The sequence below is a fragment of the Meleagris gallopavo genome, chromosome 20 (genome assembly GCF_905368555.1).
Source record: "Meleagris gallopavo chromosome 20, MGAL_WU_HG_1.1, whole genome shotgun sequence".
NCBI classification, from domain to species: Eukaryota; Metazoa; Chordata; class Aves; order Galliformes; family Phasianidae; genus Meleagris; species Meleagris gallopavo.
Genome location: NC_139423.1, coordinates 2,893,997 through 3,357,500, shown reverse-complemented (window position 1 = coordinate 3,357,500; position 463,504 = coordinate 2,893,997). Strand labels below are relative to the sequence as shown.

The 463,504-nt window shown below is 41.0% G+C and overlaps 10 protein-coding genes, 2 long non-coding RNA genes and 1 other non-coding gene across 27 annotated transcripts; 8 read left to right on the top strand and 5 right to left on the bottom strand.

The window, feature by feature from the left end:
- Positions 1 to 1,594: 1,594 nt before the first annotated feature.
- On the top strand, positions 1,595 to 6,483 carry LOC146543062 (uncharacterized). Of its 3 annotated transcripts, none has more exons than XM_085240100.1 (8): positions 1,595 to 1,747; positions 2,088 to 2,291; positions 2,375 to 2,500; positions 2,771 to 2,896; positions 3,389 to 3,442; positions 3,563 to 3,631; positions 3,764 to 3,953; positions 6,257 to 6,483. In XM_085240100.1, exons 2-5 carry the CDS (start codon positions 2,095 to 2,097, stop codon positions 3,402 to 3,404), a joined length of 465 nt encoding a protein of 154 aa, XP_085096226.1. In that variant the 5' UTR covers positions 1,595 to 1,747; positions 2,088 to 2,094; the 3' UTR covers positions 3,405 to 3,442; positions 3,563 to 3,631; positions 3,764 to 3,953; positions 6,257 to 6,483. The 3 variants fall into 3 exon arrangements, with proteins under 3 accessions (XP_085096226.1, XP_085096224.1, XP_085096225.1); XM_085240098.1 differs by having other exon boundaries at positions 3,256 to 3,442; XM_085240099.1 differs by lacking the exon at positions 3,389 to 3,442.
- Positions 6,484 to 20,711: 14,228 nt separating this feature from the next.
- On the top strand, positions 20,712 to 62,977 carry FOXK2 (forkhead box K2). Its single transcript, XM_085240159.1, has 9 exons — positions 20,712 to 21,552; positions 49,594 to 49,788; positions 52,117 to 52,264; positions 52,741 to 52,887; positions 55,735 to 55,928; positions 56,753 to 56,928; positions 57,958 to 58,254; positions 58,474 to 58,683; positions 60,684 to 62,977. The coding sequence occupies exons 1-9, from the start codon at positions 21,212 to 21,214 to the stop codon at positions 60,878 to 60,880; spliced, it is 1,905 nt and encodes a 634-aa protein (XP_085096285.1). The 5' UTR covers positions 20,712 to 21,211; the 3' UTR covers positions 60,881 to 62,977.
- Positions 62,978 to 66,796: 3,819 nt separating this feature from the next.
- Positions 66,797 to 81,085, bottom strand: WDR45B (WD repeat domain 45B). Of its 2 annotated transcripts, XM_085240161.1 has the most exons (10): positions 80,828 to 81,083; positions 76,561 to 76,635; positions 74,069 to 74,170; positions 73,403 to 73,490; positions 72,739 to 72,833; positions 71,478 to 71,668; positions 70,260 to 70,345; positions 69,309 to 69,410; positions 68,637 to 68,758; positions 66,797 to 68,319 (listed from the first exon to the last, which is right to left on the bottom strand). In XM_085240161.1, the coding sequence occupies exons 1-10, from the start codon at positions 80,892 to 80,894 to the stop codon at positions 68,213 to 68,215; spliced, it is 1,035 nt and encodes a 344-aa protein (XP_085096287.1). In that variant the 5' UTR covers positions 80,895 to 81,083; the 3' UTR covers positions 66,797 to 68,212. The 2 variants fall into 2 exon arrangements, with proteins under 2 accessions (XP_085096287.1, XP_085096288.1); XM_085240162.1 differs by lacking the exon at positions 76,561 to 76,635 and having other exon boundaries at positions 80,828 to 81,085.
- A 1,226-nt stretch (positions 81,086 to 82,311) lies between these two features.
- On the bottom strand, positions 82,312 to 105,480 carry RAB40B (RAB40B, member RAS oncogene family). Its single transcript, XM_003211413.5, has 6 exons — positions 104,941 to 105,480; positions 87,342 to 87,402; positions 85,485 to 85,545; positions 84,541 to 84,618; positions 83,855 to 84,077; positions 82,312 to 83,456 (listed from the first exon to the last, which is right to left on the bottom strand). The coding sequence occupies exons 1-6, from the start codon at positions 105,080 to 105,082 to the stop codon at positions 83,185 to 83,187; spliced, it is 837 nt and encodes a 278-aa protein (XP_003211461.1). The 5' UTR covers positions 105,083 to 105,480; the 3' UTR covers positions 82,312 to 83,184.
- On the top strand, positions 89,587 to 89,658 carry TRNAG-UCC (transfer RNA glycine (anticodon UCC)). The gene has a single exon. It is a non-coding gene; the product is annotated as a tRNA-Gly (tRNA).
- Positions 105,481 to 109,603: 4,123 nt separating the features above from the next.
- Positions 109,604 to 111,310, bottom strand: LOC109370539 (uncharacterized). Its single transcript, XR_002120779.3, has 2 exons — positions 111,224 to 111,310; positions 109,604 to 111,009 (listed from the first exon to the last, which is right to left on the bottom strand). It is a non-coding gene; the product is annotated as an uncharacterized LOC109370539 (long non-coding RNA).
- Positions 111,295 to 118,238, top strand: LOC100550464 (ketosamine-3-kinase). 2 transcript variants are annotated; one of them, XM_010721246.3, is made up of 6 exons: positions 111,295 to 111,430; positions 113,279 to 113,430; positions 114,455 to 114,546; positions 115,057 to 115,139; positions 115,522 to 115,644; positions 116,366 to 118,238. In XM_010721246.3, the coding sequence occupies exons 2-6, from the start codon at positions 113,288 to 113,290 to the stop codon at positions 116,702 to 116,704; spliced, it is 780 nt and encodes a 259-aa protein (XP_010719548.1). In that variant the 5' UTR covers positions 111,295 to 111,430; positions 113,279 to 113,287; the 3' UTR covers positions 116,705 to 118,238. The 2 variants fall into 2 exon arrangements, with proteins under 2 accessions (XP_010719548.1, XP_085096289.1); XM_085240163.1 differs by having other exon boundaries at positions 111,318 to 111,458.
- Positions 118,239 to 118,381: 143 nt separating this feature from the next.
- Positions 118,382 to 128,627, top strand: FN3K (fructosamine 3 kinase). Of its 2 annotated transcripts, none has more exons than XM_019621636.2 (6): positions 118,382 to 119,142; positions 123,050 to 123,201; positions 123,996 to 124,087; positions 124,527 to 124,609; positions 125,783 to 125,905; positions 126,676 to 128,627. In XM_019621636.2, the coding sequence occupies exons 1-6, from the start codon at positions 119,017 to 119,019 to the stop codon at positions 127,012 to 127,014; spliced, it is 915 nt and encodes a 304-aa protein (XP_019477181.2). In that variant the 5' UTR covers positions 118,382 to 119,016; the 3' UTR covers positions 127,015 to 128,627. The 2 variants fall into 2 exon arrangements, with proteins under 2 accessions (XP_019477181.2, XP_003211460.2); XM_003211412.5 differs by lacking the exon at positions 118,382 to 119,142 and adding an exon at positions 119,181 to 121,932.
- A 760-nt stretch (positions 128,628 to 129,387) lies between these two features.
- TBCD (tubulin folding cofactor D) lies at positions 129,388 to 237,951 on the top strand. 2 transcript variants are annotated; one of them, XM_085240256.1, is made up of 40 exons: positions 129,666 to 129,795; positions 129,920 to 130,585; positions 132,143 to 132,193; positions 132,407 to 132,504; positions 133,414 to 133,515; positions 134,684 to 134,830; positions 135,555 to 135,610; positions 138,505 to 138,637; positions 146,567 to 146,612; positions 148,783 to 148,915; positions 150,005 to 150,147; positions 150,834 to 150,894; positions 151,430 to 151,504; positions 154,322 to 154,416; positions 177,186 to 177,342; positions 185,301 to 185,358; positions 189,550 to 189,579; positions 193,107 to 193,192; positions 196,576 to 196,656; positions 197,360 to 197,433; positions 198,361 to 198,478; positions 199,451 to 199,511; positions 199,945 to 199,967; positions 206,768 to 206,799; positions 208,435 to 208,497; positions 208,902 to 208,978; positions 210,879 to 210,960; positions 213,834 to 213,952; positions 214,354 to 214,445; positions 215,336 to 215,476; positions 218,018 to 218,101; positions 219,444 to 219,602; positions 220,314 to 220,452; positions 225,329 to 225,450; positions 226,348 to 226,425; positions 231,554 to 231,643; positions 232,493 to 232,580; positions 233,999 to 234,108; positions 236,234 to 236,318; positions 237,554 to 237,951. In XM_085240256.1, the coding sequence occupies exons 3-40, from the start codon at positions 132,148 to 132,150 to the stop codon at positions 237,566 to 237,568; spliced, it is 3,399 nt and encodes a 1,132-aa protein (XP_085096382.1). In that variant the 5' UTR covers positions 129,666 to 129,795; positions 129,920 to 130,585; positions 132,143 to 132,147; the 3' UTR covers positions 237,569 to 237,951. The 2 variants fall into 2 exon arrangements, with proteins under 2 accessions (XP_003211459.3, XP_085096382.1); XM_003211411.4 differs by lacking the exon at positions 129,920 to 130,585 and having other exon boundaries at positions 129,388 to 129,795.
- On the bottom strand, positions 156,215 to 164,553 carry ZNF750 (zinc finger protein 750). Its single transcript, XM_010721243.4, has 3 exons — positions 164,411 to 164,553; positions 158,343 to 159,973; positions 156,215 to 157,908 (listed from the first exon to the last, which is right to left on the bottom strand). The coding sequence occupies exons 2-3, from the start codon at positions 159,767 to 159,769 to the stop codon at positions 157,191 to 157,193; spliced, it is 2,145 nt and encodes a 714-aa protein (XP_010719545.1). The 5' UTR covers positions 159,770 to 159,973; positions 164,411 to 164,553; the 3' UTR covers positions 156,215 to 157,190.
- On the bottom strand, positions 237,363 to 348,507 carry QTGAL (queuosine-tRNA galactosyltransferase). Of its 9 annotated transcripts, none has more exons than XM_085240260.1 (14): positions 348,299 to 348,502; positions 347,779 to 348,109; positions 343,942 to 344,058; positions 343,711 to 343,810; positions 340,101 to 340,165; positions 333,069 to 333,134; positions 315,376 to 315,471; positions 269,716 to 269,811; positions 264,177 to 264,301; positions 254,792 to 254,927; positions 246,912 to 246,980; positions 244,803 to 244,877; positions 239,431 to 239,519; positions 237,363 to 237,668 (listed from the first exon to the last, which is right to left on the bottom strand). In XM_085240260.1, exons 2-13 carry the CDS (start codon positions 347,800 to 347,802, stop codon positions 239,439 to 239,441), a joined length of 1,050 nt encoding a protein of 349 aa, XP_085096386.1. In that variant the 5' UTR covers positions 347,803 to 348,109; positions 348,299 to 348,502; the 3' UTR covers positions 237,363 to 237,668; positions 239,431 to 239,438. The 9 variants fall into 9 exon arrangements, with proteins under 9 accessions (XP_085096386.1, XP_085096387.1, XP_085096384.1 ...); XM_085240261.1 differs by having other exon boundaries at positions 348,302 to 348,502; XM_085240258.1 differs by lacking the exon at positions 347,779 to 348,109 and having other exon boundaries at positions 237,363 to 238,405; positions 348,299 to 348,503.
- Positions 348,508 to 363,074: 14,567 nt separating this feature from the next.
- Positions 363,075 to 384,250, top strand: METRNL (meteorin like, glial cell differentiation regulator). Its single transcript, XM_085240016.1, has 4 exons — positions 363,075 to 363,411; positions 368,657 to 369,045; positions 382,550 to 382,609; positions 383,308 to 384,250. The coding sequence occupies exons 1-4, from the start codon at positions 363,299 to 363,301 to the stop codon at positions 383,622 to 383,624; spliced, it is 879 nt and encodes a 292-aa protein (XP_085096142.1). The 5' UTR covers positions 363,075 to 363,298; the 3' UTR covers positions 383,625 to 384,250.
- A 14,584-nt stretch (positions 384,251 to 398,834) lies between these two features.
- On the top strand, positions 398,835 to 402,894 carry LOC104913749 (uncharacterized). Its single transcript, XR_004161715.2, has 2 exons — positions 398,835 to 399,125; positions 401,699 to 402,894. It is a non-coding gene; the product is annotated as an uncharacterized LOC104913749 (long non-coding RNA).
- The last annotated feature ends 60,610 nt before the right edge of the window (positions 402,895 to 463,504 follow it).

Sequence of the window (463,504 nt, the reverse complement as noted above, 5' to 3'; positions counted from 1 at the left end):
TGCACCTAGATTTCTCTGCACTGCTTTAGATGAAAATCAACCTTAACTTTTGCTGAGTCTGGAATATTGAAATTTCATTCCTAAGTGGCAGCTGCTGCTGTTTTGTAACATACACTTCATTGTACTCGGAATGCACGTTTCTTAAAGGACTTATGTGAGACAGGTCAGGGGCAAAACACAAAGCTTACTGACACAGACATCCGAGTGGTAAAATCGACATTAATATAAATATTGCTAGGATTAAAAGCATTCCTTTTCTGTGTCTGTCACACGGCCAGAATCAGGTGGAGCGTGAGAAATTAATGCTGCTAGCAGACCTCCTTAGTGAGAGGAACAGATATACTATACATGGTGAGATACGTTCCTTCATAAAAGCTTTGAAAATGTTATCTGCTTAATTCATGGTTGAGAACATAGACGTGCAGCTTTACAAGTGTGCTTAAGAGCAGTAACTTGCTTAACTTACTAAGTTAGCTAGAAATGCGAGTCACTACATAGCTGATTTTGTTTCAGAATTACTGGGTGGAAGTAAAAGGCATTAGTACCTTGTTGCTTCTCCAAGCAGCTTTGTGATTTCAAGATAAACGGGAACTTAAAAGCCTACAATGTCTGTTAATAGTTAACACACTTCTGTTATTTGGAATATGAATCCATTTATAAAGACAATAACTGTATTTGTGAAGGAGGTAATTATTAAAAAGCCTTTTAAATAGCCACATTTGGGAGCATCATCACCAAATATGTATTTTACAGAAGTAATGGTGACAGAGGAGGAAATTTTGAATGTTTTTTTAAATGAAAAGTGCAAAATAGAAGAGATTATCTTTATATATACTCATCACGGAGAAGTTTTGCTATTTGCGAGAGATCTAATCAATTGATTCTAAATCAATTTTCAAATGGAATAGGTTTCATTTTGGTTTTAGTAGGATTTATTTAGCATTTCCCTTTCCAAAGTCAAACAGGCAGCTGAGGGGACGGTCCTGGCTTTGTTCCCAAGACTGGTTGTTCACAAGGTGTCTTGCAATTTATGCTGGGAATTGTTGCATGGAAGAAGCACATGTGACCCTCGTACTGGACTTATGCAATGAATGTTTAAAGCTGTGTTGTGTTAATGAGTGTTGATTTTTCCAGAGGACCATCTGCTCAGCTGTGGTAACGCTGATGCGGTGTGACGGGGCTGTCCTGCGGTTGGTTACCAGTCATGGAAACCCCAACCAATACAAAACTGTCACTGGAGCCAAATTAAAAGTGATCCCTCGTAGCTGTGTAGGATGGGAAGCGCCTCCTGCGTGCTTTGGGGCGGTTCCGTGTGGGGCAGGGAGTTGGACTCGATCCTCTCGGGTCCCTTCCAGCTCAGCGTGATTCCTATCAGCGCTGGTATCTTACGGATACTACTTCTAACATCAGCGTCTTTAAATACTGCTGTAAGGAGGAGAATCTGTAATTAACCGCGCGAAGAGATTTTTAAGGCTTAGAACCGCTACTCCAGCACGCTTCCCAACGCGCCCCTCACAGCGGGCGGTACGTCATCAACACGCGCCGCTCCTCGCCCGCCATAACAGCGGGGCTTTACGTCATCATCACGCGACGCGACTCGTCGCAGCAGAGCCGTACGTCATCAGTGCGCGCGGCGCCGGTCACGTGTCCCTTGTTTACCTCCGGCGGGAGTTGCGCTGCTGCGGCGGGCTGTGCGCGGGCGGACAGCTCCCCTGAGAGGAGGGGAAGCACCTCGCGGCGAGGGCAGGTAGGAAGCGGAAAGGTGGTAGGCCGGCTGGCGGCTCGAGAGGCCGCGAGGGGCGGTCGTTCCCCTCGGAGACGGCGGGAGGCCGGGCTGCGGAGAGCCCCGCGCTGCGGCACGACTGCAAGCATCGCTTAGAGAGCAGCGGGGGCTGCGGGCACGGGGCGGGGCGGGAGAAGCGTGAGGAGGGGCGGGCGCCGTAGCTCGTGGGGTGATCGCAGAGCTTTGGGGCCTGAATTTCGTAGAATTGAAGCGTGTCCCATGTTTCGGAGCAACTTCTGCTGCCGTGGCTCTCGGTGTTAAGGTATAACCTTTTCTCCCTAAGCGATCTGTTCTTTATTGCTAGGTTTACGATGTCGCTGCCAACAAAGAGGTGCGGAAGACCCCCGGTGTTGTCTTTTTTGGAAAAGAAAAAGAGAAAACAAAGTCTTGATAGGAGGAGAGGGAAAACCAGGATTTATGTTGGAAATCATATTGACCGATGGCTGACGCTGAAGGAAAAGTTGGATTTCAGAAATGATGCAGAAGTTGCTGGGTTTTTATTGGACTTGTGAGTAGACTGTCAACATACTCTTCTGTTTAATGGTACCATTTAAATTGCTGGCATCCACATCAGCTGTGTTTTGTTTCTAGGTATGACAGCTATGACCCGCTGACAAAAGCTCCCATCTGTTCCCTCCCTGGGGGTGTGAGAAGAATTACTGTGAAAGAAGAAAGAACGTTGTCAGACAGTGCTTGCTTAATAGCAGCTGATGGAACGTTAGTAGTGTATTCTCTTTATATGTGAAGGTGGCAAATGAAATAATTTTCTTGATAGTACTCAAAAAGTTGCAGCTGAGAGGGGAATATATAAGGAATGAGAAAATAAAATCAGCTATATGCTGAAGTGTATAATTTGGCTATCATTTCTAGAAGCTTTTCTGTTCAATTTTTTGTTTGCATTGTTAAATATGTATTGGTAGTTTAAACAAAACACAACATCTTTACAGAACAATACATTTAAATTGGAATTTTGGGTTGGATTTGCAGGTATGATGGTGGTGACCGGTTGTCTAAAGAGGCTGCTTGTTCTGAATATGGAGACTTCAGAATTGTCACTGTGAAAGAAGAGCGAGAGATGCCACCTCATTGCTCATCAGTGGAGACGGATAACACGTTAGTGATACCACGGGGTTCTTTTTGCATGTTTTACATTTGAAAATGTTTTGTATTGACTTTTACTATCACTTTTAATTTAGCTTATCAGAAGCTCATATCATTCAATTCATGCTCTGTTTCCTTACCTGAAAGGGGATGATCACTTCAGTCACTGTGAGGGAAGCATCTGGGAGAGTTTTTTGAAGAGTGGTTTCTTAGAGTATACACAACAAACTTTCTGTTCAGTGACTTGTCTTCCTGAAGTCTGTGAATGGAACAAGAAAGTAACTGATACATGTGAAATATTGGCTACCTTAGTAAATAACAGGGTTTTCAGTCATGCAGTATACAGACACATGTATGCTTTAACATTTTAGAAAAGAAAAATGTTTCTCTGTTGACTGTTCGAGTGATAACCATACGAAGTGATGCATAAACCTACTTAGAAGTAGTGCTGTGCTCAAGGAGGCAACCACGCCATCAGTCGACTGCTGATGTCTTTTATTGCAGTGTCATCAGTAACTGAGGCATTCACAGTTGAGAGATCAGAGGAGCCTCAAATAGGTATGCTTGTCGTTTACTATCTACTTAGGTGTCAATTATTCACAAGTGTTACTGAATAATTATAATTCTTTCCGTGTCTTAGTTATCTGACCTTTTACAAATGTCTTTTAATATGTGCAGGGGGACACTGAGATCCTAGGACATTGCATTGGCACTGCATGGTGTGTCCAAACCCTTCGCTAATATGAAGTATGTAATGTGTGTAGTGTGTTTGTCTCAATTTTGTTTTTCACTACTTTTGTTTTGTTTGTTTTTTTGGTTTTGGTGTGTGTGTATGTGTGTTTGTGTGTCCTTCCTAATTGTTTTCACTTTTAATTTTAGTAGGTGAACGTGTTGGGCTTCTGGAAGTAATTCACTGGCTCAGAAGAATTACTGGAAGCTGGATCAGGAGAAGACAAATACCAGTGCTGAAAATTTCAAGTTAATTCTTCAAAAACAGCACTTTTCTAGGACAGTATAGTTTAGGTTGGAGTGCTGCAATACTTTAATTCCTGGGACTGAGTTTCTACAGGTGAGACAGACATTGTTCTTAATTGATTGCTTATTTCTACCCTTTTTTAGGTGTGAGCGATAATTAGAGAAGTCGTTCAAGGGGGGGGAGGGATGTTTGAATTCACGCTGATTGTATGGACAAATGATCAGGCAGATATGCAGTGTTAGTTGTATAAAGATAAAGAAAGACAACAGTTTAAGAACAAGGAGTTCTTTGGTGGAAGATTAACCTACCTGAAGCAGAGAAATAGTTGCATAGTCTGTCTGTGAGTACAGTAGCTGTTCTGTGTTCCAATCTGTGAACACCACATCATCAGTAATATTTTTGTGTTTTGTGTTTATAGTGTATTGCTGAGGTACAGTGATAATGGGACTGGGGGGTTCTTTGTAGCTGTGGGAAATTCAAATGATGATTAAGTCATTTGCATAAAGTCATGTTAATAGCTGAACTTGAGCCTTAGATGTAAGGTGTAACTCCATGGCTTTAGATAGATATGCAAGGTCCTTAGTTGTTTTACGAAATAGTGGGTTTCCTTCTGAAAAGGAACAGTGTTAAATGGGGGGAAAAAAAAAAAACAAAAAACCAAAAAAACCACATACACACAAAAAAAAAAACCTTTAAAAATCCATTGTTTGTAAAGGTGTGGTACTACGCTTCCTGTTGAAGGGTGGAGATGAAGAACATAGCTACTGCTTTTCAGACATTGGAGTGCTATGTTTTTCTGTCGGTATCATTGTTTCAGAAATTACTGAGTATGTCTTTTAAATATGTGCAATTATATAAGGGCCAGGAAAAGACCATGCACAGTGTTGTTTCTGCAGCAGGGTCTTGCTGAAGGTGCTTTATTGAGAAATTACACATTAATAATCGTAAAGCAGCTGATTTATTCTAGGCCATTTAATATCTAGTCAGGTAGGCTGGCTGAAAACATTGTTGAGGAACTTCAAGTAGCAAATATAAAGGAACAAAAACACTTCAAATTCATCTGTTTCTTTAGTGGCTTCAATGTTTGGTTTTTGTCTTGTTTTTGGAGTCTTGCCCTGTGGTGTTAGCTTTCAGAGCTTGCTCTTGTTGGAGAGAATTAAGTCGATAGAGAAACTGTGAAGGGAGTCAAGCAGCTGGGACACTGGGGTTCCAAGATTCTTGTCAAGTATAATGGTGTGGTTTTTTGAGTTCTGGCTGTTAAGAAGAGTTGAAATGCTGAAAGAAAGCAGGAAGAAAAGAATATATAGAAATAGCTTCAGCACATTGCTGACAGGATGTCTCCAAAAGGAAGCATTACTGAACATATCCAGTTAGCTTCCTGAATGTGAAGTTCTTCTTTAATACTGCTTCTGTTATTAACTTCCACCTTTATAATTGAGGGTACTAACCAAGCTTCATATAAATTATTGTTTGTTTTTTTGTGCAAAAAGTCCCAAACCATCAAAGTAGATAATAAGTTATCAGTGGTTTTTTTGTTTGTTTTCTAGTATTTATAATGTACTCTGACAATATTGAAGGTTAAGTCAAAGTAGTTGAATAGGCATTTTGTTCTTTTGTTGTTTATTTATTTTTTTTTTTTAAAGGAAGGGGGCAGGGATTTGGGATTTTTCCACAGTATTTGAGCACCAGATATTAAAAAACACCTTTACTTGGACTCAAATTACTGAGATGTTCTCACAATAGAGATGGCTTTCCTGGGATTTGATAAGCAGCATAATTTCTTGCCTTGATTCTTTAGGAAATGAAGTTTTTTATATAAAAAAAAAAGTATATGCAAGTAACATAACTACTAAAAAATACAGCAGCTATTGGGTGAGGAAGACTAGTCTCCACTTAGCTCCTCTCTAAGTGTGGTCAAAGAATGATAACAATTCTTAATTGAAGTAAAAACTCTGCATGTTCTATTTTTGGTTTTCAGTGTTCATAGTTTTTTTTGTTTTTTTTTGTTTTTTAAATAACATTATGGAAAGACAATTCCACTTATAATCTGTGATTCTTTCACTGATATAACTTAAAGCATCACTGCACGTTTGCTTTTTCCTTCCAGAAGATCAGGTGATTAATCTGAGATTAATGCACTTACTAGTTTATTTTGTTGTAATGCTTAATGTTGTTCTGTATTTTGCTATAGTGAAATCACATACATCAGAAGTGTAAGATGCTGTTCTTATTGTATCTACTGCCTGTACAAAAGCACTGATTATAATTTTCCATTGCTTCAGACTTAGAAATTATTAGGAGAATGTGCTGGTAATACTTGTTGAAATAATGCAGACATTTCATATTTCAGTATTTGAATGTCACACTGTAATGATTGTTATTGTGTTACTTTTCAGGGTAACCAGCAAGAAGAAAATCAAGCACTTGAATAATGACTTTGGGGCAGTTCTTGGTTCTTTTTGGTTTTGCTGTGAGGGTTTTGTGAGTTATGAAGAATGACTGTAAGTTCTAGTATGAAATCCCGTGTAATTTGTTGAACAACTAATTAAACTTTAATTATCTAAATTCTGTTGTGTTACCTTAACATTAATAAAGTGTGTGGAGTGGATTTACTTAACTGTGAGGTACTGTGCAAAATTTTCTTGGCAACAGGACTGTACAATTACTGGCTGTAATGCCAGTAGGTACGTCCCAGACTTATTCAGAATGTCAGTTACTTCTTGTACTTCGTACTAACAAAAAAGTTCATCAGAATTTATTAAAACTCCAAGGGCTAAAACAGAAACAACTTTCTAGTAGCAGTTGCAGCTTGAAGTACGTTTCCTGCCTGAATGCTTTTCTTTGAGTGATTTTGCTTGGGAGCAAATTTGGAATATTGCACATAATGGAAGGCATATTTAGAGGTTACTGGAGCACTTAATGATGGTTAAAATAATGGACTAAGTAGTGGGTTGTGTTATTTCCTTCTAAAAATTGAGTAATTTAGATCAGATGTCGCTGTTCATTTCATTGAATGATTTGGTTGTTTGGCTGTTGATATTATGGAGGCTGATACATAGCATGTTTTATTATGCCTCTCATACTGTGTGTCTTAATTTGTTCTTTTTTAGAGAAAATAATTAAATATGGAGTACTTTTTGTAACAAGTTCAACAGAATAGTGTTAGAGTTCTGAATTAGTTTTGCAGTTAGATATGAGTAATCTGGAAAGTTCTTAACTGAAAAACTGTGAGATTAGTGTGATGGTGTTGAGTACATGTCTGTCAAAAGGGCAGAAACTCCCAGTCTTCAGTTTTCTTTTTTCATGTAAACCACACACTTTCATAATCATTTGGGTTGTGATCATTATTCAGACCAGTCGGGTTTTCCCGTTGACATCCATCAGAACAGCCTCTTTCTAAGGAGAAATTCCCCTCATTGCATTCAGCTTCTTCACCTGCGATAAGAAGCTGCTGATCTTAAATATCTTATTGTTTTGTATGTGGAATATAAAAGTTCTAACTTAGCTTATTAATATATCTTTTGTCAAATGTTGCATAGAGAACTGGTAAGTAAACTGGAAAGGATTATTTGTTAGAGCTTCCTCCAATTGAAAGTGCCATTTCTCATGTCTTTGTCCATGTTCTCTTTGCTCTGTACCTTTCAGTGTTTTGAATCCTAAGCAGTCACTTGTGTAAGTGACTCAGTTTGGCCCATGGAAAATAGTAGGGCTGGTGATGTGAGTTATCAGTTAAATACTTCATTGCTCTCAGATTGTATCTTGTCAGTGTCACCACTGTGAAAAGGGGAAGGGATTTGGCCTTTGGTATAATCACTTGTTTACCTCTGAAGCCAACACCATCAGCAGAAGAGCCTTCTGCTGCAACAGCTCTTTGCAGTGAGGAGCTCTGTCCATCACCATCCTGTCAGCCTGTTCAGCCTGGTTCTTGTGCTTTAAAAAAAAAAAAAAGAGCAGTCAAAATACTGTAATGCCACTCTTGTGGAAGTGAACTTATGCTGCAAATGCATTATATTTTTAGGTATAAAAATATACCACGTAAAATACTGGTAGGATGTTTATTCTGATAGTATTTGAATGTAGTGTGATACAGCTACTACTGTACTGGATGATGCATGTCGACACAATTAACAGAAACTTACAGAGTTTAACTATCATTTGTGTTGTCCATTAAATTTGCAGAATGGTTGCATAGTAGTGAGTCTGTCACAGATATCTGCTCCTGCTCACAGTTAGAGAAGCAATGCCTCTGTTTTTGTCAAACACATAACAGCACAGTCAGTTTTTCTGCAGCTGTGGGTCTATGGGAATTGCTGAACTAGATTGTGTTCAAATGTAAGAACTAAATATTGGTCACGCTGCTGCTCCAGTGATGGATTGAGAACATAGACGAATTAAAACGTAGAATAATTAAGCAAAATAATTGGGCTCTTAGCAATGCTACGTATTGATTTCTAACATAAGTACTAGAAAGGAATTTTCCATGTGTATTTGTAGTGAAAGGTGAACAAAAGCTGTAAAACACACAGGTTTGTTGTTGTTCTTGTGTTTATAATGTGGACTGACTGTCGTGTTAGCTTTTCTTAGGACTGTGGCTTTTAAACCTTTCTGAAATGTGATTAACTACATAACTAGGAAGCTTCTATCCAAACAAGAACAGGTTTTGTGTTGGAATTTAAATTTCAAACCATTAGCCAGAGAACTTAGAATACATTCATTTTCATACTAACCTCATATCTTCTTATTTTGCCTTGGCAAGAAGTTGTTTGTTTTGTTGTGTTTTTTTTTGTTTTTTTTTAAAGCAACAACTACTGTGCTCTTAGCAAAATAACTTACTTATATGAAAACTTGATGTGCTTTTTCTTTATCAGGAAAGGTGATCTACAGCATCTGAGATAAATTTATTTCAAGCAACTCTTGTGAATGTCTTTAAGCTGTGAGATAAGCAGTTCTGTAGGTAGCTACAGACAGCAGAGAGAGAGTGGAAGGGGTAAAGGAGAACTAGGATGTGAGACTCTCCAGTAGGCTACTCTAGAAAATGACAGCATTTCAATGTGCTATGTTCTTAATGTTTTGAATGGCTGTTTAATTTTTCAGCTCTAAATACCTGCATGAGGCTTCATCATGCAACCAAATGTTCACGAGGGAGCAGAACCACGTTATTTAAGAATGTGAAAGGAATGCAGGAAATCTGCAATTATTCTGAGTTCATCAGGTTTAGTAGATGCAAGTTGTTTCTCTTTCTTTTTATCCTATGGTAAAACAGGGGTAAATTCAAGTGTAACTTTTGTAAGGCATGATTGCTTGTCTGTAAGAAAGATTTTTATAAGATGGATGATACTTTTTTTTTTTTTCCAAGAGCGTTTCAAGTCCCACGTCTGTTACTAGTGACATTTTCTGGGTTTCTAAATCAACCCAGAAGAGTTTCAGCAGTGTGTAATGTTAACCACGTTCTCATGAGTCACTGCTGAAAATACTGGTCAGGGGATGGCAGAAAGGAAGGCACATCAAAGGAGGAATTGCAAATGTAGGAATGAATAGTAGAGTTTCAGTTTGAGATGTGTGAATGAAATGTGAGTTAGAGAGGAATGGTGGATGTAAACTTTTTTTTTGTGGTACAAGTGGTTACCTGGCTCATGACAAGCCTGTTTCCTCCCTTTTCTGACAGTAGAAGCAATTCCTATTTCATCCCTCTATAATTCCAGAGTGATTCCTCACCACTACAGGAGTCAATTTCTGGGTAGTCAGGCTTCTGTTTTCATTAAATTGAGGATTCAACAGATAAACAGGATGCTTTTAAAATCAGACAGAGCTCATAGGTGAAAGAGGTGTCAGATCTTTGCCTTCTGATTTAGAGCATAAAGCAGTACTTCCTCCTGTAGTTTTCATGTGCATAAATGAAAACTGATGTGTATTTAACATAGGTCTGCCTATGTGCGCCTATCAGTGATGTTTGTAATCTTGCTTCACATGCATACTTGTTGTTAATCTATCTATAGGTTGGCTGGAGTATTTAGGAAAAAGGGCAGGTATGTTTCTGCATTCATCTGTGTATAAAATGTTCCCACTTCCTGTTTATAAAATTGTGCATGAATGTGGGTTGGAAGGAACCTCTGAGAAACATCTCATCCAATCTGCTGCTCATCATAGGGCTGGCTCCAGGTTTGGATCAGGCTACTCAGGACCTTGGCTAGCTAAATCTCAAAAAATGTTGAATATTATACAGCATTTTGAAATGTTTAATAGAGCATAGGACTCAGGATTTAAGATTCACAGACAAAGGAAAACAGAAATGCATATGTATTGGGTTTTTTTGCTCTTGCACCAGTCTTTCAAGATATGTGACTTGACAATATGGGGATGCTTGAAATATATTTGGATGCCTAATTTATACAACTGCAGGCAATTACCAAATGTATTAGTTTTATCTGTGCTAAATAAAATGTGTGTACATAGAAAATATTTCAAATGTGCCAGAAAGACCTTATTTTGTCTGACCCTAAAAGAGGATGTACTTTGAAGTGATGTGACTGCACACACTGTGGTAAGTTGTCTTTGTTACATTACTATCATGTTTGGTTTTGCAATCAAGTTGTATTTGTATCAATGAAAATGTTTTGGTGAATGTGTTCTGAATATGCAGTAGAGGCACTGAAAAATCACAGTATATAGGATGGAGCTTAAAATCAAGCTTACCTTTTTAAGTAGCATTTTTTCTTTGTATTGTAATGTGTTAAGTAAAAAAAAAAAAAAGCATTCACCAATTTTGCAAAAAAAAAAAAAAAAAAGGGGGGGAGATTGGACATCTTAAAGCTATTGACTTATGAAGTCATTGTTTTTTAGGACAGGATATTCTGCCTCTCTAAAGTGAGTGTGTCTTCCTGTTCTTTTTCTCCATCCTCAGTGGTAAAGCATCTTTATAGCCTGTGAAATCTTCAGATAGGAAGAACCTTGCCAGCTTAAGTGAGCTAAGATTAGGGCCTGGAACTAAACCAGTATAGATGCTCTTCTTGAAAAACTCCATTATATGATAATCTCAGGTTGACTGGGTTCATTGCAGTGGTGTTTTGGGTGCTCATCTGATCAGACCTGAACTCAGCACAGAGCAGCTCTGATACTTATGTCATTTTTCAATCACTTTGTGGGTAACTGCAACATATTTAGTGTATCCCAGTATCTTTTCTCACAGTTAAAAACCTTTTTTTTTGACTCTTAACATCCTGAAACTTCCAATTCAATATGTTACTGTGGTTTCAACTGTCAGCTTGAACAAGTGTAGATTTGAATACAAATACCTCAAGAGAACGCCCTTTGTCAGGTTTGTGCATTAAGGCAGCTGCACACACATCATCATGTTTTTTCACATACAGTAGAAATGTTATCCATTGCTGTGAGTCAGGTAGCTGTTGTTTGTATCTGAAGTAGTTTTGAAATGGCTTTTTCTTTCTTTTTTTTTTTTTTTTTAAGTCTGGCCATAAGATAAAGAATTGCACGATTTTATTTCAAGGTTGAGTTTAGAGCAAATGCACATCTGAGAATAAGGTACAGTTGTTTTTTTTTTTCCTCAAGATAGTAAATGTCATAGAGTCTGGCCAGAAGATGATCTCTGAGCAAAGGCTGAAAATGGTGCAGTCAGTGTACATAGTGTTCCTGTAAGCTTTTCATATCAGGAGCGTATGCTTATTACAAGGCTGTCTATTCAGGGAACAGGAATACAGCTCCTGAATGGAGAGGCTGATGTGTGTTTGCAGCAGATTGGCAGGGCTCACATTTCAGCAGCGCTGCTGACGCAGCTGCTGTGCTCCCCTCCTGTATGTGGGCATGGCCTCTACCTCTGTTAGCACAGTTTGTGAGTCTGTGGGGTGAACTGAATAGGGGAACTCACCTGGCTGCAAAAATTCACCCTCAAAATGATGCTTTTTTTTTTTTTTTTTCCTTCCATTTCTGTCATTTTCTTAATCAGGCTTTTCACTCATGCAAATGTTTGCTGGCACAATGGGAGGTGCTGTAAGGATGGAACTAGTGGCAAGAGCAGGAAATGATATGACCATTGAACTCTTGGCTAAATATTTATCTTTGACAAGAAATACTTCTTAATCTCACACTCATTCATAAAAGCAATGAGGAAAAAAAAAACTGATCCAGTTACTTAAACAATTACGTCAAATTATTATGGTATTTTATATTATATTATTATATTATATAATATTTATGTCAAATATTATGGTATGTTTAGACAAATAGTACCTACTTTGTGACAAATTAAAAACCCATTGTGCATTGAAAGCTGGAGATTAACGTTTTAACTTAAAATTATGAGCTTCCAAAATGCTGCTTTTAAGTACTTTTTTTTTTTTAACTGATTACTTTCTGGTATTGTTAACAGGACAGTATTCTCTTACTATCCAGATATTTTTTAATTGTGGAACGTGACATAGGTGATTTCCAAGGTACAGTGTCGTGACAACACAGTTAATGGTACATGGAAACCATGAGGTCTCAAAGACAGCAAGATTTCTATTTAAACTATGCATCTGGCCTTGAAAAGACAAATAATGGTGATTAGATACAACTTCGGCTGTCCGGATATTCTTTCTCCTCTCCTCTCCTTCCCTCCATTCTAATCTTGTTTTATTCAATTACAGTTTCTGTTCTCTGAGTTGTGCTTTCTGGATATTTAACTAGCATTTTTTTTTGCCAACTTCAGCCCTTCTGTTGGCTCATAAAGGAGTTAAAATGGATGAGTGATGAATAATAGTACACTTTGTGGTATGTGTTTTTCTTCCCCTCTTGTGCTGTTATTTGCTAAAAGCCTGACTCAGTGATTCCTGTCACTCCCATATTGAAAATATTAGCCTTTGGGTCTTTTCTTGCAAAAAAAGAACATGGATGAGTGAGACTTTGAGCTACGTTTACGTTTTTAGTTTATGTAAAGATGGAAAGAATCGCGGGTGTCAGATCTTCAGAAAGTGTTGAAATTATGAATGGAAAATGTTATCTAGGTGTATTTGAAGACTTAATGATGTTAATTATAGGAAGTATGCTTTTACCTGTATTTCCCTTTTTGAGTAATCAAAATGGAGAAATGAAAGAATGAGGGTGTATGAATCTTGTGACATTACAGAAGTGTGCTTTGGTTATGTGTGGGCCATTGAAAAAAAAAAAAATAAGGCCTCAGAGCTGATGTGCTAAGAACTGCAGTACTTTAAGGGGATTGACATACTAATGCAAAGTGAGTTCATAATGCCAACCATCAGAGCATGTCCAACCTGAAAGCAAGCAACAATTTTTCTTGAGAGTAGTGTGAAATGAAAAAAGAAAAAAAGAAAGAAAAGCGAAAAAAAAAAAAAGCTTTTATTTTGTATTTTGATCAGCATTTCTATTAAAAGAGGAAGTAAAACACACAAACACCCACCCTTGTTCAGTCAGGCAAGACCACCACTGACCACAAAAAAAAACATTACCGAGACTCTCTGCAGGAGTTTGAGGCAAAGTAAATTCACAGTTATTGGTTACAGGTCAGTTTGTAACTGTGCTTATATTGGTAATCAGTTGGATTCCTGATAATACCAATCTCATTAAATGTTTTTGGGTGGTAGTTTTGTTTTTGTTTTTTCTTGGAAAGGTGGAGTTGGGGGAGTTTTATTGACCAAAAATTAATGACGTTTTTGGTTGAAATTGTCTTTGTAGTGTGATGGGGATAATAAAATAGTAAACTGAGACTCACTGGATCCTGCCAGCATACTAATTAACCCACTGAGTTGCTGGCATCGTATTAGCTGAACTTCATTGTCATCTACCAGCACTGACCAACCACAAGAAAAAGAGAACAGTCTGCAGTGTAGGACTTCTGTAGCAGATTTTTTTACAGGCATGTTCTAAAATTAATACTCTCAAGGGGAGATGTGTTTTGAAAAAAATATTCTGAATTAGATAAATTGATGATGATGTGTGAAAGCTGACTGATTTCAATTTTAACTTTGTGCCCTTGAGAGAGAGGAAAATAAGCATACTTGAGCTGCAAGCTACTAACGTCAAATTTATTTCACCTGCTTGGGGTTCTGCTTATGTCTTTAGGATCCTGTTAGAAAACTATTATTTTTTTCAGCATATTTAGGTGTTATGGTTGCCCTGTTACCATCTTGTGTTTTCAGTAGCAAACCGCAAAGGTTTTGTATTCAGCAGCGTTCAGGTTGTATAAACAGCTTCATGCTGTGTAACACACTATGCTATGAAGTTGATGCATGTTTCAGTTTTTCCCTCCATTTCTATAGTCTACCTCAAAAAAACTTGTAAATATCTATACTTGATATTATTCATTATGTTAGCATTCCATGGCCTCTCTTGAGAAAGCTTTTTTGTCCTACTAATTTGTGGAGAAACGTGCTTGACACATCTTCTCTGATGCATTTTTGCGTCTTACTCAGTTATCAAATAGTAAAACAACTGTACAATTAAGTGAATTGTTTCATGTTCTCCTTCTGCTCAGTTTTGCCCAAACAGGCAGTTCCTCTTGGCTGTATCTGCTTTGCAAATTGCTGTATAATAAACGTCACACAGGAACTCGGGTGAGAAACTTCAGATCCCATTCATAAAGGGTGTTGTTTATTTGCTGATTTGAACATTGCCTGTGCGTAGCTCCTTTTCTAAGAATGAAATGCAAATAGAGCAGCGTCATCTCATGTTAACCACAAATTCAATTAGCAATATAAACAGGTAGAGTAGTTGAACTATGGGAGGTCTCTGTGAGCGCACAGAAGAGAGAATTTTATTCCTCTGTTTCTTGGAAGTCTGTCAGTAATGGGTGGTCACCACGTTGCTGGTTGGTTGTTCTCTAACCCTCATCAGTGCTCTGAAGGCTGAGAGCTCATTTTCTGAGTTTCATTTTCTCCTGTTCTTGATACGCCAGTGACTGTGTATTGGTGTTCACAATATCTAAAGGAGGAAACTGTTCTCCTCCTATTTTGTTCTGGTTTTCCCTAAGGGATTAACCTTTACAGCAGTTATGATGTGTGACCCAGGTGAGAATACAGAAGTGACATCTTTCCTCCCCAACATTCTTGATTATTTCTAATAGATACAAATTGGCTTGTGTTGTTGTCTTTTTTTTTTTTTTTTTTTTTTTTTTTTTTTTTTCCCCAGACAGCCTTTCTTGTTAGAGTTTGTATGTACCTAGTAATGGGATAAATATATACTACTTTAAGGTTTTCAGGCTTTGGCTACACTATTAAAAATAATAATGTTGAATACTGTATACAGATATGACAAATGTTGCAGTTATCCTAAATTTTATATAGTATCTATTAATCACATGGTTGTGAAATTAGGTCATAAGCCAATTTTCTACCATATAAGAATCTAACTAACGTCTGTTAATGAAACATGAGATTTTTCTTACCACTTTTGACATGTTATGTTATTTTGTCCCTTCACTACTGAAAGCAATTGCAATTTCTTAACCTTTGTGTAAGAGTGTTTCTGAGGCTAATCACTCAAACACTGTTCTTGCAATCTCCAGTTCTGTAGTTATCCTTTGGGACTGGTTAAATACTTCAGAAAAGGCAGACATGTAGGACAGTATGTCTGTTTTTCACTGTTCTTTTGTTGGTGGTTTTCTGTTGGCTTGGAAAATGGCACTGTTGGTTTGTTTGTTTTTTTTTTAAACAAACATCAGAGCAGAAGAAAACCAATTTTGATAAAATCTTCATTTCTCTTCTGAAATGACAGATCTAAACGAGAATGCTCTATTATAAAAAGATTTTAAAGTATACTTATTTTACTGATGCTAATCACACTTGGAGTTGGTTTTAATTTGCCTTTGGCTGTTTTGTATAGGTGTTTCACATTTCTGTAATTCTTCACTGATTTTGACTAATGTAAACCATTTTATCACTTGATTTCTCTGTCTTCGTCTCTCCACTCCTACTTCCTTGGTTGTTTTTCTGCCATCCTGACTACAGCTTGTGTTACTGTTTTGGTAGGGCTTGTATCTGCTATGTATTACAGGGGTACCAAGGCAGTTTCCACCTTCAGATGCCAAAAACATCTGTTCCAAATAAGCTGAACCTTGGCAGCTTGATCTGCTTCATTAATTTACGATACCATATCATAGAGCTATGTGACATAGAAGGAAGAATGGCTGGAAGGAAACAGAAGAAAAGTTCAGTTTGAAGCAAAGGAAGGGTAAAAATTCTATTGCTGTGGTGAATGGACCAGTGTATTTTCATGGTGCTGCTTCTCTATTAGACAAGTGACAGCCTATCTTAAGTTTTCATGGCAAGTTATGCCATTTTATTCGAATACCTGCAGCTGTGTCTGCATAGCAAATGCTCAGTAGAGTCTGAACTCTTCGTGAACTTAAAAAAAAAAAAAAAAAAAAAAAAAAAAGCCACAGTGTTTTAGACAGTAAGGCTTCAGGCTGACGTATTCTGACAGCACAAATGGAGTCGGGTGTGTTGTAGGATCCCACAACGAAGAACACGAAAGCAGTGAGAGTTCTGCATTCCCAGTTACCATGCAGCTGCTGCTGCGGCTTTTGCAAAACCCTGTTGTGGTGTCGGTTCTTAGAGCTTCCGCTTTGTGAATAATTATCCTCCGAGGGCGGAGGGGATGCTTTCAATTTAGAACGTGTGTCTGCCGTTATTGACGCGAGGCGGTAGGGATCGCTTCCCAGCAGCGTCTGCTTCAGCCCCGTTGTAGTTCCGGGAGCCGATTTCTCGCTTCCCAAACCCGCTCGAGTGTGATGGTCTCGCCTCAAATAACTGCTTTTAGAAACCAAGAAAACGCGCCTGAGCCTCAACTATCAACAGGATGCTGGGGAGGGTGCCGTAATCCTGTCAGCAAAGCCCGCCCCGCCCCTCAGCTCTCCCCGGCCGCGTTTCCCTCACGGGACGCTGGGGCGGGGCGCACCGCCCACGGCCTCGCAGTGTTTACAAACACACGTCAGTCAGCCCCGAGCCCGGCTCAACCCCTCGGCGCCCCGAGCGGCGCCGCCATCAGCCGCTGGGCGCGGAGCAGGCTGGGTAGAAAGGCGGGAGCGCGGGACGGCCGGCGGGAGGGGCGGCCGTCCCGGGCGGAGCTCTGGGTGGTGTCTCCACAGGTGAAGCGCGGTGGCACAGCCCGGGTTTGGCGGTGGTCCGTGGCACGCTGTCGAGTAGGGGTGTGTGATCGCTCCGCCACTCCACCTCCAAAAAAATGCCCGTGAAAGTGGGAGGGACAATTATCCGGGTGTTAGAATCGCGGCGCCGTCTAGGATGGAAAAGGACCTCGGGATCAGACGCTTCTAAAAGTATTACGCTTTCCAGTTCTGTTATTAAATTATGAGATCTGAAAGACTCCTGGAGGGGAAAAAAGAAAGCCTATAAAAATAACTGTTCTGAAGTAAAATATATTCTCCTATTAATTTTTAAGTCAAGAATTGATCATATTTGACCAGAGAGCTTTGCACTGTCCCATCATTCAGTATTTAACACTTTCCCGTGACAAAAAATCGCATATGTGAGAAAATGACTAAAGCCTGAGTCTCCATGTAGCTTTACTGATCAACACAGGAGGAGTTCTGTGTGGCTGTCAGGATCACTCAGAAATGTGGCTGTGTATTGCAGCAGCATTGAGGCTGTGTTGGAGGAATTTTTTACTGCTTACAGTGGTGTTCTCGCCTAGAAAAAGGAAAACACTATGCTTGGCAGATGTTGAGGAAGGAGCTATCGGTGTTTGAAGTTTTCTCTATTCAGTTGAACAGGTTTAGATAAGTGCTTTCCTTGCTAAAAGTGCATGTGAATGCTACCAAAAAGTGGCTTTGCAAATTAATTTTGTAGGGTTGTATTTAACAGAACTCAAATCTCGCTGGAAGCTTGTGACACTTGCTGTAATAAAAAGATTATGAATAGCCTCTAATGGCCTTTAAAAGCTGTTTAATGCTGGTTGTGTCAAAGCAAGCAATTAAGGTCATTTAATCTACTTGATTATTCATCAAGTTGCTCTAGTGGTATTCCATGTGTTTGGATCAGTGAAAATGTGCGCCTTGAAGGCTGCCTCAGCACTTTGTAGCCCTCAGTGCAGAGCACATAAGTAATACAAAAGCTGAGGAAGTAAACTCTTCAGTTATAGGACAGTTTAGTAGCCCCAGGCATAGGCAGACTGTGTGTGGACACCTCTGTGTTGATACAACACAGAAAAAAGAATGCAAAAAGAAGTCATTTAAAGCAAGTTTGATAATTCAAAATTTATTAACAGGTTCGAGTTTATTTAGTGCTAACATATTTCTGTTAAACCTCAGATTGTTGTGAGGCCAGAGGATGAAGTAAGGTTTGCTGATCCTCAGTTTCTGTGGTGCAAACATGGTTCTGTATGGTTTGGTGTGAGCTGGGTAACGTGGCTACTTAGCACAAAGGGCCCAGAGTGGAGAAGTGCAGATAGCTGTGAGACCTTGTTTTGCTCCAGTGGCAGTGTCAGCAACTCAGCACCTCAGCAGATTATGTTTTGGTTGGTAAGTTGGAGTCCTAGTTCTGTTCTGAATAGTCAGGGAACCTGTAAGGCAGATCCTCAAAACCAACAGGGGAAAAAATGGAGGAACAGTATGTATGTGCTATGCAGCTCCAACATAAGGACCAGGTTAGGTTTGAGCACTGGGATTCACTGAAACATAAAGACCCTGAACAGCCCAGAACTTTGTATAGTATGAATGGTTCTACTGCTCTGCTTCCTGCTTTATACAGCACAAAACAGAACAAGTGGGCAGGTTGGAATGACCTATAAGGGCCATTTTGCATGGTCACAAAGAGAATGACTAAATCTGCACCAATTTAGGAAAACACTGGCAGAAATATCTCAGAAGATCTTAAAGTAACTTTTACTTCTGACAATTGAATTTGTTGTTTGCTCTGCAGCACTGGTAATACCAAAGTAAACAGACTTTCTGTTGGTGTCATAGAGCACTGTACTGACCATTGGATACCTGAAAAGCATTTTCAGAGCGCATTACAAAACTATTTCTCATTATGTTTCATTGGCTGTGTTCTCAACACTGTTCTATTATGAAAAGAACTAGTATCAGCTTTACGAATTTAGTATCAGATGTTAATAATAGACTAATACAAATTAAAAGTAGCTGCTATTCGCAAAGCAGCATTAATGCTTTAGCGAACTGAATAACTGCAGGGTGGTAGCAAGTGCTGCTGGCCCAATGGGAATGCACCTGGCTATCCCAATTTGCCTGTTTTCTCTCTCTGGGGTGTGCAGTTGGTGATGTTCAGCAGGCATATAACCTCTCTGGATCCCTAACCAATTGTTAGCAGAGCAGGCACAACATTGCTGTAGTTACATTGGAGCCAACTGATTTAAAAAAAAAAAAAAAAAAAAAGAAGTTGAGAATCTGGGAGTCATAACTGGCTCTCTGATGCTCCACATTTTCTGTGCCAAACATATGCTGGTATAGAAGAAAGTCTGATTCTAAATAACAAAGTGTGGGCAAGATTTAAATGAAGTTTTCCATAAAAGAAACCAAATCTCTCAATGTTGCTATGTTTTACTGTGACTGATGTCTCAGTGCAGTTGGATAAAGGCACTTAAGCAGCGTGTTACTGTACTGTAGCTGCTTATAATGAGTGCTGATTTAATCCTAAGAGGAATTCCTGAAGTTTGGCTGGACTTTGCAGGTAGCATGCACTATGTGCTGTTCCAAAGCATGCGTGTAAGATCACTGCACTTAAGAATCTGTTGACTGAAATGCAGAAAAACAGGAGTTTGTGTTTCAAATTTAGTACTGGATATTTGTTATTGAGTTGATTGGTTTTGAGAATAAAAATGTTCTCAGTAATTATTTCCAGTGCCCGCAGAGCACGCGTGTACCACTGAAAGAAACATTTGTACGTCCTTTGAGTTAATAAATGATGGTGAACTTCATAAATGCTTAAAGAAAAAATGAAAAGAAAACAGAGACAAACACATCTTAAGCAACTGCTTGGAAATACCGTGAGGCTATCCGGGCCGTTACAATGAAGTGTTTGTGCACATTTGTTTATAGGCATAATTTCTTCTTTCACCATGTTTAGGCAGAAGTCCGATCATTTACTTCTCAATTCTGACAGTGCCTTGTCTTTGTAACAGAGGAGCCTGCAAACATTTTGAGAGGGTCTTCATCAGGTAAATCGTTCACAATGCAGACGCTACATTTGAGTACATTTAATGTCTTCTTTTTGCTAATCTGTAGTATTTTAAACTGAAAGCTTCCCATGTGGATTCTTGATCATTTTTTCCTACTTCTCTCTGTGCCATTTTCCCCTGTACTGTGACCCTCAGGGAGGAATCTAACATACTGCTACAGCAAACGGTGTCTAATTCTGTTTTGTTGTGTCAGATCACTTGCTTGCTCTTTTGTGCCCTACTTCTTAGGAGGAACTAGGACTGTAGCAGGTGCACTCTCAAATGCACCAACATGCCTGAAACTTTTAGAGCACGGTGGTTGCATTGTGTGGATGTTAGAAATTGTTCAAGATGTGGCATTACCTTTCTTTTAAGCTAATGTTTACAACGCTTTCAGATATGTTTGGTTTATCAAACCTTTTCTTTCCCCCTCCCTTTCGGTGATATTCTTCAAATGTAGCCTCAATCACGGCTTCCCAAGCGCTGATCCACCCTGCAGGAACGTTTGGGTACTTGCGTTTATTTATTGTCGTTATTACCCGTGCTCTCTGCCGTTTCTGGAAATAACGCAACCGGACGGCACGCGCCCAGGCTGCCGACTGGAAAACACGTCGGCTCGCTCCAGGAGCTCTGCGGGAGGGGCAGCGGCCGCGCTGCGGGTCCCGGCACGGGCACCGCCCCACGCAGAGAGCCGAGGGCAGCGGGCGGCGGCATCCGGGCCCAGCGCAGGTGCCGGAGCCGCGGGGGCTCCACCGGCCGCCCGGGGCGGGCAGGGGCCGCGGGGAGGAGACGGGGGTCGGGCGAGCCCCGCCGCGCCGGGAGAGCGCGCTGCGCTCCACCGCGCTCCGCTCCCGGCCCGGGGCTCGGGGCCGCGGTCTCCCGGCGCGGCGGACGAGGGTCGCTCCGCTCCCGGCGCGCGGATCTGCTCCGCGTTTTCCGGGCCTTTCCCGTGCTCTCCGCGCCCGACACTCGAACGTGCTGCGCGGCGCCGGCCGCGGCGCCTCTCGCCATTGGCCGCTCCGCCATAGCCCCATGGGCGTGCGGGCCGCGCATTGGCCCGGCGCCGCCGTCCGTCAGCGAGCGGCGGAGTGCGTCAGGTTGGGTTGAGCGGCGGCCCCTTCCCTGCCTGTGTCTGGCGGCGGCTGCGGCTGCGGGGCCGGTGCGGGCGGAGGGGCGCGGCGGAGGGCGGCCCCGCTCCCTCGCTCGCTAAGATGGCGGCGGCGGCGGCGGCCGTGGCGCGGCTGGAGGGCCGGGAGTTCGAGTACCTGATGAAGAAGCGCTCGGTGACCATCGGCCGCAACTCGTCGCAGGGCTCGGTGGACGTGAGCATGGGCCACTCCAGCTTCATCTCCCGGCGCCACCTGGAGATCTTCACCGCCGCGCCCCCGCCGCCGCCACCGGCCGGAGCGGACGGGCCGCCGCCTCCCGCTCAGGGGGACCCCGCGGCCGCCGGCGGGGGCGACTTCTACCTGCGCTGCCTCGGCAAGAACGGCGTCTTCGTGGACGGTGTGTTCCAGAGGCGGGGGGCGCCGCCGCTGCAGCTGCCCCGAGTGTGAGTACGGCGGCGGCCGGGCCCACCCCGCTCTCCCCCGTCGCCCGGGGCCCGCCGGGCCCGCCCGCCCGCGCCGCGCTTTCCCGTGCTCCGCGGGGTGGTGCCGCCCGATTGTCCGTGCCGCCGGCCGGCACGCGGTCGCCGTGACGGGTGCGGAGCCGTGCCCGAGGCCTCCTTTCCCGCCGCCCCTTCTCCCTCTCCGCCCGCCCTCGGACGTGCCCTTCCCGCTGGGCCCGCATCCCGCGCACCCGCCGCCCGCTCCGTGCCCCCGGCGGTGCGGCGGCGCGGCCCCCCCTCGGACCCTGCCGTGCCGTGTCTGGCACACGGCGGTGTCTGTTGGGAGATGGGAGCAAATCGGGCTGCGGCAGCGCTCGGAGGTATTGTAATTAGCAAACAGAATTGGATACACCCTTGAGTATTGTTTACGTGCTTCAAAGGAAACCGGTCGAGTGGTCGTCCGCATATCTGGGATTTTTGAATGTGAGATCGTTGCTGAGCAGATCTTGTGACGCCCTTCGTGCTTTTACTGAACGCTGAGGGCTTGTTTTGTGTGTGGAATCGCCTTCTGATTTTTGTGGCAGTTTCTCTTTGCCTGATTGTGACATTGATTTTTTTTTTTTAATGACTACATTGAATCTTCCACATGAGATGCTTTCACTGTCCTGGTGCTTTCTGTTCCCTTATGTGTCAATAAATGCATCAGGAGGTTTTAAGTGGTAATACATTCCTATACCATTAGCAAATATTAACTGTCTTGACAAAATATTTTCCTAGAGGACTATGTGAGGCCTACCTACTCTGCTGGAGAGTTTATTGGGCTGTAAATAAATAATCCTTGTTTTGAGGAGCCTCACACAGGAAAAGTGAAAGTGTTTTGGTTGGGAGTAGTTTTAGTTAGCTTGACTAAGAGATACTGACAAGGTTACAAGTGTGCTACCTTGACAGAAGGCATGTTGTCAGTGTCAGCTCTTACCATGCCTTGCAAGTTTTTAAACTTCTCTTAGCACTTTGATGGTGTATATTTTCCACTTTGACGTCTTGGTGTTCATTTCCACAGCTGGTTTCTCGGTAAAAAATCAAATTCTTACCTTTTTGCTTTCTAGGAAATGCTTTTTCTGAAAGGCTTTAACAGTGCCAGTCTGCGTGGAGTTGTATAATCGCAAACACACTTGGGTGACTTGTTTGACCTTTAACTGTAACTTCTATTTTTGCTTTCTGCTTTTTAATGTTAATAGTTGTTTGCCATGTGGTTGATTGATATTTTGATCTAACGCATTTATGAGGTACAATTTAAATGCTTCTTTTTATAAAAGGTTTGGTATTTAGTACACTCATTGCAGGCAAGTCCTTGTGAGTTATGTATGTTCATTGCAAGCAGCCCGGAACTAGCTTGAGAAATTTAGTCAGGAGCACACAATTAAATGCTTGATTCCTAAAGGAAAAAGTACGGCTGCTTCATGCTGTCCATGCAATTATTGACTTGTAATTTTATCTTTTTTTCTTTCAGTGTTGTCACTTTATACAGAGAAAATGAACACGATGAAAACTTCTGTGCAGTTAATTTCTTATTTGTCATGGATATATGTAGGTGGTGCTTAAAGAAACTACATCTGCTTGAAACGTACCGTGTTCCATGATTACACCATTTCTTAGACTGCACGCTTGCAGCTTTCCGTTTCGAGATCTGTAAGCTGTTTAAAGTAGTTATCTCCTGGTTACAAAATATAGGTGTGATCTTCCTGTAAATAGTAGGTGGCATACCTTCAGTGCTGGCTGGAAACAATGGAGCAGTGTGTGTGCTGAATGAAGTAGGATTTCTTTGGTCAACAGGCTTAGGGATGAATTTTATCTTGAAGGGCTTGAGATCAAATGCTCACTTACTGCTTTTTCAGAAATATAAAATAGTTTATCAAAGTCATAGCAGAGTGGTATAGAGAAATTGTAGTTCCATATTTTCAAAGTTCTGGTTTTTTGTTGTTTAGTTTTTTTAGCATAGGAGTCTTCAGGCGAATTCAAAGCAGACATTATCTGCTTATATCAAATCATTACTGTGAACTACTGATGACTAATACTGTTTGTAGCTCTGTTCTTGATTTTCATTGTAGATTTAAGTGTTCAAACTGAAGATGATCTCCTGGATTTTAAGGCTTAAACTTAGTTACAGTGTAATGTAAACGTTAACTAGCAACTGAAGGTGGCTGGAAAGAAAGCAGTGTGAGTGCGAGTTGAAGATTGATGATTGCTATCCTCAGCTCAAGTAATCACTGGATCTATTTTTGTTGTTGTTTACTTCTGCTGTGCTGCCACTAGTATGCCTTGCCTATGACTACACGATCATTTGATTTTTATTTTTTCTAATGGCAAATGAAGTTAAAAAAAAGAAGGCCTGTGTAGCCTGTTCTTTGTATTTGTTCTGAAGTGATCTTGGAGACTAAGAATGAAGAGTCGTCTTCTGTCACTAATAAATAGGTGACTCCAAGCGAAATGCTGTTTCAGACTTGAGCTGTCTTATTTATTTAATTGTCCCTAATAATTGCACGTCATTTGGGTTTCCTTGGCTGCCTTTGATTTCAGCACAAGGTTTAAACTTGATTTAATCTAATAGTGTTATTGAACTTCCTGATTTTGGAAGGGAAAAACAGAAATACAGCTTTGTGGTCTCCTGCAAACCACACATTTTAAAGTTCTGGGGAAATTAAGTTTTCAGAGTCTACTTATATATATTATAATAAAGACATTTTTCTTTCTAAAAATATAAATCCCATAAACAGAGAATTGCTGTACATTAAGATAGCTATTTTGGTCGCTGTTTTTAGTGCTTCCCTGGAAACATCACTTCAGTGCAAATGTTTAAGTTTCCACACAGGAGGGTAGCATCAGTGGGAAGCGTGTTTTTGTTTTTCTGATTCTTGACAGTCTGACACACGTCCTTGTCTATGCACAAACCAGCTGTAATCTCATTTGATGAATAAAATGGAGGCTAGGGGGAAAAAAAAATAGCAGTTTTTTTTGTTGTTCATGTCCATTAAGAAGCTCTGTGGTCAAGGTCACAGTGCACCAAGGCATGGGATAGAACAAGTCCTATAACCTCATCTGAATGCATACAAACCCAAGCAGGTCAGTTGATCTTTTTACAGCTACCTTCAAGATCCATGGATTATCTCTGCCGCAGTTTATAAAGTCCACATTTTTATTGGTTTCGCTCGATTCTTTTCGAGTTTCCCCTGACTTCAGTGGGGGCATTGTTCAGATGTATTGCTAGGTAAATAATAACATCGATACATGACTTTTGAGTTAATTGGTTTGAAAAATACCTTTTATGCTGGGCTCAGCAGCTGTTGGTGACAGCGCTTTTATATACAGCTTTTGGAGAGGCAGGGTTCCAGACAGATGTAACAGCACAGCTGGAGAAAAACAGACTGACTTTTGAGTACAGCTTAGCCATGAAAAAGGTTGGTTGTCTGTGTGCCGCTCACCCCCTGCCCATTTTTTTCCACCTCTTCATGTTGCAGTCAGTAGTTTGTGTGTACGTTGTACGTTGGCATTTGAAATTAGAAAGGTCCTGGCATAGTAAGCTCATGTCTTCCAAGAGACAGTTTGTTCATTTGGGAAAAAAAGCACATATTTTGTGTATTAATGATTACTTTTGGCTTTGATTTTGTGGAAATAGATTTGGGAATCGTAACCAAGGCGCCATTAATGAGAGAACAGCAGACCTAAGTTGGAGCAGAGATGCATCCAGCCTGTTACTGCCCTGAAGAGCAGTCAGGATCCAGTGCTTGGGGAGCAGTGCAGAAAGGAACAGAGGCATGTGGCTGTGCTTCCTCTGCTTATTCTTCTGGATCCCCGTCAGTTCAAAATCATTTGTCACAGAATCACAGAATGGCCCAGGTTGGAAGGGACCTCAAGAATCATGAATCTCCAACCTCCCTGCCACATGCAGGGCCACCAACCTCCACATTTAATACTAGACCAGGCTGCCCAGGGTCCCATCCAGTCTGGCCTTGAACACCTCCGGGGACGGGGCATCCACAACCCCTCTGGGCAGCTGTTCCAGCACCTCACCACTCTCATAGTAAAGAACTTCCCCCTGACATTCAACCTAAATCTTCCCTCCCTCAACTTGAAGCCATTTTCCCTTGTCCTGCTGTTATCTATTCTTTCAAAGAGTTGACTCCCCTTCTGTTTGTAGGCTCCCTTTAGGTACTGAGGGCTGCAATGAGCTCACCCCACAGCCTTCTCTTCTCCAGGCTGAACAAGCCCAGCTCCCTCAGCCTGTCCTCGTAGGGGAGGTGCTCCAGCACCCTCTTCATCTTTGTGGCTCCTCTGGACCCTCTCCAACAGCTCTCTTGTCTTTCTTGTACTGGGGACTCCAGACCTGGACACAGTACTCCAGCTGGGGCCTCACAAGAGCAGAGTAGAGTAATGTAGTCTTTGTGTTGTTTTTTAAATGAATTGGCAATGTATTTTTGCATCTCTGTAAACTTGTATCCACATCATCCTTTTGCAGTGAGTTTCTCACCTTGGAGCCAGTGATGGGGGAAAAAACACCTTCTTTCCTGAGCTGTTTGAATTTTACTCCCTGTGATTTCATTTCCTACAACTTGATTTAGCTCCTCTATAATCAGAGGCAGTAAAAAATTATCCCGTTCTGTCATTCATTTTATAGAATTCTTTGTATTTGCTAAATATAGGAGCTTTTAGAGTAAACCATGTAGAGTGTGTCTCACTTCAGCTTATCATCTGTTGACTAATAAGTAGTAGTAGCCAGTAGACTGTGAATAAAGATCAAGTATATTCACTAAGTAAACTCCTTGGGAAAATTTATTGCGTTCAACGTTACTCAGGCAGGAAATACTGCAACAGATTGTAGAGAGCCTCTAAATAGATGAGTGCACTTCTTTTTTAGTTGCTTAAATTCCATGCAGAGATGTCACCGCTGTATGCATTGTAGTCGCACGCGTGCTCAGTGAACGTTTCACTCTGGAAACAGCTCAGGTTTGGATTAATGGTCGAGGAGTGGATTGTAATATCTTAAGCGGTGTTAGCAGCTGATGTGGGAAGAATGTTCTTTGCTTCGCTTGCTGTTTTTTTTTTCTTTTAAGCCTGACTTGTGTTGTAGATTTGCTTTATGTTTATAAGCGCTAGATGCTTAGGAAATCAAACACAACACATATATTTTTTTTTTTCCCAAGGAACAGAGTTCCAACAATAGATTAACTACTTCAGGCTGGAATGGCACCTGCTTTTTCACTTTTTTGATAACGCTTCTGATAAATACAGTTGCTTGTAAGGAAGACAGCTGGCCAAATGGAGACATTATGATTGATTTGTATTTAGAAGAATACAATAGAGTTCCATACTGGTATTAAAACTATGAATTACTTACAAGTTATCTCAAAGCAAAGAATAAAGAAGTATTGAACTTGGCTGCGACTTACAAATCGGACTCCAGAAATGTTATGTACTTTATGTAGCAGACACTGTGACCCATGGCATAATGAATAATAATGTTAACATATTCCTGGGTATTTTGTGGCTACTTTAAAGCAAGATTCTCACTGTAGCCTTACCTGATTGAAGAGCAGGATAGGAGGCAGAAGGTAGAGCATGTTCTGCTTCAGATGAAAAAAGCTGAATGTGAAATTTCTGTAATCTGTAACAGTTGTTTCTGTCTCTTTTTTTTTTTTTTTTTTTTCACATTCCCATCTGAACTGGTCCTGACAGATGAGTGAAATGGTTTTTTGCTCCTGAAACAATACTACAAATTGCCAGACGCCAAGCAGGTAGCTGAGGGAAAGCTCAGTTTTAGATTTGGATTAACTGGTGATTGCTTTGCCTTTTTTATTGTTCCAGCTGATTTCTGGGATCAAGTAAGGACATCTTCTACAGTGTTACTGATCTTATATATTCATGTGGTTGGTGTTATCTATAGGATTACAAGTACGTTCTCTGTGTGGTTATGTGAAATAGTAGAAATCAGGAAATGGTCTTAGAAATTGGTGACTTCTCTGTTGTTCTGTTCCGGTTCTGTAACAGAAGCACGATTAGTGAGTGTTGTTTTGGTGTAAAGGTGTGGATGAAGTATTGAAACTTTTTGTTTTATGAATAAGTTGTTGAAAGTGAGTTTTGATTTCCTTACCTTCAGTTATAGTAGTAAGGCAAGAGACACATAAATGCAATCATTCTTTCCTCCGTACTAATTAAATCCAAATACACCACTGATCATCAGTTGAGAAATGCACAAGTTTTGAGGAAGGAGAGACAGCTTTGTATCAGGTGGATATCAGGAAAGCAAGTTAATGTTTCACCCTCGCTTTTCAAAATGAATGTGTATGATTAATTTGCTTATAATGAGGAAATGACATTGTCGTATAAATATTCGTCCTTCATGAACATGTGTTTTAGGGAATGATTCTGCTGAGGAGGAATTCTGCTGCTGTTTATTTTTTAAAGCATATATAATTCTCATGCACAGAGCAAATAATTTATTTTCACGGTCATTCTTAAACTATTGAAAATAAGGTGATGGTGCATCTGATCTTCTGTATTTTCACTAAGTACAGCAGTGCCCTTAAGACCTCAAGCCCCATTGCTCTGTGTAAAATTACCTATAACACTGGACAAAAATCAAATGTAGTTTCAAAGGAAGTGGCATATTTGTCTTGTAGTAGTGTAAGGCCATCCGTGGCAGAGTATCATGTGTTTTCACAACATACTTGATTGTAGTAATAAACTGTCTTCTGTGGGAGTTCAGACTGAAATATTAGGAAGGTGGTGGTTGTATCTTCTGTCTTGCTTATTTTCATGATAAAAAGTTGATGTGTAGTGACATTTGTTTTCTGCGACTTCCTGCCTTTAAGGAATTTTTTGACCTAGATAAAGCAGTTGGAGGGGAGGAACTGTATTTATCGTACAGCTATTCCACGTTGGAAGGCTAGAAAACAAAAACTACATTCTTCAGCTGATATTTCACTGATGTTGTTGTATCACTGAAGACTGCTGGAGTTGCAGTATTATAGAATCATAGAATGGCCTGGGTTGAAAAGGACCACACTAATCATCTAGTTTCAACCCCCTGCTATGTGCAGGGTCTCCAGCCACCAGACCAGGCTGCCCAGAGCCACATCCAGCCTGGCCTTGAATGCCTCCAGGGATGGAGTGATACGTAATGTTTTCTAGGAGTTAAGAACATCCACGAGCAATCGCAACGTGCGCTTCTTTGCATTTGTTTTTGGGGATGTGCTGCACATATTGATTGTGCTGCTGTGGTGTTCTCACCAGCACTGCCTGTCATTGGCTTGTGCAAAGAAACGTCTTCATGTCTGATGTAGATTTGAGTGTTTGTGGAAGTAAAATCTTCAACATTCAGAATGTCAGAATGCCTTAATATGTATACAAGCACATCACCTTGCTTTGTCCGTGTGTAGCAAACAAAATGGAAAAGGTGAGCAGATTGGCAAACAGTTGTGTCCATGCTACACTGTAAGAATTCCTGTTGGCTTCAGCATGACAGCTCCAGCTCAGGTGGGTGAGGGTACATTGTGCAAAGAACCAGAGTTGTAACTTTAGAAAAAGAAAAAAAGAGGAAGAGCAAAAAAAACAACCAAACAGATGTCAATATGAAAGCTTTGTGAAGCGTAACAAAATTAGTATAAAGTCGAATGGAATTAATTTTAGTTCAGTGTTAATTTAAGATTTTACATTAAGGATTGTGAAAGGGACCTGCAGCAAAACCCTTGCTGGAAACAGAGATGGCTTCAGCATCAAATAAGATTGCTGAGTGCCTTGTCCATTTCAGTTGTGAGTATCTCCAGGGATGAAATGTTTTGTGTAACTGCTGCCTCACTTACTAATGTGTTTCCAGAAGCAGAATTTTGGGAGTACACAGGTTGGTAAGCGTTGTGTGCATCTTACCACTAACTTGTGAAGAAACTACTGGATTGCTATTTGATGTTTCTACTTCATGCTTTCTTTGGAGATCTGAGGAAAAATCAACAGCAGATAAATACAGATAAATTACAGATGGTACCGATGTTCGTAAATCACAAATAATGAGGATGAAAAAAAAGGACTTGGTCAGTCCACTCAAAAAATAAAAACAAAGGGTTCAAAGGGTTTGCAGGCCAGATCTTCAGGGTGGGAGACTAATAAAAGAGTTGGTGGGCTGCTTTGGAAGTGGTGACTGAAGACAAATTGTTAGATATGTAACATGAGATATGATGTGTCAGAGCAGAGTGATGTGGTGACTCTGTGTAGAAATAGAGGAACTGGGTTGGAGAGCACTGATTGATGCTGGAACTTCGTATGGTTCTGGAATCAAAATTTATATTAAAGAATCTTGGGAAACTGCAACGTTTTAGGGAGCTAACTCCTGAAAGGAATTGAAGGCTGGAGAAAATACCAAACAGTGAGGAGTGTAAGGAGTTCAGTACGTTTGTCTTATCCAAAAGGAGCACAAGATGGTGCAGTACATACACTTTTATGGGGAGGAATTAGACAACTGAAAGGTTTGCTAATGGATCAAGCACAGGATGAAACTTCAGAGGCCATAAACTAAGGTGTCAAGGTTTGAACTCAGCACATATTTTTAGCAGTGTTGGAAGGCAGCTTGGAGGAATGGTTGCATCTCCATTTCACCCTCCTCTTCTGATAAGAACCTTTTTGGAAAAGTTGCTTTAGACAAAATAAACAAGAAAATAAAAAGACCCAGAACCAAAAATGACCTTGCTGTAGTCAGACCTGGTTATCAGGTGCACTGTAGGTATGGCTGGACGCAATTTGATGGCATGGGACCATAGGAGCTACAAGTGAATCTTCATAGCTGTTCAGTCACTACTTCTGTAAATCGTTTTCTAACAGTCTTCCATACTTTTAAAGATTGTTTTAACATGAAGTCCATACTTGATTTATTTATTTAAATTAAACTTCCTTCTAAAGCATCTGATATCTAGCTGGGCATTTGTTTACACTTGCTAGCAGAATTCTTGCATTCAAATGATTTTCATGCTTTTGTTTATTATCATCTGAGTCTTCATGTTGGATTATAACTAAGGTAGTTTGAAAGGTAGTTTAATACCCGGTGATTCTCTGAAGAGTTTTCTTCCTAAAGTCTTGGAGCTGATGGGGTGTAAGCCTCTTGATTTCATGTTGATAAGTCAGGTTAGTGAGTACTAGACAAAGTGGTTACAGCTCCTGTTGACATTAAATTCAGTATTTCGGATCACCTAAAGCTCCCAAGGTGAATGTGTAGTTTTGGTGCAGAGCTGATACGGATGAACTAACATGCTGATAGAAGTTACTTTTCAGTTCTGATTTTTACAGATGTTGCAATAAGGCAGCAGGTAATTTGTTTAACCATTTCCTTCTTTCTGGAACCTCTGCAGTGGGGGTAGCACATATCCCCATCTGCAGCACAAGAGTCTTTGTGCTGCTGTGAACTTCAGCTTACCATTAGGCACAGAGGTTTGTTGGGTGGTGGTGTTTCTTAAATTGCATTTTCAAAATTGTTTGTGTGTGTGTGTTTGTTTAAAAAGCAAAACAAAAAAAAAAACCACCCCTACCAAGATCACTTGATTAAAAAAAAAAAAATGCTGGAGTTTTAGGAAAATAATGACACATTCAGACACCCAGCTGGGAAAAATAAGTAATTTAGCTTTTATTGAAACATACAGTGCCTCAGAAAAAGAGTGCCCCTGAAATATTAGTGTCTACTGTGGGCCTCAGTGCACAAGATGCTGCTGTATCATGCTTATGGTAGAAGTTTGATTTATGAAGGTACAAACACATAATTACCAGTTTTGTTTTTAAGACTGATAATTAATTTAAGGACTCCAAAGACTCGCACCTGGCTTGTGACTTTAAATGAATACAACATAAACTTCCACACGTGGAAAAATGTGACACTTTATGTTGTGCTGTGAGAGTATTTGTGGTATTCTAGGCAGAATATAATTTGGGTGGACAAGACATAAGGACGTAAGTTTTACTCCTTAACTTAGTTAAGTAGATGGGCACATTGATTACAATGTAAGGGTGGTAAGCACACATGGAAAGTGGTTGGAAAATAAGAATGATGGAGGCTGTCTCTTAAAGAAGAGAATTTCCCTCTTTGGGGAGTTTTACTGGTGTTTTTAGGCAGATGAGGAAGGATAGCATAGCACTGGAGGAGACAAGGATGAAAAAGTGTAAAGTTTTGACAAGAGAGGGGTGAATGTAGTCATGCAGAGCTCTGTGTGAGGGTGATTTCAAATTTGAATTATCACAAATGTTATTTAGACAGGCAAAAAATAATGTACAAGTGGTAGAGAGGATGATTGTGGCATCTTGCAATGTATGGTTTATAAAAATGGACGAGAAGTCAAATACTGCAGGGCAAAGATGAGGTTATTAGGCCAACGTGATCTGCTTTAAGACATGGACAGGATCTTCACGGGTTTGGAGTTGTTACGTGGGGAGAACTGGAAGAGTTTGGAGCAAGGCCTGAAAAAAGATTGGACAGAGTTGAAAATTGTCTGAGGTTTGAGCTCTGAGAGATAGTATTGTTTTTATCATTATAGATGTGAGGTTCTGGCATTGGTATTTAGGTTGGCTGATGTGATTCAGAAGAATCATATGTCATTTTAGAAAGACAGGCTGTGCTTTCACGAGCATCTGAGCTAACCCGTTTCACTTGCTGAAAGGAGCATGGAAATGGAAGGTCTCGCTTACTGCAGTGCTCCCAACTGCAGCATGTGCTAGCCTTGGAATCATCAGATATTCCATGAGCTACTGATGTCTGCTTTTTTGGTGGTTTTGTCTTGCACTGAAGTGGCTGATGGAAAGGTCTGACAAGCAGTGGAGCTGGCATGGAGTGTGTGGTCGGCTTGCACAGACTTCTGGCAGCGGTCAGCTTGCCGTGCCTTGTGGAATCGTCCATTAAGGAATTGCAGTCTTAAGGGCCATTATGCTTCTGAAATAAAAAAGGAAAGGAAAAGCCAAAGCAGTGTAAGAGAAGATGAAGGAATCTCTTGTGAGAAACTGTTTTAAGTCAAAAATTAAAAAGTGAATCTTAAGTAGACTGGATGCTGAACTGACTCAGTTGTTAGTGCTTTGGCTAATACGTGCTTTCCAGCCCTCTTTCGCTCTCGGCATAAATGTGCATACATGGAGAAAAGCACTAGAGAAAAAAGGGCATGAGCTCCTTGGCTGTGGATCATTTCACATCAGAGGCCAGCATCCTCATTCCATGCATTTAAAATCATCACGTCTCTGCAGTATTCATTGGGCTTGGGTGCTGACAAAAATTAGGAGTGAATTACATAAATTATCATCAATCAGAATTCTGTTTATAGCTTGCACAGATCTAAGCATTGAATAACATTGAGCAAAGTCATGTTAAAGGAAGCGAGTTACTTCCTTAGATGGTGTGAATGTTGTGGGTGTGGCAGTTGGGCTCAGCTAAGTTTTCTAGTAAATATTCTGTCTGAGCTGCCTTACGCAGTCCTTGGTTGATGCCCTTATTCTGGGGGTGGTCACCAGCTGAGGTCCTTTCTAGTGCATGTGGTGAGAGGATGCTCTTTTATAGGCTATTAGGAGGTTAATAGCTTAGGTCTCGTCTACCCTTCCATTTTACTAGATGTATTTACTTTCTTAGGGATGTTTAGGGTCTGCAAGCCAGGCAGTGAACTGTTCTGCTGTTCGAATGATAGGAAAACATTGCTTTGAAGAGTTTGCAATCTATTCTTAAGTAACTTTATTAAAATGACTAGATTGGGTAATAGGATTCTCCCAGAATGATGAAATTCATCCTGGTACAGTCCAACTTCCAGCAATACCATCAGGAGTTGGAGCACAGCCTTTTTCCTGGCAGCATGTTTGTAGCTGCATCACCGAGCTGAAGGTACATCCTTAGGTGAAGGTGATTCCCTTTTGCTATGAATATGAGTGCCAAAATGAATGCAGCAGTGAATTCTGAGTTCAGAATATTCAGAGTTCTAGATATTGATAATTGCTACAAACATTTTTGGAGCTGGGAACAACAGTGAGTATGTCAGTTGATATGTTTGGATGGCTGGCACATTTAGCAACACAGGAAAGAGATGCAATAGGTAAAAACCACAGTAGAATTTTCAGTTGTTTATCCCTCTGAATTGAAACTCAAGCCTTTGTTTTTAAATGTTTTCCTTGTATTGGTCTGCCCATAAAGCTGAGAAATGCAACTAGTCTGTTTTATCAGCACATTCCAGAGCTGTCTAACAGTGCTCAAATGCCTTGTGAGCTCTAGCAAGACAAAATAACCTACAGTAAGCACTACAAAGATGTGCAATAATTTCTTGCTCGTTTCATCACTTCGTTCTTGACTAGCTGCATCCCTCATCTTTTTTTTCCTCTCTCCTGAAGGACTGCTGGCCCTGAGGAGTGCTGTTGCACGAGCAGAATATGCACAGTGACTGTGGAAATTCTAGTGAGTGGGTAAGCAGAGGAGTGGGGTGAGATGAAACAGTGGGCAGCAAGCTGACAACAGAACAGGCTTTTCTGGAAGTATTTCATTTCTGACATATCTTAATTGGGAGGACGATTGGACTAGATGATCTTGCAGGTTGTTTCTAGCCTTGCGATTCTATGATTCTATGATATGTTTGAAAATCCAATTCAGTTTACACCTGAGATTTTTGTGAGTAAACTTTCTTCATTATAAGTCAGATTTTACCATAACTCTGTTAGATATTTTTTTCTAAACTGATTTTAGTAGCTCTTCTGATTGCAGTCTCTTTCTGTGGGTTTAAGTGTTGTTTTTTCCTGGTCTGTTATTCTTCTCTGTACATTAGGATGTAGGTAATTGTACCTGTATCAGAGAGAAAAATTTGGCACTTATTAAACGTTCAAGGAACTTGTCTGAAGATGAAGTGGGAAAAGTCATTCACAGTAGGGAGATTTCAGATCCTCCCACCTGTCTCGGTGTTTAAAGGTGTGAGTTAAATCTTGATTATAAATTCTTCTCAGAATTTTAAATTTCCTCCGTGAGTTTTGGCCTGTTATGAATAGCTTTTACTGTCTGCTGCAGTGCAGGCAGCCAGAGCAATCATCTGCAAGCACACCCTAGTACACAAATGTTTACTTTTCTGTCAGTAGTGAAATAACCCTGCTTGTTTTATGGCGTGGTTATTCTGAGGTTGGAAATCTGTCGAGCTTGGAAGAGATCACTAACCCCAGCCTGCTACTTAGCTATAAATAAGTTTGTTCTGCTGTGGGCTAGTAAGTACCCGAGATTCTTATGGGAGATTATTAGCTATTATCTAAGGTTATAACCAACATGCATGTTTATAAGACTTTAAAAAAAGAAAAAAAAGAACAAAATAGCATGCAGAGCATGTTGAATAACAGAAATGTGACTGTCATTCAGCCATCAGTTGGAAAGATTAAATAAATGTATTTTTTGTAATTTGAGTTTAGTGATCTGAAGTTCTCTTAGCCGTTTGTGTGTGCATGTTTGTATTGGCTGTGATGTAGCTGAGAGGTGGGCCACGAAAAGTAATTCTGCTTCATCTGAAAAAGTTAAAAGCATGGTTATGTGGAGTATAATACAACCACAGCTATAGGGCAGTGGGAGTTTGACTGCTTGGAGAAATAACAGGATAGGGGAAAAGGAGAAGAGACTGAATTTCTAAGGAATCATATTTGGTGCTTTGATCAGAAATGTTTGTTTTAAGAATTAGGCTTTTCTAGTTTCTGAAACTAAGAGGAAGACTCCAGTTACAGAAATAAATGTGGGAGATGGCAGTGTAGCAGTGTGATGCCAAAGGATCTTTTGGGGGAGGATGACAACTTGATAAGGCACGGGATGTGCGTTTGGTGATTGTCAGTGCAGCTGCTCCAATTCCAGTCCCTTGCATTGACATGGCTCTAACAGTTTGTCTGCCTTATCTCCAAGGTAAACTGTTCTCAGCGTGTTTATTTGTTTCCTTTTTGAAAGAACACTTGATATTAATAGAGGAAGGTGATTTTCTTGCTCTTAAATTTCTTATCATGAAGGTCTGAGTAGTTTAGGGTTAATTACTTTCAGATAGACCTAGGGAAGCTGCAGGGGCTGGGTGTGTGTTGCAGTGACATTGCATTTCAGCTTGGAGATCCCTGGGCTCTGATGCAGGAGATGCTGGCTGCTGTGGATGTGTAACACTAATGCAATTTTCCCCTGCTTATGACTGTTTTGTCTTTGCAGTAGCTGCTTGTTCAAGCTTTTCCCAAGGGTTTTAGAGAAGAGAATATATCTGACTGCCTTATGCATTTGGTAAATAAACTGTTGACTGTGGACATTCTGTCCGTGTCTGATACAGAGGGAGCAAGAGATTGGGCTGCTGACTTTCTTCACCGAGTGAAGGAGACTTTAAGTAGGAGAGGTCTGTAGGTGGTTGTGTGGTTCACACCATCTCTAAGTCATTAGAATAACCCTCTTAAATGTGTTCTAAATGGAGACAGGATTTGACTTGTGCAGGTAATGATTTAATACAAAAATACAAAGGAAAGAGAAATAGCTTTAGGGGACTTAAAGTTCAAGTACTACAGGATGGATATGTAAAAGGAAGTAAATAGATCTAATCATAGCCAGTGGTTTGAATGCAGAAAGAGTTGATGCAGTCAGGAATTAGCATACAGTAGTGAGGTGGTGATCCCTTCTTAAAATAGCTCTGTGTCAGCACCAGGAACACCTTTATTGTTACAACTTTCACAGAAATGGAAATGATTGCAGAGCAGGGAGCCAAGGCTGACTGTTGCAGAAAGCAGTTATTTGAAGTTGTGTGTTTGAACTCTGACAGAATTCTTTCTATTCTTGGTTTTTGTGTTGTGTTTTGATTTCTTTTCCACTCACTCTGTTACAGGGTCTTGAAACTGCAGCACTGCATATAGTTGTCATCTGGGCAGTGGACTGCATCATGTTATGAACTGCTGTGTTTGAGGCAGCGAATGCATAGAGAAATCACACACACATCAAAGGATGGTGCTGTTCTGAAGTTCGAATGCTCGCACATGCAATCTGTACATGGATCTGAGCAGGAAGTTGTATCTAAAAATCACAGATACTACAATAACTTTTATATAATGTTACATAAACCCAGCCTGCTGGTTTTAAAGTTGCTTCGCAGTGCCACTAGTTATATTCAGTATAAGCTCTTCAAACAAGTTAATGCCAAGCAAAGCATTGTTTGAAGTATGGAGAGGTAACTTGTGAGCCAAAATTAGCGTGTATTCGTTCTAGGTGGTGTGTGTTTCATCAGGGCTGCCCAGATCATGTCATCCTTGAAGGCAGCACAGTTCAAATGTAAATATTTAAGCTATTACCACATGGAACATGCCGATGAATGGTGCCAGTAACATACTCTGAACATATGACCAGCACATGCCCCCTCTTCAGTGTGTTCTGTGAACTGTTTAGGTTGTGTTATAAGCTGTTTATTCTTGAGAGTTTTTTTTTTTTACCCTGTCAGCATTAAACATGGAGCTGTTTTTGTTTCTTTTTTCTTTCCTGCAGTTGCTATTGATTCTTTATTTCCAAAACTTGCTGCTATGGACACCCTGGCCATCACCACTATTTTGTGTCAGTTCTTTCAGGACACAATCCTTGGTGTCTTGTGTGCTAGTGCTATCAAAACCACAGATATCAGTCTGATTATTTTCAACTTAAAGTTGAGAGAGAAAATATCCTTATGCTATTGGGCCTTGGTCTGTAGTAATTATTTAGCTTCAACACCTGCTCTTTGTGTAAATTACTTACCATAATGTTTTATATTTGTTAAATGGAAATCTTTTCCCCCTTATCACTTGTCATTGTTCTTTAGGTAAACAGTGCTAAGGCCTGATCTGATATTTAAAGCCCTTTTTGATGAGAGCTCGGATTCACAGACTACTTCAGTTGCATCAGCTTTGTGCTGCAGGGTCTGGTCCAGGCCATGTGAGTGAGTGCTGACCCAAGCTGCAGCCTGGGGAGCGTTGGTGAGAAACAGTAAACAAAACTTAAATGTACATGTAAAAGCATTGCATCTTTGCTGTACATTTTGTGAGATTTTGGGGAATGCAACCTCCCTGATTAGTAGTAAAAGTTCATGGTGAAAGATTTGCTCACAGGTGGCATCAGTCACTTGAGAAGAAAAAAGAAAGCAAATGATGCTCACTGTGGACACTGCAGATGGACAGGAAAAGCAATGGAGTTGTGCTTGTACTGTTGTTGGGAGTTTCCAAAGTGTTGGTATGACTGATGATCCTCATTTTGCACTTGAGTGCAGAAATAACTTCAAACAGGTATTTGATTACTGGCTTCTGCTGGTCTCTTTTTAAGTTTTGTGTTCTGTTTTTTCTCAGCATCTCCAGCTGTGCATTGCTGGGACTGCTGCAGGATCTTCTGCACTGTGCAGACACAAATCAGTCACAATTTTAATAGCATGAAAACTGTTCATGATCAAGAGTGAGGAAATCTTGCTTACTACTAAACCTTATGGAAAGGACAGCAGAAATGAAGAGTCCTTTTTCCCCTGATATTTTTCAGTATTCAAGGTTTGTTTTGCTTTATTTTATTTGATTTTTTTTTTAAATGACTACAGATACTGCCTTTTTTTCTATTGTTTGATAATGGGGAAAAAAGGTCTTCTAATAAATACAGAAGAAATGAAATTTTGTATAACTTATGAACTGAAGAAAGTGAAGATTTTAACTACAAATTTTAATTACAGTGTGTAGCTTTATTGTCAGACTCTTGTGGTGTAATCCTAAAAGGCTAGTGAAAATAAAAGCCCCTTAGCTGTGTTTCAGAGGACATGGTATGTATACATAACTTGCTGTGTGCCTATGTTGGTGTTTGCCATGTAGACTTCACAGCTACTTCCTTTTTTGTTTCTTAATCAGATACTCATGTGCAACAACCTCCAACTGCAATAGCTCGGACTTATTTAGGTAAATAATCCCTGTTTTAAAGTTGTGAGCTTGTCACCTGATTCTTCCTCTTCAAGTAGTTGTAGGAGAAGGAAGAATTAAAATGAAGGGATGATCCAGTGGTTTCAACAAGGATAGGGTGCTGGGGAAAAACATGTTCTGTTCCCGGCTCTGCTGCACGCTTGCCAAAATGACTTGGCCAAGTCACAAATCTGTTTAATCTGTTTTTGAAGAATGATACAATGCTTCGTGGGCGGAGACAGAGGGGATGATGAAATTTCAGTGCTCTTTTTCTAGCACTTATTATCAAGAGCTGTGCCTCTCCTTTTCAAATTGACTCCAGGCATTTTGAAATGGCTTGCTTCATGTCTGCAGTGCAAACACCATGATTCTCTCCCTCCCCTGGTTCCCTGCCTTCCCTGGCTGCTCTGGAGTGTTTCCTTACGTAGGCAATTCTGGTGAGAATGATACCATCCCTAAACTTCGGTGTGCCGTTGGACTGCAGAGAATACTGGATCTAATGTGATAATGTTAATTTCTGTTTAGTGCTCCATGGTTTTGTAATGAAAAGTATTACAGAAATGAAGAGCAATGTGTTTATTCAGTTGTGACTGAAACCTTGAAAGTAGTATATATGGGAACATAGAAATCATTATTTCTTTTACTAAAAGATTATATGAAATTATTATCACTCCAGCAACTTGTATTCCTGCTTTAGTTTCTAGGTCATGTATGTTTTTGTGGCAGTAGAAATACTCCTATGAGAAATGCTTAAGTGAAATAGTCCATAGTGTTAACAGTGTCTACAGTCCAAATACTGAAGTTGATGAAGCTAAAAGGTCCCAAGCAAATATATCTTCAGTTCTGTTGAAAATCATAGAGCATGCACTCTTGCTTGCTAACCAAGTTCTGTACTTCCCTTTGTGACTAGTGGCTACTGGAAGTTTATTTTTTGCTATGAGATAGTTGAACTTTGAACTTCTCAAAGAGCATAGTTGAAACAATAGTAAGTACAGTACAGCTTTTACACGAAGCTGTTGTGGCAGATTTCTTTACCTTTGAAGAAAAATCAGACTGTGAGCTGAGTTGAATTTACTAAAACATCAGAAAGTGTGCAGGTTTTGGCTAGGGTCATTTTCCACTGGCTTAATAGCTTACCTGCAGATAGCAGTGAGCACCCTGCAAGAGGAGGAATTGTGCCTGGGAGAAAAACTGGTGCAAGGCAAGAGCTTTCCTGTGTGACAGTGCTGAGCTGCTGCATTGCTGAATGCCTCGAATCCATCTGTGAGATAAGTGCTTATTCATGGAGCCTGGTTTGTGCTTCTGCTCTGCCAGTCTTGGCCTGTGTTTTTCATTACGTTACTGGATGTTGTTGGGAGGTGGTTTATTTTTGCTCAACTGCATGTGTGTGTATGTGGTGTGTGTGTCTGTGTGTCTGTCTGTCTACACTTAAGCTCCCTTTACATCCAGTGAATAATAGACATCCCTGGGCCTGATTTCTCCAAACAATTTCAGATTTCTCCCTTCTGTGGGATGTGCACCATTAAGTGTTGGTTCCTTTTCATTTGCTATAAGTCACTAGCACAGCTCCAGGTTTTCGTTTGGAGAAAATAATCCCTTCACATTTGGGATTTCATTCTCTGTACTGTATGGTGTTTATCAGAACAGTGGCAGTAGTTAACATCTGTTCTGACACAGATTTTTGCTTAGCTTGTTCTTTTTATTCCTGGACAGATTTCCACTTGTGTGACTGTCTGACTCCTTAAATCACGACTGTTATTCTTACTGGATGTTATCCTTCTGCACTTTCTTGCTGCCCCTTAAAGCATCCCACGATTTGAGAACTTGGCATGACTTAAAGGAATAGCTGAGGAAGAATGCTTCTTGAGGAATATTTTCCAAAAGCAATCTGCTTCTTGTAGATCAAATAGTTTCATTGCTTTGTGATCTTCAGGCTCTTTTGGAGTCTTGATTTGTTCTGGAGTGCCTACACAAGTGATTAGGGAAAGTGTGTGTATGCAGTTCATGCAAACAACATTTCTGAAGGGTCTGTGCCTTCACAGGCGGAGTTTTAGGAATTGCAAATAAAAGTAGAATTGAAAACTGGTTTGAGTAAACATTGTGCGAAGTGCAGGTGGTTAAAAAACTGATCTCAGTGCAATATAAAATGTTGATTTCCAATGAGATAACCAGCCTGCCAGCATCACCAAAGAGAACAGAGTATGGGATGGCTCTCAGACATCTTCACATGGCTGTGAGGTGTAATTAATGCCTGTAGTTCTTGAGAGGAGCCTAAAAAAATTCTGTTCTTTGACCAAGCTGGCAGATTTAAGGAGGAGATTAAGCAGCACTGTGTACTCAAAACTGCAGTTGGTAGGAAGCAGTTTTTGTCACTTTTTCAATGGCATGAGTTAGTCATGGATTTCTAGGTGAAATAAAGGACTGTTCTGCTCTTGGAAGCAGAGCTCTATCTTGAAAAGCCCATCTAAAACAAACTTTGCTTACTTGATTCAGGAAGTCCTTTCTGTGCAGTGTTGCCTCTTGAGCAGCTTTTCTTTTGGTTAAGAGTTCTGGCATCATTCTACAGTATGCAATGTAGGTCTCTGATGAGGTAATAAATGAATCTTTTGTTGCTACAGTAACAAATGTCTGAATCATGAGTGCTTTATTTATGATTATGCTTACGTCAAAACACATCAGGACAGCACTTGCTCACTGTACTTTCCCTTGCTGTTTTAATTGTAAAGAATGGTAAAATGCCCAGTGCTCAAAGTGGAGCTTTCAGCAGCTTTGTCTGGTCTGCTGATAGTTTGTATTTAGCAACAAACAACATTATTATGACTTCAGTGTTTCCCTGTGAACTTTAGCATGCCCAGAAGTACCCAGAGCTGAGGTGAGATGGCAGGCAGTGCTGCAGCTGTCTGAGCTGCCTGCAGAGCACAGCTTGGCTTTGGTTTGTCTGCCTCAGCTCAGCTCTGATGGTAAATCTTGTGAAAAATTCCGGAGTGGTATTTACTGCTGTGGTGAAAGTTTGAACTTGCATATTTGGTAATAGGAAACCATTATTAAATGCAGCTATCTGGAAGGAAGAAGGAATGAGGATTGATTTTTACTTTCCTGTTGCCAGTATTTTGTTTGTGTTGTTTTTTTTTTTTTTTTAAACAGGAAGCTATTGTATTATAGAGTTATGTATGCTCTACTGGGACTCAAAATAGCCATTTGAAATTTGGCAGAGATAGAGGCACGCAGTCTTTTGGACAAATCTATTTTGTTTTTACAGTTTAAAATGAAATTTAGGGATAGAGACCACACAACCTGACTGTGCACAGGGCTTTTGTGTGCAGAAATGCTAAATAACCCGAAAATGCAGTGTTTCCATAGGCGGAGTTTCTTTTGTATTCACGGGCTGGGGAGCCTCAAATTCCAGAGGCATTACATGAGCAGTTTTAATGAATTAGTGTCTGGTTTTCCTGCAGCAGATGTGACAAGCAGCTTTATAAGCTGTTTCCCATCGATCGCTGTTTTCCAGCTCTTTTGTGTCTTTCTTTTGCTCGGAGAAAAGCAGTGAAGAGCTTGGTTTCTACAGTAACTGCTGCCTACATTCTTGCCTGCAGGCCAATTTCTTTCTCGGTTCCTGCAGCCTGTGCAGGGCTACTGTATTGAATTTCTGGAGGGTTTGGGTTGTTGGCTTTCTTTTTTTTCCCTTCTCTCTGGTTGAAGTGTTTTACTGTGTAAGAGGAAAGCAGAACACAGTGGAGATTTGTGATTTTGAGATACATATTTATTAATCATAGCATACTTCCATGGCTGTAGGATAACCTAAGTACTTTTGCTACTGATCAGTTCCATTATTTGTGTGTTAGTGTGGAAAGGAAGTGGAATGTGTGACTGCTGAAGCAGGAACATTTGCAGTTTGTACTAACAGCTGTATTAAGGCTGGTTTTATAGCACAGGAGGGGAGCGGAGGACCAGCCTTAAGTAGCAGCATTTGTTCAGTCTTGACTCTTAAAATGCTGTGAACATAACATTAAAATTGTATCATTTGTCACGAAGTTAACTTCCTAAGTGAGAGAGAAGTATTAAGCCATTTCCAGGAAATGTTTACTCATTACTCTATCCGCTGCTAGTGGCTCAGGAATGTTCTCCTGTCATTGTGGATACTCTTTTGCTGTAGGATGATGCTTTGTTGCAGCCAGACTTGTTCCAGGCCCTTCTGAAAGTGGGCAAACACCATTCCTGGAATGACATCCCAAAAAATATCCAAACTTCTTATGCTGTTGCTGGAACATGAGTGGGGAGGTATGTAACTTGGGTCTCCTGTTGGAGAGTCAGCAACTTAATCATGTTTCCAGCTTTCATTTAGAATTTGATAAAACTATAATGTTGGTGGGCTTGAGTTAGCATGAGTCTGCAGCAATATTTTATCACTTCTGATGAGGCATGGGTATTTGCTTGTGGATGTTCAGCCATCTGAGTGGATGGAAGGATCAGTGGCATTTTCCTCAGCGTGGTTTTTCATGCAGGTTTATGGCATTGTGTGGGCAATGATGGCGTGCCTGAAAGAAGTGCTTGAATGCTTGTGGAAATCAGTGCTCAAAATAAAACGTCTCATTGCTGGTTGAGATTGCTTCAGAGCCCTCACGTTTTCTGTTTGTGGAGGACATGCTTTTCAGCTATTGATCTTTAGTCAGCAGAAATCAATGGCAGAGGACACAGAGAATGAAGGGAAGCACGCGTGAGGCTGTGATTCATTCCCCAGAAGAGAGAGTTGCCACTTTTTAAACAACAGTTGCTTTTTTGGGTAACCTCTAGAAGTGTCCTGACTAGTAATGACCACACATAATTGCAGGTACGTTTATGGTAAATGAACCCAAGTTTAAATCATGGAGGTATGTAGGAGGAGGCAGCTTTGAGCACTGAGACAACGTGCACGTGTGCTTGTAGGAAGTGATGCTGGGCTTTTGCTGCAGTAGTTTTTCTCATTGCTGTGCAGGGTATGGTCAGCTGCACATAGAAACCCCTTGAAAATTTCCCTTTTAAAAAGCCAGTGGAGGACTTGTGCTTTATGTTCTTCTGCTTCACATTTGAGAAGTGATCTTTTCCCCTGAAAGTGGGGAAAATAGGATGCTGCTACTTTCTATTATGAGTGGTTAGAAGAGTGTTACAAAGGTGATGTTTGTGATGGGAGCAGAAAGGCACACCTCATGTGCATGGACAAGCAGCTGGAGGGGTCCCAGGTGTGGGGTGGTGGGTGGACGTGGCCATCTGGTTGGTCTTTCCAACCTCAGTGATTCTGTATATAAAAAATGAGCCAGTGAAAAAGCTTCCTCTGTTCAGGACAATAGGAAAATAATTATGATCTGACGAGCATTACAGCAGATCACCTCTTTTCAGTGTACCTGTTATACCATTAACTGCACTCTGAGCATTTTTCTTATTTTGGAAGAAAAATGACAGGAATCTTTCTGAGGAACTCGAGGAAATCCTTTGTAAAACAAACCTCGAACACATAGTTTGTGTTTCAGTACTCAAGGAAATCCTTACTACAAGAAGTTGTGCAATGCTGTTTCTGATAGCACATATTAGTAATAATAACCTACATTTTGCATAGAGGTAATTCTGTTCTGGAAGTACTGCAGTAATGATTTACAGTTCATTTTAACAGACCAGACTCTTAATTCACTTCCAGAATGTCTGTTTATTTGGTGTGCTTGAGGTTGAACAGTTAGAAACCTTTTGGTATAATATTTGGAAGAGAGGAAAGCTACAAAAAGTAATTGTTTCTTCTGGAAAAGTATGGGCTAAGTGAAACAGCCACTTTCTCCTTGGTAATGGAATTGCAGCTTTCCAAGCTAGCAGAAGTCGCTGCTTTCAGGTTTCCCCAAGAGGTGGAGTTGTGTTTCTTCTTACAGCACTCTTTTGTATGTGTCGGTTTGATCTGTGAATTCAGCTTTCCTCCAGAGATGCACCTTTTCCCAAGGTACAGAGCCACAGCACACAGACTTTACAGGCTGAATTTATTTCTGATTGCACTTTTTGTGTTATTTTTCCCCATGGTGTGTATAGCTGCATGCGTAAAGGCTCATCTTTTAAGCCTTGCTTATTTAAAAATCTGTTAAAAATAATTGTTAGTTCTAGTTTAATTCATAATTAATTACCTATTACTCTGTTGTGATGTCAATAATAAATGGATGGCAAATGGAGAAAAGGAATTTCAGACTGTGTTCTCATGTGCTGAAATTTCCCCGTTAGCAGCAGGCTCAAGCAGCTTTGATTTCCTAATGCTGTGTTCTCATGGATGTTTGAATTCTGCCCAGTTTTGGTAGGCTGCTGTCTTGGATTTCATTTGCAGATGTTACTTAGAACTGCACAGAGCTGGTGGTTCCCTTGTGTAGCTTTGCAACCTGGTAGAATTGGGGTCAGTGCTGCTATTCATCACTGGCCTGGGATATGGGGCAGCAGCCAGAGCAGGTTGCAGATAACACCAGGCTGTGGGGAGCAGGTAATAGCTGGAGGGCAGAGCTGGCACTCACAGGGACATGGATGGACTGAAGGCTGATGGGGGACCTTGGGAAGTTCAGGAAACATAAATGTAAAATTCTGCATCTGGGCTGTGTGAAGCCTGGGAATGACTGAACTGTGAGGGTCCTGGTGGGGAAGGATGTTGTGTCCGTTTCCATGCTGCAGCCTTGTTGTCATGATGAAGGCCAGCCTTGTACTGGGCAGTGACTGTACCCAGTTTTGGGCCTCCGGTACAAAAACCACCACCAACAAAAGAGACCAACTGAAGAGGGCAGTGGAGGACTGCTGAGAGGCTGGAGGAGCCCACGTGCCTGTGGCAGGGGGTTGGAACTTGATGAACCTTGATGTCTCTTCCAACCCAGGCCGTGCTGTGATTCTATGAAACCATTCCGTTATTGTGGCTTATATGGGAGTGAATTGCCCAACTGCAGCCATGGCAGGCTTCACAGTTTGAAACAAGGCCCAGAGAAAACTGATGTCACTTGGAAGTTAGCCTTGCTGTGAATAAGGCTTCGAACTAGAGGCCTTCAGAGGTCTCTTCCAAACTTGTTTTCTCTGCTGTTTGATGTGAATGATGTAAAAAACAGATTTTGCCTTCTGAAGTACGATGGAATCAACTGTGCACGTGGTACTGTGTGTTGTAATATCTCACTGGTGACTTCAGCTTCAAAGCACTTCTACCAGGAGTGTAAAGAAAGCAGTTGGTGGTGAAGATTGGTTTTACTGGAGTGGTGCAGTGGGATCAGGTAGGAGATGAGTCTTAAATAAGAAACAAATAGACAAGAAGAATTAGGGAGGGGTAAGTTATAAATCTCCCTTTCATGGAAAGGAGAACGTGTGTTGAAATGTGATTTCTGCATTTCCTTTGTTTACTGATCAATACAGGGCAGGATAAGGAGGTCTGATAGCATCATCTTAGTGTGCTGTATGGGCAGAGAAAACCTAAGTTGGAGAGAAGCTGTTTGATGGTACAGGTGTTGTTGATTACCTCAGTTTCTCCTGGAAATGAGCTATCCTGTCGCCTGTGCTTGACACTTCAAGCATCTGAAATAAGAAATGAGCAAAAACAAAGGCTCTGGGATGCTGACCGGGTTTAAATATAGAAATGGGAAGCTTTCCTTGGCTGTTAGTGAACTAACAAGAGTTTGGAAACCTCTCATCTTTTAATTTTTGGGTGTGTTTAAAAAACAGGGAGATCCTTGAAGTTCTTGCTGTTCAGTAGCACTTTCAGTGTAAAAAAGTTGACTTACCATGGTGTAACTACCAAGCTTAGGGAGTTATTGGTGTTGAACTCCCAATCTCTTTGAATGCAGGATCTGGAGGTGCTGATAACAGAACTGTAAGAGAACAGCTTCTATCTGGCTTTTAAAAGGCCATTAAAATGAAATAATTCAAAAGATACTGAGGCACTGAGTTTCATTGCAGGACTGGCATACAGGGAAGAAATGGAATTCCTGCTTCTGTGTTTTGGCTCCACAGGTACGATAGGACATTTCCTTATTTCCAATCAGATGCTATTAGAATGTAGTTAGAATTGCAGGTGTGTAATTATGCAGACAGCATTTCTAAAGGAAGAGGAGAAAGTATTAGTAATGTGACAAAAGTGGAATTTAAACATCTTCTCAGAAGACACCTGGCAATGTACAGAGTTGCTAAACTCATTCAATAGAAGTAGTGCCAGGGTCAGCAGGTCTCAGTTTTGCTGGGAGCTGTAGAGATAGTAATGGTTTTCTCAAGTAGTTAGAAATGTTTTGAGGCTGCTTATCTGTTTTCTCCCATCTCAGCTCTCCCAGTAGTTAAGCCAGAATGAACTTCTGAAGCAGAGTGATTAGGACCACTCTTGATTGGTGGCATTGCAGGTGTGATGCCTGCACTGCGGGTTGCTGGATTATAGGCTGGCTGGCTGGCCTCCTTTCTGATGCTCTGTAGGAAATACAGTGTAAATACTCTTGTAATAAACATACAAAAATACTTAAATATGCTGCCATGAATAGTTGTTTGAAATATATGAGATATAACAATGGCACATCCGTGGCATATCAGTTAGACAAATCACTGGTGCTTTTGTTTTCATCACTTTGATTCCTGCCATGTGAGCTTTCCGTCACGCGGCTCTTCAAACACACATCTTTCATAGGGTTTGTTTTTTAAAGAATCTGTTGGACCAGTTGTGGCTCCATTTGGTTTCCTACTCCGAATGGCATCATCCTATGAAGGAATAGTGGGAGTTAGTTGAGTAGATGAGGGGTAGAGTGACAGTTTGCAATACAGCTACATTCATTCATTCATTCGTTCATTCATTTAAAAATGGGATGTATAGATCAGTTTCTTCTATAGCAACCATCCTAGCACATATGAAAGTACTGTCTGCTTTTTAAAGAGTGGTTAAAATTGAGTTCAACTTGCTTTAGGCACTGTGTGTTTGAGCAGGTCTTTGTGTCTGCTTCCTTTGGTTTGCTGTATAATTAAAAAACAAATGCCCAAACCAACTTGATTCTCCTCACCTTAGAAAATGCACCTTATTTTGATTTTTGAAAGTTAGTGCAACATGTGTGCATTGATGCAAATGGCTTAGAAAATCTGTTAGTTAATGTACACTTTTTAGATCACTTTTTGGGCTATCTTCCAGCTATTAAAACACATTTATATTTAAAAACCTTGCTTGAAAATACGAATCAATTGACAGATGCAGTCTTTCAATAATACACGATTCGGGTGTTTACATTTGAGGCAGAGCAGTGATCTGTGAGTATATTTTGTCTTCCTGAAGAACAGCACCCTGTGAAGCTCAGTGTGAGAAGTGTGCACTAGAGCAGTAGTGGGTTTCACTGCAGCTCCTGACTGTAAGTTCCACGTTTGCATGGCACTGCTGATTAACCTTTGGTTAGTCAGAACTCCTGGGTTTTATTTTATTTTCCCAAATCCGATTGACATTTGTCACCAGTATTTCCCAGCATCTCATTTTTATTAGCACAGCAGCTGAGACCTCTCTCAATTGCTGCTCAAACAGTACATGCAGAGGATGCTTTCTGCGAGGGAAAGCACGGCAGTGAGCTGGAGATACTAAAAAAGCAGAATTTGGTTCACTCAACTTTTTTGCTGAAGTGCATCTGCATTTTTTTGGCATGGATTCTGTTCCTGATTTAGCACATGGAGCATGTTTCAGAAATAGGTCGTCTGTTAAATCCGGACAGAGTCCATACTGAGAAGTGAGGCAGAGAGAAAAGGGAGGTCAGCATCACTGCTCGCTTCTTTTCCTGGTGCTTGAATGTAAACTGCAGGGGAAAAAAGAATCTCTGCAACGTATGTGTGCGTCACAAGAGGTGTAGTAAGAGGCAAATGCTTTCTTTGCTTTATAAATATGCCTTAAGAAATAGAACCCAAGGAGTATGAGAATTGATGCTTTCAGTGCTGCTGTATAGCTCAGCCTTCCTTCCAGTTCTCACATAATTTTGACATTTAATACAAACTCTTCAAAGCAGTGATGCCATTTATTTACAGTGTGCTGCTTGTGTTCATAGCTGCATCCCTCAGACCTCTTCCAGTATGCTGGTTTCCATCCTTTTAAAACCAGACCTACACAGAATCATTTAAAAAACTATTGTGAAGGTTTGTTTGTAGGTCATACAGCATTTAAAAGTTGTCTTCGTGGTTTGGAAGGGATGTGTAAATACAGTTGGGGGCTTAGTGCTGAGTGCAGTCTGACAGCTCAATTAAAAGAGAGGAGGTAGCAAAGTTCCTTGAACGGAGTCTTTGTAGATCCTTTTGTTGAGAGAAAATGAAGTTTCTTGTTAACTCAGTCCGTTTAGTTCTGAGAAGTTATAAATAGCCTGTTCTGTGTAACTGGGTTAACTTCTGAATACCTGCATGGCAAGATGGGGGGGCAGAAGGAAAATGTTCACGTGTGCAGTAGTTGTACTTCATTTTCCAGCAACTCACACATTGTTAATTTACTGCCAGATTATAATCAGTTTTTTAATTTAGGGGTACAGGATTTGGTCATTTATGTAAATGGAAAATTTATTGAACTTGGCTCTTAAATTCAGCTTTACCAAAACACACCTAAATGTGGTAGTGCTGCAGCCATGCACTCTGCAGATGATTAGGACTGATAGGTGTTGGATTTAATATGTGTATTAAGAGAAAATGGAGCAGATCTTTTAGCTGGAGCAGTCCATGAAGCTGATTAAGCCTCAGATTTGCCTATCTTTGTGCTCCTAATGAGTTGTGCTTGTCTTGCTTGCTCCTTTACAGGAGCTGTTGTTTGACATCTGGCAGATAGCATTTGTCTTCAAAATAATACCAAAATAATACTTTTTTAGGAGTAGTTGCAAGGTTAGGATGAACCTCAGGAAATGCAGAGACTACATGTGAAGTGCTCTCGTTACAAATAATTGCCTTTGCTTATATCTTTCCAAATTCTGAACTTGCTCACTTGTGGATCTATTTCTGGTCACGCTGATCTTTGTGTGATCAGTAAAATGAAGGTGGTTACAAGTAATTGTGCAAGGCAGCATACCTTTGTATTTCTAGATATGGTGATATGTGCAAATCATGCAAAAAAAACTCCTACGCTGTGTAAACAAGTGACTTACGTGTTTGTTTTTCATTTTTCAGCTGTACTTTCAGGTTTCCCAGCACAAACATAAAGATAACATTCACTGCTCTGTCCAATGAGAAGAGAGAAAAACAGGAGGCCCCGGAGTCCCCAGTGAAGCCTGTGCAACCCCAGATCTCTCCCTTAACGATAAACATTCCAGACAACATGGCTCACCTGATCAGCCCTCTCCCTTCTCCCACAGGAACTATCAGGTATTTAAACCCTGCAGATGGAATAAGGGCAAGAGACATGGTTACAGAATTCAGACCATTTTCTAATTTGCATTCAGTACTTTGCTTCTATGATGAAGCTTCAGTTCTGCTACCTGTGAAAACAGTTGCATCAGCAGCCTTGAATACTTAAATGTAATTTCTTAGAGGTGTAGCAGTTTGCTCTGGAGTGTAACATTCTTAGCAGAAAGGAGCACATGTTTTACTTGCTTTCCAAGCGACTTTGGTGGTGTTTTTGTAGACTTTGGTTATCCTTAGTGTGGAAAATAGACTGATTTGTAATTCTGAAAGATGATTTTTTATTGACCAATCATTACTGAAAGTAAACAAAGCACATAAACTGAAATACAACATGAGAAGTTTAGTGTAGGGAGGTCATCTGCAAGGAGGTTAACTTGTGTTTTTTACTCACGTGCTGCTTGATTTGATAATTGTTGTCATTGTGTGACTCTTTATTTGGGACCAAAATAATGAAACAAACACCAGCTGTCCTGATAAAATTAGTTTAGATAGAAAGTGCTGGAGCAAAAACTTCATTTAAAGTCACTGAAAGTTGCTTTTGAAAACCGTGTACGTGCTCTGTGCTTCTTGTGGGCTTCACTTGGGTGATGGACTATGAATGATTGGTTTTTAAAAATGTACTTACTGTTAATGAGATTTGAATGAAGGATAATCGACTTCTTTCTTGTTTGCCAAGACCTTGATCTCAGTGTTGTAGTGTTTAATGAGATCTATACAGATGGTGGAAGTAGAAAAGAGATTTTGACTTGTCTGTGCAACAGGTTTGCTTTCTGATTAAAATTCAAGGAAAATATTTTTTGCTTATGAAATGATAGAGCAGCTCATAAATATTGCAGATAATATCATGTGTATCACCACAGTCTTTGCCTCACTGTGAATTTTGCAATTCTTTTCAGGGCTTTCGTGCACCTGTTGAGCACATTTTATTACAGAAAAAAAAAGATGACAGTTTTGAGTCTATTTTGAGAGCAGAGCTTGACAGTTTCTTTTCCAATCATCCTGTTTTGGACAGGACTTGTAAGCTTGCTTTGTGTGTACCCATATGTGTTGCTTTGTCAGTATATGCTGAAGTGAGCTCAGTGGAAGGATGTTGTCAGTTGATTTGTAAAAACATAGAACAACAGTGACCTACATTAAAAAAAATAATAAAAATAGTTAGATGTTTTGGTTCTGATCAAGGATACTTCCATGCAGTGCTTCAGAAATCCAGTCTTCCTTGTATGGCGTATTGCTGGCAGGTAACAAATGGCTGTGCTGGGTTTCTGAGATCGTCTTTGCAGATAAGGCTGCACCAGTCTTTACTATTGTAGTTTTTAGTTAAATGTTGGAAGTGCTGGGGACTGCTGAAATGAGTTACAGTTGCTGAGAAGTGCGTGCCCTGATGGAGAGCTGCCAGAGTTTTGGTTTTATTTGGAAAAGGATACGGAACATCACTCAGTGACTTTGTCTTTCCTGTTGGCAAAATGAAATTGTAGAAGGAAAACCGTTTTTGTGCTGCTGTAGTTCGTGTGGGCTCACGGGGCAGGAGAGCAGCCCTTAGGAAAGGTGCTCCAATGTTAGCTCTGCTTTTCTGTGACGGATGGCGAAACGTGAGGAGTCAGAGGGTGTCACTTCTTCCCTTTCATTGGTACTTTCGCTTTCTGGCACTGTATTTGCTCTGCTGATGTAATGCAGAGTGCAATCAGATAAGTCAGTGCTGATGCTTCCTGTTCATAGCATTCATCGCTTTTTTATATATGTATGTGTGTATGAACATGCTTGCAAATGCTTAAAATAATGTTTTAGATTTTAATGAGAATCAAATTTTTATTTATTTTTTTTTGCCTCGCTGCTTTTTATATTTTCTCATGTGCAGAAATACTGCACAGAAGAAGATCTTTCTGAGTAGACAAAATACAAGCATATGGCAGAGATTTCAGGCAAGATGTGTTTCTTGTTTCAGATGAGTGTCTTAAAATGTGTGGTTGCTTATGTAGTTAAAATGGACTTCTGTGTAGGCAAATCTCACACAAATACAGAACACCCTAATAAATCAGTTAATCCTTTTTCCTTTGAGGAGGAAAGCCTGAGCTTCATCTGACAGGTTTCTTCCTGCACTGATTTTAATGCTCATGGATGAGTTAGAGGGGCTTGGAAAATGGGTTTTATAATGGAAATACTGACAGGCCCTTAACTGTGGTCTAGAAGCACTGATAGTGGGCTTTTCTGCAATAAGAGCTTTTTGATTAAATATAATGTGGTGATATACTGTATAACAAAATAGTAGGATCTTCTTTTTATGCTCAACAGTGCTGCAAATTCCTGCCCATCTAGCCCCCGTGGTGCAGGCTCTTCAGGGTACAAAATGAGTCGTGTGATACCATCTGACCTACATTTAATGGCTGACAACTCTCAGTCAGAAAATGACAAGGAGGCATCGGGTGGAGACAGCCCAAAGGTAAGCACTGCTTGAAATAAAACCATACATTATGTTTTCAGTGAATGCAGTACTTCTGAAATTTTGTTAGCCACATTTTATGCATTAAGTCAGAGCCCAGCATTTCAAACTTCAAAAATAATTGTTAGTTCTTTGTGATGAGACACGGTGTTTATTCTGATGTTCCCATTCCCCCTTCACCTTCAAAGAGGTCTGTGTGTGTGTGTGTGTGTGTGTGTGTGTGTGTGTGTGTGTGTGTGTGTTTTATGTATATCTCTTTGTAGGCATTCTTTAGTGGTGTTTGTTTCTCCATTTTTTTTTCAGTGTTAGTTTACAATTTGCAAAACAGAAGAGCAAAATTGTCTTCATTTTCCTGTTTGAATATTCTGGTTGCCCAAAAGTTCTTAAGGCATTACATGTTTTGCAACTTAGTTCATAGAGGAATGTGTGTGTTTTTACATTTTTATTGATGTAGAATTTTCATTTTTCTTCTGCAGGACGACTCTAAGCCACCTTACTCCTATGCACAGTTAATAGTACAAGCAATTACAATGGCACCTGATAAGCAGCTTACACTAAATGGAATCTATACGCACATAACTAAAAATTATCCATACTACAGGACAGCAGACAAGGGCTGGCAGGTAAGCTTGATTTCTAGAAGGTTCTCTTAGTTGAGAGTAGTTCTCTGTGCATACTTGGTCCTAAATCAGTTGGCAAGCCTATTGGCCCTCTGTAAATACAGCTTCTCAAATCAGTGTTGGTTAAAATTTATCTTTTACTGATTGAATCTCCAACAAAGTAGGCAATTAACGTTATTTTATGTTTGAAGCATTGCTCTATTTATAGAATAGTATTCTCTAAAGCTCTGGCAGTGACACATACAGACTTTTGGGGAAGAAAAGCCTAGCTAGAACAATTTAAGTACTTGTGTTCTGTCTGGGGACGCAGTTATGTTCTGTAACTTCACACAGCATAAACATGCATATTGTCATATTGGGATAGAATTAAGGTACCTAATATTCTGGGTTCAGGTGCATTTGGGCATTTGGGATCTTGACCATACAATACAGTGAAGGAGTGAGTATGTATTACTGTTGTTCCACTTCTGCAGTATTCCATTTGTGAAGTTGGTTGTTTCTGTTCGGAGTTAGACCAAACCCTGTAGAATTAATTTCTGCTTTCTTTTCATTTTCCAAGAGACTAGCCTCAGCATTTGCCAGGATGACTAATGGAGTATGAATCAGTCTGACACAGTCTTTGTAGATACACATAAGGGTTCAATGCCTTTGCTGCTGTTTTTAGTGTCAGTGAAGGACAGAAGAGCACAATTAGCAGGACTGGCAAGTTTACATATGTAGCGTTCAGGCTGCACTGTCCATCATGAAGGATCATTTTCACAGTGCTGCTCTTAGCACAGTCATGATGTACACCAGAGGCATGCTCTGAACTTCTTTGCAGGGAAATAAAATTTGGGGAGAATGAAGGAGGGTAAAAGTGAGGAAGCGTATCTGCTTGCTACTTATAGGAGGTACTTATAGGAGACCAAAGAGTACACGTCTGCTCAGTAGAAGAATAGATTTCAAATGTGAATTACGTGCTCACTTGTCATTGAGCCTATATGAAAGTTGAATCACTCATAGGAGAATTGCAAGGTTAATGGGGAATGTCACTTCTACAAGGATTTTGTAATGCTTTGGCTAGTAAAGGACTTCACTCTTACTGTGACTGGGAAGGACCTGTAAGATTTTTTTTTTGCCTTTCTTAAGTGATCAGTGAAGAATTCTGGTTGCAGAAATAGTGACAGATATGTTTTAGCAATAGGGTTCTGCTTATAAAACGTTGGCATGCTTTTTGCTTCCAGTTTTGGAGTCACTATCTGTGGATGTAATGCTTCCTTATGTGAGCAAGCCTCATGCAGTCACACACGCACATACGGTGTAACACACTGAATTCTGGCTTAGGACAAAAATACTTCACTGAACCAAAGTGATGGACACAGCAAAGCAGACGTGTTCCAGAATAAATAGTTAGCACCTATTTCTACTGAAAAACAAATTAAAAAAGCAGCTGGAAATGAGATGCTGTTAAGTAACTGGTCACATAAACAGTACTGGAACACTGACAGGGGCAGCTCATGTGTAACAGCTCTCCTAGCTTTTAGTTATCAGGTATTAGGTGATAGTTAAGGTGACTTATCTGATTGATGCCTTAAATAATATTTGAGGCTATATTTGAATATTATTCAAACCAGACTGTACATGCATGTAAATAATGTCCAGATCCCATCCCTTAATTAGCAGCACTGCGGTATTTATATCCGCGATTACATAAAACTCATTTTGTTGAGGACTCCTCTTTGTGATCTTATTTTAGCAGGTGCTTTTGGATCTACTTTTTTGTTCCAGCATATGGAGAAATAAATACAATTTATAAACATGTTCTTGGCATCTTTTCAGTTCTTTTTCAATTTTTGGCAGAGGAAAAGATTTTCTGGTTTCATCAGTTTGTATTTAAGAAACCACGCATGGTTATCGTTAATTTTTTTTTTAGGTTTTCCAAACTTATCCCCGGGTCCCGAATGCTGACACTTAAGCTGGATTTACATTTGATCTTGGAAATTTTGAGGAGCTTATATTAATGTAAAGCTTTTTCTCCATTTCCCCCCTGTTCTCTCACAAGTTTTTCAGTACTTATTGTGGTACTTACTTTCTTGTTATTGAGTGACAGTATTTAGAAAGATTTGGGATTTATACTGGGGGAAAGAAAGAAACAAAGGCAAGCAGAGATAGATGCAGAATCTGTGGAGCGTTAGCAGTTCTCTGCATCTCTTTGATCAAAGTTGTGTGAGTTGTAGCACAAACACAGCCACGTGAGGATGAGGTAACGTGCAAACCAGGCTGGAGTAACAGGGATCTCACTGAGGAGCTGTGTGAGGACTTACTGCCATTTGTTGTTCTGCTAGACATGCTAAGTCCTTGGCTGCTCTGCTGAGACAGGCTGGACTGTGGGTGAACTCCCAACAATCTCACTATTTGGAACTTGTGAAATTTAACCTTTTTCTTCTGTATTTGGAACACCAACAAAGTGTAATCGTGTAAGATCAGTATCAGCACGTTCTTTTCTGGCCCTCATAGTACAGTCTGATATTTTCCTTGACACCTGGGGAAGGGTGGTATTGTGAGGACATGAGGGCTGCTATTTCTTTTTTTTTTTTTGCACTGCATTATGCTCAAATACTTGTAGTGTTCTAACTGTGAAAGTCACCATGTATCACATTAACATATTGGTTTTTAATTGTTGGGAAAGATTTGAAAAATGCCAGAGTCCTTTCAGGTTTATGGCACTGCATTGGCAGTGTCTGACTCCTGTTGAAGTATGGAATTAAAAGAACTGAACCCCGAGTTTCCTGTAGTACACATTGCTGCAGTAGGCCACATTCTGACTTGAAAAAGTTATATGAATTCTACATATTTTTTTATGTTCCATAGAATTCAATACGTCACAATCTCTCTCTGAATCGTTATTTCATCAAAGTACCACGTTCCCAGGAAGAACCAGGCAAAGGCTCATTCTGGAGGATAGACCCTGCCTCTGAAAGCAAATTAATAGAGCAGGCTTTTAGGAAAAGGCGGCCTAGGGGAGTACCTTGCTTTAGAACCCCTCTGGGACCACTCTCTTCTAGGTAAGGAAAAACAGATGAACAAAAAGACTATGGCTGTTGTTTAATCTTCAGGCTGATACAGACTTGATAGTTTTGGATACAGTCACAAGTTCAGTAATTTAATTAAATCCAGGCTCAGTGTTTGAATTCTGTATGATAAACTTTGCTAGGAGGCTGCCCCATACGCTAGGTTTGTTTTTATTGCTTGTGTTAAAGAACTGACTCTGTATGCCTAACTAACTGTCAGATGTTAACGTAAGCAAGCCTTGCTGTACCTTTGTTGTGTTGTTTTTTTTCTTTACAGAATTACAATTTTAATTTCTAACTGCCATCTACAGAATTCTAAAACAGTTTACAAAGAAAATAACCAAATACCAGCTATCATTATATCGAGCTTAGAAATTACAAGTATGCATTTTAATTTGATAATGTTCAAGCAGAATTTGTGATGGGGAAATACATGGCTTTTAATGATTCCCTTTGTAAAGTTATGACCTTTTTGGTGGTGCACATTTTTCTCTTTGAGTTGCCCTTTAGTCCAATACATTTACATCCTTCTCCACCAAAAGAAATGTTTATATTTCACAGATGGTTTTAGGGAGTCTCCCTAGGAAGGCATCCAGCCGCTTCCATTCCATTAACTGCACCTGAAGTTTGCTTTTAAATTCTGTTCTTGTTTAACAGAAGCTTTTTCAAAACTGCTCTGGGTTGTAACTGTACTTGCCAGAAGGCACAAGTGCCCTCCTGTGGGCAGTGTGTGTTACAGTCTCTGTAGAGGAAGGTCGCTGTCTTTCGCAGTTCAGAAGTTAAAACACATCAGCTGCTGCTTTCGTTTTTGAATACAGAAGTGCCCCAGCCTCTCCTAATCACTCTGGAGTGCTGTCTGCGCACTCCAGTGGAGTCCAGACCCCCGAGAGTCTGTCCAGGGAAGGATCTCCAGTCCCAATGGAACCTGAGCCCAGTGCTATCCAGCCAAAACTAGCGGTAATACAAGAAGCACGATTTGCACAGAGTGCCCCAGGTGAGGATCCTGAAGTAAGCACGTGGGGGTTGGAGGTGGGAGAGGGTTGGCACGTCCGTGATACCAGGGCTTTGCATAGAAACAAAAAGGAACAACTAAGCAGTAAATGTTTGATGTCTTAACATTTACAACAAACATTGAATAAAACACATTTAATAACACATATTTCAGGTAAATGCTCTCTGCAGACCCACAGATGATGTTATCTGTGGGTTCCAGAACCCTTGATTGCTTTGTTAGTAAGCAGAGATTTGTTCTTCTGTGCTGAATAGAGCCATGCTGCCTTGTAATGGTTTTTGCTTTGCTTGGAAATGTGCTCTTTCTCAGTTAGAGGAAAAAAAGAAAAAAGAAAAAAAAAAGAAAAAAAAAAAAGAAACAACCTAAGTGTAGACTACGGAAAGAAGCAGATGTCCTGCATGCGTCTGTGGTCATTTCATCTGATTGATGCTGGACATAGAACAGAATTACAAGGCTAAGGAGACAAGGCACAAATTTTCCTACAAAAACAAAACAAAACAAAAAAAAAACACCAAAAAAGAGAGGAAGGTGAAATGGAATAAGGATTGTTTGTTTAATTACCTTAGCTGATGCACTTTGCCATCCATCTTCTCAGTGATATTCCTGCAAAAGTAGCAGTAACTGTTCTGTGACAAAGCCAGCAGCCCTCAGCAGAGACTAGCCTGGGAAGCTGGGAGTTGTTCCTCTGTGGAAACTTTCCATGCAGCACTGAAGCACACATTAGTTCCCATTGTGGAAGGAGTTTCACTGAATGAAGATCGAACGTAGCTGTGGTAGCTGCAGGGCTGAGGTGGTGGGTGGAGCTCTTGCCCAAATCAGCAGCTCTAACTGAACTAATGAGGTCCTTACCTGGGATATGTGGCTTGGAGGAGTTGTGTGTGTAATCATTGCTTTTGTCAGGGATGAGTGAAGGAGGTCATTAATCCTCTGAGGCTTTAGCAGTAAGTTTAATAGAACGACTGGTTTAAATGAAATAATTCAGCTGCCTGATTTTTCTCTCTTCCTTGCTAGGATCACCTCTATCTAGCCAACCAGTTTTAATTACTGTACAACGGCAGCTACCACAAACTATTAAACCCGTCACCTACACTGTTGCAACTCCTGTGACAACATCAACATCCCAGCAGCCTGTAGTTCAGACAGTTCATGTTGTTCACCAGATACCAGCTGTGTCTGTCACAAATGTGACTGGATTAGCACCAGCAAACACTTACACTGTAGCTGGACAGGCAGTCGTCACGCAAGCTGCAATGGTAACCCAGCCCAAGGTAGAACCTCAAGAGAATGGAGACCACAAGGAAGTAAAAGGTGAGAACCTGTGTGTCAGTTGCTCTGGTTGGTTATTATTCAAAAATTATTTCTATGCTAATACCAAGGATTTGCATCGTAGTTTCTCACATAGCTTGGAGCTCATAACATAACACTATGCATCTTCACTGAGGGCTGACGTAGTAAATGTGAATTGTTGTTTTTTTTTTTTTTAATGCTTTCTTGTTTTTCACTGATGCTTTCTCATCTGTTTTACAGTGAAAGTGGAGCCTATACCTGCTATTAGTCATGCTACAATCGGAGCTGCTAGTCGTATCATTCAGACATCTCAGACTACACCTTTACAGACAGTCACTATAGTGCAACAGGCACCTCTAGGTCAACACCAGCTACCAATAAAAACTGTAACGCAAAACGGAACGCACATAGTCCCCATCACCACTGCAATACAAGGGCAGGGCAATGCTGGTGAGTGTTGTGTCGGGCTGTTCTGCTGCTCTGTACGTGCTAAAACCTCAGAGTGGCCAGTGCTGAATCTTTTCTCATGCGTTCTCTTGTATTTTGTAGTTGTACTGAAAATATAACTCGTACAAAAAAATTTGATTACAGCCTTGTGTGAGATTGTTCTCTCTCTTAGTAAGAGCTCGTGTTTTCTTTTCATTGATGATTACCTGAGAGCTTTTTATTGGCTCTGTAGTTGCTGTAGGGATGTACCAGTGATGACAGCCCATCTTCTCTTGTCGTTAGGAGTTGGACTCAGTGATCCTTATGGGTCCCTTCCAACTCTTTGTGTTCTGAGATAAACCCACTGGCTTTTTGGACTGTTACTTTTTTCTTCTCTTTTTATTCAACCTGTACAAAAGCAGGGCACTAAAATTGACAAGATTTCTTTATGATTTTGAGGTTCTTCTGTCTGCATGCTGTCTTTCCCATCTCAGACTCAGCAGTCTGTATGACTAGTGGTACTTCTTCACAATTCTCATTATTGTAATTTACAGATACATTCAATTTTGGATTGGTTTGCAGATATATGTGGTTTGTCCCAACAGTTTCACTTTTATATGTTTTCTGGTGCTGCAGTATTTTCTCATAAATTACACTTTTGGAAATTGATATAAGGTAGCCCCAAACTCTTCATTACATGTATTTATTTCAGTAAAATCTTACTAATTGAGTGAATTATTTGTTTTGTATCCTATTTACTTTTCTTCCGTCTCTGTCATCAGTTCTCTTACTGAAGTATAGTACTTATAGGTCAGTGTTCTGTCTGCTTCTGCTTCATTTCAGCACAGGTAAAGCAGAGGGAGTTACTGTCAGACTAAATACACATTTTTTCTTTAATCAGAGTTGAGCCAAGAGTCACATGAAGTATTTTCCAAAGAGTTTGTTCTGCAAGTGCACACTGAGTACAAGACAGTTTGGTTATTTGCAGTGGTGATTCCAGGTATTCACTGGAATATTTTACTAAGAACCAAGAACTTCAGCAAATATGAATTCCTTGAGCACGTGATGTTTGAGCTCCACTAACAGAATTCTGTGGTATTCTCAGCAAAGCTGTGATGCCAAAGGCAGGGAGTTAATGTATAAAAAGCAGGTCAGTAGATGGTGTTCAGATAAGCTTTCTTGAAATGCAATGAACAAGTAAATATATAATTAGTATTTTGTAATATTTGCAAAGACATTTGAATAGTCAAATGAAGAAAATCAAAATTGAGAAACGACCTTTTAACAGTTAGAGGGAAAGAGCCCTTGGATGTGATGACTGCAGGGACTGTGCTTGCTTGTAATGCTGACTGGTGTGCTGTTGTTTCCATGTAATGACAAGTATGACAATCTGCTACAGCATGTTTTAAACACTTACATTTCTGTTATTTGATTCACTTGACTTTAATCAGACAATAATTTCTTAAACCTTGTTAAACCACTCTTGTTTTCCTTACATTGTGGGTGATTAACTGTCTATCAGAGAGGAAGTGATGCTTGAGTTATCTGCATCTCCTGACTGTGTGCTTTGCATTGCTTTTGTTGAAGAACTCATGGCCAGCAACGAATATGAGCTGGTGGTGTTCTTCCTGGCCAAGCACTGCACTGTGCATAGACAGGGTCTGCACATCCACAGCCGTGGCCAGATCCTCCTTCAGGGAGGTTCTAAATTGCCTTCCCCGTTCTGTCACAGATATTTCAGAGATTGGCTTTAAATCATTTAATCTCTTTCTGTGTTCAGTTCCCCACTGACAAACTTGAGGTACTTTCCCTTTTTCCCACCTTTGTCCCTGTCTGTGTGGTTGGTGAATGATTTACAGCAACGTCTCTGGGTTTGTGCAGAGGTTAAATGGTTGGAGCTGAATCTCACCTGGGCTGACTGACGCCCTGCTGTAGTGCAGCATTTTGATGGCAATGCATGTATGCTTTCAGTATCACCTGTTTCAACAAGGATTAGGTGCTGAAGCTCTCTTATCTTTTTGCAGCTGCTGCAAGTCCTTTGCATATGTTGGCAACCCACGCGTCCGCATCGGCATCGCTTCCAACAAAGCGCCAGAACGGAGACCAGTCGGAACAGCAGGAACTGAAACGTATCAAAACAGAGGATGGGGAGAGCATAGTGATAGCTGTTAACGTGGACACCCCGCCTGTGGCAGTGAGCGATAAAGGCAGCCAGAACTAGAAACTTAGAGTTTGCTTTCTTTCTTTCTTTCTTTCTTTTTTTTTTAAACAAACAAACAAACAAAAACAAACAAAAAAATTACAAAAAAAAAAAAAAACAACAACAACAAACTCCGTGGTGCCAAAAGGAGACACTTAAATATAACACCTAAAATCTTGGAACATGTTCTCACGCAGTGGGGAAAGGGGCCCTGTGATCAGACTTCAACGTTCAGCACTGAAAAATAAACCAACACAGGTGGCCTTAAAACTTGGTAACTTAAAGTCAAACTGCAAAACATGTTGTTCCAGAGGCTGTGACCCCGCTCCTCCCTGCCCCCTATGAACTGTGTACGCTGAGAAGTACAGTGCTGGGGAGGGCTGCAGCTTTAAAAAAATCTTTATCAGATGATTTTAAGGACTGAGCATCTCAGTGTAACGGCAGCATGATAAGCGCTTAGTGTGAACTGGTTTCAAACGATTGTATATTCCTCAAAGGGAACAGAGGCAAGGAGCCATTTCCTACATCTTGGCAGCTAGCCTTTCATAATGACCTACCCAATGCAGTTGTTGGTAGATATGCAGTATTTTGTTGTTCACATGTGGAATTAGAAATTTTTGAGGTGTATTTTCATTTCTTTGCAAAACGATGGGGTCTTTGACATTTCAAATCACTCCATTTCTACTCCGGAAACTTTGGAATCACACAATACTTTTCATGTGAAATTTTGTTTGGTAAAAAACTGAATGTAGGGTTTTTTTAACCGATGGAATGATTTACTTTTGTCTGTCCTCTTAAAGTTCAGATAAAGCTACTTTATTACATCTGCAAATTTTCATATTTTAGCAGTTGCCTGATAAATTTAATCAAATTTTATTACCATGTGTAGTGATCAAATGCTTCTTTGGGCTTGCATGTAACTGATTAGAAATTACGATGTAAATGAGCCGTTAACTGACGTAAAGAACTGCTATGAATTTGACCAGAGCTGCACTTATGTTTCTCTCTCTGCTACCTTTTGCTGTTTGTTACTTTGTGTTGACTTTGACTGTCCCTGGCATATTTTTCCAGTCTAAAGTAAAACGAGAGTCTCGCTTAATATTGTGTATGTTTAAGATAACAGACTGTTCTTCATTTAGAAAAGATAAAATTCTTTATCACGAGTCCTTTTAAAAAGAGAGTTAAAATTATCTTGTCAGAGGTATATTCGATATTTTTAAGCTTAAGCACCCATCCGTAGGAATTAATCTGACCAGTTTTCTCCGTAACACTTTTGATGTCATACACTGACCCGGGGGTCTCCATCCACAGTAGCTGTTGTGGTTTTCTAACAGTGGCTACCGTATGATTACAATAAAGAAGACTTAAGTGTGTGTTCTGCAGTTGAACATTTTAAAATGTAGTGGCAATTTCTCACTTTAATTGTGGTAATAGATTCCACTTTACAGTAAAAAACGCGAGCTGAGCGTAAGGCTGCTGTTCAGTCTTCAGTTCACATCATGTCTTATTTCTTCACGCAGCACGGTGAGTGAACGCTGCACTGCCGGCTTGATTTGAACCTGATTTTTGTCACTTTCTGTAATAATGATGCATTATTTATATTTCCTTTTCCCTACGAAAGGAAAAGAACTGTGTTTTCTCGACGGACTGAACAGTTTGGAGTGGTTTATTGAGGCAGCTTTTGGAACTATTTACCTAAAGACCAAATATGAGAAATCTGTACAAGTTTTGTGTTCATCCACAAAATGGAACTGTTACAATGATGTCTCTGCAGATAATACATATTAAAAATCTATTTAAAAAAAAACAACAACAGAACTCTACACAAGTTGAATTTATAACAGGCATTTAAAAAAAAGAGCATAACCTGAAAAAAAACCATTTCTGTAAAACTGCAAGATTTTCTTTAGAGGTTTTAAAAATAAAAAAGTAAAGTTTTAACATACTTTTTTTAAGAAAACAAAATCCAGTACTAGTAATTTAATTTGGTGTTGAATGAATCGATTAGAATGTGGTTTATTTTCAGAAGTGAGAATCTGTTCACAACTAGGGCTAGGTGAATAATAGTGTATAAGATTTTTTTAAATAAAATTAAATTTTATTCAGCAAATTAACTAAGTTGGAATGACTCAACAAGTGTGTTTGAACAACTGTGTAACATGTACAACGTCGTGCCGATGGTGCAGAGGCTGCTGGCAGTGCTGAGGAAGCGCAGTTGGTGTGGCAGCAGCTGGGACTCGCTGAGCACAGGGATGTGTGGATGTGCTTTGGGTCCCATTTTGTAGTGCTGCTGTTGGCACACATTGGTTGTGTGGGGTTTGGAGCTTTGCTCGGATGGATAAACCCTTCAGTAAAGCTGTGCAATATGAGAACACCGCTCACCTTTTCCTTACAGTGACGTGCTTGTGGTGACACTGACAGCGCTCCTTTGGGATCATCTCTCATCTGCTTGTCGGGTGCAGGGTCCTCTGCCTGGCACGGCACTAGGCTGGGTAGTGGGGCTGTCCAGGAGCGTTGCACCCTGTTGTGTATGCAGTTATGTGCTTCCCCTGGTTGATACAGCAGTGCTTCCCACATGGTATTGCAGGCTGAATGGCACAGCTGTCACACTGCTGCGTTTCAGCTGATGCTCCTGACCTTTCTGAAACTGCTCTTAGCCATCGACTCCTGGAATCAACGTGGTTTTTCTTTTGCAAACAGAAAATTTCTTGAGGTGGTTCTTGCTTACGGAGATTTTTCATTTAGGATAATGTCACCTGTTAACTTCTATGTTTTGCAGTGCTCGGTGTGATTTCCTCTTGTGCTCCTGGGCAGCCGGTTTGGTGTTCTTTCTGCTGAAAGCTTATGCGTAGTCCTTGAAAATGGCTGAGTATAAGCAAACAGCATACACTGTTCTAATCAGAATTTAAGAACAACTAAAAAAACAAACCAACAACCCAGCTTAATTTTCTTTAGAGCTGCCCTGATTTTCATTGCCTGTCATTGAGTTTGCTGCAAGGTGTAAAAGATTCAGGAATCTGATCTAATTTTCGTTGTGTCTGGTCGCTTTCCTCACTGCCCCTCCCTTTTTAAAACAGATTGAGAATTTTAATATACAGCAGACCCAACCACGCATTTAATTCTGGTGACAGATGTGTTTATCTGCACTGCCAGCATGTTGTGTCCTTCCGTGACGTGGCTCCCAGCCTTCCCACCAGCTTTGTTTCTGTGTTGTGGCCCCGGCTTACAGCCAGCACCAATGTGGGGATGGGGAAGGAGGCGGCGTCTGGACAGATGGTATCTTTGCCTTTGGGTGTGACAGCTCTGTCCTCGTGCTGGACGTCCTCATGGGCTTGTGGGGTGTCTCATACAGCCAAGCAATGCTGAGTCTTCCATGAGAGCCAGAGGGCTGTGGATGGGCTGAGATGAAAAGCTGCTTCTGGTCAGTGTGTTGTCTCAGTTTGGAGCTGCTGCACTGCCTCCTCACCCACCTGCTGCAATTATCTGTGTGTGTGAAGCGTAACAGCAGCAGCCCTCCTTGTGCCAGCCTTCCTTCTGGTGATGCAGGTGAATACAACGCTATTCCCTCAGACCTGAGAGCACTCCTGCTTTGTGAAGTGCTTCGCAATGCACACTGTTGGCTGGGAGGCAAAGCTGGGAGGACTTTTATGCTCCCTTTGATGGTATTTGTAATACAGGTTCATTTTAAACTTCTAGCTTTTATAATTACCTCACTCCGTAAGTGGAACTTCAGGTAACAGTTTGTGTTAGAATGTGTGTTGTAAATTGATTCTGTTTTCCCAAAAAGGTAAGTTTTGGTTGGAAGAGGTTGGAAGTCACTCTGATTTATACAGTGTGCAATTTTATAGTTGTGAGATAGATATACAGTAGCATTTACACCATATCCAGTTCCTTTAACCTTTCTGTACTTGTCTTAACTACATGGTGTAACATTCTTACTGCGAATCTTCAGTTGCTTGGTATGTAAAGAGTGAGGCCTTCATTTATTACATAATAATAAGCTGTAATATTTTGCCCAGGTCTGCTGAGCTTCCTGAAACGATTGTTTTGTTTTAAAGCCTGACACAAAATTAATTGATAAAGAGAGCATCTGAAATAGGGAAGTGCAGGGCCTGCTTTAACCATATGTCTTTCTCATCTTTGTAGAGCTGTTTTCTTCCCCAGCTATTATTCAAGCCCAACTTGCATTTTCTTTTTCCCTATCTTTCCTCATCTTAATCCATGAGAAGCCCCGTGCTGGCATTTGATGCTGATGTCAGGGATGCAGCCAGAGAGCGGCGGTAGCTCAGGGATTGGACTTTGGTACAGATGTGGCTGTGGCTTCTGGTGCCTGCTGTCAAATATTTGGAATTACCTGGAAATTAATTGCTAATCTGGTTTTCCTTTCAGGACTGTGGTGTGACACAGCCACTATGGAAAGAGAGAAGAAAACCAGGGAGAGGTGGTGTTTGGTTATGCGTAAATAACAACAAACAAAAACTAAGATGATAGTAACTTAAGTCCTATTGCTGATAGAAACACAATGCTTTTCAGGAAGTGGTTACTTCAGACTTGCTTACAAAATGTGCACCTTAATCCTGGCTGCCAGCAGATGCAGCCAGCACTATGGGTAGCTGCACTGAAAGGAACAAATGCTGTTGGATCTGTGGATGGTGATGCTCACCTCCAGCTGACAATTTGTCATTTTGAAATGTATTTAATCCTCTTTTGTCACATAGAACAGACCTCTGACAGTTTGCCTTGCTCACAAGGCAGCCAGTTGGTTACTCTGGTCCTACAGTTGCCTTCTGTTCAGTGCGTGCTCCTCCATGTGAACAAAGCAAGTCCTGACAGCCTGCCCAGGAGGACCAGACGTGTCTTTGTCAGGGCTGGAACACGGGTGAGTATCGCGCCGCGGGGCTGTGCTGGTGCCACTGTTAGTTCTGAGCTTCAGTGTAACTGGATGCTTCAGCAGTGCGGTGCCATAAATAAATCAGCAGGGTGGATACGTGGTCTCATTCTTCAAGTATTGTGTCCTTTTGGAGAGAGTAACTAAAATACTGTTAATTTGGTTGTAGAGGTACGTTGATCAAGTATTGCTCTACTGCAATAGTTTTCGGTTAGAATTACGTACTTAATGTTCTGCACCCAAAAGTGATGTAAGGAAGCACTGGCTGAGCAGCCTGCAGCAGGTGGGAACATCCATTTTTACCTCGTTTTCAATGGCTGTGAAGATGTAGAATGAGGCCGTGGCACTGCAGTCAGTATATTTAGCCATGTGCTATGGATTCCATTGTCAGTACGTCAGTGTTTGGGTTTGTAGTTGGTGTCACACCAGAACAGGACACGTTTTATGTTTGGAAGAGCTTTAATTATCCAAGCAATCTGCTCATAGCTTTTCTGGTCACCGCTATGGTTGATTGAAGGGAGGTCAGGCGATGGTGCTTCAGTAGATGACGAGATGTGAAACCTTCAAAGCAGTGTGCAGAAGGCTTCATGTTTAGTTAATTTCCTTGCTTTGTGCAGCTGACTGACTGATCACGAGCAGCTTTCTGCAGTGGATATTGTTGCAGCAGAGGGAAAGGATCATCCTTAGAGAACAGTTTCTGATAGCTTCCTGCAGTCCAGGGAGACCGCAGTCCAGTCATTCTGCTAATGCAGCAGTTAAGGGTGAGCTTCAGAACAGCAGCACATAGGGATGGTGCAGTAAACAGTGATGCAGTAGTGGGATACCAGAACAGCACTGGTCTGCACTGGAAGTGGGACTGGGGCTGAGATGGTCTCATTCTGGTATAAATAGCAGCATACATTTCCTAGGCAGCAATTTCTGTACTTCAGGGCCTGCATTACCAGGCACCAGGCAGCGTGAATCTGTCTGTCCTCCACCAGCCAGCACTGTTTGCTCAGTTGAATATTCCCTAAAGCCTGCAGCAACAGGAACTTCGGGTGTGATCATGATTACAGCAAAATTAGTCACTTTTATTTAAAAGAAATAACATATTACAAATAAGTGTGCAAAACAATTTGTGATTAAATACACATAAAAGCAACATGCAACCTCGACATCGAAATCTGCGTAGAAGTTAGTCCTCAGTATGTTACATGACACTAAAAGAAACTTGTCAAATTTAGAGAGTCTGCACCTAAACAATCTTAATGTGAACCGGGATGTCAGATTTGAAGCATCTGTGAAATTAAATTTCAGAAGAGCAAGACTTCCCTCCCCCAAGTGCTGAGAGCTCGTGTCTATTTCAGTTCCTAGTTTAGTATTTTGTGCCTTAACTCAGCATTAAATCTTAACTGCTGCACAACTTGGGGAAAGAGTTTTCAACTGATTTATTCTAACCTACCCCTCTTTAGGTAAACGTAATGCAATACACATCTCAAAGAAAAAAAAACTTTGCACATTTAAAGCCAGTGCAGAGCAGTCTGCTCTGTGCCACCTGGTTCATGTATTGCGCTGGATGTGTAAGCAGCCACTCCACTCTTCCAGTTGAAGTACAGGAATTTTCCAAGCAATCAGTACAGTTGTGCCACGAGGACCACGGGTGGTGGTTTTTTCTTTCTAAACCTGGAATGGCTGTTCCCTTACAGAAGGAACTGCCTCTACAGCTGCAGGAGTTCCCCATGCCCGTGTCCTGGCTGCTTGCTCCATGCACTGAGGAGAGGGTAGTTGGGTCAGCAAATGCCTAAACGTGCCTTCAGCTACTATGTACAGTTTGGCACCTTTTGACCTTTAGTGCTGATCATTCAACTGAGCCACCGTGGGCAGGTGGACAAGAGCAGTGAGCTGTAGCCACAGGACGACCCCCAGCCAACGAACACGGCTCAAGCTACAGTCTCTTCTGGCTACACACTTCTCCTCTCCTCTGGTACACTAAGATGTGTTCAGGGAAAGGCTGAAGTCCTTTTCTAGCCCGGCTGGTGGAGTTATATATGGGTTTGAGTGGAAGTATTGCCCCCCACTTCCAGCACTGCCTAAAATCTTCTGCTTTCACATCCCTTTTTCTAAGACTAGTCCTGACATTTGCACAGCCCCCTGCAGATCTTTCAGTGTGGCAGGCACTCGTGTTTTAACTGAAGTCATTTCACAGTTTAAAGAGAAACCCAATAGGCACAAGCTTGTTGAAAGCCACAACTTGAAAACTTGAGTTGATGACAGTAATCCAAAGAGATTTTAATGATGAAAGCTTGCAGAAATGAGAATAAACAAATGTAGTTCCCTACTTCAGAGCTTGTTCTGATCATGGTGGGCCAGGCTTCTCACTGAGGTCTGCTAAACTTCTTGATCAGCATTGGACATTCATATACTGTCCTCCCAAAGATGCAGAATAGCCAAGGCAGTACTTTGACCTGTGCACTCCCTCACTTCAGTCAAAGCTTGTCATCGGTCATTTCTAGAAACTGAGCATAGACATCCCTTGAGCATTCCCCTTTTTGGTTGAATAAGAACTTGTAGTAGCTGCCATCTGCACATATTGCTGAAACAAAAACAAAGTCATTTTCAGTTCAGCTGTTTGAGAAGTGCTGTTCTCTTACCTCGTTTATACTGACAGAGGTGTTCTGCAAGAATCTGAAAAGCCTGAGATAAATTGGTCCTCAGGCAGCGTCTGTCAGCTCAGACAGCCTGCCAGGCGGCTGCACTGTGAGCAGGCCCTCAGCCCAGTCTGGCAGCAGCAGCTCCTGCTCACACCTGACATGCCACGTTGTCTCATCTGAAAACTCCTTCCAGCTCAAAGCAAGCATGGTGCAAAATCTGCTTCTCCAGACAGAACCTGGAGGACCCCCCAGTACTCACCTAAGACAGCATTTGGCTCTGTTCCAAAGGCACAAATGCACGGAGAGCCTGAGGGAACCTGAAATTTGGAGAAACTCCATTTGGAACTGAAGTACTTGGGGAGAAAGCTGGCAGAGGCCAAACTGAAAGGAAGAAAAAAAAAAAAAGAAACAGACAACTCAGTAAAGTGTTGACTAGTGTTGATTTAGAACTGCTAGCAGATCTGAACAAGTCTCAGGGCTCCTACTGTTACTGACTGCCTTTCTGTTTCCTTCAGCTAAGCATCAGGCAATATATACAGTTCTGCTCCCAGGGAAGGATGACTGTACAACTACCTTTCTGGCTTTCCATGGTTTTATGAGACTGCCAAAACTGCTGATTTTAGTAGAGATTCCTTTGTGTAACTACCACAGTATGATCATGCTAAGAATAAATTCCTCAATCACTGGAAAAACCCCACCATCCCACTGGAAGAACTCTACAGCTCCATGAAGGGCAGAAACACGGCAGTTGCTAAGCAGTCCTAAATTTGCGATTATATTCAAGCAGAACAACAGATTACTATTAACAGCTCAAGTGGTGTAAGTATTGGTTGTTACTGTTGCTCAGGGAGCCATTACCTGACAGGCCCAGTGCTTTATTGCAAGGGCAGCCATTCCCTCCACAAAGGCCTCGGAATGGCTTAAAACCTACCTTGACTGCTTATTTCTTTTGGGGTCTTCTGCAGCAAAAATATGTACTGTGCCATGGTCACTGGATACGCAGATTAAGGAAGCATCCTGATTGAAGTTAATGCTGTAGAGAATAAGGACAGCTGCAGTATTTCCATTGAAACGTATCCCCATTTCCTGTGTGTACAATCTCACTTATGCTGTTGTCTGGGGCAGCTGTTATCCTGCCAGGGGAGGTGTTAATGGCTCCTCCAGTTCAGTGCAGTTTTGCTGACTGGAATGAACACCCCCTTCAGGGGTAAGTACATACATCAGAACGTGGAGGACCTGGTTTATCAGTAAATCCAAGCTGCAGACTGCCCTGGGATGGACACAACTGGCATGATCTGTTCTGCCACTTGTACTAAAAGAAAATGCACAGTTGCTGCTCCAATCAGCAGACAGGTTGGAATTTAATACAATGTAAAACATTTCTACACCCAAAGGCCAAGGCTAAATGAAAGAAAGCAGTTTTCCCCCCCTTCGCTGGAAAGTGTTTCAGGCAGTGGACTGAGTCAAACTTCTGCCTCAGGCTCTTGTACATAGGGTGGCAGTGTGTTATGATAAACGTTATGCTCACCCCAGGTACTCACCCTCCTGGTCTCTCTGCATTCAGCTGCATTGCTGCCTTCCCCGTATTCCCGTGTGAAGTTCCCACCCAGCTACAGCCCATTCTATGCAGAAATGTGCATCTATCAAGGGCTACCCCTAGGCACGGTCCCACTGCTATGGCTCTTCCTCACCCATACTGAGCAGAGGAAGCAGCACAGTGCAGTCAGCACCCCGCGTGGCCCTGGGCCCTCTGACCACCAAAAGTGTTTTGCTTTGTGCCCATAGCAGTGCAGCTCTCCTTTGCTTTTTGAAAGAGGCTTGGCTGCCATTCCCCAAGTGTAACACCACCCAAAGAAGACAAAGCAGAAGCAATTAAACATACCAGTATATATTGGCTGCCTGTGATCCTCTGCGCAGCTCCTGGATTAAATGCCCTGATGAAGTATCAAATATTCTTATGAGGGTCCCCTTGAGAAGGAATCAAGCATTGTATTAGGACATACAGTATGTTCAATATGGCTGTTTGCCTGAAACAAATTGTCTGAAAGTGCTGTTTGAGCTTATTCTCTATCTAAAAGAAAAACAACTGCAAACCACAAGAATAGTCTCTTAGCATCATCCAGTAGCTCATTATTCTTTTTAGCAGTGGAGTTTGCAGCTTGAAGAGCTCTATTCAGAAGAATTCCAGTAGCTATGCCTAGTTAAGAGAGACTATGACTGCTTTTCTGCAAGCTTCTTTGAACAACGGGTTGTACAGCAGAACCTATTCCAAACACTGGTTGAATTAAGTTAGATCATCCTTGAGAAACTCACTGTAGTTGAGGGAAAGAAGGTAGCAAGCACCCAGCTTGCCCCCTACACACCTGCCTTATGCTCACTGGGACAGTGGGAGCCCTGCCTGGGAAGAGGAAGCTCACTAGGCTGACTCCACTGACACCCATAAGGGGACACAGGTCTACAACTCGCTGTGTGTTCCCTCTACATGTCTGCATCAATCCCAAAGTGATCTGTACTATGCATAGTACAGGGTTTTGTCAGCGTATTGAACTCTCTAGCCCGATGAAATTCAAGCCCACACAAAGTGCTGTCAGTACTCCAGTAACCTTTTTACTGATTTATTTTTGCACACTATAAAAACGCCTGCAGTGTGCTATGAGGAAAACTGCAGTCCTCCACTATAACAGTCCTGTTTGCATGTGTAACTTTAAAGCCAGTAAGCGAAGAAAACTTAAATAGGACCTAACAAAGGTCTTGAAAAAAACAACAACTAACCAAAAAAAGCAAAACAAAGAAAATCCACTAAATAGTATTTACTGAAGAAAGCATGAACTGATGAATTGCTTGAGCCAAATTTCATACGAATTTCACTGAAGGGTCAGAGCTACAGTCAGCTAGAATTTGAATGCTGCCTCAAGTGCTGCATTTCCATTGCTGTTTGGGTATCCTGAAGAAGCAGTAAAGAAAAAAGTATATTTCAAAGACAAATGGACCAGTTAGTTACATCTATGCCTTTCCCATGAGAGGACACAACTTCCTATTTTGGAAGAGTTCCTACACTAGAATGGACAGTAAGTCAGAGGTACGTGGTCATCGTTCTTACTTTTTCTGATGCTGTTGCAATTCTTGTTCCCTGCAGGTTTAATGCTATACAGCTCAGGACGCCTTCGTGAGCCGGTATGTCCACGGGAGGCTTCTCTGTGTTGGCCAGATCCACGATCTGCACGTGCCCAGTGTGTGTGCCAGGAAACGCAAGGAGAGAATTATTACTATTTGGACAAAGGACACAGAGACCTGAAAAACAAAAAAAGGAAAATAACTTTGTAGCTTCCACAACCTAATGCATTGTTCAAACAAGTTTGTAAAATATCAGTAATTGGAGAACAAAGAAGCATAAGTGGTCAATCAGAAATTCCTTTTAATGGCTACTGCTATTGCAGAATCCCAAAATACGATCCATCCACAGGTGCACATCATAAAGAAGGAGCACAGCATAATTTTAACTCACTCCATCATTACTTTCAAAGTAATCTATTTGCTGTTCAACATCTGGGTGCTTTCAGAGATCCGCTCTGTCAGTCTGGTAGAGCAAAGCTATTTTAAAATAAAATAAAATAAAAGTCTCCTTAGCAGCTTAAGAGAGCAAAGAGTTTACAGCAGGTGACACTTTCGTTTAGATTTCCACTCAGCCAGCATTTACTTCTCCAGTTTTAGACCTGCACTTAACAAAGCTCATCACAGGCGTGCAGCTGACCTGGAAACAAGCTCATCTCTTCACTCTCAAGGCTCTTCCAGAAAGCAGTTCTGTTTTTTGATAAGTAAAGGCACTGCAACTGACCTATTCCTTAAGCCAAACCTCAGCCCTATCCACCCATGCCAGAGCTGCTGTCCCTGCGCTTCAGCCTGTCCAGAACACTGGCTGACATTTCCAATTCAACTCATTTCAACAAGAGACCAAAGTCATCCCTTGCTGATTAGTCTCTTTTTGACACTGTAGAGAACAAGTCTCCAGACAGTTCTACCCTCATTAGAAAAGAGGAATTATGCCCTTGAATATTTGGTTGTTGATAATTTCAGCACAAAATGCATTATGTTCACAGATGCTTTACATAAGAAAGCATCCTAGAGAAATCAAACCAGTGATATTATAGGGGTAGAAGAAAAAGCTTTTCAGTGCCAAATGTGGATATAATTTAACAACCATTTTATAAACACATATCACCTTCAAAGGCCATGGCTACGTTGTTGTAAGTAAAGTGTTTAATGATTTACTAAGTGAAACAAAATCAGGCATCTACAGATAAATAGCATTGCAAGAACTAAATAAAACTGCTTCCATTCCCCAGCCCACACATAGCACGAACCTTTAGGGTTGTAGCAGGTTTCAAAGACGTGCAGCTGGTGGGGATTGTGTGTGAATGTGAAAACTTTAATCATGGAATCCAGGACTACCACAATTCTGAAAGACACAAGAAGTTCCTATGACTTGGTGGAGGGTAGAAGACAGACATGTATTAATTCAGATCTGCAGAGGCTTTCAACAGATTTAACGACTGTAATTTGTTCCTACTCTACAGACTCCCAGCCCTGCAAAAAAAAAAAAACACAAAACCACACAACTATGAGCCTGCAAAGCACTTTTATCTGAAGCTGTAGCAGCAGAACCCGTCCGCCCACACAGACACAGGACTCCAGCTGCTAACAAATGCTCTTGTTCTAGAGATTCACTTGATTTCACCTCACACACCATACCTACAGACACCACTGTCAGCAGCAGCCATATGAGAACACAGCCCTCTGAAAGAAGGCCACAAAGTCCTACAGGCTTTTTATCAGGTTTCAGATATACTCCAGCTGTGATCTGTTGACCTAAACACTTGCCCCAAGATCCTGCTTTAAATAAAGAACATCAGCAATGAAAGCTAAGTGTTACAGCAAAACTTTTTATTTCTGTAAACAGCTGGAAATGAGTAAGAGCTGCTCATACAATCTATAAGGCCAACCATTTGGAACAAGTGCTGCACCTACCTGTCTCTTCGCAGCTTAACTGCTTTGACTTCTGTAGAAAATTCTATCTCAATGACAGTCTTCTTCTTCAGGTCATCCCAGATCATTACTGGAACAGTGCAGAGATGATTGTGTTAGTTCACCAAAGCATAGCTGAAGATCCATAGAGTCTCTATTAGAACAACTTCTAGTTTCTGAGAAGACCAAGAGGTGCCTTCAGCAGTGAAGCAGTCAGAGGTTGGCATTCTGCCTAACACCAACCCACCAACCCATTCTATGTCTCCTACAGGCAGGGGCTGGAAAACTCAAATTGCAAAAGCTGATAATAAAAATATCTTCCAACTGAAGACTTTTTTTTTTCTCTATTTCTTTATTTCATTGATAGCCCTCCCAATAAGGCAAAGTTTCCATACCAACCCTGCCAACCAAAGGCCATTTCCCCCCAGAGCTGCTGAGCCACAAATCCCTTTGCAAAGCAAACCAAGCACAGCCTTTGTCACTGCAATGAGTCTGAGAGACTGCAGATAACTGTTTGTTAACAAATACTGAGAGCTGCTGCAACAGCCCTTCCCTTCCAACCTTCAGAACACAAGGGCCCATCTCAAGGCTAGGGTTCAGGCCCGGTGGTTTCACACAGCTTAGCAAGACAAATGTTTGCAAACTGTTCCGTGAGACTCAAGTCAGTACCTTTGTTGGGTGGGTACTTGGGCTTCTTTCCTCCTCCTACTAGTGCTAAGTAGTTGCAGCGAAATAACATCTCCACATGGCCAACACCGCCTTCTAGAAATTCTGGAAAACAAATGTATTTCATTTAGAAGTGCCTGTTAAAATGCCTTTTAATTGCTACCAGAGTTACAGAGGAGTTCAAGTTATCCACCATGCTGCTCAGGCATCCACAAAGAATGGTACCTTCTTACCCTCATACCGAAACCAAAAACAGGATCCTCCGAGTGGAGGTGACAGACAAGGCAAACCCGAGCACCGCGTGACTGAGAAGGGTTGGTTTGTTTTATTTAAGACCAGGAATCACAGTAAACTTGCTTTGTTCTTCACAGCTCGGATCACTGCTGTTCTTGTCAGCTGGGACAGCCCTCATTTCACATACAGGAGAAATCAGCAAGATGTTAAAATTCTATAGAAACATGCTGCATGAGAGCAGATCAAGGGAGCGTGATCATTTCTATTATACACTAATGTTGTAAATATGTTTAGAAAGAATGAGTGGCTAATTCAAATTCCTTCCCCAGCTAATTGCCCTCACGTACACAGTTTGGGTCTGGCGTTGCTCTACTATGCCAATGGGACTTAAAAAATACCAAATATTATGACCAACAAGGTCATGAAGTTCTTTATGTGCAAGGGGACTTGGCTTCATAATCTTGGTGGATTTGAGGAAAGAAGACAAAATGTACACGTGTGATGGAAATAGAATCTTTACTTCTGTTCTCAGGGTATGCCCACAGCTGTTAGGACACCTGAGAAGAACGGTCCACCTGCAGAGAGCCTCCACTCAAGCTGTACACAATGCAGAACACGTAGTGAAAAACAGTGCAGTTGGTACAGGCTGTGTCTTATTTACTGCTAGGAATACAGTTCTACTTTTGTTTTCTTCTTCATATAACCTTAATTGCAGGGGAAGTAGAATAAGATCCTATGATAGTGGAAGAATCAAGTATCAAGCAGAGGATTTGCCATTTGATGCCATTTGAGTTGGGTCTTAGTTTTGTTCACGTAGCTTAGAGGGAAGCCTGGCATCCAGCTACCAGGAAGAGAGGCCACAACTGCAGCCTTCAGATGATCCAAGTCAAAACCCAAACCTTTTATTTAACAGACTGCCCAATACCTCCACAAGTGACACATTCCAGTAAGAAATGATGAAACTAGTTAGCTTTTCCAAAGCTACAGAGAAAGCAGAGATCTCACAAGTAATCAATTGAGAATTGCTGTCAGAAACAGGGATGTGAAAGAACAGCAAAAACATCAGGGGACGAGAGTGGAGGTCCTACAATGGAAAGATTTAGACATGTGCACAAATGATAGGATTAAGGGAGATTCAGTTAGACATTAAGAGGCACTACCACACATCAGGGTTAGCAGTTTATGTTGTACTTGACCACGCAACACTGAAGACAGGAAACATTTCACAACAGTCTTCTATATTCAGAGCTGCTATCAGGGAGAGTTTTGACAACGACCTCAACAGGACTTCAAACTGACTTCTGAATCTGCAGCATACTGCCACAGATGGTAGTTTGAATGCATGATATTTGTAGAAGAGTTTACTACTAGGAACAGAAAATCATTTGTCAGCTTTTGTCACATGTATTATGACTGAAATCTCTTACAGCACTAAAAGCATGCCTGGGTTCATAGGAACTGCAGTGCTGTTAAAATACATTAAAATACAATCCTCTTATAAATCTATGTTCTAGTTTATCACCACAGTGACAGCACAGGGAAACCTGTTCACTGTATCAGCTTTCCTTCTGCACTTAAGGTCAGAATCACATCTGGATTTCATTCTCCCTCCCTGTGACTCAGTTGAATGCCTGCTGATAAAACCCCATTACCTGTTAACATCGAAACCTTCCTGTGAAGCACAATAGTGTGCTTAGTGCTTTGAGATGCGCCCAGATTTTTTAAGCATAAAGAGAATATACAGCTTAGAGCACGAGTATGAGAGGTCTGAATTCACAGTGCTCTTGCAAGCAGTGCTCTACACAAGTACAAGCAGCTTTATGTTCAGGTCTCCAGTAACAGGGTGGTAGATTTATTGTTGTACTCAATCATCCAAACTGTTGCACAAGGACAGAACAACTCCTCACGATGGCACACGACAGCGCTGCAGCAAGCGACTCTTCTCCCACTCGTGAGCAGCCAGACAACTCATCTGCTGTTTGGGACTACAAACAGCAGTAGCAGCTCCTGCACTTCAGCTGTACGAAGGTGAGACAACTTCATCAGCAGTCAGCTTTATGCTAATTAGCAGCATCTAAATGAATATCTCACAAGGCAGTGGTGTAAGTGACAGCCCCTCTGACACCAGCAGGGATTTCTTTCATAAGGCTTTATTCTAAGCCTTCCGGGATGAAAAAGCAAGAACCTTTTTGGAAAAAAAACATACACAAGGCTGAACTTCCAACACAAAGCTAGCAAGGTATAATAATTAAGCATTTTACCTTGTTTCTCTTTTTCTTTGAGTGGATCTGCATTATAAACTCGGAATCCATTTTCCATTCCACATGCAAAGCATCCTGTAGTAAAAAGCACATTATACATATACACATATACAGCAAGTAGGAGATACACAGAAGATTTAAGGTAGAGCCAGAGGTTAGGAGAGCATCACTCAGTAACTGCACTGTTACACATAAGCTGAAGAACACTGGCCAGCTTTGCTAGTGTTTGCAAGCAGAAAGCACTTGAAGAAGCTGTCCTCTGTGCTGGCCTCAATTGCAAGTGGCACATTCTTAGCATTCTTTTCAGACAGGTGAGCAAACAACAGAAGGAAAGGAGAGCAATTCACAACCCACTGGTATCCCAGGCCACAGTCATAGAGAGAAGGAAACATTTTAACTTTCATGGTCCAACAGCACAATTAAGCAAACCCCTCCCATTTCTTATTAGGTCAGGATTCACTCTGAGGTCACAATACATGAGAAGAGTGATCTGTTGTTCGTGTTTCTACAGAACAGAGCTCAGCCAATGTAGTTCCTAAACAATACTGGAATGAGAGCCTACTAGTGACTAGCTGCCCATAAGCACATGACAGTAGCTTAAATCTAAACCAGGGAATGATCAGAAAGGAGCCTTTGGAAAAGTAATGTTTTAGCTACATGTATGTACAGAAGCAGAAATGTGCTTTTTGGTGGAATCCATCAAACCAGCAGTGTCCTGTACGGCTGTCTTACCTGCTAACGGGTGCATGCAGCTACTAATAAGAGTAAATGCCAGTGTGAAGCTAGAGCAATTAAAAGTCATTAAGAAGCAGCAAGTGTCGCCAGAGACTGGCTGACAGAACAATAGGTGCTACGCAGATTATAAACACCATATCAGTAATCTGGGTAAAGTCATAATGGCTCTGGAGCAGACTTTCATTTCCAGCAGCACTCAGCAAGGCACTGCACACCCTGCTTTACAGACCAGTATTGTACAAGTCTGGTGCTGTCAGCTTTAAGCTTTAAAGCATCCTCAGGGTTCCAAAACATTGACATCACATGAAGTAGAAGCTTTTAAATCAAGTTTCACATCCTTCTCCGTGCAGCACTCTCCAGTTTGCTCTGTTGGTGGGACACAGCAGCGCCCTGTGTGGAGGCTGTGGCACCAATAAGGCCCAGCTCTTCCTGTACTTTGCTGGGATAACAAGAAAGCATACTGTAATAGAAATGTATCTCACTACACAATACTGTACAAAATGAGAACTAGGCTGTTTCTTGCAGCTGGAGTATGTATTAATATAATTATTCTTCCAGTAATAGCCTTAAAGTATTTTATTTCCAGGATAGAAGAAGAAGAGTGATGGCAAACCTGCTCTGCACTGGAAGGGCGCTGGGTTTTCCCTGCATTGATACCAGCAGCTTGTTACAAACCCAATGCAATACAACACAGACACACCATTTCCTGTAACACTGCTGCAGCTTTTCTGCTGGGCTAACCTTGGGAGCAAGATGTGGGCTGCTTTTATTTCTTGGGAACGGCTCCACTTTTAGCTGGAGACAGCATATCAGAACTGAGGGAAGGGGATAAATGTTAGTATTCCATATACAGTCGATCACTACTGACACATGAAGTTCTTTGTCATGGCAATCTCTAAGACACAGAAGATCACTGCCACACAGCTGATCCCAGGCTGTGGAAGCAGTTTTGGAGCGCAGTGTTTTCAATGTGATCTCAGCATTTGCTAATGGGATCACAAGTCTGACAGTTCAGGCACACAGCCATGGTTTGTAACTTAGCACACAGATGGAAAGAGGCTGCCAGAAAAGGAGGATGGGAACCTCTGCAGCAGTAATCCAGCTTCCTTCAGCAGCAGGTTCACATCTCATTGTTGAGAAAGGACAGGCATGTTGTCAAAGAACCACTGACAGAAGGCAATTCAGATGCTTTTAAAAATTCCCATTGGAATCCCAGGTAAACCTGGACCTCCACAGGACTGTGACACCACAGCTGTGTCTGCTCCTATGGTAAGAAAGCACCATTTATCAATAGTCCCTGTGGCACCAGGGTGGGTTTTGTTTGCTCTATTAAAAACAAGGAAAAAGAAGGGGTTACATTCACAACTAACCAAGAAGGTACCAGAAGCTGAAGGGGGTACAGGGGCAAAGAAACTCATGGGCTTTAGAAATTGCCACAGTGAAGCCTGGGCATGCCAGCATGGCAGGAGCAGCTCTTAACATGTTCCTGGTCCTTGCAACAGAAAATTTTGTCTAAAGCCATAAAATACAGCACAGGATCCTACTCATGTCCCACTTTGGGGTCCTCTAACTAAGTGTTTCAGTACACTAAATGAGATCAAATGGATATGTGTTTCAACACCAAAACAAGTCCACACCCCCATCCTCAAACCAGCTTAAGATTAATACCTTCTGGTATGTTAATTTATTATAATGTTTTATCTACTCATTTCCATAAAGTGCTTTAATGTTTCTTTGAAAGCATTATAAAAATGAAGATCCCAAGAGTATTCTGCTTTAAGACAAGGGAGAACACCTTGCACTATGGGCCATTTTTTTTGTTCCTAAATTTAAAATTAAAAAAAAAAAAAAAAAAAAAAAAAAGTGGCAAAGTTGAGCAGCCTAAAAACAAAGTATTGCTCAAAACAGAGCAAGGGAAGGACAGTAGAGGAAAACAACGGGTGCCAGTTTTATCACTTGTCCATCACGGAAGTTAAGACTGGGAGAGACGTGTTAGATCACTCCTCCCATCCTCCAGACACGATGGGATTGGCTAGTCTTCAATTACTGAGAAATTAGGTTATTGTGGCAATATATGCAGACACCCACACTACTGAGCTTCAGCACTCAAGTGACTCACGTTTCTATTTTTGGTGGAAGCAACATAGGAGAAGTGAGCTTTTCCTCACACTGACTCTTTGGGCAACCAAAGAATTATCATTGTTTAAAGCAATTTGAGGCTCTAGGTGAATACAGAGCTTATGTGCTACCTACAGTCATCTGGTTAGGCCATCATACCTAACCAGGAAGAGCTCTGGGAACCTGCAAATGAAAACCAAAACCAGGTGTTTTCTGGTTGTTACCCAGTAGGATAGGATGTCAGTACTGCTAGGAACAAACTGCTCAGCTCACAGAGTGTACACACTCCAAAGACAAGTTCCTTAACATACTTTGGATTTAAGATCTCATTAAAAAAAAAAAAAAGAAAGAAAAAAAAAGCTAAATTTGTGTTTACTGCTACAAAATTAAGAAATTTAATAAAGAAAAAGTGTTACGTGCTAAAATGGTGCTCCAAAGGCATTTTGTGGGAGAAGAAAATCCCATCTTCTTGTATTGTTCTCTTTATAACCCAACCCAACCGTAAGTCAGACATGAAACAGCTTTGTTACAGACCCCTGCAGGTTTAAAATGAAGCAAATCCAATCTCATCTCTTCTTCCCCCTCTGCTGCAAACACAAGATGAAAACAAGCGTGGACTGAACTGCTGAAAAAGCACAGCTCGATGACTTTCAAGCCAACATCACTGCTTGAACAGAACTACCTGGAAGCTCATTAACAGCTCGATATCCCACTGACAAACACCTCACTGGAGATGCTACAGTAGGAGCACGGAGCAGGCCTTGCTAACACACAGCTTAACAGCAACAGGCACAGGCAAGGCTGCCTTGGCCAAGAGTGCTGTGTGGCAAGCCCAAAGGATGTTACAAAATGACGGCTTTCCACTCCTTCTTCCACAAAAGGACACTTACTCATAGGGCCGGGGCTATTTTTACATTGCAAAAGCCAGAGGAGGCGCACAGACCCCTTCTGTAGAAAGGGCTTTTCTCACAGCGGGCAAATAAAGCAAGAGAACCGTTCTGAAGCCCCCCGGCCGCCCGCAGCATCCCGTGTTTGCCCGCTGGTGCGATCAGCAGCTCGAGAACGCAAATCGGACACGAAGTTACAGCGCTGTCACTGAGAACGCGACGTTCGCTGCGTTACTTTCCCAGGGAACACCGAGATGCCGATGCTCCCAGCCGCACCGAGCCAGCTCTGAGAAGTATCAGAGCCTTCCTCAGAGCTGGAAGAAGGAGGACTGACTCGCCTCTCCACAGACGGCCGCTGGAATCAGAGGCCGCTTCGTCAGCGCAGCGGGAGCCCCGCTCCCAAGCCTCGCCCAGCGCGCACTGCCCGAACGGACCGCGCCGAACCGAACCGAACCGAACCGCCCCACGGCACCGCACCGCACCGCCCCGCAGCCACCGCACGGCACGGCCCGGCCCCGCCGCCTCACCGTGGTCCTGGTTGAAGCCGGCGTACAGCAGCCCGTTGCCGTGCGGGTTGGCCGGCAGCAGGTTCATGGCTCTCGCCCGCTCGCTTCCTCCCGCGGGACTTTAAACCATGGCGGCGCCCGCCCGCCTCAGCCCCGCCGCGGGAGCCCGCCCGAGCCGAGCCGAGCCGTGGCGGATAGAACGGCGGCAGCTTCCGACACAGCCAGGCCGCAAGGCGAGCACCGAGGCCATCCACCCGGCGGGGCGGGGATCGCCGAGCGAGCGAGCCGTGCTGAGCTGCACTGCGCTCCGCCCATGAGGAATGGCGGCGGGAGCGCCGAGCTGTGAGTATGGGCGGCGCTGAGGGCGGATGTGTGCCGTGCGAGCTGAGCGCTGAACTCCCCGAGAAGGAAATATTGATAATAACACTAACAGTAAACCCACCACTATCAAACGTCGAAAGAAAGGTCCAATCGTTCTGGAGCGTTCACGCCTGCGGCAGCCCGATCCCTTCCACTTCCCATTCGCTAAAATCACCTTCCATCTCCACCAGGCCTCGCTCAGCCAGGACAGCTGCCCTCAGTGCTACGTTGAACAGCGCCCTCAGGCTTTAATCACTGCACTATGTCTGCTGCTCCGGCCTCCCCTGGCCTCGCCTGCGCCCTGGCTGGCCGCAGGATGTGAGCAGATCCATGCTAATAGTCTCTCCCAGTTTTCACAATACACACAGCAGGTAGAAAAGATATCAATGATCTGCTGGTTGAAGAGGCCAAGACTTAAAACAGGACACGAATGTGCAATGAACTCTGCACACAACCAATAGTGAAACACAGCCAGAACTCCTAGGACTTGGCTGTAACCTCACGTAGCTGCAGGCTGCTATGTACGTTCCCTTAAGCTGTGGAGGTGTCATTTCTGCAGTACACCGGCTTTATCCTGACGTGCAGCAATCTCTGTGCAGCTCAGCCCAGCAGATGGAGCCTGCTGGTCATGGAGTGAGCTGCAGCAATGAAAACAAGCCAGGAAAAATTCCTTCCACTGCGCTGTGTTTTCCTATTTGGTCTTTAAATATGAGACACTTTTCAAGTAGCGCCGCATTTATCAGTCCAGGTCCTGACATAGCTTTGGCATTTCACTTGTTTTAGTTTTCCTTACTCACATCGAGGGGCTGTGGAAGCCTAGTCTGAACCAGGGGGAACATTAAGGATACCTAACTCGATGGTATCTCCCGTTTGTGAGAATGCCTAGAGGAATTACACCATCACCTGAAAGGATTCCTACTGCTCAAAATGAGTCCCAATATTCTTCAAAAAGAAGGGGAACACTTGACACGTATCCTTCTGCATGTCAGTTCACAGTATTGAAGACAGATGTTGTATTCAAAGCATTATTTCATCCTTTTAAGATGGCTTCATGTTCCTGCTGTCCACTTCAGGTATACTGTTCTTCCAGTTCTTCTCAAGGAAGACAAAGACAACTTTCTCCAATTAAATAAAGCTTAAGAGGATTTATTTTCCAGAAGCATTTATTTATTTATTTTAAATAGTGCTTTTTTTTTTGTAAAGCAGCTTTTCAAGTCATGTTCCCTTAACCACAGTATCTTTGGCATTTCCTTCTCAAACTTTCCTGTAGAGTGGTATAAAATGTAATATATATATATAGTTTTTTTCTTTACAGAAAAATAAGTATTTAAACCACAAATTAATCCCCCAAAGTATTAAATAACATACCAAAAAACTTTATCAAATCTATTACATATACTAATGGGACAAAACCTTGTTGCATATGTGCATCATAATTGTATACACATTTTTAGCTTAGTTAAGTTAGTGCTTTGAAGTCATCAAGGAAGCTTTACCAAACATCCAAATACACAACTGCAGTATGACTAGAATTGGTTGCACTATTTGTAGAATTTACAATGTATACAATACATTGCATTTAAAAACTTCTGCCCGAATATGTAAACCAATGACTCATGTTTTTAATAGTTTGCAAAAAGACAGGATTTTTTTAAAACAATTAAACAGTAAGCCACATTCCAGATTTAATGGAATTAAGAACTCAACATAATGATAATTATTCCCCATAGGAAAATACATCAAGTAGTGAAAACAATGGCATCATGCAATTCAGAAACTAAAATAAAGTATGCAAGTCCAACAGCAAAACATCACACCCTTTCAGTTGCACTGAACAACTCACTCATTCCAAAGCAGCATTACTGTAGTGATCAAGCTCCAAAATAGTACTTGTTTTTCTCATTTTTGTCTATGTAGTGTGATACCTACATAGAGCATGCTCTACTATTAAAAAAGGAGTCCTCACATTCAACGCTTCACATGAGGGGATTCCATCCAGATTCCTTTTTCCACCAAGCTTAAGCAATTTTACAGCTGTTTCTTGTACAGTTTTTTGGTGGGCTCTGTGGTAGACGGATAATTTTAGCTTTCTTTAAGCTGTTCCTTTTACTGATGTTGCTAGATGTGAGCGAATATGAGCGTCCATGCATCATTCTGGCATTAAGACCGTTGGCCATGGAGAAGGATTTGAGATGGCTTCTTAAGGCAACTGGGAGAGGGAGTTTGTCAACAAGATGCACAGGGGTACAGGAAACTATGGCACGGCAACAAAGGTCTTGCAGACTCAGTACTTAAAAACAGACATAAAACTTCCATTATAATAGTTTGCTTTTGTCAGCCAAACGCTAGTAGAATAACCATAACTCTGCATGCATGCTGTACTTCTAGGATGAATTCTCATTTCTCTTCCCACATGCTTTCCCACACCTGCATTCTCAAAAATATCTTCCATTTCCTACTTATGTATCAATACTTAGTTCTAGGAAAGACATGCTATTCCCTACAAAAGCAGGAACAGATTATGCCTGCAGATGCATATTTCCTGTTTAGAAAACAAGTTGTATCAGATTCTTGGCTCTTCATTTTAATGTCAGCTAAGGAGTCAATTCTCTGGAAATTATTTTTCATTAAGGAAACACAAACCTTTTCCAGGACTAATTTTAAATATTTTCAGCGTATTTTGCTTACCCTTGTTTGGCCTCCAGAGCCTGTCCATTCCATGCCTCATCAGTACTATTCTTGCTAGCTCAGTGAAGGACTCTGTAATATTGAAATTACAAAGAGGACTGACTTCAAAAAAAGTCATGCCCAGCCGCTCAGCATAGGTTTGTGCTTGTTCAGTAGACACTTGGCGCTTGAAGGCTAAGTGAAGGCGGTTTCCAACCAGGATTTTTGGTACACCAGGAGCATGCTGAAAAAAGAAAAGCAATACAAAAAATTGGCTCTAACTTTTCCCTCCCCTCAGTTAAAACAAAAGATTTTTCAAGAGTTTAGACTGAGTGCCAGGTTGGACAAGATGATCACTAGAGGTCTCTTTCAGCTTAAGCTATTCTATGATTCTATGATTTAAAAACATCCCTTTCTCACTTGCAGAGATGATGTGGCAAATCTATACCAAGAGTGGGACTACAATATGAAATCTTTGCCCTCCATATGCTTACTGCCAACACCTTTGAAGAAATGAGACACTTCAAGCTGCTATGTTTCTAACTTCCAGAATTGTAAACATAGAAACAGAATGGTAAACTTGGCATCTTGGATGACGCCGTAGTAAGCATCGCCTGCAAATGCCAGTAAAAACAGCAGAAAATATCATAAACTGTCAGTCTTAGTCATCTGCATTAGACTAGTGACAGTCTTGGGTTGTATCTTACCTCATCTATTTCCTTTATCCATCGATCGATGCCATCAAATGACCAACGATTGGTAATGTCGTACACTAGTATTACTCCCTGTTTTAAAATATACATGTTATTAAAAAAATAAGTTTAACAAAGGCACAAGACAGAAAATACGATCTGTGAATTCTCTGATTCTGAAATAATCCTATAAGATACTGAGAAAGATTTTAATGAAGCAGAACCTCAACATTCTATAACACCAAGCCCCAGTTCTCTGTAGACTACTAATATGGTAAGGGACAGAATCCAAAACTTTCTGGGAGGGGGTTATGTACTGGTAAGTATTTATTTTTACAGTGGACAAATGTGATTGATCATACACACAACACAAGTCATAGTAAATAAATATTAGTGGTCACATGCAGTGGGTTGAAGATTCAATGCTCTATATAATTCTGGAACATAAACCATGCAATTCTACATTTCGTGAATTAAAGCAGTACTTTGAAATCTGAAACACTAAAATCACTATACTGTGTGTTTGGTTTTTTTTAAGAGATTTCATTATGAGTCGATACACTTCATTACATTTTTTATTATGTTTGTATTTTCCTATTGCTCTTGAGTTTTGTGTTGGCTGTTCACCTTTCCTGGCACTCAGCTTTAAAGGCAGCATGAGCATGTGTATTCACATGGTTAAAGAAAGCCAACAGGCTTAAGCTATTGATGTAGCCAACAAGAAGGCCTGAAGATATTTATAACACACACCAGTTCAATCATCTCATTAATTTCTGCCCCTCCTCCTCCCACCCAAGAAAATCCCGCCCCTTATTATTTCCCAAGTTTCATGTTATTTTTAGACTATCAGTGCAACTGCATGTGATCTATAAGTGAGCAACAAAAGTCATCACAACTTGCTATCTGTTGTTTGTACAATAACCATTACTCATCATTAAAGAGAGCTGCATGCAGCTTACCTGAGCACCTCTTGAATATGACCGAAATATGGTGCAGAATCTCCCTTGCCCTGATGTATCCCTGAACAAAATAAGTTACAAATATTTTTAAAAGAAATAGGTGGACTCCTACATTAAGAGTTCAGCTAGGTTTGTACCGATCAATGTCATCCCTCATTCTGTTAGTCACACTAGTAGTCACTAACGTGTTAAGAGTTGTTCTTATTCTCAACAGGATTTTCCCTCACTGGAATTTAGCCTTTTAAATTTTTCAGATTTTTCAGTATGAGAGGACAAGAACTTGAAACTTTATTCTTGCAATTATCCTTGGAAAACAGACTACTGGTCCAGCATACATATGCCACTTTGCATTTAGCTCAGCTTGAAGAAACATTCTGTTTTTGCAGCAGACAAAAACAGTGGGAGGAAACAATAGCTATCACCAAGGAAACTAATGGAAAAAGAGTAAATTCTTGATTACAGCAGCAATAGCTTATTATGAGTTCAGTATGAGGAAGCAGTCTTTAAGGAGACAGTGAAAGCATGAAGTACAGAATCACAGTGAAGGATATGCTAAGAAACAAAATTCCATAAGGAATTTTTGAGGTAGGTTACCAATCTCCAAATGCAGGACACACATTTCTGTATATGGTCAGCTGCAGAAACATTTCCGATCTGTTATTTTCAGGAGTCCTAAGAATATCACTTCCCTCCACAAAAAGGATTAAAGCATCTCTCAGATGAGCGTTATATGCTATTTTTACAAAGCTATATAAAATGGAATGCAGTAGAAAAATGAAGTATATGAACAAATTATCAAGTAATCAAGACACCATATGTCAGAGTACTATTATCCTTCATTACATTTAACATTTGAAATGTTATTTTGAAATTCATAAAAGCAGAAACAACCCATGAAGAATAAATTATCTAATTCTAGTATCTTAAAAACTTTCAAATTAAAGTAAACATCAACAAGACTTTTAAAGATAGGAGTGGCACAAGACTGTCCATTTCCAGGAGGAAAAGAATATAATTGTAACAGCTCATTTTCACCTCCATTTCTCTACCCTATCTGAACACTTTGTGTTCTTACAACTCACCTCTCCAATTTGTCTAGGTGAAGTTTCCTCAAAAATCACACTCCATCTCCTGTCTGTCCTGCCCTGACCCTGCTTCTTCCTCTTTTACACCATGAGTTTAGGGAATGAGGAAAACTTTAAGAGGCAGTAATGTTGCTGCATATTTCAAGCTGTGTTATTTCTTGCTGAATATTTCTTAAGGAGCCAGAAGATGGTCTTCTGCAAAAATATTACCATAGAAACTCCCCACCAGACCAAATATCTGACCCTACAGGAAAAATACACATCGTAAAATTTTTTTGTTGTTGTTCTTGACATGTTTTTTGTTAGGATAGGGTTGCACGCCAATGAAGTTATCCACATTTAACTGACAGTGAGCAATAACACTTCTCGTTTGTTTTCAATACTGCTGTTATTTAGTCAATCATTGATACTAATAAATTGAGCACAGGAATGTTGCTATACAATCACTGAATGCTTTTTAAGGTATTTTCACAGTTCTCATTACAAGTATATCTCACAATTTTTGAAGGTACTTTGAATCTTTTGTGCTTTCCTCCTATAGTTATGACTCATCTTTCCTTTTGAGAAATTGTAAGGCCCACCATTTTATATGAAGTAGACAAAAAATTGAAATAAATATGAAGTAAGCGACTTGCCCAAAGTACTGGCTAGCTGGATCATTCTTCCTCATTTGGCTAAATATTTCTGAGGCATAAGGGTGAACTCAAGCCCCAAAGAGTTGCATTTGTTATGTCTCTGAAATATAAACTATGAGGAACGGTGGAAGACATACCAGAGTTGTAGCTTGATTCGTCGACCATCCAGAAGAATTGTTGTAGTCTTGTAATCTATTCCTGAGGGAACACAGGCATACAAATCTTACATCAGCTTGGAAGTGTGTAATATATGGAGAATAGTTACAGACTTTGTAGAAGCTGACCATAAAAGAATTTATTCATTACTACTCTATGGAGCGAATATGTAAAAATAACTTGTTCACATAAAGCTTAGAAGAGTTTTCATATTTCTTAAGCAAGGTTCATTTTAAGTAGATATCTCAGGATCCCTTCATGTTGATAACCATCTCTTTTGTCATTATCGTGACAATATACATATTAAAGTTTTATTTATTTTCAATAAAAGAAAGTAGAACTAAGTTTAAGCCTTTCCTCTCAGATGTATATTGTGAACTATATATTATTCGCTTCCTCTGTTCCTCAGCTTTACTGCCTCTACTATTTCTTCCTTTCTCATCAGTTCTGAATCACAAACAGTTCTTATGATGTGGCTATGTGTGTCTCTAATATAAGAGCATAGATGGTGCAAAAAGTGTCTGGCCCCTGTTTTCTAGACTTTTCCATTGTTACTGATAACAGTCTTCTCTGCCCCCAAGACCTACTCAGTGTCCAGCAGCAGGCAGGCAGGCTCCAGGTTATTCCTTCCCAACAAGCTCAGCACTTGGGGTTGACCTACACTGTCTCTTTTAGATGAGCTGTGAAGTACTGCAGTGCTTAAAGTCAGCACGTGATATGTATTTGTATACTATTTGTATACATTTGTATACTAGCAAAATTCGTATATCTAGCAATCTTTTAAAAAACCCAAATAATATGCAGGCATATTTAGCTGAGCTCACATCTTTATTATGCAGTCTTTGAAAAAATCTGCAGAGATTTACAATATTAAGGTTTTTTTATTATTTTTACTGGTGACCTGACATATCCCAGAAACAAAATAAACCATGCAAAAATATGCTTAGGTCTAGCTTTGCAGCTTTCTTGGGCAAAATGGGTGTCGTTTTTCTCAATTCAGTTAGGTAATACTGATCAGAAGCAGCTATGTAGCTACAGTTGACCCCTGAAAATATCCACCACAATGCTCAGGTGAATGGCTTTGAACACTGTGCTTTAACACTGCATCCACAAAGTGCATCGTTATAAACATAAAAAATAATAAGATAAAGGCTTTTTTCTTTTAAGTGTTATCTGAAAAGTTGCATTCAGTATTCACACATGCCATTCAGTCATGCAACACGATTTCATTGGTGTGTTTTTCTCATGTTTCTCAACTTTGCCATAGACAAGAAATCCCCTGAACGGAACATTTGTTCATCAACTCCTCCAAATGAAGCTTAAAAAAGCATGGAAACTGAAAATAACCTAAAACATAACAAGATTCATGTCTTGAAGAACAGAGACGTCTTATTTTCTGAGCATAAACAAAACAAGTGAATGAGAAAAAAACACACTGATGCAGAAGGACAAATGCAGTGGGAAGAGTGTCCTGATGCTACCTAAGAATTCAGCAGATCTTCTGAGGAAGAGTGCTGAGGATGATCCCTTTAACTGCCTGTACTTGTACTGCAGACAGACAACTACAGAACAACAGAGGTGTGAGGAGACACTCCATGCACTGCAGGAGAGTTCTGGTGGGTACACAGAGCTGCAGAATCAGTGGAAGTGCTGAGACTTGAAAAGAAACGGAAGAACCTCAACCACTTGCTGCGCTGTGAGCCTGCCGTCCTTCTGCAGTCTTATCAGCTATTGGGTGTGGGAGGAAGAGACAGGCTGAGAGCTGCCAGGCTGGCAGCACTGCCCATCCTGGGACTTCTACATCAGAACAGTGGCGGCCCCATGCTGTCACAGAACGCGGCCCCACCAGCCAGTCAGGAGGTTCTGCTGGGGCACATGAATGGATTGCAGAAATTGTGTAGACAGGCTAGAGGAAGTCTCAGTATCTACTGAAGACACTGGGTTTTATTAGTTACAATAAGGCAGGTGTAAGATTCATTAATATGGGTGGCCATTACTGCTCAGAATGAAAAAAAGTTAAGCTATGTAACAGTGTATATAACTGTTGATAATGGTGCATATATCAAATGCTTAGCAATAAGATTTTTTTGGTGTGCTATATTTATGGGAAGAGGGGTGTGAAGGAATTTAAAGCTTAGTAAGACATCTGTCCTAATTATATTACTGTCAAAGAAGGAATGCAGAGCACAGCACGGCAGTAAATGAAGATCTATCCCAACAAGCACAGCGTTGGTGGTATAGTGGTGAGCATAGCTGCCTTCCAAGCAGTTGACCCGGGTTCGATTCCCGGCCAACGCAACTCGCATTTTGTCATCACCAAATCCTCATCCAGGATAAATAAGGCGGGGTGGTGGAAAGAGCAGTGGGGGTGGATACTGTTTGTGCACACCTTGACTTCAACAAAGCGCCTGACCCTGCCTCCCCTCACGTCCTTGTAGGTAAGCTTGGGAGAAGACGAGTGAGTGGACAAGTGAGGTGGATGAGCACAGCCTCAGTACAGGGGCGGGGCTGATGTGCTGGCAGGGAGCACGGAGAAGGACCTTAGGGGAGGTCTGGAAGAGTCAGGTGTGGAATAAAGACGAGCAGGTGTTACACTGCCAAACAGAAGTCATTGTGCAGTAGCTGTTACCCGAGTCAGCTCTCCCTTAGCAATAGGCAAAAGGTGGTGTACAGCTTTTGTGATGCTTAGAAAATCTGCCCCACACCCACTGCTCAAATGGCATTTGTCACCTGTACTTGAGGAATACATTATCCGAGGCAAATGATGTTTGAGCCCAGTTTACGAAAACAGAGTCTCCACTAAACAAAAAAAACACAAGACATTGCTCGTTGAAATAAAGTACAGGTTATCTAAAACAGGGAATGTTCCCCTGGTTACATATTCGAATGCACTCTTGCCAGAGATGAGTGCACAACACACAGCGCAGCTATCTGTGAGTTTTAGACTCAAGGCAACTCCTCTGTGCACAGCTATCACCCAATTCCTCAAGAACAGCCTCCCAGGAACGCAGGATGCCTTTATTACATCGCACAGCGGCATCGGTTCCCTTTCATAAGATGAATGCTGTAACATAATAAAGCACACAGAAAACCAGGTTCTTGATCTCCATTACAAATAACTCCAGTGATTTCCTAGTTTTTTGTATGTTGAAGTTTACATTCATGGAATAAATAGCTAGTAGTAAAAACATCCCATAAAAAAACATTTTGCTGGTATTATAATTACGTATTGTATTTACTGATATTTTTAGTAGAGCTAAGGCAGTCTTGGACTTCATAGGGGAAAAGATTCAAGAACAACAAATTTGAAAGAACAACTGCACTGTAGAACTATTAGAAATAGTTTTATCTATCACTTGACTTGTTGAATAGTTTGTCATTTCCAGCAGCAATCACTGAGCCCAACCTGAAAGCCAAGAACAATATATAGATAGATATATTCTTTTTTTTTTTTTTTTTTTTTTAAATCCAGCCTATAGAAAAGCCTTGGGCCATGGAACAGACCAAAACATAAAAACTGTTTTTGTAGTGAAAGAACAAGTTTCATCATTTCAGAAATCCTAAAGAACATAAAACACAAAACAAACCCTGCCCAACACTGCACAGCTTGTTCCAGCATCCTGTGCTACTGCTGCTATTTCCCACAGGGTGAAATACTTCTGTCAGTTTATCTAAAAGTTCATGGAGACGCAGACCATGATTAGCAAACACTGACATCCCACGCAGCACAGACATCCATCCTTCTTCTTAAAGACAGACCAAATAAAGGAAGTCGGAACTGCAGAGATTCACAGCTGAGTAAACCAGGCACCACAGAGCATGCACCGCTGCAAGCTGCCCTTGTTTAGCTGCTCATACAGCAAAATATTACATATTTTTCCTTAAGATGACATGCATAATGCACCTCAAAGATATGCTACTACCAGCTGCTGTTTATGGAAGCATCTATGAGCTTCTCAGAAGATCTCCAAAGAAGAAATAGGTTCAGAAACTTTTGTATTCTTCAGCTGTAATACAGATACAGTCAGTTGATAATAAGACCTGAGTATAATATAAACCTGAATATTTCTGCATTTGCCACTGATGAAGAATCAAAACAAAAGGCCTTTTGCCATCAGGAACAGCATGCAGCTACAACAATGAGACCAACAGATGTGGGTTGTGCTGTTGCAGAAATCAAATGCCCTTCCAGAACATTATTCACTCATTTAGAAATACAGAATAGCTTTGTTGGGATATACAGGCAAGAAGTATTGCTGCAGAGGAAAGGAAAGGAAAGAAAAGAAACAAGCTGCCTGAAGTGAACCAGAAAAACCTCTCAGTGCTTTACAATTTTGTGTAGATTGTTTTTTTTTAATAAATCAAAATGATACAGGGCTCAAGCCACAAACTGAAATTAAAGAACCTCAGACAAGCTGCATCCCTCGCTGGAGAGGTTTTTTTTAAAAAAAAAAATTGCTTTTTTAATATAAACTTTTCTTCTCAAACACAAAGCAAACAGCTACAAAACTGAACTTAGTATTACTACATTCAGGGACATAGTAAAATTCCCCGTAAAATCATTCAGCTGTTTGGCAACAACAGCAAATAGGAAGGCATCCTCTCTGCAGCGATGCTTTGTAGCCATTCCATACCATCACTGATGCTTCACTGACTGCACTGCATTCTTGTCAACACTGATTAGTGTAATGTTCCCTGTAAAACTTCTATTCCTCTTGAAGCACGCAGTGGCATTCTTGTGATGTGTCTCTTTGGGAAGAATCCTTCAATCATTCAAGTTGCTCATTTTGTCTTCCAGCAAAGGCAAGATTACTTCACCAAAAATGTTCTCTGAGATTCAGTGATTTACAGTGTGACTGGCAACTGTGGCTTTGCAGTAGTGAAGAATACACCAACTCAAAGTTTGAGTGCAATTGGCCACAGACACGTCATCAGTTCTATTTTGACAATTAAAAAAAAAACAAAAAAACAAGAAAAAGCAGACAATTTTTCATAGGAATGAGATGTTTGTCCAACATTCTACTGGTTTTGAGGTTGTTCTGTTTTCTTTGTATCTGTATTTTAATTTAAATAACCTACAGGAGAATGGAGAACATGACCTGACCACATTTCAGAGATTTCCACTGGTTTGTCCAAATTATACAATTAATAATAATTATATCAGACACATATTAATATCTCCTTCCCATCGTCTGTTTCTGTGCCAAACCTTAAGATTCTACAAAACAAACAGAACCATAAATAGATACACACAGTCAGTGGGATTCTGAGTCTGGGATGTTTAACAAAGTCGAGCAAAAGCATCCTTCAAAGACTGTTGACAGCACTGAGAAAACAGGTGGTAGACTGTGGAGAATGCTTAAAATGTTTTCACGCATCATTTCCCATTATAAGCCTTCTAAGCTATCTACCTTTCTCTATCCATGGCAAAATTACAGCTTAACATTTCTGTTAGGAACACATTTGCGACCGTCTCAAGTATATTTGAGAAGTGCCACAGCTTCCAAGCTCATTCATTTATCACCCCAAGCAAGCAGACCTACACCATGCTTTTGATTCAGAATTCAATTAAGCTGATGTTTGAAACTTCTCACTGCCAATAAAACAATAAAACTGGACCATATAATTTGATATGCAAGCACACAGGTCAGGTTATGTGACAGTCAGACTTGCTTTCTGCTTGCCATTTCAGAATCACCATCATTTTCCAAATTCTAATCTCTTCTATCACCCTTAATTACTGCAATAAAAGCCATGCGTTTGAAAAGCACAGATTGGGTATTCAGTTTGAAATAAGGATAGGGGAATTTTAGATCTAGACTGTTTTCTTCAACTCATCAATCAAATCATAAACTGCAATTACACATAATAAGTCTTGCACTCATTTCAAAGATGTGACAATTTTCCCTTTTTTTTTTTAAAATAATAGATTTGGATCAGAAAGCTCTGCTTTTATTTTTATGTTTGCTTATGGTCAGATATGTGAATACCACATCCTATCCTTCAGCACACTTGTTCTCCTTCAAATGTTTAAAGAAATCAGCTTACAAGAAATCTACTCCTACAAATCAAAGTGGTCTTTATTACACAGAAGCTTTTCATGCTTGCAAGTTCCTGGGGCACCAGATTAGAATCCAAAAATCTCAGATCATTTCTCATTGGCTCTAGCCCAAACCACTGTCCTTCAAAGCAAAGAAACGGGTACAGGATTAAGAAGTTTGTCATGAATTTATGGCACACCTCCAATGCTTAGTTGAAAACCACTGCAAGCACTCCAAAACCTGTATGAGCCACAAGATTTAATTAGCTAGATTGCTAACTTACAGAAACAGAACCTATGTTTCTATCTATTCTCTCACCATCAGTGTTTGCAAGCAAACTAAAGTCAGTACTTTGCATCCTATCCCCAAAAACTTGCAAACAACTTAAAAGTACATGATTTCATTGATAAAATCATACCATAGTTTGCAGTGTTTCTGCTAGGACGGCTAAATAAAGAGCCAAAACCTGAGAACGATCTCCTATTCATGCTAAGAGGAAATAAAATTAAGACTCGGAGACAATATTTCATTCTCCTCCATCTTAAAATTCAATTGTGCACAGAAAAATAAATAGCCTCTGCACAATCCAAATTTTCTCCTCAAGAGGAAAGATGTGTCCCCACTTCCCCCAGGTCAGGAAGAGGCATCAGTTCATCATTTCCCCTCTTCACTCTTCCAAAAGGAAAGGATATCAGAGGCGTAAGGTAAGCTGGCTGCCTCAACAGCTTGCTGCAAGTTGCAGCTAACTTCCTGAGAAGAATATATTTTTATTATATGTATTTTATTTTATTATATATATATATAATATATATATATATAAAAACATGTTACTGTTTATAAATAGTAGCACTGCAGGAAAAGGCAATGTTATTATTAGCATTACACAGGGAAAAAAGTTTTTTGTTGTTTTTTTCTTTTTGTTTCATTTTTTTAAAACATCACCCTATTTTATTAGTAAGTTTGAAAGAAGATAGGAAGAGACTAATGTATCAGTTCCAGGAATCTCCCGTGAGATGAGTTTTCCTCCACGCAGCTGTAAAAGAATAGATTGATACCAGGAGACCACAATAATGGGCGACCACGGAATTCTTGTGCCTTACAGATTGACTGGCATCAGGATACAACCTGCAAGCACAGCAACACACTTCTGGCTAGAAAACTCATGTGAAAAGGCAGGAGTTGCAGAGAACAGACTGGGAATGATTGTTACAGCTGGACAAAGAAATTAGGACCTGACAGAACACTGAGTTACGTGGTGAGAGAGATGTGACAGAGATCCCAGCACGAAGGCAGAACAAAGATGGGGATGAGACACTGAGAAGGAGGCTGAACAGAGGAGCTGAGCAGAGATACACAGCAAGAAGTCAAGACAAACAAAGGGCACAGAACCAGGTAGAGACCAAACCATAAATGGCTGAGTGAAGAGACGGGGCTTTGAGAAGGACACAGATAAAGTGAGGTGGTGGGATGAGAAAAATAGAGTCAAATTTAAGGAACAGTTATGATCTCCTTTGAGGAGAAAGATGTAGAATTCTGGTCCATTTGATATCAAATTAAAGATGACCATGAGCACCTTCTCACTGCTGTTGTTCTCCAGTTCCGCAGGTAAGAGCTGGATGGTGGCATGAGAACTGAGCACAATATTAACAAGTGTTCTCTTTTCCTGCTATATTACTTTCAAAGAACATCAGCTCTCAAGGGCAGTCTGTCATACGAGATCTCATACGTCTTCCTTGCAACTAAACAAAGTTGAAATATGTCTGTTTCACCTTTTTTGACGTATGAATGTGTCTCAATATACGACATGGTGTTCTGCACATCCATGGAAAGCAGAATGAAGAGAAGCTTCATCAGGCTAAGATAGCTAACCACAAGAAAGTCAAATGGGTTTTATATAAGAACTGATTGTCCAATAGTCCTTCTGCTTATGGATTTCTTCCTGGTATAGTAATTCAGCTTCACAGCTAAGGACAAATCATCCTGGTACATAGGGAAAAAAGCAGAGGTAGCCTACATATCTTCTACAAATTGAGAAAGAAATGAGAAGCAGGCACGCACAACTTGCCCTTCTATCTAGAATGCTAGGCTTGAAATGTGGCCAGAATCTGGAAAGAAGAATAGCTTCAAAGCTACCATAAAAATATTAAAAGCAGATGCAATACTTCACATTTTACAACATTTTTCAGAAGAGAACAATGATCTTTTATATCTTGACACTTCATTAGCAGTAAACCAGCTCAAAAATACTGGGCATGACAAGAATCACAAGACCATCTAGAAGTCATTATTCTGAGCTATAGGTCTAAGAGCTCAGAGAAGAGTTAGAAACCTCTCCAAAACCTCCTCAGGCTTTAAATCAAGCTGCAAATAAATGCTCCTGAAAAATTAAATCACTGTTATTAGTTAAGCATATTAACACATCATAACAATTACAACATTGGAATTCTATTTCAGAGGCATACTCCTGTATATTGTGAATTCTGTCATTACAATGAAGATCGAAGTTGGAATTCACGAAGAATAAGTGGGGTAAATGTAAGCACCATAATTTTGCTTTAAAAATATAAAAGAGCAAAAGCACAGATACTTGAAGAGAAAGAGCTTTCAAACTATATTGCCAAACCAAAACAACAGAAGACCCATTCCACTTCTTGGATTTGAAATCCCAAGCAAAACACATCCTGCAGCAAAGTGGGCTCTCCAGATAATGTTAACAATAACTTGAAGAATTACCAAGTCACAATGTATCTTCCATTATAAAAATAAAGGAAATTAAGTTGGGTTTGGATCACATTTCCCAGTTCTTTCCTCTCCTCCTCCCCAGCTATTCCAGCAGAAGAGCTGCCAATATTCTAACTGTACTCTTTTTTCCAGGAGAAAAACTTCAGAAAGGTTTTTTTCCTGGCATTTTGTGTTTAGATTTAAAGAAAGAAGAAAGACCGTATGTTACTAAGATCTTGTTCTATGCATTGTTTAGTTGGCTTCACTTCCCCATTAAATTAGAATAAACTGATTTTGGGTGAAAAGGACAAAAAGAAATGTCAGGTTGGCCAACAACAGGTCAGTTATATCAATCTGTTCAAACCAGGATCAGCTGTGAGGTCTGGGGATCATCTGTGCAAGCTGTTCCACAGCTTGACTCTTCTTCTCCATTAAAGAAAATGTTATCCCTCTTACCCATTCTGAACCTCCAAACCTCTTGTTTCAACCTACACCTACAAACTCTTTATGAAAATGACTCTGTCCCCTTGATGACCAGCCCAGGAGTGCTGGAAGGCTGCTCCTCTGTGCCCCCAGAGGCCTCTTTTCTACTCAGAGGTAACTCATCAGTCTGCTGCCAAGCGTCATTTGAGTCATTACAACTGCAGGCTTTTCTTCACCCCAAAACTATGCGGTCACTTCTCACTCCTTCTGCATTGAATTAGCTGTCCTACAGATGTTGAAGATAAGTATGGTGAAGGCTGAGAAGTGAGACTGCCTATACACCATACAAAACCTCAACCACCACTGCATTAAACTCTTGTTTGGAGACAGGAAGGAAAAATCATTATACTGCATGTATTCTTGGACTCTGCAGTCCTCTTGCTCCAAAACTAAGATCAGGCAAATGATACAGGTCCTTTTAGAATGAAGTGAAAAGGAAAATAAAAGTTTAGAGGTTATGAACTTGTTTAAAGTCCCATTTGTCATATTTTTATTTTATAAAGTATGTGCTCAAGTCAAACCACAATCTACAAATTCTGAACTGGTTTGAGAAGTCAAGGTCATGCAAACTTCACTTGGCATATTTACAGAAGTAAACACAGAGGAAGATCAGAAGGACAATCATGGACTGACTGGGATGTTGCAGCACATACAGGGATAACATTTCCTTGCTAAAGCAATCAGAATGGGAATACAGACACCCAGACATCCATGTAGAGATCCTGCACCACAAGACTGCTTATACTAACTCAGTCATTCCATTGAATTCATCTGCAGGAGCCTCTCCTCCTCAGCCTGCTTGTGAAAAAGCATTAGGAAGGCAGCCAGACCTGCTGGGTCTGAGTTTTCCAGCTGGCAGTTTCATGTTTCTTGCACTTAAATATGTTGAAGCACTGTATTAAAGTCAGCTTGCAAACAAAGCACAAGGGCACAGGAGCTGCATTAACAATTTCATCTCTAAAATCTGTAAGTTACTTTGTTTTGAAGTCTATGGAATAGCAGCCCCCTTCTGCTTTTTAAATTATTATTATTTTTTTTAATTAATATCTTTTCTGTTTCTTACAAGCATCAATAACAGCCCACTTTCTATAACAACATGCAAATTAAGCATTAAATCCTCAAATAGGCTCATGACTGTTTCTTCAGTATATTCATTGGAATACACAGGCATTCTTGGATATTTCAGATTGCTGATGTGGGATCACAACAGAACATACATTGCTAAGGCCAGGGCAGAGCTCCTTGCATGCAGTCACATTCCAGAGGAGAAATGGCAGGAGCCTCCAAGTGAGGTATGTGCTGAACAAACACAGTATAAAACTAGACTGAAGAGCGGAGAGGTAAAATCTGAGCCATCAGCCTGGAACACACCGTATATTAAACAACTTACAGTCACTAGACACAAGCCATCAGCCTGCATTTGAAAGTGCAAGAGATGAGCCACAACTCACATAGGGCAAATGTGTCACTCTTGGACTGCAGTTCACTTCTAAATGTGGCCACGTGTTCAGTCTCCTCTATTACATCTGCACATAAACATGGGTCTTAAACTAGCTACGTATTTAGAATCACTGGGAGTTTTCGTTAGATAGGTCATCTCCTGAGTCAAGAATAAAAACAGTTCTATGCAATTACAGTTAAAGACACTATGAAAACAGGTATTGCCAGGAGCTCATGTTATATGAATGTGAAGTTGAGATCCAAAAATAATACACGGGGAGAAACTCTGGATGGTTTGATTTTGCATTAACTCAAGAGATCACATGTTAAGTTCTTAAAAATAAGCTGACAAAACAGATGGAAATCTCCCCTCTAGAAATTCTCATCAGCTTCTCCACCCCCATATATAAAACTACCAGTTTCTACACTGAAATCCAGTGTTCCAGAAAAGATGTCAATGCCCAAGGTAACCCTGGGCCAGCAGCCCCGTGCTCCCCCATATGCTCTCCACCTATTGCACTCACCTCTGTCTCCTGGCAGCCCTTGCTGACCTCACGCAGTCCCTACACACCAGCAAATCCCACACCACAAAGAAAAACAGCAAAGCTGTTATATCAGCTTTCAGCTTAGCACGAGGCAGTATCTCACGAACAATAAAGAGCTTTCCCATTTCCCTGCTTCTAACAACAAACAATTCCAAAATGCTCAGTCTTTAACATTCACATGCCTACAGCACCGCCCCATGTTACCGACTTGACAGAGAAGTTTCTGTATGTGTGTAAGGGTGTTTTCCCTGCTAGGCCCCACTCCCTCTACATCCCCACTTCAAAAGCAGTTATTTTTGTTTACTATGAGGATTCTCACCTTACCTTCAGCACAGCTCAAAGATTTGGTCCAGTCAGTGTGAACACTAAGAGCAACTTCCTCGGTGACTTGCAGCCCTCAGGGCTATAACAGGCACACCTCCTGCAGAGAGCTACCAGCAAAGTCCAGAGAAAGACTCATAGAATCATAGAATCACCAAGGTTGGAAAAGACCTAAAAGATCATCCAGTCCAACCGTTCACCTATTACCAATAGCTCCCACTAAACCATGTCCCTCAACACAACATCCAGTCGGCGACTCCACCACCTCCCTAGGCAGTCCATTCCAGTGCCTGACCACCCTTTCTGAAAAGTAACACTTCCTAATGTCCAGCTTGAATCTCCCCTGCCGCAGCTTGGAACCATTCCCTCTGGTCCTATCACTAATGACATGAGAGAAGAGGCCGACCCCCAGCTCACTACAACCTCCCTTCAGGCAGTTATAGAGAGCAATGAGGTCTCCCCTGAGCCTCCTCTTCTCCAGGCTGAACATTCCCAGCTCCTTCAGCCTCTCCTCATATGGTTCCAGACCCCTCACCAGCTTTGTCGCCCTCCTTTGAACACGTTCCAGGGCCTCAATGTATTCCTTCTTCCAATATATGAAGCCAGAATAACAGCCTGACTAACAGATCAAACAAAAATGCAGTTATACCATAGCAGGCATGTGCTACATTAAAGCCTCAGGCTACTATAAATATGGGAGCAGTGTCAGTTTCTAGACCTTTAAGCCTCCTCCACTCCCGGGCAGACATGAGATTAGAGCTTCCTACTAATTAGCTTTCAATTTCTCCTTAGATTTGAGTGACAGTGCAGATACATAACCAGCTGCTGTGAATACCAGTGTTTTTGCAGACTTTGCCCTGAATAGGTACTAAATTATAATGCTGCTGACACAGAAGGCTTTATTTCACCTTTCTCAAAGACTGGATATTCCACATGTGCTCTATCAACAATCAGTAAATCAGTGCCTTAGCTGCAACAGCTTCACTTTGCTGAGGAACTCCAAGTTGTGTCTGCACTTAACCAGTTCATAGTTTATTACAACACAGGAAGGCATAACAAAAAGGAATAATTGTTTGTACGGATGTGTTCCACTGTATCAACATTGAAAAGTGGATGGAAAAAGCACAGCAAGCTCAAAACAAGTTTGCCTGGTGTATCAGAACCTTGCTTGAGATTTTCCTTAAAGAAAACCAGCACGACAGACTCCAGCCCATGTCAAGGACTGGATAAAATGGTACTGCTTTTCTGTATTTTCAGTCTCACATTAGACAAAATCCAGAGAAACTAAATATATTGGATAGAAATAAATTTTTTTAAATTAGCCAATCTCTATTCTTCATCCTATTTTGCATCCTCATTATATTCCCAGAACAAGAGCAAGTTTACAGCAATATGTAAATGTATTTTCATCAACATATTGGATAAAACTTATTCCTGGCACAGATGAACACCATTTGGGTTAGGTCAAAGCAACTTAAAAGACTGAAATGAGCCTGAAGTCTGACCACTTTCCAAACCAGCCTGGACTTTTCCTTTCATGTTGCACACCTGTCTGGGAGCTTGGTGGTAATTTTGTTTATTTACAGTCTCTTTCCCACTCCTGCACATCTGTGTAAAATTAAAGGGAGGAGGGAAAAAAAAAAAAAAAAAAAGACACCAATAATCCAAGGGAAATGGAGACAGGGAGCACAGTGAGCTAGAGAATGGGCATGAGAAAGACAAAGGAGAAAGTGAGCTACTGCTGTAATTGATTTTGCCACAACAAACTGAAGTAGCAATAGCAGGTATCAAATTCAGACATGTCTGTGCAGGTTAGCTTTAGGCAGGGATTTGAAAAATATCTGCATGATTTGCAAGATTTAAAGGCTTCTTCCATCTGAAATTGTACAACACGCTTGACCAAAAATTGTTTTCTTTCCTTTTTAGGGAAGTCATTGAAAAGAAGAAGCCAGAGACCAAATTTGAGCGTGGGCACACCTACATGGCACTGATTTCTCCTCCACTCACAAAAGCCCACCAATACTGGTGAGGTGAGGAGAGAGCTGGGGAGAAGAGCTGTTCTTGCCTACTGACCAAGTGGGTCTGCAGACCTCAGGGTGAGACAGCCTACCTCCTCACCTTCACGAAACTGCAACTCTTGGCCATGAGATGGATGCAAGCTCCTGATTCCTAAGTTGCTGAGTAACATTAAGCCAAAGAAATGATTTCACTACGTTAGGCTGAAGGAAGCTGGTTGAATAGAAGTGTGTAACAAAGCAAAACTAATTTTATGGAAGTTTCAAAGAAACTTAGGAAAACCTGTGAACTACCATTCATGCCCAGGATTACTACTTCTCCATTAAATCAAGGAAGGTGAATATTAATTGTTCCAACAGATGTGCAAGACCAGCTAGAAACAAGAAAACCCCAACAAAACAACTCCATTGACACAAACAATGTGAAAGGATCCTTTATCACAGTGTTTGTATACAGAAAAAGGGTTAAAAAAAAAAAAGTTACACTTAAGTCTGCTTCCACATGAGGGAAAACACACTGGTCTCATGAAGTGGGCATGTCTTATAAAGTAACAGAGGGGTTCTTTCTCCACATGCATCACATACTACAACCCAGAATTAATGTAGTCCTTCCTCTTGGAAGGCAGCACTGAAGGGGCAGTTGTAACCAGCACACTTAGAGCTGCATCCATCACTGCTTCACAGGTCCATCCCAAAAGAAGTCAGATGCCCTATCTGAAACAAGTGTATTTCCCACCAGTTCCATGGCAGCCTATAATAACAACATAAGAAACCAGTTGCCTTTTTGGTACTTAGCTTGTGTATGAGATCAAATCCCACCTGCTTTTCCTTTCTACAAAATGCAGATTTTTAACTGAGATCAGTGGGCACACAAATGAATTTTAACGTAATTTAAAGTGAAGTGGGGAGGAATTCATGCCTTTTGGAAAGCTACCCCATAACAGCAAAGTGATCAATTATTGTTCTCCCTCAACTGCAACGTAAAAAGGTCACTGAGTGAGAAAGGATGAAAGAATTTGCCAGTGTAAACCTGGGGTTCCTGCAAGAAAAGGACTAGGAGTGCATGAAGTGTAGGCAATCACTCCTTCAGCCCCCGTGTCAAGCAATCTCATCACAAGCAAAATTTTCTCTATTTTAATATGGAAGCAAAAACAGAACCCAGCTGAATAAAAATCTGTTGGTGCAAGGCATGAAAATATTTTTTGACAGAACATCTAAGGTATTAAGTTCCATTTCCTCTGAATATATTCTGATGATAAATTAGCAATACTTAGCAGCAAAGTTTCTGCAGCTCCCTAAGATCATTTTTGTGCATTTTTTTTTTTCCTTATCAAGCTTGTCCAACTTGTAATATTTCAGTTTTCAGCAAGATGAGGGAAACCTCTAACAGCAGGTTACCCAGACAATAACCTTACTGCCTACCTGCCCACCTTCAGAATAACTGCTTTCTGGATTGTCTTTATGAATCACGCTCACTAATGTATCTTCCATAGCAGTCCCTACTTTGTTATGTTAATAAAGCTTCTCCCCTTCTTTCCAAGCCAGAGCCCTCTGGCCATTAAGAATTCAGAGATGAAGAGGCTGTATTTCATCTTACTAGCTGTATTATGCCAAATGCTTTCATACCACAGCTCCTGGACCAGCAGCAGCTTGCAGAGACTTGACAGATCACACGATGCTGGCTTCCCTTCCTGCCTCCAGATTTTATATCAATTTTGTGTACTGACAAAAAATAGTAAGACACATGACTGCTGTATTTTCCCAGGAATGAGAAAGACTGCAGGTTTATTTTTGAATAACTAGTCAAAGTGTCTGTGAAAAAATTATTTCTGGTTTATACAACTGAAGTTTGAGCCCATACATACATGAGATGGCACAGTTACACAGCTCACAGATGAACACAAAGCCTTTGGGCATTCAAGAGCTAAACAAAAAACCCAAACAAACCAGCACACCAAAAAAAAACCCAAATGATAGCACATGCTGCTCTGGTCAACTCTGTGTTTTACTTTGTCCTCATTCTCCTTGCCTGCTCAACTAATTTGATGCTGCCGAAGACAACAAGCAGCCTTCTTTGCTGATCAGCCCATCCTCACCACGTCTTCCTCCTACCTCTCTTCATGTCCTGCAGGGCTCACTTCAATTCTCCTCCTGTTTATCAAGCTTTTAAGTCAAATTAGAAAGTGAGTCATAACACCAACAGGATGTTTAGCTTGCTCCCTCTCACAGCATCTCTATTCTCACAGCTTGCACAGGTCTCCCACAGCTGCATCCTATGTTGCTGTACTCAAGTGATGTAGGAAGGGCTGAAGGGATGTTAAGGGATAACAACTGGTAAGCATACGTGCAAGTGTTCAAAAGTCCTCCAAGTTTGGTACAGTGGAGAACATTATACCTTGAAAAATAGAGATGGATGAAGAGCAAGAAGGTATTTTCTACAGATTTTCCACAGTTAAAGTCAACATCTTTCATTAAGTGAGATGTAACGGTATGCTGTGGCTGTGTAAACAAAATCTTAATTATACCACCAGTTGCACAAAATGTAAGATTAAATCATGTTCCTTTACAGCCCAGGACCACATCCTCCATTACATCTGCCCTCAATTCTGTCTCACACCCCTCTCTTCAATGTGCACATCAGCTCGTGGCTACAACTCCTTTCTCTCTCCATGGAAGAACAACCTGTGCGTAAGAGGTTTGGTGAGACATGAATAACTGGATCTGTCTAACTGTGTATAATTAGGACTGGTGAAGAGATCACAATCCACGAAGCACAGCACAGAATGTACAGCCTCTTGTGGAAATATTTTGGAGATGTTATCATAGATGAAGAATCTCCATTAAATACTCACTAAACAATTCCAACGGAATATTTGTATTTCTTGGCTGTCGAGAGATGCACTCACAGAGATAGCAACACAATTTAAATGTGATTTGCACGCAAGCCACGAGTAGCACAAGGTTTAAATGCAAGCACTAAAGTATGATCTATGAGCTTGGGAGCTGGTCAAACATTGTTATGTCAAGGCATATTGGAGACTGCACTGCTGCTGCTGAATAAGAATATATAAACCACAGAACAGGGCCAGACTCGGCTTGCTCCCCTGAAGCCCTATCCCCTTTTTCTCCAACCACCTGAAGGATTCAGTCTGAGGAGACTGCAATGTCCCAAGGAGGAAGGTAGCAAAAGCTATGAAGTAAACATCTTAAAATGCACACAGATACCTTCAAGGCGCAGTCTGACTCATAAGCAACCACACAAAGAACTCTCCACCTCCACCCACTTCTTTGCTTTGATTCAGTGCAACGAACTCAATATAATAACAGATGCAAAGCCTTCCAAATGAATTAACTAGTCAGAGACTTATAGTAGCAGTAATTTGAAGCAACGGGTAATTTTACAGGATCGCTTGTTTTTTAATAACTCACGCAATAGGTTTGCAGTAGGAAGGAAAAGGGGAGACTAAAGTTGTGTTCTAGGAAAATAGGTCAGGGGACATGAAGAGAACAGGGAGAAAGAAGGAAAAGAAAAATCCCTTTTCCCAAAGCCACTGGCTCAGGTTTAAATCAGTTGGCAATGTTTAGAACTCTGGTTTGCAGACAGAACATAACTGGAACGGATGAGGCTCTTCTGTCTTGCCCTTTAAAAAGCTTAAGTGAAAGAACACACTACAAATGTGAACCTTGGTCTTAAAGGGCCACTCTTCCGATATGGAAGAGTGATAAACAGGGAGAAAAAGCAATCTCTTCTTCCAGCGAAAGCTGTTTCAGAGCAAATATATTTGCTGTTTCACGGATATTTACAAGAACAAGATTTTTCCTAGCGTTTCTTTTCCCTCTTACTGCTCAGTAAGAGAAATCTCACCACCCTGACAACGCGTTCTGTGTACGAAGCCGCTTCCCTCCCGTCGGAGCTCCACGCACAGCGCAATGACCCGCACGGCCCGTTACAGCCGCGCCGGGTCCCCGCTCCGCCGGCAGCTCCGCGTCCCCGCACGTCCCGCCGGCCCTTACCCATGTGATAGCCGTAGGGCGACTCGGCGGCGCCGTCCTGCAGGCTGGCCAGGATCTCGCCCTTGCCCACGTCGCTGTCTCCCACCAGCAGGAACTTCAGCAGAAAGTCGTAGGCTCTCCCCGGGCTGCCCGCTTGGCTCATCCTTCGCGCCGGCTCAGCTCCCGCGGCCCATCCCGGCGGTGAGGACACGGCGGCGGGCGGCGGCGCGGGCGGACGGCGGCATGACCGGATCCCGGGGGCGCTGCGGTCCCGTCGTGCCCGAAGCCCGGCGTCAGCGGCGGGGAACGGTGGCGGAGCGCGTCATGTCGCGACAGAGCGGAGATGGTCGTCTTTCGCGACAGACGGCGCCGGCCTCCTGTCGCGGCTCGGGAAGGCAAAGGGATTCGGCTCAGCGGGGCACCGGTCCTGTCCCGCTCCGCTGGTCCACCCGTCCCCGCCTCACCGACTCCCCGCTCCGACCCTCAGCCGCGTTCGCTCAGCCCTCAGCCCGCCGCCGCGGCGCTCTGACAGGACGCCGGACCCCGCCCCCCAGCCGCGCTATTGGACCGCTCCCGCCCGGCCCCGCCCTCCTCAGCATTCATTGGTGCGCGGTAACAGTAGCCCCGCCCACCCTCGCGTGGCTGCGGCCGCCCTGCCGTCTCCTATTGGCGCATCCGTCTGAGATAACCCCGCCCACCTCGGCTCCCATTGCGGGGCTGCGCACCTCGAACGCCCTCTCCTCGTGTTTCTAGCGGGAGACAGCTGCTCAGTTACTACAGGGCTTCAAGCAAGCTATTGGCTCGTTAGCCCGTCAATCAGGCTAAGTCCCACCTCCCCGCCGGAGCTAGGGCTCAAGGCCACGTGTTCGAACCCCGGGAAAGCAGCACTTGAAAGGCAGGGAAATGGGGCGTTTGGGGGGAAATGCTGACTCTTCGCGTGTCAGCAGCTCGGAAATAAATTCAGAACCGAAACACATTCAGATCGATGCATCACCTCGAATCCCAGGTGCTGGCAGGAATATCTCCTTTCTGACACTTCATCGTAGCACCTCTGCTCACCCCGAGCCTTTGTGACCTTGCCAGCTGCTTGTCTGCCAGCAGACAGCATTTGAAACATTTCTTTAGAAAAAGAAACGGTTAGCCCTAATAATTCCCAAGTCTGAAGAGAACACTTAGTAGAGTCAAATTGGCAAAAAACATTTGCACAAAGAAACAAAACAAACGAGCTGTATCCACAAGGCATTGCTCCACATAGAAATTACAGCTTGACAAAAGGTCTTTTTGTCTTTTTTTGTACTGAAAACTGCCACAAATACACACATGCTTTGCCTAAATCACATTTAATTCCAAGGAAATATTATATACACCATGCACACTGGACTTTTTCTGCATTACCTACACTCAAACATAAAACTTACACTGAAATATATGTCTGTATCTTGTATTTCTGTTCAAAATAAGAAAAAAACACATCCTTCTCTAAGAAAAGCTGTTTGCATGGATATGATACAAAGTCAAGTTACTCATCTCTTCAAAAATTCATAATGCGCTCATTTCATAATTGCAAAGAAAGCTGCCAACTCAGACTCACACCACCCTATCTCTCACTGCTATTACTAATGCTGTGCAACCCAAAAGACCACTAAGCACATTGCAGCCATGGGCATCAGAACATCACATTCCCACAATAAGGCAGACAATCCCCTCACGGCTGTACTTCTGCATCCAATAGCTACATATTCTTCATAAGAAGTCAAAATCCAGCTGGAAGTGGGGAAGATCATTTACAACAACAAACAACAGTTTCCCAGGCTCCAGTGCTTTGCTGTCGAAGATCTACATGGAAATGTGTGCTCTTCTTCCTGATGCGTCATCCAAGCGTACATCTCAGTTTTATATGGGCTAAATGCAGGCAGAGCATTCCTTTGTAGTCCTGCTATGCAGTACAGCCCTGGGCATCAGGAAACTGTGCTCCAATCCCACTTCCAGAAGAGATTTCCTTTATGGACTCAGCCAGCTCACTCCAATTCTTTCTACCTCAGCTTCCCAGAGCTATTTGCCACAGCCAATACAGAGTGTCATGGGATTTAACCCACAACTCTCAGTGGAGTGCTTTCAGATGCTGTAAGAAAAAAAAAAAAAAAGTACAAACTAATCATTATATCTTGCTTTACTGAAATTTTGTTTAATTTTTCCCAAAGTTCACTAAAGAAGAGAAAAAAAAGAAACAAAACAACCAAGCATTTGCATAATCCTGAACTTGTAAGTTAAACTTCTTTTAATATGAAGCTTTTCACTCATCAGTTGTTACAAATGAAAGAACCAGTGCCTTTCAAGGACTTGTTTTGATGCCACAAACAGTAGAATTCTGAAATGTTTCCATTTCCCAACTAGTTCCCCTTATCTCGTGTTTATATCTAATCATGTTTAGAACCAATCTGTGCCAAGCCCAGGTTTATTCTGAGGGCAGCTCTTGGCTGTACTTTATACAGGAACTGGGAAACTTGAATACGCCCACAAATTTTTAACCCATCACCTGGCTGAATGACAGAGAAGACAATGCATTTTGTAACCCACTTTCAAGCACTACGACAACCTGTTTAGGGGCAGCAGCAAGTGTGATTTAAATAAATAGTGATACATATAGAGTTCTTTTACTGTGCCATATAGAAGTAGGCTAAGCCTGAGTCGCAATTGCAAATAACATCTTTGTCAGGATTAATAAAGAAGCAAAAAAAACCCAGCAGAAACTCTGAAACATCTGCAGTGGCAGCTATATTTACTGAAAACAACAACAACAAAAAATCAAGACTCAACACTTTTTTTTTTTTTTAACCCTCACAAAGAGCATAAAATCTTGTCATTATCAAAGTTATGTGTGTTAAGATTGTTCTAACTCAGGTCGTTGAAAAGGCAGAAATTTGAGAGCAATCAAACACACTGGCAATATGGGAAAGGCTGTATCAAAAACAGAGGGAGACAAAGCCTAAATATTCATCCCTGGGGAAAAACAGCAACAAAAACAGAGTAACAGAAACCTCTGATTCCTGTTTCTGCAGCAAGTAAGAACAAGCCCTTTGGCATTTCTCTCACTTTCACTCAGATTCCACCTCAAATCACACCCATGAAATGGCTTCAGAAACTGCTGAAAATGAACCCATGGAGGCACTAGCTCTGCAAATGAGCACACATAGAAACACGGATTTCAGTGTTTCTGCATAATCAGAACGATAACAAAATTCCACTTTTAAGGTCAGTCTTATTTTGATCATGAAACTTCTCAGCTCGTTTCCACTTATTTGCTCACACAGATGACTTGAGGAATTTTATTTATCTCCCAGGGCAAATTATGTTTAGAGAGAAAAAAGAGCTCTAACAACGAACGCCAATGACTGTCTTATAAATCATCTCTTTCTCTGATGGAAAGTCCTACATCCTTCCTGATCCACCCCCGCAGCTTATCCATGGATGTGGGAGAGGAAAAAAGACAAAAAAAGCCCACAGCATATTACTTATACCTTCACAGAAGTAGAGCCTGAAAAGCCCCTGTGTATTTGCCACTTGTATATGTAAACCACCTAATAAAAGGCTGTACATACCAGTTACCTTTTCTTTTCTCGTACATAATGTCAAGCAGTAAACAGCAATTAGCGGCTGCAGTGCTTTTCTATTCAGGACGTTTGTATTAACTGGTGACTCACCAAATAATTTGCAGCCCAGTGTGCCGCAAATCATCTCCTCCACAGAGAGAAATACTATTTTAAATAGAAAGTTAACTGCTACACAAGCACCAGAACAAGGTAAATATTGCTGTTGAGCCCCAACAGTGCAGAGGAAAGTGGGTGGGTTCAATAGCCTACTGCAAGCTTTTCAAAATACTCAAATAGGAATGAATGATACGGGGGCAGGGAGGGGGAAAGAGTGGAGGCAGGCAAGAAAGGATTACTGCAAAGTCAACCCACACTGCTACATGCCTTTTGTGGTATACAGACCTGCACTGCACGAACAATTTCAGCACAGGGTTTCAGCTAAGGGTTGTTTTATAATCCTCTGTAAGTACATTTGCAGCCTGACTCAGTGGTTTATTTCAAATGGGGACAGTAATCTACGGAACAGAGGCCAAAGGCAGCATGCAGCTGGCTCACAAAGAGCTTGAAATTAGAACCTGCACTACAAAGGTTATCTGTGAGGAAACAGCCCCCAAATCCTAGTTCTCCAACACCTGCAGGAGTTGGGAGCCAGTGCCTCCTGCAAAGATGCTCCATGGTGTCTTTAGGAATGCTATGTCCTGTGTGTCTTGCTGAGTTTCTTCCAGAATGCTTAATCTCTAATTTGCAAAGCATGCTGTCAGTTCCTCCCCCAGATTACGTCCACCATGTAATGAGTTTGACATTACAGTTTTGGCCAAATTTCTGTTACATCCTATCTGATCAGATGCAATCAGAAAGCAGTACAATCCAATTAAATTCCATGGAACTAAGTGCAATTGCTTTCTGCTCCTTATGTTGTCCCTTAGTGACTATTTACTGACAGTTTGGAAAATCTACAACTTAGTGTTTGAAGACTGAACCACACATGTTAAATTCTACTTTAATAGAAAACAATTAGAATTTATAATTAATACATTTAAATGTTTTGTCAAAATAAGAAAGCTAAAAAAAAACAAGCAAACAACAACAGGAAATTCAAAAAAATCGCAGCCATCTCATTTATTTACCAAAAACAAACAAACAAACAAAACAACCGGTGCTGGTCATGTTAAATCCTTCAAAATCTCATAATCTGCTAGAAACTACAGAAGTAAAGAGCAAGTCTTATTGAAAAACATTACTTTTTTATTCTCTGAATAAGAAGACTGAAATAAAGCTTGTAGAATTCTTTTCTAAATGGAGAATTAGGTTTCCTTCAGCATGATCTCAGTCATTCTTCAACAGCCACAGCAGTTATCTGAATGTGATCTTTGCAATGCAGGTTTAAGGATATTTTTTACAACTCAGGAGAACCAATATACATCAAAAATGAAAATTTAGGAATGAAAACGAATTCAGGAATGCAAAAAGATATTCCATTTCTATTCCCATACCCTTGTAGTACTACATTATCCCTGGTTCTGTTTAAGACACAGGGCTTCAACCTATCATTGTCACCTCCACAAACAGTGATGCCTTTTACAGCCAATTGTTAAGTGAATTCTGCTCAGCTGCACAAAAAGGCAATACTACCAGCCTTCTGCAAGCAAAACTTTGAATGTTTTTGACATATTTGGAGTGGCTAAAAGCCCAAGCTGAAGCCATCATGCGTCAATTTGTAAGTTTTTAGACTGACAATGAATATGTACTTCTAAAAAGCACCAATTACACTGCAAATCTGCCACATGAATAGTCTTGGTACATGCAGTAAATCTGACAAAACTGAGATCTGTCACATTTCTTGTGCATGAAATGTGTGGCTCATTTGCTCTTGATGGTAACTTCACAGTGTGCTTCCCAAGGAAGTAAATACATCTTGCACAGAAACAATTATGGTACAATGAATGTCAAAGATAGTATAGCTCACAAGGTTTGGATTTGGTACAAACACAGCACACAGATGATCTCTGCAGGCGCTGTAGAAGAAGACAGAAATGTATCAGCATAGCAAAAACATGCAAGGTAGTTCTGTCTGGACTGCTATAAATCCAGACATCCTGCCAAACTCTAAAACATCAGTTTCTCCATAAAGACAGTGCAGCTGAAAAGAAAATAAATAATAAAATTAAAGACATATGGGAAAGTTTGAAAATGAAAGGTAGGTACATTTCTGGGAAGAAGGAACTTCAGTTCTTCTACTGCAACCAGTGAGACTACAGGCATTAAGGAAAAAATATATAATATATACATAAAATATATAATATAATATAAAAATATAATATATATATAATCAAAATATATATCTCAGACTAACAGAGACCTGAATAAAAAGGATCAATAGGAACACTTCCAGCTTCTACACTTGGAAATTTGTATTTTCGATAAAGTTGGCTAAATATTTAACAAAGTTACCTACAAGGCAACCGAAGTTCACCAAGGTCACCCCAACAGGTAACAAGTCCTAATGGGAAGAAAAGGGATTTACCGATTTATCTCACATCGACACTGACTCACGTCCAACACTAACGGACTGCAGAGAAGCTAACACAGAAAACAAAGGCACATCGCCCTCAGAAGTCACAGCTGAGCGCTCGCCTTTAGCCAGTCCATTCCCGTCAGCTACACCCAGCAGCGCCCAGCAGCGCCCAACGCCCTGCCCAGCCATCGCCCCTCACCTCACCCGACGCCGCCATCTTGCCGGCCCCGCCCCCGTCGCACCGCGCAGCTGCTCCGCGCATACTCAGTTGGGCGCTGGCCGCGGCAGGCGGCATGGAGGAAGCGCTGAGGCGGGAGCTTGGCACCGTGGTGCTCCGCGCTACCGGGCACTTGGGGGGCGGTTGTATCAGCCAGGGCCAGAGCTATGAGACGGACGGCGGCCGGGTGTATGTGAAGAGCAACTCTAAGCCGGAGGTGGGGAGGGTTTTGAGGGTGGGGTGCGTGAGGCGAGCATCTGGTTCGGCGCGGGGGTTGCGCGGGGTTTTGTGAGAGCGGCCGCTCCTTGGAGGCGGGCTGGGCTGGGCTGGGCTGAGCTGAGCCTCTTTGTGAGGGGGGAGATGAGGTTGGCCGGCTGGCCTCAGACGGTAGCGGGTGAGCAGCTGGAATACAGAAGCTGGCCTGCTGCTGAGCTTGGAGATCTGCTTTGTTTGGCAGCTTGTACCCGCTGCTGCTGGTCTGGGATACAGGGCAGGAGCAGTGCTGCATCGCCTGTGCGGCTGCTCGCACTGTGGAAGTGTCCAGAGCGAGCTATATTGAGTGAGGGCATGCATGTTAATTCGTGCTAACAGAACCACTCATTTCCTTCAGTAAGGAGCTTTTCACAATAAATTATGTGTTGCACAGTTGTCCAAGACTTTCTGCTTCAACATCCAGTGCCAGCTGCTGTAGGAAGTAACCATCTGCCTTTGACAGCTGATACAGCACAGCATACGTGTATGGTGTGCTTGTTTAAAAAAAATCAAGATTGGCTGGAATTTACTTTAAAGGTCCTCTGTGCTTGTGGCAGCCAAGTGAACAGTTTCATTGGACTAACCAAAGAACTTCTATTTGCGTTTAATAACAAAAAACATTTTTTAAAGTTTGCTTGCACCTATAGATGCTTCTATATTTGTAGGTGCTCCCTGATTGTATCAGGGAACCGAAGATTGATGCACTGTAAGGGGTAATGCAGCAAAATATTGACAGGCTGTGCTGCTCTGTGAGGCTGAAAACACTTTGAATTGAAACACAGCCATTCTACTGAGGCTTTTGTTCAGTGCGTGTTTAGGGATTCAGTGCAGTTAATTACAAGATAGGGCCATGGAAAAAGATCTGGAAAGATTTTCTATTCAGTAATTGTTTTTTTGTTTGTTTTTTGTTTTTTTTTTTTGTATATATTATAATTATTTTGCTCGTGTCTGTGGATTCCAAATGCTGATTAAAACAAACTTTGCCAAGTGGTTGTAATGCAGTGCAGTTTGTGCAGCGATGGGTATATATCAGCAGTTTCTTTAAAAAAACAGAATCCTCTAGAAAATACTGGGGTTTTTTTTGAACTATTAGAGTCAACACCGGACTTTAACCTGTTATGATGATGTAGATAGAATTGCAAACAAAGATATTGTAGCAATATTTCATTCTTGATCTTATTTAGGTTTTGGAATTTTAAGTCGATGTCTGTTGTAAACAGTCCTGTCACTGTATTTTGTGTATTAGTAATGGGGCTTGTATTCTGTTTCTGTTTTATTCATTATATTTCATTGCTTTTACCTTCAGCACATATTACCAATTTCCCATGTGTCTTCTGCAACTCCCTAGAGCAGTATTTCTTCATGTGATCAGTGCCTCTGATGTCAGTGGAGCAACTCAAGAGAATAAATGTTACTCAAAGTGGATAATAGTCGCAGAAATGTATTTTTCTAGTCATTTGCTTCATGGTCAATTAATAAAATATCGCTTACATTTTATATACATGAGTTACATTCCTTCTATTGTAAACAAAGTTGCTTTTGTGTTTATAGAGCATGGCAGAAATTATGTCCCCTTAATGGAATCGCTTTATGAAGTGAAATCTCTAATTCTAAACTGGTTGTCAGATGGAGTTTTTTGGATCTATCTCTGTCTTGTACATGCATTAACCTACTTGTTCTTTGTTTTTATTTAATGTTTACAGCCTTGATTGGTTTTATGAAATAATTGTCTTTACCTGTGACTGGTGTTAATAGAGATTAATGCTTTCCCTTAATATTTGACAGGCTAGAAGAATGTTTGAGGGAGAAATGGCAAGTCTAGAAGCCATTCTGAAAACAGAGACAATAAAAGTGCCTAAACCCATCAAAGTTATAGACCTGCCTGGGGTCAGTACTCTGTTTGTGATGGAACATTTGGAAATGAGAGGCTTAAACAGGTAAAACACAGCAGTATCACTGCTTCTTTTGTCAGAAATGTTGACTGTCATGGCAATTAAATATCTTTTTTTCTTGGGGGAGGGGATTTTTTTTGTGTCAGGTCAGAATGCTTCTAGGAATTTATATAACAGAGAACTATATAAAATACATAAAATACATCAGAATACTACAGCTAGTAAGTCAGATAATACATCAGTAAGTGTGTGTGTTGTTTAATTTCATAATACTTAATTATTTTTAAATCATTGTTTTTTACAGTAAGGAAAGCTACTTATTTGGTCAGCTGTTTATACACTTGCATTTGATATAAGAACCAGTGTTTATTATTTCTTGCCATGAAAATGGAAAGCCACTTCCAAGCATGATTGCATCCAGATTTCATTTTATTTTTTCAATAGTTCTCACATTGATTTTGATGGCTTTAAGCCTTTGGCCCTTCTTTGTTGCAAATGCTTGAGTAATTTAAAAAGCGATGAGTATTTCCCTCCAGTTTCATTAGGAGATAGGCATAGCTGATTTCCTGTTTCAGTCTCACAATTTCTGCAGGCAGCTTAATTTCTAATTTGTTAAGAAAACTCAGTGAATTCCAACAGGAAGAGCAGAAATTCTATTGTGTTTTTTGCTGATGAGAAGAGTACAAATGCACCTCCTGACCTACAGATTTCAGGAGGTAGCTATGATATGTGTTAATGAGAAGAAAATGGGGAAATGACCTTGCGTTAAATGACTGCCTTTAAAACTGCGGAGAGATGTGAGATGTGAGAGACAGGAGAAGTAGCACAGTGCCATTCATATGGGAGGCAATTGGCTGCGAGAGTTGTTTGTAATTACAGCAGGACTTTCCTGAACTGTGTAGAGGGCAAACTTTTATTTAAAAATTAAAAAGATAAGATTCAATGAAGGCCATCATACTCTTTGGTCTCATAGGCCTTTTAGAGAGAAGAAGGCAGAATGAGTGACAGATACAAAGAAGAGTCTGAGTTCTGTCTTCAGTCTGTCTCAAAAGGATACTTTTGTTTCTAGGCATTCATCGAAGCTTGGAACACAACTGGCTGATCTCCACCTTCATAACCAGCAACTTGGAGAGAAGCTGAAGAAAGAAGAGAGCACAGTTGGTACAGTACACAGCTGTTAATGAATTTAACCTAGTTAATAATTTACGAAACAGTTAAATTAGCTTCTGCTATTTCAGGGTACATTTTCTTCTTCCACTAAAGATGTCCTAATAATATTTGTGGAATAAACACCCAGGCTCAGTGGGGATGGGTTTGTTTTGTTTTGTTTTGCTTCTGTTTGTTCTATTTTGGACTTCTGTAAGCAAAATGATTATTCAGTTTGGACCCTTGAAATCCTGAACTGTGGCTTCTACAAGGACAGGATATTAGAGAAGATATACTGCCTCAAAATATGGTGATGAATTTATAATGTAGTTAATTTACATTGAGCTCTAAAGTTAACTGATAGCAGCAACCATTGTAATGAGAAGTATATTAACATGCAATTTTTAAGAACATCTCAGTAGGAAAAACTTACTACTTTTCATTGTATATTTTTTAAGGTCCACTTGTAATTTAGATGCTTAGAATCTTGTCATTGGTATTGGATTTTTGTCTTTGGTTTGAAAGGTAAAGGGCAAGGGCAAATGGAAGTCCAGTTTGTGGATCAATTTGGCTTTCATACAGTTACCTGCTGTGGCTATCTTCCACAGGTAGGTTGCAATTCATGAGAGTGGTAGAATTTTATTTTATTTATTTTGCCTTGAACAAAGGGCCACAAATATTGTAATAGAAATTCATTTATATCTGACATTTTAAAAAGAAAAAATATTGTTAACCTGTGAAAAAAAGTTGTGCCTTGGACACCACTTACAGATGCATTAGACATCCATACCTTTTCTTTTTTTTGTATTTTATTGCTCAATATTTTTCCCCTATTTTAACATTTTAAGATACTTTTTATTAAAATTTTAACATTTACTATTCAGGGTGTTTTCAGATAAAAGTTGTATATTCCTTCAAAGTTACATTTGAAAAACGAAAAGGTGTCCGTTGTGTGATGTAGAACCAACATCTGCAATCCTCTTCCTTCAGGTGAATGACTGGCAGACTGACTGGGTGACTTTCTTTGCCAGGCAAAGAATCCAGCCCCAAATGGATATGATTGAAAAGAATTCAGGAGACAGGGAAGCAAGAGAACTTTGGGCACGACTTCAGGTAAAAGTTCTTTCAGTTGTTTAGATTTTCTTGTCATAAAACAGAGTTCCTCCTTGTTATGCCTCAGTACTGTTGGTAAGACACTCAGATTCCAGCTTTTAGAGATTAAAATGCCTTTTAGTCTACGTTTCACTGGCTTTTGTAAGTTACCCTATACTCTAAAATGAACGTGTGCCAAATGCCATTTGGCCTTACTGTCTGGGAAATTCTAGATCAAGTTCACATTTCTCTTTCCCTCAAAAACATTTGTGATGAGGAATGTATATTTGGGGTGCTGTTCTGCATGCTCTTCTTTGTTTAAGGTTTGTGTCTGATTAAGTGACTGCAGTTTGGGTGCTGTTTTGTGGAAATCTTTTCAAGATTGTCAGGAGTATCCTGAGCTTTCTAATAATGATAAAGTGAGTTTGCTTAATATTATTTTTTAAATCTGTTAAATGCTACGTAGCTGAATTTAGTTTTACATTTTGAAATTTTGAATGCTAAAAAAAAACACGTGAACAGTTCAGTGACTGGTTGTCATCTGCTTCCTTTTGTGTAAAAATAGAAATTCTTTTATCTGCATCTCTGTTGATAAGGTCTTATGGTGTTCCAACTTAATTTTTTTAAACTGATTTCTAAGAAAGTTGAATTCATGCTCAGCAACCTTTGCATCTATGTGGATAAAACCCTATAATCATTCACAGATTTATTACTGATACGTCTTGCTTTTCTTCCCCTGCAGCTGAAGATACCCAGTTTGTTCTGTGATGTAGAAATTGTTCCTGCTCTCCTGCATGGAGATCTCTGGGGAGGAAATGTTGCAGAGGATGATTCTGGTCCAATTATCTTTGATCCAGCTTCCTTCTATGGCCATTCAGAGTATGAGCTTGCAATAGCTGGGATGTTTGGTGGTTTCAGCAGTTCTTTTTACTCTGCTTATCACAGTAAAATTCCCAAAGCTCCAGGGTTTGAAAAGCGTCTAAAGCTTTATCAGCTTTTTCACTACATGAACCATTGGAACCATTTTGGTTCAGGGTACAGAGGGTCTTCTCTAAACATTATGAGAAATCTGGTAAAGTGACTTCTTGCTCAAGCAGGATGCTGCCTGTGTTGCTTGGATAAGTGTACATTTGGTGATGCAACTACAGGGGTGGCAATGTTAAAATAGCTATTAGATCTTTGACCCCATTGCCCAGCTTAAGACCTAGAATCAGTGAGTCCTAATGAGTACCAGGTATGGCATATTCATCCCTTTTTAGCTGTTTTAGTTGGAGAGGGAAATGAAGGAGCTTATTTGGTTGTATAAAAGGTCCATTGATGTCAAGAAGGCATTGTGTGCTTGAGACTAGGCAAGTTAATAGAAATCAAAGCACTCAAGTGTAAATTATTTGGAAGAAGACTTCTTAGGGACCAGTTGCTCTTAAGAGTAGAGAAATACCAGGGGTTGCATTTGTACTCTAATGGAAAATATTAGAGGAGTGTTTGTGAAATGGAAATCTGCTGTTCTTAATTACTGAGCAGATGGCTAGAAAATTTGCTCCTTGTTTTTTGCTGTTCCTCCTGCCTGTTCCATGATAGACTGCTCAGATCCCTTCAAGTCTTAATTTCCAGTTAGGTGCGTGGAAACAGTATTAACAAAATATTTGGACAGCCAACAAGACAATTGTGTAATTGAAACTGTGAAAAGAGATTTGGACTTGTTAATCATTTTGTTAATGCAATTTCATTGAATGGAGACTGCTTCTCATTCTGTTGAAAAGCAGTGTGAAATTTGTATTTTTTTGATGTGCATTTTGATGCCACATGACCTTCCTGTAGGCTGTTCTGTGCTTGCCAGTTGGCCAGTTCCCACCTAGAGTAATTTCATTTTCACTGAAACTGTTATACTTTTGTCTGATAGCACATACTCTTAAAGCAGGTTTTCTCAAGTAAGACGCTCTACTTGTGGACATCATGTGAAAAGGTACTCTCTCATTAACAGGAAGGTGCACTTCTTGATTGCTGTCATTGCCCACAGGGTAATGCTATCAAATTGTGGCATAAATTCACATAAATTATGTAGTTTAGCCTACAGGTGCCCTAAGTTAACTTATTTTTTTTCAGTACCCACTAAGTGCACTTTTTAGCTCTTGGGATAAGAGACATGGAACCAAAAGAAGTTAAAATGTAACTTACAGAGCAGCAACTCTTCTTCACTGCCAGAAGTGATTTAATGATAACTTTGCAGATTAGCTGCTTGTTGTACTTGCAAGATAAACTATAATCCTGCTGGTTTTGGTATAGGCTGGTAATGAAATTGCAGTGCAGGAGTGCCAGGTAGGTGAGATAAATGCACGGCTCCTAACATGAACTTTAAGTGTTTGGAAATGATTTGAATTAAAAATCTTTTTCACTGGATATTGGAAGATCATTGAAATTTTTCTAGTTGTTGGTTTTGCAGTTATTTGTAAGGATTGGAAGGAATTTTAGAGAAGACAATCACTTGATATAACTTTGCATAGTTCTGCCACTGTACTCATTGGCTGTTGAACTTTTGCTGCAAAAAGTTGTAAAACCTTGCTTGGTGGAATAACTGTTCCTTTTGTTTCATAATAAAAAGTTTTCCCTATTGCTTATCACTGTCTCTTTTCTGAATTAAAACATTACAGCTTGCTTTCATTCTTGGGGAATGTTAAGTCCCTAGTTTGTTGGACATAGTGGTCAACAAAGACAATGATGGAAGCACAGCCATACATCTTAATTTGGAGTACCATGTCACTGGAAAAAACATAAGTAGTTGTTCACATGCAGATAGGACCTCAATTGATACAAAGTTTTTAAGCTGTGTGTGTTTTGTCAGCTATTTGGATACTGTTGATGAACTGTACCCACTGTGCCCATGTTCTTATACCAATCATGCAAACTTAACATTCCGTAACTGGAACAGCTGATTGAAGAATTTTTGTCAGTAGTCAATCCTCTTAGATCTCTTAATAGCTCTTTTTCATGTATCTTCCTAAAAAGGTAAAAGTTACTTAACGAAATTGGTGGGTTTATGAATCTTCAACAAATCTTCAGCATCTTTTATGTTGCTAAAATACTTAAGTATTTTTAACTTCTCACCTTCTAGTCATAACAAAAGTGGATTTTCTGTCAGCCATAGGCAAGAGTGATAAATAAACCTTCAGAGATGACCTTTTCCCAATAGAACAAAAGATATTTTTGTGATTGAAGGAAAATTGCGTTGTATGTAGGTTAGGCAAATAGAAACAATTCTGCTTAGAGTTTTAGTTTTCAGCATATTAGTTTTTTTTTTTGTTGTTTTGTTTTGTTTTAAGCTATTTTAAGTACCAGTTTAAAATGACAGCGGTATGTAAAGAGGAATAGAAACAGAACGTAACAGAGAACTATACCATGGATACCATAGTTCTGCATTCTCAAAAACAGCAGTTTAACAAGAGGATGGGGAAGAGGATGAGATCTTTTCTGAAAGCAAGCTGCTGGTGGAACCTAAGGAAGAAACTGCTCCAGTTCCGTAAGGTAATAGTGTTTTTTTTTTTTTTACATATGAATATTGTACAGTACCAATCTTAATTCTTGTCTTCAATCATTTTGTGTCCCAGGCATGCCTCTGTTACTCTTTATCTCATAGTTTAAAGTTGGTGTGTCCTGCTTTTCCTTCCCAACTTGTTCTTCCTCTTAGCTTCTTCCATACATTCTGAATCTGGCAGACGTGTTTCCTTCTACCTATACTCTCATTTAGTATTTCCTTGTTCTGTATTATAGTTCTGCTGACTTTGCATTCCTATGTGAACAAGAAAAAAGGATTTAAAAAAAAAACAAAAAACTTTTATTTTAAATGCAGTGTAGGTACCCTTGTGTACTCATTGAGATGTTACTGTTCCTTTCTCAAGACGGCTCACACTGCATGTGTAGCACACAGAGATTAAGGCATCTCAAGATGTTATTCCAGTCCTTCTTGATACGCACTGGAATATCTGTTTTCTGTATATTCTGAGGTATCTGAAAACAGATGTTAGACATAATAATGAGCAAAACAAGAAGAAAAGAGAAGGGAACAGAACAATTGCAACCTGCAGTACAGCATAACGTGAGGAGAAGTCTCAAACCAGGAAGCTGGAGCACTTGTGGGATTTGACCGTGGTGCTGGAGTGACCATGTGTGGAGGTTGCAGTTGGGTACTACTGGGTGTTCTAAAACACTTCCTTCAAGCATATCTGGGATGCTTACGAATTGTTTCATTTTGTGTTTGGAATTATGTTTGAGGCTTCTTGTCTGGATGAACAGAAATGTTAAGAAACTAGAGCATTCACCTGCACATTTCTGGTTAAGTATTGATCAAGAGCTGAAGCAAACAGAAGTCTGGCCAATCTCTTGGCTACTATATAAGTGATGTGATAGATTTGGATTAACACAATCCTATTCCTGGTTTAAACTAAAACAGAATGCTGAAAGAAGTGTTACAACTATTGACATCTTTGCTGGAAACTGTAGAAGAGAAATCTGTGGTATACTAGATTGCAGAAAATTGAGCTTCAATAGTCACATTGTGGATTGAATCTATTATCTTTTTTTTTTTTTTTAATTGTTCCTAACAGGTAAATAAAAGAGCGACTTATGATACATATCCCTTTGAAGAAAAAAAAAAAAGGGATTTTTTTTGTTCATTGTCTGTTTTGTTGGGAAAAAAAAACAACAACAAAACAACAACAACAAAAAACAACAACTTCACTCCTTTCCCCAGATGCTCAGTTGAAACTTCTGGTATGATTCCTGGTTTTCAGCTCTAATGGTAGAGTACTCCTTAGGGCTTCATATACCTGAAATTCAAGTGGCTTTACATTTTTACTGTCTGTGAATCAGTCATACGATCTAATGTTTGAAATTTACAACCGTGAATCAGGTTGCTTTGAGTGCTCATGTAGTTTAATGTCCACACTGAGCTCTTAAGCTTTTAAGCTTTCTTTGGTCTCTGTATAGTTGCTTGCTTCTGCAATCTGTGCCTGCTCTTAGGCACAGGTTCTCCATGAGAATGTGTGGACAAGCTACATAAGACTCCTAGTGAAAGTGCTGACTTTACCTTTCCCTAACACCACTTTCTGTAACTATTGATTTATTTCACATCTGGACTTCAGAGGATTGCCAGAACATCCACTTGCTACTTGAGACATATAATGCAAAGGTCCAGCCAGGTTATGGAACCTTGGATATGAAATGGGAACTGCCAGTGGTATGCTAGGACTCAGTCAGAGCTATATAAATAAGTATATTCTGTTATTTGAACAAATAATGTAGAGTCTGGGTTCCAGGAATAGTGTGCTTTATAACTGAGAGTGTCTGTGCATTCTGAGCTTAAGGGGTTAAATGGAACCAGGGGTTCTTCTTTCTGCATGTTACAGATTATGAAATAAGAAAAAAGGTGAGATTATTTCCTAAAAAATCTCATTAAATCAGGAGAAGCACATAGGAACAGTAACGTCTCAAATGTATTAGAAGTTTTATGTTTTTAACTCTGAATTTTCACTTTGTAACATCCAGCCACAAGCACCTTGCTATTTTACTGAATCGAAATTACTTGCAGGCAATACAGAGCTCTTGTTTCTTGCAAGATTATGTCCTGATATCTCAGCAACGACAGCAGAACTCCAGTCCATGCAACGCAGAGAGAAAACGAAATACTTCCCATGTTTGTGTCGGTTGACTCACAGTCAGCGGTGTGATTTAACGGCAGGCAAACAATTCGTTACTGGTGCCTTGAAGCACCGCAACAACGCAAGAGACGAGTGCGATTTTAGTGTTGCATTTAGACCCCCTCTAGTGGATTTGTTTAAGAATTACTCTTCCACCAAAGCAAACAGCTTAAAAGAGAAAAACGGGTTCAAACTACAAATACCAGCAGCTCCCAGCGCTGTTGAGAAAGGACCCAGGACACACCTCTCAGTCTTATTCTGCGAATATTTTTTTCTTCTATGCGAGCCGATGGGAAGCAAGGCATGTTGGAACGTTATCTCTGGATTAACTTTTTTTTTAGGGGGCTGCTATTTTTTTAATTTGGTGGATAGCCCTTCCTGCCTCATAGCAGCGTGACAGTGACAGAAGGACCCAAACCTTTAATCTTGTTTTGCACTGGATTTAGCAGGAGACAATTGCAGAAGCCTGGGAATTACCATGGAAAAGATCCTGAAAACAGAATTGAAAACTTCAGTTCTGAAGGCCTTTGGGAGCTCGGGAGGAGGATATATTAGCCAAGGCCAAGCTTATGAAACAGACAATGGACGAGTATTCGTTAAAATCAACCACAAGCCTCAGGTTAATGCTAGCAGATATTTAACTATTAATGTGATTGTATGTAGAGAGCTCTTCTCTTGTAAAAACAGATGATTGATCATTTAGAGTTCTGCATTTCTGACTGATTTCAGCTTTCGTTTCAGTTTTCTTTTAAAAGCTGTGGGCTACTTTATATCAGGTGTTAACATAGTGAGTTTAGTTAATGGAAAACGAGATATAATGCATGGTGATGATAACAGCAGGAATTGTCACTGTTACATGTAAACAAGGAGCTGAGTACAGAGCTGTTATTGTAGCACTTGGTTTGGAAAAGTCTACAGCTGAATTTGCATTCACTGCATTCCTTTTCGTATTTCAATGGCAAGGGAGGAAACAAAGAATGTCGGTGCTAAAATTCATGGGGGTTTTTTGCTCGGTTGATTTTTTGTTTTTTTTTTTTTTTTTTTTTTTTTTTGTTTTTGTTTTAAGCTGTAAAGGTTTCAAACTTTCCCCTTGGTTGGATTTTCTACCATAAGATTCTTGCAAATGTTCAGGCCAAGCTCTTGGCTTTTCTGTTACTAAATGAATGCAGTACTCAATTGGTGGTTTTGGTTTTATTTTTTTTGCAGCAGAAAACTTGCTTTATCAGTATCTAAAATATCAATATCTTGAAGCACCTTAAAACCACTGTGAAAAACAACATCTTCCCTTCAAAAATGCAGAGTACAGGCTTAGACTTTGTACTTTCACCTCATCTGGTGGCCATTGACCTGTATGGAAATGAGAACCAGTTTAAGGATTCAGTCTTTTACTTCATTTAGTAGTGGCCAACTGTGGTTTTGAAGGAAGATGTCTTGGGTTTTATCCTTAGACATCCCGTTATGTCTGAGTAGTTTACCTCCATAAACAACTGGGAGTTCAAGGTGGAATATTACATATCCTACTACCCTGGAACTAATTGGCACAAAAAAATGAAGAATAATAAACAAAATAAGGTACTGAATTCTCATTGTGTGGATTGAAAGCTACATTCTTTTTACCAAGAAAAACTTAATTGTTGTAAATCTGTAAACAACACTTTTTTTTTTTTTTTTTTTTCCTGAAGTACTTGTTGCAAACATCTCTATTTTAGCTGAAGGATATTCTTTTTCCTTGTCAGGCTAGAAAAATGTTTGAGGGGGAAATGGCAAGTTTAGAAGCAATTCAGAAAACCAATATTGTGAGAGTGCCTCAGCCTATTAAAGTAATTGACCTTCCTGGAGGAGGAGCAATGTTTGTCATGGAGTACCTAAAGATGAAGCACCTCAACAAGTATGTACATCTGTACCTCATTTCCTCTTCTTTGGAATATTTTCTTATATATTACATTTCCTGTACTCATTGCAGCTGGGAACAAATTAATTTTGTTCCTCGTACCTGCTATGCTGCTGTGTTTTAGATGAGAATAATGTTGATAACGCTGTTGTTGCAGAGCAGTGCTTACATTAAGTCAAGGACTTTGTCAGCTTCTCACACTGCCCTGCAGAGAGGAGGCAGGGCTACACAAAAAAACTAAACAGAAACACTGGGGGAGTTGACCGGGGGGTGGGAGGCACTGCTCAGGGTTTAAGTCAGCAGGTGGTGAGCATTACATTGCATACAACAATGATGTTGTGCATCACTTGTTTTGTACATTCTCTGTCCTTTATCTTCACCTGTGAGTTTTTGTGTTTTTTTTTTCCTGATGCTCTCCCCCATCCCTTTATGGAGAGAATGAGTGAAGGGTGCTTATCTGTCTATTGGGTTAAACCACAACACTTGGTCAGATACAGCAAATATTTATCAAGATTGATGTTTCTATGTTTATGCATGCAATCTTGTAGGTGGGTGTTTTTTTTTCTTCCAGAAACATAATTTATGTTCCTCTTTACTATCACATTTAATCAGCTACTGATTAAAAACAGCTAGAGTTTTTGTCTAGCCATTTGCTCCCTATTATATACTCATGAACTTTATTTCTGTCAAACACAAAACCTTACACTTGGTCATAATGAATGGAGATTTTTTCCTGTAACGTTTTGTTCATTTGTTTAGTTTCAGTTTTGTTTTGTTCTTTGATCCTCCAGATATTCTTCAAAGCTTGGAGAGCAGATAGCAGATCTTCATCTTTATAACCAGAAACTTGGAGAGAAATTAAGAAAGGAAAGAAATACAATTGGTAAAGTATTGATTTTTGTGTACTGAAACAAAAATAATGTATTTGGCTGTGGGTTTGGTAGTGTGTTGTTATACTGGCTACAGTCAGAACTAGGACATTGAGTTGCCAAGCTCTGTCAAGAATACTCATTGCTAGCTTGCAGTTTCAGTTTATGCTTCTAGCCATCAACTTCAAAATCACATGGGTAGCATTGGAGCAGCTTAGTCTCTTATTTGCTATGGAACTTTATTTAGCTTATTGTTTAAAGTTCTTGAATTTTTACATTTTATTCACGTTCTTTTCATTTTTAGAGGGTGTTAAGACAACGAAAAAAACTGTAACTTATATTTGCCCATGCTTACATTTAATTTTTTTTATGCCTATCATCTGAAATGTAGTCCCGTGTTTGCAAACCTTGCTATATAAAGATCTCAAGACTGCCTGTATTTATGTTTCTTAGGTAAAGGAGCCAGTTACTCTGAATTTCAGTACGTGGATAAGTTTGGATTCCATAAGGCCACTTGCTGTGGTTATATAGCACAGGTACATTGCCCATTCGTGAAAGCTGATTGTATAATCAATGAAGATACAGATGTTATAATCATGAAATAAATGAGTGAGTTTGGCTAAGCAGGTTCTTATACCAAAAAGAGAATAGATAGAGTGCTTACCCTTGTCCTGGGCTCACTGTAAAACTCAAAAGGAGGAATCTCTAGAAAGAGATTCTTCTTCACTGGCAGTCAGCTCTTAAATGGGGCTAGGAGAGGTGCAGCCAGGCTCCACCCCTTCCAGCAGCACAGCTGAATTACCTTCACCTGTGCTCCCAGGGCTGACACATTGCTCACCTCAGGTGATCAATCAGAGATTCAGGCCGTGATTCAGTAGTTCCCGTGTACTGATGTACTCACATGGTTCTGTAAACTTCTTAGATAAAGGTTTGTTTCATTGGCCTTCAGCTTTTGGATAATAATTCTGCAGCTTTCACATCTTCATTTTGACCTGATGGTGAAGGGAATCTGATAGCTCTTCAATGTGTGTGGCTTGCTACCATGCATGTAACAAGCAAACAGAGTGGACTGAATAAGAATTTGGAATTATTTGGTGGTTTTTTAGCCTTGTGATACTTAATAGAATAAGCATCTCTTCCTCAAACATGTCTTTGTTTTGGGTTTTCTAAACTCCTACTGCATGGGTCTTAAATAGTAAAATCCACTGTTGTTAGAGAGCTTTATCACTTAAGATACTGGAACTATCTCTGAGATAAATCAGCTGTCTGCTGGCTGTGCATGACTGAGTTTCATCCTACTAATTAACTGAATCAGCATACTGTTATTTGAAAGACCTTGTTAAGTACAGCTTTATACCAAATTAGGAACACATTGCTTACTAAAAAGAAACTAATCCTTTTGCTTTTCCAGAAAGGCTTTGGGATAGAATATGCAACAATGAAATGGGCTCACCAGAACCTATACCTCCATAACTCGTTAAGAAAATATCAATGAATGAAAATAGGGAGAACCTCAACTTACACCTCATGTGAAAGAGAGATTCACTTAGGCATGGAAGAAACTGAGCAATTAACTGAATGACTAATAGAATTCTAATTAACATGTCTAATATCAACGTTGTGTCAGTATCAAATAACTTGATATGTATTATTAATATTGACTGTGCATATCTTGAAATAGTTCTAAGTGTCTGCATCATGTTTTCCAGGTGAATGAATGGCAGAGCGATTGGCCTTCTTTCTTTATTCGTCACAGACTCCAAGCTCAACTGGATTTGATTGAAAAAGATTATGGAGACAGAGAAGCAAGAGAGCTTTGGTCACAGCTAAAGGTATGAACTGTATCTTAAATGTGTGTGGTTTTTTGAATGTTAGAAAATATGTATCAGCGGAATTTTAAATGTATTTTATAACAGGTTTACATAGCTTTTCATGAATAACAGTAACTGGGTTAGCTTCACGGCAGACCCAACAACACAGTCAACTGAAAGAATTTATGCTACTCTTCCAAATTTTTTTGTTATTTTTTTAATAAGTTGGTGAAAATAAACCTGCAAGTCTTCACTGACATGTATGTCTTTGATTATAGTTAATAGTAATATGTTAAATCCTAAGAACTTGGTATTGCAAACTGCATAACATTCTGCTACCAGACAGAATTTTTAATTGGTCAGCTCACAGCTGAGACTGGTTCAGTCATACTCTATACAGTGATTAGGAAACAACTAGGAAGGTATTCCTCTCTTCCTCAAGCTCCATGGCACAAATGTGTTTCTGTATATCTGTTGCCCTTTTGTCACTGAAACCATTTATTTTATATTTCTTGTGATCAACTGTACTATTAATGTTTAGAGACAATACATAATTATAGATGTTGATACTAGAATGTGAATTAAATGAGTTGCTAAGCTCTGTCAAGAATAATCAAAACACTACTGGTTTACAGTTTAGGTTTATAGCAGTCAACTTCAAAATTGCTTAATGATGACTGAAAACAGATAGTATTTGAGCAGCTTAGTCTCTTATTTCTTATTGTACTTTGTTAATTTAATATTTTGTTTTAAGCTCTTTTATTTTTACATGTTTGTTCATATTCTTTTAGGTAAAGATTCCTGAAATGTTTTCTGATGTAGAAATTGTTCCTGCTCTACTGCATGGGGACCTGTGGGCAGGAAATGTGGCTGAGGATGACTCTGGGCCGATCATCTTTGACCCTGCTTCCTTCTATGGCCATTCAGAGTTTGAACTGGCCATTGCTGGAATGTTTGGTGGGTTTAGCAGCTCATTTTTCTCTGCCTATCACAGTAAAATACCCAAAGCTCCAGGATTTGAGAAGCGAAATAAATTGTATCAGCTCTTTAATTACATAAACCACTGGAACCATTTTGGGACAGGGTACAGAGGACCTACGATAAATGTAATGAGAAAACTTTTAAAGTAACCAGACAGGGACTAATTTCTCAAACCAAAGTAATTAGCAGCCTCTGCTTATCAGATGTAACACAAGCTAGAAGTCAATGTTGATGATAAAACACATAACATGGCTTAGTATACTTTTGAGCCTCACTAAGTGTTAAAAGTGATTGCCTAATTTTTAACATATAGTAGTTGACTAGCATAGATTCATATGAAGAAAAAAAACTGCATTGTTTCTGACGACTCCATTGGGTTGGGAAAGTAGCATTACAGCCAATTTCACCTTATTCTGCACAGAGTCTTACTTCCGACCTGCTGCATTTCCACAGTTGTTTACAACTTGCCGCTTCTGTTGGTCTCTCATTACTGAGAGTTACTGCTGTGGGACTGCAGTGCTGGAAGTAATCATTGGTTTCTTAGCTCACCCCATTTGTTTTGTTTTGCTTTAGTTTTCTCTTCTGCCTTTGTTTTGGTCCTTTCATCCGTTTATGTTTGTCTTCGTTTCTTTCCTATGTAAGGGTTATGATCCAAAATTTAAGTCAGATTTTATGAATGGGAAAATAAAAATGTTCTTTTTTTTTATTTAAAGGTAGGCAGGGTCCTTTAGACTGCAACTGACACTAGCATTCCTAATATTTATTTTAATGTAATTAAATGTTTTTTTTGTGTTTCCCTGAGAAATTCAGTTGAGTAGTTTTCTCTTAAAAGTGATGCTGCTGTAGATCCTTGGTCAGAAAATGGATTGTTACCACAAGTTTGATAATAAAACCTATTAAAACTATGTTGTTATGTATAATACTCTAATAGTAACATTTAAATAACTGTGAAAACATAGCAAACAGTAGGAGGGATTCTTGTTTGCATAACAAGTATCAATTTTGCTGTCTTGATTGGTGCCTGATGTATTTTGTTTTTAGAAGATAATGTACAGTAGGCAAAGCTAGTCTGCTCTGCCAGTGCTGCTTTATTGAAGGAACAGTGTCAAACTGGATAGATTTATCTTTTTTAGTATTCCTAATGTTCTATTTTTATAGAAAAAGGGCAGTGAAGATGTGAGGAGAAAACCGTGCAACAAAGATACTGGCATACAGTGTGAGCTAGGGTACATTAGTGACTTTTTTTTTTTTTTTTAATGAAAGTAGTAAAAAAAAAAAAAAAAAAAAAAGTAAATATGGTCCAACAAATTCTTAAGTGAATTAGGAAATGAGAATGATAGAACTTATATTTTCAGGGTTCAGATGTTTGTAGTGATTCGTACCCTAAATATTATATTCAGAAATATCAAATGACTTCATTTAAGTTTTAAGTGGATGTGTTATAAAAAATTATTAGGTTTTTTGTAATTTATACTATTTAAAAATAACTTAATTATCTAAATATTTTGTATGTTTTTTTGGTTTTTTTTTTTTTTTTTACTTCCTTGATTTTGAGCTACAGTTAGTGGGGTTATAACACTTGATACAATTATAACAGTGGAAAAGTGGAAAAATAGAGTGAGAATACAGTTGAAATTGTATTTGAATGAACAGTGAAGTGCTGAGTCCTAGCATTTATTCATGTATTTTCAATGCATTACCTGAATTGCAAACATGTGAGCTTAAGATTTACTGTTGTTCAATAAAATACTTGTTGCAAAAATCAGGTGTTCGGTGTACCTGCCTTCTGTGATGGTGTTCTGTGTTAATGAACGTGATCCTGAAGATGGCTATTTGAGTATGCCATCTCCTGGGAAAGAGAAACCATCTGTCCTGTGCTGTCTGAAGTTTTCTCCTGTATTTTCTTTTGCAGCTGATAGGGAATGAATGAGCACCTCTCGGATGCTCCACCTCACCCAAGCATCTTTGGGGCCCGCTCTTTGGGTACTGTTCTCTGTCAAGCGAAAGGATAACGTGAGGTGACTTTATTCAGTGTCTGCTTTAGGTTCTGACTAAAGTGTGCCAAGAGAGGAGTGGCCACGTACTGCTGTTGTGGGGTGAAAAGGAGCTGTGGGATGGAAGTGGGTGGAAATGTGGTGGTCTGAGGGGGGTACATCTTCCTCAGGAACATTCCAGGAACGATGCTGAGCTGAGGACTGGTGACTGCTAAGAGGGGCACGCGTGAACCTGCTTGCATCTCTTCCCCTCTCTGGATTGCTGAAAGCTACAGCTATTGCACCTTTGTGGTTTAGATCAGAGTCGTCCATTACCCTCCGCACCTCGACCATGACGTGATTAAGAAATGGCGGTGGTTACAGATAACGCTGCACTCCAGCTGCCTTTTGCGTTTTGCAGCCTATGCCCAATGCTTGAAGACAAATTCACCTCAGGTGTTACAGCCGCGAATCTCTCCCCGCTCCCTAGCGGAGCACAGCGCTGCCCGCTCCCTCAGCCCCCGCCCCGCGCAGGGGTGGGGCCGTCCATGCGTTCTTTGGTCCCGCGCGGCGCTCCGTAGAAGGAGGGCTGGCTCTGAGGAGCGCCGCGCCGGTTGTCTGGGTAAACCGGGGTGCGGCTCGGGGTCCCGGGGCTGTCGCCATCTCGGAGCCGCGTGTGAGGGACGGGCGCGGCCTGAGCGCGGTAACGCGGCTGTGGTGGCGCTATAACGCGCAGCGCTGTTACGCGGAGCGCAGTGGCGGCCTCGGCGATGGCTGTGGGAGAGACGGATGGAGCCGGCTCGGAGGAAAGCGGGAGCCGGGAGGCAGATGTCATCTCCAGGGGAAACATCCTGGAGAGCTTCACCGAGAGCCAGGAGGTGCGGGCGCTCCTCGGGAACCTGAGAACCGTGTATGGGGACCCGGTGGCTCAGGAAGTGATCGTGGAGAAATTCATCGGTGAGGCATTGATGGTTCTAGTCTTTTTTTCTTTTTAAATTAATAATTGCGGGTTAATTATAACCTTGAAACTGTTTTTCAACAGGTAGTTGGGATTTACGGTTTTATTTATTTTTTTTTCCAGATATGTGTTTTGCTTCCACCCGGGGCTTGGATTTAAGGGCCCTGAGTTTGAGCCGTGTGGAACCTCCTGCTCCATACACAGAAAGCAACCGAGCTAACATTTGTGTGCTTCTGCCACATAAAGTCATTTCTGCACCTAACTGCAGTCCATCTTGAGCTTGCGAGTTGTAATTCAACGTTTTTAGTTTCATGTTTCATATAAAACATATGTCATATGTCTCATGTTTCATATAAAACATGAAGGGCAGCACACACGTGGTGTTATTTCTGAGGAGCCTCAGGCGTGAGCAGCAGAGCTGTGCTGTGCAATGGAAGCAGTTCTGCTCCCAGATCTCTTCCAGCACAGATGTCTGTAATGGTGCTCACCTGGCCCTATCTGAGGCAAACGGCTTACAGAGCACCCAGCTTTGTGTTTGATGCTATGTCCCCACCACGGGTAACTTGCAAAACTTAGTTTCGTGTATCTAAAATCATATGAAGTGGATTAGCGCTGTGTGTCGCTTTTGGAGAAGTGATGAAATTGATGAAACCTATCCTGCTTCATTGTCTGTGCTTTTGATGAATCTAGGTAGGCCAACAATAAACCAGGAAAGCCCAGATTTGGAAATCTGACCCAGCAGAAGTTATTCCATTGAATCAGCTGACAGTGGTCCATCAGAAGGAAGTAGTAAGGACACTCATGTTCTGAATATTCAGTCTCACAAGGGAAATGGCAGAGTTCGCTGGGATAGGAAAGCATGTACTTAAAGTCATCAGCTGCTGAAAAGCCGTCATCTTATCCAGCTGATTGAGCTGCTGTGCCCCACTTGCACGTCATATTCTGTTTATTCAGGCTGTATTTGTGCACTTCCTGTGTGCATTTCTGCTCTATCACACATCTCATTGCTACCCACTGCAAAACTGGCTTCTGCACTTCTTGGGAATGTGTCAGTTGAAGGTGTACCATAGGTATCAGAAGAATGTATCATTGCTTAGAATGTACCACTGAAACTGACACTGGCACTGTGCATCTTCAAAATGTGGTTCTTAATATTTAGTGTTACAAATTATAATGTGACCTTTCATATGTGATTGTCTCAAACATGGTGACAGGTAAACGAGTGCCTTGCAAGTTTTGAAGGTTAGGGATTATCTTAATCTATAAGCAGACAATGCAGTAATAATCAATTACAGAGGATTTTGACACAGATCTCCAAAATGTTCACAAAAACACGTGATGCTTTTTTGTGAACTGTTAAAGCAGAAGTCTAGGTAATTTGATTTGCAACAGCAGTTATGGAGGAAAATTTTAGAAGTCTTTTTTTTTTTTTTTTTTTTGGGTAATAGCACTGGAATATATTTTTTTTGTTTTTGCAGTTCATTCTCTTCAACATTTTTATTTAGGGTTTCATTTTGTATTACCACACTCTGATCTGGGAAAACAATTTGATGGAGTAATGAGTTATAGTTAAACTCCACTTCAGGCTATTGCTCTGAGCATTGATAGAATTTCTTATATTCTGTGGTTCTTTTATTTATACACAGCTTCAGATTCATTAATTACAATGGAAAAATAATGATAATGGGGAATGCAGATTTCCATCTTGAGAGTAGACAGTGCTATGGAATCCCATTGGAATTGTACAGGTTATTGCAAGGGTACTGTTGGACGGGATACTGTTGGACTTGCTGGTATCTTGAATGTGGTTGTGCAGTGTCATCCAGTGGTCAACTGCAGCACTGTTGAAGCTGTGTTATGTCAAACCTGAGTTTGATGTGAGATGGAGAAAGGGATAGAGAGTAAAATTGATAGAAAAAAATAGAAAATAGATTTTTTGAATTGATAGAAATTGATAGAATTGATAGAAAAAAATGCAGGAAAATGAAACATTTCTAATTAAAAAGCAGTTTTCTGATCAAATATCTAAAATGACCCAGGCAGTATTGATCATTTAATGATCTTTTTGAAGTATAACTTCTAGTTAACAGTAATTTGAGAGACTCCTGGAAGAGAGTTTTTGATTCAGTAAGGATAAATGGTGTTTATTGTATTGTATTTTTACACTAATTTCTCTGTTGTTTTCTTGCTCCTTGATCTCATCTAAAAGTGTGGCAACAGTTAGCTTGAGGATATTGAAATCTTAAACTAAAACTGTCAAGAGTCAGGAGTGTCTCTCTCACAATTAATGACTTTAAGGGCCTTTAATTTGAATTATTAATAACAGGCACCTCTTTTTCTTTTCAGTTATAATGGACAAGTACCAGGAGCAGCCTCACTTGTTGGATCGCCACTTAGGTAGGAATGCCATCTTTTACACAATAATTTTTGTGTGTATACTTGAAAATCTCTTAAGCTAGAAAGTTCAAACGTGCATTGCAAGATTGCTGAGGTTAATATTAGATATGTTGTATGACTACTACCTCACTCCCAACTATTGGAAGTATGAGAAAGAAACTGTCGTCAAACTGTGTGTGTTCTCACTTGTTTTTTTCCCTCTCCTTTCATTAGAGTGGATGATGAATATGTTGCTGGATATAATACGAGACAGTGGATCTCCTCCTGTGCTTTTTCACTTGGCTTTTAAATTTCTTTACATCATTACAAAGGTACAAAAATCCCATAACCAAAATTAAGCATTCTATAACTGAAAGTGTGTAAATTTCCAGTATCTTTCTTTGCTGTTTAAAGAACTTGAAAACATGTTAGTTTAAAAATAGAAAGAAAAGTAATTATTGTCTGAGTAATGCAGTAAAACCTTTTAAGTTGTAGTGTGGAAGATTAGTTGTTTTTTTGGGGGGGGGAGGGGTAAGGCAGCATTTCCTTGATATTTCATCCCATTCATTGATACAGAGTAGTAAAAAGCAAGCTCAGAATGCATTAAAAATGTGGATTGGAAGTATCATGAGTCACAATGTTAAGAAGAAGAGTAAAGCATGGTGAAGAATTAGATTGTGGAATTTCCATCTGAAATTCTAAAACAGGCTTTTTTTACTGTAAGGACTGAATGCTGGAATTGATTACTCTAAGATTGTGGAGTCTCCATCAGTGGAGCTACTCCAAACCCTACTGAATAGATGTGGTCCTGGACAATGTGCTGCAAACATAAGGAAAAGTTTCTTTCCTTTGAGGGTTGCACAGCACTGGAACGGGCTGCTCGGAGAGTCTGTGGGCTCTCGTCCTCAAGATATTCAAAACCCCTGTGTAACCTCCTCTAGGGAACCTGTTTTTACATGGGGATTGGACTAGGTGATCTCCAGAAGTCCCTTCCAACCCCTGTGATTCTGTGACCTTGCTTGAGCAAAGGAGCTAAACTAGACAGTCTTTGGAGGTCCCTTGTTTTAAAGAAATATCCTTTCATGAATTCAGTTACTAAGTTTGTAAAAATGCCAGAATCTCAAGGTTAATTCTGTTCTTATTACACAAGGTCTGTATAATAACTCATCAGCGGGTCTTTTCTTTTTCTTCAGTACTTCATGATGACAGATGGCTTAATGAATTTTGAAACTGTGTTTCAGGTGAGAGGATACAAACTTTTTCTCCGACTGTTTCCTCACGAAGTCACTGATCTACAGCCTGTTTTGGATATGATTGCAGACCAGAATCCAAAAGACTGTGAGGTAAGAATCTGCCATACTTCTGTCTCCCAACAAAAAAAACTGAAGAGCATTGGAACAATGTAGAAAATTGTTCTCAAAAAAACCCAACAGCATGTAAAGCTGTGGTATGCGCTGAACAGCATTAACTTAACAGCTAGACTGAATGCAGAAATCAAGATTAAATAAGTATCCTACTTATTTAAAATTCAGTGTAGCTGGGAATGTTTTAAGTATTGGTTGAAACATTATATAAGCAAATAATTTCTGAAGCATTGGTTGAAGTACTGTAGTTCATATTGTTTTTTGAGGGAGGAAAAAAATGTGACTGCAAAAGGCTTATAAAAGTTGATTAAATTTGAGTGATCATCATCTATTAAAGATAACAGAAGTTGTGAATATGAAGACAGTAATTGTACTGCTTCTCTAAATTCAAATAGATTTTTGATAAATTGCTTCTATCAGCACTACTGTTGATGTTGATACGGTTGTACAGCTTTTATTTCTTAGATAGCAATTGCCACAAAAGTAATCTTTTTCATACAACTTTTCATATTTTAATATACATATATAGTTTATATGTAGTTTTATATACGTATATAGTTTATATTAATCTTTGTTTTGAAGCCTTACTGTGGAGGCTCCGTAGAAGTTGTTTCTTGTCTATTTGTCTCTGCAAACACACTGAAGTAGTTTCAAGAAGCCTGTGAAAAGAATATGTAGAAAATTAGGAAGAAAGTGTTTGTCTCTAAATTAGGAAGAAGAAAGTATTTCTCTCTAGGTCTTTTTCTGTTGTGTTTGTGTTAGAACATAAATTTTCTTCCTCTACATGATGAGTCACTTTCCCTGTTAATTTATGGTGGACTTTTGTTTTGTTTGCATTTTATTTTTTTCCTGTTTGACAGGACCAAAAGTACAAATGGGAGAAAGCAGGAAAATAGGAAAATGCAGTTTCCCTTTGGAAAGAAGTGACGTGTCCAGACTTCAGAGGGAGGGTCCGTTTACAGTCCTAGTTTTCCAACTTGGGATCTCTTGTAATTCTGTCTCAGTTGGTGTTTCAGAACATTGAGATTCTATGTTTCTGTCTTTCTAGTTTGAAAGTTCCTTGGAAGTTAGTAGCTCTTATGCTCCACGCACCTTGTTGGAATATCTTCCAGAAAACCAAATGCATATTTTGACTATTCTTTTCCAGACTTGGGAAACTCGTTACATGCTTTTATTATGGCTCTCCATGATATGCCTGATTCCTTTTGATCTGGCTCGGTTTGATGGAAATATTCTTTCTGAGGAAGGTCCTACTCGTATGCCAACAATGGATCGCATACTTGAAATAGCTAAAGTAAGTGTGGTGCATCATGTGTAATATGCTCAAATGTGTGGCATTTCTTTGGCTTTTTTTTTTTTTTAGTATATAACAAATACTGGTCTACTCTCTAAAAATTACAGTTTTAGAATCTTTTATATACACTTCTTTAGTGCATAGTGAGTGTGAGTATTTTTTTTCTCTGAAGAAATATTTTATGGGATCCAATAGGAGTGTGTGCCTTTGACTATGTTAACAGCTTTTAGAGTTTAAAAGTATCAGCTAAGTTTTCTGAAAGCCAAGTTTGATTATTTACATAGGAATTTAGTGTTTGGTCAGGATGAGTAACACATGAAGAAGCTATGACTGCCTGAAGAATTTTCAGCAAAAGTCAAAATTGTTCTTGACATAAGTTTGAAGTGGTTAATGTGTCATCTCTTGAAGATAAAAATGAACATCCCCTTTTCCACAAACACCTGAACAGTTGGTGGTTTTTGACACTTGCAGCACTTAAATGGCTCATCACTTGTGGAATTGCAGTAGCTGCAACGTAGGGTATGAGGAAAGGTAAACTTGCTTTGAAAGAAACTGGATGTGATACTGTTTGTTAAATGGACAACTTATTTTTTGCTTTTTACTCTCTTAAACTCAGGACAATGTTTGTAGATAAATATTACATACTAATGTATGAAGTTGAGTAGCTGTGTTATTAAATCTACATGTTTGAATTCTTTTACTATCAGTTTTCTTTTGTCTTTAGTGTTACTTGGTTGTCAGTGATAAGGCTCGAGATGCGGCTGCTGTGCTGGTTTCAAAGTAAGTCCCTCCTGTGCTTGACAGAAAGGGAAAAAGCTAACTCCCTTCTCCTGTGTCATCTTGAGTCTGATGGGCCAGTAATGATAGCATTGGGAGGACAGAAAGTTGTCAAATATATTGAGATGTTGAACCTGTTTTAATCGTATCCAACGATTCGTTACTGGAGATGTGTTTTGTGCTAGAAAAACAGCTGTCCATCACAAGTGTTAGTTAAAGTTCCTTATGGCTAACAGAATTCTCTTCAGATTGCTGCAGAGTTTGAAAATGATGAAGTTACTCTGTGTTGCTGCTTGGTTTTGTAGCATTGTGCATAGTAAATTGGCAGATGCTGTGTTAAGGGCTGTTTTTTTACTAGAGGTACATAAAAAGAAACGTTAATGCTAGATTCTTAATATCCTTACTGTCTTTTCATTTTCTTGTCCAAAAAACAGTACTTCTATTTTCATAGGCTTTTCATCAATTAATTAATCAAATAAAACCAAGCATAATGGGAATTCCTAAATTCAATTGTTTTACAAGGATTGGTGTTCAGACAACAAACCGCTTGTGAAGGAGATGCAGTTTTTCTGATTTTTTTGGGGGGGAGGGCATCTCTGCAATCTTTGTATCTCTGCTGGAGATGTTTATAAATTTGAAATAATGAAATTCTCTTCTTTCCTCCTCTGGTTCATTAGTGGAGATTGTTTTTATTTGATAGACATATGAAAATAAATTGCATAAAATGTAAACTATACCACTACATACATATCTTTTTTTACTATGCATGTCACAGTACATACCTTATTCTCATACATTTTAATGAACAAGACCTTGGCTTAGTTTGTCCCTTTTTTCCCCCGTTTTTTTGTTTTCTTACTTAACTAAGCAAGGACAGCTGTCTTCATGCTAGCACCTACTCTGATACACGCTAGGGGGCTCTGCCAACATAGGTTTGCCAGGACAGCTACAGGACCAGAGGCTCTGGGGCTGAACAAAATGCAATAGTTACCCTGGATGAGGGTAGTTACTCTGAAAAACAAAATCAGCTTTAGAGTTTTTCCCTGGTCTGAAGGATGCACAGCGTTTATAAGGCTTAATTGTATCAAAATAGTTGTTAAATATAACTTTTAGTAGAACAGATTCTTACTGTCTTTTTGGGAAATAGCTGTCCTTATGCTTGCTTTATTCTGAATTTATTCTGAGTTTCAATCACAGGACTTAAAATTCTTTAAGAAGTAACATTTGGTGATTATAATGCTCCAGTTGTAAATCTGCTGACAAAACAGTCAGTCTCTTTTGTATTGTGCAGAAAATTCCTAACAGACGTGGCCTTAGAATATAACATTTTGGGGACAGTTTTTTACTTCTTTTTACTTATTCTGAAATATTTCAGAGCAGTATTTAAGTGAATGCGTGACTCATCAGATACTGATTTAACTGCTTCATCATCTTGAAGTTAAACTGTTAGGTAGGCAGGAATGCAAGAGCCCTGGGATGCACAGGAGATAAGATGTTGGAGTATAGCTCTGTAACCTGCCAAGTAGGAAACTCTTTGTAGGGAGAGGGAAGGAGGAGAGTAGGGAAAGTCTGAGTTCTGTTCCTGCTCTAGGATTTATACGTTTCAAGTAAAATTCATAAACATTGAAATCCAAGACTTCCCATTTTTCAGTCATTCCCTTTTCATAGGGCAGAGTAGCTGGAGTTTGTTCAGTGAGTTCTCTCTCCTGTCTGTTCAGTGACCTGGCTGCAGTTGGAGGAGATGAGGCATATCCTGTCCTGCTTCTAGTCTGGAGGTTAGGGCACTCCTCTGAGCAATTAAGATTTAAACTCCTTTGGGCTGAGAAAGGGTCTGGGAACCAGTTCATCTACTTGGCAAGCTTGTTCTGTTACCTCTGCCATTGTGGAAAAGAATGGCTTCATTCTTGGTGCTCTATTATAAAACAAAAAATAAACCCCCTCACCTAATGCCTGCAAATCCTCACTGTTCTGCTGAACACAATCGATGCTGACTTTGAAGACAATTCAGGTGTTCCTCAGCATTTGTGTTCCTTGTATTCCTGATTTGCTGGCTCTTGATGCAGTTCCCCATTTAATCTGTAGTTGTATAAGTCAGCCACGTGCAGGCTCTGTACACATTCTTCTTTAAACATTAAGAATTCTACTGTGTGGGCTTTCCTTTGTACCTTTCCTTGGATTGTGTTTTAGGGGAAAGTTTATTAATTTAGGCTGAAACTTTGCTGGACTAGAAACCTTACTTCTAGGTGCACAGAGACTAAATGTGGTTAGGGCTGAAGTAGATGCCCTAACCATGGCTTGGCTGGCTCTGATTATGATTGATTTTATAGGTTTAGAGGAGGAGCTTAGCCATGATAAACTTCCTGGTCCTCCATAAGAATGCATTTCTTAATCCATTCAGTGTGTTAAATATTGGATGTTTGACTTATAAAAAATCTGAACAAATAGATACAGCACTGAGGATTAGTCCTTAGGGCCTGGAACAGGATTTTGCTGATAATGAGTGCTATGTGGACCTGTTGTTGTTTTATGCCAATGTTCTGTCTGTTCTTGATGAGAATAGAGGAGAATCCTTACATTCATTTTAGCTTTTCACTAATTTTTATCTTGGAACTAGAGAGTTTCTTGCGTTGCAAGTAAGATGGGAATCTTTAAGATTCTAGTTTACAAGTTGGTATCAGTGGAAACTCTGGATCAAAGCCTTGCTCAGGAGCCAAATGACCAAACACGGTGCTTTGGAATTTTATTCCCATCAGGAATTTAGCAAAATGTCCATTGGAGAATTGTCTTTAGAAACTCCAACTTGTTTGGACAGTAGGAAAAATAATTTTCATTGGCACGTGTAAAGACAGTAACTGAAGTGGTTTATGTTTTGCTTTGTTTTTGTTTTTCCATGACAGATTTATCGTTCGCCCTGATGTCAGACAGAAAAGAATGGCAGACTTCTTGGACTGGACACTGTCAATGTTATCTAAATCCTCCTTTCAGAGTATGGAGGGGACTGTTGTTATGAATGGCATGCTGCAGGCCCTGGTAACTACTCTTTTTCTCTTAAAAAATAAATGATTGTATTTGCATGTTACTTTTCCTTGTGATTCTGTTCTGGTAGAACTTTAATAGGAAATGCACAGAGAAGTTTTTGTTTGTTAAAAAAGTAATATGAAGTCAGATTTTGCTCAGTAGCAGTTGTGAAATAACTTCTCATGTACTGTAACTTCATGTGAGTCTTTTCTCTACATAGTCTTTTCATCAACAAGTAAAAGTGAATTTGCTGGAACAGATACCGATAAATAACTGAAAAATTCCTTTAACTATTGGATTGTTTACTGTTTGTAATCCTCTTGTAACTCAGATTTTTTTTTTTGTTTTCTACCAAACCTGTGGGGGGAAAAAAAATTATCTGACTATAGAAAATGAAAAAGCTGGGCTTTTGGTACAGCAGGAGGTTTTTTGGAATTGTTAGCCAAAATGCAAGTGACTTGTGGAAGTTTTAGCCACTCTTCTTGAATACTTGTTCGTTCTCACTAGTTTTACTAAACATACTGAACTTAATAGGCAGTGTCCTTGGCTAGGCTGGAAAATTACACTATTCCTTGTATTTGTTAATCTGAAGTTCTTCATTTAATGCTGCACGTTGTGAAGTAATTATATAGCTCATGGGGGATTGGAGTCGGATGATCTTGAAGGTCCTTTCCAAGCCATGCTGTGGTTCACAGAGCTGAATTCTTAGTTCAGGTTGTAAAAGTAGTTCATTATAGAATCAAAGAACAGCTCAGCTTGGGGAAAAAGCTTCTAGTTCCTGAAGCACTACTATATAGAACTCCTGTACATTCTAGGAATATCTTGTTCTAACAGCTGTCCAGTAGTTTTATACTTCTTTTGTGTGTGTGTATTTTGAATTACTTGGATAACAGTCCTGATATCTGTGTCAGTTGTGATGTCCAGATATATTTGGATGGAGTGAAGGATTTTGTGGAGTTTTCTTGTTTTTGTTGTTAATGAGCTGAGATAGCACGAGTGAAGTCAATGAATGGCATAGACTTGTATAGTTTTAGCACAGATGTAAGGATTTTCTGGCATTTGTATGAGTTTCTATAATTTGCATAAATTTGCAGCTCTTTTTTGAATAATTGCTCTGAGGACTTGGATGCAGTACGTTCCTAAACATCAAAGCAAAGCTGTGGAACAAGTGAGTTTGTGTTGTTGGTTTTTTAGTACTTTTTTCTTCTTCAGCAGCTCTTCCAAATCAGAAGATACGAGAAACAGTCTATATTTAGAATAACTTAGAACTTGCTGCTTAAGCAAGAGGAAGCATTACTTGTATGTGTTGCAGTCTGTTTCAAAAGGCAGAATGATGTTTCATCATTTTATTGTCAGATCTGGAAAGGGAGACTGACTGACTGCCATCCTAGGTGCATGATGAGACCTGTAGGATGTTTAATACATTCGTGTTTTGTCATAATTCCCTTGGCTTTGGCTCTATCCACCTGTTCATTAGTGCATGCTAAGCGAAACAGGTGAATACTTAACAAGTAGAATCGAAACTAGAATGTGATACAATATACCTGGAAGCTGCAGCCTTCTGTCTTGCATTTGTATGATTTTTTTCTTTTCCTCCTCTACGTTGTAGGATGGGAGAACATATTTATCAAGCTAGTTTGGTGGTGTCTGATAGCTCATAACTCTTCTTCCAGTTGGTAGGAATGAGCAGACTGAATTGTTAAAGCCTTTTCTTGCATCCAGTCTTGAATTTTTAATTTCAATTACTGCAATGTAAGCCTGAATTACATCATTAGAGAATAAAGGTTTTCAGAAAGATACATATGTAGGTATGTGTACAGGGATGTGTTTAACTGGAGTAGGAAGCATAAGAGTTGAATATAATGACTTACTAACGCATTTATAACAATAATATGTTGTTGAACCAAAAATATTAGCCAAAAGTAAAAGCAGTATTTAAAGTAAGTAAACCTGTTCCTTTAAACATCTGTGGTGTTAGCAGTTCTGTCCAGAAACAAAACAATAATTGCAAACTGTATAAAGCAAAATGCATCCACGGGGGGGGGGCAACTAAAACTTGGGTCGCCAAGCTTCAGAATTCTTTGCCCTGATTCCTCCTGCAACTTGTTTAGGAATCAAACTGTAGTTACTGGGGCATTTCATCCTGAAGGAACAGGAACAAGAAGAATGTTTCAATTTCCAGTCCGTGCAGCAAGGCAGGTTTTGGGGATGTCATGATGTTGGAGCAGGGTGGGTGGAAAAGGACTTGCTGCCTCTTTCTCTCTTCCCCCTCCACCTCCAACACCCTGGATCAGTTCAGAGCTTCCCCTGACAGTGTGGATTTCAGCAGAACCACTGTTGATGGTCTGTGTTCAGGAAATAACTTGTAGTGAGATTGGCATGGCAAAACTGTTCTAAAATCACACGAAACTCTTGCATTTCAATGAACTGAAACTGCAAGTTCGGTACACGGTGAGCAGTTCTGTGTTGCTGCACTTTGATCTGCCTCTCCATGGCCTGAAGTCTCGGTGATTAGCTATGCTACTGTTTAATCTAACTCAGCATTATGTGTAGAACAAGTACTACTGTTTCATGATTCTTGTTGGAACATGCAGCCTGCATTACACATTTTAATTCCACTGATGCTTTTTTCTTTTTTTCTCTTTACACCTGTCGTCAGTAATATATCATTTCACAACAGGTGTGCACTAGCAGGAATCTTTGCTCATGGTGTTTCAGATTCGGTTTTTAAAACTGACTTCTTATGTTTGAAACTAAAATTGCATTGTTGAATTGAGTTCATTTTTGTACTTGGATTCACTGTATGCATAGGTAGTTTGAAGGATTGTAGATTAATGGGGTGGATTAGATTAATAAGAAATTGCCTTTTTTATATATAAATATAAAATTGTTGTTTACTTGAAAGAAATGTCTAACCTGTTTTAAGAATCTGCATTTTAAATTCTCTTGGTCTGGAGGTTTGCTTTTAAACCTGCCATTATATCAAGCAGCTTTTTAGTTATTGCTGCAGGGTGTAGCACTCCCAATTCTTGCGTGACAGAGATGTCATCATGTTGAGGTAGCCTTGGGCATTGAAACTTATTAAACCTTATTTGTTTTATAGGTGATTCAGTATACAAGTGTGAGTAATAATTAAAAATAAAACGCCCTACGCAGTGATCTGATGAAACTGGAGAGTCTTAAGAACAGGGCATTTCCCTGAGCTGTCTCTAATGCGAAGGTTATTTAGCAATAGCTGTGTGCTTATGTAAATTTTGCTCTGGGGAAGAAAGAACTCTCCAACTCTATTCTTTCAGACCCACAGGCACAAAAATAGGCTATTTCCAAATAGAATGTTTCCCAAGTCTCTGTATTTTTGGCATTCTCAAAGAATTACCATTGTCCATTGGCGTTGTTTTTTTTTTTTTTAAGAGATGTTATCACCTAATGGTTTGTAGATAAAGGTGTACAAAAAGCAGAGCTTTCAAATCTGTGTTTTGTCAGTCTTGTTACAGTGGAGGTTCCCCACGTGTTACTGTAAATTTCTGATAAATAACAAAGATCAGATGAAAACATAACTCTCACCAGCTATTTAACCGTGCTCTGTGTCGAAGGTTGTCACATTAGCTACCATTACCAATACCCTGACAAATGCATGCAGTCTACCATTTGCATTGAAGAAGTACGAAGGACAAGAGTTGTAATCTGTTTTACCATTCGTTGCACATATAACACATTAAACACTCTCTACTTTCAAGCAAATTTATTATTTTGACAGCATGTCCTCCCTCACCTTGTTTACTTCCCCACATCTAGCCCGGAGGCAGGAAGGAGTGATAGCTTTCCCTCGACCTGGATGCTGTGTGACTACTAGGGGGTGCTCCAGAGTAATGAAAGATACCGTTTTCTTCTCATCCCATAGAGGCAGAAATTATCCTCCCAGTCCTCAACTTGCTTGGTTACAACCAGAGGGTAGACTCAGACTGGTGTCTCCTGCTCAACAGGAAGATAGATTTGCTAGCAAACAGTCAGGCCACCCTTACTGGTGATTTGTATAGCTTGGGGAACATGTCCCAGAGATGATCCTGGTTGATATATCTCGTGGAGCCCAAAGTGGGTTATGCAGACAATTGGAAGGTGTGGTGTGTTTCTTCGGTGATTACTAAGAAACTGGGTTTTGTTTTCCTTGCACCATGCTATTTCTAAAGCAAAACCAGACTTGACAGTCGTCATCGCTTGCACACCACTGATTTTCTCTAATTTGTAGGTGGCTTAATTATTTATAAGAGAGGGAGTCACATACTTTTCAGCAGTTCAACAGGTCGGGTGAGTTGCTGTGTGTCCTCATTAAAGTGGAGAGACCATGGTGTAACTTTGGCTGCCTGGATGCTCCAATGGGCAGGCTCAGACTCCTTGCTTTTAGTATCATTAGCTGTTGTCTCTACAGGTGGCAAACCAAACTTATTAATTATTTTGTTTGTATCAGATTTTTCTGAATCGATGTGCCTTGGTTGTTTTTTGTCCTGCAAGGCAGGAAGTTTAAAATAAATACTGTAATGCTGATTTGCTCATTTTTCCTTTTCGAGTTGTTTTTTTTTTTTTTCTCCCCAGTTTCTGTTGGTTTGCAGTGATGCGAAGTGTACTTTGATTTTTAGTGTAATGCTGAGACAGCCAGAGCTGCAGGATTTTTCCTATACAATGACTGCTTCAAGCACATCCATGTACAGAGCATATGCCAGAAGAAATACATATCTTTTATTATAGAGGCCAACAACAGAAAAAGTGCTTTCCCCCCCACGCTCAAAAGTTTGGGAGATTTGAGTTTCTGAATGTTTTTGCCTTTTTTGACTCACAAAGAAGTCATAAAAAGATTTTTTTTTCCTTGATGATTCTACAATCAGGAAAACAAAGCAACAACTGAATTTCTTGATCTGTAGAACATCTGAAAAGTAGTTCCCACCAGTTTGGTTATCACCTACTTTTATACAAAATGTTTTTTTGCTAGAAATAACCTGTAAACTCTTCTCTGATAGAGAGAAATACCTAATGTATCACTTGGTAAAGCAGCAAAAAGGTGGGTAGAAGGCTGTATTCTAACTGCAGTGGACACCAGTCAGTGCAAACACAACTTCTTTCCTTTCACAGATTCCTTTTTCTTCTGTTGTTATTCAAGAACCAATATGTAATAGGTTTTGTTGAACAAAAACAGTGTAAACATTACATCCCAGGTCATTTAAGTTATGAATTTATAACACTGTAGCTACAGCATTATTTGATTAATTTGTACTTCCCCTAAAAACATGCATCAATGAAATAAAATCCCTTAATCCTCATAGAGCAATAAAGGCGACCACTGGAACCAGGTGTTGCCCTTGTCAGAGAAAGGAATGAACTGCTGTGGTTTGTACAGCTGAACACTTTTCAACACTGGAAATCTGATTGCTTCTTTTATGTGCTTTATGAGGAGATGGGAGATGGAAGGAGAAGGGAGATGAAGAAAGTATATTCTTAATGGGAGTCCACATTGCGTGTAACGGATTCTCAAGTAATGAAATGCTCTTCCTTGAGATTTTCTTGCATAGATTGTCAGAGTTGCCTAAACCCTTGTTTAACCCTGTTAGACCCTTGCTGTGTCACCGAAGGACAGCAGGAGGTGTGCACTGAAGGTCTGAGGCCTGACTTGTTATCTGAGAGAATACATAACCCACGTATTTTTTAGTGTATTCTCAGCTGATTTTACAGCAGTTGCTGTGATGATTTTGACATTTAAAACTGTGTGGAGTTTTCTTATTTGCTGCTTCTGTGTTGGTGAACTTCTTCCTACTTCTTGCTTAGAGGCCGTACCTCCTAGTTATGTTATTCCTGAAGAGTCAGAACTGAATTCAAAGTCGGCCTCGAGGACGTGAAAACTCCTGGAGAGCCTTGTAGGGAGGTGCTGGGATGTAGGAGCTGTGTCAGAATGGAAGCACACAGATGTTTTGAGGGATCCATTGAGACTTTTCAGGAGCTCACCAAGTTTGCTAAGACATATGGAGGGAAATCTCCAAAAGAACTTGTCCAGGAACTCCCAAGGCTATATAAAGAAGCTGTTCTCTTTGTTATCATTACTTTAGGAATTATACTGTTCTGTTTGAATGCACTTGTGTATGGTCTTAATCATTTTGAGGCATTCCTTCAAAATAGTATTTGCTCTTCACTGGGCATTTGTACAGAATGGAGAGGTAACTGGGGATAAGGTGCTGCAGAAATGCTGCAGTGTCTCCTGACATCCACAACAAACTTGCTGGCCTTGTGAAGCCTGTCTGTTTTGAGCACAGGAGCAAAGTTACGAAGAAATGAGCTTATGAGATTTCAGCAAAGAGGCTGAAAAGAAATTGAAGCCACTCCAGACTTGTTGGTAACAGGGGAGACTGAGATTTTTGCTCGCTTTCTCTTAGCTCTTCCTTAGGCTTTCTAGTCAAGCAGTTCTGTCATATATTAGTGGGATTTTATTTTATATCAATGTGGTATCTTGATAAAAGTTATTCTGTATTCATACTGTTTGTGTCAGGGGTGGTTTCAGTTAGCTGCTGTTCTGAGGCTGAAGTAGTTCTGTTGCATTTCTGCTCTGTAAATGTAGTTCTTAAAGGATGTCATACTTACGTGGTTACTTCAGCAAAGCATTACAAATCTTGAATAATAAGTATTGTCAAATTCCACTATGTATAGCTTGTAGTAGAACTGATCAGAAATGCTAATTTAGGATTCTGAAACGTAATTTAGTTACACAACAAAATATAATGGGTACATAGCCTGAAGGTGTTTTTATTGCTTTTGTTGCTCTTAACCACACCTGCAGTGCAGGAGGCATGTGTATTTGGTATGTGTGAGAAAGTACATGTTTTTAAGGTAAGTCTGTTCTTGTTTAACTGCTAGGCATGTTTAGTGAGGAAGATTTTTCTTATGACGAATGACAAAGTTCAAGGAAAGCTAAGGGGCTGAATGTGGTGGTTTTGATACATACTAATTGGACCGAGGCCATTTTAATAGTGTAACACGTTTCTGCCTGGTATGAACAGTCTGTTCTTCTCACTGGAGTGCTGAGATCTAATGGGATTTTTAACTGTGTGTAAATGATTTGGAAGCTATTTGGAAGACTGAACGCTTGAACTCTCCTTAAAATCCCTTGGTGCAGGAATTAAAATATGCCTGATGGAGTTGTATTTGCAGTCAGAGAGTTCTGTAGCTGACTTTGTTTAGTTTAACACGGAGTTCTTGAAAGCTGTTGGAGAAACAGGATAAAATACTCAGCAGTTTAGCCTATATTGTGCCCTGTCTTGTCTGAGTTTGGTTGTCACTAATGATGGAGCTTGCTCACCAGTGTCCACCTGTCCTGCTTCTCACAGTGACGGAAGCATTGATGTGCCTCCTTGTGCTGTGCTCTGCCTAAATTACAAGCAAGGCTTGTTTAGTTTGGAGAATTGTTTGATGTCACCAGGTCTCACGGGGTTCCCCTTGTTCATCTGCCTTTATTCATGTTCTGCAGTGTTCTTCATTCACGTTCCTCACTTTTTAGAGGTTGAAAGCAACATGAGCTGTTAGATAATAGCTGCTGTGGTTGCACCTGCGTTGGACTTGTGTGACCAAGCACTGAGCTGGATGGTTGTGGGAGCTGGGCTGCCTGAAAGAGTGGCTTCTCCCCTCCCCCCTGTTTTCTTGAGTGTGTTTTTTGTCCAGCTCAGCTCCCTGAGTTAAATGCCTGCATGAATATATAAATGGGAGGGACAGGTTGGGCTACAGTAGCCTTGACATGCATTGACTTAAGTAGAACTGCACCCAGAGACTTTCTTTTATGCCGTTTTAATTAGTAAACACTACAGATTATTGCAGGAAGTTGACTGACTATTGTAGAACTTAATGCCTGATATATTGAGCTGTAAACTCTCTGTATTGTTATATTTATTTTCCCTGTTTTAATTGTAGGCACAGTTGTTTAAACATGGCAAAAGAGAAGATTGTTTACCATATGGTAAGTTTGTAATATCCTGATTTTGCTTCAAAGCCATTCAAGTAAAAAAGAAAAGAGAAGGATATGCTGTTAAAGAACAGTGCTGTAAAGAATAAAATCGACAGGGAAGTTTTAAAGCATGCAAAATGAAAAGAGGAAGAGAGAAGGTGAGGGAGGAGAAGATGCAAATGAAGTATTTATGTTGGAAAATCTCATCAGAAAATTAAAGATTTGGCAGATGGTAAGGTTGGATGCTGGGCCTCAGCAGCTGAGCACAGAACATGGAAACTGTATGATGTGGAGCTTATGAACACCAAGCTTAAGGATAAAACATGTAATACCAGGTTTAAAGAACCTGCTATGTGTGGAATCCGGTTGGAATCATCTAGTGGTACTGTTGAAAAGAAAAAAAGGTTTTAGTGGAAACAGATTATAATGGATGCAATTAGAGATAGGCAGGTACTTGTAAGGAGAAGACAGAAGTGTCTGAATATTGTATTTACATGTTGGAATTACATTCTTCTCATGGTGCATCCTGGAATATGTTCAGAACTGACTGCACAATACTGCTTTGCTTCTCATTGGTAATGATAAAGAGAGGTATAGAAAGATGGTGGCTAATTGCAGAACACTGCAAAATAGAGAAGGACCACAGAACTGACTGTCAAAGCACGTGGTTTGTGCTATTCACAAAAATTGAGTAGTGATGGAAACTCACATTAGAATGCTTTGACTTAATGGAATTGTTTTGACTCCAGAAAAGAAACTCTGTAGATGTAGAGCTGGAAGCAGTTTAGATTCTTCCAGTAACGAAGTGTAACATGCAGATGCTTCCTTACAAAATGCCTGAGATATGGGTAAAGCTGGAGATAAGATAGTGAAGACAAACAAAATGGAATGACAGATGTGTTGCAGAGCTGGTCAGGTGCAAATGGAAAATATTGAGGAATGTTATTACTGAGCAGTAGAAAGCAGCAGTATGGAAGCTTAAGAAGTAATTAAGAACGTCAGGTAACCAGAATTATGAACAGCTCTATAGATGACCCACAGTAATTGAGGAGTTGGACTTGGAAAAAGTTTATATTTAGATGTTCTTAACTTTCTATCTCTAAGCGTTGATGTTTCTTCAGTCTCTTAAAATGCAGGTTACTTAGGCTTAAGAACTCTAGGAAGTTATTGGAATAATAGTAATTTACCTTTTTGCTTGCGTGTTTTATGTTACTAGAATTGGAATAAGTGAGGATAAAACAAAAACCTGATCAAAAATTGAGTAGATTTTAAAGTCATGTGCCCTTACAGAATTGGAAACAATTGCTGTACCCTTGATCTCCTAGTATTTTTGAAAACTTCATGTGGGCCTGGACTAGAAGATTACAGAACACATAACCAATTTGTTTACCCTAAGACTGATATGTCCTTCAGAGCCTGGGTAACTAGATTGTATTAATTATTGATCAGCTATATAAGTTCATTCTTCAATAAGTCATCACTTCAGACTTCAACTGCAAAGAGACTATTTTATTTGTAGCAGGAATGTGTTCCTTGTGAAAATTTTGAGGTCTGGAGCTTTATGCTCGTTCTCCATTAATCTGTGGTTTTCATTTTGGTGGACGAATGGCTTTGATGTGCTATGGAAATGGAAAGTTTTGTTGCTGATTGTTTACACATCAGTATTATTTTTTGCATTTAAATGTTCATGGGCATTCATTGTCATAAGAATTTCTGTGCAGAGGAGTTCAGTTGCTGCTACCTGAAAATCATAAATGGTGGAAGTGAATGCTAAGTATGCAGAGACTGGATACAGAATAACTGACTGTGATTTTTTCAGTCTTGGTTCTGTTAGACTATAGAAGATTCTTAGACACAGATACTTGAATATGTTGCTTCCGGTGAGAATTAGAGGCATAAATATTCCTCATAAGCTGGACTCATTGTGATTTCCACAGCTGAAAGTAATCCTTATAGCAGTCCTTCCTGTTTGGTAGCTGAAGGATATTACATTTATTTGGCCAGTATTAAAACTGCTACAAGTAGGTAATAAGACATTTGTGTTTCAGTAATACCTTCAGAAATCTAAATCTGAACAACTTTGGAGACTTTAAACTCTTTTTTTTTTTTTTTTTTTTTTTTTTTTTTTTTTTTTACACTGAATTGTTGTTAAGCATTTTTCTAACCTGTTTTTGTCTTACAGCTGCTACTGTACTTGAGTGTCTTGATAACTGCAAGCTGTCAGAAAGCAATCAGATGGTTCTTCGCAAGCTGGGGATGAAACTTGTTCAACGACTTGGACTGACATTTGTGAAACCGAAGGTAGCAAAATGGAGGTTAGTTTCAAGTTGAAATTTTTTTTTTTAAAGAAAAAGAATTCTATAACAAGTAATCCATAATCACTTCAGAAACTAAAAAATGCCTAAATCCTTTTTTTTTTTTTTTTGCCAGTCTCTGTCCTTCCTGCTCTCTCCTACAAGAAAAAGAAATCATCATCATGTTATTTAAGACTGAATACATACTTCATGTGAAATTTTTAGGCCATATATTGTTTCCTGTAATTTTTACAGTTACGGTATAGCAGAGCAATATTGTGACATATAATGTTGTATTTCACAAAAGCAGAAGCCTGTTTTATATAATGCACGATGTGGTAAAAATGGGAAGACAGCAACCTTTGGTACTGAAGTTGACGTAGTTCCACGTTGTAAGAGTGAACTTAATATTTCCATTACATTGTTCTATCCTGATTCGATAGAAAGTTCACAGGGGAAAAATGGTTTGCAATCCCACTTCAGTTTTGCATATTAGTCAGGTTTTGGTGTCTGGTTTTCCTTTTTGCCAGAGGGCAACCCAATTTTCAGATTTCTCGCACTGATATTTGAAAATTGCAGGCTCCGTTGGTGACTTTTTTTTTATTGTATTCCTTTTACTAACTTTTGAGAACGTCCTTAGGCATAGAAAATTCCTTTTAGGTGGAGAGTGTGCCTTGCCCGATGGCAAAAGTTAGTTTAGCATGAAAATTATCTCTTTTGTAAGGATATGTTTGCACCACAGGCTAGATATGTGAGTACAGGTTGTGCAGAAAACCCTGGGCTAACTTTACCATTTAAAACCATTTTTAATGAGTTGATTTTTATTTTTAAAGGTTTTGGAGAGTTTTTTAGGGCATGGGAATTTTGTGTCTCTTTGTGGTCAGTAGTGGGAAGTAGTTTAGCTCTTCTCTACCTGGAAAAGTGGCAACTGGGTCAGGAGAAAGGAGAATGGGATATTTTTTTCCCTTTCCTTTAACACAAACATTAAATAACTGGAAAACTGTGCACTTGGAGGTATAACTTGACAAGCAGGTTTTGTGACAGTATGTGCCTATTTCAGTTGAAACTTACGTCAGAAAAATAAATGTACTGTCTCTGTTTCTTCTGCAGATACCAGCGTGGCTGTCGATCTCTGGCTGCCAACCTGCAGGCTCAGAGTTCAGTTATGCAAAGCCAAAAGATAACTGTTGCTGCTAATGAAGCTGAGGATGATGAGGAATATGACATTCCAGGAGAGATTGAAAATGTTGTAGGTGTGTTGAAATGGGACAGAACTTGTTGTAAGGTCTGCACATTATGTGTACATTAGGAAAGCAGCATTCTTAGTGCTAAGAAAGTGTTCTGGATATCTGCACTAACTTGAACAATTCAAAAGACTAAAATTTCAACCTGAGCAACCATACCATACCATGTGTTTACCAAATAATTTAAATGTTGGTATCTCAAGCAGAAACTCACTAGTGTTCTAGTGTTTTTGTGGCATAGAGAGAGGGACTTATTGAAATACATTTTACTGATAATACAGAAGTGATATTTTGAGCCTTTCATAGAATGGAAGATTTGTTAAAGTTGTAATGAAAAATAAAGTAAAATGGTACTGCATTAAAGCTAAAAATTATGCTGGAAATTCTTAAGCTATGGTACTATCAAAGAACAGCATTTTGTATTAGTATGTACTCTTAAGGAAGGGCTTCTGCTAACTTGCTAATGAATATGCTCTAATTAAAAGTTATAAATTATATCAGAAGGCTTTTATAGCTAAGTAATAAAATGAATTTTTTACACTTGTCTGGCAGATATAAGAAATCTGGATACAAATATTTTTAAATTAGGAAGCAGCAATGTTAGGACGAAAATGAATTTGTAACATTTTAAGTATTTCTGTTGTTTGAATAAATCTGTTGAATAATCTGTTTTGTTTAAACAAAATTATCTGCAGAGCAACTGTTGGTTGGACTGAAAGACAAAGACACTATTGTCAGGTGGTCTGCAGCAAAAGGGTAGGTTTCTTGTTATTCCTCTAAACTTATAAATTAAAGCAAACAACACAAACAGCCTTAATATAACCCATGATTGATGATTTGTGTGTCATGTAATATTCTGTTACTTCAAATGCCTTTAACATAGTTCATGTTGTAAAGCCATATGACTTTTTATGAATGCATATAAAATTGGGCTAGTCTTCAGGAAAATTTCACTATATTTGAAAATAGGCACTCTGGATAGGACTTGAGATAAAGGCTGTGAGGTAGCATTTAATTTTTTTTTCTTCCACTAATATATATTTTATGTATGTTACACACACACACACACACACACACACATATCTCTCTTAACTCTTCTAATTTGTAGCTTTGACTCCAAGCTCGAGATTTGGTGTTTTGGGGTACTGGTGTTAGCATAATACATTGCCCTCTTGAATTCACTTGTTTTACTCTAAGTTTCCAGTGACTAGGTTTTTTTTTAATTGTATTTACTCATTGAATGACAGAACTAATGAATCACTGTATGCTTTTTTTCTTTTAACTTCTGTAGAATAGGTAGAATTACTGGAAGACTTCCAAAAGAATTAGCAGATGATGTGGTCGGATCTCTATTGGACTGTTTTAGGTAAAAATCTTGCATCACATTTTACATGCGTCTGAAACGTGTGCTTATGAAATAGGAGGACTACTATTAAAAAAAAATGGATCTAAGAATTCATACATCTTTTTACCTTTCTTCTGGTATCCAGTAGGAATAGGAATTCAAGGAAACTGTTCCTAATCTTTTAAACCAGAAGTGCTGAAGCTCATTAACTTGCTGCTTTAAAAATTCCCTGTGTGCTTATAACTTGAATGTAGTACGCACGTAGTAGAACAGAAACTCTATTTTTGAGTTCCAACTCAGGGTATTCTATAATGTTCTGTGGAAGGTGAGGCTAAGATGCCTAGGAAGGTTGATGAATGGAAGGGGTATAGCAGAAATGCACAAGATCATCAGTGACTTGAACTGTTGCCTTCTGGATTTCATATTATCTGAAACAAACCAAAGTAGCAGATGGAAGATTTGGGATAAAGAAAAGGTGGTGGTTATTCACACTGCACAAAGTACATTCAAACAGTAAAACATTAGAAGTTTTGTACCACAGGGTGTTGATCAGTGTATACCTGATCAAAAAATCTTCTCTGCTCTCTTCTTGATGATCTTTTGTAGTCTGGAAGTGTTTTGGAGAGCTTTGCAATATACTTGCATTGTTCTGTTACTGTTACTAGCCCAAGAGCCTACTCTTGGCTGTGTGAGACGGAGGCTTGTGGACTTGCTAAACCTTCAGCTCTAAAGAATTTAAGGTTTCAGCCAGTGTTTTGGACTAAGCCAATAACAAAAATAGTAATTTCTTTATTGACAAAAAATTTTGGTAATCTTTAGTTTGCTATTCAAATCTGTTCTTCTTTTGTTCTTCTCCTTGGTGGAGAATACAAATTGAAAATTTGAGCTCAAAAAATACTGCTTTAAAAAAAGAAGATACAGTCTTAAAAACTTGCAACGAAAGTATCTACTTAGCCAATACTTCCACTGTATTACTGTGATTAATTCAGGAGGTGCAGCTGATCTCAATTATCCCTGGAGCTTCAAAGACGTACTCACTGCGTTTTCTTTCCTTGTTTTTCAAGTCATAGGGGTGAGTAATACAGCTAGTAATTGAGTGACCTGCTTTCTTCAGAAACGCTTTGGAATAAATGAAGGGAGAAAGGGAATCTCTTCTGTTTGCTTTGCACTAAATATGTAGTGAATAAAATAAAAATAATATGTCACTTGCTCATCACTGGCAGTTTAAATTGTATTTCTGAGGATAAGAAGCAAGGATGTCTTATGCATAGCCTCAAAGGCAGTTGACAGGGAAGAAATTATTTTTTCACAGTGCAGTGAGGTTTTCAGCACAATCTTGCAAGGATCTGTGCAAGCCTTGTTCTATCCAAAATACTCAAAAATTACCCTGGAAAAAAGGTGAACAGTGGGGTGATGAAATTGGGAAATGATTTAAATTAGCTAATACAGTGAAAACTGAAGGTGTCAGAGAAGATGACATATTAGCCTTAAATTAAGTAACTAGACTATAAAAGACATCTGAATACAAACTAATGCACTTAGGGATGAACGTGGACAGTGAGAAGCCAGTTAATATTACTCAGGAAAGAGATCCTGCATTCACTGTGCATAGTTTGGTTCTGTGAACATGTCAATGGAGCATCTGTCTGGGTAAACAGGAAGGCAAGTGGGGTGTTAGATGTTAGGAAAGGAAGAGATGAGAAAACTGAATTGTTAAATGTGATTTATCTGATGTCTTTTCCGTGTGGGAAAGAAAAGGTAGGAGGATATAATGGAGGTGCATAAAACCATAAATATGAAGAAAAAGGGAAAGCAGTCAATTGTTTACTATTCACTCTTTCTCATAATATGAGAACTGAGAAGCATCAGGAAGTCCATTTTCGCGCAATTAAACTGTGGAAGTCATTGCCACAGGATGTTATGGAAGCCAGAAGTGTTAAGGGAGTTCAGAAAGGGATTATCCAAATTAATGGATGGGAGTCCCATCAGAGGTTATTAAATATGACATTCTGGCTTGGGAAGTCCTGTACTTCTGATTGCCAAAGCCAGGAGGAGGCTAACAGGGGAATGATCCTTTATGCTTTGTCTTCGGCTAAGCATCTGCTGTGGGTCCATTTCAGAGGCAGTATGCCTGGGAGAGATGAAGCTTTGATATGACCTAGTTTAGTTGTTTAGTATCTTATTCTTGGATTCCTATTCCTAGTTTAATACAGAATTGACTAATTAACTGTTAATCATGCAGCATACAAACTTCCCCTTTTCACTCCTTTATCTCCCAGCCATCAAGAACCGTGCACTGATATTTTTTTTTCTGTGTTCACTACAAGTCATTGTTGTGGTTTACTTTTTTTAGAGGCATCTAAACACCACTGTTCACTCATTTGAAATGCACAAGCTTGTCTAATCTTTTTGTCATACTGCTTGAACCTCTCCTTCTAGTAAAGGATTGTGTTTGGCATTAAATTAATGAGTTGTCTTGGCTGTGTTCTGTAAACCTGCATCTTTGGCAGTGCCACAGAAAGTTGTTTTCCTTTTCTGCATGAGACCCTTATATTGTGTTCTTCCACAAAGAAGTTACATTTATATTGATAATTGGTTCTGTTTTACTTTTTTGCCTATGTGTCATTGCTTATTTGATCATATTTACAGCAGTGTTTTTGTTGCACAAAATGGGGAGGGGAACATGTTCAATTCATCATTCTTATGTTTTAAAAGTATAACAAGAGTAAAGAGAAGATAAAAGTTTGTGTCTTAAATTGTTAGGAATTCACCATGAAAAAATGTAATCCAGAAAGGCAAAGTCAGCCTTAACAAAGCTTGTTTTCATTCTCAAATTAGTTTCCAGGAAACCGACAACGCGTGGCACGGTGGATGCCTGGCTCTGGCTGAATTAGGCAGAAGAGGATTGTTACTCCCTTCCCGAATTTCAGATGGTGAGTTGTAGTTGCTGAATGTTACTATGTTCCTGAATTAGCAGATTGTAGTTTCAGAGACTTCATACATGGCAATAGACTGAAATTTGCTGATCTGAGTGTGCTGAATAAGGACTGGAGTATTAATTCCAGAGTGAAAAATATGCCTGTGGGGATATTTAAGGTACTTCTGTCTAAAGCATTGTTTTGGGTGTGCCTTATTTAATAAATTTTTCTTTCCAAAATGAAATTAGTTTCTTGGGGTTTTATTTCTCCCTCTCCCTCATGTTTCTTTGTGCAGTCGTATAACAATAATCTATATGCTTCTATATTGTGTCAGTGCTATTATTTGAATAGAATATATGAAATAATCAGCAGCTAACTTGCACTTTAAGGCTGGTAACTTATTCTGTTTGTTTCTGATGAAATTTTAGAAACCCAGTTTGATTTAATTTATACAATGAACTGCTTTAAGTTCATTTGTGTTTTTTTTTTAAATGGGTTCTTGCAATATCAGAATGGAAAAAATAACAGGGCAAAAGTACAGTGATATCTCTGTGAATGTAGTAGTTCTATCTTATGTGATTTTTGGATAATTTGTTATAGCTTTATAATGACAAGAAGTCAATATAGGAGTACACACAGACTGTTGGGCACTTTCCAAGCAATGGACTGGGCCAGGTGTTTTGGTCTCACTTAGCACTCTTGTGTTCTTGTTTGAACAGAGAGACTGAACACTAATTTTCAGTGATGTTCCAGAACTGTTATTTCTTATTAGTGAGTTTGACTGCTGCATCTTTTCTGTTCTGGAGATCTGTTGACTTCCAGGGGAAAGCATAAAACGTGATATTTAATGCATTTCATCATTGTGTCTCCATGAAAAGAGTTCACATCCAAAATAGTAACTGTTTTGAATGTGAGAATTTTTGGGCAGATTGTGTTCAGCTGGTTTTCCTTTTCTAATTACTTTTGCCTCTGTATTGTAAAAATGAAATGATTAAAAAACCAAAACAAAACAATTTTAAGATTGGGAAGTGATCCAGTGGTATGTCTTTATTTCACTTCTAATTAAACAGAAACTGTAGACCTCTGTCAAGGAATCAGGGCAGCCTAACTATTACAGTTTAACTGGATTTTTTCTGTTACCGTATTCCCTTTGTTCAAACTGAGATTGATATTTTTTTCTTTTCACAATCTGAAAGGTTTTCTCTATGAAAGCTTAAAGAACTCTAGTGTTATTCTTCTATTTCTTTAACAACTCAGAACCTAATCCCTGGAATTTTGTGTTTAAAGTTGACATCTTAGCCAGAACATTCTAAATAGTTTATCTCAGAACTCCACTGCACAAACATTAAACAGTAAATTCTGGAGGCTGCAGGGTGTTTAATGCAGCTCTGCTTCCTTCCCAAGGTTTATGCTTGCTGCTAATGTTCAAGCAGATGAGAATCTCTATTATCTGAATGACGACTCATGTATACCCATGCTTTTGAGTGAATAATGGTTAATCTGGAGTTATTTTACTTATACTGATAGTAGATACTATTGAAATGTGGGTGAGGTGTTTATGCAGAGGAACAGGCTCACATATGTCTTTGGGAGAAGTGCAGGATATGCCAGACAGCAGCTTTATCACAAAGGCTTCCCATATGGAGCTAAAGTGCAGATGTATTATTCTGCTGAATTAATTATTCAGTGAAGGAAGTTCCATTTTTAGAGTTGATACTTGATACCACACTGCTCTTTTTTCACTTTTTTTTTTTCCCCGAAATGTGTTGCAGACAGTGTAGTGAATTTGTGTTCATGAATGATTTTACATACATTTTAGGTACAGGTTACAGATTTATTTGAAAAATTACAAGTTTATGTACACAGTTGTAGAAGCAGAGCTAGCAGTTTTAGGATCTATTTAGAAGCACGCTGAAACTGATAATTGGTGATGCATGTTTTATGAAATAAAACCTTCACCAGGAGAGTTTTCTCAGGTGAAATAAATTATATAAATATCCTTCAAGGCTTGGAGTTTGAAGGTTGCCCAGTGTCAGTCTAAGCTCAGAGGATTAGGCACCTACATCATTTAGATCTTCATATTTTCAGTATTGTTTCGTAGTGGTTCAGTTAAAGCTAAACCGTGCTTGTTAACTTGGTGCAGGCTGTCTCTGGTTCAGCTGAAGTCTTGTTTTTAGCCAAAACAAGAAAAACTTGCTTGTACAAGCTTTGGGTCAGTCTGTTCAAGCTGGCCTCTGCCTCTGAGTAATTTGGACTTTTGTTTTGCATTATTGTATAATGGCGAAGTGCACTCATCCCCTGACCAGTTTTTACAGTAAACTCTAAGTAGCCAGGTTTAATCTTAAGCTTTTTTAAACTACTGAACCACGAAATAAAAAGTTGTTCAAAGAAAAAAAAAAACCAAAAAACTCTATTAAATAAAATTAATCCGGAAAAATACTGACAGTATGTTATTAAACAGTATTGTTTCTACAGCTTAAACATCTTATAAGAAAAAGAAGTTGTTGAAGTTATTTTACATTAATACAATTGCAAAAAATCTTGGAGATTTGTCTAATGGGCTTTGGCTTTAGTAATGAATGCAAAAATTCACTCATAAAAACCTGAGCTTATAGAAGGGAATGCTCAATTATTTAAAAATACTAATATAAAATTATGAACATTATTTACATAGGGGAGTTTGAATGTAACTTGTCATGGACCAGATCTAGTAAGGGATGGTTTGTAGAAAATTTCTGTGTAGGTGGCAACTAATTTCTATGATTAGAAACAAATTGGAAAGTGGAGTATTAAGATACTCTTGTTCTCTTCCTCAAAGTGAAGACTCTGCTGCAGTCATTTGGCCTTACTCTTTTAGTGCTTTGCTGTGATTTTGCTGATTCTTTTTGATTTGTCCTTTTTTGTCCTTTTACTTTTTGATTGCACTGAGTATCAGAAGAGTTAGGAGTAGATTCTGTACTCAAAGTATTACAGTCCTGAGGACTCTGCCCTTCATTGTCCATCCTAACTTTGCTGGGGCTGTATGCAGCTAGCTGACAGAGAGCTACAGCCGCTGTTTGTTTCTGTTCATCGCAGCTGTCAATGATGCGTAAGTCTTGAGCTTCATTACGGTGAGCCAGGAAAGGTTTGTCACAGGTGCTGTTAATAGGGTTCTTGGGGTTACTTGCTCCTGAACTTTCTGTTCCTGAGTTTTCATTTTCTGTCGTTGGAGAAGTAGCAGCACCGTTATCGTGAGATGGACTGTGGGATGTTGTTTTCAGGCTTGCTGTGTTACAGGAATCTTTTACCGAGAGGTTCAGAGGCATATCTTGCAATTCTAGAAAATTCTGACTTTCTGTTTTGGATGTGGCTTTGTATGCATGTTCATGAGGAGGTCCTGCATTTGTGTCAGCCTTTTTTGAAAGATTAAGAGGAGCTATTCCAGTGTCGTCTTCTGTGTTGGACAGTGAACCTTCATTGTTGTGGCTTTCACTTGGTGTATATGAATCTTCATCAGTGACATTAATGCTGAAAGAAATGAGGAGAGAAGAGAATTCAGTATCTGTTGCTTTTTTAAAAATTGAGGCTGAGGAACTGGAGAAGAGGAAAAGAAGAAAAAAAAAAAAAGTCTGGCTTGGTAGTCTTATAGTCATGTTTTTTATCTTTTCCCTCCCCCAAGTCTCTCTCACCATACCTCTCTCTAATAGAAATGTTTTCCTGAAATGCATAGGTACATGCATGGTAGTGGTGTTAGAGATACCTGATGCATTCAGGTGAATGAGCAGATACTCGTACAGCAGCTGGGATTTGTACAGTTGTATATACAGCTGTTTTGTGGACATATCTTACAGAACAAATAAATGCAAATGTATTTTAGGGGGATTGCATGAAATATATGCATGCTGTCTATGTGTGCCCCTAAAAATCTGACAAGAATTTGCAAAGAGATGTTATTGCTTTACCTGGAAGGAGAATCTTCTCTATCTTGCTGTGTTGGCACGCTTGGAAGTAGCGCTGGTTGATCAGTGCTTTTTCTCACAGGTCTGAAAGCTGTGAAGTTTTCTTCTGGTTGATCATATTTTCCAAGTGATGTGGAAGACGATTTGTTGGAGAGGTCAAATAAGCCCTCACACGCATGGCTTGTCTGAGTGAAGTTGGTGGGGCTGGGCCTGCCTGGGGAGCCCGTTGCTGCACTTCCTGCAAGAGGGCTCATTTTAGCATTCTCTCTTTCATTTTGATCATCTTTGGAATGACTTTTGGCATGCAGTAATGTTATTTCCTTTTCATAGTCTGCTTGTTTTTTATGTGAACCTAGAGGATATTGTTGGGAAGGACTTAAAGAAGCTGGGTATAGCAAAGTAGTTTCTTCCATTAGATGAGAACTTTGATCTCTGTTAATACCGGCTACGTGTGAAAATCGATAAAAAGGTGGATCCGTGGGCCTACAAAATCCATACGGTATTGGAGGAGTGGAATGATACTGCTGGAACAGTCGATAGTGTTCATATGCTGATGGATTGATGTGTTTTGAAAGTGGCCCAGGGTGAGGAAGAAAGTGTCTTTGGTCTTGCGTGCCGTAGACGGACAGAGCAGAGCTTTCACACTCGGAATTACCTGGAAGCAAGTAAGGTGTATAGATGGCCAGCCTATGCTCATAAAAGTGGGGCGAGTACTCTGGAATCATCGGTTGCATGTAAGGTGGAATGGAACCAAAGCCTTTTGTGGGAGGAACTTTATGTGGAAATTCTGGGAGGAAAGGAGAACCTGCTTTCCATGGGTGACTTGGTGCATGGAATGCAGATTTAGTGTGAAAAGGTGAACTTTTGTTAGAGAGCGATAGAATTTCAGGTACTTCACTTGTTTCTGGGCCTTTGCTATCTCTGTGTTCTCCTACAGGAACAAAAGCTGAGGGCCTCACGATGCTGTCCAGAAGAGGCTGCATGCCGAGGGTGCTTTCTGCTGAGGTACTGGCAGGGGTTAGTTCCTTCTGGATTGCAGGTTTCTGACCTTGGATTGTTGTGTTCGTTGCTTGGTTTTGTAATTCAACGTTTTCCTTGGCATCTTCTTTTGGAAAAGCATATTGAGGCTTGGAATCAAGATTTGACAGTCCGTTTGTGGCTGACTTGGAAGAAGTGGGTTTGACTGTAGGCTCTAGGTGATTGATCTGCTTGGACTCCAAGGAACTAGTCTTTGGGCACTTGATAACACGGTCCTGCTCTGATACTAAAGTAATGGAGTTTTTGCAGAGGCCATACTTCATATGGTTGAAAAGATGAGATTTCTCATTGCAAGTAAAGGGGCACTGAAAGCACTTATACTTAAATGGCTTTCCTGGCGGTCTTGGGATGTAATGAGGCTTCTTTGGTTTACGCTCTTTGAGGAGACTCATCTTTTTTTCTGCTTTAAACAATTAAATGTAATGATTCTTTATAAAAGCTTTCTTGTGGTTAGCTTTCCTTAGTTTAGCCTCTTGATGTTTCCAGTTTATCAGGTTTCTGGAATCCTTCTTCCCAGTTGAAAAGAGGAAGCCAACTCCCAGGGTGTCTCAGGGAAGAGGGGGTGCCGGAAAGCAGCACTTCTCTAACTGGTAGCACTGAAATACAAAGTTCAAAATTAGCTGTACTGGAACATTGGAACTGAACACAAACAGTTTCTTTTAGCTATATTCCCCTTCATTATATCTACAATGCGTATTTTTTTTTTTGGTAAAATAAGATAAATGCTAGACTCCAGATGTAAAATAGACACTCATTAAACTGGAACATTGTTCGGCACCTAAGCATATTTGCAGAAGCGTCCCAGTTTTCAGCAGTGCTGTCACCTGCTGCTGCTGGGGACTTGAAGGAGTTTTCTCTGAAAATTGAAGGAAAATTCATTCAGAGGATGAAAGCAGAAATCTAGGTGGAGCTATTGAGAGAGAAGTGGAGGTGGGTAGAATGAGAAGAGGCAGGTCCTGGCAGCGGCTGGGTATGGGGCAAGCCTGTCAGGCCGGTTGGGGAAAGAGAGGAGGGAGTTTCCTGCTTGGTGAAATGAGGGTGGAGTGGATTGGCTGCACTCGGGTAGCTGACTTGGCTCTTTCAGAGACTGACCAGCCCCTCTTTTAACTGCATGGCATTTCCTAACAGCCTAATCTCAATGGATACCTCAAGAGTGGCCAATCTCTCGAAGGATAAAACCACACCAATTTTCTTCCTCTTCCTAATTCAATTAAGAGAAATGAGTACTGGAGTATCTGACTAATAGTATATTCTGCTTGATAAACACATTTCACATTCTTCTGCTGTGTAACACCTTATGTATCGCTTTGACAGACGCACAAGTAGATTAATTCATGTTTTAAAAAAAAGCATCTGACAGTGATTGATTTACAGGGGCATGATCTATCTGCCTTTCTTCAGAAAAAGTAAGGTTGTGGATACTTTGTACAGCCTAATGATTTGCTCAGTAGATAAGTCAGGAGGGCTTGTATCAGCTTGTTCCATTATGTTCGCTGATTCCGAAGGCGTGAGAAACTCTCAGAGTCAAGTTCTCATGATTTTATAGGATGTGTTATGGCAGAGATCTAAAAACTGATGATTTCATCATGAACTATAAGCATCATTATCAAAATGATGACTGTTGCAAAACCACGTACTGTATCTATTGTGTTACCCGAAACTGCAGGAATACTAATTGTAGGAGTGACTAGTATAGCTCGAATTTTTTTTTTTTTAAAGCTTTTTACATAGAGGTTTGGATTAGTAGCGTTAAAATATCAAGTTTATGGAAAGAATTGTTAGTAATTACATGCTGTGAGATTTTAGTTGAAGTAGAAATGTTTTGCATTTCTTAAATCAGAGATTATTTAATAGAAAATGGCATGCAACACGTTATGAAAACAGAAGGCAGAGCTACAGAATTGCTGCTTGTTTTATCAGGTATAGTAATTCTGGGAAATTGTATTACATACTGTTTCTGATGTCATAGAAATATTAATTCGTGTTAGAATGGTAATTGTGAAAGCACTCTGAAAAATGCAGCCTACTGTATAAATAGAAAAAAAAATCTTTTGATTAGAATTAGCAAATGATTAAATCTGTGACAGCGTAAGGAAGTAGGAGTGTGCAGAGACGTTGCTTCTTAATTCTCAGCTTTTAACAAAACTTTTTTGTTGGACTTCATAGGCACTGATACTGTTACAGTGCGAAAGAAAACTACTGGAAATGTCCAGCAGCATGTTAAACTCCTGTCACTGCAGTCTGGTTAAAATAGTAGCTCAAACTAATAAAATAAAAATACAAAACAGATGTGCCTTATAGGATTTAAAAACTAATAGCCTTCATTCCTCTGAAGGATTAATAATAATGCTTTTACTTAATAAATACATAAAAACAAAAATTAAGGCTTGCAATGGGAGGTCCAGATAGGTAGCTAGCTGGATGGCTGGTGGTTTTTTTTTTTTTTTTTGCCTTAAGTGAATTTACTTTTGACTAATGGTGCGTAGCTAACTCAGACAGCTTGTAATGGACGTGATCGTGTCAGTTTGTTCTTGTTCTTTCTATCTTCTTGGAAGCCCTTGTACTGATAGTTCTTGAAAAGAAGATATTGTTGTCAAAACTCCACTGCATTCTTAGTTTGGCCATTTATGATAAGTCTGAATTTACATTCAGGTGCAGCACTTATAATAAAGAGATGTTAATTAGATTTTCTTGTTCTTCTAGCTTTCCTTTGCTTAATAGTGTAAATTCCTGTGCGTCCTGTTCCCCCCCACCCCGACGTTGTACTTGGTATTTAACTTTGATTCGAGTTATTCCTGTTCTGCAGAATATTAAGTATCATTTCTTAATAAGATAAAATGCTCTGTTGCAGTTTTAATGTTAGAAATTTAGAGCATTGGCAGCTTCTTTGCAACGTGTCTAGCAGGAGAGAATTAGGAATGCCTTTTGATGGCACGCTCAGCCTGCAGACAGTGCTTCTGGAACCAGCTCACCTGAGAGGGTAAAGCGAGGAGCTGATTTGGAAAGGGTGTTCACCTTTAGTAAACTAATGTCAGCCAGATTCATGTTGTGTTTTGCTCTTTTAATGGTTAATCCTTTTTCTTATGACTTAAACGTGCCAGTAGTAAAACATTTCTAAACTAAGCCAAAAAGGACACTTTCTCTTTTAATTTCAAAGTAAAACCCAGGAGTATCTGGCAAAAGTACTTATTTCATAACTAAAGAAATTTAAAACTATTTGAACACACATATAAAACTGGAAAAATATTAATGGTTTGAAGCAGCTGCAATTTAGACTGGCTGTATATAAATAATATTAGTTACTTGCAGTTGTACAATGCATGATTTAGATGACTGAAATTAAATTCTAGAATTAGAAAAAAAATCAAAATAAGTAATTCCATTTTACTTAGTCTGGAATCTCATAATTTGTGATATTATTTAAAAAATGGGGAAAAAAATCTAGAATAGCAGGATGATAGCTTTGATAGCTTTCATGCCTTTTTTTGTTTGTTAACTGAGAATTTAGTTCCTGAATGCCAGATTTGAGAAGTGAGGTTAGTTAAATACGAAATCTTGTTAGTTTTGTGGTGCAGTAGTGTTGATTTATATTTCTATAGAAAACAGGCTACTGAGATCGTGGGTTAAACCCGAGGCTCTCAGTTGTTTGCTCAGTCGGCAGCTCACGTTCTTACAGCCCTGTCCAGCCGGAGAGCGAAAGCTGCAAACTTAAACTGGAAGGAAGAAGTCTTGCTGCTGCTACCTCCTTGCTTTTACAAAGGTTAGCAAGGCCAGAAAATAAGGATATAATTTAGAATTGTGTGCGTGTATGTGTAAGTACATAAAAATGTATTTCTGTGTATACTTGTGTATGTATACTTATACATATGTATTCATACACATACACACATGTACATATGGATGTACATATGTATATATGCATGCTGTTTTTTAGTTTTTAAAGCAGTCTAAATTGTTTAAGATGTCCAGCTGATCAAAGGGGAAATTTCAAAATGTCTTTTATTACAAGCAGGGCTGGTAATTAGGCGTCTTTTTAGGACACTGCTTTAGCAAACTACGTAACAGTTTGTCATGCACACTCCATTATTATTGCAGTATCCTTTGGTGATGTTGATCTCTCTGACCAGGAGCACTCACTGGGGTGGAAACATTTTGAAGGACATGCTATAATTAAAATATTGTGATGTGGCATTATTGCATAACTCAAGGACATGCCATTGTCACCTACCTAGAGTGTTGCAAGAACAAGATTTGTGAGGTTTATTCTGGTTGAGATTTTCCAGTGATTAACTACCACTCCCTTCTAAACTTCCAGTTCCTTTAAACTGAAAGATAAATTTTAACACAACTGTTTGTTAATTAGGAGGAAACATGGGCGAGAGGAGTGGGTTGGCGAGGGCTGGGAAGGAAGTGTGCGTGCAGGGAGTGAGAGCTGTGCTTGTGGAGAGAGGCGGCAGGGACCGAGCAGCCTGGCGGGGTGGTGGGGATGGGAATACAAAATCTTCGTAAATATTAACTTAATAACTCCCCATCTTAATGCACTTTAATTGGCGAGAGAAAGGGTAACTCATAACAACCCGGTTTTCTTTGCTACATTCCCACAAGCTGGAAAACTAACAAATCAAAACTGAAGTGGAATACGTGGTTTTCACACAAGCTTTTCGGATTAACCCAGTCCTACTGTATAAAGAATAGCTGGCAGAATAAGCAGCAATTCCAATCAATACAGCTTTTCTGTCGTTCTTCAATATAATACATTAACTTTCTCTACAGGAAAAAAAGGTTCTTAAAAGTTTTTCACCAGCAAGAGTAAGTTACTGTAAAAACTAAGAGTCCCTTCTTGGCACAGTCTAAAATCTTTCCCTCTCCTGTTGAAACTTTCTGCCGAAAGCTTTAAGTGGTGCAGTAAATGCACCTGCTGGGAGGAACCCAGGCTTCTGAGCCAGCTTAAAAAAGAAAACCTCCGATTTACTTTTCAGCTGTAATATAAACACATTTTTATTTGAAAAAATTCTTTAAAGAAGAGTACTTACCAGGGACATAGGTGCGTGAAACCTTCCAGGTGATCACTGTTGCTACCCTGTAGCTGTCACTGCTGAGAGAGAAGTACCTGTTCGCTGCCGGCTCCCTAAGTGAAACTGCAGGAGGTTGTTTCAGGGGGAGGGACTTAAGAAGTGTAGGAGTTGAGCCCTCAGGGTGTAGAGATGCACCTGATATTACTCCAGCCTGAAGCTACGATTCATTTGTTTGCGTCCACTGCTTTCATTCAGCATTACCTCAGCATCTCGGCTATCGAAGGGAGCTCTTGTTGCTTTTGTGCCCTCCAACAACCAAGTTTTACTCTAAACTCTGCTGTCTGTTCCTCTGAGCTGCAGTCTGCAGCGTGGGGTCGGAAATGAGTAGGCATGATAGACTGAGCTTCCAACCTACTTCACTTCACTAGAAATGACTTGTGAGCAGCAGGATCAACAGCACACAGAGGGTAGCAAAGCTTAAAAATAGGAATTTTACATTCTTATTAGAAACTGGCTTTTTTTATATTAAATGTCGTTGGAGCTTTAATATTGCTTTTTTTTTTTCTCGCCCTCTCCATTTTTATTTAAATCTTTTTGTCCTTCATGAGTCTCCTCTCCGAAGGCGGGACTGAACTAACTCTAAGCTTGCCACAGGAACCTGCCAAAGCTTGCCTATAATCAGCAGTCAAATGTACAGATCCTGCAAATGGGAAGGAGTCACCTCAGTGAGAAATTGATTATCACGTCTGAACGTTTGCTCAGGAGTGGTAAAACTGCATGGGGAAAGGAGGAAATCTCATCATCTGCTGATTAGTGCCAGTACTTGCTCTTAGTTGCATTTTAGTTGGAGATCATAAATGACAACTTTATTAGTGTATCTACCAGTTATCTAGTGGCTTGGTGAAATGATAAATTCTCACATAGTGGTCTTTTAAAAGGAAAATCTTTGGTACTTCTGTCCAGTTGTCAATAAAAATCCATTTCTGTTACTTTAAATGAGTCCCAAGTGGTTTCTGGCTACAACTTCTGGTGGTTTTGAGCCATTAAATTTTTGAAACTTTAAAATATGGAGGTGTGAATGTCTTCTGGACATGTGCTTTCCTACTTAAGTGTACAGATTCCCATCCTTCCTGTTACTGTGCCAGTTTTCTGGACATTTTTTCTAACTACGTGCAGTTGATTTTTTGTTTATTTGTTTGTTTTGCTTTTTTTTTTTTTTTTTTTGCTTTAATATTCACTTTCTTATAATGCAGCCTAACAATGTAGAAAGATGTCATATTACTGTTTAGCTGTAAAATCTTCAGTTTTGTAAAGACCTGTAGGGAGGAGACCTTTGCTTCAGCAGCTGAAGATGTTACTCAGAAGTCCACAATCTCTAGTGCTTTAGTCTTTGTTTTCTGTAGCTCAAGGAAAGTTTCTTTTTTACTTGTATTTTTTTGGCATGTGATGGGGTGGAGGTGGGCTTCTTTGAGTAGAATTCGATCACATATTTTGTTTTGAAAAAAAAAAATTGTGTGTTTTGGCAGCTAGAAAAAGCTACGTTGCTGATGTCTGTGAGCCACTTGTTCATGATTACTAGAGCAAAAAAGGGGAATCCTTTAATTCAGGTGACTGAATTGGGTTGAGAGGCCACACAACCCTCTTCCCTGATCTGGTATGTGGAAGGTGGATGTGATGTCTAATTGCTTCCCTGTTCCAAGGAAAATATAAAGGTTGTTTATGTTTTTCTTGCTACTTTCTGGAAAGTCACCTAGAGTCAGCTGCAAATGAAGGAAAACTGGAAAAATAGAACAGTATGTGATTGGTTTTCTTGGTGTTTGGGTGATATTAAAATTTCAGATCTAGGTAAGACGATTAATTGGTGGACCCTAGAAGAGGAGCACAATTGCTCCTTGTTTGTGCTCCTGGAAGTAATAAATCTTGATTGCAGTGACGTGGTTTCATCACTTTTGTTAACTCATTATGCTTGCATCTCGAGTATTTGGTAAACGGAACCCAGTTGCTGTTAGTAACACCCTCCTTAGTTTACTTGAGTGCAGCACTCAGATTAATTGAGATGAGCAGCAGAATGGACATAATAACATGCTTATTAATTTTTTTCCTCATATTTGTTGTTTTTTTCCTTCCCCCCAGTTGTGATTATTTTTATACCTCTGATGGCTTGAAGCTGTACTTTTATTGCTTCTTTATGTAATTTAACACATACAGTTTGGTTGTAAATTCTATGTAAAATTCAGTCTCCTGGACGTTATCACTGATGTGTTGCATAGCTGTAATTGGATTTCATGTCTAATAACTGTAGCATAAAATGCCATTCTGTAAGTGTTAGAAACTTCATGTTTTTATATGGTTTTTTTCTGATGTTTGGCATGAAACACAAAACAAAATGTTGCTCATCAGAAGCCGTACACGTGAATGTGACAAACTTAACCTGTTCCTGGTAAGCTGCTTACCTAATTTTTATTTTCATCCTCGCGCTTCAAACTTGAATTCCCTGGATGTATCAAAGAGTGCTTGGTGTTGCTCTTGTCACTTATCAAGCCCTCTGTTAATCAGGTAATTCTCAGCTTTCTGCTCTAAAGCATAGAACAGCCCTGGTGCCTGCATTATTCTGATGCCGTGGATCAGCCAGAGCTGCTGCTGGCTTTCAGAGCATTTCCACTGGTTGTCAGTCATCAGCAGGACTGCCATGTCTATCTTGAGATGCTTTACAAATGCATGGACTTGTTATTCCAAGAAAGAAGAATGATCAAAGATAAATGAGAATAAAGTCCCTTAGTTGAGCACTGGTGGACGTGTAACTCGTGAAGCTCAGAGCCTGCCTGAAACTGTGTGACTGGCAGCCACTTCTGTCCCTGTCACTTTTGTTATGTGTCTGGATGAGTGGCTTTGAGCTAAATGCTCAAGAAAGCCCTTTTTGTTCTCTGGTTGCTCGAACTGAAGTTATTGACAGATTTTGCTATCTGTATTAACATGTTTGGACTAGGCTGCCTTACAGTCCTGGGGGGGGCAGAGGTATTTGAATGTAATTGGTGTAGTTCATGCTGTGCCCCAAAACATTACGTGATTCTTGTACAATATTCTCATAACTATTTTCTTCTATCCCATATGAATAGTCATTAGTCTTAATGCTTTTCAAATAACAGCTTTGAAACGTGCCTTTGTTTCTCATAATGATTCCAGTCCCTGACTTTGGAGATATGTCTGGGCAGATTACCTTGCTGATGTTTGTGGGCCACTTGTTCATGATTACTAGAGCAAATTATTTGTATGGGAAAAGAATAAAAGCTCAGCAGTTAATAGCAACTGCAGATCATATTTTTAGATATTTATTGTGGCCTGCGTTGTTAGTGTTTGGCCTGGAACTGGGATGATCTTCCTTCTAGTTCCCATCCTCACCCTTGGGCAGTGAAACATCTCGGGGGAAGTTGTAACCTCAGAAACTGAGACTGTAGGCAAAACTGGCAACTGTTTATAAAAAGGAGCTTTGGGTAGTCATTCTTTTCATTATCAGTCCTTTTAACAGAGATGTAAAATATGCTTTTCTTGAGTTTCTACTTGATGTTTTGGTTATAATTGCCTTTTAAAATTTATTATTCCTAGTGTTTTTCATGCAGAGTGTTTTTGCTTTGATTTCAAGATTTACGCCAGAGATTCTAAGACAGTTTTCTCACTCATGTGAAGTGAATTTTTTTCTCATGGAATCCAGTAGTAGGATCTGAAATGAATTGTGCCACGTGCAGTTCTGGTTTATATGAAATCAGTCCCACACATTTTCTTTGAGGCATCGTTGTCTGTCTGCAGCAATGCCAGTCTCACGAAGGAGAGAACATGATGCATGCAGTGAGAATTTCTGGACTTAAAAGGTTTTTAGCTTTCAGTCATCCTTTGAAACATGTCAAATTTGTAAAGATTTAGATGATATATTTGCTGTCTCCTACTTAAATTTTAAAGGCAATATAGAAGAGCAAGTGAGATCTGCTATTTTATTCTTTATTTTTTAAATCCAAAGCTCTTGAACTGCAGTTTGTCTGTGTTTTTGAGTTGGATGCTGTGTGTTACCAGCTCAGTCTTTTTAATATGGGTCATGCAGCTACTTTTGCAATATAGAGAAAACATTCTTTCGAGCTAAATGACAAGAAGTCATTAAAATTTTATGTTCTGATGCATTTTTGTGAATTTCTACATTTGGAATTGTAGCACTCTTAAATGAAACATTTCTGACTGTACAGTGTGTGTCAGGGCCAAAAACTTGTATTTTAGTGTGGTTTCTATATGATTTCACATCTTTTGTTTTGTACTGTATTTGTGGTTTTGTAGGCTTTAGACTATTATTTATAGGGTTTTTTATTTAATTGGGTGGGGATAAATACTAAACAAACAAGAGAATCCTAGTTTACTTGAATTTCTGGTTTGCTTGTGAAAGGACGTTATTAAAATTTCTCTTGATGACAGCATAGTATAAACTTTCTAGCTAATAAGGTGTGTCATATATAGGAACATGAAACTTCCTAGGTGTTCTCAATATGTCAGTGGTGAGACTGAAAGTGTTCTCATGCTAAATTCTCCCAAAAACTCATTGAATCAATGAGCTCAAAAGTCCCAGCTGTATCTGTTAAATGGCACCCGCATTGCCATCATATAACTGTAAAAAGGTGCGTGTAAGGTTGGTAGCACTGGCATCTTGGAAGAGCAAGAAGAGGAAGCCAAGGGCAAGGAGTGTGGAAGAACTCTGCACTTAAACTTGCAATACAGTAGTGCTTATTTTGGAAGGATTCCAGCCAGGAAGGCGTTATTTTTGGTCTGCCTACATTCTTATGTGCCTTTACCTATTCACAGTGAATTGACTGAAACGATCCCTCTCCCATTTTTTAAACTGTGGAAACAATGAAAGCAGCATTTAAACTCATGATGCTGATGAAATAGATAAACAATGGCTAATTCAGAGGTGTAATATTGGTGGGTCAGTGTGAGTGATCCAGATATTGAATCCATGTGTTACTCTCAGAATAAACAGAGAAGAGTGGGGAAAAAAAACTCAACTTGTCAAGAACCATCATTTATTTCTTCTATCAATTACTTTCAGAGTAAAGGCAGAAAAATATATAAAAAAATAAGAAACATTTATGTTTGTACTCAAAATTACTTTTAGTGATGTGGAATTGAGATGGGATTTAGGATGTCCTGGAATGGAAAATTTTTTAACTTAAATTGAAAATTTAGGATGTCACTGTGGAAATTGGAATGACTTTTTTACCGTTTCAGTCAAAGAGGGCAGACACTGTGCTGCTGGTATCCAAAAAGACCCTGGCAAGGGAAATATTTTGTGTACTATTAGTGCTGAATGGTAAGCATACTGCTTAAATAGGAAATGTTGATTATTTCAGCATGGAAAGAATGTCACTGTATGCACAACTTCCATCATTCCCTCAGCTTCTGGTGTATATATCATTAATTTGGTTAGAGGGAATATGTGCTCTTTGATAGTACCAGATTCAGTGGTGTGTCAGAAAATGCCCATGTGTTGGCTGGTATTGATAAGACAGTAGGTTTGTTTGACAGTATGGAGAATGGTGCTTCCTGGTTGTTGTATACCAATGTTAGTGTACTTTAAAAAGAAAAAAAAAGTCTGAAAAACTCTACATACAATGGAAAAGGAACATCTTTTGCTTGTCCAGTTCCATCGTTCCACTTAAGAATAAAAAAAAAAAACATTAAATAAAACCAATACTGATTTCAAGAGTGTTCTATAATGAGGTTTAAGTTACACATTTAAGTAGTCTCAGAAAAGTGTATTCTAGAGCATCTTAAACCTGCTTACATGCTCTATTTTTAATATCTTCTGTGTTTTCATATTCCAGAGTAAGTTATTTGATACTGACTTGCAGCTGCCTCGGTTTTTGGAGGAGGACACATCAGGAAGTCAGGCTCCTGAAATGTGCTAATCTATCCTGAAGTGGTAGTTAATTGTGAGGCTTTTGGCAAGCATCCAGGTACTTTTCATCACAGGTACAGGAAGAAATGAAAAAAGATCTATCTGTCTTAGGTGGACTCCTAGAATCTAGAGAACACCCAAACCTGAAAGGCTGGTTATGGAAGAATTTCTTTTCTCTAACACCCAGGTGAACTTTAAAAATGATATATGATACTGATACTGAAAATCGTATTTCAAAAAGTTGTAATGGGAATGTCATCATAATGGTTTTCAAATTAGCAAGAAGGTATTAAAAATATTTTTTTCTTCTAGAGAGATTAAATGAAATGGCTGAAGCTGTAGCAGGAAACGTCCCTCCCCCAGTGCAACTGGGAAATAGTACAAATGCTAAGCAGGGAATAAATGACAATGAATTGCTTCTAGCTTTTTCACTGCAGGGTTTATCTCAATATTGCACAACCTTAGCCTAAAGGTTGGGGTTTCTCTGGTGATTTTTCTTTTCTGACATGCAGTGTTATGAATTTGCAAAATTTTTATACTCCTTCAGAGCAAGTAATTCACTCACTCGGTAGGATTCCTTCATAAACCTGTTTCTTCGTGTCCTTAAACTGCAATTTGCTACTGCTGAAGTTAAAGGAAGAGCAGTTAGCTGTAACTTGTATGAAGGTCTCTGTTTAGCTCTCATGTGGCCTTGGGCATGAGTGTGTAGGTTAATTTCTGAAACATTCAGTGCTCTGTGCTTCAGCACTGAAGCAAAGGTAGATCACTGCTGTCGTAGGTCAGCTGTAGTTCTTTCGCTGTAGCCAGGTAGGGGTTCTTACAAATTGTGCATTTTTATGGCTGCATTACATAATGATGTTGAGATAGACTGGCCAAAATCCAGATCTGTCTGCTTCCCCGCTGGCCCTCTGCCATCCTCAGAAGCTTGCTCCAATTTTAGGGTTGTAGCACTTGGGCAGACCTGCCATTAGTTTATTGAAGCAGATGCCTGGGAAATGAGCATTAACGTCCATTTCTTTAAATACTATATTTAAGTAATATGAGTGGTATCAAACAGCGAGTCTTCAGCAGAGATGTAGTTAAAATGCAGTTCTTTAGGGCAACATCCACCTTAACCAACAATCCCTTCTGTTCTGCCTGAGAGCCAGTCTTTGCATTACATACTTTCCACCCTCAGCAGCAAGGCAGACAACAATCTCCTCTGCAGCCCAGCTGTGATTCATGGCTAGAGCAGGTCTTTCCTGTGTGCTGACTGAGATAGGTCCATGGAAAAAAATATCACGTGGTCATATAATTAAAGACTCTCTTAATTCATTACGTAGCGAGAGACTGAACTGAGATTGCAACCAGACAGACACACTTCTCCATAGTCACAGGTTAGAAAAAGCCCATTTGGTCTGTGGATATGCATATATATATGTATAGCCTTATATACGTGGTCAGCATTAAGAATTGTGAGAAACTTATGGCAGCTTAAGATGCTCCAGCTGTTAAATTCAACCATATTGTGTGAGCATGCCTGACTTGTGATACTTTCCCCTCCTCTGGCAGACTCCTAACTAGGTCAGACTTGGGTGCAGGGCTGGGAGAAGAGAGGCCACCTGTTGACAGTTTTTAGGCACTTGTCCTACAGGATGCAGTAATAGAGTGTTTCCCAGGATGCTTGAGAACCCTCACTGCAGAACGTACTCTGGATGAAGTAATTCTTTAAGCGTAAATTCTCAAGTACACAGTTTGTATAGAAAACAAGAGAACAAATCATAGATGTTTGGCAGAGCTTGAAGCAAATATTTATTTCTGATAATGAGCCTAACCTAAAATTACCTATGTTTATATCAGTTGATAAATTAAATATCAGCAGAAGAGCCATAATAAAGTTCTGATTAGGGAGTTCCCATTGCTAAAAGAGGTTAGAGTGCCATATGTGTCTTAAATCTGAAATTCTTCACAGTGAAAACTCAGAATTCTTTTTTTCTCTTCATCTGTTTTTCTTTTTTGGCACATTAACGATAAGTATAGGTATGTAAAACATGGGAAGTTGACATACTGTAGATATGGCTTGTTTACACTTCTCTATGCCTGAGGCTCACAAAGAAGGTGAACCTACAGATGACAGATACTACTTCAAGGAGTTAGTTTTGCTGAAGAAAAATCTGAATAAAATTATTACTCAAAACTCATTTTAAAGTTGAAATATTTTTGCTACGTTTTATCATTCTGGGGCCCCCAGCACAGGAAGGACGTGGAGCTCTTAGAGTGGGTCCAGAGGAGGGCACTAAGATGATCAGAGGGCTGGAGCAGCTCTCCTATGAGGAAAGGTTTGAGGGAACTGGGCTTGTTTAGCTTGGAGAAGAGAAGGTTCTGGGGAGACCTCATTGCGACCTTCCAGAACTTGAAGGGAGCCTATAAACGGGAGGGGGAACAGCTGTTTGTGAGGGTGGGTAGTGATAGGACAAGGGGAATGGTTTTAAACTGAGATGAGGAGGTTTATGTTGGATATGAGGAGGAAGTTTTTCACCCAGAGGGTGGTGAGGCACTGGAACAGGTTGCCCAAGGAGGCTGTTTATGCCCCATCCCTGCAGGCATTCAAGACCAGGCTGGATGTGGCTCTGGGCAGCCTGGGCTGCTGGTTGGTGACCTGCACACAGCAGGGGGTTGGAACTGGATGAGCATTGTGCTCCTTTTCAACCGAGGCCATTCTATGATATTCCAGTATGTTAATTATAGTTTGAAAATGTTTCTCTGCATAAACCACCCATAGCAGTGCAAGCCTTATATCGAAAGGGTAACATTGGCTTAATCTGTTTTAAGAGGAACGTAATTCTAGTTTTCAACTAAATTTAATCAGTTCTTAACTTGAGATTCAGCGCATGCATCTGTTCTAAATGAACTGGAGTTGACGTGGAATTTTGTAATTTTCTCGTGTAGACAAGACCTAAGGCTAAAGAACAGGTTTTTGTTGTTGTTTGTTTAATTGCTGTATTTGTATGTTTTATATGATAAACACTGCAATATGTAAAAACCATGACAAGTTAAAGTAATATTCGACTTCTGATGGCATCTGTTATAGCTTAGGTATGTGTATACTTTAAAGTACCTTTAAGAAGCAATGAGAATGGGCTTAGTTACCTATGACCTTTCACTATCCAGTAACTTCCATGAGTTTTCATCCCTATTTGTTTAGTGTTAATCATCTGAACCTGAAAGGTGCTAAGCATCTGATTGTTTAAAAAGCGAAGTATCTGTGCAGCCTGTCTCTAGGAGGAGAGAAAATCTGCCTGCAATGCTTTGAAGCCCGGAGTTGTTTCTTTATTTTCATAAGGCTTGAGCAAAGGGCTGTGTTGCAACCTGCAGTTATGTTGTTAGGTAAGGCAGGGTGGAGCGTAACAGGTGCTTATTAATACCTCTAGGCTACAGGTAAAGGTGACTGTATTTTCTTGAGTGTTCACAGAACTAAACAGGTGGATATTGTTTTAATAATTGGGTTGAGAGTGGACACTACTTATTCTCTGTCTTTAATGGCAAACTTTTAATACAGAACTATGAAAGAAATGGTAACTTTCAAAATTAAGTACCTCTTCAGGTCTTGTCCATGCTCTGTCTCCCAGCACCCTACTTTTAAATAGCAGCTAAATAGCATGTTATTTAATTTCGAAAATGAATTAATCTCTGCTTTTTCTAAAGCAACAACAGTTTCTTCTGGATTTTTTTCTTGTAAAGATTTTTTTCGCGTGTACTTTTTGGTGGAATTGATTTCAGGTGTGAGTTGGGTGTGATTTTTTTTTTTAAATCTGAAGATTTGAAACAATGGAGAGCAGAACAGTACAACACCATGACCATGCTGAGGACTGAAGAGGTGGTTATCTGATTAATTGAATTGCACAACAGATACAAAATGAAGAAGCTGACTGCAGAGCTTTAAACATCATTGTTGCACACTGTATCAAGCAAAGCTCTGCAGTAACATGGATGTGAACATTTTAAATCAGAGAAAAACAAATTTTAAGCTGGTATTCTGTGTTAGACTGAAGATGTAAAGTTGTGTATGTGAGATACTGCAAACACAGAGCCTACCATACTGTGGGTTAGGAAGGTCATTTGTAAGAGATCTTGATTACAGTGAGCTAAGCAGTACAGATGTTTTGCCTTTACTGCTCTTCCATGGCTGTTTTGGAGGAGGCCTTAAAGATGATCCAGTCCAACCACTTGCCATGGGCAGGGGCACCTTCCTCTAGACCAGGTTTTCCACAGCAGTATTTGTTTTTACTGTTGTTGTAGTATTTGTGTTTACTTAACTGCAAGATAATTCACTTTGGTTTCCTTTTTTCCTCCACCTTCTAAATGTCCACTTCTGTTCCCTTTCTGTGCGTTGTCCGTCTTTGCTCTCCAGGCTTCCAGTCATGCTTTCTTTTGCAGCAGCAGTGCTTCGAGTCCCAGCCACAGGAGCAGAACATCAAGTCCCAAGCACTGCTGCAGGATAATGGGGGAGGCCTGAGCTGCTCACAGTAATAGTGTTCTTCTGCCTTGCACTTCCTTAGTTTCTGTTGTCTGTGTCTCTGCAGCATCACCTCTGTCTTGGAGAACGCAGATCCTGCTACTAACTGGTATTGTCCCTACCATTTGGAATGTTGATGTCCGAAATTGAAAAGCACATGTCTTTATTTTCATACAAACAATACAGTGCAGTGGGCTGCTTGTGGGCCCTTCTTCCACTTTTTGTTCAGTGTGCAGAGAGATGAGAGCACACAGCTGTCTGAAGCAGCTGCAGCAATCACCTTGTGCTGAAGGAAATTTGCAGCAGCTTTGCAAAATTGCCCTTGGCATCTCTTTTAGTGTTCCTGTAGAACCAGCTAATTCCATTTATTTTGTTTTTTTCATCAGTTGACGTAGCATTTTTTCAAAACAAGCTAGTCAACATTTTTAAACTTTTTTATTGTAGTTTCTGTCAGACCTGAGAGGTGCTAAAATGCCCATCCATCTTTGCTCTATCATTGTTCCTGAATGGGAATTTCTTCCTGTTGAGTGCTTGTGGTTTTAATAGTCACATCTTGCCTGCACCCCCCTGGTTACTGCTTTACTTTCTCTCATTAGGTCAAAATGAATTTAAATATTTTAACGTTTTCCTACTCCATTTATGATGCATCTTCTTTGATTAAGATAGCAGTCGTACAGTGATGTACTGTGCATTGACATTTAATTATTTAGAGATTGTATCTACTCAGGTATGTCCAGGCACAGTTTGCTAATGAAATTCAGTCCTAGTTCAATGGCATTACCTTGAGACAGACATTTTCTGGAGAAAAAAGATGCATTTGATAAATTTGATACAAGAAAGAGATTATGAGAGAATTTTATTTTTTTTTTCCCCTAAAGGCTGTAGTTTTGTTTGTTTGTTTTTACTGGCATTATTCTCTTAGTAAAGATGTGCCATCTAGAGAGGGATGTATTCAAATTGTATTTCTGGATTTGCAGATAGGAAGGAGCCTTGCTTACATGAGATGTTTGTTAAACTGGCAGTGTGTTGCTAGGACTGTATAAGGGAACACTTCAAGTTTTTGAAAGCTCTCCTATCTGTGAAAGCAGCTTTCGTTGACTTACACGTTGACTTACAGCTTTGATGGCTGCATAAACATGGAAGTAGGAGTTTCATTCTATTTGTTTTTCCAACCTTATTTTTGTTGCTTAAAATAACAGCACCCATGCCTTTACAATAAGATCCTGGGATTTTTATTTGCCTGCACTTCTGTTTGGCTATTCTGTTTTCTCTATTACCCCATTTAAGGTTTAAAGAAAGCAAAATGTATCACAAAGATGTTATGTTGATGTGGCTTTTAGGTCTTTTTTGGCAAAAACATGCTCATTCTGAAGTCATTCAGGTTACCCATTAAATCAGGAAACGCTGTTGAACACATTCCTTTTTAAAAGCTGTTGCATTCAACTAGCATAGCTTAACAGTCTGGGGTTTAGTTTAGTTTCTGTTAAATTTTGCCACGTGTTACAGAGTCCTACTCTGTCCCCACCACCCCAAGTAAGCCTGAATGAGAAATAAAAGGCAGTTTGCTCTCGAATTTCTTTCTACCAGGGCCTTATGAGATGGCATGTGTATATATGGGGATTAGGATTATTCTGAATGCTTCCTAAGGATATTTTGAAGTGCAGTGTATGACTCTAAATTGTTGTTTAAGATGCATATTTCTCTCCAGCTTTTTTCCTTACAGTCTAATGAAAACTTACGTGTTGGTGAACGTGATACGATTAACATGACTGATAGGAAAGAGTACTTGCAAATTTTATTTTTGGCACTCAGTTTTCCTTCATCAAAAGCTGTTGGCTTTGCATTAAATCATTATTTACTGCTGAGAGGCATGTAGGCTTCACAATTTGGATATGTAAGCAGAAATGTGAGTAAAGCCCCCGTTTGCATTTCTAGCTTACACTACAGTTTAACGCAAATTCTGACTTCATGCTCTGTGCAGTTTGGCAGTGCTGGCATCTTCAACAGCATATCAAGACTGAAGCACTTGAAGTTTTTGCTATAACACTAACTCTGGAATTTGTAAATCTTTAATAATATTCTACAGTGCTTTTACTTAAGTAACTCCCTTGCCTTAATCCTCATTGAATTTTATGCGAGTGGCGTAAAAAATAAAATACTAGTTGCAAGGAAATAAGATGTTAAAATAAGAATTATTTCTAATCAATGTGAATAGTAGCATGTATTAAAAGCCATGCTTATCTTTCTTTCAGAACACGATTCACTCTGTCTTTTCTTTATTGACCACTTAGTACCCGTAAACTTTTCTTCTGGTTCACTCTGTGATCCTAATTGTTGCTTTTGTGCACTTTTGTGTTTCACAGTTGTTCCTGTCATTTTGAAAGCTCTGACATATGATGAGAAGAGGGGGTCATGCAGTGTGGGTTCCAACGTGAGAGATGCAGCGTGCTATCTGTCCTGGGCCTTTGCTCGTGCTTATGATCCCTCAGAACTGATACCATTTATTAACCAGATTTCAAGGTAAGTTGCCACAATGATAAACTGAGCTACTTCCAGTTAATTTTTGAAATCTGCTCAGATTTAAGGAGGAAGTAGATGTTAACAGAGTAATCTAATGCTGTATCTTCTAGGGCTAATAATCACAGAGCTAATTCTCCATCTTTAAGGTATTTAAAATAAGATACTGGCCACCAGTGATAGGGAAAATGTCTTCATGCTTAAAAAGTTTCTGGTGTATCCCACATGATGTGAATTAAATTCATTCATCTCTAGAAATTATTCTCCAAGGAATGGATTTTATTTTTTAATATCAGCAGCTCAGACACTTTTGTTTCTAATGGAAGAGTTTTTATCAGCAATCAGTCAGTATTACTGTAATAAATAAATTCAGACTGTACAGTGATTATTTTTTTTTAGGTCCTGGGAACTTCATCCTATTTCTAGGTCTTGCTTCCAGATTGCTGACAGAATTGTTTCAATCACATTGAAACTACCTTGTTTGGGGATATGGGACTGCTTACTTCGCTCAGCAGGTGTCCACAGAAAATGAGACTTATTCTTTCTTCTTTAAAACCTGTTTTGAAAGCTTTCTGGAATGGTCTGTAGGGCCTACAATGTCCATTTTTATTTCTTTATCCTAGTGCACCTTCCTCTTGCTGGTCTCTGCCTTCGTCCTTATGTTCCTGCTTTCCTTTTCACTCAGGGTCACAGGACACTGGTGGCACTTGCCCTTGGCATTTTTTTGAAACTTAGATAAAATCTTTCTGTCTAAGCATCTGCTGTCACATTTCTTGAGGCCAAATGCTGTTTTTCTTTCTTCTTTTTTTTTTTCCCAAGCTGTCATGTCTTTTCTCCAAACTGAAGAGGGAAAAAGTGTCTGATAAAATAGCATTGTGGTATTTTAATGCATTTCATCCATAGCAGACTAGAGACTCAAGGAGAGGCGTAATATGAAGCTATGTGAGAACATGAGGCCATCCACTGCTTCTCGTTGATTATCAGAAAGAGAAGTTGGGACTCTCGGAAATACCTGTTTCAGTTAAGCGTGCTAGAAATAGCTACACTTGCCATAGTGAGTTATTAAGGAAATAATTATTTTCAAGGCTCAAACTGATTTCATTGTAAGTTATGTATGAACTTGTTAACATAAAGGTGTTCTTGCACAATAGTGATCACATCTTGGTTTGCTATTAATCTAATCAGCTTTTTTTTAAATCTAACCAGGACAGATGATGGTAGTGATGGAGACGTAATGACAGGAGGAGCAGAATGTTACCACATGTTCTAACAGACTGTTATAAGCTGTGCAGTTATTTACTGCTATCTTTAAACTGGTGGGGATGTGTTTGTATTTGGGGATACAAATGTATTTCCAATAATTCATTGGTAGCTGCAAGCTGATTGTCAGGAGGAGCGTGGCCCTCCAATAGTAAGGTCTGGTTCAAAACTAGTGCTTTTTGTAGATTTGGTCAACAGCCTCATTTGAAGTAAATCCTCTCTTTCCATCCTCTTAGTTGAAAAATTTCAAGTTTCTTATAAGGTCTGGCATATTTGCTCCATGTTCCTTTGAAACATAAGGCCTAAGTGCAAGTTTTTCTATTCTTTTATTTATAAAGAATAGAAATTAAATTAAGAATTTTTCTTCCATTTGTGATACCTTGAGCAATACGTTTCTTTGACTCCATCTGCCCTACCATGGTAGGTCCATGTGTTAGGTACAAGCTCACTGTTTTTGTTTTGCCTAATTTGTGGCTTTTTGTTTTACTGTTGCAAAGCTTTTGGACAACTATGAATACTGTGTTTCTGAAAAAGCTCCTATCTGTTATCTTCCAGTCTGTTTGGGAAACAGATTATTCTCTTTTTTCTAACTATGGTGTAATACACACCAACAACGTGGCTTTGCCTTCTCTGGAATAAATTGGCGGAGTGGAGAGAAACACTGGGAGGAGTGCAGAAGGGAAGTTCAGAATTTCTTATTTTCAGTTGTAAGGTTTTGTGATTCACATACATTTAGTTTTATAACAAAGCTGCATAATATTTTATCCAGTATTAATGCTGTGGTAAAATTCTGCTTTGTAGTTATGGTGCCCATACCTTTTCTAAATACAATCAGGTCCTGAAGGTAGATTTGCCACTCCAAAGAGAAACAGTGGAAAAAAATATTCAAATACAGTATGACACACAGTTTCACCTATTGTGTCAGCAAGCTGATAATTACATACAGCTCTTTTTTTCAATCTAGCCTTAGGTGTGTCACTCTTTTACTTAAAGAGTCATACTTCTAGCCACAAGCAAATTGTTGCTGCCCTTAAAAAATGCAGAACTCAGCATCTTGAAATAAAGTACATGATATCCATTGTGAGCTGAATTACACAGCAAAAACATCTGTCTGAAAGAGAATGCAAACTATCAGATTCGTAAGGAAAAAAACAGCAACAACAAAACAATAAATTGTGTACCTGAAAAGACGACTTACTACCTCCTTCAAAAGGTGAAATGTGCAGCTGAGATCCTGAACTGTTTGCTTTGTCATGGGGATAGAAATTGTGAGTAGCTTGTCCCTTGCTCATGGTCTTTAACACTGCTGGAAGAACCCAGGTAATGCAGGGCTTGGAACAGGAGCAGGTGGCTGCTCAGGAGGAGCACCCAGCTCAAAAGGCTGTGTGGTTGTTGTAGCAGAGTAAGGGCACAGAAAATCTGCTGGTAACCAGGTGTTGAGTGGGTGTGATAGCTGAGCAGTGATCTGATTCATGTTTCATGTCATGTTAGTGTATCTTGTCAGGAAACTCACTCCAATACTGAAATACTCAAGTCTTGCCCTGTGCCCTATTCAGACCATGGTATGGCAGTTACAGAATAAAACACTGGCAATTCAGTGGTGCTTTCTTTTTTTCCTTGTCTTGTCAGCTATAGGATTGTGTAATAGAAAGCCATTGTTTTCTGTAGTCAGGGAAAGTAAATATTCAACTAGAGAAAAAAATCACCTTGAAGTGCATAGAAATCCTATTTTTTAATAAAATTGTGATGAGACTTTGAAATAAGTATCCTATTCAGTGGTAGGTGTTTCTTCTCTGCTTTCTTATGAATGTTCTGTTCTTAAGTTAGAAATGTAGACTGCTACAGATCATAGATCAGCTTTCTTCCTTCCTGACCTTACCACTCAAGGAAAAAAAAAATACAGAGAGAACACTTATTAAAACACTTGCCTGAGAATTTTTATTTTCTGTGCATGTTAGTGTTTTTCTTTATCCACACTTCAACAAGATACACTTAACATTATTATTATTATTTTTTTTTAAGTCCTGTTAAACTGGTTTCTAAAACTTTTCCTGATCTATTGAAACTCCAGGACTACAAGAAGAAAGTTCTTGGCAGAGTAGATGAAATTTCACTTTTTAAGTGAAGTGAGGATCAGCTTACTACATTTTGAAACACATGCACTGAAGTTGCTATTCAGATGTATTTTTATAAAAGCATTGCTTGATTGTTATTCTTTTTCCTCTCCCAGTCTGCACACGCATACACCCTTTTTAAGCTTGCCTATGAGAAAAAGTGAACATAATTTAATAACTTGGAAGTACGGGTAATTTGATTCCTGTCCCTTTGGGTGTGGGAATTACTGTCTGTAAATGGCAGGTGCATGTGAAGTGGAGCTGTTTTGTTTAAAATCTAAACAAAAACTAAAGGGGAAAATATGTTTTTGCTCTATTTTATGATTGTAAATTAAATTGTTGCTACCTGTCATAAAAAAAAAGGAAAAAGCACTTTTGCTCTCTTACAAATTTTAAGTTAAATTGTTGCCACCTGTCATAATTATATGAAACTACTGCATAGTCAGAATGTAGTTTTATTTAACACTTGATGGCTTAGGTGATTGATAAACTGGTCATTATTTAAAAAGATGTAATTGTTTTGCTCTGCTCAGCAGAATACAGATAAAAGCGGTGTGTGCAATGTAGGAGTGCAGGCAGCTTTGCCTTCCCTGCGGTGGTGCGTTGTTTTTGAAGAAGGAAAGAAGGAAGGTGTGGCTACGGATAGATGATGTAGCTTGCTCCAGGGCAAGATTGTCCTGCAGAACTGGGGAAATCTGAAGCATTGCTTTGAGCTACATCTTGTATCATGATGAAATATTGAGAATAGGTTTTTCTTTCATGTATTTGAATGTTGCCTTCAGAAGAGAGTTGTGTGCCTATGTGTCTTGCACTTCTGTAAACTTATTTCCTGCAGGGGCATCAGATGCCTTTTTCTAAACAGCATTGTAATGTGCAATTCCTAAGCATTTTCTTTGTTGTTTCTTTCTACATCTTTTTACCCCAGAACCTTGGGATTGAAGTAATTAACACACTGAAGATGCCAACTTGTTTATCTCTGTGGCTCTGTTCAGCAAGAGAAACTGCGAGAGTGGCACTGGTTACTGTATTTGTCCTTCAGCTCTTCTCTTTGCCTCTCTAAGCAGGTGTTAAACCTGAGACTGGTCTGAAGGGCCTTCTCCCCTACTAGTCATAGAATCACAGAATGGCTTAGGTTGGAAGGGACTTTAAAGATCACTGAGCCCCAACCCTTTGCCATGGGTTAGGTTGCCAACCACTAGGTGAGGCTGAATATGGGACAGATCCCATATGATACTTTTTTCCTGAGCACATTCATTTGATGAACTGAAATACCTGTCTTGTCCATGGCACCAATATAGCTCTGCACGTAATCCTGGCAGAAGCAGCCACTTCTGCTTCTTCACCTCTGATGCTCCTGCAGTTGAGCTTAGCGCAGCTGCAAGGTGATAAAGTGAATGGGATAGCTGCTCTAGTTTTGAAAAAACAAGCAAGCAACAAAACAACATCTAGCACAAGAAAAACTAATTGAGCCTAGATCTGCTTTCGTCACTCAGTTCAGCAGATAGCCCCAGCTGGGGTACTGGCACGGTGTGAAGAGGGCTGTCTGCCACAGCAGCTCTCAGCAGGCTCCTTTCCCATTCTGCTCTTGCCTCCTTTTTTTTTTTTTTTAACTGGCTGAGATTGTTCAAAACCATTTAGCTTGTGATGATTGTTATGCTTTCCCCTCCTCTAATGTTGTAGTAAGGAAGGGAGTCAGTCTTTTCCCTTTTTTGGGTTCAGGAAGGAAATTTTGTTTTTGTGCCAAGTTGGCAAGAGGTTTGAGAGTTTATTTTTCTTGCTTCCCACAGCTTCAGGGTGGTATGTTTGAATAATAGTGTATTCTCAGAGGTTAGCAGTAGTATAAACTTCTGCTTGTGACTGAAATAGCGTACCTGCTACAGGTGATAAAGCAAATTCAGATGGATTTTCTGGTACATCCGGTACTCAGAGCAGAGGGTAACCTGAGATTTGTGTTCTGATGTCCATCTCCTTGCTGCCCTCTGCTCTCTGATTCTTTCTTGTGGGGAGGAAATGAGATCAGCGCTGTGCTGGTTGTGTGCTCTGAGTGCTGGTCGCTTTCCTTGCAGCCAGCTGAGTGCCTGGGGACAGGGAAAGGACCAGGGGAAAAAAGCAAGGATTATCAATCGACTGACGGAACTGCAACTTGCTTTTAAAAATCCTTTTGTGTTCTTATTGTACCCTCAGCAGCTGCTCGTTGTGCTTACAGGCTAAATATATCCCAGTGAACTACAAAAGCGTTTCATAGAGACTGCAAGATGCAAAACCATGCTTTGCCCTACCTGTTAGCAGTCAGGTGTGGTACGCTTCAGACAAGTCAAGACATGACTCTTTACCTAGCTTAAAAAAAAATCCCACTTTGTTTGACATAAACAGTTTCTTTATGTTAGGAAATCCTGGTGGAGTATCACATAAACTCCCACGACAGAGCAGACAGGTGAAGACACCTTTAACATGTTTCATCTCAGCCACGTTGCTCTCCTTGCTAATCCGTGTGTTACAGCAGACTGTGGCTGCATTTTAAAATATGATTTAGCTCGAAACTGCTATTCATGCAGTTTGATAAGCTTGGTATACTTGGATACAATGACTGCAGTATGATTTATGATTATAACAGAAGTAGAAGAAAAAAATTAAAAAGTACAGTTTAATTATGAGCAGAAATATTGGTCAGAAACTCGTGTTGTGTATAATAACCTGAAACTGTTTTCCAGTTTATGTAGTGAACCAGATTTTAAGTCTAAATGCAAAATGTAAGGAGTGCTATTGGTTCTCCTTTTAGCATTTGTTGTTTGGAAAGACTTACATAACTTGTATAAAATTAATATGTTAATATCTAATACATATTTCCTTACGTTTGCCTCGAAGTGTCTCTTTTGGCCCCAGTCAGAGACAAAACAATGACTTAGAAGAAATTTGGTATGAGATAGCAAAGCTCTTCTGAAATTCTCTGCAACATTTAACTTATGGTGCCTCTGACATACTAAAGGCAGCACTCTGCAGTCTCATCTTTGTGGCCTGATGAGATTTTCGTGTTTGTCTTCTCAGAATACAATACGGAAACGTTGCACAACAGACAAAATGATGTTTTATCATATAGCCCAAATAATTGAAAACCTCAGACAGAAATTGGCTTCTTTTTGCTTTCCAGGATTATTCCCAACTAGTTCTTTCATTTTGAATGTTCTCTTCTGTAATTAAAAGCATATCCTTCTGAAATGTTCTCTTCTGAAGGATTGTGAAGTTTTCTGTATGCTAGGGTAGAAAATCAGCAGACATAAGAAGATGACGTTTGACCCAGCCCTCTTTCAACAGTTAGCCATGCAAGCTTCTTCCTGATGGAATGCGTCATAAACATTTGCTCTTCCAGTCACAGAAAGACCTCCTTTTGCCTCCTAGTTGCACAATGGCTCTGTGGCAGGAGAGGAGATGCTCACACAGATAGCAATAGGAAAGCGCTGACTGTCTTTAGAATAATTTTTTCGCCTCTGTAGTAAAATATTGAATTCATTGGGGTTTATTTTCCATTTCGTTCTTGCTTTCAGTCTCTTGTTTTCCTTAATGGAGATAATCGATGCTGCCCCTGTACATTCAGTTTATGCATTTCAGTGAATTTTAACAACATAGTTTTCAACACTGTAGGAAACAGATAGCCATTACCCAGGGAAGCTTGATATTATCACTTTAATTAATATCTTTATGCTAAGACAAAGCTATTTGGAATTACTTTTCAGCCGGTATTTATTTCCTGTTTTGCCTGGAGACAGTAAGTACTGTAATGAAGAGTTTCAGGGTTTGAAAGGAATAATTTTCTGCTTAAATGATCCTCCTGAAGTGATGTTTATTTGTCACTGGAGCTAATTGAATGCTGGAGGTGGATTTCTAAGGCTGCAGACTTCTTGTCTTGGGACGTATTCTCTCTTCTGTTCTGTGGCACCTTTTTAAAAGCAGTTCTCTTGAGGTAAAAGCAATTGAGCTGTGAAGGAATACCAGACTTAATGCACAAATAAATAATTCTGTACAATCACATTTCTGTATCTGCAAGTCACCCTTAAACTTTTTTTTTGCAATTTATTTTGAAGTGTCACTATTTTATTTGCGTATTGTTTTGTGGTACTTAAAGCATGTGGTCATGATTGTACAGATAGACAAAAGTTTCTGTTGTTTAACTTCTAGTTTTGCTTAAGCCTTACATAAGACTTACTGTGTATTTGGATATTGAGAAACTGTATTTCCAAGTTTAAGTTAAAAGTGCAGTGAGTCTTACTTGAGTTGTTCAATATGTCCAACTTTTAGACTCTTGCTAGATTTAAAATATAAAACTTCCTATGAAGTTAAGTGTATTTGCATACTGCTTAAAAGCTGTTCTGCTTTGGTAGAACACAAACTGGAAAGTCCACAGCAAGCTATGGAAACTAGAATGTGCGTGGTTATTTCAGCCCAAATTACAGCTTAGATGTGTATTTGTAAGAAATAAGCTCCATAGCAAAAATTGTGAGTGTTCTGCTTGGATGGTTAAGTGTTGAAATGATGGCATTGCACAACTCTTCTTATATTTTTGGTACTTACAATCAATATTTATTTCCTCAGTGCATTGGTTATTGCTGCAGTGTTTGACCGCGATGTTAACTGCAGAAGAGCTGCTTCTGTAAGTTACCAAGTTCTAACTTACGTGTTTCTGGTTGGTTGGGATTTTTGTGTGTGGTTCTTTGATTTCGTGATCTGTAGCTCTGTGTATTCACCTGAGACTCCAGTTATAAGTAAAATATATGTGAGCAAAAAAAAAAATGCTTTTTGAATCCTTAAGAAATATGGTGTGAATTTAGATTTTAAATGAAAAAATCCACGGTTGTGTATCTTGATTTAAGGCAACGATTCACAGTCTGCTGTGCTGTGGTCATGTTGGATAAGATGAAATATCTAAGAGCTACTTGGCATTTTCTAGTCAGAGTATAAAAGACAAAAAGGGTTTGTAATATGCAGCTCCTGTATCATAAGGAGGTCACCAAGATGGTAAGCTGTATGAAGACACTTTTTTCTGCTTGTTCATCCACATTACTCAATAGTTGGAGTAAGCTGAAGAACTCTAGGATAATATTTCTCTTTCAAACTCCTTTCATAGGTCTGGGAATTTTTTTAAAGAAAGAATTTCTGTTAGGCAGAGATTGCTCCCTGCTTAATAGGGCTCACACCAAAGTTTATTCTGTGAATTTTTTGTAAAAAGTAGTTAATGCTGTTGAGAAATGAAAAAAAAAATAAAATAAAAATAAAATAAAATTAAAAAAAATGCACGATTCTTAAGAGAAGGGAATTTGTGAGGAGATAGGTTATAAGTTTAGGGGAAGAAAGGAGGAGCATCTTATTTTTGAAGATCTCAGTCAGTGTGTTATACACATTGCATTTCTTTTCTTGTAAATAAAAGTAAAAAGAAAAAAAAAGTTGCCTGCTTCAACAGTTAAAGAGAAATTATTGTGCAAAATGAAAAAAAGAACCTTATGACTGTACTAACAGCTGTTCCTGTGAAGCAAACACAGGGCCAAACGTGCCTGTCCAAGCACCAGGTGTCTGCAAGAACAAACTTCCCTGTGAATGCCTTAAAAAAAAATAAATAAAAAAGGAGGGTTTCCCTGGACAGCATCCGTATTTTTGTAGCCACACCTCTGCATGATGGTTTAAGCCATTGAATGAAGCTGCAGCATAACTGCTGGTGAAGTGAGTCAGCTGCTCCACAAAGCACCTTGTCCAAATAGGTGTAAAGCAGAGAATGGAAGCTAAGGCGCTGCAGATTGCTGAGCACTGTATCACATTCTTTGCATAATGTGGGGGACAGATAACTCGAGCTGCTTCTCCCTCAGACTTCAGCTCCTGCTATAGGAACTGTACAGTTTACCATTTGCTGCTATTTAAGTCAGTTTATTCAAATAAAATCCTTAGAGAAAATCAAAAGCAGCTTAACTGAGAACTATAGAAACCATTAAGAATGCAAATAATAGAATCTTCTTCTGTATTTCAAGTGAGTACAGAGTATAACACAAATGTTTCCGTGTCACCTTCTTCTTCTGGTTTAAACCAGGCTATCAAGAACCCTGCTATTTGAGTATCTGCAATCAAAAAAAGGGTTTCTTGGTTTCTTTTTCATTAGTACATTCAGATTCAAAGCTAGTCAGAATTTGGAATTGTTTTGATGGATAGTTGTGGAAGTATTGAAAAATGTCAGAAAGTCAGGCAAGGCAGTATTCTGTGTTTTCCAGGCATTGCTACAATTTTGAAGAAAAATACCTAGGAGTGCTAATTGTTCCCAGTCACTGCATAGTTAAATACACATTTAAATAAACATGTTTTACTAGATTTTCCATTTATTACAATATGCAACGTATTATAACGTGGAGCACCAATAAACAAAATAGCATATAGAGATATTTTGAACCCTGAGGTTAGGGAGAATAAAACAAGACTGCTCTGACTGTTCTTTTGAAGCTCTGAAAACATTCTGAGCTGACTTTTGCAACTCTTCCATATGAATAATCATTATAAAGAATGATGGCATGAATAAGAGACCTTGGATAAGGCTTCGTTCTGCACTGACATGTTCAAGAAGGGGTTTTCTTTCCTTCTGCTTGGTTGATTCTCTTTAAAATCACGGCTTAGAGAATGTTTTAGTACTTAAAAACAACATTTCAAGGCAAACTGGGCACTTTCCTCAAAAGCTATTAAAATGAAATTGATAAATATTTATGATAAGGCAGAGCTAACAACTGCCTTTGTAAGTAGTGGTTAAAGATCTATGTTTTTTTAATAGAGAAACTATTCAATTGGGTATAAATTAATGAGTAAATTAGATGTTGAAAATACATCAGATGAATCCTTACCACTTCTGCCATACTTCTGTACCTGGATCTTCACCTTCATGATCATCTTTCTAAATGAGTTAGAAAATGAAATGGTGATACAATGCTGAAATTCTTTAATTCCAGTATTAAGTAAAAAAAAAACTTTGTGAAAACATTTTGTATAGTAGCTGTTCTGTTTCTCTATTGTCCATAGGCCCCCATACAGCTTTTTCCAATGATTTTGCCACAGTTTTTTAGTGCTGGGATATATTGCAAGTAGAATAAAACATTTACTGTTCTGAAACCAGAACTATTTTCTTTTTTGATCTTAACCAAAAGAAAGTCTTTATGCAGTTCATGTCAGTAATGCACCTGTATGTATCTACCTGTCTGTAGGTATTTTAAAGAAATTGTAATGAAGCAATTAAACTCTTGGGTATGGTGCATCATCCTTGCTGAAACCTTCCAGTACTGAGTAAAAGGGTCTGTGTAGTTTAAGTGGGGATCTGAAGCATATGCAAAAAGGAATAAATGATGAAGGATGACTTGAAAGGTTGTCCTTGGAAATCCTGTCTGTGGGCGTAAGTTAGTGGAAGGGTAGGGAATGGGAGGGGGAGGAAGGCATCAGAAACTGGGCTACAGAATACAATAATGAGGAAGTCTGGGGAATTGCTGCAGCTTACGTTCCGGTTCTGGAAGGCTGCCTTATGTGCTGCCCAAGGGTGTATCTGCAGATACAGAGGACAGCCCCTGCAGTGCTACCTGGGGGAATCCTACAGCCGCTAGCTCAGGGCACTGCTGCACAGATAAAGGTGGGCTCCAGAACTTGCCTAGGAGGAGGGGAAGCTGCTGAGAGCTGGCCTGGCTGGCTGTCCTGCAATGGATGTGCTGTGAGCAGCAGTTCAACTAGCCTGGGCAGGTCTGCAGGAACTGCAGTCATTATCCTAAACAGACCTAACCTCAGAAGTACAGTGGGAGACTGGCTTCATGAGGCCTTGCTTCGCTGTATTCTGGGTGCTTGCTCCATATGTAAAATAAGATATCTTGTGAGCTTAGCCTTTTGTTTTTACAGGTGGATTACCATGTGTATCATATTCACGTAGGAAATAGGGAAGCTCTCGTTTGACAAATTTCTTGTGGCGTTTTCAGAAAAAATTGGGACTTCAGCATACTCCTGCATATGAAATACATCTGTCAGGTGCAAATGCAGTCCCATCCTGGAGACTGTTTGTAGAGAAAGTGACATTGCAAAAAGAAAAGTGTTCAATAATGGTATCTTCTCTCTGAAAGGAGTTAGAATTGAGATACGTTTTTCTTCTACTTGTGATTGCATATCCTTTTGAGGAAAAATGCAGGCTTTTTTAGGAGTGAAATTTCAAGGGCTAGTAGGCGTTAATGGAGTATAGAGTAGATTTTATTCTATATGCGGTACATGTAGAGATATTAATTTGACAGTCATACTGAAATTGGTGATATTTTGAGTTTCTTCAGTGCAAAGCACAACAAATGCCCAGAAATCTTGCCTTCAGATTTTGGAACATCAGTGTTTCAACATAGTTTTGCACTATGTTTTTCCAGTAAGTGTTGTGTTCTTAATATTATTTGCCTAAAGTATTGATTGACCAAGAATCACACTGCCTACTATAATCCAGTGATGCTGAAGCAGTTGGACAAATGAGAGCCGCCTCAATTTCTGTTGTCTTCAGGAATTGACTTTCAGTTCCAGTGTGAAGCCTTGTGTCAGTGCTCAAAAGTACTCTGTGGGTGTAACTGGTTTAATAAAGTTGTGTTCTTAAACTGCTGTCGTGCAACATATGACTTTAAGAACACAGAAACAGAGAGACGCTGAAACAAAAAAGCCCTGTGGGCTTGTTCTATTAACAAAGCTTACTTTATTTGAAAAAGAAAAGCCATGGGTCATTTATATTGTTGTGTGTTTTGAATTCATCATCTGGTGTTTATCAAAAAGCAAACCTGACTCGTTTTGGTGTTTGTTCTCTGTTCCTTAGGCTGCCTTCCAGGAGAATGTTGGGAGACAGGTACGGTAACTTCCCTGCATCTTCATTCATTGGTGTGTCCTGGAGATTACTGTGAATGTGTAGTACCTCAAATCAGAATTAAACCATGGCTTCAGCGAAGTGGAGTAGAAGAATGTTACAAAATATTTATTTTCTCTGTCAGAAAACAGGCTCTTGTGGAGGTTCTCCTGAGATGTGGGTTTTATTTTAGTGTTCTGGTTTTGGAAGAAAATGAGTTTTTTGGATATTAGAACTCATTTGGAAAAATAAATCAGCACAAATAGCCATTCTACACCTTGTAAACTGCAGTGCTCTTAAAGCAGGAAAAGCACAAGTTTTGATAATTCTTTTGTTCCATTGGCTGTTTCCAGATATGGAATAGCTGAGGTGTGCTTCACAGTCTTTGCTATGGTTTGGTGGTGTAACAACAAACTAGGTTTGAGAGTCTTCAACACAAGGATGTCACAACAACACAAAGTTCTTGAGAAATCTGTTAATTTTGGGAGTACTTAAGATTGCTGAAAAAAGTACTGTGGCATGTTCCTGTGTTACACAGCTGTGTTTAAGTAGCTAAAAGGCACGAACAACTTTGATTTGCAACCTTGCTGGAGAAACAAATAGGATAAGGACTCCAATATCAGTTTTCTCATTTCTCATCAGGAATTAACAAAGCTTAAAATACAATATAGAGGAAAATAGGGTCAAAATGGTTCATTTCATGAATTCTTCTGACATAGCAAGGCATGCAGAGTTTAGAGCATGATTCAAGCAATTTTTTTCTTCTGTAAGCCGTTCTGTAAGGGATCTTTGTTGAAATGCTGTGCCTAGCTTTCCCGGATATAATTCCTGAAGATCTCTGTTATGAGCCAGCATATCATTCCTTTAAAGCTATGGTTATTAAGCAGTGTGTCCTGAAGTACTATATGCGTTTCTAGATAGAATTAGGTTAATAGCAGAGAAAGGGTGCGAGACCAGCAGGAAGAGGGTGAGTATTTTTGATGACCTGACCCAACTAGGTCTGTGATAAGTAGGAGCCAACTTGCTTCCTCTCTATAGTCTATAGTTACTCCTCTGGAGAGGTTAGGGTTAGTCATTACAAAGCAACTCCTACTCATTCCACATCATGAGGCACTGAATGAAGTAAACACCTTACTGTGCCTGCAGTTCCAGGTGAGACAGGGCTCCTAGTGCTGTAGGTTTAGAAATGCTTTCATGTAGGAACAGTTTTTAGAGTTTTTTTTTCTTATTGCTTAGCAGGTGGAGTTCAGTCTAAGTTAGTTTACAACCAAAAATTAGTGACACTGGTTGGTTGAGTTATTCGCATATTTTTAGTATTTTTTATATATTTATATATATAAATTTATATATATAAATATATAATATTTATAAATATATAATATATATATATATTTATATATTTATATATTTAGTATTTTTAGTACTGATGGAATATTCAGCAAATTTAGTAAATATTTTGAAATGTTAAGGAGGAGTTTGTAGTAGGATAATAGGTTGCCATGGCATGAAGAGCAGAGTCAGTCTCCCAGCTGGTTCCTGTAGAAGTTCAGAAGTTTTATTGACTGAACTATTCCTTACTGCCTAGGAAAAGAATTACTTCATCAGTGGATACACCCTCTATGGTACTTCTCCTGGATGTAATGTGTTGAAAGAGTCACCTTTTCTCTGAATTGGAAGAAGCTAAAACTTGTTCTCCATCTGAAGTAACAGTGCTGGTGCTAAATAGGTGGAGAAAAAAAGTTGACCTCACTTGCTTCCTGGTTACTGCCTGCTTCACCTTTGCAATGCCACGTGTTCTGAATCTGAGAAGTTGCTCTTATGGCCACAGAAAAATAAGCCTTATAAATTACACATATAATGTGTACACATACACACATATAACGTGTAATTTAATGTAAGGGAGAACTCTGAAAAATTCAGATTTTTCTAGTATAAATCTTGATACATGTACATGCATCTGAGAAGACAAACTTATGCATTGGAGAACTAAGTTTTGAGTATTTTGGCAGAATAGAAACTATTGGCATTTTCTCTGAAGTTATGACCTCAGTACTCTTGAACTCAGTTTTAGCAATTTCACTACCTCTCAGACATGCACTGTGGCACTTTGACTTGTGCTGTGGCAGCACCAAACTGGCACACTTACAGTTACAAAGAGCAGGATTCAGCTAGCAGCTAGAATGGAAATTGTTTAGCTGTGCTTTTCCTTATGTGCAACATATGTTGCACATCTTTCCTTGTATGGCATTTTTTTGGCTACACATCATACTTCTCATGTCTCCTTTTTTCTCTCTAATCAGCGTTTCATTAGGCTTATGGAGAATGCATCTGTTTAATCTTGGAGTTACCAGGTCTTTCAGGTGGTGTCTGGAATAAGCCATAAATATTCTGTCTACCCTTGCTTCAGTCAGATTATAGGCCTTGGTTTTTTGGACAGTTGTGGTATGTTTCCCAAAAAAAGGCCTCTGCAGTAACTGACAGCTTCCCACTGCTTGCAATATATGCTTCTTTAATTATTCAGGCTTAGATCTAAAGATATTTTCTACTATTTTTGCGTGGCTGCAACCTCATGTGGAAGGGAAGAGTGAACTGTAAACAAACAAAAGTGTATCATATCCAGAACCTGTACTTCCACATAGTCTTATTGCTTAAATATCATATGATTGTCTCTTTTGTAAATGAGCGTAGTTCCTTTCAGTTGGCTGTTTTCCATTTGCATTTAATTATGGCTTGTGAAGGCTGTTCTGCCTTCTCCATCCCAAGGCACAGCCATACTGCATAATACCATATTAAATCAGTCATAACCAATCAAAATGCTGAATATCTGACACTATATTGTTTATATTTTAAAAAGGCACATTTTGGGCGATGTCAGAATGATGATTAATTCTCTAATATTAGCTTTTTCAGCAGTGATGTCAGAAGCATCATTCTTCTGTAGGACTCAATATGTTGGGCTTTGCGAGGAACCCAAGTTTTTATTTTAAAAAACCAATCTATTTCTAATTCATTAACAAATAACTCATAAAGCATATGCATATTTGTGAGAAACAAAAGTAACTGAACTTCCATTTATTTTCCTTGCAGTGGATATTATTTTTTGGTGCTTACTCTCTCCACCTATGCTCCATAACACTCTCAGAAGTGTGTTCCCTCACATAATTCAAAAAGGTGTTTATGTTTATCTAAACATTAGAGAGATCATTTTTGTGCACATACACTGCATTCACCAAAGCTATGTGGCTTTGAGTTGGAGGTGTTCAGTTGCTATTGCACAGTTTGTTACGTGCTGCTGTTTGCTTTGCTTATCATTGGCTTAGAAGGGCAGTGAGACATTCTACTGTTTGATATCCTTTATATCTTCAGTACAAGTGATTTAAGTGATATCACTAAAATTAGAAATTAAAATGTATTTTCCAGAACTTGGACAGTAGTGGGAAATAATTTTCAATGTGCTGCATATTCAGAAATACTTTCTATTTTTTAATATTCTCTTCTTTTTTGTCCCCTCTTCCGTGCAATGTCTGTAGGGCACTTTTCCACATGGCATAGACATTTTAACTGCAGCTGATTATTTTGCTGTTGGTAACAGAGTTAACTGTTACCTGTCTATAAGGTAAGTTAATGAAATACTTGTCTGACTGCTTGACCTTACTGAGTATTGTATCTGTTATTATTTTTTAATAAATGGAATTCTGATTGTTCTATTTTCTGCATCAAACTGCTAATTATGCCTAAGACATGGTGAAAATGTGACTGTGATGTTTCTGCAACTTGTCTACATGATCTGTTTATAGAGGGAAAATGAAGGAACCAGGCAAGAGGCAATATTTATTGGCATCACCAAACTATCTGGGCACATAAAGACTAGGGAAGATCAGGGGATTCTGAAGAGTTGCAGCAAAATAATGGCTGTTACAATTGCAGATAAGACTCCAGCATGGGTACAACAACAAACTTATGTCCATTTAGAAAAAAAAAAACAACTTTGCACAAGTCGTTGAATTTGCTGTCTCTGCATAGAACCTTAATTCAAATATGCTTACATTACTCCTAGGTAGTGCACTGAAACTCTAAGCCGCTTTGGAACTCAAACTGCAGTGTGGAGGATGCAAAGAGCGCAGTGGAAAGTGCCAGCAGTGGTGTGGTGTGGTTATAAATCAGTGGCTTGTCGTGGAATGCTGTGTGCTATTCTGGTCAGCTTTCTGCAAATACAGGAAAGCTGAAGTAAGGGGACTTGGGGTGCAAGCTGTGTGCACAGGATGACTGAATGAACCAAAGATTGCACTTCCTCACGAGAAGATGAAAAAGGCTGAGGGCTGGGTCCTACCTTCAGGTGTCTGCCTAAGACAGACAGTCTAGCCCGGCTGTCTGGACTCTCTGTGGGCAGTGCAGAGAGGTGGGTGCATACAGAAGGTGATTCAGGCTATTCTGAGATAGGTAAGATACATGGCCCTGTGGGGCTGTGTGTTGCTCGTAGAAGCCAATAGGTTCAAAAGGTTTGAAGAGACTTGGTGCTTTGGGAATAGAAATAGCAAAGAAGGATGTGGTGCCTTCTGCTTCCTTTTTAGCTTCGTAGCTTCTCATGAACACTTTTTATTTTAAAGATAATTGGCACTGAATGCCTCTCTGCCTCCTTGACTATTTTTTAATTGATTTATCCACCTCCATTTTGTCCTTTTTGTGGATAATCACTCTGGTGTGTGCCCGTCTTCACCTTTTACCTACTGTCTTTCCTTCCATGCTCCACACCCTCCTCCCACACGCTTCCCAGTTCTCCTGCCTGCCGAGTTGGGCTGGGTGCATGCAGGGCTCAGTGTGTGCCAATGGGGCTTCTGCAAGTCTGGCTTTCTATACAAGTAAAAAAAAAAAAAATAGAAAATGTGCAGAATTGGCACACGCTGTTTTTATTTACTCTCTTTTATAACTTTAGTTTGAACGTTCTGTTGGCCCTACCTTCTTCAGAGCATGTTTGTTAACTTTTGTCTCACGTGCTCACTGCTCTGTTGTGATTTGCAGGGTTTCTGTAGGAGTGTGCAGTTCATAGCATGGTTCTTTGAGACCACGTCTAGTGTTGTTAATCAAGCTCTTTGTAAATTATTTATCATCTTATCCATTACATTACTTGCTAACATCTTCCCCGTGTTGCTTTTCGGACAGGATATAATTGCTTGGGTCAATACTTAATTATTTCCTTATTTTTGTCTGAGTTAACATCAAAGCAAAAGCACGTAAGCAAGTATTTGGCTGCACAGAAAACAAGTATCCTTATGATGTGGTAGGAAAAAATGGACCTTTCTGATCAGTATGCCTTTAGGTGGTGGAATTGTTTATGTAGTTGGAAAAAACTAGTTGAGATTCATATTCCACATCTAGAATCTTCAGCTGTCTCTCCCTGACCCATATAAAAACCAATCCTGAGACACTGTGCGTGCCAATATGATGCCACTGTGTGAAAGGAAACCATGCAGCTGTGAAAGTCAGTGCTAGTGAATCTACTTGGAGCTATGAAGGCTTGATAAATCCATGCCAGTTTCTATAGTAGAGTATTTTTTGATAATAAGTGATAGTCTGTATCAGATATGGTTTTTTTAGATATGTGGACTGTGTGTGTGTGTGTGTGTGTGTGTGTGTGTGTTGCTTATATCCTTCAAAATCTATGTATTTTTACTTAAGTTTTCATACCAGTTGTCCTTTGGAGACTTTACCAGATGTTCTTTGGAACCTACAGCTCAAATCTGTTATTCTGTTAATGGGGATGAAGGTAGAGGAAACCTACTCCTATTTTGTATGAACTGGGATTAAAGAGGCTGTGATTTCTGCAGTTCTGGGCTGTGTTAAAGTAGAGTTAAGGAATCGTTTGGTTAACATGAAGATTAACCGCTGGGATAGGTAAGTTCCTAAATAGAAAGGAATGCAAAAATCTTAACAAAATGACAAGAGCAATGAGTCTGGCCACTTCTCTACTGGCAGCAGCTGGTCAGTGAGCTGGCAGGTTGTGTCTGACCTCCTTCCAGAGGTGGTTCTTCTGTGCTGTGTGGCTCAGGTGGTCTGTGCTGTGGATTTAAGGATTACTGTTCTTCTCATGAATTACATAGATATTAGTGCATTAACATGCAACAATATTTAGTTTTTACTTTTCTTTCTAATTACACATCTATTTCTGAAACACTGTTAAAGTTGCAAAGTTAATCACACAAAAAATAGAAAGGTGAAATTAGGGTAATTCATATGTCCTTAATTTTGTCCTTTTGTGCATGCCATCTTGACTCAAACACATTCTACTGATTGTTCAGCTTTCCAAGACTATTGAAATTACATCAGATGTAATGAGAAGACAGTTCACTTCTGTTGACCTTAGCTTTCGATAGCTGATGCTTCTGAAGATTGAAAAGTTAGTTGGCTGTGAAGTCAGATAGTTCCACTGGCTGCCTAGCTAATCCCTCCTGGCATTCCTTCACATCTTTAGGTCTTCGCTTTGCACCTTTAGTATTTCTTGTCATAATTAACTTTTTGCATCTTTGATTTTTAAAGAGAACAAATTGAAAACTGTTACTCAATTTTAAATCATGGTATTTAGGAAGATAAAACACATTTCTATAATTTAATTTTACTGTGTCCTTTGGCTTATGTCTCAGCACACATTTTTCCAATGTAAAATTATTATGGATGTTAATAAACACTTCTGAATTTTCTGAAATGTAGCAATGGGAACTGTGTATTTATTTTTGCTTTTCATTGCTGTCAGGCTTTCTGTTGGTGTAGTGCTTTTAAAGAGAATGTGAAAAACTTTTGCAAAAGTGATTTAAATATTTGACAATGCTGATAAAGCAATTATAATTGCATTATTTCATTTAGCTGCATCACATCTGGGATAAAGCATGATTAAACAATTGTTTTATTGCCTTAAAACTGGAGGATTTTTTTATCTTTGAAGCAGCTTGTATTAAAATATGCACATATTGATTCTGTACTCTATCATATGAACTTTCTTTTTAGTGTGTATATTGCTGGCTTTCCTGAGTATACACAACCAATGATCGATCATTTAGTTAACATGAAGATTAACCACTGGGATAGGTAAGTTCATAAAGTCTAATTATGTTCATATCCAGGAACTGATTTTTCTGCATATGGTGCATGCTACTTAAAGCACGTTTTGTGTGCTATTTGACTGAAGGAAACTGGACAAGTAGTAGTAGATGTCGTCCATACCTCCTAGCATATTGTCATTTAAAGTGTGTTTATGAATTTTGACTTTCTGCCATGACCCCAATCTGCTAATAGATTAATAAAATACATTTATATGGTATATAGTGTATGTGAGGGGTAAACACCATCACCATACAATTATAATAATTAAAGTTGATTTCATGCATGGAAATAGAGCTTAGTCATATTCAATGTTCATGAAGATTAAACATATAACACAAATGAGATTATATCAGTGCTGATAATAGTTTGCATCATGAGAAATAATAATAGTTTACTGCAGTGTCCCTGCCAATGCATAGAATGAGCCCTCAGGTTCTACCATCCAGTATGTTTTTCTTTGTTTCTTTCAGCAGTAAGTTCTATTCATATAGCTAAAAGCTAGCTTTAGGCTGTCTGTTTGGTCTGCTGGGTTGTTTTGTTGACTTTTTTTTTTTTTAAGAAGGGAAGGGTAAGATTAACAGAGAATACCATATTCTTCAATATTTCTGGGGTCTTTTTCTGGTTGTGGGCAGGAATCCCTTCATGAATGGGAATTTTTCTTTATTTTTTTATTCTTTTACATCTTCAGTGTTATTCGAGAACTTTCAACCAAGGCTCTGCATAACCTTACCCCACGGGCTCCTGAGTACATGGCAAATGTGGGTAGGTAATGCATAACATGTTCTGCACAGTGTATCATACCAAGAGTTCTAGCTCCTGCAGCGACAGCAAAAAAACAAACAAACACATTAGAATGACTTAAACAGACACCACGACTTAATAAAAAGTAAGAGTTTTCCTACAACTTAATATGGTATATTGACACTAATAACTACCAGCTTTCAATTTTCAGGCAAAATGGTAGAAAACCTGCCAGATGGTTTTAATTTAGAGACTAGTCTTTTGTAGCCTGACTACACAAGACTGCACCGCTGTGAGATGAAGAAATAGGTGTAGTTTTGTTGCAACAGTTCGGGCCACTAGCCTTCAAATTCCTACCTTTGTTTTGCTGATACATTGATGTCATAACGATGGAGATGGGAGAACAAATCTGTTTCATCTTGTCTGACATCTTCAGAGGAATTCCTTTTGATTGCTCTGTATGGAATCAGAGGTTTCTTAGCATGAATTCAGAATTGCTCGGTGCACTCAAGATTCCAAGGATGTACTTAGCTGCTCTCTGTTACGTGTGAAAGACAGCAACTGAAACCCTTACAGATGTTACCTGGACTCCCTAGAACAGGTTAGGGAAGTGGCAGTGGCAGTGTACGTGGAAGTAAAACTATGGAAGTGGCTACAAACCTCGTTTTCTCTACTGCTTAGCCAATCCAGTGTCTCATAGCAAGCGTATTTTTTAATTGACTCCAAACACGGAGCTAGTTGTAAGTGTGACCTCTGTAGGTATAGTTTAGTATGCTTTTTCAGAATTTACTTTTTAAAACTATTTTTTCAGATAATAATGAGGATTTGTTGGCCAGACTTTCAAGAAATGGTTTTCCCACGTTATTTCTAGGCCAACATATTTGCATTTAGAACTGTAATCTGTCAATATGCTTTGTTTAAATAAAATAATTATTTAATCTCTTTCAGTTTTGCCAAGACTGCTGCCTTTATCAGTGGGCATAGATCTGCACACACGCCACGGGGCAATTCTTGCCTGTGCTGAGATCACCCATGCGTTGTGTAAACTAGCAGAAGAGAATAATAGGTATAAATGCAAGATTATCTTCACTATAAATTTTCCTTCCGTGTCTGATCTATTGGAAGCTTCCTGAGTATAATTATGGAAATCCCATCTTACTGAACATCTCTTCAACTGAATTTTTGTGTGATAATAATCAGTCGTGACGAGCTTTCACATTTTATTTGGTGGTACTACATGCTTAAGTCTAAATTCATCGTTAGGAAAGTGAAATCATTTATTGCCTTACTTGGAGAATTCAGAGATACCAACCATTGATTAACCAACCCTTCCCAGCAGCCCTTCCCTTACAGTATTTTGTCTTCCCGGTGAGGGGCTAGTCTCTCATCTTCAGAGTTAAAGAAAGAGCCTGTTGAGTTGGATTGATTTAAATATTACTGCTGAATGGGAAGGGGTGTTATTTATGTATACACACAAAAACTCATACTGCAATTAAGAGATGAACCCAGAATAATTGGTAGAATTATTTGGAGATGTCTTTGCTTTAGTGTTGTGGTTAAAGAAAAGTAATTTACCTTTTTCTTTCTTTCACATGAATCATTTGTGAAAAATGGTTGAAAGTCATTACTGTAGAACTGGAATTTGGAAGCTGCATTAATGGTAGAGTTTCATAATAGTTTGAATGAAATAGCAATGAGCAGCTGTTTAAGATGAAAGCAGTGGATGATAAAATCCCAAAATGCAGACTTTACTGAAAATACAGTTCTGCAGCAGTCATGGGTGTGTGTATATATATATATATATATATATATATATACACTGAAGAAACCTATATTTATAAAAATGACCTTTTTCAGGTAAATGTTGAGCAATTACTCTGATTAACATTTTGTTTTACTTCTGAGCACACTCTGATGCATTTATACAAAGATATATCTGAAGTTAATGTTTAAGTATTGCGTATTTCTGTTGAGAAAAATAACTGAGCATGACTTGGCAACCAGTCTTAAAAAAAAAAAAATGTGTGTACCTTTGCAGATCTATAACGTGCTACTTCAATGGAAAATCTTTGGAGGGACTTAAGCAAATCCACCAAGAGGTTTGTAGCAAGTGTTAATGTATTTTGTAGTGTGGCATGTTATATTTGTAGAAATATTTGCAATTAAGACAGTTGTTCTCCACCTTCCTCTTCCACTTGCCAAAAGTAAACAATCTTCCACGTATGGATTTGGACACTTACTCCACGTTGTTTGATCATTGTCCTGAATTTCTCTCTTCATCCATAGTTGGCAAATACATTCAATTTTTAGTCAGCACAGTGTATTGCCATTTTTAAAGGGCCAAATGTGAGAAGCAGATGTATTTTAAAAACCATCAGGAGCAGGTAGGATTTGGAATGAAGAAACATAGTGCTTTATAAAAGTGTTAAATGTGGCATAGTACCTGGTACATGGGCATTGTGTGTGAGGAAGAAAAATAAAACATTTATTCCAAAATAACTTCCTAAATATTGTGTTTTTTTTCCTCCCCAGCTTTGCAGTCGACAGTTGTACAGGTAAGAAAATGGACTAAAGCAAAATTAATTTGTGTACTGGAAGGTATCAGTCAAACCAATGAAAACAGTAGCATCAGGGATGGGGGGTGGTTTTGCTTTTGTTACACCTACCATAGACTGCCAGTGTATCACAGTTCATCAGAATGCAAGCACATGCATTCTTTTGGCTTTGTCTGCCTATTACAGAGACCGGTGCTGTTTTTATAATGTATGGGGAGTTTGGAGTGTTTGATTTACAGGCATGTTAGATTAATGGGAAAGTGGTAAGTACTGGTCTCAACACTGTGATAGAGATAGTTAAAGAAAGGAAGGAATGTGGAGCAGTATGCACACAGAGCCATGGCTCCAGCAGTGCGTAATGGATTTCTTTCCTCTTTTTCAGCTGTACCATAGTATTTGTATGGTAGAAATGGCCTGTCACTACAAAGTTAGTATAGCTTTTTCTTTTTAAAAGGAGCTTCTGGCTAAATTCTAGAATCCTGTGTAATGAGCAGGCCAGAAGTATTAAGAAGGTTCTATTTATTGAAGCTTCCAGGAAGTAAAGGGAACTTGCCTACTTAACTGTTAAATAAATGTGAATTAGAACTGGTATGTGACTTCAGGGTTAATTCATAAATTTAAGGAATACAAAACATAATTAATGACTTCTATTCCCTAATGATTTGACATGCAAATGAGTTGTTTCTTTACCTGACAAATTGTTGGAGATTTTAGGCATTTATCTAATTCACTTCTTTACACATGATGTACCTGTAAATAGTAGAGCAGTGGGATCCTAACTAGCTTTTTTTGTGTGTGTGTAATTTTTATTTATACATCAAATCATTTTTATGTAAGTTTTCACATTCTCAAACTTCCTGAAAAAAAGTAAACGTTTACTTTTTTCAAGGCTATATGCACTACTGTGAAACCTCCATTCCAAAGCTAGCTCGTACGAGAGGATGGCTTTAATGCTGGTGCTGCATATTAGTGTCTTTGTGGGTGGCTGTCTTGGCTCCCATAAATTCTTTAATGTTAGGGTGGAGCTTGAGTGTAATTTGTTTTTGTCATAATGTGCACTTCTTGCACTTAATGGTATTTATAAGATGCCTACAGAAATATTTTCATCCTAGATAAGACTTAAAATTCAACTCCAAGCAAAATTGATTCACTGCTGTTTACTCTCATACTTAGGCAGAGACACAGATGTCTGCTATAATCCATATTTTAAAATATCGGCATGCATATTAAAATTGGACAAGAAAAATAAACTAGGTTATAAAAACAGAGCAGCCATTTGAGTATTGCTGGGCAAGCATTTAGTGAAACAAGCCAAACTCGTTTCACGGTGAGTAATTCTTGCACGTAATATTCCAAAGGTTTCCATTTGAGAAATTGCTACTGGGAATTTTCAGTGTAATAATGGCTTAGAGGAATGTTGAAAACCTGTATGCGTTTTATTTGTGTTTCTAGTTTTTAAACTCCTGGAGCAAAAGCTCTGTTCACATGGTGCAATTGATTATGAGATATTTTGCTTTCACTTCTGGCAGCAAAACAGCTGTCTTTTGTTGTATTAAGTGGATGTCAGTGTGTTGATCAAGCTGTTTTCACAAACTAATTTGGCCTGAGAGGGGGGGGGGAAATATCAAGCATAAAAATTCTGTCATTTTTATCAAAACTGTAATTTGCAGATGTTGAGCTGCAAAACAGGCTGTGGTGCTGATTGCCCAACTGTTAGGATTCCATTGAATGCCTAAGTAAAAAAGTCAGTGCTGTAATGGATACCTTCGTTCAGCTGTCCCTCCTACATTGTGCAGCATCTTTTGTAATACCTTTAACTCGATTTGGAATAATGTCCATGAATTATCCTTCAGACAGGACGCAGGCAAAGTTTTAAGTTGCACTGCACAGCCTCTGAATTTTGGGTACATTTGAAGTTATTCAAATTTTTTAATGCTCATTGAAGACAGTCTTGTCCTCTGCTTTATTAACATCTTTGAAAAATGTCAGTATCTTTCTGTTTTTCTGGACTTACCATAGCATGCTGAAAAAGGAGAATACAAGTCCAGGCACATCCAGCAAGCACTTCCTTCCATTAGCTCTGTTTCTGACACATCTGAAGCACTGGTTTGTCTTGAGGAGTTGGTTGCTTTAAACATTTGCATATGCACTTCCAGCTTAGTATTGCACAGTGGGCCTGGTTTTCCATATTAAATGATCACTAATTATAGCAAGTCAGTGAAGCCATGCAAACCGTGCCTCTTAGAGCATTTGTCTGTTTTGTGCTTTATGGGCTGTATTATAGTTATAAAATTAATTTAAAAAAAAAAAAGTTATTGGTTTTAAACATTGCTTTTTTACATAAAAACTTGAGACAAGAGCACATGGCTGCTAGTAGTCAGCCTGCTTTACTCTGTGCTTTTGTTGAACTAGCATGGAACCTTTTCTCATTACACTCTTTTGTAATGCATTTAAGGCCTTTCTGCTTGTTCTCAGTATTGGAGTGTTCTCAATTTTTTTTTAATAATTGAGGTTCTTTAAAAATGTGTCGTCTAAGATAAGATTCTTGACTGTATATCCACCTGCGTCATGTGTAGAACTTTTTTTCCTCTCTTCCAGCCATTTCTGAGGCTGGCAATATAGCTCTTAATACACAGAGTTGTTGTAACAAGATAATTGAGGGATGGAGATGGAAGTGCTGCAGACAGACTGACTGCACTTCTTCCAGGTAGCTGCATTTCACTTGTGTATTTCAGCAAATGGGCTGTTGTTGGGCCTTCAGGGTTCACATCAGAACTGCCTTGTGACAGGAAGCACAGTGTTTATGAGCAACTCCCACACTGGATGATTCAGTTGGTGCAATGTGCTGCATGTGGAGTTTTTCTCTGGTTCATTCTTGTACCATATGCAGAGGCTGGCTGCATGTGTACGTGTCAGCTATGGCAGAGCAGCAAGCTTCATTTATTATACATAGTAAAATAAATGGATGGTCATCTGCAGTATTTCAGCTTTTCCAGAAGAGTAAAGTAGCCTTGCAGGAGCTGGCAAGACCAAGCAAAGGAAAGTTGTTCTCATTGCAAAGACTTCTAAGGCTGCAGCAAATCTTGATGGTTTCAGGGCAGATGTGTTTCTTGGCAGTCATTTATGCAAAAGAGTTTTTTGGACGTATAAACTTAATCAGGAAATAAGTCTGGCCTTGCAACAAAGTTCATCTTAAAAATTCTTCCAAGTTTAAACTATTTTTTGTGTCCAGTAACGTGGTGGTTCAAGGAGTTTATGCCATCCTATGTTCTGAAGGGATTGTTTGAGGTATCGCTGGAAACAGTGCAACTGCTGGATGGTAGTGCTATGCCTTACATGAAACATTGTGGACAAGGCAAGGAAGAGCATATAAAAAAGGGCATCATGTGAGATGTTTACTGCTGTTTTCTGCTCAGTTTTTTTGTTGTTGCAAAATGCTTTGTACTGTATAGTTTCATTCACTTGAAAGAGCTGTAAAGTGATTTTATTTTATTTTATTTTATTTTGTTACCAGTTGAAGTCACTGAGAAAACTTATTCTGTAGAGCTGGGATTTTGTATAGTTTTCTGTTATTAGAATACCGTACACTCAGCGTATGAGTTTACAGTAACATAAAGCAGGTGTTTGTCAGCTTAATATTATTCTCTGCATCTTTAGAGGATGACTACAGCGGCTTTATTAAATGGACAGCTTTTTATTTTTTCATCTGAGCTTAATCCTGCTGCCTCCATGTACCTTTTGTAAAGCCAGTTTGTAAACCCTGTACATGGACGGAGTGGACCTTTAAGATACCTCAGTCCTATGTGGGACAGATTGTTCCCAAATGCTTTGTTACTGCTTGTGTTGGTGTGAAAACTCTACTTGGCTTTCTGGAAATTGAGTACTTGCATTTGAATATTTTGAGATGTTCCAGTAGCTTTAGCTCCAGATTTGGATGTATATGAAAACACAGATACCAGTCATTTGGAACTGTCTCAATTAATGTTTTTATAGTCATAAAGATGAATTCTGAACTCTTCCCAAAAATTGAGTTTTAAATATCATTTTAGAAATCTTCAAAAGCACGTCGAACTTGGACATGAACTGGAAACAGTTCTGATTCATGCTTGTGTAATTTTACAGTATATACTGGCATGCTTAGATCAGCAATCTTAATCCACTGATTCAATAAGGGATTCTGTATTTTGAGTGTTTTCCACAAATAAGTTGTAGTTATTTCCAGAATATTTCTAGGAGAGAAACATTTCTATGGAATTGCACATGGGAAGAAATGTCTGGAGCTAATGGAACCTGGGCACTGCATCAATCGATTTACAGACTGAGTTAATAAATAAACCTTGAAACAGCTACACCTGTGAATGTGATGTAACTTCTAGATGCTTCTTTGAAACAAAAAAGAGAAAATACTGACAGTACAGCAGAATTCTGAATCTCTGAAATAGGTAGATCCGTATCTTTTTAATTTAGTGACATACTGCAGGGGAAGATAAAGTTAATAGGAAGGTGCACATCTTGTTTGACAAAGTAAACACTGACTGAGAAAAGATCTAGAGTTACAATAGAATTCTCAGTTCCTAAAATTGAAATATGTATGTGTTGTGGAAAAGAAAAAAAAAAAAAGATAAATTGTCAGACATATGGTGATGTGTAGGCAAGACACAGCATGAAAATTTGTGTAGAGAACACAGGATGACAGTGCCTTTGCAGATAGATTTGATTGTAGTTTCTGCATTATGTAGAAATCTTAATGTGCAATTCACTGTCACCATTCGTCATGTTCCGCAGGGCCAACAATCCTAAGTGAAGCTCTAAACTCTGAAATTAAATGAACTTGATGTGATGCCAAAGGAAGGGATAGCTGTCAAGTTATTAACATAAGAGTAGCTTTGAGTGGCTTGACTTCCTTGTTGGCAGTCAGAAGAAGTGGAGAAGAGCAGCCTTTGTGACTCAGTTCTTGCTTTGTAGTTGAAACAAAGTCCATATCTGAATCCTTACATCAGCAGACTTTGTTGCACACCAAACAAATTCACAAGATCATTATTTTATACTCATTTGCAGTAAGACAACAGACAAAAGGCAAGGAATGGGTGAGGTACAAAATGAAGGGAAAAGAAACACTGAAGAGGAAGCAACCCTTGCTACATCGTTTTTCTATTTTTGCCACTGTATCAACTCCTTACATCATGTTGTTTTCTAATTGAATTTTTTTACAAGTTGGAGAGCAGACAGCATGGCAGGAAGGTGGGGTAGATAATACAAAGAGCTTATCAGTATGGGGATGTGGATTCTCTTCTTGCTTGCTAGGATGAGCCATAGAGCATTGCGTATAGCTTAATGTATTGATTGTTGAAAGCAAAAGTTTTCCAATTAAAGGAAATGCTGATCCAGGGCACATGAAAATAGTGTTGAGTTGGCGCCTCTCCATCACCTGAAAAACCAGTGAGAATGTTGAGTCACAAACCCAAGTGCATGTAACAGGAGGAACCTACTTGCATGGAATGGAAAAACTCGTTTAAAATGTTTGGGCTTTTGAAGCTCCTGTAAAACGATGAACTGGAGAACAAAGTTCTTAGAGTTGTTAGGGTTGCTATGGTTTGCCTTGTGAGCACAGCTACTAATTTTATTGTGGGAGGTAGGAGGGAAGAAAAAGTTCTTTTTGGAAAACAAAACAAAAAACACAAACAAATAAACAGAAAGCCTTTGTTGTTCCTCCCCCTTGCTGGGAGTTTCTGCCAGAGCGTAGCCGTACAAACAGGTGATTATGGGTTTGGCACACCTCAGGGAGGAAATGTTCCAACAGAAGTGAAGGGAGGCAAGAATAAGGAGCCAAGGGAGGAAATATCCAAAGGAAGGGCAGGGGTCAAAGGTTCAAAAAATGGGAAAATTATGCCACAGAGGGTGACACTGAGCAGAACACCCCAAGCAATGCTCGTGATGCCTTGGGGATATCCAAGGAATCAGCAGATGTTGCTCAGTGGTGTGAGGAGACAGGTCTGCCCTGAGATACGACAGGCTGGGGAATGGAAACAGGCCCTGCAGTTGCACGATGCTTCTCCCTCTGTGCCTCGCTCAGACTTTCTCCTCCTGGGGCCCAGTAGCCAGGTTAATAAGCCAGGATAGGTAGGCCTCAGGTCTGAGCTGGTAAGACCATTCTTATGTGATGTACTCTTCTTCAGGATGGTTTGAAATGTCTTAGGCATTTTGTTTCCCTCCCCTTCTGATAAGTTGGAATTTTTACTGCTTTTTTCATGATGAATGCAAAATCATCTGAGAGGGCTTTAGCAGAGAAAAAGAGAATGAAGGGAAAAGAGTGAGAAACTTTGCCAGGAAAATAAACCAGTTGAAATTTGTGAAAATGGGAACTGGTAAGCATCATTTCCATGTAATGTTCCAGAAATGAAGATTTTGCTAAAACTTTGTATGTAATTGCTTTTCAATTATGGAAGTCAAAAGCTGCATGGCTGAGAAGTTGCCAAAGTTTGTAATGCTTCTGAAGCAAGCAAGAAGAAAAGAAGAATGAACTTGGCAGTCTTCTATTATACACATTGAAAATTAGAAAGATAGGGTTTTGCGTTCTTCAGAAGCAGAAAGCTACATATTCAGGAAGGCTTTGTGTATGTCATGCTGAGGTCACAACAAGACAACAGCTAATTTAAAAAGAAGTATGTTTGCATTGATCAGTTATGAAAGTTGAAGATGTTTTGTGATCTGCTTTCTAAAATGCTGTAGAGATCCTTTTTTCCTCATTGGGCAATGCATTCAAACTGCTTGTGACAGTGCCTCTCCCTTTTGCTTTGCAGGGGGTTAGGTGGAGAGCTAATGAGACCAGCTGGTAAGTACCATAGCAGAGCTATGAAACAGAAAATGTGCAATACATAGTTCTTCTGTTTACTTGTTTGTTTTGCACATGTTATATTGAATGCATAAATAAAATATGCATAGTAATTAAAAATACGGGATTTGAAAGCTAATCAGAAGTCAGATATGGCAGAATATTATTTACCAGCACAACTGGGAGTAACCCCATTTGTGTAAGAGTTGAAGGCAGTTCCTGGGTTTCTGTCACACACTTCACTTGCTGAGCAAAAGTAATTTTATTTGGGTTGAATTTGATTTTCTTGATACACCCCAGTTCCTCTCCGGAAGAGATGTGGTCTGTCCATTAAGACAGATATGATCATGTAACTAACGATTTTTATCATAATACACATGTATGCAAAGGTAAAGAATAAAGACCATATAAACAACAGTTTGTGGAAGGGGTTGTATTACATTAATGGTGAGGAGTTCAATGATAATTATGTACAGAAACAAGGTGAAAAGTAAGGGCATTGCAGGGAGAAGCAGGTAAATTGGGTGGGTAAGGAAATCATGCCAACTTTAGTTTCCTGCTTATTCGTTGAATGAGGGAAGTGCTAGATAGCAGATTCTGACTTGGGATGACTTAAATCACATCTTCAGACTTAGTGGGTAAAGTAAATCGTTACCAATATTGAAAGGCAATTGAATGAATGGATGAGCGGAGGAGCAAGGAGAACTCTGTCTTTGAATGAGTTTACAGATGTGACATGGAAAGAACGTATTTACAACTGCTGGTTTTCATCATCTGTTCTAACTGCTCAGCAGCTGAATATTTCATATATTTGAGAAGTAGAAATGGCAGCATTTTGGCAAGATAGGGCTGCGTAGGTAGAATAAGGGAAGAATTAAATATGTTCCACAAATTGCAAGCATGTCTAATGAAGATGATAATCTCAGCCACAACAGAGCATACAAGAAGCTTAGAGGACTGAGGAAGGACCCTAGGAGACTTGGTTTTAGTTGCATTGTATCAGTGAAGAAGCTGCCATACTGTATTGAATGGTGTTTGAGTGCAGGGAGCCTGATTGTGTGACATTGCCATAGTGAGGACTGAATTGAAGAGTAGGTTTAGAGCCCAGTGAGTTGGTTATAAATTATGATGATGAACTGTGTACAGAGGCTGGAGTAAGACTGAAAGATTAAATTGTGGGAGCAGAGAGAAACAGAAAAGTGACAGTATGCAGCAGCTTGTTCTGTCCTCTCCTGCTCTTCACCAACTCTAAAGCAATCTGATAATGATTCTGTACTGACCTGTGTTGTATTTCATCTGGTCACCAGGAGGTGGAAGGTAATGTATTCCCTGAGTGCTGGGTTTTCATTTGAGCAACGTGATCAGTTGGATCTATAGCAAAATGTTGCAGTGTCTAGTGTGTTAATTTCTATTCATCAAAACAACTTGAAGTCCTAAAAGAATACTATTCCATAAATTTGAAACTTATGTAAGTGTATAAACCAACAAAGATTTGACAACTAACATGCCTTGGACTTTCTGAATTTTCTTAATTTAAAATTAATGCTGATGTAATGTGATGTAGCTGTATATTTAAAGTAGCTGCCAACTGTATTTTTTATTATTTATCTGGTTGCCAAATTTATTTTCTTACAGTCTGCACTTTAATTGAAAAGCTGTCACTATCAAAAATGCCGTTTAAAGGAGATCCAATAATTGGTATGTAGTGTTTTAAATAACCTTTCATTTTCGAGTAAATGCAGCTTCCTTTTCATTAAGCTGTAAAACATCAGTGAGTGGTGTTTTACAAAGAACAGCGAGGATCAGCAAATTTGAATGGGCTAACAAATAAAATATCAGAAAGTTACAGAAATCTGCACAGAGATGTTACAGAAGATCTGTGTTATTTGCTGTCTTTTTCCCTGTATAGTTTTCAGTATTATCAGTCAGCATTTGCTCTGTGTACTTTGTAAAGTGAGCCAGAATACACAACCTTGTTAATTTTGGAAAGGCACAAAGTAACTGCATGTGGATGGCTCCTATACTTTTCTGCTATGAGAGAGAAAATGCTGAAGTTTATAAGGTGAGAAAGGTAATACCATGTATGTTCCTTACTGTTTCAGAGGGCTGGCAGTGGCTAATCAATGACAGTCTAAGAAGTCTTCCTCTTGCTTCATGCACTGCACGACAGCATGTAAAGGTACAGTAGTGATTCCTTCTTCATGTCCATACAGGATTAGAAGCATTTTTGCTTCCCACTAGAGTATTTTCCATAGAATGTGATTACTTCTTGTGTGTCTGTTTCTTAGATTGCTGAGAAAGGGAATTTAAAAACAAAGCAAAACATGAATTCTCCTAAATTGCAAGGAGGCTTCCTGTTTAATGCTTGAGTAGTTATTACAGAGCATGTTCTTGTGTGTGGATTTGAACAAAGTCATTGGCAGTCACTGGCACTGATGATGGACTAACAGTGAGCAGTTCCCTGCTGCTTGAAGCTGCTCAGTTTGCCATCCGAGTACATCAATGTGACATTTTTCTTCTGTTTTGGTGCATGGTTTTGACTTGCTTCATACATAACTGCACTATAATTCCTGTTTTTAGTTAGCCACCCAATGCCAATTTTTTTATGTAAATACAAAGTTTTAGGTCTTAGACTTTTTAAAAAAAAAAACGGACCGTGGATAAAATGCCTGTTTTTGCCACCTTGTTTAATAATAAGAAAATCTACTGCGTTAATATATATATGTTATATGTGCAAGATATGTTGATTTGGGTTGTTTTTAATGGTTTCAGATAAATTTATTTAGAAAAGTGTCTGTGGACAGTATCCCCGGGTCTGATGTACTCAGGGGGGGTTTGTTAACAGGGAGAAAATTGGTCTGAAGCAACGGGAGTTATTTGGGACACAGTACTTAAATTTTCCATTAGTCTGTAGTGAAATCCTTTTCTGTGCTCTCCAACTACACTTATTCTGAATATTAAATCCATTGATGAGTGCTATTTTCATTTTCTTTGTGCTATTTTATGTACATGGCCTTCATGTCTCCAGCTATTTACTTTAATTTTCCTGAGTAATACCACGGAAGTTTGATCTTGTACTCTTAAATGAGATTCTACCAAATTAAAAAGATAATTTTTGTCTGCCCTGCTAGAGATTATAGCTGTCGCAGACACCATTTGAATAGAAAATACTATATTCATTTTGTTCATTTCTTACAATAAGATAAAAAGCCATTGGGAGTAGTTGGTGGCTTATATTTTAAACGTTTCCTCAGACAACAGAGCAGACTGAAATGTATCCAAATCACTGATGAAAGATGAAATTAAATTCTTGGAATATTCCTTTGGTATTTGCAGTTTATTCAAGGAGTTTGTACATCTTTACTGGAACTTCTAAACCTAGCTAGAGAATTAATTATAGGCTGTAGAGAATTTTGACTTGTTTGTTTTAACATTAATTAACATTGAACTGTGTTTAGTAAATGACAATTCTCACTTGATTTCTACGTGTATTTTAGGGAGAAATAATATCCATGGAACACTGAAAAGTTATCTCCTTTTCTGCCAAAATACACTCTTGTGTTAGAATGTGATACCATTAAAAAACAAAACTGTTCTCTTTAGAAAGTGAGGGATCTGCAGCAATTGAGTAATCCATGTTTTTGTGCTGTGTTTCCTTTCTGTAGGAAAGGAAACATTTCTTGTCAGTCTGGAATCTATGTATTGCAGATAAAAAATAATTTAGGGATTTGGTAATATTGTGTCATCCTTCAGATACAACAGGAGAGCTGGAAATGCAGCAGGCATGTTGCTGTTAATGTGTTACATATTAATTTAGCTTACTGGTACTTTTGAAAGAATAAGAGAAGAATCTGCTTTGTTCTTCCATAGGTTTCCTTTTCAGCTGATCTTAAACCAGAGTAGGGAAGAATTAAAAAATAAACTGCAGTAGCTGTAGGTAGTCATTAAATAACAACAACAACAAAAAAACAACCAAACATAAAATTGTCTTTCTCTTCAACCTCTGAACTTGAAGTGCAGTTATATTTACTAAGATCATATTTCATGATATGAAGTTCACAATTTTCCCTTTGTTTCAGGAGTCTGCGGTGTCTGCACTGAGTGCTTTGTGTAATGAATATTACATCAATGAAAATGGAGAAGCTGATCCAGCTTTGCAGGGTAAGGATTTGTATTTACAGAAGAGGTAGAGGATACTGGGCTGTACCTTATGTACACTTTGGAGGAATTGAGTACATTGGGGGTGGGGAGCATCACTGATTTTATACTAATTTTAATAGATTATATACAGTAGGTAATTTAAGAATAACAGAATTTATGTTCTTGTATTCTTAAAGATTACTTTGCAGTTATGTATAGTTTACAAAGCAATGTTTTGTTGTTTTTTTTTTTTTTTTTTTGTTTTGTTTTTTGTTTTTTTTTTGCAATTGCAAACTCATGTATCATTTCTAAATCAGGTAACAAAAGACATCACTGGTGTTTTTATTGTGGTAGTTCCAAGAATGACATAGATACCTGCCACACACTGTGACATGCATTCTCTGCCCTAAAGAAGTTAGACTGCTTTTTATATATCAGCCATAACTTGATTTTTAAATCTTTTATATATCACTTAATCTCTATATTTTTGTAAAAATAAATAAAATAATAAAAAGTGGCCCTGTTCTTCGTGCAGGCTGGTGCTGCATGCCCAAATGGCTTGTTTGTTTTCACAGAATAAATAGATGCAGTGTGATACTGAGGCAGATTTAAAAAAACAACCAACCAACCAACCCAACACTGAGTCAAAGACAACAGTAAGGTTGGAGTGTCAAGCTTCTGAAAAAGTTGAGCAGAGAAGTCAGCTATGTTTCAAAATCAAGAGGAGAGAGATATACTGGAAGATCATTCCATAGGTGGCTGCACTTGTTTTATATCTGTTGTACTGTGACATACCTATAAATCTTCATTTTTTACTGGATTCTGGATGAGCTTTTCAAATAGCATGGGCCTGAAGGGGTCACACAAGCCATGGTAGTCTTGAGATGTAATTGAAGTAAAAAGTTTTTAGACAAGTTGTTCATTTTTCATCATGTCTTAAATTTGTCATATTGCTAAAATTTTAGTCTTCAAGTTATATCAATTGAAAGGAAGGTTGTGGTAGTCTTACTGTCTAAGATCATCTTGCTCTCTAAGCAAGCACTGCATCTTCTTCCTATGTCCTTAAGTCTTACCTACCAATTGTTTGGAAGATTTTGAATAGTAGAAGGGTTCATGTGAAAGTATTGCTAACCTCTAGCAGAGAACTAATTTCCTGATGTGAGGAACTAGTTGAGGCCTGCTGAATTGTGCAGGGATTTAAAGAAAAAGAAGTCATGAGGTATGATTAAAGTGCGGTTTCCTATGGTAACTGATCTTTCTTCCTCTAGCAAATATTGCTCAATCATTTCAATCTTAGATGGCAATAAGCAATGGCACAATTATGTAATTTTCATGGAATCTTTGAATTTTTCCTCTTCAAGATTAAAAAGTATATGTTTGGTAAGGTGAGGGAGACTGCCTTTCTCCTTTTTTAGTTGGAGTTGTGTTTATTGCAGCTCTCTTGTTTGTTCCTAGTTTTTTTTTTGAGTTACCTTATTTTCCTCTGCATTTCACAGAGGAGTTGAGTTTAGAGCTGAGAAATTGTACAAAGGAAGTATTGTCTATTAAGTCTCTGACAGTAGAAATTACTGACTTTTTGATTCTTGCTTGTGTTCTTCTTCATGTCACTTTACTTCATGGTTGAGCTGCCCTTTCCTAACACAGTTCAGTTTATTCTTGTTCCATGCCTCTGCACTACTGTTTGCAGAGCCCTTTCTTGTATGGTCGTACAGCAATTCAAAGACCTGAGCACAGCACCCACTGTTCTAGGAGGCTGCTTCTTTTTAAGCTTTCACTTTTAAAAGATCCAAGTTTTCTGTTAGTTTGTTTCTGCATAAAAAATGACAAAATCTCATTGCTTAGGTATGACCTGTGTGTGTTTGAATCGCCCCAGTCCAGTTAAGACTTTTTGAAGAGAACAGTTTCATAAGAGGCCTTGATGGATTCATCCGAGACAGAAATTTCCTCACACAGAGTGTTTGTCTGATGATGGAAAATGATGACAATAAAAATGAGAGATTGCTCCTCTGTCTTTACACTGAAAATCGTGCTTGGACTTACTCTGCAGATTTTTAAAAAATGCTTCATCTTTTAATTTGAGAATTCTGTCCATCTTCTGAATGACTGGAGTCAGTGTGCCTAAAATTCTGACTTTATATTTAGAAAGTAAACATCCATGCAACTGTGAATATCATCATAAGAGGGGTGGCCAGCCAGGCAAGGGATGTGGTCGTGCCCCTCTGCTCTGCCCTCCTGAGCCACCACCTGCAGTGGCCTGGCCCCAGCACGTGAAGGATGCAGAGCTGTTGGAGCAGGGCCAGGAAAGGACCACGAAGATGCTCAGAGGACTGGAGCATCTCCGTGAGCAAGGGCTGAGGGAGCTGAGCCTCTTCGGTGTGGAAAAGAGAAGGCTCTTGAGAGACCTCGTGGTGGCCTTTCAGTATTTAAAGGGAGACTGTAATCAGGAGGGAGAACAACTTTTTGGTTTGATTGTGACAGGACATGGTTTTAAACTAACATGGGAGATTTAGGTCAGATGTGAGGAAGAAATTCTTTACCTAGAGATAGTGAGGCCGTGGCTGTGCTGCCCAGAGAAGTGTGGGTGCTGGGTGCCCCATCCCTGGACGTGCCCAAGGCCACCTGGGGCAGCCAACCCATGGCAAGAGTTGGGACTTGGGGGCTCTTTAAGGTCCCTTCCAGCCCAAACCATTCTGTGGTCTTAGAATTTTTTTTATTACTATTCCTATTTTTTTTTTCCATAGGAAATGTAAAATACTCTGTATTTTAGATAATGAATAATAAAACTTTCTAGGCGATATATTTGGAGGGTAGTTTTCCTCTTATTTTTTTAGTTAGCCAAATACGTAATGATTATGATGTAAAAGTTGCTTTGCAATTGCTTTTGTCTTCTTTAGATGAGCTGGTGACACAGTACATCTCAGAGCTACAAAGCACAGAGCAGATGATCCGCTGTGGCTTTTCACTCGCCCTTGGAGCCCTTCCAAGGTTTCTGCTAAAGGGCAGGCTTCAGCAGGTGAGACGAGAAGGCACGGGGTATTGTGAATGAAACCTATGATCGTAATGAAATAAATAATAATGATCATAATTAAAGGTCTTTGTGAAACGGTTTGGGATTGCAATGTACAGTAACACCAGAAAATCATGAATTTAGCTTGCCATAGATTCTGGTAATTAAGTTTAGTCCCGCCTTGGTAGTGTTAATGGAAAAAGCAGGCTGAGTTACCCTTTGGGGTGTAACACTTGTCCAAAGGGAACACATGGGCATATTGACAGGTCATGGCGAGAAACCTAAAGCTATTGACTGCTTGGTTCTCCTGTATGTAATTCACCTAATTTTCCTACTGTCTCTAAATGTAGGTCACTTACGAATATCATGCTGACTTCAAATTTATCTTTTTTTTCTTTTTCTTTCAGGTTTTGGAAGGTCTGAGAAAAGTTACCTTAATTACCCCCAGAGACGTGAGCTTTGCTGAGTCCAGAAGAGATGCCCTAATAGCAATTGCAGAGTATGTTTATCATCTTTATTTTTTATCTAATTTTAATTCTTTCTATAGAAGGTTTCTATTGTTCACTCCACTTTTTAATACAAGCTCACTGCATAGATCTTGAAATGACTTACACTATGAAAAAAATTAATCATTTCTAATGTGGAACTGTGTACATCTCCATTATCCCATGCACCCTTGATTCAGAGGATTATCTCACATCTGAGGATGGCATACAGCTCTCATGTTTTGTTTTTAAATCAATGAAAAAAGTAGCTAGAATATATTTCAAAGCTCACCTTTTTCATGGGCTGCAGTTTGAGCTTCAGTGAAAATGAACAGCATAGATTTTTCCACTTAATTAAAAAAAAAAAAAAAATTTGTTTGAAGAAACTTTTTATCTTAAGGAATATTTTCAGTGTTTACATGCCACAGCATATTTAATGTTAATAGTATGAGAGTATGTATACTCTTAAACTGTTACAATGCAGAAAAATCTTGTTCTCACATTACACTTATCTTCAGTAGAAAGAAATATAATACCAAATTCAGTGCACCTATTATTAGGTGCTTTGCTCTACTTGCTTGCTTCATTGTAGTAAGAGTGCAGAAAGTGCCAGTTAAGTAAGGAGACTTCTTTTTGTAGCATTTCAGACATGAAAGCATTCTGCTTCTCTGTTGAGATTTTGGATCAGATGGTATTTTTTAAACCTGAACACTGATAAGAAATCCTCAAATCTACAATAGTCTCAGGACCATTCTGCATGCTGTATGTTTATTTGTTGGAATTATTATGGGGCTTAGAATACTCTTACATCTAGTGAATTTTATTAAGCAACAGAACAAAGCTATGATCTTAATGTTTCCCCTTGCTAATGTATTTTTTTCCCCTCTGTTTTCTCTTTTTAAAGGATTTGCCAGACTGTAGGTGTTAAAGGCGAAGGATCCCAGGAAGAGTTTATCTGCAAAGATAATGTTGCTCAGATTTATGCTACGTTGCTCAATTGTGTGACTGACTACACGACAGACAGCCGAGGAGATGTTGGAGGATGGTAAGATGCCTCAGAATGGGAGACTTCAGCTTAGCGTCATGTTTTATGTCCAATTAAAGAAATATTTTGAAAACTATTAGAAATAAGTAGATTAATCCAACCTTGTTGTGATTTGAGTTTGGAAACGTGCTGGTGGAATAAATGTGGAAAGGGAAAGCTGTTCAAGCTGTTCGTCCCTTCACACCAAGAAGATGTGAAACTGGAGTTCAGACTTGTTCTGATATTGAATATTAGGAACGTATTTAACTGTTAAAAGTACAATGGTGTAAGTTGTCTTTCCTAGTTTCTCTGAAGTAGTACGTTGACTCCTAGTTATTGAGCTCCTTTTATGCTCGTGCGTTGTTGTTTTTTGCCAGGAGAGGGAGCAGTTGCTTAATTTGTGAGTGACAAATGTTCAATGGTTGCAAACCGTGTTGTAATTACTGCCTTAGGAAGCTTGCAGTGGCCGTGAAGTTAGTGTGCCTTGCAGGTAGGTATGGTTGGGTGCCTTCTTCCTCATCACACTTCTTTCTGTGACCAGAACAGTCTCGGTGACTTGCTCCTTTCTCCCTGCTGTCGACAAAACAGACCAGTCCTGGAGCAACCTCTAAGTTTTTCACTACAGTATTTACAAATGTGTTGAAAAAGGGTAGAGGGAAAATAATCTAAGTTACTCCTATCAGCCTAAGTTAATGTTTGTGTGTTTGTAGTTATATTTTTTTATGCAATGATGCCATGAGCCTCAGCCTTTAATACTGATTGTCATATGGCAGCAAGGTTTTGTGGGGAATGGAACACATGGTGTGAATGAAAATTCCAAAGAAATCAAGGGAAGAAGGGAAACAACACAGGACAGCAAGTCAGAGAAATGTAGGTGCATCTGACATCTCAAACTTAGAAGAGGAAACAAGAATGCAAAGTAGTAAGGATCAAGAACAGGTCATTCCAGTACGCACAAGGGAGGAAGCATCTTGGCATTCCTTCTTCTTTGTCAGCTGTCAGACAGCAAGGAGGTGAGTGGATCTGCAGCTTAGGGTATGTAATAGCACTTGAGTGACACAAGAGTAGCTTGAAGAAAATGTAAGAGCAAGCTTGTAGGGTGATGAGTCAGAGAAAGGAAGAGAGACTGAGCTTTCTGCTTTCAAAATTGGGTGAGGTGCTGAAGCTGATAAGGGAGAAACTGGTGAAGTATAATTAGTTACTCAAGTGAGCTTCCGCTTGTAGCAGCTCACAAGTTCCCCTATAGATGATCTTTTTGTCCGTCTTAATTTAAACACAAAACAAAATTCTGCAAAGTGGAAATTTTCATAGAAGTCCTAAGGAAATCAAATTGCCGTTAAAATTCAAATGTGCTTTGAGCCCCACATTTTTTTTAAACCTTCTTTCACAACATTGGCCAAAATCAACATGTAAATTGAAGGGGGAAGGGAAGGCTTTTCTCATAGCAAACTATAGCCTGCTGAATACTTTTGTGGCCTCTTAGATATGTTTTTTCATTCTGTTTCTTTTAAATTGCTGACTAAGATGGAAAGATAAGGAGAGAATTGCCATTCTCTGCAGAGACCTTTCCTTTGGTGTGTAATTTTTGTCTTTCTTTAATGGAATCGTGGGAAAGTATAACCAACTGTACTTTCCATATGCAAACTTCACGTTTATTTTGACAGATAGTTTGCTAGGACTTGTCCAGTGTGACTACAGGTGTTAGACATGAGTATCTAAAAGTCAGATACTGTATGAAAAGGGGAGAAAAACATCCTTTGATGAAAGATTGCCAAACTTGTATTAAACTACTTAGGAAAAAATGATGTCATTTATTTTTCTTTCTTCTTCTTTTTTTTTTTTTTTTTACCATTATGACAAGTGTTTCACTCACTTTTAGACTACATAGGCAACTATTTTTTTCAGTTTGTTTTGGAAATTTTGCAGTACACAGGTGTACCCTTTTGTAAATTTCTCTCTATGTATTTACTTATTACTGAGAAAGGATGAATGTGCTGGGCTCTGGTCAGGAAGGTGGACACCAAGCAGATGTTAATGTTATTTAAGCTAATCTTTTTCACAGAATTACTATAGGAGACAGATTTGAGCCATTCTGAGTCTCAGTTTTTCCTGATGTTGGAAGTACTAAAAATTTGTGAAAGTGTGATGCTTTCAGAAGTGGTTTAAATATTTGTAAAAATGTTGATTAGTCTTTTTAGAAAAAGAGAATTTGAAGACAAAAGACTTAGTTTTAAAAGCAATTTGCACGCTACATATGACTAATGGCTATCAATGTTGGCCTTCTTAATAACCTGATGATATCTGGCTGGAATGAAAACCAAGATGGTCAGGTTGGGGATCTACCTGGAAGCAAGGATGGCTCTCAGTGCAAATGTGGGCTTTGCTTTATGGGATGGGGATTTATGCAGTCGTATGCACTCCTTCCCAAAGTACGATAACTGCTCTCATTGTTCTGAATGCTTTGTACCTGCTGGTATTTTTGCCAGTGTCTGTTTAACCTAACTGCTGCTGTATTTATGTAAGTACTGCTTTAACTGCTCTAACATATTTCTGTTCCAACAGGGTACGTGAAGCTGCTATGACAAGTTTAATGAAAGTGACACTTTTGCTGGTTCAGAATGAAGCAGAGTTAATTAATGCCAACATGTATGTTACTTGTTCTCTTTTTGTCATATCTCTTATAATTGCATTCCAGTCCACACAAGGAAGTGTTGTTTACATATTGTGTGCTTACTCCTCTATTGAACCTTTGATAGAAATGCATGGATTTTACACCATTAGATGCTGATAATATTTATCTGTGTTTCAGAGAGGCTTACCTCAATGAGAGAAAGAGGGTGACAGTCCCACTTTACAAATACAGTGGATCTCTGAGATTTGGTCTGCACTTGCAGCCTCTGTGCACATTGCCAGCATTATTCACTTAAATAGGATGGGAATTCACCCACTTACACAGAGCACTGCATCACTGGACTGGAATGTGGTGAAATGTGAAAATGAATTTGTTTTCATTTCTGTCATCTTTACCGAATTATTAACAAGGAAATACATCAAAAACAAAATTTACACTGAGATTCAGGTTTTTGATTTCATGAGTATTTGTTCATGTTCCTAATAGTGAATGCAATTTTTAAGTACAGCTTGAGGTGAAGCAAGATAGATGATGGTTTATGGACAGAGCATGCCCATGTTGGCTGAACAGCTACATGATTTCTAGATTTAAAACCAAGTGAATGACTGTTAGTTGGTGAATCAGACACGTGGAAGGAAAATGGTGGATTCTAGGAAGGCAGTACTCAGCCAATGCCCGTTGTCCAGGGGTTTCCTCCTGTTGGACTTATGCAGAAATTATTGCATCAAACTTAAAAGAGAATCCTTCCAGCTTGATTAAAAGAGAGAGAATCACATTTACTTGGTGTTGTAGGTCTCGCTGTAGCTGAAAGAGTTCTAGTTCTTTCTGATGTCTTAGTTTTTCTTTTGAAGGCGTAAAGCACCTTGTAGAACACAATTTCATAGCAGAGAGTTTAATTATGGATGCAGGCTAATTGGGATTCAGTTAAATAACTAACCAGAGCTGAATCCTCATGTGGAACAGAAAATTTGGGAATAGACCTCGTCTACTGGTATGTCTGCAGTTTTTTACTTGAGAATGTGCTTTTCCCAAGGTTCCTGTTCTATTTCCATCTGAAATGTTCATTCAGTCCATAAAGCACCATTGTATTTTCTCAGATGAAAGGTGATATGTGAACATCAAATGCTGTGTAACGTTAGAGTCATGGCATTTTTTGATTGATACATGGTAAACAGATCTCTAAATATTCTGTCACCATTTTGATTTCTTAAATCATCTGCATATTCATTACAAAGCATTAAACCAGACTTCTTTCATATTGATATGATTTTGATATTGTTGCAGTGATTTCAATACACATTCTACTCATTATATATGATGAATTGTTCTCTCTCTCTCTCTTTTTATTTTTTATAGCTGCAAACAGATTATGTGTTGGCTGGCCCAACAATCAGCTGAAAAAATTGATAAGTTTCGAGCTCATGCAGGATCTGTGTTCCTTACTCTGTTACACTTTGACAGTCCTCCAGTTCCACACATACCTCATCGAGAAGAACTGGAGAGGATATTTCCAAGGTAGTAGATTGAAGAAGCTTTCCTAAATCAGTGGAAATAAAATGTTTGTTTTATTGGGGAATATTTGGTGCTGTTTGTCAGAATTTCATTGAAGTGCTCAATGAATACATCTAAGCATACAAAACAGACCCACAAAAAAGAACTTGTGGCATAAGTGTCTGTGAAAACCATGATTTCATAAGGAGAGAAGGTGTTTATGGAAATGCTGCTGAAGTCTTCCTCTGGATCAGCTCCAGTAATTTCTGAACCCACTGGCCAGTTTCATGGTAGATTAGGGATGGTAAGGGTCATGTCTGCAGGAATAGTTTGGTTGTGAGGAACTTTCAGAGATCAAGTCCAACTGTTTGAGCACTTCAGGACTAACCAAAAATGGAAGCATGTTATAAAGGGCGTTATTCAAATGTCTCTTAAGCACTGTAAGAAAGAGTAGTTGCTTTTTTAGCATAGAGAAAAGTGCTTTGGAAAAGGAAACTGTGGTTCAAATCCTGTATCTGAAACAGGACATGGAGTTGAACAGTGCTTTGCTTTACTGGCTGTGACTGTAGTCTTGGTGTTTATTTTCCTCATATAGCAATGATTGATTTGGGGTTTTTAGGTAACTCAGAGACTTTCTTCACTGATGTTGCTTGAAGATGAGGAACTATCATAGCACTGCATGGAGATGGAAGTACACATAGACAAAATTATTTTTTTCCTCTTCCCTTTCCTCAGGTCAGAGGCAGAAACTCTAAACTGGAATGCTGCATCAGAAGCTTTCCCTCGAATCACCCAGCTCTTAGGTTTGCCTGCATACCAATACTATGTGCTTTTGGGTCTCTCGGTGTCTGTTGGTGGATTAACAGAGACAACGGTAAGAAAGTAGAGTGGCTTCCCTGTTTGGTAGGAGGATGTACTTAGTTAATGCCTGCTTTTAACCCTTGTTAAAAATATCCTTTAAGTATTTAGGATATTAATTATTGGTTGTCAGTATGTGTTCACTGCATGTTTAGAAAATACAGTTTTTGTTTTGATGTGATTGCTTGAGAAGTGCCACTGAGGTAGCAAGAAGTGCATTACGAAGAACTGCCTGTCATTCCAATGTCAAACTGCACCTCTGAGCTTCACAATCTCTACTTCATTCTTCTGAGCACAAACTTCTTCCTTATCACTGGTTTTGGTACTCCGTCATGCTGCCACAATCTTCGAGACTTCAGTTTATCCTTCTGTCCTTCTCCTACAGTTTGTGTTATTTTCAAAATTATTTTGAAGTATTTGGCTTGAAGCATTTCTGTTACTTGGTTTAGCTGGACATATACTGCATATGAGAACAATATATTGCAGTAAGGGCACGATTCTATACACACTGCAGAGAAATAATGATCAGCAACAGAATATTTTGGTCTGTCAGTTAAACCTTTCAATTGCAGAAGTCCTCTAGGAGCTGATGGTGGTCTGAAGCAGCAGTCAGCATGCAGTCAGTGTTTGAGTGTTCCTAAATCAAAGTGCAGTCTGTAAATAAGTACACTGGAGGAGTGGAGGTGGCAGGAAATGCAGTTTTTGTTGAGAGAACAGCTCCTGCTGCTCACAGGAGGAGGAGGTCATCATTCTGTTGTCTCCTGTGGCTGCCACTTCTCAGGCTTACCATGACTGTTTGGAGTACATCCCAGTGATGGGGTTTGCCTGGTGCCATAGGTTTTGAATTTGTGATCCAAAGATTTCCATATCCCTGGGGGTTTCATGGAGCTGAGGATCTGGTATCTGCAACATCATGTACTTAAGGCAATTTTGACAATTTTGATGTTTCTAAAATGTCAACTAATTAGATAGAAACGGCTATTTTTGAAAGTTTGAAAACATATGTTTATTGGCTGGTGAGAATAATTAGTGGATAGACAATGTAACTCTTAGCAGATCTTTATAATAGCAGATGTGTGCATGGAATTCAGCTTGCAGTCAAACAGCTAATTACTGGAGGCTCCACCAAAACCAAAGTTATTCTTGTAAGCATAAAAGGGGAGGAAAGTGGTGGGGGAGCAGACAGTCTGACTGCTACCAAGGTCAGACGAAAATTCTTATTCAACATTCTATTTTTTTTCTTTAAGTTCAGTTTGTGCTCAGTTTTGTGAAGTACCAACACTCGGGTGCTGGTAGCAGCCCTGCCTGCTGCCATCCGTCAGTGTATTTTAGGGGAACCTCCTGTGCTTCTTTCAAAACTGCAATTTTGAAATGTTAACTTTCTATGACCCTGTGCTCATCCTTAGCACTGAGGCCTTGTTCTGGTTCAGATATTCTCAGGGGGTTTGGCTCTGGAAACAAAGTGACCTCATTCTTTTTTTTGAGCCAAACAGAAGAGCAGGAGAAGCTGGAAGTGCATGCTATTTACACTTGGGATTAAACAGTGTGTGGTGTTTTGCATTCAATACTTAAAATGTGATGTATAAATTAGAATCGATGACTCTTATAATGACTTGTTTGAAACGATTCCATCAATGCCAGCAGTGATCTTTGTTGAATATCCAGGGACTCATTTAAAACATAAATTGACAATTTGAAGAGCTGTTCCTATTAAATCCATATGAAAGAAGCAAATTTAAAAACCTTAGGTAAAAGGAAAGGATTATTCAGGTATGTGTTCTGCAGTACTGCGTTCTGCAACCACTTCTTTCTTCCCTCTCTCACTTAAGAAAACTGTGTACACAAATGCACACATGGATATAAAAGTTAGAAAGTTCAGCTTTCTCGTATGCTGCATGACCACAGGCTTTTAGATTTGCCTTTACGTCTCCTCAGGGTGTTAGTGGAAGATGGCTGTGCTGTAGTTCAGTGGTCACTGGCCTTTCTTCTGTAGTTAAAAATTGCCCAGCAGTACATTTAGTGAGAGCAGTTCTTTACATTTGCTGAGATGTCTCAGAGTGGAGTGTCTCAGAGCCATTGTGGTTGCTGAAAGCATTCCAACTTGAGCATTTCAAGTGAGGAGGAAAAACAGAAGGTGTTGTTCCCTTCAGCATTCAGCAGCACTGCTGTGTGCACTTCCTGTGTAAAAGCATCCTCCATAGTTGTATATATGGCCTGCAGTGATGTGTGTTTCTTACAGCTGCATAAATATCCTCCCAGGACACAAGGATATGAGCTGAGCAGCAGTGTTCTTTCTGTAGGTCACAACTGCTGTAGTTTCAGGGGTTGGGGTGTAATTTCATGATTCTTGAACCACATGGCATGCAAAATTTTGTCTGGTGATTCTACTCCCCCCCCATACAAACTGCAGAGTGTTTCTGGTTTGGGGTACAGTTTGGAGAAAACATTATTAGACTTTGATCAGATATGTCAGTTGGGACAAATGAAAATATTGGGACATTTGTAGATGAAACAGTGAGAACAGCATCCAGTTCTAAACCACCTGGTTATGGTGGGTTGATGCATGTTGCATTTGAATGAACAGCCTGAGATGTCACTTTCCTAAGTGACAGCTCTCCAGCAAAATACACTAAGAGTCATTTCTGGCATCTTCTTTTACAAAGAAAGAAATAGTGCGAGTTGTTATATTCCCACTTTTCTCAAAACATCCCTGACTTCAGCCTTAGTTATTGCCCTCCAAAGACTTGGTGAATTAAAAGGAGCGTTCTGAGTTGAATGAAGGAGACACAGTTTTGCTTGTGCTAAAGCTTGAATGATGTGCAGTGGTTTTTTTGTTACTGGGAAAACAGACCACTGCAGTGCTGTACATTTGTCAGGGTTAGAAATGATCCCAAACCAGTGTTACTGAGAGCTGCCATCGTGCCTTCCACACGTGCTACAGGAATGTTTGCACTTTCTCTGTAGGCCTTTCTCTGTTTCAGTGCTTCTTTGAAGGCTGAAGCTTTTAGCAGCCATCTGTAGATAAAAACGCTGCTTTTGTGGAAGCTCTTCCTGTAGTTTCTCACTTGCCTTCTGTCTGTGCTGAGGTAGGTGCAGAAGGCTGAATGCTTTCTGGTTCTGCTGTTCTCCCCTCTCTCTGAAGCCACACTTTTGGCCTCTGTGCAGATGCTTTTTTCTTTTCTTATGTTCTGGAGTTGCTGTGTATTTCAATTATGGTACTGGATGCCTGTTGAGATACCAGGGCCTCTAAGGAGACTGGGCTTAGGTGCAAGACCTTTAGGGCATGTCTCCAGAACGTCTTCAGTGCTGTATCATCCTTTTTCAATGTGCCACACAGAGAGCTTTATCAGGTCTGGCCAAGATAGGAATGCAAGGAATCACAGCCCTTCTGGGGATCAGGCATCTGTAGAGCTGACAGGCAGCTGAGGTTCCAATGTTCAGCTGTAAATCAAATGTCTGAGCCCATTTCCTTTGAACAAATCCACCCAGCCATTGCCTCAGGACTATTTTCAGAAGTATTGTACTTCAGTTTTACAGCAAGCTGATTGGGAAGTGTTTTTGTGACAGTTTATTTAGATGCTTTATTTATCCTGAGCTGTCTGTGCTTCTCCCCTTGCTGTAGCTGCACTTCTTAAGGGCCTCACTCATACTTTTCCCCTGGTTCCAACATTAAAATCCATGGTTTTACCACCAAATGAAGGTCCCTGTGCTTCATTACCTCCTGTCGGCTGAAGTGATGGCAGAGTTGGGCCTTGGCAAACCCTGTTCTGCTGTGTTTGTAAGAACAAGGTTATTGTCAGGGCTCCTCTGGAGTTCCTGCCCAATGCTGTCTGAGTTCCAACCCATTCACTTGCTGATTTCCCCTCCCACTCCTCATGCAACCCCGGGGAAAGGTGTGCATTTGCCATAGTGTGAATTCTGTGTTGTGCCAGTGAGGAAAAATTCTGGGGATGTTCTCTGTAAGTCCTCGTGAGCTTTGGGGTGGTGGCTCAGGTGCTCTTTGAAGGCTGTCTGAATTAAAAAAGAAGCATTCATTTGAGGAGGAAATAGGGATGTACCTTGTAGATAAAGTGTTAGCTCATTGTGTTAAGGTTTCATTGGTCTGCACTGTCTATTTGAAAAAAAAAAACCCACCTGGTTTTAAATCTGCTGAGCAGTAGTGGTCTGTCCACACCTTTACTTTGGTATGGCTTTATCTTCTTTCTGCAGTTTTCCTGGTTACCCTGCTGTGTCTCAGTTCCGCACAGCCTCCAAATGGTCCACATGTAGGTGTGCCCTTTTCTTTTGTATAGAACAAATAGCTGAAGTAGCATCCTGTGCAACGTTCCAGGTGAGGACCCTGAAGTTTAATTGCAAATAGTCACACAGCTGAACCTTAAACACAGCACTGAAACCTCCACCTGCTGCTGCTCTGAACTGGCCGATTCCCATCTGAACTTAAACCAGGTGTCCTTATTTCTGAGGTGGCTTTAGTTTTTAACTGAGTTTACTTCTGGCTTGTGTGCCCTGCTGGAGAACACTGTGAGAGCTCACTGCACTTTTCAGTCACATCAGCTTGTTCAATAAATGTTACCCCTCAAACTTCTTGCTTCAAACTGACAGAGCCATAAGTCTAGCATTATCTAAAGTACAGCAGGATGCTGATAGTGCTATAGGGATGTTTTATTTTGAAAGAAAGAAAATAAGGGATCTTTAATGTGGACTTTTTTGCTACAATGGCAAAACTTACGAAGGGTTAGAAAACCCACTTTGAACAGGGATTGATGAAAGCAAAATACAATCTTCCTGTCAAATGTTGGCACAGAATGTATGCGCTGTCAGAAGAGCAGCACAGGTGCACAGCACAGCAGGTCGTTCCCTGAGCCCTTGTTCTGAGCTTTCTTCTGCTGCAGCTCAGGTACTCTGCACAGAGCCTTTTTGACTACATGAAGAAAATCCAGAACGATCCCAGCGCCATGGAGGGCTTCTGTGAGACACTGCTGAAGGTCTTTGAGGACAACCTGCGGAACGACCGGTAACTTTGCTTGGTTTCTGTATTTGAACACAACCATTTGAAGTTGGATGCAGAGAAAAACTTTTTCCACTGTGCCTGAAGCACGTAAACCTGCTTTAATATCTTTGTTTGGTACAGCATACCTTTCTAAAGCTTGTAACAAAGAAGTGTTGGTAGAACGTTTTGCATTTGCTGTAGTTTAATATGAGGCACAATGTTTCAGCATAATGTTTTTTCTGTAGTGGGGTTATACACTGCTGCGTGCTGTGCAGTGCAGTCTGTGTTTTATTTTGGTCGTGGTCTTTTCACGTACACCTGAGGTATAATCATGATGTGAAGATTCTCCTTTACAGGTGATTCTTGCTGGCAGTTTATTTCTCTAAGCCTGACGTACCAAACATGTATAATAGGAGATATTCCTTAGGAAGAGAAAAACAAACAACATGGCTGTCAGCAGAATTTTAGGTTGTATTTATAGTAATTTTGTTCTTTTTGCAACTGCTGAAATAGAATCCGTGACTATAGATTTTTCCAACTGGCACATTGTGTGTTGGCTTATTTGATAAGAGGGCTTTGTGGCTTCTGATACGTTTGATGGAAAATGTTAGATACTAGAACTTGTCTGTATTTTTTCTACTACTTTTAACTCTGTTTTCAGGACCCTGCCAGTTTAAACCAGGCATTTTGTTAATTAGCTCTTTTTCCTTTTGGCTGCAGGAGCATGTCCCCCTCTCAGCCAAGGAGGATGATTTAGCCAACACACAGAAGTTACCAAGCAACCCTCCTCTGTGCAAATTAGAGTTCTAATTTAAAGATGTAGGCAGATAGGAAGTTTCTTTCTTTGCATCTAATTAAAAATAGCATATATATGTATGCCAAGAAGTTTATTTACATTGGTAAATTCTTTTCTTTCATCAGGGTGTCTGTGCCCCTCCTGACAATGCTGGACCAAATGCTGGCAAACGGCTGTTTTGATATATTTACCATGCAGGGGAAGTAAGTTGCTGCAAGTCTTCTTTGTTTGTTTTGCACTGTGCAATGGGGCTCTTAAATCTTATGCTGCTGCTGAACGTTGCTGTGGGTGTGAGTGCATGGGAGTCTGTGTAGATATATGGGTGTAATGCATAAATGGCAGCTGTGATAAATTTTGGACCAGATAGCCTCAAAAGGGTCTTAGTAAAATCTTTGACTCTCATACCAGTGTAGAAGTTGGTTATTGGTTCATTGTTTAACAACCAGTTGATCAAATTCACTTTGCTTCTTTCACCTGGCAGGCTCAGGCCAGCATCAGAGCCCTTTTCCAGCATCCTAAATAGCAGTGTTTTGTAGTATGTTCTTCACTGTGTTGGGAGCCTTTAGCAGTGACAGAATTCTGTTGTGGTGCTGCAAAATAGAATGCCTGCTGCCTATTGCTTCCAAAGCCTTACTGCTTTTCTTAATGTAACTCCAAAGAAGTTAACCAAGATTCTAGTAGGAAAAATAAGACAACAGTGTCCCAGCTTTTCCATGCGGTGTTCTGCTTCTGGAAAGTATTTAGATCAGGAATGGATAAATGTGAGTAAGGTACTCCAGTGTGACATTGTGTGATTTTGCAGATGTTTCAGAAAAGAATGATTTTAATTTCAATAATATTAAAATGTTTTCCACAAACTCTCCTGAGCAGCATGTTGGCACATCTGCAGATACATGTGCGGAGCAATACAACGTGTATGCTGCCCTCATAGATTTGGATCTGCTGATTTGAGACTGATTTAAGCAGATACATTTGAAATTATTTTGTCATATAAAAAGTTCTAATTGAATCTACTCTTGTTTTCAAGACTGTATTTAGATAATCTGCCTTAATTCTGGCAGTACCTTTTTGAATAAGAGTTTACAATTCATCAAATATTCAGAGACAGAATGAGCATTGCAGTTGGGTTTGGTAATCATCCATGATCTGAAACGTGCAGGTCCTGGTGTTCTATGCTGGGTAGGACAGTGGGTTGTGGTGTAAACCCCAGGTACAGACTGCCTCCCACATGGCTCACAAACAGAAATGTGTGGTAGGATTATTGCTACTCACTGCTGTGTCAGTGAGACAGAGTCAGCCCCGTGGTGCCGCTCTCATTCTTAGTTAAAAGGTTTGAAATTGAGTGCAGGAGGATTAGTGGGGTTGGGAGAGGTTTTGAAGTTGATCCAAATGAATTTGATTCCAGTTTGATGGTGAAACACAAAAAGTAAAAAATTATTTATTACAGCCCAGTGGATCATTCTGATGGAAAGGAAATGAATGTTGGAACGGAGGGCATGAATTGCAGGAAATAATTACCATATAAAAGGCTGCCCCTAAGGAAATCTGGAGATAGTAAGAGTTAGAGAATTTAGCTCCTGCACGTGATGATTTCTTGGTGATAGGTTACCCTGTGGTCAGAGGTGGTAATCACGAACTGTGTGCACTTCACTGAGAGCCAGGCGAGCCTGCAGTGCTGGGCTTTGCTGTGCTCTAAAAGAGCCTCTGTGCAGTGTAGTTCGCCATTCAGCTGGGCCCAGAATTGTACTGAGTACAGTGTCTGCATTTTCTTACTTAGGCGTGTGCCATTTGGCTGCAGTTACGGGATGAAGAAATGCACATCCTGGCTCTGAGGCCTTTGCTGCTGGCTGACACCTTCTTCTTTTTGCATAGAGCATGAACAAATGTGACTTCTGGGTCTGGATTCTTGAGTGGGACCAATTACCCACTTTTCTCAAGAACCGTGCCGTGAAAGTGCAGAAACAATGCAAAATGAGCCTGACATTTCATTCTGCTTTGTGGCATGGAAGGCCAACTTGTGCATTTGGCTATGGGTACTTTTATATAATGTCATCCTGGCTCCCATTTCTTCCCTTTTCTGCATTTTTTTTCCAGTTGTGCTGAGTGGAGTGCAAGGGAATTGAGGCTGTAGGTTGGCCTGCACCAGCTCTGTGCTTACACCAGCTGCTTAATAGTTAACTGCCACTTGATGAGAAGTAGTACTTACAGGTGCATTTTGAGACGTTGTGCAGTACAGTGGACATTTAAAATGATAATAATAGTTAAACATTAGCAACCCAAAGCAGGTAAGGTTGTACATGGCTGAATTGCACCAGGATTGGTGGCTGTTGGCTGGATCCCTTTGCTGCTCACTGGGAGCTCAGTGCACAGCTGAAGCAAAAGTGCCACACGGTGTCAGCCCCGCCTCACAGAGGGGTTTTCCTGCCCCCTCACACCACAGTTTATGAAGTCCAGAATGCACAGCTGTACCTTTTTCTGCCATAGCTCCTATATGGACCTCGCTGTGTTGTGACAGCCTGCTGTGTGCAGCAGGGCAGGTGGGCCTCCGGGGGGTTTCTCCTCTTACTGCATTGTGAGTGCCTATGGTTACAGTGACTGTGGGATCCGTGGTTGTACTGCTGGGCTCCTTTCTATGCCAGGGCCCTGCTGGACCTTGCAGGGACTAGAAGTCACAGTAAGCCTGGCTGGTGGTTGAAAATGAACCAGCTTCAGTGCCACTCAGTTAATCAGAAGGCCATCAGCTTTGTTGCTGTGCTTGGCTTAGCTTGATGCTGCGCTGAGTCGTTTGCCTGCTGTTTCTCAGGCTGTTACTTCTCTCTCATCCTGCACATCCAGCAGCAGAGGTTCCTCTCCTGCACTTGGCTGCAATGTTTGGGGTTGCTTTCAGCACGCAGTAGTCAGCGTTGTGCTCACAAATGGTGCCAAAATGAGGAGAGTGGTTGTGGATGTCCCATCCCTGGAGGTGTTCAAGGCCAGGTTGGATGGGGCCCTGGGCAGCCTGGTCTGCTATTAAATGTGGAGGTTGGTGGCCCTGCCTGAAGCAGGGGGTTGGAGATTCGTGATCCTTGAGGTCCCTTCTAGCCCAAGCCATTCTGTGAATGACCAGTTCCCTGCTGGTGGTAGGATGAGGAATAGGGAGAGGATGTCCCCACTGACTGCACACTGATGATTTCTATGTATTACATGTTTCTGTGAGTTGTACCAGAAGTAGCTACACGCTTAGTGCCCAATAAACCATGGTGCAAAGGAGCAGGGCAGCAGCTGTCCTCTGGTTTCACTGGCACCCAGCTGATGTCCCAGGCCTTCCTGCATTGCCACGTGTGCCCAGCTGACGCTGTGGAAAGGTGCACACACTGATGCCTTTCCCCAGATGCAGACTCTGTTTCTGCTGGCACTGTGACCACACAGGAGAAGGAATTTTCTCAATTTCCTTTAAGGAGGCCAAGCTATTGGAGTCATCTGAGATCATACGTGAGTTAGGTGTAGTTATTACAAACGAAATTGGCAAATGACAGCGCATCTGTTTTAAACACCAAATGCTGCACATAAGGCTACGTGTACTAAATTTATTCCAGATGCTCTTGTTCCATTGGTCTCTTTGTTGCTGTACTCTGCTGCGATGTGCACGTTGTTGAACCAATTTAAAATCTCACCTAATTCACTGTCACAGCTGTTCTGTGCTGAAAGCCAGGCATGTATTGCAGGTATTGTAGTTAGCTGTCCACACAATGTCTCTGTGTAATCGTAGGGGAGTGGGAGGAAGGGCAATTCCATCAAGGTAGGAAAAAAGCCTGTCTTAAGAAAGCAGATGCTCTCCCCCTCATCCAGAGGGACAAACCAATGTCTGTAGACACACAGACTCATTCAGAGCGATGCCTTTCTGGTAAGGTGTCTCATATGCAATTACTTTTGGCACATTTCTTAGTTCTCAGAATGTAGAAACAGTGCTGATGTGGCCAAGGGCAATGGATGGCAGGGAATTCGCCCTTTCAGCATCCAGTGGGAGTATTTTAACTCAGCCTTGCTGAGGCCACGTAGTTCTGAAAGCCACTATCAGCTCTAAAAACTTGTGTTGCCTCGGTGCCAACTTTGTAAATGTGTCAGCTTTTCTCTTTGTGTGCTTTTCAGGGCAATATTCAGACTGTTCTTTAGCTTCATGGGTCCATGGTTTGTTGTTCAGTTTTTTAACCAGGTCCATACTTGCCATTGTATGCCAGAATTTTGCTAAGATATATTTTTTTATTTAAGTAAAAAATACGTTGTTCCTGTCTGGAAAACTACATGTAACAAGGCTCAGTCACTTAACGTCACTCCTCTAACCATCTTATTTTCTTGTTTTAAATGTACTGTTATTCAACACATTAGATTATACAGCACTTTTGAATAGTTTATATCCACAGTTTTGAATCATAGTAGCAGAAAATAAATGCTAGGACTGCTGCTTTACCAACACAGTACAGTGGGATTTGCAGGCTATGCCATCTAGAAGTCACTGTGTTCAGTAGCCAAAGATGAAATAGATTTGTTGGTTTTTTGTTTTTTTTTTTTTTTGCATCTATTGCACTTCAGCTTTGAGTGCAGTGAGTAAAAGATTAAATAATTTGTATTGAAATAAAAGTAATATTCCCTCTTTGCTTTTCTCTAATAGGTCCTTGAAATAACACTAACAATACTTGTGTTTGTATGAGTGTCTGGGAAAGAGCTGTGAGAATTACATTTCCCAGACTGTGTAGAAAAATAAAAAGAATTTGCTCACTCTATTTAAAGATGGCTTCATGGCTGGTACACCGAGCAGAACTGGAAGCCCAGTGTTTAATTACCTTGTCTGGAATCTCTAAAGGAATCTGGGCTTAAAGACTGGTAGAGTATTTAAGAACAGAGTTTATCCCCTTTTGTGCACAGTTTGGTTAAGGCCTTCGGGGACCACCAGGGCACCGCAGTGCTACGTGGAGCACTTCACGTGTTACAGAATATTGTAATTCCTGGCTCAGTGCTTCTGATCATACGGTGCATTGCTGTAAGCACAAGCCCGTGTGCACCGAATGATTGTGAGAAACGTAATTCACTCCTCAGCATGCAGGTACTGTAATTCATATTAATTTCTTCACTTCCATTAAAAAATAATAAGTTGCCTAGTAATGTGGTAGTGGCCAAACTGCTGTGTGTTTAGCAAAAGCCCACCTCAGGCAGGGTGTGCTGCTGTGCAAGGAGCTGCAAACAGCTCTGGGCAGTGTCTTTCTTCTCTTTTGAATGTTAATTTGTCATCTTTACAATCATTAAATGTATTTGAAATTCTGTGGCAATCCATTTCTCATCCTTTTCTCTTTCCAGCCATCCGTTTCCAGTGAAGTTACTTCACCTTTGTAAAGAAGAGATCAAAAGATCCAAAGACATCCGGAAACTTCGCTCCAGCATAGGAGTGTGAGTCACAGTCAGACAAACAAAGCACATCTTTTGTCTGCTCGTGCTGATGAAAATGTAACTACAGTAGGCACCAGATGGAGTAAGGATGTAAATGAAAAATGCATGCAGATACATGGGATAAGTTAAGTGGTTGGTCAAACGCTTGTGAAGGATCAGAAAAGTATTAGCTGCTCTTAAAGTGTTGCTTTTGAAGATGTGAGTCATTTCCTTATTGCTCGTGGAGCTCAATTCAGCTGCTGCCAATGGAAGGTACCTATAATTGAGTAGATCTCACAGGTACACCAGAAATGGCTGAAAACACCAGCAGAATTATTACCTGGCTTTAGGGGAAAAAAACCACCCAGTTCAGATAGCAAAGAGATGAAACCAAAACTGGGTGAGGGGACAAAAAGACAAAATGCTGCAGGGCTGAATGAATGTTCAGTGGTAGAATTGACTTCAATTTCATTTCTTTATTGACAATATTTTAAGACTGCAAGAAGGCCTAAAATGAAAAGGAATCCATGTCTTTGTCTTTCACTCTTACCTCCATGTGAGAGAGTTTAATTCAAGATCTGAGTTTTTGTGTGAAGACTTTGGGGCTGCCTTCAGTAGCTTTAAGATCACAGTTGTATTTGGCATAAATGTGTGGCATCTCAGTAACCCTTAAGAATTTCAGTGCACTCCCTCTCAGTGTTTGCTTTCCCACAGCACTTATATCAGCTGAGATCCTGGGGGCAGCAATGCTTCATTCTCTCCCTGTGTTGTTTCTTTTAATATACCTTCATTCTGATCCTCAAAATGTACTTTTACAGTTACAGCATGAACAAATATCACTTCAGATCTGTATTTTCCTATGTTTTTCAGATTTTGTGGCCTGATTCAATTTCAAGGAGATATGAGAGAGAAAGTTTTGTTTCAGCTGCTTCTCCTCCTTTGCCATCCATTTCCTGTGGTAAGTCTTGAAGAAATTGCATAGTATCAATTACATTGCTTTAATGTATATGAAGTTTAAAAATAAAATTAAGAATGTTGCTTTAATGCTCTTCGAAGAGACAGTGCTGTAATACCAGGTTTTATGTCTCAGGGGTCTGTTCTCTGTGTGCTGCAGATTAAGTAACTGAAACAGGGCTCAAAAAATGAGCTACTGCTTCTGAGGATGTGCAGGAGAGAATTGTATGTGGGACAACATTACAGCCATTAGAATTGGTTGGGTTTTGGTTTTTTTTTTTTTGACCCTGTAAAGTTTTTGGGAGAACATGAGGTCCATTGTACCAGATGTGGCAGCCCAGACTGGTGGCTGCTGTGGCAACTGAACCCAGTAATGAGCTTCCAATGGTGCTGGTGTTCAGGGCTTCATCTGGGAATGCTGGCAGGAGTGCTGTGAGGAGGGGCAGCTTCAGCCCTCAGGTAGTGCAGGAGAAGCAGGGGCTGTCAGATGTAATTGCAAGGGCACATAAAAATGTGGAAACCAGTGAGATATTAGAGTGGTTTGAGAAAGCACTGCATGCCCTGGTTTCTGGCCAATACAAACCTGCACTGTTTATTTTAGCACTGATTCCGTTTGTGTTCAGGGCAAAACAATATGGTGCTCAACAAAGCTGGATGCTTTGGAGTTTTGGTCCAAACATTTCCATGCTGTGTTCCCTTGCTACAGGAAGAGAACTTTGCAGGAGGGGCAGTGTAAGAACTGAAGATGAACCATTTCATGTTTACATCATAATATATTTATCTTTTTATAGAGAAGTCGATTTAAATTGGCACCACTGCTCAGGAAATAAGCCTATAATTTCTTTGCCTCTCTTTAGTTACCATCAGGCTTTCTTAAAAAAAAAAAAAATAAAAAAAATCAGAATTTGTTCCTGTTACAGTTTTGCAGTCTTCCATGTAGTGCCTTTCCATGCACTGTATCTCAGGTACCAGCCTTCCTTGCTTTTTCTTTGTGTATCACATGGCAACTGAACAGTGCTCTGGGAAAAAAACTTGGGTAACTGCTGCTGGATGCTGGAGTCTAAAAACTAATGTTACTTGCATCATCATCTGTCTCCAAACAGCTTTTTAGAGTTTCACTGGCTTACAGTCTTTGGGGTAAGGAACGTGACTTCTTTGTAGTCCTACAGCAGCCAGCACTGGGGCAGACTTTTGCTCAGTGAATCATTTCAAGTAAAGAAATGTTCCCGTTAGGCTGTTCTTAACATTTGAGTTTACTCCTTGTGAGGGACAGGTCTGAAAAGCAAATGTTTTCCAAAAGGTACTTCTGTGACCCTCCTCCCTTCTTCCTCAGCCAGCACCAGTATGAATGGAAATGCCTGCTGGCTCTTCCCTGCAGCACTCTGGATACTTTACTAAAGCTTCCTCTGCCTCTTCCTGTAGATACGGAAAACAACAGCCAGTCAAGTTTATGAAATGCTGATAACCTACAGTGAAATAATTGATCCTGCCATTATAGACGAGGTGATGGCCATCCTCAGCGATAGTAACTGGTGAGTTTGTTCTCAGATAGTAATAACAGCTGAAATAGATTTTGTACCACTGAAGTTGAAAGAAAGACATCCACACCTTTAAAGACTGGAGGTAAGGAAGCTGCACTGACCAATACCTGAGTGATAGGTATTCAATTCTGGCAGCATTTTGGAAGAGAAAGGATTGGTGCGAGCTGTAAAGAGCAATTAACTGAAATGTCATTGCTCAAATTTCATCTGAGCTCACGTTGCCCACACTGCCTCAGAGTAATATAGGAGAAGGTGTTTTGAAGAATATCAAGAATGTATGTCATACATATTATTATATCAACTGTTTTTTTTTTTCTTCAGTGATATTTCTTGGGAATAAATGTTTTGAGAACAAGCACACCTTAATGCTGCAGTTTGCATGCTTACATTATTGAACTCGTCTTTAATTTCCAGCTTGTTTCTGCATTTGAGCTTAAGTAACGTATTTGGGAAAAGAAATTAATGTCTGCTATTGCCAGGGGTGGCTGCTTCATATTTCCCTGAGATTTCAGTGTAGCAGTGACAAGTTTGGAAGAACTGGTTATTACTGGCTGTTCTGCTTATTTGCTCAACTACATGTTGATGTGTAATGTTCTGCCTAGGCTGATTCAGTGCTTGCTTAGGAAATCCAAATTAAGAGCAGGCTTTCTCAGCAGTCTAAACTTCAGCTGCTACAGAAATAATTGGTTAACAGAAACAATTGATAAGGGTTAGGTTGCTGCTGCTTACAGTTGCAAGATTAGAAGTGGAACACACCAAACTGCTACAGAAAAAAAAGCAGCAGTGTGGAGCTGCTGACCAAAACAAAGCAGTGAACTTCATACAGATATTTCAGAAAAAATGCTCTATTTTCACCTTGCCCCTTTTAAGCTGTGATTGCCTGCCTGCTTTATTCCCTGTCACAATATATCCCTTGCACTGAGATTAAAGATGAAGAACTTACTTCAAATTAACATGATAAAACAAGTTTTAACTGTTTACAAAGGAAGATAGATGAAGTCATTGCTGAGTATCATAGAGAGCCCTTCTCAGTGCTAGAACACAGTAATTGCAGCAGTAAAATAAGCACTAACATCAGGAAGCCAAATGAGAACTAAATATTTGGGGAAGACAGAAGTTACTGGAATATGCATTGTTGTAACATTTTCTTTGTTAGAATTACAGAGAGTTAATCTTACAGTTGTACAATTCCAAGTTTAAACAATTACACTATAAATAATAACATTTTGCTCAGCTACAGGAAAGTTTCCAGTTTAGATGTGACACATGAGATGGTTTACTGGTGGGTCGTGGTAGGTCACCTTGATGGTTGGACAGATAATCCTGAAGGTCTTTTCCAACTTTGATGATTCTATAATCTTCAAGTGTCCAAATACATTTTTATACATATTATTCAGGTTACTTTTAATTAATTAACTTGTACTTTTGCTTTTTCTCTGTTGTTTTGGAATCGGTTTACTTGCTAAGAGTTAATTTTTCTAATCACTCATTTAGGCTTAAGAAAAGCAAACTGGATCTGCTGATTGAGCAGCATTTCAGTTATGTTGTAAAAAATGTATCTGTAGAAGAATGTCATGTTTGGATTTTTGGCATTTGGGGCTTTTTGTAACCACTGCTGAGGAAATTATCTTGTAAACGTTTTGTTATTTCTGTAACTTTTAAGAAGTTCTGCTAGCATTAGGTCTGGATTTTGAGTTCAGGAGAATGCTTCCCTGCATGGCAGCACGTTCTCCAAATCCAGTGACAGTTACATTCTTGATATGGTGTTTTCTAAATAAAAAGCAGCTATAAATGAATAAATTAATGAACTTTTAATCAAAAAGCTTTTATGAAGAAAGCTACTTTCTGAAATAAAAAAAGTCTAAAAGAATAATCTTAGGAGTTGAACTACTAACTGCCATCTCTGGAGGAGGTTGCTGAGTATTTATGGTTTATCTGGCTTACAATGGTGCCAAAAGCTTACATTTTTCTAAAAATGTAATGTAACAAGAACATCTAGTTTGAAATATACTTCAAAGAACAGACATGCATAGTGATAAATTAAAAAACGGATAGCTTACACAGCCAGCGTTGAGTTTCTGTTTTTGAAGTGATTGGAACTTGCTGCTTTGTGCAGGGAAGCTGAAGTAGCAGAGCTACGAGAGAAACGCAACCTCCTCTGTGACCTTCTGAAGGTGCCCAAACCACAGCTGGTAACCAAGGTAAGGTACAGCAGTGCTCCTGAGCTTCTGGGAAGAAGCACTATAATGATCAGTTGTTCCAGTAACTGAGGGCATTGGGTAAGTTCTGTGCAACAGATGTAGTTCTTCACAGGTTCATGAATGTAGGAATGTCCTCACAACTAACAACAGAGTGTATGGAATTGCTGAAAACTATTCTCTTAAGCCCTTCCAGTTTCATTTCTTGAAAGCATTCCAGAGCTGCAGTGTGACATCTTACTCAGACAAAATGCAAGAATGAAATAATACAGCACAGATGTTTCAAAAACTGTTCGACTGCCCTTTCTGGGGAAAAAAAAAAGGGTAACAGTGTCCTACTCCATTTTAACAGCAAAATTATAATGTGTGCTGTTGGTGCAAATCACAGGACTCTAACAAAGAATATATTCTGGAAGTTAACACATTCATAAGAAGACAACAGATGAGGTGTAGATTTTTTTTTTTCCACTTTAATGCAGACAGTTTGGAATTGCCCATCCAGTTGGTATTTCTAGAAAGGCAGAACTTTCTGCTTTAATATCTGGAAGAGGTGGTTCTGTTCTGCTGGTGAGGCTCAAGTAAGCAAGATAAGTAACAAACATGGAAACGTAGTTAGGTCTTAGCAGGTTCATCTCAAGCACTAACTTACTGGATAACAACAGGAACTATTCCAGTTGTAGGTGATGAAATTCAGCATGGCAAAGCCCTTTTTCCTTTCTGAAATTACTCAGCAATGATAAAAGAGGGGATTTCTTTATGATAAGACACTGCTGTCAAATAGCATTACTAGTTGAAAGATTTCAAAGTTTCTTTAGCAGTGCATCAGTCTGGCAAGCAAATGCCAATGCTCAATACATTAAAAGCACAGAGCTGTTAGGGTATTGTGCATAGCCTATCCAGAGAACTTTCAGAGTTTGCTCTAAAAGTGACACTTAGTGAAGTTGAATGACTTGTTGCAGCTGTCCTCATGTCCTACCTGCAGCCAGCTGGTTCCCACACAGCAGCTCACGTATCCCGAGAAATATCAGCAGCAGAGAATGCCAAGCATTAGGAAAAGATGAATTAATTTTATTGAAATAAATAAACAATTATTCCTTTAAAAACCTGTACACAAATCAAATTTACTGACAGGTAGTTAAAAAAATTTAACTTTACACTTCTACATTTTCTTCTGTTTAGCTTAATTAATTACATACACAACTGCACTGCTCCACCTCTTTTCTCTTTCTCTCTTGCAGAGTTCAGCAAAGTGAAGTTGCAGCGCTGGCTTCTGCTCTGTAAATTGAAGCTCTTGGTTCAGGTGCTGCTGTGGCATCTCAACACATTGGATTCTCAGCATCTCTGCAAAGTACACTGGTGAACAAAACAAGAGGCAGAAGTTGTCTTAAGGCACAGTGCAGATATGCCCACCCTGTGAGGGCAACAATTCATGATGTTGTCTTTTTCTTAATTCATTATCTGTAGCCACAAGATGGCAGTTTGTCTTCATAGCTTCATAGCTCTGTCCCAGCTGACCTGTTGGGTTTTAGTTGTTTTTTTTTCCCGTGTCAATGATTTACACTTCTCCAGTTCTGAATGGAGCCATTCAACCCACGCTTGCTGTTTACACATTAAATATTAAAACTGACTTACTGCATTACTCTTATAAAAGAATTTTTTTTGCTGGAGGTAAGAATGGCTATACTTACTGGTACTTCATCTTTAGGAGTGTTTGTATGTGCAGGTAAGTATACCATTCTTACATCATTTTCAAACAAAAAAAACTGTTTCACTTCAGCTAATGCCAAAGTGTTATTCAAGCAAATGTAGTAAACTAGCTTCAGGAACTGAAGTTTCATCTTTTTCATCTTTCCTTCACTACTGAGGGGAATCAGTACTTCAAGCAACTGGCAGGAATTCAGATTATTCCTTATGGACTATAAAATAAAATAATTGCAACATTTATCTTCAGTAACATTACTGTGATTGTGAGGCAGATGCACAGGTAACACACTGTTGTCATTACATCTGTTTTTTGATGGTTCTAGTGAATTCCACTCTCCTCACTCTTCAAATAGAACAGCAATCATGGACAGTAAATCTACACACACCTAGGAAAATTTGAAAGAAAGGAATATTTCAAGAGAAGCTGTAAAGTACCTGCTATCTTGTAGTGCAGGTGTTCATTTCCAAAACTACACTTGTGTCACTGCAAGATTTTTTTTCAAGAAATACTTTTCTTAATACTTTTGCAATACTTCTTAAAAAAGAAATGACATATTATGTTATTCAAAAAACTTCTTAACTGTACTTGCGACCTGGGCTGGCATATGAAATTCAGTGTAGATCTATGCATGGTATTCTCTAACTATTAAACAAATGAGTACTCAGTTCAAATACTGAGCTGCCCATGTGGCTCTGTTCAGCACAGCAGCTCTTCCAGGTGTCACCCACCCTGTTAGGTTGTCATTAAGAGCCTTATATAATGTACTATAAATTTTCATTTTGCTCTTGCAAAATTTTGCTGCATGAAAAATACAAGTTGTGTTGGCAGAACCTGCTAGTTAAAAAAAAATAAGGTCCAGTGAAAAATACATCTGCATGCAATAATCATGTGCCTGGCAAATGATGTTACACATACACCTACCTGCTTCTAACAGTCCTGAATCAGAGGATGCTGTACTTAACCTCAGTACTGGCTGTATGCAGAGCTTTACCTCTGTAGTGCCAGCTGTTGCTCTCAGTAGCAGGAAATGAAGCCAATAGCAGGGACAGGTTGAGGGCCCCAGACAATGTTTGACAGAAATCTCTCTTTACACTTCCATGTTTATAAGCTTTTCTTGATGCATTTTTAAGACTTCCCTATGGTAACAGTGCTCTTGTAGTCTTTTGGCCCATATTTGATGATTATTTCAATTAGAAGTACAATTTAACAAACAAAATTAGCTTGATAGGACAGTGCTGTGCAATAGTAAAATGAGTAAGTACCTCTGTAGTGGTGTTTTTTAGCACCTCCTTTGCAAAGGGCTACTAGGAATAAAATTAATAAAACACAAATTACTAAGAATTTCTAACACTGGTCTTCCTGCACGTGCTGATACAGGCATAACACACAGCTTTGATGTTGCTGCCTTACCTTTGCCTTTAGTTAAAGTGATAATAATCCATCCCTTCTTTCAAGTTCAGCATATTCAAGTTCATTTCAAATGCTCCTCCTGTCAAATCCTATGAGAGAGGGAAAAAAACACAAAAAACAGACAAAAAACTAGACAAAAGGTATTTCAGGTTGTAACAGGCTTTGCTAGTTTGGTTCTATAGGCCACAGGGAAAAAAAAGTCCCATTTGCAGAGTTAAACATAAGTAGAACAAGGCTTAGAAATAGTGTATCTGCTCAAAAATTAGGCATATGTTGAGAAATTAGCATTCACGTTGGTATCTTTGGGGTTGTGGGTGGATGTTAGACAACTCATCATTCTAATGCACTGAAGTAGAACATGAGGACTACACTGAGAGCTCTGAAGATAAACATCTGCAACTCTGGGTATTTTGTTTTCCAGTGTAGGCATTTGCAGAGAACAGACCAAGGGAATGAGTTTGATACAACAGTGACTGTGTAGATTTTGACCAATGATTAGCTTGGCTGATGAAACAAACCTTTCATCAAGCAACTGAAATACTTTGCTTAGGTAAAGGTGTTTCCTTTTAAGCTGTCGTTACCTTAACTGAACAGGAACCTGGTAGCTTTGCTCCGTGAGTCATTTTTCAAGGCAGCAATACAGATCCTAACACAGCTGTGATGCCATTAAAAGAAAACATGCCAACATCAGTGTTTTTGACACTTCTGCGTTGGCCTTACCGAGTCCTACTTCAGGAATATCTCAGAAATGAATTAAACCTCACAAAACTACAGAAAACTTTGGTTTTTTTGGATGGTCCAGAGTAGCAATATTGAAGTTGCACAACACCCTGCAGGTGTTTTGGACAGGAAGTTACAAAACTAGAGCCCAAACAAAACTGGAATTGAAGGAGGAGGAATGCTGGACTTAGACTAGAATAATTGGCTTCAATAAAATTGTTCTGCAACTTTCTATAAATCTGAGTTCAGAAATCAAGTTTTCTGACTTACATTCAGGACATTCAGCTTCCAGCTCATCTTGGACCCATCTGCTGAAATGCTTATAAAAATGCTCACTCAGCAGTAGGTGTTTCTTAGAAGCCTTCCATTCAAGGAGCACAAGGCCATCTCAATCAGCAGTCTGCCCAACTACAAAACAACCTGACCTGTTCCCTCCAGGCTGCTCCATAAATTTATATAGGAAACACTGCATATTTCAAAGCTTGGCTCAAACCAGCATGCTGTGCTCAGGCTCAAGGATTCCCTCCCTTCTCTCCTCTGCCAGTATCTTCTACCTGCAATGTTTCTCAGTTTTCATTGGCAATGCCCAAGTACACAAAGACAACATTATCTGATCCAGAACTTCAACAAAAACAAATCCACCACAGTCATAAAGTTTCTTGAGCACTGTTGCTTACAAACAATTAAAAGGAACAATGATAACAGCTAATGAATAACTTGGAGAAAGGCAGAAAAAGTCTGATGGCAGCAGATTTTTAAAGCAAGAGCTCCACTTTACCTATCTAAGCCATTGGTTACCTGAGTGATAAGGGCCTGAGTGTGAAAGATGTTGAGTATGGTTTTCTTTCTTTTTTTTTTTTTTAAACCTCTTGATATGAAGAATACTTGACAGCATTTAGTACTTTGAAGGACTGGGTCCTGGTTTTTCAATCCAGTTCAGATCCCAGGCTTCCACTGGTTCAAGTGCAAAACTTAGTGCTCACATCAACAGAGAACTCTACTTAGAAATGCAGGTCTTGATCATGGCCTTTACTCTTCTCTAATGATTTCATAAACCCAAGATTACCCAAATTTGGACTTGGGGTATGAAACGGTTCTGTGTGGCTTGCTGGAAAAAAAAAAAAAACCCTGCTCTGAAGAAGGGTTAAAAATGAAAATAAAAGAGCCCAGATGCTAAATTAAGCAGAAGAGTTAAAAACAAACCTTTCATTCCCAGACCACAAGACTGAGGTGACAGAACAAGGCAGTGTTTCACAATAACTGGTCAACAGTAAATTTCCTGAATACTTTACACAATTGAACTAGTTTAATTACTGAGGCAGAATAGTAGAAAATCCCTTTCATTTCAAGCACTTGGAAGCCATGCCAAAACTGGGTACAGTAAGTGATTTCTGAGCATTTTGCTTTTACCTCAAAGCAAGAGAAAATACACAGAGCAGACCCTTAGGTGAAGTGGTGCTGCAGGCTGGTACACAACTTTGATGAGCTAAAGCCATGATTTTATGCTCCTGGGTAAAAGCTTTGAAACACACACACGCACACCCAGAGCACAGGATTTCAGCTACAGCCTTTTGTGAAGCCGTTTTAAAAGCAAACCCAACAAAAATCAAATAGTATGACTGCTTTTTCAGAGATGATTTTACATGGTAACAGAGCAATACTGCACAAGGGAGGAGCTGCCAGAGAAAATAAATAAGCAAACAGTGCTTGAAGTACACGGCCATCAGGGTCAATTCCTGCAGACAACCACTTAATAAACATTTCTAATCTTCAAAATTACCCTCTTAGTGCTGCTTATAAACATGCAGGTTTTGTCTGCATCACTACTAAAAGTAATTCTCGACCATGAAAGGCAAAACAAAAAACAGCAAGGCCCCAGAACACTTCTTCAGAAGGATGTTGGTTAATCTATATTTGTAAATAATAAATTCGCAAGTCTGGGATGTTTACAAACTTGTTAATGACTTCTGTTTAAGTAAATCACGGGAAGGTCTCAGCAGCTAGCTCTGCCTTACGTCAACTTCAACAACTCCACCCAACACAGAAGCAGATCCAGCAGGGGACTCCAGCTAGGCTGCGTGTGCAGCATCTGCACATTCGTTTGTCTGCACAAGAAACGTCCTTCCACTCACTGGGAATCCTTCTATGTCAGCAGCATGACCTGAAGCACAGAGCTGGGTAAACCTACTCGCCCTTAATAGTTTGAAAATACGGACACTTCGTAACCTCTCAAACACATGGATTTTGCTGGTCCCACACAGCACCCTATGGGCAGAAGAATTTTGTTTTGTTGTGGTCATGTCTTTCACATCAGCTTGGGACTTGACTCCTAACATCAACATTTTTTGCAGAGTTCCATTCGATGTATGTGAGTGAATAGAATCAGAGAGGCAGAAATAGCCATCAGAAAGTAGAGAACATTTTTCATTTGATGCGGTCTTAACATTTATCTGCGTATGCATCCTCCCATCCTTCTTTGTTTGAAGAACACACTGGGAGGGGAAACGGGGAGAGGTGAATAAAGAAAAGCAGCTGGGAAGGTTTGCTTTTAGCTGTTCCTTCAGATGTGGGCTGCACAGAAAGCAAGGCAAATTCAGTCTATAAATAAGCAAAGGCCAACCCGCGGCATTTTGCGGCCCGCACAATAGCAACACAGATGAATGAAAGTTCAATACTCTGCTCTTCTCAGCCCATTTAGAAACCATTTCCTTTAGCGGTCAGACCCAGAAGTTTGAAAGCTGCTGCAGACAGGATACCTGAATATTTTAAACCACAGACATTTATCAGCTTGTTTTGTTTTGGTAGAAGACTACTTTCCATGACAAAACTACTACTGAAAAGCGTGGCCATTTCAGTCCCGGCACAACCTCGCAAGTACTAAGAACGGATTTTGTAGATTCCAACTGCCTCCACGGAGACTCATAACAGTAATTAAATCCAGCAAGTATGACAATGGCTGAAAGAGAGGTTGTAAAACTTCCTGAAGATCAGCTGCAAAACCCAGCGGTAGCAGAAAGGAGGGTCCAGCAGGCTTGGTTTGGGAGCGTGACTCAGAACGCTGCCGGATGAGACCCTCCGAGTCCTTTTCTCTCTCTTGGCTTTTACACTTCCTACACCTTGGTACAGATATCTGTGTTTTATGTCTGTCTTACTGTGTCTGAGGTTCCTCAGGTAATGACAGTATGTTCAGCACTACTGACAAATACTTGGTTTCAGCTCTTCGACATCTCTGTCCTTCTAACCTGATTCCTTCATAATATCACAACGATAATATGGCATAATGACACGGGGGCACTGCGAGGTTTGTATTATTAACAGGTGCATTTAAAATTTACACAGAGGCAAGCTCTGTTGAGGGCTTCCACTACGTTATTATGCAAGTCTGTTCTCATCGTTTTCTTGTCCCTTTGGCCACTCTCGTTTTCCCAAGGTACAACACTGCTGCAACTCCTTGCATACTGACTTTTATTTACCTCTGCACCGGGTGTTTTTGCCATCAGGTCTTATAGCACCAACGTTAGCAGTGTCTGTGTATCTCAATCACAAAGTGAGATGGGCAAGGACATAACCTGCCTGCAGTTTGTAGTCAGCCCCATCTGAATGGCTGTTGGCTTTATTACGTTCTCCTAGAAAGTAAGCTGCTTCAAAGACACTTTAGAAATAACTTCACAAGCTCTAGAAGTATTTCAAGTAGGTCAAATTCTATTTACAATTAAAAAAATATTGCTTGAAAGATACTATGGCCTACAATAGTCATTGATTAGCAAGTAGGAAATGCTCAGTGGCAAATAGCAGAAAATGTACTGAAATCACTTGTCTTAAGGCAAGATGTTGTATAACAGCCTCATTGTAAGGACTTCACAAATTAGATGTGCTTTACAAAAGGTTGCACAGATGTTTTGTCTAGGGACTTCCACCCACCATTATATGCAGTATGAAAAATTAAATTAGTTGTAATATCACTAGCTTATCCAACAGTTTATCAACCAGCACTACACAGTAATGCCTTAAGGTACTTTCAGTCTGGCTTTACAACTTCAGTTATGATCTCAGAGTTGGCTGTGAAGTTGGGAGGGCAAAGTTAACAGGGAACTGTATGAGATGTTTTAGTTACTTCTAGAGACTTTTTAATTAACATTTACAATTACAGCATAGTTGCTATTTTGCTTTTAATCTTCTGTGTTATCCCTCTATACTGTGCTATTATTTTAAATATAACAGCAAAATTGCTACTGGTTACCATCTAGTTATGTTACCACCATCAGTCACAGAAATGGTGTCAGAATTCACAGTGCCAAACAAAATAGTTTTTAAGGTCTGATTAAAAAAAAAAAAAAAGCCTTTGAAACTCCAGGGCTGCAATATTTTAGGAATTAACAAGACCAGGTGACCAACTATATGTACTTATTTGTGCACACAGCGTTGGGCAAGAACATAAAACAGATCCAAGCTCCTTTACTGAGGCTGTAATTTTTATCATTCTTAATATTACAATTCTTAATACTGCTGTTTTAAAACCCTGAATACTCTGCACAATTTGTTAGAAGGGCCGTTCAGTTATATAGTAAAGAATTCTGGGAAAACAATTAGATAGAAATTGATGATAATAAGGAACAATTACTGATTTTGTACATACAGTTAAGGGTACTCACCTGCTTCACACAGATAATGAAAGGTGGAGTTGCTTCTCTGAAGTGACATATAGGAATTTTTGGTTTTGGTCTCTCCTGCAAGCAGAGCAGTCAAACAGTTAAGAAACATACACAGGTACTTGTTTTAGTTTTAGGAGCTACTAAGCAGTAAAAGAGGAAAAGCTAATTTTAAGACCTTATTTTAAATAGTTCACATGATCACCTCTCCACTCACCATTTCCCCAGTCATTTTAAGAACCCATGACTTTCTTACCATAACCTTTCAACATAATTGTTTTTCTTTGAATAAAGTTATGCACCACACTACACAGATCTTCATTAAGAGCTTTCTGCTGTTGAAAGGAGCAGCTCTCATTCCTCTCCTCCAGATTATCTGCCTTTTAGCCCTTTCCACAAATGATTTCCTCTTGGATTTAACTACAAGGCAGGTGTTACAACAGCCTATCACATCAAATACTACATATATTTTTCTGTTTTTCTTTTGAGCTGGTTCTACCCCTGTAGTGAGCAGAATCAGCTTAATGTGCCATCAGAGAAGTATCAAAGCAGGCACAAGGCAAGCAGCAAATACTAAAGCAGAATCCTTCCCTTTCAGCTAGAGCTGTTAAATGGCTTATGCTCAACTGAGACTTCAACATGGCTCCAAGATGCAGAATTTTCGAAGGATTCACAACAGTTTGTAGTATAATCTTATTTATGACTGATCTGGGAGAATGGCTCTATGTTAGCAAGACATAAGCACAGGATCTGCAACAGAAATGCTAATAGCATTACTATTAACTAGAGGCAATGAGGCACATTCCTGGTCAAAGTCCTCAATTCTGATTGCAACTGGAAGCACTCTCCCAGTATAGAGTCTGATTTTATAATTGCTCTAGTCTAATCACAAGCTGCATCTGAGGAGATGCTCCCTTACCCCTCCCACAGCAACCTCAGGGTAACTTTATTCACAAGATAACGTGCTGGAAAACAACTTTTGAGGGTTCTTTTTCTGCCAGATCAGCCGAATTGTCATCCTTTAGCCACAAGACTGCTAGACCCAGTATAAACAAGGCAGTAGGAGTGCAGGGCTGAGGTCAGACCACCCCTGCAGCTAGACCAGCTGAGCCATAGTGTCAGACTGCACTCCCAAGGACCTGACCCAGTGCCCAGTGAACCTGAGAGCTGTCATGTCACTGACTGTTTGAGGGACTGAATCTGGATGAAACTACTCCAGATCTTGGAGCTAATTGCTACCATTAAATTAATAGTGTAATAAAACAACTTTTTCTATGTGATTTGTTTATTGCTATCTAAATATCATTATTCCTTCGCAGTGGAATAAAGCGTTTCTGCCTATAATTTTAGGCTCGAAAGGAGCCTATCAGTTAAAGTCTTATTTAGATACAGTATGACTATAATTAATCTATAGATAAGTTACAATTCATCACTGAAATCTTCTTTTACTTACTAGACGTTAGACTTTAGTCCATCATTAATCAAATGCTCTCATCTAAAAGAAAAACTGTCAGAGGCAATACTTTATCCCATCAGAATATATATATGTCTTTTTAAGCTGATTTCAGTTTACATGAGGTACTCTTGCCTGCCTGCTTCAACTTGGAAGATGACCCCTTTGGAAGAGATTTGCTGCCATCACAATTTATTAACAGTGGAAATACACCATCTCACAAATCTTCATGTTCTTCCTTCTACTTTTCAGTAGGGCAAGAAGTTTGCATCTTAAGTCATCCAACCCATCCCTCTTTGTTCTTTCTTGTGAGGTCTAGAGGCATCTATAAAACCCATTCCTGAAGAATCACACTTCGTGCTGGTTTCAATTTTACCTGAAACAACATTATTCAGAGACAATTCCTGTCACCATTACAGATGAGGTAGTCTCATTCCTGTGAGCAATTCAGACAGGGATTCTGGCTCCATAGTTGGCACTGTGGTATTAATCTCCAGCTATCTAGCTTCCTACAGTCATGGCCTCCTTACCTCTAACCACTGGTCATGGCCTCCTACCAAAATGAGCTGTCGTGCCATATTACAAATTTGTGCTATATTCTTTCATCTCACTTCTCAGAACAATTTCAGATCACACTAACGAATGCAAAAGGAACTAACCTCAGATTCTTCAAAAGTGTAGAATCCTTTTGCTATTTTCTTTTCATCAACATCACAAAAAGCAGTTACCTGGAGAAAAGGAAGCAGAATGGTTTAATGCCATTCTTTGCCATCAGCAGGTATTTCACTTGGTCGCCATGGTCTTGCTGTGGAGATTAAAACATATTAAATCATTTCCATGGATATCTTAGTGATGTTTGCAGATGGCTATGAGCAGATTATGTTTTCCTGAACATGAAAACAGATGCTGTGTAAGAAAAAACACGTGAGATCATTAACCTCACATCCTCAGTGACATGCTGAGTAAACTAAAGACAGAGGCTGGCCTCCTCATTGCAGCACTTCCACCAAACACTTCAGGTTTGATCATACAACCTTCCTTTTTCTGTCCAGTCCAACCACATCACCTACTACAAGATACAAGATACAGTGCTGCACTATTGCTATGGATGCTCTGGTAATACCTGCTTCACTTCTCAGCCATAACACCCCACGTTTGCTGTTTATCTCTAGATTTTATCTCTATTTTTCAACTGAAAACTCCAGCAGATTTTGTTGTTTAAATATATGTATTTACTGCTGTGTTTTTGTTATTCTTAATGTAGTTATGGAAGCATTATTTATAGCCCTTGTTGCCAAATATTTCACATTTTTTTAATTTGCATTCCCCATAAATACACAGGCATAGTAAATGCCTGCAATCCAAAATACACAGTGGTCTCATTTTGGAACCATTAAACCAAATGTCAGTAACATTTTGTAAGACTTCTAAAAACAAATGTAGCTATGTTTTCCTCTGACTTCCTTTGGATCTATTTGTATCATCTGCACAGAACTTTTACACTGAAGCAGAACGGTGAAGGTATTTAAGGTCTTGCAGAAATCAATTATTCTGGTGAAAGCTGGGTAGCAGCTTTCCTATCTTTTTAATTGTTGCATTAAAAATTGATTAACAACACTTAACATTGGGAAAATTTGAATAGCCAAACAGCTGTGTATTAGTTTACTAAGTTAGAGAGGCTGCAGAAGGCTGGCTTACTTTCGGTACCTACGTACATCTCTCTCCCCCATTTTCCTCCTTTGCATAAGATATTTTATTTTACCTAAAATGACCTCATTCTGTTTGCACAATAGGGGACACTGACGCAAGAGCACTAGTGTCCTAATGCTGAACTTCTGCATTCTTTATTGTTTCACCAACAAAGAAAAGAATGTTACGGAAACATTAAATTTTCACTTTGGAGCTGAAGGAGTAGCTGAATCATCTTTCAGGCCAGTAGATCCAGACTTGTGCTTTGGGTGCTCCTGATGCAGGGGTCACACTAAGGACACAGCCCACGCTTCAGACTTTATAATGGAACTAGAAAGGGAGTGCAGGGAAGTACTAGGAAGCTAACAGACACTGTACAAAGTCTCTGTGGCTGATGCAGGCTGGGGTAGACAGCCCTAATCACAAGCAACTTCAAGCACAAAGAACCAGCACTTTTCCTAGGTTCTCTTTTGTCTCTGTGCTTGGACAAATTAATACAAATTAATACATCCCCAACTCTGCTTTCCCCAGCCATCATTAGAGCTTACTGTACCTGAAAAAACAGAAGGTGTGGGCTGTAGATGAACAAGAATTGAGCATAGTAAACTTCATTCAAGATTTCTGCTGGTAAGTATCTGCACATCTACTTTTCAGTGGATTCAGCCACCTTAAATCTGATATCTGCAGTATTAGAAAAGAGGCCAGACTCCAATGGGCAAATTTTCTGACAGAATGTACACCATGTGGGTGGCCAAAATGTAAGTCAACAATTTTTCTGCCACGCACTATTTTCCAATTAAAGAAAATCTGTCTGGAGACAAATTCAGGACTTGCACACAGTTGTTTATTCAAGAAGGGGAACTCAAGGCATCAGGCTTACTTGAGATATTTATGTTAAGCTATTAGGCTTACCCACATTGCCTATTTTTCTCTTGCACTAATGGGCTCATATCTTGCATCTCCTATGAAGTTCATCTACCCACACAGGAGCTTCTAGGGAGGAAATTATGAACTATAAAAGCTATAAAACAGTCTCAAATGTTTTTTTCCTTCCTCCCAGCAAAATAACTCCTCTGCAATGCAACTGACAACATGGCTTCATTGAAGCTTACTGTGCCTTCAGGCCACACATCAGTTTTAAGGAAATACACAAGTGTTTATGCATTTTTGTTTTGAACAACACACAAACCTGTACAGGTACAAAACAAAAAATATTGCTGTTTTTCTCAACTAAAAATGAGAAGACAGCTATCTATTTGTGATACACAAGCTACATAATTACTGTAAGTAATATTATAGGTTGTAACACACATTAACATTGGAATAAAGGGAATGGAGAAACAGCTTTTTCCTTCTTAAGAGAATATTTACATGGCTCTAAAGATCAGTTATTTACTCAAAGCTAGGGAAAAAAAAAAAGGGGAAGGTAAAAGCATGCCTCTGGCTGGTTCCTTTTAATAAACACAGTGTGAAGGGACGGCTTGGACTATCAGACCAAGGAATCTTCTCTATTGCATTCTCTCTCTGTCTCCTACTGCTCACACAGTCCTCCATGCATTTTAAACTTCCACTGACCTTCCCGATTCTACTATTTATAACTCTTTCACTCATACTTGTATAAAGCCTCGGAAGCACGTTAATATACATCTCTGCAAATGTTAAATCAATTTTGGCCATTCATGTCAAAACAAAGAAAAGGAAAGCATTATAATGTAAGTTTAAATAGATACAAGTAATGACAAACAGACCAAGGGGCACACAGAGGCAGAAACATCTTCAGCATGCCATAAGAGGAACCACAAAGACAACAAGCAATTCTCAGTCACAGTCTGATTGATTTCAGTATCAGGATGTTGCTTTTATTCCACCCAGTTAGCATTATACCACAACAAAAGCTGTCTCTCTCTCTAAATTGCCAATATGCATGTCATGTACCCACTTAAAGACACCACTCCATTAAAGACATCATCATCTTTCCTCTTTACACGTATACACACCAAACTTGCTGAAAACTACATTCATGCCAGGATCCAACACGCAAAATTAGCTCCTAAATATTGAATGTACAGAATTCCCCTTACTACATACACAATATAGCTGCATTTAGACATAACGCCATGGGAACCACTTGCAAGCCTCTTATTTCTCTAGGACACATAACTAGGAAAGTTATACCAGGAATTTTTCAGGTGTGTATACCTCACAATCTATACTGACAAAATGGAAATTCAAAGAAATGCACCTTCGTGTCTGCAAACAGCAGAGAGGTCTCCCTGCCATATTTCAGCATGAAATACCATCTGTGGTCCAAAACAACGAGTGGTAAAATAGATCCTTCATTTTAGGATGCTTTATACCTGGACTAAACTGAAGGTCTTAAAGTCCATCTGTCTGTCTCCCTTTGCTCTGTGAGCTCTCTTTTATGGCTTTCTATCTTGTGCTCTGCAGTAAAGGTGGGTGCAATGTTCTTCCCTTGATTTCTCTGAGCACTCCCCACTTCATTCTCTCATATTGCCATTCACATACCACAAAACTCAAGCATTTCTTGCTTTTGGGAGGTAGAATCAAGGGCATGGCTACGGGTGGTTTTAAATGATAAATGAGCTAGAAAAGAGCACACAAAATACTTTCTTGAAGCTTTCAGTTTTACCAGGATAGAATACAGAAATGTCATGGGCTGGATGTGTACAATACTGTTTCCATGCCACTAATTAGCTGATGCTTATTTTGTCCTTTCCCCCTCCTTTTCTGTTCACTACTTGAACTATTTTCAGCGATCGGAAATGACACAAAATGTGAATGCTTAAGTTCTCTTTTTAGCTAAAGTTTGACGGAGAATAAAAGAGTGGACAAGACAGCTCAGAAACCCTCCAGGCATATGGAGTGTCCCAAAAACATTTGGTTTCCATCTTCAGCTGCAAATTATAGACAAGACGGATGTGTTTTAAACAAAAAAAGGTCTGTTCGACTTCAGTCTTGCAGAAATGCTAATACTAAACCACTGTCAACTGTGTGAATCAAGAAGGGGGCAGACAGGAAACAGAATTTCCCTAAGAATACTGAGATCCTGGTAATTAATTCATAAATAAAACCTGACTACTTGAGTAATTTTTTTCCTTGTGTTACTGTTTAGTAAAAATACTGAACCTTGGATCTTTGCCTGAACACTTTGGAAAAAAGGCATTAATTTACTCCTCACCATGCAGATGTCTAAAGGAAAAGACAGAATATAGCTTAGGTGCTTTTTTCTCCTTTGATATAATCATAATTTAACTGAGACAAACAGACTAAAGTCATAATATGTTATTGAGCACAAACAAATAAAGACTGCTGCTTCCCAGCATAGCCAAAATTTTGTTTTCTGAAAAACACTGTCTGGCATGCAGCATTTCTTCCCCACACCCCAAATACTCCACAAACAACAAGTATTAGAAATATAATTGCTTTGTTTATGACACTGTAAAAATCCTAGAAATGCATGTCGTTCTTATTTCTTTTAGTGTATGTGTCCCACTTTTCATGCAGATATCCCCAATTTAGGAAAAAACACCACTGTTGATTCCACATCCCAACTGAAATCAGTCTCATGACTGTTAATGAGATTCTGAATCTCAATAAAAGGATGCAGCAACCATGAAACAGAGAAAAAGTGAAATTTCCACAAGTTTAAACTGACATATGAAGCCAAATTTAGACAGTTCAATTCTACAGCATGCTTTGGCAATCTGACTTGCATTTCAGAGTCTCTTAGAGACCTTTTAGGATCACATTGCTTTATAAAGGTCACATTCAGAACTGGATTTTCAGAGTAGAATGTGGTAACTGTACAATAATAGATTCTGTTAGTAGATCATAGAATCACAGCTTGGTTTGGGCTGGAAGGGACCTTTAGCCCACCCAGCCCCAACCCCTGCCACAGACTGGCTGCTCCCCTCCTTGAGCACCCCAGGGGCACCCTCAGCCTCTTTGAGCAGCAGTGCCAGGGCCTCTGAATAAAGATCTTCTCCCTCACATCTGATCTAAATTTCCCATTTTCAAATCTGTCACTGCTTGTGCTGTCACAACACTCTCCAACCAAGAGTCTTCTAGGGGCTGCAAGGCCACAATGAGTTCTCCCTGGAGCCTTCTCTCCTCCAGGTTGAACATCCCCAGCTCTCAGACTGTCTCCATAGGAGAGGTGCTCCAGCCCTCTGTGCATCCTCATGGGCTCTTCTGGACCCACCCCAACAGTCTGGGGGCCCAGACCTGACTGCAACACTTCAGCTGGGAGTAGAGGCAACAGCCAGGTCTCTTGATTGATAACTAGATTCTGTATCTCTATTATTCTCAGTATTAACAGTGTACCTGAAAGCTTACCTTTTGTTAAAATAACCTTTAAAGAGTGAGAGAGGAAAAGTATGCTACGGCTTCTTAAGGGATAGATAAGATGAAGCAACAACTATTTTCCACCTTTACTTCTATGGAATTTTAGAGTCTTTCGCAAGAGTGGAGGATTATTTCTAAAAAAATTGAGGTGGTTTTGGACAAGTGTAACATGAAGTTTAACTAGCCTCTTTTTACTGTTATTAGTTTAGAATAATAATTTATGAATTATATTGCAAATTTTATGAATTTATTTGTTGAAACTGCAGCAGCATAATCCTTTAGATAGAATTTGTAGAAGTGAGATGTTTGAATTGCACAGACAGCCTTTTGCCAGTGACTAAGAACCATCAGTATATCTTTTATGCTTTATTTCTAGCTGAGATGGATATTCACTTTTACAAAAGCTACGAATAAGCCTGAACAACAACATAAAACCAGGTTTTAATCACTATAGATAATAATAATAATTTCATCAGAAATTAGGTATCTAAAGGAAAGACCCCTAATTTCACTCAGGATGACCATAAGCCACTTTCTGAAGCTACTTATTTCTGTTGATCTTTAAGAAAACCTCTGAATATATCTGTATATATAACATGCTGGACTTACTGGTTAAGATTTGATTACTCTGTACAAGGCATTAAGATCAGGCTGCGACTACACTGTAGCAGTAGTTTTCTGCAGTACATTCATTTTTGGCATGTACACCTGCAGCTGGGTGCCACAGCCAGTAACTGATGAGTTAATGCTCTATGCAGTATTTCAGTATCAAACTGAAGCAGTATGTGTAACTACAACATTGACAGAAACAAAACAGTATCGTGGCCTGCAACAGTGCCAAAGCAAATGTTAAGTAAGGGTCAGCTGGAAAGAATATCAAAATCCAGTTAATTAGAACCACGCTGTCAGTGCCAGCACACTAGAGAATTAAAAGTTGTTCATCACTGAAGGAGAGGCAAGCTTTGATCCTTCAGCAGCTAAACAGCACAAAACCCAACGTTTTTCTCGTCCTTTTTATCTTCTCTGCATCTTCAAATTATCACTGTGTTTGCTGAACAGGATGTGAAGTTCTGAATGACTCACCTACAAAATGAGGTGGCAAACATAACACAAAGCTAGAGAGTTGCTCTGTCTTAGTGTCAGCCTCTATTTAAGCTTGGTATTAAGAAAAAAAAAAAAAAAAAACAACCCAAGACCTAAGATGGGGAAACTGAATTATGATGTTTTTGTAGCAGTGTTTCACCATCACATCTCATAAATCCCTACTTGCACAGCATTAACATAGTTTAAGCTACCATCTCTTCCCTTGGAATTTATTTCCTCTTATTATTTGATAGATAAAAACTTGCAATGGCTGTTAGTAAATGAGAGACATTCACAAAGCACTTTGTTATATGCACACTGCACTGCATGACCAAGATAGCTGAAAAGATCTAACAGACTGTTCTGTCCTCTTTGAGTGAGGGCAGATTGGACTGATTGGAGACAGAGCATTTAATATTATTTCATACAGTTCACCCATTGCCACATGATATCAATGACAGACTATGGTACTGCAATATTAATCTGGAAATTCAGGTTCAATTCTTGTGTTGCACATATATTGTGTGAATGCCTCCCAATTCTAATCATTAATTTCAACTATGGATATATACAGATTCCTTCTTTTATTATTTCCCTCTCCTCCCCGTGTGTGGCCTCTGGTCAACTCCATTAACCAGGTTTATGTATACATATTTGTCATTTAGTCTTCCCATCCATATTTTTAAGAAAGGAAAACATTTGGTAATAAAATCAACGTTCTGTGGCTTTTTATAAGAAACAGTCATTTGACATTAGCCTTAAAGCCTTTATCTAACAAAAAATTATTCCACAAAACAATGCTCTATAAAAGTAAGGGATTTAAACTCAGATAAACCTCCACCCAACTGTAAGTGACCTCCACATTTTCAACTGATTGTAAACTGTACAACATGTACAGCACTACTTGCACGGTCCCCCCACAGCAACCTCTTTTTCAAAAGGAGGTTACAGCCTGACTGCTTATCAAAATACAAACCAGGCTGCTCAGCATTTGACAGGGACCCATGTAGTATCCAACTAGGAACTGGGCAAACATAAATACATGTATGAGTAACCCTAGACGAGGTAGTTCAGTACTGTGCCAATGCAAAGTGTTACTTGATTCACCTGGTGCACCTGGCTGCTGCAAAGGTTAGTTACACATCAGTACCATCAGCAATGATAGAGTGTGCCTATGCTATTGCTATGCTTAGTCACCAGCAAGCAGGAACAAGAGTGTCTATGTTGAACTACACACAACATGCTCTAGATAATGTAATAGAGCATTTTGAAAGTAGAAGTTCATTAGAGTATTGAGAATTTTTCCAATTTACACTGGTAATACTTTTATGAGAATGCTACTATAATATGTAGGAAGAAGCAAGTGGTTTTGTACAGGTTTTACCGACCCTTAGTAATATACCTTTTTCCGATTAGCTGGTGACAAACTTCTGTAGAGCTTCTTGCCTTGTTTGCCAGCATTCCAAATAGTGAATGATGTCCAGGAGCCCAGGACTCTATCCTCAAGAAACTTGACTCGGTGATTCCAGATGGTTTCCCTAAAGAATTAGAAAGAAATGTATTATTTTACATATACACACACATACACACACACAAACCTGATCAAAACAATTCACAGAGAATACAAAAATAGTAGCAATTTCCCAAGGCCACACCTAACTGCTGGCAGAAAAAAGGAAATTCTGTGGAAGCCCTTGGACAAAAGTCATTAAGATCAGAAGCCATAGCTGTTATTTTCAAGAACTTTAACGTGGCAATCAAATTCAATACCAATAACTCCAACTGCCCACCAACACGTTGTTTGCCCATTGCCAGACACCAGATGAACTGCCCTATAACCCTGCCGTACATACAAACAAATTATTAATATTAATCCTAATGTTCCACTTGCCTATACATTTATTCTCCTGTCAATCCAAGCTTCCAATCTCACAAGTTCACTACTCCAGTCTAGCCAAATAGACAGCCCAATGCTGCACGTGAAGTCCAAACACTGTTGTACTCAGCTCAAGTCTTCAGTAAGGCAGTTTTCAAAGCTCAGGATCAGTAGACATTGCTACAACAACAAATAATTAATGAACTGCAGAAGTTGCATACAGAAATGAAACTACCAGGCCTTGCACACAACTCAGCACTTGCTAGTGAGCGCAGACATTAGACCAAGTGTTTTTATTTTGAAGCCTCCCAAGTATTATTCAGCAACAGCACAAATAACCAACTATGCCTTCTTTTGAAGATGACCTTTTTAAGAAATAAAGAGCAATAGAATTTATTATCACTTTTATTTTTGAAGAAAAAGTGCTATGCCTTGTGAGATACCTTAGAACATACTTTAGAAACGAGCAAGCTGGCACATGTCTGGGTCAAATTACACCTTCGGGTCTTCAGATTTGTAATACATTTCACAGTATGACTTAAGCCAAGTGGCTGAGGCAAACAGCAGTGAGATGAATATCAAATGATGAACCGTGTGTCTGTAGAACGAGTAAGAAGGAAACACGTAATATCCTTAAATGCTGATGGCTGGCTGGGATCTTCAAAAGGTTCAACATACAATCTCAGCAAGAGAGGACAACTTCAAGGCAAGGATTACATTCATAGCCTGTAGATCCTAACTGACTGAATTAATTCAGTCTGACAACTGTGACATTATTCTTTTCTTTTGTGCACACCTCCTATCACTTTCAAACATTTACGTATTAAAAAAAAAAAATCTATTCCCACCATATAATGTAATATTTAAGACTACATAATTTACAATGGTTTAAAGAAACCACCTGCTCTCAAGAACATCTGTTTAATGTTCAGAGTTCTCATCATATTCGTTAACCAGGAACCTATCTGATACTTATAAACAGCGCTCCAGATATGATACACTGATCTCCTTAATTTATGGTTTGACAGATAAATCTAATGAACATCTCTTGAACAAGACACACTGTGTTGAAAAGTAATTCTGTCAGAAATTCTGGAAGACATCTAGTTTCTTATCCTTGCTGAAAACATTTCATCAAATAGGCTTTTCCACTTGACTATAATGCCAGAACACAATATAATTCAGAACAATTGTTACAAATCATTCTACAATTTTAATAGATCTTGTGACTCAAAAAGTACGCTGTTTAAAAAAAAACATTTAGGACTAAATCATGCATTTATGAATAGTCATTCTCTGAAATTAAACACTAACAGACTTGTTGTTTCCTTGTCTTGGGAAATACATATTTTTCCTACCAATACACCTTCTACACAATTTAATTTTAAGCTCCATCTTCTGACATTATTAAGTTCATATGGAATTTATGCATTTTCCAACAATATGTTGTTTCTTTTGCTTTAAATAAGGCTTCTGATTAACAGGTCAGCACAGGTTATCACAGGGCAGCTGCAATAAGTTTCAACCTCAGCTGTCTACCTGGCCAGGCCTGATTCCTGGTTTTTAAGAGCAACTTGCCAGATAGAAATCAAAAACCATTCACATTTCCTTGATAGTAAGAATCCAAACTGCGCAGGCTGGCAGAGTCAGGAAGAGGAGCTGCTACACCCATGCAGTTCTAAGCCGTTCTCATCGATGAACCAGGCTGCTCTCTTCATTGCTGTCTCTTCTGACTATCCGCAGTCCTGTATGCGTCCATTGTGATTCTCTTACAAAACCATACATATACTATACACAGATTTATGATATCTGGTGGCATTATGTCACATTTTAATTTTATGAAACATTTTCAGTTTCTTTCTTTTTGTTACGGATTATCAATTTCCACAAAGACTGCACCAGATACTATTTTATTCTTCCAAATGACTTTTATGAAGCATACCTCTGAGGCACAAATATACACAATATAAAATTTGAGGCTATCAAGTTTACTAGGCAACAATTTCTTCCCAGAAGCTTGTTAGCAAGCTTTTCTTACATATTAACAATGGGAATTTTGTTTTCATTTGTGCCATTCCTCTGCAGCCCTCATAACACACAGGCATATGGATTCTTTCTGTGATTATTAGCCAGCTCCTGAGAGCCTGCCTGCCTTCTGCAGGAGATCCCGAGCACAGCCAAATCCTTATATGGCTGCTTAGCACTTCATCATTGATTGTGGTGCGATAACTTGGAAAGAACTTCTCACACAAATAAACGTGCCCACGAAGAATTAGCTACTCCATATAAAGTTTTGAAGACTGAGGCTGTGCACCAGCATTTCAACTAATGGAAAAAAATCTTGGATTTGATTGCAAATCTCTTCTAATGCAACCACAAGCTGCATTCCTGCTGCAAAGCTTTAGCTGCTGCTGGCATCCTCTGACACTTCCATTTTTCCATGTTCATTACAGCATATTATATTCCCAGAAGGAAAGTTAAAGGAAAGAACTATGAAGGTCAAGTATTTCTCCAGAATCACGTTACTGGAAATTCTAAAGCTTCTGCGAGTTTCTAAAAAGGAAGATTGTTGCTTTACATGTAAATGGAAAGGTTTGAAAACTGATTTCACTTTGAAATGTGACTTCAGAAGAATAACAATGCATTATTTTCCAGAAGTACTTCAGAATATGTCCTATTGACTTGAGTGGCACAGTCAAGTTTCTTTCTTTCTTGAGTTTTAACAAAGTGAAGAAAGGTGAGGTAAAAATAGGCAGCTCTCCAAGGTGTAAGAGGAATTATCAGCAAGTCTCCAGTTCTGGACCAAGCCTTCTGAAGATAGAGCTGATATGGAGAAGCTAGTTGGGGCACAGGGTCACCAGCAATAGAGCCAGGGTCAGAAAGAATCCAGCAAGACTTTCAATCTACTCACTGCTAGATGGCTAAAAGCTAGGAAAAATAACTGAAATTAATTCACTTAAAAAAGAAAAAAAAAAAAAAAAGGTTAGGTGTCACTGACCAAGAAGAGACTAACAACTGCATTTTCAGAGGCTCTACAGCAAGCAGCAAGAATGGCAGTTGCTGGGGAGAAGCCTAAAATTAGATATTTCTGTGCACTGACTCTCAGCAACTTATCACATTCCAGCTAACGAGCACTCAAAAAATCATCAGGCTGAAGAGGCTGACCCTATCTTGTATGAGTGTTACACTGAGTAACGCAGGTGTGGGGAGTAAGCAAACTGCACTCAGAAAAGAATGTGAAACTCAGCATTAACTGGACCTCTGTTTGAACACAACAATATTGTTAGACAGCTTTATTTAAACCCCAACAAATGTTTTTCTTGAACTGGACTGTGTAAGTGAAGCCAATATATACAGCAATTATGAATTTTTGCTAGCATCACTGAGACATTCTTATGAACTACTGTATTTACTATAATCTCAAACTGAAAAATCTCACTTTGTTGTTGTTTTTAAATTGATTCCCCATATTGTATGCACCCCTTTTTAATGAAAAAGTTAAGATATATCAACACTTAGCAATCTGGAGTTACAACCCTGAAAATCTTTCAGCAGCGTGAGCCCAGATGGTCATACAGATATGGAGTCAAGGGGAGGCATTTGTATTTGAGCTTTAATTGCAGCAACAACTACAGATTTAATCTTTGTGAAAACATGCTCTTTATGAACAATATCTCACGTGTTGAAGCAAAAGGTAGCTCATGGTGTGTCAAAACGAAGAGTTTCAGTTACACCCTTTTGGTTTCCGGTTCACCTAATTTGCCACATTGTTGGCTGTTTCCAGAACAGATAACTGGGATTCCTGCCTTGAGGGATAAGGGAATGCCATTTTCCCATCATTTAAGAGCCAGTGCAGGTGCAACAGACGGGAACTGTAGCAACGTGCAAAGCATACTTAAAGAAAATGCCTGAAACAATCTAGAAGTTGTACAAACCACTTCTCACAGATGATTCTCACAGCTACTTTCAGATTTCATGTTATTACATATTCAAATAGCCATAAGCAAAACCTAGAAGCTATCATTATTCTACATCATCCCAAAACAAAGCTGCTTTCACCTCAGATAGGATTAAAGGTAAACACTTTGGTAGTAGCCTTTAGTATCATTTCCCAGCCTCTTTTCAATCAACAGCATTTTCCTCAGCAGAAGGTGGGACGCAAACTCTTCTGATTACAGAAGCGGGCACCCACATTGTAACACAGCTCTTTAATCAAAATCCATGAAGTACACAGAATTTTTTCCTCATTTCTTTAATTTTCTTGTCATTCACAAAGGTCAGACACATTTTTTTAATTTGGAAAATCATTCTCATTTGGTATGCCCACTCAATCCTCTTAAGCTATGCAGTCTGGAAAGAAGAAGAGGAGCCAAAATTCTGCAGGAGCGGAATGAGGGTATTCATTCAGTGGGTGAGAAGTGTGCTCCTCAGTCCCCTGCAATTATTACCATCCCATCCACCCTAGTAATATAACAATGGAGCTCTGTTAAAGTGTGTGCTGACCTACTGACTGAATACAGGAGTCAAGAAACATCTGCTCCATTCCTATTTTGAAATGAAAGATAATGTGACAATAAAAGCTATATGATTTAATGTCTGAGCTCTGTTAAACCTCACCATAACGTTTGACTCCCTCTCCCCTCCTTCCCCCAAGTGAGGTTACATAAGTGAATCAGCAGAGCAAAGACAGATGTACAAGTACTTGTGAAATGTAAAAATACAAGCCCAGTATCCTAAAGCAGTATTGAAATTGCAAGCATTGATTATCATCCACAGTAACACTATAAATCTGACCTTCCCTCTACAAGAGGTCCCACATGCAACTCAGGTAACACCAGACAGGAAGAACAGCTATTCAAGTGAATAGCCTCTGCCAGTGTTTTTTTTATTCATGGCAGGATAATAGAATTTTATATGAGGTGAATCTCACCTGATAGATAATCCAGAGATGGAAGAACAGAGAACTTTTTAATCACAGCGAGAGCTGGAAGAACAGACTCCTTACAGCTAGGTTTTTTACAGCTAGCTTTGCATGCAGAATTCACAGTCCTTGCAATCCACAGGAAATTCAGAAATGAATCCTATTTGAACCCTGACCATACTGGTGAATAAACTGATTTTTTTGGTCGCCGTTGTTCTGTTGAACTTCATGTGAACTTATTAATTGCTGCACTATATCGTACCACTGAGTTATTACATTTACACTGTTAATAGGTTCTATTAATGTCCGAGTTCATTTTCAGGTCGTGGGTCATTAACTGAGGCATGGTTTGCATTGTGGCCTATTTTTCATGAAAGGCTTATTAAGAAAGACAGAGACTATCAATGTTAATGCCATTCGCTTTTCAAGAATCTAATGAGGTCATTAGTTCCTATGTTTAATTGAAGTGCCAAATGCAGACATAGACGATAAAAATGCAGTTGACCTCATCTTTACTACCGTTGTGCAGGAATACGTTACGACAGTATTCTCTCCTGCTTATTTCTGGATACATGTTTTTGCAAGAAATTAAGCAGCCATTCCAACGCTCATCAGCGATATGAGACCATGCCTCAAGTACCTCTAAAAGAACCGAAAGCGTGTTCAAACTAAGAGTCTGTTCTCTTTTACTTAGATGACACTGGGAGCTTCTAGTGCCTGACACCAGATGGTTTCAGTAGATTACGTAATACTGGATATTTCTGCAGAATAAGCCTTTACAATATTATATTCTTTCTGAGCACACAGCACATGAAATTACTACAAATTACTTAAGCATGCTTCAAATTCTCTGCATAAAAGAGAATCTCCCAAATCTCAGTGGGAATCTAACCCTGTTTTCTGCATATCTTAAATTTCTCTTGACCAAAAATTTGTAAATTGCTACGAAGATTTGCTACCTGCCCCAACTGTCTGTCTTCATGTGCAACACCACTTAAAGACAAGTATAGTGTTTTATTGCTCATATTTTACCATACTGACTTTTGTCCAACAATTCAGTACATTGTTTAATATACAGTTCATTTTTCTCCCCTTTAGCGAGATAAAGATCTACGAATTTTATGATGTTTTTATTACACACCAAACTTACCGTAGTACTTCTCACTATAATGCCAACACTGATATTCTATCATATCAGTGCAAAGAGCCCTGTAGCACAAAATACACACACCCCTAGGATACAAGCTGTAAACTGAGATAATTTAGATCCAAGAGATATAATGTGGGATTTTTTTGTAGTAGTAGGCTGAAGTTTCCCAAATCTCGTTTCATTCATCCACATTCAGCAAGTATTTGTCATATACTTTAGATGAGATTTCAATGAAAGAGTTTATATTTTTGTATGCATCTAATGAAATCTAAATATAGCCTGCACTTGGTTCAGATTCTGTCACACACACACAGCATTTAGTATTTTAGTCTGATAACTCCAGGGAGAATGCAAATAAGTTTTTCTTCCTGCTTCACAGATACTTTCACCTTTACAAATCTGTTCCAGAAAGATCCTAATCATAGGAAAAGACTTAAAGAGCACTGTTTACCATTATAAAATTAAACTAAACAAAATTTTGCTTGCCAGAATAGCTTTAAATATATACACTTTAGCAAGTCTGAATATGTGGGATCATGCATTTGCCCCTGAATAGTAATGAAAGACATTTGTATAAACTGAAATAGGAGGTGAGTGCCTGTTGTCTTTGCTGAGGGACTGTATATGCACCTTTGCATAAACAAACTCTATTAACTAGCTCCCAACTTTTTAAGTCTGAAATCAGACATAAACCAGTAAAAGTATCAACTTTCCTATAAGTGTCACTTTTCTCTCAATATATTAATCTGGTTCCTGGTTTACCACTCCCATTATCCAGGCTTAGGCTAAAGCTGAGAGTGCAACGGCCAATGACAAAGGCAAAGTGTCAGAAAACTGCTCAAGTAGCACCCCAACAAGACGAAGACTGCAGGAAAAGGCTGAACATGTTTTACACTTCCAGTCTGTAACAAGGACAAATTAGGGAAGACCCAATTTCAATGCTAAACCTTTGTGGTGAGTCCCACAGCAACGCACACATAGCATTCAGAAACAAATGCTGGCTAGCCCTTTACAACTTAGGCAATAAACAGGGGAGCATGCCAGTATGAAGAGATCTTACACAAGTTCATATTTGTAAGTTTGCACAAAATATTGTTAACAATACTACCAACAAAAAGCCAGCAGGAAGAATGGCTAGCCTGCCTTCCGAGAATGAGACAAGCGAGGCGCCAATTTGGAGATGCAAGCTGCACATCTGAAACAGCTTACATTATTTCCACATTCTCACAGTGTGTTGTAATTTAGGGTGCTTGTGCCACACAACCTTGTAGATCTGAATAAGCAACAGCTTGCAGTAAATTCAGAACAAACTCATTTCCAAGAATAAGATGCTTTCCCACAGATAGAAGCAATAGTCTTCCAAGAGTCCCAACATCCCACGATGCATGGCTGAAAAGTTTGTAACTAGCTGCCAAAGTGATCATGCACACAAAAGAAAAAACTAAATGCCAATAAAAAAAAAATACCTTGTGTTTGTTTATGAAATCCAAGGAGTATCTTCTATTTGTTTGGAATGCATGTTTTAGTATTTATAATAATAATGTTGTGATATACAACTAAAATGCATACAAAATGTTTTACTAGTTGGTGCTACAAAGCCATAAACAGGACTGCATGAAGAGTGTATGTCATTCATCAGTAAGAAAACAGTTTACGTAATTACCACTGTAGTTTGGTTGTGAGACTCTTAAAGGATAACAAAACTCAAACACTTCACTAGTGTCAAAACATAAGAGAAAGAAACACTTTTTTTGTCATGACTTTGGCTCAGCTTGCATTACTTCTCATCAGAAAGAGCACTTTTGATAGATAAAGCACTTAAAAGAATCAGCAATCAACAGTTTAGCTTCATCTTGAAAGGTAGAACAGCACTGTAAAAGAAGACATCTTATAACAAAACACCTGAGATAATTACTCATACACATCCTCAAAAGTATTTTTCAAACCTTGTTATCTGATTTAGATGTCTTAGACTTTTTATAATATGAAAACAGTATTCGTAAGTTCTCAGATCAAAGATCTGGTTTTTATTCACTTTCCTAAGGAAGATTTTTGTGAGTGTTACAATAGGTTCTCTATACTTCCTTAAAACCAAGACAGTTCTTTTTGAAATTAAGCTTTAAAATAAAAAAATGTATATATATATATATATATATATATGTCTTACACTACCATTCATATGGTAAAAGTATGAAAAGAAAAATCTTATTAAAAATCTTACTGTAATGCAATTTTTTCTTTTTTTTTTCCCAATAATCTGCGAAGTACTGAAAAAGTTATGGCTTCACTGCCATGTTCAGTAGATGAGAAACATGATCATATTCAGTATTCTCAATTGCTTTAAGGGCAAGAAATGTAAATACTCTAAATAAGCAGAGAGGTTATTCAGGCAACTTGCAGAATCTCAAGTGATAATTTACTGCCTCAGCTGAGTGGATGGGAACTGGAAGCTGAGAAAGCACTGCTGCAATGCAGTCACCAAAACTCCTGATTGCTCTAACTGTACCTATTGTGAAATTATTTCAAGAATAGTTGCAAAGACTGAACTATTTCTTGGAATATTTGTCCAATGTTAAAATGCCTCCACTCCATGGGCATCAGCATCAGAACCAAAGATTTCTATTCATAATTTCAATGCCCGTGTTATATGATGTTCCTCAAAAACAGGTTATAACAAAACAGGAAAACTATCCTTCCATCAGCAAATAAAGGATATTATCAGCATATTAAGTCTTCATTGCTCCTTGGCTTTGTTGTTTGTTTTTTAATAAAGCATTTGTACTGCTAATCATCCAAGATGAAGCTGATTTTTAAGTTCTACAAAACAAGCCTCAACTTACTCAAGGACAGAATGAGTTGCAGCCTGTGGATGGTAACGGTACAGCAGAAGGCAATGGTTCACTCGAAGGACTTCACCACCCTTCTGGAGATGCTTATAAAAAAACAACAAATCTTCTGGAACACCCTGGAAGAGAAGCAGTTCTTTCATACCACCAAGTGACTAGTTGCATCTAACTATGTATTTCTGATAAATGAAATTATTTCTGTATATCTCCAGGAACTTATCTAACGGTTCATTAAATAAGCATATCTGTACAAAAGACAAAACTACTAAAAAAGCAAGCAGTGCTGTTTGAAAATGAAACATATCTGACCATAAGGACATAAGTAGAAAAATAAACGGTCTCATTTTGACAGGGAAAAGCTTGATGCAGATCAGTCCCAAAAAGAGAGAACCCAGCTGCTTAACAATTCACAAAGCCTCAAGTGCCAAGCAACCAAGTAATTTATTGAAAGGGAACAGTGACTTCAGAAGAGCGGGTTGTTGCTTTTTTTCCATTTTAATAGAATTAATGTTCTTTCTTTGGTTGCCAAACGCTGGTCTCTACTTAGGAAAGGTGAATCAGGCTCCATAATAACAGACATGAGCTTTCAATAAAAATAAAAATGGTTGGAATGAAGCAGTGTTTGAAAAGTAAAGCATTTTTTCTTGCAACTTATTGCCACATCATGTTCTTCATAGGGATCTGCAAGCAACAGTGCTGAAACTGCAGGGAAGAATCCTCCTAGAACTGTGGAGCCCTCAGGCTCCCAGAAAGAACAGAAATGCCATAGTCATATGCAGCATCTTTCACCTAAAATCAGAAAATCTTCACGCCAGAGACAGAGTGTCAGAAGAACAATCATATGGCACACAGTATTCAAGTGTGTCTTACATACCAAAGCATGAACCCACCTGCAGTGATACAGCCCTGCAGTGAAAGTGAAAAAGCATCCATCTACATTTTGCAGTGGAGCAACTTCTTGAAAATTTGAAATTTGGCTAGAACATCATTTTTCCTATGTTTAAATACAAATTTTTCTTCCAACCGAGTGTTTAAACATTCCCATAACTTACCAGGCTCAAAATCTCTGATAGAATAATTTTGCCAATTAAGTGTAGAGTCAATAAAAAGCTGAAAGGTAACACAACAATGTGATAACTATAGAGAAGGAATAAGAGAGGCAGAAATAGATTTGTTTCTGTAGGAATAATAAGGGGGTCAAAAACCTCAAATGTAGATATTTTATTTCAACACACTTAAAAAAAAAAATCCAAGGGAAAAAAAATGAATTGATTTTTTTTTTCACCCATTACCACAGCTTCTGAGTTTCTTCCATAATTAAGAAAATAAGATTCTCTAAATGAAAGCTCTGGATACAAAATGCCTATGTGGTTTCTTCTGGCCCTCTAGTTACAACAGTAACACAGTTCAGTGTCTGTTTTTCATACCCACCACACTGAGTGCTCATGCAGACGCAATCTGGACAAAGCAGTCAAGGGGGGAGGAGAGGAGATAAGACAGAATGGCTTTAAACCCAGAAAACAAATCCAAAACACTCAGTTGAACACATGTATCTTGGGAGAAATCATAACTAATTCAAGCTTTGTACTTCACAGCTCCAGACCTCACTATGCAATAGATTGATTTAAGGCACTGAATTGGACCATGCTCCCAGATCCACAAATAAAATCGGTTCCATTCTATCTGGTTGCTTGGCAAGGGCAGCTTATCAGTAAAAGTGCATGTTTGTCCTTGTGAATATTCGTTTAATTTCTAGCTTAAGAGCTCAGAAAACGTTTAGAGAACTTCATATAATTTATGATTTATACAAACTGAGTTGAAAGTCACAAAAGTAATCTGAGGGAGACCATAGCAACAAACAGCAATCATGGCATCAGAAAAAAGCAAACTCAGATTCTTCCCATTTATCATCTTACAGGACTTACTAACCTTTTCTTATTCTCAACTTTAATGGAATTACTGAGAATTAGCAGCAAAGTTTTAAAGTTATTCTTTGAAGTATTTTTTTGCAGTCAGGCAATAGACTGAGTCAGACAAGGCACAACTGTGCTCTTTTTCCTTTTGGATATGGTTTACTTCATTCAACTTAATCATTAATAGGTACATTACAGAAGAGAATTACTGCAGGAGCAAAAGGATCTTTCATAATGCTGTTTGATTCTGGAGAGCTCTTTTGCTTTAACTAGCAGAAATACTATGAAATAAAGTATGCTCACTGCCAGGAACAAGCAGGTGCCTTGTATTGCTCAGCAGTGGCCTCTCACATTACAAAGGAGCAGCACTGACGTACATCTTTCAAGGGAGGAAAGATGTTGACCATGTTACAGATCCTGCAGGGATGGGACTTCCTACAGCTCTTGAGCATGTAAAGTTTGGTGCAGTACAAGAGTTCCTTCCCAATTGAGAGGCATTATTGGATCCAGATGGCATTTTAAACACCACGAATCTTTGTCAAACAATGCAACTTTCAAAGAAAAGGCTGTTTAACTGCTAAAGGGATATTTTAGCATATTTTTGGAAAATCAATACCCATAGCTAAAAGTATCAATCTAGGATATCAGCAATAACCTACCACATAAATAGTTTTCAGCATTATTATAATTATATTGCACAGTTTACATGTTACTGGACTACAAATGGAATTTTCCACATTATAGGCAAAATCCAACCATACGTGCTGTTGCACTAAGGGATGGCTTCAGCCTATCAGCTGCAGATTAAAACTCCTAGGGGGAAAAAGCAGTTTGCACCTGCTCTGTTCTAACCACCACACACCAGCCACATTCAGATTAGCAGTTCACTTTAATATGTTGCCTCTAAGCAAGTGAAAGATTCGTATTTACCCACTATTTTTGGACAGGTATCACTGTGCTAACAACTCGGCTGGATCATGCAGGGATTAATTTTGTACAGGATGTCAAGCAGACCCAAACCTGGACTAAAGTAATTCCTTGTTCAGGGACAAAACGAAATATTCCATGATTCATCTCTTGCCTCCTCCCTTGCCTTGCATTTCCACTCCTTTGCACAGAACTGTGCATCGACTGCAACATCCTCAACACACGTACTTCATAGGGAGCTGCAAGCCAGCTATCAAGACAACAAGAAATTCTGGCTTCAAATGTTGCACTCCACCATCAGTAAGCAGTATCTGAGGCCCAAATTACAGTACTAACAAAAAGAGAATGGAAATCTGGAAGATGAAGGTACTTATCTATGAATTCTGAAGCACTTTTAATTAAAAAGCTGCCCTCTGTGCAATGCTGCTCCTCAGCTTCTGTAACTGCTAACACCTGGTGAGAAATCTGCAGCAGCTGGTGTTGGTCACTAAGATCTACAGACTGAGAAAGGTTGGTTTTTAGGTCAGAGGGCAAATTTAATCACTGATAACCACAGAGAAACGCCAGGGCAAGTGTTGGATAGAATAATTCAAAATTTCTTTCATTTCTCAGAGGTACCTGAAGTTGCCTTTCTTCATGAAGACAATTTCTGTATTAAATTACAATCATATTTTGATTTTGTAGGGAACTTCTCACTGAAATTACTTCTCTCAAAGAGAAATCACCACAGTTGAAAATATTCCTTACTTTAACTTCCATTAGAACAGTCACCAGAAGTATGCAAGCAGACTAATCACAAGCTATGCTAAATTAGCTATCAATACCTTCTCCTCAGGATGATCCAGTATACTCTCAAGTTTCTCTGTGTAAAACTGTCATACCATCTTTTGGCTCCTATCCAAATCATGGCTTTAAATCGTTTTCCTTAGTTTTAAGACCTGGAGACTCTAATGTTAAATTTACTTAATTGTTTGGAAAATAGCAGGTTAGAAGAAATTTTCATCCAAATAAATTCGGATAGATTTGGTTAAAGATGATGGGAACATCACACAAAAGGGTTGTGATAAATTCTAAGGTATTTAATGATAGGCTAACCAAAAATGTTATTAGGCACAGGGAATGGAATGAATTTTCAAATAGTTTTACAGACTCATTTATCATTGGCTCCATCACTTTCATTCTTTTTCAGATCAAATACTGATCTCTGTTCAGCCTAAACTATACCAAGCAAAAAAAAACATCAGTATCTGTGCTTTCTCAGACTCTTATCCAGATAATGTCAGATTTTAATTTTTTAAGATTACATATAGTTTATATATTTCTATTCTGTCAGTCTACCCATACTATTAACATAAACATCAAATCACAATTTCCTCCATGGAAGAATTATATTCCATTTGTACTAAGCACTGAAACATGAAGAACAGGTGTTTGGATTTAAATCCAAATGAGAAACGCAGCTTTTTGGCATGCAAATAGTTTAGCAGATGGAGAAGGCTGAAACGTGGACGTTTGTTGGCCTCTTTCTGTGTTTATTTGCAGCAATATGACACTTAGAAGTCACACTGTTAAATAGTAACTCAAAACTGGAGATGGAAGAGATCAAGTTAACACAATGAGATGATGGGTCAGGTCAGAACATACAGGCATGTAGGTAAGACCATTAAGAGTCATCACTAGTTTATAAAAGCACCAGTTCATAACAGGTCTATAAACACAGAAAATCTTTGCCTCGAATTCTTTTCAAATGGAAGAGTCATATAAATACTTACAGTACTAAGTGCTAAATGATTTTATATCCTCTGACCTCACTGTTTGTGACCAGTTGCACTTCTTGTTAGTAATCTGTTTAATGCCCTCCATACCAGACAGAGTTAATTTTGATGTCAGGTCACAATAAGGACAAAAAGTTGAACTTGTCACTGATAATTTTTAGGGCTACAGTGCTGCTGCAAAATCATTAGGATTAAGATTTTCAACATATTATGTCTGAGTAATACACAACTACACATATAAAGCTAAATAAAATTTCTAAAAAGGCATAAAAACACAAAAGAAAACCGAACAAAGAAAGAAAACCAAATGTAAAAGCAAAACAAACAGACTAATGGTCTGTTTAACTTAACCTCTTGAACTTTATCATTAGGCTTGGGGTTCTACTGTTCTTATTGTGTTTTAGCATGCTTTCTTTTTTGAGCTTACTAAGAATGCTCAAAAAGTTATGGCAAGCATTCTTGAGGGAATGAAAATGTAATTATAAGGAATTATTCTAAAAAAGAAACAAAGAGCCTAAGTCAGTGAATGTAGATTGTACTAGAGAACAGGCACCAGTTCTGCCACTCACCCGCCACATAATTGAGGGCAAAGCTTTTCACCATTTGAAACACCTCTCTGCCAATGCTTAAATTAAATTTTTACTGGCAGAACAAAGAACAACATTTGTATATCCTCATACACACACGTAATGTATATGTCTGTACACACACACACAACGCAAAGCTGCATTTAGAGGATACAGTGAGAATAAGAAGCTGTAGTTTAAATACTAACATAGGAAATAGCTTTAGCAAATCTTTTTAATGCACAATTAAAGGAATACTTTCCAAAATCTCACTGAAACCACTGGAACCAAAACCCCTAACGTCTGAAACACAGAATAGGCCCACATGAATCTGAATTAGAGTATCACTCACCTTTCCACCCTCATCAAATTTTCCTACATGATAAAACCATTCTCGAGAACAGAACCAGGTTGGCATGATGACAGTAGGCCCATGGGAGGTAAACACCTACAGAAAAGGTGGGGGGAAAAATAATCTTAACAGAAAGTCAAAAACATTATCTGTTGGAGAACAAAGTGAAGTTTACGCATTCATCTGAATTTCTGCAAATACTTCCTTAAATACTTAGTCTTCAGCAATTTTAAGAACTAAATCAATTGCTTAAAACTTAGCATATGCTTTGTGCCTAAGATGAACTTTATCACAATATCACAGCCAAGTGAATCTAACTTCCTGCTTCATATTTCTTTACGTTCCATTCTACCATATGTTACAACATATGCAGAGTACCTTGAACTATATTTCAGTTCTTGAGAACTGCACTGAAAGTGACAGTTCTATTAAATGTCCCATTGTTGATATTGGAGGAAATAAATTAAGAATAATTTTAAAAAGTTCTTACACTCTAGAATTGTAGGTTGATTTTGTGTTTTATATTCCTTGTGAGTATATTAAGAAATTCCATTCATCTATTATTTTTGCCGAAGGCTTCTGAAGCTTAATCAAGATTGAGCAAGTATTTTAAACACTACCAGAGCACTACAGATTTGCTAGCCAGTGCTACCTACCTTAAAAGGTTGTTGGATAGAAAATGCTTTAGGGACTGAAAAGGGAGTGGTTATTAATTTCATCCTCTTGAATAGTGACAGCCAAGAACTATACAAATCAGTCTTTGCAGCTTTAAACAAACTTGTTGTAAACACAACTATGAAATAAAACAGAATCTGGATTTACAGAAGGTAAACCGATTCTTTCTTTTAATACAAGATGAAATATCTGGCCAAACAAGACTGAACTTGTCAAACAGTACGTGCAAAGTTAAGGCAGGATACTATGCCTGCTTCCAAGAACTGCAGGAAGTAAGAAGTACAGCCTCATTTACAAAGGCAGAAGGAAAGAATGATTGCTGACAGTCTTCAAAATGCTGACCTCATGAGCAGATGATTTCTTAGCTTGCTGTAGTGGCAATATGAATATTCCCATATAGTTTGAAGTTTCAAGAAGCAGTGCATGAATGTAGATTTTGACACATGGACTTAAGCCTTTACATTTTAAAGGTACTCCTCCTGACTTCAACCTGAGATGGAGTTCCTCAAACTCTGTTTATATCTGGCAATTTCTACTTCCTCCGATGTACCTGAACATAAATCCCAAATGCAGCTCTATACAGATACTTAAATCAGGTCTTCAAGAAAATTGGAGAAGTCTAATAAAAGTCAATAGGTAATCTCCTCCCACTTTTCCTATGGCATGAATCATCCGACCAAACGCAGGAATCCCCTTTAAAATGAAACATGCTACATTCTTACTCCACAACATAATGGTACAACTTCATCGTCTAGGAAGAGATCCTCGGGTGGCCCATTTGAATAAGTATTCTTACCAATGTAGGCACTTGTGTTTAGTCAGAATAATCCTATCACTCAATAGCTATGACACTAACAGCTTGTTCATAACTGAAATATACTGGCTGCAGATGTGCTAAATGTCAAAAACTCCCCACAAAAGGCAGTTGGAGCTGAAAGGGTCAAAACAATCCCAGAAAATCAGAGCAGACATGATTAGCCAGTACACGGTTATTAGCTCCACACTAATTACAAGGGCAATTGAATATGGCCCAAACTGAACAATGACCAAACAGTAATCCTAAAAGAAAACAACAGTAGGGAGAAAAGCTAGGCTAGAATGCATTGCATTGAATCTAATTTCTGAATGAAAGAAAATCTTCAAAGAAAGCCTTGAGCCTATTGGAACACAAGATGTGTTTGGAGAGACCAGAATGCCATTTCCTCAGCACAGCCAGGATCATCAGAGAACACAACTGTGCTTAATCTTAAAGAGGTGGCTCAGTGTAATTAGTCATGCCCACATGCAAAGAGCACACATCCCAGATATCTTGGTCTGTGTTTCACTGAGTTATCTACTGAAATGAAACTCAACAGAACAAATTTGAAACACATGCTGCTAACACCAATGTCTTTCCTAAATCTAGGCTTCACTGTCCATCTCAAGAAAGATACCATCGTGTTTGGAATCTTACTGAGAGAACTCAGACTGATGATGAGGTGGCTGCACCACTACAGGTCAGATGAAGGTTTTTAGCCTTTAGCTTAGCCTGCGAACCTGGAACAGACACCAGATCAGAATCAACAAAAAGGCAAAGAAAGCTGCTTCTATATCAACGTTTACAACATGATGTCAAAATAAGGAAATGTAAATCTTTTGCCACAATGGACACATACTTGCTAGCTTGTCCTTTGCTATATTAAGATACCACTCTTGAAGTTGAAATTCTTTTTGCTCTCTGAAGGCTAACTTGAAGAGCTTCTGAAAGTTCATCTGCAAGAGGAGAAAACAGTAACTTCAACCTTCTGCATTTTGGAAATTCTAGATTTCAGTTTGGCTTGTCATTAACTACTAGACGCTGTAGAAATGAATGAGATTGAATTTTGGAATTAACTCAGTATATTGGAAACCAATTTAGACCTAAGAATCTCTCACGCATGGCTCTGTGAGTAAATGAACTCTTGATACTAGCTGTTCACTTACTGTACAATGTATGCTGTGAGGATTACCTGAGAGAATCTAATGAAGCCACGTTGTCAAAAACAACTATAGGGCTTTTAGATGAAGGTATAACTCTATTCAGATTTAGAATTACTGAAGAACGTGGTGAAGGGGGAATTCCTATCTGATTGTGACAACATCATGATGGTTTTCAAGGTCACACAGGCTGCTATTTCAGCACTATATTTATTAAATTATTCAGAACTTTTATTGTCATCTGGTTTTATTCCAAGGATCAAGTAGCAAGTATTTGAAACTGATTTACTCTGGTTTGTCCTTGCCAACTGCTCAGCTATCAAATTCCATTCAACAATTAGAGAGATCCTCTGGACAAAGAAAATATCTAAAGAACATAGAGTTGATAAAGTGGGTTTCATTTGTTTTGTTTCAAAGCTGTCAGCAGCACATGTGATTCTGGTTCCCACTGATGTTCAGATCATGTCAGCATTCAGTAAGAAATCTAAGCTCCAGTACAGAGAAAGGCATTCATGTGTTTACAGTAACTCTTCACAGAAAAGTTCTATTTTCCAAATCAGCAAATCAAAATCTACTAGCAATGTGCCAAAAGAATACATGCAGATGGTGAAATAACCTTATTGCATTATGTTCTGGAGAATATAGTGAGGAAGCTAGCAATTCTCATATTTAATCAAGAACCCAAATTGTTCTTCTATGTAAGAAGGTAATTCCTCCAAATAAACCTTCACATTTAATTCTACTTGTGCTATAATATTCATGAAAGTTATAACAATACTGATCAGGATCAGAAACAATCTCCTGTGTGATGATAAGTGAAGCTTTCCAATACCCTGAGTCATTCATTAACATACTAGAGAAGACAAAACAACATAGCAAAACAAAAATGAGGTGGCTGAGCTGTAGGAGATGATAGGCTAAAGATTCATCTCTTCTGATGTTAAGATACCAGTACATGAATTTAGTAGTGAGCATACCAGGACTTCATGATGGCAGATTACTGGGTTTACAGTCAGTCAGGTGTGTGTTGGTGTGACTGAAGAGGAACAGCAGCAAGGAAGAAAATACCCTTGTCCTACTTCACAAAAGTTTCAGGCAAATAAGTTTTTTCAAAAAAAGAATGACAACGAATTTACTAAACTTTAAAGAGTCTAAACAACCAATCTGGTATGGATTACATTAAGTGAATTTATATTATATTGAAATTTTTTAATTATTTTTATTTTTTTTTTTACCCTTTCCCATGCTTATGTAAATAATTGACTGTATCACCTAATCATTGCATGCTTCAATATTAGCTGAAAATCTGCTCTAAAGAAGCCAAGAGCTGGCAGAGCAAAAGAAATTAAAAAAAAAAAAAGATCAGAAATAAAACACGCTGTAACTCCATATTGAATGTTTTACATACACATAGTAATTCTGATACAGGATTTAAATAATATAAAAAACCATTTTGCATTCGAAGTAGGACAGAATCCTAACTGTACAGGCTAAACAGTAACACCTGGAAGTGCTTGATTCCAGAGGTAATACATTAACTATGGCTTTATAGTCTAATAAATTTGTATTGAATTGTATTCTTGCTTTATGCGAGCTAGCCTACGCCAGTCTCATAATGCTGAATAAGCTGACAGTACTCTGAATATCTCTTTATCTTAGTTGAATGCTCCTAGTAAAACGCAATAGCAAATGCCATTCTTCTAGTCTCTTATTTACTAATGACAATAAATTATTCTTCTACTGAAATCTACAGAATGGAGGCGTGCAAAGGGAATAGCCTGTATGATTTTAGCATGTCTTACATCTTTTTTCTTGTCTGTAAGCTGCTAAAGGTGGTCTCTGTAACATCCATGCCTTAACAAGTCTCCAATTCTTGGAATGTTTCCAGTATTTAAAGAGTCAAGTATTTACAATGGAAGAATTACTCCATTTAATAAAATGAAGCACTCTATACCAAGGGGTTGTTTACTTCCCTTGTTATTTATGCTGAGCTTACACCACAGAAGAGAGAAAACAATCTGCTTGAAAGTTGTATTGAGTATGCTGTGATTAAAACAAACAAGGAATCTGCTAGAGAAGCAGCACTGACCAATGTTCATGTCATATCCTAAAAATGACCTCCCATCCAACATTAGGATCTGCCACTTAGTATGGTTGCAAAGTGAAGATGGAAAAGGTCTTTCAGATTTGGAAACAGTTCCACTCGTAAAAAGACTTACAAATCTTCAGTGCTCAGATGACTTGAAAGTAGTTATTATTCACTTCCCACCCATAAAAACATCAGCTATGCCTGTAACTTATTATTTAATATTTTATATACCAAAAATCATATGTAGTGTGAAGATAATCATGCTAGTTCTGTCAAAGTCTGGAAAAGCTGTAATATCCAAGGAACGTCTTCAGCTCTGCTAACAAGGAGTGCCCACAATGAACAGAACAGGCAGTTGTTTGCTTCTCTGAAGCATACTGGTAAAGATGAAAGCAAACTCACACAAAAAGCAACACGTGAGAGGTTTCCACACACCACCTTCAAAAATCAATGTTTTATTGATACTTGTGTCATAAATTTTAAGATAGAGGTATTTTGAAAGAAAAACAGTATATAGTTAAAATATTCTTGAGCATTCAGATTTATCCATAAGCCTACCATATCTTACCTACTAATGCTCACCGATTTTCCTTTTCAAATCAATGAAAACGTAATTTAGAAGTGGAGGAAGACAGGAACTTCAAGCATCTTCTGACCATTACGTTAGGAAACACTACTTTTCTGAAAGTGGTCAGGCACTGGAATGGGCTGCCCAGGGAGGAGGTGCAGTCACCAACCCTGGAGGCGTTCAAGGAGCATTCAGACGTTGTGCTAAGGGACATGCTCTAGTGAGAGCTATTGGTGACAGATGGAAGGTTGGACTGGATGATCTTGTAGGCCTTTTCCAACCTTGGTGATTCTATAATTCTATAGACATGCACAGAACCCTAGGTAAGATGATCACTTTTTGGGTTTGTAGTTTAGCTGTGCTAATCCACTCACAAGAGAAATACTAGATATTCATGCAGATTTGCTGTATTTATTTCCATATAAATGGAATTTCTTTTGTGTTTGTCATGCTGACCCCTGCCATATTTAACATTTAGAGGAGGTAAAGAGAAAAAAAAAAGATTAGATCTTAGACTACATTATGAGTTATTTGATTAACAACTGCAATAGGAGAATGTTTTCTTTAGGAAATCAAAGCTAATGTTACCCTAAATCCCTCCCTCATGTCTTCCATCATAACACAAGTCTTTGGGGAGTATCAAAGTACTGAATGCATTCCAGTGCCCCAAGACTACTTGATTTGTATTCCATATCACCTCAAAATTGTGAATAGGAGAACAACAATGACAAAGTAAAAATCAGTTAATTATATTAGAAAAGGACATTTAACTGCTAGGAGAAAAGAACAAAGAGTATATTGCACAAGAGGGAAAATGAAACCATTATCACAGTTTTATTTTACAGAAATGGCCTAATATTAATGTTCTGCATGTTGTTTCAGATTTTTAATCCCAAAAATACTTTTTCATAGTGATTTATACTTATCAAAAGTATAAAAGTAAAAAAAAAAAGAAAAAAGAACAGTAAAAAAAGAACAGTACTTTCATGGAAGTTTTTACATGCACATACTTTTTTGATAATGAAAAGGACCTACTGCATGTGAAGAGCTCAGTGTCCCACCAGAACATTTTGGATTTTAGCAGTGAAGAAGAAAAAACAGGGAAGACATCAACAAACTCTGAGAATACACAGAAATAAAAATTAAGGGCCCATTAATTTGTAAAAGCCTGAGAAAAAACAGAACTGAGAGCACTACAAAGTTTTCCCTCCTACCCACATTCTCTTGTTTCAGCCTCCCTAATTACTTGTTGATAGGTTTATATGTGGGATTTGGTTTTGTAGGTTCTCTCACTGCCTCCCAGCCAACAACCTGATTAACGTTTCCTTTTATTTGGGATTTCTTTCTCCATACCCACAACTCTCACAGCGTAGGCAGTCTGGAGGTCGTATCATATCTCTGAAATAGGCTTCTAAGTATGCATCACTCCTGACATTTATTCCTAACTTGAAGTTCTACCTGAAGTCAGCATGCCCTGTTACTGTTTTGAATTAGTTATTATTTGATCAGTCAGTCATTCGATCAAAGCAGCATCTTAAAATATTTTAAAAGTCTCAAGAACTCAGTGATAAGAAAGAAGGTCATAAGTAATTTGAGATCTTGCTAATGGAGGTTAGCATGAACCAGGCTCAGACTACCTGTGCTTCAATTAGAAATCAGCAATAAAGAGCAGGGATTGGGGGCCACACTCACCCCACCTGGATTAGAGATGTGTAAGCAAACAGGCCAGACTACATGAGCCCTCTCTGTCACAAAGAATTTCTGATGTGGGATAAAACTCTTTCCAGATCCCTGCTGCATCTGCAGTGAATGCAATGGGACTCCTAGAGCAAAGCTCCTGAATTCTAGTGCAAGTGGACACCTTTCAGTGGCTATCTGTCCTCATCTTGTGTACCCACACGTATTATTAGACTATTATGACTAACCTCAAACTGACCAAAAGAATTTCTGTAGTAAGAGGCCAGCTCTCATATCATGCTGTGTGAAGCTGTTCAGTTCAGCTAGCAATGGTCAAAGACGACAAAGTCAGATTTGCACATATGTAGAAGATTTTTTATATTCTTATTTAATGCCTCAGTCTTATCCTGTCCTGCAGAAACAACCTACACCACTAAGAGCAAATACGGATCACCTGGCACTAGTACCATTAATAAATAGGAATGGCATCATAGAAACACAACAGCAAGAATGTTCTTACTCTGTAATTACAATTACAAATAAAAACAACTATCTAAAAGAACCTAACAATCAGAATAAATAAATTTGCCAAAAAGCCGAAAACCAGCAGAAGAAACATATGCTAAAATTGTACTTAACAATGTAATCTCAAATTTGAGAACAGCAGTCTCAGCTATACTAAAAATCACCAGCACCAGCTGGGAAAGATCTGCTAAAAAGCTCTAGAGACACCTTTGAAAGTTTCATGGGTCACTCAACAAAAACACCTTGGTTTGTCACACACATCCTGCTAAAAATGATTAAGATTTAAATGAGGTAGTGTAAGAAAAACAAAAGCAGAACAACAAGATAAACCAGCAATCCAAGAGGAATTTCAGCAATGCTTTCTCTCTATTTTTTTCTAATGGTGGCTGATGGAAATCATTATAAGGACTGGTGCAATCTTTTCTGTAGTAAGGAAATACATCATTTGGACATCCCTAGGGGAAAGAGCAAATCTCTCTGCCAGCATGGATGGAGCTACAAACTAAGAAATTAGGAGTTCCACTGCAACAAACAACTGTAATTCAGGGTTCAACACCAGCATAAGAAAAAATTAAAGAGAGCAAGAGCATTAATCAGATCCTCAGATGAGCTGATCTAATTTAACCTTATGTTAAGCACAATCAATATATTAACAATATTTATTTGTATTCTTGTAAGATAATTACTATTCCCCATATTTGCTGCATTAAGACATTATGATTTCAAAGTAGAACACTGAATTTAGACATCCACTGAAATCCATGAGAAGTTAAGTTTCTAATTAACAACATATATATGATTTCCAAACCTGAAGCTCAGATTCCCTGTGCAAGATCCAAAAGAAGTATGTTTCTAGACTTAAGTCACATCTGCCCTGCAGTATCCCCAAACACATTTGCTTCAAGTTCCTCTTGGCCAGTACAGATAATATTGGCTGTTCTGAATCCAGTTCAGGAACACCTGCATCCTTCCCTGCATTGCATGGGGATCTCAGCAAATCTAACACTCTGGGAATTAGGCTCTAGTGTTTGGTTTAATAATACCCAACATAAGCAGTGTAATTTCTTTTTGGAAGTGGGGACCTCTGCACCACTTCACAGGGAAATCCTACATAAAAATAAATGATACAACCAGAGGATTCACGTACTGCAGTAACAGAGCCTAAGTTTCAAAGCCAGCACAACTTCAGAAATAACATGTTAAATCCTGAATCAGGAAGCCATTGCTCTAAAAGCATGTATCTAGGCAGTCTGTGTATGTTTAAATATTTAGTTAGGTTGGGACACTTATGGGGGCTGTTTGCCTACACATCTCTGATCCAAACAATAATTTTTCCACATACACATGTTATTCTACTCCAAAATTCTTTGGAAACTGGAAGGAGAAAAAAGCCAGCCTGAGGAAGAGAAAATGCATTTTCAAAAATATGCCAATTCATCTATAAAAGCCAGATTTTTTTCAATGAATACTGCACCTCTGTGAACAAGAAGTTTTCTTTACTAATTTGAATTCACAGAGACAATAGCAAATTGTGATCTTCCAGCTAAAGCATTTTAGCCATGCCACCCAGTTCCACAATAACGAATATATTCTTCCCCATAAAAATCCCTTCAAATACAGCCAAAATGACCATAAAGTTGATGAGGTGTAATATCTTTAGGACTTTTTATTCTGGCACGCTTCAAGCAACACTATGGAAAAAAAAAAAAAAAAGCCAGCCAGTGCTGGCTGTATGAAATACAGCTGGTGTTTGGGTAGTAAGCTGTCACTGAGGTACCAGCCAGAGAAGGAAGTCTCAAACAGCAGTTCTCTGGACTCAAACCTCCAAACTCACCAACATCATTTCTAGGTAGACGAAAAATACCTACTGGCAATCTTTCACCTTCTCATGAAAACGAATAGAAGACATCAGCTCTTTAAAGCTTGTGGAACATGGAAAGATGTCCTATTCAGTCAAAAGCTCAACCTATTTTTCTACTGCACTGAAAGGTGTGAAAATTTAATTCTAAGAAATAGAGAACATGGTTCTGTATGGTCTTGCTGCTTTTTGTACTGTATGATTGCCATGGAAGGTGAGGAAAGAAAGTATCCCTCCAGCTGAAAAAAAAAAAAAGTCCTTTAAAAGAAGTACCAGAGGAAATCAGAAATAACACTTAACTTCAGTCCACACACATGATATAACTGCTTTCCCTCACCAGGTGTGCCAGCTTTTTAGCACCAAAGCAAGTCAGACACTTCAGGCACTTTAATTTGAATTAGGTTGTTTCTAATAACCTCTTCCCTTCATTTCCAAGGGGAACTTCTCACATATTTCATTCTATGCACTGATACTATATGTTTATACCAACTGCCACTTAGAAAAGACATAAACCAGGTTTATGTATGGTATCTGCAAAATGTAAAGTGAAAAAAGTACAGCAAGTTGCCGTACGGTGTTTTAAGTTAAATGGTAGATGTTTCTGTTTCCACTTACATCAGTAAAAATATAGATTACCTTCACTGACTTCAGTAGAATTACTGCACCCAGAGCATAACTGGATGTAAATTTGTATCTTCCGCTCTGTAACACATTCCTGACCCGTTTGTAAGGTCCTTCCCAACACAAGGAGCTCTCTGGAGCAGAGATGCTGCTTCCTTTCAGATCAATGAGTCAGCAAAACAAATTCACCGCTGCCTGACCTGAGATGAAAGTCAGCAGTGTTCAGAGGAGTGCATCGACATGCCCTGAACAGAAGGCATCTCCACTGACTTGGGAGGCCTCCAAAACGGCCTCACAACAACAGCTCTTTTGTGGACGTTGTGGGTAAACCTGAAGCTTTCCAAGGAAGTGTAACTATTCTAAAGCAATTTTTAAAAAAAATCCAATTTTCACACAAATAACAGACACTTCTATCATCACCAAAGGATGATCAGACAAGTTTTGCCCGACCTTACCATACCACTTCTAACATTTCTGTGACAGGCTGGTTTTATCCTTCATAGCCAGGTTGTAAAGTTTGCAGCTCCCACTCAGATGAACCCCTGCAGCTCCTGTCCCTGGGCACCAGCCCTGCTGCCCCCACACCAGCTCACCTTCTCTGGCACCCCCACTTTCAGGCTTCTTGCCACGCTTGAAGCATTCATTACACACAGGAAAGGTGTGCCTTCCAGCTTTACTTCAGGGAACTCAAAACAAACAAGCTGTTCTTTGATGTAAAAGGATAGGAAGACAGCAAGGTCTTCAAGGAAAAAATATTAAAAAAAAAAAAAAAAAGAGAAAACTTGAAACTTCCTATGCTGTCACAGCTGTTCTGGACCTTGCATTCTGTTTAAATATTTTTCAGCCTCGCAGTCAAACAGTTCAAAGTAACATAATACGTATGCTCTATAAAAACAACTATCAGAGCTGGTTTACTTCATTTCTGCCACAGCGTAAGACCTGCAAGTTTCTATCACCTCATCACCTGTCCTGAAATAAATACATAAAGGAGAACACTTTTAAGATCAATGTTATGACAAATGATCCATATCCCATCCCTTGTTTTGCTAAATCTTAGAAAGCTAATTATATCTTTTGAAAACAAAACGTTCATTGATTACAACGAACATTTAAGTATTTATGATCTAAGTATTTTTGGCAGAAATATACTAATACAAGCTATAATTCTATGGAATTAGTTTAAATTTTTTAATCTCAAATAAGAAGATTAAGCGACTATTGTGTCTACTGCGGGACTATTATGTCTACTGAACAACACAACATCACTGTAGCTATCTGTGATTGAAATCAAATTATCAAAGTTTAAAACACAATGCTTTCTTTCTATAAACCACACATTTCAATGAAATAATTTCCTTTATAGAAATCGCAAATTACTTCATCTTAAATAGTCACTTACTAGCAGTGAATCTCAATATTTGCTGTGCTAGACTACATACATATTCTAAGTCAAAATCATCATGAATGAAGAATGTATGTAGAGAAACATGTTTCTCTATGACTGCCATGTTCTAACATGTGTTACTTTCACAGGGTGCCAACTTTTAAAAGTTCAAATGAAGCTTTTTTGAATGATAAACACTGATAGGAAAAGCTTTTTTTTTTTTCATACATCTCAAGCATTTCATTTCTACTCTTTATGAAAAAAAAAGTTGGGGTCAGTGTTCTTTTTGTTTAAACCAACCTACAAATAACATTGACAGAATCTGAAAGTTTCACTGACTTTTTCAGTCTTATCATTCGTTGCCACAATAGTCTTGCCATTCTAAGTAGTTCTCTTAGTAGTAGTTATTCTTGACTTACTAACAATAAGTAATTAGAATTCTTCATTTCAAAGAAATTTCTCATTAGTCAACTGAAATCAGTAAATATCTTTAGACTGTAGATGACAGCTTTCAGCAAAGTAAATAGCTTCCCCCAAAATTCAGTGAAAGGCAAAATGCAGTGCTTAAATCTCAAATAAGTAACTCAGAACCTGATGACAGATCACAAGTTTCAATCCTGTAAGGAGAAAATATTTTATTTAAAAGGCTTTTGGAACTACAGATGATTTATGTCACCCTTGGGCATTCCTCTCTTGGTCTTGAAATAAAAAAGAAATTGTTAACATGAACTTTTGATCAAAGAGTATCTTTAGGAAACAGAAAGTAAATTTTTCTTTTTGTGTTTGAAAAGGTAAAACATCAGTGCACTCTGGAAAAAAATAATCATAACAAGCAGAGTTATAAGATTCAAAGATAAAGATTAAAACACAGCACTGCCGTGAGATTTGCCGTCAGATGTTCCACACTAAAAATGCCCCAGCACTGCTCAGCTCAGATGAGTGAAACCTCTCTCAAAATGAGAATTACCATAGCTGGCCTCCACGCAGGAAAAGCATAAACTTTAACAAGTCTCAATATGGAATGGGTAACTAAAGCAATAGGAAGAGAGACAGGGAGAGAAATGGACAGGGCAAGGTGATGGGAATAAAAGCACTCTGCAGAAGAAATTTCAGCAGAAAAAGCTGCAGGTAGATTACAAGAGCCTGTAAGAAAACCTACAAGGCTTGAATCAGTAAGCAGAGATTAATTACTCCTGTTTCCTTTATACTTTATTCAGGAGTAGAAATAATTTTTTTTTTCATACATTCTTGATGAAGACACTAAACTATAACAAGAAAGACTTGCTTCTTGTTTTTACTGTACCAAAACAACTCCCAAGACCCCAAAGTTTGCCTACCTACTCAGCTTAGAAGAGGTGATGCTGTGTATTAGACTAACACCTTTCAACATGCTCCAACACATCACGTAACTCTGCAGTTGATCCTAATTCACATGAAGTCATCTTAAAGAAAAACAGAAGTAACATGATATATTCATTTATTTTATAAATGTCTGCTTTCACAGACTAAGACATGTGGATTTGATTTTAATCTACAGAGCTTTATTAATGAACTTCCTAAATCCATCCTAAAACACCCCGCATCAAATAAGTTGGTGTAAATTAACTTTAATACATTTTCCTCACTTTTGGCTAATCTGTGAATTAGAACATACCATAAAATCCTTTATACTGATTTTATAGATACTTTGAGCATAAATAATTTAAACATTTTTCAAAACTTCATTTCTCACCATTAACTTCTACTTTTTACTCTGAAAGTTTATGACCATGCCAACTGTTCTAAAACTGCACGATTTACTGTATTTATAACACAGTAGTTCTCTGAGTCACTACAAATGGCCTCAAGTATGATCAGCTGTATCCTTAGTTTGTTGGGATGTAATGCAGTCACTGGTTCAGAGCTTCTTCTCTTCCAACAAAATTCTACATCTTTACTTTTCCTCTCTCATTTTTCACTAACATTTCTTCCTGTCACACGTACTTCATTTGTACATACCTATTTTTAGACTACATGTTCCTTTAGATTTACCCTTTTTCCATTCCCACTCCTATGCACCAATTTCACCTTTTTCTCCCAAGCTTTATGGTATTTGTCTTTTCTTTGCCTCATCCTATATTTCTCCCCAAACTGCACAATTGTTTTCCTGTCACCCACTATTTTTTTCTGTAGTTTTTCCTTTAACATATTATTCTTTTCTTATCTACTTTCCCGTAAACGTTCTCCTTTCATCCTCTTACCAAATGATTCAAGTCACTGCAATTTGTGGCCCTTGACTCTAAGTCACAACACATGCTAATAGAATACAGCAGATGCTTCTTATTGCAGTTCTTACATTTGCCTTCTTACACCTCTTATTTGCCAGCAGATTTTTAAACACTGTTTAAATACCACATGATCACTATATCCACATTTATAGAAAAAACATCACCAGGATTATATTTATGTTAGAAAATACATTTTAGTTTAGTAAATTTGATTAATGTAAAATTACATTTTTCATTAGATTTTACTGTAGCACTGAAAGTCTTCTGCTTAACCTGTGAAGTTAAAGGCAGTTACTTCGGGAGTTTTTCCAAAAAGCGCTATATATATATATATATATACACACATATATAATTATCTTACCAGAGAGCACGTGTATTCTGGCTGAATTAACTCTGAAAATAGGGAACACATCCATGTGATGTAACACCTCAGTTTTATTTTGAGAAAGGAACAATGGTTGATTATTAGATCTTAAATAACTGGCTAGTAGTCTTAGAAAGAGCTTGAAACAATCGCCAGGCTGAGGTGTCAGTAAGCCAGCTTCATCAGATTTGTCTGAATAGAATTGAAGGGTGGAGCAGCTGCACACTCAGAGCGGTAGTGAAAATAAGCCAGATATTGGAATGACAGGGCATATGGGGAAGCACTGCAAAACCCAAGGAAGAAGACAGAGCAGCAGTGAATGGGGACAGAAGTGCCATGCCAGCATACATGCTGCTGTTTTATCAGCAGAATCTCTCAAGATGAAAGATGAATAACTACCAACTGCCTAACAGGACACAGATGAAACTTTTCAAAGAGAATCCAGCTGTGCTGCCACTCATAAGAATGGCAATAGCTACCAGTGCTCCAAGCTGTGAGCCCCAAATTGCCAGAGTCAATACTGATAAAAGCTCTGGCTGCCAAAGGCACTGCATCTAACTCCAAAGATCTAAAGCCAATGTTAGGAGTCCCTAAGTGTCCCAGCCAGGTTTGGTACTACACAAAATCTTCATGAAATAATGATCAAGATACACCAAAGGAATAATGGCTATCCTAGAATATCCCCTAGTTCTCTTTGATTTGTCCTCACTCACCAGTCACACAATCACCTGGCAGAGGACAATTATTTTTGGGCATCAGTCAGCAGTACCTAGCAGCTGGCCAGAACTGTTTTGTGCCCAATAAATAGGATTTGTCTTCTGCCAACTCCGGCATGCAACCTGCCTTCTAAGCCAACTCTAGCTTCTGATCCAGGTTTGTTCTATGCAAAACAGAAACATCCTCAGATTTGACTGTTAAGGAGCCCCACACCATCCTGTTAAACCAACACTGCCTGGAAAAGCACTGCATCTCAACGCAGACAAGACTTACACAAAACCACCTTCCCATGGCTGCACCACTTGTCTTATTTAACCAAACAAGGACAGTTGTAATCTGGATATCTAGCCTGGTAATCAAAACACAAAATTGATCCTAGATCTCCTTCATAAACATGCAGGCCCCAGGTTAGTATGGCTAATTGTTCTGGAAAAAACAGAAATGCTACACAAAGCCCATCAACAAGGATCAAACATCCATAAGCTGAGTTAGAAAGACAATGAGTGCATAGAGATAGCTTTCCAGAAGAGCGTATCACACAGCACTTCTTAATAGAATTCCTTCCAGAACTGAGACCCAACACACGGAAAGCAGAAAGGATGTGTAAGGAAAGCAGTTTTTGTCTTTCCATAAATATTGCCTCTCAATGGAACCTGCTTGAATCTTAAGGTTTGGCCCAGTACACAGTACAGTGAGAGGAACTGGGATGCTCTCTGCTAAAAGGCTCACAGTAACTTGCTAAGAGAACCCAGGCAGTGTGCTTGCATAGAACATATACTTGGCATATAGCAAAATAAATCCACTCCAACATAAAACTTGTTCGCAGTTACGCCTCATTTCAAATTTGAATATGGACCACATGTTTGAGGATTAAACTGGTGAAGCCAATCTGTCTCTTCCAGGAAACATTAATGCAACAATTGGGCTATAGAACTGTCAATTATTTCATATAGACCAGCTGTGCATGAAGCATTTTGTGCTCCCCAAATACAGGAAGATGATCTTCTGTAACAAGAGCCTTACACTCGAAACATAGACTCACATAATTGAGCCAACTGAGTCTTTCTGAGAATAAGGAAAAAATCTACACACGTTAATACTGCAAAGAGGACACACTGCATTTCTGAGTTCTCTCAGCCTGAGGTGGGCTTAAACACACCTTTTTTCTGTTACTACTCTTTCTACTATGAGCTGTTTCTTTTTTTTTTTTTTTTTTTCATTTTGTGCAAGAAAGAAACTAAAAAAGGGAAATCGCACTTGTACATTCTTCAGCTCCTTTTGGTGAAACATCATTTGTTGTGCAGCAATAAAAACAGACAGCCAGCAGACCTCTGTGGAGAAGAGAGGCTGCCAAACTCTAGAATTACAGGTTAAAGAGAGACAAGAGCCAAATGAGCAGCCCAGCATCTATAAATCTCAAGCAACTCTAGATTGCACTGAAGCTTATCTTTTCTTTTGATCCCATTAAGCAGGCTAACCAGGCTTTTCCAGCTATCAGCATTAAATAATTTGAGAAAAGACACATGGAAAAGCTGACAGCTTTTATAATTAATTTTCAGTGTTTAGCTTGTGACTTCAGAGAGGTATAGAAGAGAAAGAGAGATATCAAGTTGTGCTGGGGAAGAAGTTGTGCTTCTTGTCTTGTACTTCTGGAAAAGTAAATGTTAGTGTTATTAGTTACATTAATTACTTCTGATAATAAGTCATGTCTAATTACCTACGTTTTGTAAAAAGCTTCCAGGCAACAATAAGTGAAGCAGGAGCCATACTCTCACTTACTGGGGTACCTCTTTATCCTTTATAAGGCAAACTCAGAGACAAAGTCAATCAGTTGAGAATCAGAATGAAGTGAAAAACATAACCACAGGTACAGCTCAGACAGAATAGCCTCACACAGAACACAACCCACATACAGTTAGTCAAAAATGTCTCTTTTAAACCATCAAAAGCATTTTAGTTTCGGATGCACACTGGTTTTCGTTATTTGAAGAGTTCCCCCATAAAATCCTCACTTATGTGATCACATTACAGCAGTAGTGCGCAGTTCCTACCACTCCTTATTTAAAAGTGCACAAGAAAAGTCTTCTGCACAAGAATTCAATTTTGTCCTTCAAACCACTCAACCAACTTATTAAATAAACATGTTTGTGATCCATGAGTAAGGCCTAAAAAGAGACTGAATACTTTCATGTGGCATCACATCAAGAAAACAAGGTAAATATTTCTCTTCTTTTACAGAACACTGACAAAAACAGCTCAAATTCTACCCAACTCTGTGCTGGTCAGTGGTGGGGCTTCACTCAGCATCAGCACAGCTGGGACTGCAGGCTGCAGCAAGCACAATCTGAACACTCTGATCAGCACTCAGTATTGAGACAGAAAAAGAGGTTAGAAATGAAAATCTTGTTCAAAGTTGATACTTAAGCCAGACCCACCAAATTGCTTAGAAAAAGCTCTGTGCAGAGAGTTCAAGCTGCTCTGTCAGGCAGCCTTAGAAGTATTTTGAGCTATGGGAATTTCTCGCTGTTCTCTCTTCCTGTTTTAAATACAAACTTTTATGAACCAGCATTCAACTCTAAACTTCACACAGGGGCATTGGGTCACCTATATTATAATGCCTAATTCACCATGTATTTCTACCATAAATTATGTTTCATTTCGTAAGAAAATGAATTTCCTGTCAAAATGAAAGTGCTCAACTGTAACGCCAGACCAAACAGCAGGTCCCAACCCAAAAGACTCATTAACCTAATTTTATCTAATGCACACCTACAGGTAGGCAAAAAGAACAATTACAAATCTGTAATTTTATTATCTGGATCAGAAGATTATTTTAGAATGTGGAAAAAATGCTCTCAGAGCTGTAAGTACATATATTGTGCTGACTGTCTGCATCTGTGTCGCTTCCATCCATGTTTCTGTGAACTTCAATATGAACTTCAATATGAAATTTAGACTAGTTACTGAAGTGCTCAAGTATTCAAAGTATTCGAGCTTCCAGTGATCTCTCTTTCTCTTGGAAACTTTTTGTCTTACAGAGAAATACTGAATAATTTGTATTGCAAACAACAGATTTCTGGTGCCCTGCACATCTCCCTGCAAAGAAGAAAACAAGATAAGGTGTGAATAAAGCAAGCTACCTTTGTTAAATAGCTGCGATTTCAGCTCTGAAATTGCCACTCGACAAGTTGCTGAAGGACACTCCTCCAGAGACCCCAGCTCAAGCACAGTCTGCTGAACAGGCCTTCAGCACTGCCTCCAACAAGAGAGAAGGAGCACAGCCTCACATTCACAGCCCTCCCACACCATCACCATGCCTTTGCTCACAGCTACGTGTTACGTTCCACACTAACAAGCAGGAACTGAAGGCCATATGAATAGCAGCATTTTTAGCATGCGTTGAATGCAATTATGTCAAATCCATACATATTCAGAACTCAAAGAAACACCATCAACATAACCGAAGTGTTGCCCTTTCTCACAGGAATGGTATATTTAAGAATTTAAGTACATGAGATTTGTCTCCTTTGGGAGTTAACTATATAGATCCTATCTGATGAAACTCCAAACGTATCTATAATTAAAATGTCCCTTTAACAGTTTTCTTTCCCTATTGTTTAAAAAAAAAAAAAAAAATCACTGCATGCCAATTTAAAACTATCAAAAATTGGAAATAAGAGAAGTCTGAACCCATACAGTGAGACATTCACTGGAGATAAACTGCAAAAAAGAATTGCAACCGTACATTAACAACATATCAAAATTTCCATCCAGAAAATACAGAAAAGTAGCTCCCTAACAGAGGGCCTCAGCCCAAAGCTCAAATAAATCACTTCAGTGGTGGCTTTTCCCCCCTCTGACACAGAGATGCTTGCTAGTGCTGGGTCACTGAAAAGACTGCAGTGGCAAAGATTTAAAAGAAGTAAACAGTAGGACAGAATTTAAATAATAAGTCAAAAAGAAAAAAATAAGCTGTTTTATCAGACTGAAGGTCTTCAAATGCTAGAGAGAAAGAGACAAATAGAGGACACTTGAACCACTAACAGCAAAGACAATGCAGGAAAAAAAAAAAGGTTACTGATCAGAAGAGAAAAATGAATAAATATAAAAGAGGAGAAAAAGTATGAAATTAAAGTGATTGGTGGATAGGTTATCTCCGTGACTTCATTATTATTTAGAAGCTAATTCTGTCACTTTTGGGGCATGGACAATCTGCCGTTCATCTATGTGGAGCACTTGAAAATGGATCTAGCTAACAATTAGTCAGCTCCGTGAAGAGCATGGAACATTGTCATGACATCCAAGACACTTTCTAAACCATATCTTTAATGCACTTAGTCACAGTGGAGGGACCAAGGTTCCTCGTTTCTTAAAAATACATTGATAAAGTTCCAATTGCCTTTTCCATGAGATTTTCCTGCAGCTAATTGTAGAAAACTCCACGAGAGCTTAAAAATTAAATAAAACATCCATAATCTGCAACAAAGCTGTCTTGTAATGATTAGGTGGGAATTAGAAAATAGCAAAGACAACCTCCTCAATTTTAATATTCTGTATAATAAATACATACACACCAGTGGTGTCCATTTCATTCAGTGTCTATGGAACTCAAAGGACTTTCACAAAATGCTCTTTTCCAAATGCAAATTATTTCTTTGCATAAGAGCTTACATAATTCTACAATCTAATCACTTTAAGCAGCACCTGAATTTGAGACACGAATGGCTACATTTAACTGTCATCTTTTTTTCCTGTCAGCGAGGCCTCGGCTTGAGCCTTCAGCTAGGAAGACAGTCTGTTCACAGTTGCTGAGAAGAAGGACCCAGTTTACAACCCTCTGTTTTTCCAAAGTGCCACTTGAAAATTAAAAATAAGACATGTAGACATCTTCCCTTCCGTATAACTGTAAATGATGGTTGGACTAGATGATCTTTTCCAACCTTAATAATTGTACAATTCTATGAAATCAACTAATAATTACAGATGCAAATCCACAAAGCACAGCATGAGGGCAAGGCCCAGCATTTGATCGTAACACCACACCTAAGAGTCACAAACAAGTCTTTGTCATAGCCAGACTTACACTATTCCACATTAATGCCCTGGAATAATACATCTGCATTGATACAATAATATATCATTAATACAGAGCACATCATAAAAAGCAGACCTTTGTTGAAACAAAGATGAGTATTACCAGATTTTCACTTCTTTAGAAGAATATTCTTTGACTTCTGCAGACTTTGGCTTTAGATGCAAACAATAGAGCTTCAGAATAGCAGCAATTCCAAATAGCTTGAAATACAAGTGTCATTGACAGATTTCATTCAAGGAAAATGACATTAACTGTCAACAAACCAAATAGCATGAATGAATTAGAATTCCTTTTCTTCATTAAACCTTCCTAATCACACAATTACTGCTTGTTCGAACAAGTTCCCTACACAGTCCTTCTGTCAACAACAAATAATCAGGTTCACCCACCTGAAAATTTGGATAAATTATTTGAAATAATAATGGGGTGCCTGCATAAGCCCACTCTTTGTCTCCATTCAAGCCATGTTCAAGCAAACAAAAAGCAAATACCCAGAGCAGACACAACAACAGTGCACTCATCGGCTCAGTTATGATTCTCAGCAGCAGGTATTTGGGATCCAGCTATACAAAACATCACCAGCTGAAAACGTGACCCGTTTGCATACAACCACCCTTTAAACTTGCTGCAGAAATGCTGGCATTGTTACATCCAGTTTAATGGCTAGGAAGAGACATGACCTCTGGTCATGAGCATAAATCAACTCCAGATGCAGCAGGAACTTACCAGCACTGCCAAAACATGAAAAGCATTTTCTTTATCATCTTCCACCTTTTACCACTTTTGTTGTTAGGTGCAGTCCTTTGACCTAGGATTCACATGCAGAGAATCCTCACATTTCTCACCTGGAGTTTGGAGCCGTAGGTCTTGCCTTAATTCACCTTCATTTTCTCTGCTATTCACCAAAAAAAAGGAAACCTGAAATGTTCTGTTCTATTTCTGTCACAGTTTACTGGAAGAAAGTCAGATTTGACTCCATTCTCTTCTCAAACAAGAAAATGAAAAATTCAGCTCAAATTAAACGTTTCATGCAAAAAGCAAAGTAATGCATTTTCAGGAAGATATCAGTGGTTTTAATACAGGATTACTGACTGTAGCATTGCAAACTGTGACTGTAAGGACAAACTCTCCAGACTAAAGGATATAAACATTTTATATTTACAAGATGAACTACTATTTCAAACAGAAATAGTATACAGAACTTCCCCGTAGCACCCAATGAAAGGCAATGCAGCCATCCATGCCAGCAAACCAGTTAAGCAACATCACGTTAATGGCTACACCTTACAAACAAAAAGATATCTTCTCTTATGGGTATAAAACATTCCACACAGCTATAATCACAGAAACAACAACTACTGGCATAAGTAAAATCAAGCTAAAAATAAATTTACCGCAACAATCCAAAGTGTCTCTTGCCAAATAAATGCAGCTGGTAATTTTGATACTCGTATGAAATATTTTGATACTGTATGAAATAATCAGAAGGATGTAATGCTCTTAGGCAGCAAACAAGAACCATGTATGAGCACACATTTTTGTCTACTGCTCTAAACACACAGCACATACTCACATTGTGTATGTGTAGATATTCACATATATGCACAAGCAAAGACCTGCAAAGCACCCAGAGCCTGCAGGTACAAAACTGCATTTGCTGCAGCTGGTTTTGGTTGGTTGTTTGTTTTTTTTGTCTGTTATCTAAATCTTAACACCAAGCTCAGTACTATCCTGGATACAAATAGCAATGTAATTTAGTTTTCATTTTTGAAGAGCTTTAGGAAAAAATCAGATGCATGCTTCTGGATGAATTTAAGTTCTTTTGCTAGAGCTTTTGAAGATTACAGCAACATTTAATCCACACATTTCCAATCAGTCCAGTAATTCAGTGGTTAAAGGGGAAAAACTGGAGGGAGAAGAAAAGCTTCAGAAACATCTTGTCATTATTGAATTGTAAATAAAGGATTCAGCTACTAAAAAAAAAAAAAAAAAATCTATCTTTTGTGAGGATTTCATAAAGTCTTCAGAGATATCAATTAGTTTTATTCAGGCCCCAAAGGTGCCTAAAATTCTTTAGATGCCCTGGTGATTTTAAAGTACTTTTAAATGTATGTTTCTGTAATATCCTTTATGCTTGCTAAACAAGCACATTACAGTTCTACAGACCAGGAAAGCAAGGATTTTTTGATTCAGAGTTTGATCCTAATTTCCATTTTCTGATGACACATTTAGTTAGGTAAGACTAAATATACATTGAATTAAATACTTCTCTTTATTTCTTTAAATACTTACCTGAATTAGCTTTACAAGTTCCCCTAGAAGCTATTTTTATCAAAGAATGCTAAACAAACTGACAGCATATTGAACACATGATGTCCTATACTTCCTAACAAAACTCAAGCTGAATTGCCACTTATTTTCCTAACGGAAAAATGACAGCAATTGCTTGAATTTCCAGGCATTACTACTGGTTCCCTCAGAAAGAGCAGTTTAAGCCTGCCACATCAAATAACCACGTTAGCAAATAAAGAGTGCAGACTGAAATTAATGTTAAGAGAATACATTCAGATGCCCTCTGTATGAACCAATGAAAACAGATAACATCTAGCAAAATTTGGTAACGTGCTCATAATACATTTATATTCTGCAAGAAAATGGATACTTCCACTGCATCAGCAGTGACCTTTGCTACAAATTAAGAGATTAAGCTAGCTATCATTTCAGAAGTGTACTCTTTAAGCTTACTAGTTAAAGATGAACAGAGCCAGAAACAAAACCCGAGGGAAAACTTCTGAGTTACAGCTAACATCAATCTGGGATCAGCTCAGATTGAAAGAGAGAAAAACATTTCTCCAGGTAGCTGCTTTGAACTTTTGCAAGAGACAAGTGTCATATAGCTTCAGCTTATAGCTCGAGAATGCTCTGAACTCAGAAGCATTACAACTGCCAGCAGAATTTGCTCCAGCTACATCTGAAGGGCTGCTATCAACACACCATTGTTGAAAAGTTTTATTAAACGTCTATTTCAGCTTCCACAAGGCCTCAGTTATGAAAAAGCCTTACATCCTCCTGCTGCTAACATGCAAATAGCCATTTACCTGATGAGGATTTTGTGCATATGTTGCACACACTGCTTCTCTTGTTAATGCATTATGAAAGCAATGTTCACACCTTCTTTTTGGTCACAACAACCCTAGGCAACCCTACAGGCTTGGGGAGGAGTGGCTGGAAAGCTGTTTGACAGAAAGGGACCTTGGTGTGCTGATGGATAGTCAGCTGAATATGAGCCCAAGGTGGCCAAGAAGGTCAATGGCATCCTGGCTTGGATCAGGAATGGTGAGCAGGACCAGGGAAGTCATCCTGCCCCTGTACTCGGCACTGGTGAAGCCCCACCTCAAGTACTGTGTTCAGTTTTGGGCACCTCAGTACAGAAAGGACATGGAGGTGCTGGAGCAGGTCCAAAGAAAGGCAGCAATGCTGGGAAAGGGCTTGGAGAATATGGCCTACGAGGAGAGACTGAAGGAACTGGGGCTGTTTGGTCTGGGGAAGGGGAGGCTGAGGTGAGACCTTATTGCTCTCTTCAAATACCTGAAAGGTGATTGCAGTGAGAGTGGGGTTGATCTCTTCTCACTGCTGACAGGTGACAGGATGAGGGGAAATGGCCTCAAGTTGCACCAATGGAGGTTTAGGTTGGATGTCAGGAAGAACTTCTTTACAGAAAGGGTTGTTAAGCACTGGAATAGGCTGCCCAGGGAGGTGGTTGAGTCACCATCCCTGAATGTGTTTAAAAATCATTTGGATGTGGTGCTCATAGACATGATTTAGTGGAGGGTTGTTAGTTAGGGTAGTAGGTTAGGTCATGGTTGGACTCTATGATCTTTAAGGTCTTTTCCAACCTGAGTGATTCTATGATTCCTACAATGCATTTTAGAAATGTGATTATGAAAGTTTAAAAGAAACAGCTGCCATTGCCTAAGCATCTCTTATCAAAGTCTCAGCTACGACTCTTTCTTTTTAACAGAACAGGCTTTGATCACCTACAAACTACCTGTGATACTTTAAAAAGACACTGGAAAACATTATCAGTTAGTATTTACACAAGGCTGGCTATAGAAGACTTATTCTCTTATGTTCATCTGAAATACATAAACAATAACCAGCAATTTGTTACCACCACTAGCACTAGCATTGCTGTTCCTTAGCTGAATTTCTTTTTCAGATTTGCTAGACTCTCTTTTTAAGCAGGAAGTTGGAAGATAAAGGTTATGCATTTGTGTTTTTTTAATCTGGATTTTGGTTTAAACTGTTTTTTTCTTTTTAAAAATGACTTCTTACTCTTCATCTGAAAGTACTTCAGATGCTGAGATCCCCCTTCACTCGCCTGCTGCTTCAACCCCACACCAGCCACAATGCTAGAAGAAAAGCTAAACTTTCCATATACTACATCTATGAATCAGATACCTCATTTTGTAAGTCATTTTTGCTTTATATAATGAATAGAGATGATATAAAATGCAAGAATTAAATGGAATTTTAAGAGTAAACATGGTTCATTTTATCTGTCGATGTACATCTAAGGCAAGTGCAACTTCTTCTGAAAAACCACATTAGAGATAGAAGGGCAAGTGTGACTGGACTGGTGTCACTAGAGCAGAAGGGAATGTAATGAGGGAATGAAGAGGTGCTAAAACAGTTCCATTAGTCATCAAGAGAAGGGGATTTTAAAATAAAATTTGATCGTATTCAGATTATTTCTCTATCATTTGATTGAAAGTTCAGCACCATGAGTTCAGCTGCAATGGCCCACAGCCAAGAAGCAGAAGAGGTGGCCCAGTCTCCCCATGCCCACCATCCCTTCCATCTCCTCCCTCACATGGCTTCTGGCAATCACTCAGAGCTGTGCTGAGGTGATCCAGCTCAGTAAACTGGTAAAAAAGGAGAGCACCAAATAAGAGAAAAAGGAAGCCTGAGCCATGAGATCAAATCAGCCCAGCCGCATTCTGTACCGGCCCCAGGACTGTGAGGCTCTGCACTGCCAGCTGTGCTAACCTAACTGCTCACAGAGTGATTACAAAGAGGAGTTGCTGCCCTTCCTTCCTGGTCACACATTTCCCACTACTTCCCTTGCTGTTCGAATCCTTGGCAAGCCAATTCCGCTTGCTAACTAAGCAAGAAGAGATTTATTTTTCTCTCCTTGCTACCTATCCAACAAGCAAGCTAAATTGGCTCCTTGAGAAGCAGACAGGCACCCAAAATGGCTCACAAAGCTGCCCTGCTGACTTGGGGTGACAAGGCACTCTTTAGATAAACTCTGCAGCTCTTAAGGCACCCTAGGCTGCAGCCCTCACACCCCAGTAATGCTGTGCCTCTGCCTCTCCTGCCATTGTGCCGGCACAGGTGCTCCTCCACAATTTGATGAAGTGGCTCAGGATATTAAATTTTTTTTTTCCACCTTGTAAAGAGGTCAGTTAAACTCTTGTGCCAGCAAGGAAGTGAGTGGGATCGTGAAGAAATGGGAGAGGGAGGGTAGGACTTAAGTAAACTCAAATGATCAAAGAACCACAGCTTAAAAATGACTACGAAGGGTGTTTATACACAGGAGTGAACATTTTAGTTAAGTCTGAAATGGATATTTACTGTAAGACATATGCATAATTAGTAATGCTTCATTAAGAACAAAAACGTCACTACTGATTTTTTTTTTTAGACTAACAAAAGAAAAATCAACACAGCACTTTACAGTTATCTGGCAGCTAAGTAAAATGATCGACCTGGTTTCATAATCCCACAAATAAGATCAGCTAATTCTAATCCGAATTCTCCTTCTGCTGTAGATTTCATCATCCTATTCGTTTCTCCTGAGACAGACTGCTCTGCATCATGAAAAACATCTGCAGCTTCTTTTGCAGATGGGGGAAGGCAATGAAAGGACAGAACCTCTCCTACTGGGCACTGACAAGATGACCCCAGGGAGCACAGAGCAGCCTGGGCATCCTTAGAAGCTGAAAGATCTGTTTCTCATCCACACTCTTTCCCTCAAGGTGAAGTCTTTCAGAAGCTTTCATGTATTCCATGGAAAGCCTGAAAGCAGAGTTGCTGGACTGGCTATCAAATAGGATACACGCTCAGCTGCAAAGACTCCTTTACCAGACCTCCCTGTAGTACTTGCACAATAGACGTCTTTGAAGCTGACAAGGCTGGAATCCGCTGATCCAGTTTAGTCAGTGTTTGTCCCACAGTTAGGCTGGCTTTAGTTTCTTGTCTGAACATGAGGCTAGAACCTGTGACACATGCAAAATTCGAGTGCATCAGCAGAGCTCCTCACTTTGCCACTCACCAGAAATTACAAGCATCAGGAATGTAAACCTGAGCGTAGAATATGATGCTCAGATTGCAGGTTAAAAATAGAAGGCCTTCAAAAAAGTCATCAAAACAGACAAAGAACAATTCTACAGCTGGAAAAAAATCAAACAGCAAGTTGTTCTGATTCCAAGAGCTGGGTGAACTGTTATGGCAACAAACTCAATTAAATGGAAGTTGCAAAGCAGCTACAGCTCACCTCTGTATTTGTTTGGTGACAATACAAGAAATAAAGTCCTGACTTGTTTCCTAGTTGGTACTGCAGCCAATATTCACCACTGGTGACCATGCTCATATACTCCTTTTTATTCTTTTTCCTGAAAAGCTAGTAGAATAGCACTGACTTTATATGAAAAGGAAAAATCCTAAGAGAGAACCACTTTGCTGTGGTATTAAAATCCACCACATCTTTAGTCAGTCTTAAGTTTAGGCAGCTGGCAGAATTAAGAACAAACACGAGTATATGCAAAATGCTGACAAACCCTAAGCCACAGAGCAGCTGATCTCATGTGCGTGCACAGCAATGAACTCCCCGATGGAGTTCTCAATCTGGAAAACCCTTACATGTCCCCCTGTTTTAGGTTCCTCTTTCAACAGTTAGCAACTAAAGGCCTTATTTGCGAGGTAAATTTATCTTGGGAAATGCGCTGAAAGCACAGACTGCACTTGTCCTATCTACAGTAGCTTACTGAACATTTATCACATTTCTCACTAAGAGATTACATTTCATTATTTCCAAAACTGAGCATATCATATTTATCAGTTTGGTGTTTGTTTCTTTTATTTTTTATTTTTCTTACTAACAAAGATTTTTTAGAGACTCCTCTTCTGAGCAGACCAATTATACACAGAACACAATATAAAGAACAAGAATATAAAAACGTGTGAATATTTATATCACTATTAAACTATAAGCACTATTCTTCTCCCGTTTTGCTAATAGGTCTGACTCCACCCCCTAAGCTCAACTACAACAGTCAAATGGAAGGAAAGTGTTATGTTTTAGCAAATTAGGAATGTAGGTTATGCTTTCACATAAAAGAATACACATAAAAGAATACAGTTCCAGAGGATGTGCAACTTGAACAAATACTTCTAGGTAAAAAAAATACACCCTGCCCTGCCAAAATGTCCTATTCCAGGCTGTCTTCTACAAGGATAAAAAACCAAAAGAAAGCTTTCCTCAGAGTAGTTGAAAGGTGTCTTAAATTTTACTCATACATGCAGTAAGAAATGCAGATCTGTCTGTACACAGGAAAGTCCATTTACTTCCTGCCCCGCGACCTCAAGAAAACATTGAGCCTGAGACTTAAAGAACAGAAACACAAAGCAATGGCTCGGAAGGTATGCAGGTGTGCCAACACTGCTCTTCTGTATGGGCATCTTAGAAATTCTGATGATGTTATGAAAAAATTGGCTCTTAATTACTGTCACCTGTAAAATCTACAAAGACTTCTGCACCAGTGTTTCACTGATCAGAAAGATACAAGCAACAGAAATAAAAACAGATCCATCATCCGTAGTGTCCTTGCTTGAATTTCTTGAAGACTGTCGAGGTAGAAGAGTAACAACAACAAAAGCAGCATCTTAAAGAGTTGAACCAGCATCCAACGTATGAAATAAAGGATGAACAATATTGAGAACACTGACAAGAATGAATATAATGAAAATGGGAGAACTGTGAGCAGGTGGAAAAAGGCAATGTCATACATTTAGGGGAGTGAAAAAAAATAAGTTCTGGAAAAGGGCACAGGACTGCACATTTAGTTCTACTCTTGTTTAATGGTATCTTCACGGGGTGGAAACTGAGTGCTTAAACACAACCTGTTTCTGCTATCAGAGCTCACAAGGCTATTATATGACAGACACCCATAGAACCATATCATTCTGGAAACGCTTCAACTCATAACATCAAATAGTAATGTGCTGTCATTTTTAGAAGCTGTAAGCTATAGAAATGAAATATAGCTTTTACATATGAGATTTTACACCTTCTCCAATACTTCTATTTCTCTAAATAATAAACCAAAAGCCATTTATCATTTTACATTTGATGTCCATAGCAAGTTATTCAGGAGGAGTATAAATAATCTTTCATAGCACAGAATTTCCCCTTCAGGCATAGAGCCTCTTTTCTTGCTCATCTTGCAATCTGATTTACATCTGAATTATTATTATTATTATTATTACACATTTAGTCATATTTACCCTCATTTTTATATATCTTCTCTGCAATTAAGTTGATTTTAACTTGGATTTTTGTGCTATCATCTGACTACAAACAACTTGTTAAGAAATGGGTTTTATGTTACTCCAATCTTTTATTTCCTCTTTCTATGAGACAATTAACCAAAATAAAGGAAAAGAATGAGAAAATGCCAGGCCTCTCAAAATGCTGTGATAGCTATCTCACAAAAAAAAACTTGCTTAAATAAAATGACCAGAAATTATGCATTTTAAACCAAACTTTGAAGAGCCATAGATAACATGCACACTACAAACTGGGATGCACTCATATTGCTCCAGTCTGAAAATGCAGAAAAATACAAACATTCTAACTTTGCAATTATTACTTAAGGAGAATAGATGTGACAAGTGACTGGTGACTGAAAAAGAGAAACGTTTGCCTGGGATTACCTCATCTTCTTGCACACTGCCTCTCACTCTTGCACCCAAATCTCCCAGAAATATACACTGTGTTGGTTTAGAAACATCATTTTCATTTCCTTTTGAGGGAGCTGTCTATTAACAGCCATTATTACAGTGCCCTAACTCTGTCAGTGCCACATAAAAGATCTGTCCAAACATTCCTCAGCTCCTCTCTCAAAGGGTTACAAGGAAACAGAAGGAAACACAATGTAAAAGCACTGGAGCATGTGTCTATACACCTCCACTACCAAAACAGAGAAAGCACTGACCCAGAAATACCCTGAACTGTGTGTCAGAGTCTAAAAACTAAATACCACAAGCAACCAACTGAATGCATCTTGGCTCTCTACAAATCATAATAATTTTTTTCCTTTATTTAAAAAACAAAAAACTTTAAACAGAAGTCATGGTAACCTCTCATGGCATGAGATGTCTGTGATGAGAAGGCTTGAAGTAAAATTGGTGAATCCCAGGGACTGTGCACTTTGACTTAAATGAAACTAGAACGCTACCCCAGTAGAAAAACAAAGCATTGCTTAAGGAAATTTCTTAATGGAAAACTTTGTAAGTCCTCTACTAAATGTGGAACCCAACTGAGTGCAGTGGAACAAGTCTCTCTCCCAAGCACAGCACAGTGTGTTCTCATTGCAGGTGGAAGGAAACAGAGTAGAACTCTGTAGTAGCAGTAGATCATGGGACTACTTGCTTCCCTGGCAAAGCAGAGTTTTACTTTGTTCTCTGCTATGTGTTGGATGTGTCGGACACTTATTTATGCAGCATGCACTTCTTGCAACACAACATCAGGGACTCTTTTTCTCCATCTACTTAAACAATACTGGATTCCTTTGGTAGACTTTTAGGATCTCACCACATTAAGCAAGTCAAAAAGTATTTCATTAATTCCTTTATAGCTATATAAACAGGGAAATAAGCGTTGCTGTCATGTTATGACAACCTTAAGTTGTTGGATGTCTTCTCTGAAATTCTCTTAAATAATTGACAGAACCACACAGCATTATGCATTTTCTCTGATTTTGATAGACAAAAAGATCTGCTTTATAGTCAGTCCTGTAATGGATCTAAAAAATGCAATAAGCATCCTTCTATTCGTCTATTTATCTTGAAGATTTTACAACTCGTTTAAATTAAGACTAAATTAGCAAGCAATAAGACTGCAGTTCCTAATATGTCTAATATACAAAATACAACCATGTTGCTGAAATTGCCCCATCAGCAAAGAAAATGTCAAAATCTAAAACTACTGGCTTCCAGTTTAACAAATAAAGCAGCATAACAACATCAAGCATCTTGTGAAAATACACTGAACACTGAAATGGATGCTTTAAAACACAAATCAAACAAGTTCTTACACAGCATCAGACTGATTCTGCAATGAGGACAGAGACAACACTGATTTGTAACTTACAGGCAGAAAAGCCTAGCAAGTAGGCAAAACAGAACAACCATGAATATTTATCTTTCCACGTTTGCATTCACTAAAAATGATATCACAACTCACAAAGCTTTGGTTCAGATTAAGGAAAAAATAAATCCTCTGTCTAAAGTCAGTGAGAAATTAATAACAACGTTGCACATACAGAATTCCAAGCCCCCCTCATCCCCAAACTGCTCTAGGGACAGTAAGTCATTCATACACCCGTCCCTTTGATCCAAACATGTAAGAAGCTCATCTCCAAACACACACATTGAATCGTCATGCTTCAATTCACAAAGGACACAACAGCACTTTCAGTATCAGAGTTGTTAAGCAAGAACAGGAAGACAACAGATGATACAGAAATAGTCACAGTGTTATTTTGTTCCAATAAAAGTTGGCTTTTTGATCAATTAATTTTTTGCATTGCATAGGAGTTTTACATGTTAACAGAGCACTTGCAATACTTCACCAAATTCTCACTAAGCCACGGCAAACAAACACCCAAGAGATTGGAAAAGATTTGGCAACTTCAGTTTCCAACGTTGACAAAGCAATACTGTTAGTAGTGCCTTCTCATCTCAGACTTCTGTGTACAAATTACTTTTCTTGAACTCCCATCTCAGATTCTTTCCTCCCATAGCTCTCACGACAAGGTTCAAAATTACAATTCTCAGCAAGCTTCCCAAAGCTTTCCTTTCCACTGACCCTCCAAGAAGAACACGCACAGCATTTCTTACCCTATTCCTGGCACCTAGCAGTCTTGCTGTCCAGTAGACATAGGAAACCATTAAATGTGATATGCCCTGTGGGTTTCAGAGCAGCATCTAAGAATGCCCTGTGTGCCTATGGGAAACACTCGTGCATTAGATTTGAAAATACTGAGTTCTGCAAAGAATTGCCAGACCTTGCAACTACATAAAGAAAAGCCATCAGGGTGCAGAAGGCAGAGCCACTCGTGTACTATGAGAAAGGTAGAAAACTATCCTGTTCTGATTGAAAATAATCAAAGGCTCAGGAAAATGAGACGTTTTATTGTTCAACAGTATTCTAAATATTTTGACCTTTATTGACAGAGCACCTTTATTGACAGAGCACAGAACTGTGGCAAGGAGTATGACCATGAGAGAGGAAAAACAACAAAAAAAGCAACCACAAGTCTTAGAGAGACAGGCAGCAGCAGAGGCCTGGATGTCAGTAAAATGAAGGGCACTGAACAGTGTCAGGATACCTGTGAGTACCACAGGTCTACAAGTGCCAATGGCACAACACCTGCAAAACAATGCACATTAGTAAGCTGTTTCTGTTTGTATGTGTGAAGGTCAGCTACACATGGACACTTCATGTCAAGTGACACTAACAAGTAGACTACAATACAACTGACACTGTTTTTACTGACTTCTAAACAGACATCATCCGAAGGGCTGCATAATCAATGAATATACGGATGTTTTAATTAAGAAATATACAAGAAAGTTAGGCTAAACAGGTTATCACACTAAAGAAGAATGGATGGAAATCCTACCCTTGTCCTGGGCTCGCTGAGAAGACTCCAAGAGAAGTGATCTCCAAAAGAGATCCTTCCCCAGTGGCAGTCAGCTCTCGGGGTCTAGGAGGGGTCTAGGAGGGGTGCAGCCAGGCTCCACCCCTTCCAGCAGCACAGCTGAATTGCCTTCACCTGTGCTCCCAGGGCTGGCTCATTGCTTGCCTCAGGTGGTCAATCAGAGGTTCAGGCCGTGATTCAGCAGTTCCCATACAAGGGCTTAATGAGGGACTGGCAGCCTAAAGAATTATTTACTAACCTAAGGATAACAAGCTAGACAAATGCAATCAGGAGTGGAGGGAAAGGGTTACAAAAATCAGTTCCATGCTAAGAAAAACAAATAAACACAATTTTTTCTCAGTTCAGGCTTAAAGGTTCTCACTTCTTCCATAACAGAACACAGATGATTCACAGCTGTTTGGCATCTGGTGCACTTCTACCTTGTAAATACATTCTCTTTTTGTCATTAGATATCTCCAAACACATCAACAGAGTACATGTATCCAGTTCATCGGAGCACGAGCATCCTAAATATTTCTGAGTTTTCCTTAAACATTTCTGACAGTGGAAATCAAGAATTAGAATTCTACCAGAATAGCAAAACAAAAGCAGAATCAGCTTATTAATGCTTAATTAGTGGTACTCAGTGAAAAGGAATGTTAATTTGTGAACCCTTCAATTCCAAGTAAGATTTTTTTAGTATGTACCTTGTTAGTAACTAAGAAAAAAATTACATGTTATTAGGAAGACAGAGAAGTACTGGTACTTCTGATTTATGTTCAGGGAAGTCTCATGCTTACTGGGTGATTCAGAAAACTTAGTTTTTAGCTGCAGTATTTTGTAAGATGAGCCAAACTTTTGATTGTTTTGTTTTGACAAGCAGAAGCTTTTGACTATACGACACCGATTTTATATATGCCACTAATTCTAAATAGAAACAACATTTATGTATTACTTTTGGCATCAAATTATTACATAGTATCACATGGATAAAATGTCTCAGCTGAAACAGCTGTGCAAAGTACTCAAGCTAGCTGGCTTTCTTCCTCTTTGATAAACTTCTAGTCTGCTTGGAAATTTCAATTTTTTCCAGATTTCAGCTTAGTAGGCTTATTTGGCAATCCTTCATCTCCCACAGACACACTCTCTCTCATTCTCTAGCAGCTGTGGACATACAAATTTCCATTAAAATCTACACATATCCGGTTAACAGATACGATTCAGAAGCTTCAAGACTGCAAAAGCAGAAAGAATAAGAGCAATGCACAAGTAGTAGTGCTTGAGATACATTACAAAAATAACATTCAAAAGTGAATTTACCAATTTTCTCTTCTAAAATGAAAAAAAGCATTGTATTTTAATAACATCACATGCATAGCTATCAAGATTGTATTTTAATGTGTGTTAGCCCTGTAAGAGTGCTCAAAAACATTAATCAATTTTTGCTAAATGAATGGTCAGCAAGGAAAAGAAACTGATCATAAAAATCTCAGAATGGGTTTGTGCTGGGAGGTACCTTAAACTTCTAGTCAAAAGTTCCACAAATATAAAACACATGATGTTGTATGTACGTAAAAACATCACATCCACACGGCATAGCTCCTGCACGCAAAGGACATGTATATTTATATTTATATATGTACACACACATACATGTAACCCAGAGCTCTCATCATTCATACATTTCTGACATTTGGGTGCCCTGAAATAGATCTTTAATGCTGTACAGTAGCAATATACATTTGCTCATCACAGCATGAGGTAATTCCATGGTTTAAAGATGATTATAGCTATGCTGTAACAACTTTACTTTTAGCATTAGTGGAAGAATTCTTTTCAAACGCTGTCAGAATGATTCCCCATCCTCCTGCCACAAAACCTTACACTTTTATTGAGGCAGCTTGTGCCTTGATAGGTGGATGGTTGGACTGGATGATCTTGTAGGTCTTTTCCAACCTTGGTGACTCTGAAATGAGTCAGTATTCTTCAGTCACGCTTTCAGATTTGTCTGTACAATTCTCAAAACTCAAATTCCAATAAAATTACATTGCTTTCTTAAGTAACTAAGAGCTCCTGTAGCAGCTGTCTTGTTAATATTCTTATTTTCCCAGATGATAAAGACTACAGCTTATCAGGTGGGTGGCTCAATTCCTCGATGCAAACACCTGGAATTCACACAGACCTAATGAAGATGCATTTTAGAATTATTAAAGTGATTCTGATTAAGGTAGATAACTACTTCCCTTCTAAGGTGGCATAAATAAAGCTAATTAACTCCTAACTTTTAATACTCTTAAATGCACCAACTGTATTACGAAATAAATGTAGCAATACTGGTGCTTTGTTTACCAAGCTGTATTATCATTTTCCTTAATTTTAAATCAAATTGCTTTCTATGTCTTGCAAGAGGAATCCTACTACAGTAGGAGACTTTGAACATCACCTAGCTTCAATATGGAACTTGAAACTAAAGCATTAGAGAAAACAGGCTTGCTACTGAAGCATGTAATTTCTTCCTTCCTCTTTATTCTAAAATTATTCATGTTACCTAGCTGATGAAAAAAGCCCAAGCAGCCTAGGATTTGAGTCACACACAGAATATGGCAGATGCTTATCACAGGCACTCTTCCTGCCTAACATGGAAAAGCGTGCTGCTCTCTGTACGACAGAGAATACATTATTTCTTGTTTCTCAGTAACAAAACGCATTTGCCACAGATACTGTTTAAGCTATTTAAGAACTACTTCTATGTTTTGTTTTCGCCAGCTTATCAATTCCTATTTGTGCTCAGAAGCATTCTCTATTGCACAAACAACCAGGGGACAGTCCTGCTTATTACAATTTGACATTGCTGTGCTCACAGTTTATGGCAAGAACATTATTATAAAAGCCATAAAAGAATGAATTCAAAATACAACAGCAGGACACCAGAAAATTGCTTCCATTTCCAGCTGTCATTCTGAGCCTGAATAAATGCAAGGTCTACCAGGCAGCTTCTTCCTCCACTAAGCTGTAGTTTTGCTCATTGCTCTCTTCCCATCATCTCCAAAAGGGCAAGGGATGCTTCCTACATCTTTACATAAACTTGTTAAACTTGGAGATCAAAATACTTTGAGGAAGGCATTTTTATTAACTTTTCTCCAGTGATACACACTGATTTATACCAAGAAGAAAATGGGAATTAATTGGACATTGCATCAGCATTACCATTACTCCCACAAACCCATTCTGTCTGAGACAAAATGAGCTACAGCTAAAATTCTTTTAACTACCAGGAGATGCCTGTTTATATCAGCATGCCCCAGGCAACCTGCAGCCACAACAATTTCAAAGAAAATTCTGCTCTGAAAGCAAAAGGATATCACCTCATCACTTTATATCTGCAGGAACTAGCTATCATTTCAGTTCCTGAACAAAAATACAATAAAATTTGGGGTGGAAATCATGCTTTAAATATGGTTTAAGCTAAAACAATTAAAATGACAAATATAACATTAGTGATTACTGCAGTAAATGAAAGAATCAGCTGTTCCACACTTCCTAAAAGAATGAGGCAAGCATCCAGCAAAGAAATACAAAAATAAAAAGTTTGTAATTTGCAATTTGTACCAGCAGACAGACCTCCCCAAACCGAGCAGTGAGCCTTCCAGGGCCACTCTGCTCTCAGAAGAGAGGCAGAAGCAAGGCCTCACAAAAGTGACTTTGTGTGATGGAACTGGGCGATAGCCCACAAAAGCTGCTATCGCTGACGCCCAGCGTGCTGACAGGAAATAGTTGCTGCCTTGAGCCTTGATCTACCCACGTGAAATGGAGCTTGCTGGCTGACCACAGACCGGCCTCTGTTCTCTTTGTAATTGTCAACATCTGCTCTGCAGATCTATGAATAATTTTATGACACCAAAAAAATTTCTCTCCTACTGACTCCAAAGGTTTTTTTGTTGGTGGTCTTTGGTTTTTTGCTTTTTTTTTTTTTTTTTAAACATATGTGTAATCTGACACTGGGACTAAGAGAGAGCCTGTTTTGTTCACAGGTTAACATTTACATTTTTCTGAAAGATGCCATTGAAATGAAATTCCGAGTAGGTAGGGAAATCTAACACTGCTGACTGTTGGCTTTTAAAATCAGGTGGCCAGATAAGTGTTGGCAGTTGACATCATACATCATTCTCAAACACTGGGTGTTAAGTGGAGCAACATCCATTGCAGTGGGTTCCACAATAGCTACTTCCAGGAGAAGCAGCTGATTACCTAAACCATTAATGCCAACCACACAAACCTTAACTCAAGTACATTACTTCTGAAGAAGTCAGGATCCAGATATAACATTGGAGACTTCACCAGAGTCTGAGTTTCAATTAGAAGAGAAAAAAATACATCCAAGGGCAGCTTAACAGCAGTGCCACTTGAAAACTCATTTTCCCTTGTCTTTCCAGCAAGCCAGCAGGGGCTGTTAGGAACACCAAGTGTTTGTAGCTTACATTTTCGATTTTATTTTCACTTCATAAAAACAGGTTTTTATTTCTATATTTTAGGAAAGACATGGATAAAGCTCAGGGGATGTGGCCACACCCTGCCTAGACAAAAAGGAAGAGAAATGAAGAAAACTACGGATGTATAGATGCACTGCCATTGGATTGCATTGAGTACTGCTTGTGCTCATAATCAGGAAAAGTGGAAGAGTGGAAAAAGCATTAAAAAAAAAAACAATCACAAGGAGAGTACTCATATCTGCTAATATAATTCTCAGTTTTCCATGACTGGAAAATAATGTGATACATTTTCTCGACTCCTATGCACAACACAGGCAGGTTGTTGGCTGCATGTGGGACAAAACCAGAAAAAAAACCCAACCCCGACATCAGCTGAAATACCCAGAAAGAGCAATGAGAAGCATGAATCTACATACGACCCTATAGTGTCCTGTTGAAGCATGCACTGTATTCAGGTGCACTGCAATTAATTCTTTATATCCCTTTCTTGTTTCTATTATAGGCTGAGAATTCCCCTGCATTAGCAGGATGTAAATGCTGTGACAGGAAGATCATTTCTTGCTAGCCTGAGTTTGGTATCACCTTTCCAGCCTGGCAGCACTGTAAACAAGCACAGAGTGTACAAGCACATTTCAGTTTAGTGCTTCTTAGCACAGATGTCCACTGCATGAGAAGTCTGGTAGAGCCCAGTTTCTCTCAGGAGCATTAAATCCTACCTGAATCCAATTCCCACCTTGATGACCAATTTACCTGGGATTCTGGCATGCTTATGGAAGCTCGATAAATAGAGAAATGGAGGAATACAAAACTATTTTCTCCTTAATATGAAGTTGATAATTAAATCTTTCCATTCTTGCACTCATGGGAGGTTATATTTATGGTTTATTTATTACAAACTGCTAAACTATTTGTTCCTTGCAAAATGAATGGGCAATTAAGAATGTGGCGAACTCGTGGCTCTTCTGTACAGCAGCAGGGAAAGACAGAATCCTTTGAGGGAAGAGATGAAACTGAGAACAAAGTAGGACAGTGAAAGCTGCTGAATGCTGTCACAGCCGTAACAACCAATTCCAAAAGTTTGCAGTGGAGAACAGTGAAAGCTTTAGAACACACAAAAGGAAACATACAATATGAGACCCAGACAAGCAGACTAAAAACCCCCTAAAAATACAGAAATTCATCTGCTTTTGACTAATCAACTCTCACGTGTTCCAAGTTAATTTCAACTAAGGTGTAAAAATGTCAGCTTTTAAATTAACTAGGATATTTCCTACTGTAAATCTAAGGCAGGAAAACAGTGGGCATCACTATTACATACTAACATCATGAACTCAGATCCTGTTTTAACAGCTTTTAATATAGAACAAAGAGATAGCTTTTGCTCTGGAGAATTTACAGTTCACGTTAAGACCCAGCCTACATTAGGAATACATTAAAACAACAACTTAAAGCTCTTGTACTACAGCCTGAATCTACAGCCAACATGAGGCACAACTGTATTCACATAACAAATGCTTTGCTACAGAGACTACTTACACTTATTTAATATAATCACAGCAGAGCAGCTCCCTAGTAGAGATTTGGTTATATTTGTATATAGGTAACATTTCACATGAGTTGTAGGTAATTAAGGTGTAATTATGAACTATGCTGACACCAATTACTTTCATACAAGTGAACTGACATAATGGTTTTTAGAACAATGTTCTGGTATCAAATCCTATTTAGGCAGATAGACAATTAAAAACTACAAGGTTATAAGTTCAAGAAGCTAAATTATTTTGTCTTTAGCTCTCCAAAATAATTAAATAAAATTTAAAATCATTATTTACAGCAAAGGCTTGTCTCCATTTCATTTCAACCATGTATAAGATAATCATAATCCTGAAATCTATATGTTCATCGCTATATTTATTTCACTCTGTCGTTATTAGTGTACATTTATGCACAGAATTATCCAAAATAAATACAGCCCCCCGGTCTGCTAAGCAGTTACACTCCTGGAAATAATAATTCCTTTTATTGCACAAACTTCCTGAACATGTATAATTTATGTTGGCAGATATACTCAATATGTGCTCTAATAAATTCAAGGATAAGTTCAGAGCAGAAATGCATGGAAAGTGCTTCAAATTTGTTGGATTAAAAACTAGTCTGGTAAGATTTTGCTTTTTCTGGGTTAGTAACTCTGAAAAACACTAATTTGCACCAACTGCTAATAGCTCACAGTTTGTCTAGCTGCAGCATCAGAATTTCCGATTTCATAAGGTCCTCTGCTATTAAAATGTAAGGTACAGAGGTGCCAGGTATACATTTCTCCTCTGCTGCCTTTTTCTGCACCGTGCGAGCAGTCACTGCAAGCGATACAAAATGTTAAATCCACCCACATCACAGAAACCAGCACATCCAGAGAGGTGGCAAAGTCCCAGCAGCTACACTAGAAGGCAGACAAGGCCATTTCCTTCCTTGCTATACACCCCATGCACTGCAACCGCTCCGATTTCCGTTTGGGCCAGGGCTCCACTCTCCTTCTGCTAACCACAAAGCGCACGCCGGCCCCACCTCCTCTACGTGTAATCATTCTACTTCTCAAAATGTGAGCTGCAGACACAACTGGCCCGCTTCCAGAGGAACTAGATATATGCTAATCATCCTTAAGATCATGTAATTGGAATAAATGAATAGACAAGTATCTACTCTGGATGAAAAAGGACATAACGTTCACAGTTACGGTTGATCTAAACTAACACCCTGAAAAGCTCTCTATTATTTCTTTATTTGCATAACTTCAAGCTCAAGAACTTCTAATCACAGCCCATTTGGCCACGGCTTTGTAAACAGAACAAAAATCCCTTGTCCTTGTTTTGGTCTATTTTTATCATGCTTGTGCTAACAAAAGAAAATAAATTTAAATTGAACAAATCATTAAATCTGGTCACTTATATTCAAAACCTGCCACACTGAACCAAGTTCTGTTTTCTTATTGATGCAGAAAGGAAAAGATCTCAAGCATCCCAGCACAGCATACATCGTTTATACAAGGGGATAGGATGGATTTTGTTTCTTTTGAAGTTCAGCTTCCTAAACGAGCCCCACCCCAAAGAGCAAGAACTACTAAAAGCAGAATGAGATCAGTAAAAAAAGTATCACTAAACAAATTCATGAAAGGTCAAACTGGCCTTCCAACCTAGAGTCTCACATGGGAAGTGATGCTTTCACACTCACATCCCCACTACAAATAATTCAAAAACTGCTGAGCTCTTCTGAAAATCCAGCCCAATTATTTTAGCACTGAAAGCTAAGATGAAGAAAGCAAGTTATTTTCCAGCAATACGTAAAGCTCACTTGAACTTGTGCTCAAACATATTTTGAAAGGTGAAAAATTATTCTGTGCCTGACTGCAATAGAAGAATTCTTTTTTCCCCCATATCTAAGGTACAGGAGGGAGCTGCATTACAATAACAGTGTATGCTTAGAATCAGCGGCTCTTAGTGCTCTAAAACAGCAAAAGTGTTTCCCTTTTTGTGGAATCTGGACATTGATTTTTAAACTTGAAGAAACAAAATTACAGGAAGTTTGGGGAGTATCTGCTCCATGCTCTGCAAATGGAAGATTTACTGAAAAATAAACACCATTAAGTTAGCTGGAAAACATTTCTATTTGGAGTGCACTTTGCTTTGAAATTTTAATAAGTTATGGTCATTTCAATATTTCAACTATAATTTTAATACAAAACCTGTTTTTCATCCTTCACCTGTTAGGCAAACCTAGATCCCTTAAGCTATACAAGACAATGAGATAGCAGCACCAAGTGAAGCCTAAAGGCTCTTTTGTTCGTAAACTATGATATCAACAGGACAAATATGGGAGATCAAAGGAGAACAAACAGCATTCAGAAGCTGTCAGCTATGGCTTCCATTCACATCCCTACGTGCCGACTTACATTAACTGAACTTTTTGCACTACTTTCCTAAGTTATTTGCAGGAGAATGGAGGAGGCATGGGCACCAATAATAGTTTGGAAAATAAATTATGCATTTCTAAGAATTTAATCCTTGACAGTTTTGCATTTTAATTACTTGTCCATCTCTTACACCAAGTGTCCGAATAAAACTTATTTAGGATGGAAACATTACATCCCATATCAGTATAATTACTTAATTAAAATACAAGGAACAAATCATGGTTCAAATCAGAGGCTTAATCTGGATGCCCATCAAAATCTTGTCACGAATTTTCTGCCATACATGTATCCATCATACTGCAGGACTGTATTCCAAGTTGCTTTTATATCCCTAGTGCATTTAAATATTGCCATGTGTTATAAACCACAATCATGCATGCAAATCATCAAACAAACTATAATAAGAAAAATCTAAGTTATTTAACACTCTCTCCTTTACAGCAAGCCTTTAAACTCATGCAAAATTACTAACACACAAAATCTGTATACAGTTTTGAACTACTGCAAATCTGTTTCTGAAAGTTCGAAAACATTTGACCCTGAGATGCCTTCACATAAAGCCTCGCTAGAAGTTCTAATGATGCTTTCAGTTCACAGATGTGGGTAAGGCATTTCTCATTAAACTTCCTAGAACTCCATGAACGCCTTTGACACGCGTTTCCAAACACCAACAAAAACATTGACTAGCTTGTGCAACTTTGTTTCATTCTCCTCCTGAGAGGAAAAGGGATCAACCACAAAAGGAAGAAGCCAATTTTTTTTTTCCTTGTATGCTATATCCTTAATCCCATGCAAACCAACACAGCCTGCAGTATTTAACTATAACTCTGGTTGTATCACTCAGAAAAGCATTGGGACTTTGCTGTTAACACATTTTTTGGTAACACAGGTGAAGGCAGAGGAAAATGTGACCAAAAAAAAAAAAAAAAAAGCCCAAGAAAGCATTGAGTGTCCTCTGATCAAAAGACAGAAATTGCAAGTGAGCTAAGAATAAATGCTGGAGCAGAGGTGGGGAGAGAAATCAATCAGCCCTTTCATGTTTTTATTCATTCTTAAGGAAGTCTTACCCCTTGTCCAGCTTCATCCTTAAGTAATGTAACTGGAAAACACACACACAGCCACTCAGATTGCTATCTCTATCATTATTTCAGTTCTGGTGTAGTGACAACCAAGCCCAGCACTTGCAAAGTCAGAATTTCTGGTCTGCAGGTGAAGAAAACAAACAAGCCAGAGATACTCAATCTATGCATCCCTCCTCCAATCCTCTCTGACCAGTTCTGCCTGGCTCTGGGACTGCACAGCAGACCAACAGAGCTGGTCCAGCAGTGCCAGCTTCCGTTTGGCTGCAGAACTTCTTCAGAGTAGTGCAGCTCCTTCCCTCCACATTGGGCTTTCTGTAAGCAGAACACAGAGCACACCTCCACACCTGCCTGCCTCCTGAGAAAGGCAGGAACCACCTCACTCTTCTTCCTGGTCTGCCTTTAAGAAAGAGAACCAATAGGAGCCATAAGGTGCATGAGCTTCTTCTGCCCTCCTCAGCCCCCCTGACTGCCCTCTCTTCTTGCAAACAGGAAGAAGTTGCCTATAGGGATGCATGAAGGCAATGCAATATTGAGCATACTGAATTTATGTTACTGAGAAAAACTTATGTGATCCATGCAGACAGAATGCTGGATCTATTTCCAAAGCAAGTATCTGTAGTAAATTCCGATTTGTAGTGAAATTTGACCTCACATTACTTAGAATACTAGAATGGAGACACAAGCTATTTAGAGAAGCCAGCATTTAAACCTATGAGCTAAGAGTGGCAGCTCTAGCAGCATAGAAAAAAGAATGTTACGGAACTCTTACATGTTGAATGCTCTTCTTTGGTCAGGTAGCAAAGAGATTAGTGGTAAGAAGTCACCTGTGAAAACTTCCATATCTGTCCTACACAAAGAGCTCTAAGATAAGCTGCAAAGTACCCTACCTGTCCAAGAGCAGCACAGACACATTATGGTGGGCAACAGGCATACAGAATCACAACGTTTTGTTTAGATGGTTATTTCTCTAAATTATAGCTGCCCTCTCTCATCAACCAGAGAGCCCACTCCTATTGGCAAGCATCTCCACACACACCCCTCTGATTTCACAGGCTGCTTTCTAAATGAACAACGATATGAAAGCAGAGAGGTTCATTGTCTTGGGGATAAAAAATGGCAGGTCAGGTGGAATTACACTTCAGGCTGAACACAATACTTCACAGACTGCCTGTGAGATTAAACTAACCTAAACAGTGATCTAACAGACATGGATGTGAACTCGGCTATGTTACTTACAGCCCACAACAATCCTTAAGAACTACTTGTATAAATGTTTGTGTAATTAATCCAACCTTAAAACCATTTAGGAATTTTCACTTTTCCACTACAGTAAAATTTCCAGCTTAAAAAGAGCTGCATGATCAAACTTCAATCACAGTTCAAGCACAACTCAAACTCCGACATCCTTTAGGATTAGTTTTAATCTGCATTTTTTCCACTCATCCCAATATCAGAACAGTCAGGTATCCATATTTATTTGCTTATTTTCTTTTTGTACCTGTCACCATGCTCACACATGACAAGTTTAAACCTTTTTGAGGGGTGTATTTTAATGCTTACACTACTGTATGTGCAAAGTAATGTTTGATCGCTTATAATCTATAAAGAAGATAACCTTAAACAAAAATCTTTTAAAAAGTAGTCTTCACATCAGTATGCTCTCTTTGTATTCTTTCACTCCCCCTCAGTCTCTGGGGTATATATTCTGAAATTTCACGCATACCATAAAGTATCTCTGGAATGTTACAGTATAATTGTTTAGAGAAACATTTAATGGATGAGCAAGCATCAAGAGGCCACGGTTAAGGGAAGGGAAAAGTTAAAATGCTAGAAGCATTTTGTATTGAATGATCTCAGCATGAAGACAGGGTACGGACATTCGATCCAAAAATCTGGTATTGACTCAGGCAATATAAAACCAGCAGCCAGCACTGAGGCATATGAAGCAATCCAACCACCTAACAAAACATCTGCTGCCACCCACCTCTTCAAACTGTGCTTTAGTAAACAGCAACTGAAGTCATCAAACGCTATAGAATATTACTTGATTAATAACAAATATTATGATAGCAGATTACACAACATTGTCAACTTTTTTTTTTTTAATTGGTCACTTAATGTCCCAGCTCACAGCATAAATAATGAGTATGTGCATGATACAGAAATGCAAAAGTGGGGAAAAAAACTGAGTACAGAGACAGCTAAAAAAAGCTGAACATTCTTTCACTACAGGAAACTGCTGGAGACAATATGCTGTAAATTAAAGCCAATTCTCCCAAATTCCCTGAAGGACTGCTCCTCCCATGTATTTGACAAAATCTCTTAGCAGAGACCTATCATTATAGTTTTCCTAGGACTTATCTCCTGAAAAAAAAAGCTTTTAGAAGTACACCCAAAATGTGTCAGTATATCAGGAGGACAAAGGGGACAACTCCCTCACAGGCCTAACCTTACGCAGCTCACTCGTATCACAACTATTAGAGAACAGCTGAAACAGTTTTTTCACTCCTAGTTTTGTCTCATATCTATACTTTGTTAAATCAAGAAACAGCAAAATAATTGCCTCCCTACCTGAATTTCTGCTCAGAAGAATGGTTATTAAGGCAGGAGAAGTGACGTATACTAAAATGCCCTGCTCTGAAATCAATCAGTTCTTCTAACAGCACAGCTACAAAAGCCAGGCTTCATACAGACTTGTCTCCAGTTGATCATGGGTTGCAGCTGAAACTTGTCTCATGATTGGGCACTCAAATCTCTGCCCAAGTGGATTCTGTTGGTCTTAATGACATATGATTTGCAGCTGGTGCAGTACAGTGTCTTCTAGCTTTACATTTCCACAAATTTTTCAGAAACTTAGTATGTTTGAGGAACTACTATTTCTGGGTTACTTTTTGTATAGAACAGGTAACGTTTTCAAACCCAAAAGAGGAACACAAATAGTGCAATTGTACAAATCTTGTCTTGTTTAGAAACCCATCAAAAAGAAGCACAAGCTTTATTATGCAGACTTCTAGATCCAGTCCCAATATGTTTTCCAAAACTCCTTATCAAGTTGTAAAATGTGTGAATTTAAATCATATGTAAAAATAATGGATTGCACATGCTACTTGATTAAGGCTGGAAGAGATATTTATAGACACATAAGATTGTGTGGGATTACCCAGGTCACTCTGTTTGCATCCTACTGTCAGGAAAAGCATACTATATAAGCTCTTCTGGAAAATTTGCAGGCCTGTCCTAAAATGAGTGTTCATTTTTCACACCCTTCCTCAGTTGACCAGACCCAAAGCAATCTGAAAATTAAGATATTTCCTTTGATTTCCAGTTTAATTCATTAAAGGCTCCATCCAGTGACCTCTTCAAGACAGATGAAAAACAGCAGATGATGTAGGACAAACTTTTACATTGCATCTTCAAGCTTTTCTTTGTCTTTTCTTTAAGAACGCAGTTGTGTGCTATTACTGTGTATCCAGATATCACTGTCAGATAAACTCATGGCTTTAAAGCTATAATTTTTTCTAATGTCACACTCAAAGGCAAATCCAAATATTCATTCCACTGGGCAACGTTCCCTATAACCACTTTCATTTGGTAAATTACAGAGAATGATAACACTACTGCTGGTTTTAAAATAAGGTCTACAGATGACTTTCTTGTGTTACAGTGACTATCCCAGAGCCTGAAAGTATATCTTTGGGGGTTATGGTAATGGGGAATACAGCAACCAAGTCTAACAAACATGGGTATGTTAAACTTTTCAACTACTTAAATCCAGGAAAATTAAAAGCAAATGGCTTCCTACCATAGCATCACAAAACCCAATCACAAATACTTGAATCATAATGTCTGCTGGGATGCTTTCTGCTAACTCTCCATTAGATTTCTTATAATAATACTCAGCACACGCATTCCTCCACAGACTGGATTGATTTCTTCCACAATTCAACTTGTTTTTGCCAAAGTCTCTTCTAGTTCAGCACTGGCTGCCTGCCTAACAAAACAACCTATCTTTATGCCAAAACTGTCATCTTCAGTCCCGTAAACGTATCTTACTTAAAAACACGTGTAATGAGCACTATGTTTAACGCCTGAAGAACAGCTATTTTAAAATGATCTCTAGCAAAATTGAAACAGATAAAGAAGCAGTCAGTATCATACCTCAGTGTAAAGGTATCGTTACATAATGATCACATGCACCACAAATTTCTGTCATTTAAGTTATAAAATCCTGATAATCTGGGGAAGTTATCATGTATTGCCACCGAGTGAAAAAATCTAACTAAATAGACCTTTCACTATATTTTTCAGTCATCATTTCAGTCACACCTGAAAAAAGAATACCTGTGTAAGAAGTTGCTCTTCAGTCAGATTATTGATCCAACGAGTGTACCGTTCAGTAGACTCTGGTGGCTCTCTTCTGACTTGGCAACCAATAATCTAAGGCAAAATGAGATAAATAACACTGTTAATTGCTGTACACCCACATGGCAACAACTAAACAAAATCACAAAATTGACATTGGAAACATCAGAAGCCAAGAACTAAGATTGTCTGCACACATTTTCTTAGAGCCCTTTTACGTTCATAATAGTACACAGTACAACATGTCACAGCTGCTCTGCTCAAATGTAAGATAGTTCTAGACTTTCAGAGGTCTCTAGAAAGCTCTAACATGAAGAAGCGTCTTTGTAATATCCTCATTCTTGGAAATACTTGAACCACGTTAGCTGTAATTTTACAGAGACAATAATCCAAAGGTTTATTATATCTAGAATTCAAGATTTCAGCCAGAATAGTTTGGCTGAAGCCAGAAAATTTGGCAAGTGAAAAATTAGAACTTGGATACCATTAGGAAAATAGCCATCACGTATAATATTATATGCTACTTACAGTTCATTTAAAATAAGTTTTAAAAAAAAATCTGTATTCTGATTTGTTTCATTCATGGTAGAACAATCTAGACTCTTTGCATATGCTTTGTACTCCAACAATATGCTTTAACTGTTGGTTAGCTCTGAAGTGATCAGGCAGTTGGATTCGATGATCGTTGTTGGTCCCTTCGAACTGAACTTCACCATTCAATTTCGTTTTGATAATAACTGCTCATTCAAGTGTTATATTCCCCTTAGTACAATTTTTACTGTCTAATACCATTCTGTAGCTGTACAGACTAAATATGAATTTTAATATTCTGAACACCTATTATTGTAATAAACAGCTCCCAGTATGCATCAAATACATGAGAGAGATTTTAGCCTAAGCTGTGTGGCTATGTAGAACTCTGCTGCTTGCTACTCCAGGCAGCAAGCTGTGTAGCAGACTGTGGATGGCCCATAGTCCACCCGAAATCTTCACAAGACTTAATTATATATGCAAAGTAAGCTGACAAAGCTTCACACCAACTAATGCACTCCTGTCATACTACAACTAGTATTTTGCTTGCAGATTTTGATGGGTAGTTCCTGTTGAGAATGTGTTCATTCACTAAGAATTAACATTAATGCATACGTATCAGCATTTCTCAACAGTAATGTGGAATAATCAAGTGCTGTACAGCAACAGCATAGAAAACTTGCTCATTTCCCATCGTAAGCGTGCATAAGGAATACATACACACATCTAAGTGTATACGCTGACACAGAAGCTAAACCAAAGTCAATTCTTTCAGGTATGTCTATTTACAGAGCTTTAAACCCCATGCAGATGGAAATAGGCTAGAGTTCTGAGCATACGGTTATGAATATGTTTGATGTGGGAATAAAACCACTACCAACCATCCTTGCAGAGGGACTGCTGACAGTGAAACAGCACAATTTAGCTTAATATTCAATGCATTCAAAATAAAAACCTTGGGTAAAAGAAAAGGAAATTATGACTGGCTTATCCCACAAGAATAAAACATCTCTCAAATACAATTTTTTCCCCTCAGTGAGGATTACGAATTACTATGGATAACTTCACATTTAATATTCTCTTGACATACAACTGATCTTCATTTTCTCTTGATTTGCAGCTCAGTGAGTAACACTGACGCCGTTTCAGATGGTTAATCCAGAATCCCTTTTAAAGTCAGTATCAGTTACAGTGTTCATAGATGCTTTTCTAAAGGGGACATTGCAGAGGTAAAACAAACAAACAAAAAAACCAAGAACTTCACAGAAGTTGATCAGATGAATATATTCTATTCTGGAAGGATTAGTTTTTATTTAAGAAAACTATTTACAGAATTCTAGTATTCATTATGCTTATATCAAACCAGCACTCATTAGCCAAGTCAGATCATCTTTTCCATATCCCAGCTTTTTATAACTTACAAAGAGATTTTATAAAACTAAGTAAGAAAATCAGAAAGGAAAAATTGCAAAGCATGTTTTTCTTGATAGAAATTTTATAACAATACCAAGTGGAAGCTTAATATTTTTTATTCAAGTAGTCACAGCCTAAAATCAACTAGCACAAAACCAAAAACAGATTTCACAAGGTAAAAGTTAAAAAGGACAATGTCAAACTTCTTCTGAGAACCCGTGTTGCAATTAGAGCCAAGTAAGAATTGCAGTCATCTCTTTCTATCCAACTTGAAATTTAAATGAGAAGCAGAGGATGGAGTTCTGTACTTTTTTTTTTTATTCATTTCTGCCTATCTAACCAATTTAATAACTGCTGTTAATAGTTCAAACAATCTTATTGAATCCAGGCGCTCCAGAAGACAGCAATTCCCTCCACTCCAAAGAACAATTGGTTAAAATCTCAGCTCCTTATATTTCCAGAGAAAACTGAATGACTGTGATCAATTATCTCCACATTCAAGGAAAGAAGACAGACAGAATAACTGTTAGTAAATTAGATCCTGTCAGCTCTTTTCTGAAATTTTCAGAGTTTAACTGTGGTTCTCAGTCACAATTTGCTCCTCCTTTCATACAGCAATATAGAGGATTCCACTGCTTGCTCCTATTTACTTGTCTGAATGTAGCTTGTAACAATGATTCTTACTTACTGCACATAGGTCTTAAAATACTTTGAGAATTTTTGAACTGAAAACACTATGACACTATTTTCTGAGGATAAAATTACTATATTCATCCATTAAACAAATTATTTAGGAATTATGCTTATTGCAGTGATGTAAATCCAGAACAGAAAAGCCAATGGGGTACACCGAGTTTCACCATGATTTGTCGCAGACACGCCTAACAGAAACAGTGAGTAGATAATCTAGACTTACATGCAAGCACACTAATCAAATCAAATACTAGGTTAAAAAAAAAAAAGTTGATTGATAGCCATTTTATTTTCTACAGCAAACCTCAATCTAACATTTAGAAAGACAATAAAACTAGTATAAGTTACTAATCTAGAAAAAAATATAAAGAAATAAGGCAGAAAGAAACAAGAATGGCCTCTGACCTTTAAGAATCAGATGTTATAACTCAGTGTTTCTAAGTTACTTTTTTTAAACTAGTCCAATGAAAACTCAGAATAATCATTAGATTATTACCCTTCTACTGTAGTGACACAAAGTCCGTATGAATTCAGCAGTGTTTTAAATGTCAAAGGTTCATGGCTTTTTGTCCAGAATTGATGGCAAAGGGTTAGACAGCTTTATCTCCAGAGCAACAGGACTTCACTTCTGCAACTGAACAGGGCACAGTTGATGACTCTTAGTTCTTGAATTTTCAAAATAGGACCCTGAAAAATCTCACTTTTGTAATCACCAACAAAGCCAGAAGCAATTGATATGATGGTTTAACCCAGTATGAAGCTCGAAAATGAATAACAGAAAGATCAATGTCAAGATTTAATGTGAGAAAGCTGTTTGATAGAAAAGATAGACTCAAAAGGTAATCTAAAACCCAAAATTTATGAGTCTGTACATACTTTAATGTCTTTATTACTCTGCTTCTTTAGAATATCATACACACCATACCACCTCCATCCCTCATCGCTTTTACTTTTCTTACTCTTTTGTAGTTTAAGCTCCAAAAGGCAGACACAGATGAATTAAGCACCTCAAATGAATTACCTATTAAATGAAGTTAAGATTTCACTCTAATTTCTTCTCCCTTACACATTGGATAGGACCATTATCTATATAATAGTATCACACGACATAGTTAACAGTCCTGCACTTGATTCATACATGGAATTAGAGGAACACAGTGAAGGATGGACATGTCTAAGACTTCACTAAAGCGTTTAGAGTAGTGGCTTTAACTTCACTTTTTCTTAAAATTACCTAAACTTGCTGTCTACATACACAGAAGTTTTTCTTTCCAGAAGGCTTTCTAATTACTTTTAAACCATGTACATTCACCAACAAATGAGTTGTTGTCTTCATTTCTCTTCCTCTAAAGAAAACAAATGACCACTTCTTTCCTTAAAAGCAAAGGAATAAAACACCCGTAGCTCATGCTCCTACTGGACTTTTGTAAGACTTCCATGGATGTAGCAAACCCATGAGCAGGGCACATATAAGCAATCATCTCCCTTCTGCAGAAGACAATATTGTAAAACGTCATTTATCCACATTTTTTGATTACAGTGACATCAGAGCAAAGTATATGTAACAGTGTAAACGCATGTTATTGAGAACAGCTGCATTTTGGTCTCACAACACAGCAGGAAAACAATTACAAGTGCATAACAAAGTTAGAGTTTTGTAAGAAATGAAACGTTCAAACTTCCCCCTACCCTAGGGTAACACTGAAATACTTTGCACAGTACAAAGACTTCCTGATTTCTTTTCATTTTCAGAACTAACATCACTCAAGACTGCTTTGAGCATCATCTTCAGAGATGTTTTGCAGACTGATCTTAAAGTCATCACTACGCAATCAGATATATTCCTTGAGCATTAGTCAAAAACATTCCAGACTTCTTCAGTTGTACCATTTCTCTCTCAGTGGGATTCAGACTTTTCATTGGAATGGTTGACTTAAACAGCTGCAAGATAAATACTAACAACACAGTCTAACACATCCTGAGCCTTTGATAGAGCTCCTGTAAAACATGGTTCACTTACACAGCTTCTTTCATCCAATCAAAGCCAGGTTTATTTAGAGTACAAACGGCTTCCTTTAGTTCCCCTGTGTAAGGTGTGGCATCAGAAACAACTGCACAGTTTCCCATTTCCTCCATGTCTCACAGAGCTCTTTTATCTTCACTGAATACCTCCTTATAGCTTCTAAATTCATGTGAAGGTTTTTCACTATTGATTCTTTCTTAAGTTTGAAATCACTTTGACAAAACTTCTACTGGCCTATTTTACATCCACCCAAACTTTCAGAAAGAAAAATAAACTCTCCATATTAGAAACATCTTTTACAATATTGTGAGTACCCATTTCTACACTAAAATTGAGTTCATCCAATATTCAACCTTTTTTTATCTGATAGGCAAGACTATTAATATTGTTACACATGCCAACCATACATGGATATACACCTGTATCTAGAACTGAACTGTTATAGAAGAAAAGCAGTACATACCACACTCCAAGTGGAAACAAGTTGAAATGCAACATTAACACAACTTTGTATATGAAAGAATATGAATATGAAAGAATAGCATGAAGTGTACTAAGTATATATATGTACTTGGTTTTTTTTAAACTCATAGCAGAGGACCATGGTTGTTCATGAAACAACAGAGTTCTAATGAGGCCAGAAAACCACAACAATCTTTTCTGCTACATCAGATGAGGTAACTCATTTTCTAGACAGACAAGTACTTTATCAAATGTATTAAAGCTAACTTACAGATATTCAGCTATTTACCCAAATAAGCACTGACAAACAATTTATAATTTACCACAGCAACAAACTGTGATGGATAAGAATCGTTAAGAACATTAAATGATTTTACCTGAATTACTGTATGGGAACTGCTGAGTCGTGGCCTGAACCACTGATTGAGCACCTGGGGAAAAGACCTGGTCAGCCCTGGGAGCACAGGTGAAGGCAATTCACGTGTGAGACAGTAAGGGGTGGAGCCTGGCTGCACCTCTCTTGGACCTCATTTAAGGGCTGACCCCCACTGAGAAAGGTTCTCTTTGCTAGAAATCTCTTCTTGGTGAATCTCTCCTCTACAAGACTAGGATCTTATGATATAGGTGAGTAACCTTCTTCTCTTCCTTTATAGCACCTTTCTATTGTAGTGGTCCTTCTGTCATTGCATCTCTGTTATAATGCCTTTTCCATTGTACTCATCTGCCCTAATTGCTACTGCTACCAACAAATCTGCACTCTGAAAAGCCAAACAAGTAAATTTTAAAAATGCAAATAGCATAAAAAGAGCTTTGAGGGAAAGAGTGGCCAAATGAAAGCATATAACCCTATGACCCTCCCCAGCTACAGCTACTACTTCACAGAAAGACCAGACCTGCAGTGTCTGCCAGTCCTGCCTGGATGGTCTCAGATGTCCTATAATGATATCCTACATAATGATAGCATTGTATGTCCAGGTTCAGCATCTGAATCTCTTTTCTAATCACCTCAGATGATTAGGCAAGAATTTAATGAAGCATGTCTAACTAAGAAAATCAGAATTAGTCACAGATGTGTGTTTTATGCCATTAAATTTGAACATTTTTAGGACTTAGAGCACTATAAAAATAACAAAACCAGTACAAAAATACCAGCAATTAAAACAGGAGCTTCTCTATGAAACAGATGCTCTGAATTGGTCACAGTACACAGGGTTAGCCATAACATACAAATCTAATGAGCACACCCAGCCACTTGTTGATCAGTACAAGATTTAGGGCTCTAATGACATTCAGAGGAATGAATGAGGTAGAATTATTGCATGGGTTACAAAACTGTGCTATGAGTACATGTACTCACTGTTGTGTGAGTTACAAAATTGTTCCACTGAAATGCAAGAGTATTTCTGGCATACCTGATATGTATAAATTTCACTGTTCTATACGTAGCAGCAATGGCAGACATTACATGCCATATCTTGTCCCAACTTTTCACTAGTATTTGTTTTCAAATACAATATCCAGATAGAGAGGTTTCATATTTTCATCATTTTAGTGCTTTGTTTTCCCTTGCACATGTAAATGGAAAAAGAAGTGGGTGAGAGGATGTAGAGATTAAATGAGTTGACAGTAATTTAAAACAACACATTTTCTGCAGATGTAGCTTTTCTACAACTTCCTATAGCACAAAGAATCTTTCTTATTTAGCATAGAATCTACGGATCAGAAGGCTCCTGCTGTACCCTAGAGGACATGAGGGCGCAAAAATCAATCACTTGCCAATTTTAACCATCCATTTCTTTCCATTTCAGTGTTATAATAAAGGGGAACTGTACAAAGAGACACGTAAATGACCAGGTATTATGTACCCAGTGTTCACTATATTAATGCATACACATGCAAGTATTTGTGTGTGTGTGTGTGTGTGTGTATACATACACGCAACATGCAAACTGACAATCACAAGGACTTAATGTTCATTCACTGTAAAATCTGAAGAGCAAATTGGAGATGCCAATTTTGTTCATACAAGGAGCCTAGAATGACTAGGCTTCTAATCACAGATCTAAAACTATACGAGTGAATCCAGATCTTCTAGAAGTCATAGCAGCATAGCAAGGATCACACACCAGCACCACGTGACTTGTAAAACCATATTCTGGGCTAGCAACCTGTAATGCTATAATGGGATGATAATAGCAAGGTGGCAAAGTCTTTAGCTACAGCAAATGAGAATGGGCCCAAAAGCAGCAGCATAGATGTAGAAATGAAGGAACACTGCTGCTTACCTCTTACCTCCAGCGAGAGATAACCTCACCTCCACTGTTGACCCTTAAATGAGGTCTGGAAAGGGGTGGATTCTGGCTTTGCCCATTCCGGTCACTCAGCTGCTCTGCACACACCTGAGCTCCCCTGAGTTGGCCCTGGTTTCCCACCAGGTGCTCAGTCACTGTTTTAGGCCTTAACATTTCTGCTACACAGCCTAACCATCATCCTGTTCCTTACAACTTATAAATTCTGAAGCCCAAGAATCCTACTGGAATGATTTAATAAATTCTTTTCTGCATCTTAGTTTTGTCATCCTACACAGCTCACTGAATCATCTACAAGACTAAAAAAGGAAGAATTAAAAGTTAGACAATATTAGGAATTATGTGCTTAAACCTATTCTGTTTCAGAATACTGGAGCAGGGAAGCATGATTGTCTTGAAAAAGTTTATTAGCTCCATTTCCAGTTCTGCTTTTTATTATTCTTACTTAGAACAAGTAATTAAGGCTCTAAATCTAATAAATCTAAAATCCATATTTAAAAAAATATAATGGGATGTATATATTTAGGATATTTCTGGATGGTATTTCCATCAAATTGTGATAGAGCCATGTAGGAATCTGTCCATAAAATAACAACTGCAAGAGAAGTGAAATAGCATCAATAACAATCACTAATGCTTAGGCTTGATCTGACTGCCATTTAACCAAGTTTCTCTTATGACATGATTTGGATATTGAGACAAAACAATAATTAGTCTAAAAAAATCCCACGCTACTCAGAAGATGAAGGATTTACAAAACATACCTACTTATTGAGCAGACTTTGCATTGAGTTCCCAGGTAAGCACGTGGTCACCACAATAACTAAATATCTGCTCCACTGTAAAATAATCTAACATGGCACAGGAAAAATTAGAGTTAAATATTTATACAACCATCAGCATTTCTGCATTTTGATCTTACTAGGAGCAAGACTTAAAACTGATATTATTACAAGCAATAAAAGATTTCATTTAACTTACAGTAAATTGGTCTTTTGACCTTTTAATTTTAATGCAGTAGAATGATGTAATGTTTGAAGATACTAGTGGCTTTAAGAAGGATCTTGTGACCATTATGTAGCATAATCAAAATGAAAAATGAAAAGAATGCTTTTATGTGGTTAAAATCTTTCCAATATGGAATACTCAGGGAAGAAGGTGGTTAAAATATATTTCCTTTGTTTTCTTCCTCTCCATTTCCTACAGAGGAAGCAATGTTCTTCAACACACATGAAATCTGTGAGGTGGTTTGCATTAGGTATCAAAATAAAAAAAAGTGTACTTAATTTCAAAAATTATGAAGTATGTTGATAGTGCTGATTCCTCAGTGAAGTTCCTTAGGCCAGATGAATATCACTTTATTCACGTTCTTGTGGCAGCCCTTTTAAAGAACACCCTTATAAAAACTCTGGCACCAGTTCATGTTTAAAGTCCACAACAGGATGTTACAAGTTTTTTTTAACACTTGGGGGGGGAAAAAAAAAAAAAAGAGCAATTAAAAACCAAGAAAGTGTGAATTTGCTGTAATGAATTTGTATAAAACCTGAGAAATCAATGCACTGCAATCAGAATGAGTACAGCCAAGCATTGCATCGCATGTTTAAAAAGAATGTTGTCATAGATACAATTCATGAAGTACGAACACCACATTTTGGAAAAACTTGAGTATCACTGAAGGAATACTGCAAGTCTGAACAGGGAAGCATGAAACTTCAGACTACATTAAATTATCTCAGAATGCAAATTAAAGCAGTTTCCAAAGTCCTTTTTGAAGGTGAATGAGTAAGCCCCAATATTTTTGATGACTAGCTTAGGCAGGAAATAATACCAGGTCTCAGAAGTGCTCATTCAAAATCTACCATGCAGGGATAAACAAGATCTAGGGGCTCAGCCTCTATAGTATGGCTACTGTGCATGTAATCTAGATTTGATGCAAATTAAGTAAACACTTTGGATCCTGACAAAGCATTTATACAACCAGTTCTTTGCTTAGGAACAGTCATAAAGAGCAATATGTTTGCACAATTTCAATTTTAAAACCAATTTGTATGCAAAGTGTGATTGGATTAATAATAGTTACTATCACAGTTAAATATCTAACATGAGGAGTAGGGGATTTTGCTTTTCAAATGTTTCACACTTCAGGTCAGTTTTAAAAATGAAACATGCCGAAAGCCTACGCAGCAGTCAGACCTTCATAAATACTAAACACCAGTAACAACGACCATTTGATGGCTTTAGTGATGTGTGGAGGCCATACTAAAAGCAAATTCAATTACAAAGTGGTACAAGTTGGGATGTTTCTCATTTTGAGTATTTGATAAAATGTAGAACAGGCTTAAAGTGACACTGTGACTTTGAAAATGTACTGTGTTTTTTTTTTTTCTGAAATATAAAATTAAAAAAAATCTTTAAGGAAGCTGCCTATTAAAAAGCAAAGACACAACTGAACTCCAGCAATCTGGGTGATATATGTGGAAAGGCCCAATTAATGAAAACCACCCTAAAAATAATATTCTCATTGTCAAGGAAAGAATTTTCATCTTCTTCAGAGCAGAAAAATAAATCCTGTTTTCTTTTCTTAAATATACTCCACTGCCACCACTACAGAAGAAAATCTTCAACCTGCTGCTCTAGTCTTCCACCAGAAAACGTTACTGAAATACTATAGATAATCTTTAAAAACCTCCATTAATATTTTGCCAAAGTCATAGATACATAATTTTATCTGTATGTATTTTTAAGTATTGATACTTGATAGTTTTATTTGGAGTTAAATTTTCCATGAGCTGATCAAAAAAGTTACAGGCAGTGCAAAACCCTGGAACTCAGTAAGCAGTAATAAAGTTCTAACAAACAGATTTCTTACACTCATTCATGAAAATATTTTTTTTCTGTACATGATTTCTTCTGGATAAAAAATGAACTGATTTTAGACAACTGTAGCTAATCACCTCAGGAATACAATTTCATTTCCCCCTCTGTTCACACCAAAGAGGAACCAGACTCCACAAATCTACTTAAGCCCATTTGGTGGGGCAAATTCCTATTAAGAGGGCTAAGCAAACAAATTCAATCTATTCACGTATGCATTGAGACATGCCAGTTCTCAATTAATTTCTCTCTGATAGCTGTTACATGAACTAAAGCTTATATTAAAGCTAAATTATAAGCACTGCTTGCTAGGACATGTCTGGGCAATACATACTGATCTGTCTCAAATCTGCTGAGTAAGAGAGACAGAAGAGCTGATGCAAATTAACCAAGGGAAAACAAAGATTACTCATGCTCTGCACGATTAAGATCTTAATCATGTTTATGTCCAAAATAAAAGCATTTATCAAAGACTAATCTGCTAAACGACCTGCAACTAGTGGAAGATGAAACAATTAAAAGGAGATTGGTGAAACCTGGACTTCAATAGAAGACATGACACAATGAGAGATTACCAACAACCATTAACTTGTTACACGCAGGAAGGATGGAGTTGAAATAAAGGGGCTTTTCTATCACAGCAGAGGGGTAGTATTTCAACATTATGTAATTATGTTTAATGACAGTTTAGTGAAGCTTCGCATATGCTAATTATCTTTTCACACCTGCAAAATTACATACAAGATCCTACTTACCTCTTTTTATAGTTGTGACTAAAACACTAATTTAAGTAGAGAAAAGGTGGTAATCTCTCAGGAATAAGAAGTTTCAGACTACAGAATGGAGTAGGTGAAGCATGGTGAGGTCACTCCAGAGACAAATCTGCTTTTTCTTCCTGACTGAAGTCCTTGTCCACTCCATTACGCTACTTCAGTTAACCAACACCTAGCCTAACGCTCCTTACAATAAGTCTGTAAGATCTATTATAGGCTAAAAAAAAAGTCTGCCAACGTTCCAGGCTGACTAGAAGTTGTGAAGCCAGTGTGAGAGCAGATCTAAGCAGTGCCAGTTCTGTTGTAGCGTAGGAAATATTAGCTCAGGTTCAGCACTGCTCTAGTCATAGCTATGAGCTATGGAGCTCTTATCTGAGGAGAGCTTCACTGTGCTAAACTTGCTTCCCAAACATTTCCCACTAATACAGCACAAATTTTCACTGTGTAGCGTCATATTCCGATCCAAATAAACTGAACAGTCCATGAGCACACGTAGACTTCAGGACTCTTCCTAACGAGTTTACTAAAGTCTTGTAGAATTGGTTTGCTGCACCACTGCAACAAACCAGCATTTTCATGGTTTCTGGTATAGGGGAAAAAATTAATACAATATGCAATTATGTGTAAATCCATACAAGATTTAGAGCTTCTCAATTGCAATTGGCACTTGGTGACAGAAGACTATTTTAAGAATAAAACATACAGGGTGCACAGAATACATGCATTATCTTAATTTTGCCAGCTGTAGCAACACAAACAAGGCTACCTACCTTTTCTATTAGGGTAAATCCTTGTCTAAGTGCAAAGTAATTATTAGATGTATATTAATCATTTTGACTTCTTCAAGAGAAAGTCCCAATGAGGCACAGCATGTAGTCTGAAGGCTATCTGCTATTTTCAGGATTACTCCAACATTAGACTAACAAGAACATACAGCAAACAAAAGGCTTTAAGAAGTGACCAACTTTGCTGGCATCTGGAATGTAATCACTACACACTGAGGATTGCCATTATTCCCAATCCTGTTGCTGACTGCTAGTGTATAAGGTCATCTCCCTCTTTATTTTTTTTTTTTCCCGTTTTTATTTCTTATCTCACTCTCTCCTTTCATCACAAAGCAGCCTCGCCTAGAACAAAATAAATAAAACAATTTCCTGCTTTTATTCCAGGTTTCTGATAATAAGCAGGAACCAAAAGCCCTGTTAATTTAATACATTATGGCATAGCTGCTCAATAAAATGCATCAGTGAAAAATTCTGCTGCACCAGGCAGCATTCTAAGGAGTGATGTTGTACTAGAACTCTATCACAGGAATTTCTACATGTGTAGTTATACCTGACATGAGATAGATAAGAACATGTACAAGAAATGTTTGGATTTTGTGTTGAGGGATATGGTTTAGTGAGAACTGCTGGTGATAGTTGGATGGTTGGACTGGATCATCCAACAGGTGTTTTCCAACCTCAGTGATTCTGTGAGGTGATTAACTATTCTGCAAAGCCACTTAGAACACAGTATTTACATACAGTGTTCTTTCTGTGTACTAAACAATCAGAGCACACTGACTTACAGAGCTGCTCTGATAAGGAAGAATGTGTGTAGATACTGTGCCAAACGACCTAGAAGTACCACCCTCCTTCCAAGGAGGAGAGCCACATCTAAAATAAAGGACTCTGACAGATTATATAAGAATGCCTTTTAATCTTCTTGCAATCAGAACAAAACAACCCTCAGTATTTTTTAAGCCATTCCCAGTGCCTTCATAGATTAACATATAAAAACCCTGTCTCTTAGTAATGCAAAAAAAGTTGAAACATTGTAATCCTTTAGGTATTTTGAAAAAGACTCAGATCTCATTATTATGACAACCATGAAAACAAACAGAATGCTGATATTAAAAGTTCTCTTTCACATAATTATCTACCGCTAAAACTATTCAATTATACTTAAAAGACATGATCTACTCATTTGATTGTACACTTCTCTGCTCCTGAGAAAGTCTTGCAATTTCAGATATCAGTTTAAATGAAAAAGGTGGAAGCTAAAAGGACTGATATAATCAATGAAAGCAGATCCTTTTAGGCACAAAAGAAAATGAAGTGATTGTTTTTATCTGCTGCAAGAACATTCAAGTTAGTGATGTCTAACCAGATGCACAGGGCTGAATAAGGATTAGATAAAGAAAGTGGAGAAGGGAAAAAAAAGTCTTTCTAACATATAATAGAAATGTGCAACAGGCCTCTAGGTGAGTAGATTATACAACAACTACAAAAACCTCATCTGTTAGAATATAACTTTCAATATCAGGAAAGGTATGTGTCAGACCAAAGGAAAAAAAGTGGGAAAAGAAATTTAAAAAGGAGAAAAGAGACTTTATTTCTAAATTGAGTTAATTTCTGACATTCAAAGGGGATGGGGAAGAAGACATGCAATGCTGTGGCCTGGAGTTATGCCTAAAAAAGAGGACCAAGCTCAGGTACCTCATTCACTTGTTCAGTACTCTGATTCTTTCATTGACTGTGCAACATTTCTTTACCCAGAGGCAGATGAGCAGGTCTGTGAGCTAGTAGTGTGTCATAAATTGCCCCAGTTCACTCAGCCCAATCCCCCACCAAAGATACTTACAATTTAGTCAGTTGTTTAACAGATTCAGGTAATGCAATAAGTGAAAATTGCCTTAGGCATTACAGATATTGACCTCAATCCAAGTTACAGCATATGCCAAATACTTGCTTTAGAAATGCAAAGCAGTGAGGACTACTCGTTGAGAAGATACAAACGGTATACTCAATTTTCTCTCACTTGCCTAAGTATCCTACATGTTTGAGAAAGAGCTAGCAATCTTTTTAAAACAAGAAAGGTTTTCACTCTGACGTGGGTACAGATTCACTGCTAGTGAAAAGAAAAGGAAATAACTATGTCCTCTGTCTACATTGTAATGCCAGCTATTGAGAAGACATAGGAGGCGGTCAGGAAGAGCACAGACATAGTGTGGGGGTACACGTATACTCAAAAAACCAGTGGTGAGAGGAGGAGTAAAGTCAACACCTCACCACGCTAAGAAGACAATCCACTGCTTGAAAAACATCCAGTATGGCTCTAAGACAGATGAGAAGATCAGTGGATTTTGAGGGCAAACAGCATATCTGATTTTAGCATCCCTTTACTCCTTCCAATATACAGAATCCTTAGGAAAAATCAAAACACTGGAAGAGTTCTCCAAGTGGCACAGTAGCACAACAGCCTGGCAAAGCATTGCCAGGTACCTATGCATCTCATGGATGAGGAATTTCCTAGCAAAGTTTTCCAATGCTATTCACACTCTTCGAGATTTTATTCAAATCACATCCATTCACGTCACCTCAGCACACCCAGAGCGGGTCGAGATCTGAGCACTCTGCAGCAGGACAGCCTGAGAGCAGATTCAGATAACAATCTCTTCTGTCCTTGAAACAAAAAGCCCTGGGAATTCTTAAAGGATACTTCTCTGCCTATATTCAATAACAGAATAAATGTGGGTCGTAAGTGTGAAAGACTGCATCCTTTATATCCGTATGCATGTGTGTGTGCTTTGGGCAAGTATATTGGAAGAGCACATTTCTTGGGCTTCTCCAAACTGAAAAGCTTTATTTAAGGGAACACTAGAATGTACACAAAGTTGGACTTTCTCCAGAAGAACACTGAGTAAAATAAGGTATCATGGCTTGAATTTCTCAGAACTAAAGAAAACGATTCGAATCTTCTCACTCACTAGGGAGCATATATGATCTGTGACAGTAATCCTGGATAAATGGAATAAGATCAATAAATGGAATAGATACTGTTTCTAGGGATAAACAAACACTTGTGCAAGATTTCATAGGCAATTTGAAGGCATACACTGCATAACCTAAATGCATAGGTAGTGCCATAGGTTGGTAGCTGTTATATTAACAATAGCCAGCTGCCAAACTGCAAACTGCAATTTATACTGAGACAGAGTTTTAGACTTGTAGAAATATGCAGTCTCCAAAACTTCTATCCTCTGAGAGTCTTCTTTATAGAAACTCTGTCAACAGAACTTTGACATAAGATAATATATTCATATATTCACCAGAGGTCAGGATGATAGTGGTTCTAGAAAGCTGCATTTAATAAAACCATAATGTATTGGTAATTTGCATTTTCAGATCCAAAATCCTACAATGTAAACGTTTCCAACAACAGGACATCTCCGTCATATAGGATTTTATTATTATTATTATTTTTTTTTTTTTTAAGTTCTGAAGATAACAATAGCTTAAGAGAGTAGAGAGGAATTTTTGTTCTGTCTTTTTAGAAGCATGATTAAGTAGTCCCCAATACAGGAAATTGGATGATAAAACTAGGGAATGCTGCAGCATTACTCTGCTAACCTGATCCTGGGGGCAAGCTGAGAGACACCACTTTCTTTGAACAACAGCTGGCTGGGAAATCATTGCAAAGGCATCTAATATTTTTGGTGCCACTGTTTATTGACCAGACTTCAAGTCAGGGTAAATCAGTCTGTACTCGTGGTCAGAACAGCTGTGGATAGAATGTTCTCAAATCTTTCCTCATGGTAGCTGAAGCTACAACAGAGCTATCGGGGGTCCTTGGACCACACTGATGTGCTCAGCAGAAAGAGCTGGAGATGTTCTCTTTTTTCCAAGTCTCTGAACTAGAATTCTGGACAGATTAATGCAGAAGGTATTCTTCACATAAGTATTATAAACATTTTCTATACCTGTAACACAGAAAATATGTACCATGCAATTCAAACACGTATTTATTTTTGCCTTCTTAGGATTCAAGAACACAAAACAGGAAAATCTTTACATTTAATTATTATGTAAGATAGGAAATAACAGAAAATAAAAAACAACAGAATTTTAAAGAAAAAAAGGAAGAATGTCATTGCCTACAAAGCTGCATGGAAATCCTCTGATTCAGTAGAAGGGTGAGAGAGAAATGCATCAGGTAGGCTACTGTACAAGGAACATATACATCTTATCCATTTCATTAAGGTTTAAGCTTACCATTTTAGTAAGCTTTGGAAATAGACAAGTAATAGTATTCTAAAACAGGACCATAACTTTAGATTAGCTGAGAACATGCAAAGAACAAGGCTGTCTTAAAACATATTATAAAGACATACTCTCCAGTTTATTCAGACACTCATTTACTATTCACTTCATTCCCATTTGACAGCTCACACTGAATGTTGTTAGGTACTAAACTATAACAGTATAGACAAAACAGTTGAAGTGTTTTCTAAATAGACCACAAGTTGTCTAGTTGAAATTAGCCTAATTAAAAAAAGTCTCAGTAGATGCACACAGAAGTCATACAAGCAAGAAATAGGATAGCTCTTAACACCAGTTCCACAACTGGATCAACTTGTGTCTCCAGTTCTTTGGCATTTCATTACAGAAGTAAATTAACTGATTCATATCAGAACAAAAACAACCTTCCATGTATTTTTTTTTTATTATGTTCATAGTATGAACAAGGTTGACTGCTTCTCCGGTGCTACTAAAACTATAATTTCATAAATTACATCGTAAGGGTTATCAGATTTCATAAGAGACCTAACACAGGTGTTCCAATGAGCAGGTACACATCCCACCACTAACCAGCAGGTTGTTTGGCAGCCATTTCTTAGCTGAAACAACCGCAGTAATCTCTACTTTGAAGTAAGTGTCTCTGGGAGAAAAGGTTTGAAAGATGTTTAATTCCCATACAGTAATAACCTGAAAATTGCCTATTTTGTTACAAGATCTGCAGAAAATGCCTTTTTGACAGGAGTCAAGTGACCTTTCTTTACCAGAAATGTCTTGCACACTGCTTTAATATCTGACATTTTCTCATGAAATTTTCTTCACTTATGCCAATTTTTGCCAAACATTGTTGATAGGAATACAAACTCAGACTTCAAGTTTATAAGGGAATTTATGTCAGTAGCATCAACAAACGAAGTAACTGGCATTGAAAACCATTTTTATTATTTTCAGGTAAGGAGAACGTAATACACAAATTCTCTCCAAAGGTCCTCACAGCAGAAATTGATTTAATATCAAAACCACACAGATCATAAGCCAGTTAACTCACAGACCATTTTTGAGTGTTCATTTTACAAGAATAAAATGTCATTCTACCTAACATTTTCTTTTGCAGTCAGTCATAGGGAACATCAATTTAACTGTAGGCTAGCTTATTAAGGGTAACAACCCATACATTCCTCATAGTTTCTTAAACATTTAAAATAGTTAAACCATACCTGTAGCCAATATTTTGGTAACATTTCACATTACCTAGTAGGGTCATACAAAGAAAAAACCATTCTCCTTTCTTAAAGTTACACACACTAGGGAATTTATCTGAAAAAGAATATCGCTGCCATAATGACATTTGAATTTCTAAACAACAAGAACAGAAGAAGTTCACGATTCAGTGCAAGGATTAAAAATTAAGGAAAAGAATACACTGGGTGTTGCTTTGCCTCCACCAGCCTACCGCAAAATTTTCATATCCTTTTAAAGATATGTCAAGCATTCTGTAAAAGAAAAGCACAAAAATACACAAGAAAGTACTCACACTGTTTGGGTGTTGAATGGCAGCTTCGTACTGCAGTCTAACCCGCTGTGGCATCATCACATCATCCTGAAATAAATAGCACACTGTTACTGAATATAAAAAGGGTCACAGTACAGTATTCAGACACACATTAGAATATGCTGTTAAATTAACATCATTTTACTGGCTTGTATTCAGACATACAAATGGAACAAATATGAAAGTCACTGTGACCATTGCTTGGTTTCTTTCAAGCACAGAAATAACGCATTTGCATCTAACTTCATCAATGCACACGAGCAAGTAGAACTAAAAATGAGAAAGAACATTTTAAAAAGGCATCCTTATTTTCATCTGCTACTTTGCTTCAATCTCAATAGATTAAAATACACAGAGAATCATTCCCCTGAATTTTCTCTAAGTAAACTTTCAGTGCCTTCTTTAAAATATATAAAAGGAAAGTGCATATGCATGTGGGAAAGAAGACCAGCAGAGGAGTATATGGCAGAACAACAGTCATTAACAAGAAGTAAACATTTATAAAGTACACACACCAATAAGAGATACAGCTGATAACATCCTCAACTCAAGATGTTCTTCATATTCTTTCTTCATAGGCATTCTTTGCAGTCTGAGCTGTATGTCATTCTGTTGCTAAGTACAGGCCCTCTGATGGTACTCCCTAGCTCTTCCAGTACAACATGTTTTATAAGCACAAAAAGCAGTATTTGAGAATTTGTGAAATTCTAAGCAAAAGCAATAAAAGCCCCAAGACACACACACAAAACACGTCAGTGTTGACTTGGCTTTGAAACACTATCTAGATGTAAGTTTGAGGTTTATGCTTCTTTCACTTGTAGCATGAAGGTCTGCTTTACACATGACGAGAGGGGTTGCCTTGAAAGAACTTAATAAACTTCCTGTCCTCCTTTGAACAGATAGCAGTAATCTCTTTAAAATTATATATTTTCTGTACTATGGCTTTAGTCTATTAAAATAACCACTGTCAGCACAGATTTTCCTCCCTGAGTTTAATCTCCTTAATACTCTACCTATATTCTTTTCCATTTTGGTTTCATATTTCTTCCATCTGAGTATCAACTCCGGCTTTCTTATATGGTGGTTAAAAGTAACAGAATTAGATCCAACTATTGAATACAAATCAAGGTTAAAGATAAAACAACATAATATTGAAACTGATTCTTGCAGCATGCAAGTTCCTAAGAGCAGGAAGAGATTTACTGTCAAAAGCATTATTCTGCATGCTGCATTTAAGGTAAGTTTAATAATAATGTAGAGATGTTAACCATTCTCAAAGGCAACATAGTGGAAAAGAAAAATCTGATTTTTCAATCTTTGTGATGAAGGGAGAAGAAAGCTCTCTACATCAGTTACTTCAAAACTTTGACAAAAGGGTTTGTCTTCTAATCTACTGTATAAGAATTCATCACGTACATGTTACAGCAAAACATGTATCCTATCCCCTGTAAGAAGAACAACAATTTTCTTCTATTTTTAGCTATTTTTAAAATTGAAATGTGGTTTTCATACACAATACAGAGTTATATTTTGACTGAACTTTGTTTACTACTTTAAGAAATAATTATAACTCTTAGATGTCATCTTTTTTAGTACCTACAAAGCAATAATACAAAAGCCATCAGTAAGAAAGGAATTAAAATGCACAGAATGAGATCACTTTTGTCTCTTACAATACACAACAAAGGCTCTGATGCTAAAATATTCCAACGTATATGATCCAGCACAACAGATAAATTTCAACAACTCATGCACAGAAAGATGAACAATAACTTACTTAAATCATTCAAACCAAATCCAAGTGTTCTATTCAATGTTATGCTTTTTTGAGCAGACAACTTGACAGCAAAGGTTCCCCCTACCAAAACATTATAGCATTCAAACTCTAGTAGCAAAACTAACAAGACTACAGAACTGGATCTCAGGCTATCATCGAGATCATCACTATTCTGTAAAATCCAGCTTAAGAAGGAACACTATGACCACAAAAAACGGAAAATGCCCTTTAAAAAAAAAAAAAATATATATATATATATACACACACACACACACACACATTTTTGTTCTCTAATTCTTGAAAATGATGAACTCTTACCCAGGATGACCTTTATCCTTAAAAGAAAAAGAAAGTCTGCATTTATTTAATCACCTAACAGTTTTACACATACAATGCACTGAAGATTAGTTTTGCTATGCCTGAATTCATGGAAGGAGGGGGAAAACAATTTGTTCAACAACTTTCATGTTAGACAACTAAATGTTCAATTATTTTATCCAGTTATACATTATATAATCACAAATAATAATTAAACCAACATTTTTCAGGATGTTTTTCACTAATGTCATGTCAGACAAAAAACAACAAAAAATATTTAAATCTAACTGCAAAAGCATATTTAGTTTCCTTAGAAAAACAGACTACATTCAGAAAAAACAAGGTATATTCAGTCTGTTTCTGTCCTCTAGGTAGTGCGAGTAGGGAAGATAACATTGAATATATATATATTTTTTTAAGTTACAAAATATGTCTTTGTAATAGGATAGGAAAATAAAAAATAATTAGTAAATAAAGCTCCTTTCAAGTAACTCTCCACCAAACTTTGTAGAAAAATTTTTAAATCCAGATGTTACCTAAGACTTCTACTTTTAGCTAAATAGGTACATAGGTGCATACAATGCAAACAATGCCAAGTAGGTAAAGAAATACAGCAATACAAACAGAAGGCAACATCAGGCATTAAAAAAAAACAAAATTTGTACTAATTTTGTTGATTACAAACATGTTTCCTGTTCTGCAGTGTCCATTCTGAGTAGGGAAACAATTTGCTGAAGGATGAGAGAATGAAAAGAACTTTATTTCACATGAAAAACCAGCAGGGATTTCTAAACAAGCCCAGATGTGTTTCTGTCAGTGGGAGGCTGTGATCTCCATCACCTTTCAGTCTGACAGGCGCTCCAACTGCTCGCATTCCTATCAAACGTCCCTTCTGTAGAACATTGGCTCACTCCTGTCGAGTTCCACACGGCTTGCAGATGCTGCAGGATCAGCAAAGCTCATTATACAGCTATCAGCTGGGGCTGTTTTCCTTCCATCCAGAGGCACGCACAATTACAATTATAAACACGCACAATTTACACTGAGCTAGTTGTTTTGTTTTACTTCATTCATATGTTTAGTTGAAGCAAAGGAAATTAAGTCAATAATCTGAGCTAAAGGATATTATTCAAAGCTGTTGTTGCTTCAAGTATGTCTTTCTTTAGTCATTCTGAGTAAATTCAAATGATAAACATTCACTGGCCTCTTCAACCAGGCAGGCTGTCTAGACCACAGTGATAACCTGATAATTTTCCATTGAAAGTTTTTTAATTCCACTGCAGGAAGTGAAATAAAACATACAACTCAGTGTACAACACATTTCCTTTTTAAAACCAAGGACAAGCTCACTTTAAATGATACACTAATTCAAACTCGGTACTGTCCTGTCTGAATCTCACATTATAGACCTCATCATAAGCTTTTCTAATTCCCTTCACTTGGCTGTTCAAAAAAAAACCCACAAACAACAGAAAAAGAACCCAGCTGACACACTGCATCCTGACAGCAATGGCACCTTGTCCACTGCAGATACTGCACGTGAAATACAACTTTTTGAACATCAGGTGGAAGGTTTGATTCCATGACGAACAATATGGCATCTCCAAAGTCTTTCACTGTGCTCAATGGATGTTCGTTTATCCTGCACCTGCTCAGACTGTAATTAAAATCTTCCTTTGCAATTGTTCAGTGTAACTCCCTGAACTAGGGAAACAGAAGGCCTGTGACCTCCAAAAACTGCTCTGTCAAGAGAAGCACCAGTGCAAAACCACTCATTGCAGGCAATTTTCCAGAGGCAAGTTTTAAAATTAGCCCCACGCTATTAAAAACATTATCATTGTGCATTTGGATGGCTGTTGTGCAGATACCTGAGCAGAACACATCTTAACTACCTGTCAGTACTTGCAAGATTATGGGGGGGGAGGGAGAGAAAAACAACTTTTCTGCCTCTGAATTAAATTGAGGAAAAAAAAGCAACAACAAAGGAAATACAAGCTTAAGAAGCTGAATTTATGGTGCTCTCCTTTTCTCTGGATCACAGCAACTAAAAGGCCTATAAGGGAGGAACATATTTGGTGACCTTGGCCACCTGACTGACTAGCACATTCCATCAGTATAAAATTAATTAAAATCTTCCTATGAGGACTCAACTGAATATGACTAGGCTAGAAATACTGCAGGTCAAATAAAAAGACATGTTTATACTTCTTAAACAGTCAAGAATCCTCCAACAGTGAATAAACCTGAAATACTGGGAAGATTGAACATTTCTTAGGATCCAATGTACGTTCTTTTTAAATAAACATGTTTTTATAGATGTATAGGTAATGTTTGAGAGTCAATGAACACAGAAATTCAAACCAAGGAATTTTTAGTATAACCCTCCTGCTGTGCTAAAACAGACTGAATGTTTATAGCAAAGATGGCAACCACTACAGAGAGCTGACAAACTAATATGATAAAATGCAACTGGTAGATAAAGTAGCCACAGATAATTTGAAGAGGAGGAAAAGTAACTGTGAAATGTATTAGCATAATTAGTGAATTCTATTGTCATCACGACCAGGGTTTTCTGAGAGTACAATAAGAACAGTTTAAGTATCTTCACATTTTCTAATTCACTGGTGGGAAAAAGGCCTCAGTAGTTTAGAAGTGAAATCTGTAACAACAGCTACAGCAACAAAACTCCATAATAGCTATTAGTCAAACAGCTGCCACTTCATACTAGAATAGGCTGATCAAATTCTGACAGTTCTGAGCTCTGTAACCTTTTTTTCCCCCCACATTTCTTCCCAATTTGTTGTCCTCACAGATCTGTGTTGAGAGACATAACACAAGCAGCTTGACTCCAGCTGGAATGGCAAGCGAGACCGTCTCCCTGGAGCCAGAACTCCCCAAGATGCATAAGTGAAATGAATGCACAAGGAGACACAGTATTTTTTCCTCACCTATATGAAATGCATGCAGACTATTGATACAGCCCATTTCTTTCCACATCCACCTACAGCAAGCCTGCAATTATTGCTGCATCTGAAGGTCAATTCTTTGGCATTACTGCAGCGCGTTCCAAACGGCTGATGTCAGCATTCCTTCCTATGGAGCCTGACACTGGGATGGTAACTGAAATGAAGAAGGTAGGTGGCGTGTAGAAGCAGAGCTATTAAACAGCTGGCAACATCTGTGTTTGGGCTACGATCACAACATTTTCTGACTATGGTCAAAATATTGAGCAATTTTCAGACTCGTAGCAGTTTCCACATGAATTTTATTTCCTCTGACCTGTTTTCAGCAAACAATGGTCACCACAAGGAAAGACAGTACAAAAAACACTGAAGTCAATTGTTTATTATTTCTCTGTACCAAAAAAATCAGGCTTCTGGTTGTTCAGCATGACTTATTCTGAAGCCTCTAGCTCAAAGCAGTTACAGAAATGTGTAACACAAAGGCTTGGTGCCTTCTTCCAAGCTTATCCATATTGGAATTCATAAAATTCTCAATCAAATCACTTTGAGGAAGTCCTAATTATCAGAAACATACTAATAATAATCTTGCAGAAATTCAAAACCATTGCTGATTGGATTTCATCATAGATGTAAATAGATTCTTGTCTGCACAGCTAGTCAGCAAGTAGAAAAATACACAGCAGCACGAAGGTGAGTATTGCAAAAACAGCTCTTTGATGCGCATGAGCCCGACCTATCCAAACACCCACTGATTTTTGTAGATGATTTTGAGTTCCACGTGTTCAATAAATGTTCAGTTTTTGTTTTCTGACATATGAATATGTATCAGTTACAGCATTTCAAAGCTTAACTCTTCATGACTTGTATACAAACATTAAATACGCCCTATCAAAAACTACTAATGAGAAGCCAGGATGAATTCAAATAAACACTTTAAAAGAAGAAAACTAAGCAGATAAATGTAGTAATAGTTCAAGAAAAGAAAAAATACGGGTGAGAAAAGCCAACAGCAAAGCTTAATTTCTTAAAAAAGAAGACAAGAAACTTCTGCCACATTGCCTTGATTCAAAAGAAATACACCAGTGATTAGCCATATCTTGCAGTAGTACATTGATTAAGTCACAAAATTTCAATCAAAATCAACAATCAAAAAAGCCTTTCTACCCAGCTGGTACAACAAACAGAGCCCGTAAACTGAAAGAGTACCCAAATTAAAACCTGTGTTATTATAAGGCTGTCGAATTTGCATCCCTGCTCTCATGAAAACTCATGAAAAAGATCATGACACTTTCAAATGGGCAAAGTCAATCATAATGTTAACTTGCAGTCTATCTGAAAACCTACACTTCCAGCAACCATTTCCTCCTTAACCAGTCAATTCAGAGGAAAGAATTAATCTTCAGGTGAAATTACATGAGATCAGTGAGCCTTAAAGGTCTTGCTCTTCTTGCCTGATCCTAGCCACGTGGCACCGTTCCTCAGATCAGCTATGCATACTTGTGAAACCCTTCACTGCATATCATACTGCATAAAGTCAGATAGTTATCTGCAGGTGAGTGAGCTGAATGGTTTCACTGAAGGAGCCCAACAAAGGACAGGAAAAATAATATATTCAAGAAGGGAGGCAAGGCATCTCCAATTTTGCATCAAAACCCTGCAGATTAGCTCTTAGTTTCTCATCTATACCATTTTCTAAAGCACATGGGAAAGCAAAAATCCTAAAAACACCTAAACAACTTTACATAACCTGCTCACAACTTCTTGTGAAACCCCACAGAATCAAACAATGATATAAGGCTGTGGGCCTTCTGCAGTTTGGAAGACAACTATAGGGCTATAAGTATTTTTAACACCAAACACCTTTGAAGAGCTTGTATTTATGGTAAATGAACCACCACACTAAAAAGAATGAAAGAATCTTATTGACAAAATGGAATTAAAAATGCATTAACTTACTGAATCCAGAAAGCAGAGGTAGGTTCCTGAGCTCTGCATTATTGCTTGATTTTTAGCAAATCCAACTGTTGGGAAAATAAATATAAAATTATGTAGTAGATTTTTTTTTTTTTAACTTTTAATTACTGCAGCTCAGAACAGATTAAACAAAACAAACAAAAAAATCAGTATTAGGAAATATGATTTTTTTTCCCATATTTATACCAGGTAACTTTTAAATAGCTAACTACACATATTTCAGTATTGCTCTTTGTGTGGTCAACTGTATGTGTTAGAATTCTACCACTAAGCAGAATTAGACTTTTACCACCCCTCCCAAAATATACAATACATAATATTTATCTTGATGAGTCCAGCTGCCCAGATCTCATACCCAGTACTTCAGATGCTGAAAAAGATGCCCAGCTATACATGTATTCAGATCTGATCATAACAAATAGAAGACAAAGTTCGTTCCATGTTGCTTGTTACATACAAAGTATGCAAATACAAAAACTTGAGGATACGTAATAATGCTGAGGATGTGGGTTTTTTTTTTTTTTTTAATTCTTTAATGGGAAAACTAGAAAGATAAAGCTAGGAAGTGTAACCATTACTCAGAGTGGGGTAATTTTAAACATTATCATACCTAAAATGCCCGTTTTTGCATTTGAAAAAAATCAATCATCTGTAAATTAGATGATACAGCTTCATATTTGCTCAGGAAACAAATTTAGCTGGGCTCAAAGGTTCAATTAATTTAATTCACAAGCTCCTTGGCTATTTTGCTGAGTTAACCAAGAAAAAGACTTATTACTGCATTGCTTACTGCTTCAAAGGAACATTATATCAACTGCCAGCGCAGCCGCAGTGATAAAGGCTCTTCCTTATAATTCTTTGATTCTTAAGTACTTTGATTAGTGGAGAGCCTATGAGTCACTTTAACTTCTCCATAGGTTTCTTGCATTATCTTACAGCGTACTTAAAACCAACTTTTTTACACATGTATGAATACTTAACACTCATCTACAGTTACTCTCATTCTCTTTTCTTTTGGCAGTAAAAAAAGGCAGCTGGCAAAGTCAGTACCTAGCACAACAGCAGAGCTGAGCCTTGGCACCAGCAGTTTTAGCAGGAAACAACTGATGCAAGTTAGCAGGTCTGAACACGCCAAGCAAGAGAAACCCCACTACTGCAGAGGATCTCACTAAAGAGAAAGTGTGGATATAACTAAATTTGCTCGATGTCAATCAATGCTCAGATATACTGTTAACAGCTGTAAAACAGCCTGTATTTACATTTCTATCTGCATATCAAAATACCCCAATATTTCAGCTGTCTTCAGGATAAACTAATGAATTGCTGTGAATCAGTAACGAAACAAGTGAAGCAGACTCAAAGACAAGATGATAACTGTATTACTGTGAGAACTTTCTGAAATACCTCACATCTTGTTTTCAAATAAAATAATGAAATATTAAATATACTTTATGAGAAAAAAGTTGAAAAATATTTCTTTATTAAGATGAAGACAGAAGCCATCCTAAAGCTTTTCTTATGCTAGACAGTAACTTTGAAGGGAAGGAGAGAAAAACACACACATTTTAAAAATTCTTAAAACAAGCAGTATAGCTCCCTGTAGAAGAAACTAGATATTAAAAAGTTTCCTCCACAATGAACCCTATGTTTGGCATGAGTGAAAGAATTTCTTTAATATTACTCTACTGAAGAAAATCAAATGTTTGTGCCAGGTCTCTGAGTTTTGTAAGGCCTGCTTACTTGGTGAAAAGAACCTGTTACCATGGTTACAACCGTAAAAACTTAAGCCTCAGTGAGATATTAACATTCCTTACTCTTGGAAAGAAAAAGGTCTCCTTTTTTAGGCAAGTGACCCTTTCTTTTTTCCTAGGTCCCCCCTTTTCTTTTACATGTTCGAAAAGAATCAGAAATAAATCCTAATCTTGTGTAAATAGTTGAAGATGTGAAGCCTGACTAGTACATTGTTTCTGTAGTAAAGCATCTTCTATTAAAGGAAAGACTCCTTACAGTTGTAACTAGTCCTTAACATAATAAAAGTAAATCACTGAAAGCAAACAAATACTATGGATTTCAAGTAACCTGCTCCTAAAATGTAACAACCAAGAAGAAAAGATGTCCTCATTCTCATGGTGACCTGAGGTTGACTTCCACATGAATAAGCTTGGCTGTTTTCTCTTTTTTTTTTTTTTTAAAAAAAAAAGCATTTCATACTATTATTTAAAACAATGCTCACAGCTGTGCCCTTCCCCCACCCAACAATTTCTTATAGATTTGGTCAGGTTTTGGCTATGCTAACACTGGCAAATACATGTTAAAATGACAATTAATCTGACATCTCTTTTTAGTGGCACGAGATAGTCATTGTAGTTCACAGCTCCAACTTAGTTTCAGTTCTCTAGAGTGCAAAGGTGAACTGACTTCAGAATATTACCAGAAATTGTCAAAATATCGCTCCTTGAAAGCTAAAAACTAATTTACACACATTACTAATAAAATAGTTCATTTGGAACAAGACTATATATAGGAAATGCTTTGTTAAAATTGAAAATATATAACAAAATATGTAAAAAATATTTAACAAAAGCACTGCTACCAGCTTTCCTAACTACCGTAATTAACGGCCCTCTGTATTATTCTTTGACTTTTCTGCTAAAAAAAAAAAAATCACAGCCTACTTAGGTTTCTATCTCACCAGCTACCCTCTGCCCCTTTAATAAAAGCAACTACTGCCTTATGTTCCAATTCTAGCAAAAAGAGAGCGAGATTTAAAGTTAGAAATACAAAAGTTTTACAATTCATATCCCACCATCTGCACATTTATCCTACAGCAAAGTACTTCATAATTCAACTGGATGGTTATTTACAGGGCTATTGCAGAACTCCAGAATTGGCTTGGATCATGAATTTAACCCTGTTTTAAATCAGCAGTTTTGCAATGGTAACAGTAAGAAACCTGCAATCTTCACATTATGTAACATAGCTGCCATGAGTGAAGGAAAGAAATCTATAACTTGTAATTAAACTGTCTTGCTTGTAATGATGGGTGTAGAACTTAGAAAAGGGGAAAATTGTTCAAGTGGTCAGGAATCAGAATTGAGATTCAAAAAGAAAAGAAACCTTTTCACACAGTTTTGCCCTTAGGGTCATTTATTTCACATTTTTAGGGGCATTTCTACAATCCTGAAGAATATTTACTTTTTAAGTGGTTATTTAAGAAATCTTGTCTCTTTTTTTTCTTAAAACACATCCTTTGAAGATAAATCGGATATCAGAAAGCCACAGTAAAACTGTAAGCATTAACAACATTGTGTACACTACAATTAAACAAAATTCTTTTGCTGAATAGAGCACAAGTATCAAGCCAAGTTCTTCTTTCCTAGACATATAAACAAATCCTACTAAGCCAAAAACAACGGGGCCAAATTCTAAATTAGAATGAGCTTTTGAACATGGAAATTTAGAAAGAAGTGTGGTGTTTTTTTTCCCCCCATCACAATGCAAGTGGGCCACTAAGATACTTTTCAAAGTAAAAACCAGATGTTTACCATAACTCTTAAAAAATCATTGAAAAAAACACTGCTATATTACATACCTCCTCGAGGCTGAGCTGAATCATTACTACCAACAACTACTGGAACACCAGCATCTTCCAACTTAATCTTCCATTTTGCGATGATTTCGGCTGAACCATCCTATAAAAAAAATGATGACACAGATGCAGCTATTCTAACATGCATGGTAACCCAACCAAAACCCAAAGTAAAAATTCCTATCACAGACAATGCTGATTTGGTCATTATTTTAAATAGGGTCTGAGACATACCTTACTGGCATCATTAAAAATTGACAGCTCCATGGTTTGTTTAAAATCCTGTTCCCAAACTGATTTTAAGCATTCATCTAGCCAACACTGGCTGTTGTGAACAGGCACAATGACTGACTACAAAAAAAGACAACACAAAATGTTAGTAAGCACTATTTTTTTCATCTACTTACAGTACAAGAACATTCATTAAAAAAAGGGAAGTGTCAGATCTTTGTAAAACTAAGTGCATCTTAAGAAGAAGAAGTAGGCTAGGTACCTTTGTTTTCATTATAAACGAATGTTTTACTTTCATGTTTACCAAACTTCACATTTTTTAGTTCTACAAGATGGCTTTAGTAAGTCTCCAAAGAAACAATAGAGACTACTCAACCAAAAACTCTAACAAAACACCTATAACACCACACTAGTTTGTTTCTATATCCTTGCATTTCATAAAACACTCTTTAATTCCGTCTTCCATGAATATACTTTACTCATCAATTTCTTGTTAAGCTTACTGCCTAATTGGTGATGTTTACACATGCAGCCTGTATCCTTGGGCTCTAGCCAAGGTTTTTTAAATGACTCTATCTAAAACAGTTATCAAACACACCAGAAGATAACTTACGACCTACTTCCTTAGTCTACCATTTCAACCACAGCTTTTCCTCTTACAGCCTCTGTTGTTTCAGCCACATACTCACAAAATGTGAAAACCTACCTGAAATACTTTAAAATTGGTTAGAAATCATAGACGAGGATTCTTCTGTCACAATACCCACCATTATTCTTACCTTGAATCCCAAAAGTGTTTCTATACTTCAAAATACAATATCTAACATTCACAGCATGCAAGTCCTAAGAAATTAATCTCAGTAATAATACACCAGCTATGTTTGTAAAGGGAGAGTCCAAAGCAGTACCTGTTGAGGCAGCTCAATGGGGAACTTAGGGCACAGAGCATAAGTAACTTGTAAGAAGTCTCATGGGACATTTTGAGAAGTTCCTAGAAACAGAACTCAAACCCCTTATCATGCGGTGCATAACCATAAATGCAAAGTTTGAAGGAAGAGAGGATTAGTTCCTATTGTGAGCAAGTGAAAATCTCAAAAAAGAAAACTAGAGGAGTACCCAAATGGACTCGTGAAAGATTTCCCGTCCATACAAATGCACATACATTGTGACAAGACACGCAAATGTATCACTAGGCAAATATTCTTTTGTTGGGTTTTTGTTTCTTTGTATTCACAGAGTAGGATGCAGGTACATTCAGACACTCACATATTACCTAGTGCAATGATTAATGAAAAAACCATAAAATTTCACAGCAAAATAAAGAAAACCTGTAGCACTTTAAAACCTGATTTTGGCAGGACGCTATAACAGGAAAAAGGGGGTTTAAATAGAGGGAAAGCTACCTTAAGTGTTTAAGCAAAGAAATTTTTGGCTTCTGTTGTAAAGAGATAAAGTAGTAAGAGAAGTTAAAGACATAAGTAAAATGGAATACAGAACAATGACAACATCTGGAGAAAAAAGATCACTTCAGAACTGCCTGAGATTATTATATCAAGACTTCAAAAAAATAACAGGTCTGAGGTTCTAAACCAAGATATTCAAAGTACTCAGGATTTCAATATTCCTTATATCTAGATGGCAATTAGAATGAGTCCCTAAAAGTTAATGTTAATGATTCTACCTTATTCATTCAGAAAGAAAAGTATTCCCCATTTTTTTTTCCAATGCAGTTTTGGACAACAAGAATAATCAGTAATTTTTTATCCTAATTAACTCAGTAAAAATTTGAGCTGCCACCTCAACTAGATTGATATTGGCCTGAACACAGTAAAAATGCAACTTATTTATAAGCTTTTTTTCCATGGTGAGCTCCTGGTTTTACTCAGGGGAAATCAGCAGTTAGATTTAGCAGTGGATTTATCATGTTAGAAGTTTTCTGCTTAGCTTGAACTGACCTGATGTCACCAAGATGCTCTGATCTCAGCACAGCACCTCAGAGCATACTAGCATGCCCCTGAGCACATCACTGTGAGCCAGTTCTACTTTCACATGACTGCCATTACAAGAAGCCAGCTGCTTGTCAAAACTGGGTACAGAGCTGATCTGCTGCTGACTCCTCCATATAAAATATGAAAAAAAAAAGTAATAACTGTACAGAGCAATGTGATTCAGTTACCAGAGAATTGCTAACACTGTACATCAAAGCAATTCCTTGGGTTCTATCATTCATTTTCAGTACACTGCTTTTCTGCATTTATGTTCTTTTGTTGTTTTTAAGTCAAAGAAAAATTGAAAACACTAGAGAGAAATGAAGGTTTCTGTCTGATTTACTTCTACACGTGCAGCCTGCTTTAAAAGTTGCAGCTGGCACCTACTCTGAGCTGAGTATCTGTAAGCTGGCCTCTATCACTGTATGGCCAGAACACACCAATCTCATTGGCTTATTTAAAGAGGAATAAACTTCAACTAAGACACTACATTTCACTGACAAGTGCAGATTAGTAGAAAAAAAATCAGCTGATAGTAACCTCATGAGATCTTGTCTAGTTGCTCTGCCCCAAGATGAGGTCAACACCAGCTCTGTCGCTGTTGATGCATCACAGTCTGTAGTGTCTGTCACTGCCTTGCTGAGCCAATCTCTGGCAGCTGGCATCATGGAGATCTGGAGCAGTTTTCCTAACCTCTTAAATCCTATACTGCAGTTTTCTTTAACCGCTATTTCCCACTCACAGCCCAAGTTATTGCTCAAGTTCTCTTCGCAGCAGCCATTTCTATATTTGAAAATTATTATGACGACAGAACTAGAAATATACATAATGCACTTTCAGATAATTTTAAGCCAACACAAGGACATAACTTGCAAATATCTCATGTATTTTTCTCATAACAAGGTCAGCTGAGTCAGAATTATCCTTTCCATTACCTGAGACTGATTTATAGCAAAATCCAACAGAGAAGCCTTTCATGGCCTATAGATTCAGTACAATTAAAATACAGAATGATGAACCAGATCTGGATTTGAGCATTGTGACACTTCAGATTTGCCCTGGACATCAGAAGCTCTAGAATGAGGCCTGAAATTATTTCAGGCACTTTTAGCATAGTAGTTTTGCCCTGACTAAGCTGAAGATGATGATTCTTGGCTCCTCCGCTAAATAAGTTTTGATCTATGGTAAAAATGGCAATGCAAAATGACTGATGGATAGTTCAATCCCCTTCCTTCTACAGATGTATTATTCAACAAAAACATCCTTCTTTCCACTCTCAGCTACACTGCAGAAAAACAATACCTCAGCTGCAAGACTGAAGTGGTGAAATGTGAGTTTAAAATAATAATAAAAAGTGTCAGATATCAAGCAATGGAATGTTTTATGCCCAAGAAGTCTCTTATTTCTGTTAGCACCACCATCCTCCTCTAATGAGGACAATAAATAACAAAGTGAAATGCTATTTTAGTTTCAGCAAATTTCAGTTCACATTGGCTCCTACGTTCTGTATCTGAATGTGGAAAATAAATTCAAATAATCATTTAAACACCACTGAAGATTTTACAGAAGTCAGAAACTGCTATCCTTAAATGAAGCTTGTGAATCAGTAGTTGTTCCGAACCATCTAAAAACGTGATGTTGTTGGCAGAAACATGCCAGTTCTGCTACATCTCCCCAGTTGTATTGAATCCAGAAAGATTTCCAGAACACCTGCCACGGAACCTGAGTTTCTATGAAGCTCCCTATTTCCACCTAACAATCTGTGCTTTTTGCTTTGCAGTACAAGAATATTTGCTTCACTAAATAGAAATGTAAATATAAACTGCTGCCAAACCATACCAATGGTACATACATAAATTTGGGCATGGGTAGACATCGTATAAACGGTTTGTTCAGCCTGGAGAAAGCAAAGGGGAGACCTGACAGCAGCCTTCCAATACACAGAGGGAGCCTGTAAGCAGGAGTGAATCAACTTTTTACAGGATGGACAGCAGTAGGATGAGAGGGAATGGCTTTAAAGTACAAAAGGGGAGATTTAGGTCAGATATGAGGAGGAAATCCTTAATCCAGAGGTGGTGGTGCCCCATCCCCGCAGGTGCCTGAGGACATGGATGGACTGTGGGCAGCCCGTGGCAGGAGGTGGAGCCGGATGGTCTTTAAGGTTCCATCCAAGCAGAGCCGTTCTATGATGTGTAGAAAAAAAAACTAATTAAAAAAAAAAGTTCAAAGTCCACACACCAAACACCCAAATGGAAAGAAAAAAAAAATTACAAAAAACTGCCCACGCAGCACCTCCAGAACAACCCAGCACGCCGCTCCTCAGCGCTCCGCTCCCGCCCAGAGCCCGCCCCGCCCCGCACACACACACGTACCACCTGCACGGAGCCGGGGGGGCTCCCAGCGGCCCTCTCCGCCTCCGCCATGGCCGCCTCCGCCCCTCAGGCGGCCCTTTTCTCTTCAGGAACCGCCTCGGAGCGCCGCTGCCCGCCTCAGGACGGCGCATCCGGCCCGCCCCGCTCCCTCACGCCCTTCCCGCCCGCAGCAGCGGCGGCGGCGCGTGCCCTCCCTCCCCCCCACCGCCTCCTCCTTCGTGGCGCGCGCGCGCGCGGAGAGGCCGGAAGCGCCGTGGCGGGGCGGTGCTGCGGGTGCTCTGTCGTTCTAAAGCCTCACAGCGTTGCTGCTCGCCGGCTGTGGTCGGCTCCGTCCCGCCTTGCTCGGGATTCTTCGGCCCAGCCCTGTCTGTAGAGGCACTTATAAATAAGTGTGCCCACAGTTTCACCACACGTTCCCAAGTGTTTGTTCCAGTTCGCACATCACATGCTTTTAGACACCCCTGCTCAGCGCTATCCTTGTTATTATTTCCTAATCGCCTTAAAATAGATGCGTCTTCACTGGCAGTGATGTTATTATCAATCATTTGCTTAGTGGAGCTGTCGTTGTGCAACCACTCGCTTCCTTGAAAGAGCTCACAACTAAAAGGAATTGCAGGACGAGGCCCTGCACAACAACCTATTCAGAATTATTAAAAATTCACACAAAGCAATCCTTGTTGAGCAAAATCCTGAGATTATCCGTGTTTATCTGGAGCGCCTGTTACACAGCCAGACAATTCAAGGAGCAAACAGAGCAGAGTTATCTTAAAATGTTTGCTGGCACACCAGGCTGAGAACTGAGGAGGTGAGGAAGGCAGCCAAGCGGTAATTCACCCCAGGAATCTATTTCAAATTATCTGCACAGCTTCTCTCCATCCAGCCTGGGTTTAATCTCTCTGCGAACAGCATTGCTAAGTGCGATCGTTTCTTTTTCTGGCAACGAGAACTGCCAGCACATCCGTGTTGCCTGCATGCTTTGCTTTATCTAAGAAAGTTAGTAGAGGATTGCTTTACTGACACTGAACCACACAGAAGTTCCAGTCTAACCAATGCCTCATTTATATGAAACAGCCTACGAGGCACAGAGAACCCCTCGCTTCCTTCCCCCAAGGAAAGAGAACCAATTGAAACCACCAGAAGCGCTTTCTAAGTTATGTTCTGTGACTGACCACAGAGGGTAACTAAATACATTTATTTCAAATGTGATTTTCATTTTGGACAGAGCTTTAAGGGTCCACAAACACGCAAAAACCATTCAGTGGGATGTCACTCCAACCTAGGCATCCAACTTCACCGTGCAAGCCTTTATCTACTGGATTTTGAAAGGAATTTCTGTACTCTTGCATAACAAAATCATTTTCAAAACAGCAGTCCATTGTTCCAGTGTCTATTCCTTTTTTCATCTGAGTCAGAATGAAAAGTGCTCTCTTAGAGCTGCCATGACAAACTTGCTTGGAAGCAAACACAAATGCTTTGAGCTTAGTTGTACTTTCAATTGCTTTGCTTTCAGAATTTTCACAGTAATGGAGAACAGTACACAAGCAATTATTACAGCTAGAAGCGTTAGAGAATAAAAGGTATTTTTCATCAGACTACCTTTCAGCTTTTATTTCTGAGAGTTTCGCTAGGATCATTACTAGAAGTTCACAGTTCTGGACAATTTAGCTGGCAAATAATTTTTTTTTTTCCTTGTCTTGGTGGAAAGGCATAGTATCTAGGAAGTTATTTTGTTCTCTTTACATTCAGTTCTCATTTCAAGATGACACAGACTAACAACAGCATGGACAGCTTAGACATACTACACTGCGAGCACCAATCTCGCTTGATTTTACTCCCCAAAGATCAAGCTAACTAAGGGTTTGAAATAATATCTTTACAAATCAATCCATTTGACATTGCAGAGCATGTGGGCAGCTTAGTTTCACTGCAACTTCATTGCAAAGACAAGAATGAATGTGTACAGAGCTTTCTCCTAACACTTCTGTCTCTGAATTTGCAAGATTCAATACTGATATTGCCAGAACACACCATGTTGAAAGCACCATTCAATGAAGTAGGTAAAACATTCAGCTTAGAGATAGTTCTGAAACCACTTCTATTCAAAGAATACTTTGAGCTTCCAAAAATGCTCAGTTGTTTTCATAGAGCATCACTGGCAAATGGCAAGGAAGGAGATGCAGTATTCTTGTTTACAGTGCTGTGGAGCAGAACAGGGACTTCAGAAGCTCATTGTGGTATTACTGCTGTCCTGAGATGAGATCACCTTTGTCATTGCTGAAAATGCTATCCAGTTCTCAAAGGTCTCACTCCAATAACAGATTCCTCAACATCTTTGGAGGACATCTTCCAGTCCTTACTATCTTCACCCTTTGAGTTTCTTAATATTTATTTTAAGTCTTGCTGTGATATTTAAGTCCCCTACAGTCTAGGGGGTTAACAGCTTTTCCACCTAGCAAAGAGATCCTGGCACCTGTTAGCTCTCAGATTTAAGTTTTATTACCTAATATTTTCCCTTTTACTGTACACAACTTCTTGCTGACCATCCTTATGCTCTGAATAAAGACTGCAACTCCTATGGTACAATTCCTCTTTTTAAGCCCTCTATTACTAGCAGGAACTTAAACTGTTTTTCCCTTAAAAAAAATCCTTCATTTCTCCTCCTTTAATGGATTCAGCACTTCAACCACATTTTAGACCAGATGCAAAAACAATGCAAAAAAAAAAATTTTTTTTTTTGCACTTTTGTTAAGTAAAACCCTTAGCACCCTACCTTACCTTTTTGAAGGCCTAAAAAGCATACCTAATGCATAACCAAACACATACAACCAATACAAACAAGGAGACCAGTAACCTGCCAGAGCAAAGGCTAGAATACCTTAAACCAACTTACCACTAAGACACAGCCAAACATCTCCCAAAATCTGCCCTCATCTCCTAAGAAGGACTAACGATCCCCCTCCCTCCTTAAGGGTCCTCTGATAGCCCTCTCCTGAGTGTTTTTATCCCCTGCAGCTGTGTGCCTTCTCAGCTGCTCTCACTAATGCCTCTGTTAACCCCTCCTTTGCCTGCTAGGGCTTGCAAACTCCATCCCAAACAGACTGTTCTTCCTCTAACCCACACGCATGTCTGCAGCCACAGTTTTCATGTTTGCAAATCAGTTACATTTCCCTCGTTCTCTTCTGTAAGTTACGTGCATCTGATTCCCTCGCTGGTGGTGTTTTAGCTCTGTTTATTCTCATCTCTCTTCAGGACTCTGGGCACTTCACATCTCAGCAGAGGACACCCAGAGCTCCCGCTGGGCTGCAGCAGTGCTGAGCAGGGCAGGATTACCGCACGTCTTGCAGCCATACTCCTGTTTGCACAGCTTAGTGCAGTGTTTGCCTTTTTCACAATGGCTTGACACTGTTGACTCCTAATCAGCTTGTGATCTATTATATCCCCTAGATCTTTTTCTGCATGAGGGAAACAGTGTTTTAGCAGTTTTATTCCAGGCAGCCACATGAGAAGAAAATGACTTGAAGTAGTGTGAGTGAGATTATCTGCTTTGTGCTTCAATGCCAGAATTGTTTACTGGGTTCCAATTAGTTACATGTGTACACTGTGTTAAGGGAGTTGCACAAGAGTTACTAATGCCTTCCTTTGGCCTTCACCTCCTTTATTACTAGTGGAGACCGGTACCTAAGAGTTGTTTGGGCCAATTTCCCTGTGTACTTAAGATTTAAAATGCTCTTCTGGAATAGCAAGGTTAATTGCTTGAAAGAAACCGTCTTCTAATTTGGATGTATTGAATTTGAATTACCTCTCTGAAAAGTGCTGTTGCTGTCAGGAGAGGAACTGTTGTGTGATACATTTCTTTGAAACGTTTGCTGTCGTTACAGAGGATATTGCTATTGATTGTTTCTTTTTTTCAAATGAGTCAATCTGAAGAAGCCTGTGGTTGTTTTTATGAGTTGGCAAATGTCACAAATATTCTGTTAATGTCACAAATATTCTGTTAACATGAGTCCTGGACTTAGATACCTCAATGGGGAACTGGAAGGATCCCATTCATTTCAGTACCAGTCCACACCTCCAAACATGTGCTCTTCTTGACCACCACCAGTCATCCACTCCCTGTGCACTTTCATTTCTTGTCCTCTCATCCATGTGGAGGACCACACTGTAAGTTTGGGAAGGTTTCTTTGTTCTGTTGGAGCCCTTACTCAGCTGCTGTAATGTGTATACCTTTTTGGTGATGTGGTTTCACAGCATTGAGGCTGGAGTTGCTTTACCTCCTTGCAGACAGATGAGGGTAAGGGATGGGACGTTTTTTTTGCCTTGTGCTTCAATAACTGGGCAGATTTAGGCAAAGTTAGAATTCTTTCCGCTGTCTTTTCTGAAAGGAATGCTTTTATACAATACTACATTTAAAAAATGCATTAAAAGGAACATCTTTACATTTAACTGGTGAAACTTGCTGTTTGACAGAGCCCAGAGGCAGGCAGCCGACTGTGGTATAACCACCTCGGTTAATACGGTTTGGTTTTGTTATTAAGTAACCAATGTGAAACCCAGTAAAGTAATAATGATATTTCCTTACTTACCGAAAAAGTTTTATAAGTAAGTTGTTTGGGGGAAAATGTTATTTACAAGAGATAGCAAAATTTAGATAATGAAAATGGGCACAAGTTAGCTTTGAAATCCCATTTTCCTAATCTTGACAAGTTCCTGCGTACCACAAGTGATAACCCTTGAGAATCAAAGCTTCCACTTGAAGAAGAGTAAACCATTAGAAGGTTCAGTTTAGGTTCTTTGTTTTTCAAAGCCATACCTCTCTTTGATCTTCTTGCTGACTGAAGTGTGAAGCACTTATGAAATACAGTTATGCCAGAGAGCCGAGGATAGTAGGTGGAATTGTATATTTCCCAAGGATTCACTGCTAAATTCATATTGTCCACACTGAGAATTCTGTTGAACTTCAATACCTTTGGGAGGTTAAACTTCTTTATATATAAGTACAGGAAGCATCTGACATTTTAAGATGGGAAAATGCTTAAAGAAATAAATCATACCCTACAAAGGAATGTATACATAGCAGGAACTGAGACGTGTATAATATGCAGAGATCCACAAGACAATGATTGGATGCACATCTTTGTATGACATACAGACAGGAAGGGAAAAGAATAATGTTTTGAATGATGGATTAGCCAAAGGCCTCTGAAGAAAAGCTTGTTGAATTGTGCAGCTCTAGAGAACATGGCAACACTAACTTAATATGTCTTCATCAAAAACAGATTTCAGTAGGTTTTCTAAATCTCTATACTGCCCTATAAAATACATATCTTATTATATCATATTATATCATATCTTATAACTTCTTACATTAATCTTACTGTGCTAATCGACTCTGAAAAATTGGTCTTATTGTCACTAATTCCATGCTAGCTTTGTTTAATTTTCAAGCAAAGAATACTTTTCCCGTAAATGTTCCTGTAAATGCCAATTCTTCAGACTCACCCTGCGTTATGAAATTCAAAGTTCTTTGACACCCATGCATTTTCAGTAAAACAAATTTTACAGCTTCACTGGAGTTAATAATTCAGCTGATAATACAAAGGCTAGTTTAGTGAGCAGCTCACGCCCTTACAGCTGTATTGGCTCTGCGTTGTAAAAGAGTAGTAAAGATGTAATTCTTGTCAGAAAATTGGCCAGATGTGAGCAGAACAAAGACAGGAAACTTCTCTTTCACTGAAAAGCAGTTACCCCATTTCTGTGTGCTTTCTATTCTGAATATAACTGGTCTCAAGGTCAGGGAGGCCTTTAAGCAGTCTGATAAATGTGCTGCTAACCTGGGGGACACGCTGCTCTGTAAGGCAAGAGGCCAACAAGCTGTGCAAGGGGTGTCTGTGATGCCTTGTTCCTATCTTTTCCAACAGTGCTCTGCTGCTGGGCTGTGGGAGGGCTGGAGGCACAGCCTGGGGTGCAGTCAGTGTGAGGCTCATGGCAATGACACTCCTCTTGGCCACTGAGCCCAGTGGAAGGAAGTGTAGGAGTGGGACAGCCCCAGCTCTCATGGCTTTTCCTGGGCTTCAGAGCGCTGGGAAGAAGCTGTGGCCCCATGCAGCACTGGGGACTGTGGGAGCTGCCAGCACTGCGAGATGTGAGAAAGGACAGAAAAGTCAGCAGTCCTTTAGGCTTCAGCAGATCTGGCTGTATAATAATCCTTTTAAAGGACATTGTCAATTCACAGTAATTTTGTGTGAATAAACTGAAAATTGTTTCAAGTATTAATTTTTTTTAGATAAGGTTATGACATCTTCTGTGACAGAGCTACAAATGGAATTTGGCTATCAAAACTGTTTTAGGATAGGCCTATGGGGACCACATTGTTGTGCTAACAGGATATAAGAGATGACAGTAAATTATTTCATTGTGTGGAGGCTCCTTGGTAACATCATCCTGATGCCATTAGGGCCTGCAATAAACCACCATACAAAGACTCTGCTTCTCCCTCTCTGTGACAAAATACTTACTCATCTACTTCTGCTGAATACTCTTATTCTTTCCATAATCAACCTAGCTACTTAACTTCTATTTAACTTTCCCTTCCTAAGTAAAATACTTTTTTTTTTTCTCTACTGCAAGAGAGATAAATTTTATTTCACCATCTGAGAAGCCAAGATCCTCATTCTGACTTCTAATGAAATAAACTAAAAATAACATTTTGCTAACATTGCTTCTTGTGCTACATCCAATGCTCTGCCTATGGACACAGGGTGTACAGGTGTTTGAACCCAGGATAAGCAGATATTCAAATATTGGGGCATCTTTATATGCACACAAACAGTTTAATTTTGTTTTAAAACTTGCAACTGTGTAAAGTTGTATTTGGTAGTGGCTTCATCTTGGGTTCTCGCATTATTAGGCAGCCAAAAACCCATGTGTCTGCTGTGGTTATTATGCATGTCAACTTGAACTTTGACATTTCATACTGTTGCAGAACCTTGGTATGTGCATTCCTTTATCTTCCTTCCATCCCTGCAGTTGCTCTTCATTATTGTCAGTGTTTATTAGTTAGAAAATGACATTCCAATTTGTTTGGGCCAATTAACTAGTTGGAGGGAGCAGGGATCCCTGCTCACTGTGTACCACCAGCCACCATCTACTGATTCACTAAATTGAATCCTGCTCCCTGATGCACTGCTTAAAGAAGCAAATCCTCATTTCTCAGTTGACCAACTTGCAAAAACTCTTCAGATTTTTGTGTCTTCCACTCTGGTAGGACAATTAAAGGGGAAAAGACATTGTGTAACCAGTTAAATGAGAACTACTGTGTGAATTATGGCTGTAATTGCTTCATGTGCATTTTCATGCATTTAGGATGCTGGCTTCCTAAATGTGAGGGAAGAAGAATACCAGCAGAGGAAACAGTCCTTGTGTTGCTTCAATATTGTGGCTTGCAGCCTGTCTGAAAGCATAACAAAGACTTGATTGTGCAAGTACCCAGCTGATCCAACAAGCAATGAATAAGTGAGCAATGGTCAACAGTGAAGGAGTGGATATCACAGAGGCATTTCAAAAAGGTTATGGTGCTGTGAATTGAGAGAGGCATGAAATGAATTAGAACTACAGATACAAAGATCATCGACCATTTGGGTTAGCTCTATTTTTTTATTTCCTCTTGAAATTGTTCATCCTTTTTGGATAAAATTGTTAAGAAAAAGATGTCTGTTAACTGGCAGGAGATAAAACTCACAATATAGAGGAAAGTAATCTCTTTCCTGTAGCCTGAAAGAGGGAAATTTAAAAATAGCAGCTGATCTGAGTGATGAATGAGATCTCCAGAATTCTGCTTAGAAGACTTGTTGGCTAGAGATAGGTCACTGCAGGGAAAAGAGATACAGACTGTCAGACCTGTGTGTGTTTGGGTGCCCATGAGGCTCAACCTGGTCTTGTGAGCATGAGGTTAAGGAAGATTTGTACCTAACAGGAGATTTCCTGCAGCTCTTCCTGGGTTCATGAAATCAGCAGTTTCCTTTTCCTTCAAAACCCTGCATGAGTCTTTTTACTCCTGAATAGATTTGATCATATTTTCAGCCAGAATCCTGTCTGAGAAAGCAGCAGATATAGAGACATATTTCCTCTCTGCTGTCTTAATGTACTTTGAGTGCTTCCATCCGAAATCACCAAGCTAGGAACTTCAGAATTCCTTCCAAAAGTATTAAAAGAAGGAAAATGTGCTTGACCATGACATAGTCTAAAAGTAAGAAGATTTATCCCGGCATCACAGTGTTTCTGAGTAAAGGTACCTTCTCATTTCCTAGTCACTGCATGACAGTTTTTATTAGAGGTGATAGCTTGCCACTGTCCTTGGGCCATTCCAAATTAAGACCTTTTAGCTTCAACAAAGCCTGGTACCACACCTTCAGGCTTTCACGTTGTTTTGTCTTTGCCACTCTTATAAAAATAAATTGCCATGGAACTAAGAAATTGTGTCAGTTGACTTTCAGAACTCCCCATCAGCTAAATTCAGAATACAGACAGATGACTTTCAGAGGGCCACGGAAGCAGCTGGGTACAGAGTTTGACAGAGAACTGAACTCGCCTCATCCTCAGCTTCCTACTTATCTCTGGGATAACTCTGTGGTCAGCTTTGCAGGCACCTAAATAACACTGTAATCTGACCTAATAAAGCTGCTGTAGCCAAAACATGCTTTGAAACAAGAAAAGGCCACCCCCACCCCTCAAGGAACTGCAGCATCTCTTTCAGCACATACACCGCTTGTTATCTGGAAACTCTGCAAAATATGAACGTTCTGCTCTCAGCTTCAGGCCTCTGGAGGAGGCTCCTGGCTGCTGAGCTGGGTGGTGTGAAAGGAACACACAGGGCTGCATGGCCCTTTGCCCCCTCCTTCTGATGCCTCTGCCCTGCAAACACTGCCACAAAGGAGCCTGCTTTGTGAAGCAGCGCAGACACGATTTTGTGATCTGAGCCATTGTTTTTCCTTAAGCAAATATGTAATAATGTTGGAATTTATGGATTACTCAGACAATCCCTCATCTGCTTTAATCAAAAGTAGTGGTATTTCTCCCAGAATGTCACTGATAGGAGCATTACACAGATTCTATACATACAGAGGGATCTTTCAGCTTTTTTTCTCTGCTAATGCTACAGTATTTACTAAGAAGTCACTCATTTAGTGAGTGATTGAGTTTAAAAAGAAGTGAAAATACATGTGCTGTTAATAACAACAGTGCAAAGCTCGCTGCCTTTTTTTTTTTTTCTAGAAAAACTGCTGATTTATTTGGGGAGAAGTTTGTCATATTAAAACTACCCCATGGGCCACATGTGGCTCAGAGAGAGTGCTCTAAACAGTGCTCTTCTCAGATCTGAGGTGGAGCTGGGCTCGAAAAAAGTCTGCTGCTCAAAATGAAGCGTGACATTTGCAAATGATGAAGTTGAATTATTTACCTTGCTAGTTCATCATGTCTGCAAAAATATTCTCTTCCCTTCCGGTAACCCAGCAACGAATAAACAGTGCACAATTATTTTTTCACAATTTGTAGGAGAGTTGCATTAAAATGCATGTCAGTGTCTTGATTTCATGGCAGGCACGCAGCAAACAGCACCACAAATGTCTGTTTATCCTGGCAAGCACCGGATTTGTTTGGTATCACTTGCATCAGTTCGGTCTGAGCTCTGAAGCTGAAGGGAAAACATATTTTTGTTTTCAGATCGCAGTTACAAATATTCTCTTTAGCTTTGCTTCTGTTAGAAGGGACTACTATCAGATTCTCTTGCTATGCTTTAGAAACCCCGGAACGCACTTGAGGCTGAGCCTGCAGGTTGCAGAGCACACAGGCAGGGAACAGGAGAAAATGAAAAGCAAGAGCCAGCCAAGAGGAGATGCATCGAGATAAATATCAGCTCCACCAGTGGCATAAATTGCATTTTCTAAAGCAGGAAATGAATGTTCATTAGATGGTCGAAATAAACAATCATTCCTCTTGAAAAAGGACTCAGATGAAACACGGAGCTTCGGAGGCCTTTTTGGCAAGCTTTTTGAATACCTGGGTTATTGTGAAATGAAAAGAAAACACTGATTCTTGCGGATGAAATGCACAGGGCCATCCCCAAAACAACAATATGCTGAGGCCTCTTTAGAGGTTTTTGTTTTTGACTTCAGCTTTATCCGGTCTCAGGCATGCGAGCATGAGTTAATGCCGCAGCCCCGAGGAGTCTCCGGGCTTAGGCACTAAATCCTCCGCCTGGGTCCCCGGGTCCTGAGACAGCGTTGCTGTGTGGGATGGCGAATGATCTCCGTTTCTTTGCCTTCTTTTGTGCTTTGTGTCACCTTTTTGATCCTCTCAATAGGCTGCGATTCCCTTGGTTGCTTTTCAGTTTGATGTGCGAAGAGCGAAACGCAAATTCCTGTCTGCCAGGGCTGCTTTGCTTAACAGTTCAAGGTGTTTGGAGAGTGGAAAACGGGGGAGAAAAGCACAGGAACCACTGCCACCCTGGCCTGAGGAAAGTGCTGCTTTGGGAAATGCCTCTTTGCAGAAGGACTCACCTGGCCTGGCTCTGCCTGAGCCCTCAGATTCAAACCTCAAACCCTGCAGTGATGTGTCTCTTCTTTCCCTGCTCCATATCTTTGAGATGAAAATAAGGACCAGGGAGAGAAAGGAACATTCATCTGCCAGCAACTGGAAATGTAGAAATTAAAAAAAAAAAAATACACTCTTACATATTGGCCAAACAATGGATTTGTCCTGAATGTCTTTAAGAGTTCCAGCTAAATGATCTCTGCTGCCTGCAGGAGTAGCATCACTGCTTTCACATTCTCGGGTGCACTGAGAGCCAGGAGGTGTAACTGTGGGTACACCTACTGCTTTGGCCACATCACAAGTCCAGGCTTCTCCACTTCTTTCTTTATTTTGATGTTATGTCTTGTAATTACCGTATCCATATATATGTATTTTTTCCAGAGGTTTTCAGTTTATCGGACAGTTAGGCACTGAAAACACTGAAGTCTCACTTCTGTGCCTACAGCATCACCCATTGATTTGAGTGGGAGCTACCTGTGCTGCTGATGCAGACATCCCAGGGGTCTGGGAGCTGCAGAGCTGCCAAAGAAGAGGAACTGCCTTGTTCCCTATGCCCTCCTCCAATGTTTCTGCACTGCTGCCTCACTCCACATCAACACTTTTTCATCAGAAATCCCATTGTCCTATGGCTTATTTCAAGTATGCAATTAACAAGTTCTTCACAGACAGAGTGATGAGGTGCTGGAACAGCTGCCCAGAGAGGCTGTGGATGCCCCATTTCTGGAGGTGTTCAAGGCCAGGTTGGATGAGGAATTGGGTAGCCTGGTCTAGTATTAAATTTGGAGGTTGGTGGCCCTGCATGTGGCAGGGGGGTTGGAGATTCATCATCCTTGAGGTCCTTTCCAACCTGGGCCATTCTGTGATTCTGTGATTGGCTTCTTCTAATTTTTCTTGAAATTTTCTTTGTTTTCTGTTATAATCCAAAATTTTCCATTAAAAGCGAACAAGCTTTTAATCCAGCACATTAAAACTAAGAGAAGATGTGAGCAGCAGTGATTTAGGAGTAGCAGGAACTGTGCTTGGCTGTGAGTAGCAATAGAGGTAAGCAGGAATAAGGAGGGTGCAATTATGGATGAGTATATTTCCATTACTAATTTTAATTTCACGAGAGCAATAACTCTGTCCCCCCCACTGCACACAAAGGCTTCCCACTGCCTATTCTGCTGCTGAACCTCTCTCTCTTTCGTTATTCTGCTTACTCCTCTCTATCGACTGGATTCACCTTACAAATGGTGCTTATTTAATATTGCTCCTGTATTAATTGTCTCTCATCCTCTCTGTGACTCATTTGAATCCTCCTCCAGCTTTCCTCCATTCTGCTTTGCCATGCGTGCTGTTCAGCTCTGGCTTTGCCTTTCCAGAGATCATCCTCCTTCTCCTCCTTCCCCTCCTCCTTTAGAGGCTCAGATTTCCCTTCCTGTGGCCAGCAAGGGGCTGTGGGGTTGCACAGGACCTCATCTACCTCCCACAAGCTGAGGAACATGAAAATAAATCAGCTGCCTGGGAGCAGCAGAATGTGGGGATGCGCATCAGAACCCACACGGGGCTGGGTAAGGACCGGTGAGGCTCTCCAGGAACCTCTATGAATTCGGGACAGTGATGCAGAGTGAGACTTCAGCAGATGAGGTCTGCCCCACTGTTTAAACCAGCGCTGCACATTTATCTGAGATGTGCTTAACCCCAAATGCCGCATCTGAAAGTGCCTTCAGCTGGTTCCTGACTTGGCAGGAGAGCTCTGGCCCTAACACTCAAGGTCTAAACACAGTTGTGCTTTGAGGAAGATGTAAATCCAGACCTGAGCTTGAGCCCATCTCTAAGCGCTGCTCGATTTTTTGTTCTCCACATGTGCACATTTGAGTATAAAGCAAAGCAGTCTCTCTCCATGAGCAGGTTCTTCTGTTCCTCGAGTCCTTTAAAATCCCCTCCAACTTTGCCTGGATTTGTGACAAGAAAACGCTCAAAGAGAACTTGGAGGCGAATGCCCTCAGTGGCTGTGCAGATCCTCATCTTTTGAGCTGCTCCTTGAGGAGGTGATGGAGTTTTAGTGGGGTTTGAGTGTTTGAGTGCACGGAGCTGCTTCCAGAACCTGTGCCTCCAGTTCTGCCACCTTAAAACTTTAGGCCAGCCTAATAACTCAGCAACTTCTGCTTTTGGGCAGTGTGAAGCCTTCGTTGTGGAGGATTTATGTTTCCTTTTAATATTATACAGTATTTTCCTCCCAGATTTCACTGAAGTTTTGCTCTTTCTGAATTGTAAATGCAAAAAAAAAAAAAAAAAAAAAAAAAAAAAATTACTGTTCAGAATGTTCTCTCTTGAAAAGATGTTTGCTTTTCACAGCTCAAACAGAAAACAGCTCAGTGCATCCAAAAGCTGCCTCACCCTTTGAGCGTGTTCCCAGATCTCAGCCAAGAGCACTACTATGGAATAGCTGTGAGTAGCCGGAAGAGCATTGTGGGGATTGAGATGCAAATGAGCGAACCGAGCAGCCCCTTCTGCAGAGGTTCCCTATCTCCTTCTGCCCCTCGCTTCGGAACTGGGGAGGCTTAACCTGGGCGCTGCGCTCCGCAGCCGCAGCCTCTGCTGTGCTCATTTTTAAGTCTCCTCAGCGTCGGTTTGATGTCAGCATCACGAAGGCACGGAGACAACAATGCTCGCAAAGCCCCCGCGTTGTCATTACTGCCCCGAGCCCCCAGAACTGAGGCCACTGCCTTAAATCAGCTGAAACGAGGGGCGAAGGGAAGCCAAAGGCGCCGCAGAATAGCACTCTCTATTCCAACGCCTGAAAAGTTCCCAGTTTTTGGGCAGTTTCAAAAGTTCCAATGTAATGTGAGCGGCTGCCCAGGCACTTGTTTGTTTTACCAAACGCAGAGAGTTGGAGCACTGCGGAGGGAATCGGATCCGGGGGGCTGGGGGGCATTCAGAGGGTTGTACACATAAACACTCTGAGGAATAAAGCAATATGGTGTTTGCTCTGTATGCTTTTCTTTCCAGTGGCGGGGCAGGAAGGAAAACATTCTAACAAAACCTCCTTCTAAAGAAATAATCGAGGCTCAGAGCCCTGAAGCCGTGTGGCCGCACATGAGAAGGAGAATGGGGCGTTTTGCACCATTGCGCATTGCCATCGCGTCCCTGCGTGCTGATTGCATCTTTACATGCATTGCATCATTTGACATAATTGCTGCAATTATGTTAATACTTCATAAGCAGCAGGACACTACCTGTGATTTACAAAACAATAACAACAACAACCAAAAAAACCTGACTTGAAAAGCTGAGCCTGCAAATGGAAAGGGATGCAGTGCTGAGGATGCCCTCCTGTTCCAGCAGCAGGCAGGGAGCGGAGCTGCACCATCCCTCTACGTGTTATAAAAGGCACCAAGGAGGGTAACACCAAACTGTGAGCCTGCTGTATGTGTTTAATGCTCATCTGTGAACTCTCACCCAGAAAAAGCCCCACAGTGCCCTGCCCTGAGCAGTGACAGACACTTGAAAGAACAACGGGACACTGAGAAACGCAGTGATCTGGAAGTTAACCCCTCTTCTATCTGTGGGTGCAGAATTGTATAATATCAACCTCGCTCCCCTTGAAAAGAACACTCAGGGCCTGAGTGCTATCTGTGGGATCTCCCCCCCTTTTTCCCCCCCGTTTTGTGGTTTTGGGGCTCTCCCACCCTGGAAAGTATTTCTATGCTGCTGGTGTCCCACAGGAGGGGATTTAAGCATCCCAAATCAACTCTGGATTAAACATGGACATTAAACAAGACAGGGTGGTATCCAGAGCGGTCATTAAGGAGAGTTCACAAATAAGATCGACTCCTAAGTGCTTCCTGTTAAGTGGCAACACAAGAAGGTTCCAGCAAAGCGATCAGCTCACATCCTCGAGGAAAGCTGGAGAGCTGCTGGGGGCCGAGTGCTGGATGCACTCCTGGCACCCGGGGAATGTCACGGAGGGAGCGAAGCCCCTCTGCCAGCGGGTCCTGCGGGGTCAGCCGAGGCCGGAACTCACGATGAGGGGCGGGCCGGGCGCGGGGCAGTGCCGGGCACCTGTACTGCGCCGTAACGTACCCGAGGCGCAGCGGCAGCTCCCGATCCGGCGCCGCGTTTTGCTCGAGCAGCAAGTGCCGGCCCCGCCGAAGAAGGAGGGAGGGAGGCAGCGGGGGAAGGAGGAGCTCAGCCTCCTCGGGGAGGCCGGCCCGCTCCCGCCCCTCAGCTGGGAGCCCGCAGCCGAGCCGCTGCAAACTTCAGAGCCGAGCCGAAGCGGCGCAGCGCGGAGTCGGGCATGGGGTAACCGCTCCGTTCCGCTCCGCCCTGCGCTGCCCGCCATGTAGGCGAGCCCACGGGGGCTGCGCGCATCGCTCCGCACCGCTCCCGCGTATCGTTCGGCCCTGGGCCGGGGGTCGCGGCGGGGGGACCATGCGGAGCGCCCCGACCGCCGGGCTCCTGCCGCTGCTCCTGGGGCTGCGGCTGCTGCTGGGCGGCGGCGCCGAGGCGCAGTACTCCAGCGACCTGTGCAACTGGAAGGGGAGGTGAGGCCAGGGGGAGAAAGCGGAGGCTGCCCCGCGTCCCCTCACCTGGGGGAGAAACCGGGGGCGATAACAAAAGGGCGAAAGCGGGATGCCCGGCCGGGTGCGGGGAGGGGGTGGCACGAGGCGGGAGCGGGGCGGCTCTGCTCTTCTCTGCTCTGCTCTTCTCTGCTCTGCTGTGTTCTCCCGTCCCTGCGAGGCAGCGCTGGAAAGGCAGGGCTGGAGCGACCGGGGCAGGCTCCCTTCTGCCCAGCGGCGCCGTGGGCTGAGGACGATGATGAGGAGGAGGAGGGTGGTGTCACGTTCTCAAGGAGAGATTTGTCCCCGCGACCGTCTTCCCGGGGCTGTCCCGCTTTCCCCGGGGATGCGATCGGCGCTGAGATGCGCGGTTCCCCGGGATGCGCTGCACCTGCGGGCCGCTCCGCCGCTCAGCGCGCTGCTCACCGCCCCGCACCGCCGCCGCTCCCGGCCCCGCAGCAGCGCCGTCCCGGCGGGTCCTGGAAGCTGCCGCTCCGTCCCGAGAGCGCTGGGCTGCCGCAGCCCGCTCCGATCTGTTCTAATTGCCCTGAATAAAGAACGACGTCGGTTCTCAAACGTTTATCTCCCGAATTATCTCTCCTTTAATTGCTCGTAATAAGTTCAGCGTGTGCGGTTGGGTCTGTTCATGGCTTTAAAAAGCTTCTCTGCTAACAGGCGAGCGCTGCTGGATCCGGCTTTCTGTCAGCTTGAAGAGAATTGCTTGGGGAGTCAGAAATGTTGGCTTGGTGCTCTGCTGAAGTCTGAATTTCTGTAAAATAAAAGTTGGGCCAGCTCGTGTCAGGAAGGTATTTTGGAGTAGGGAGAATTCAAAGTGGGGAAACAGCTGGGCTGACTCGCAGCATAACAACTTCCTATCTGTGGCTGTCTGGAGGCTGATGCCGCTATTTACTTCTTTTCTAAACTTTTTTGGACTCCTGACAACTGATGTGTTGTTAATCCTGGTGAATCCACTTGAAGGCGAGTCCTTCGATATGGGCCAAAGCTATGAGTCTTCTGGCAAATTCCTAATTGCATTGATTTCCTTTTCTGGCCTCCCTGCCCTGAAACCTGTACCTGTTTTCATCCCTAAGCATTCCAGCTGTGTGCATCTTCTGAGTGGGCAGCTGTCTCCACAGAGCCCATGGAGAGGGGATGGAGCAGGCCTGGCCATCTCTGGCCTCACTGGTAGCATACAGGTATCACCAGAAATGCTGCTGGTCCTAAGGTGTTAACTGGCACCTGATTTGTCCTAAAGGACTAGCGGTTAGGAAGGATGAAGATACTCTGATGTCCCAATAAGTAATCTCTAATTAAGTATTTCAGTGTGGATACTTAATAGCTACATAGGTCAGAAAGGATTTTCTGTTGTGGAATGTGATGTTTTGAAGTCATTGGGTGGTTTGTGTTATATTTTGGCCATAACTTTGAAAAGCCTGTGAACTTGGATACTAAAATTGAGTCTCTCTTCCTGCTGGGAAGTTCTGGGTTGGCAGAACTGTGTGGGCAGACTGAGAGCCCAGTCATCTTCTACAGTAAACCTGAAGGCTTTTTCTCACCTTTATATACATCTATATTAGAAATGATTAAAATAGAATCTATTGGATATGATTTTTTTCCCCACCAGTTTGTGAGGCGACCAGCCCATATCCCTGAGTACTGCAAGGAGCTGTGCTGAGATTCTTATGCATATCCCCTGCTTCCAGGGGAATGTGATGCAATGCACAATGTGACACCTGCAATTTAAATACACTCAGTAGGCCACAGCAGCATCCTAATAAATAGCTTAGTACAGAGCTTCCTGGAGAGCACTGTCTAGAAAGCAAGCAGAAATTTTGCTGTGGTGTGTGCCTGGTTGTTACTCTTGCTGTAGCTTCAGGTTTTCTTGCTACAGTGACTTCACAATGTTTTGGGCAAAACCATCCCACTGACATGCTGGGAATATGCTGCTCTGACCTTCTTCATACAGTCTGGAAGAGTGAGAATTCAGCTGTGATGTGGCAGATTACACCCATTGGTCTTACCCTCTGCATCGGGGAAGTCTTGATGTTGTCATCCTTAATTATCTAATTATCCCCTAAATTAGGATCTGAAGTTCTCTGCATTCACTGAAGGGTGCTAAGAGGACGTTGGTACTTTGAGTAACTCTTCAGAGCATCTGAAATAGAAGTAGATAGTGCCAGTCCTGTCATCCCTTTTTTCTTCTGAATAGCACCTGTTGCATATTGCAGCATAATTGCTTACTGCACCAACACAGCCATAGATCTTTCAAGGCAGACACGGGGCAGGGCTGAAACCAGAAAGGGAGTGAGGAGACCAGTGCAGTGATTCAGGATGTTCTCATGGATTGGTATGAGGAAGCAGTGCTTGTTGTAGATGGAAGTCCCAATAAACTGCAGAGATCTGAAGGAGATGATGGATGGCTCATCCGTCACTGTAACTGTGAGTCTGCTGCCATATCTGCCTGCTGAGAATTTAGAAGCAACAAAAACATGATGAACTTGGGGAAAAAAAATAGGAAAAATAGACCTCATTTATTTTATGGTATGGACCTTTATTTCATGGTATAACTGGCTAGCGAGAGCTAAGCATGGCATTAAACAAGGTTGATGTGGTGACATGTCATTTTGACTGCAAGCAAAGTGACAGGTCTGACTGGATGATGGTGGTTGCTGTTAAGTAACATTGGCGTGTATTTTGAAATCTGCTTAACTTCTGAGTCACCCTTTATTATAGGGCTTAATGTGTACAGGTACTTGTGCTTGATGTGTCTGTCCAGTGGCATCACTCTTGCCTGTGGGATATAATTGGCTTTCAGAAGATAATTTCAGAGTCCGCCCTGTTTTGTTTTATTTTGTTTGAGCAGCATGATTGTTTGAACAAAATGAATGTTGAGGCTTTTTTTTTTCCTCTGGCAGAAATTCAGTGCCTCAGTGCTGGTAGGATCACTTGCAACAGCAGTTTCAGTGCATGAGTTCAGAGTTTTGCCCCATGCACCTTCCCTCTGTTTAAACACTGAGGTTTTGGAGTGGAAGTTGCCAGTATAAGGCCTGCAGATCCTACATAGCTTGTTTTGATGTCCCGAGAAGGAACAAGTGATGCATGAGGGCTGTTCTTTTTTTTTTTTTTTTTTGTCTCTGTGCAGTGGAATAAACTTCACACTATTTAGTTTTACTTATTCACTGCTTGCAAGAAAACAGACTTGTGTGTTTTCTGTTGAGTGGCATCACACTCATGCTGTGGTGAAAGCTGATTTTGTGGACCATATGTGGATTTACAGTCAACTTGAAATGTCCCACTGAACATGTCAAGCACTACCGAGTTGGAGGCAAGAGACCAGAGGTCAAAAACTTGTCCCTCGATTCTCCTCCTCTGTGTTCTTGATGTGGCTTTCAAGATCATTCAGAAGCACATGTTTGCAGGCATATTATTATTAAATATGACTTTTTGTCCTGAGCTTCCTCGTGTAACCTCTATCAAGTGGGTCACACTGACACTCACAATAATGAGTCACATCAACAGTAAATGCAAACCATATGTTGGTTTGCGTGTGTGTTTTTCACCCCCCCTACATCCTTCCCCCCATTTTACAAACAGTTTCTTGTTACTTTCTAAATGCTTGAATTTTAACCCCATTCAGCACGTGAATGTGTCTTTGGGGTGAAGAACTGTCGATTTGGAGGTTTCTGTTGAGAAACCAAGATTGATGTCATTACTTGCACTATTTTAAAACACATTCTGTCTTTGCCACAGATTTCCTGTGTACCCTTAGACAAGTTGTTTCATCCTTTTTACATATTTTCCTTTCTTGGTTAATCTGGTAAATGGGAGTTTCTCCAAAGTGCTGAACAGCAGATTGGGGAGCTGCATTCAGGGCCTCATTGTGGGTGGTGCTCTATGGGCGCAGAATAAGAGATCCTTATATTTGGGAACTGGGTTGGAGTGGACCGTAAGGCCCCCCAGCCCCACCCCTGCCATGGGCTGCCTGTCCCCCAGCTCGGGCTGCCCAGGGCCCATCTATGGCCTGTGGTACCTCCAGGGTTGGGGCCCCACAGCTCCATGTGCAGAGCAGTTCTGGGGCCTCACCGCCCTCTGAGTGAAGAATATCTTTCTCAATATCTAATCTAAATTTACCCTCTTTTTGTTGAAAGCTGTTCCTCTTCTCCTATCAGCACGCTCCCTGATACACAGCCCTCGCCAGCTTTCCTTTAGGCCTTCAAGTCCCGGAGCCGCTCTTTAAGTACTGGTAAAGATTAGTGCTTGAAGTCTGGGTAAAGAACCTGTGCAGGGTTGGCCCAGTAGCAGCAACATGCAGCAAGAGCTGCTCAGAGCCATTCCTGCTTTATGCCACGGACAAGCAGGCTGTAGGATTTATTGCAGGTTTCCCTTCAGCCTGAGCATCCCACAGGCCTGGGATCCCTATGTTGCTCCGGTCCCATCTCTGTGATTACTGCCCTCAAAATGACGGCTGGGGTGTTTGTTTTCTTGTCCCCGTGCTGGGCAAGGAGTGGTGATGTCCCGTTGTCCCAGCAGTACGAACTGGCCCCGCTGAGCACCCATAGCTCAGAGCCTTTTGGAGTTAAGCAGTGAAAGTGTAACCTCATGCTGAGGGAAGTAGGGGAGCATACTTGCGTGCTTCCTAGCTATGAATGAGGAGTGGGGGGAGGTCTTTTTCCCCACCTCCTATTTTGGAGACTGGGGTGGGAGTATCAGCAGCACCAGAGCATCCCCTTGCTCCAGCTCACGGGGTGAGCTTGGCTTCTCTCCCAGTTTCAGATCCATTGGGAATATAGACTTGGAAGAGGAACAAAGTACTCATAGAAAGGTGGGGTCAGATCTGTGAGGCTGGAGACTGTGCTGGTGTGAGCCACCGGGAAGGAGCTGCAGTGTACGTGTTTCACTGGTATGCACCCAGTCATTTGCCACAGCTCAGCTGATGGGCAGTAATCGAGGCTGTAGTAATTTAGCTGCGTTTGATCATGTGCTTATATCCTACTTAATGTTGAAGTCAATTATTAGTGGTTTGATTTTTTTCTTTTGGAAGACGATTTAAAAATTGTCCTTTAATATTAAGATGAATGCTTCTGGCAGCTGCCGAGCTGGCTGGGCTAACACTCAGCCCTACAGTAGATTTCCTGCGCTTGTTGATGTGGCTCTTTGAAGGTTTGAGGTTATGGCATTTGCTTTACTAGCTCTGTCATTTGTCTAACTTTCTCTTTCTTTCTTCCCTCAGTGGCTTAACTCACGAGTCTCACAAGAAGGATGTCGAACAGGTCTACCTCCGCTGTTCCGAAGGCTCCATAGAGTGGATGTATCCCACGGGAGCGCTCATAGTCAACCTGCGACCCAACACTTCACCCGCCTCCTACAAACATTTGACTGTTTGCATAAAGCCCTTCAAGGACTCTGCAGGAGCAAATATTTATTTGGAAAAAACTGGAGAATTGAAACTCTTGGTCCGAGATGGAGAGCGCAGCCCCAGCAAGGTGTACTGCTTTGGCTATGACCAGGGGGGGCTGTTTGTCGAGGCCACCCCCCAGCAGGACATTAGCAGGAAGATTACAGGCTTCCAGTACGAATTGATGAGCAGGGGGATTGCATCTGATTTGCACACAGTTTCTGGTGAGTTCTGGGATATCGGTCATGTTTTCACGTATTGTACTGGATGCAGAACAGATGGCAGAGTGAGTGAGTGAGTGGGAAAGTGGTTGGGTCTGAATTTCATGTGCTTTTAAGGGCATGTTTTATAAACAGGCTATTGCAGAAGAATAGATATATTTTTTTTAATTCCTTGTCGTTGTTTTTTGGAAGCTGGTAGCACAGGCTGAGCTCCAAATGATTTGTTAAGGGCTACATTGTGAACGGTTCTCCCCTTACAGGCCTGGGGTGAATCACAGGAACTGGCTTTACCCTGCAGTGAACTCCAGTGTGAACTGGGCTTCCGAGCCTTGCTGCAGCAGTTGGCTAACCGCTTTTTTTAATCAGTTTTTAAAACCCCATGCATGTTTTGAATAACAAACATTTAAACAAGGAGGAACTCCTTTTCCATCTTTTTTTTTTTTTTTTTTTCCTCTACGACTACTGCTCCTTGCTGACCCAATTATTTTTTTTGTCTCTGGTGTGCTCCTTCCTCAGCTCTTCCTAGTTCACTTTCTGGAGCATTGCTATGCAGTGGCAAAGCCTCCAGCAGGCTGACACTATGTGCACGGTGCCAGTGTTGTCTTCTCTCTCAACCACTCTGCAAATCAGGTTTCTGCAGGGAGGAGTTTTATACCAACAAAAGTTTGTAGGAAGGGGGAATGCACAAAAGAATTTACGAGCCTTAGAAGTCCGATACTCCAGAGACATTCGAGGCCAGATTGGATGGGATCTGGTGGTTGGCAACCAGCCCATGGCAGGGGGTTGGAACTGGATGTCCTCTCCAACCTGAGCCATTCTGTGATTCCATTTGAGAGCAAAAGCTGTAGGTGTAACCTAGTTGTGCTAATCAAGTAGGCAGTTTGAGTAGAAGAATAACTAGCATTGGTGAAGGATGACAGGGAAGGGGAAATTCTTTTCAGATAGGTGGTGTCTAATTCTCCTCCATGCAGAATCGCCTCTAGGTTTTATCCCTGATTCCTGGAAGGGGAGAAGCCCAGTGCAACCTGAGCAGCAACAGATGGAGGACAGTGTGTCCCAAAAGTCAGCCCAAGGAGCAGAGCGTAGGCTGCTGAGAGTGGGCAGCACGATACCTTGTGCTGTGGCTGAGATGCCACTTGATACACAGCAGTGTGGTTGATGAGGCTGTCGCTGTATTTCCAGGCTGCGTGTCTCCCATCCTGTTTTGGGTTGATGACTGAAGAGCTTGAGTCCCATTCTCTTCCACAACAGGACCCTGGATTAATACATTTGTGCATTCTTGTTGCTCTGCTGCCATGCAGATGTTGGCTGCTCAGATCTTTTCCGCAGATCTTGTTTCGACCCTGAAAACAGTTCCTAACAGCCAGATAGCAGTGGGCTGAGGGCTAATGCAGTAACCCTGATAACTGACAGATGGCGTGTTTGCCATGAAAACAAAAAAACGCAAATATTCACATATTTAAGTTGCTTTCTTCGCTCCTGCTCTGCGTGCAACTCGCAGGACAGTATTGAGGGCTGTGCGTTTCAAGTAGACTTCACCACTTCTGCACTGTACAAAAGCTGCAAAGAGGTCTGGCACCAACTGCAGAGCTGCTTTCTCTGTAAGATCATTTCTTCAAAGATGAATATGCTGTGCAGAATGCTAGCTATGTAGTAAAATTCCATCGCAGAAGACATTAAAGACATTGTTTGATCAGTTATTTGGAGAATGTTCCCAGAGTCAGTGCTCCTTTCTCTGTGAGGACGCAGATGCAGGCAGGCCAGCAAGAAGCAAGTCACACTTTACCAAGAAAAGTTAAGATACGTTTTTTTTTTTCCCCCCAAAGAAAAGTTGAAATTGTTTTTGCATATGCATAAAAATAGTACAAGGGAAAGAGTGCTCATCCCCTCTGTTCTGTTCTTAATTTGCACATGGATATGGTTTCTTTTGAGCTTTGCTATAGTCGAGTGTGCTCACCATCTCAGTGCAAGCTGCGCTGTTCTCAGAATTCAGTACTCTTCACTCCACGTAAAATCTTGGGTATTTTTCTTCAGAGACTTTCAGCAGTCACACTGAGGGCTGAATCTGACTACAGCCTTCCTCGCCGATAGGCACATTAAACCACTTTTTCTAGGACTGCTGTGTTTTCAGCTCTGACAGATGCTGGTTGACTCTCAGCGCTGTTATAAAACAATGCAGGAGGCTTATCTGCTTCACGCTCCAAGTGTCTTGTTTGGACAGAAGAAGTGTTTTAATAGTTCATCAGCAGAGCCTTCAAGGCAAACGAGGGATCTCTATTGTATTTTAAATGATTTCTTCTGCCTTTTTTCGGATTCTGATGCTAGGGAGGGGTGATGGGGGGTGAAACACGATGGAAATGCCATGCGTGACTCTTTCCACTACTCAGTCAGATGAGCACTTTTATTCTCCTATAAATATCTATATGTCTGGGGAAACTGCCAAATAGCTTGCGAGGCTTCTATGGAGCAATGCATTCGGGACCCCTTGCAGCCTGTGGATCTTCTCTCTTCTGTAGCTGCTTCTGCTTTTAGTGTGAAAACCCCAGATAAATGCTCTTTGCTGATCAGTCTGTTTGGGGAGGAAGTCTGCTGCAGTCAGCGGTGGTCTCTTTGTGGTTGGGTGCCTGAAGCTTGTGCTTTGGTCATAAAAGACCCAGGTGTGGGGCTTGGTGATCCAGCCCTTTCCTTGTGCAATAGCTATTCCAGCAATCACTCGCAATTTCTCTCGACTTTCCCTCAACGGTGTGTTTGTTTCCTGGTGATAATTATTGTACTCTGCCCTTGAGTTTACTCTCTCTTCCTAACTTGGCATCCCGGCTCTGATTAAAGAGTGTAAGTCATCTGTTTAATACTTTAATGACCTGTTGTGTCCTCAGAGTCCTGACATTGCAGGGCGCATCAACAAATCAGCAATGCTTGGCAGGGTGCCTGTGGTTTAATTAGAAAACCTCAAGTTTTATTAGTTTGCAGCCATTCTTTCCCACTTAATCAGAGCTTTGCAAATAATTCAGCAGAAAACACACACAGGTTCTGAATAAGCCTTTCCCTTTTCTCGGGAAGGTTGAAAGACACGGCAAGTCGTTACGATTTTCCAAATTTGGGGAGCTTGGCTCTGAGTTTGCCTTACCACATTCTCTAAAGGTTTCCCTAATTGGAGGAAATATGTATTGTACACTGATATGCTTTAATCCAAATTTCTGAAATCTGGCACAGGATGGTTTTTAGTCTGGTGATGGCCAGCGAAAAAATGTATTTCACATCACTGGGAATTCGCAGTCCCATGGAAGGGTCAGCTTCACCATTCAGGCATCCTGATGGCTGTGTTCTCCCTGATACCCAAGGCAATGGGTAGTTGAAGATGGTTTTGTTTTCAGATTAGGTTTTGGGTTGGACCCCCACGTAATTCCCATCCGTGCAGATGGGCCATTGACTTCAGCGAGTGCTTTCAGTGGCTCTGAAGCCCAATGGAGGAACTGAGGCAGTGTGACATTTTGGCCCAAGGCCATCGAGAAGCTGCAGAACTCGTTTAGGTTGTTGAGTTCTGTTGATTCTAATCTCTTCTGCTGGGTTAAAATACTCCAGGGCTGTTATACTGGCAGGTAGATGGAGTTTTTGCCAGGAGCGTTCTTCAGCCATAAGCTCCCAGCCGTGTTCTGAGAGCGGTGATCCACCCAAACTGCTGGTCTGGGTCTGCTGGGATCAAATTCCTGTGGAAAGGGCGAAAGTCCCTTGAGAGTCATTTGCTTTTCCTGTTCTTCAGCTTGCTCCTCTACCAACCTGAAACAGGGCTCTGTACTTTGGCCAAGCGCAGGAGGACCAAAGGACCTTTATTTGCTCCCTGAGTTCTGTATTTCAGGAATATGGCATCCAAGCTCTGGATCCATCTTTACACAAGCATAATTTGCCTTTCCCATTATGCGCTCGTGGGGTTATCTGTAATTTGATTGTTAGGGCTCAGGAGGTAAATTGAAAGCACTTTCATTACCCACCCACTTTTGTGTAGTAAAGAAGTCAAACTTTAACAAAAATGGCCCTTTATCTTGATGGCATCTCCCCACTTAGTTTTGTTATGTTTTCTTTATTAATGCTGGGTACCTGGCTGAGAATATTAATAGATAGGAGGTCCTGTGCTCAAATGGGCATCTGAAAAACAAAGCAGAACTGGATAAATCCAGTTAACTAATGGAGGACAGTATTCAGCTATTTCCTGTAAGCTATTAATTCACTGGCCTGAGAAAGCAGACTGGAAATTAAGAACGCTTATTGGTATCTGGGTATGATTAAGAGCTTAAGAGCAAAGCTTTTTAGGTTTCTTCCTGTGTGAAATGATTTTGAAGCACAGTTCTGATGCACGGGCAGCACACATGCTCCACTTACACCCTCTTACACTGAGCAGGGCTGATGCTTTCAGGAATCAGTGAAGCTCAATAAGGCGAAACTGTTGAACTGAGAAGTCTTCAACCACAAATAAAATAAAACGGGAGGGATGTCCTAATTTAATCTCTCCTTCCCCCAAGCAAATGGGGGAGTCTCCTGTGGCCCCGCTTGCCCTTTGATGTTGCCAGGGCAGGAGCTGGTTCTGCAGTGGGCAGACGAGGTGACAGTGGAACAGCAATGATAAATACACAGCTGCAGGGGACAGGCTGTAAGAAAATAGCTTATTTTTGCTAGACTGGCCACGAATGCCGCTAGCTTATTTCCCAACTCAGTGGGCAGTCAAAACCAATAAGCAGTCAGGTGAATTGTGCGGGCAGCTGGGGCTCTGCTTTGCTCTGACCTTTATGTATTGCGGGAGATGGTCCCCACCACCAGGTCTGCAATCCAGCCGAGTTGCTTGGCAGTCTTTAATAATGCTCTGTGCTTGCTCGGCGAAAGTGTTTAGTTTGCTAATTCCTGAGGCTGTAGTTATAGAGGGGATGGGGGAGCTGCATTCCTCCTCCTATTCCTCCAGGAAGGTGGAGGGACAAGAAACTTAGGTCAGAATTTGCCTGCGCTGGGGGCTCGATTTGCAGGGTGGAAAATCTCTTTAGCTGTAATCTGTTGTAGAAGGCAGAAAGCATTCACTGTGACATTACGTGAGTACCTGGAAGCCGCCCTGGGCCCAAAGCTGTGACTTGTTAAATATGCATGGGGAGCCTGGCTGGGTTTTCCAGTGCTTTAACCCATCCCCAGGATCGTCTGTGTGTGCAGGATGGAGCTCTGCCCCAGTGGGGCTGTCAGGAGATTTACACCAATGTAGTCAAGGTCTAAGTGGGAGTGAGAAATGTAAGGCAAAAAAAAGGAAAAATTCCATGTAGGATAGGTCAATGATCTGAGGATGACAAGAAAAGAGGGGAAAAAAAAAGAATGTATATATCTTAAAGCTTTTCCTGTTACAAATATAAAACCTAAAGTAAGTTTTTGCGGGGCTCACAGAGCAGTGGTATCACATCCATCACCTCCCTGTGTGGGGCTGAGCCCTCTATAAGAATGTGCTGACCCAGTAAACCTGGGTTTAAAACGACACTCACTGTGTTCCTTCAGAGCTTTCCCATGTACCAGAAAGAATCCACTTTCTAGAAGCAGGCAGGAGAAGGGCCTGCGTGGATGTGAATGCAAAAGTGCTATTTTTTCTTTTTTTTTTTTTTAAGAATCACTTAATCTTTGATCTGTCATTACCCCGCTCTGAGGGTTTAACTTTAACCAACCACTCGTTACTTAATTCTATCCTGCTCCCCATAGGAGGCATTAATGGCCAGGAGAGCTGGGGATGGGGCTGCACTGTGCTGCTGGCACAGCTCAGCCCATGGGTGCTGACTGCGGTGCTCTGGCAGAGATATGGGAGACGACACCGTGTAACTTCTCATCTCCTGCCCTTGCACGCTGTCTGAACGGAGTGTTTTGTTAGCTGTCTGTCACAGACCAAACCAAACAAGACATCAGAACTTCCCTTATAACTTTGTTTTCCTCGATCTGGCTAGCGTGTGCTTTTACAAGGCTCTGGAATGGCATTTTCTTTAGAAGAAAAAAATATTTTCGCAGTGAATTTCAGGAGGGGATGATGAGCCAAGCCATAAATCTTTGTTGTTTTTCAGTCAGAAGAAATATTTGCTCTGTCTTGTGCTGCTGGGGGGTGCCGAGGCTGCATGGAGGTGCGGTGCTGCAGCTGTGGGGCAGGAGCAAAACCAGACCCCAGGTCCTGCAACCCTCAGGGGATCTCTGACCCCCAGCATCTCAGCCCCATCCTTGTGCCTGCCCAGAGCTTTCCATTCCTGGTCTTTGATGGAGCAGCAGGGGTTCAAGGAAGGACAAAGGAATTCTCTCGGGGACAAACAAATTGATTTTATTTTTTAATGGCTTTATATTTGTGTCTTGTGGGCATACAGCAGAGGTTCCCAGCAGTCACTTGCTTTCTGCTTTTCTATTTAATTGCAGGGAGAGAGAGAGAAAGCAAAGAAATGACAGGTGGTTACTGAGGCTGCTTGCACAGGAACATGTGAGAGTGTAATTGCTTCTTGTTTGCTGGGCTCTATTTGCTGGTGCAATTTGAACAGAGGGAATTAAACCAAAGATTTGGTTTACTCAGTACAGCTATTTGGATGTGATACACTGCAGGCTTGACTGTAACTGAGGATTTTCATAGGACTGGTGATGCAAGGGGTAAGTGCAGGAGCTCAGTTAAGTGCTGACCTCGCTACTGCTGCACTAATGTTGTCCCAGTGAGGCTCTGCCATGAGTTTTTCTCCATCAGCACCAAGCCTGGAGCCCAGCTCCACACTGGGAACGAGTGGGAAGAGACCAGAAGGCAGCAATGGAGGCTGAGCAATGGCTGCATGTGGCAGGAGGAGAAACAGAGAAGGGAGAAGTTGTTGGGGACACGCAGTAGGCAGCCCAGAGGAGATGGGACAGCAAGAAGCGTTGTGAAGTTATGACACTTCTTGGGATTTCTCCTGGGTTGGAGCCACTTGTGCTGGGAGGTAGAGTTTAATAGTGTCTGGTGATGCTTGAATAAAAACTGCTGTGCAATTTCTTTTGTTTCTTTCCTTTTTTTTTTTCCCCCTCCTTTCAACAAATGGCTGTTTGTGTTTCTAGCTGACCTTTCAGCTCATTTGTCAGAATGGGTGCTGCATCTTGGAACAGCAGAAAGGCATTGACTCTGCAGTGCAACCCCAGAGAACCCTTACATGCTCCAGAGATGCTGAGCCAAGTTTCATTTTGAAAGCTGTTGCAAATGCAGCTTGCCTGGTACCAAATCTCTCCCTCAAACTGTTTACATAAATAGTTTTCCTTGGTACTTAGGACTTTAATACCTTCTTGGAAGACATTTCTGTGAAAAGATAAATTTCTGGTTTATGGGCTCTTGTCTTGACGTTTCTCAGAATGCGAAGGTCATCACATCTCTACTGGTGAGGTTTACAGTGTGCTTTTTTTATTCTGTGCAGGAAGGATGTGGTATTAACTCAATTCTCTTGGCACAGTCCGTGCCACAGCATGTGAAAGTCTGCATTTCATTAAACTTATTTGCAGGTTTAAATAGTTCTTGGCCAGTGGTTTCTATTTTCCAAGTTACTTCTGGAAACCTGTACACATGTGCACATTGAACCAAATGTTGGAAATGAGCTAAGGCAAGGGGCTGGAGAAGGTGATTTTTTTCTGAAGATATAAAGCAACGAAGATCCCTGCTTCAGACACAGAAGTTAGAGGTGGCTCTCCACTGCAGCATCATTGCTTTGGACCAGCTGTTGAATCATCATCTTGTTCTGTACCAAATATTGGCTGAATTGTGGTGGTAGAGGGAGGGAGACACTGAGTTCTTTTTTGCTTAGCACAGAGCTCAGATTAACTTTCCAGCAAATAATGGAGATGGTTCTTTCTGCCTTCAGAAAAGCACTGAACTGTTTCTGTACAGTTTATTCATAGCATCAACCTCTTGCTTTAAGGAGCACAATCCTTCCTCACCCCATATGATGTCCATCGAGCCAAGGGGCTGGGATCAGCACAAGCCCAAATGTTGGGTTTGCTCCCCAGCTTGGCATTTTCCTACTGACACGCTAGGAAAAGTGCAGTGCTTGCAGAAAACCATGTAATCCTATCCCATGCGAAGAACAGGAAAGCCTTGTAAAACAAAAGAGTGATGAGAGAGCTCCTCTGTGTGTTGTGACTGGGTGTCCGTGACTTCCAGCCCAGCTGCTCGACGTCATCCGGCCACGTTTTCCCCTTGTGTGTGGCTGCAGGTATTGTGTTAAGCACAGGTGTGCTGGATGTAGCTCTGCTGGTTTGAGCTCCTGGCTAACATCTCCATTTTATATTTAAAAAGAGGCATTGACATGCAGATGTGCTGATGTAGCTTGGAGTGGTGTTTCACTCTGGGAGCTGTTTGGAGGGTGAAAGTTATTCTGGCTTTCTCTGGAAGAGAGGGGGTAGGAAAGCTGGAGGTACACTTAGAAAGATGATTAGTCAGGGCCGAGTGAACCAGCGGTTGCCAAATTTTGTGACAGGAAAGCTGTCCTTTCAAAAAGGAAGCCTAGGCAAACTTGACAAGTAAGAATTAAAAGAATTTATTCAGCTTTTTAATTAGTGGAAGTAGGATCAGGGCAAGATCTTTTCTTTTTTTTGTGTGCTCATATGATGTTTTGCCCTTAAGCCCTTGTGCCCAGGCTGCATGCAGTAGTTGGTTGAGCCATAGTCATTTCTGCTGAGGGCTCAGAAATACGACTGAGAAATGCAGCATCATTGGAGAAACCACATTTCTATTTTTACCATCTGCTCCCGGAAGCCTGCGCTCTGCGTTTCCAGGAAGGACACTCATCCTATGATGCCCTTTCCAGTATGGCTGCAATTACAGAGCTGCCAACAAGAGTTTGAAGGGTGTGGGTGGGTATTTTTTGTTCAGCCTGAACCAGTGCTGATGTCAGGCTGGCAGCTTTCATCATGGAGGCCGAGGTGCTGCAATGCTGGCTGGCTTGGTTTAAAGCAGCCTGGCCTGCAACAAAACCCCCAAACCCCTTTGAATGCCTTCTGCTGAGCTTACCAACAGGAGGAAGGGATGCTTCTTTTAATCAATTGATTCAAACCTAGGGCTAACGAAGTGCTCCAACCCTGCCTGGGCCTCCTCAGGAGCTTTTGATACTTGGAATGTCTGATTGCTCTTCAAAAAGTTATTCAGAAATACGAATGCACGTGGGTGATGTACGGCACGAGAAACTGAAGTGCTGATGAAGCAGCTGTGTGCCTCCCTCCTCCACACCTCCACCACACCGCACGCGTGTACGAGCTGAATGAAACCAAAGGGTATTCCTCAGTAAGGTGGTTTTCTGCAATTACTTTGCAGTCAATATTTTCACTTCTGCTTGAAGATTGTCTCTCTTCCTGTGTCTGCTGTCAGAGCGATGATGATGTTCAGCAGAGCCTAGCTGGAGCCGTGGGGTGGATGGGGAAGGTTGGTGGAGGTGAGGAAATACAGCTCTGGGATGGGGTGTGAGGACCTGCAGAGAGATTCATCCATTCTTCTTGATGGCATGTTAAGCAAATGTAGGACAGACCGAGAACTCCTTTTCCTCATTGGTTGGAAGCTGGTTTTGGGTAAGCTGAGGTTGGTCAGGCCCTTGTGTGGCTGCTGAAACAAACGTTTCAAGGGAAGATCAGACCTATTTGTGTGGTTTCTATGAGGTCTGCAGCATGGGTCGCTATGGATGGGTCCTGCAGGGAACTGTTATCCTAAACCACAATGATGTCCCTTTGAATAACTCTCACCTCCCTCTTCCAAATGATAGAAGACTTTCATGGTGCCCCAAACCAAAAGTGATGTGTGCCCTTGGAAAGGGCACCACCTCCCCACAGCCCTTGAAGCGGTGAGGAGACCCAAGCTAAACTGCAGCACTAAAGGTGCCCTTAAATCCATCCCCAGGGTGGGAAGAGGCTGTCTTCAGCCATCTCAGCTCTTTGGCACTGGCCTCGTTGGGGACCACCTGGAACTCTATGCCCTCCTTTGGGCCACGTCTGCCCCATTCAGAGCATTTCAGCCTCCCTATAGAGAAGATCAGCAGCATGCTCAACAAAGCTGTTGGCCAACAAGTGCAGTCTATTGTTAGCATCGCTGCGTCCTCCTCGGTAACATCAGGTTCAGAGGGCAAATCGCTCAAAGCAGCTGGGACATGACTGCTGGCTCGTGAGGAATGATGTAATTACATCTCCCTCTGCGGGGAGGTGAATAGAGAGGCCTTTGGAGGCACCAGGCCGCGGGGTGGAGGGAGAGGGCTGCCTCAGGTTACTTCAGGTCAGGATACTGTCAAAATCCATCAAAGGCATTCCCAGGAGAGTCGGCAGCCGACGTGCACAATGCAGGCTTTATGCCACAAGCGGTGCGGTTGAGTTATAGGCATCTGGGCTTTAGAGGGCTTCAATAAAACGTTGCTTTTCTCTCTCTTTTTTTTTTTTTTCCTACTTCCCCTGCTGCTGTGTGAATCAAGGCTCTTTGGCTTATTGAGTCTAAAGGAATTAGTGCAGCTGACGTTGGTGTTGTTGCTGCAATTTCGGAGCTGTGCTTTGGGACATGAGAACCTGGGCAGACCTCGAGCTGTCCCCAGGGAGTCGGGCATTGGGCAAACACAGCCTCTTGTTTGGCAACTGGGCCCTTTGCTCAGAAAATGAACATCTTCAAACCTGCTGTGCATGTGTGAAATGTTGGTTTTCCCTTTTTTTTTTTTCTTTTTTTTTTTCCCCTTTCAGTTTTGATACAAGTGAGGGTGCTTCCTCTTTTAGCTTGGAAGCGTACGCATGGTTCTGACCTACTGTAGAGGAAAACACCTGCTGCCCAGTGCAGATTGGTGCTGAAGGGCACCCAAATAACAAAGCTGTGGCATAAACACGTGGATTCTTTCATGGCTGTAATTCAAAAGAAAGCACAAGCACTGTCTCCTTCTTAAGATTGAATTTATGAGACTGCACAGGAATGAAGCTTTATTTGTAGCCAGTGCATGTTATTTGCTTTTTAATGGTCCATTTACCTCGGCAATAATCCTTCACAACTCACTTTCCATCTGTGCTTGCATAGCTAGTTTTTGCCACTTGCAGGATGTATTTGATACTCTGTGAATGCAGATGTGGGACCTGTTCCACAGAAGAGGATTTCTGTTCTTCATCTGTCTGGTATTGCAGCGATGTGTGGTGGTAAATGGTTGTTAAATGAGCTTGCATGCCACCAAACTGCTGTGAGTCAGCATGGATCTGAAGCAGGCTGTAAGTAATGATCTAGTGTGAGCAATACTGAGCACTTTTAATTTCCTTCTGCATTTAAAAAGGATGCAGGATTTTGCCTAGAGTCTGCAATTAAAATGATTTTGTTCCACGTATATGCATACACTTGCTCATTTGACATATTATAGTGTCAGTCTATTTAAATTGATGGAGCCATTTATTTTCTTTTTCATCTTTAATGCAGTTGCTTGTGTTGCACTCATTTGGAGAACAAAAATGGCTTAGTCATTCTGTTTTTTTTCAATCTTCTGGGTTGGACAAACTACAGAGATGTCTGGTCTAAAGCAAGACTGTTTTCACTCAGAGAAGCCCAGGATGCCTTTTCGTTATTAGATCTTTGCAGAGCAAAATATCTGAAATCTGGCATCAAAAATGCAGCTGTGTTTTTTGTGGATGTCCATCAGTTGTGTTTTTAGAGCTTCTGTTCATGTGAAAATGCTGTAGGATTCCCAGAGCTTTTCAGGTCACCTCCGTTTGGGGGATGTAAGCCAGGACCTGATGTGGGCAGAGGGAAGCTGGGGAATGGGGTGGGATGGGTTTGGTGGGTGCCATTGTGGGATGTGATCTGATTGAGGATTTTCTGTCAGATGGAAACTTGGGTGTTTGGTTTAGCCACTAATCAAAGTCTCTTGAGTCTAAAAATTAACATAGTTTTAGACTGACATTATTGTAGTGCTCCAGTTGCGTCCAGGCTTTGGCTGGCTTTGTATTTCTCATGATATTAAACAGTTTCCAAAGTTTTTCAAAAAAGAGATGGGGGAAAGAAGGCCAGCGAGGGCTGGATTGTTTCTAAAGGGCCTGAAGGCATCCAGGTTCTACTCAACAGAAATACTCAGATGATCCAGATGCTTTAACAAAACTATTTTGCCTATTCCTAGCCTCTTCTTTTAGAGCTTCTTAACCTTTCTGAATAATTCCTTCAAATATCTCTGCACAGAAATGTGCGTTTTCTATTCTCTTTAATCCTATTAAACAGCATGTTACACTGTGTATTAATCATCTGACTGGAGTAAATCTGGTGGATTGGATTCAATAATCCTTCTTTCTGGATCACCGCCTTTCCGGGACCTTGGAAAGAATCAGAGATTTGCCCTGTCTTACGCCAGAGCTCGTCTTGTGCTGCACGCTGGGGGAGGCTGATGGCTGAGTGCTGTTTAGGAGAGTTTCAAGGTGGTACTTTGTGCAATGGATAAACTCCTCCAGAAAGCCGACAGCAGTGAGAGGAAGGGTGTGACAATTCGAGGAGCCGGCAGCTAAGTGCTTTCAGATGCTGAGGTTCAAAATCACATTTTTTGGGGAGGTGTGTAGGAGAGGTTGAAGCTTCAGCTTCGGGTTTGGTTTGATGTAGTTTCAATGCTTTGCCTCGTCTGCAGCGTGAGCCCTGTTTGCCTGCTGCTTCCCACCTGCGTGGATCAGGGCAGAACAGCTCAACGGGTGTTCGTTTTTCTGGCCGATGTCCTTCAGAACGACTTCGAGTGGGCTCGGATCCCTGAGCCTCCAGTGGAAAGACTTAATTAGCATCCCTAGGCAGGGCAGACCCTGATAGTAAGCAAATTCCTGAACTCAGTGGGGCATTATGGAAACATCTGTACTGCAACTACAGCACCTTCTCCTCAGAAATTGCTGGCTGAGTACAAAGAGGAGCCACATTCTTGCATTGATTAGATTAGTGCAGATATCCAAATGTTTCCAGCAGTACAGGAAATGGTCTTTGTACCGCTTGAGCTCTACCAGATACAGGCTCAAGTTTCCGCTTTGCCTTGACGCCCTCAAACACATGCGCTGGTTTTTCTCTCCCTTCTTTGCCTCCCCCACTCTGTAACCTCCTGGAACTTTGATGTGGTGATAGACTAAATGGCTTGTGAAATAGCCCAACAACACTTGATAGAAATTGTAAGAAAGAAGCTTTGCCATCAGCCTTTAAAAGGCACAGGATCTTCAAAGCGCTTTCAAGAGCTTTGAATTCGCAGCAGATCTCTCTGCAAATGCACCCGGTATCAAAACACATTTTGCATAAGAGCAGTGAGTGTGTGGGGTGTTTGCTGGATAATGCATCCCAGCAGGAGTGTTAAAGAGATCCATATTCCTACTTAATTACAAAAATCTCTTGGGGGTGGGGTTGGCCTGCATTTCTCTTAGCGTTGTTGATGCCTGGCAGATCTTTGGACCCAAAGATCCCTTGCTCCCCCCAAAGCAGATTTTGGTTTATTTAAAACCAGCTATTTATTTCCAATCCTCTGGTCCTGTGCTAACTCTGCCCCTTTCTCTCCAGCTCCATGCCGACCATGCAGTGACACAGAGGTCCTCTTGGCCGTCTGCACTAGTGATTTCGGTGAGTTATTGTTTCCCTCCACCTTTGTTGTCCCTCTTGATTATGGCATCTGTCACCAAACCTCCATAAAAAGTGACAAACAGCCACTCACATTTGGCAAACCCCACTTGTGATAAATGCTGTCCAAAGGGGTGAGGAGCATGTGAGAATGACCTCAAAATGCTCACCTACTTCCCCAGGGTGGGCAGAGCATGGTGGAAGTAGAAGTTTAAAGACTTTTTGGGTACCTCTACTTGCTGCTCTAAAATGGGCTGCTGACAAAAGACCAAAAGTTTCAATAATTCTCTGCTTCCCTTTTAAAAGAGGAAATCAGTACTAGCTGGTATCAGTACTAGCTGGTACCTGTGATGGCTGCAGAACAGAAAGTACACTGTCAGAGCTCTAAGCATGTAACTTGCTGCTATAAATCTTTGTTGCATTCAATGCTGTTTTTCTGATGCAGTTATTTTTGTGCTTGAATTTAATACGTGGGTGCCTTTCCTGGACAGGTTGCAAACATGACCTGTAACAAACACAAATGTGTGCTGGAGGTTACTAACACAAACTCAACTCTAGAAATAGCAAGGACCCAAACCAAGGGCTGCTGTAGTGAGATCACTTCCCTTTGAGCTGCCCGGTTACTGGGGGCTGAGTTTGGACCCCATTATTCCAATGGGGGTTTGGGGAAACCCTTCCTCACATCCTTTTTGTGTTCCCAGTGATCAGAGGCTCCATTCAAGACGTAACAAACGAGGCAGAAGAGCAAGAATCCGTAATTCACGTCGGCATCAACAAATTGTACAGGCAGAAGAGCAAAGTCTTTCAACTCACGGGGGAGAGTGGGAACTGGCGAGGACAAATAAAGACCCTGCTGGAGTGTGGGGTGAGACCAGGAGATGGAGACTTTCTCTTCACAGGACGCATGCACTTTGGGGAAGCCAGGTTAGGCTGTGCCCCTCGATTTAAAGACTTCCAAAGGATGTACAAAGAAGCAAAAGACAAAGGGCTAAATCCATGTGAAATTGGCCCAGATTGAAACCCCCTGTTTGGCTGAAGGTCGCTTTTAGCTTTGGGCAAGGAATATTTCCTGGCCGCGGTGAATACTCTGAACAGTAACTGGCCAGATCTGGAGTGCAGGCTGAGACCCTGCAGGACACATCTGCAGCCTGTGATGCTGTTAGACTCATGGAAGCAACAGAGGTACGAGCTCAGAAGGCTGCCAAGCAAATAAGGCTGGATTTTTATCCAATCTTGTCCTTATGAATTAAGTTATTATATTTTTTTAGTGACTTCCGTAGGAAAACAAACCAAGAAAACTTCCATGTCTTAATAAAAACCCAAATGAAAGCCAACATGCCTTTGTATCTTTTTAATACTAATTTTTAAAAATGTCTTAAGCTGATGTAGCATTTGGTATGGTGTATTCTGTATAAATGGCCGAGAATGTGATAGAGCACAGTAAACCATCTTAACGTGGATGCTTTGTAAAAAGCTTGGTGTACAATTCAAAGTTGTTTCTTATGACAGAAATTTATGGAGCCAAACTCGTGTGTGTGTTCTTTTTTTATTTGAAAGAATAAAAATACGGTTTGCCACCTGCAATTTTTCGGCCAGGCTGGCAAATTCTTTCCATTCCAGAGAAATAAAGGTCCCTGGATTTGACATGTGCTGTTTAAAATCTTTATTTTTCCTTCTCTGTAAAGCTGATCTCGGTGACTCCAGATGTGCTCATAGATCAGTTTCTGGGCTGCTCACTTATTTTGTGGCTTCTCTGAGCAGAAGCAGAGTTCCTGTGAGGCATCGGGAACCGCAGTGTTTTTCAAAGGGGAAGAAGGAGCTATTTTTGGAGAATTTTAGACACGTGGCCAGGCAGGACTCTTAAATGTGCTTTCTGATGCCTATGGGGTTATTTTGGGAACACCTCTAAGAGACAGGCTGGCCCTTGGTGCTTGCTTGATGCTTTTGGTTGTGCTAGCAGTTCAGTCTGGATGCTCATGCCTGCCTGCGATCCCCAGGGCTGGACCTCCTCGTGAAAACCATTCTCACCATGTCACTTAGAATCATAGAACCGTTAAGGTTGAAAAAGACTACTAAGAGCATCCAGTCCAACCACCCACCTACCACTGTACTGCCCACTAACCATCTTCCCAAGTACTACATCTACGCATTTCTTGAACACCACTTACATAAGCAATGCCCAGGGGAGGGACAGTGGATGTCCCCCGCCATTCAGTCCCATCATTCCCCATAACCTGCAATACAGCCCTTTAAGAAAGAATTTTTAACCTCTTGCCTGTGTTTCTGCTTCATCACTTTCTATCACTTCAATTTGTAGGCTACCAGCTTCTCCATATAAAAAAAATCTCCTCTTGGTGAGTCAAAAAGCCTTATCCCTCCAATCCCCTCCATGTAGTTGCTGTTTCTGAGGCTTGAGGAGGACTGTGTGACTTGAGGATGGCCTTCCCAAGTGTGGCTGCAGGAAGATCTCAGATGGTTGGGACAGGGATGTCCTACAAGACTTCCAGGTGGTTAAAAACAAGGTTGTTCCGAAATACAGGCCCAAAGTGGGACAGAAATCCCACTGAAACCAAGTGTGGGGCTTCTCCCAGCAAGACTCATCTGAGGGCTTGCAGGGGTAGGGGAATTTCTCTTGGCCGTGCTGAGAAGATTCTAGTAGACTCCAGGAAACCGTGGCTGCTGCTGCTGCAAAGGCTTCTAACCCTGTCACCAACAAACACCAGCACCCAACTCAGTTCAGGGTTCTCTCATCCTGTTTTCAGTTTTAAGATGGCCGGTGGAGAGGGAAACAACCCTTCTTTGCCTTCACCTGCCCCAGCCCGTCCTGTGGGGTTGCTTTCTCTGGGTGGGCCAAGCCTTCTGTGCTTGGGCTCTCCCACCTCAGGGATTTAAGCCAGCCTGTTCTAGGACTGGTGGAAATGATTCTGTCACTTAGCGCTGAGCTGACTGCTGAGTTCATCTAAAGGGGCATTTCAGAAGCTTTATACCTAACCTCTCCTGTTGGGTTTCAGCATTTTTTTCCAGCATGCAGTGGCTGCTGGCAGGACGAGGAGGGGGAGAACAACATGTTCCTGGAATTGTCTCCAGGCTGCCCACTCTCCTCTTCCTATGTGAGGCTGTGGGAGTGAGGGGAAGAGGCGAAATTAAATGTTCAGCCAGTATTTGTGAGAGGACAGTGCTAGCAAAACACAAACAGGCAGCAAGGCTTTGCCCCCGGAGCTCCAGCTTTGGCTGCAGTTTGATTTTTTTTTTTTTTTAATGGCAGTTTAAATTGTAGGCTCTTTTGAAAATACCCTTTGAACAAAGCTTGGAGCCAAGTGCTGGAGTGGAGCTTTCCTTTGCTCTGGTGGCTTGTTTGGCTGCAAGGAGGAATGGGGCCGTGCCGTCCACACTTCCAGAGGCACTGGCCTTGCTCTCTGCATTCCCCCGGGGAGCTGCCCATGTCCTGTGAGCTCATTGGAAATCCTTGGCAGAGGAGGAAATATTGTGCTCCTTTCCTATGCTGTGCCCCAGCTCCACAATACACTGCTGGGATGGAGCGTCGGAGCACTCAGCACGCCACGTGCCCATCACACTGCTGACACTTGCACAAATACAATTACAGAGTGCTGGAGGTGTGGCTGGATGAGCCATCACCCAGCCCAGAGCCCTGTTCTTTAATCAAAGCAGCATTAAAGTCTTGCTCTGCAGCATTTTTTTTCCCCCTCTGCCCTCATCCCTGGCCTGGGCCCTGGGTGCTACAGCATTATAGCTGATGTGTATCATCCCCAGCAAAGCACCAGGAATTGCAGGTGTCCCTCCCTGCTGTGGGTGCCAACGTCCCAACAGCTGGGTGTGTGTGCTTTGTGCACTGTGAGGTTAATGCTGGGATTCCTCCCACTGCCCTTAAATCTGCTTCCAAAGTGCTCACTTTGCAGCGTGATTACTGTTTGATCTGTAAGGCAGTGGAATGGTGTGTGGAAAAGATGAATTAAAAATTACCACCTCTGCTCACATGTGATGAACCTGCTCTGTAATGAGCATCAAATGGCATATTGGTGTAGCATTAGTTGAGGATGTGCTTGCTGCTATGTAGTGAAGTGGCTGAAGGCAACCCAGAAGCAGATGCACAGCATTGCTTGTTTTGCTGCTGCAGCTCTCTAAAGATGAAAGGCTTCCTCTTCATACCTAACATAATTGAATTCCTCTTAAGAGCAACAGGCTGTTTTATCTGCTCCTAAGAAAGCAGAACTCATGAACTTGAATTGCCTTTGTTAGAGTCCCCTTTGGTTGGGCAATACTACCCTTAAATAGGCACAAGGCATCTGCTGTGCTTTTGCATCTAACTCTGGTGAGTGTGTGGTTTGCGTTGTTAGTGAAAACACTTTCCATGGTAACCCTCTACTTCTCAGTTTCTCCATGAAGTATCAGTGATGAGCCCACTGGTGAACACTGTCACCTCCAAGATAAGAGCTATTCCAAACTTACTGCCATGGCAAATAAGTAGGTTGAGAAACTTCTGTGGGTGTCTACACCAGTCTGTTTGAGGTCTATCAGACCCCATGTGCCTGGGGGAGAGTTTGTCCTTTCATCCTGTGGAAGGACTGGATCATCTCTTCTCAAAGCACTATGACTTCAGTGCCCAGCCTGGAGGTGAGGAGATCCCTGCGCGTCGTTTGCCTATGGCAAGACTTGGGGATCTTGACTAAAGCACCTGTTTGCTTCCCTTCAACAGGAGGAGGCCATTTTCCAAGCTATGCTGATAGGCTTTGCGTCTTGCATGTGAGCCCTGGCTAGCTGTGGGGCACTCACCTTCCTGCAGCAGGGCCAGCTGATGGCTTCATCCCATGCTCAGGTCATCTGGCTGGGAAGATCAGAGAAATTTGCAAGCAGCTCTTCAGCAAGCTCTTCTCTGCTACTGAGCCTTCTCCCAGCATCCAGGAGCACTCCCTTTAAGTATGGATATTAGGAAAGCTTCTTCTCTGAAAGAGTGGTAGTGTGTTGGCACAGGCTGCCCATGGAGGTGGTGGGGTTCCTAGAGGTGTTCCAGAACCACAGAGATGTGGCACTGAGGGATGTGGTCAGTGGGCAATATTGGTGGTAGGTGAATGGCTGGACTGGATGATCCTACAGGCCTTTTCCAACCTTAATGGTTCCATGATTCCCCATGCCAGGGAGGAGGGCGCGTTCCTAAAGACATGCATTGCAGCAGATGTTTCTGTGCCTCTTGCCTTTGAAGTGCAACAGGACTTGTATGAGCTATGAGCATGGTGCAATACCTCCAGGGAAGATAGTTCTCCTTTTCCTTGTCATGAGCTTAATTTTAAGACATTTCTGGAACCAGAAAGTCTCTTAGTGATGCTTGTCAGAGATGCTGTTTGTTTGGTAAATGATAGTAGCAAAGTTGGGAGCAGCTGTTCCAGGAGACATCAGAGTGACAGCCAAGCTGGTTATGAAGTAAAACAGGAAAACATCAGGAGGGAGACCTGCAAGTCTCTGACAGGGGCTGGAAGCAATATGGAGCCAAAACAATGTGCAACAATATCTTGACGTCAGTAAGATTTAGGTCTGGAAGGGTGGAGCTGCTGGAGTGAAAGAGGAAAAGTCAAATTTCTCCTTTCCATCTTAACAGAAGTAACTCTTTCACCGTCAGTCTTCACCTCAGAGCTTCAGCAAGAGCCAGCAAGGGCTAGACCCTATAAGTAACCTCTTCCCCTGCTCCTTGCCCACCTACAGCAAGATGCTTAGCGGCAGCATAACCACAACAGCCCCATAAAGTTAATTTTGGAGCGTCACATCCACCTGTCCTAGCACAACCCACGTGCCTTGCCACGTGCTGGAGCTGAATGTGGGAGGCAGGGATGCTTTGGGCAGGGAGCCGCCAGCCCTCATTGGCAGTCAGATGTGATCGGTGCTGTGGTTTAGGTTTGATGCTGACAGCTCTCTGCGGCTGCGCTGAGGCTGAGCAGCAGTGCCTGCACGACGACAGTTCTTTAGGCCCTCTGGGATCAAGATATCTCCATGATGGAGGATATGATAGGATATGATATCCCAGTATGGAGACATCCAGCTAGATCTGAGAGCAGTGGGGGAGACAAAACAAAGAGTAATTTTTGATAGTCACTTCACCTAGTTTAAATAAATACATATTACATTTTGTTCCTTTCCCTGCTCCCTGCAGGGGAGGAGATGCAGAACTTCCAAATATAATAATCGGGAGGAAGCTGTGGCAAGCAGCCTTTGCATGTGTGAGCATTTGCAAAGCTCCAAAAGGGCCCGGCTCGTAGGGAGGCCATGAAAAGATAGACAGGCAGCTCCTAGATGGATGGATGGATGGCTGAGTCTCTGCTCATTTGTGGCCACAAAGATCTATGGCTGTGTAGGGTGATGCAGTGTGCTCAGTGCTGGGGTAAGGCTGCCAGGAGTGCTGATGGGGAGAGGTGTGGTGAGCCGTGTTGGCTCCAGCTGCAGCAGGGCTGACTCAGGACTTCCTCCCCACAGCTGGGAGCTGACTCAGCTGCTTTGCCTTCTGTTGGCTCTGCTGAAGATTAGGGGCATCTCTTGGGGCCGGAGGCTGTAGTGTTACAACAGGAGTGAGTGGAGAGTCATTGCTGGGAGAGTCACAGCTGAGACATTTTGGAACAAGAGCCAAAAAATTCAGTAAAAGCTTCAAGGTTTCTCCTCAGTGTGTTTTACAGTGTTCCTGCTGAGCCTGGGCTGATCACTAGGGCAAACGTGTGTTGCAGCAGAGCTGCTCTTGCTGCTGTGTCCCCTCTGGTGGGTGATGGTGAGTGAGGGTGTGAAGGCAAGAGCCTCACTGGAGTGTTTTTTGTGGTATTACTCATGCATGTGTCAGAGCAAAACTTTTATGGCAGAGGCTGGGTGAGTGCTGAGCAACTTCTGAATTAAAAAGCACCATGGAAGTGTTCTGCTGGGAATGGGGCATGCTCAGAACTTGGGCACCCGGTGGGCTTCCTGCACCCAGGATGCTGAGCTTCGGCTCTGCCCTTTGCACCTACAGCCATGCGATTTTAAGCACTGAGCTGGGGAATATCTTGTGTGCCTAATTGGGACCCATTTGTACACCTCATTTTGTTGGGTGACAGCAGAGTGCGGGTTCTGGGTGAGGCCCCATCTCATTACACTGGGCGTTACCTCCAGGCCCCACAGCAGCATGTGACATGTGGGTTGTTGTCCCATGCCTCCCATGCACTGGCCACCCCATTGCTGGGGTACAGCAGTGGGGATCCCTTGGGGCTGGCAGCCCTGCTTTAGGAGTGCAGTGATCTCCTCGCCTGGAGCCTGGGATGTGTGGGTGCCCCTATAGCCTGAGGGGTGCTGACCTCACACCTCCCCCCCAGGTCCTTCCTGGGAGCCCCACCACCACCGCTCTGGGGTGTTGCTCCTCTGGAGGCTGTGAGGGGTGGGGGGCTGCCTCACGTCAACTGGTTTCTCCAGTTCCTTTGTGCCAAACCCAGTTGGAGTCAGACCGGTTTGTACCTGTTTATTTGCCTGAAGAGGGGAAAAGAATAATAATAATAACAATCAGGTTGGCCTCCTCAGCCTAGGGCTGCCTGTGAAGGGACCTTGGGTGCCCAGGCCCTGAGATGGGCACTGCACGCTCCGGCTACACTGAGGCCTGACCCAGCCCAGCCTGCACTGTGGGCTTAGGGAGGGCAGATGGGGCCAAAATGTGGACAAACCCGACTTACACAGCCCATGGGCCAGGCCAGCCACCTCTGCCCACCTTCACAGCCTTGTTTTAGCTCTATCTGCCATATCCCCTTGTGACACCACGTGCCCTGTGCTTCCCCTTGTGACACAGCGACGCTGTTAAGCAACTCCTGTGTGCGTAGCTTGGTTTTGGGGAACTGCTGCTGAGGCAGCAGAAGTGAAGCTGGGTGGAAAAACCCCTCTGTGCTCATTGCTGAACTTCCAAAAACAACGTGGCCTTAGCTTTGCGTCCAAAATTAAACTGCTGTTTCCCTCAAAGCCATGGTTATCAGAATACGTGACATTTGGAGATATCGGGGGTCAGATTTTAGCAACCGTGACGTTGACCTCTATTTACTGGCTATGGAGGTGGTTGGTGACTGCCATGAACTGCAGAGCTGATGGACACCACTGAGCAGGGCAGCATCCCCTGTTGGCTCTTGCCTTGGTGTTTCCTTCTCTCCACATCTGCAGGTTGGGGTCAGTCTGAGGGCCCCAACAGGTGCACCTGGCCTTTACTCATGGCCTTTTGGGACTGCCTTTGCCTCTTTTCCCCTGGTTTGTGGGGTGACATGGCCATTCTTGGAAGATGGGCTGGGAGACACGAGAGTGAGCACAACGCAGGTGTTTCATGTTTGCTTATGGCACCACTGGGTCAGGTAACCTAATCCTAGAGCACCGCGTGAGATCAGTCCAAGGGGTCTGCCTTGTTGCACTGGGGCATCCTTTGTGATGGGCATCCTCCTTGTCCCCATGGGAACTGCAGCTACCCTGGTGGACCCTTCAGAATGTGACATAGGAAGCTCACAGAAATCAGAAGAAATTGGGGGGGAAAAAAAAAAAAAAAAAAAAAGGAGGAAAAAAAAAACAGGTTCCACTATGTGGGTCAACATAGACTGACGTAGGTGCTTAGCCACCAAATGGAGCCTGGGTTGCCCCTGGATGGCCCCTGAGCCAGAGAGCTGCCCTGCTCACATCTCCATGCAACATCTGAGTAAATCATGTGCACTGCAAACTGCTGCTGTTGTGTAGATGGATGTGAGATAGTTCAGCCTGGAGCTGAGTTCAGTTCTGTAAGTTTAATGCATACAAATGCTGCTGAAGAGTTAATGGGAAACAGTGAAGGAAAATAAAGAAAGACCTTTTGAGGTCTCAGCTGCTGAGAGTAATATTTGGGTTTGGTGACTCTCCGTATCTTAGAGATGGGAATGCAGCAAAGCTCTTTGAGTCCAGAGTATACATGGAGCCCGACAAGATTGTGGGCTAATATCAACAAACCTTTTGGAAAAGCAGATCCTGTCTGCTCCAGCAAAGCCACAGTGTTATTTTTCTTTCAACAAATGTATTGAGACAATAATAATGCTGTGCAGATTGGTTGTCCCTGGCCTACATGATTTATTAGGAAACAGAAACAATTGCAGTTGCTGAAAAAAGCTTTGGACACAGATTTTTTTTTCTTCCTTTTATTTTTTTCCCCCCTCCCGAATTCCTCATGAACTAAGAAAGGCCACCTACTCTGGGCCCTGGGGAGGTGTTCCCTCCCTGCTTGCATTTCTCATCAGACCACCAACCCTGGGCTTGTTGCTTATATGCTTTAGTGCTGGGGCGTGGGGGGTGGGAAGAGGTGACAGCTGAGGACAGCACTCTAAGGCAGAGAAGCAGAGCAAGTCTGGAGGACAGATCTGCAAACTGTTTCTAGCTGTCGGAGACTCCGGGACACATTGCTTCCTTTCCCTGAACCTCCCTTCCCCTCTATTTATCCTGTTTATGTAGTGCAGAAGCTATTGAGAGTGGGACTGCATGCTGAGCACTGTGGGTCCTGAGCCCTGCTCAGATCTGCAGGTGCAGGAGCTGTGAGCAGAGGACCAAGCTTTCAGCCTGATGTTCGAAGAATGGGAAGAGCTTCACGGTTTATAGGGATGGAGGAGGAGAGGCTGAACTCAGGGGCTGGCTCTGCTTCAGCTCAGAAGCTGCACAAACTGAAAGCTATTTGGTTTAGTGAGTGGAGCATCACGCTGTTGTTGTTGGATGCCCCAGACACCCACCCAGGCTGGCTGGGTCTAGTCAGAATTACAGTGCTGGACATTTGTCCATCAGGCCTTTCCAGTACTATATCTTTGTCAACTTTTCTAAAAAGAAACCCTTTATTTTGGGTAATGAAGTGAGAGTGCTGCCTTACAGCTCAGCAAGGCATCTCTGATCACTTTACTACTGCGGCAGGGGAACCAGGTGCTCTGGCAGTGAAACCCTGTGAGAAAGTGATACCATCACGGTTTGCTTGGCTTTCAGAAATGACTGAACAAATTTTCTCTGGTTTCCAGCTGACCCCGTGGCTCAGTGTTGATGATGGAAGCAGACTGCATGGGTCTGAGTTAATAAAGCCCTGGCCAGCTCTGGGTCAACTTCAAAAACTAGAGATGGATGGCAGCAGGTAAAGGGGGGGCAGAGCAGAGAAAGTTGCACTGACGTTCATTATGAAATGAGGGATGTCTGGGAATCACCTGATTCATTCTCCAGATGAATCACATGTATTCTGCATTTGCTTGAAAGGATTAAAGTTTTAAAGCTACTGCCCTCCTGGCTATTTTTTTTCCTGCAAGGTGCTTGTTAGCCTCAACTCCCATATTAAAAAAAAAGAAAAAAAAAAAGGAGATAGTGGGAGTGGCTTTGCTTTGCGATCTTTCTGTTCCATGCCTACAGTAAGCACAAAAAGGCTGCTTTGAGTTGGTGCAAATTAGCTCTTTTTGGTTATTGTGGGGGCTATAGGAGACATGGGTAATTGCTGCATTTGCTTCCTTTTCTTCTGGGGTTTACTGACATTTCAGATAGTAAATGAACAATTCCTTTCCCCTACCGATGTTTTCTGTTGGTTTTGGTTGAAGAATCCTTGGATGCTAAATCCATATGCTTTGCTTGTGTTTTTTCCAGGCTCAGTTATATTGGTATGGGCACGGGGGGATGCTGTGGCAGCACAGACCTCTTCTCTGCACAAAGGGAGATGAGGGAGGAGAGAGAGCCTGAATCTGTGTGATGCCCACAACATCCCATGGCCACAGGGTGCTGTGTCCCTGCCCTCTTCACCCTAGTTCCTGCTGCAACTGCTGAACACGGGGCACTGAGGATCCCTCTTGGGAGCATCCAGCTCGTTTTTTGCCCCCAGCACTGCTGCAGGCATGGGGACACGTCAGTGGAGTGGAAATGCGTGTAGGTGCAGCCATTCTTTGCCAGTGGTGGGGAAGGATGGATGGGTGCTGAAGGGAACAGGGCTGCACAGCTCCTACAGGACTTTCTGCTTTGTTTGCAAGCATCAAATCTGCACATTTTCTATTGAGACCTTGGGCCTCACTTTACCTCCTGGGTTGACATGGTATCAGACACTGGCCAGTCCCATGCTCCAGAGCAAGGGAGGGAAAATCCAGCTCCTCTGCTGCCTCTAGGTAGTTTCCCTCTTAATCCAGGCATGCACATAAATGTCTGCTTACATGCTCACAAAGAACCAGTGCTTGCCTGTGGCTGCATGTACATAGTGTGACAGGTTTTTTAGGCCTCAAGCAATGCTATCTGGAAGTGTGAAGTGAACCAGATCAGGCCCTCTGATGTAGAGGCGAAGCAGCTTTGTATAACCATGGTGTTTCAATGGTGAAGTGTCTGGATTCCAGGCCCAGAGCATGAAAGACAAGAATCCACAAGACCTAAAAGCCCAGATGTCACTGTATAACCTCTGAATGGTGAAAGTTCACTCTGCCTTGTCATTGGACAGCAGGAATGGAGAGTAGCTGTGAGGCTGGTGCAATGAGTTGGTGGTTTGCAGGCCAGCTGCAGAAGCTCTGTGTTGGCTGGCATGCCCACATCCACTCATGCATTATGCAAAGGCAGTAAACTGCAGAAGCACTGCTTGGCTCCTGGGGTTATGAGTGCTGCAGAGTTCTTAGACCCTCAGCCAGACCTATGGAGCCCTAACCCCAAACTGATCAGTGGGGACATAATAAGCTTTTGAAGTTCTCCAGCCTGTCCAAGTTGTGGAGCAGGGTTGTGAACCTTGTCATTCTCTGTGAGAATGTTGCTTTTACAATTAAAACCCACGCAAACCCTCAGCCCTCGCTACTGCTTGTGTTACCCCAGTGAGATATCTGACATTTGAGACAGAATGGGAAGTCAAAGAATGCAAGGAATTCAGTGACTCAACATAGCTTTTATTATACCATCCTACCGTTTAATCCTATGCAATGTAAGATTGTTTTACAGCATGTGGCACAGTTCTGTGGGTTAATTTGTAAGCAAACAGTTATTCAAATAGGAACTTTTTTTCTGTGCCTACATAAACTTGTTATCTGTTTGGCAGCAGGGGATGCTGCAGAGAAATGCACATTTACATTTTTGCATTGATGTTATTTGCTTTTCCTGGAACAACTCAATGGTGCACTGACTCTGGGACCCTACTACTGAACTTGACCTGGGAGTGGCGTGGAGATAAGCCAAATTCTAAGAGTAAAGGAGCCCTTTGTGTGGAGATGCCAATATATTAGGTCTCACTTTTAGGTCACAAACTTGTTAGGGTTTCTTTCAAAGTGATGGATTCTGCTGCTAAAATTTCATGATGTCTGTTAAATCATAGGGTCGTGAACCAGTGCATGTGCTGAAAATGGTTTGCCAAGGGACCATGAAGACAAGGCCTTGTGTCAGGAGATTTCCAAAGCAAATTGGATTTTCCACACAGCAATGGCTGTGTTTGAAGGTCTGTCAGTGGCCTGTAAAATTCTCCACCAGTGATAATAAGACAGAATTGCCAAGCACTGAAGCAATGTCACAAGCATTACAGAATAAATCGCTCCCACTCAGGACATAATAGCTTCTTGATCATCAGTCACAGAATTATCCCAACCAGCAACCAGACTGGAGGAGGCTGCTCCCTCTCCACTAGGAGATTATCTCAGAGCTCCTGGGCTATGGTCATTGCAGAGAGCCCAGTGGCTACTGGGAGAATGGGGCCAAGCAGTTGGGTAGGTGGGCTTATAGGTCGGATGCATAGAGAAGGGAACAACACAATGGGTTGGGTTTCTGAGAAGTCCTCTGGGATTATCTGCTCAAGCTTGAGACCAATGCCAGGACAAGCATATCCACAAAGTCATCCTGTTTCCCAAAAGGACTGGGAAGAAGTTCGGCCTGCTTGCTCTATCACAAGAAGAGTTGTGGAGGCTTTTCTTCCCTAGTTTGTTTTCTACATCCGTTCTCTGTCTGGATGTCAGTTGTACATCATCTACTGGGTGGGAAATTCAGCAGCTGGTATGCAGATCCATGAACAGTTTTTCTACCTTCTGTATTGAGACCTGTGAAGACAGAACTCTTCAATCACAATATTCTTCCCCCTTTATCACATGTATTGATATAAGGATCACATCTAAGAGCATTTCCAACAGGCTACTAGAGTCACTGAAGCAGAATAACCTTTAGCCCAGCTCCTTTGACAGTGCTGGTGATACAGGAAGGATGATTTGGTTCATTACATAGCATCCTTAACTGCAATGGCTTGCTAAGCATCTCAGCATGGAGCCAAGAGGTCGGGTGTTGAACTTGAACTTACACCCAATGCTAACAGATGGGGAAAGAGCCAGTTGTGATGGCAGTATGTTTTAATGATGAAGTCATCTACAGTGTCTGTTAAGATGACTGCTGTCACAAGCATGAGAAAATAAATTAGAAGCTAAAAGCCCCAAGGAAGACCTCTCAGAAAATAGTCTCAGTCCCAGCGGTTTGGCCAGCTTTCTGGCTGTTTTCATTAAGGACTCTTATATGATGGAGGAGGTATGAAATGAAAGTTCTGTATTTTCAGAGCAGATAACACCATCAGTCTTGAGATATGAGACTTGGGTCTTGAAAGGCTTAGATTTAAAATCATGTTTACTTTCATTATTGAACACTTGGTTTCTGTTAAAGCATGATGTAGAAGTACTTTTTGACCTCTACAAAGACTCATGTTATCTTGAAATGAGGGTGTTCTAGCTTTTCTCTTGCGGTTCCTGAGAAGCAGGAGGAGTATCCAGGGGACCCAGGATGTCATCTCTACCTGCCCTACCATCTTCTGTGACAGCAGGCCAGCTCTTAAACCTTTGTTTATTCCCCTGTACAGTGGTGTAATGATGCTTCATGATGACGAGGAAGGCAATGTGAGTATTGAGAATAATTGCAACAGTGGTTTGCTTGTTTGGGTTTCCTAATGACCCATATACATCTGGGGGCTGACATTCTTGTTCCTTTCATTCCACCATCTGTGCTGAGCATTTCTTTGTGAAAATAGAAAGTATGTTTTTTCATTTGTCAGATGCTCTTTCCAAAATAGTAAGGCCAGTTTTCTGTATTTCTATTACTGTGTTCAGACACCTGGGAAATTACTTTTCTGACTGCCTCCCATTCCTGTGAATTTTAATTGATTTTTACAAGTAATCAGACCACGACAGTGGGTGAAGCTGTTGGAGGTACAGCCTGAATTGGCTCATTCTGGATCTAGACTAGTAATCTGCCCAGACTGCTGCTGCAGTATCCAAAACATTTTTGATACAAACAAATATCAGAACATTCTGGAGCATTTTGCTTGCACTAGGTATGGGAAGCCAGCAGCTCCTTCCCGAGCACCGCGTGGGTGCTGCTGGCCTCGGGCTGATGCTGGATGGGAGAGCACATCGGTCACGCATACAATGACCATGGGCTTCTCCAGCCTGGGCTTGAATGGAGAAGACAGTTGTGGTTCCACCCAGTCTCTGAAGGATTGGATACATCTTACTGCCAAAAGAAAAATGCATAAATCATCTCCGAGTGCAGAGCTGTCTGGCTTCCTTGGAGGGAAAGTGCACTTAGGGTGGGGCAAGAGGACACAAGGGTGCAATGCAGCTTGTAGGCTGGTGTGGTGCAAAAATCCCCTCCGAGCTGCCCTCAGCCCAGCAAAGCTCAGGAGGTGGGTGGCTCCATCCATGCCGAATGAGTTCTTGGAAAAAAGGGTGCCTGGAGACCCATGCTGGGGTGCTGCTGTGCAGAGCCCGGCGTGACCTACAGAGCTATCCTGTTTTCCTTGCAATTTGTGTGCCTGTTTATGAAATCCATCACCCTGGGTGATGTCATGACATGATGAGAAACTGGGTTGTAAATTAAAGGAAAAAGGGGAAAAAAAAGACCCCACTGTGGGTCAGATGCTGGCAATAAATTCAGATAACAGCTCATCAGTGCCTCTTCCCTTGTTCTTGTGTATGTATGCGTTTTTTTCCAGTTGGGAGAAGAGTTGGTGAAAAGCAGCTGTTTTTTATTTGTTCTCCATCCACATCTGATTAGATAGCCCTGCTTCTGCCCACTGAGACGTGCTCGGGAACTCTCCCAGCCTCTCTGCTCACTCATTTTCTTGGGCATTTAGGAGCCTGGGACTGTTGGAGCTTTGTTTCACAAGCTGACGGCATTTCAGAGGTACAAAGGGCTCCTTCATGATCCCAGGGCTCAGGTCCCACCGGGCCAGAGGGCATTGCCAGATCCCGCAGTGGGGCTGTCTATGAGGCTCTATGGCTTTGGGCCTGGGAAGGCAGTAGTGGTGATGGTTAATCCATTATTTTTTAAAATTTTCAGACAATTTTGAGGCTCTGCAGCCCAGGATGGGGGTTGTTTCCCTCCAGGCTCTGGGAATGTGCTCATCAGTAAGGGTGGTGGAGAGGGAACTGTGCTGCAAAGAGGAAAGTGTGTTGTGGCTGTGTACCAGCAGTTGTGTAGGCAGTGTGGGAGTGCAGGATCTGGGGTGAGGGCAGGTTCCTGAATAACGCTACATACATTGCTTATTAAGGCTAAAGCAGGAAAATGATGAGCTTCTAACTTGTTGAATCCAGTGCAAAAGGTCCCATCATCCCCACTGGGCTTTGCAGGCCAGACCCATGAGTCATCTCCACACTGTGCCACTGGAGGACTCTTCCACCAAAGCAGATGTCATCTTTCAGAGGACATGGATGAGCATTTTGCTCATTCCTTCGTCCTGCCTCTGCTGTTCCTTCCCCTGTTATGTGACTAATTGATAAGATGAACAGTTCTGGGCCTTCTCGCTGCTGCTGCAGCTTCCATTTGCTGTCTGGATCCTTAGAGCAGAATAACCCATTTGCAAGGGTAGATAGCCAGGGCTTGTTACTGCAACGAGGAGAGAAGGGCAGATAAGCTCATCTGAGCCTGAGAACTTTTTATTTTTTTATTCATTTTTTATTTTTTCTTCTTTGGGATGGGGATCTCCCATGACAAGTCTGAAGCTGTGAGGCTGAGCTCCTGGTGCTGTGTTGGGACAAGCCCTGACCGCGCTCCCACATCGTGGACTGAGAGTGAGCTTCAGCTCACGTAACCCTCATCTGTTCCTCACTGAGGGCTCTGTGCCTTTGCCTCGGTATCCCAAGTGAATTTCTGGGAGTCCTGGGTTAAGTCCAGTGCAGGAGTGGGGGCTGCAGATCTTCCAGAAGAAGAGCTGGAGCGATACACCTCTCAGTCCACCATGGAAACAACAGTGGAAATAACAAGGTGGGACACATTGCGTGCACTTATCTTGCAAACAAGTCTTCTCTGGGCCAGCTGAAATTTCTGGCCAAAACTCGCAGCTGATTTGTTCCAGACTTGTCTCTCCATTCCCGTTCTATCTACACAGCTTTAGCTAAAAGCAGCAGCTGCCCTGCCTGCAGTGACCATGATGGTGCAAAGCCTTCGTCTGACTTTGCACTGATAAGTTCAGTTTCAAAAAAGAAGGATAACTTGTTTTATTTTACCAGGGCTTTGTGAGAGACTGAAGCTTCCGGATAGGATCTGCAACGCTCAGGTTCAGGTATCAGTTGCATAATTTCCTGTTATTTCAACACTCCTGTTTTTTTTTCCTTTTCTTTTTCTCTCTCTCTCTCTCTTTTTTTTTTTTTTAATGAGCTTCTTTGCATACTGGCTAAGTCTTATATAAGCATATGTTGGGTTGGAAAAAATTTTTTTTTTTTTAGTATTTTTTTTGGCAGACATCTCCTGGCACATAATACAGCACTCAGAGCCATCAACCGTAGCTGTGATACAGATGTTCATTGCCTGTATAATCTTTCTCATATCAAGCAATTACCCTGAGCCAATTCCTTTATTTTAAGCACCTTGTTGTGGGAACAGAGTTGTAAATGCAGGAGCTGCGGAGTTCCCTTACACGTTCTACAACAGACAAACAGAAAATTCAGCAAAGGTTCTCAGTGCAAACCAAACAGGCAGAGTGCTTTAGATAAGAAATGAGAGCCACTAGCAGATAGTATTAAAAAAAAAAAAAAAAAAAAAAAAAAAGAGTTTCTCTCGAAAGAGATACACTGGAGGAGTGCCAATAACACATAGCTGTGTGGAGACTAAATAAAACCAGGTGAGTTTCCTGCCATTGTGGAATATCAAATGTGATTTCCATTTGTGATGGACGTGCTGTTTCTGCCAAGATCATCTGGAGGTTTTCATTTTAGGACGTTTTATTTTTGTTGGCCCAATACAGAGCTACAGCCCAGAGCTAAAAGGGAGTGTTGCAGCACCGATGCTCACAGCAGATGAGGAGAAATGCCTTCATCTGAGTGAGAAGCTCTTCCTGGGAGAAAGCTTTTCTGCAGTCAGTGATATAGGGCACAGGACAGCTCCTATTGCAAAACACGTGGGAAAACCCTGTGGAAAGAAATAATGTATGAGCATTGATCCTTACTCCAGAGCTACCAGGTAACATCCTTCCAAATTAAGAATTGGGCTTGGTCCCAAAACATCATTCAAATACTAGGTGTGAACCTGAGATCCAGATTAGGCTGTTTTGCACTTCTAAAGTGATACGGAAAGGCTGGCAAACTGCCCTAATAATAATGATAAAAAAACAATCAGAGGTTTCTCTCCCCCAAGTGCTGTGCAGGGGTGGAGCAGGGCTGGCACATGCCCTGCATGTTGGGACGGGGCACCTGCTCCAAGCCGAGCCCTTGGCCTTGGTGGGTGTGTGTGATCACAGCCATGCTCAGCTCCTTTCTGCTGCATTGGTTCCCATTGGGTTCTCCTCCAGCTCAGGAGCCTCAGCAAGCTGGTGTCGTTGGGTTTTGGGTCTGCCTGGTGACTTGGGGTCGGGGTGATCACTGATCCCCTGGTGGAGTAAAGGGTCAGCAAGCATTGCGTGCAGGGGATTGGGGATCAGCCCTTTGTGGTGGTTGGGAGTGCACTGAGTACACTTGAGTGAATGCTCAGGGGATAGCCTGGAGCAAGGCCCAGAGGGGGATCCACTTACAGGAATAACACGAATATGAAGTAAGAGTAGTTAATGCTAATGATGTTCTGAAAGGGATATTAAATGTGCTGCTTTGGGGCTCTGGCTGGAGCTAAACCCTATGTGCTGGAAAACATGTCCAGATCTGCTACTGGGTCAGGCAGTGGAAGCTGTGAGGTACTGGTGTACTGGAATAACACAGCACTTTTCAGGCTTTTGTGCATGGACATGAGCTGATTTTTGAGCAGCCACTGTCTGCTTATACAAACGCCATGTAACTGAATGCCATCATTTCCTGTAAAAGATATTTTAAAACTGAGGGCTTGTAGTCATGATGGCCTCTGAGCAAAATCCATACCAGTTTCAAAGACTCTTGCTCTTGTTCTGTGCCTCCTTCAGGAGGTAAGAATCTCTCCTATTAGAAAGAGGTAGGTCCAGTGGATGCTCCCCCCTCCAGTGGGGATTTTAGCACTGGAGTTGGACGGGGAATCATTGATGGAATGGTTGCAGAGGGGACTGCAACTTTGCTTTCCACCTACCCTCTGTGCATGTGGGTTCTTGGCATCCTCCCTCTGGTTTGGTGCTGGGCCCAAGATCAAGAGAGACTATTTAGATATTTTCTTGGTATTCTGATGTTTTTCAGTTATTTCTGGAACACAGGAGTTAGAGATGGGATTCTGTAGAGGTTTTGCAAGAGCCTCTGTAATGGACAGAAGTTTTTTACTCCTCAGAAATTCTCCAGACCCAGTGGTCTCAGGAAGGTTCATCTGTCAGCAATTGTTGATTGTGGTGGTTAGCACCAGCACTTCCCTTCGACAGATCGTGCTGCTTTCTTCCAGGACTTTCATTTATATGAGACTTCTGGCAGCCTGCTGCTTCCTAGATAGAAAAGCCAACAAACAGTCTGTTCTTTCTCCTCACTAGATTCATAATGTCATTCCTTCAGAGACACGATCTCATCTCTTGCTCAACCTTGGTGCAAGTTTGCTAATTTTTCACCACCTCAGCACCAAATCATTCTAGTTCTGCACGTATTACTGAGTGATGTGTAAAGACTCACCATGCGCTTTTCCTAAAAATATGGTAGGGAATAGGTGTGTATGGAAACGTGGGTCTGATTTTGTTTATATTTTTTTCCGTTTTTCCCAAAGAAGAGAACTATGAAGCTGGCTCAAAGCAAGCTGGGCTTGCTGGAAACCAAAGGTAAAACATCCACAGTCTTCCCGCAGAGTGCATAAACCGTGTTTGTGGTTACACCGTAGCAGCAGGAGCAACTCTTCTGTGTCTCAGAGAGCTTAGTAGCTGTTCTGCCATCTTTGCTCTTTGAAATGTGAGAGCAAAATTAATTTCAGGAGAAGAATAAATGGATTTAGAGCAAGGATGAATTTGGCTTCTAGTGCCACAGGAATGCAAGAAATCACCCAGCGAGAGAAAGAAGGCTAAACAATGCAAACCTCTCATAAATCTGGGGAGAAATTTTAATCCAGAGTGCTTGCTGACCTTCACTGATGCTCTCCTTCATCTCACCAGTGTTTTATTCTTCTTAAATCCAGCCCCACCACTGGCAGACCTTCAGAGAAGTCGGTTCTTGCACAAACAGGAAGGCAGACTCCCTTCCCATTAATTGAGGTGGTGCTTCCAGTCCTCGGCCAGAGGACACAGGGGCAGGGAGGTGTTTGCTTCCAGGACCAGGACTGGAGATGGTCTGGGAGAAATACATTTCCTGGGTGGGCAGATCTGGCCCTTCCTGGGCATCAGGTTCACAGCCAGCTAAGGGACAAACTGTCATTTGACTGTCCTGGGAGGAACTGATTTCTATCCTGAATATACTTCGTGCTGTGCAACCAGGAGTGTTGGACCCCTCCAGATGCCCTATGAATGCATTTCTCAAAGACTGCCTGGGAGGAAACTCAATCACGTTTCAGTTTAATGAAGTGATACACAAAGTGATGATGTCTGGAACTGACCTTGCTGGATCTTCTCCTTCCCGCTATGACTGCCATAACTCCCGCAGCAGCTGAGATTGCTCAGACATCTGCAGCTCCACATTGAGCCTCACTGCTGGATTTGGTCTTGTGTTACCTAGCTGAGATGTGATCCTGGCAGGTCTGGGTAGGGGCTGCCTCATGCCATGCTGGGAACAATGCAGTGTGCCTGTTGGCAGCTCAACGGAAACCAACAGTGGAATTACAGCAGACAATGTATGATGGACCACAAAAGGCTTTGAAAGTTTTTTCCATGGAAGGCCAGTCCAATCCCATTATAATCCACAGTACATCTGCAATGCGTAGGACTTGCTGGTAACGTGTATATGCATTATTCCTTTAATAAAAGCAAATGATGGCAAGGTATGTGGCTCTTTTAACCTTCTGCTTGTGTAACCTGCAAAAAGGGAAAGCAATCAGCTGGCCTTCCAGCTCAGGAGGTTTCTCCATGTGGGTCTGGCGCACGCACTCAGCCCGCTCCTGACACACTTCCAAGAATCCCCGCCTGTGTCCCAGTAAAAAAACCCCAACCACTCTGTGTTGAGAGAGGCCCATTCAAGCCCCAGCACACGCGGCCTGTGCTGCTCACATTTCCAGATCCTGAATCATTTCCTCCATCCACGCGGCCGTCTCTCTCTGTCTGGCGTTGGAAATGTCCAGCTCTCTGCTGTTGCTGCTCCCTTTGAGTGCTGCCCTGGCTGGGCTGCTGTATGTGGAGATGTGTCCTTTAATGCAGCAGCAACATCCCTTGGCACTGCTGGGTTTCGTTATGGGGAATATCATCTGCCATTGCCGTATCTATTGGGGCAGAATGGGTGCAACGTCTCCCCATGCACAGCCCCAGCTCTGGATTCCTCCCATGGTGATCCCTCCAGTTAGGGTACCTCTGCTTGGTGAGACTGACGCAGCACTGGGTTTGTGGTCTCAGTGGGAGGGATGGAGCAAGGCAGAGAATGCCCCCAATGAAGGGGGTCAGCCTGGCAGCATGCTGGCTGCCAGAAATGAGCTAGGAGGAACAGGGTTTCCCCTTTATCTGCTTCCGCTTGAGTCCTTTCCTCTGCTCACACCCTTGTACTTCCCTCCCATACACAGCCAGTGTGTTGGGGAAAAAGGGAAAGATTAGAAGAAATCTTAATTAGATCTGGTGTATTGCTCAGAGTCCTTACAATAAGGAGAAAGTAGTTGGGGGTTGTAGTGTATGAAGTGCAGGAATATTCAGATGGAGAGCTGCAAGGGCAGTGCATGGTGATGTGCTGGGGACCCAACATTCTCTGGCTGATACCGAGCAGAAGAGCTGCCTTGTACAATGGACTTGCTGCCAGAAATCCTCTCCAGCTGTATCGACCTCTGTGTTGCCCAGAGCTATTGCATCTGGGTCTCTACTGGGCAGAAATAATCAGGGCTTTGGCTTTTGCTTTGAGAACTGAAGTGTCTGAGGAGCCAACCTGCACTCTCTCAACAATCACAGAATCATAAAGGTTGGAAAAGACCAAGATCTCTAAGTCCAATTCCAACCCAATCCCACCATGCCCACTGACCATGTCACTCAGTGCCACATCTCCTGTTCTTGAACGCCTCCAGGGATGGTGACTCCACCATTCCCCTGGACAGCCTTGGCCAGCACCTCACCACTCTTTCTGAGAAGGAATTTTTCCTTACATCCAACCTGAAACTTCCCTGGCACAACTTGAGGCCATCATCTCTCATCCTATAACTGTTACCAGGCAGCAGAGGCCAATCTCCACCTCACCACAACCTCTTATCAGAGAGGTATAGAGAGCGATAAGGTCTCCTTTGAGCCTCCTCTTCTCCAGACTGACCCATCCCAGTTCCCTTGGCCACCTCTCATAAGGTTTGCGCTCCAAACCCTGCACAACTTTGTTGCCCATCCCTGGACAAATTCCAGGGCCTCAATGCCTTTCCTATAGTGGGGGGAGAAGCAAATGTTTTCACAAAAAGAAATGAAAATGAGGAAAACTGAGAAATCACTGACCCTCAGGGGAGTTTGTCATTGAAACCCCTAGATCACCCTGCAGTCATTAACAGCACTTAACAATGCCATGGATGATGGCTGCCCTGAGAAGTGTGAGTGCTCCATTCCTGGAGGTGCCCAAGGCCATGCTGGATGGGGCACTGGACAGTCTGAGCTGGTGGGTTGAACTGGATGGTGTTTAAGGCTCTCCAACCTAAGTTAGTCTATGATTCTGTGAGAGGCTCTGCTGTGATAGAAGTGAAAAACAATGTGGAACCTGAATCCCACTCACTTCTCGGGGCAGGGACATGGGGACATTATGCCCTGGGCATTTGGGCAGCAGTCCCAGCTTCCCTGTTGCTGGCCAAGTGCTTTGTTGGCCTAGCCAAGCCAAATGGCAGCTTCCTCTCTCCCTGCAAGCCTTAAAACACAGCTTGTGACGCGACAGAAATTGTGCACGGCGGTGATGAATGGTTATGAAATACAATTTACCAGAAATATCTCTGGATTCTGCAATTTAACTGCAAATGACAGGACTCCAGCACAGCCTCAGAGGGAGGAGGAGGAGGACAGCCGTGCGCCGGGCCGGGCTGGCACCTTTGTCCTTCATCTGCCTCGACTGCCACCGTCCTCCTTCCACGTGTCCATCCCAGCTCCATCTGCTCCTGCTCCGGCAGCAGGGCCAGATCCCCGCCTGGGCTGAAGGCACAGAGCTCTGACAGTTCCCATCTGCCGAGTCCTGGCCCTGCGCCGCTGCGCTGCTATTTCGGGATGAGCAAAATGGAGTGGTTGGAAATTGTGGGTCCTCTCAGCAGCCTTGGCTATCGCACTGGATGGCGCTGAAGTAGGCATAGCAACAGGAAAGGAATGTTCCCTGTAAAAAGATAACCGTGCTTCGCCGGGGACGTGGAACAGTAAAGTTTGTTAAAGCAATCAGTATGTGTCATAATGTTTATTTAACTGAGAGCAGGGACGATGGAAAAGCATTGCAGCTGTGGAGAAGCCCCAGAGTGCTAAGGAGAGGGAAGGGGAGTGGAATGGAGATTTAGTAGCTGTCTTCCCTTGAAAAAGAAAACAAGCTGTGCTATCGAGCCATCGATGGGGCAGATAGTGGGAGAGTACACAAGGTAGCTGCCGACTGGCGAGGGCGAGGTTAGAGTTTTATTATCTGAAGTTCACATTCAGGTTAACAGCTCTGAGGATGTGGTTGCAGCTCTAAAGGGAACAAAATTTAATTCTTCTCTAAACACAAGCTATTTCTGTTTGAAGGCAGATAACCTTTTTGGCTGCGCTATTTGCCAGAAAGATTGGAGTGGTGGAGTGATGCTTGAATTCCTCTAGCAAATAAAAGGGGAAAACTTGACACTGCCGAGCCAATGTGGGGCCAAACCCTGCTTTAGCTCATTTCCTGGGGAGCCCAAGCAAAAGCAGCTTCTTCTGCAGGAGGCCAAGCGAGGCAGGAGCCGACAATTCCTGCAGATGAAATCAAATCCTCATCCCCGTGCTGGCACCGGCATCTGTGAGGCTGCAGAGCAGTGCCAAGGGATGTGGGAAACGCTCGGGGTCTGCTGCAAGAAAAAAGCTTTTTCCATGCAGAACTCCAAAAATTAACCCCACAACAAATTCTACTCTCTCCAATTTTGCTCCTTTTTTTTCTATTTTCTTTTTTTAACTGAAGTTAAAGGAAACAAAGTGAGTTTGGGGGTTTTGTCCTCCTTGCAGAAAATCAAATCTGTTTGGGGGAACACAGGCCTTTCCTTCGCTCTGAAAATTAGATTTCAGTTGAAGGCGATGTTTTCTATCAATAAGGGGAAAATATTGCCTCAGCTGAACTGGGGCCATCTGACAGAGCCAGCCAAAGCTCCTGTGATGTGCTGAGTATGGAGCGGGGCTGCACTGGCTTTGAGGACTCCTCTCCCTGTCCCCCTCTCAGGGTATGAATGAGTCCCTACAGAGCTCCCCTTGCTGCCTGCTGCCCTGCTACCCTGCTCTGCTGCCCTGCCCTGAGCAGCTCCGTATAGCCCTGTGCTCCCTCCTGCCCACCCCATTGCTACCTCCCTAACAAAATCCACCCGTGCTTCCTGCTTGCTCTGTAGAAAAAAAAACCATAAAGCCTATTTCAGAGTCCAAATTGCCTGTAATTTACATGCCTCTCCTCACTTTGAAACACAAGACGGCTGATGATAACATCTCGAGTGACAGAAGTGGTATCTGTTGCTAATTACAAGCTGACATTATGGTCAAGCAGAGCCATGGGGCCCATAAAAAGCTTATTCAAAGTTGTTCCTCTCCCACTTCAAACAGGGGCTGGACACAATGCCAAGCATTTTCCACCTTGGGATGGATTGCTGGCAGTTCCTTGGGCAGGAGGAAAACTCCTCGAGGAAGAGGTGACAGCAGCCTGCTCTTTGCATGGTCCAAATGGAACATTCAGTGATGAATTTCCAAGCTTCCTTCCCCCTCCCGGGCTCACCCTTCCCACGAGCACCTGGGAAGCATTACCAGGATACTTTGATGGGAAAACTGAGGCATGAGGGAGAGCTGTACAGTGGGCATCTACTGCCCCAACAAGATGGAAGCAGGGAGCTGTGGTCCTCCTATGCCCTATCGGGCTTCCTGCAAATCCCATTAGATCAATGATTAAACTTCCACTAAATCTTCCCACTGTGCTTTCGGGGCTTTGCCACAGCGCAAACCGAATTCCTTCTTTCATCCCAAGGACAAACACGCAATTGTCCCACTGAGCTCTGTGTCACTCATGCCTCCAATTTTATCCTGCAGGCTTTGGTCTGGGCTGGATGCTGCTGTGTAAGCATGAAAATGGATCCAGACCACAATTTGCTATTGACATTATGTGGTGCACCCCTTTCCGGGACCTTTCTCCATTGTCTACTGCGGTAAAAGCATCTTCATCCCCAGCATATGGAAAGAGAGTCCAAGAATAAGGCTTAGGAGGCACAATTTGGACTCAATGATCCTTGTGGGTCCCTTTCAACTTGAGATATTCTATGATTCTAATTCCAACATGTGCAACTGCCTAGCTGCACAGAGCTGGGCAAAGCACAGAGCCCTCTGCACTCTGCTTGCTGTAGAGTAAACAAGACTCCTTGTACAAAAAGGCTGAGGTTTAATGCACTCAGTGTGTTTCTGAGGTTCCTGAAGAACAAGCTCCATGCACAGCAGTCCCAGGGTGGTGCCCCTGCAGGGGATGTCCCCAGCACCGCACATTGCATTGCCTCTGTTGCTTCCATGAGTCTAATTGCATTGCAGATGTATCCTGCAGGGTCTCAGCCTGCACTCCAAATGAGGCCATGCTCTCAGTTACCATATTCCTTTGATAGCATTTGGAGGCTGCTGGTGCCCAGCATCAGCTAGAGCAGAGAGGGCAACAAGGGCTGCACGAGCTCCCTTTGCTTCAGGCGTGTCTCCAGGAGTGGTTGTGCAGAACAAGTGCAATTTGTGCCTGAAGTTGTTGCATTGTTGAGTTGGTACAAATGAAAAAGAGTTGAAATGCTCTGGGTAAAGTGCTACAGAAGACTATCAGTAGTGTTTTTTTTAGTTTGCTGAGAAGGTATGAATTGTAGGTAGGTAGGTAGGGTGTGCAAGCTTTTTTTCAGCCTAAGTTTAACACAACAGCTGTGCTGCATTAGCTTTGCTCTGTAGGCACCTGTGAGCTGCTGGGAGGTGCCGTGAAGCTGTGCCACTGCCTTAAAGGTGCAAGAAGGGAGACTTTGTGGTGTAAGTCTGTTTCTCTTCTCCAGGTTTGTAATGTGAGTTGATGTGTCCTTTCTGCAAGTTCTCCTCAGGTAAGTACCTTGGAACTGTGTGCTCAGCAGTGCTGTGCAGTTTGGGGTGGGAGATCTGATTTTTAGAAGGGGAATAATACAGCAGAAATGTAGTAGGAGTGATCAAGACTGCCTAGCTTTGAGGCTGCTGAAGTGCCTTTCTGGAGGATGGGGTTTTCAAAGGTTTGATACGTGGCAGGGCTGCATTTGAAGGGAGAAGTGGAGTAATGCTAGGAGTGGAACCTCATCCCAGGGCTGTGCTGAGGATAACAGGAAGAGGCAGGATGTCACAGGTTGGAGCACAGGTTGTTCATCCTCTGGGGCTCCACTGTCCCAGTCTCTTTGTGTTCACTTGGCTCTGCCTTGGTTTCATGGAGATGCTCTGGTGCATGTCTCTGCATGCTGTTACCACAGTGAAAGCACTTCTCAGCACCTCCCCTCAAGGCAAGCAGAGCTGATACCTGCACGTGTGTGCACACATTGCCCTGGAGAAGCAGTTGCAGCTCCCAGTTGGCAGCTGCCCTGCTCAGCGGGGGCTGGCCCAGGGCTGAGCTCGTTCTGTGACAGGGCAGGACTGCAGCACACTTAGCAAGGTGAGAAGTGTCGAAGTGTGAAAGCTCAGGGCTGCATGACCGCAGGCTTGCAGGAGGAGCTGCTCTGCCAGGCAGCTTGCTCTCATGGTGCAGCCAAGCTCAGGCAGCTGAGAAAAGCTCTTCTCAGCTCTGGTTTTAGTGGCTGGGCCCCGGTTGGCTGTTGCTAGATTAATGGAGCTGCCACACAACCAAAAGGCTTTGTCAGCCCCTTCGTTGCAGCCTGCAAAGCCTCTGGCTCAGGGCATTGTGTTGTGTGGCTGCTGCAGCTCCAGCCCAGGTGACCTGAATGGCTCTGCTTCTTGTCCTGAAATGTCTCTGTGGCTGTGGTTTATCCCTTCCCTGCTGTAACCCAGCCTGCTGGGGATTGTGCTCTGTGAATGTCTCTGGATGTCCAAGAAAGCTGAAATATCACATTGACCTCTTGAGGTTTTTCATTTCTTGGGGAAGGTTTCTATACAATCCATGCCATGAATCAATCCGAAGGGATGCATTTTTCTGCACCAGCTAAATAAAAGATCATTAAACCTAACAAATGTTTCCCAGCTTGCCTGCACTTTCACACCGTGTTCAGCTATAAATATGATCTGTGCTTATAACAACGTAAACAACGTGCTACTCAAAAGCAGGAGACTCCATATACCTCCTTTCTTATTATTTTTTAAGCTGCCCAGGATCTATATACACGCATTCCTAATATGTTTACTTAAGCAGGAAGCAGACGAATAGTTTGAGATAATGTTTCAGCCTATTGTGAGTTATATGCTCTGCAAAGATTGTTTCCTTTTTGCAGTGATTTTTCAAATGAAGAGAAAAAGCCGAAAAATCTCTGTCAATTCCTTAATTGTAGGAAGGATTTTCAGGGATTTTCACAGCGTTTCTCTCTCGGAAAAGTGACATTTGTACCCACTGATAAGGGGAGAGGGACATTAGCTGGTCCTAATACTTTTTGTGTATAATGGAAACTGATTCTTGCTGCCCTTGGCCAGCTGGTGTGCACTGTGACTTCCCCTGCTCACAGGGAGATCTGAGGGGTGATGTGGGGCCATGGCTGAGGAAGGAGAGAGATGCCCTAATTTGTAGGCAAAGCTTAGACTGCATTTGGTCACACCCTAGGCTTATGCTGGGCTTTTCTTCTATTTCCTCCCTCCCCCCTCAAATATCTTCTGACTGACATCACCACTGAGATGGGACATCAGAGCAGTGGTGACACAGTGCTTGCATGCTGGCAGCTGATGGAGCTTTCACTCTGCCTGAGTGACCATTGGTCCACAGAGCGCTGTGCTGGGAGGTCAACAGCCTTCCTATGCCCTGTGAGAAGGGCTCATAGGGCTCCTCCATCTGTTGAACCCCCTCACGTTGGCAAAGGTCCTATTCTCTGCCAGCCTGCAAGGGAGGGAGTGACTTGGGGCTGTCCCATATGTCAGCATCCCTGGAGTTGTCCAGGGCCAGGTTTGATGGGACCCTAGGTGGCTTGATCTGGTGATTGACAGCTCTGCCCATGGCAGGAGCATTGGAACTAGATTATTTTGAGGTCCCTTCTAACAGCTCTCTTTGCACCACCCTGTTCCTTTATGGAGTGCCCCATGTTAGCTGCTCCCTGAGGATGCAGCAGCTTTCTGAGCAGCTTCCTGCACTCCAGCCCCAGGGGCACGTTCCCCAGCCTGCAGCAAGGGCTTCATGCCAAAAATTGCAAAATACAAACTGGCTGATGGGCAGTCCCTTAGAGCCAGATTCTGCCCTTGGCCATGCTTGAACACCCATGGTGAATTCTGTTTTGGTCTCCAGGAGGTCAGCTGTGACAATTATTGACCTTTTAGTTCGTAGTGTATGCTGTTGTGATGGGTCAGGAGCCCTCAAGCTTGCTGGGAGCAGCAGGAAGAAAGAATGTGTTTAACTTGCAAGGTGCTTAGAAGGGCTGCAAATATCTGCCCACTGTCACACGATGCATGTCTTGCCTGGTGCCATGGGAACTCCGTGGGAACCCTGGTGACCACTGTCTGTGCCCATGACAACAGCTTTTGGTGTCACTGCTGCAGAGTGTCACAGAGCCTGGGGGCTGTGATGGAGGTGGAACTGAGCAGCCTGAGACTTCTGGTGTCAGGGGGAAATCAAAGCTGGGTGGGGGATGAGGGTCTGATGGTGGTTTTCCCAACCTGGGATCCTGTCCTGAGTCAACGGGGATGCTTAAAGCCTGAGGAGGAACTTTGTAGAGCATCCTAAATCTGATGGACAGCTCTCTGATGGGCAAATAAAAGGCAAGAATGCATAAGGAAATAATTGTGGTGGGACTGGAGCCTAATTAAAATGAGGGGGTGTTCATTAAAAGTGAAGATTCCTGCCTGAGAAAAGGCAACGAGGAGCAAACAGATGGGGCAAACTCTGACCCCCTTTTGGGTGCCATGGCTGCAGTGTGGATGGGGATACAGGAACTGCTCCAGGTGGCTGTAGGGATTGCTTGCTGGATGCCTTGGCTTGAGTCCTTTTGAGTTGCTGCTCCTCCCAAAGCTTCCTTAGGCCACATCTACCTCAGCGTAGGGACATCCTAGTTGTTCTTGCAAGGACTGACTCCAGTGTGAGGTGCCTCTTTGCCCATCCAAATACCAGCCCAGTTTAGACTTGGCTTGTTGGGGCTGGTTGGTTTCTGCAGTGAATTGTGTGCTGAAAGCTGATACCATGGGCACAAACTAGCGTCCTCCCTCCCCACACCACGGCCATGAAGGGGAGCATGTGTTTGCTTTAAAGAGAGGAGGGTGGCTTGGTGAAATAATAAAGGAGCTGTTATATTAGCAAAACAACCCCTGAACCCAAATAGTGTGACTAAATAAAAGATTGATTCCTTCGATCACGTTTTGCACAGCCTGCAGTAAGGGATGTGTCCCTGCTGTGGCCACAGCGATGGGGATGAGGCGTGCAGGGCACTGACTTGGGCAGGTTGCCTACATCACCTGTTCACCACCTTGTGAACCCCTGGAAGTGACACTGGATGGGCAGTGAGGCTTGGAGATGTAATTTAGATAACGCCCATATTTCCTGATCCTTATGGGAATGACAGAACTGGCAAAGCTGAGGTCCCTTCCAACCCAAGCTTTCTAACCCGAGATTCTGTGATTTTATTGCAAGCTGAAATGACTTTATTGAGCTGTGCTTTTTAGGGATAGGTGTGTCAGCACCTGGCTCAGTCAGGCAGGGCAGTATACAGATTCATATTTCTATTTTTGCACTAGTTCTCATTGCCAGCTTGCACCTGGATCCTTAGCTTAGTGCACTGGTAGCAAGCTGTGTGGTAAGTCAATGACAACAGTTGGTGAGCCTAAGCATTTGCCCTCTGTTCTTATTTTGGTGTTGTCTAATTCACCCTCAAAGGCCATTCTGGCAGAACTTCCCCTCGTGCCCTCCCTGCCCTGCTGAAGGCTGACGCCAGCCCTATCTTGAAAGGGAACTGGAGCTGGTGCTGTGATAAACGAGCCCTTGTTTGCTCAGCGTGTGACACTCAGTACCCAGTCCTGTTGTTCTTGGCTGAAAACCTTCTTGCCATTTTCTGCCTTGAGCCCAAGCCCTGGTTCCTGGACTGCCACTGCAGGTTGCCAGGCAGGACTTGTGTAGTTTGGGGCTTGAACTGCTGGCAACCACTCTGCTTAGAGGAGACAGGCATTTGTTGGGGTGCAGGTTAGTGAATGGGATTTTGAGCTCTGCAGAGTGGTTGACCCACAAACACAACCATAGGCTGACCCAACTTGTGGTGGTGATTGGGCCTGGGTTCTACAGAGTTTCTTCAGAGAGCATGCTGCTCTTCTGTGCTTGAGCTGCAAGGTGAGAATGGTCTGCACGGGTTGTATCTCAGCAATGCTAGAACCAGTGCGAAAAACTATCTTATTTTCCATTATTTTTCCAAAAATTTTCATTTCTCTCTGTGCACTTAGAAACACTTAAACTCTCTGCAGCTCTCAAAACAAGCCATAAATTTCCATCTGATGTGAAATCAATAATTCAGTCTTGTCAGCTGGATTTTAAAGACATTTTGAAATCCAATGAAGGAACAAATTGGAGTAAAAATGTGCTGAGTTCAGCAGGCAGCAACCTGTCAGGCCCAGGGCATGGTTCAGCATGTGCAGGGGCTCAAGCACAGGAAATGACTGGGTTCTCACCCTTGGCATCTGAGTGATGTCCTTGGCATGATTCTGCTACCAACCCGTACACATGCAGGACTAGAGAGCCTAAGTGAGAGAGAATGGGAAACTTTTACCTGGATTAAGTTAGGCAAGAGCAGAATCTGGGGATAAAGATGGATGGAGGGACTATGATGCTGTCTGATCTCCAGCCTGAAGGAGGACTGAAGGGTGATTCTGGCACCTGGTTGTTGAAACTTGGGACTTTCCATGGAAATTATTACTGCTGACTGTCCCATTCACAGTTTTACTCATTCATTAGTGTTTCAGGGGTAGCCAGGTTTTCCATAGCAGCTGGCCAGACTGGATTTCCAAAGGCTGGTCCAGGTGATTTGGTGAGAAGGAAGCTGGATTTTGCCCAAGTGAAAGCAAAGTGTTGTGTTGATGGAGCAAACCTGCAGAAATGATGAGGACTGCAGTCACAGCCAGATTTGTTAAAGCACTTCTTGGAAAAACTCTCAAAATTATTGGGAATTCAAAGGTGCTCAGATGTTATGTTTATGTTGGATGCAGAACAACTCTATCTCTGGAAATTAAATTTAACTTCCACTGCAGGGTTGAGAAGTCATGTGGTGCAGGACAGCCATAACTTTTAATATATATTTTTTTAGATTTTCTTTTAATTTTGAAGAGCTATTTGTTTCAGTTTTTGAAGTGTTCTTGTCAGAGCACATGCACATTCACTGCTTCGCAGGACATCTATTATCTAAGCGGATCAATTTAGTGCTAAGATATATAGGGATGGGGCAGAAGGGGAAATGTAGGCCATTTTTACAGGACCTCTATAAATCAACATTCTGCATTCTTGAGCTTCTGCAGCCGCTGCTAACGAGCAAAGCCTGCTCCCAACCTACACTGATGTCACCAGTATTGAATATAGGGATATGTGTAAGATGTGCATTGGGAATGAGTTCTGCCCCAAAACACTGAGAGCAGTGCCTGCCAGCCAGGGGGAGGAGGTCACAGCAGAAATTTTACCTTGACTTTTGCATAGAAGCAACGAGAGTAAAATTATAATTCCCCTTTGCAGCAGGATACGGACAGGATAAGCTGTTAAATTAGGTTCTGTTTCGGTGGAGCCTGTGCAAGCCTGCAGACAGCTCTGTTGCTTGTTAGAGGTATGTATGCGGCAGGCTGCAGAGGTTCTGGCCCGAGCTCACCTGTACTTCCTGGGGTACCTGTGCTCTGTGCAGTGTGATGGAGAGGTTTTGTAGATGCTCTGAAGCTCTGCCATTCATGCTGGGGCTTATTAACCATAAACAGAAGTCATTCTGTGAGCACTGAAACTACTCGAGCTCAGCTTACCATTGAGTGGTGTCTGGTGGCTTGTTCAAGTTTTATTAATTGTATTAAAACTGCACCATGAGCGTTTTCCTCCTTAGGCACTAGAAAATCCGGACGAGCAAGAAGTGTTGCCTGGGTAGGTTCTTTGGTGCATGACAATCATGAGCAAAGCTTCTTACTTCCCCTTCGTGGGGGCATCACTAACCTCTTACCCCTGCCCCTGGGGGTTTTCTAGTGTGTGAAGGATTTTTTTATTATTATTTTTAAAATGCTTCTGCTTTTCTTTCACTGGGAACGTTAATTGAACTCTTTCCCTTCTACCCACTGTCGTTTGTTTGCCAAGCTTGATGTAAGTTAATATCTCTGATCTCTACTCCCTGTCAAAAGTGGATAACCAGCTCAAATGCTGGATATGATGAAACATGCACGTGCATACAGCATGACTCCATAAACCTTGTTTCGTTTGGAAAGCAGGATAAAAGTCCCCGGTAACAAATCACAATCCTTGTGATTAATGAGCAGAGCCAAAGAGCCTTCATTTTGCTCACGGCTGTACTGCAGGCAAAGCCCATCTGCATTTGACAGTTAAATTATTTGCTGCTGTTTATTCCTTTCATTTCTAATATAGGAGGCTTCATAGCTTTTTCCATAGATATCAGGACCAAAAATGACTTTAAATCGTCTGAGCTGTGACCTTTTGTATGGCACAGGCCAGAGAATTCCATCCCTTATTGAACCCAATAACTTGCCTTTGACAAAAGCATCTCTTCCCAAAACCCATCCAACCTTGATTTAGAGGCAAGAGATGGTAGCTGTCTTGGAAACATCTGGAAAAGTAAAGCTTCTGCTGCAGCTGCCCCAGTGTTTAAATGTTACTTGGAGGAGGGAGCATAAACTAACAACCCCAACTGGCTTTAAAGAACCTGGCAGCTCCAGTTTATTTCCTTGTGCTGTTGGTGGTACCACCCAGCATTGAGCAGCGTTTCCCTGACCAGCCCTTGTTCTGGGTGTTTGTCATTCTGGGCACTTGAACATTTAGGGAGTTGCCAGGCAGGTAAAAATCCGGAGTGCTGGGATGGGTTCAGTGAAGCTCTGACTCTTTTTTTTTTTTTTTTTTTTTTTTTTTGTCCCATATGGGTGCCACGAGCTGCATAAGCAGCATTGTGCTGCGACATTGGCATCTCTACCAGGTCTGCATGTTCCCCAACTTGGTTCCCTTGTTCTGCAGGAAATGTCAAGGCAGTGCCTTGCTCCCTGTCCTCTTATCTGCTTGGATCTGAGCTGGGGCTGTGACTTCTTCTAGGGAGGTTCTCCAAACAACTGCCAGATGGCAATCACATCCAGTTCCTCCAATCAGGCTGATTTTTGAATCACTGACAACAGGGTAATAACTGCATATTCCTATTCTTTAACCAGCCAAGTCCTGTGCTGGGCTTTCTTCCTTCCTTGTCCAAATGTTTGAATAAGTGAAGCCAAGTTTTCTGTTTTTGTGAAATAATATTGCCTTGATTCATGCAGATGTTAAATAAACATGTAAAATAAACGGACTGTGAAGTAGGACTGAATGTGAAACTGAATTCCCATGGTCCCTGGCTTGGAGGATCTGGTCCCCTGACCTTCTCCATGGCAGGGCAGGATGCCTTTGGTTCCCTATGCTTTTCAGACATGGACAGACTGCTGCCGCTTTTCCACTTTGATTTTTGCAGGGAATTTATTTAAGACAAGCAAGACTGGAAGAGACTTCTAGAAACCATTTAGCTCCTCCTGGCACCCAAACATCCCATGTCATTGACTCAGACCTCCAGGCCGTGCCATGCTTGCGGTGGAAATGCTTTTATTATGATCCATCCTCAATCTCCCTTGTGGCAGCCTTTCCATCTACTGTTTGTCCGTTACGGAATAAGTCCTTGAGCTCTGTTATGTTTGAGCACTGTTTTCTTGTTTCCTCTTAGTTTTCTCTGTCTCAGAGGACAGAGAATCCAGGGAGTTGTGACTTTGTTTTGGTGGAGTCGTCATCCCTGGAGGTGTTCAAGAACCATGGAGTGGTACTTAGGGACATGATTTAGTGGGCAATACTGGTGGTAGGTGGATGGTTGGAATAGATGATCTTAGAGGTCTTTTCCAACCTTAATACTTCTGTGATTTTAAGTGAGATGTTATATGGACAGAGCTTTGGAAAACCCTTCTTGCCTCTGTCCCAAACCTGCCACATGACTGTGGGCGAGTTCTTTCATCTTGGTTTAGCTCCTTCATTTTTGTCGTCTTATCAGAGGTCTTGTTTTCTGGGATTCCCTCTCTGTGCTGGACTCTGCTTTTCAAGTAGGACATCTTCTATTGAGATGTGATCTTATTTTTTTATTTTTTGGCACCACCTCAATCTTTCCTTGGATTCATAAGCCAACTGCCCACAGATAAAAGAGCTATGGCACCTTCCAGTGCTGAACTGTGCTCACTTCTTCTTCCAGTGCCTCTGCACTTAGTTGGGGTCGCATGTTGTGCTCTCTTCCTCACCCTTGGAGTATGGTTCATGTCTCCATGTGCTTCCAAAGCTTCGGGCTGTGAAGATGCTTTAGAAACAAATCATTCTATCTCCCAGTTGTAGTGTTTAATTCATCGTTTCTTGATGGAGATGTTTGGAAACACAAACAGCAAGGATTCCTGCAGTTCTCCCAGTGTCCAACTGTTTGAACCACGTTGTGTGCTTCATGCTGCGCTCCTTTAGCACCTTTCCAACATCTGCCTGTCTCTGTTTTCCAGCACAGCATTGCTCTCTGCTAAATGCTCCATTCTGATGATGGTTAGCTTTGCTGAATGTTTCTGACCAGGGAAGGATGCTGCGGAGTGGGAGCAAGCTGCTCACACCGAGTGCTCTGGTTTTGGGTAAACAAGATGGAGCAATAGACACAATGTCTTCTCTTAATGAATAGGGCTTTCAACATATCAGATATGAATAAACTTAAGGATGTGAATGGCTAAGTGTATTTTAGGCCTGATTAATGAGCTGAATGAAACATATCTTTGTACCTTCACCTGTGCTGCCCCATGTGTTGTGTTCTCTTGCAGCTGACTTTGCTGCAGGGGATGGGCAAGAGTAGGCATGTTCAATTTCATGACCTCACACAAACCAATTACCCAATTTACAAGCAGTATTGTGGTGTGCTGAGTCAAAAGCCAGTTTTACAGCATTTTGACAAGAGGAGTTAATGTTTCTTTATTTTCCTTTCAAGAAAGGAGCTGTCACTCACTCTTTACTTTCTTTAAACCTGCTAGATAAATCTGCTCTGACTTTCCTGCTGTGTGTTGGTGAACTCCCCTGCAGGTTTAGGCTGGTACATGCTGAGAGAATTGAGGTCACCCTTCTTTCCCATCAGTTTAGTAACTGTGTGTGTGGTTGGTTGGGTGTCTTCTTTTTTTGCTTGTTTAATCTTAATAAATAATGCTGGGCTGCAGGGGTGTCACATCTGTAATCCTTGTACTATTCCTGGAGCACATGACTCTGAGACACCTTTTGAAGTCCCAGGCACTGTATTTGATTCTTTTCCTGAAGCACTTGAAAGTTCAGAGGATTATCCAGAGTTTATCCAAACTCATTAGAGGCTTTTTGCCTGGATTGAGATTTGGAAAATTCATGAAATCAGAGGCAACTTGTATGAGGTTTCTGCTACTCCTTGGTTTTGCCGGAGCGGAGGCATAAAGAGATCAACTTCTCTTGTGGTATCATGGCTCCAGGCGTGTGCCAAAGCCAACAAAATGCCGAGATGTGCAAAAATACTGAAATAAAACATGGTGAAAAAACATTAACCTGATGTTTTCAAACCTCAGCAAAGGGTTGGCAGGAGCTGGGCTGGCTCAGCTCTGGGTTGGTTGTTCCATCTGCTGAATTCAAACTCTATTCATGGCTGTGAGAGCAGTGGTGGGGCCCCTGAGCTCAAGCACTGTGTGTTCTCCTGCAAGGCAGCAGCAGAAGATTGCCTAAACTTTGTCCATGTCACCAGATCAGTCCTAAGCTTGAGGTTTTTGTTCAGGTATTTCTGCTTCCAACTTCTATCTGTGGCAGAGGTGGGGTTTGGCTTCCTCCTTGCAGGAGATGAAGAAGTTGTCCTTTCGCCCTGCAAGGATATTTCAATCCACCTCTGGACTGACACTTGCTTTGGCTGAGAGGGGTGGCTGCCAGGGTGACCTTGGCCTTCTGAAAGCCTCAGGTGTTTCTGTGACTGAGCAATGTGTGCTGATGAGAACTTGATCTAACTATCATTTGTTGGCTAGGGGCTGTTGTTGCAGCGTTCCAGCTCCTGTGTTCTGCTCTTGGTGTGACGGTGGAAGGGTCTCCTTGGCACTGTGGAAACCATAGTTTCTATGCTGGGCCAAGGAAAGCTTTGCTTCCTCTCTGTGTGCCATATTGGAGGTAGCTTCTTAATCCCTGAGCTTGGGTGGGTGGCTGCAGAGCTGTCACTTTCTCCCCTCCCTTGTAAGATGAGAAATTCAGGTGGAGTCAAGCATGCGTGGCTGAGAGCACACCATTTGCTGGAGGTGGGGACTGGACTGGGATCTTTGCTAACTGGGAAGCTATTTTTGACTCTCTCCTGCAATTTGATTCTCATTCCCATTTCATGGTGGAAGGGGTTTAGTAGTTATGGAGCTTCTTTTTTTGGTGGTGGTGAGTTGTTCCCAGTTTGGAAGAAACCAAGGATCCCTCTAAGCAAACTGCTGGGAGAAGCAGAGCAAGGACACCATCACTTTAGATTCATCATCTTCTAAATTCAACTCTGTTTTCCTCTAGCTTTCCCTTTGCTCATTCCAAAAGATTTTCCACTCACACAGGCTGTGTCTGAAGGAATCTCAAAGAGAGGAGCTGATGCACAGGAAGGTGATACAGCTCTGAATTTGTTCCTGCTGGGTGATGTGGTGGCAAGGGCTTGCTATCTTCAGGAAAGCGAAGAACCTATCCAAGCTAGTAGGAAACTTGTTTGGGTATGGGACTGCTGACTTTGTCCCTGTACATATTCACATTGTTGGTTTTGTGATTTAAAACATGAGCCCTCTTTAGAAATGAAAACTTTCTTAGAGCAAACTCCCTCTCCCCCTTTTCTCCAGCTCCTCAACTGCAGTGAATAGCTCAGGGCTCCCTGGGCTACCCTCCCTGCTGGGGCACAGTGCAGCTCCCTGTCAGCATCACACTGTTCTCATTGACTTTTGTTATTCCATGGGCTAAATTACCATGTGCTTTGATCTCCTGTCAAACTCTCTGCTTAGAAAGGGGGGGGGAAAGTTGACTTTTTTTGCATGTGCCTCACTCAGGCAGAAAGGTCAGGTTATGGAAGGAGATAACATGCCAGGGAGAGACTAAGAGGTTTTGGAAGTCTTCGGTAGATAAAACACTATGTCAAGGTGAAGTATCAGGGAAAAAATAGTTGCTGAGTAGCTTTTATCAGCCCCATGCCACAGTCCAACCTGCGCCTTTGAATGAGGTGCCAGACTTGGTGCTGGCATGAGTGCTGTCAGTGCTTAGCAGAAAAGGCTTGGGAAGGCGGCTTGCAAAGGTTGAAAGCTATTAAGTGTTTTTTATTTTCATGGGGGGGGAGGGGTGGTGAGGGGGCCCAATGCCACCAAGGTGAGGCTCACCCTTCTTCTGGACTTGAGATGTGCTGAGCCCAGGTTAAGGGATCCTTATGGGGTGTTCTGGCAGCAGCTCTTGCTTTGCTGTGACAGGTCTCTTTTGAGCTCTGCTCTTACTGCATGTTGAATTTTTTCACCTACCTTTGTATCTGATGAAGGTTTTTGCTATCTGAGGTTCTCATTAGGCAAGTGCCATCTCCTCCCTAGGGTGGTGGTGCTGGTGAATATTCCAGCATCAGCCTTGCTGCTGTGAGCTTTGTGCAAGAAGGTACACAGGGGAGACTTTGCTAAGGTGGGGGTGGATCTCACTGTTTTGCATACAGACACTAGCTCCAAGCCTAGGAGGTATTCTTGCCTGCTGATCTATCTTAACAGTGGAGGAACAGGCCAGGGCAGAATTAGGGCAGGGGGAGCTCCTCATTTCCACACTCTTCTAATGCACAAGTCATTAGATTCATGTTGCCCATGGGTATTAACCTGTGTGGAACAACTAAGCCTCTGGGGTCATGTAAATCGGAGTGTGCTTTCAGACAGGAGTTGTCAGAGCATGTGAGAGGATGTTAAAGTGGTCTGTGTTTATGGATAGTGAGTGCTGGTCTTGGGGCTGGTAAAATTCACACTTGATGTGTATTGCCAAGGACTCTGCTAGGATCACTCCAAAAATGCAGTCCTTGCATTGCTACTGCAGTTCCAAATCGACTGAGTTGGTGGGCAGCATATCTAGGAGGGGAAGTTGCTCAGAGCTTCAGAAGAATGGCTTTAGGTTCACCCGACAGCCCCAAGGTCTCCTAGGAGAAAGGAGAGGAAAGATGCATCTCGAGGAATGTATTTCTGTGATCACAGCAACCTCCTCTGACCTTCGTGTGCTCATCAGCAGGCAAGGATGGTTTGAGCCAGTGCAAATAACTCCAGTACTGCACGTGATGTTAATGGCCCCTCAAGAGGCTCAGCACCACTCAACACCCTTTTAATCTCCTGGCGAATATACAGGAACAGAAGAGCTTGGAGAAAGCATGGACATTATCACATTGTAGAGTAGCTCCTCAAAACCAGGTTCCGAAAAGCACTTAAGCCTTCTGTGTGCTGTTCCAAAAGAGGTTTTTTTTTTTGTTGTTGTTTGTTTTTTTTAAACCTCAAGTTAACTAGTAGGTCAGAACAGTAATGTATGCTTCAGTAAGCTGGATGGAGGTGTCCTGTTACTGCCCTAGTTTTTATTTTGGAGCAGTACACACACTTGAGTTATATAAAAATTCAAAGTTATTTCTTTCATGCTGAGCTTAGCTTGACGCAGAAGGGATAGGGAGATAAAAGGACACAGCATTTTAAATCTGATTTGCATTCCCTTATTTTTGGATGGAACCCAAAGAAAATATGGCAGTCAAACCTTGTGATCAACCCCACCACAACAGACCCCTATCTGTGGTAAACAAGCCAGTTTTTGTATCTCACTTACTCAAGAGCAGGAGCTAAAACACTTCGTAGGCACTGTGGGTTCTGTTTGCAGGCTGATGACCACTGGAAGAACTACATCTTCATGAAACCTGGATATGCTTGCCATGCAGATGCATTGTCCTGTTCATCCTACAGACCTCTCAGCAGAGCCTGTAGGTGTATTCACACAAGTTGTCTCTGTGCAAAATTCTGCTGAGAAGCCAGCGGACATCGTGGATGTAGAGGCAGGAATTGCTGTACAAGATCACTCCAGAGCAAGGCCAACTGGAGGGCTAACTGAGGGCTCCTTGCTCTTTTCATCTGTCCAGCAAAGTACCTGTATTGGAGATGTAAGAGACTCACACCTGGAGAACCAAAAGACACAGATAGGCACCTGTTATTTGTAGAAATACCTTCAGTAGTGATGCCCTCGTCTTGTTACACTCCAGATATTGATAGTCCTATTGGCTTGCTTCCCCCCCAGCGTCTGGATTGCCCTCCTTGTGTATCTATCTGCTCTGCAGATACTATTTCCTAACACCCACGTGAATGGTGTAAGCCCTGGTGAGTGTGGATGGCTGCTGGCTTATTGTTATTTGCAAACTGAGCTCAACCAACGCCTTCCAGTTGGGCTATGGGCTTGCTGGGCTGCATGTTCTAGGAAGTGTAGTCATATTTGTTCCAGCTTGCAGGCTGGTCCCTAGTTCTGCAAACTAGAAACTGGAAAATGGTGATGCCCTGCTGAAATCAGTGAAATCTCCTGTTCTTTGAAGGACATCTTGAGCGCAAGCATACCTTGAAGCAGAGGGATGTGAAGAAATCAGAGCACTTTCAATGGATGCTTAGCTGTGATCCAAATTACTGTATCATGTGCAGTCAGATAGTTCTTGTAAAATTGCAAGAGCCCTGCTGTCTGCATGGGGCAACAGCAGCTTCTCTTGTGTCTGAGTGTAGGAACAGATCACAGCTTCGTGCCACTGCCACAATACCTTCCTGTGTTCCAGTCCTTGAAACACACTCAGTGGAAAGCTGGGTTTTATAGGTGCTCATCTGGTTATCTTGTTTCTTCTGGCTTTCATTCTCTTAGTGAATCACTCGCTGACATTCCTGGAGTCGAGTTGTTGAGGTGTTGGACAAAAGAAAGGACACTGATGTCCACGTTAACCCTCCTAAAAATAGCTGAGGTGGAATGCTGCACCCAAGAGCAACTCTCAACCCAGTTTAGTGCAGCCTGATTCCAAGGAGAAGAAACATAATTATTATAAAAAGAAATGAAAGGATGTTTTTCTGAACTTTGAAAGCTTTGGCTTCAGAGAAGAATGCTTTATTTATAACAGCAGGGCTGTATATTTTTAAAAGCCTACAGACACACGTGTGTTGAGGAGTCAGAAATGCTCTTTGACTCCAGTGTCTTTTTAGACCTCTGCTAGATTAGTGAAGATATAATTTGCAACACGACCCCGAGAATCAAAAGTCCCTTTTTATTAAAAACTTCGGAAATGACCTCACTAGGGAGCTTGAACTGATGAATGCATAGATAAGAAATCCTCCACTGAAGCTCCTTTTGAGAATTAACGCACAGAACAGATGAGAATGTGGACTTATTTGGGATAAAACTTATTCATGAAGCCATGCAACCAGAGAGCTAGAAAGAAATGGGTAATAGATGAAGACTTTAGAAATATGAATAGCATTAGTCCAATATCTGCCTAAATTAGAACAAATGAGCAAATTGTTTCAGCACATGCTTAAGTGAGTTCTGAAGCATTTTTATGGTTTTACCAAATGTAGGTCCAGCAGTTCCCATTCCAGTCATGCAATTATAGTTCCTCCTGATGTTTGCCAAAGACCTTGACCTCCTGGTTCTGGCTTCTCCTGTTTAACCATCTGATGTGTACTGGTGAAACCTAGCTTTGGGTGCTGGGGATCTCATTGCTGATCATTTTCACGCTTTGTGCCATTGGGGTCAAACCAGCTAAAAGTCGATACTAAAAATGACCGCTCTGAGTTTTTACTCCCTTCCTCCCCCCTTTGCTGCTCTGTGCTTTGAGTTGTTTGGTGGCATAGGGGAGTTGCTGATTCATTGGTTTTCTTCTGCAGCTGTACCTGACTTAATTAAAGCAACCAGGTGGACAAACCTCAGCTCAGAGGAGGGACAGTGTTTTCCTTGGCCCCATTGAAACCACATGTTTGTTACCACTGACAGATTTAGCTGTGACCTGTTGTGCCCATGGCACCGTGGTTTGCTGGAAGAAAACCTTTAAGTGCCACAGGAGAAGGGCTGGGTGATGTTTGCACAACGCCGGTGTCTGCAAAAGCAAATAGAAGTCTGTGACCATTTATTTGAATAAAAAGAGTGAGCCACTGTGGTAAAAGACCAAATGTTTTTAGAGTCAAGTGTTGTTCTTTTGAAGTTCCTCAGTTTTTGGAGGGAGCCAGGGCTGTGGTTCTCAGTGCTAAGAAATGAAATCCAGCACCGAGCAGCTTGGGTAACTTATAAAGCTTTGGACATTGCGTCTGACAGAGAACAAGGAGTACAACTGTAAGAACAGTTTTAAATAGGTCATATTTTTGCTTTTCCACTAAGAAAAGCTGTCAAATCCAGACTTTCTCAGCGTCAGCAACTTTGAGTCTAAACCATCATTTGGGTCAAGCTGCCAAGCATTTAGGAACAAGTGAACAGGTTAGCTAGGACCCAGACCAGCCATGCCCAAATAAGCTGCATCAGCACAGGGCTGTTTTTCCATGACACCGTGCTACCTGGGGAGCAGGATGCTGAGCTGGGGTTGGTGAGCGGCTCCTGTGGGTGTCTGCCATGCAGCTGTCTGCCTAAAAATGCATATATATGTATAAAAAGTGCTGGAATGGCTCTTCCCAACATGAAAACTTGGCAGTAGGGCCTGCCACCCACTTCGAGTGCCGGATGTGCAGCATTTAGAGTCCTCTGAAGCTGTTAAGTGAAGGCTGGGATGGAAGTGCTCTGCCAGCCTGTGCTGAACCTATTTGAGATGAGAGTTTCACCGAAACCAGCACGAGAGAGCTTGGCTGTGCCATGGCTTCCTATCACGATGGGCTTTTAACCCTTAACTACCTTTGGTGTTGTGGAACAGCAAGTAATCCAGGAGGGAAAGCTGGGCTCTATAAACCAAGGGCATGGTGTGCAGCGGTTGCCAAGAGTGTAATCTGTGCTTATTATCTCCTTAATATACATCATCTGATTCACTGCCAGTGCTTGCTTCCGCCTCTCTGCTGTGCTGCACCCCCCCACCCCCCTTCCTGCTCACACAGAGATAAAATGTGTTGTTATAACTGCAAATGGGGCCCGTGGGACCATTCCCAAAGCCTTGGCAGTAAATCGCCCCTCGTCTCTGCAGATTGCCTTTGACATCTTTGGAGTTTAAAATGTAAAATAAATATTTACTCGTATATATGCATGTATAAAATAAATGTATAAAATACATGCAAAATAATGTAACAGTTGCCTTGCCTTGCAAGTCAGGGACAAAAAGAAAATATCAACCATTTTATGCAGGACATATGGCATGGGGACAAAACGTTAGGGTTTCCTGTGCATAGTTTCTACTATTTCCTCTGCACACTTGCTGCAGTCTCTGGAAGCTTGCATGAGTAGAGGTTGATCTTTTGGGTTAATGTCAGTTGGTCCTGATTTTTGTTTCCGGTATGGGTTGTATTGACAGGAATCCTGAATTTGTGTTGAATTTTCCATCTTCCTGCATAGCATTCAGTACAGCTGGCTGGGAGCCCTTGGGCATACTTTGTTGCAGCAGTTCCTGGTCTTTGAGGTCGTGATGGTGCCAGTAGGTGACAAGTAAATTTCTGGTCATGATGTTTCACATGATATTTGATGACAGATCATGTTTCTCTGGGAGATGTTGTCATGTCCCACCTGAATGGGGACAGAAAGTCAGAAAGTGTCTCTGTTGCTCCTTCACAGATACAGAGAAGAAACAATGAGTTCTGAGATCCCATCAGTGTTTGAGGAGGGTAATAGTTGGTAAACTAAAGCTGCTAACAGCTCTGGTACTGGGGCTTGTGGGCATCCATACTGGTGAAAACCTAGTGAGAAAGTAGAGTGCTTCTAATCCAGGCTTCTTTAGCACCCTTGGGATGCTCCCCATCATCCAGACTGCAGAAGTGCTGGGTGCCTCATGCCAGCAGCTTGTGGGAGCTCCACCCCTCCATCCATCCATTTTTCTTTCCATCCATTCCAATGCAACCACTCTGCAATTTCTGCACTACTCTTGCAATGGGAACAGCAGGGCATGGCATGTGCTCCTTCTTTTTTGCTCTGTAGGATCCTTCCTGCTTCTACCAGCCTCGAGAAAGTACAGAGAGGTGCAGGAACAGAGAGTATAGCAGTATATTATTTAAAAGCTCCAGCCCTGCTCCTGGTGGGTAGATGCAGGAGTGACTGCTCTGCATTAATTCAGGGGTCAGCCCAGATCTAAGTGGTCCCTTTTGGCTTTGACACTTACAGCTCTATGAACGCCTCGCAGCATGCGCTGCAGGGCCTGTCTGTACTCGATAACGTGGACGTATGAAAGAGTCGTAAATCAAATCTGAAATCTGGCAGGTTTAATAATAAATCCCCTCTTTGTGCCAGGTCTGTGAACTTTTCAGTGTAGCTGAGGTGCTCTCGGAGTGAACCTGAGAAGATTGATGGTTGCAGGAGGAAAACAGGCAGAACTTGTCAGTTTTGACCCCAAATCAAGGAAAACGTTGTGGTTTTGGCAAAGTGGGGCTTTGTGGTTTTTGTTAACCTGAGGCTCCAAGCAAATGAGTGTTTGTGAGAGGGAGGAAAAAAAAAAAAAAGCACAAATTTAAATGGGAATGCTTTTTTGTCATGTTTCTCACTGCTCTCTCTTGGAAAACGCTAATGCAAGGAAGCAGTGGTTTATTTCTGTATGGGGGAGTAAATAATGCAATGGAAATCCCTATTCTGTTACCATATGATTCTCGTGCCCAGATCCCAAAACCCAGTGAGCCAAATGATAGATCCTTTCTGCTTCCCTGTCCTGGAGTCCCTCAGTGCTGCATCTCTGCTAAGCAGCAGCAATGAGTTCCCTGAGCTCAGAGGGGTGAGTGAGGAGCCCAAAATTCACCCTGCGGTCCCTGCAGCATCCCTGCACACTGAGGGAAAAGTTGTTCCTATGTCATCTGCTTCTGCTATCTCTGATAGTACCACAGCTGTGCTAAAAAGCAACATTGGGTTCTGCCCTTGTTTGTAGCAAGAGACAGTTTAAGGAGAGAAAGATTCTCTTATGGAGAACCCAAAGCTTTCAGCAATTTTAGCATAGAGATGTGGTTGCTGTTGCCTTTCTGCTTGTCATACCCCCTTGGGTTTCCCAAGTCTTGCATGCGTTGTGGTGAGTTGCAGAGACAGAATGCTGCCTCCTGCTTTGCTCCATGGGACAGTGTGCTCTGATTTTGCCTTGGAGATGTCAAGAAGCTGATGCTGGCCAAGTCTTACAGTTACTGGGATCACATGTTCTCGAAGATGTAGAATCATAGAATGGCCTGGATTTAAAAGGAGCACAATGCTCATCAGTTCCAGCCCTCTGCTACGTACAGGGTCACCAACCAGCAGCCCAGGCTGCCCAGAGCCACATCCAGCCTGGCCTTGAATGCCTGCAGGGATGGGGCATCCACAGCCTCCTTGGGCAACCTGTTCCAGTGCCTCACCACCCTCTGGGTGAAAAACTTCCTCCTAATATCCAACCTAAACCTCCTCATCTCAGTTTAAAACCATTTCCCTTGTCCTATCACTATTTACTCTCATAAACAGTTGTTCCCCCTCTGTTTATGCGCTCCAATGTAGGCCCCTGCATGAGGCTTCAATTCAAGCAGGTGGTCAGTGGTAGTTGTGAAAGCTCCAAGGCACCTCACTTAGTTATATTTTAATGAATTATAAGGTGCTTCTGTTGGAAAATGTGCTTGGCATTACTGTCTGCATCTCTTAGACCTTATGTAACTTTAAGAGCTATTGACTTTATTGCTTGTTAGCTTTTCTTATTGCTCCTGCTCGTAGGACACAGCTGCTGGTGTAAGTAAATGCAAAAACACAGACACAAATGAAATGTGCAGGGAAGTCCTTGGAATATGGGTCAGGGCAGAGGTGGCTAAAGGCTGAGGAGGAAACTTCCTGCAACGGGGACAATGGTGTGATTGATGCACCCAAAGAGCTGATCTAATCCACTTGAATTATTTCATCATGAGGCACAGAGCCGCGATAAAGAGGCTTCCTCCTCGCTGGATGGATGCAGGGAGGCAGCCAGATAACAGGATTAATGGTCTGAGTCTGCGGTTCAGATTTCATCCCCACTCACAGGATGAATCTGATGTGACCCTGCTGGCTTGGTTGCAGTTATTGCAGAAGGGCAGGGATTTAATGAAAGGTGGAACTGAGCCTCCTGATCCCAAGCAGACTGGCATTCTGGGCATGAATAATTTTTCAAAGTCAAACAGACCTTTTGGGCCAGTGAACAAGTCTTCGTGCAAGGCTGGTAGGGATCTGTTGGGAGGAGGAGATTTCCCAGCTCCAGGCTGGGCCCCTTGGGTGCTGCTGGTCCCAAATGAGGATGTCATCTGTAACTGATGAGATGTTCATTGCGTGTGAGCTGCGTTCGACCTGCTGCTTTCAGGATGGGAGCATCAGTTGGTTTTGGAGCTGCGCAATCTGGGCTGCATCCTTCACTTCTTGTTTTTCTTGAAGGATCCAAGAGGTGCAGCACAGTCATTCCCAGAGGCTGGAAGGGAGCTGTGGGAGCAGAGCTCGGTCCTGGAGGACTCATGTGAACATGGGTTGTGAGCACCTCCAGCGTGGGCTCTTGGAGCCACAGCTCTTGCCTTGGCCTTTTTTCCCAATGATCAGAAACGAGTGGAAAATATTTATACTAACAGATTGTGAGCAGCTGCTTTAATGAAGCATTTATGTACTAGGCAAACTTTAAATTGCCCCAAAACGGGACACATGTGTTTTATAAATACACCATTATGAAGAATCAGGGAGTAAGAGATTTCTGGTTCCAGAAGGCGAATCCTCCTACACTTATTTATTTTAATAAAGAGTTTATATGTTGGAAAGCAGTGGTGTAGAAAACGAGTGTGGGGCTTTCCAGAATGCAACCATGCTTCAAAACTGAAGCACAGGAGAATTAACCTCTCTGGATCCAGCATGTATCACCTCTTGATATTGCATGCCAGCCTATTTAAAATGCTTCCAGCCCACTTTGAGCAAGAGCATTCCGATCAGGTATGGAACATTTTCCCTGTGAAGATGACATTTAGAGGATGGATTTGTTGTGGTTTTGGGTCGAATTCCAAGCTTTGAAATATTTTCTGTTCTTTGCTTTCCTAGCAGATGATTAAAACCAAGGAGCCTGATGAATGAAGTCCCATCGTGTGCCAAATCTCAAAGTGCTTTTCTTAGGGAAAGCCATCAATTGCTTGATGTTGGGTTTTGGGGCTGATATTCTCTTTATCTGCGTGTGCATCAGCCTTGTGATTGGCAGGGGTTCAGAATGCCATTTTGGAAAGATTTCTTGTCACTAATGCCACCAACATCTCCAGATGTTAGGAATCTTTAATTCATTAAAAAATACTGCTAGAAGTGTGGATAAAAGATGAGCAAACGCACACATGTGCTCAGTCTGTTAATTAAAAGTTGAGGAAAACTTTGCTTTACTTATTCAAACAGCATGTGGCCCTGCTGGTCTGGGGAGGTTGTCATGGTTATCCTGCATCAGCTGATGTCATCTCCTTTTCTGTAGAAATAAGTGCTTTTCAGCTGACCAGTTCAGGGTAAAGCTGTTTAAAATGCTAAGGCAGCCACAGCAGCTTGCTGGGGTCTCTGCTATCAGGGAAGGTATAAAGGCTGTGAATCAGATGGCACTGCTAAACTGTGGAGGAATTGATGGGGAAACTGGTACAGACATGCTTGGATGGGGCAAGCCCAAAGGTTTTGTGGGTGCACAATGGTGGCAGTGAGAGGAGGGCAGAGATTGGGATCGCTGGGGAGGCCAATTGAAGCAGTTGAATAGGAGGAAGGAGAAAGGCAGTCAGAAATGTACAAAAGCACAGAAAAATGAACCACTAAGTTGTTTGCCTTGTGACTTGGGGATTTTAAAGGAGGATAAGGGTGCTGAGTGATGAATGGCTTCGGGATGCTAACTGTCAGGTCTGAGGGTCTGTGGCTGGCATCTGCAGGTCTGGTGCTTAAGCCTTGCGTGAATAATGGCATTCTGCTGGTGAGGAAGAGCCCCGTTCACACACAGACCCTGAGACCAGCTCTCTGAGCAGTGCTGATGGCTGTGGGCAGGGCACTGGGATCGGCCCATCCATGGGGCAGGCAGTGCCACGGGTGTGCAAAACACCCCAGGGACCTGCTCCAGGAAAAGATGTGAGCAGGAGTTGGCAAATCCTGCCTTTGGGAATAGGGTGGAAGGGGTCAGGGATAGAAACTTCTTAAATTAGTCAAAGATGCTGCACTAAAAGGCACATTTCGGGGTGTTCTTGCAGCAGGGTGTTCTTGGGGCAGCAAAATCAGATGGGACTGCTTGGACATTCCGTGCCAGAAACTGGATCTGGTGGTCCATAGGTTAGTTCAAGAACCTTGTTTTCCACACTATCTCTGTGCAGGCATGGACGTGCATGAAGAAGCATTTCAGAGCTGGAGCTGCCTGCTTGAGTAGTGAGATCTGCTAAGGGCTGAGTCCTTGCTGCAGTTTGGAATGTTGGAGAGGCTTTGAAAGCTGCCAAGCTGGTGGTGCCCCAGCATCCTTCTGAGGTCCGTTCCTTTAGCACGTGTGTCTGCAGTGGACCAGGAGGTTCAGGAGCTCCCTGGGAGGGGTGGTGGAGAGGAAGGAGCAAACAAACAGTGCTGCTGTGAGTGACTCGTGTTCTTAGGAATCCTGGCTGTAAAAAATAACGAACCTACTCATCGTTTTACAAATGCTTTTACGAGCACTTAAACGTGGGATGTGAATGTGAAGTGTTGACCAAAATGCTCTGAGCTTCATGAATCTGGATGAAAACATGTACAATGATAAGGTAATCTGTCCTGCAGTCACAGCACTGTAAGCTGACCGTTGGTTTTGCACCGGTGTAAATGCAAGAATATGTTTTTTTCCCTTCCCTTCTCCTTTCTCTTTGCCTTTCCTTTCCATCCCTCCTCTTCCCTTCTAGGTTTTTAATTTTTTTTTCCTTCTTTTTTTTTTTTTTTTTTTTTTCCCCTGTTATTGCTTGAGGATTAGTGCAAACTTACTTCTTCAGGCTGAGATATTTTTTCTGCTGAGGAGAAACCCTGAGCTCCAGCCCCTGGAGGAAACCTGATCAGAGACAGGCTGACTTGTGCATGCAGCCCAGGTCCATTGATCTCCCCTGTTGCCTCTGCCCTCCCTGTCTGTGGGTTATGGAAACAATGTCTGTCAGCAGCAGCCCTGCTTTCTGGGCTGGTTATTAAGCTCTCTGGCAGAAGGGAGTCTGCTCGCCCTTTATGGGGTCTCAAGACCCACAACGAACTTTGCAAACCAGAGGGAATTCCTGCAGGAACTCCCCATTTGTATGCAAGGCCCCGTGCTTTCTTTAAAAAAGAATTAGGACTCTCTAGCTGTGCAAGGGTTGAACAAATCTAATGAGAAATGCAGCAGATGTCCATGTAAGTTCGGAGTTTGGGCGTATATCAAATGTATTTTCTCAGAAGCTCAGAGTGTGACCTGCTGCCTGACACCCTTAGTTTTATGGCTTCACACAGGAGAAAAGAATCATAATTTCAGCTACCGGGCAGGCAAAAAGTGAGAAATCTTTATCCTGTTGTGACAAATCCTGCAGGAAGCTGAACTCTGCCTTTCTTTGCCCCCCAAATTAAAGATTGCTTTAGCATTGCCCCAAGGCACTTGCACCAAAATCCCATCCCTGTGCCAGCGGTGCTGGTAGGAAATCATGGCAGTGCATTCAGGTTCTCTGAGCTCAGATGGGAGCACCATCCTGGGGATTTTAGATCATGGAAAAACAAACTTTCGTTCTCTGTGCCTTGAATATGAACTATTGGACATCTCTGCTGTGACTTCTTGTATTGAACTGGGCTGTATCCAAGGGGCTGTCAGGGTTCTCTCCGGGACGACGATCTGTCACACTTGTGCCTTGAAATAGAACATTATATTTTTGTTTATTTGCTGACAGCTCATCCTGCCCCTTGAATTCACACGCTTCTGCTGTGTTTTAATATCTTGCTCTTGATCTTAGATTAAAGTGATGGTATAACTTTCAAAGTTTTGAGGGTCTTATTTCAGGAATGTAGTTGAGTCCTGCAAAACAATATATCATATCAGACTGGGCTGAATCTAAGATGGCCTTTGGAGAAGTTCAGTATATCCCTTGAGTATTGTAACATGCTGTTTGTTTTGATTCCCTGCATCACCAAGATGCTTCAGAAAAATGTACTCTCTTCACTCGTGAATTCTTGCTCTGTTTGGGTCCTTTGTGCATGTGAATACTGTGTTTGCAGAGGCAGTGTGTTTACTCCTGGGGTTTATTTGCCTTGCCAGAGTCCAGCAGAGAGCCGTAGTCATTGGGATCTATCTGATGTCTGCTTTCATCCCTGTCCTCAAGTTGTTTCCCTACTTGTTTTGCAGCATCATAGCATAGTTTGAGTTGAGAGGGACTTTAAATATTACCCAGTCCAACCCCTTGCCATGGACAGAAGCATGTCTTGATAGGTTAGGCTGCTCAAAGCCTTGTCCAAGCCAACTTTTAAAACCTGAGCACTTTCAGGTAGAACACATCAAGGAGACATCACCAGAAAAGACCATGCAGCCCTCACCTCTGTGGTACTTCCCTGCAACACTGTGCTGGGCTGGGAATGGAGTGAGGGTGATGTGGCCAACAACGTGCAGCTAAAAGCTGTGAGCCGTTTCCATCACCTGGCTGGTGCTCAAGTTTGAGTTTCATACAGATTCCCTGGCTGCTGCCATAAAGGCTGCAAATTCTCAGAACAAATCTGGAATCAGTTTGGTGCAGGCCATTTTGTTTCAGACAGAAACCAGGAACAATGGTAAGCCGTTGCCCAAACTTTTCTTTTTTTTTTTTTTTGATCCCACCCAAACAAGTGGGAGCTGAGAAAATGTTGAAAATTTTGCAAGCCTAAACCTGATTAAGGCTTGTGCCTTCCCTGGGTTTGGCTTCTGACAACAAAACTGGCGTGTTTCCATGGCAAGTCGAGTGATGACTTCATGTTGTAACCAGGGATTCAGCCCCATCTCTAAGTTTTGCACGGCATTAAATGGAACTTGGACTGGGGGCACTGGGAAGGTGGAGGAGTCTCTGGGCTTGTGCTGAAACCCTTGAAGTCTGGCTCCCACTGCCAAAAGGCTGGATCTAATATATCATTTTGTCTGGCTCTCCATTTGGAAAAGTGCTTTTGGCTGTCTTTGCCTTGCTACCCCTTCAGACAAAATACACAGTATTCTCCCCTCTCGCTATACATGTCGACATTCCCCCTAGCATTTCTGCTTTCATTTGCCTGAAATGTCCCAATTAGATACAATCAACGACTTGGCAGAACATGGCTTTTTGAAACTCTACTCCTGCCTAGGCTGCTCTTCACAGCGTTTCCTAATTGGTGTGAAATGTCCCTCCTTGCCCTGCAGCGTGTGTCAAAGTCGCTCTCCTATAAATTGCTGGGCTGTGTCCACAGAGTTTGCTGTGAGCCGTGGGGCAGGGGCTGCCTTCAGCCCTTTGGGGCTCCCTTGAACTTGTAAGGCATCTCCTGTTTCAGCATCTGCCTTTCCTCTGGGGTAGTGTGTGCACGTCCTCCTGACCTGCTGCCTTGTTAAGCCGAGGACTCATTAACCTGTAATAAGTGCTTTTGGTGCAGACTGCTGCCACTTGATTCTCGTAACCAGTGAAGAAATTCAGACTGTAGTATCTGCTAATCCCTGCTGTTCTTCCTATGTGAGAGCAAATTCAATGGCTGTAGGTAGTTCCATAATTTGTTGTGCAAATGCTCTTCCTGCATGGGAGACCCCAGGCCCAGAGTGGGGCTGGATGGGGAGCACTGGGAGTTGTTTTCCTCCAGAAAGACTTTTGCCTGCAGAGCTTCAGACATCAAAGATGAGGCCTTGAGGCATGACTACAATCTCAGCAAATAAACAACCACAGAAATGATCTGGGTGCACAGTGTGCTGCTGTAGAGCAGTTGCAGTGTATTTATGCTGCCAGTGAAGGGGAGCAGAACTGAAAGTGTTTCTGTGTGTGTGTGTGTGTGTGTGTGTGTGTATTTTTTTTTTTGTTAAACAGTTGGCTGCTCTGAGCCAGGCTCACACGATCCCATGGCCATTGGTCACCATGCACAGTGGCTGGCTGGGCATTGCTCAGGAAGGAAAAGATCATAGAATATCCTGGGCTGGAAAGGACCCTCAAAGATCACTGAGTCCAATTCTGGGCTCCACACTGGACCACCTAAAAATCAAACCGGTCTTCTCCTCCTCCTCTGTAGCCTCCTTTGGATATTCCCTAATAGTTCTATGTCCTTTTTATACTGCAGTGCCTCAAACTACACACAGTACCTGAGTACTTCAGTGCATTATAACGCAGCGAGTGCAGAGTAACAATTAAGAGAGAGATTTTTCTTTATCCCTTGAAGGGTGGTTTGAAGGTTGAAGACTTACTAATCCCAACAAACCTGGGGTAACCTTATATGCTGCTGGCTCGGCAACTATAAAATCCCTTTCTGATTTCTGATAGGCAGTGGATCTTGCGAAAATCATGAGCCAGTGAGTAAGCCAGATCTCCTGATTGTTGTGTAAGGAGCTGCATAAGGTGCTGTGGCAACAAGCAGGACGCTGTGTGGATGCTAAGTGGTGTTTAGGACTTGTTTGCTGACAGAAGTGCAGATCACCATCAGATAGGCGGTGTTGCAACAGCACATGGGGCTGTTTGTCCCCATAAACACCGCTCCCACTGCACACGTCTGGAGTCGGGGATGTGGGCTCTGCTGGAGCTGCTGAAGTGTTCTGTGCAAATTGCTTCAGGGAAGGAGAAAGGGCACCCTTCCTGTGAGCTGAGCATTAGCAGAGCACGCTGGACTGGGGCTCAGTGCAACACAAGTAATAATTTAGTGCTGGTTGCGTTAGGGCACAGGTTGGTGCTGCAAGTTAAATGAGACTCATTAGTCATAAAGTGTGCTGGAGATTAAAGAGCTTTGAGAGATAGGGACTCTATAATTAATATTTTGCCAAGTTTCCTGTGCTACCAAGGCAGCTGGTGCTTGGAAAGTGGCTTTGCTGCCCCAAGGACACACTCCGCATCTCTTGAGAGCAGCAGTGATGCCCAGACCTGGGCAGTGTTGGGCTGTTGTCCAACGAGAAGAACTCTTTGGGGCAGCAATGGCAGTGCTGTTCCTGCTCCTGGTTCTAGCCCTCACCTTCTGCTGTAGATCCCTATGGATTGAATTGATGCATTGAAGTTTTTTTGAGAGTCAGAGACTTATGGGAGAATCCTTGTTCTCCCCTCTGTTTTAGGCAACACTGAGCTTAATCACAAGTGGAAGAGGGCCAATTATTTAGTAAACAAACAAACAGAGTTTTGGACAGGAACTGGAGAGTCCTGCTGCTCTAAGTACTCACCCTTTTATTTATAACATGCATCCTCTGAGGAGATTCAGGAGAACTGGTGAACTTTAGTGGGGTCACTGAAGGTGTCAGGCTCCAGCACAGAGAAAGAAGATCACTTTTGGCTCAGAGGAGCTGGTTGCACGGCTGGTTTAGCAGCCTTCTATAACCTGCAGAGCAAATGTATTTGCTTTGGCTGCTGAACAATCTAAACACTCCACCGAGAGCTCCAGCTCTGCGCGCGGTGGATTTATCTGCATTTGTTTCAAAGCTGTGTCAGAGTCACAGCCAGCAGCTCCTCTGGCATAACCTCAGCTCCATCTGTCCTTGCAGGCAGCCAAACACACCTGGGTCTGGAGGGTCCCTATGAGGTGTGGAGCATCTCTGCATCACCATGGCCCAGCCTTACATACATGTCTCTCCCACTCTTTGTGCTTTAGTTGCTCTTGTCAGCACCTATAAAAGGTTTGAGGTAGGATTGAGATGCTCCAGCCTGCTTATGTGCTCAGTGTCCAGTGCTGAATCCCTCTGGAGCTGCAGTGCCCAGGAGCCTCTTGTTGTGATGACATTGAATGAGCTGGGAAGGGCCCACTTGGTAAATGAAGAGCTCCTGCACCTGCCTCAGCTGTGGGGCTGGAGATCATAGAATTGGAGTCATTAAGGTTGGAAAAGAGGAATAAGATCATCTCATCCATCATCTAGTCCATCTAGAGATGTCCACCCTTCCCCATGGGAACCTCTCCAACCCCACCATCCCATGGCAGGAGTTTCATCCAGCTCACGCCATAGCTTTTTTTCTTTCTTTTAAAACAAATCTGTATGTTTTGAAACAAAACCATGTCACAATGGGTGCAGAAGGCATGAGGCTCCCAAAGAGGGGCTGGATGCTGGGTTTCTGCCTGCTGCTGGGGGGTGGAAGCAGGGTGAGGAGTGGTCTGTGCTGAGGGATGCTCCCAGTTGGGCTCACGCAGCATTCCAAGACAAACATAAGCCTGAATCCCCCCACTAACCCCTTATCCCCAGACATTTTCAGCACGTGGCTCAGAGCAGGGTAGCGGACACCAAAGGCGAGCACCAAATTCATTATTGAGTTTTGTCAGCGTGGTGAAAAAGCCTGAAGCTGGTAGGAGGTGGTGTTTTCAGAGAGAGAGCCTTGAAGAAATAAAACAAAGCTGCCTCCCCTCCCGCTCCAGGGGCTCACAGTGGGGTCAGTGCTGCTGGCTCACGCAGTGCTGATCTTTTGGGGTGCCTGAGGAGAGCTTTGCCCCCTTTTTCTCTGTAGGACAGATCCTGTAGCACCGTAGTGTGTTGCTTTGCATTGAAGTCGCATGCTTCTTGTCTAGCACATAATTTGGCTCCGTGCCTTTCTCCTGTCCTTTCTCTGTACCACAGGAAGCAGCATTTATAAAATCCCTAATGATCCCGTCAGCTTTTATACATTTCCCGTCTTGGTTTTTTAAATGAAAAAGGAAAACATAACACTTTTGACCTGAATTACTTTGGGCTGTGTTGGCTGGGCATTACTCACTGCTCTGCTTTGCTTCTCCCAGCCGTGATGCCCGGATGGCTGTGTCTGTTCCGTGCCCTTATCAGAGTTCTGGCAGCTGTAATGGTCACTGCAGCACCCGCTCTTCCCCCTCCAATTCAGGGTTCTGGTTTAAAAACTTAGAGGAGAAAATGGTTTTACCTTTTGGTGCGACAGGGAAAACCTGGAAATGGAGTCTTTCTCTCCCTGCAGATTGAATATCAGAAGGAAAATAAACTCGATTTTTAAGCTAAGTCAGTGGTTTATTTACAGATGTCTTGATACTAATTATTGGAGGAATTATTGGAGGATGCAAGAAGTCCCAGGAGCTCTAACCATGTATCTGACAGTAGGTTTGAATCCCACATTGATGCTCTCTGTTGTTAGCAGTAATTCAAGTGACCAACCCCAGATTTCCCCTGCCAATACCCAAGGCTTTTAGGGCCTGCCAGGCATGGCATCTGCAGCTCTGAGCCCAGGGGTGCAATGCTTTGCTCTTGGTGGGTGATGTGGTGCAAGAGCAATCCCTGCTCAGCAGTGGGACCACCTCACCCCGCTGCTCACAGCTCCTTTAGGAGGGTTCACAGCAAGAGAGGTGCTTTTCTCCTAGGGCACCTCTTTGCATGTGGATAAGCAGCAAATTTGGCTCAGTTTCAGCCAAAAGGTGGGGAGCACTGCACTTGTATCCTCATTACCTTGAACATTCCCGACGTTATTTCCTGTACTGGTGGAAAATGTGAAAACCCAGCCATCAGCTGCTGAACTGAAAGATGTGTTTATTCCATGCTTTCCATTTGCCTTTTTTTCTTCTGCACTGAATACTGTTCCTGTCCATAACTTTGCAAAATGTGGAAGCCAAGTGCCTGGAAATGATATAACTTGCTGTCTCGGGCCAGCTTCTGAGCCGACTTGCACATAGCATTGTGAATAAAAGTAATTGCTGGAGTCATTGGAGCTTAATCAGAGTAGGAAACCAGCCTAAGTGAGCAGAAAATGCTGCTCTGACTGCCTCAAAGAGGCGTTACTCTGCAGCACTTATGGAATCACAATGCTGTAACCAGGTGTCTTGAGCAAGGGAAAAAAAGGCTTCAGTGGTGCATAAAAAACTTCCAGGCTCTTTTTCTTGACCTAAAATAGAGCAAATGACTGAGGACGTGGACAGTTGAACAGGCTATGAAAGCAACTTCAGGGGGAGCTGGATGCAGTTCTGCAAGGGGAAGAAATCATGAGGAGCAGCTGCAAGTGAGATATTTTGTAGTTGAGATGAAGTAATACAGTGAAGTATGTGCCTCTGCAAGCGAAGTTGGTTAGTTATTCCCTTTAAAGACTTTCCTACATCTACACAGTCTAGGGTTTATTTCTGCATTCGGCATGACTTGGCAGTGGCTGGGATTGTTGTCGTGCTGTGGGTACTCCTGGGGTATGGGAGGAGCAGCCTGACCTGCAGCCCTCCTGTGCCAGAGATGAAGGGGAGGATGCCCCATCCCTGAAGACACTCAGCATGGACAGGGCTCTGAGCACCTGATCGAGCTGAGGGTGTCCAAGTTCACAGCAGGGAGTTGGACCAGATGACTATTAAAATTCCCTTCCTCACCTCAGATGATCCAATGATTAGCACCAAGTGCTGTGCAGAGTGGTGTTTGACACCCACCAGGGCTGGGAGGCACCAGGCTGCTTCTGAGGTGAGCGATGGCTCTGCTGTAACTCATCCCTCTGACTCCCAGTGCTGTGCCACTCATCCTCATGTGGCTGTGCCATCCTTCCCATGGGCTACATCACCTGCACTGGGGCTGGACTCTGTCATATGTCTCCATTACTCCAAGAATGGGTGTAAAAGTGTTGAATTGGCCCTGCCTCTATCTCCAGCAAAGCTCAGAAGCAGAGCAAAGGCAGCAGCTGTGGTTGTGCCATCACCACTGTGCCCCAGCAGGTCAGCCAGGCTGGCTCTGAGTTTCCATTTGCACAGCGGGAAATTAAAGATGGAACAAACTGTGCTCCTGTGACTGTATGTGCTCTCTGTCATTGGGAACAGTGCTGGAGAATACCCTTTTTGGAGCCTTTCAGCAAATTTCAGACTTCAGTAAGATGAAAGGAGGCTTCCGAGAAGGGCAGCCAAAAAAAGAGAGGGAAAAAAAAAAAAAATAGGCGAGAGAAACGTTTGCTTTGAGATTCTGCTCTGAGAGATGTGGGGTTATCTGGGTTTGGAGCAATTTAAATTAAGGGAGAAGTCAGAGAAACAGAAGATGCCATCAAATTTAATGCAAAGTGATTTCTTAACGTGCACCAATCTCTCCTGGCTTTGAGAGATCTACCCGTGCTTAATGCTGAATTGGAAAAACCAGCAGTGTGCTCAGGTTTCTTGCTGGGGTTTGGTTTGCAGCCCCTGATTTGGCAGGAGCTGCATCCCACTGGTCTTACACAGCCCGACCTCCCTGTGCCTCTGCTGAGTTCTGCATTCGCACCCAGCCCTGCATGCAGGGATCTGTAGCTCAGGCCCGTTTTCTGCTCTTTCTGGGTTCTTTGAGGCTTTTTCCTTCGATGCTTTTTGCAGGAGCCTGTCACACAGGGTGCTGCGTGGTGTCCCCTGTCACCCATGTGCTGGCACTGCTGGAACAAGGCACAGTGCCCTGCAAGGGGAGGGACAGCAGAAATCGTGATGGAGCTCTGTTTTCCTTTCTTGTTTTGACAACCTCTGGCAAGAATCTGGATGAAAACAGAGGGGCCGAGGAATGATTGAGGAGGGATATTTCTTTTTCTTTTTCTTTTTCTTTTTTTTTTTTTAGCTTGGATTTGCCAGGAAAACCACCCACCTGTTCAGACAAGGCCTCCATTGTGTCAGACAGAGGTGAACAACTGAGGATCTGTGTTCTCCCTCCGAGAGCCACAATTCTTGGGTTATTTTTAGCAGATTTGCACACCTCTGTTTATTTGCTCTCCCTGGCGTGCATTCCTCAGCCCTCATGATTTCCTTCTGACTGAGGCCAGGGCTTTCTGTGAGCACTGACAGCACAGAGCTGAGATGCTGAGATCCAGCCCAGCTCCCATCCAAAATAAATTACAGCCATGGGCTTTGCCCTGGGGCTCAGAGCCATCCCCTTTCACAGAGCCGATGCCCCCACTGCCTCCCCTCATGTTTTTAGAGCTTGTAGGGGCTGTGTCTTCATCTGTTTTTCATTTCCTCCGATGCTGCTTGGGTTATCAGCTTGTTTTGTTCTCGATGCAAACTGTTGCTCCTCACCGTCTCTGAGCCCAGGGAGGTGTTTAGTCTGCTGTGGGTTTTGTCTGTGCTTGTAAAAATAAGGGAGAGAGGAGCTGATATCGTGGCTAGAGGGAGGTGGCTTATCGGTGCAGAAAATCAGGCTGAAATGAAAGGATGTCCTTAGATGTGGATGAGGCCTTAAGTGGCAAAAATAATCATAGGTCACTGTGCTGATGGACTTGGAGCCAGGCTGCCTTTCCTGGCAGCTCAGGGATGCTCCATTCCTGGGTGCCACACTTTCATCTCCTTCCCTTTACCACTGTCAGTGCTGAACTGCTCTTTGGGTGGGTTTCTGTTCTTCATCTCTGTGCTTGGGACACCACTTGCCCATTTGTGGAGGTAGGAAGGCTATTGCACATCTCTTTCCATTCATCCTGGTGTTTGTCTCTGGGTTTTTGTTAGCCCTTGATCTAATGCATTTTCAATGCAAGCCTGCATTCCTTACTCCTGATGTCGGGAGCTCTGGTCGTTGCGGCATGACCACTTGGGAAGGTTTAGTGGTTTGAGGGTCAGCTTTGAAATATTTGGATTCAAGAACTGTGGCAGAAATGGCTCAACCCTTCCGGGCTTCCCCCAGAGCCAGCTCCACGCTCAGCCCCAGGAATGCAACACGTGGGCTGGGGCTGCCCTGCCTGAAAGCTGTGTGGCTTCTGTGGGGGAGCTCCTTGGTGCCCTGAGAACTGTCATAGCTCCACTGCCATCAGACTGCTTCTTGGAGACATGTCTCAGCTCCACACGGCTTGATGTGGGCTGATGGGCTTAGAAACTGACATCATAGAATCATTAAAGTTGGAGAAGTCTGACCATCAGCCCGTCCCCACCATGTCCACTGACCATGTCTCTCAGTGCCACATCTCCATGGTTTTTGAACACCTCCAGGGGTGGTGACTCCACCACCTCCCTGGGCAGCCTGTGCCACATCGCTGCTCTTTCTGACCCCAACCCATCCCTTTTGGCTACTTGGAACTAATGGTGTGCACTGGATTCAGGGCCCAGCATCAGTGTCTAAACACAAAATGATGGCAGTGATTCTGCTGGCACTGGGACCAGCAGCATCTCCTCTCCTTGTGAAGAGGAGTTTGCCACCTATCACATGCAGTCACACAGCTACAAACAATATTGGCCAATCCTGCAAACCGCTTTAATATGGTTTGGCCATGAAACTATGTACACTCTAACCAGCTTGCTGTATGTTAAACAAACGGGGACTCCTTGTTGTAGTGAAAGCAGAACCATTAATAACATTGTTTATAATGTGCTTATTTGCTGATGTGGGGGTCAAGCATGTTTGACATTCCTGCTGCTCAAAGGGGCTTGCTTAGCAAGGACCTCTGCTTTACATTGGACACATCTCCTTTTTTGCAAACCGCATTTACATTTTCCTGAGAAATGTTTACAGTTTGGAGGTTGCTGACATAATTTTAAACATCTGCTCGGCTCAGAAAGGGAAGGGTTGTAATTGTTTTCACCATGGCCCTCTTAAGCCTCAGTTATTTCTTTCACGCACCATGATTCATGTGCCACACTCTTGCTTACTTCAAGCATCGTGAAGTACACAAACAACAATTGCTCCAGAGCCAGCAAAAGCAAGCAGTGCAGCACCTGCCTCTCGTATGCTGTTTCTGTGACATGAAAGCCTAATCCTGAAATCAATTTTTGTGTGTGCATGGGAAGGCTAGCCTTGGTGTGCAGGGGAAGGAGGCTTCACCCTCAGCTTTTAGCACTGAGCGGGTGGAAGGGCAGGTATGGGCACACCACCTTGCACCATCCCAGCTTCAAAAGGAACAGCTGGGAGGCTGGAGAGCTGATCCCTCAGTTGTTGAGAATGCTGGGCATTGGTGCTATAGAAGTTTTACCAATAATGGAGACATTTTTCAATAGCTGGAGCACAGTCATGGCGAGGGCACTGGTCTGTGCCAGTGGTTGGAGTGCTGGTGCGTGTCTGTATGGTGAGGTTCTGGTATGTGGGATCTTGCCCTGACTGTGATCAATAGCAAGAGATAGTAGTAGTTAAAGCTTTATCTCCCTTTCATGTATCGCTCCAGGAGCTGACAGCTGGCGTGTCCTCTGAAAACTGATGGAGCTGGAAGTGTTAAAAATATGCTTTTCTCTAATATTTGCGTATCGTGCTTGATAATCCTTCACATCTCTCTGTGGTAAATGGGACTGTCTTGACATCCAAAGCCTGAAATGGAGGTAGTTTGATGTGATGATCTCCAGAAAATGGCCGATGACAACAACACGATGAGAGATTTATAGAAGTACTTTCTATTTTTTGAAACCTCAACCTATTTCTCTGTGTAGCACACCATCAGGCAAACAAGGCAAAATGCACTATCAATCCATGAAACAAGCTGGGCTGCTTTTCAGGTATGAAAGAGATACCCAGGGGTTGCCAAAATGCATTTTGGTGAGGAAAGCAAAATGACAGGTGGTTGTTACTGAAGAGAGAATAGGCTGGGATAGAGTTGTGGGTCCTCCACTTCTACAGAGAAATGCACAGCAATCTGCGTCACAACATTCTGTAATCAGAGAATCACAGAATCGTCAAGGTTGGGAAAGACCACTAAGATCACAAAGTCCAACCCCAGCTCAGCCCCATCGTACCCCCTAACACATCCCTCAGTGCCACAAATCCATGGTTATTGAACACCTCCAGGGACAATGATTCCACCACTTCCCTGGGAAGCCTACGCCAGTGCTTCACCATTCTTTTGGAGAATAAATTTGTCCTAATATCCAATTGGAACCTCCCCCTGGAGCAACTTGAAGCCATTGCCTCTTGCCCTTTGAACAAATGTGCCTCAAAGGAAGGAAGAAATCCCTGTGGGACTACACCAAAGCCCATGTGTTGGGTTCTGTGTCCTTTGGAAATTGCCCCTCTTGTGGATCCTGCCCCCTTAAATGCCAGCTTTGATATCTTCCTTTGGAAGAGTGTTTGTAGAAGTGGGCATGGAGTCACTGGTGACCAGCAGGGCCAGGTGACCAGCCTTAGAAACACAGAATTGTAAAATCATTTAAGATGGAGGAGACCCTTAAAGGCCATTTAGTCCAATTCCCCTGCGACTCCCTTGTCTGCCTTCCTAGCAGCGCCAGGGTCCAGGGTCTCTCTGCCCTTTGCTCAGATGCTTGTTTTCACAAAACCCACTGTGATTCTGTCTGGGAGACTTCCACCCATGGCTGGCAGCAGCCATCTGCATCCCGGCATCTTTGGGATATGGGGACTGCAGACAGTGTGATAACACAAGGTTTGTTTCTTCACAAAACTTAGCTAAAAATAGGAAATGATGTAGTTTGATCTTGGCAAAATTCCCTGCCCTAAATAGAACTTTAATTTTATTTTAGTCCCAATTCCCTAAGGAGTAAAAGGATGATGTGCTCGTGTGGGGGTGTGTGTATATGCATCTGTGTCTATTTATCCATCCATTCACCTCTCGTTGTTGAACCCCTGGGGCAATTTCAGCAAAATCTGACATCTTACTAGCGACCTCAACTACTTTAAATCTCTAAAATTTTGTTGAAGTAAAAAAAAAAAGAGAAAAGTATTTTTAATACTAGCTGCAGTGTGGAGAAGGATGACATCAACCCTTGGTAGACAGCAGAGAATCTACATAGGGGGATGCTGTAAATGCTCCAACCACAGAAGGAGTTTCTATCACAGCACATCCTTTATTGTGCACCAGAGAATCCAACCACAATGCAGAAATCCCAAGGAAACTACCCTGTGTTATTTCTGCTGCTCACAGAAAAACTCATCTGGTCTACTTGTTTGTTTATTTGTGTTTTGCTGTTGTTGGTTTTTTTATGTGATGGAGAAGCCACGGGCCATGACATCTCAAATTAGGATTATATTGCTATAGGAAATTGTGAGAAAGGTCATGGAAATATCCCCTGCTTGGCAATGGAAGACCTTTAAAACCGCGTCCAGGCTGTGCTCTGCTGAGCGGGGTGTTGAAGATGTGCTGAAACCAGGCGTGGGAAACCAGAGCAGGACGGCTGTCACAGGAGGATCTGGGAGGTCAGTGTGGCCGCCAGCATCCCAGCCCAGCATTGCATTCAGACATTCCCTTGGGGCTGCTGTGCTGTAGGCAAACAAAAGCTATAAGAGCATAGAATTCAAAAAAGGGACATTTTTGTATGCTATCAATGGTGGGGTTCATCACACTCAACCATAGCTGTCTAGAGGAGCTGGGGCGAGCACCTCGTGATGAGGGCATGTTCTGAGGATGCTCGTGTCCTTTGGCTCAGTAAAGGAGAATTTCGAGTGTGCTTGGTGTTGGCTAACTGGTACCTGTGAAAATTTTACTGCTCCCTCCAGAGTGGTGGCAGAGAGCAGGAATTATAGGAGATGTTGGAATCGCTAACTGGCAAGGGTATCTCTGCTTATGTTAACAGATACTGATGTACTTCTATTTTTTCTTAGCTCTCTGTTTGCTGGCGTGCTCAGCACGATGAGCAAGCAGCTATACTGCTGCTGCTAATCAAGCCCAGCTGATTTTTTGCAAGGAAAGTGTCTGCTGGGACATATAATAATTATTTTCTTGTGATATATTAAGAGAACATAGCAGCCTCTAATTGTCGTTTTGCCATTTCTAACTGCAGCTGTATATCCAATCATGGGGGGTGTGACCATATATACACTTGCTTTTTTATGGGTACTCTTCTTCAGTCATATTTTCACTCTTTCTATTCTTTCTATGCACTGTAAAATTTATGAAACTGGAAGCAAGAAGCCAGCAATGCGGCCTGTCTTAACAAAGATGCTCTTTCTTATGGGGACTGGAAAGAGTGAATCTTCATACTTGTTTTTTGTCATAAAACTGCTTTTGCTAACTTCAGAATAGCTTAGTAGTGCCTCCACACGATCCTTCATGGTTCCAAACACCCTTTTGCTGTTCTCTCTGCAGTTGTTTATTTTATGGTGTCGACTACTTTGCATTGTTAGGACATCATTGCAGGCCAGTATTTTCCTTGGCGAAATCTCTGAGTCACAAGCTCACTCTCTCAAAATTTCCCACTGTGAGTGCTCAGCAAAACCAAAGCGTGCTCTTACATCTGCAAAGGACTTATGGGTAAAAGAAGGGGTCAGCAAAGGGGAGATCTCAGCCGCTCGCGCTTTGCATGCAGCGTGCAGGGTGATACAACAACCCCAACTTAAAGCTGCGAGGTGATGCCTGTGACTCCTCCCCAGTGCCTACAGCTGTGAAGTGCTGAAGCACGCCGCTCTGCTTCATGGGAGCCTGGAGACCAAAACCGAGTGGAAAACTGAAATTAAAGCTTATCCCTTGTCTAATGTATTTGTCATCCCTGAAAGTGTGAATGCTCACCCATGTACATGCACATGGAGGCTTACAAACACCAATTGATTGTTTTAGGGATAAAGATAGCCAGAGCCAGATATCCTGTTGGTGGATTTGGTCTTGTAAAGTTTCTTTTAATGTGATGGGTCTGGTTCTCTGGGCAGGCAGGGGAATGCACAATGCACACTGGGAGAGGGGATCTGCTGAGTGGCTTGGCCTGGGTGGCTCATGGTGATGCCTTCCTTTAGAGCTTGGTGTTGGAGCAATACTTGCTCTATTCTATTGAAGCTCTGGGATACATATTTTTATACTGTCAGCCCATTGCAGCTATTTGCTCTGGAGGAGCTCAGTACCCATTGCTTTGGAGAGAAGCTGCTATGTCCTGGTGCAGAGCTCTGTTGTGGTGAGTCCTGAGGCCGAGCACGCTGCAGCTTGATAGCCTCACCCCTACCAACCCCAGTGGGCTGTGCATTTCATAATATTCCTGCTTGTAAGGAGCACAAACAAACAAACCTCTGTAAGATCTTCTTCCTCAGCAAATGGCTTTTTCTGGCTACCCAACCAGCTCACCAGCGGCTTTGGTGCTGGGATGAGGTGCTGCTGCACCTCGTTTTGTATGGATGTAGAGCCAGAAGTTGGGTCTGGTGATCCCTATTGGGTCCCTTCCAACTTCAGATAGTCTTCGACTCGATGATTCTGTGGTCTCCTGACCACATGGTTCCCACCAGGTACCTTGGCCCGGCTGCTGAGCTTGATGGCTGGAGGAGACTAAGCCCATCACCAGCAGATGAAGCCTAATGAGAGAGGAAAGAGCCATCACAGCTTACAGTTTTTGTCAGGCAGGAGAATCCAACCCTGCGTTGCCAGAGCAGGGGAGAATGGGTTGTGTTTCATCCCAAGGGGATTCAAGGGGTTATTTTGGCAGAGCACAATGGAAAAAGCATGGACTGTGGCTGCCTTTGCAACTCTTGGCTGTGTGGATGACAGAGTTTGCTCTTGGCCTGCCAGGCCTTCTTACCCTCATTAGCACAAGCTTATTTTGAAGACTTTTTTTTTCCAGTTTCCTTCTGGCTGGTCTTTGTCCCTCAAGCCCACACCAATGGGAGCATCCAGAAGATAAGAAAACGGTGCAAATTACGTTTTATATCACGTATGGTTGGAATTCCTGTGCAGGGTCAGCTTTAAATTATCCCTGGAGGGCTGGTTGTGTTTTATAAGCTAGATGGCTTGGCTCACAGCCGTTTGATTTTTCCAAATAGTATAAATCTATAGACATTTGCCTTTGGCGCAAAAATCTCCCCACTTCGAAGTCAAGAATAATTATTTTCCCAGAGCCAAGGTCAGCAGCTGGAGTCAAATAATGGGATGAAAAAACCCACTCTCGTTACTTTTCACATGACTTTAAAAAAAAACAACAAAAACTAAAAGTAATTTCAGTGAATTAACATCTGCCCCTTGCTCCCATGGCAGCCCAGCCAGCTTCCCTTAACCCAAGTAGGGTGCCCAGTATCCAGCAGGTCAGTGGTTTGCTCAAAGGATGAGTTTCTCCCCAGCAGTCACTTTGTGTAACAGCCTGGAAAACCATCCCCACCTTCTTCTCCAGCTTCATGGACTAACCTTTGGAAAACCTGAGTTGAATTAGTCATAAATAAGGTTATATTGAGACAAAAGGTCAGCATGTTTGTCAATACTAGCCATGCCCTTGCCAGAATGGATGTTTTGCAACACTTGCTAGCTTTTCACCTTAGCTCCAAGTCGCAGCAATAGAAAAGGGGAAGAGAGAAAATGAGGAATGGTTTGCAAATTGCCATCATGCACGCCCTCAATTCTGCCATCGCATGACTTGCACCTACCCATGGGAGAGCTCAAAATCTGCTCCTAGCTCATCAGGAACTGTTTTTGTTTTTTTTTTTTTTCATGTGATGAACTGGAAAAAAATGTAGTTAACTTCAACTGAAATCTTTCACTTAGGTTCCTCTACCTTTTCAGAGCGAGATTCTCTTTGCAAGTGTCTTGAACTAAAATTGGCAATTTCAGCTTTAAAAAATGTTAAGTGGGAAAATCTAGGAATGTCAAAATTCCTTCCTAGGGGTTTGAAGAGGAGCAACCGGAGCTCCCTTGTTGGTTGCAGTGCTGCTGTGCCATGCGTGGGGCTCACAGCCCCTCCTGCATCCTCTGCAGGCTTTGAGGTGCACACCTGGACAAGCCCTTCTGCCTGGCTCCATGGAGAGGGCTTGGGGTACAGGAGGAAAGTCTCTGATGTGCGGTTTGGAGGAGAAAAGTGCATGCTGCATCTGTCCAGTGCATTATTAGCTGTATCCAGGATTACTTTCCTTCTCAAGGCTGTTGGATTTATTAAGGATTATTATTTCAGGCATCCTTTTCCTCTGCTACTGAAAGCTCATTAAAATAGAAAGCAAGCCCTGCTCTCTGAGCATATGGATTATTTTGGTGTGGATCAGCTTTTATCAGTGTGACATGACCCAAAAAACCAGTAGGAGCCATTTGACTGATAGTCCACTGCCAGAAATATTGAAGGTTAAAATAATTCTTGGCAGGGTCTCCCTCCTCTGTTGATCCCAGGTGTGGGACATGCTCATTGCAGCCCTCTGCTGCTTTGGCCTCTTGCGTGGTTGTGAAGCAATCCACGGCCGAGCAGCAAGGAGATGAGCTGGGTGGGGGCCATGCACGTCTGCAGCTCCATGGGCTCTTGCCTCACTCTTCTATTACCTGAATGTCAGTACTGAAGGTGTTATTGGCCATCTTTTCTATGCAATTAATTTATTTCCCCTTCAGCTTCCCCGGTGCTGGTTGTATTCCTTGGGTAAACACTGCGTTGTGTTTTGCTCTCACCCAACTAAGAATCGACCTCTGAGGTTGGTTTGGGCATTAGTCGACAGGACAGATTGAAGGGAAGGTAACAGCTGGGCAGGACAGTGCCACTGGAGACTTCAGCAAAGAGCTGTGTTTTCACATCAGCATTTAGCGTAACCTTCACTTCTTTCCTTGTCTCACTTTCAAATCTGCTAAATAACAAAAATAATGATTCTTCCCTTGTGATGGAAGTCAACAGGAGTGATCAGCCCTATGAAATATCTTAGAGGAATGAGCCCTGCTTAACGAAGGAGCCGGATTGCTGGCTGCTGTAAATAGGTTGGTTTTGTCCCAGAGCTGTTTTGTACCATCTCATATTGCAGCTTGGGCAGGTTGTTTCATGAAGTATGAATACAGTTGAATACAATTTTCAAACGAATCGAGTCACTTTCTGTAGAGCTTTCAGATCAATGGATACATCACCCTTATTACCCTCATTTTGCATAGCAGCAAACCAACACTGGGGCTAAGGATGGGATTTTGGAAAGCTGTCTCTAAGCCTGGAGAACCCAACTGGGAGATACTCATTTTTTCCACACTGGACATTGCCCTTCAGGGTGCTCAGTGTAATTCCCGATATTGGATGAGCAACCATTGCCCAAGGGAAGGCAGCCCAATGTTCACCAGCCTGTTTCCCCACTGCTCTGCACCTGGTGTTGTCATTCCCTCCTGTCCCGAGTGGGTGTGGGGTGCTTCCCCTTGCATTTCACGTGTGCACCAGGCAGGTAAACAAGGTGAGGGCTGGGGAGGTCTGACCTGGAAAGCATAGACGAGCATATCTTTCTAAACAGCTTATACTTGTGCTTTGTGTCTTCCTGCCCAACACCCGTGGGTGTGAGTGATGTGCTCGAGCCAAGCAGAAAAGACCCCAGCAAACACCTGGTAAATAGCAGCTCTCCTTTGCTGTCCCTGCAGCATAGTGAGGCAGGGTTGGTTTGTGAGGCTGTATTTATTTGCATAAATGCTTGTAAGGGTGTTTACAAGGTTTGTTGGCTTCAGGCTGCTCAAGGTGCTCATTGGCAGGGATGAGCCCATCCAAAGCAAGGAGGACCCCAACATCCTTTGTTCTGGAGCATACTTGGTGTAACTTGTCCCTCCCTTGAAACCTCATGGGTTGGTGAGGTTTCTTGGAAAACAAAGTTTGCACCAAGTCTGGCTGCTTTGGAAAGTCACTTCTGATGTTGGCTTTGCCTCGTGTTGTGCTAACAGAAGTTAAAATGGGAGCAGCTATGGTTTCAATAGGCTGCAGCTTCAGAGGGGTTTTGAAGAGCAACTTCTGCAGTGTCTGCATAAAACCTAAAGCTGCTGAGCCTTCTTGGCATTGTGTGGTGCCACAGAGGTTGGTGGCTTAAGTCTGGAGTACATTTTTCAGCAGGCAGAGGGAGGTGTATGGGGAAATCCATGCTGATGGAAAAGGAGATAGGGCTTTGGGGACCTGAGCTGCATCAGCAAACCATGGTGGGAGTACAAACTTTATGTCAAAATGACAAAAATCAACACTAGCTGTAGGAAGACGATGTGGGTTACTAAAAGATACCTTGGCAAAGAGATGTTGGGCCCAGGAAGAGAGTAAATCAGATGGGCCTCTGATTGTTCAAGACATGGATGAAGTACAGGACATGAGACTTGGCATGTGGGAGATTTCAAGTTAGAACTGTTGGTCTTTTGTGCTCGTGGAGGTGCCAGAATTGCTTGTATGGAGTTAGCAGGAAATGGCAGTTTTCTGAGCAGCAGTTAAATATTTGCTCAGCGCTAGATCTGATACCAGCATCTCTTTGAAACAGAATGTGATTGCTTTATTATTTTTTCCTTCTGCTGCCAGTGCTGAAACTCACTGGACCACAGTTTTTCTGCCCACTCTTAGGAGATTCTGAGATAGAAGTACAACTTGACTCTGCTCGTGGAATCATACTTTCCACCCTTAAATACTAAAATATACTAATACTAATACTGAAATAAATTTTCCTACGATAAAAGAGACCTAGGAGCTGTGTAAGAGGCAGACACTGGGCAGGAAGGGCAGGAAGAAATGGTGCCATCCAGAAATTAAGTCTGACAACTTCAGTGGCAACTTTGGCCCCATTCAAACAAGTTGCAAAATCTGCATCGGCTTCAGCTGGGCTGAGATAAGCTGTAATCTATCACAGATCATTACTCTTTGCTGCTTATATTGTGAGTAGGATGAATATGGGTTTCTAGGCTTCAGGCAAGTCTGATCATGGGATGGTTCATAGTTGTCTTATTGAAGTCAGTTGCAAAAGCCTTTCTGAATTCAGTGAGACCAGGTTTGAGCCCTGAGGCAACCCTGGTCTTTTAGCTAGCTGAGATCAAGTGTTGCATGAATTCAATACCTGATGAATCATCTCTTGGGACATAACTTTCCCATTGCAGGGAAGGGGGTATATGTGACAACCCGATATGATCCTTCCTTCTTTGAACTTCTAAGAAACTAATCCAACTCAATCTGCTGGCAGCAGACATCTGAAAACTGCTGGAAATCGTCATGCCACGAACGTGGCAGTATGCTGTAAAAATAGCTTTACGTTGAAATGCTCTTTTATTGCAGGAGTTGCTATAGTTTCTGGTTCTGGCAGCGCTTCCCTCCCAGTAAACCCTGACTGCTAAGAGGGTGTTGCACATCAGCTGTTATGATTCACATCAGGCTGAAACTTGGCATCAAGGCGCCGTACGTTAAACTCATCCCCTTCAGGTCTTCTGAGCTTTCTTGAAGCACGTGTGCCTGGCTTGTGCACAAGAGGAACATCAGCCCAGATGCACTGGCTGCCCTGAAAGGCTCCTTTCAGGGTTATGGATGGCAAAGCCTTGACGCAAGGCAGGAGCAGACCTGGAGCATACAGGGGCAGGAAAGAGTCAGCGCAGGGGCAGCCATGTGAGCTGGAGTACCCCCAGGAAGGTCAGCTGCTTCGTTACCTTCCCCCTCTGCTCTGTGTATTACATTTCTCTGCTGCCAAGGTGACAAGGTAGAAAATGATAAAACCCATATGTGTTCCTGGATCTGCGTGTGTCTGCATGACTTCCCTCTATCTCGACCAGTGAGACATGGAAGGAGTTCCTTCACCAGGCAGCTCTCTGCTTGTGCTGTGCAGGGCATGGCAGCAGGAAAAAGGGGTATGCAGGGAAATGCCCCCCTGCCACTTCACCATCACTGGAGAGAAGTTGAGCACGGAGCACTGCCGTATCTTCCACTGCCTTCTGCAGAAGGCAGATGTTCTCCTGGGGCTCATTCTCCAGGAAGACTGGAGGCTGAGGTGTGGACAAGGTGGCCAAGTCTTTCATTTCCTGAAAATGGTTTGCAGGCATTTTTTGTTAGCTCGAAGCAAGTTGTGTTTTTTTTCCAGTTAGCATGAAGCAAGCCAGCGCTGGAAATATCCCACCTGGAGCTTGGTGCATTCTGTTAGGGTGGAGCAGTCACTGCGAGGTGTAAGACCTGAAGGTGGATGTGGTGTTTGGGGTCAGCATGAGCAGAGCTGAGCAGGCAGTGCAGTTGTGCGCATCACCACCCTTGCTGTTAACCTTTGTTCCATGGGCTTGTCTTGTACCCAGTGCCAGGCTCTGTGCTGTGGGTGATGGAGGAGACAGGGCCATGGTGCTGTAGGTGAGGCTGTTCAGAGCCCGCACAGCCAGCAAAGCCTCTCTCAGTCACCTAGACTGTAGCTCAGCTATGGGCAGAGCTGTGCCGTGAATGTGATGCTGTGGTTGCTGATCACAGGGCGATGGCCCTGCCACAGGCAGCTCGCACAGCAGGTTGCTGTTTGAAGTTAAGGCAAAGGCTGGATGCTTTTATTCATTTTCTTTCTCTTCTTTCTTGACTTGTCTCAGCCTTGCTGAGACAAATGCACTCCTGTTGTTTCAGAGCCAGCTGTGCTTTATGCAAACCAGATGCCAGCACGAGGGCTGTCAGGTGCTGCTGGCTGCTCATGCCACGGCCACAAGGTATGAGAGGTGATACAGAATGGGCAGCTGAGCCTCTGCTTTGGTCCCCTGCTCTTTCCACAGCAGTGCTGGTTGAGATAATTTGGGATGTAACATCCCTGAAGCATCCCCAGAGCTCCCCAGTATGAGACCCATCTGAGCCTGGCGCATCAGCTGCATGGGAAGGATGCTCCCAGGAAACAGACAATAAGGAGAAGTTATCAGGAGAGGTGGGAGTTGGCTGTGGAGAGCACAGCCTCGCACTAGTCCCTGCAGAGCCCCAGGCAGGCGGGGGAGGATGTATTTTTCTCTGCTTCCTAGGCCAGTGTTTACAGCAAACCCTGGTCCTCGCCACTAGCCCCGTTCCTTGCGGCTTTCTGTGTGCAGCAGTTGCATTTTGAGGACATCTGGATTCAATAACCCTGCTGATACAGCCCATAAAATTAGAAACCGAACACTGCAGAAGGCAGAGGTCAGTGAGTGATTCATCCCCATATAATGTGCCGGGGCCGGGGTGCTGCGTGACGTGGATGGGGCTCAATGGGGCAGCCCCCTGCCCGCAGCCCAGAGGAGAGGTGGGAAAGCTGGGGGAGGCAGTGGTCCTCCAGCACTGCCTGGCCCTAGGGGGAACTGGGGCCCAGCTGGGTCTGTTTGGGCTCCTGGCACCTCTGAGCATCCCCATGATTCGTGATGGAAGCGTTGTCCATCCCATTGCTGGGAGGCTAATCGAGGACTTGGATAACAGGCTTGTTTCCTCTCCACAAGCAACAGCCTGCTCCTACAGCAAGATTCCAGCTTCCCTCTGTGGCTGTGAGCCCAGTGCCCAAAGTTTTTTGGGTGTAGAGGTCTTCACGTGTGCAGTGACTCAGGCAAAGGGGCTGGCTGCAGCCTCCCAGTGTGCCCCTACCCCTACATTGTCCACTGGGTGCTCCTGCCACCACTCCACTGTGAGTGGGGCACAGGAGAGCTGCTCTGTCCCCGTGTCCCCATGCTGGCCAAGGTTCTGCCAGAGCTGGGTCCAACGCTGCCAGCTGGCACTGGTGGGGTGCTGCCACTGCCCCATCCTGGTGGCCCTGTGCCACCACTCCTAGGCTGAGTCAGGGGAAGTGACAGATCTGATCTCCTTCTTGCAGTGCCCCATTGTTCCTCTCCCATTGCTCCTGATGTTTTGCTCAGCTGGGGCAGGGTCCAAAGGGATGGGGCTGGGCTAGCTGGCACCTGGGTCCTGGAGCTCCTGCTTGGCTTTGTGGCTAACAGCATCATCCTGGGCTATTGAAATAGGGAAGAAAAGAGCAAAGGAGGGAATGGGAAAGAGAGGAGAGCAGAGCATGGGATCAGTCTGTATTGCTCCACCGTGCAAACTCAAAAGAGCCCAGATCCCCTTGTGCCTGCAAGCACAAGAGTTTGGCTGCAAGCAAGCGTGCCTGCAAGCACAAGTGTGGCTGCAAGCACAAGTGTGGCTGCAAGCACAAAGTGTGGCTGCAAGCACAAAGTGTGGCTGCAAGCACGAAGCGTGGCTGCAAGCGTGCTCATCGCCTTGCGTTACCACCCCATCTCTGAGCCACCCGGGTGCTTGCTCACTGCACGCTCTCTCTGCAGCCAAGAGTGAGAAATTCGCATATTTGCAGGGTGACAGCATGCAGCCCGCTGTCTCTGGAGCACAAAGGCGATCGCCAGAGAGATGAAGGATTGTTTTCATCACTGTACGTGCGGGTACTGACTCACAGAGAGGTGGTGGGGGAGGGATTGCACAGTGAAAAGAGAGCCCAAGCCTGAGTTCTGCTCTACCTGCAGGGCTGCAAAGACTTTCAGACTGTGTTTGCTGGAGCAGGGCGTCCCTTGTGATGTCTGGAAGCTGATCAGACTGGGATGTGCCCTGGTCAGGCTGGAGGGCTGGTCCTGCTGCTTTGGTTCTCATTGAACACTGCATGAATTGTGTTTCATTTTGGTTAGAGAGGTTTAAGCTACCCTACCCAGGACCTTCTATCATAAATATCATAAATTCCTTTGTCTCAATGGCTCTTCCATCTCCTCATCCTACTTGACCTCCATGGAGGCATTATGGGACCCCTGGTCCTCTTGGCATGAAATCAAGTGTTCCCACTGCCCTGTAGCCAAGACAACAATCTTGGAGCCACGTGCTAGGTAATATTTTGAGTGGATGACATTTGCAGTTTCACATTTGCCCAAGCATTTCTATCTGTGAGCACACAAAGTTCTGAGCATTGCTCCCTTCCAAGCCCTGATGGCTTTGGTGCTGCCATACCGAGAGGTCTGGAGCACATGTTGGCTGCTCGGTGTGCTGCAGACATTCCCTTGTGCTTCATGGTGGCAGCTATTGGTTTCCTCTCAGTGCCAATTTTGCCCCTTGAAGTGGATTTTCATCCTATCTGACTTTTGCTGAAGGCAAACTGATATTCCCTGAGGAGTCCTGGGCAGGATCAAAGACCAGCAGGATCTTTTTGCTGGCAGATTTGGCTTGATTAGGCAAGGCTTTTATAAATATGCAGATGGAGTACACGACCCGCGTTTCATTTCAAGGATATTTTATTAACTTTACTTTTTCTGACTTGTTGTAGCTTGAGTGTGGCTTGGCTGGATGGCTCCACACTCATAATAGCACTGGCCTCGGTGTGAGCTTGCACTGTTAACTAATTTGCAAAGGGTTTCTTTAATTACAAATGGTCTTGCTTTCCTCATTGCTGCAGTCTGCACTGCAGATCCACCTCCAGAAACCATGTGCATTGGCCACGAGGCATTGCAGGACTTGGGACTGGGCTGGGAGCACAGGCATGGCCACAGCAATGGGTATCTGTGGGCAGGGTGCTGCATGGGGATGGTAGAGGGCAAAGTGGCACATGGGGCTCTCAAAGTAGAGGTGATGCAGAATAGTGCAGCCAGAGCTGTTGGTTATAAGTGGAAAATGCCTGATGGTCTCTACAGCAGTTTGCGCTGCAGAATGGGGCTGCAGATGTCCTGGAGTGGTGGTACAGGAGGGGAGAGTGCTCAGCCAAGGGTGGAAAAGCAAATTAAACAGGAGCTCCTTCTGTGATCCTGATTGGTGGTATTTTGGAAAAAAAAAAAAACAACAAAACCCACAAAGAAAAAAAACCTTCAAGGAGTTTGTGGTGGGACAGGAGCTGTGCTTGGCAGTGCCATGCACTGTAGCATGGGCTGGTGGTAGTGGTGCTGCTGTATTTATTTATGGGGATGACTGGAGCAAATCAGGGTGTGCTCTGCCAAGAGCCACGCAGGTGCTGAAGAACCAGGCTTGTGCTGGGCTGTACCTTAGTGCAGGAAGGAGCCACAGAGGAGAGATAAATCCATCAGATGGGATAAACTACGCTATGGGGCGTGCTGATGGCTGGGCACAGCACATGGTGGTGGCTCCAGTGGACTCAGCTTTGGGACAGAAAAAGCCCCCAGTGTGGGTGTGGGTCTGTCCTGCTGCATTTTGCTGTGTGCTTGTACCCAGCCCCACGTCCTGGGTGGGGTGCAGGCAGCTGCTGGCCCCTGAATCATAGGCTGGCTGCAGCCAAACCACGCACTCAGGGCTGAAAAACAAAAAGCTCTTCCCTCCCCACCCCCCTCCTTTCCCTCACCCCCAGCTCTGCAAGCAACAGGAGAGTTCAGGAGTTTCACACAGCATCCAGTTTCAGGCAAATGTTTTTTGTAAAGCTAATTGCAACTGTTCCCCCGCGCTGCTTCCACTCGCACGAAGCGTTATGGGGTTGGGGCTCTGCACGTTCCCTTGCATTGTGGGGATGGGATCAGCCGCCCCCGTACAGCCCACAGCAAGGGGAACAGCAAGGGGTGGGGGGAGCTGGGAGCTGCTGTCAGATCCTTGTGAGCTCACAATGCTTTCTGGCAAATACTGAGCCCCAGGGACCAGGCATCCCCAAGGATTTATGGTGCAAACATTCATCCCAGGTTTTGCAGAGATTACGTGTGCAATGGCACAAATCATTGAGATTTACACAACCCTTGCTGCTTGGGATGTGTGCAGACATCTCCATCTATTCCATGCACACCTTGCTTGGCCAAGCTCTGTGGGTGCTTAAGGTGGAGGTGTCCCCACGATGCCCTCGTTGGATCCATCATGGGGTGGCCATGGCTGATGTCTGCGGGGCCCTGCCCGGACCCTGCTCCAGCTGGGAGCTCCCTCTGGGCTGGGCTGGGTGCTGGGCACTGACTTTTGGTGAATTACCTTCATATTGCTAATTCCTTGCTCACCGCTGGTGTCACAACAACAGAGCCTGGAAGGACGCCCGAGCACACCAGAAAGGAATCTAATTTCTTTTCGAGGGAGTTGCTGCAGAAAAACATTTGAGTTATTTGCTAAGCTCTAATAATGATACTTTGCATTTGCATTGCAGCTTCCACCTAAGGGCATCTTGGCACAGGCGGTAATTAAACCTCCGAGTCCTGGTGAGGCAGACAAAGCCCTTTTCTAACATTTGACAGACAGCTAAACTCTGGGCCAGGGTCAGGCTGAGCGCCTTGCTCGGCGATGTACATTGAGTGTGCAGCAAATCCCAACTCAAACAAGAGCCTGCTCAGCCCAAGGATGTGTTTGGGATTCTGGTCCCTCCGCTCCGCTCTTTGTCGGCTGGTGGCAGCTCAGAGACATCCCTGCTTGGTGTGAAACACAGGAAGGCCCTTTGTCAGACTTGGGGATAAGGAGAGCTAATTGCAAATTTAATTTGGGTTTAGAAAACCCACATTCGATTAGCAGCCACGGAGCTATCTCTTAGGGCTTTGCACCAGTGCTATATTCATTTTGGGTCTGTTTGCTGTAGAGCTTTATGGTCAGTAATTAATGGTATAATTACACACGGACACAATGAAGGCTCCTCCCTTGGGGCAGGGTGTTGCTCTGCCTTCATTCCATTGCGTTCCTTTGGAGGATGAAGGCAAATAAATAGGCCCAAGACTGCTTGGGGCTGGCTGCCCAGCTCCGTGTGCTGGGTTGAGAGGCACCAGTGCCCCACTGACACCAAAGATGCCCATGCTCCATGAGGAGCCCTCTTCTTCCAGCCAGTAAGTCCCAAAGGGAATGTTCTGCTGGGAATCTACCTGGTGGTGTCCTGTGATGGGAGGAGAGCACAGCAATGCTGTTAGAGCTGCAACTCTGAGCTGTTTTTGGCTTTTCCAAATGGCTTCTCCTTCAATCAGCCTCTTGGATGGACATGAGTAGATTTGGAGGTACAGCTTATGTGTGCCTGGGAGGTTACAACACGTGTGCATAGGCAATAGGGGCACAAAGTGTGCTTTGGAGGCTCACTGTGCGGAAAGAGACCAGATTTGGCCATGTTGCTTTCTCTGAATAGGGATGTTTTGGCAGGATGAAGTCCCAGAACCACCCTCCAGGTCCCCTGGCTCCACATAGTGCACATGTAGGGTGAGGATGGATGTCCTGCCTTGGACAAACAGAGAAATGGGGGATGTGCAGAGCCCATCCCGAGAACTGTCTCGGGATTTTTCACCCACACCTGCTGCCCTGGGGATAGGGATGTGAGTGCACAGCCCGACCCATGAGCTGCTTGCCCAGGTACCTGAGCACTGGAGACATTGGAGCTGCCAGTCTGGAGGCCCCCGGTGCCCCCAGGTCGGACTTTGGGTGCTCTTCCATCCCCATCTGCTGGTCAGCCTGGAAAAGAGCTTTTTTTGGGGAAATCTCGTGAAGCTTCAGCGTGAGCTGAATAGGACCAGTTGAGTCTCATAGACTCTGTGATCCTTTGGTCAGCAGTGGGTCTGGCTGCAGGGAGCAGTCCCTGCTGGGATAAATCATAGTGTCCATTCTGGTTTTTGGGGGGACTTCAGCAAAACCCCGAGGAACCCATGCACAGAGAGGAAAACTGCTTTGTGCTCAGCTCACATTGGTGCCGGGACTGTTAAATCTCACTCCTTCCTGTGCTGTCTCTGGGAGCAGAAAGTGGGGCTGGGAATGGGGCAGCAGCTCCCCTGCATCTCTGCTCCTTCCCAGCTCTGGTGTTACTTTTGGGGACTGCAGTCATTGGGTGTTAAGGGTTCATGGGGCTGGAGGACTCCGCACCCTGCAGCAGGGTGCTGACCTCTGCTTGAAATTGATTTTTCAGTTTTGTTGATCTCTCCATCTCAACTCCTAGGGAGAGATAACCACAAGGGGGGAAGCCCTGTGCAGGCAGGAGGCCTGGCCCAGGCCCAAAGCAATCAAGCACAAGAAGAGGATAAAATGGAGAAGACAATAAGGGCTTGGAAAGCCCAGCAAGAAGGTTTGCTCTGCCTTCTCAGCAGCTTCGCATCTGCGTTGTCTGCTCAGCCTGCAACTCACTCAAACCACCCTGAGATTCCAGTGGGGGCACCCAGAGCTGGGTGTCATTGTTCCTCTCCTCCCAGGGCAGGTGGTCACACATTCACCCCCACACAGATGCTGCGGTTTCTTGCTCAAGCCCTCATCCTGCCCTTGAGGTGCTGGTGGGAGAAATGGGGAGTTGGATGTGGATGGATTCCCCTGCATGCAGGGGGCTGGATGTGCTCACCTAGCAGTCTTGAGATGTCAGCTTGTCAGGAACCAGTAGCAGAGTCCTCCTAAAGCCGCAGCTGGAGCTGGGATGCTGTAGGCTCTGGGGATGGGTGGTGGGGCAGTGGATGCTGCAGGGCTTCATGGGTTCATGAACTGTCCTTTCGGGGCGATGTCCAGCTGCAGGGTGTGCTATGTCATACATACATCTGCTGCTGCCAGAAAAGTCATGCTGGCAGCTAAAAGCAGTGTCTGCTGCTCCTCAGGTGGGCAGCTGAGCCTGGGCTTTGTTTGATAGCTGATAGCCATGGCTCGAGCATCGCACACCCTCCTGAGCCTGGAGCACATAGAACCACACAGTGAAAAGCAGACTGCAAATCCAGCAGCAGGTCTGAGAACGTGCATAGCGAAGCACTGGGAAGACATCTGAGATTTGGTACACGTTCCAGTGGTTTTGCTGAGATTGGGTGGATTTGGGTCTGATCACCAGCAGCACCTTACAGCCCAAGTCTTGGAGAGAACATGCTCATGTTGTAGTGGTGGTAGCCACCACAATGTGTCTATGGGATGGATACACCTCACTTGGTGTGTGCTGGGTGCAAACAGACCCTGCAGGTCGGGGGCAATGGGGGAAAGCATCCCTAATGCAGCTCACTGGATCCAGTTCCTTTGGTGCAAGGAAGGCCATGGCGTGGGAAGCTCACTCTGCTTCTCTTGCCATCTGCTGCCAATTAGAAATCTGGCCACTGGCTTTCTTGCAAGGAAAAAAACACGTCCCTTCCAGCAGCAGTGGGAGACCGAGGGATACTGGATCCTCAAAACCACGTTCGTTAATGAAAATTGCCTAAATCCAGTGCCAGAGCTCCAGGCAGCAGAAGCTGTGCAAAGCAAATATTTTCTGCAGAATTTTGCGTAAAAAAGTGCTCAAATTCCCAAGCCCTCACCTCCCAGGCCCATCTGGAAGGCATTTCTGCCTCTGACAAGTTTAGCGACAGTTTACCAACAAGCACTGAGATCTGTTTCAGCGGGGGTGGTGGGAGCCGGATGATGCATCTGGTGCTTATTTTAGCAGGTTTGGATGGAGTGTGGAAATCCTTTGTACTGGTGGAAGGAAACATGAGAAAGGTGGGCGAGGAGCAGAGCAGTGCTGTGCTTGCTTGAGCAGGACGAGTCTCTCCTGACCCCATCAGCTGTCCCACCTATGGGCTGCTTTCCTTTGAGGAGTCTCCTTCTTCCATTTCCAACACTGTGCTGCTCTCCTAAGGTGCTCAAGAGCCCAAATTTTCCAAATTTGCCTTCAGAGCATCAGCTGGGAAAGCAGCAGCCTCACTCTGCCATCACAGTGCGGGGGTTTTTATGAGCTCCCCCAGATTGGCCTGAAGCAGGTGCTGAGGGCTTAATGAAAGGTGTCACCTAATACAACTTCCAAGCATTTTCACTACCATGAAAGTGCCGGGAGAAATCGGCTTAATCAAAGCCAGCTGTGGCAATCAGGGCTGCAGGATGTGGATTGCAGAGAAAAGGATGCCCACTTTTTCCTGCTGAAGCTAACAAACTGTGCCTAAACCACAGTGCCTGGCACCAGAAGAGCACTGCAGTGAAACACCGGGCTGTCCTGTGTGTGCTCACCAGTGCTGGGGTACCACCAGAACCAGCCCTGAGCTGCACGATGCTGTGAATCCCAGCACGGTCGCTGCTATCTCCCCTTCATCTCTTCTAAATACACTCTGCCAACTCTGCAAAGGAGCCTATCTTGCCAATTATCTGTGATCCTCAGCGATAGGAGACACTTAACCAGTGCCTCCTGACTTCTTGTCAGATTAATTACCGTCAGAAAATGTGTTTTCTGCTGCTTGCAGGGGAATCGGTCATGGGAAAGTGAAGGAGTACATTGCATCTTTCAGCAGTCCCTCTGCGGGCCCTTCCTGCTGCCCTGGTGCTGTGAGATCTGCAGGAGCACTGCTCAGCTCCACGCGGCTCCTTCCCCTGCACAGGCGACGCAGCACTGGGCATGCAATGAGAGGGATGTGTGCAGGGAGCTGTAGAGTCATCTACACTGGGAAAGACCTTAATGACTGACAAATCTGAAGGCTTTTCTGTCTGAGTGGGGAAGGGAAAGGGATAAAGGCTTCCTGGGGGCATCCCTGGTTCTTCAGGTTCAGTACGTGGGCAGAAATAGTTGGTAGTGCGGGCTGCTCTTGTGTGCACGTGCTCTCTCATGGTTTCTAAGCCGAGCCCTCCCAGGGATGGTGCATCTCCCTGCGTGCATTCTGGGGGTGGCTGCCCACTGTCCTCTGCAACCCAGTGTGACATGGGCAGTGCATTCCTCCCATGCTGGGGTCAGTGGGGACTGCCAGCAACTGCTGCTCTGCACACAGGGACTCTGGTGTGCAAATGAGTGGTGAAAATGGTACAAAGCTGAAGTGGGGCAGTGCCAAGCCCTGCTTCTCCAGGTGTCCCCATCAGGACCCCAGTGTGCTCGGAACGGAGGCTCTGCTCCGTGCCTGTCCTGTGGCTGAGGTCCCCCAGAGAGAGGCACTTCCCTACGGCGTTTTATGGGGGCTGTTTGCTTTCATCATCATGCCTCAGCCAGGAGGGGCTCAGGAAGATAAACTGCAGCTCCCAGATAAACCTTAATTCGTTGCTTTCCTAAAAGCTGGCGTCTCCCTTGCACTTCCCCTAGAGGTACAGGGACAGCAGCTCTCAGTTTGGAGCTCAGGAAAAGCAGCCGAGAGCTGCTGTCCCATTCAGCCAGCATGGGTGGAGAGGTCACCGTGGTTCCACTCTTTTCCAAACCCCAGATACAATCGGAGAAGTTTTCCCAGCAATCTCCGTATCTCCCTGACAGAGACCACAGACCAGATATGCATTCAGAGCCCGTTGGGCTTTTCCCATGGAGCACTTGTTAAAATATTTAACATCGGTGTTCTTTATTACCTGCCATAAAATGCCTCTGCTAATCTTTAACATGCGGCATGTGAGGGGAAAAGGATTGCATTAAAAACCTGTTTATGGGAGCATGACTGAAACTTGCAAAAAAGGAGCAGAAGTGAATGATGGCTGCGGAAAGCCCGCTGCTGGGGCAGCAAAGTGGTGAGAAGGGGCTTGGTCTGGACCTGAGCATGTGCTGGGCTGGCACCTTGCTTTTTCACCTTTGATTTGCAGCTATTTTCACACCTACAGCTTTTTATCACCCCAGTGTTCACTTTGGACTTCTTCAGAGAGTCTGGGAACACGGCCGTGCTTTGCAGCTTGGGTGTGTGGTTGGAGAGTGGGACTGCACTGTCCTGGTGGCACTGCAGCCCAAACAGACCAACAGAAACCACTCAGCCTTTGGAAGCATAATTGGGTTTCAGATTTGTTCAAGACAAGGTTTGGGAGTGTCTGAGCTGTAATCGCACCGACATGCCTGTTCCCAGAACTTGGCTGTTAGATTTCAGACAATGGAGAGGAACAGCATCAGGTGTCAAATATTTTCTGCCACTTCCACTCCACAATCTATTTTTAATATCGTTTTTTATTGCATTCAAGATAAACAGTTGAGTTCCCATGGGAATCAGAATCCATGCACCATTCGTGTTGGTTTAGCTGAGGGGAAAGTACAATCATGTGCAAGTCCACAAAGCTTTTGGTGTGAGATTCCCCCACTTTTTATGATTTCATTGTATTTATCAAAGCTCGTTCATGCTAAGCTGGGGAGCCCTATCTCTGCAGACACCCAAGGTCAGGTCTGAGCACTGATGGAGCTGTGGCTGTTGCTGTTCATCGCAGAGAGTTGGACCACATGATCTTTAAAGGTCCCTTCCAACTCCAAACCATTCTGTGTTTCTTTGGTTCTATGACTTTGGCTTGTGAGGTGTGCTGAGGCTCTGTGTCCCACTAGAAATATCCCCAGTGCTTTGGATTTTCCTCATCTAGGAGGGAAATAGTTGGCTATGCTGATGGAATCCTTAGGCAGAAGCCTGGTTGGTCTGGACATGACTTTGGCACCTGTTGTTGAAGTTGGCAGGTCAGTCAGCCTGCAGACACTGAGGATATCAAGTGGGATGCCACAAGGCCTTGGTGGATATGCTCTGCTGAAGGGCAGGGGTTGTGGGATGCTGGGACAGGGACCCGAAGGAAACATTCACCCATGTAGGATGGGGAAGAAGTTGATGCCAAATCCAGCAAGTGGGAAGGAGAAGTGAGAAAGAGCTGATAGATGCAAAAGAGAGATGTGGAGCATCTCCTGCATGCCACTGCAGACAAGAAAATGTCTGGTGTGTTCAGGAGGTGGGAGTGGTCCCATGCAGAGAGATGGAGCCAGAGGGGACATCTGCCCCCAGAAGCTGGATCTGGAAGAACTCCTTGCTTTTATGTTGGAAGCTGAGGCCTCAGAGCAAGGACCCCTCCAGATGAGGCCTGGAGAACAAAATTCGTTTTTGCGGTTACATTTTTGGGAAGCCAAACGTCAGAGTGAGCTTCTTCAAAGGCAGCCCTGATGGCCCTGCTCTGCAGATGGGGCTCATGGCACCAGCTCCCATCCATCTCGCTTTCATTAGAGCAAACTAGGCCTGAATTGCTCAGATCCCCCATGCTTCATGTAAATCACATGCAAAACAGCTGGAGGGGATCAGTAGGTGAGGGACTAGAAGTGGAGTTGCGGGTCTGTTGGCAAGGGGTTAATGAGGCAATTAGCACAGCTGTGGAGGCTTTGGTTTGGAGAGCCCAGGACTTGGTACTGTGTTTGTGTCTCCTGCATGGGGTGGTGGAAGTGACACATCTCCTGGCCTTTGGGGAATGAGAGGTTCATCCCTGGGGCACCTCTTAATGGGAAGCCATTGCTTGAGGCATGGTGTGGATGGGGATGCTCTGCCTCGTACCCTCTGGCCCTTCCTCCAGGTGCCCAATGTATCACTGCCATGCGACCCAGCAATGAAAGACTGGCCTGTCCCATCCCTGGGTGCTGCCCAGCTTGGTCCCACACCCGGCTCATTAATGCCCCACAGACCAGCATGGCCACGAACCTGCTGAACAGGAAACGCATCTGCATCTATCTCAGCAATCTGCTCCCACCCCTTGGCTTGGGGCTGGGGCTGGGCTGGAGGAGATTGATATATGGCAT

Bases quoted from the DNA above. Each gene is read 5' to 3' on its own strand.
- ZNF750 (XM_010721243.4), bottom strand. From the start codon at position 159,769: ATGAGTCTCCTCAAAGAGCGTAAACCAAAGAAGCCTCATTACATCCCA. The intron at 157,909-158,342 runs GTAAAGCAATAA...CATTTCTTTCAG, and splicing joins AGAGAAGATTCTCCTTCCAG to CATTAATGTCACTGATGAAG.
- FOXK2 (XM_085240159.1), top strand. From the start codon at position 21,212: ATGGCGGCGGCGGCGGCGGCCGTGGCGCGGCTGGAGGGCCGGGAGTTC. The intron at 21,553-49,593 runs GTGAGTACGGCG...TTCATTTTTCAG, and splicing joins CCGCTGCAGCTGCCCCGAGT to CTGTACTTTCAGGTTTCCCA. The intron at 52,888-55,734 runs GTAAGCTTGATT...TATGTTCCATAG, and splicing joins CAGCAGACAAGGGCTGGCAG to AATTCAATACGTCACAATCT.
- WDR45B (XM_085240161.1), bottom strand. From the start codon at position 80,894: ATGAACCTGCTGCCGGCCAACCCGCACGGCAACGGGCTGCTGTACGCC. The intron at 70,346-71,477 runs GTAAGAACGATG...TTCCTTCTCAAG, and splicing joins TTGCAACAGCATCAGAAAAA to GGGACCCTCATAAGAATATT. The intron at 68,759-69,308 runs GTAGGTTTTAAG...TCTTCCTTTCAG, and splicing joins AAAAGAAATAAGCAGTCAAG to TTTGGCCTCTGCCAGCTTTC.
- METRNL (XM_085240016.1), top strand. From the start codon at position 363,299: ATGCGGAGCGCCCCGACCGCCGGGCTCCTGCCGCTGCTCCTGGGGCTG. The intron at 363,412-368,656 runs GTGAGGCCAGGG...TTCTTCCCTCAG, and splicing joins CTGTGCAACTGGAAGGGGAG to TGGCTTAACTCACGAGTCTC. The intron at 382,610-383,307 runs GTGAGTTATTGT...TTGTGTTCCCAG, and splicing joins CGTCTGCACTAGTGATTTCG to TGATCAGAGGCTCCATTCAA.
- QTGAL (XM_085240258.1), bottom strand. From the start codon at position 348,349: ATGGCGGAGGCGGAGAGGGCCGCTGGGAGCCCCCCCGGCTCCGTGCAG. The intron at 254,928-264,176 runs GTAAGTTGAGGC...CTAATTCTTTAG, and splicing joins GCAACTCATTCTGTCCTTGA to GGAAACCATCTGGAATCACC. The intron at 239,520-244,802 runs GTGAGTACCCTT...CCTCTCTCATAG, and splicing joins TCATTATCTGTGTGAAGCAG to GATTTGACAGGAGGAGCATT.
- FN3K (XM_003211412.5), top strand. From the start codon at position 121,792: ATGGAAAAGATCCTGAAAACAGAATTGAAAACTTCAGTTCTGAAGGCC. The intron at 121,933-123,049 runs GTTAATGCTAGC...TTTCCTTGTCAG, and splicing joins AAATCAACCACAAGCCTCAG to GCTAGAAAAATGTTTGAGGG. The intron at 125,906-126,675 runs GTATGAACTGTA...ATATTCTTTTAG, and splicing joins AGCTTTGGTCACAGCTAAAG to GTAAAGATTCCTGAAATGTT.
- TBCD (XM_003211411.4), top strand. From the start codon at position 129,609: ATGGCTGTGGGAGAGACGGATGGAGCCGGCTCGGAGGAAAGCGGGAGC. The intron at 154,417-177,185 runs GTGAGTTGTAGT...TGTGTTTCACAG, and splicing joins CCCTTCCCGAATTTCAGATG to TTGTTCCTGTCATTTTGAAA. The intron at 232,581-233,998 runs GTAAGTCTTGAA...CTCTTCCTGTAG, and splicing joins TTTGCCATCCATTTCCTGTG to ATACGGAAAACAACAGCCAG.
- LOC146543062 (XM_085240098.1), top strand. From the start codon at position 2,095: ATGTCGCTGCCAACAAAGAGGTGCGGAAGACCCCCGGTGTTGTCTTTT. The intron at 2,292-2,374 runs GTGAGTAGACTG...TTTTGTTTCTAG, and splicing joins GCTGGGTTTTTATTGGACTT to GTATGACAGCTATGACCCGC. The intron at 2,501-2,770 runs GTTAGTAGTGTA...TTGGATTTGCAG, and splicing joins TTAATAGCAGCTGATGGAAC to GTATGATGGTGGTGACCGGT.
- RAB40B (XM_003211413.5), bottom strand. From the start codon at position 105,082: ATGAGCCAAGCGGGCAGCCCGGGGAGAGCCTACGACTTTCTGCTGAAG. The intron at 85,546-87,341 runs GTATGTCTTCCA...TATTTTGTTCAG, and splicing joins CGAATCAAGCTACAACTCTG to GGATACATCAGGGCAAGGGA. The intron at 83,457-83,854 runs GTAAGCAAAATA...TCTGTTTTTAAG, and splicing joins GCTCTGGAGGCCAAACAAGG to TACTGAGTCTGCAAGACCTT.
- LOC100550464 (XM_085240163.1), top strand. From the start codon at position 111,318: ATGGAGGAAGCGCTGAGGCGGGAGCTTGGCACCGTGGTGCTCCGCGCT. The intron at 111,459-113,278 runs GTGGGGAGGGTT...AATATTTGACAG, and splicing joins AGAGCAACTCTAAGCCGGAG to GCTAGAAGAATGTTTGAGGG. The intron at 115,140-115,521 runs GTAGGTTGCAAT...CTCTTCCTTCAG, and splicing joins GCTGTGGCTATCTTCCACAG to GTGAATGACTGGCAGACTGA.